This window comes from Talpa occidentalis, unplaced genomic scaffold, assembly GCF_014898055.3.
Source record: "Talpa occidentalis isolate TD23 unplaced genomic scaffold, MPIMG_talOcc4v2.1, whole genome shotgun sequence".
NCBI classification, from domain to species: domain Eukaryota; kingdom Metazoa; phylum Chordata; class Mammalia; order Eulipotyphla; family Talpidae; genus Talpa; species Talpa occidentalis.
In genome coordinates, this window is record NW_026555331.1 from 26,051,330 (window position 1) to 26,628,045 (window position 576,716).

The 576,716-nt window shown below is 37.1% G+C and overlaps 2 protein-coding genes, 1 long non-coding RNA gene and 1 other non-coding gene across 12 annotated transcripts; 3 read left to right on the forward strand and 1 right to left on the reverse strand.

Moving 5' to 3' along the window:
- The first annotated feature begins 103,023 nt into the window (after positions 1–103,023).
- On the forward strand, positions 103,024–111,064 carry LOC119233601 (uncharacterized). Its single transcript, XR_005122485.2, has 3 exons — positions 103,024–103,130; positions 105,569–105,612; positions 110,461–111,064. It is a non-coding gene; the product is annotated as an uncharacterized LOC119233601 (long non-coding RNA).
- A 14,641-nt stretch (positions 111,065–125,705) lies between these two features.
- ABRA (actin binding Rho activating protein) lies at positions 125,706–131,661 on the forward strand. Its single transcript, XM_037497207.2, has 2 exons — positions 125,706–126,370; positions 130,844–131,661. Exons 1-2 carry the CDS (start codon positions 125,706–125,708, stop codon positions 131,319–131,321), a joined length of 1,143 nt encoding a protein of 380 aa, XP_037353104.1. The 3' UTR covers positions 131,322–131,661.
- Positions 131,662–138,994: 7,333 nt separating this feature from the next.
- OXR1 (oxidation resistance 1) lies at positions 138,995–424,028 on the reverse strand. 9 transcript variants are annotated; one of them, XM_054692035.1, is made up of 16 exons: positions 423,876–424,028; positions 313,290–313,486; positions 183,391–183,473; positions 182,149–182,256; positions 180,877–180,993; positions 180,335–180,484; positions 176,560–176,744; positions 172,566–173,317; positions 168,684–168,852; positions 164,633–164,795; positions 149,394–149,474; positions 147,445–147,570; positions 146,540–146,692; positions 144,397–144,492; positions 142,758–142,831; positions 138,995–140,922 (listed from the first exon to the last, which is right to left on the reverse strand). In XM_054692035.1, exons 1-16 carry the CDS (start codon positions 423,896–423,898, stop codon positions 140,787–140,789), a joined length of 2,613 nt encoding a protein of 870 aa, XP_054548010.1. In that variant the 5' UTR covers positions 423,899–424,028; the 3' UTR covers positions 138,995–140,786. The 9 variants fall into 9 exon arrangements, with proteins under 9 accessions (XP_054548010.1, XP_037358705.2, XP_054548011.1 ...); XM_037502808.2 differs by lacking the exons at positions 313,290–313,486; positions 423,876–424,028 and adding exons at positions 183,564–183,621; positions 194,911–195,667; XM_054692036.1 differs by lacking the exon at positions 149,394–149,474.
- LOC119251693 (U6 spliceosomal RNA) lies at positions 286,359–286,465 on the forward strand. Its single transcript, XR_005126572.1, has one exon. It is a non-coding gene; the product is annotated as a U6 spliceosomal RNA (small nuclear RNA).
- Positions 424,029–576,716: the final 152,688 nt, after the last annotated feature.

Sequence of the window (576,716 nt, forward strand, 5' to 3'; positions counted from 1 at the left end):
CAAACAGATGGATTACAAGCAAAAACTTGGGGACAGACCCTAAATAGATATAAATTTAATATATGATAAAAATGTCCACCTACATAAACGTATTAGAGAATAAAACAAATTATTAAATGGTTTTGGAAAAGTTGGCTTCTCTATACAGAGAAAAATTTATATTAGATCATGCATAATATAATTTCCAAAAATGAATCATTTTATAAAACACCTACATATAAACATTAAATTTTAAAACTAATTGTAGATGATGTGAGAAAGTATCTTTGTGATATAGAACTAAAAAAGAACTTTTCAAACATAACCTTAAAGGCACGGAAGTTTAGACAAAAAAATTAAATTGTTTAATTTGATTACATCAAAATACTGGTTATTAACTGATAAACACAATGGCAATATTAACAGACAGAATTTAGATTGGGAGATTGTATTACAATGTCTGAATTCAATCAGAAACTCTCTTCCAGACCAGAGACAGCAAGCTTTCCCTACAAAGGGACAGCCTAATTACTTGAGGTTTTGTGGGTCATACAATCTCTGTTGGAACTATTCTATCTGCCTTTTCAGCATAAAGCCAGTAACAATATACAATACTTAAATGGATGAGTGTGTGGCTATTATGTTCAATACAACTTCATGGGCAATAAAATCTGATTTTATATAATGTTCATGTGTCACAAAATATTCTTTTCGATTTCTTCCCAATCACTTAAAAATGTAAATACCATTCTCCATCTGTTACCTCTATGAAAACAGGCAGCAAGCTAGACTTGGCCCACAGACCAAAGTTTGCTGACCCTGAACTAAACTGTAAAAGAAACTGCAAAGGAACAAGAGAAAGGAAGTACAGCAATACCAAACAGGCCAAGGCTAAGAGCAGACAAAACACAGAATATGCAATTTAAAAGACCTTAAACTTTTAACACATGCTTAAGTTAATTACTAATAAGAAATGCCAATTAAAATGAAATATTTTATGCCCTTCAGACTGGCAAAATTTAGAAGCTAAATAATGCAAATTATTGCCAGGGTTTAGGACCACGAAAACTTCATGACTTTTGGGGGGACATGCAGACTTTGCAACTATTCTGATAAATCTGACACCAACTCCTTAAATTAAGACTATTGATATCCTTCCATCTGTGAATCCTTCAGCTGCCTTTATCCCCAAGAAATAAGTCCATGAAAGAAATATCTGAGGAAGATTTGTTGCAGGGAGCTCTAGATTTCTTGCAGGGTGTTAAATGTGATCTGGGTGACCATATTCAGAGGGAAAATGGATGAATGTGGTGGATGCACCCATCTACATACCACCATGGAGAGGTAGGCCAATTTTGAAGCAACATATACAGCAGAAATCAATAGTCGTAAACATAGTACTTAGTAAAAAAGTGAGAAACAGGTGAAAATATAGTACCATTAGGAAAATTTGAAAATAACATAGGGACATAAAATAAAACATATCTCACAAGCATATATACAAACAGGACTTCTGTCATACCAATTAAAGAGGTTGCTTAGTTGAGTGTAGTGGCAAGTGGATGGGGTAGAAAATGAAGATTAAGAGGAATCAATACATAAATCAGAAGACAAGAGACTTGCAAGACTGTCGGTGATTCCCGGTCCTTGCATGTATAAATAAATAAATCTTTTTAAAAAAAGAACTTCAGTATTGGTAAATCCAGTACACAAAGAAGAAATACAGAGACTTTATATTAATGAACTAAATGAAGAGCTAGAACTGATTTTCATCCTACAAAGGAAAGAAACATTTTCTCTCATTTTCTCAAGGGACATTTACTAAATGGTCCATTTCTTCAACTTAAAAAAGAAAAACTTAAAAATCTATAATTCTCCATAATATAAAAGAGATTAAAACACATAATAAAATGAAAAATATATATATTCCTATAGCATGGAAATTAAAAATCAACTTTCTACCTATAAGAACAAAGAGAATATATGAAACAAGTACTATGGACAATTTATAGAGTAACAAAAATGATATTACATCTCAAAAGGTATAGAATGCAAAGGTATAGTAAAGTATACCTTTGTATCCCAAATTTCATTAACTGTTTTTAAAGAAATGGAACAAAGAGGCTTTTACCTAGGTAGTTATAAAAATGAATAATAAGCTACAAAGAATTTAATATAAGGATAAAATCATAAATCATTATTAAGCAATAAGCCAGAGAATATATATATATACAATTTTAGGTATGTAAACATTCTAGAGACAAATTTGTATTCATTTAAGAAAAGATAAGGCACAACTGAAATTAGAAATTAATGGCAAGAATAGAAAAACTGATTCACCAGTGTAAATGCTCAAAACTGACCTAAACATGCAAAACCCAAAAAAGTAAAAAGGAAATATTTTTTAAGTATTAAAAGATTGCTTTACATGAAGTCTTTAATACAAGATATTTTTATCAGTGAATTCTTTCAAGCCTTAAGGGAAGACATTTTCTAGAATTTTTTTAAAGATTTATTTATTTATACAAGAACTGGGGTATAGGTCAGAGGCATGGGAGGGTAAGAGAATTCACCAGACACAGAGCAGGGAGCAGAACAGGCAGACGGAGCAAAGACACTACTGAGGGGAGCAGCGGGAGAGGCAGGAGAGGTCCGCCACACCATGTGGGTATCTCCCTGGCCAGCCGGGAATCAAACCTTCCCTGCAGAGGCTGTGGACAGATTCACAGCATAGCACTCACCCTGCTGTGCCAACAGGGAGGTCCATTTTCTAGAATATTTTATGAAATATAAATTAGATTTCAATCTGTAATGCAAAAAAGATTTATAGTTTATGAAATCTAATAATAGGACATCTAAACTACAAGCCATATCAGAAATGGAACAAATATATAAACTTTTAATAAGATTGAAAAGTAATTGCAAAAATATCACAGATTTCTGCTTAATGTAGCAGTTAAAGCAAAATTTCCATTCAAATGGGAATCAGTAAAAGTGCCCACCTTGATCAAAATTTCTTCTTAAAATGTTAACCAATTATAATAAAAGAGCAAATCAGAAAACCCAGATATAATAGAAAAGGAAATTATTTCAACAATTTTCAAATTATAAAATTCATGGGAATCAAATGAAACCCACAAAAACTTAAAAAAATTATTTCAATCAACAATCTGTATAGAATTCCAAATAAATAACCATTCCACGAACAGGGAAAGCACTTAAATATAACTGAAATGGCCTCCCTAAGAAATATATTAAGTATAAATAATTTTACAAAATTTTACTAAAGAATGAAAATTCACATTAAATGAAGACAATGAAATATTGTGAAAATATTTTTTTCTGTAATAAAATTTAGGTTAAAGATAAAAATGTACTTAAATGTACCTGTAGTAGTAAACATCTGACTAACAAGTGTCTTACTAAAAAAATAGGTCATGAAAGGGATGTACCCTGCACAATATTCAAATTTATTATGGAATTACAATTACAATATAAATACCCCAAAGGCAATCAACACAGGAATACAGCCCTAACACACATAAGGTTTTAACCTTTAAAGAATCATTGCATAATGAAAAAGAAATGGAAATTATTCTATATGAGTGGAGTTGTAAAAATTGACTTGTAGAAAATTAGATCACACTCTATATACCCCAAACTAAATTTCATATGAAAGGACACTAAAAAACAATGAACTAGAATGAAATACAAGAAAATACTTTTACAGTGATGTTGCTCCCTAGGTAGTATCAGGAGAAGTGGAATAAAGAAGAAATTTTCCTAGGGCTACCGGAGAATGCTTAGAAACTGAAAGTTTGGGGCCTCCCTGGTGTCACAAGGGGTTAAGTCTCAGCACTATGAAACTATCACCAGCCACTGCAGCATGAGTTCAATCCCTGGCCAGGGAGCTAAGCCACATGGCACAGCAGACCTCTCCTGTCCTCCTCAGCAGTGAATTTCAGTAGATTCGCCTGTTCTGCTCCCCACTTTGTCTCTGGTGAATCTTCTCACCCCCTGCATCTCTGGCCTACACCCCAGCTCTTGTATGCATAAATAAATAAATCTTTAAAAAAAAAAGAAAACATAGGGGCTGCACCCCTGTGTTTATAGCAGCACTATTTACAATAGCTAAGTTTTGGAAACAACCCAAATGCCCAAAAATGGATGACTGGATCAAGAAGATGTGGCACATAAACACCATGGAATATTACTCAGCATTCAAAAAAGATAAACACATGCAATTTGCAGCAACATGGATGGAGCTGGAAGGGATCATGCTCAGCGAAATAAGCCAGAAAGAAAAAGAAAAATACCAGATGGTATTTTCTCACTCATAGCAGGAATCTAGAAAACCTAAATAAGGGACCAGGAAAAATAATAACTATAAGAAAGAAAAAATCAAAATCAACAAACAACTATGAACCAGAGACACACTATGGTGGGGGGGAGTGGGAAAGGAGGGTTTGGGGTCACAATAAGGGGACTGCAATTTTATGGGGAATATAAAAATTAAAAAAAAAAAAAGAAACAGAATTTAGGTTTGAAAGGGACAATTTTCCCACCCACCACTCATCTTCCCATAAATGTGGACTTCTTACCACATGCCCCAGAGCACTGCACCTGTGTATGCTAGTTTCTATGTGATTATTTCATGTCTTCTTCAATTATTGATGTAACAAACTTTCTTAGAATATTTGGTTTCTGGATATCTGCTATGATGATGGAGAGAAAATTTGCTAGCTTTGAGATTGAACTGAGGATCTCAAAATAGGACATCAAGGTGGAAATATACCTAATTTTGTGAAAAATCAAATGTTTATAAAATTTTCAATAATTTGGTGTTTGAGCAGCAGGACCTTAAATAAAAGGTAGATTTTGAATAGATGAATGTGAAAGAAGGGTAGTCCATGATAAACAAATAACCATGAAAACAGGTAAAGAATTGGGAAGGTTTGGGTGCATTTGCAGGGGACATGAAGATAGAATGGGCAACAAGATTAGTAAGTATTAGTTTGTGAGGGTTGCTATAACAAATATACTGAGTGACTTAACAAAAATGTATTGTCTCATTGAGATCAAGATGTCAGCAGGGCCAAACTCCTTCTAAGGAAAAATCTACCCCAGGCCTTCCTTCTAGCTTCTGCTCCAGTTCTTGACTTAACGGCAGCAAGCTGGTCTTCCTATGTCTGCTCCTCATGTGCCTGTCTGTTTCCCAGTTCCCCCTATTTACAAGGACACTATTGTAATATTGGGTTAGGAGCCAGTCTTATGACCTCAATTTAACTTGATTACCTCTGTAAAGACCCTATCTCCAAATATGATCATATTCTGAGCACTGCATTGTTTTGTTTTTGTTTTTGTTTTTTTCTTTTTAAGAGTGGGAGGAGGTGGGAAGTCACAATCCAATTTACTATGAACAGTAAGGAACAGATCTGGGAGAGCTTTATTTTATGGGTTATTGGAGGGAAATATTGGTTAACACCAACATATAGCAACATAAGTTAAAAGATTTTAGTTCTAGGAACAATTGAAAATGAGAGAAAGAAAAACAAATCTAGTTTATCGAGGGCAAAAATGAAATGTCAAGTGTAGTTAATAGGATCAGAATAATTTAAGCTATTACAATTTACCTATGCTGTGTTATTTCTTCTGGAAATTTTAAATTTGTAATTCAAGTCATGGAAGAGCTACACCAAACACAGATCTTAGTAAAATGAATACTGGAGCCACCAAGGAAAGTTGAACCAACAGCCTACAAAAATGACCATAACAAAGAAATCTGCTGGAGGACATACAATCCCAGGAATTCTGCATGCCCTAACAATGAACAGCAGATGGTACTAAGTCCAAAGAACATCAGCAAATAAAATAACCAATGGTTTCAATCAGTTGAAAAACTGGAATGTTAACTCCAAATCCTATGTAAACCAGTTTCCAGAGAGAATTTTTTTCTTTTTAAGTGAAAACATATTTGCATTTTGATGGCACATTTCTTCCAAGGCTTTCAAAGTATTTCCATGGGTAAGTTTTTCTGTTTTCTGAGTCATCTAAGGAGATCACTTTCAAATTGGTATTGTGTTGTTTTCATTATAAATGTAGAGTGCATATTTCAGGTACATTACAATTTCTAGTGATTGGGATGTGATAACGACCATTTATAACACTTCTCTATGCATGTCAATCTTATATATGAAAGTGCTTTAAACTACATAGAAATGGACAAACTAGGAAATAAGTCACAGACTACATAACAATGGACAAACCACAAAATTACAGACGTATATACATTATCTCCATTAAAGAAAAATCCAGTTCTATACTAGCTAAATCTTTTCAAAATATGTAGAGGATTGCAACAAAACTGTGAATAGCAATTGACCATGCAAAAATTAATCTAACCCATAGAAAACCATTTACCACAATGAAATCACCTCTAACATGGGTTATACACTAAAATAAGTACATAAGGAGAAAACTGTATGTTGTCAAAATAACCCTCCATTAAATGAAAAAACTACACTGTTTTTTTGTGCACTCTGTCTTCAACATGGGATCAAACTGGTGCCCTTTTTTGTGGGCACCAATAATTAGCTAATATATAAAGTACACTGCAACAGATAAATGACAAATTTCTTTTAAAAAACTGAAAACATATAGTTGGACTTGCATAGAATAAGACATGCTGAAATAAGACAGCTTCATTTTCATCATTTAGGATTCATTTCACTTTCACTCAAATCAACACATCTTTAAACCTTGACCTAGCATTTCTTTCTAAGATGTGCTCCCCCTCTTGATCTCTTGATTTCTTATTTCTTCCAACTCTTTATTTCTCTTTTAGATCCCACAGGTCCACAAGGCAAGTGCTAAGTGATTCCTGTGGAGCATCAAGGGAGGAATGCAGTATTATCAGGTTTCATTTTTAACCAGACTCTGCCACTTACTAGTTACAATGTCATAGGTTACTAAACCTCTCTGATTCTTACTATAACTCAGAATTATTGCCTGATGCATGATTTGGGGTGAATACTCTAACTACAGACAGGTAGGTAAGACACACAGGGGTGTGTGTGTGTGTGTGTGTGCGCGCGCGCTCGCACGCGCGCATAAAATACATCCATTTTACAGATAAGGAAACTGATACTTTGAGAAATTAAGCCCACAATGATAAAAAATTGTTATTGACATTTTAGGGCTGGAGTTCTTCATCATTCCACATACAAAATACAAAATATATATATATATATATATATATATATATATATATATATATATCTTAAAACTTAAAAACTATAATACAGCAGAATCTTCCTAAGGACTTACTACTATAGCAGTCCTAAATACCTAAAAAAGACATGTCTGAGCTCTTTTTTGCTTTCTGCCATGTATTTGTAAAGATTTTATGCCTACATTTCCATATTCTGCAAATTCCCACAGCTACTTCAGTGAGATGTGGGTCATAGAAAATATGTAAGAAAGAGCTAAAATAGACCATATGGCGAGTGGAGATAAGTTCAACTTAAAATTCATTAACTAGAACAAATTGTACTATTTGGTCCACATCTCTCTTAAAACTGTTGAGATAATTTGTATAAATCATCTTTGCATCTCTTCTAAAGGGGTTTCATATAAAATACTATATGTATCTTTAACATTCTCTTGCTTTAATACAATAAAATATATAGTAAAAGAAAGTGGTAAAAATCAAAACAACATTTAAGCAATGTTCTCAGTAATATTAAGCAAAGATCAAAATAAAAAAAGTGCATGTCAAAAATCAATTTAGAAAGAAAAACAATGAACGTTCTGAATTAAGTAAAAAGGAATCAAAGTTTAAATGTGCCATTTCCTTTTCATTCCAACCAGCTTACTTTTGCTTATAATAATCTTTTAGGACACATAGAGAACTCTCCTAGGGTGCAGATGCTTTCTGAATTTAGCAATTTCACTCTTTGGCTCTGGTAAATACATAGCAAAGAAGCATGAAATTAATGAGAAATACTGAGATTCCAGATGACTCTAAATTAGTAACAATTGATGCTTCATTTGTTAACAGTCTTCAGGATTTGTCTGTAGTCCAGATATAACAAATTCCAAACATTAAAAATAATCACTAATACATATGTATGTTCTTTTCTAATCACAAAAGCACTATGCATGCACTTCTGAAAAAAAAATTCTGCATTAAAAAATAAGACAGGAACACTAAAGTCTTCCACAATCCCCCTTGCGATAACCTCTATTTCACCTGAAAGTTTTATTTATGGTAAAAAAAATAAATAGGTCAGTAAATGATTTAATTTGGTTTTAAATAATTTGCAACTCTCAAATCTTAGATAAGTCTATGTTGGAAAAGACTTGTTTAGCTTATCAGTTAAAATGGAGGCACATATTCTTTATCCTGTCAACAAATGCAGAATCTTCATTCAACAATTATCCATTCAAAATATACTGATTAAAGTTGTAAATTACATAAAAGGTATAGTTCTACATGTTGGAATGATTTAAATAAATGCAAAATTCTTTCCTCAGAAATTACAACCTAGTTAGGGGGTGGGGAGTATAATAAATCATATTTTTAAATACAGTATTTTTTTAAGGGTGGTAAGTGCTTTGAAGAAAAATAAAGCAGAGAAGGGAGAAAGAGACTGCCAAAGAGCAAACAATACTGTAATTTTAAATAGGATGATTAGAGAAAATTGCACCGATAAGATAATAGTTAAGCAAAGAGCTGAAAAAGATAAAGAAAGCCTTGCCTGTGTCTGGGAAATAGGATTTCAAGCCTTTCTCATAGCCTATAGCCATTGTCACAACAAATAACAACTCCAAAGAGATTTTAGCAAAAAGTATTTGTTTTCACTGTGGCAATGTAGAACTAAAATCATTGCTTCACTCTGTTATAAGTGACTATCTCCTAGTCCTTTAAAAGTATACATAAGACTTAACTTTACCTGTTGATTCTCAATATCCCTTGGGAAAGACAGGGACAAGGCCCAAAATGAATTTTTCAGTTTGAAAAGATTTCTACACACAGAAACATATTAGTTGTCAATGTTTTGACTTGTTAACACTCTGTGCCTGGCATGCTTCTAAGGGGCTTTTTGCAGCTGCTTCTCCGTAGCTATAACACAGTGAGAAGGACGGGTCATTCACCTTTTAACCATCACCACCATGCTATCACCTGCTTTTTTTCAGTTGGGAGGATTTGCCTCAAAGTCTGTATTCCGGAGCCTCCCTGGAGGAACAGGGGTTTCAGTCTCAGCACTATCAGTCTATCACCAGCCACCGCCGCATGAATTCGATCCCCAGCTAGGGAGGTGACCCACATGGTGCAGCAGATCTCACCTGTATTGCCCACTGCTCCCCTCAGCAGTGTATTTCAGTAGATCTGCCTGTTCTGCTCCCCACTCTGTCTCTGGTGAGCTCTCTTACCCCCAAACCTCTGGCCTACACCCCAGTTCTTGTATGCATAAATAAATAAAAATAAATCTTAAAAAAAAATGCCTGTTTTTCTACTTGAGGAGATGCCAATTTTTGGATCTCTCCTGTCTTCTGGATTGGGTTTTACCCAATCCAAGTATGTCTCTTCCATAGGATGCCAAAGTCTAGGAGCTCACGTATGTATGTTTTGATAGCCCAGTGCCTTAGTGCTTTTAGAGATTGCTCCAGTGTCTTTCCTGCCTATAGCCTATCCTTGGTGCTATAACCCTAGAAAAGACAAAACTCATTTATTTTGTTAGCTACAGAAATTCTCAGATGGACAGGCAGATTTTTTTCACAGCCAGGAGCAAAAGAGTTTGGTAAGTATAAAAAAAGAACATGAACAAGAGGACACAAAATCTAAACAGAGGACTTGTTGCTAAAAGCAAGATTTAACTCAGCTGACCTACATGGACTAGATGGAAAAGGGATGATTCAACGAGTTCAGTCTCTGTTAAAATCAGTCTTAAAGGGCCCATATGATTATATGAGACCACTTGCACAATCAACTACTCATAATGTTGACAGTACTATATTAATACAACCATGGTCATAATATTTATCATATTCAAAGTGGATTTTACAGGAACTTTGGGGATACTTGCCACATCCATGAGAATGTTGTGTGTTAAAAAGTACCCCAAAATAACTGCTGGAAAGGATAAGGAGGAAGGGAGGATCTCTATTATACTGTTGGTGGGAATGTAAACTGGTATAGTCATTGTGGAAAGTGATTGTATTTATCCTAAAAAAACTACAAAATGGACTACTGTATGACCCAACAATCCCACCCTTGGGCATCTGTCCAAAAAACATGAAACCACCCAAAAATGATATGCTCTACAATGTTTATTGCAGCATTCCTTAAATAGCTAGGACATTGAACAACTGCATGCCCACCAAACTGCATCCCCATCAAGAAGATGTGGTACATCCACACAGTGGGATACTTCTCAGCCACAATGATATATGAATGTTCCCATTTACAATAAAGCAGAAAATATCCAAGGGAATAATGTGTATAAAGTAAGTCAGAATGACAAAGATAAATATCAATGCTTATATAGATGATTCCATAAAGCGAAATACTTATAAAAACTAGTGAACACTAATAAGCTTAGTGAGATTTCTGAGGTTAAGGTGACAAGGAGAAAGGATCAAAGAGGTATAGGGGGGCCTCCCCAGTGGCGCAGTGGGTTGAGTGCAGAGCTCTGGACTTGTCCGCAGCCTCTGCAGCACCAGTTCGATTCCCAGCTGGCCAAGGAGATTCCCACATGGTGAGGCAGACCTCTCCTGTCTCGCCAGCTGCTTCCTTCAGCAGTGTACTTCAGTCCTGCCTGTTCTGCTCCCTGCTCTGTCTCTGGCCTGTACCCCAGTGCTCATATAAATAAATAAATAAATCTTAAAAAGAAATAGAAATACCCCCCACACACACAAAAAAGAGGTATAAGGGATGGCAGTGGGGACTGGAGTGGGAGGATGGGGCAAAGGGAAGAACCAGAGGAAATGAAATGAATGCCTGAGCAAAGATGAGCCAATCAGAATCCATTTCCTAGAAGTGAGAGGAGTCTCTCTGCAACTGACCTCGTAACATATGAACATAGTACTATCCCTGATCATTTTCTTTTTTTTTTTTTTTTAAGAATTTCTATTTTTTTTTTAATAGAGGCATGTTTTATTTATTTATTTATTTGTTTTATTTGTTTGTTTTGTTTATACAAGCACTGGGTACAGTCAGAAGCGAATTCACCAGAGCCAGAAGAGAATTCACCAGAGCCAGAGCGGGGAGCAGAGCAGGCAGAAAGACCGAAGTACACTGCTGAGGGGAGCAGCTCCGTAGGAGAGGTCTGCGCACCATGTGGGACTCTCCTCTGGTGGCCCGGGGAGCAGCCGGGGATTGAACCGCAGCTTTGCAACCCAGCGCTCAACCGCTGCGCCACTGGGGAGGCCCCCTGATCATTTTCTTATCACCACAAGTGCTGTTAACATAGAAAGTCAGCCTAGCAGGAAATAATTCAATAACAAGAGAGAGAGAGAGAGAGTGTGTGTGTGTGTGTGTGTGTATAAAGAGGAGAGAGTCTATTCCCTAGGGTCCCTACTTCCTTTAGTTTCTGGTTCAAATCCACTCTAAGGCAGGCTGCATTTCTGTCATTCAGTTTCATGAAATAATTGTCACCATTAACAGCAGCTTTAGGTGGTTTCTTGCAGTTAGAATGCAAAGTGTCCTAAATAATGCAGATAAAGGAAACAGGACAAGATGAATTGAGACTTGTCTCTAAAAACTATTAGCTAAGCAACTGGGTTTACAAGAACAGATTGATGACCTGGATGGGAAAGTATATGACAAGGTGCTGTAGTCAATTTTTTAATACATCAAAAAGATGTAAATGCAAAATTTACAAAGATGAGATAAATGCCAACCAAAATACAGAACTTCTGAAATAAAGTTAGAACTCAGATTATGACTCTTTGACACCATGGTCAATTAAAAAACATAAAGAAGAGCAAAGGAAAGGAAATAAGATATAAAGAGATCGTTTTGTGATGAGAGTTTGGGAGAATGACACAGAATTTCAGAGGACCTGCAGGGGAACACTACAACCTGGCCTCTTACCTCAAATCCTGGTAGAGAAGGATTCTAGTCAAAACACAGGGCCTTTACTCTGTGCCTTCTAACATTGGGCATATATTAAACTAGAGTGCTGGTGAGGGGGACAATGGAGGGATGGAGAGACAAATGGAGAGTATTCTATGTACAGGGAAAATCAGATGTAAAATCAGCTGCCTTAGTGCTTTCAGAGACAGAGCTGGGATAGCTGCATCATTATTGAGGCGTGGGGCATCTTGAGTTTCTTGGAGGCAAAAAATGTATCACAGCATGAGAAAGCTTGTGGGTGATCACCTTGGGTCCTGTTCTAGAAGATGCAAAGAAATCCTGTAGTAAGAAGTAAAATAGAAGCAAGTTCCTGGTGGCTGTAGAAGGAGATGCAAATCACTATTTGGGGAAGACAGACAAACTCCTACATGAGGGAAACAGCAAGTAAGAAGCCTCCCAGTGGGAGTTCTCAGGAGAATCTGTGCAAGGAACCATAAGAGAAAGTGGGTTTAAACCATGTCAAGACCAGAAAGCACAAAGCCATCAGACCGACATTGGTATTTCTCTACCTCTCCTTTCTTCCCATGCCTCCCCAGTGACAGAGCAGCAGCATGCACTGGAGGACAGACTGAGACAGTGTGCAGGCAATTTCTACATGCCAGGCCTTAAGCAGGAGGTAAGAAGACATGATTTTTAATAAAGAAAGAATTGTTGATATATTGGATAAGATTCTTTAACTTTTGAATCATGACAATTTTGTGACCTAAATCGACTCTGGGACAGGTATTAATTACTTCACTGTTAAGTAACTAAGGAATACTCCCCCCCACTGAATAAAGTTGAAAGGGGTATTGGGAGACAATATCATCCCACAATATCATACATGACATCCAATGAGTCATACATCTACTTTATCAGTTACACATACCTACTACGTATATGTAATCTCGTTACAAATGTTGTGGCTTTCACATTTTGAGACATCTGGAAATAATTGGGCATGCTTAATTTAAATGCTGTAGTAAATTTAGTCATACCCATACATTTAGGACATAATGAGTTCTCAATAGGTAGTTGTGGGCCTCCCTGGTGGCGCAAGGGGTTAAGACGCAACCTATGAAGTGATTTGCAGCCACTGCAGCACGAGTTCGATCCCTGGAAAGGGAGGTGACCCACATGGCATAGCAGACCTCTCCTGACTCGCCCGCTGCTCCCCTCAGCAGTGTATTTCTGTCAATCTGTCTGTTCTGTTCCCTTCTCTGTCTCTGGTGAATCCTCTCAGCGCCCCCCACACTTCTGGCCTGTACACCAGTTCTTGTATGCATAAATAAATCTTAAAAAAAATAAATTAAAAAAAATAGGTGGTTGTTCTGAGTCTGCAGAGACTGTAGCTGACACAGCTGTGGTGTTATCACTCAAAACCCCTGGACTCACCTGCACATTCATCTCCACTTGGGGTGCAGATACCTACAGGCTGACAGTTATCTCCTTACAATGGTGCAGTGTCAACTAGTGATATAATTACCAGAAAATGTAAACAGAAATTGTAAAGAAGATAAAAATGGTTCCCTCTGGGAACAGGAAAGGGAGTACAAAGGGAAAAGGCAGGTGATTATGGCTTTACTATGGACTCCTGTTTTCTTTCTTCTTCTTCTTTAAAGTATTTATATAAACATACTTTCTCAAAAGAATGGTATGTAAGATATGTTAGTAAACCACAAGTACAAAACGCAGAAGTATTATGCATGAATTTGAATTCCAGTAGAACTAAGCTGGGCACTTGCACACACAGCCTAAAATGTTTGGAACATCTTTTTTTTTTTTTTTTTGGTGAGGATCTTGCTTTTTTTTTTTTAAGATTTATTTATATAAGAACTGGGGTACAGGCCAGATGTGCGGGAAGGTGAGAGGATTCACCAGAGACAGAGTGGGGAACAGAACAGGCAGACTGACAAAATACACTGCTGAGGGGAGCAGCGGGCAAGGCAGGAGAGGTCTGCGCACCATGTGGGACCCTCACCGGCCAGCTGGGATCAAACTGGCACTGCAGAGGCTGCAGGCAGCTTCACAGTGCGGCGTTCAACCACCTGCACCGCCAGGGGAGACCCTGTTTGGAACTTCTCTTAAAACATTTTCTTTTGTTGCAGTCTGAATTACTGTGTCCAGAGAAGGGAGCAGGACAGATGGCAGCTTAGGAAGCAGACAGAAGTCTCTCCCAACCTTAGAAATGTGTGGAAAAAGGAAAAAATCAGCACTGAGGAGTGTTCAACGTCTTCACATTTCAAGTCAAATCTTAGGTTGGGGGAGGAGGCATATTTGATAGGTTGAAGGGAAACCAGGTTCCCCATTTTGTCCTGCAGAAAGAGACCCACATGGAGTGGCCCCCACACAGGAGATTCCCTGCAAAGGTGCATTCGAGGAGGAGCAGCCTGCACGCGTCTTTCTACAACTCTCGCCTGCACCCTTTCATGCAGAGGGGGTGTGCAAAGATTCCCATGTCTCCTGCGGAGGGCAGGCCAGCCTTGACTGCTTCCTTCTGGAAAGCTAGACTTCTAAAGGAAGATGGGGCGGGGGAGGTAGGGCAGGTAAAGGACAGGAGGGGGCACCGGAGAGCAGAAAAGAGGGGAGAAGCACCACTTTTTTGAATCTGCTCTCCACCCTAGTCTTTGCAGTAGGGCCAGCAGGTCAGTAGTGCCCTCGTGAATACCAGCCGAGTCCAACGTGGGCCCAGAAAATGCATCTTGGGCTCTCATGCAGAGCAGCAGCTTTTCCTCCCAAGCCTCCACCTACTACCACACACCTCAGAATGCCCCAAAGGCCAAGTAGTATTGGGGAAGGAAGAGGGGATTTCAGCCCAGAATCTGGAAGCAGAGACTTTGTTCAAGAAGGGATCTGGTGCGCAGAAGAGAGACTTCTAAAAACCACCATAATTTCACAAAATACATCCCAGTGAGGTTGGGGGAACGTGGTGTACCTCTTAGAAATGATCTCAAATAAGAACTATGATAGGAATTATAGAAAATGACAAAAATGGTTCCCTGATCTTGAAATCATGATGCGAGTTGAAAAACAAATTCTTTTCAATGAGACTGTAAAAATGTTCTCAGGTTGTCATTAGCATGCACTCTAGAATGAAGAGAATGGAGGGCCGTTTAGGGAAAGACCTCACACCCATCCCTCATCAGCCCCACCCACGCTTCCCCTCTGCCAGCCCTGTTGTCCCATTTGTGTGCCGGCATCAGATCATGCCTGAGTGTCCAAGCCTGCCAGTGTGAAAACAATTCATCAAAAACACATAAGGTTTACATTGGGCTAATTAACTTCAAAACAAACATAAATCTTGCGAGCATGTTTTACAGAGCAGCAGGGGCGGGTGGAATGAACCCTGTTCTCCTGGCCTCCCAGCTCGTTCTGGAACACTTCACACAGCCTGGCCATGCTAATAGAAGATGACCAGGTTTTACTTTAAAACTGTTATTCTGTACTTGATAGCAAAACGACGACCTGAAAGCTGAAATATGCAGTGATCCACTTCCACAATGCTGAACTTAATTTTTAGTCATGTTTTCTATCTTTTCTCTCACAAATCTGAACAGATTGCAGGCAATTTCAGGACCACAGACAAAACCTGAGTTATGTGACCAAGGCTGTTCCTTGAGGTGCCACTGAAGAAGGCCTGCAGGCTGCAAAGGGGTGCAAGTGGTTTTCAGCAGCTTGTGAACCTGGACCCAGAGGCAGCTTTGCTTGCAAGAGAAACCATGTCTGCAGCAGGATCTATCAAAGAACATGGGCTTTGCAGACAAACGGATCCTCAACAAACTGCTCTGATTTTGCTCTGTCCTTGAAGTTTCTTATTAAATGACTTAGATTCTTAGATGCAAGCAACAGACATACATGGTCTCTAGTAAATTTTAGGGAGGAAAAATGACACTTAAAAGGATGATATCTTTCTCCTTCTGACTTACTTCACATACCAGAGGGTGTCACAAATATGTGGAATATAAAGCAGCTAAGTTAACAGTCAGATAAAGACAAGCTGAAAAATTAGCCCTTGATAGCTGCCTACAGAACTGAGCCCCCAAGGAGGGAGTAGGTAGACATGGGAAATAACAGGGAGGGAGGAAGTCACAATGGTCTGTGGTGACCGGGTATGTGTGAGTTGGTTGTGGATACATTATGGTGGTAACACCTGATGGGGACACCCCAATGTTATCGCAGTTAAAAATTAATTAATTAAAAAATAAAGGATGGTGGTGATCACAGGATCCCAGGGAAGACCAGAGAACCAGGTATAGAGGCTGGTGTAGAGAAAGCAATGTGGTGTTTGCCTTTGGAGAACAGCATCATTTTCTTCTCTATGACAGGAATACTCTGGCTGAATAAAGTAGAAGTTTTCTGCCTTCTTCACTTAATACAAAAGTGAAGATATGTAGACAAGTCAATGTTTTAGCTATAGTCTGTCTAGTCATTAAACTTATCTTCAATAATCTCTTTATGTGATGAGCACCATGCTAGGGAATAATGGTAGCTAACAGGTATGAGGTATTTGTCATGACCCAAGTCTTGCCTTCATGTGTCAGCTTGAATGAATTGACAGTGACTGCCTGGGGTAAGGTGCTCAGATGGATTCTGAGACCACGTCTGTGTGGAGTGAGAAAGAGAGTTGTGACGGATTCATGATGTTACTCTGGGAAAAGGAAGCAAGAATGATGAAATATGCCAATATATCATGTCCCATAGAAACCTGCCTTTCAGGGACTTTCCTGGTGACGTAGGGGTTAAGTCTCAGCACTGCCACTAGAAGAAGGCACCACTGCCTGAGTTCAATCCCTGGACCCCAGCCAGGAAGCTGACCAGGACCTGGCTGAGCAGACCTCTCCTGTCATGCCCTCTGCTCCCCTTAGCAGTGTGTTTAGGTCGGCCCACCTGTTCTGCTCCCCACTCTGTCTCTGGTGGGTCCTCTTGCCCCCCACACCTCTGGCCTATACCCCATTTCTTCTATGCATAATAAATAAATAAAAAAACTGCCTTTGACAACATGCCTAATAAAGCTAAATTATATAAGCAGATATATGTTCCAGCAAGGAAGAGCCTGTGGCTCCTGATTTAAGGCAAGCATACACTGGAAGTTCAGTAAGAGTTGCTTGAGTAATTAATTTTTTAAGCAAAGAACTGATGAACAAACTGAGTAAAGGATTTTATTCTCCAGTGCAATGAATGGACAAATCACGGATATATTTTCTTCTCTCAATATTATGCCACTCACCTCTCTAGAAATTAGATTACATAAAATACATTTTGGCAAAGTCTTCTAAATTATAGATTAGTATGTTCAAATGGGAACATTATATAAATTATCAATGTAAAGACAGACAATACATTCAGTTATTACAAAAGAGTTTTGAATTTAATGAACCCCTTTTTTTGAGACTTCAAACCCTTTACACTATTACCCACAGGACATTGTTATATCTTTAGCATTCTGTTAATAAATGCAAATGCACATGATAAAGGCTTTATAATTCTAGATCTGATAAAAATTTTAAAGATACACTTTTTCTTGGTAATCATGATTAACAAATCAGTGTCAACACTTTGAAAAAGCATAAACATCAATGTTGCATGATCTTAAATTTTTTAAAGACAGTTATTTCATTCTCAATAGAAATCAATGCTATTTCCAAACATGCAAAGTCATTTGTAATTGGCACATTTGACATCCATTTGTGCTATGAAATGTTTGTGTCTTCTATCATTTATTTACTAATAATTTACTAATGAAGTAAACATGATGGTCCAAATTCCCACCTTATTCAATCATCAGAATTCACTAATTTTATTATAAAGATATTATCATTTTCTAGACAAGGCACTGAAAAAGTAGAGAAGGAGGTAATTTACCATAGTAACTCTGAATTTTCTTATCTCTCTACCTCTGAAATTTGGGGGGTTTATAAAATTACAATATAAATACAAAAGTAATTCAAGATGTTCTGAACCATGGTAAATCAGAATTAAGCAGACCATGCAGCAAAGCTCTTTACACAACATAGCATTTTTTGGCCATCTGGATCATCTTTAGACTAGGCAAAATGATGAAACACACAGGCACAATGATGAGGCCACATGCAGCAAAGCCAGCTCTCACCTCAACATTATGTGTGGCCCCATGGCTAGAAATGACATTGAAACAAAGGCTTCAAGAAAGAACTATTTCCATTGGAAATATTCTTTTTTAAATATTGCACATAGAGTACACACTAAGGAATATACAAACAAACAAAATCACAATAAAATCTTGTAATCCTACCACATAAGTAAACACTGTTAACATCTTGGTGCATTTTCCTCGAACTATGCACATACACAGTAACTGTGTGTGTTTAGATGCTATGTGTGTATAGGCACAAAGATAGGATTGTATCGCAATAACTTAATTTCCTCACCTAATAATATTCCTGCTTCACAATATTCCATGGCATGGATCTACAAAATTATTTACCCACTTGTCCTTTAGTACTCATGTTAGTTCTAATCCTTTATCAGTATCAGAAGAATTTTTTTTTAAGATTTATTTATGCATACAAGAGCTGGGGTATAGGCCAGAGGTATTGGGGGTGGTGAGAGGATCCACCAGAGAGAGTGGGGAGCAGAACAGGCACATTGACCAAGGTAAACTGCTGAGGGGAGCAGCGGGCGAGTCAGGAGAAGTCTGCCGCGCCATGTGGGTAGCTCCCTGGCTGGCTGGGGATCAAACTCATGCTGCAGTGGCTGCCAATAGCTCCATAGGTTGCATCTTAACCCCTTGCACCACCAGGGATGCCCACTATAAGTAGAATTATGATGAACCCTAACTCTCCTTCTCTCCTGTCTCCCCACATCTCTGTAAACCAATGTTTTCTTTCTTATGGAAGTCACTGGTGTTATCGAGAAAATTCAAACTGTACAAACCCATCCCAGCCCTAATCCCCAACCATAAGAAAAACAAAACCTCCTTGGTGGTGCATGGATTAAAGACATCCCTATCAAGCTATTGCCAGTCACTGCAGCTGATTTTGATTCAGCACAGAGGTCACTTCAGCACAGAGCTCAATTCCCCGGCCAGCCAGGGAGATGATCCAAATGGCGCAGCAGACCTCTCCTGTCTCAACCACTGCTCCCCTTAGCAGTGTATTTCAGTCAGTCTGCCTGTTCTGTCCCCACTCTGTCTCTGGTGAGTCCTCTCACCTCCCACACCTCTGGCCTGCACCCCAGCTCTTGTATGCATAAATAAATTAAAAAAAAAAAAAAAGAAAAACAAAGACACTTTTCTCCCATAGGTAGCACCTCTGTCCCCTGTGCCCGGCTTGCCAACTAACTCACCAGCCAGAGGCACCTGGGCACTGAGTGCTGCTGTCTGCCAATGAGCGTGAGTCTCAGTTTTGTTGCTGCCTGATGGTACCATACATTTTGAGCTACCTACCCTCCATTGCATTTGCAGAATCCTGTCAAGCCTCTGTGAAAAATTTAATGTACACAAATCACACATTTGAATAACTGTTATTTGGGGACCAGAGCATATGGCTTGGGCACCCTTCAAAGTCGACCTGGATTGTGAGACTTGACCAAGACCTAGCCATGTATCTCAGACCAAATAGTGTTATCTTGATTACAGCATAATCTATAGCTAAAGGCCCATTCATACTGTTGCTTACAAATTGTGCCACTACAGATTGTGTCCTCTACCAAAACAGGTCTGGAATCTATCCACATTGCTATATAAGAGGCACTCTCATTAGTGGTTCCAGAAAATCCATCACTGTAGAGACTTTAGCAACCTCCTCTCAGGCCTCCTGGAGATGCCCCTATGGTCCATCCATGACGGCCATAGTGGGCCATGTGATTCTGGGAGACTGCCGTCCTCAACCCCGATCTACACTCAGCTACTTCTGCCCACACACTGAAACCTTCTGGAGATAGACTCTACCAAACCTGGAAGCTGTGAGTCCCATACCCAGCTGATGGTGTAGGCCTTGGGTCATGGGAGAAGAACCCTCAAAGGCTCTTGATGGTCAGAGGTCACTGTACTTTTCAGAATATCCATATTGGGCTCTTGGCTAGACATTGAATGGGATCTTCACTTTCCTTACTATTTAGGGTGTAAGCTTCACAGAATGTCATGATAGCTTATTCAAATAAGTTAACATTGGATTAAATGAGACATAGCATGATTCCTTCCTCAAACAGGTATCAGGAGAGAATTTGTAATAAATAGTGTGAAATAAATAATCTCTTTTATGTTTGGATGTTATGTTTTATTTGTTTCTGCTTGGTTGCTGAAAGTTTTCGAGTTCCACACCTCCCCTAGGCCCTTTTGCCCTATATCCTGGCAGGCTAATAAGAAATCCTGGGTGCTCCTTCTTGACAAAGGGGTGAGAAAGTTTGCAAGTGGCTGACCTTGCTCATAAATGTTCACCCCAATCCTTTAACCTAATCATAATCAAAACCACTTCCCTCTCTCCGCACTCAACCCTTCGAAATCATCTTGGGTATCTGCCCTGCTCCTTCCAGAAAGTCCTATTATGTGAATTATAAACCTTTTCATGCCCTCTGAGTGCTTGTATGGTTTCATTAGTATCCACATCTGAACCTATTTTGGATAAGGGGTCAATCCTGCCCTCTTATTTCAATTATAGAACACTTACATATACAGCATTGGATACTCAACTAATTAATTCCATAAGAAAATCTCCTAGAAATAGAATACTTATGGTTTCAAATTTTTAATCATTACCCAATGATGTAAAGTATCTGTTTCTTGCAAATATTAAAATCAGATAATGTACCGCTCCTTTCTAAACCAGCTGGTAGCATCTCCAATCACTTAACACAGTGATTCTCAACTAGGGGAGGATTTTACTCTACAGGAAATATTTAGAAATGTCTAGAGACTTGCCACCCCCCTCCCCCCATTAGTGCAACTGCCCAGTAGTGCAACTGTAATCTAAAGGACAGATGTCAGAAATGTTACTAAACATGGAATGCTAGCACTCCCCAGCATGTTCAGGACAATATCACAACAAAATAACAATAGTGCTCAGGCTGGGAAACCCTGACTTTGCTCAAGAGCCAAAGTCTTTGCTATGATATACCAAACGCTACAGGATCTACCTCGTGTCTCCAACTCATTTCCTCTAACTCATCTCCTGTGATCCTTCCCTCTTATTCTACTCCAACCACACTCTTCTATCAGTCAGAAACATTGCCACCCCAGGATCGTGGCACTGCTGTTCCCTTGGCTGGAAACCCCTTCTTAGATATCTCAGCATGGTTTACTCTTTTTTCTCTAGCATGTTTCTACCCAAATGATTCCTTTTCAATGACAACTTCTTTGGCCAAAAGCATAAACTTCCAATCTCCCCCATCCTTATAGCTTGTTCCAGCTCTTACCTGTTTTTCTTTCATCTTCAGCACTAACCATTATCTAACTTACAACATGTTTTACTTATGTCTATATTTGTCTTATTCCTTATTTAGAAGCTAAACTCCAAGAAAAACATTTTTTTTCCTTTTTTTGTCCACTTTTTTTTTTTTTCCACTGCTGAATTGTCAGTACTTAGAACACTACCTGATGCATAATTGGTAGTCAGAAATATATGAATGAAAGTCCACTTTGGGGGCCCATTTCTTCAGAGTTAAACAGAGGATTCAAGTCAGAAAAGATGTAGACAAATCAATATTTAGTCAATGCCTTTCCTAAATCTTCTCTAAGCATTTTTTTGGCATTTTCTAATCATGTCCTTGGAAAGCAATCACATACACTTTCACAGCTCTTAGGGTAGAACACTTACTTCAGAGAAATTCTATTAATTATATTACTCCAACCCCTGAGACTCATTTTCTACTGCTCTCCTACTTCTAAGAATCCTACTAAATATACCCTAAAAGAATTCAATCTCTACATTCACCTTAAAAAATATTGCTATAAAAATATAAACCATAGAGTAGCATTGAATCCACACTCACATCCCTGGTGTAAAGTAGAATACCATCTACATGAAGCAAATGAAGCAGGACCTATAATCAGCCAGCGTGCATGTCCTCATGCTGAATCAATTGAGCTCCCCCAGGCAAAGTCAATAGATGAGTATCACACACTACATGCAGCTCAGAGCTGGGGCTTATCTCCGGCTCCCATCCCTGTCAACCTGTCATGGAATGGTGAACAGACTACTCCAAAATCAACCCATGTGGGAAATTTGGGAGTGAAAATAACTTAGGCGCAGCAGTTGATCGCTGGGTTGCGAAGCTGCCTGCAGCTTCTGCAATGCTGGTTCGATCCCCGGCCACCAGGTGAGGGTCCCACATGGCACGCAGACCTCTCCTGCCACGCCCGCTACTCCCCTCAGCAGTGTACTTCATCAGTCTGCCTGCTCTGCTCTCCGCTCTGGCTCTGGTGAATTCTTTCACCCTCCCACGCTTCTGACTGTACCCAGTGCTTGTATAAATAAATAAAATAAAAATTTAAAAAAATTTTTAAAAAAAATGGAAAGCAAAATGTGAATTTGAATCCCATAAGCATGATTCTCTGTCTTCATCAACCCACAGATCAAACGAAGTATCTGCCACACCAATGCAGGTAGAAATTTTTCATGGATGAGTTATTTGTTCAAATAAAACAAGAAGGCAGCCATCATTTCATTGGGGCAGTTGGGCTGAATATCAAATGATATATTAATCACAATCCCAAAATCCAAACCTACAAATATGAAGGAAATTTTATAGAATCAAATTATGTCCTCAAAGATACTTGTCAAGTGTCCTAAGTTCGTGAAGCCATTTGTGCCTTCCCCAAAATAGGTCTCAGTCCATATTCCACTAGTGTGAACTTTTAGTTTTGTTTTATGCTATGGGGAAGGGGGATGAAGAAATAGAAAAATAGTTGTAAAAATAAACCACTTGTACCGCTCACCCAGAGACGGCAACTTGTCTTCCTGAGCTGGCAGGACTGTGGAATAGCCACTGTGAGGACAGCAGCACTGGGAGAGACAGAAGGGACAGGCTGCTTGGCCACTCGCTACGCATGCTCAGAGTCACGGACAAGACTTCGGACTCAGACGTGGGTGTGGGTCCTGGTCTTGCCAGTGAATGTTTTTGATCTTGCTGTATCTTCTGTTAAAGGGGATAAATGTCCCCTACACCATAGGATTTTTGTGAACATCAACTATAATAATATCTATAAAATGACTTACACATAACAAGTGCTGAATAAATGATAGCTGTTATTTTAGAATGATAGGCTTGCACACACACACACACACACACACACACACCTATATATAATCTGTCTTGTTCCAAAAAGTACAAGAGAAAATTTTCACACTTGCATGCTAAACAGTAAGATGAACTTAAACAAAACCCCAAAAGTTTAAAAATTGGGATAAGAGCAAGTTATAGAAAGAAAATACGTGTCAGGTATAAGATGATTTCTCAATACACATACGAAATATTGTTAATGTCATTAAACTTGGGCCAGAAATTTAAATTTTGCAGGAAGCACAAAGAGAAAATGAATCATTTTGAGGATTCTCAGGCCCCAGAAGTGAAAACAGAGACAGTGAAGGTGTGAGATTTCAGCCACTAGGTCATAAAAAACAGACTTCCATCTTGTTTCTTGTTTCTCTCTTGGATTGCGTGTCCTGAAAGAAGCCAGCTGCCATACTGTGAGCTGTCCTATGGAGAGATTCCCATGGCAAGGAACCAAGGTCTGTGACCAACAGCCAGTGATAATCTGAGGCTTCCTGTCAATGTCTGGGAGAATTTGGATGTAAATCCTCTAGCTCCAGACACAATTTCAGATGACTGCAGCCCTGGCTGATGGCTGCAATATCGTCAGAGACTAACCTAGAACCACCCAGCTCTGCTGCTCTCAAATTCCTGATTCACACAATCTGTGACATAATGTTTGTTGTTTTAAGCTGATAAATTTCAAGGTAATTTGTTATATTGCCATAGAAGTGTGATGCAAATTCTTGGGCGAGAAAGGCCAGATTTAAGCTAGTTGTAATTAGAGATTTGCATACTAATATTGTTTTCCTAAAGACAAAAGAATTTTTTTTTTGTGAGTCTCCTTCAATAGAAGAACAAACTGTTTGTCTACAAGATTTTGCAAACTTCTACTTGTGGAAAAATACAGATATGCACAATTTAATGAACCTAATTCAAAACACTTTGAGTTTCTTTTCAGGTCAAAGTAGTTTTTTTTTCTGTTTCCAGCATTTTTTTTTTTTTGAGTGCCTCATACAATAACCACAAATATTAGAAGATGATTAGATTCAAAGGCCTGATGGTAAATAGCATTATTTTTAAAATAATACACAACAGTTGTACACAGGGAATCATTTTTGTATAGTCATAAATCTATTGCGAAAAGTAGAGAAGTTAATTGTCAACAGATATCATTCATTAGCTCATTCTTTTAATAGAAAACATCTACTGACTCCTGCTAAGTTTTGGGTACTGGGTTAGATATTTCTGATACAATAAAGCCCCAAAATTGAGTCAATTGATTTTTAACAAATAATGATGGATACCTCGTTCAACTATTCCTTTGCCCATGAAGTCACTCTCAATAGTCTAGGGGGGGTTTCTTTCTGTTGGACGGTGACAGCGCTTTGTATGACAGCCTGCATAGTATGTGTTCTGTGATACCTATGACCTTCATTATGCTATTACAGCATTTGTCTTATTGCCCCAACTGGATTCTAGATTACTTCAGCCCAGAGGGAATGTTCCTACATGGTTGAATCTCTCATATTATCTTACTCAGAGCTTGATGGGAGATCAGTATTTGTATTATTTAACAATTAATGCTGTTTAACATTATATAAAATGAGGGAGGGAGGAGAAGAATAGGAGGAGGAGGAAGAGAGAAAGGAGGAGGAAAGAGAAAAGACGGAAGAAAGAGAAGATCGATGCCAAGGAGAAGGAAAGATATATACTTTTTACATATATACACACATACATATGTGTGTACGTGTGAGTGTGTGTGTATGTAGGACAGGTTCTTATGCTTTTTCAGGGTAAGCTGGAGTTACAAGTAGAAAGGAATTCAGAAAACTGCTTCAGGAGGGACCATTGTGATTTAGCCCAAATTGTTGAATTTTACTTAAAAAGTCACATAGTTAACACATCTGGGTCCACAGTCTAGTTCTTCTACTCATAGCTCTATGACTTTAGCATATTATTTCCCTGAAGCTTGGTTTTCTCAATGCTAAGAGAAATCTATCTTTAGGGTTACTGGGAAGAATAAAGAGATGATAATATAAAATACTTAGCATAGTTCTTGGCACCTAAGTCCTTAATAAAAGCTGGGATAATGATCTGCAAAGTGAAATAGGGAAATCCAAAGCTGGGAATGTTCTGGTGGGATTAGCCAATTCTTCCTTGCCTTTGGTTCACTTGTTTTGCCACTGTCCCCATAGGCATAGCTAGTGATATCCCTGATGGAGGATTCCTTGAAATAAGAAATACTTAAGTCATCCTGAGGGCTTACAGCATTGTTATTCCCTACCTTGAAAAAGTATTGTCTCTAGGCTGGTATCCCCTGATTTAAAACCAAAGTGTAATATTATTTGATATTTATCTCATATTTGTAACCTGAATTTTGCCACCTAAATGTAATGTTCACATGTTGATTCCTATATTAAAATATTTCTTCTTAGGAAAAAAAAACTATTAATATTCACTAATGTTTTCTGTCTGTTTATTTAATTCCTGGGCACATTTGCCTGCACTTCTGAGCCTACATCATAGACACCAACCCAGATTCATATAATTGGAATTTGGATTCCAAGTTCTACTTCTTGGAAGCTCACCTAGGACCCCAATTCCTTGAGTGGACTCCCCAGCCTCTGAGATGATCTTACTTTTTCACAGTGTTCACTGACTCCTGAATGTCCTGTGAAAAGCAGTATTTTACTTGCTTGTGCTCAACCCCAGACCTGCTCTCTCTACTCAGAGCAAGCAAACCCGCTGTGCCTGGAGCTCACAGGGGAGCAGGATACTTGAATGTCCACCATTACTTGAACAATTAACAATTCACACAGCACATTTTAGGCCAAGAACTGTAGATTAAATACCCAATTGTAAATATGACATAGGAAAGTAGGGAGTATTGCTAACATTATTTCTGTAATAACATAGGTGAATCAGAAACCTTTTTTCAACTTTGCCTTCACAAATTTGTCATGCATGTAGGGTTCTAACACTCCTAAGTTTAACAATTTTTCAGAAACTGCACTTTTACACAAAAGACTCGTCTTACCAGAGTTTATTATTCTCTCTCAAAGGCATTATTTCCAGCCCTCTACTCTCTGGAGTGCACTCTTCTGAGGTGGGTCAGAAATGGCCATGGCAGTGAGGAGTGAATTGTCTACTAATACCAAAGGGTTGAGTCAGGACTAGGAGCTAACTGGTCAGAATATGACCCAAGTTATGAGTCAGGAATTTAGAGTCTGAGAATATTCCAAGTCCAAAAGCATGATTTTCTATCCAGGCCCTATATAAACATTCATAGAGCTTTCCAAAATGCAAATATTCTCAGATATTCAGGTTCTGTAATTCTGTAGAAGATACTGGAAATGATTGCAGGATTCTGAATCAAACACAAACTTAGTAAATAATACTAGAAGTAGGTTATCATTATCACTGAACTATGTATCCAGTGTTGATAGGCCAGAAACTATAGTTTTAGCTTCATTTCCTCACTGATAATTTTGTAAAGATGAAAAATTAAAATTTCTCCAAGATCATTCACCAATTCAAGGTCAAAGTTGTGATTCAAATCACAGGTCTCTAAACCACAAACCACTCAACCCAGTGTCCCTGTCCCTTTCTGCTGCTGCCATAAATACATTCTTTGGGGCATTTAATAAACCTAGGGTGCTATGACAGAATTCTGTGGACTGGGAGGCATTTTAAAAAGTGGAATCCCTCATAGTTCTGAAGACTAAAAAGTCAAAATCAAGGTGGCAGCAGATTTAGTGTCTGGTGACAACACTCTTCTTACCAGAAGACAGTGATCGTGTCCTCACTGGGTCCTCACATGGGGGCCGAAGGGTAGGGGCTGGGAGGGAACACTCTGGGGTCATTTTACAGAAGCACAAAGCCTATCATAAATGCTCCACCTTTATGACCTACTCACCTCCCAAAGACCCCACATCTAAACACCATCACCCGGTGCATGGATGCATTGGTGAAGGAAACTCTATGGGGACTACCCCTGAGGAGGTGGGTGGAAGCAAATATGAATGTTTAAAAATGAACAATGATGTAAATTTTTTAAAGCTTAATAAAAAATTAATAAAAAAATAAATACCATCATCTGGGGATTAGGTTTTAACATATGAATTTGGGAGCAGGGGAGAGACACAAAATCCAGTCCATAGCAGGGACATTGGCATCATCAACAATCAGCAGAAGGCTCAGCTCAACCATTTCTCCAACTTGGTCTACACCCAACTAAACTAGGAAACAAAGGAAATTAAGCCAAGAGCTTATTCTACTCTTCAAAAAAAAGAAGTGTGTGTGGGGGGGCGCTTCCCTGGTGGCGCAGCAGTTGAGCTCTGGGCTGCGAGGCTGCCCACAGCTTCTGCAGCGCTGGTTCGTTCCCTGGTCGCCGGCGAGGGTCCCACCAAAAAAAAAAAAAAAAAGAAAGAAAGATTGATTTTATTTATTTATTTTTATATAGAAGTACTGAGGTATAGGCCAGAGGTGGGAGGGTGAGAGGATTCACCAGAGACAAAGTGGGGAGCAGAACAGGCAGATCTACTGAAATACACTGCTGAGGGGAGCAGGGGAGAGACAGAAGAGGTCTGCTGAGCCATATGTGGGTTAGCTCCCTGGCCAGGGATAGAACTCAGGCTGTTGTAATTGTAGCACTGAGACTTAATCCCTAGGCCACCAGAGAGGCCCCAATTCTACTCTCTTGATGTCATTCTGCAACACAGATAGAGCCTACATGAAAAATTACCCCGGTACTCCCTTCCCACTAGGACGCTGACAGTTTCCACCTTTCTACACCACCCTAATGTGACATAGAACTCTAGCATGGAAGGTTCTGAAGCTCACTCTAGCTAGGTTTGCTAATAGTGTTTGCCTATATATGTGTGTTATCAAAGTGTCCTTTTTAATCATAAAGCAAATTTCAATTTGTAAAATCAAGGCAAAATACCACAAAGAATGAAATTGGACATCGAATTTGCCATTGTCCCTTCCAAGTTATGCAGCTTGGATTAGGGTGTTCCTTCAGGTTAGAAACCAGATCTGAGCAACAGCTAGAGAAGGGTTTAGATGAAGGGTTTAGACCCCAAAGACCCCAGAATGCGCTTGTGCAGCCTAACCAGAGAGGACTGCACCAGCCACAGACCTACACCACAAGAACTGGGCAGTAATCAGGACTCTTTCTCTTCCCACTCACGGGATAAATGCATGGGCTGAATTTCCAAGAGTGACAAAAGAATGAGAAATGAGCATGAGAAATGTCAGAACACTTCTGCCCCAAATTTATGCTGCCTTGTATATTATATTCATCTACTTCTGAAATGAGAGTGGAAAGAAATAAATCCGTCTTTTTGGAAGCTGCAGCAGCCAACAATGCTGTGTCAGTAGCCCAGACTGTTCAATTTGACCATGAAACAAGGTATTTGGTACTTCTCCCCAGGCCACGGATGCTTGGATTCCTGTGGGCATACAAATTTTTGCTTCAGGAGAATAAATTAAAGACAGGGGTATGGTCAGGACTACTGAATGACCTTTTCTCTCTTATAATTCTGATACCCTGCTCTATGTATGCATGACATACAGCATGGAAGAATCCTAGTGTTAAATGGAGACTGTCGAATCACTTTTTACATATGACTGAAGAGTCAGTTTCCTTGAGATAGATTGCCTCACTCTATTCACGTTTTCAATCTGGGCCTCAGTTGTTTTTAGATACTTTTTTTTTAAAAAGCAGTTTCAGTGTCACAGAAAAATTGAGCCGAAAGTATAGATATTTCCCATAGAGACCCCACACATGCACAGCCTCCCCCACTGTCAACATCCTGCACAAAGTATTTGGGGCTTAGCTCCAATCAACACATCATTATCACCCAAAGGCTATAGATTCATTATGGTCCACGTTTGGTGCTGCACAGACTATGAGCTTTGATAGGTGTGTCCTAACATGTACCCACCATTTGTAGCGTCACACGGAATAGTTTTGCTGCGCTAAGAATCTTGTGTCCCTTCTATTCATCCCACTTCTGACTCTGCACCCCCATCTCTGATTTTTTTTTTTTTTACTATCGCCATCGTGTTACCTTTTCCAGAACATTATATAGTTAGGATCACATTATATGTAAGATTATTTTCATATTACGTTCTTTCACTTGATATATGTTAAGCCATTACCACACCCAGGTCGAAGAAGTGAGATAAAGGCAGTTCATCGAGCCTAGAGAAAGCTGTGTCTAAAGGCAAGGGCTGCAATCCCTTGCCAGGACCAAACACAGTCTGCTTGTCGTGACAGGACAAAAGGGGAATTAAAGGAATCAATACCCCAACCCACTATCCTCCCAACCGCAAATACTCTGCCTCTCCCTGTTAGAACCTAATCAGGAGACAGAAAGCAAGGGTAGCCTGCCATACAGAGATTAGCCAGAAGGAGTAATGGTCTTATGCAAGCTTAAACCTGTACAAGCTCTGTTTCTTATTAGCATGATTAAAGCTCCTCTCTTTAATATTCAACTGTTTCACTAAACTGATTTAATCGCAAAGGAATGTAACTATTTTTTTTCTAAACAATAACCACCTTCACACCATGAGCAAAACCTAGAAACTAAGAGGAATGTAGCTTTTAACAGTACAGCATTTGATGACCACAAGCCTGATGAAACATTTATGATTAGGAAATCACACTCCTTCTCTTGAATAAAGAAGTGTTATCAGAAATTGAATTTACACACTAAAGTTACGAATGTGTTCAGTCTTCTAATCAATCCAGCCCTCTGTAAATGACTACCTCTTCTTGCATTCATGAATTCATCATGAACATCAAGCAGAGTACATTTTGGCTAGTTTCACTTTATCGAAAGAAAAATGAATCTCACCTCCGATAAATTTATCTAAACATATCACAAAGTTACTTTACTTTTCATACAAGATAGTTGTCTTTGGCTCTGTTTGAAGAATTTGCCTTTACCTTGATATTGACCAGTTAGGGTTACATATCTGGGACCTTGAGACATACAGAAAAATTTTGAAAATATCAAGATTTTAAAATAAATTATCTTTTAAAATCTTTACACAAATAAAGGTGATTCCAGAACTTTACAGGATATTTAAAATAGTTACCTGGAATCAGAGGAATAACAAAAATAAAAATCTTTACATATATGCCTGTCTCTTCAAGAACAAATCTGACTCTGGGAAATGTCAGTGAGAAGATGGAGTTCAGATTCAGTGTGCTCAGGGTGTAACGTTGTGCCCTTTATTTTTACCCTTTGTGACATACTTTAGTTCTGTGATACCAGGACTCTAGAAAATTGACTTAGTAATACTGTCAAATGTCTAAGGCATTTGACACCTAAGACAAGAACAAAGGAATATATAATATGCATTTGCCTAGGACCATGAGACAGCAATAAACAGCACAGATTTTACTGGAATAATGAATGTTTAAGCTTTACTTTTTCTTAAATGCAAGCTCTTTGCCAGTTTCTTTGTATACTTATGTACAACCAAATATAGAGTTTACTCTCTTCCTAAGTAATATGACTAAGCAAGTAGTTATAGGTCAGCTTCATCCTTTTTCTCTGGGACACCCCACCCCCCGCCCATGCTTGTTGATCCCACTTTCCAATCTTCCTCTCACCCCAAGCCCTGTGGTTTTAGTAGGAATTCCTGTGGTTTTAGTAGGAATCTGGTGATGGTTTTCCAATGTATTTGTTCAAAATCAGTTGTTACTGAAACATTAGTTTTCTGTCCTCCCATCTCACCTTAGCCTGATACTGTGCAACCTGCCCAACCCCTTCTAGATTGCTAATACTGACCACTAGTGTGATCCTACCAAGTCTGTCCTTATGTTCATATAATTAAACACACTTTGTATGCAAGCACACACATGTGCCTAGGTTTGTGGACTGTTACACGAATCATTTTTACAATCTGTTCCCTATATTACCATTTCACACATACATGTGGAAATCTCACCAAGAATGTTGGCATTCTGTGGTCACACATATGTATTTGATGCTTTGATCTAAAGTTCTACCTCATCCAATAATATTCTTTTTCTTTGCCTGGTCTCTCTTGTCCTTCTTACTTTCAAATTGTATCCCTTTAAGTGTGTTTCTTTAACCTGAATATATCTGTTTTTCTTATTCCATTTTTTCGTTCAATAAATATTTGGCCAGCTCATATTAAATTAACTATTTACTTTATTCCTACATCTTACTTTATTTACCCATTTAATATTTAATTTGTTAGTGTTTATTCTTACTCTTTTTACTTGCCTTGGCTGTTTTTCCTGTTATTCCCTCCCTCCTCTGTATTCAATTTGAAATTTGTACTTTTCCATTCTACCAATATTTACCTTTTATTTTCCAACACGCAATCAAATTTTAACACTTTTTATATGAAACCAAAATAATTATTTCTTTCAACTGAGATAAGCTATTTCTCACCTGTGATTTTTTTTTTTTTTTTTCACTTCCCCAGGAAGGCCACTAAAACAGTTTTCTTCCTCTATTTCTTGGTGAGGACATCTCCAGGTGCTGCTCCTTTCTTTACCCTTCCACCAACACCTAAGTCCTAAATTTATGCAAATATTTAGAAACTCAGTTTTCCTTCCCTGGATGTCACTTCTCTTTTAACAGTTTGTAGTTAGCCTTTTAATTATACAGTCTTTGTTACATCATCACTATTAATTTATACAAATCAATCCTTTCTCAATATTGATACATAATTTTATACAGTAAAATTTTATTGCTTAGCATTCTTCTCTTTGTCTTACCTGAAACTGAGGTTTCTTCTGATGTCATTTTTTTAAAGACTAATTTATGCATACAAGAGCTGGGGTACAGGCCAGAGATGCAGGGGGTGAGAGGATTCACCAGAAACAGAGCAGGGAACAGAAAAGGCAGATTAACTGAAATACACTGCTGAGGGGAGTAGCGGGCGAGACAGGAGAGGTCTGCGCGCCATGTGGGTTTCTCATCCTTGGCAAGCCAGGAATCAAACTCACGCTGCAGAGGTTGCAGATTGCTTAATTGTGCGGTGCCCAACCCCATGAGCCACCAGGGAGGCCCCGATGTCATGCTTTTTTCCCCTATAAGTATCTTTTCCATTTGGGAAAGATGTGTACTTGACATATCCTCTGAGCCTTCACATATCCACACAGAGCTTTCCTTTCCCTTATCAGAGGAATTACAGCAACATTCTCAGTTTGCACTGCTTTCCTCCCAGTGCTCACCAGCATTACTCAGAACATCACCAAATTAGAGAATTTCCAAATTTAGTTTATTTTTTTCTTAACCCTACCCTATTTCATATGTTACCACACTCTATTCTCTTCTCCTTGTACTTCCTAAATGAGAATTATGCAATGAATTCTTGCATACTCATTAACTCTCATGCATTAAATGCAAACTGTGTGTCATGAGCACTTTTAGATGCCGGGGATACAAAATGCAACCAAAAAGGGGGGAATGCCATTCTTGAACTTGCAGCATGTTCCCCATCTCCCTATCGTTCTTCTATTCTCTAAAATCTGCTTCTACCCCTCAACTTATTCTGGGTTGCTCAAAGACAGGCAGTCAACTGTAATTGTCCAAACTCTGCCTAACTCAGCAATCTGTAACATCCCACACTTTGTTCAATGTCTTCTCCGGTGTGGCAATACAGCTATGTATTTTAGGATGACTTGCATTCTAACCAAAAGAAAACTAAATGTAACCAAAAAATAACAATTGATATCAATAATTTCATATAACTGAAATTTCCAGTTAAGGCATGCTGAAGGGCAGATTTGATTAACCAGCACACCAAGAACCCAGTTTCTTTCCTTTTACTCTACTACTTCGGTGTCTGTTTCATCCTATGCTGTAACAGGTCCAAGCTTCACATTAACATGCCACACCTCTCAGAGTGAGAAGATTGTATTTCAGAACCCTTTTTTTCCCAGAAACCTCCAGCAAATTTCCCATCATGTCTAATTATATTTAATTAGGTCTTTGCCCCTTCCTAAACTAATCCCTCTCACCCTGGAAATGCTATGTTCTGATTGTCTTAGCTTGGGTTACTTGAACCCATCATTATGGCAATGGTCTAGGATTACTTTGAATGGCTCTATAAACCAGGGCTTATCCTAGAGCTGAGTCTGAGTCAGTTTCCTAGGAAACACATCAGCAGCATAATGGAAAGATTTGTGGATACTTACAGCAAAAATGTCGGTACTATTAAAAAGGGAGGGGAGAAGGAGGAGGAATTACTGTTGGGTCAATCATAGACAAATGCCTATCATTTTCCTCCTGGGCCAAGAAGTAAATTTTATGGCTTTCTAAAATTTCATATACTATAATTTGGAGTATATTAATCCTGAATTTCCTGAATTTAACCAGTCACTGTATGATGGGCACACGCAAGTCCACACCTGCAATCTCATCTTTCTTGGAATCTTAACTTGTATTTCCATCTATCTTGGCTTAGCAGTACTTCACACTTAACTTGTCCAATACTTGCACAGGCATCATCAGTAATCCAAGAAGAAACCTCACAATAAATTAATAATCATCTCCTTTACCTGTTAATGTTTTCTCCAAAATTGGACAGGTTCCTGCTACCTGCACCAATATTTGGATCTTATCCCTGTGCACCTTGCTTAACAGTTTGTTATAGTCATGTAGGCAACTGAGAGTTGTGAAATGGGGACATCCAATATTTACCTTTGCTCCTGACTATATCTTTCACCTTGCACAAACTTAATCCTCCAGTATAGAAAGCATCTATTATTGGGCCTCTCTGGTGGCACAAGGGGTTAAACACAGCACTATGAAGCAACCTGCAGCCTCTGCAGCAAGAGTTAGATCCCTGGCTGGCCAGGGAGCAACCCACATGGTGCAGCAGACCTCTCCTGACTTACCCACTGCTCCCCTCAGCAGTGTATGTCAGTCAGTCTGCCTGTTTTGCTCCCCACTGTCTCTGTCGAATCCTCTCACCCCCACACTTCCGACCTGTACCCTAGCTGTGTATGCATAAAAATAAATAAATCTCAAAAAAAAAAAGAAAGCATCTATTATTGTCCAGACTCACCACATCATAATTTTTCAGTTTTATGTCAATCTCCATAGAAGACAGTGTCCTTGTTAAATGTATAAAGATGTAATTAACGTTAGAATGGAAGGAGGGAAGAAAGAAGCATTGAATCATAGTAATAAACATTAATTTTCATTGTTACCTTAAAGTATTTACCTTTTCAGAAGAAGTTTGTATACACACACACACAAAAAAAATAATTGAATGATGAAAACAAGGATCCGAATCTAAAGTCTTCTATTAATTACAATATCTACTTCAGGCCTCAGGCAGGGATACCCTTTTCTCTTCACATGCAACATCAGTGATTTACAAATGTGGATATTTCGAATCAGCCAACATTTTCAGGCTGGCTCAGGAGCATTATGGGATATGCAGTTCAGTGAAAACACTGACTCAAATGAAGCATGTTACATTGGTAATGTGTATCTAGTTTCATGTGCTACAGTACAGATCTGCACAGGCATTAAATTAGGCACAAAAATCACAAGAGGACAGCAGATATCTTTCCGCCCCATTTAACAAACACAACTTTTTCTTGTTTCTTGGAGATTGAGCTCTTATTTCACATTCTTATGGCCTATCAATCAGCTTGAGAAGACATTTGCAATTGTATTTCCTTCATAAAGACACCAGTCCTGGCGGCAGCAGCCGACACTCATCTAAAAGCTTCATCCTAAATTACCTTTGTCAGACTGTATAGAATGTAAAAGGCACACTTCAGTCTTACTTGATTAAATCAGGGAACATACCAGCTAGCCAAAGAATGGAGAGTTCTTTCATTTACATGCTCCATTAACTGCACTTCACTGAAAAAATAAATTTCAGTGCAATTCTTTACCTCTGCTCCTCTAATTGCTACTTACAAATTCTTCTCTCTCAATCATGCTATCTCTCATAAATCTGGAAGCAAAAGCATTCTGTGGCTGAGTCCCTGGTTCTAATTTAACATGATATGTCTCTATGCCACTATTAATGCCAAAGACAAATAGTATCCCAAGTTACTATGGGAACCAGGGCATGAAAAGGTGAAAGCCCTCCCTTACACAAGGTGGGTGGGACTTCTGCGGAGTGTTGTGCCCCACTGACATCAGAGGCCATGCCACTTTAGCAAATTGCTCAGACTCAGCCCATTCCCAACCCGAGAGATGTACTGGTTCACCTGCATAGCCTGAAACTTAAAATCTAATTGGTCCATACCACCAAAAGAAAAATTACAGGGTCATCATCAGATTCTTCATTATATTCACTTTCATAAACCATAGCACATGACAGAATATTAGACCAACCTAGAAAACAGATCAACTAGGATTATTACTAACATTAAGACAGGCTACTACATTGCAAAAAAACTATCTCAATATATATAGTATATAGCATCATTTTACCTTCCAATTCTTATGTATACAAAGATAGTAAATAATTTCAAGGTTGAAAAATGGATTATTTTATTAAAAATTGATTAGAAATAAAAACTTTTTCTGTACTTATCAATGGGAAGAAAGGACCTCATTTTCCACATCATTAATTCTCAGCATTCTTCAGTGACAAGATTTGTTTTTAATGAGGTAAATCTATTCCATGACGTGCATCCATCCCTGTGCCCCCACACAAAAATCAATGCCTCTATATCTCGTCTTCCTCCCACATAAGTCTTATTTCCCTCCACTTAATGCAATATTTGCTGTTCTGGCTTCTCGCAAACAGAAAATGTCAATTATAAGTAAAGAAATAATTGGATTTCTATCATAAAGAAAATACTTTAGAAGAGAAGACACATATAAGTCACCATGCTGACATCTAATATATAGTCAGTCAACTCAATTGTATATTTGGTATTGAAGGATATACTTCATTTATTTTCCCCACAGTTCTTTTTTTTTCAGAAAATGATTTAAATAACTAAGCTGAAGTAAGTAAACACATTCTCTTTTGTTATACTTCCATAAAATTTGAAGTCAGAGTTGGTACACAAGTACATTGCTGCTTACCAGAGTAGACAAGATTTTGCCACACATGTTGATTTCATTGAGATTCAAATTATTGCTAACAGTCCTGGGGTCATTAAATTCAGAACATCTTTTTATGGAATATTTTGGCCCTTTAATTTAAAACCATGTGTGCTTTGTTGAAATTTTTAATTGAGTAGAATTTGATTCTGTTTGAAATCCTAAACACTTAAGTGAACTTCTTGATGTTGGCCAATAAGATCAGCTAACCTATAGAATGATGTTAAATGAGATGATTTGCAGTTAATGAGAGGTCAGAGTTAGAATTAGTGTTCTATGGAAGAAGGGAAGCAATTGTCTGTAGAAACCACCAAGTTAACCATGGAATGTTGGAGGGTCAGAGTTAGAGGGTACAGATTTATTGTGAAGAATCTTCAAATAATCTGGTACATTTGTCTTTCTAAGAGACTACATAATATCGCTCATATGTATTTTTCTAGTTGTGTGTGTGTGCACGAATAATAAAACAAAAGTTCATTTAACAGAATAAATTTTTAAAGTTTTTTTTTTTTTAAGTTATTTCCTTACATGACTGTTAAGTATTTGGTGAGTTAAAAGATAGCAGAAAAACATACTAGAACTAATATTACCAATAGCAGGTAAGATTTACTCAGTATTTACCAAAAGCTAAGCACCCTGTTAAAAACCACCCCTAAAATACCTCATTTATTCCTCTAAACAACTCTAGGAAGTAAACACAAAGCATACGACACACCTTTTGCAAGGTCACATACATACTTTCTATTTACTCTTAGAAAGTATTTTAGGAAAGAATGTAAACAAGCGGGTTGTATAGTAAGAGGCTTTTGTTTCAGGTTTATCACTTCAAAGAGAAGGCATCCTAATGACAGTGAGGAAAACGCCATCTATTTCTGACAGGGTCAAGACCAGATAGTCTGGTAACCTGTGTACTGGACAAACATAACCAGGTGCAGTCAAGTAAAGCAAACAAACAAAAAAAAAGAGATAAGACTCTGTTTTCAACATTATCATTCAATCTATTCATTTTTCCTCCGTGAGGATTGTAGCTCCCTATTCTGTTGACCACAGATATAGCCACGTGACTTCCTTTGGGAGGTGAAATGTGAACAGAGGGAGGCATATGTCACTTCTCAGCAGATGCTATCACATCCATCCCATGAACCAACCTGTGTCTCTTTTCCCTTCCTTAGGAACCCAGTAACTGCCCTGCTCGGAGCTTCTCCATCAGCCTAAGTCCAAGATGGAAGACAACAGATGGCAAAGCTCAGTCAGCCCACTGCCAACACATGTGACTGAGAGATCAACTTTTAGGTTTTAAGGCCCCTAAATATGGGAGGTCATTTGTTACTGCACATTGGTTTTGGCTGCCCCAACAGATACAAACAATATAATAGTGATTAAGAGGATTAGATCAGCAGTCAAACCGCTGGGCCTTGAGTCACAGTGCCACCACTTTTATTTATGTTTCTGAAATTCAGTTCCAAAAATCTGATCTTTGAAAAATCCAGATTGGACTCAAAACAAATTATATTTGTACCCTTGAATAGTCTTACTAGATATGGAAAAACAAGTAAGATAATTTATCATACTGTACATTAAGTTAAATTATAAAGCTCTTACATCAACAGTTTTTTGTAAAAGTTTTTCTATATATAATCATGTTCTAAATTATAAACCAAAAGTGATGTTGGAGGCCTAATTCCTTCCAGGAACACTTACATGGTATTTTTCAAGATTAGAATTGTATATCCACTTCTCTCTCCTTTCCCACTATTAGCATAATAATATTTTTCTGCTACTGACCTTCATACTCTGGCATGCCATACCCAAAAAATAATGGCATGTGAATGTTTGGTATGTCATTTTGGCATAGTTGATAGTTCACTCCGTATCATTGTTTCTCATACTTACAAGTTTTGATAAGGAAAAATAGAGCATTTGTTCAGGTAATTATACCCTACATGCTTTCAAAATGATTTGGAGTTGCTTACAGAAATATAGATACCACTCCAGAGCCAAAAAATAAATTGGGTAATGAGTGGAAAGGAGAAGAAAGTCAGTCCTGTTAGGTGGATTTGCTACATAAAATTGAATCCAACTGGAGCTTACATGGTTACTAAAATGCTTTGTGAATTCAAACTTTGAGATTTCTAGTATCTGAGCAAAGAAAGAAAGAAACACTTATCAGATACATAATATTCCAACAATTTTAGAAAGCAATCACTCAAGAGAAGCACAGATTTTCATGTCCTAGGAATTTGTCGGACATAGCCCCTGGAGGTCAACATCAAGAATATGGATGAATCTGAGCTATGTCCTTATCAATATCCCTACAAACCAAGAGCAAAAATGAAGATTGCCCACTCTGCATTCTAGTAAGAATTGACTTTCATTCTAACAATTGGAGGTAATGTCCAATCCAAGATGATAAATTCTTCTAAGATGAATTACACTGAATTTATGTTGCCAGTTAGGCCATGTTGGGGTCTTTCTGTGTAACAGTTATAGGTTATATGTGTAACATTCATGTGGCATTTCTAAACCAATTGTAAAAATAAAAATCATAACATTGATCATTGTTATAGAAACTGTTGTGTGTACTATAATTTAGGCAGACTTAGATGTCGGGAAAGTATTTTGATTTATCTGCAAAGGAATTTTGAATATGTACAATTGTATATTATTTGACTCAATTTAAGGTCATATTCTTCTATTCAGTCTAACAATATTTACATCTTTTTATTCACTCCAACAATCTCTATATCCCTGCCATCGACATTTTTTATTTCTATTGTCATCTCCAATTTCACAGTTATTTTTTCATTTAGATTTTCTGAAGCCATTCTTCTTTCTATAACTGTCATCACTGGCTGGGAACCTCACTTTAGGTGACAATCACATAAAACTATTCATTGAGTATAACTCATTACAGATGTCCTCTATTTGCGTTCATATAGAAACTATGTAATAATGTTGCCATTGGCACTTCTCTAAAATGCCGCATTCTCTACTGAGTTTTCTGTCTCTGCTTGTCTTCCTACAGAAATGCCAATGATTTTCCTAATAAACTCATGCCTGTTGAAGAGCATCAACATAAAAAGCATAGGAAAAAATGGGCAGTGAGGAGGTAGCCAGAAAAATAATGAATGGATTTGAGTTCCTCTTTGAGATCTCAGATTTGACCTTGGGAAATTATTCTTCAGTGGCCATTTAAAAAGTGGATATGAAAAAAACCTTCATTTAGACATTTAAGGTCATGTTGGTTCTGTTATTCATGTCCAGATATACAAAATTTTGTAAAATACTTAATTTCTGAATTTAATATTGATACATGTTGTTCATGTTCTTAGTTGACACGGAGCAAACTGGCTAATCTTCTGTGCCTTTGTTCCCTCACCTTTAAAAGACAGATTATAACTGGGCCTAAGTCAAGCAGATGTTGTAAGATTTAAATGGGTTAGAATTCATAAACCACTTAGAGCCATGCTTAAAGTATGAGCATTAGAAAGTGCCTGCTATGATAGCTCGTTAAAAAATTCTCATCAATCGCTATATTTTCCCTTCACCACTCATAAAGTGATAGAAATGGGCACCATGAAAATTTTAAAATCTTTTTAATTTTTTAGATGAATGCCAAATTCTATTTCATTTGGAAGAAATGAAGCTACAAGTTTTCCTTTCCTTGCACATACTGTTTTAATCATTAGACACCATAACATTTCAATCAGTGATAATTCAAGAAAGATTTGTTATTGCTAACATCTTTTCACAAATTAGTGCCTTTTGTTAAAGGCCTAAATGAAGCCAACTACAGTCTTAGTATTTTTTTTTCTAAGGTTCAGAGACCCTTAACCTCCCTCTACTCAGGAGGAGGTCGGGCCTGTCGGGCCTTTTCTATCACTACATGGGCAGCAGATTACAATGAGAAGAGCACTGGCTGGAAATTAAAACCTTGACCTGAACTAGGCTTGTGACTCCCTTGGTCTTTTATTTTTTTTAAAGATTATTTATGCAGACAAGAGCTGGGGTACAGGCCAGAGATGCAGGGGGGCGGGGGTGAGAGGATTCACCAGAGACAAAGCAGGGAATAGAACAGGCAGATTGACAGAAATACACTGCTGAGGGGACCAGCAGGCAAGGCAAGAGAGGTCTACTTCGCCATATTGGTTGCTCCCTTGCTGGCCAGGGATCGAGCTCGTGCTGCAAAGGCTTCGGATTGCTTCATAGTGTGATGCTTAACCACTTGCTCCACCAGGGAGGCCTCTCCCTTGGTCTTTAGATTTAAAAAGATGTTTCCTTTATTTGGACTGAGTTTTTTGCAGGGATTGAATGGAGATAATTCTTTATAAAATCGTGTAATTTCCAGAAGCTCTTCACAGGTTACTTATGTTGGATAATGTGACATTAACTCCTCCAAAGTTATACATCTACTGACTCATACAGAAGACAAATCTCCTCATCTTGATCATATATTACCCAACTTTTTATGCTTTTATAAGTAAAATAGTTCATATTTATAGCTATTTAATAAATATCTTTAATAAAAAGAAAAATTTCTTTCCACAGACCAAACACATAGATCTGAGTGTAGTTTTCACTTTTTATTGGTTTCTTCATCCTGTTGGCTTGTCTCAAGTGCAAGTGAGGGAGTCATTGCCAACCTCTGCTTCTCAAAATATAACTCCCTAACTATAATTTTTTCACTCTCTGTTTTATAGACATCTGGCAGTCTTCTGGAATTCCCCTTGTACATCCCAGGGCTAAGAAATCATTGGTTTATTTTTAATTCCAGGATCACTAGTATCTAAGATGTCTGAGCAACCATATTACTCATAACTAGAAACATATACTGCCTGTCCTTGAAGAAACCACTGTTGTCAAACAGTTCCTAAGTCTAAAAGAAAAGAAAACAGATGAACCAACAAAGGAGAGCTGAGCCCAGAGCTTCCAGAGGACAGGGGGCTGAGTCAGGAGCCAAAGCAGAATTTCCTGAATGAGTGAATGAAATATTCTGTATTTCAAAGAGTAAGGCTAAAGAAGTTGAAAGTTTGCGTAGCTAGTAGCAGGCAACTGGAGGGGCAAGGAGGTTGGCTAAGTCAGCAGACAGCACAGAGAGGGCAGAGTCCCTAGGCAACTGTTGTAGGGAGAGCACTAAGAAGGAAAATTGAGTTCTTAGATTCTTCTTCTAAGTCATAATTGGGATGAGAGATGCCAAAGTGTCTGGGATAACTCATGCACAGTAGACCCACTGGTGGAGGCAGTAGTAAATGCTACAGGTAGGAGTACCTCCTTAAGGTAGGCTCCTAGGTCTCCCACAGATTGAAAACAAACATTACCTTACAAAAGAGATCACCAAACACACAGAAAAACAGGGGCTATCTATGAGAATCAACAGATTTACATTCAAAGAACTGCAGGTATTTCTTTGACATCATAGAAAATAGCTGTATTTAAAATTTGTAAAGGAAAAGTGCAATTACTAAGATAAGGCTATAGTAAACTATGAAAAATAAGTGGATGGAATGTTATACGACAGGGTAAGGGGCACCCCAGAACCCCCAAACCTGCCTGCTCTAAATAGATTCTGCCATCTGCTGCATGGATACAAAACATACTCTAGTGAGTCTGATAATGAAAAGGAACTTTAATACAGTAAGTGTGCAATGAAGAGAAGAAAAAGAAAAAAATATATAGTTTCCAAATCAAGTATCCAAAGTTCTCATCCCCTCATGGATAAATGTCCAGCCAAACAAGGTTGGCCCTAAGCAGGGCCACTGCAGCTCCAAAGCTTGCCACACGTCTAAGTTACCTCCTCCTGGTGGGGAACCATAAAAGAGGTACAAAAGCGGCCAATTAATTCTGGAAGAAAAGAGCAAAATCAAAATGAACATTGCCATTTTTAACAGCCCCATGGGTCTCTCATCCACGTCTCTTTCAAGTATCGTCTCTTCCATGCCCCTCAAGTTCCTGGCACAATCAAAAGCCAAGAAACAAGTGCAGCTTCTTAACACTGTCTCTCTGCTCCATGTGCCTCCTCCAGGTCTCCTTCTTGCTCCCCATCTTTCTTCCTTCCATTTCCAGTCTCTTCTCTAGCTTTTCTTGTCCTCCCTGCTTAGCTGTGCCCTTCCTGGGGTGTGGCAGGGAACCTAAAACCTCCTCTTCCCCTGGGGAACACCCTCTTACAGAACTGAAAAGGCTGTAGTTACAGAAGTAAAAAATACCACCAAAAATTAAAAGCCCAATGAATGTCAATAAATAAATTAAGGAATAATTGCTTAGGGCCTCCCTGGTGGCACAAGGGGTTGAGCACCACACTGTGAGGCAGTCTGCAGCCTCTGCAGCATGAGTTCGATCCCAGGCTGGCCAGGGAGCAACCCACATGGTGCAGCAGACCTCTCCTGTCTCACCCACTGCTCCCCTCAGCAGTGTATTTCAGTCAGTCTGCCTGTTCTGCTCCCCACTCTGTCTCTGGTGAGTCCTCTCACCCCCTGCATCTCTGGCCTGTACCTCAGCTCTTGTATGCATAAATAAATAAATCTTTAAAAAAGAAAAAGAGTAATTGCTTAAAGAAAACAGAGGTCAGGAAGTAGGATTAAAAGTTCCAACCCTTAACTTTGATATTTCTCTACATGAGCTCTCTTCTAGAGCTACTCAGTAGCCCCCAATCATCAGTCATCTTATTTGCATACAAAACACATTTCTTATCACTCTGAAGATTGAAAGGTTTTAGGAACTGTGTGCTCAGAACCAACGACAAAGACTAAATCTTTTTTACAAAATTTATTTCTTTTGAATACAATATCTTTTCATCAGTTATTTTAGTCCATTTATTTTTATTGTGATTATGTTAGCATGGCATAGCTTAATACCTTGAATGTGGAACCTTCAACCATCTTGACAGCAAACGACCCAGAGTATAATTGTTTTTATTATAATAACTGAATTAACAAAATAACCCTTTTCTTTGTCATAATTAGCATAAATTAGGACATTTTTCCATAAAGGTATTCTTAATAAAATTAAACTGAAAGATTTTTTTAGTCCCAGAAAAACAATAGCCACCATCTTCTCAGTAGTTCTAATTTCTCTTATGTCAAAGAGGCACAGAATCTCAAAAGAGACATGTGGTCAATAGAATAATGACTACGAATTTGAACCTGTGCATGTTGCTTTATGTAACTAAAGGGCTTTGCAGATTTGTTATTAGTTATGGATTTTGAAATGGGGAGATTGCACTACAATATGAAGATGGAGCTAATCTAATCACACAAAGTAGAAAACATTTACCAACTGCGTTCAGAGAGATGTGATAACGAATTAAGAGGCAGGAGAAGGAGAACTTCCTGACATTACTGGTTTTGAAGACAAAAAAGCCATATGGCTCAAGGAAATCAGGTGGCCTTTAGAAGCTGAGAGTGACCAACAAGTAAGAGCCAGCAAAGAAATAGAGACCTCAGACTGTACTTGCCAGGAAATGAATCTGACCCACGAGTTGAATAAGGAAACAAGATTCTGGCCCACAGTCTCTATAAAGGAACGCAGTTTTGTTGACATTTTGATTTCAGTCCAATGAGACCGGGGTCAGAAATATGACCTAAAGAAATAAAAGATAATAAACCTGAGTTATTAAACCACTAAATGTGGGTAGTTAAAATGCCAGCAATCAAGAGCTAATATAGGACCTTGGTAAATAAAGAAGTAACTTTCCTAATATCAAGAACTTTTAAGGGATAACCTTGGAACTAGCATGCTGTTTGATTTCATTTTCTATTAACTTACTATTAGTAAAATTGTTATATAGCTATATGTTCTAGATACCAAATATTAAACTGCTTAATAATGGACATTTAGCAAATTAGCAGATGTTTTGAAAAATACATATAATGGCGGTATTAAATTAGTGCCAATTAGTTTTCAAGGAAATGAATCATAAAAACAGTTTTGGCTTTGAAGAATGAAAAGAATTTCCATATTTTTTAAAGTTTTATATCATTTAAGAAATGCTCATTTTACTGGCAACAGAACAGACACAGATTTCAATCAAAAAGGCTATTTATGGAGTTGTTAGTACTTCAAGAGCAATGGGTCAGGTTCCCTAGAGAGTTCAGGCTGGAACTCTAAAGTATTACTTTAATAGTTTAATAAAAAATGTATTTTAAAATATTATGCATGTAAAAGAATCAAGTGGGAAAGAGAGGAGACATTTTAAACCAAGAGATGGTAGAATTTTTAATAGGGCATATAAAATTTACTAAAGTTGGAAGGCTAACAAATTGTAATGGAAATGAACTTAGACTTGGAGGTCTCATTGGGTAACCGAGGGCAAAATTCTCTACCTAAGGGATTTTCCTTCATGTCTCTTTAAAATCCCCTTAAAATTGTTTTAAGGAATTTTTCTCTGAGGGATCTCATCTGTACACTAGTGGAGGACCAAATCTTTTCCTGCCTGCATGCCATATTATTTTAAAAACCAAATGATATAATGGAGATGAAAGTAATATGTAAAGGGATCATAGAAAGTACTACTGACTGGGAGCCAGATGAATTTAAAAGTGTTAACTTCCCAATCTGCCATGCGATGTATACCAACCCATTTCATTCCTTAAAACTTTAATCCTACCACCTGGAAAATTGAAATAATGTAACATTTCACCAGCAGCCTATTTGAAAGTATTCTCCAATGAAAAAGCTTTATATACCTGCGCCATTTTTGGTCCCTGAAAGGGATAGTCCATTCTAAAGAACTCATGCCCAAAGAAAACTACTTTCTGAGTAAATGGTGCCACACTATATTGTGGGTGGAGCTGTTCTCCAGATCTATAAATAGTTTCATCATTGCTAAACTTCTGTGTAGAAACATATGTTTGGGGCCTCTTTGGTGGCGCAAAGGGTTAAGACGCAACCGATGAAGCTAGCTGCAGCCACTGAAGCACGAGTTCAATCCCCAGCCAGGGAGCTACCCACATGGTGCAGCAGACCTCTCCTGACTCGCCTGCTGCTCCTCTCAGCAGTGTGTTTCAGTCATTCTGCCTGTTCTGCTCCCTACTCTGTCTCTGGTGAATCCTCTCACCCCCACATCTCTGGCCTGTACCCCAGTTCTTGTATGCATAAATAAATCTTTTATATATATATATAAAAGTTATATATATATATAAAAGTTATATATATATAATATATATATATATATATATAAAAGTTTGGACAAATCCCCCAAGTAACTTAAACTTGAAAGGAAATATATTCTTTGAACAAGAACCATTAAGTATATACCTAAGATTACCAGATGAGAGACCTATAGTCACTTTAAACAGAAAGACATTACACAAACTTTCTAGAAATCAAGAGGTAAAGAGTAGCAATACCAAGACAAGAGCACAGTCATGTTTCCCATGTATTTTCAGAAATACCTGGAAGGGTCATAAACTATCCCAATGAGGACCTCCCTGCCGGTGCAGGGGTTAAAGACGGGACTATCAAGCTATCACCAGCCACTGCAGGATGAACACAATCCCCGGCCAGGGAGCTAACCCACATGGCACAGCCGACCTCTCCTGTCTTGCCCGCTGTTCCCTTCAGCAGTGTATTTTGGTCAGTCTGCCTGTTCTGCTCCCCACTCTCTCTCATGAATCCTCTTACCCCCAGAACTGGCCTGTACTCCAGTTCTGGTATGCATAAATAAATAAATCTTAAAAAAAAAATCCCAATGATAAGTATTACACTGCTGGCTCACTCATCTCTTTGGATGGGATTTGGGATTTATAACACTTCATTGTATCAAGAACATAAATTTAGGCTTTTTTTCAGGTATTTGCTAAATACCTTAATTTTTAGGTATTACAAATCTTCATCCTACAAAGATGATTAGAAGACTAATATTCATGCTTAATTTTAATTCCAAACCAATCATACAGGCTCAGATGGGTCAGATATCTCCTTTTTCATACATTTTTTTAAAGAGAGTGTTTTGTGTTTAGTTGGGTCAGAATCCAGAAATTATTATAATTGCTCATTACATGGACTTTCCACTATTGAGAACAAAAATGCTGACCTACTTTGAGAATTTTCCAGAAAACACCCTCTAGGCTATCATACTATTTCTGAACAAACTGATTACCCCTCTCCCCTTATTGTTTACAAACAGCAAACTTCCCATTCGGAATTAAATTTTTAATTTCTCAAAACAATAGGTAGAGCAGTTCTTGGCAAATTCATAATGTAAAATCCTTAAGTCTTCATAAAAGATAGATTTTTAAATACAGTCACCAGTTAACCAAATAGAAATGAAATAGTAAGATATTATTTTTAAAAAGCTAATACTACTTAAGGAATTATACAACCATAAAAATAAGTGTTTATTCATAAAACTAAAACAACTTTAAAATCCCTGCTATCCATTCCTTATCTTTGGAATCACTCAGATCTATATTTAAATCTTGATTATATTTACTCATTATAAAACCATAGTCTATTTAATCTCTTTAATTTATAGTGTACTTGGTAATAATTCCTGCTTTATATGACAGTGGTGAAGTTTTAAGAAAATAGTATATGCAAAGTTCCTTCCATAGCATTTGATTCATAATAAGCATTATGAATGGAAGATATCTTTTTTTTGCTTCATTGGTCCATAGGAAATAGGAAGAAAGCATTCTACCTTCACAAATTAAAGCTTTTGAGACCTAGATTCTAGTCACTGTAATAATCAACAGTGATTGTATTATCTGAACAATCTTTTATAAATGCATAGAACTTTATCACCTAAAGCACAATAAATATCTCATTTCATACACATTTGTAGTAATAGCAATTCACAACCTTTTAGAGAGATACAACTGATACTCAGAGAAACTGACTTTTTATTAAAAAAAATTTAAAGATTTTATTTATACAAGAGCTGGGGTACAGGCCAGAGGTGCAGGAGGATGAGAGGATTCATCAGAGACAGAGCAGAGGGCAGAACAGACAGACTGACCAAAGACACTGCTGAGGGGAGCAGCGGGCGTGACAGGAGAGGTCTGCTGTGCCATGTGGAAATCTCCCTGGCAGGCTGGGAATCGAACCCGCGCTGCAGAGGCTGCAGACAGCTCCACACCACTGTGCTCAACCCGCTGTCACCCCAGGGAGGCATGAGAAATTGACTTTTTAATGATAACCTGTACTGTTGTAGATGTATTTTGGTTGCCCAGGAGTCTTCTTTGTCCTGGAAAATGTCTTGTCCTCCAATTCATTCATGAGGATGTCCAAGTCTTTCATAAATCAATATTCCTGGCTGCAACTGATTGGTTCAAGAGGAACAACAGCCCACATACACAGTGGCCATGGGTTGATTGACTCAAGGGTAGACATCTAACTCAACCTGAGTCAAAGGTCCCTTCTCAGGAGTCCTTGGATTTAAGCCAAACGTTACTCTCTGACAACAGGGAGTTAATATGTTTAACTCTGAAGCTGTTGACTTCTGTGACTTCCGTAGAATGAGAACTGTTATTCTGAGCCAGAGAAAAGAATGAAGTAAATACAAACTAGAAGTGGAGATGAAAGAGGGCGAGAGTCCTGTGCCATTTATTGCTGACACCCAGGTCCTTCACATTCCTGGCCCTGGGTTCCATGGCGTAGGTCAGTATCTTTACAATAAATTCTGTTTTGACTTAACTAGTGCATATGGTTTCTATAACTTGGAGTCAAAAGAGTCTAAAATGAGTTTTCTTATACTAAATTTGGTGCCCTTTTCATGAGACAGACCATTAATAACTATGCCTGTTTTCCAAGCACTCCACTTTCCTCATTTTTATGCATTAATCTTAGCAGAAAAGAACTGTATAAAGTGATATTTAAACTTACTCTAAAAGCATTATAGTATATATGAAGGAAATGGTACAGAGGAACAGACCCACATCCTAAAATTGTTTTATTTCATCTAGTAAACACTATAATCCAGCTAATGATTATTGAATTCCATGAAGTGACCATGTTCCATAGAAATCCAGTCCATTTCACAGGGTTTTCTTTTTTCTTTTTTTTCTTTTTTAACTGTTGCTTAGAACTCCCAATCTCCAGCCCCAACCTCAACAGCACTTTCCCTAGTTATGTGTCACAACCAGGGCTCAGCATCAAGATAGCTTATTCTAGAAGCCTTCTCTAACCTCCTTCTGTGTACCTCATCCATGCCCTATAGCACATGTATGAAACCCATCTAGCTCTTACCTCTGTAGTGGAATTGCCTGATACAGGCCCGTGAATATTATCCCAAGAAAATGATAACTATCCTGCTCACTGAAGAAACTAGAATTGTGTTTAATGAATAATGGACACTCAACAATTCCTACTTACAGCCACTTTTTGTGAATACATTTCTTTGGGGACTTTACTAGACTTCACATTGTCCACACCACCCAAGAATCACTGAATTACTATCTTACTGCTAAAATCATTTGAGTTATTCAGGTGTGTTGAGAGGGAGATTATATTGAAAGCCTATTCAGTTTTAAAATGCCTGAAGTTCCCCCCAAAATGGGCATTAACGTCATTCAAATGGTCACTGAAATAAGAACTGTCTTCAAAACATATTCAGATAATTTTATTAATACTGATAATGGAGAGAAATTTAATATTTAATAATATCTATATCCCACCAAAGACAATAAGGAGCACAGATATTGTCTCCTAAAAAAGCAAGCTACCACAGGTTAAAATTGAAAACTATAACATGATTCTCAACTGTCTATTGACTCATAGATTTAGGCAGTATCACTGTAGACAATGTATTCTTAAAACCAAAATGTTTTGCCTAATGTGAATGGACATCACTATGTAACCAAATCTCTTAGAGACTATATTAGAAATGACAGTGATGAAATAAAAAATAAATCTGTTAAAGAAATATGTATGCTACTCAGATTCCACCAGCAATTTAAATGGTATGAAGTAAATGATCCCCTCACTGGGTGACATCAATCTGACATAAACAATAGCACCAGGGGAGAAACATACCTAAATATACTCTTGTCACAAGGACTTAGGTTGAAGGCAGGCAGAAAGGAATCCCTGTGTTTTAGTTTCGATCAACTGTTTGAGGGAGTGTTTTCATCCCATTGCTGATCTTGGCCCTCAAGTGTTCATAAGCACACTCTTATTTTTTTAAGAGTTCTAGAAATAGCAGATTTTAAATTACAAGGACATGGTGCATTTTAGGCCAGGAGATTGGCCCTGGTTCTAGCATGTGGTGTGTCTAATAAATGCCTCTCAAATCAATGAATGGATAAAGTAAACAATTGGCTGTGTAGTTTAAACTTATTTTGCATATTCTTTTTAATTTTTTCCTTGTTAGCAAAAAACAAACCTTGGGCAGTGTATTAGAGCAAAGCAGTGGTATTCACAAGCAGAACAGGTCGCTTCTAACAAGTCTTGGGTTTATCTCTCAAAATCTGCCTACTATGTCTGCCACCAGACACACTTTGGGTTTGTTTGCAGAAGAGCACTAGTCAAACACAAATTTTCTTTGGGTCAAATATTTGAATATGAATATCCTTATAGCTCTTAAAATGAGAGAAGATGTATTTGTATATTTCCCCAAAAAAAAAGATCAAGAAAAAAAGAGGAAAGGGACAAATTGTGTTGGGAGCAGCTGTGGAATCATAAATTCAGAACAGGACAGTACATAAAAGTCATCCATTATGTCAATATGTTGGATAAACTAAAATCGACAATTTTCTACAAGTGTATACTTAGGATAACACCTTTGAGAAAAAAAATAGAAAACATAAATAGTCCTCAAACAACTAAATAAATTATATTAGTTGGAAATCTACTCAGGTACTCCAAAGCATCTCAGACTGTATTGCAAATGAATTCTACTAAATAAAGATTATTAGTAACTTCACAAACTCTGCCAGAGAAAAGGAGGGGAAGAAACATGCTGATACTTATTTTTTTGAAAACAGTAAAATATTAAAACCAATATTACAGTGATATTCAACAATATTATGAAAATGTAACTTAAGGCTAAACTCACATATGAAAGATGTGGGTGTACAAGGTTCCTTTCAAGTTAGACAAGAGCAGGACACTTGATCGCCCTGGGGCAATGAGGATACATCCAGAGGTATGACCGGGAATGCCCTGGGGGCCATTGACTGATGTACTTTGCATCCCAGGGACTGATCAGTGGAAAGCCTTGTTAATAAGATTGGAGCCAAGGGCAGGGTCAGAAGTATATCACTGGACCCACCCTCCCTAAGGCCCTAAATCCAGTTTTCAGTTTGACCCACCCTTTTCTCTGTCAGTAAAAAGGCCAGGATCTTGCTCTTGAGCAGCATCCTGCATCCTACAGCCTGCTCCAAGACTCTTGTTTCTTTTATCAGTGCAATATTGCTGATGCAACAGAAAGGAATTGAAATAATTGAAACAAGAAGAAAAAAATTAAAACAAAAGGATCAGCAAAATCATATTGGATATGTTCCATAAATGAAAGAAAAATACTATAGAAAATGTTATTCACCATATTAACAGATAAAGAGTCATTCAGATAATCACATAAGCAAAACAAGAATTCAGTAAGATTCCATCTCGATTAATAAGAGAACATGCTTTATTCTTGGGCAACTTGGTATGAAATGAGACTGTGTGAGTTACTTTACCTTTCCAAGTTTCAATTTTATCGTCAGAAGATAGAAAGATAATTTAAAATAAAATACCTTAAACATTATTTATATGTTAGACATTTGAAATATGCATACAAAGTCCTTGGATGAATACCTAGTCCGTAGTAAGTAATCAGTAGATGATAGATTTATACAAAATAAATGGTCTATAGTTCTTATAAAATCCCATAGTGACCATAACTACAGAATATTACCAAGTTGTGATCTCTGCCATAAACAAACCCCCCTGGTGGGTGAATCATCTTCTTGAGGTCAAGGTATGTTGAATTGTGATTCTATGAATTATTTTAGGGTCCCTAAATTGATCCAAAATTCAGTCAGTGAGGCACATTCACAAAAGTGAGCTTAGGCAATGACTCATGGATTAGACTCATAAACGCTTTATATAATCTGATACATACCATCTATATTTTCATAAATTCTATAAGCTGTACATATCTTAAGCTTATTTTAACCATTTGAAAAAAGTAATGAAAGTCTCTTGTATACTTGATGCCTTAAAGGGTTGATACATAATATAAGTCTGATAATTCTTACAGGGCTTATAGGGCCCATGTTTTTATAGGTAGCTTCATGGAAACTAAATCTTCCCTGGAACTGCATGCAAAATTTGACACGGATGTGTATTTTTCTAGAGAGCATTTTGTTAGCTTTCAGCATATTTCAAAAATTATCTGTGACTCCAACTTGCATACATCCTAGTTTACTTAAACCAAGCATGGAAGAGGGATAAGCAGTGATCTAGCATTTCCCTCCTGCATCCTGACAGCCTGTGACTTAGGAGACTTTTGCCTGTGCAAGCCATTGATTCATGAACTCTTCACTGAACTATCATTTAGTTTGCCTTATGAAAGCATATAGCTCTATTTTTTTTCTCCCTGCTTGCTCCACCACTCTCGCTATACATATACTAGGTAAAACCACCTCTATCAATACAGTTTGGGTGAACTTTCATCTTCGTTTTCCTGGAAGAGTCTAATTTTATACCTATTCCCTCAAGTAATTTATTAATAGCACCCTTCTCTCTCTTCAAAGTGTTCCAGTTTGATATGATACTGTAAACACAACTTAAGAATGGCTGAGGGCAAGACTGAGGAATCTTCATAACTTAGGAAAAAAGTAAATTGAAATAAACTACTAAACAAACATAAGCAGTCTTTTGATACACCAAGAGATACAAGCAGCAACCAATCTTACCAATTTTCAGAGAGTCCTTGGCCCAGATTGGGACTACAGGTTCCCTACACCAAATGTTTCGTGAGCAGGCTGAGGGGCTAGGTAGTAGGGGAAAAGTCATTCTCCACAATGCAGAGTATGGACAAAGAGGCAGTGCTGTGACAGCATGATGAATGACCACTTGCCCCAACATTGCCCTTTCACTGGGTAAAGCCCCTGACCTCTGAACTGAAACAACCACTTTTAGAATTCAGATTCTCAGAATTCTTGGTAACTTGTCTGATTCCCAAAACTAACTTCTGATTCCAAGAAAACATGCTGTGAAAATCCCTTCAACAGTCAGTCCTACATGGGTACTTTAAATGAAAAAGGTCTACTATATTGTCAAAGCCTTTATGACAATAAGAACATATGAAGATGGCAATGACAGCGTAATGAGTATAATGTTACATTATAAGTATTATCATGTGAAAGCTGAACACAGCATTGTTTTGAATATATTGAGGGCAGGAAATGTATGAATTTTTAACCTTTATGATGTAGAAATGCTTAGTAGTATGAAACTTTAAAAACATACAACATCCCAAGTTTCAAATTTACTCTTAAACAATTCACAAATATAATAAAGGGGTGATAAATATGAATAGGAAAACAAAATGTCTATCCAAATTTAGAATAAGAAACTATTTGCTAAGTGGGAAGATTCTAATTCATGTGAAAATCTCAGAAGAAATCTCTTTTAGAAAACAGCTAGAACTGAAAGTAAATTGAATTAATGTGAATATCTGATGCCAGTGAGGATTAGGTAAATATCCCTGGAATCTACCCACCTGGCTTAAGGAATAGAAATTCTCTTGTTCAGAGTATTTTATTAAGGGAAGAAACCATTACATTTTATAATTTACAAGGAGAAAAATCATAAGAACAAGAATTCATCCTACAAAAAAGTCAGACAGGACCTATTTTGACCTTACTAGACATTCTTGTGATGCTGAAATTTCTCCTACAGCTTGAAGTGAGTGAAAGCTCAACAATAACTGGCCTCTTGAAACACACTCCTTGATCAAAAATCTAGACTCACTATGTGAAGTAGACTCAGAGTTGTTATGTCACCCTTGAAGGGATGGGTGCTTTTCATTTGGCTTATGGATGATTGTGATATGTAGAACATGAGCCGGGAACACAAATTAACCTAGTTCCCAGGCCTAAATCCTAACGAATCTCTTGGGTTTTTCTGCATGTTGCAATGGAGGCTCAGCCAAGTTAAAAGAAAGCTGTGATTAGATGCACTATGTAAACTCTTCCCCACATAATGAAGACAATGTCAAAAAACTAGAGATTTTACAGGTTGAAATCAGATTATGAATGGACTTCAAGCTGCCATTTAAACTCAACCATTTCTTCTTTGACTATATGAATCTATTCCAAAATGCATAGTATTCTATCAATAAGAGTAGAGGCCATGCTATTTAGAAATGCCACCTACATATTCACTAGCTCTGGTTCCTTCCATATACTTCCATTCATTAAGATACCGCTGCATCTCATATTGTTAATATGGACCAATGTCTCTCATAAGTACAGTGGAGCTAGAAAGGGGTGACTTACATAGACATTCTTCCCAACACTGAATTGGCACTAACCCATCATTTTGAATCCCTGAAAAGCTGAAAGGAGAGAATGCTTCTGATGCAACCTCAGATGCATTCTTAGTCTCTATTCAATAAGGAATAGGATTTTATATATATCCCCAGCTAAAGTTTTTGTCAATTAGTTTGATCACAGCATGACATTCCATGGAAACATGAAATATCACTTCCTCCTTTCTCTAAAGATTTGCTATTTTATGTTCTATACAACTTCAGGAATGTTAGGAACTTAGTGACTAAATGAGAAATATGCCTTGCCCCTTCTTCAGCTAGTTAGGAACTGGCATGTGAATATTTCAAACTATCTAGAAAGCATATTAAATAATGTAATTCTAAAGCTTTTTGTAAAAAGTAGTAAGAACACCAGTGAACAATCATTTATAACACAAGTGGGTACTTATTCCTATGAAGTATCTAATAATTCAAAATATTACATTTATGTTTACCCTGCCCTAATGTACATCGGGAAGAATTTTTAAGTTGTAGCTAGTTTTCCTTTTTACCATGGTGTGATTTTTTTTTGTGTCAACTTGACTGGGCCACAGGGTACTCAGCCATTTGGTCAAGCATTCTTCTAGGTGTGTCTGTCAGAGTGTTATGGATGAGATTAGGTTTGAATTGATAGATTAAGTCAAACAGATTGTGCTAAATGTTGCTTTCCTCCAAACATTTGCAGGACTGAAAGAAACAAAAAGGTTTGATGCTCCCGGAATAAGAGAGAATTCCTCCAGCAGAATTGATTGAGAGCTGAGACATTCACCTTTTTCTGCCTTTAGACTTGAACTGAAATGTCTGCTCTTCTTAGCTCTAAAGTAGGACAGTTTTCAGACTGGAACTTATATCATTGTCTCTTCTTGGACTGGAACTATATCATTCGTTTGAAAATTTAAAGGAAACCTAAACTATAGTCAATGTCCCCTTCACCCAACACCTCCCAAAAAATACCTATTATTCTTTGAGTCTTTGTTCAAATGTCATCTTCTCAGTGAGGACTTTTCTAACCAAAAATTTAAACCACCTTTTTAATTTCTGATACCCTTATCCTGCTCTATTTCTTGTAATGCTCAATATTAGCTAATGTGTTGTATAAATTACTTATTTCGGATGTATATCACTTATTCTCCAAGTAGAATGGAAGTTCTTGAAACCAAAGATTTTTTTAACCTTGTTTTTATATTTTGTTCACTAATGCATCCCAAATTATTATGTGCCTTATTATACATGGTCTGTAAATCTGTGTTGTACAAATAAATGAAATTCCAAAGAGCAAATCTTTTCAGAGGAATCTAATTTTAACAAGCTACTAGATTAAAAGTATGGGGTTACTTTTGGGAAAAGCACATTATTCTATATTGCCAAATCCAGGCAGTCTTTCTCAAACATGTTCTCAGTGTTACTTATTAACTTCAGGCAACAATTGTCACATAATCTTGGCATTGTTGTGGATACAAAAGAAGTATCTGTAGATACTGAGAAAAGTAAAAAGAATGACATACATGTAAAGATGATCGTGCCATATTCAGTAATACAAAGGAACTGGCACAATAATCACATTTATTCTTAGGAATGCTTTACAAGTTAATTTACACTTACGACCATTTAAAGGGACTTACTTAAGTGCCAAAAGAAACCTTACTATATTTCCTATAATCAAATTATCTAACTTCTCTAGATCAGTTTTCCTTTTTTTTTTTTTAAGATTTATTTATGCAGACAAGAGCTGAGATACAGGCCAGAGATGCAGGGCGGGGGGCTGAGAGGATTCACCAGAGACAGAGCGGGGAGCAGAACAGGCAGACTGACTGAAACACACTGCTGAGGGGAGCAGCGGGTGAGTCAGGAGAGCTCTGCTGCACCATGTGGGTTGCTCCCTGGCTGGCCAGGGATTGAACTCATGCCGCAGGGGCTGTGGATTGCTTCATAGTGCACTGCTTAACCCCTTGCACCACAAGGGAGGCCCTAGATCAGTTTTCTTAATGTAAAATGAAGGGGGGTTTTGGACTAAAGAGAACCACTGAATTTTGATGAAGCTTTCTAGAGTTCTAAAGAATATTTTGCAAGTAGAGTTGGCCTTCAATAATTAATGAACATTTTTTTCAAGCTATGTCATCAAAATGACAGAACACTAATGAGAAAAGCCACACTTCCCCAAAGCTAAATTGTTCTTTTTTTCCTTTGATTCTATGAGCTACTACAGCATTTTTCTGGTAAACCTAATCCTTTCTTTTAAACTTCTGTTTGCCAGAGTAATCCTCTATTGCCGGCAACCAAGAGTCTTAACTACAATAATATAGAAATTGATCCTTGGATGTAGGAACCTCAATGTGAAAAGCTAAAATGGGAAGAAAACTGAGTGGAGACTGGATGAGAAACACTTAGGTTTTCTTATACTACCCACTGGGAAAGTTTCAATTCTTGCTACTCTAAACAGAAAAGTTGCTTGATTAAGCTACCCTATGTTGTGTTTTGAGACCCAGATCATATGACTAAAGATAGAAATTCCAGGCTGTGCATAGGAAATGTCAGAGGTTAGAGTATATTAGTAAGTTCTTTCAGATTTTGATGAACTGTTTGATAAGAGAGAGAGAAGCATATGACCCAAGATATTCCAGGTGAAGAGGGCCAGCAGGAAAGTTATAAACCTTTGCTAAGAGAGGTCTAATACCATTGTCCAAGATTGACAATGGTCAGACATGATGGTGCAATCTTAGCTAAGAATAGATTAAAAGGAGGAGCAGAGGAACTGAGGAAGCTGTCAATAAAATAAATTCCATCAAGGCAATGAAGGGGTTGATTAAACCAAATGGTGAGTAATGTTTATGTAGTGGATGAAAACCCCAATCTTTTCTATCCAGGCAATTAAAATTTGGAGACAAGATTAATGAGATTTAAGATGAAAATTGGGTTAGAGCTGAATTTACTAGATTGATAATATCTCAGCTATAAATGTAGGTTTTCAGCTCTGTATAGAGAAAGCAATCAGATACCCACCATCAAGAACAAGACAAACTAGTAGATAATTCATGTTAGCAAAATTCATTTTGGAAGATACAAACCCAGGTCCTATGATCTTCTCAAATTTTTGACCAATAACTTAGTCAATTTTTGACCAATAAATCTTTAATCACATCATAGTCACCAGTATTCAACAGTCTACTTATAAGAAATTATGTATTTCTTTTCATGTAGATAGTTGAATTTGAAATGAACAAACGTTAAAATGGGTAGAAATAAGTAAATTAAAAACATGTTAATAATTTGGAGTTAAATTTAGAAAAAAGTACTGTAATCAAATGTCATTTCAGCTTTTATGCTTAAAATGATATTTTATAGAAATTTTATGTATACATTTAATATATTGTATAAATCCATGTAATTAACACTCTGAGTTCTTTAGAGATATTACCTTATGTAATACTCATAACCACCCCATGGGGTGTACTATTACCAGTACATTTTAAAATTAGGTAATTGAGTCAGAGTAATTAAGTAGTTTATTCCAGTGTATAGAAGTGGCAAAGCCAAAAATGAAGCTGATAGTCAAGACAGCATAAAAATGTACTTGTTGTTAATTTCAACATCATGCAAAATAAAGATTTTAAATTATCTAGAGTTTTATAAATTAAGCACATGACTACCTAAAGTATCATATCAATTCAGTATTTTGACTTTGCCTTCTGCCTAATCAGCAAATGGGATTCTCCCCAATGTGCTTGTATGGAGACAAAGTTCAAGTCCAGTGTCTTCAGAAGGAAGTGGCAAGTTGCTAAGCGTGAAGTTGCTCTAATATGGAAATGTGAAAATATTTCATTATCCAATAAAAAATAGCTGCCTACTTTTCTATAACACAAAAGAGATAAATTTGAGCAATGAATTTCAGTCGTAAATCCATTTATATCCAGGATCAGTACATCCTGACTCTATTATATTATGTTCCTGTTTTGATATTAAGGGGCATACCATTCACTGACCTTAATAAGAAACTAAGATCTATGAGACTAAAATAGTTCACATGAAAGATGAAAGCATTTCCATTAAGATCTGGAACAAGACAAGGATGTCCACTCTCACCACTGCTTTTCAATATAATACTGGAAGTCCTAGCCAGAGCAATAAGACAAGAGAAAGACATACAAGGAATCTAAATAGGGAAGGAAGAAGTTAAACTATCACTATTCGCAGATGATATAATAATATACATAGAGAACCCCAAAAACGCCACAGAAAAACTAATCAATCAGTTTAGTAAAGTGGCAGGATACAAAATCAACACACAAAAATCAGTAGCCTTCCTATACACAAACAATAAATCTGAAGAAGAAGAAATCAAAAGAAAATATCCCTTTTATTATTGAAACAAAAAAAATCAAATACTTGGCAATAAACCTAACAAAAGAGGTAAAGGACCTATACAAAGAAAACTATAAAACACTGTTAAAAGAAATAAAGAAGACACAAAGAAATGGAAAGACATCCCCTGCTCATGGACTGGAAGAATTAACATTATCAAAATGGCTATTCTACCAAAAGCAATTTACAGATTCAATGCTATTCCAATAAAAATTTCACTGACATTCTTCAAAGAAATAGAACAATTATTGATGAAATTCACGTGGAATCACCAAAAACCCTGAATAGCTAAAGCTCTCCTGAAAAAAAAAAAAAAAAAAAGAGAAGGGAATGGAGGCATCACATGCCCAGACTTCAAACTATACTACAAAGCCACAATCATCAAAACTGCATCGTATTGGAACAAGAACAGATACACGGACCAATGGAACCAAATAGAAAATTCAGAAATAAACCCACAGATTTATGGTCAACTAATCTTTGACAAAGGAGCAAAGAAAGTTTGTTGAATAAATGGTGCTGGGAAAACTGGGTAGCTACATGCAAAAGAATGAAGCTTGACTACTACTTCACACTATGCACAAAACCAACTCGAAATGGATTAAAGAACTAGACATAAGACCTGAAACCATACAATATATAGAAGGAAATATAGGCGACACACTACAGGATATGCACCTCAAAGACATCTTTACAGATACATCACCCAAAGCAGTGATAGCGAAGGCAAAGATAAAAGCTGGGACTACATCAAATTAAAGAGCTTCTGCACAGCAAAAGAGACAATAACAAAAACAAAGAGAAACTATACCGACTGGGAGAATATTTTTGCACACAACACTAATGATAAAGGACTGATCACAAAAATCTGCAAAGAGCTGATGAGACTCAACAACAAGAAAATAATCCTGTCAAAAAATGGGCAGAAGAGCTAAAAAGAAACTACTCCAAAGAGGAAATGCAAATGGCCAACAGGCATATGAAAAAATGTTCAACATCACTTGTAATCAGGGAAACGCAAATCAAAACTACCGTGAGATACCATCTAACACCAGTGAGAATGGCACACATTAAAAAAACTAGCAACAACAAATGTTGGCGAGGGTGTGGAGAAAAAGGAACTCTCCTGCACTGTTGGTGGGAGTGCAAACTGGTCCAACCACTATGAAGAGCTGTGTGGAGATTTCTCAGCCTACTAAATTTAGGGTTTCCATATGATCCAGAAATTCCACTCTTTGGTATTTACCCAAACGACACAGAAACATTAATTCCAAAGGACACCTGCACCCCTATGTTTATAGCAGCACTGTTTACAATAGCTAAGCTATGGAAACAACCCAAATGCCCAAAAACAGATGACTGGATCAAGAAGATGTGGTACATATACACAATGGAATATTACTCAGCAATCAAAAAAGATAAACACATGCAGTTTGCAGCAACATGGATGGAGCTAGAAGGGATCATGCTCAGCGAAATAAGCCAGAAAGAAAAAGAAAAATACTGGATGGTCTCACTCATAGCAGGAATTTAGAAAATCTAAGTAAGGGACCAGGAAAAAGACTAATTAATACAAAGTAAAAATCAAAATCAACAAGCAGCAACAAACCAGAGACACACTACAGGCGGGGGGTGGAAGGTGGTGGCGGGGAGAGGAAGGATTAGGGTCAAAATAAGGGGCGGTGCAATTGTATGGGGAATATAAGCAAAATGAAAATGCATACACTGTGCAAAAATGAAAAATGATGTAAGAATTATATAAAATAAAATATTTTAAAAAAATAAAAAGACAAAGTTCAAAAAGAAAAAAGAATAGTTCACATGGCAAAGTAGCATGACCATGCATACAGAAAAAAAAAATCAGCACAGGAATAATGATGATAGAATTCATCAGATAGTAACTTAACAATTTGCCTAAGATCAAAATTGTTTTACCTTTACAGCCTAGAATTACTGTTATTCTTATGAGGAAGTTACATAACAGAGTGTATTAAGCTTAGTACAAATAAGATTATCTGACAGTTATTTGACAAACAATTGCCACATCCTTATTTAGAAACCACTAATTTAAAATATGTGCAAATTACAAAACACAACAAAGCAAAAACAGACAATTATAAATCAGACCTACTGCAGGGGAGGAGGAGGGAGAGGGATCACAGGGAGGAAGGGAGGAACACAGGGGACTGAGGTGATGGTACACAGGTGCATTGGTGAAGGAAATTCTATGGGGGCTACACCTGAGGGGGTGGGAGGAAGCAAATATTGTCTAAAAATGAACAATGAGGGCCTCCCCGGTGGCGCAGCGGGTTGAGCACAGTGCTATGAAGCTGTCTTCAGCATCTGCAGCGTGGGTTCGATTCCCGGCCAACCAGAGAGATATCCACATGGCACAGCAGACCTCTCCTGTCTCGCCTGCTGCTTCCTCAGCAGTGTATTTCGGTCCGTCTGCCTGTTTAGTTCCCTGCTCTGTCTCTGGTGAATCCTCTCACCTTCCTGTGCCTCTGGCCTGTATCCCAGTTCTTACGGATTAAAGAACTAGACATAAAACCTGAAACCATAAAATATATAGAAGGAAATATAGGCGAAACACTACGGGATATGCACATCAAAGACATCTTTACAGACACATCACCCAAAGCAGTGATAGTGAAGGCAAAGATCAACAGCTGGGACTACATCAAATTAAAGAGCTTCTGCACAGCAAAAGAGACAATAACAAAAACTAAAAGAAACCCCACCAACTGGGAGAACATTTTTGCACCCAACACTAATGATAAAGGACTGATCACAAAAATCTGCAAAGAGCTGATGAGACTCAACAACAACAACAAAGAAAATAATCCTGTCAAAAAATGGGCAGAAGAGCTAACAAGAAACTTCTCTGAAGAGGAAATGCAAATGGCCAACAGGCATATGAAAAAATGTTCAACATCACTCGTAATCAGGGAAATGCAAATCAAAACTACCATGAGATACCATCTTACACCAGTGAGAATGGCACATATTAAAAAAACTAGCAACAACAATGTTGGTGAGGTTGTGGAGAAAAAGGAACTCTCCTGCACTGCTGGTGGGAGTGCAAACTGGTCCAACCACTATGGAGAGCTGTGTGGAGATTTCTGGACCTACTAAACATAGAGCTTCCATATGATCCAGCAATTCCACTCCTAGGTATTTACCCAAAGGACACAGAAACATCAACTCCAAAGAGCACCTGCACCCCTATGTTTATAGCAGCACTGTTTACAATAGCTAAGCTTTGGAATCAACCCAAATGCCCAAAACTAGATGATTGGATCAAGAAGATGTGGTACATATATACCATGGAATATTACTCAGCATTCAAAAAATATAAACACATGCAATTTGCAGCAACATGGATGGCGCTGGAAGGGATCATGCTCAGTGAAATAAACCAGAAAGAAAAAGAAAAATACTGGATGGTCTCACTCATAGCAGGAATCTAGAAAACTTAAATAAGGGACCAGGAAAATGAATATCTGTAAGAAAGTGAAAATCATAATCAACAAACAACTATGAACCAGAGACACTTTATGAGGGGAGGGGGGCGGAGGGGGAGGGATTGGGGTCAAAATAAAGGGGTTGCAATTGTTTGGGGAATATAAAAATAAAAAAATTTAAATTTAAAAAAAATTGATCTTGTGTCTTCTAACTTTGCTAACTCACCTATTAGTTCCAGCAGTTTTTTGTAGATTGCTTGATATTTTGTTCATAGACAATTATATAATCTGTGAATAAAGCCAGTTTTTTTTTAAAAAAATACATCTTTTAAAAAAAGAACAATGATTTAAAAAATTAAAAAATGAAAATAAAAATTAAAAAATATGTACAAATTGACCTCATGATTTCCTTCCTTTGTTGCTTCAGTTTTCAGACCTGTTATGATTTTAACCATATTCTTTTGTGATAATGGATTGGGAGAGAGCAAGAGAAATGTCTAACTCAGGGGGAGGTATACTCTTTGTCAAGTATCCAAATCCATTCTTCAGTGGGGAAGATACAAGGACAAGAGTTAAAAAAAAACAAACTATTGATATAAAGTCCCTGTCTATGCACATTTGTTTCTGTTACAGTATATGAACAAGGACACATACACCATCATCAAATCTGTATGCTACATTTGGAATCACTGCTTTTTTTTTCTTCTTCTTTACTCTCTGTACCAAATGCCTAAAACACTAAAATGGAGAAGCAGGGAGAGCCCAGTATGGCTGCCAGTTGCATGAGATTTGCCAAATATGTTAAGACACCATTGACAGAGAAAACAGTGGTTTCAGTCTGCTGTCCAAACAGAAAACCACAAGTGTAGATGTTTCAAATTGCAGTGATGGGTTCAAGCTGCTTCTCCATGTGTGCTCTGAGTGTGCTAGAGGCAGTAGGGCAGAGAGTGGTGGTTAACCATCTTGATGATGGTTGTGACTTCCCCATAGTCATTTTTTTGCAAAACTAGTTTTTGGATGCTATAGGGAAAATCCAGTTTATAGCTGATATAAACATCTGCTTAAGCTATTACTTGCTTGAACTGCATTACTTTTGCCTATGATTTAGGTGAGAAACATGGTGTATGCTTTGGATTGAGAATAACCCAAATTAACCCCAGGTTCCATCACTTACTTGCTATGTGGTCTTGGGCAATGAACTGAAACTTTGTGAGGCTTAGTTACCACATCTAAAATATTATCATAACAATGTGTATTTTACTATGTTGTTAAAGGGATTAATTTTTTAAGACCTATAAATTGTATAATGCTCTGTGGTATGTGGACAGTGTTCCAGTAATGGTAGCTCCCACAAACTCACTTTTTAATTTTCTGGCTTGGCTGTAGTTTTTAGGTAAAACTTATTTTATTTGGGTGACTTAAATTCAAAATAACACGTTCTTATTTTGATTGCACAAAATAGCTATTATAAGCTGAGGCATTTTTATAAAGTTCATTTTAACAAATCAGTTTTGTTATTTAAAAAAGTTGACTCTTGCTAGCATCAGATCTCTTGTTTTCCATAAAGTACTGACAAGTAAAATCAAATGTTTGCCACATGTTTTCCCATCTGCTAAGACCACAGATGCCCTGGGATATGGTGCAATGACATCCACAGCCATGCTGAAGGGCTGAAAAATCCTAATGTATGGGATCACAAGTCACTGTGCTTGGTGGCTCAAAAAGTTTCCCAACTATACAGCCCTTAATCATGACTGGTGCACTAATGGCACCCTCAGGCACCCCCAGAATTCAGTTCCATCAATACTGGGGACTTAAATGCATATCCTGTGTTGTGCAAATTCCCCAGGAAGTCTGATTTCTTCCAGGGTGCATATGGTAGCACAGGTTACAAAGAAAGAGGGACTGAACTTTAGTGCTTAAATAGCAGTTATACAAACAAGCAATGTTACCATAAAAGACATGTAATATTGAAAAGTACTAAATCAGCTTTTATACAGAGTCCCCAGTTTGCCTGCACTAAGAAAGAATAGGGAACCATGCCCTGAAATCAGGTTTTGGAGAACAGTAAGACTAAAGTAAATGAAGTAATGTTACCTTTAAAACAATGAGGTGCTGGGCCTCCCCTGGTGGCGCAGGCGGTTGGGTGCTGCCCTGTGAAGCTGTCTGCAGCCTCTGCAGCGCCAATTCGATCCCGGCCAGTCGGCGAGGGTCCCACATGGTGCAGCAGAACTCTCCTGTCTCGCCCGCTGCTCCCCCCAACAGTGTCTTTGCTCCATCTGCCTATTCTGTTCCCCACTCTGTCTCTGGTGAATCCTCTCACCCTCCCGCACATCTGGCCTGTACCACAGCTCTTGTATAAATAAAATCTTTAAAAAAAATGGGGTGCAGGTAATGAATAACTAGTGTACTTCTTTCATTTTTTCCTATTCTGTGTATGTGCAGGCAGAAGGGCATAAAGGTCGAGAATAAGCTGAAGGCAAAGAATGTACCTTTGATCTCATATTTCCCTTTATATTCAACAAAGATGAAAGTTTAGCCTCTCAGAGATAAGCACAGATATGTGTAAGAGTAGTAGTTTAAAAGAAAGTAGGTATATAGGAGAAACAGACTTACACTTCATCAAGAGCTGGCTTCAGCCCTGCTTTGGTTCCTAATGAATTGTGACGTCACTAAATTCTAAATCTGTGGTTTTGTTTCCTAATGTTTACTATGAAAACGTTTGACTGGCTGACCTCTTGATAGATGACCATATATCCCAAAATAGTCCCAGTTGATACCTGTTTTTTTCTGACGTTATAGCATCTCTCACTGTCAACAAGTTCTGGTTTTGTTGATAAATTATGTGGCTTACCCTACTTCTTAGGTTATCGTTGAGCTCTAAACTTTTGTTAATGCTTCTATTCATTTATTCTTATAGCTCCAGAGCATTAGAATATAGTAATACTCTCACCAGAAAAAGATCAACTGATGCACATTCACTTTTATTAGTAAGCATGTTAGAGTAATGAAGTTCCTTCCATGTAGGTTCTTTTGGCTAACTTCTTGGAAGGCCAAGATGATATCTGTCATAGACACAACCAGTGAAATGAAGACACAAGTTACCAGAATTTCTGGAAGCAGCAAAAGCAGTCATAAAAGGGATGTATATAGCAATCTAGGCCTCCATCAAGAAACAAAGATCTTATATCATCTAATCTTACACATTAAGGAATCAGAAAAAGATGAACAAATGAAACCAAAAGCTAATAGGAGGAAGGAAATAAAAATTAGAGCGGAAATGAATGAAATGGGATTTTAAAAGACACTCCAAACAATCAATGAATCCAAAAGCTGAAACCATAAATAAAATAGACCAACCTCAAGCTAGGCTAAGGAAAAAAAAGGTACAGGGGGAACCCTAATAAATAAAATCAGTATTTAGAACATAAATCTCAGAAAGGATAGTTCAGAAGAGACTATTTGGAAGATCTTTATGCCAAAAAAATAGTTGAATAACTTAGGAGAAATGGACAAATTTTAAAACATACAAACTTCCAAGACTGAACCAGGAAGAAATAAAAAACCTGAACAAATCAACTGCAAGCCAAAATATTGGGAGAGTAACCAAAATTCTCCCAAAAAGCAAAAGCCCAGAACCAGATGGTTTCACTATTGAATTCTACCAAAACTTCAAACTAATACCTGGACATCTCAAATAGTTAAAAAAAAAAAAAAAGTGGGGGAGGAGGAATGTTTCCAAACATTTCATGAGGTCAACATTTCTCTAATACCCAAAACAGACAAGGATGCTGCAAAAAAAAAGGAAAACTAAATGCCAATATCCCAGATGAATATAGATGAAAAAATTCTTCAACAAAAACTTAGAAAACTGAATTTGATTATAAATTGAAATGTTCATATATAATGACTAAGTAGGATTTGTTCTAGGGATGAAGGATAGTTCAACATAGGCAAATCTTTGTCATTGTCCTCATCAACAAAAGGAAATATAAAAATCATATAACCATATCAATAGCTGCAGGCAAATGATTTGACAAGATTCAACATCCAGTTAATAGAATGGGATAAAGACTATACCTCAACATAAAGGCCATATATGGGAAACCCACAACTAACATCATAATCAATGGTGAAAAAACAAAGTGTTTCCTCTAAGATCAAGTATAGGATAAGGAAGTTCACATTCACCATTACTGTTCAAGATAGAATTAGAAATCCTAACAGGAGCATTTTAGGAGCAAGAAAGATGTAAGTACACTATCATTCTTAGAAGATGATGTAATATACATAGAAAACTCTAAAGACTGCACTAAAAACTACTAGAACAGTCAATCAGTACATAGAATTGGCAAACCATGAGGTAGAAGAGGAAGAAATCAAGAAAACAATCCCTCCACTATCACATATGTAAAAAAATGAAACTAGAACACTATCTCACACCATATACAAAAACAAAGCACTTTGCAACACTGTATCGTTTGAAGTCTAGTTGTGTGATACCTTCATTTTATTTTTGTTAGGATTACCTTGGCTTTGAGGGGTCTTTTGTGGTTCCATATACATTTCATTAACGCTTGTTCTATTCCCCTGAAAAAATGCCATTGTTAAGTAAGCATCTCTGGCTTACCTTAAATAAATGTGATAACTGCTTTCAGCAAGGCTGAGCTTTAAACGTTAGTGTGACAATGCTGGAGGACACCTACAGTCTATCTACCAAGGAACTAAGTTGAATTACTTAGTTGGAATCAATTACTTGATTAATCAAAGCCATCTACTGTCATATCTTGCAACCTCATCTTTTTTCCACCAATAAAACTTCACATTTGTTTCAATTCCAGAAGATGACTCAGACTTAATCTTAAATTCATTTACCATCCAAGTAAATCTACAAAGTGCAATCTGTAACTATTTATTATAATTAAGATAATTTCCTGTAATAATTATAAACTTTCTCCATCCCATACATGTTTCAAATATGTTTTTAAGTGATTGATTTTGTACTTCAAACTGTGGAACATTAACAGAGTTTGACAAGTTATATTTCATACTCTAAGTTCAAAATACTTTGGAAAATCTAATAGTCTAGTAATAAATACTCAAAGAACAAAAAAATGAAACAGATGCTTGCAGACACCATTGAAAAATAGAAAGGAGTCAAGGTTTGGGGTAGATGACTAGTGAAATAAGTCAGAGGAGAAAAATTAACACTGCATGACTTCACTTATATGTGAGAAAAATATCGAGTGAAAACAGTGAACAAGATAAAACAAAAATGAACATTAAATTAATCAAGGTGTATAATAATTGTACTTGATTAGCATTTTTTGTGTGTATTTGTGTGTATTTATTACAATTTATTTTGTGGGTCTCAGCCTTGAATTAAGCCCTTTCTGCAGAGGATAGTTACATAATCACTCCCAACTCTTCAAGTTAACTATGTCATAGACAAAGAAAATCATACAGAATGGGAATTACTTCCCCAAGTTCTTGTACCATTTAAGTACTGGAGAGGGACTCAAGCCCAGGACCAACTCCCATAGTCTTTGGGTTTTTTGTGTTTTTTTTTTTAATATTTATTTTATTTTTATGCATACAAGAGCTGGGGAACAGGCCAGAGGTGCAGGGGGAGGAGAGGATTCACCAGAGACAGAGTAGGGAACAGAACAAGCAGATTGACTGAAATACACTGCTGAGGGGAGCAGTAGGAGAGTCATGTGCCATGTGGGTCAGCTCCCTGGCCCGGATAGAACTCATGCGTGCAGTGGCTGTTTCATAGGCTGCGTCTTAACCCCTTGTACCACCACAACTCCCATAGTCTTTGTACTGAAATCATCATGCTTTTCTACATAGATCAATGGTTTTTAAACCTATCAAATCGAATACCTACTCTTAAAGATGATTATGTAACTCCTACTTCACTATTCTGAAATACAATTTATAGAAAATATAGTCCACCTACAGATAGAATTTTAAAAAAAATTTAATCATTATACAAAGGAGAAAAACAATTTACAGTAAAACAATGCACAATTCAATCTACAAATACTCAGGCAAGAGTAATGATCTAAATAGTCAAGAATGCAGATAGACACAGGTATGTTGCACCTTTTACTCAAATACCACAAAGCAGCATTGTTATCAAGGTTGAGATTTAACCATGAACAACTCTTGGCAACTTTCCCAAAGAAACAAAGTAAAATCTTTCTCAATGTATATAATTGGTTGCATTCTAGCAAATTCAGTTGGTATTATGGCTACATAAAAATACAATATGCTTACATGCAAGTACATAAAACAATTTAGCATTTATTATAAATAGTTATAATACAAAATATAAGTATAAAATTTAAATTAAATATAAATATGTGAATGTCTGGTGAATCTTCTAAAAGTCAGTAATACAATGAACCTTAAATGATTTGTTAATCAGGAGTTTCCAGAACATTGTTAGATAACCAGACCCTGAGTTCCCACTCTCGGAATACCGAGATGGCCCCTTTGTCACTGCGACAACCACCAAACACCCCCATAGATTTCTAAAACATTGCTTAGCAGCAGGGCTGCCCTTGAGATGTACCACTGCTTTGGAAGACAGAATAGATGATAAACTGAGAGCACAGAAGGTGCCATCACTCCAAATGTAAAGCACAAGACCAAATAAAGATGGGGGAAGTTTACTTTAGATGTATAATTGAAAGCAAACTGATCTTGATCTTTGAATGGACACTGGAAAAGAGGCCTTCCAACATCTTCTTTGAACACTTTTCTTCTCACCATCATAAAATCCAACCAAGGGCTGGTACTTATCTCACATAACATGTTTGCTGTTTTTAAGGAAGCTTAGCTTTCAAAGGGATTGTATGGAGATTTGCAGTCTGCATTTGCACAGCTCTGTGCAGTATCAGACAGGAATGAAACAACCCAAGCAACAGAAGCAAAGTTCAAGACACTTGCCTAATGAGCAGCAAATCTCTGTAACTGGGAATAGTCTACTCCATACTGAGGAAACTGCCTGCAGAGAACCAGCCTTCCCCTGGGTGGGCTACCCTTGACACTGTTCTAATGTTTTCATCAATCCTGGGATGTATATTCATGCCCATTAAAAACTCTGATGTGGAAAATGCATCCATCACGATTATAAGTATTCCCAATATCTGGCTGGCAATGCACAGCAATGAAGAAAAGACAGCTGCATTTCTTGAAATTTGAGACATCTGGAAGTATAAAGCCATGCACTGAAGAATCAAGTAAGACTAGAGATGAGAGATGAAGGGGTGTGGACTAAACAATAGGGCAGACATGATATGATTGTTACAGAGAACAATACTCATGACATGTCAAAAAAGACTGTAATGAGAAAGTGTGTTACATGAGGATAAAAATGCTTAAGAGACAAACAGCCCACAAAGGCAGCTGAAGGACAGGAAGGGTGCATTGCCTCAGTCAGCACTCACAGGACCTACTGTCTGATGGACACCTTGGAGGGGCAAAGTCACCAGATAGAATCTAGCATGAATGTAGAGAAAGGGACTTTTCAAATTTTCTGTAAAATTTAAAAATAAAGAGAGTGGTACAGACCTCTAATGAGGCAGAGGGTCAAAGAAAAAAGAATGATGCTAAAATTTATTTGGCCAGAAACAGAACCTACCCTTTTGTGCTTCTCATAGGAGGATACAAAGCACAGCTGCCAAGGGGGATGCATCTGTTCATGAGCAAAGCAATCCTCCTTTAGCTGATCTTACTTTATTGCTCCTTTACTATCAATAGTCTTCTTGTTTCTAACCCAAGATTTTAAGAAAATAGCTAACTGAATAATTGAAGCTTCAATTAGGGTTAAGAGCCAAAGGGGAGGAGGTGTGGTGGACTCTGGTGAAGGGCTCTGGTGCTCTGGCAGTGGGTGTGGTGTGCTAATATCTGAAGATGTGTGACCCTACATCACTAAACAAATGAGATCAGGTGCATTCAGGGTGCGGTCGCCATAGACCTTCAACCCTAAATCACACACAGTGTTGAAAACCAATGTTACAATTTTATAAAAGAAAGAAAATAAGTACTTGAATAAAGTAGATGCTTATCCTTATAAACTGAAGATATTAGCACACATCACAGATCCTTTTTTTTTAATTTAAATTTTATTTTTATATTCCCCATACAATTACAACCCCCTTATTTTGACATCACAGATTCTTTAATGTCCCTCCACTTTTACCTAATCAAGTACAGGACAGTTATCTAGCAATTTTGCTTGAAACTGTTTCAAAAATTAAGACATTTAAGGCATAATTCCTTTTACTTTAATCATCTGAATAATTGCCTCAGTTCATGTTCCTTTTAAAACTGCATGTTTCCCCCTGCGTTCAAGAACCCGCCTAGCCCTCACTCTGGGCAGCTCAGAGCTGGCTGCAGTTTTCACTGTGTCCTCCAGATGGCAGTAGGGGATTTAAACTGAAGCAGAAGATTTTTAGTGACCACCTCACAGCTTTTTTTTCTGACACAGTTCTCCTGTTAATGAATCCATGACAAAAACTTTTGTCTCCCACACACACCCAAACTTTATTAGTCTATAATTTAAACATTGAAAATCATATATATTTATGGCATACAATGTGATTTGATATATGTAGACATTTGAAATAATAATTACCACAAACAAGCTAATTAGCACATTCATCACCTCATATAGTTATCTTTTCTTGAGGGTGAGAACACTTAGACATTCTCTTAAGAAATTGTGAGTATACAATGGGGAATTGTTAACTATAGTCACTATGCTGTGCTTATTGAGACTCTACTCCTGTTAAAAACAAAAATCTATGCTCTTTGACCAATATCTTCCTTTTCCCATATCTTCAGTTCCTAGCACCCACCATTCTACTCTCTCTACTTCTATGAATTCAACTTTTTAAACAATCTTTTTTTTATAATAAATTTTATTTTTATATTCCCCATACAATTTGAACATGTAGTTTGTACCAAGGATTAGGCTAGATTTTTTTGGGCAATACCATTCAGTGTAAAAATAATAATTTACTATATGGTTTAGGAAAATCACTATTTTGTGGAGAAAAACCAAAAACTTTTGGACAGTACATAATTATATGACATACAAGAGGTTACAAATAACAAGTATGAAGAAAAGTAGCACACAAAGCAATAATCAAGATAGAAGACAGGGCTTATCTGGCAATTTTTTTAATTCTCCCAAGATTGCTCAAATATCTGAAGATTGACTCCAAATTCCCTAATATTTCCAAAAGTATTTCCTTTGGAATTTAATTTGCTTACATAAAATTGTAAGGCACATATTTTCAGAAACCAATGTTAACTTTGCCAGTTAAGTCTAAATTATCAATGCCAAGAAATAAACCAACACTATACTATGAAAGTCAATAAACAGTTCTCTTTAAATAAAGAATTTAAAGGGTCAAAAAATACCAGTGAAAATGTTTCTCTCCAAACCTTGATTTTTTTTTTTAAGATTTATTTATACATACAAGAACCAGGATACAGGCCAGATGTGCAGGAGGGTGAGAGGATTCACCAGAGACAGAATGGGGAACAGAACAGGCAGACTGACTGAAATACACTGCTGAGGGGAGCAGCAGGACAGACAGAAGAGGTCTGCCGCATCATGTGGGTAAATCCCCGGCCAGCCAGGATCGAACCTGCACTGCAGAGGCTGTGGACAGCTTCACAGCGCTGTGCTCAACTGCCTGTGCCACCAGAGAGGCCCTCCACATCTTGATTTTTAAAATGTCATACATTTCTTTTCTACTGTGTTGATACTAGGCAACCTAAATTGAAATAAAGTTGTAATTATTGAGAAAAATGACATCTAAATTTTTACATAATTTTGTGTTCCACACCATTTGACACAACAAATTTATTTTCAAAATTAAAATCACTAGAGGTAAACTTTAAAATTAGTATCCAATATTAGAAAAGGCTAAAATAACAGTACAAAATGCTGGGTAGTGACACAGATTAAATCCATGAACAGAAAAAAGGGCACTAGTGGCAAAATTGGTGAAATATAAATAAAGCTTGTCATTTAGTAGAGAGTACCAATGCTAATTTCTTGACTTTGACAAACGAGCCAAGTTTTTGTGACAGGCTAAAGGGCAGAGGAACTACAGTATTTGCTACTTTTTGATAAACCTAAAATTATCTCAAAATAAAAAGTTAAGAAACTATTAGTACCCGATATAGTCAACAAACACTATGGAATACCTGTTACATAACAGACAATGTTCTAGATGCTGGAGACACAAACTCACCTACGATCTTTTAGGCCGTGAGCAAATTAAGTATTAACATTAAACTCAATCTCAAAATCTTAACCAGTTTTTTTTTTAATTTTACCAGCTATTCTTGCTCATATTTGGAAATTTAAAATTATACCAGATACCACAGCTAAAATCATATTTAATGATCAAGAGCAAGACAAGGATGCCTACTCTTGCCACTTTATTCAACATAGTATTGGAAGTCATAGTCAGAGAAATCAGGCAAGAAATGAAATGTATTCAAATCAAAAAGAAGTAAAACAGTCACAATTTGAGATGACACAATATTATGTACATGTGTTCCTGATCTTAAGAACAAAATGGTGGCTGGTAGAGTCAGCATGAGGTGAGTGGTAAAATGTATGAAAGGGTTTAAAATGTACAAACTTCCAGCTATAAGTCCTGGAGAAATAATATACAGGATGGTAATTATTATATTATATATTTGAAATACTATATTGTATATTTGAAAGTTGCTATAAGACCAGATCTTAAAAGGTCTCATTTAAGAAAAAAATATTATAATTATGTAGGGTTATTCATGTTGACTAAATTTATGATTGTTTTGCAATATATATAAATAGCCAATCATATCTGAAACTATTATGTCAATTATACCACAATTAAAATAGGAAAACAGATTCTTTTTCCTTAACATATCACAGTCCATCTGTAATGAAGTGTTTCAGTACCAGAGGATTTGGCATAGGATACAGGGGAAATTTACGATTTTATAAAATGGAACTGACTAGCCACCTAGAATTTCATAACAATTTTACTTGAAATTGTCATTTCAAAAACTCAAAGTCCATAAAGTAGAAATTGTACAAAGAATGCCAACCAGAATGGCTAGAGGAGAGGAATGGTGAAAGTTTGGAAACAAAGTTCTTTATAGTGAGACTGGAAGGGGAACAAGGAAATGAATTACTGATCAGTAACATGGATAAACAAGATCATTCAACAAATTATATAAATAAATCTTTTGAAAATTGAATGATGGGCAGATAGGATATATGAAAGATTTGCTTCTTTCAGCTGGGTAACTTAGGACATAACAATTGATCTCAAATTGTAGAGATCAATTTGAAACCAGTTTGAGAGGCAAATTCTGAATAAAATATCAAGTGTGATCATTGCTGCAAATGGGAAGACAGCATCCTTTTTCTAGGAATTTGATGGCTGTCACAGACACTGTCAGGTTACAACTGATCCCCTCCCTGCTGGCCAGAGAGTTTCCTTTTGACCTGAATCAAAAGAATTATGAAAGTTTTTCCATGGTACAACAATTGTAACACACTAAACCCAGGAATTAAGAATTGTTGATGAGTGGCAATGTTCCACCAGTTAAGTAGAGAAGCAATAAAAGCTGATCTACCATATAGGGAAAATATAAGCCCAAAGAGAGTGAGGAGCAGAGAGGAAAAAAAAACATCAGTTCTGACAAGGGTTTGAATTCCCGAATTCTGCCTTTTCTGAGATCCAGAATCATCTCTGTCCTTGGATTCCACGACATACCTAATGTTCTTATAATACAATTTCTTGCTTAAAATTCATGAGTTGATTTCTTTTTGACCAAAATATCAATATAAAAGGCCATATATTTTCTTCCTTTTCTCTATTTTTTTTCCTATTTTTTTAATACCTTCAATCTCTTTGAGTATAACCAATATTGAATAGTAGAGAGAAATCAATTAAAAACTATAATATGAAAAAAAATCAGCAATATGCTTGCTGGTCAGTAAGTGGAGCTACAACTATTTGGGTTTCAGGTAGGGGCGGGGTGGAAGACAGTTGTCTAAGGATGCAAACAGAAAATAAGCATTTTTGGTCATGAGTCCAAGTTTGAATTAAAGGTTTCTTGTGTTGCCAAATACAAACAGGTCTCTACAACCTCTTCTAATGTCACAATGCTATGGAGAGATGTGACATCATATCGAGCATGCTAAATAAAGGCCAAGTCTCAGGAGTCAATATTTACACCACACATTATGATAAATAGGAACAGAAATAACCAGTCACATAAAATTGCTGAAAATTCTAAGCTGAAATACAGCCATTAGCAAGTCACTTCTTGTTCTAGACAGAAAAAGTTGTTATGACTGGAATATACATGGACCAATCCACAGATCAGCTGAAGATACAGAGGTGGTCTTACTAGTAACCAATCTACTAAACGGCATTGTTGACACCTAACAGGTAAGAATCAGAACCAAATATTACTTTAGATTTCTGTCACAGATTTCTCTAGTTTTAGTCATTAAGAACTGAGTTACCTTGTATTGTGACACCTCTCCTTTCTAGAAGTATGAGATCTAGAAAATGGGCTAGGTGACATCCATTTTCCTTTCCAACTCAACATACTTCTTTGCTTTTTATATTTCTAAATGTGAAAGTACTTTACTGTAACGCACTTAAGAAAAATCTACTGGCAATGACAATGAAGGAAAAAGTGGTGACAAGGTGGAGGAAATCAGTGCACAAAAAAACTACTTTAGTTCATTAAAAGTTTCACTTGTTAAAATGTTTGATGTATTTATAATATGCCAGATATAAAAATATCTTTGCAGAATGGGTATCATATTTTTAACAGTATACTGAATTGATTCATTCTGCTCTCATAATACATTCAAATATAAGAAGAAATGAAGAAAATATATTTATTGCCACATAATGTGTGAATGTGTGTGTATTTTTATTTTCACACTTTTTGTATTCTGACATGGAAATACAGGCCTGTAGGATGTTCTACAATAAAATTTTAACTTCAAGTACATTAAAAGATATGTAGAAATAATAAAATTAACTTTTCTTGAGAAGTTACTAAACAACCAGGCATTTTATGTGTATGTAATTCTCATAAAACCCCTATATGCCAAATACCATGTGTATCAAAACTTACAGATGAGCAAAGTGACACACAAAAAAAATCTTCCATTTTGCCCAAAAACCCACACCCAGGAAGTTGTATTTTAGGCTTTGAATCCAGGCGTCTATGTTCAGAACTAGTCTCATAACATCCATGTTACACAGCTTCTGGGAAGCCATTAGACATAGGATTTTGTGTTCAGGAACTTTGTGATGGTTTTACAGAGGTAGAACCATCACAAACAGTAAAGCTAAAACCAATACTCAGTGCCCAACGTCAGGTGTGAGATGCCGGCACAAAATTGAAATGGGCCATTATGGATAAGATGCAATGGATTTTTCTTTATTTGGCTGATAAATAATACAAAATAAAGAACCAAGTACAGGTTTCAAGTCAATTGCAGTCTATTTTATGCTGTAATAGGAAATGGCAACTATCCAAAAGGAAACATCTGGATTGTTCTCTACTCTGCTCATGTAAAATTCAGATCTCTTATTAGGCATCAAGACCCACCAGGATAAGTCTTCTTGGATCATTTAAAAACTGCCCCACTCACTCACTGACCCATGTGGGAGTTAACAGAACAATATAAATGCCCTAGTTAGACTGAATACCTCTTTAATATTGCTTGCTGGATTTTTAACAGTATCTACTAATTTTTGTGGTAATTCTGATTTTCCTAAAATTCCCTTTTAGAATTAGAAAGTCTATGGAAGTTCCTGACAGTGTTTAAAAAAATGAATTTCATGTGGAAACACAATATATTAAAAAATATTAAATGTGGCAGCTTCACTGAAGCAGGTAGGGAGTTCTAGAATTTCCTCACTGGACTTGCTATTTCCTTCCTTTCCCTAAGGGAGTCCATAAAAGTCTCTATGAAGACCACAGACTTTCAGACTACAGTTTGGAAACAACGGACTGCTAATTGAGTGAAAAACAAATGGGCAGAATTCCTGAACTCTGGACACGACCATTACACATTCTGAGAGCCAAGAAAAAAAACATGTTTTGATGACTCTGCCAAAACTAGCCAGTAAAATCTATTTCACAGAATAGCTGGTCACGGTGGGGTAAGGAATAAGCTATAGGACTTATGTTTTGAGGAACATCTAAATGCCACTCTAAGGAAGGAGTCAAGCAGAGAAGATGGATGAAATTTATTAGCACACACAAGGGAAGGGAAGGTGACAGATGACTGTAGTTGAAAGTACAATGACAGTTTGACAGAAAAGCCTGCAAATAATTATAAGAACAGAGAGGAGTTCTGAATTAAATTGAAGACGACTGCCTAAAAGTGAGAAGGCGGAGGAATGATGTGAGATTGCTGGAGGAAGCATATTGAAAAAAATCAATATTGATTTTTAAAAGCCAGAGGATAAAACACATTTGATGGTTAACAAGTGCTGGGCCCATTAAGAAACATCTTAGGAAGCTGAAAAGTTTTTAGCAAGCGATCGGGACCAGCATCACCTGGATGGAGAACATGCCATAGGTGGCAGTGTTGTGGGTGAGGGTGACCACAGCTGAGTCTTTCAATACTCATCTTAAATTTCATCTTGTTAGACTTGTGTTCCAGTTGTTAAGATGCCTTTTAGGTTGTATCTTTTTTTTTTTTTTTAAGATTTATTTATTTATTTATACAAGCACTGGGAACAGTCAGAAGCACGGGAGGGTGAGAGAATTCACCAGAGCAGAGAACAGAACAGCAAACTGACAAAATACACTGCTGAGGGGAGCAGCGGGGGCAGCAGGAGAGGTTTGCCGCGCCATGTGGGACCCTTACCCACAGCCAGGGATCGAACCCCTGCTGCAGAGGCTGTGGGAAGCTTTGCAGCCCAGCGCTCAACTGCTGCGCCACCAGGGGAGGCCCTAGGTTGTATCTTTTAGTCCAAATATTCACCACTTCTCACAGCTTACTCTCATTCATAAGATCAAATTAGTGTGTCTAGGCCAGCATGGTTTTTTAATGAAATTGCATAGGATTTTTTTTTAAGATTTATTTTATTTATTTATGCAAACAAGAAGTGGGGTGTAGGCCAGAGGTGCAGGGGGCAGGGAAGGAGGTGAGAGGATTCACCAGAGACAGAACAGACAGGTCTACTGAGATACACTGCTGAGGGGAGCGGTGGGCAAGATAGAAGAGGTCTGCTGTGACATGTGGGTTAGATCTTTGGCTGGGGATCAAACTCATACCACAGTGGCTGGCAATAGCTTGATAGTGCTAAGACTTAACCCCTGTGCCACCAGGGAGGCCCTGCATAGAATTTTTTTTAAGTGAATATATTTCATACAGTAAGGGTTAGAATTGTTTTGTGAGATTTTTATTTTAGTTAATGTGTGTTTGTGTATACACACTTTTGTTATGTATATGTAATGTGTGTATTCTGAGTAACAATATAATTTTTTCCTTACTTTTGGGTCATCTTCAGGAAGACATTTAAAAGTGACTGGATTAGATAAACTGGTAGCAGTGATGGTGTGGGGGAAAAGCATTCTTTTACTGTATACTTTGATACAGAATATCAAGTGGCATAACAATTTTAGCATATAATTTAGTAATAGGTCTCAAAAGCATTGATCTTCTTCAGTTCTTTTGATCTTGTAATTCATCTACTCAAATTTAAGTCTACAATTCAAAATTTTGCCTACAAAAATATTTGATCAAATATTTAGGTATATATATTTCTGATGACATCTAGACTAATAATGAAAACCTGGAAACAACTAAAAGGTTAAATGTGCCAGGTCAGGTACACAGCTTATAAAGACTGTAGTTATTTATCAATATGTAAAGATATTCCTGGTAAGATTACATGACAGTACAAATAGCACCATTCATTTTCCCTTTTCTATTAATGTAAATGTCTTTTTTTCTAAAATGTTTATTTTAGAACCATTCTTATTCCAATCATGTCCAATTTGAGGAATTTTGACTTCCAGAGCTGCCATTCAGAGATTAACCTTGAAACTCAGTCCACACAATTTTTTTAATTGAGTACTTGGAGTTCTATACATTATATCCTAAGATCTGAAGTGGGAAACTGGAGTAACATGTAATGTAGACAAGAAATTAACCCAGCTGGAATAGGAGATATGTGACAAGAATATAAAATTAGATTAAGGAAAATCAATAGGTTGTCAGGCTTTACACTTAGTTCATTTATTACATGGTCTTGATCTTAGTAAGATCATAAGTCATTTCATAGGAAGGTATTGTAATATTTTCCTCGTCAGGACATCATGGTGTCCACTTGTTCTAAATTTAATACCCTTTATGTAAACTAATTCTGAAGGGTAGAAGTTCCGTGCTATAAAATGAGTGGTTGTACATGAAAAAGGAAAAGAGATGTAAGAGAATTCTTCATAGATCTCTTCTCATGAAACAGCAGATATTTCCTTCTAACTACTCTAACAAGTACTTAAGTTTTTATGACAAACTGAAGAACATTGCATTTATATATCTATAAATGTCAGCTAAGTCCCATGATTAATATCCTACTTAAAGCTCCATTTCATAGAGGACAAGATATTTAACAATTCTTTCTTTGCAACGTTCCAAGTACTATGTTTGGAAAGCAACATGCTAAATGAAATAAGACCTTAATAAACTCTAAGGGAAATTAAATACTCAGTATTGTAAAAGAACACCAATACATTTTGTCTTAAGTTTTCGTCTGGGATTTGGCAAGCTTGTTTTCTGTAAAGAGTAAAATTTTTAGGCTTTGTAAGTCATGAAACAGTCTCTTGCAACAATGACCATAGATAATATATAAAGAAAGGGGAGTGGCTGTGTTACAATAAAACTTCATTTTCAAAAATAGGTAAGGGCCACCCGGGTGGGGCAAGGGGTTAAGCTCTCAGCAGCCACTGCAGTATGAGTTCGATCCCCAATCAGGGAGCTGACCCACATGGCACAGCAGACCTCTCCTGTCTCGCTCGCTACTCCCCTCAGCAGTTAATTTCAGTAGATCCACCTGTTCTGTTCCCCACTCAGTCTCTGGTGAATCCTTTCACCCCCCACACCTCTGGCCTATAAACCAGTTCTTGTATGCATAAATAAATCTTTAAAAAAAAAAACAAAAAAAATAGGTAACAGACCCAATTTTGCTATAGTTCTCCACCCTCTAACTTAAACAATATAAACTTCATTAACACAAATTAATCCACATTCAGAAATTTATACAAACAATAAAAATAAAATTTAACTAAATGAGCAGATTATGCAATCATTTAAATGTTCTTCAATTCAAAGATTAATTACTGAATTAAATATTCTATGATATTTATGCAAAAGAAATTATTACATACTAGATTTAAGGTTTTTCCTAGAAAGTTTTCATTGTTTACAAATCCAAGAATTTAGAAATTGAAATCAGACTCATCTTTAGGTGCAATCTGTGTGTATTTTAAATACAACCTTAAGCATGTAAATATGTGGTCTCCTTCCCTATAACTGAACCTGATTACTTCCAAAGCCCCATTTCTGTTGATGGTGAAAACTGGTCAAATCTGGATCAGTTCTCAATCTAGTCCAAATGGTTCAGGTCTCTGGTATAATCTTGTTATAGTTCAAAATTCCTTCACAGGATTTTGGGTTTTCTCTTTATTCACTGGTTTTATTTTCACATGTTGTTGTTTAATAAAGGTAATGTTTTGAGGTATTTGAGGTGGGTGATCACAAACAAAACTAAACTTGATCTCAGGCATAGAGGCCAAGAACATTTTAACATTTATATTAAGGAAATGCCCATCTCTAACTAGAAGCCTATCAAAGAATTCACCAAGAAAGACTTCTATAAACAATGGGAGAAAATATTTGAAAAACCTATCAGATATAGGTATAGTATTCTAGAATACAGAAAGAACTCTCACTGTATAACAAACACAAGACAACTTTAAGTGGTCAAAGCATTTGAATAGGTTTTTCTCCAAAGATGACACAGAAATGGCCAACAAGCACATGTAAAGAGTCACAAAGTCATTATTAGGGAGATACAAATTAGAACAACAGTGAAATATCAAGTCCAATCCCTAGGATGGAAAATAACATGGTGAGGATTGGAGAAACTGGAGCCTCATACATTGCTGGAAATGTAAAATGGTGCAGTCATTGTAGAAAGCAGTTCAATGGTTCCTTACGAAGTACAAAATTACCATATAATTCTGCAATCTACTCAGTGTGGGTGTGTGAGGTTGTGTATGTCTATCTAAAATAAAGGTAATATACAAATATTCATAGCAGCTCCAATCGCATATCAAATACTAGAAAAAACTACATGCAAAGTGCAGGAATGGATAAATAAAATGTGGGCTATGCATACAACAGTATAAAAAGGAACACAGAACTTATATGTGCTACAGCACAGATTAACTTTGAAAACATTATGCTGCGTGAAAGAGGCCAGACATATAAGACCACATATCATATCATCCTGTTTATGTAAAATATCCAGATGGTAGTTGCATTAAAATACCATAAAGGAACTTCAGAATCAAATTTTGCAGAGCCTGGAATATCATATTAAAGTATTTGTATATTACTCTAAAAACAGTGAAGACCTATTGAAGATGTTTTAAGGACTGGAGAAATTGATGTGATAGTCCTAAAGATTCTAATACATTCTTGAAAGGATACCCAATATATTATATAGTTAGAAGAAATTTCTTTTATTCAGTTTCATTAATACACTTAATTTTCCTCCTCCTTTTATGCCAGGAAGTCAGGGCTCAAAAGTTCTCTCTTGCAGGTAGATTTTCCAATCTTCTTAAAATGTATGCCAAAAGAAGTAGCCACACTGGTAGGCCCATCCACAAAAATGTTTCAATATGTTTCCTGGGTACTTTTTACAAAAGGATACAATGCCTCTCTAGAAATTTAGCAGATGAAGGCCTGGGAATTTTAAAAAGAAAACTTTGAAAGGAAAACCATTCCCCTGCTCCCAGGCAGCCCAGAAGCTTCCTTCCTGCTACGGGATGATCCTGCATGTGTGTTAAGCTCAAAAGCCAGGGCTGCTAACATTTCATGGCAGAAAGTCAACTCTGCCGCCTGCAAGTCTGGCATGTAAGGCATACAGATCTATCTTTAATCAAAACCACAGACAGCTGGCACTGTGGACATTCCAAGAATTCAGGCAGGAATCCTCTGTGATCTGTCTGACCAAAAGTTCACATGAACACCTGATCTTGAGAGACTTGTAACTCTTCACCCTTTTACACAGTCTAAGCAATACCCTATCCGAGTTGGTGGAATTCATAAAGTTCTAAAGAGTACTTGTTTTATCAAAACTTTGTACTCATTAGCACAGGTAATGTCTATGTATCTTTCCCGGTTTTTGAGCTGATATTATCACTTCAGATTCAGATATTCAAATAAATTAGATATTCAATTAAATAATATTGCAATTGGTTTTCAAACAATTGCAAGTTAGTCAGAATTTGTTCAATGAAACCCTTTGTCAATGCACCCCTCTAGACTCATCTACCAGTGCCCCCATATAGCCCTGACTTTTGTCCATTTATTGTGTACCTTCTGGTGTCAGTTGCTGAGGCTATAAAAATGGGTAATCTTGCCTTCAAGATTTTATATTAGCCCATTGGGAAGACAGACACTGGGCTACTGCAGAACAAGGGATTTTCCATGTATGTTTCTTCAGCACTGCTGTGATCTGTCCCAATGCTGTGCCAAATACCATAGGAGTTTTCTAGGTTCTTACCCTACATTGCTTAATCACAATGAGATGGAAATTTAAGACAAAGAGAGAGACCAGTAAAAAGGCTTTACTGTCACTTTTTGCCTGTCATAACTTGGTGCCCAGATAAGACCAGTTCCGTCCCTGCTCCAGCCATGGTGTATGTCTTTCCCACCAGAGTGATCCTGGACTCATAGGACCTGCACACAATCCAGTCAGACCTCATGGTCTTGGCCAGGAAGGAGGTATTGTCATTTTATTGCATCCTGGGCCTCAAATTGTGCTATCTAATCACAACACAATCTCTAGAGTCATGAAGGGGCCAGCCTCTTTCTCTCTCTGGTATAAATGTTTAACAGTATGCAAAATTAATTGGAAAAACAGTCATATCCTAGAGATCAACACAGACTTTTCCCTTTTGTGCAGTATGAGGAATTTCATAGTGACTTTAAGAACGCCAAACAAGAAGCACAATTAATCCTATTTCTTCCCGTGAAAAAAGAGGAAAATGAATATTCTGTCAATGATTTTGAGGTTCTTTGTGATGGTCAACTTTATGCTTCAAGTTGTCTTCGCTCAGGGATGTCCAGTTAGCTGGTAAAATATTTAGGTGTTTGCTGATTTAATTGCTAATTTTTTCTGTAGACTAAGTCAAGACCTTCCCTTACCAAGTAGGTGGACAGCATCCAATTGTTGAAGGTATAAGTAGAACAAAAATCGTTTATCTTTATCTTTTGTTTTCCCCTAAATCAATGTTTGTACCTATTAGCTCTTAGAGGAGAGACAATGCTCCATTGGTACCCTAAGATGCTAACAGACTTAAAAAAGGCCATTTCCACACTGGCTCAATTTTACTTTCCAGACAGTTTCTTTATGAGTTCCTGGGCAAAGGAAAATAGAGTCAGACTAAACACTCCTTTAGTTTGAATTCCACCTGTCCCTAAACACACAATAAAATCTGCAGTTAAGAAGGCAGATCACAGTCTAGAATATCTGATTTATCTCAGGGTCATCTGGTCGCCACTTCTCTCCCCAGTCACCAGAGTGAGTTTAATTACAACAAAAACCAGAAGGAATGTGGAAGAAGAGGTGAATAGCCATAGAAAACAGGAAATAAATTTAAACAAATTGTTTTTTAATTTTTAAAAATTTAAAACTAATTCACTTCCTAGCAAAGAAGTGAAATCTATCACACCAAATGTAACACAGAAGCTAGAGAGGCATGGTATGGGAAAGGCTTGCTTTCCCTGCAAAGCATGTGAGGCCACCAGGTGTCACTGAAAGCTAGAAAATAAAATTGAGTCTCAGGGCTGGGGGGGGGTGGGGGGAGTTGGAAAATGCCTAAATCTACCAAGAAGACAGTATATTTCAGATTAAAAAATAATAGTGTCACAAAGAGAAACCCACAAAAGTGATCAGAAAAAATGTGCGAATGAACAACACCATGATAAGTGAACTCCCTATATTTCTCATGATAGCAGAGAATGTCTAATTAGGCAACAATGCCACCTCTGGAAGGAAGAAACACATCTATTTGTCAGACATGCAGCAGAGAGCAAAATTATTTTAATAAACTCGACTGCCAGATGTGTCCCACCTGGGATCAGTGTAGGCATCATGAGAAATGAGCAGCTGTTTGAAGTTCACTGCTTTTGATTAATTCCAGGAAATTTTGGCTGGCTTTCCACACCCCTGACACTAGTGACCTTGGCTTTGGATTCTTACTGGCTATTTTAGACAAATTTCTGCCTATTTAGGGAATTGCCTCTGCCACAAGGCATCATATAAATGCAATCAATTCTCCACCCCACTGCTCAAATGAGGCCTGAGGTACCATGCTTAGAATAGACTGACACCCCTCAGAAGCTGCCTTTTCTTCTACTTCGGGGTCAATTAGTTATTGTGGGGGCTTCACCTGTCCTTTCAAATTAGTCCTGCATTTGAGAATTAGCTCCCTTGTTTTGTCTGAAAACCAGAATTATCTGAGGAAACAAAAACCAGTATTTTTATACCACTTTATGTTTAAACATTTTTATCCACATTTAATGTAAAATAACTCCTTAACCATTTTATAGATGAGGAAGTTTGCCACTCCTCATTTGCACATATTTCTGACTCAGCTCCAAGAGAAAATAAAGCCATATGCTATTAAAACTATATTCTATTTCCAGAGAAAAACACCAAAGGTAGACTAAACAGACAAGTGTGAATGTGGTTGTTCAATTGGTGTGTGGGGGGGGGAATGGGGAATAAAATATTTAAAACTGTCAAAGCAATTTTTGTCAACTTCTAGCTAAGGAGGTTAAATTTCACATGACACCATACCATGTAACAAAACATATTTCCCACCATGTCTTCAGTAGGAGCAGAATAAGATTATAAACCAAATTCACTTTGTGTTTGTTTCTAACACTTAATTTCTTATTTTAAATTTTGTTGTGAGGAAACTAAGGTAGAAAAGTAAAAGTTATAGGGATTTGAAAAGGAGCCCTAATAATGTTATTTACCCTCCTGGGTTCTGACCTAACCAAGACATAACATGTCAGGCAGATGGGCCTGAAGTGTCAGCTTCATCACTCCCAAGGTATTCGAGAACATGGCGGAGAGGGGCAGTGGTGGTTCCTAATAAAGTCCTCTGAACAGACTGATCCAGAAGCAGAACCCAAGATAGGGTTTGACTGCAGATAGTTTATTAGGAATTCATGCAGGAGAGTGGGGGAGTGACACGAGGAAGAGAAGAAAGTCAACAGAGTGTGCTCAAAGCCAGTCACCACTGTGGGCAGGCTGAACTCAGTCCAGCTGGGAAATCTGGGAGAATGCAGAGAACGCACTCACAGTTATCTCAGCCTAGTGTCCAGGAAGCTGGTACATCAACTCCCACTCCATCATTTCTTGAAAGCTGCCTCTATGGGCAACAACTATTGGGCACTCTAGTCTTGTGTATGGGCAAGCATGCACCTGTGGCCAGGAAAATGCACCTGTACAGAAGGTGAGGCATTTGTAATAAACAATCTTGCCTGTAGGGGTGAAAGATGGAGAGGTGAGGTAGGACACCACAGCACTTGTTACACCCATGGAGTCACAGGCAGCACGGGCCAACCTCAGAGCTCCCCGGGCAGGACACTTAGCTTTAAGCTTACCATGTGACCCAAAGCAGACCAAACCTTAGGCTTTGCTGAATGAAGAGAGAGAACAGAACTGTACCATGTGTGCTCAGTTTCTCACCGAAACTCACATAATTCACCCCTCTGCTGGGAGGAGTAGGTCAGGGGGCAAGAGAGACCAGGAGGTTACTGTGATGAAGCTAAGGGCAAAAGGAACCCCCCAGCCATGATAGTTCTGGGTGAGAACTATAGCAGTTGAGAAGTTATCTAGAAAAATTATTTAGAGTGTCTTCACCTTTTTACCTCTTGTTACATATAAAAAATAAATTCTGAGCAAGCCATTTTGTATTTGTTTGATAGGTTCCACTGAATTATTAGAGCATTTCTACATAAAGAATGGGAGGTATAGTTCAGGCAATAGGGATCCAAAATAAATACATTTAACAGAAAGTCAACTAGCACAGAAATTGCTTTCAGATATTAATATATATCTACCAAGGGAGAATTCAAAATCATAACCCAGTAATTGGGTAGTAAAGTCAATCTATTTAAAATATTTTTATAACTCCCAGATACCAAGTAAATTGACTCAATAAGGTGAGAATAGGCAAAAATAAAAACTACGAATAGCAAAATAGCCTAGTATATCACTTGTCAGAAATTTTTATAGGGTTATAGCAAACTTGTGCTGGGTCCTAAGTAACAGCTGGATGTCGCAAGCCACAAATTCAGTTATTTAGAATGGAAGCCTTTCTGACATGAAATATATTTGGCAGTGCAGTGTTCATGATGCATGTGTGTACATGTGTGGATGTATGTGCACACTGTTTGTATATTCTCATACATGCATTTGCATGCCAGCACACATGGGATGTACTACTGGCTTATTGGGGATTTTAATGACCTTTGTCTCATCTTTCTACAGAATTGAAAATTTGTCAAGTTTCTATACAAGAAGCAAGTGTGCTATGACAGATCTTTGAGAGCCAAACACATCATATTTCTACATCCCTTCCTTCATTCCACAGTGACCAAGTGCCTAGTGGCAGATGGAAATCCAGTGAAAGGGCAGAAAAGAGACTGTGACAGTTATCTTTTGCTCCCTAACAAATTAACCCACCAAGCCGACCAAACGCCTTGAAGACTACAAGCAAGCCCATCAGATTACAAGACCTGCCCAGGGGTTACAAGAAGATGGAATTCACTGTTATTCAATATCACTACTAACAGCCACAGTATCATGAACCTTGCCTAGAATAGTGATATACAAAATGTTTCCATGGGAAAATCCAGGTTTCGAATATTAGCACATGCTTATCATGGTACTATTTTTCTTATTTCTATTTGTTTTCCACAATGACTGTACCAATTTACATCTCCACCAACAGTACACAACAGTTCCCTTTTCTCCATATTTTTTTTAAAGATTTATGCATACAAGAACTGGGGTGTAGGCCACAGGTGTGGGGGAGAGGGTTCACCAGAGACAAAGTAGGGAGCAGAACAGGCAGACTGACTGAAATACACTGCTGAGGGAAGCATGGTTGTGCCATGTGGGTCAGCTCCCTGCAGGGGATCAAACTCATGTTGCAGTGGCTGGCAATAGCTTGATAGCACTGAGACTTTAACCCCTGGGCCACCAGGGAGGCCCCCCCATCTTTTGATTTTTTAATAATAGCTATCCTGTCAGGCAAGGGATGGTATCTTATTGTGGTTTTGATTAGAAATTTCCTGATGATTAATGATATTGACCGTCTTTTCAGACACTGGTCTTCTCTGGCACAGGGGTTAAAGACAGTGCTGTCAAGCTAGCGTCAGCCACTGCAGCATGAGTTCAATCCCTGGCCAGCCAGGGAGCAACCCATAGGGCACAGCAGACCTCCCCTGTCTGGCCCGCTGCCCCCTCAGCAGTATATTTCAGTAGATCTGTCTGTTCTGCTCCCCACTCTCTCTGCTGGGTCCTCTCCCCACCCCGACACCTCTGTCTTACACCCCAGTTCTTGTATGCATAAATAAATCTTTAAAAAAAAGATTTATTTTAAAAAAAGTCTATTCAGGTTGTTTTTGTGTCATTGTTTTCTATGGATTCCTTTTGGATACTAGCTCTATAAGATACGTGGTTTGTTAACATGTCCTCCCAATCCACAGGCTGCCATTTCATTTTGCTGTTTCCTTTGTTGTATCAATATCTTTGGTTTGATATAGTCTCACTTATTTTTACCAAATTAAAAAAAAACAAAACAAAAACAAAAAACACCTCATTGCCAAGACCTATTGTCATAGAAATTTCCCCTTATGTTTTCTTCTAGGAGTTTTATGGTTTCAGGAATTATATTTAAGTCTCTATTTTTAGTTCAGTTTTGTATATGATGCAAGTTAAGGCTCCAATTTCATTATTTGCATGTGGATATCGAGTTTTGCCAACACCATTCATTGAACAGACATTCCCTTTCCCTTTTGGGTATTCTTGAAACTGTCAGAGATTAGTTGACTATATATGTGGGCTTTCTGTTTTGTCCCATTGGGCTGTCTGTCTTTCTGTCAGTACCACACTCTTTTGACTATCAATGTTTTATAATATAATTTGAAAGCAGGAAGCGTGATACATCCAGCTTTGTTACTCTTGCTCATTTAACCATTCAGGGTACTAAACAATCATGTTGTGTTTCTTGTGATCTCTAAGTTACTAAGGGTTTTACCAAGTCCTAAGTATTTGGGTTTTCTCTGTTCTAAAATCAAGGATGTTTTTAAATATGAAGTAAGTAGGACTTAGTGGTGGATCTAAAACATACCTTCAAATTCTTTGGCATTCCTCCAGTCATAGGTGGAATTGAATCTCCCTTCTCTTAAATATATGCTGGGCCTACTAAGTCCCTCCTAACCAACAAAATGTGGAAGAAACAACTTTCAAAGCCAGGACATAAAAACAATATGGCTGTCACATGGATCCCTCTTTTGAGATACTTATATTTGGAACCTTGAGTCACCATGTAAGAAGTGCTGCTGGCCTGAAGCCACCATCTTGGCGAGAGCACTTGGAAAGGCCACATGGATCTAGAGAGCATGCGTGAGATGCCCCAGCTGCAGCAGATCCCAGCCGAGGCACCAGACATGTTGAGTATGGAGGACTTCAAGATGGTCTATCGTGCCACTAAAGAACTCTGATCTCATGAGACTCTGAACAAGAACCACTTAGTCACTTTTTAGGGGTAACAATGATAATAAGTGATTGTTACTGTTTTAAGCCACTATTTGAGGGGTGGTTTGTTATACAATAAATTGAAACAGATTTTATGAAAAGTACACATTTCTTCAACTAACAGAAAAGAAAATTAAAGGCAGTATTTGTATCTAAAAAAACTCCAGTGTATTTCAGAGGTGTTTTGGGGAGCCTGAAAGCAGATCATTTCTTTCTTCCCACTTCCTCTCCTCCCTTTCCATGCAGGCCTCTTGCACAACATGTTTTCTTGCTCTATCAAGCTGTTTTTGTTACAAAACAAGTGAATCTTCACTTTCTAATCCCTCAGTTTGAAACTTCCAATAGCCTTCACCTTCAGAAATGGCTATTTTGAGGGAGAAAACTATCAAAGGACTAAAGGAATGATAGATTACTAAACGATGGCAGCATCAGAAAGGTTAGTTTCAATATAGCATTAATACAAATCTCACTATCGGCTGCTTTTGTTTTTCAAGCACCATATAAAACATCACAGGTGTATCCTTTTAATCACCATAGCAGGAGGTGTTTTATTTATTCAAAAAGCCTAAGAGAGATTATCAACAATGCATTTGTTCCCAGATCTAATTTGCAAGATGCTGCATGTGCAGTTATGAAGTCTCAGGAATAACAGGCACAGCATTTGCCAATGAGACACCCTCCAATCCCCCAGCCCCCCAAACACACTGTAATCCTAAGAGCAAGGTAGGAAGGCAACAGGGGTGGGTAGTAGCCAACAAGGAGAAAGACTGGGGGAGGGGTCAGTCTAGGTGGGGTGCGATGCACTGAAACACCTGAGCTTCTAATACAAAGTTACATCCACCATTTCTTCCTACATCCACACAGCTCTCTGCACCAGAGTCAGTGTTGCCACATATGCCATATAGGTTAATAGGTAACCCAGGTCTTCTTTCTGTAGACACAAAGTCAGAACAGCAATACTGTAAGATCATTTGCCTGAAAGTTTGATTTTGCTCTTTAAGTTTCAGAGGCCTCTGCTGCAGGTTTTTGACATTTATATAATCAGAAGGCCTTTAACTCTGCTACCTTTACAAATGCAATATAGAAATGGAGCCACGTTGGTTTCACACTGCAAGTTAACACCTGGTCCCTTATGCATATCCAGAGAGCTTATTTGACTTACCATTTTTCCTTCCTAAAAGAAGCATCCTAGGGCCTCCCCGGTGGCGCAGCGGTTGAGCGCTGGGTTGCGAAGCTGCCCGCGGCCTCTGCGGCGCCGGTTCGATCCCCGGCTGCTCCCCGGCCACCGGAGGAGAATCCCACATGGTGCGCAGACCTCTCCTGCCACCTGCTGCTCCCCTCAGCAGTGTACTTCAGTCCTTCTGCCTGCTCTGCTCCCCACTCTGGCTCTGGTGAATTCTCTCACCCTCCCGCGCTTCTGACTGTACCCAGTGCATGTATAAACAAAACAAACAAACAAATATAATAAATAAATAAAAACATGCCTTAAAAAAAAAAAAAAAAAAAAAAAAGAAGCATCCTAGCTCATCTTTAACTAGTACTGCAGTTAATACAGCAAATGGACTCACATCCTTGTTAAAAATTCACTCTTCCAAAAAATTGGGAAAGTATTAGCAAAGGAAAAGCCCTAAAGAGAAATTGTCTTTTGTGTGAAAGTGGAAATTCTGTACTCAATAGCCTGAGACTCAGCAATTGTTTCTAAGTGTCTTATGTAACATAAGGCAAGCACTCTCTAGACCAGAATTAGTATGTTATATCCACAAGGAAGCACAAACAAATCTCCAAAAAGCCTTGACAAAGTTTGTATTTATTGAAAAGTGACAAAACAATGTATAGCATAAAAAGGAGCAGGCATGCTTAAAATACTCTCTTGTGATATATATATGTGTATATATACTGAATCACAATATAGAGCAAATACTTCTAATATTGCCTCCCTCCTCTTTCAAAAATACTTGTTTTTCAGAAATTCAGCCTATTCGGCACTTTTTGTCCCTCCCATTTTGAAATCCTTCTGTAAAAAGCTTTGTCTCTCAGTCATCTACCTCTTATTTTTCATACCTAGAATCCATAATTTCTAATTTTAGTTATGAAAGCACTTTCTTGGGAAATCACCTCCCCCCACCTCTTCAAAAGCTCTCAGGTGTGGCTGACCACAGTGGCTTCCACACAAGACTCAGCCGATGAGATGCAATCCACCGGGAGAGGTAACCTGACCACTTCAAGGCTGTTTATGCTGTTAGAAAAGGATGCTGTCTCTCTTCTGAGGATACCAGTCTTAGAAACACATCAAGTCTGTAATGCCAACCGTGAATCGAAGAGGTCTGCGAAGAGATCTGTGAATGAAGCCAATAAGGGTGAAAGGAAAGTGCCCCTGAAAGTGCTGAGCTCGAGTAGGTTAATCCCAAATCTACTAAGCTTTAGATGTGGTCCAACTGTACTTCTAGAAAACCTACCCTCTTTCACACATAAAGACATTGAACTATCTTAAAATACATTTAGCTAGAGTTCTGTCATTTGAAAGCAAATGAGTTATGTCTAATACAGAAAAAAGTACTTGGAAATGGGGTATAATAAGAGCCCATAACTTCTGATCTGTGTTACGGTAAATAGCCTGTAAGTATGGGAGCATCCCACCTAACAAGCTAACAAGTTGAAGGATTTGCAAGTTTGTTCTTCCACCTGTGGTTCCTGGGCATCTAGAAAGCCGAGGAAGTAACCTAACAAGGCTGGAATCTTAGGAAATTGCATAGAAACTCTAGAATATAAAGTTATATTGATTACTCCTTATAGCCCTCACTATATTCCAGCAAGAAATTTCTGTTCAAGCTAGCCCACCTGAGAACAGAGGAAGAAAAACCATGCTAAGAAAGGCCCTTTCTACTTAGAAGTAACTGAATGTGTTTTAGATTGCATTCCTCTTTTTACTTGCAAGGTTTGAGAGACTAAATTCTCTGCCCTGGGCTAAAGTAGGAATTGAGACTAAAAGTGGAGCTGGAGATAAGATAGTAAAAAATCAACAGCTTTTGACCCTCAGGCTTCCTTAAAACACCCCAACTTATGAACTATCTCTGTACAAAGCAACCCCCCCTTAAGGAAAAGAACCAGTTTTTGGACAACCAGTGTGGGACAAGGAAAGATGAAAGGGGATTTTGATCCTTAGATCAAAAGATAGGCCAAACTGGAGAGTATTAAGCTAATCACTGGTCAGATGTGTGGAGTTCACTCTGAGGCTTACAGGCCAGAATCTAAATTCCAAGACATTGACTTGCTTTGCTTTTACTAACATTAACTAGTGGCAGATCCCAACCCTAAGCGTTTAAAAGATTTGTGTTTTCAGGGAATCCAGTCTATTAACAAGTCCATACATAGATTGTTCTGCCTCTCCCCTCCCTCACTCCAGAAGCCCAGGGAAAGGCCTACTGGCTTAACAATCATCTCTTTTACGCTACCTTTGCATTTTGTTATATAACAGATTTATAATTGATTTTCCCACAATTGCCGGCCACTGACTGCTATCCAACTCAGAGATACCAAAGAATTACACACTGCATATCCTTGACAGTACTTACAAAAACAGGTTTTCTTTTTTTACTCAAATCTGATATTATGGAAGAGTTACCACATCCTAGCTGACAATTTCTAGAAGTCAAACAAGTCAATATGTGAGTTGGTAGTTATCTTTATCAACTATTAGTGTTGCGCTTTCTGAGAGTCTCAGAAATACAGTAATGGTTGCTTAATTCTTGTAGTTTCTTGGAAACTGACTGTGAAAAGATGTTCAACAAAACCAATTCTACCATAAGCCATTTGACATAAACAGTTTTAAGTTCCCAAACATATTTCTGGTCACAAAAACAGCACCAAACTTCTAAATAAAGACCCAAAACACTTCTAATATTAGACAATCCATTTGTACACCTTCATTTTACATCCCACTTATTCCAGCTCAGAATGGGGGAGGACAGTGGCCTCTCCCTGCAACTCAGGGTGCAAGGCAGGAACCCACCCTGGAAAGGACACCCTTGCATTCCAGGACGCAAGCAGACACATACACACACACTCACTCAGGGACAACCTGGGCACGCCAGTGAACCTGACGTGCCCATCTTCGGGATGTGGGAGGAAACCAGAGTAGCTGGAGAAAACCTCAGACATGGGGAAAAGGTGCCAACTCCACACAAACAGTGGCCCCGGCTAAGAATCAATTTTTTTTTTCCATCACAGTAACAAAACAACAACAAACAACATTACGGGAGGACCTGCTGGATCCCCCAGCCAAAGTCCCCAGCAAGGAAACTGACAGAGAATTTAAGGACCTGACCTTTGGCGTTGCTCATACAGTCCACAGCATAGCTGCCCCACCCCAGGTCTTTTTCTTCCTGGTTGGTTTTGTCAAAGCTCCATGTCTTCCATATGCCAGCAGCACACGTTTGTTTTTCATTTGCTTGTGGTTTATAAAGCCACAGATGTGGGTGGGTGGCAGGAACCAGCACTTCGCTTCCTTAGTGATAAGTACTGCCATCAGCTGCACACATATGGCTCCTATAAAAGCAAATGGAAGGCACGTGTCTAATTTGAAGGCCAAAGTTGGCAAAACTGAAACAGCTGTGGTTATTGACCCTTGTTTTGAATGGGGACTACGTGAGGTGAATAGTTCAATCGCGTTTTCTAACCTATTTATTTAACTTCCTGATTGCCTAAGAATCATTTCTTCCTACCTCTGTTCACATGTCCTGGGATTTTTCCATGGCCTTTTCTTGTTTCTATTTTTCTTCTTCTCTCTCTCTCTCTCTCTCTCTCTCTCTCTCTCTCTCTCTCTCTCTCTCTCTCTCTCTCTCTCTCTCATGGCCTTTTCTTGTTTCTATTTTTCTTCTCTCTCTTTCTCTCTCTCTCTCTCTCTCTCTCTCTCTCTCTCCTTCTTTTTTCTTCCTTCTCACACCACAAAAGGACAAATCTGGGAAAGCCATGGTCATGTACTCCATAAATGCTAATGACATTCATCCTTCAGTGCAGGAACTGGGTTACCACTTATTGGGATATTTTGGAAGAGAATCAAATATCTAATTGGGACAGGAATAAGATTCTTTTTGCTCTTAAGTATCTATAAATCCATTAACATTTTTTGAGCCTCTCAACATGTCAGTTACTGGTAAAATCTGAACACACAAAAACAAAGACAATTTCTATTTTTAAGGATTTCACATTCTAAGGAGGACAGTTAAGAAAATTGCCTCCCACAAGAAAACACGAACAATGTACGGACAGAGAAACTGAGCCTCACATAATGACCTGTTGTCAGGACTCAACAAATACTTGTTGTATGAATAAAATAATTGTGTGCAAGGAAGCTGACTATCGAGCTGAAACAAAGATCTGAAAGTTAAATGAATGGTCCAAATGTAACTGGAAGGGGATTATGACTCATCTGCATATAAATGTTAAGAGAAAAATTTTAAATGGATGAGATTGGCCAGAAGAACATATGCCGTACAGGCAGCTTTGGAGTAAGTGATGGAATACGGAAAGGACAAGGGCCTGATGTTTACCAAAGCTAACAATTAAGTGGGTAACCCTTTCCTAGGTCCAACTAAAATGGCACAAGGGTCAGGACATGGCTGGTCTGGTCCTATAAAGAAATTGTGCCTAGAAAAAACGCTTTGTGAAAAAGTAGTGTTTTGGGAATTGCTGCCAGCAGACAACTCAGTAACCTCAAAGGCTAATCTGAGAGATATGACATGCTAAAACTCATAGTTTCCATAAGATAATACTCTAAATTTTAACAACACTTTTTGTTTTCCTCAATGCATAGACAACATTGGATACATACATTAACTGGACCCCCAGAGAGATTTTCTTTGCAGAAATTCTTTTCATTTTTTTTAAGATTTTATTTATTTATGCCTAGAAGAACTGGGGTGTAGGCCAGAGGTACCATAACAAGGTGGTCCCCATGAAAAGGGGAGGTTCCAGGTTCCCTGCCCCACCCAAAGGAGGGTGGAACTGAGCAGGGAGGAAAAGCAGCTGGAGAGGAGACTGGGGAAGGAAGGAAGCAGAATGGAGAGCCAGGAGACCTGAAGAGGCACTTGGAGCAGAGAGACATGTGAAGAAACTGTTCTTGCTTCTTGGTCCTGGACTGGGTGAAACAGATGTGGGTGAGAGACCCGTGGGGAGGTTAACAATGAGAACTTTCATCTTGATTTTGATTTTGCTCTTTTCCACCCAGAATTGTTTAACTGTTTGTGACCCATTTCTATGGGACCCTCCTGGAAGGTGATTTAGATTTGTGGCAGGCTTTTGGGCCTTGCTTTGGGCCAACCCTGTTGGCTGGACATTTACCCACAAGGGGATGGGTAACTTCGAGTGCTTGATTTAGAAACTATATTCTTTGTCTTTTCTTTGTTACATAATTATATAAAGTTAAAGTTCCTTTCAATTAAAGGTGTATATGTTTTGTCTTGATGTGGCAGATGGCAAAACGTATTTAGAGCAGGCAGGTTTGGGGGTTCTGGGGTGCCCTTCTCCCTGCCCTATAACAGTACAGGGGAGAGAGGATTCACCAGAGACATTGGGAAGCAGAACAGGCAGATCCACTGAAATAACTGCTAAGGGGAGCAGCAGCTGAAATAGGACAGGTCTGCTGAGCCATATGTGGGTTAGCTCCCTGGCTGGGATTGAACTCAGGCCTTAGTGATAATAGCGTTGAAACTTAATCCCTAGTCCACCAGGGAGGCCCACTCTGCAGAAAATCTTGAAATATTTCATGTTGTGAGCTGTTTATAATCCTCATCGAGAAGCTCAGGTTCCTGACAGCTTTCTCAAAGCTACCTGGAGGTTGTTTCATGACTTGAGTCCTTAGTCTCAATTCTTTAATAAACTCACTTCCTTTTACTTTCCTTGCCTTGCCTATATAAGTCAACACCACAAAGGCACATGAGAGATGTAGGATGAGACTCCATGGGAAGTAATGTGCCAGAAATCAAGAGAGGCTGCTATAACAAAAATACCATAAACCGGTACCATTGTAAACAATAGAAATTTATTTCTGATAGCACTGAAGACTGGAAAGTATGAGAGTTCAAGACACTGGCAAATTCAGTGTGTGGTAAGGGCTGGCTTCCAAGTTCACAGATAACACACTTTAGCAGTAACTTCACATGGCACAAAAGTGAAGGAACTCTCTGGGTCTCTCATGGGGGCATTAATCACATCAATGAGGGCTCTCCCTTCATGATGTAATTACCTCCCAAGGACCCCCAACTCCTAATATTAATGAAAGGGTGGGGTGAGACACAAAAATTCATGCCACAGCAGAGTTTCAATGAGGGTAATATCAAAGATAAGAAATGCTGTAAGATCCAGACAGAAAAGAATTTTAGCATTGAACTTAATGTAATCTACACAGATGGCGACATATAATGATGTATGCCTGATATCTACATAATACTATAAACAAATGTTATGTCAATTTAAATATTTTTATAAAACAATTTTAATAAAAAAATTTTAAACAATTTAAATGAAAGCAGGCCAAAGTTATAGAAAAGAAGCAGTTCTAAATAAATGAAAAAAAAGAATCCTAGAAGAATAAGACATTCCTTTGCACATCTTTTGTATGGAAGTTTTCTTGACATTTCTCCATGTAACCCAGGAAGGAGATATCAAAATATTTTCCCATGAGATTCAGATATGTTTTATGTTGGACAAAGGTATTGTGCCATTAAAAGAAAACACTAATATTCTTTCCAGTTTGCTCTAAAAATTAATTTAAACAATGATGTGTTCTCAATTGCAAGTTAGTCTTTTATATATTCATATTATGTCTTAGGTGTCCATTCTCCTGCTATCAAGTGCTAGAGGCTAGAAAAATTAGGGAATAAAAAGTAATCAATATTAAAGAAGTAAACTTAGAAACTACCATGCTGATTTGATAGCTTTTTATTTCATGGACAAGTGTGTGCTCATTGTGAATTATAAAGATATTTTAAATTTATAATTATATATTATACTATATAGTGTATCATATTATAAGTATAGTGCTTATACTATTGTATGATCTTAGTTCATGTGATAGAATTAACTAGTCCATTTTTTTCATGATATTCTGAAAAATTGTCACAAAATCTTGGCACTCAATCTCCAAACAAATTTGGGAACCATTCTGCTAACAAGCATCACTGTATACTATTTGATTCCCCCCATTACTGTTCTCAAAATAACACGTGAACTTTTTTTTTTCTAGACTTGGGCGGGGGGCAGTCTGAGTTCTGTTCTTGGAATGTTAAATTACTTCTTACATGTATCATTGGTATGCTATCACTTGCCACACAATGACCAAATGAGCTGAATTCCCCATTTCCTCCACACTTGGGAGAATTAGCTGAAAGAAACAGATATCCAACTGATTTATAATTCAGGACAGCCTTTCCCACATACCAAGCAAGTATTTTCACAGGGCTTTTCTCAGCTGTTGTTTTTTCCTGACACAAGTGTCAAAAGCTCTGATAGGTGAATTGTGCATCCCTCTGGTGGCTTTGCATGTTGAGATTTGTCTGCCAGTATATTCGTCATTACCCACAGGCCAAAGCTCAGGAGAAAGCTTACAAGTGCATCGGAGTAAATGCAGCTGCCCTAGCCCTGGGGTGAGGGTTGGAATGCAGGGGTGGAGGGAGTGCAATTAAGAAACCCCTTAGCACACAACCGTAGCATTTCCTTTGGAGAATAAGCAGAAGAGTTGGAAAGCTAAGGGGCTTCGGGTCAGGGGTATAGACTCTCCAGGATCATATCATGAATTTGATGGAAAGCTTCAGGAGATAGCATTACATTATAAAATCCTGTGATTTAAGAGCGCTTCATGTGAATGAAAAATGTCATATTTATTATCAACATAATCTCAAATCTCACTGCAGGGTAAGTGAGATCTCAGGCTTTTGCACTGTTAGCCTCTGTGGCTATCACCTGCAGCCTTGAATGTAGGAGGTGCTTGGGTATGTGGGCTCAGGGTACGCATGCGTATGCTTGATGGTGGACACCTGGGGTATGGAGTGGGCATGCGTAAGTGCACACCTGTACCTAGGAGGCCAGGGATAGAAGATTGTCACCACACAGGACAGCATGTGGCAGAGAGCAGTGGAGAGACCACGAGAGAACACCAGGTAGCCCACAGACAGTAAATATTCACAGGGGGCTGGGAGGCCTGTCAGGCCTCTTGCCTGCCTTGCACCTGGATGCCTCACTACAAGTGGAGTAGAAAGATCATTAAAAGCCTGAAAAAGCCACTGAGGGCTCCTGGACTCTCTCTTTATCCATCTTCCAAATTGACAAAGAACCTGCCCCGTGCCTTGCTCGCGATATACTCACACATATACCCGTTGCTACAAAGCAGATTTTGGTACAAAACTCAAATAACCTATACTACAGAGGCCAGGAGATCGCATTTCTTTTTGTGTGTGTGTGTGTGTGTGTGTGTGGGACCCTTGCTGGCGGCCCGGGAACAAACCAGTGCTGCAGAGGCTGTGGGCAGCCTCACAGCCCAGCGCTCAACTGCTGCGCCACCAGGGGAGGCCCCAAATTTCCTTTTAACATAAAAATCACAGGAGATGGAGTAACCTCATCTTTTTAATGCACAATCAGGTGGTTTTAGCTCATTCAGGTTGGGTTGCTATTACCGAAGGCCATAGACTGGGTGGCTTATAAACAGCAGAAATTTATTTCTCACATTTCCAGAGGCTGGGAATCTAAGATTAAAGTGCAGACAAGGGGCCTCTCTGGTGATGCAACGGGTTAAGCACAGCACTGTGAAGCTTCTGCAGCACAAGTTCAATCCCCCAGCCAGCCAAGGAGGTACCCATATAGTACCGCACACCTCTCCTGTCTTGCCCGCTGCTCCCCTCAGCAGTGTATTTCAGTCTGCCTGCTCTGTTCCCCCACTCTGTCTCTGGTGAATCCTCTCACCCCCTGCACCTTTGGCCTGTACCCCAGCTCTTGTATGCATAAATCAATCTTTACAAAAAATTTTTTTTAAGTGCAGACAAATTCAGTATCTGCTAAAAGTGCACTTTCCTGGTTCATCTTTTCTCTGTGTCTTCACACAGAGCAAGGGAATCTAGGAGCTCTTGTATAGGGCGCTGATTCCATTTATGCTGGCTTTGCTCTCATGAGCTTATCAATGGTTTCACCTCCAAATAATAATACACTGAGGATTAATTTCAATATGACCTTTGGGGGCATATTCAGTCTGTTACACACATTTTCCTCTTCTAAGAGTTTCTGAATATTTCAGTATCTTGTGTGACCTTCAAATTCTCACATCACAAATCATCTGATTCTGGAATTTGTAAGCTGCTTCTTTTCATGCCAGGAAATACACAAGTATACCAAAAATCCTCCCCCTTTACTTCTCACAGTGTTTCAGAAACAAGCCACTTTTCAAAAAATAATAGAACTAATATTAAATTAATTGAAGAATACTGTTAAGCTGCCAGTTCCTTCCAGCTTCCTTACAAAGCAGGTTCATGTTATTCTCTATCCTAGGCCTTTTGTTCAGAGTTGAGGACTTATTCTACCCCTAGTCACTGAGCATGTTCCAGGTAATCCATGCCTCCAGGTCTAGGCCAAAGGGAGTCCAGGTGCCAGCAAAAGAAGGAAGGTCTTCCCTCATTCTGTTCTACAGCTCACTCAGGAATGACTTCTTTCCAGAATGACTGACAACTGAAATACTCAATTCCTTCAAAAACAAACCCATTCTTATATACGGCCAAGCTGTTCACAGTACATTGCTAGGATGACATATAGCATACTTTCCAAAGCCTGTGTGCTTTAGGCTGTCCCCAGTTTGTAGGACCTCAACAACCCAGTGGAAGTTAGGTGGTGCCAAATGAGTATTCTGTGATGGACAGAATAATGGTTTCCAAAGATGTTTGCATCCTTCCTGTGTATATGTGTGAGACCTTATAGGATGAAAGGGACTTTGCAGATGTGATTAAGGACACTGAGAGGAGGGACATGATCCTACACTATATGGGTGGGTCCAACATAATCACAAAATCCTTAACAACAGAGAACCTTTCTTAGCTGTGATCAGTGGTAGATGAGACTAGACTAATCACAGAGATGCAACCTTCCTGGTTTTGCAGGGGAGAAGGAGGGCCACAAGGAAAGGACTGTGGGCAGTGTATAGCTGTGGGCAGAGGCAGGAAATGGATACTCCCTGAAGACACAAGAAGGAATTTAACTCTGCCAACACCTTGATTTTAGCTGGGGGGAGCCTATGTCAGACTTCGGACCTACGGACTGTGGCAATTTGTTGTGGCCGCAATAGAAAACTAATATTTATTCCTTTCAGTGTGTCCTCATTAGGGGTACAAAATACACAGAGCCTGACCTACGAATATACTAATTATGTTATTACACTTGTTATACTTGTAATGTGGGTTCATTCTGAATGTGGTTTAGGGCATTTTGGTAAACTATAGTTGTGTACCTATCTTAGTCATTTTGGGATTCAAGAACATTATCTAAAACAGTAAATAAGGTTGAAATCCATAGGAAGACTCTTTAAACCAATTAGAAATAGATTCTCCAACTCAGGGTTTCCCAACCTGGCACTACTGACATGTTGGGCCCATGGAATTCTATGTTATGGGGGATGACGGAGCTATCTTGTATATTTTAAGGTTTTTAGCATCATCCCTTGCTCCTACTCACTAGATGCCAATCCTACATCTTCAATAACCAAAAATGTCTCCAGACATTACCAAACGTCCCCTGGGAAACAAAATCTCCCATGATCAAGAACCACTGTCCTATTCCAAATATATCTTCCAGGATGGGGGGAAGCAAAGCCGTTTCATAATAAGGATAACTTTGCTATTTTAGGATATTACAATGTTCAGCTGAGAAATATACATGGTAGGACATGTCTTGAATTCTTAGATTTCTATATTTCCAATACATGGATCACACAATGTCAGGGATACAAGTGTCGACTTTGATGTGATTTAGGTATCAGAACCTTCTTGGCTAAATGCTCTGTACTTTCCTCCTCTTTTAATACAAGCTCTTATTCCATGAGTCAATTGTTTTTCCTGGCAAAGTGACTCAGAATTGCACTAAATAGAGCTAGACGCAGTGGCTTCTCTTGTAAGGGCATGGCATGACTTCTTAGGCAATCATATACCAACACAATCCTGCAGTAGCTTCGGGTTACAGGGTACAGGCAAGTGGGCAGGAAGGAGATGTCACCTTAGAGCTGCCCACTGAGAAGGGCAGGACTTCAAATGTAACTAAAGTAACTGAGGTCAAAATTATTAGGTGGGATCTATGATTGGGGGGGAGGAAATTATTAAATTAGATGTCACACACACAATTTGTACTCTACTTTTATTCCATGGACAAGACTTAGCTCTGTTAGCCCTAAAGGTTGGCATCTCAGGCTGCTACATGCACAGAAACCAAAGGTTATCTATTCTTCCCAAATATAGCAATGATCTAAAAATAGGGAAGTGATTTAGGAACTAAACAGAGCAACTGAGTTAGTTGTTTATACCATGTGAATAAGTCAGAGGATGAACTCAGCCCACAATAATTTGAAAATGAAGAATCCAGTCTAGGGCAAAGCTTAATCCATCATCATGATCATATGAACCCAAAAGAATATATTAAAGAAGTCCAACATCTAAGGTCTATATTAAGTATTTGGGTGAGATTTCACTCAGACTATCAGTAAATCACAAAGATTTCTTTCATGAGACAGAGAGATTTTAAATTGTAATTTTCTGCAAAATACATTTATAATATTTATTTTTCTCCAGTTATTTTCTCCAGTATTAAAATGTAATTTTCCACAGTTATATTTGAAATACATTTATAGTATTCAGTGGTAATTGCTCATGGAAGTAGGATTTGGAAATGGAAAAGAAACTAAAAACTGAGAGATAAATGAGTTAATTTGGCAGGGTTCTACTTTAGAAGGTTTTTATAAATATACTTTCTATCATTAATAATCACTAACAATTGGAAAAGAGACCCTTTTTAAAATAAATTCTCATTGTCCTTTATCATTAATTCAATGTGATATGTGAGTTATATCACAGATAAAGGAACTCTAGCTATCTCTCTTCAAATATTTCAAGGTCTGTTACTTTAGAGGTAGATTAAGCCCTTAAGTATTTCTCCATGGATGAAAATTTTAGAAAATCAGGTTTCAGAATAAAATACAAAAAACCCCTTTGTCAATGTTGTTTAATGAGAATTGCTTAACCCTAGACTGAGGCTTACTGCAAATAAGCAAGGCTGCCTTCTCATTTATTTAAAATGGTCTATATAAGAGATTTGATTTAAAGGAGAGGCCAGACCAGACACCAGCAAGCAAGTCTTCCTTGAGTACAACCCTCCAGGGATCCCCAGGTGGTAATCTGCTCTGGACACTTCTCCATAGCTTAGAGGTGACAACAATAATACCAGTGACTACCCGTCTCTTTTCAGTTCTCACCAAAGCTTGCTAGGAAGCACCACCCTGTCTCAGTAAGGGCCTATGATAAGGTACACTGCACCCCAGCTGCCTGATGCTGGTCTTTCCCCACTGGGGCATTCTTAGCAGAAGTGCTGAGCAGCAACCTCAGGGGGATGTTCCCATCTATTGCCTTGTACTCAGGGCTTATTCTCACCTGGTGAGGGAGGTTGAAGAGGAGGTATTGGTGAGATAATATGTCCTTTCCATTCTGGAAAAGTTTTTATCCCTATTTCCCCCAAGGATTTGACTGGAAGGACATCTGGAATGACAGATACTAGTTCCAGCCTCTCTCTCTTCTACCTCCCACCCATAGGTTATGGAGGGTGGGAAGATTATGTGGTGGGAGCTGTAAGCAATGCAGTCTTCCCAGCTATAATTAGGGCCTCTGCCCACACCTCTGTAAGACACAGTTTACTGAGAGGTGAGAAGGACACTGTCTCTGATTCCCATTCTTAGCCACTATCACTTGTTAGTGTCCCATGGACATGTGGATTTTCATAGTTCACCCCTTCCCCTTCAGTGAGGTGAGTAAAGTGATCTACTCAACTGCCCAGGGTTTTTGGTGGATACAGTGTCTACTCAGTGGTAACTACCTTAGATACAAAAGATTAGCTCTGGAAACCATATCTGGGGAAAAAAGCTACATATGCACTTAAAAGTATCATAAACTTGGTGGAATTTGAACCTTGAATGATTGATCATGTTAAAGAAGTATTACTTATGTTTTAGGTATGATCGTGTTATTATAGGTACACTAAAAGATAGATACCTTATCTTTTAAAAAGACAGGCCAGGATGAAATATTTATTAATGAAATGATACGTAGTCTAGGGCATATTTATTTCAAATTAATCCAAAAGTAATGGGGAGTAGGTATGTACATAGGTAAGACAAGTGCAGCCAATTAGCTTATTGGGACTATAGGGGCAGGTAGAAGTTATGTTCTGTTCTCTACTTTTATTTATATTTGAAATGTTCCCTACTATGGGGTTTTAAAGAATAAACGTAGTAAATATGGAAATAACTAGATAGGTTTCAAATATGTGAAATCCATTAAAAGTTCTTTTATAAATGACATTTCATTTGATGAATAAAACCAGGACAAAGTATCCAGTGTACAAACCAAATTTTACTATTGGAAGACTTTCTGCAGGAGATTACAGGTAAGTAAAAATTTAGGCCTAGAAAATTAAAATTAGATCACATACAAGGAAGGTAAAATGAGTAGTCTTAACCAGTACATATTCTTTCTTGGCAATGATACTTTTAGGTTAGTGGTAAACAATCAAGACTGAACCAAAAAAGATTTATTTCTGAAAGTTCTGGAATCCAGTTATGTCTCGTAGCAGAGTTAATCTGCTGTGTCCCAATTTGGTTTCTGTGAAAATGAGAGATAGTAAGAAACTTCTCAGAGTCATCCTTTCTGTTCCACTCATGGTAAGTTTGGTCTTAAATATGGACATGATTCTTATCACCAAAGGGATTGGAAATATTCCGTAGTCCCAATAAGCTAATAGCTGTACTTGTTTTAAATTACTGAGATGTGGCATTAGGGATTAGGGAGTGGTCCCTAATCCTCCTATTGGACTCATCTGGCTCACTACTAAAATGTAAGAGAAACTGAGCTATCTGGTCCTTTCATTCTAACTTAGAATTTAGATGTCTGTCACAGTCCAAATTCTACGTACTGAATTCAATAAAAGGTTTTCATATCACACTGCAGTTGCCACTGAGGAATTGAATCAGGAAATGGACATTTACCACCTGAGACAGTGTCCTGGCCACTCCAGGTAGGGTCTAACAATGAAATTTTGAGTGTCCTTGGGGTGCCAATCTCCATTAAATATAAATCTTTTAGTGCCATTATTACTATCTTGCCTTTTTTACAAATAAGGAAACTAAGGTACAGAGTTTAGGAAAGCACCTGAGGTCATATAACTAGTCAGTGGATTTAAAACTAGATCTCTGCTACTATAGAACCCATATCCTTGTCACCACACAAACCTGTGTTATTCCACACACACAACAGAGACTAATAAAATGTACCAGAGAGTATGTTCTCTCTGGCATTGATTAGATAAACGTTTAACATTTTGTTGATTCATCAGGAAAGTCACCCAGCTAGTTCCTTTATCCTTCACTGCAGCTAACCCTCCAGTGCTATAAAATACTTTTTCTTCCAGAAGTGATGATAAAGGGATATGGCAAAGAGCCACTCATATGTTTAAAAGTAGTCATTAGTTTTCCATATATATACATATTGGTTTTGGTGGGCTGAAAGTTAGACTAAGACAAAAGAATCCTTGAAATGGATGCCTGCAATAATCAAAAATAACTTCCAACTAGAATTTAGAAAACAACCCACTCTAAGGCAAGTTAAAAAGTTGTTAACAAGTCTGTTAAATGCTAGAAAAATTAATTCCTGTCCAGGGCAGAAATAAATCTAGACCTGCAGGAATATAGGCAAGGTGGCTACATGATTTGAGAAATAGGTAAGAAAGAAGAAAACTCCTTTCATGTAGGAGTTTTCGTAGGATTAGAGGAATGGCTGATCTTGCCTCCATAAACTCAAACTCTTAGTTCTGTGTCACCAGCCTCACACATGATCACCAAGAATCACTGTATAATTTTTAAGTCGATCCAGCTGCCATGTCCTTGTTAGCCCTAAGGACAAGTTATGTGGCAGGAAAACTGAACACAATCCTTCCTTTTTGAAAAAAAGTATTTATCTCCCTATAACCACTGGAACAACATGTGGCTAATCATACCCTTCAAGCAAGGATTCACTAGTATTTGGCTCAGAATAGCTGTTAATTAAATGGCATCTTCTCTATGACAAAACGTACCAGAGGCCCAGCAACACTTGAAGGTAAAATAAAACATCGTGCTTTCTCGTTTTGATACTCACATGGTAGGCTACATCAATCCTAATCCAGGAACTCTTTGCTTTTGGGTATCATATTATGCATTTCAAGAAGATGTCACTTATAAAGGTTAGTGCTCCTTTGTGTTTTGTTAGGTTTTCTCATGAATGGTAGACTGATTATTTGCTATGCTAGACTATAAGACATTCTAGGTATAGTAAATTCATTCTTTCAATTAAACATGTGAAAAGGATAAAGAATGGCGTAGACTTACTTATAACCTCTGTCATGGAAATCTCATGGTGCTATGAGGCAAAAGGTACAAAATGAGTAATACCTAATTGCAATCAAGGAATCAAAGTTTATGCATTTTCTTAAATTAGAATCCTATGTTTTTTCCTATAATATCACTCTCCCAGGACCTCTGCAGTGGCACAGCAGTTGAGCGCTGGGTTGCAAAGCTGCCTGCAGCCTCTGCAATGCCAGTTCGATCCCCGCCACTGGGCGAGGGTCCCACATGGCACGCAGAGCCCTCCTGCCGCCTGCTGCTCCCCTCAGCAGTGTACTTCGTCAGTCTGCCTGCTCTGCTCTGCTCTCCGCTCTGGCTCTGGTGAATTCTCTCACCCTCCCGCGCTTCTGACTCTACCTAGTGCTTATATAAATAAATAAAAATCTTTAAAAAAGAAATCATTCTCCCAGATTTATATTTTGTTAAATTCTAGATTTGGATTGACTGTAAATAATAAAATTTCCAGTTCAGAGTGAATGTGCTAACATAACTGAAGATTCTTAGGGGGATTAACATCATCAGATAGGCCTTGATCAAGGTGTTAAAAGTGTTATCTGGACTCCATTTCTTTTATATTGATTTCATTTTCATGTAGACTCTAGGAAGTGATAAAACAGCTTTCCTTGTAACTTAGCAACACCAACAGGAAGAAAATCTTTCCTTCACAATAATGCCAACAAAACTCTGTAATTGAGGCTCACTGTATCAGTGGGGTCACTGGTCTACAAGTGGCATTAAATATGTGGATTTCTTAGACAATTATTCAACTGAGCAGATGGTGAGTTTTCGGTTCTACTCAACTATACACAGGTAGAGAATAAAATGATGTTGCAAAGGAAAATTAAGATGCTGTTTCCAGCAAAAAGAAAAATGAGACAATACAGGCAAACCAAGAGTATTCAACTCTACACAGCAGGGTGGACATTGAGCAAGAACATTTATCAAATGCACTTAATAGACAAACCTAGCTTATGTTTTACTCTCTAGTATGACAAAACCAGCAATTCTATTATGGTAGTATTTGTGAATTTAATTTTGTAAATCTTTCCGATTTGTTTTCTCATTTTATTAATAGATAAATTTTGAACAAAGAAGAGAACAAGGGAAAATGCAGAAAGAGTAAGTAGAATATTTACATAACTTTTTTTTATTTACATAATTTACATAATTGCTCAGAAACTCAGTTTTCCTTGTGGGTATATGAAAATAATTATTCAACTTAGTAATGTATTAACCACACTGACCTCTGTTCCTATAAAAGTAAACTTTGCTTACATTTATATGCAGAATTTTTTAAGTGTCATCTCTCATGTGTGTAAAAACAAGTTTCAGAGCTTCTCTGAGATCTCTAAAGAATGAGTCTCAGGAATAGCCTAGCTCTGCAGAACAACTTCTTGTCCACTGAAGAATTTTCTGGCTGTTTAGGTCCCATTGCTTGGATTTATTTTGGAATTTTTTCTTAGATTTTCATCCTACACCAGCCTATGATGCAGAAATTGCTAAGGATGTTATTGATATCAACAATATATTTTGCAGAAAGATGCGTACTTTAAAATGAGGGTAAAATGAAATGTGAATGACTTTCATTGCTTTATACATGTGGTTGCCTTTTAATGTCCTAGTATAACACTTTCTTGTGAATTTAACATTGTCAAAGAATGAAGTATTCAACACTGGAAAATGTCCAAGTAATTGTTTTAATTATGTGTTACACTGATATATTTTGTAAAGTACATTGTTTTCTTCAGTGGCTTGCTGTATATATCTAGTCCACAGATGAAAACATCAATTAAATTAATATGTCAGAAATCTATGGAAACCTCAGGGTTTATAACTTATAGGGGTTGTCTTTTTTTGTTGTTGTGGTCTAAGATTTGTTTTATTTATTTATGCATACAAGAACTGGGGTGTAGGCCAGAGGTGTAGGGGGTTGGGTGAGGATTTACCAGAGACAGAGTGGGGAACAGTACAGGCAGATCTACTGAAATACACTGTTGAGCAGAGGAGCGGGCAAGACAGGAGAGGTCTGCTACACCATGTGGATTAGCTCCCTGGCCAGGGGTAGAACTAACTCAGGCCACAGTGGCTGACAATAGCTTGATAGCGCTGAGACTAATCCCTGCATCACCAGGGAGGCCCCTAAAATTTCTTTTTAAACTATGCCTACTTTCTTTAAATTAAAAGCTACTTTCACCTAAATGCACTAAAAAAATGTTAATTTAACCACAGTATCTAACATAGATCTTGGTATATTTCTTGAATCATGCTCTGCCATTCTCTACACTACTATTTCCTTATTTCATGAATGTCCTGAGTATAAGCTGAGAACTCTAAAGGTACCCAGGAGCCTAAATTAATACAAATCTCACTCCATTAAAGTTTCTAATCAGAAATTCTTGATACGTGTAAAACATGCTGGAAATGTACATACAGAAAATACTTGAGGCTCACTAATCACAGCTCAGTCCTAGAGACTGCTTATGCTTTTAGTAAAATAAACATTAGTTCTTTTAGGAAGCTACCTTTCCATAACATTGTTGTCTTCTGAGCAAAACGGTGGCTGAAAAGTGGTGAATAAGACAGATCTGTTGCTGTTAAATGTGAAAGCAGGGAACTGATCTCCCAAATTGCCACAAGGGACTCTGCAGAATACAAAGGCCAAACAACTAGGCTAAAATGCCACTGGGTTTTTTCTGAAAGCCAAGTCCAGAGGGAAAGTATAACAAGTGGGGAAAATGAGATGATATTGTCACCAGTGACTGAAAAATCAGCCTTATCATGGGACCAGGAAAGGCATTTGAGTAGGGAGGGAAAGGTAATGGGGATGAGCATTTTCTGATAAATCAGAGTACACCAGGTCCTGGGGAATTGCAAAATAAAACCAGTCATCAACTCTCAATAAATGATTCTTTTTGATGTGGGCTGGTCATTTACCAACTGGAGGAAAGTTTCACTTGAGAAAGGGATTAGGGAATCAAATGAGTTAAAGTCATAAAGGGGGAAATTATCACTTTGACTCTATACAAGATAAAGGTTGAGATGAACCTATTCTGAGACAGCATTTCCGAATAGCCTTTGAACAGATACCAACATCTAAACTTTTAATGTTCAATTTCTTTCCCTAAGTTCTACTCTTAACCTTAGATACATTTTGATGATATTAGAAATTTAAGGTGGTCCTTTACTACATTAAATATTGCTTTAACTTTGCCATATCATCATAGTGGTAGAAACACAATGTTCATTTATAGATCTTTCAAACTTCAGTTACTAATCCTCCCTCACTTACAGAAAAACTGAGGTTTATCTAACTTAATTCACACAGTCTTTGTTTATCTTCTTTATTCCTCTGTGTAGAGGCCAGTTTATCATAACCAGGGAGATTTTGCAACTACGTAGCCCCATCCTGGCATTCTCTAAGAGGTCATTCTGATATTTCTGGTCTCCTCAGGTTACTGCTTTAAAGCACACAAAGAGGGGCCTCACCAGTGGCACAGCGGTTGATCGCTGGGTTGCGAAGCTGCCCACAGCCTCTGCAGCGCCGGTTCGATCCCTGGCCACCGGGTGAGGGTCCCACATGGCGCGCAGACCTCTCCTGCCGCCCGCTGCTCCCCTCAGCAGTGTACTTTATCAGTCTGCCTGTTCTGCTCTCAGCTCTGGCTCTGGTGAATTCTCTCAACCTCCTGCACTTCTGACTGTACCCAGTGCTTGTATAAATAAATAAATCTTTAAAAAATAAGAAAAAGATACTTTGATATTATGATCAACATAATTTGATTTATAAAAAAAAAAATAAAGCACACAAAGAGACACCACTTCCTTTCTATCTCTCTTTGCTGTCTCAGTGAGAACATTTTAACAGCTTCACTCAGGTAGTCAGATTTCTAAATATCAGATCTTGTGGAGTAGCTTCCCAGGTTGGAACATTACAGATAGGCTCAGTGACTTTTTAAATTTGAGATGAAGAGGTAAGGAACACAGAAACAGAAACAAGAGGAGACATATCATGATCCTTTCTAAGATAGCTGCAGATCCCTGGAATCACTGAAATTTTACTACAGCACAGTACTAACTAGCAATAGCCATGGGTAATATTCAAATTACTGAACTACTGGGGCAGTCTGAGTGCTGAGTGAAATCTCGAAGGTCTCACTGAGTGCCTGGGTCAGTTAGCTATTGGGTCTGGAGTGTCTGGAGGTCCCTGGGGCAGAGGTGGTTGCTGGGCACATGTGCTATTTCCCTGGGTATTTGCTAGAAAGTACACTGTCTCTGTATCTGTGTACACCCGCATCATAGGGTTCCTATGTTCAGTCTGTGCTGCTTTCCAAACTGTTCATTACAAGATACAAAAGAAAACAAATTTATGAACGAGATTTATATCTTTGCTGTATTTCCTCGATAATTATGTAATTAATCTCATTGTCTTAGTTTTTCCTTGTGTCAGTCAAGGCTTCAGAAAAACACAGTAACTGTGAAAGCTTTCTTTAGGAAAATTGCCACCTAAAATTATCACTCCCTAGTGTTGCTTGTCTTTGAAGGATTCTTAAAGGATTTTTGTCATGGAACTCTTCTAACGTGGTATAGGGTAAGTGAATTGGTCAGGCTTTTTATACCACTAGTTTCTGTGGCTTTAGCCTGTGGCCTTGATTGTGTTGCTGCAGAGGAGCTTGGGCACGTGGGCATGCATGTTTGTATTTGGGTACAGGCATGCTTAAGTGTACACACCTGAGCCTGGAGGGATGTAAGAACAGCTGTGGGAGGATGAGCAGTGTGATTACAGAAGAGGCAAGACCACGAGAAAATGCCAGAGAGAGTAAAGATTCACTGGGGGCTGAGGGAACCCCCGGACCCCTGCTGCCCTGTGCCTGTTTGTTCCACTATACAAAGTCATTAAAAATGGATAAAAACTAACTTAGCTGAATTCAGATTAAAAGAGGTATAACTATTATTATTGCCATCATCAGTATTGTTAGTGAATCGTGTCGGTATTGTTTAGACATCTTTAGCACCAATAATGATCTAAAGGAAATTTGAGTACTCTTTTTCACTATCCCCAAGTCAAATAATTTTGAATGAGATAAAAATATACTTGTCTAATAGTAGTTTATACAAATAAAAAATATGATATAAGCATTTTAGGGTTACAGTAAAATCCAGGCACTTCTATACATAAGTAAGCGGACATAAATATTTAGGATGTATATTTAAATACATACAGATACCTGGATGTTAACTGAAATGACTTTTATACTGGCATAGACTTGTAGAAACTGGCATATGAAATGATTAATAAATAAAAAAAAATGTATGTATGTATTTCTTACACATACACATGTAGACTCCATTACATTATCATGCATATCTGAGGATACATAAAATTTTTGAAGCTCAGCCACCTCATCTGGCTCAGGTGAGAATAGCACATTTGCATTAGCAACAAAATCTAAATCCTTTGTTGATAAAGGAAAGAAAAGTAAAACGTGAACTGAGGAAGATAACCTGCTTCTTTATCTCATACATTAGGGGCTTAGAAAAAGTTTCTGTGGGGAAAAAAGGGCTGTAGGAATTTGATTACATGCAGCAGCAGATGATTTATGAAAGTTCAATTATAGAGTGACCCCATCTGTGGCATTTGCCAGGAATCAAATGTGAGTGTCTTGGGGAGAGTAGAATAAAAAGTGCTCCTGAACGCACATTGAGCTTCCAAACAAAGAACAGTGTAACAGGCAGCTTCCAGGTACAAGTCTGAAAGGGCATTATAATTAAAAGTATCTGCACAGTGTTTTAAATACAATATACAAGGTCATTTCAATAAGAAACTAACACAGGCTGACAAAGAATGATGGGCATACTCAAAAAGCAAGTGTTTGCAATTGCAAGGCACATGAAGTTTCATGTACGGGCTTAAAAAAAAACCTGTCAGGAGAAAGGGTAAAATTCATTTCCCCTTCTAATTTTATTGTCAAGGTGCCACTCAGAGGCTCCAGGGACCTGCTATTGCTTCTGCATTGTTTGCATCTGCAAGGAATGGTGTGTAATCAGAAGAAACATTTTGCAAGCTCCCAAAGTTCTGTCAAAGGGGAAAAATAAGCTATTTATTGATCGACATGACAGGCAGAGTGACCAAAGCAGCAGCAAGCCATGAAACCTACATTGGGAAATGTCCGCTTAACATAGTCCATCCTCTACCTGAACCTGTCTGTTCACTCAGTGAAGCGCTAGTGGAGTGGGGAAATCTAGGCTTGCAAGATGCTGGCTTTCAACTCTTTTTATGTCGTGTTTCCTCCATGACAGGGACATATCATTTCCTCTGCAGTGCTTCCCTGACTATACAATGAAGATAACACGTTTTTCCACTTTGAGCTGTGATGAGGCACTGCTCAGGTAGATTCTCTTAGGTGAATAAATCTAACATGAGCAATGGAGATTGTAGCAGCATTTACCAACAAATTCCCCGAAGCAAACTCAAAAGACACACTTGGGCTGTTCATATACACAAGTTACAATATGATTCCCAGACCACTGTTCATTTTGTCCATCCTGTTTGGCCCCATTAAAACGCAGTTTTCAAAAGACAGGGAATAATAAACATGTAATTCTCTGTATTCTAAAATAATACAGTTTTGTATTCTGTATTCAGGTGTATTCTAAAATAGATGTTTTTTGAGCATGTCCCAGGTTTTACCAAGCCAAGTTTTCAGCACTTTACACATAATACTTCATAATCTGTACAATAACTCACTCCATGGTTAAAATATTTTTATCCCCTTTTTATAATTAACCAAAGTGAGACACAGTGGATAAATTTCCCTAGAGGTACTGGTTTTCCTTTGCTTGTAACAAATTAACACAAACAGTTTAAAAGAGCACATGTAAACTTACTGTCTCTGGGTCAAGATTCCATATACATCTTAGCGCTGCTTTGCACAGGGACAAGTCTGCGTACATGTTGTCAGCTGGGCTAGATTATCATCCTGAGGCTCAGATGGGAAGACTCAGCTTCCCAGGTTTCTGGGGTCGTTGTCAGGACTTGTCTTGCCCTGTAAGAAGGAGGACCTCATGAATGGCTGGAGGTGCTGCCCCAGGGTCCCAGAGGCCGCCTGCTCTTCCTAGTGCCACGGTTTCTCCAACTTGGCTACTTACATCATCAAACCCAAAAGACATTCTCTTAAGTCAGGAAAGGTTCAGTTCTTCCTTTCAGGACTGTTTGTCTTTTAAAAAGTCAGGGCCACCCAGTGTCCTTTCCTTTTTAACTCAAAATCAACTGGATTGAGACTTTAATTATCTCTGTGAAATCTCTTCACCTTTGCCATATTCTGCAGTTGGAAATCACAAGACCCACACACAAGAAGTGGCAATTGCCCAAAGGGGTAAACAATAGGGGGTAGGAACTCTTAAGGGTCACCCTGGGGTCTGCATGCCACACTAGTCAGTGCTTCTCAAACTCTTTTATACTTTTAAATCATCCATTCATCTTGTTGAATGCAGATTCTGATTCATTAAGTCTGGAATAGAGCGTGAGTACACTTTTACAGCTCCTGGATAATCTGATGCTACAGGCTGGTCTGGGAACCAGCAAGACACTATAATGCTGGAGTCCCCAGCAGTTTGAGTTTCTGGCCCCCTAATCTTAACTACTTTACTGTGCTCATCAGATCTCTGATGAGGACTGAATATAAGCTTATGGATTGTTATCATGAATCTGCTTTTATTTTCATTCCCTATTTATCTTTGGTCATTAACCCCATGGTATTCAATGTCATTGACATCTCATTGTCTCTTTTTTGCATTTGTGAGATTTATGGAACAAAATTTTAACATAGACAATTTAACATTTGCGTGAAAGCTTCAGGCACATTCTAGATGGCTTACGACCTCCATCCAGTCCCTCAGGCAGGTGACCTCTGTCCTGACTAGGACTGACAATCCTGGGGAGAGAATTTTGCCTGTTCTATGAATTCCCCATGCTGCCTGCTGAGGAGTGCTAGAAGTGTGTTGCTCCAAATTCTCAACCAACACCATCCCTTAAATGAGAGAGGTTTCTTTGTTTTAAAAATTGGGTCTCCAGGGATATTTTCATTGACCAAATATTTATTTATAAAGTGTTACAGGGCAACCCTGATATAAAATGAGTTGCCTGACTGGGGGTCCTCAGGACATCCTTTCCACCTAACAAATTACTATCAGGCAAGCCTTTTCCTTTAAAAACAAACAAACAAAAAAGTAAAGGCTTTAAACACTTCTTGGTTTTTGAGAGAATAAATATTTACTTTGAAGAAAAGACTTCACAGATTTAAAACATCATACTTAACTACAAATAACTCTCCCTGGACGTGGGGGCTGGGGAGGGAGAATTATTCTCATCCAAAGAGTAAGGAAACAAACATCCGAATGAAATCTTCTCTTTCAGTAATCTCTCCCAGAGAGATTATCTACACTCTTTTAAAAATGCTGCTGAGACTCTAACAACTTAAATTTAGCTCTCAGGCAACCTCTCTTCTCTCCCTGTGGAGTATAATTGGTGTTAGATGACAGACAGATTTTAAACAAAAAACACCTCTCCACTCAGTTTCCTTTAGCTGTTTGAGTGAGTGCCAATCTCTATTTGAAAAACAAATCTGAAGATAAGCCTGTCAGAGGGTTCTGAAATTAACATAACTCAGACCACCTCCCTGTGTCCCAAAACTTGAAACAGAGCCTCCCTGGTGGCCCAGGCGGTTGAGCTCTGCACTGTGAAGCTGTCCACAGCCTCTGCAGCGCGGGTTCGATTCCTGGCCGGCCAGCGAGAAGCCCACATGGCGCGGCATACCTCTCCTATTTTTTCCGCTGCTCCCCTCAGCAGTGTGCTTCATCAGTCTGCTTGTTCTGTTCCCCACTCTCTCTGGTGAATACTCTCACAGTCCCGTGCATCTGGCCTGTACCCCGGTTCTTGTATAAAAATAAATCTTAAAGAAAAAAACAAAAAACAAAAACTTGAAACAGTGAACTTCCAACTGTCTAACAGCTAGCTGCAAGGCTTTCTAAGCATGGCCAATGTTTTTAAAATTGGAGGATGCTTCCAGTGCCTACCATGGCACTGGGGATATTAAGGCAGTTTTCTGGCATAGATGCTAACCACAATTTTCATCTGTTTAAATAAGTATTAAGCTGTTCTAATAACTTTACCTTCCATGCCCCATTTAATCTTTACAATAATCCTGTCAAATACATATTTACACTACTCATTTGGATAGAGAACTCAGGCCGACTTTTCCCACATAATACAAAGAACACTAAGAGCATGATAGCATGCTGAGAGACAGAAGACACCCTGCAAGAAGGTACACTGGGTGAAATGGTGGCCCCAAAGGAGATATGCCAACATCCAAACCCCAGGAATCTATGAATATGACCTCATTTGGAAAAAGGGTCTTTCCAGATGCAATTAATTTAAGGGTCTCTTAAGATCATTCTGGATAATGTCGGTTGGTTCCTACATTCAGTGAGAAATGCCCTTTAAGAGAAAGGGAAAAGGAGATTTGATAGACAGAAAAGGAAGAGACAGAAGAGATGGCCATAGAAAGACAGCAGCAAAGGGACAAGTCCCTAGTGGCGCAGCGGTTGAGCGCTGGGTTGCGAAGCTGCCTACAGACTCTGCAGCACCGGTTCAATCCCCAACCGCCCCGGCAAGGGTCCTACATGGAGCGCAGACCTCTCCTGCTGTACCCACTGCTCCCCTCAGCAGTGTACTTCGGTCCTTCTGCCTGTTCTGCTCCCTGATCTGGATCTGGTGAATTCTCTCACCCTCCCACACTTCTGACTGTACCCAGTGCTTGTATAAATAAATAAATCTTTAAAAAAAAAAAAAGACAGCGGCAAAGATCAGAGTGATACAGTCACAGGCCAAGGAAGCCTGAAGCCACCAGAAGGTAGTAGAGGCAAAGAGATTCACCCCTGGAGCCTCGAAAAAGACATGCTGACTTCTTGACTTCTAAACTCCAAAAATATGAGAAAATAAGTTTCTGTTTTAAACTACCCAGTTTGTGGTGATTTTCACAGCAGCCCTTGCAAAATAATAGACTTAGGAAAAAAAAATTCTGTGTTAGCCAGGACTGATGGAGTGTCTGTAATTACCACTTGTGCCTGAATTTCCAATTCAATTATATACCTGAGAGGGTGAGGACAGTGCCTCTTTCATCTTTGTACCCCTGACATTTATGATACTTACCTGAGGCTCAATGAATGCTTATTGAATAGGACAATAGACATAGTTCAACTTCCAGCAAGTGGAAATGTTGAGACTGCTAGTCTGCAATATCTGAGAACACACAGAAGAGGCGGCTGTGGCAAGTCAATCCCTTTCAAAGGAGTCAGACTAGACTGAAATCATCCATGTGGCACTTCTGCAGGACTGAAGAGGAGGAACAGGACCCCTTCCTCATTTAGGGGAATACAGGGTGCTTTTGGGAAGTTCAGGCCAATCGATGTTTCCAGCCCTCTACTCAAAACATTGCCATGGCAATGGAAGCTGTTTTCTGTAAGTTTTGACATGAAAAATATGTGTAGGAATAAACCTGAGACATTTCTAACTTTCATCTTACTGTTGTTTTACTTTGTATTTTTGGTTTTTAAATAAATGTATTGTCAAAACATACAAAGGTATGCAGTAAAATCTTCCCTGCCCACCACCCATCTATTCACTATTTGTTTAGTGTCTATATACTACTCTCTGTGCTTGGGATACATCAATAAGAGACAAAAACAACTGTCTACAAGGGCTTCACATTCAACTGGGACTGATGTTTCTTTGAGACACGGGGAACTTGTACAGTACTACTGTGTGAGTGTAATCACTAAAGAATTGGGAGAGTTCAAGCAAAAATCCCTGTTTCCCATTTCTGTTGAAGCATCACTTCACCAGTTACCCGCTATCCAATTTACCTCACACATTTAAATGACCTGCATGGTCCTGGAGACGTTTGAGTTTGTGATTTCTATTCTTGCCCACTGAGAGTTTCTAGGGGCCGCCCTGGTGGCACAGGGGTTAAGTCTCAGCACTCTCTCCTATGTGGCTTGTGTTCCACCCCAGGCCAGGGAGCTAACTCACATATGGTGCAGCAGACCTCTCCTGTGTCACCCACAGCTCCCCTCAGCAGGGTATTTCAGTAGATACCCCTGTTCTGCTTCCCACACTGTCTCTGGTGAATCCTCTCACTCTCTGCACCTCTGGCCTACACCCCAGTTCTTCTATGCATAAATAAAATCTTAAAAAAAAAGTTTCTAGGAGTACAGCGTAGCTTCATGACTGAAACTTTGTTCATATTGCTCTTCAAATTCGTATACCTTTTCTCCACCTGGTAAACTTCTTCTCTTTGAGAGACCAGATAAAAATAATTTCTGTTAAGTATTTCCAATAAAACTAGTCAATAGTCCCATAAAGCTTACCTTATATGGCTCAATAATCCCATAAAGCTTACCTTATATTTCTTTTTTTTTTTTTTAATATTAAATTTTATTTTTATATTACCCCATACAATGGCAAACGCCCCATTCTGACCCCAATCCTTCCCCTCCCGCCCCCCACCCCCCAAAAAGTGTCTCTGGTTCATAGTTTTTTGTTGATTTTGATTTTCACTTTCTTATATTCATTTTCCTGGTCCCTTATTTAAGTTTTCTAGATTCCTGCTATGAGTGAGACCATCCGGTATTTTTCTTTTTCTTTTTGGCTTATTTCGCTGAGCATGATCCCTTCCAGCGCCATCCATGTTGCTGCAAATTGCATGTGTTTATCTTTTTTGAATGCTGAGTAATATTCCATGGTATATATGTACCACATCTTCTTGATCCAGTCATCTATTTTTGGGCATTTGGGTTGTTTCCAAAGCTTAGCTATTGTAAACAGTGCTGCTATAAACATAGGAGTGCAGGTGCTCTTTGGAATTGATGTTTCTGTGTCCTTTGGGTAAATACCTAGGAGTGGAATTGCTGGATCATATGGAAGCTCTATGTTTAGTAGGTCCAGAAATCTCCACACAGCTCTCCATAGTGGTTGGACCAGTTTGCACTCCCACCAACAGTGCACAAGAGTTCCTTTTTCTCCACATCCTCGCCAACATTTGTTGTTGCTAGTTTTTTAATATGTGCCATTCTCATTGGTGTGAGATGGTATCTCATGGTAGTTTTGATTTGCATTTCCCTGATTACAAGTGATGTTGAACATTTTTTCATATGTCTGTTGGCCATTTGCATTTCCTCTTCAGAGAAGTTTCTTTTAAGCTCTTCTGCCCATTTTTTGACTGGATTATTTTCTTTGTTGTTGCTGAGTCTCATCAGCTCTTTGCAGATTTTTGTGATCAGTCCTTTATCATTAGTGTTGGGTGCAAAAATGTTCTCCCAGTTGGTGGGGTTTCTCTTTGTTTTTGTTATTGTCTCTTTTGCTGTGCAGAAGCTCTTTAATTTGATGTAGTCCCAGCTGTTTATCTTTCTCTTCACTATCACTGCTTTGGGTGATGTGTCTGTAAAGATGTCTTTGATGTGCAAATCCCGTAGTGTTTCGCCTATATTTCCTTCTATGTATTTTATGGTTTCAGGTCTTATGTCTAGTTCTTTAATCCATTTTGAGTTGATTTTTGTGTATGGTGTGAGGTAGTGGTCAAGCTTCATTCTTTTGCATGTAGCGACCCAGTTTTCCCAGCACCATTTATTGAACAAACTTTCTTTGCTCCAATGCATAGTCTTTGCTCCTTTGTCAAAGATTAGTTGACCATAAATCTGTGGGTTTATTTCTGGATTTTCTATTCGATTCCATTGGTCTGTATGTCTGTTCTTGTTCCAATACCATGCAGTTTTGATGATTATGGCTTTGTAGTATAGTTTGAAGTCTGGGAGTGTGATGCCTCCATTTCCTTCTTTTTTTTTCAGTAGAGCTTTGGCTATTCGGGGTTTTTGGTGATTCCATATGAATTTCATCAATAATTGTTCTATTTCTTTGAAGAATGCCATTGAGATTTTGATTGGAATAGCATTGAATCTGTATATTGCTTTTGGTAGGATGGCCATTTTAATAATGTTTATTCTTCCAATCCATGAGCAGGGGATGTCTTTCCATTTCTTTGTGTCTTCTTCTATTTCTTTTAACAGTGTTTTATAGTTTTCTTTGTATAGGTCCTTTACCTCTTTTGTTAGATTTATTCCCAAATATTTGATTTTTTTGTTTCAATAATAAAAGGGGTGGTTTTTTTGATTTCTTCTTCTTCAGATTTATTGTTTGTGTATAGGAAGGCTACTGACTTTTGCGTGTTGATTTTGTATCCTGCCACTTTACTGAATTGATTGATGAGTTGAATTAGTTTTTCTGTAGAGATTTTGGGGTTCTCTATGTATATTATCATATCATCTGCAAATAGTGATAGTTTGACTTCTTCTTTTCCTATGTGGATTCCTTGGATGTCTTTCTCTTGTCTTATTGCTCTGGCTAGGACTTCCAGTATTATATTGAAAAGCAGTGGTGAGAGTGGACATCCTTGTCTTGTTCCAGATCTTAATGGAATTGCTTTCAGCTTTTCACCATTGAGAATGATACTGGCTGTTGGCTTGTCATAGATGGCCTTTATGATGTTGAGGTATGTTCCTTGTATCCCAAGAATTTCAAGGGCTTTTATCATGAATGGGTGTTGCACTTTGTCGAAAGCTTTCTCAGCATCTATTGATATTATCATATGGTTTTTATATTTCTTTTTGTTGATGTGTTGGATAACGTTGATTGATTTTCGGATGTTAAACCACCCTTGTGCCCCTGGAATGAATCCAACTTAGTCGTGGTGAATTATCGTATGGATACATTGTTGGATTCTGATAGCTAAAATTTTATTGAGGATTTTTGCATCAGTGTTCATTAGGGAGATTGGCCTATAGTTTTCCTTTTTTGTGTTGTCCTTATTCGGTTTTGGTATTAGTGTAATATTGGCTTCATAGAACGTGTTTGGTATTGTCCCTTCCTTCTCAATTTTTTGGAAGAGTTTGTGAAGGATAGGCACTAATTCGTCTCTGAATGTTTGGTAGAATTCATTTGTAAATCCATCAGGCCCTGGGCTTTTGTTTTTGGGGAGGTTTTTAATTACCATTTCAATTTCGCTGCTTGTAATTGGTCTGTTTAGGTGTTCTATTTCTTCTTTATCTAGCTTTGGGTGATTGTAGAGTTGTAGGAATTTGTCCATCTCCTCTAGATTGTTGAACTTGTTTCCATATAACTGTTCATAGTAGTTACTGATTATTCTTTTGATTTCTGCTGTGTCCGTTGTGATTTCTCCTCTTTCATTTATGATTCTGTGTATTTGTGCTTTCTCCCTTTTTTCCTTTGTGAGCCTGGCTAGGGGTTTGTCTATTTTATTTATTTTTTCAAAGAACCAGCTCTTGGTTTCATTGATCTTTTGGATTGTTTTTTTAGTTTCAATTTCATTTATTTCTGCTTGGTTTTTATTATTTCTTTTCTTCTACTGGTTCTGGGGTTTTTTTGTTGTTCTTTTTCTAGATCTTTGAGCTTCGAGATTAGGTTGTTTCTTTGAGTTCTTTCTTGTTTTTTGATGTGAGCTTCTATTGCTATATATTTTCCTCTTATTACTGCTTTTGCTGCATCCCATACATTTAGGATATTGGTGTCCTCCTTGTCATTCAATTCAAAGAATTTTTTAATTTCTTCTTTGATCTCCTCGTTAGTCCAGTGGTCTTCCAGTAGTGTGGCTTTTAATCTCCATGAGGTAGGATAGTTCCTTGCCTTCTTTTTATGATTTATTTCTAGTTTGATGCCTTCGTGGTCAGAAAAGATGGTTGGTATGATTTCAATCTTGGTGTATCTGTTGATGTTTGTCTTGTGCCCCAGTATGTGATCGATCCTGGAGAATGATCCGTGTGCGCTTGAGAAAAATGTGTACTCCGTTTTTTTTGGGTTTAGTGTTCTATAGATGTCTGTTAAGCCCAAATGCTCTAGGTCCTTATTTAGAGCTTTAGTTTCTTTACTTATTTTTTGTCTTGTTGATCTATCCATTGTTGATAGTGGTGTGTTGAAGTCTCCCACTACATATGTGTTTTCTCTGATGTCTGTTTTCAGAGAGGACAACAGTTGTCTGATATATTTTGGTGCTCTTTCGTTTGGTGAGTATATGTTAATGAGTGTTATTTCTTCTTGAAGTATTGTCCCCTTAATCATAATGTAGTGACCATTGGGGTCTCTTTTTATTTTTTTGAGTTTGAAGTCTGTTTTATCTGATATAAGTATAGCTGTTCCTGCTTTCTTTTTTGGCCCATTTGCTTGTAGGATTGTTTTCCATCCTTTGACTTTGAGCCTATTTTTATCTTTTGTAGCTAAATGTGTTTCCTGGAGACAGCAAAAGGTTGGGTTTTGTTTCTTAATCCAGGCTGCAACTCTGTGTCTTTTTATTGAAGAGTTTAGTCCATTTACATTTAGAGTTAATATTGATATGTTAGCATCTGTATTTGCCATTATGTTTGTCTTTCCTTTGATTTTATTTATTTATTCTTTTAATAAATTTTTTTTTTTTTGGTCTTCTTTCGTTGTTATTCGTCCCTCTGAGGTTCTGGCTTTAGGATTCCTTGTAGTATTTTTTGGAGTGGGGGTTTAGTCACAATGAAATTCCGGAGTTTCTCTTTGTCTGGGAAGGTCCATATTCTTTCTTCATGGAGGAAAGAGAGCTTTGCGGGATAGAGTATTCTTGGTTGGCATCTGTTTTCTTGGAGTCTGTTGACTATGTCCCTCCACTCTCTCCTTGCCCGTAGTGTTTCTTCGGAGAAGTCTGATGTCAGCCTGATTGGTTTTCCTTTGAATGTTATCTGTTTCTTCCCTCTTGTCAGCTTCATTATTTTTTCCTTGTCCTGGATTCTTGGGAGCTTTACTATTATGTGTCTTGCTGTGTTTTTCCTTTCGTCGTGGAAGTTTGGTGTTCTTCTTGCTTCTTGTATATCAATTTTCAGCTCCTTCTTCTCATTTGGGAAGTTCTCTTCAATTATATCCATGAATATTTTCTCTGTTCCTACATCTCTCTCCTCTCCTTCTGGAATTCCTATAACTCTTATATTTCCTTTCCTCATGGAGTCAGATAGTTCCCGAAGTCTTTCTTCATTCTTTTTCCTTCGTACTTCTCTTTCCTTTTCTGTTTTGGTTCTTTTATTTCTGTGTCTTCAAGATTACTTATTCGTTCTTCCATTTCATCTATTCTGCTTTCATTGCTTTTCCCAGAGTTCTTTAGTTCCTCCATTAATTCTTTGATCTCCTGCATTTCTCTTACTTCCCTCTTTAGGGACTCAATTTCCTTCTTCTGATCTATCACTTTTTTAATCATGGCAATTTTAAATTCTCTTTCTGGAAGGCTCAGAAGTTCTTCCAAGTTGCTGTCGTTGCAATCTGGGGAGTGGTTTTCTTTTTGTGGTGTGCTTCTTTCCTGAGGAGTTTTTAGGTTGCGTGTGGTTCTTCTACTCCCTACTGTCTGTTTTCTAATTTGTCGTATGCGTTGGGACACTGTGTTGCTCGGACTGACTGACATCTTGGGTGAACTTCTCCGCTCCCCTCTGGCTCTTCCAGGAGCCATCTCTGTCTTCTGGGGGAGCTTTCTGCTGGTTTTAGGCAGTTTTTACTGAAGAAATGTCCCTGTTCTCAAATGGCGAAGCGGGATACAGTCCCTGCGCCTCCGGTTTCAGGCACACTCTTCTGCGTACCCAGTCTGCCCCAGACGTGGGTGCCTGCTCCCTCTGTGGGCTCAGACTGCTGGTCGGAAGGGGCCTGGCGTGGAATAACTTCCCGGCTGGCCACTGGGTCCTCCAGAAACCTTCTGCCCTTTTCAAGCAGTCTTAAGAAATGTCCTGTTTTATAGGGTGTTAGTGACTTTTTTTTTTTTTCCTTTTTTTCCTGGTCGCTAGGTGGCGCCAGAGATCTCTCCTATTGTCCTTGGGGGGCTGTTTTTCGCCTCCCCCCGCCCCGTGGGACAGAGAACAGAGCGGGAATGGTAGGGTACACCTCAACAGCTTTGGGGTGCTGTGTCTGCCTTGTGCCCCACCGTCGTGGAGAAACCACGCCCCGAATTTTCGTGCCCCGGGTCTCAGTTCAAAGCCCTCAGTTCCAGGACGCCGGCTGTAGCCCAGTTCAGTGGCGCGGGAATGGCGCCTTTTGCACCCGGCTCCCGTGCCTGGGCGCCTGGTTCCTGCTCACTCAGGGAGGGACCTTCACCTCAGTGAGGACCTCCGCGCGTCTCCCCGCAAGCCTAGGTCGCAGGCGCGGGGACCTGGGCAGCCGCGATCCAGGTCTGCACTTGCTTTTCAAGCTCCCTGAGCGCGCCGCGTTTCCTGCGCCAGCTTACCGGCAGCCCGGGCTGTGTGCGTGTCTCCCGGGGTCTTTGTTCTTCTCTAATGGCGCCCGGAGCCGTTCGCTCACTGCCGCGGCGGATCCTGCAGGGTTCGCCTCAGCTCCCGTTCACGGGGTGTGGTGGCTGCAATAGTTCCTTTCCACTCACAGTCCCGCTTGCTGCGTCGTTTGTTCTTGTGGGCTGTTTTGGTTTGTTGTTTCCTCCTCTCTGCGGGTAGGAGAGTGCCGCCTCTGTGGGCGGGGGAGGGGAGCAGGGTTCTGCGCTTCCCTCCCTTCTAGTCCTCTTTTATGGCCACTTTCTTCTTCGGGCAGTTCGCTGGCGTCACCCGTTTATCTTCCGTGTCCCGGTTCTCACTGGGACCTGCCGCTTTTCCTCCCTATTCACTTTTTTTAGTGGGAGATCTTACTCGCAGTGTCTCCTCGCCGCCATGTTGCTCCGCCCCCCCCCTTACCTTATATTTCTAATGTAGTTCTTCCCCCCAAACTGTTAAAGACATAAGGACAAACACCTATATATTTTCCGGGTGAAACTGAGAGAAGCTTGAAATTAAGTTCTGTTTTGCTTAGCTTACACCCAACCCCACACTATCCTCAAGTGTGCCTTGCCCATTATATACACTCCATGTGCACTGAGTACAGTGAATTCAATTGAAGTCACTCTTTGTGCTTCACACAAAAATCTTTTCTTGATATAGTCTAAAAATGAACACAAATAACATTCATTTATGTAGAAATGGTCAAATTAACGCCTCCTATAACATTGAGCAAATGTAGACTTCTGAAATCTCTTTAGTAAGATTATATAGTTTGGGCCTCCCTGGTGGCACAAGGGGTTAAGCACCGCACTATGAAGCAATCTGCAGCCTCTGCACACAAGTTCGATCCCCGGCTGGCCAAGGAGCTACCCACATGGCGCAGCAGACCTCTCCTGTCTCGCCCGCTGCTCCCCTCAGCAGTGTACTTGGTCAACCTGCCTGCTCTATTCACCACTCTGTCTCTGGTGAATCCTCTAATCCCCCACACCTCTGGCCTGTACCCCTGTTCTTGTATGCATAAATAAATCTTTTAAAAAAAAGATTACATAATTGGACAGCAAACGATTAACAAACCCTAGAAATCTAACTGTGGAATTGAGGCTACAAGTCAAGGAGGGTGACGGAGCACAATGGACTATAGTGGAAACTATGGGTGCCTTTGTGATGGGTGTGGTGTGGTGACATGCCTTTTAGGAGAAGTGACCCTAGGCCTCTGATTCATATAAGGTGTTTTAAACCAATGTTACCTCAATAAAAATAAAATAAAAAAAAAAAAAAAAAACACATAGCTGGTTGTCAGGAGGATTGAATACCTGACCTCTAAGTTTATCCCCCCAGTGATGTCATTAGATCAACAATATTTTTTCAAAGCATTTTCACACCTATGAAAAATTTTTAAGGTGGTAATGACTTCATTAATCAAGTTTGCATTTTTACCTACAGTTTCTTATCTCATGTTTGCTTAGGAAACTTAACTGAAAGCTAGGTTTTTTTTTTTAAATATTTATTTTATTTATATAAGAATTGGGGTATAGGCCAGATGTGTGGGAGGGTGAGAGGATTCACCAGAGACAGAGCGGGGAACAGAACAGGCAGACTGACCAAAGACACTGCTGAGGGGAGCAGTGGGCGAGACAGGAGAGGCCTGCTCACCATGTGGGTTGCTCTGAGGCCAGTGGGGATTGAACTGGCACTGTAGAGGCTGCGGACAGCTTCACAGTGCTGCGCTCCACTGCCTGCACCACCAGGGAGGTCCCTGAAAGCTAGTCTTACTTCACTATATCTTTGTCTTTGAGAGTTGATTTTGATTTCTTTTACACCTTATATTAAAATAGAATACTGAGCTCCTATTAATCAAGAGGGACATTGAGAAAGACGATATAATGTACCTATAATAATAATTAAAAAAAATGCAGTGTAGGTCGCATATAGAATTTGCTTTAGGGAAGGAAAGCCCAAAGTGGGTATGAAGAGAAAAAGGATTTCACACTCCCCTATGGAGAAGTATAAGAAAAGAACCACAGTTGCCATGGAAGCAAAAGCTCAGAAAGAATGACCAAATTCTTTTAGTAGCTGCCTCTGTTTTTTTGCCATTTTTCTTCAGACAGTTGCAGGTCCCAGAGTAAATGATTGCATGGCCTGTAAATTTGTGAAAGAATCGGAATGTTCTGCTGTTTCTTATCTTCTCTATAAGAAGTGAATGTAGAACAGGTACGGGAAAGGGAGTAGAAAATTCCCTTTGAAAGTTACAAATTAGTCTGATCCTGAGCTAAGTTCATATTCCTTAGAATGAGAAACCCCATTTCTTCCCCACATCTTCCAAGTAAGATGAAGAGCATCTGACAGAAACCAAATAGTTCTCAGCATAATCTTCCAAAGAAGATTGCCAGAAATTTTGGATTCAGATTTAATTTTTTTTTTTTTTTTGGTAGTAGTTTTCTTTCCTTGTGATTAAATTTTGTCTTAATTATTTAAGAGGGATTTTTGTCTCTGTACTTTTGGACCTCTGCTAATGTTATCAGATGTTGTTGAACTCTGAAAATATCTGACAGATTTCTAGAGTTTTAAATCATTTCCCAAATTGTTTTAGTGTTAGGAGGTAAATGACCCACAAGATGAAAAATTGATATCAATATTTATTTTTAAAATAACCGTCTTATTATCAGAAGTAATTTTCTGACATGCCTTTTTTTAAATGCTCTTAGCAGTTTTAAATCAGTATGGTTAACTACAGGTCAAGATTGGAGGAAAAGATGCAGTGGGAAAGTCTATAAACTGTTTGTTCTATTTGTCTTTAAGAAATTATTCAGTGCAGAGCTCAGGACATCTTTATCTGGTTTATAGCACTTCAAAGATGATTTGTCTGTCCATCTCTCCAGTCCTTTCAAAAAAAAATCATATTTCACTCTGTCTGAAACTGAAGGAGTGTTCCTCAGGAAGGGTGTAATTAAAAACAAAAGGTTGGGATGGGGTTTGTTTCTGGTATCATTTATTTTGTCTTTAAGTGGGCTTTTCAAACAAAATATTTCATATAATAATAATCTATATAATTTATGAAGGTCTTAATTGAAAGATCTAAAAGAAATAATTAGACTGGAATTGCAACCATCCTCATGTATATGAATAAAACTTATCTATATAGTGACTTCAATCTAAAACTTGAAAAACAATTAGCCTTTAATTACCTGGCCCTTGGATCCCCTCCTTTCATCCGAGCTTGAACTTTCTTTTGTGAAAAAGGAAGTTTGGATGATGTGATTTCTAAAGACTGTATCTAATGGAGCTGAAGAAAAAAGAAAAAGGATACTTAGGATCTTTGATAAATAGAATGAACAAGGCAGAAGCTTTGGCTGAGGTAGATCTGGCTTTGAACCTCTGATATAATTATTTATATGAAGTTAGATTTCATTGCACTCAGCTACAAAGTGGGACTAATAAGAGCTATATTGAGAACACAAATGTTTATAATGTTCCCAGTACAACTGGTGTATGCATTTTATGATCCTATAAATGGGAAGACCATATTTTAAGGTGAAGAAAAACATAAGGCCGAGTACATGGTCAGATCTAGTGATTTCCACGCTGACACTATGCTGTACCAGCAGAGACATCCCTCTGCTGTGATGAAACTGGAGCCTTCAGGGTTTAAAAAAAGAACAGCATCAAGGGCAAGGCATCATATCTTGGCAAGAAATGTTTAACACAGTTTCCACCGTCACCAAGCTCTCCGCCTACATTCTACACCCTGCTTCTATTTAAGTCCCAGGCACTCCACTGGCCCATACTAAGCTGGTGCCCAGGCTATCAGCAGAGACAAGAAGGGTAGCATGGCTCCAGGAGAAAAGGAACGAGAGGGGCCAGCCAAGAGTACCCTCCGGAAGATCCGCACAGCCACCTTGGTGATCAGCTTGGCCAGAGGCTGGCAGCAGTGGGCAAATGAGAACAATACCAGGCAAGCCCAGGAACCTGCCGGCTGGCTTCCTGGAGGGACCCAGGACCCACCCCCAGCTCCTAAACCAGTGACACACCCCACTCCCGACCAGAAAGCTCAGAGGGTCCCCACACCTGCCTCTCAAGCACCAGAAGGATGTGGAGATGGACAAAACCCAGAGGACATCACTGAGGTCCCCCATATCAAAAGGAAAGAAGTAACAAAAACGGTTGTCAGCAAAGCTTATGAGAGAGGAGGGGACATGACCAACCTCAGTCACAGATATGAGAAGGACAGTGGCACGCCTGACCCCGAGCAGCCAGAGAATGACATTGACAGACTCCTCCACAGCCGTGGCTCCCCAACACGGAGGAGAAAATGTGCCAACCTGGTATCTGAACTCACCAAAGGCTGGAAAGAGATGGAGCAGGATGAGCCCAACTGGAGGAGCGACAGCATCGACACAGAAGACAGTGGCTATGGTGGGGAGGCGGAGGAAAGGCCCGAGCAGGATGGAGAGCAGGTGGCCACTGCCAGAATCAAACGTCCCCTGCCCTCCCAGTAAGTGATTGCTTCCTTCAGTTCCTCATCCTGCTGTGAGCCCCAAAGAGCCCAGGGACTTGGAGAGTAGCAAAGAGTTGCCGAAGTTAGAGTGAGAATCTCAAAGATTGGGCGGGCAGAGAGATCCTGGGGTCAGGGGAGGCATGGCCCTGGGTTAAAAGGGTGGTGCCAAGTCCAGATGTGGACCTATGGTCTAGGACTTGACCTATTTTCTCTTTTGAACTGAGCACTTAAAGGTTAGCTTCAGCAAAGATGAAACCACCAGAGAGGGGTGTTCATTTTGGGTAAATACTTTGAGTCAATTCTATAAAAAATATAATTGTTCATTTCCCTGCAGAGCAAAGTGTTTACTGGTAAACTGACAGAAAAAAAATTTTTCCTTGTCCCAAAACAGTCTATAATATGAGAAAACACATTCACCCAAAGAGTGTCTGTAAACAGGTGAGAAGCTGCTATTTAACTTTTGAGAGCAGACACTAAAGTCAGACAGATCCAAGTTCAAATTTCAGCTTTGCCCTGACTGTGATTAACAATCTGGTATCATCCACTTCAAAGTTGCTAAGATGGTAGATCTTAAATTATCAAACCAAAGAAACAAAACAAAAATCTGGTTCTTTTTCTAAGCCTGTTCCCTCCTTTGCAAAATGACAGCACAGTAACCTTTTGAGATAAATTCCATTACATGGAGACAAGTCAGATTAAAGCTTCCATGCACTTAGCACAATCCTAGCCCTTTATGTCCAATGTAGAAAAACTATTATTATTTACATAGATTCTACTGTTCAGCAATTTTTTAAACCTTAGAAAGAAATTCCTACTCATAGACAAAGAGAGAAATCCTACTAAAGCTAAATAATTGTAATATCACAATCCTAAGACATTTATGTATTAAACATACAGACACATGCTGACTTGAACTGTTACAGCAACTCTACCTGCTCCTAGTAGAAAGTCAGGATATATTAATCTACAACCACAGGGTATCAAAATATGGGGAAAGCTCTGATGTGATGAGTGGTTATAAACTGATTCCCTCTGGGAACAGTTAGATGTGTAGGTGTGCTTCTCAAGTTTTATGAAACAATCAGAAAGCAAAGAACAAAATTGGTTACCTAATTTGACAAAGAGCTGTCTTATATCTTATGTCTTTAAATGTTTTGAAAGAACTAGAACTACTACAAAGATGAAAAATGAAATGGCAAACATGTCACTATAAGAATCTCTCATGCATTTAGTGTGTGCTATGAGCCTTTGACAAGCTCTGTTCTTGTAATTTGCACAATACTATGAGGTCAGTATTATCCCATTTTAGGCATGAGACCACCCCCCCTCAAAAGCTCAGAGGGGAAGTTTATCCAGCAAGTTAGTGACAAAGGTGAGTCACGCCCAAAATTTTGAAATTGGACAAGGTGCTACCTCTCATCTGATGCCTTGAGGATGTGCTCACAGTCTGGATAGTGCTTCTGTTTTCATTACTTCAGGAATTCATGGTCAAAAATAGCTATTATGCCAGAACATGGAGAACTATAGCCTAACTTCTGGCCTTGTGGATTTTGGCATGTGTGTGTGAAATGGAATAACAAAACCCAAAAGAATAAAGACTGAGGATGGCACCATGAATATCTTATTAGAACATTTTGAATTGAGCTGAGGCAGAGAGATCACAGTTGAGACCTCTCTCAAATTTATGCACTCTTCTTTGGCACTTGTCAAAGCATGTTTCATGTGATTATTCATATAATCACCACAGCATTGTCATGAGGTAGGTATAATCATTACCCCCATTTGATACACGGGAACATGAGAAAAAGAAGTACTAGGGAATTATACAGCCCACAGTACTTGAACCCAGCATTCTGGTTCTCAAGTCCACCCTTTTGACCCCCACTCTGAACAATCTCACGGAAAAGTGGGGATTGTACAGGGTTCTTCTCAGGGTTTCTGAGATCAGGCATGTACATGAACACTTTACTCTGTGACGGAGAGATCAATGCATCAGCTTTGAATGAGAGATGGATTTGAATCACGATTATTCTTGCGAATTCTAAGTCTCTTTGCCCTCATCTAAAAAAAATATAGATATTATAATTCATAATTATTTAAATATTAATAATGGAAAACAATGGACTAGAGGAGCTACTTAATAGATTTTACCCATTATAATGCTTTGGTGATCCAAACCTTTCACGATGCCAGGAGCTTGGCTCTCAGGTTTGGCCCAGGGAATGTGGGAATTAAATTGCTTCTTCCTTAGTTACTTTCCCTTGGTCTTAGAGTACAGAGGGTACCAGAATGTTGTACACAGCAAGAGCAGTTCTTAATGTCAGCAGTAATCCTAGCTGTGCTCACGAAGCTTCAGCTGAAGCCTAATGGCACCTTTTGCCTGATGGGATTCTCAAATACTGCTTGAGAAATGAATGTGACTTTGTTCAGGAAGTACATTGAAAGGAGTTTTTGTTCACTTATAGGGCAGAATCACAGTAGATACTCAGAATACAAAAAGTATGAGTTAATGGATTATACTATTCCATTTTCTTTCTTCCAATATGTTTCAATTTTTTTCTTTACCAAAATGTCCCAGCCTCAAATCTGGTATGAGCTTTGGGGTCTGCTGGGATGGCCTTGTCTTTGTTTTGAAGCCTGTGCCTGTCACTGATTGCCATGGGGCCAAGATGTTTGTTCTCCTTTGCAAATGAGATCAATAGTCTCAGCAGCTGAACACTGAACAGGGACAGTGCATGGAGAGGCACAGACCAGTAGGCAAGAGAAATCTGTTCCACTGCAATGTGGTGTAATTCTTACTACTTTTCCATACATACATGAACTTTCATAGTTGTAATATTTATGTATTTAGTTTTGCATGGTACTTTGTCCCAATTAACTTTGTCATATACTTTTTTCCATGTGGCTATAAAGAATAGTAGTGTTATATGTAGCAGTAAATTCCAAGTTTGAGTTCTATTTGATAGTGAAACTGAATGCAGCAAGCTTAGACCTTTTCGAAACACAAAATGAGGGAATTAATGAACGTTCGCCATCTAGTGGATGTCTTTCCTCTTGTGAAAACAATACTAATACCTCTATGAAGGACTTCCTAATAACGTCTGTTATTTTCCAGCATTTGGATAACCACATTTCATGAAGTGAGTTTGGATAGTGAGGAATCTGACCCTTTCCCTGTTTTCAGTAACAAATTTTGAGAGGGGATAGGAGTGACTTAGGCCACACATGCTAGTCACATAAGCAACTTCAGCTCTGCTTTAGTGTCCAATTCCAACGTTTCTAGGCATGAGGCCCCCAGGTGTAGGGAAGTAGGGTGGTTGTGAGGGTATGGAGTATGAATCTCTGACTGCTAGATTGTCTGTGAGTGTTTTACTCATGAAGGCAGAGAAAACAAGGCAAGAGAAATCTAGGGGATTGGAGATACAGAATAGGGAAGTCCTTTAACAAGAGTTGCCTATTTAAAAATTAGGCTGGCCCCCTCATGACATTTTGTTTACACTTTCCAATGCTAGTTTTATATATGAAAAATGCATTCCAAGTTGCAAGGATAAACATACACACACACACTTCAAACACCACTCATCCCTTTATCATATGTGGTACTTGAAGCTGAGCAGCATCACAGCACAGTGGAAAGAGCTATGACTTTACTTTGGATGGTTTTGTGCTTGAATACTGACTCTGTCACTGGTTGACGGTGGTGTTTCATGGCAGTTACACACAGACTCAGGAATAAGTTTAACTTTGATTCAAATCCCAGTTTTCACTTAGCAGATTATGACTTCAAGGAAGTTAGTTAACCCTTCTGAATTCACTTTCCTCATCTGTGGAGTGAGAATTGTGTGCATCACACAGAATGGTTGTGGGGTATCAACAAAATGCTTAAAAGGATGCTAGTACAAGTGTCCAATATGTGTAACTACTGGTAGCTGGTGTTTTCTACCAATACAACTTGGTATTTCAAAATTTGTGGTACATCATTGATACCAGTACAGATAGGCTCTCATTAAAAATCCATTTATGAAAATCTGTCCCTGAGTGAATATTGCAATATATGTTGGTGGAATAAGACTTATTTGGGGGACATAACTGATTTCAGAAGCCCTATGCATTTGTGACTGCAGTTTTAAAATGTTATTAACATGTGGCTTTATGATACTTATTTGCAGTAGCTTTGCATACAGATTTTTCTTGAAATAGCTTAATAGCCTTAGTGTTTAGAGCATTATTATTGCTCACAGAGAAAATAATTTAGAGGAACCTACACCAAGCTGAGAACAATGGTGGAACTGTGTTTGACTAGTCACCTTTCATTTCTACTTTTTTTGCATTGTGTTTGCTTCTTTCATAAAAAAAAAAAAAATGTATACTTACATTAAGATGTCTATATATTCCAGGAGTACAAAGAAGCCAGCCACATTTGGGATGTTAAAGTATCAGTATTGATTCCTTACCCTCTCTTTTCCTCAGGGCAAACAGATTTATGGAGAAACTCAGCTGCAAGGCCCAGCAGAAGTACAGCCCAGTTGACAACCTGAAAGGGAAATGGCAGCAGTGGGCCGATGAGCACATCCAATCTCAGAAGCTCAATCCTTTCAGTGAGGAGTTTGATTATCAGCTGGCCATGGCCACCCGCCTCCACAAAGGAGATGAGGGCTACGGCCGTCCTAAGGAGGGGACCAAAACTGCAGAAAGGGCCAAGCGAGCCGAGGAGCACATCTACAGAGAAATCATGGACTTGTGCTTCGTCATCCGTACAATGGCTCGCCACAGACGCAACGGCAAGATCCAGGTTACTTTCGGTGACCTCTTTGACAGATATGTTCGTATTTCAGATAAAGTCGTGGGCATTCTCATACGTGCCAGGAAACACGGGCTGGTTGACTTTGAAGGAGAGATGTTGTGGCAAGGCCGAGACGACGATGTTGTGATTACTCTGCTTGAGTGAGCCTTCAATAAAGAAGGTCACATTCGGTCCACTATTGTCTTGATATGAAATGTTCATGTAGTAGAAATTAAAGTGCAAACTTCTTTGTAATAAATTATTAAACAATTTTGACATATATAACTTTTCGGGACTCTTTATGAGGGCATTTGATGATTTCGAGAAAGCATAAGACATTTTAGAAAGCACATTGTGTAATTAGTATGTACTAGTAAATATTTGAAATTCCACTTATCTTTTAAGCAAATATATTTGGTGATTCATTACAGATATTTAATATTATATCTAAGAAGAGTGCTGACTTCAACAGCAGCAAAATATTTCATTTACAAAAAAGATTCCATTAACTTTGATAAAAATAAACAATATTTTCTAAGATGCTTGACTTTGTTGTATTATTTTCATGATAGCATCACTTATAAAATAGGCACATTAATAAAATGTTTTCAAATAAGATGTTCAAATTGTTGAAATTCCTCACTGTCACCTTAGTTATGGAATTTAATGGGTTTCCAGTAGGAGTGAGCCTTCCTCTTCCTGCATGATTTAAGCAAATCACATAAACACAGACATTTCCAGTGGGCGTAGAGCTGAAAGGGAAAGCAGTTATGTTCACCTTCACTATGAGAGTAGAAGTGAGAATTGAGATATACTTTCCTTTGTAGGACTTCTTGGAGAAGTTTATTTTTTCTCAAAACTGCAATGAGTCATGCTATTTACTCTTAGGTCAATGTACAATGAAGTAGACCTAGAAAATTCTACAATGAAGTAGAATGGTCATTGGCAAGTTAGACACAGGTATCAAATATTCTGATTTTCCTCATGCTGTAACAAATTTTATGAAAATCTTAAAGCCGTAAAACAGCAATATAAGTCCTACTAAAGTGAAAAACTATAATATGACTATGAGGAAGATGACACTACTGTTAATTTTCTTTCTTTTTTTAAAAAAGATTTATTTATTTATGCATACAAGAACTGGGGTATAGGCTAGATGTGCAGGAGGGTGAGAGGATTCACCAGAGACAGAGAGGGGAGCAGAACAGGCAGACTGACGAAATACACCACTGAGGGGAGCAGTGGGCAAGACAGAAGTGGTCTGCCATGCCATGTGGGTCACTCCCTAGCTGTCTGGGGTATCGAACCCATGCTACAGAGGCTGCAGATAGCTTCACAGCACTGTGCTCAACCCACTGTGCCACGGGGGAGGCCCCCTTGTAGGTATTTCTATAATTACAAATACTTGCAATAGGTTTGCATGAAATAGAGTATCAATAGCACTGTACAGTTGGCTTCCAGATCTTCTGGATTCTCATTTTCCAGTTTGATGTTTAAAAGTTTTTTGACTGTTGAAATGTACTTTTTTTTTCCCACCACTTCTGTCTGGATCTCCATTCAAATGTTTGATGACTCTCAATTTTTTTTTTTTTTTTTTTTTTTGTGGGAACCTCGCCAGCAGCCGGGGAACGAACCAGTGCTGCAGAGGCTGCGGGCAGCCTCGCAGCCCAGTGCTCAACCCCTGAGCCACCAGGGGAGGCCCAATGACTCTCAATTTTTATAACCCAAAGTTATATGGCTTCCTTCTTCCTTGTTCCCAAGTTCACTTTCTTATCACTCTCCTCACTTACACTAACAGGAGGAAGTTCTGGGCTTGAGGTTTCTCCCACTCTGTGGTAGAAAATGAGGCTGCCCCTATAGTCTTTGCATTCTGCTTTCCCCTTCCCTTCCCAAACTTCAGTTCCTTTTTTTTTTCTAATATATAGGAATATTCCTGTGTAAACTAGATTTCGGTGTAACTCACGCTCAGGGAAGGATTATTGTACTTTCTTTATCAAGTGACTCCGTACAGGTATCATAAAAGGAACAGGAGACCCATCTGTTCCATGCTGAAGTGGCCTCTTAGTGCAGTACCCCCTAAGGTTCCTACATTTGTTTTTATCCTCAGTGCCTAAGATACACAGTCAATGTCTATTGGTTTCATTTACAAATGCTCTGTATGAACTAATCTCAGTGCACAGGTTTCAGAGTACTCTGGTGCACTATAGTCCCAGGAAGTGATAAGTGATTACATTGTATGCCCATACTTTAGGGGCATACCAATATCTAACAAAATTACATTGCATTTATTTATTGACAATAAATTCCACTTCTAACATTTCCCTTGGAGACACACATATATAAATTCATTGTGCATTATTTTTAATTGTAAAATACTGCAAAGAACCCAATATATAAAGGAAAATGTTTGACTAATATGTTTCAACTATAAAATGGATGTAGCCATAAAAAAAAGGTAAATATAGAGTTTGAGTTTGTATACACACATTGGATTTTATACATACAGACACACTGGATTATAAATGTGTATATAGGGGCCTCCCTGTGGCACAGCGGTTGAGCGCTGGGTTGCGAAGCTGCCCGCAGCCTCTGCAGTGCTGGTTCGATCCCCGGCTGCTCCCCAGCCACTGGAGGAGGGTCCCACATGGCGCGCAGACCTCTCCTGCCGCCCACTGCTCCCCTCAGCGGTGTACTTCGGTCCTTCTGCCTGCTCTGCTCCCCGCTCTGGCTCTGGTGAATTCTCTCACCCTCCCGCGCCTCTGATTGTACCCAGTGTTTGTATAAATAAAAATTAAAAACAAAAGTGTATATACTTATATACAAAATAAACATTTTGAAAATAGAGGATAACAAGGGGATCCACTGATGGGTATAAATCATTAAGAGACAAAAGGTACACATTTGAGAGTAAATCTGTATAGATTTTTGACTTTTGAATTCCTTTAAGTATCTTATGTATACAAATAATGAGGACAAGAAAAACACTGTAAGTGAATACAAACAAATGAATCTAATTCTCTTTCAAATGATTCAAACCACCACATAGGAGGAAATGTACTTAACTTTTTGTCAATACTTTGATTAAATAATACTGGAAGTAGCTGTCTAAAGATAAAAAAACCGCAAAGAAGTATTAAGCTCCAATTTTGTCTGTATGTATGCAGCAATTCTGAAACTATAATGTATTGTGAAATTAAATGAATGACTAAAGCTATAAATGCCCTTATTATAGGAGAAAAGAAATTCTGTACAGAATGAGAGAAGACAAGAATCTGGTAATATTAGATTGTAACTAGTCATATCAGTATGAATTCATGATGTATTTCCTGGTCTCCTGAAAGGTCATAGAAGCAAACCACTTTAATACAAGCATATTTAGCACCCAGGTCTCTAAATATTGTTTTCCTTAAAAGGGAACATGTCTACTTGAAACAACTGACTATAGGACTGGTTACAAAAAGTACAGGTAAGTATGGAATGTCTTGTTGCAGCAGAAATCAAGTATACAGGCCTCCCTGGTGGCACAGCTGTGAAGCTGTCCACAGCCTCCGGTGCGGGTTCGATTCCTGGCCAGCTGGGGAGATTACCCACATGGAGCGCTAGACCTCTCCTGTCTTGCCCGCTGCTCCCCTCAGCAGTGTATTTCAGTCAATCTGTCTGTTCTGTTCCCCACTCTGTCTCTGGTGAATCCTCTCACCCTCCTGCACATCTGGCCTGTGCCCCGGTTCTTGTATGCCTGAATAGATAAATCTTTAAGAAAAAAAGAAAAAGAAAAGAAAAATCAAGTGTACAAAGAAACGGGGAAATGTACAGCAGTTAGCTTGATGAAGTTTGCACACGTTAAATCTAGGCCAGAAATGGAAAACATGACATTTTGAAAACAAACAAACAGAAAAGAATCCATCAGTCCACAACGATAAAACATATTCTTAAATTACAAAGGTCTTCCATATAGTAAATGTCAACTAATAAAAATGCCAGAAATGAGTATTAGAAAAACTGTAATTATGCGATTATTTTACAAATTCAGTATACCAATGAACATTATGAGCATACCTATGATATCCAAAGCATCTCCCTACAAGAAGGGAAAAATGAGAGTAAACAGTGCATACTATTTTAATCAACTCAAGTATTATCACAAATAAGGATTATCACATGAGGTATGTTTATCCTAATGATTATGTGCATTCTAATGAAAAATCACTTGTGATTTTCCTGCCAAAAATGTATAATCCGATTTTAAACATAAGAAAAAGTAAGACATTCACATTGAAGGACATTCTGCCACCCTGACCTCTTCAAACTTACCACTTTCATGAAACATAAGGACTAATAAACTCTTACAAGAAGATCGAATAGAACCATCAAATGCAATGCAGAATCCTAGAGTGGCTCATGGATCAGGAAAAACAATGCTTTAAAGAATACTATGAGAACAGATAAAAATTTGAAATAGATTGAATATTAAATCATATTATTATATTATATTAAATTTCCAGAATTGTTGATTGTACTGTGGTTATACTAAGGATAGTCTTAGGAAATATATGCATGTCCTTATTTGTAAAGGGTAACAGAACTTAGTCAGTAGAATAATAGGTGAGTGATTGCATGGTGGGAGCAGGAAGATGGTGGGGAGAGGAAAAAGCAAGCAAATAGTTCTTTTGTAAACATTCTAGTACACAGTTCTATGTAAACAAAAATACATGCATTACTGTTGGGTACACATCCAGGAGTTAAATTTGCTGGTCAATGCTTACCTTTAGCAGATCCTGCCAACAGTCTTCCGAAGTTGTTTCTCTTCACGTTCTCCTTTTATAGTGTTTGAATATTTTAATACTCTTTAGGGACTGTTTTTCTTCTATTGAACTTTTTGGATTTGTACTCAATTATATATTGTATATATGTGAACATCATATCTGTCATATAAACTTTCCACTCTGCTGGTTGTCTTTTCCACATTTTGGTGAAAAGCTCTTACAATCTTAATGAACTAACATCTTTTTCCCTTATGATGTTTCTTGTTTAACAAAAACATTTAAGAAACATATCTATCTAAAGCCATGAAGATAATCTCAAAATTTAAAAACTAATGGCTTTTTTGTTTTGCCTTTCACATTTAGATCTGTAACTTTTTTGTATGTGGTGTGAGATGGGTCAAAAGTTCTTCTTTCATACAGATTATCTAATTAATCAAAGACTACAGATTGAACAAATCATCCTCTCTACTGAGCAGCAATGTCATCTTAATTAAAACAACAGCAACAAAACAACCAAGAGTTCATTTCTGGATGCTTGATTTGGATACATTCCTTTGTACATCCTTTTACCAATACCACATTATCTTACTCAGTTTTTTAATTGATAACACTATCTGGTATGTAAGGTTATAGTCTCTTTCTTTAGTGCCCTCTACTGTTTACCTTTATATTCCCATGAAAATTATAGATCAGCTTAATTTCCATGAAAATAAACCTGAGATTTTGCTGCCAATACAGAATTTTAGAAAATGGACATCTTTCAATATTGCCTTCCAAACATGAGGATAGTATATATCCTTACCACTTAAGTCTTTTCCTTTTGCTATCCATCTGAAATTTTCAGTGGCAGAACTGGTAATATTTTAAACTTCATTTGTTGTTTGTTGTTTGTATATAAAAATGAAAAGTTTTCATTTTTTTATGCTGAACTTGCATTTGGTGATCTTGATAAATCAACTAATTCAGATAGCCTGATCCTTTGGAATTTCCTGTCCTCAACCAAATGGCTATGCAAGTGACATTTATTCCTTCCCAATTCTTACGCTTTTTCTTTTTTCTTACTTTATTACACTGATTGAAACTACCAGAACAATGCTGAACATAAGTATTCATGGCAAGTATTGTCCCTGGTTTCTATATTTGGGGAGGAAACACATTAATTTACCTTGAAGGATGATGCTTCCTATATATTTTCAAACTTTTTTTTTATCAGATTAAGATAGATTTCTTCTTAATATGCTTAATATGACTTTTTTTTAGCTCATAAATGGACATCTAAATTAATCGAATGAGGGGCCTCCCCGGTGGCGCAGCGGTTGAGCGCTGGGTTGAGAAGCTCACCACAGCCTCTGCGGTGCCGGTTCAATCCCTGGCTGCTCCCTGGCCACAGGAGGAGGGTCCCACGTGGCACGCAGACCTCTCCTGCCGCCTGCTGCTCCCCTCAGCAGCGTACTTCGGTCCTTCTGCCTGCTCTGCTCCCTGCTCTGGCTCTGGTGAATTCTCTCACCCTCCCTTGCTTCTGACTGTATCCAGTGCATGTATAAACAAACAAACAAATAAACAAAAAAAAATGCCTCTTTAAAAAAAATTAATTAATTAACTAATCGAATGATGCTTTTGATTGTAGAGGATTGTGGATTTTTCTTTTTCCAAAAACATGGTAGATGGTACCAATTTGAAAATATTAACTACTCTTGCTTTCCTGGAATAAATTCAATTTAGTTATAATGTACTATTGTTTATATATTACTAATTTTGATTGTTTCATTTAGGGTTTTTAATCTATGCTCATTAGAATTATTCTGCATTTTTGGGGGGATAAGGATTATAAAATTTTGGTATCAAGGTCATGCAGATCTCAAAACACTGCATCCTTTTTCTAGTAGCTGAAGGGTTCCATCTAAAACTGGTAGGCCTTTTTTTTTTTTTTTTTTTTTTTAACACTAAAACAGGCAGCAGAACCATATATGGGCCTTGAGTTTTTTTGTAGGTGGACTTTTGTTTTTTAAATTAACAGATTCAATTTCTGTAATACAGAAATTGTATTTCTTGTTTCAGTCATAATAAATTGCTTCCCAAACTGTTTTTTTTTTTTTGACTTTTCCTATATTGCCAAGTTTATTGATGCAAAACTGTTCATAATAGGCTATTTCTTCATGGCCTAGACACACTGTAATGATGTCTCCTTTCAAAATTCTTAAAGGTAATCTTTCTTTTTCTTGGTTTTGTTAAAGGTGACAATTTCATTAGTCTCAGATTTTCTGTTTTGTATATGGATGATTTATATCTTTTATCTACCAGAAAATATTAAAACTTCCTCTCCCCCCAAAAAAAAATCTTATCTCCAACTTCTCACATCACACTATAACTAACCCAATTTCCATACCTGTTGCTTGCTTGCTTCTCCTCTTTGCATATCACCCATCTTGATGAACAATATACCCCGCTCCTAAAGTAAAAGACTGGGGAGCTATCCTTAACTCATTCTGATACCCAACTGATAACCAAATCCACTTTCACATCCATGCTTCCTTCATTCTTCCTTCTTTTTCCACTGCAGCTATTCTTACTCAGGTTTCTTCATTGTTCTCTGAACTTTACAACTGTCTTGTTTACAGTCTTGTTCTCTTCTTCTCTCTAGTTTTTCTCTACTCAGTTTTTCATATATTTTCCTGAAGTACAAATCTGATGTTATTCCTCCACTCAAATTTTCTGAATTGCTCTTATGAAACAAAGAACCCAAAAATTTCTTGGCACTGCACACAACAATGCTCTTCATGACATATACTCACCTTGCTTGCACACCCCATCAAAAAAGATAACAAGATAATTTCAAAATATCCAATGACTTACATCTCTCCATGATCAAGTACCCTCTTACTTCCCTCTACTTTAAACTGTGGTGCTCCTTCTTGAATGCATCCTTCCATCATTACCATCACTACCACCACCACCACCACCACCAAAACAACATCAAAAGCCATTAGAAGCATTTTACACATAAAAGATGCTCAAGCAAAGATTTATTAGATATGAAAATAAACAGATTATTAAAGAAACCCAAACTCAAATTTATATTTATGTATTTAGTTTTATTTAGTATACACCACACTCTGACCTTATTGTAACTGAAATCCAATACAGGATTTTTTTGTTGTTTAACTATTAGTCAACTCCACAAAGACAATAATACTGCTGTGGAAGACCAAGGGCGAAAAAACTGATATATTTATTTACAATTCCCTATACTGTAAACATTTAATCTATATAATGTTACTAATTTATGAGAACTTTACATAGACAAGGAATTGATGCCTTGCATTTCTTATTCATATTCAGCAATAGCATATTAAATAGAACATTACTTTCTTTTCCATTAGCATTATGCTTTCTTTAGATAATTATCTAAACTTGTTTCAAAAGATCTAAATATATTCAAGTGCTATACAACTAAAACTACTTAAGCCAACATATTTGGCTTATAATTTCATTTTTATAATAATTTAAAGTGCTATAAGCAACCTGGCAATCAACACTTTCTATAAGAACAAAACTACCTTTAAACATTAATTTACAAGATAATATACAGTGTTTATCTGGAATAGCTGAAATTTCAGCACAAAGTCACTGTCACATGTATAACAGCAGAATTTTTGTGTTTTTTTTTTTTTTGCATACCATGAAGCTTTGAAATTAACTGATGAATTATTGCCACAATGGCTTATTACTGATTTCCTACAAAAGAGGGTAAGAACTACTAGTATATTCTATCTTTTCTTTTTTTTTTTTTTGAGGTCACTTGACAGTAAATTTGCATATTCAACAAGTCTACTGAGTTACAATATTGTCTACTATAATCATTGCCCTTTATAAGAGCAAACGCTAATGGAATTAATAACATATACCACTCAAAAAAAATCACAACTTATTTTTTTCTTTTTGAATAGGAACCTATAGTTTGGAAGTTTGTGTGCAACAAGGCTAAAACAACAGAACTATAAAACAGTAATTATGACACAATATGTTGAAGAAATATGCATCTGTTCATAGTTTTTGTACTTATGATAATGCCCTGTGTGCTAAGCTACAAATATGTAAATATTGTAATTTCTTGCTTGATATATTAAACCCAGCAGAATCATCAAGTTCTCATTCTCCTTTGTCATTTTATAATTCTATCAGATAATTCAATAATGAAAATATTATGCCCAAACCTGCAGATCATGTGCATTGTGATCTACTAAATTAGGATTCCACTCAAATTTCATTTTTAATAAAATGAAACTGAGAATGCCTGCAAAATTAACAAAGAGAATATGGTAGTGTGAATTTAAACTAGAACTTAGTGGTCTATTAAGTATGCATTATTTTGGCATGTGTTTTTTTCCTTCATTAGTATGACTAAGTTGAACGTGTCCAAAAGTTACCTGTGCCAAATCTTGCAGATTACAACTGTATTTAGTCTTCATTTCTTCAATGTCCCATTAAACTTCTCTAATAAAACAATCAATGTAGTTTTAAAAGTAAGAAACCAAAATAGATAGAACAAAAAGCACCAACATATTAGGAGACTAATATAACATGGATTGTAGATGAGGTGGCCACTATGATCAAAATGCTACCTAAATCTGACATAACCCAAGTTATCATCCTGCATGGACCCAAGCCAAGGTTTAAACTTAATGCACTCTGGGAAGAAACATGATTTAAAAAATAAATTCCAAAATTATAGCTGTAATAATGTTGATACAGACTAACTTTAAAGCATGAGTGACATGTTACATTGTATTGCTTCTTGAACTTTCTAAATAAAGCTTGTCTATGTCAGGTTTGGGCCATTTTCCTGCTAAGACACAGAGTATTATATTTATTCAAAAGCCCAGATCTCAATGTCTTGGATAAAGAAATCTTCCTTCTTAGAAAGTGTATGATTCCCAAATGTTTTACAAGAATGGCTTCTTCCATGGTAGAGATCTCCATCAAGCCAAAGGGCAAACTCTCCTCTGCAACACACAAAATAAAATCATTTTAACAACAGCCTCTTTATACTTACACCTTAAATTATAAAATAATTTTAATTAAACATTTCCGTAGCCAGTAACTTCGAAAATCATCATTTTTCCCAAATCCTTCCATACTCCTTTCCACAATAGTACAAGGCAATTTTATGTTGTTTTGTTCACATTCCATTAAAAAAAAAAACACCTAATATACTCAATGAATAAATCTAAAGTTAACTTCACATGCAAGTAGCTTTTTAGACAGGTGCTACTCTGTTATTCTCCGCCAAGTATTATCGAGTGTCTCTTTTCTGTATGTCTTTCTCTGAGGCATCAAAGCTCCATATCACCTAACAAAACATAGAGTTAATTTTAAGTGTACATTCTCCAATCTACAGGCAAGGAAAGTTTAGGGAGTTTGCTCAAGGTCCCACATGTAATATGTGGTGAAGCTGGAATCTGAAATCACATCTATTTTACCCCAAAGCTTACATTTATTCAGTTTACCACACAATGATTTTGAGCTTTGAGGCCTCTGTGGAGTATCAAGTCCCTATAGCTCCCAATTTCTAAGCCTTATTATTCTTTAAATATTGTAAAATTGTCTTAATTTGTTATCAAATGACCCAAAGTTTAATTTAACTCACCATGATTTCTAGCACCCACTTCTAGCACCCACTTCTAATTAAAATCTAGTTCCAGCAGTTATCTAATATGACATTGTGTATGGTATTTTCAAACTAAACGTGCTTTGAACAGCTAAAAATTATAAAGTCACTTGTTAGTGAGGTTTTCTTGGAAAGTTTAACTGAATCACATACAGGTCTACTGTTTGGAGTAAGACTAATGACTGCCCACACACCCCACCAAAAAAGTACAACTGGAACATACAGATACCATATGCTGATTCCAGGAGCAAAATGACATGGTTTTTTATCTCCTGGTTATGTCATTCAGGGAAGGCTATGACTATCATTATTTAATCATGGAATCATGTCTTCCAAATACTTATCTAAAGAGAAGTTGTGAGAGGATTTTAGAATCACTCAGAATGATGAACATTCTTACAAGCTAAAAAGATTTTGTGCCCTGAATGAATGATTATATATCCTCAGTTGTTAAAAAAAGAAAAGAAAAGAAAAGAAAAAACAGTAACATTTTTATGAGTTGAGAATGCTTTAGTATACTTTATATCTAACTTTAATAGAGTGAGATACCAAAACAAAGAGTCAACACTTGCGATAAACTGCCTGGATTTAGCGAAATCTAGGCAGAAGATGGTAGGACAAGATAGTTCTGAACACCATAAAGACTATAAAGTTGGAATACCAGAATAAGAAAACAAAGCTTCTCATAGTGCTCACTATGACAAAGAATCAACTTGTTGCCTGACTTATACTACTAAAAACAAAACAAACAAGAAAACAAAAATATGAAAAAACTTCTATTTTTGTCTAAATATCAATCCAAATAATCTCCAGGGTAGAATAATGTGAAAACAACTGTACCATTTTTATACATTGACAGTGTACTACCATGGTTATTGAAAATTTGATGTTTAAGCTATTAATATATTTCTCTTCCAAATACCAAGAAATCATCACACTCTAAAGAAAATGATGGCTATTACTCAAAATGTAATCAAACAACATTTTTAAATGAAGAAACAAATACTCTACCAATATTTTCAAATACTATAATTAAGTACTGTGTTGCATATATATTGTATAGATTAGGATTTTCACCTAACAACTTTCTATAGATGACCGATTTTACAATATAAATTAATTTTTAAAGCTTCTTTAAAAAATTCATGGTAAAATGTTCAAGAGACTTACCCTCCACCACCAAAAGCTAATGAATCCATGTCTCCTTTGATAAAAAACATATTATCTCCTGTCCATTTAAAGACCTATATAATGGAAAAAAAAAAAAAAACACTTTACATATAGATGAAAATTGTGATTATAGAGAGTTAGTGCTCCTAAATCCAAATACTTAACAAGTAGCAATAGGAATAGTAACAGGAACAAAAAGTTAGGGACAATAGGGTAATGTCCCAAAACTCACTGGCTTTTGAGTTTTCAGTGTTTGACTATTTTTGAAAGTGATTGCTCTATTACAAAATAACCTTTAATTCCAATTCTTCAAATCTTGTTATCTCTTCAAATCTATTTTTCTTTCCTAATTCTACAGCTTATCAAGAATCAGGTCATTTTTAAAATAGAAAATCAGTTTTAAAAAATTGATAAATGTCATTAATTTTTAACATTAAACATACAAGCACATAATTTGATAATGTTTTAACATAGGACCAAGGTCTTTTCTTTGGTTGTCATTACTATTACATAGGCTTATAATGCATATTTATGATTTCTAGTTTCAATTTCTTTAAAGAGGAGTGAGAACACAGAAACACTTGAGAAATTCAAGGGCAAAATTTAGATGCTAGTATTTTAAATTCTTTTCTTCTAACCTTTCATGGGAGGTTTGCCTAAACCTAGTATGACAGCAATTTCTAGCACCTCACTTTTGTCAAGCTTTTCCACAGTATTCATTATAGCCTCTAATAAAATAAAATATTCTTTTAACACTCATAGTTTCATAGTTACATAACAATCAATTACAATTTTAAAGTTATCAAGCAGAAACAGATTTAGAAGTCTTGACAAAAAATACAACTGAAGCTTAAAAAATTTGTAACTATAAGCTTCCAGTTAGCTGTAGACATCAGTTTATATATTTTATGGAGGAAATAGAAACCACTGGTAATCTGGTTAAGTCTGTGAAGCTTAAGTTAAGGGAGTGTCTATTAAGTCCTTCCTATTTTTGTCATTAAAGAAACTGCTTGTAAAGACAAACCTTTTAAAGAAGCAATTTTGTAGATTCCTATTTTCAGCATTATAATTTCATCTCTTAGGAAAGTTTTGACAAGGTGAGTCTTAATGTACATGAGAGCTTGGACACTACTCGATGTTTTAAATCATCACACTTTTATTAAAATTCATTTACACCTTTGTATTTTACATCTTACTGGTAATAATATGTATTCCATTTAAGTTAGTCAAACCACAGTAAAAGGAAGTTAGGTAATCATTTTTAATACAAATCTAATTTTTTAAGTTTTCCAAGACTTACATCATTAAACATATTTAGTCATAAAAAGTTTCTAGGAACTTCAAAATGACAATTCATAAACACAATGGTAACAGTAAGCCCCTGATGTGCATCTGGCACCAAAGCAAGTTTTGTACATATATAATTCTCAGTTAATTTTCAAACAACCCTATTAGATTTTAAACTCATTATCCCTGTTCTATCTACAAGAAAATTAAAGCTCAAATAGTCAAAGAAGAGCTAAGTTCTCAGCAAAACACAACGAACAGAAGAATGTGCAAGTGTGCATGGCTCCAAAGTGGATGTTCTTTCCACTATCCCTACTCATTGGAAAGTGAACACTGGAGTAACTGTTCTTACCTCAAACTCTGGAGAAAATGTGAAAACAAAAGTCTCTCCAGTACCATAAAAGCCATCACTCACTTTAAATGGTTCAGATGCTAATGCACCAAAAACCTAAGATTTAAAAAAAAAAGAATATTTAATGACATAAATAATGTGTTTCATTAAGTATTAATTAGCCCACTACATCTGTTTAAAAGAAATGCAAAAACAGAAATCTGGTAGTTTTATACTTGTATGGAAACATGATTACTTGCTACATAATTCACATCACTGTCAAAACATTATCGTCTTTTCAGTGAGGAAAAATCAGATTTTTTCCCTAAGTTTTGAAATCTAAAAAGATGTTTACTTTAACAATTAAACAGACAATCTTAAAGTGGTTCATATATTTCAGAAGAACTTACACATGCACAATGTATGTCTAAGAAAACATGTTGATATGGGACTGTAGCACTTACAGAAATAAAACCCCTTCAGTATTTGCAAAAATTCCACTATTTAAAAGGTATGCTAGGGCCTCCCCTGGTGGGGCAGTAGTAGAGCGCTGGCCTGCGAAGCTGCTCGCGGCCTCCTCAGCACTGGTTTGATCCCAGGCAGCCAGCAAGGGTCCCACGTGGCGCGCAGACCTCTCCTGCCATGCCCTCTGCTCCCCTCAGCAGTGTGTTGCAGTACATCTGCCTGTCCTGCTCCCTGCTCTGGCTCTGGTGAGTCCTCTCACCCTCCTGCGCTTCTGACTGTACCCAGCGCTTGTATAAATAAATAAATAAATCTTAAAAAAAAAAAAAAGTATGTTATTTATTTTCTAATTAGATGGTAAACTCCTCTTGAGGCCAGGCCTTGATTCTGAATTGTGTAGACATGTAAGATCATGATCTTTCACAGTATAAGTCCTAATAAGAAACTGAATCACTAAGTGATCTGAATAAGTTATTTCAATGTTTTGGACCTCAGTTTCCATATTCTAAAACAGGATTGTAGAAGTCTGACAGATTTCTACAGTCGCTATCTCTCCTGTTATTATTTTTACAGTCCTAATTTTAAAAAAACAGTTTTACTGAAACCTCATTAAATGTATTATATGTATGTATAAAATCCATAAAATATAAATATACAGCAAATTTGGAATTATCACAAAGTTCCACTTACTCTTCATTCAGAAGGCACAGAATATTCCCAATACTCCAGAAACTTTCCTTGTACTTCCTTTGCACTAACTCTGCTCCCTTCCCAAAGTCCACTGGGACTTTCTAATAATACCACAAATTGGTATTATTATGATCTAATAATACCACATTGGTTTGGCCATTTATAAAATTTCTATAAATGGAACCACAAAGAAGTTACTTTTTAGTGTCTGATTGTGAACTTAATATATTTGTGACACTTATCTATGCTGTGCCATGTAGCATTACTTGATTCATTTACATTGTTGTAAATACCTTTCATTGGGTATATAACCTTGGGCCAACTGATTAAACTCTCTAAGTCACAGATAACTTGTCTTTAAAACAAGGATGATAAAAATATCAATCTCACAGATTTTTGAATAATACAATATATATGAAGTGATTATCAAGTGCCTGGCACACAATAAGCACACTACTAGTAGTAGCATGTTGTTTTGTTCTTTAATATTGGTATTACGTTCTCTCATTATTCTTCAGTGCTGGTCACTGATCTGAGCTTGCTATGTCAGGAAGAAATCAATGTTTCTCTTATTTATCTGTGATTTTGTTCTTGGTATATCCTCACACAATTAGTTTTCAAAACCTTATCCATGCTTTAAGACTCAGTTCATTTCCACACTTTCTTTGAATTTCCTTTATATCTCCTAGATAAGAAAAATACTTACTCTAAATAACCCTTTGTTTTTTCTAGGCTCTTACTATACTTGCCATATTTTGGTTGGCATTAAAGATACCCATATTCCTTTCTACCATATCATTATCCCTCTGAAGGCAGGAACTAATTTATTAGTCATGTTCATATCTATCCTCCGTAATACTCAGCACTGCTTGTATATTAATAGCACTCAATGGTTATCAGTTAACTTAATTAAAATGTAGCAATGAAAATATTTTTCAAAATAATATGCTAAAAGTTACTGTTAGCATAATCTCTTAAAGGGTACAGTGTCTATGCAGTTAGTTTTCCATACCTGCCCATCACTGTCTTTAATCACCATCAGCACTGGGGTGTCTAAACCTGTCATTGTTCGATAAAGGGTCTTCAAGCTTGTGCCATGTTTCCCAGTACCATAAACAAGAGTCCATGGATAGCCGATTGTTCGTGGTGGAAGATGCTTGGTAAGCTTTGAAAAATGAAATGTTAACATTTACTTGATAGTTCATTGTCTTATTTGTTGGATACTAAAGCCAGTTGAAATTTAATGGTTCTTTATAATATGTAGGCTACAAAAATAACAGAAGAAATTATTTTTCTCAAAGACACTGAAATGCTTCAAGAATAATTACAGTCTAAGCAAGAAATATTCCCCACTGGGAAAAGAATGATGCCAAACAAGATATGCCAAACAGAAACAAGAAATCTGGATTACATATTATTTATGCCCTCTGTATCAAATTACCAAAAATGATGGACAGACTATTAGTTTGATTATTAATACACTGCTCAAATAATGGGCTCTAGAATCAGAATATTAGAAATCAAGGTTCAGTATTTTATAGTTGTGTAACTTTGCAAAAGTTACAGTGTCTATATCCATGTTTCCTCACTTATAAAAAATACACAAGAGTATCCAACTCCTACAATGTTGTAAAATTACAAGATAGTCCACATAAAACAAGAAATTAACACACAGTAAGAAACTAAACAATGTCCATTATAGTAAATCATATAAGTTGTTACTACTACTTATTTTAATATCTGCTTTATCCAAATCTGTTATCATTTTCTATTACACTGCTATACTTTGTTTACTTTTTCCTCATGGAAGAGGAAGAGAACAATAATAACCTGTTCAGTTTTGAAAACAACTGAAAAGAGGCTGTTTCATTTTAATGGGAACAAACTCAGAAACATACATATGTAGGTAGGAGATACCTTTTCAATTTGATCTGGCTGTAAAAGTTCACTGGGGTCACTTAGGTTTGGTCGAAAAGATTCAGACTCCAGGTCTGCTTTCACTGGAGCAACCTGCTTTGAATTTAAATCTTCCCTTGTAGTAATCTAAAGAAATAAAAAGCAGCAGTATATTAATATAAAACTGTAATATACTTTCAGAAATTTTAGCCTCTTGAAAGAAATCAAATTTCATAGCAAAGAAAAGGTGACTAAAGCTTTACTTTAGGATTCTATAAGGCAATAGATGTTCTATTTATAACAATGGCATATCCAATGTAGAGAATTATTTTTTAATAATAAGTGAACATTTTTCTCATACACTACATGAGAAAGGTATGGTAATGAATGATAAATCCTCATCTTTCTGTGTGACAGAAGACAGCTGCATGCAAACAAATTTTGCCATTGAAGAGCAAAAGTGAGCCATCTAGCTTACTTTTTATTTTTGCTATATAAAATATGTAGGATTATTTTTTTTCATGGTCAACATAAAATTTGGCACACTTCTTAGTTGCCAAAATTTTAGTTTTAAAAAATACTATAATAGAAAACATAACTTTTCTCTGGAGTGTATGTGTATTTACTTGCTTCACTGAAAAAGTCACCATTATTTTAAAAAATACCTCCATTATCTTTACTTTTTAAACAGTGATTTTTTTTTTATCTTGTTGGACCAAATACATTTCAAAGTTAATTTGTTCACAAATCTATTTTTTAATTAGATCAATTGGATGCATTAAAAAGAGTACATGCTTTTGCTTGATGAAAATTATCCCACTGATAATCTTGCAATGATAAAAATGTTAACTCAACAAACTTAAAGTCTATTCTGTTGGTACTTACTTTTTTATATCAATTTCATTTTAATATAAAACAAATACCTTCAAAAAATGTTATGAAATATGACCAAAATTGAAGAAACTTTTAAATTGAAAAACAGAATTCTATTGGAGCAGATAACTAAAATGCAGCAATGCTTGGCAACTGTGACTCCATATAGGCATGAAATCTTGATGAATTATATTGTTCCTTTAATAGATTTCTTACCAAAACTAAACAGCATATATTTTCAATCAATACATGTTCTTAGAACTGTATTGTTCTTTGGTGAGAAGCTAACCTATATTAATTCTTTCACATCATCTTCACCTTTTACCCTTATTTTGATAATGTGAAAGGCTAAAAAAAAAAAAAAAAATCCAAGGCAGCATGAGAAGCATTAAAAGAAAAGAAAAAAATTCAGTAGTTCTAGAAAAGCAATAAAGCATATTGTATCAAGAAGAGGAAAACACACAATACACAGAACTAAAAAATGAGTTCAACTGTATCAGTTTCTTGATTCTAAAAACATCACAAAGATTATTTCATGAACTTGTAAATAATTTACCAAGCTTTGGTACCTAGTCTATACTACTCCAACATTTCTAATGCCAACCAGGAATACCTCAAGAACAAAACCAATTCACCTCAGTAAGATATATGATATAGAGCTTATACAACTGAAATTGCCTTAAGGAAGAGAAAATATTTACCCTTGCCATCCATTAAAATTTAAAAAAATTTTCTTATAGTACCACATCTTTCAGGTTGTTTAGTAAAGATTCAATCTCAAAACCCAAAGACATTCTTCCAGTGTTTAATATTGAATGAAAACTCATAGCTCTAAAAAACACACAGTACTGAGAACAGTTCCAAAGTGACAGAGAATTCCTCTGAATATTTCTCAAATGCAAAGATGACAGAAAAGATAATCCTACAACTCTTCAAGGCAATACTGTACTCTTTAACACAAAAAGGAATTTTCTGATAGGTTGTTTTAGTGCTGCAGTCAAAACAAATCCTTTAAAACAGAGATTTGTCCTGACAAAAGACACTAAAAACAGGGAGTATTCAATCTCCAGAGGGATTTAAACTACTGAAGGGGGCACCTGGAGGCGTCTGCAGAGTGTGCGCAGTTCTTCAGTATTTAAAGCATCGATCCTGCGGTGATACTCAGCCACTGACACTACCTGAATACGGAGACAGGAAGACAATAATTCCACTGACAGTTGAGAAAAATAGCCCAAATAAAACAAAACAAAACTGGAGAAATTTAAATGGGGAAAGAGAACTGTAATTAGGATTTCTCCACTTCATGCTGAAAATTCAAGAGATTTTTACATACAACTAGAACGAAATACACATGAGAGAGTAACCACTACATCCAACTAACAGTGTGAGACTGGATTGTTTCACATAGAATTTAATTCAGTAAATAGAATTATAGTTGTTTATAGAGAAAACACTCTATCAAACATTTTTACTAAAGTCAAAGATAACATCTAAAATCTAAATGCCTTGTAGTTTACAAAGAAAACAATGGTTTCATTGCTCTCCTCTCTAAATCAATTTTGCACAAATATAGCCTAATGGCAATGTAGGAAGAATTTCATCCAGACAAAAACACACTCACACTACATGATCTGCATCAGAGAACAAACAGTAAGAAAAAGATATGATCCAAGACAAAGAAAAAATAGTTCTAGAAAGTACAAATTCAGATTTTCAAAAGCATACATAATCAACAGCACCTTCTCAGACATGTCTATTTCAGTCTTTTAAAATAATTTTTTTAAAGATTTATTTATTTATTTATACAAGCACTGGGTACAGTCAGAAGTACAGGAGGGTGAGAGAATTCACCAGAGCCAGAGGGGAGAGCAGAGCAGGCAGACTGACAAAGTACACTGCTGAGGGGAGCAGCGGGCAGCAGGAGAGGTCTGCGCGCCATATGGGATCCTCCCCCGGTGGCCGGGGATAGAACAGACACTGCAGAGGCTGCGGGCAGCTTCGCAACCCAGCGCTCAACCGCTGCGCCACTGGAGAGGCCCCTTTTAAAGTAAATTTTTGTTTCTTCAGTTTTTGCCTCTCCTCTATAATACTTCTTTGTGGTTGGAAATAGCAGTTATTTATCACTAACACTTGATGTTATTCAGTTTTTGCCTCTCCTCTATAATACTTCTTTGTGGTTGGAAATAGCAGTTATTTATCACTAACACTTCATTAACTTACTAAGGGATATTCTGTATCTTCCATAATTGCCCATCCCAGACTCTGAATTTCAAAGCCATATATGACAGAAGAACATTATCACAAAAAACCCACAAAAACAGACAAGTTTTCTTAGGTTGACACAACAGCTTTTTCAAATCATGACATAATTCTCTAAATAGGTGCCATAATATAATGAACCATAAATATGTGCTGATTTGCTTGAGCTTTGATAAATGCCTCTGTGATCAGTTCTGTGTAGAGGGGCTGGCCACAAAAAACATATAAGGCACTTGGATCATGAAGAGCTTAAACTGCTAGGTTTTATAGACTCTTGTCTAGTGAACTGAAATGAATTGGCCATCAGTAAACATCAAAATAAGTCTATCAGAAGCTATGTAAACCTGCTCAAAGGTAAGAAAGACATGAAAATATAAGAGAGAAATAAAAGGGGAAGAAAATGAACAGATTTTCATTCAGGTCATTATCATTATACTGACTTTTGCAAAGCAGCAATACTTTCAATCTGATAGCTGACTCCAATGGCAAAAAAAAAAAAACCCAAAGTAGGGACCTGAGTTTAGTCCCTCCTTTATCTATTTTGTTTTGCAAGACAATGCAAGTAGGAGTTCATATCAAATAGGGTTGTTTTATGTAAATTAATGAGGAAATGACATACATATAAAGGATTGAGTATAGTGCTCAGCATACAGTAAATTAACTGCTATTAACATTACTTTTACTTGATTATTTTTCATCAATTACCATAAGGACTAAAAGGTTTTATTAGTGTGGAAGCCACGAACTATTGTCCTATGGGTAAGCTTGTAACATCTAAGACACAATAATCTAATTTTCCTCATTAATTGACTTAAAAAAATACCATTTTTTTATGGTATTTATAAACTCATTACTTCTTTAACTGTAAATATTTACTAATGTAGCATTGAGAAAAGATGCACAAAACTATCAAAGAATCTGTCAGAAATGACTTCCTCTTCTCAAATAAAGACTCCTAGTATGTATGATGAAACTGGAACTATTCTTAAATTAATTTTCATCACCCTGGCAAAAGATACTCCATTTGCAGAATGTATTATACTACCTAAAGATTAAACCTAAGTATAAAGTGGACACTCTGCAACAAAACTTTCTCCCAGTTACTAAGGGTATACAGTTAAAGAAACTGCAGTCTTCCAATTAAAATGTATTCACTGTCTGGCTAAAAAGTCATTTTTCAGGAGTAAAGTAGTTTGTTATACTAATCAATCCCATCTGTACAAATTTAAGTATTATAAACTACCCTCTACAGAATTAAGTACTACTCTCTAATGTTCAGTCTTTGACAAAGGACCCTCACACAGAGAAAATGTATTCCTCAGCACTTACTTTCACATAATTACAAAGGTAAAGGAAGTATTAATTCATTCATTTCTATTAAAAAGGACTAACAACTAGAACAGAACAAAAAAGGAGAAAATCAAGAAAACTTATACTTGCTGTCAATTCCATGAATAGTTCTTTTCCCAGACATAAAGACCAATACTTTAGTCTAACAGTCCTCCTTCTAGGATGTACCAAGGTTTCTCCCTGAGAACACCCTGCAAACAAATCAAAATCTTCTTTCCCTCCCTCAGCTACTCTGCAGACTAACAAAAGGCTGGTAAATATCTATGAATAAAAATGGTACCGTTTTTATTCCTTACTTAATCCTTTGCTTACTTTCATTTTTTAATAAAAGAATGGAACAGGGAAAAAATTACCTAATATTGCTATTTATATTTATTTGTCCAAAAATATAGTAAACAAAGAAGAAATGGAAGTTTGAGCTGTTTAAAAAAAAGGGATAGAACACCATCCTCAAAGTCACACAGTCTTCTGTTGTACATTTCATCAGCTACAACGAAGTCTTTATCACAAAATAAAACCTAGATTACATTGAACTTTGGTTCATTTTGCCTTAAATTAAAGCCACTGCTTTCAAAGTAATACTTCATGAAACTATAAGTGAAGCTAAAAAAAGGTGCAAATAGAAAGTGATAACATCTCTATAACTGGAAAAGATAACTGGAAAATATAATTGAAAGAGAAAAAAGAGTAAAATCCAAAATAAATTCAAAACATAACATATTACTGATATTTTGATTTGAATACATCTATTACAAAATTACTTCCAATTAAGTATATTTGTAGATGACTCTTATAGGTTTTCATGAGAAAACAGATATATTCACTGTTCCTTTAGTCAAATAAGAACTTGTTAATGACTCAAAACAATTTAATTTTAACATGTATGCATTGAATTAGCTTCCTGAAACTAATAACTGAATCTCATAAAAAGGAATAATCTTGCTTTCATAGCCTATCAGGGGAAAATAATACTCATTACATAATCTTAAATATATAAATTTACTACTGTAGTTGGAAATTGCAAAACTCCTTTATCAGTATTCATAAATCCAGCAGAAAGAAAATCAGAAAGACATAGCTCAATTGAACTGTAGGCTCAATTAGTTGGATCTAACGACATGTATTATCTATGTCATTTAACGAAAGAAGAATACACATTCTTCTCAGCTCACAAGGAATATTCACTAAATTAGACTACATTCTGCATAAGACACATAATTAACAAATAGGAATCATAAAAATCATGTCCTTAGGCCACCACAGAATTAAACTAGAAATTAGTAACAGAGAAAGTGGGGAAAAAATACTTACAAGCAACACACTTCTAATTAATTCCTCGTCAAAAAAGTCCTAGGTAAAGTTTAAAATATTTTGAACTAAGTAAGGATAAAATTAATCAAAATTTGGGGTTGAATAAAAGGGATTAGAGAGAAATTTACAGAATTGAAAGCATGAATAAGAGAAGAAAGTTCTAAAAATAAGTTAACTGGAAAAAAGAGCAAATTAAATTTGAAATAAGCAGAAGAAATTAAAATAGAGTGAAAATTAATGAAATTGAAAGCAGAAAATCAATGGAGAAAAATCAACAAAAAATGAGGTCTTTGAAAAGATCAATAAATCTGATAAACCTTACCCAGGTTAATTAAAATAAAAGAAGACACAAATAAATTATATCAGAAGTGAAGAGGGACCATCACTACTGAGCTTATCAAAATTAAAAGGATAATAAAGGAATATTATAAAGAACTCTACACCTACAGATCCATAATGAAATGGGCCAATACCTTGAAAGAGACAAACCATCAAAAATTCACAAAAGAAACAGAGAATCTGACTAGGTCTATAACTACTAAAGAAATTGAATTAATGAGCTTCAAAACAAATACCAGGCCTACTTCTAGACAACTGAAATGAATTAGCTACCAGTAAACATCAACATAACCCTACAAAAACCTATGCAAACTTGTTGAAAGCTATGAAAGACAGAATAGAAAAAAGGAAAAATTGGACAGATTTCCATTTTCACCATGATTATTGTGTTGACTTATAAAGCAATAATACAAAATGGTAGCTGACTGTACTTACAACAACATATAAAATAGTTATGAACTCTAGCTCTAATCCAGATGGATTCACTGGTATATTCTATCAAACATTTAAGGAGGAAATGATACTAATTCTTTTATAATCTTTTTCAGAAAACAGAAGCAGAGGAAATACTACTCTACTTGCTATATGAGGCCAGTGTAATGATTCTAATAAAAAAACAAATGAAGACTTAAGAAGGAAAAACTACAAACCCATTATCTCTCACGAACATACATGTAAAAAGGCTCAACAAATTATCAGCAAGCTAAACTCAACAATGTATAAACAGAACTGCACACAATGACTAAGTAGAATTTATTCCAGATATGTAAGACATTAGTGAGGTACTTTAACGCTGGATGTAATACAACTGATACGTAACAGGCAAAAGAAAAATCACTGATTATATGAATATATAAGAAAGCACTACTTTCTCTTTGCTCATTTACAATAAAAATTCTCAGCAACCTAAGAACAGACTGGAACTCCTTCAGTATGATATAGAACACCTCCAAAAAGAACATCCTACAGTTAACATCATACTATGGTGAGAAATGAAGTAATTTTGCACTAAGATAGGAAGTAGGGCAAAGATACCCCCACTCACCAAGCCTATTCAACACTGTACTGTCATACCTAATGCAGCATCTAAGAAAAATGGTAATACATATTGAAAAGGGTGAAATTAAACTTTTTTTTAGCAGATGAGATTTTCTATTGACAATTCCAAAGAATCAACTCAAAATTATTGGATTTAGAAAGCAATCAAGCAGATTTGCAGGATACAAGGTTAATATATGAAAGTGAACTGTTTTCTTATATATCAAAAATAAAAAATTAGAATTTGAAATTAAAAATACCATTGATATTAGCACCAAAAATGAAATAATTTAAGTATAAATCTAATAGAACATACATAACTTCTTTATGAAGAAAAGCACAAAATCCTGATGAAAAAAATGAAAGATTTAAATAAACTGGAAAATATTCTATATACAGAGATAGGAAGATTCAATATTGTTAAGATATAGTTAAGTTCTTCCCAACTTGGTTTAAAGTCCCAACACAATTCTAAACAAAATTCTCTAAGTTTACTTTGTATATTCACGCAATCTGGTTATTTCAAGAATCAAAAGAAATGAAGGAAAAGAATAAAACTGAAAGATTGACACTATTCAACTTCAAGAATTAGTATAAAGCTAAGGTGATTAGGGCCTCCCCTGGTGGCACAGGCAGTTGAGCGCAGTGCTGTGAAGCTGTCCGCAGCCTCTGCAGCACCAGTTTGATCCTGGCCAGCCAGCGAGGGTCCCACATGGCGTGGCAGACCTCTCATGTCGAGCCTGCTGCCACCCTCAGCAGTGTATTTCATCAGTCTGCCTGTTCTGTTCTCTGCTCTATCTCTGGTGAATCCTCACACCCTCCTGCACATCTAGCCCGTACCCCAGTTCTTGTATAAATAAATAAATAAATCTTAAAAAAAAAAAACCTAAGGTGATTAAGACAGTTGTGCTGGTAAAAGAACAAACAGATTAACGGAACATAATAAAGCACCCAGAACTAGATTCAAAAACATAGCGCTAAGGGATATTTGACAAGAAGACAATACAATGGAGAATGGGTGTCTTTCAGGAAAAGGTGCTGCAATAACTATACATTCTCTTGCAAAAAAAAAAAAAAGTTAATCTACACAATGACTTTACACCTTTTACAAAACTTAGCTCAAAAAGATCATAGACCCAAATATAATATGCAGAACTATAAAACTAGAAAATGCAGATAAAACTTGGGTTTGAAGATGCATTTTTAGCTAGAACATCAAATGCAAGTTTCATGAAAGAAATATACAGAGGATTTCATTATAATCAAATACTTCCTCATGGCAGTCACTGTTAAAAGAATAAAAAAAAACAGACTTGGAGAAAACTTTGCAAAATATATACATATGATAAATATGATACCCAAAATACATGAAGAAATCATAAAATTCAACAATAATGAAACAAACCCAATTAAAACATGGGCTAGAGATTTGAATAAACACCTCACCAAAGAAGATATACACATGGAAACTAAGACTATGAAAAGACATTCAGTATTATATGTCATTGGGGAAACACAAATTAAAACAATAATGGAATACCACTACATACCTATTAGGAATGGATAAGACTAAAAATACTAACAACGCTCTGGGGAGGATATGGAGCAACAGGAACTCTCTCATTCATTCCTGTTAGAAGTAACCGAGCTGTCCTTAATAGGTAACAAATAAATTGTGGTACATCCAGACAATCAAATACTAAAAGTCAGACTAAGAAGAAATGAACAGCCAAGTCATGAAAAGAAGAACCTTAAATGCATCTTAGTAAGTGAAAGGAGTCAATCTGAAAAGCTACTAGTTCTATCTTTCCAACTATATGGTATTTCAGAGAAGTCACACAACAGGAAGATCAGTAGTCAATGGGTATTTAGATGGAAGGCTGAATAAATGGAACACAGAGAAATTTTATGGCAATGAAACTATACTATATAACTCTAAAAAGGTAAAAGATGTCATTCCAGAGGAAGTACAACACAAAGAATATAGAATATGGATTTTGGGTGATAATAATATACAAATACTAATTCATAAATTGTGACAAATGTACCACACTAATAAGATGTGAAGCCTAAGAGTACTATGCTTCTGAGGAAAAGAAGTAGATAGAAAATTCTGTTACTTTCCATTAATTTTTTATGTCAGCATAAAATTGCTCAAAAAATAAAATCTATTTGTTATCAAAAAAGCAGGGAAGTGATACACAATTTAGAGAGGTGGAAGATAAAACTGTATTGGTAATATTCTTGTTCTTAGGTAGGGTAATGAGATCACATTCATTTCATTATTGTGCCTTATAACCTTGCATTTGTAATCAACATGCTTTCAACTACTAAGTCAAATAAACATTTCTACACTGAATATTTGTCTCTGTGTCCTCTTTTCAACCATGTTGTGACTAGAAAGCAGGTGACATTTTACATATATAAAGCATGTAGAAAATACTAGTTAATAAATTTACTGTGAATATGTACATAGTAGGCAACATAGTATAGCAGAAAATTAGCTTTGGGTTTATACCACTGACGTATACTATTCTGCTTTTTATTAGTATTTTAACTTGAACAACCACATTTAATAACTCCTTTCTGGTCTTTTAAGAGGAAATAAATATTATTTACTTTGTGAATAATAAATAGCAACACGTATAATATGTATATATATATGTGTATATATACGTAATCGGTATTGACATACTGAATATACAAAATAAATGTTAATTACTTTTCCCAGTTGTATTCCAAAGATTTTTGTGTGTACAGCAAAGAATTTTAAGGTATAGGCTAGTCAGTATGCTTGGATTCAAACCACAGTTCTGACCTTTCTGGTTGTAGCATGACTGTTATATGCTTGTTTCATTTGTAAAATGGAGATGATAGTAACAATATTTCACAGGTTGAAGATTAACTAAAATACCTCATGCTAACTATTTATAGTAATACAGTGCTATTATAATTATCATGAAGAGATGTCTTTAGGAAGATTTTTATGTTGAAATTAGCTCTTCTTAAAATTCTACCTGTGAGTTAACTCTTGCAGAAATGTAAATAATTCATTAGTTTTACTTTTATGTTTTCAATCTTGAAAGACACAAATAAAAAAAAATGTTTCTCAGATATGAAAATCTAAATAGAAAAAAATGACGAATGAATTAGTGAAGTATTGATCAAGATAATAAAACAATGTTGGTATTTAAGTCATTTGTGACTTTAATCTGATTAAGCCTATTTTTTTTTTTAAGATTATTTATTTATACAAGAGCTGTAGGAGGGTGAGCGGATTCATCAGAGACAGAGTAGGGAACAGAACAGGCAGATTGACCAAACTACACTGCTGAGGGGAGCAGCAGGCGAGAAAGGAGAGGTCTGCTGCGCCATGTGGGTTGCTCCCTGGCAGGCCGGGGGATCAAACTCATGCTGCAGAGGCTGTGGACAGCTTCACAGGTTGCATCTTAACCCCTTGCACCACCAGGGAGGCCCTGATTAAGCCTAAATCTTATTAAAAGTAAGCTTATAGCTTTCAAGGAAATTATAATTTCTTGACAGACACTAATAAGGTAGGATATATAGTACATAAGTGTATCAAATATATAAATAGCTTCAAGTAAAGGAACAATTAGAGATCAAAGTTATTTGTCAGAATAAACTCTAAAAGTCTTTTAAAAAATAAAGGAAAAGGAAAGTGAAGCATGCTCGATCAGTATGACTCTCACTGAAACTGGCAATGGTTTAACTTCATTCCATATAATTTTGTTTAGAACATCGCTAATGTTGGCTATTAATGTCTTTATGTCACAAATTAGCTAATTTATCAAATGAAAATAATCTATTAACACATAAGATTACTGTAAAATCAAATATAATGCTGCAAAAAATAAGCACTTAGAAATTTGTCCCAGTTCATAACACTACTTATTAATAGTATTAGCTGTAAGACAGTTTATCACTTAGTTCTATCGATAGCATTCTATTAATCAGTTGAGTTAAAGATATGAAGAGCTGTCAAAACCTGCCAAAATACCCCCAAAATAAGAAATTTTATTTGTTTTTAAATATATGTTATGCTTCTAGAAGAATCCTTTTCTATTTTCAGTTTAAAGAAAAAAAAAACCCTCTTCAGGTAAAATCTTTAGACTCCCAACCTATAAAATAACTTAAAGAATAGCGCTTCTTTTAATCTTTAAGTCTCTCTCCTGTCCTACAGTTCCTAAGACATGTACTCTAAAGCAAGGAAAACAACTAGAAATTTGGGACCTGAGTTTACATCAAAACACATACTATATTGTCCTATTCTAGAAAACTCTCAAAGGCATGGTGGAGGTATAAAGAATGTGCTAGAATCAAGCTATCCATGTGATCCATGATAGCTTAGATCAGCTACAACCTGTTTCTTCATCATTAAAATGGAAAGTAATATTACTGACTTTGCAAGGTTACCATGAAGGTTAACTGAAATAATATATACAAACTCTATGTACTGGCAAAGCTAAAGACCAGTGTGAAGCGTGCCTTAGTAACTAACAAAATCACAGAATAGCTTCCTGTAAGGTTCAACAGGAATTAGAGAGCATAAAAAGGGTATCAAAAACATTTTAATGACCTATAAAGTTCAAAACATCCACAATTTATTTTGCCTGTATTTGTAATAAATTAAACTATATTAAATTATTAACAAACTAATGATAAACATTTATTCAAATTGTAAATCAAAAATACATGAACAGTTTCACTATGCTCAGTTTAAAAAAAAAAGCTGTGTAAATTGGCATTCTGATAAATCTGATCTCAATTAAAACAATCCAGTCATTTCAGATAGCTAAATCTCTATATGCAGATATAGCACAGAAACAGAAACTTGAAATTGTTCAACTTAAAATTAAAAGACACAGCAAAGCACTCTCAAGTCAATTAAAAATAACACCAAATGAGGTCTTTTTGATACTTTTACAGGCTTAACATTTAAGAGTAGCAACCTGCTTTCAGAGTCACACCTGGCTATATGTAGCTAATTATTTTACTTAAGTCACCTACAATTATAGTAAAAACTAAATTAATATTCCTAAGATATAGTCCTGAATTACCACAGAAAGAACTGGCAATACATTTTCACATATTTACACTGAAAAATAATGAGGATTCTTAAAATAATTTGACTGAGATTTTCCTTTCTTGTAATATTTAATACGTTTTGTATTATACAGCACCACTTGAAAACTTTTTGGATAGCTTTAAAAGTCTTTTCTGGGATTGCTAAAATAATAAGTCTCAAATACACAATACTATATAAATGTATCTAGTTTGGGATCTAGTCAATAAAAATTAAAGTTAATTCACCCTGGTCTACTCATTTCAAGCAAGAACAAAACACTAAATATTTTCCCACAAAAAGTAATTTATAAATAAAGATTTGGCAACTTCCTGTTGATGTAGAATAGGAAAGCCAAAACAATTTTACAAAACACAATTGCAATCTCTTATTCATTTAGCACTAGCAAAAATAAAGGTACTTTTCGGCAATCATACATTTTTGCATTCTATTAATATTCTTAAACTTTCAAAAATTGTATAATTTTGCATGTTACCATAAAACACTAATAAATCTAGAAACTGAAATTATTAACTAAGATTTACCAGAGTATATTTATGATTAATTGGTTGATGTCTTCTCCCTTTTTTCCCATACCAGAGACGAGACATTTCCTTTCCAGGGCAAATTAAGTTACATCAAATCTCGTAAGAACTGTTTGAAAAATCATTCTTCCTCTGTCAAAGATAAATTTTCAGCACAAGAGCCTTACTACAGTGACAAAATAGTTTGCTAGAGACAAATATTTGATTGACAAGGCAGAGAGCTAATCACTAAGTAGTATCCACTGCAAAGACTGTCCTGAATGGAGACTGGAAAGCTGGGGAGGGAAGAGAGGGCTTCCCATGTTTAAGTTTGGTTGCACTGTAGCCAAATGTGCTAAGAAAGGGCTCCAAAGTTTAAAGACACAGAGCATGTATTTCCAAACAGAAGAACTATACTAAAAATAATTCAGTCATAAAAAAAGGTAATAGATTCCAGAGTCCCTTCCAAAGTACACAAATGATTTCAATTTACATTTCATTATTTGCTTATAATTATAAAATTCTGGTTTTTTATTTACATATAAGGTTTCTATAAAATATCACCTTTATATCAGCAGTTTTTAAGCAAAAAGATGTTCCAGGACCCTTTATCCCTCAAACTTTATAGAAATATTATGTAAAAATGAAGCTAATCTACCACAAATAAGTCTTACACAAATATCAAAGCGATCTGAATTATTTTTCAATTGTACAATTGTATTTCTGTGTTATGTTTATAAACTATAATTATGCTCAGTTTCACAAGTATATCAATGCCACAGGAGTACAACTGAGTATTTCCTCCATTTTAAAGTAAACCTGCTCCTCCCCACTTACCCTGTGTGAACACACAATGCCTCTTCACACACATACCACCTTTTGGGACACACAACACTATACCCTGTCAACATCCCCACATCTCCTTCCGCCACTGTGCACAGAGGACACAGTACACCCCACAGTGAACATCCTCTCACATATACCAGTCGTCCCCCCATTTCCCCATTATCCCCACCACACTTACCCTAAGATCTCCTCCCCACAGTCCCTCATAAGCACACTATCACCCATCTCCATTCTGGCCTTCCTACACTCTGAGCCCCATTGTCATATAATGCACTGTGGTCACGCAGGCCTTCGTCCCCCCTCAATGACTGCACCCCCTCTACACAGACCAACATTACACAATTTGGTGGTGTTGAGATTATTATTTAGAAAGCCTATCATTTCCAATAAAATTTTCTAAATTAAACATAATAAATGTATGCCAAAATCTGGTTTAAATGAGATTTTAAACAGACACACACAAACACCCTCCCAAGCATAGGACAGCTTAGCCTGTTTTGTTGGTTGCTTACTTAACATCCATGCCCACACTTTCTTCATAACATAGCTTGGTTCTAAGCAGATCTAAACCAGTGGCTCTCAAATCAAACCAGCAGTCACATCAGCATCACTTGGAATTAGTGAAAACACAGAACACTGGACTCCAAAACCAGTTTCTGATCAAGCAGACTGGATGGGGCATGAGAATATGCATTTAAAAAAATTCCTAAATGTGCCTAAATGGGAGGGGGGCCGTGTTTTGAGAAACAACTGGTTTAAACTATTTTGCTTATGGTTTTCTATTTCATGGAGCCAAATGCTTCCTTACTGATAAACAAAACAGAAAACATTCATAAAACAGCCTACTAAATCTCCTGCTTACCCTTTCTTTATTCAGTGTCTAGGAAACATAATGCTCAGTCATATTAATTTGCTTAAGCCATCCCAGAATTTGAGACAGATAACAATTTATCATTATAGTAAAATGACAAACTAACAAGTAAAGCATTTTTAAAAACAATCAGTTAAAAATGTTGAACATAATATGTTCAATAATTCAGATATGCAAATTAATAATATGTTGCACTCTTTCTCTAAGAATTGGGAGTAGTCCACTAGAAGTAATAGTACACAATCTACTGTACTCAATACTTAAAGTAATGTTTTAGAAGTAATTTTAATATTTTAAATCATGAAATAATGAGTATTCACCCCTCTAGTCTCTTCTCATTTAAAGTGATTTAAAATTGCATTTTGAAATTCCAAATAGCATCTTGAATCATTAATGGAAATTTTACACTCCTTAGCTTTTGGCTATAAGTGAGGGGGAATAAAAACAGGGAAAGCAAAGCATCAGTTAGAAACTTTCCTGAAGTAGGTGACATCCAAACTTAACATTATTAATATTCAAAACAGACCATACTGGGCATGGTTCATGGAGCCAAATGCTAAGAGAAAATATGTGAATGATGGAGAATTAGAGCATTACTATATAGCACAATGTCTATAATGATACTGTATTGTTACTTGAAAAATTGTTTAGAGGGCAGATCTTATGCAAAGTAATAAGAATAATAATAATGATGAAGGTGGGAGGAAACTTGGAAATGATGGCCATGTTTATAGTATACATTGTGGTGGTTGCACAGATGAATAGTTGTCTCCAAACTCATCAAGTCATATACATTAAATACACAGCTTTCTGTGCATACTGTATAAAGTTATTTATTAAGAAAACAATTATAGAAATATTATATAGGACAATTTGCATTAATTATAAATTCTAATTGCTTTTGATGCTTTTTTCCCTACTTTTTTCAGATTTATTGATTTTCTCCAGGAGTTATAATTTGTAATATTATGATTACTTGATCAATGTAAAAAGAAGTATGTTTTTCTTATTTGCCTTTATCTGAGAAATGTGAACTCTATTTAGTGACTTAGACATAGAAGACTATAATAATTATAATCAATTATTTTCAAAACTGTGGTCCAATTCCACTGGAGAGAAAATTCTCAATTCCTTACTTTACTTAAAATACTGCAAACCACCATGCCACCTAAGTTAGAAAACTTCATCATTAGCAAGTTGTCACTAAATCCTGTCTTATTAATTAATACCTTTTTAAAAACTTTATTCCACTCCCTTCCATTATACTTTCAACTACTGGTATCTTAGTATAGGTATACATCTTTAGTCACCTGGGCTATTTTAAAAGTCTCCTAAAGCTAATTTTAAACACATGGAGATTATTTTACATATGCAAAACCCATACCCAAAATAAAATATAAAACATGTCCAATATTCTATATAAAGTCCCTTCCTGCTCCCAGTCACTCCCCACTCAATCCCCAGAAACAATTAGTCTGATGAACTTTTGAAAGGTTATTATATAGGGTAAACTTCTGATGTCTAGCTTGGCATTTCTTATTAAACAGATTATCTCTGAAGACATCCATGCTATTGCCTATATTAGTAGATTTATTTTTTATTGCTATGTTATTTGGAATTTTTTGACAATTCCAAAATTTATCCATTTTCCTGCTGAGGGGCATTCAAGTTGCTCCCAGTGAATAAAGCTGTTATGAAAAGTAATCTTGGTTTAAGTATTAAAAGAAGCCCAAATAAATGTCCAGTATGTTAACTCTTCTCTAATTACAATGGCATTACAGTAGAAACTGATGTTGTATATATTACACAGAATGGACACAGAAACATTCAAAATCAGGTTCACATTTTAAACAAAAGACATATCATGTATACCTTCAATCATTATACATGTTAAGGACATGAACAAAAAATTCATATCACATAAACTATGAACATTAACACCAAATGAATAATAAGATTTGCTCCCATTTGTCATCACATTTTAGCATCTGCTCTGTATTTTCTAACACATCAAGAAGAGATTAATCCAGGCAACAATAAAATAATGTTAGCATCCTATTCATTTTATAAGGGTGCAAAATCTATGTAACATTAAAAGATGCATCTATGAGGAACTATAAAAGTTGTTCAGTATTAATCTAGCCATTTAGGCAGGCTCAGTAAACTGGAGTATATAAAACTTTTGCTACTTTGTAAAATTCATATCAGTTTATTTCCCTAGCATTATTACTGCTAAGATCATGTCAAAGTAATGATTGGGTATAGACCTGGAAAGAAGGACTAATCTCATTAATTTGTTAAGTGACTATCAAAGTCACTTAACCACCTAGATATGGAGGTTAAGTGACTACATAGTACCACCTTGATATGTAAGTTATAATATTAAAATGAATTAAATGTAAAATGTTTTATGAAAATTAGTATAACAGCAATTAATATTATTTTAAAAGCACTCAAAACTCCATTTTATTGTCAATAGGTTGCTTTACTAGTATTATAAACCAAAAGCAGAATGATTAATAATAAATAAGAGTTACTAATCAGCATCATTCAAACATATATATATATATATATATATATATATACATGCACTGTAATTTTGAATCTTTAAAAAGTAATTCTTTTGTACAAAGATGAACTGTACATTTTTTTTACTACCATAGAGTAAATGCATACAAAATAAAAAATGAGATCTGCACATTTCTTTTTTCTTACCTCCCATTCTCTGGCTGCTGCTTCATTAGTTGAATCTTCATTTGGTTCAGACTCTTCAATCTTTTTTACTACTATGAATCCAGGTTCTCTGGTATATTCACCAGTATCCTCTGCATATATTTCTGGACTCCACTGAATAAAGAAGGCATACAAGTGCTCTGTCCTGGTAGAACAAGTGACTATTAATAATAGACCTGGTACTCTAAGTAAAGTTGATTTACAACATTGTACATGTTTTAGGGGTACAGATTTATACCTCTTCAAATGTATGTTACCATACCATGTCCAACACCAAAGTATCAATAACCGCCACCAGAGTCTACTGGGCCCTCTCCCTGCTTTGCTTCCCTCTGTACTCCAACACCCTCCCCTCCCCCTGAGGTAGCTTCAATTCTATAGTGTGATGCCCAGGGTTTGTTTTATAGACCCAGTATTCTGTGCTGCTAGCTATAATTACAAAATTATTTTTGTTAACTATCTTGATAAACTTGAAAACTGATCATAAAATACACTGTGCTGTCTTCTTGATTTAAAAAGATAACAAAAACATGTTACTACCCAAAATATATTAACTTAAAAAAATTATTTGGCTCTATATAAGAAACTGCATAAAGATTTTCCTTTGGCATGCTTTGACTAACCTCATTCACCTGGCAATCAAAAATACAAGTAAGCAATTTATAATTGCTGATTTTGAAACCTGCACATTGTATGGCATAGGTATTTTCCAGATTATAGAAATTTAGTATATTTAACTTTTAAATGATAATAGGAACAGTGTATTATTTGTTGAGGGACTGATGATTTTCTCTTAAATCTCTTGTTCCCCTTTTCAGTTTGTTTACTATTGTAAAGTCTATTGTGGCAAAAATTATTAAACCTTTCATAAATGTATTTGAGGATCTAAAATACATTTCAAATGTAGTTTTATTTGGCTTTAATTTGCATGACTAATTGAAAATTCATTATAAATGTCTCTCAACTAACAAATGCCAATCAGTAACAGTGGTTCTAGAAATTATTTTCTTTAAGTATCTTATGTGGCAAGTTAATATATTAAAAGGATATTCAAGTTAATATATTAAAAGGATATTCATCTTTCAGATAATTTTTTATTTCCAAAACAGCAACTTTCATAAATTGAAATGTATACAAATTTCAAAATCCCATAAAAACTAATTTTTAATAAACACTAGACAAGGTGCAAGGACAATATTAAAATGGAAAACTCCATGTACAAATGAAATAAACCCAAGAGTTATGAGAAAATCTAATTCCTTATGTCATTTTTAACTAAAGAGATAACATAGTTGATTTTTTCAAGCAGTCATACCCACAGCACAGGCAAACCTGAGGATCTGGCTCTTACCTTTCAGTTACTCGTTAATTATGCAGAACATATTATATTTTAAAATTGATAACATTTTGTTGAATGCACACACTGAAATGTATTTTGGGCTAGGGTAGAGAATTTTATCATTATGTTCTTGAAAATAGTATTCTTTATAGAAGCATATACTTTGAAAGAGGTACAGACACTTTTGATAGTTCTAAGGGAATTGATTCTTTATCTTCAACTTCCATATGTTACCCTTCATTCATAGCAAGTCTGAGAACAGTATAGTCAAGATGTCTTACAGATTCCCTATTCCAGCTTTCACTATAGAATTTTTTCTACTTTATTTAAAAAAAAAAGAGGGGCATACCCTCACCCATTCAGAAATACAATAGTACATGTCATAACATATAAAAATTTCTAAGTTGCCCAAAGTTTGTATTGAGATGGGAAAAAGCTTCCTTTCACAGTTCTCATTCACTGATTCCCATAACTAAAGGAGTTTTAATGGAGTTGCTCACTGACAACCACTAAAAATACTTTTGATTAAAGATGATCAAGTAATTTTAGCCAATAAACACATGCTTAAGGAAAATAATATTAATCAATGAATATATAAATCAGCAGGAAGGTCCATCTATTTTATATAGATATGCATTTCTAATGATATTTTACTTTTCACATTTAATAATTATGATAATTTATATTGCTTTGAGCAACAGTATTTTTTAAAAATATTTATTTATGCATACAAGAGCTGGGTACAGGTCAGAGGTGTGAGGGGTGAGAGGATTCACCAGAGACAGAGTAGGGAACAGAACAGGCAGATTGACCGAAGTACACTGCTGAGGGGAGCAGCAGGGCAAGTCAGGAGAGGCCTGCTGCACCATGTGGGTTGCTCCTTGGCTGGCCAGGCTACGGATAGATTCATAGATTGTGTCTTAACCCCTGCGCCACCAGGGAGGCCCTATTATTAATAATTATAATAATTATAATGAGAAAGTGAAATTTTCTCTGGATTTCATTAACATTTGGAATAATGTAGTTGTTGATATACAATTTTCCCTTAGATTCTACATGGCCCGTGAGCAGAGACATTAACTTTGGTAAGCACTATTTTTTTAAGTACTTTATCATAGCAAACAACACAGCACATCTTAAAAGGTAGAAATAGTATCTTAGTCTGGGGCAAAGGGTAACTATTTTTCTGTACATCGAAACAGTTCAGGCTCCCTACAAGACTTATATTCATAATTAATGGCATAAGCAGCTGCTACCGGGAGCCATTTTCATATCACCCTGTGGAAACTGAAGCTCCAAGAACTTATGCCAACATTGGCTTTCTGACTATAACCACTGTTGAGACTCTCATGTTTTCTGCCAGGGTGCATTAAAAAGAAGCAGACCAACAAGTTAGCTTGCCAGTAAAGTAAACCTTAAACCTATTTTGCCAACAGTCATGGAAAATTTTGAAACAAATATAATTTCAGTATACAAACACACAAATATGTAAGTATATGTAACTGGTTGCAAAGAAATATGATAGAGAATAAAATATATTCTTTTTTTTTTTAAAGATTTATTTATTTACTTATACAAGCACAGGGTACAGTCAGAAGCGCGGGAGGGTGAGAGAATTCACCAGAGCCAGAGGGGAGAGCAAAGCAGGCAGACTGACAAAGTACACTGATGAGGGGAGCAGTGGCGCAGCAGGAGAGGTCTGCGTGCCATGTGGGACCCTCGCCAGTGGCCGGGGATCAATCCGGCGCTGCAGAGGCTGCAGGCAGCTTCGCAGCTCAGCATGCAAATGCTGCGCCACCAGGGAGGCCCAGAATAAAATATATTTTTTGATGAAGTATAATGGAAATACAAGTTCAAAGAGGAAAAAGACGCAAATTCTTTTTTTTTTTTTTATATTGGGAGTTTTTTTTTTATTTTTATACAAGAATCGGGGTATAGGCCAGATGTGCAGGAGGGTGAGAGGATTCACTGGAGACAGAGCATGGAACAGAATAGGCAGACTGAAGAAATACACTGCTGATGAGGGGAGCAGCAGGTGAGACAGGAGATTCTCGCTGGCCATGTGGGGTTCTCTCTGGCTGGCCAGGATCGCACCCACGCTGCAGAGGCTGCGGACAGCTTCACAGTGTGGCGCTCAACCGCCTGCACCACCAGAGAGACCATAACGACAAATTCTAACTTAAAAAGAGCAAATTCTAACTTAAAAAGAGCACACCCAAGTAGTTATTAAATGGATAATGTAGAGGGTAAATAGCTGTGTTTAAATTATATGAGCTAGGGCCTCTCTTGGTGGCGCTGTGAAGCTGTCCCCAGCCTCTATAGCGCTGGTTTCAATCCCTGGCGGCTGCAGAGCAACCCACATGACGCAGTGGGGCAGGCCTCTCCTGTCTCGCCCGCTGCTTCCCTTAGCAGGGTATTTCAGTCCATCTGCCTATTCTGTTCCCCGCTCTGTCTCTGGTGAATCCACTCACCTCCCGCATCTCTGGCCTGTAACTCTAGCTCTTGTATGCATAAATAAATAAATATTTTTAAAAAATCATAAAGTAGGAGTAAAATGATTCTGAATAAATTTAATGTCAGATTTTAGTCAGAAAGCATGTTTCAAAGGTGCACTGCCACTGGTGTTAAATGATATGCAAAATAATCTAAATTCAAGAAGTCTCAATACAATATAAGTTTTTGTTGTTGTTTTACCTTTCTTGTGGCACAGCAAACCAATATTCATGTTTCTTATCTCTCTGTGCATATTGTTGCATTGTTGCACTTGCTTGAGAAACAAATGTTTTCCTCATTGGTTTTCCAACTCTGAGACATAAGAACTTATGTAATCGATGCCTTTTCTTTTCTTTTAAAAGTGTAGGACCTAGAATTGAGATGCAAACTACATTTATTCAATTCCCATACACCATGCTTAAATAATGTAAATGTTTACCTTAAAATTTCTTATAGATAGTTACAGAATAAAATTTCAATTTCCTGGACCTCAGGTGAGTTCAGGTTCACTCAGTTGAATTTGTATTATTTTCCATAAAAGGTAAAGTGACAGGAATAGGTACTAATGAACTATCAATCAAGATGTAAAATGAAATGTCTAAGGATATCAGGAAACAACGTGAACATTTCAAGAACACTTGTTTTATTTTAACAAGCATACTAAAGTAATTATATATCCATATATAATTTTCTGTACATTCCCTATCAACCTTTTATAATAACATGCAAATAAGCTGATCTAGTGTTGAAGGACTTGCTTTGTTACGAAAATTTTTTTAAAATTCTGAAGCTTTTACATGCATGAAGGTGCGATAAGCAATAAACAATATGTTACATTCAGCCACCTGTTTAGACAGCTTATTAAACTCAAATTATCTCTAACTCTTCCAAACCAAGATGCTGATATATAGTACTGATTATCCGATAATATGGTTGAATTCAAGACTGGACATAACTAGCTTTCACAGGTAGCATACCATGGAGGAAAAAGCACTGAGTTAAAGTCAGGAGACCTGGGTACCAGTCAAGTCTTTTTTATTCTACGTAATAATATGTAAGGAACATATAATCTAGCTCAGTCCCAGTTTTATGTCTGGTTAAAAGTGAACTTTTACCATTCTTCCTATTTAGTCTAGTTTTATATTTTATTACGTAGTTTTATTATATTATAAGGTCACTAAAGATCAGAAATATAGAATATTTTCCTGTTACAGAAGCTCATGCTATTTAAAATTAGTTAAAACCAATTTTTACTTCTCTTGCTCCCCCCAACCCCAATAATAGAAAACTAATGGCAACAATCTAGGGATGCCTATCTAAACATTTACCACTTTTTCTTTTAGTACTTTGTTATAATAAGACCTCCCCCATCAAGTTCTCTACTCCCCCAAAAAATCACATAAATGAAAATAGTCTACCACATTATCTGGTTAAACAGAATAACTTATTTGATCTTTTTCAAAGACTTCAAGATGTATGGTGACATCAGATGCAAAGATGTCAAATAAAGAAATTCACAATGGCATTATTTACAACACCAAACACAGAAAATAGCTTAATAATATGAATTGTTAATAACAACTCTCTTGGGTCTCTCTGGTAGTCTAGGGTTAAGTCTGAGTACTATCACCCCTAAGAACTGAGTTCAATCCCTGGCCAGGGAGCTAACCTACATGTTGAGCAGCAGATCACACCTGTCTCACCCGCTGTTCCCCTTAGCAGTGTATTTCAGGAATATTGCCTGTTCTGCTTCCCCCTCTGTCTCTGGTGAATCCTATCATGCCCTTCACCTCTGGCCTACACCAGAGTTTTTCTGCACAACAAAAATAAAAAAAAAATAACTGTCTTCACAATGTGGAAATGTTTAAATTACAGAGACTTTAAAAATCATGTTTTCAAAGAACCATGACAACATAGTAAAATGTCTATGATATAAAATACTAAGTGAAAAAAACAATACTATACAGCGTAATCTTGAGTTTATATAAAAAAATACATGTGCATATGTGTACACAAATACCCCAAAGATCAAAGACAAAAATGATATAATAATTTTCATCTCCACGTAATGAATTAAAAGTATTTTTATAAATTTACTAAATACTTCTATACTGGACAAATGCTTTATAAGGAATATTCATTAGTTTTGAATAAGGAAAAAATATTATAGAAGAAGAGATAAGTCAATATTTTACAGAAGTTCCTTTAAATAAATTAACTACTTAACATTACTTAATATAATACCTAGGTCTTAGGACATGTCAAATAAATGATATAAAGAAAATTGTCTCCTTTTTTTTTTTTTTTTGGTGGGAACCTCGCTGGCAGCCGGGGAATGAATGAACAGCGCTACAGAGGCTGCGGGCAGCCTCGCAGCACAGCGCTCAACCGCTGCGCCACCAGGGGAGGCCCAAGAAAATTGTCTCCTAACAACTGAACCACATCCTTGTACACTGTTGGTGAGAATGTAAAAACAGTGGCAGCCATTGTGCAAAACAACTTGGTGGTTTCTCAAAAATTAAAAGAAATACCAACATATCCACTTTGGGATATATATCCAAAGAAACTGAAAGGGAAGACTGGATCAGATATTTGTAAACCATTATTAATAGCAGCATTATTCACAATAACCAAAAGGCAGAAAAATCCCAAATGCCTTATAACTAATGAACAGCTAAACCAAATGTCATATATATTTAATGATGTAATATGATATAATACAATGGATTATTATTCAGCTTTGAAAAGGACAGAAATTTTGACACATGCTACACCCTACATGAAACTTGAGCGCATGATGTTAAAAGAAATGTCACATACAAATTGATAAATAATGTATGATTCCACCTATGTGACATATCTAGACTAGTTAAATTCACAGAGATAAAAAGTAGAATGGTGATTTCCAGAGTTGGGAGGAAGAGAATGGGAGTTATTGTTTAATGGTATAGAATTTCAGTTTGGGAAAACGAAAAAATTCTGGAAATGAATGGTGGTGATGGTTGTACAACAATGTGAATATACTTAAGAGCAGTGAATTTTATATTTAAAAGTAGTCAAATGGCAAATATTTATTTATATTTTAACAATAAAAATGTTTGAGAGCTTGTTTAGAAGTTCTGGCAGTTACTCATATACTCTTGACCAAAGAACAGTCAGCCTCTGTTTAGGGAAGCCTGTTGTCTTCCACTGAGCTTGAAGCTTCAGGATAGATGCATGAAGAATGTTGAGGGAGATAGAGGGAATTTGCCTAGCCAGCCAGATCAGCCAAATCAACACTGGCGATCAATGAGGTGACATATGTTACAGCAAGATCACCCTCATATCCAATAAAAAAATTTTGAATTAAAAATATGAATGAAAACTTCATATGTAAATTGAATTAATCTTTATCCAATATTCCAACAGAATATAAGAAATGCTACCTAAGATATCTGAGCAATACTCCATTTAATCCAGAATGTATTAAGACAAAGCACAGCATATTATGAATAAAAGGCAGACTATAATTATAATTTTCATAAATAAACAGTACAAAAACAAAGAGAAAAATCATGTTTTAATTTATCTTGAGTAGTGTTACTTTCTAAAGGAAAAACATTTAATTGACAATGATGGGATGTCTGAATACTTGGAAAAACTTTAGAAATCAATTTTGATATCTAATTATACTTTTAAAAAAAGATGGGATTACAACTTGTAGCAATTATAAATTATAATTAGGATATTATAAATGCAATCGAAAAACAAGACATTTTCAATGAGGTAACATACCAAAAACTAAAAGAAAAGGGAAAATCAAAGGTAGTACAGAGCTTATAGTTATAATTAAGATCTCGCTAAAAGACAGAATGCACTAAGTCAGGAATGTGTGAACATGGTGGAAAAGATGTGTACAATCCACTGTGGAATTAAAAAAAAAAAAAAGACATTAGAATCCAAAGAATATATAGTTACCCCAAGGGAAATATCAGTCAAAGGTCATTAGGTAATATTTCAGTGGCCTAAGGCCTTTTGAATCAGGGAGGAAAAAGGCAAACATGCAATAATATGTACTAACTTTATATACTCTATCCAACTTACCTTCTCTTTCTGCAGATGCTATTTTATGCTTAATTTCTTTTTGAGACACCTGTTGAATATTTTCCCTTTGTTGTTTAGTTTGTTGCATAGTATGAGTTTTCCAGAGTTTCCGTAGCTCTTCTACTTCTGTCTCTGAGTCCTGATTTTGATCCCTTCCTTGTTTGGCTTTGTGGACAGTTAGTTTTTGTTTGAATTCTGTTGCTTCTCCACAAGGCGTATTTTCTTGTATAGCCTCTTCCTGGTGTGATGAATTCTCATTAAGAAAATCCTGGTCTGTGTTACCTTTCATACTTATACTTCTTTCTTTAAGGTTTGATATTTCTTGTAAATTTTCTGTAGCCTGACCTCCTTCCTTAGTGGCCATTTCAAGATTATTTATATCAGTTTTATGAGGAAGAGTTCCAACTTCATTTGTAGAATGTCCAGATTTTAAGTGATTAGGAAGACCAGAAGACTCTGATGTAACTGCCAAACATTCTACTCCAGTCTGACTGACAGTCTTCACAGATTCTGATGACGTACCAGATGATTTATCTTGTCGCAACTCATCTGACGAGATAAGCTCCTCTCGAATAGGGGAGAGTTCTGATTCTGTGAACACATCTTCAGAAAGAGACTCCTCTGTGCTCCTAGGAGCAGTGCTGGCACTATCATTACCTGCATCACGGATTCTTGAGTCTATTTCATCAGCATTACCTCTTGTAATTTTCTTTAAATGGCAGAAGTCTCTTTCTGAAAATTGATCTAGCTCTCTGTTAGCAAAAAAAAGTAAAAGTTGTTAGACTTTTAACATTGTTTAATTGCTTATATCATTTCCCACAAAACACTGAATATCACTAAAAAGACTTAAAGGATGTAGCATCTATCTCTTAACAGCATTATCAAAAATTTGACTTACTGGTATAAGCAACAATCAAGTTTTTGCACTAATTGTTTACAATCTGGGAAACATAAATGTAAGATTTCCTGAAGTAATCTACTTAAAGATTAAGTTAATGACCTAAGTTTTGGATGAAAATATAATTCTAAACTAAAATTTAGTCACTGCCAGGAAAATGAAAAATAAGCTTAGATAAAATCTGATTAAATTTTTAAATGCCTTAATAAAGTAAAAATACACTAATATTATACCTAGGTGCACATACATGTGCACACATATAAATATACATACATACAGTTTATTTATAGCTAAACAAAGATTAAAATATATGTCTCAAAGGTAAAGCGAAAACCAACTTGAACAAAACTAAAGCAAAAGTACTGCGAGGAATTCTCCAGGCTACCATAACAACTCTTAATAACAGTTCTGAGAGAATTTGTCAGCTAGAGAGTTTCGATATTAGGTAGCTGAATGTTTCAAAGTTACATGTAGATCTCCATATTTAAAAGCAATTGTATATGTAAGCACTTAACGTTAAAAATTAGATAGTTTAAGTTCTGGGAACTCAAGAAAAACATCTATAGCATAAAATACAATTCAGTAACTTAAAATGATAGTTAAAAGTAGTCTGTTATAAATAGAAACTGCATGAATTTCTAGTAGGAAAAACATTAACAATGCCAGCATGAAATCAGAAAAGATTGAGTGCAAGTTAACACAAAATAATTGGCTGTGGATGGTGAAGTTAGAGAACTCTTCTACTCTTTGGTATTTTTAAAATTTTCTATAATGAGTACATGTAATTTTTATAACTAGGATAAGTAAAATTTATTTTTTTAAATATTAATTATTTGAAGTCCAAATCATATTTGTGACTCCCGCGCCCTCTAATTCACCTTGATAAAACCAGCATTTACTTTGTACTATTAAATGTATAATAATGCCATCTACTGGTGAGACACTCAAAATGCATATGTAACATCTTAGAACTTGGCAATAGTTTTGAAAAATTATCTGTATGTTTAGTAAGATCCTTAGGTAAGAGATAAAAGCTAACAAACCTAATAGATAGTGCTAAAACCTATAGTTATTATTAAAGCTAGCAAACCTGACAGTGCTAATAACCAATATTTACAGTTAACTATATACCCTATAGTTATTAACTTTCAGTGTCAAAATGCTGAAAGACTACATATTACTTATGCCAACGATGCAGTTACTGTTCATTATGGCTCCAGAACATTATCTTTAAAATCAACTTCCAGCAGCATAATATAGAAGAAAACTAAACAAATCTTTTTTTTTTTTTTAAAGATTTATTTTATTTATGTTTATTTATTTATTTATACAAGCACTGGGTACAGTCAGAAGCGCGGGAGGGTGAGAGAATTCACCAGAGCCAGAGCGGGGAGCAGAACAGGCAGAAGGACCGAAGTACACTGCTGAGGGGAGCAGCGGGCGGCAGGAGAGGTCTGCGCGCCATGTGGGACCCTCCTCTGGTGGCCGGGGAGCAGCCGGGGATCGAACCGGCACTGCAGAGGCTGCGGGCAGCTTCGCAACCCAGCGCTCAACCGCTGCGCCACCGGGGAGGCCCGAAAACTAAACAAATCTTACACATCATTTTCGCCATCATGGTATTTCTTTGCAAAACCCCTTGCTTTTATCTGATTTGTTTGCAAAGAATGTTTTAAATCAAATCATAAGGCAGAAACTGAAAAACATTTCTTCTTGAAGGAAATTTTTTAAATGTCTGTATCAAATGCATGGTCTTTCCAGGTGACATTCTATATGATAAAACAGTGATTTCCAAATGGCGGAGTCCTACAGTATCCTTGGAAAATGGTTACGGCTCATTCAGCATAAGAGAAAATCAAATATCATAATCCAATGGAAAAGCAGGGCAAAAGAAAGTGAATCATAACAATGGCCAACTATATATATACGTACATGATAATTTTCTCTTAATCTTTCATTCTACCTTTTCCTTATCCCTCCATCCAATCCAATAATCCTTATTTGTTGAAACTGACATTAGATGATGATACATAAAAGAGCAGACAACAGTATGTCCTAGAAATTATCTACACCTCTAAAGATGGGCTCAATGCCAAAATAATATCTAATGGATGAAACGTATTCATCTATTGGATGAAATGTATTTAAAGTCTCCATTATTTATTCTATCACCGATAACGTAACAATTCAATTAGTCTACCTCAGAAACAAAAACAATTTGCTTTTCTTATCCTCTGATGAATGTAGTTCTGTTCTACAGGGTTAACTTTAAAATAGCTATCATCATCTCCATAGGCTAAAAAGGGATATAAATCTCAATATTTATAAAGACAGTTTTTAAACCATATGAAGGATGGAGTTATTTTCTATTGTATACTTTCTACTTCTTCCTTCCACTGTATACTTATCTTTTACCTCCTTTTATTTCTTATCCCTTTTTTCCCGCTCTGGTCATTCCTTTGTCTAAACACATTACTTTCAAAGGCTCTAACAACTTGTACATGGTTTCAAACCTGTTCTATCATACAAATATCCTAGACAGTATATTCCAAGGTTAACTATATAAATTTGTGCAATTTGCGATGTCTTCTCTCTTCTATAATTTTCCTGAGAGAGAAGGGTGCAGGCATATAAATTTAGAAATAAAAAGAAGAGACAATGCTGTGGCTATAGTGATGTCAGGCCTTTGCTCACCTGGCCTCCCTCAAATCCCTCATCCAATCCTTTAGACACTTCTGAAGAAAATTTAAAAATTAGCTTTAATTACTTACGTAACATAAAATTATTCAGAGAAATACCCTAGTGTTTTAATGCTTCATCTTAATGCCTAAAAACTGCTAACATTGCATTAAATAAGTACTATAGGTTAATTTTAAATACGTGATTATCTAACCAAATATACAAATGTAAATCTAAAACAATTCCTAATTACTCTAGGTACATTGGTAATATCTTTTCAATACTACATATACTTTGTTTCATTTATCGATAATGTAGAAAGAACTAAAGTAAAACTAATAAAATATACTTCAGAGTATTAGACCAGAGTGAACTATCCAGATGCAATAAAATTGCAAATGAGTAAAATACCACTCTTACATGGGTAAGGACTCCTTTATTTTGCTATCCAAAATCTCTTTGTACATTGCAGCTGACATCACCTCTTCCATTGGACACATGATGCCATATTCCTCACAGCCATTTTCTTGAACCAAGGGGTCAGTTTTATGAGGATCAAACATTATATTATTTGGTGTAACTAGCAGCACACCACTGACTGTGCCCTAAGATGAGAAAAGAAAATAATGTTTAATCTTAAAAGTTTAAATTTTCAAAAAGTACTCTAGCTATTTTTACTACTTTTCTTCAGATGTCAGACCATCAACTAAATATAAAAGACTTATATTCAAACTCTGGCATTCTCATGAAAAATTTTTTAAGTAAAATCCAAATTTTCCCAGTAAATTCTCCTCTTTAGAAGAGGCAAAATACAAAAGATATCATAGTCACCCTAAAACAATAGAGGAATTTAAATTTGCAGCTCAGTAAAATACTGAGTTATATCCAAAAAATAATTCAGTTGTGCAAGAAAGGAATGCAAAAAGTCCTGAAAAGCTTAATTTTTACTTAATTTGCATATACTGCTTCCTATGTTGCTTCTTCACTATAGGTATCAAATGTAGTTTCATGTACACATGGCAGGTTTAATAAATAATGTGTTGATAATTCAATAGATTATGGAAGTACAATAGTATAATTTTTTAAAAATATGTTTTAAAAAAATCTGTTTTCCCTGCCTACAATGGAGCCTTGGGCAAGTCAAGCCTCAGGCACTCAGTTTCTTCATTTGCTAAATTAGGTAAATTCAATGACTTCTAGGGTACACTGTAAGCAATTTAATTGTGAAAAGCTATGAAATTTTAAATATATTTTTACAAATAGCAATATTTACAAAGAGTCCACTACTCTTATTTTATAAATGGACAAACGAAAGTCCACAGGAAGCCAATTTCATTAATATTGGTTAATATTTTTTGCATGCTTTGGATATGTTTTTATCTTCACAATTATAACTCTGAGTACACTGATGAGGAAACTAAGGTTAAGAAACGTTAAGAACATGATTTAAATAATAAATAACATAATTAATAAATGGTGGAATCAAGATTCAAAATCCAGGTACAATCCCTGCCTTTTACTATAATCCCTCTGCATCTAAGTCACAAATTAAAATCACTCCAACTCAAGTCCTAATTATTTAGTCCCATTTTTTATCTCAGTTTAACTCCAATAACACTATATTTAAGTGCAAAAATGACAAAAATCTAAAAATAAACCAAATAATTACTCAAAGTTGTCTTTTTCTCTGAAGCCAGTAACAAAAAGAAAAATTAAATCCTGCTTGGTTTGATATCACACTGTCCTGTCCTTCCAATTTCCATATTTAGCTCTGTGAATTTATCTGGCTAAATTTCATTTTATTTTTATTGAGGTAACAGACCAGGATCATACCTCTTCAGATGCAAGTCACCACACCCAACACCAAATCACTCAGATTCATAGTCCTCCATCATAGTCCATTTGGCTCCCTACCCCTTTTGCTCTCCACCCTTCCCTTCCTCCTCAGGTAGTTTAAATGTAAAAACTCAGAGCAGATAATACTACTATTAAAAATGAGAAAGTAAAAATAGAAAATTCTACTAAAAATGGTCATCCCATCAAATTAGAAAAAGCTATTGCAGATATTCAAGATAATAAAACATGCTTATCACTTATAGTAATTGCAAGCAATATTGGAGAGAAGAATGTGTGTGTGCATGTGTACACACACATACTTTCTGGTGAGAAAAAGAGAATCAATTTGAAACTGAATAATGTGTCTTTTAGTTCAGATAATTAACTAACTAAGGAATAACTTTATACAAACCACAACCTAGTCATCTTTTGATCAATATTTTAAATAGATTCAAATGCATCAGTTTGTATTCCTGGATCACACACCAACTCAAGTCAATGAGAGATGGTAAAGTGTCGTGTAAGGACATTTACATTGTCAGGGGAAGTGCAAGAGATAGGTAATTGAAAGTAGAGTGTATACAGTGTAACAAACCATAAAAACTTCCAATCTTTCTCTGTCTCACCTTCTCAACTTAATTTGAGAAATAAATTTAAATAACCTATAAAGATTAAGGAAACCTCATTCTTGATTTTTATAAATTCCACGTGAGCTTTAGTGGTAAATGGTGGTATAATATTTGGTTCACTCACATATTACATTTATATTTATCACTTTTACATAAAAAAAACTGATTATAAGGTATACATGACAGAAAAGTTCAGTGTAATGGTAAGTGCTGTAAAGTCACTACATATGCTAATACTATAGTCTTAATAGTGTAACCAAAGAAATCATTTGGAAAGACTCTCAAAATGGTACTTCTACTTCTTAGATGAGAAGGCACTTAAAGCTCTACACCTTAAAATGGCATTGATAAATTTGCTAATGTTACTTTCCAGGAATCCACACTTATACACTACTACTTAAAAGCTAAACTATATTATTCTAGCTGCTTTTCCTGTACAAAAAAAAAAGAGAGGAACAAATACTTGAAGAAATATAGCTAAAAATTTTCAAATTTGATAAAAACTGGAAACAAATACCAAGAAACTGAGTGAAACCCAAGCAGAACAAATAAGAAAAATACACCAGACACATCATAATCAAATTGTTCACAGTCTGTGTTATAGAGAGTACTTTAAATGTAACAACTGAAGGAAACAATGTTTTGTACAGAATACGAAATATAAAAATAATAGAAAACTTCTCTTCAGAAACAGTTTAAGTCAGAAAACAGCAGAGTGCTAAAGAAGCATCTTAAAAGTTCAGAAAGAAAAAAGAAAGCCCTGTCCACCTAAAATTCAATGCCCAATGATAACTTTCAAAAGTAAAATGTCAAAAGTATAACGATAGTGAATACGTTTATGAAAAGATTCTCAATATCAAAAGTCATTAGGAAAATGCAAATTAAAACAGAGCTACCAGAAAAGACCAATTAGCATAGTGAAAATATAAAACACTGACAGCACTGAATGTTGGCAAGTTGTAGACTAGCAACTCTCTTCATTGGTGGTAGAAATGCTAAATAGTATAGTCACTTTGGAGGACAATTTAGTAATTTCTTACAAAGCTAAATGTAGCATAGAATGCAGCAATCTAATACATGATCTAGCAATCATACTCCATAGTATTTACCCCCCAAAAAATAAAAATATATTTCTACACCAAACTTGCATATGAATGTTTATAGCAGGTGTTTTACTAGGTGCCCAAACTTGAAAGCAACCAAGATGTCTTTCAATAGATGAATGGATAAACTGTGGTACATCTATAAAATGAAAATATTATTCAGCAATAAGAAAGGTATTGTCAAGCCACAAAATAAATGTGTATTTGGAAACTGTGAACTTAGTAACATTTCCTGAAAATTTCTTTTTCCCATAAAGAAGTAATAGGGCTACCTATTTTACAGGATTATTTTAACTTGATAAAATGACATGTCATAAAGTTTCTGGCATATAGTAGATATTCTATAAATAGTAGTTATCTCCCTATTTATGTGTGGTCATTTTATATCAGTTTTTAAAAAAATCTACAAAAAAAACAAATGAGCTGTACCTTATTTAGCAATGATTCAGATCACCAGACTATAAGATACATGCAAGGTCTAGAATAAACTTATAGTTTCACCAATACATTTTTTAAACATTCAATTATTTGCTGATGTTACTGACTTAAAATGTAAATGTCAAGCTGTCAAAATTCAGTAATAAATAAATCATGATTAAAAGCTTTTTCCTAAAAATTATTTATTACCTTGCCACAGGTAACATATTTACAATTAATTTTAAGAAATTTCTCAGTAAATGCTTCTTCCTCTTCAGAAGTTGAAGATACAACTCGCGCAGGCCGAATACCAGTAAAAGTAGATGGAGTTGGTTCTTTTGGGTGGACTACATCAGGATTCTTAAAAAAAAAAAAGATACTTCAGAGAACTAAGTAAGTACATTAAAGTCAAATGAATAGCCTGCACCAAGAAATATAATTCCTTCTAATTACAATCAGGAAATCAGTCTAAAATATTATGTAAAGTAAGCTAGGAATGGCACTTAAAAAAAAAAACAAACATTCAATGAAGAGCTCTAACAGTCTGAATTTATATTTTTAATGAGTTTTATTTTTTATTTATTTTTTTTAAAATGAGTTTTAAACTGGTGTGCATGTATTCATTTGGAGAAGTCTGAGAACTATGTCCCTTGTAATCTAACTTTGCATGCGTGAGTGCTCACACAGAAAACTCTCTCTCACATACAATGAAATTTTTTCATAGCTATTTTCTGGAAAGTAGGGACACTTACAGTGGTAGTCTTATCAAATTCAGCCTCAGATGATGTTGGTGACAGAGGACTTATGGGACTTAGAGATGGAGAGCTCTCAACACTGGAGACATATTCAGGATCAGGAACATATAAAACCTGTAAAAAATCATTCACACAAAAATTCAGTCAAACTAAAATTTTAGTAGTCAGAAGATCTTTTATAAGTTCCATGACCTTCTGCAGTAAATAGAAAAAAACAAAAATGTTTTGATTTTAAAGAATATGTATTGTCATAATTCCTACACTGTAAAAAAAAAAGTATTCAAATTAATTTAGATTAGTTTGATAATTCTCATAAACCGTGGGTATATATATATATTTTTTAAAGATTTATTTATTTATTTATACAAGCAGTGGGCACAGTCAGAAGCGCGGGAGGGTGAGAGAATTCACCAGAGCCAGAGCAGGGAGCAGAACAGGCAGAAGGACCGAAGCACACTGCTGAGGGGAGCAGTGGGCGGCAGGTCTCCGCGCCATGTGAGACCCTCGCCAGCGGCTCAGGATCAAACTGGTGCTGCAGAGGCTGCAGACAGCTTCGGGCAGCTTCGCAGTCCAGTGCTCAACTGCTGCGCCACCAGAGGAGGCCCTACCGTGGGTATATTTTTAAAGGCAATCTAGCCATAGCAAAATTTTGTATACTTTCACTCAGCAAATTTACTTCTAAGACTTTAGTCTACAAAAATACCAACATAAGAAAAAGAGATAGGTACAAGTGTTTACTACAACAATATTTACAATAGTAAAAGAGAAAAAAAAAAAAACAGTTTAAAGCTTTTGTGACTAATCTACAACAATATATTGCAATATTATACAAATGAACAAGTGTGAAATCACATTGTGTTTAAATTGAACATTCACTAAATATCAAGTTAAATTAAAAAAAAAAGAGTAAGAGTAAAGATTAGACTTTCTGGAAAAGATACAAATTGGTAACTGAGGTTGCTTCTGGAAAAGGAATTGAGATAGAATACTTACCTTTAAAAATGTTTGGACTTTTTATCATGTACATGTACTGCTTTATATATTTTTGAAAGTTCTTTAAATCTACATTTGAAAAGATAATTCACATTTTTTCGATATTTATTAAGAAAAATTCATATGTATATAAGTAATAGTTAATTTTCTCTTTTAGAGTCAATAAGACTTAAAGAATGCATACAATTATTCTTCTCAATGTTTCAATATTTTAAACTATATTGCAATGGAAACTTCTATATATTAAAATACCAATGCATAAAAAAAAAAAGATACCTGTCCAGTAACCACTGCTCGGGAGAATAACTTATTTAATTGAACAAGTTCGTTGGGTGTTGTATCAAATTTCAGGGCTATACTATTCAAAGAATCCCTCGATTCAACCTGTTTAAAAGAAAAAAAAATTATTTTAATCTGTTTAGACAAAAACTAAACTATTAGCAAAGTGAGAAGGAAGGATAATGGACTGCGGGTGTCTTGGTGGTGGGTGAGACATGGTAACATACACCTGAAGGGGGTGATCCTAGATCTCTATTTCATATACAAAGTTTTAAATCAAAGTTACTTTAATTAAAAAAAATTAAAAATTGTATGAATTTAGACTTACAATGGTAATACAGAACTATAAAGACAAGAAAGAAACTCGAAAAACAATCTAAAAAAGAAAGATTACCTAGAAATGATCACAAAAAGACAATAGAGGGACATAATTTCTCAATAATTTCTTTAAAGATTCATGGAAGGTAAGATTCAAACCAAGTATAAGGTTTCATGATAACACAAATGCATATATTGTTCAAAAATGCTATCTTATTAATGTTATTATAACATTAAAAAACACAAAACAACATAAAATTAAGTTCAGTTAAAAAATTATAGCATGTGAATATTGTCCACAGAATATTTACATTTAATCAAATAAGCAGCACACCACAGTCTAAAGTAGTTTTCTTACTTCAGCTTCCCACAGTACCCAGAAATGTGAAAAATTCACTGCAGGGAGATATGAGGGTCATTTCAAGAACATAGAAAAAAAGCTCTTTTTTCAGAGCTGAAGAAATTTAGCTATAAATTAGTATAAATAATCTAATGTGAGAGGTTAATGTGGAAGATTAATATCAATTTACCTTTTAAATAGTTTATCTCATTATCATTATCTTTATCGCTGCTGGGAACCTGATTTTCACATTTTTAAAAATGCAAATATTTTCCTAAAAGCCTAACTTAATAAAAATTATTATAGCACAATAACACTGACTCCCAGTAAACTGGAATCTATACTAAATTAAATTTGGTAAAATTGCTATCTTTGTAATATAATAAAATATCTTTATAAGGAAAGGAATCCTAAAATGCAATTAGGAACTTACGACTTATTAAGAAAAGTTGCTGAAAGTGAAGTACAGCTTTTAAAATAGGAAGTTAACAATCTTTGTCTTATTTATAGTATAAACAAAGAATGTCCTTTTTAAGACTATTACAAAGATAAGTCAGTTTTTTCAAAAGCAAATAACTTACGGTATATTCAATAGTTCCTTTAGGTTTCTGAAAAGACATTCGTCTCCCGTCTTTCTTGTCTAGGGTCTTCTTTTGGCCAGTGTCTGGAAAAAATTAGGTAAAAATCCTATTAAATTCATCTTCCTTTTAGAGCAATGTCAAGGACTATTAAATAGAGCTCACTGGGAACTTACCTAGTTCACTAGTAATACAGCTTGCTGCCCAGGTTTCTTTGCTCCAAAAGATAAGCAACTAGCAAAAAATGCTTTAGAAATTGACCAGTAGGAATTGAAACAGTGTAGTAATTGAAAGCAATTCAAAATATAAGTAAGTGGGAGAGAAAGGAAGTTATTGAAAAATGATTATGAATCATGTCTTTCAACACATCTAGCCTGATTATAAGATCTATTATTTTTATTACTATTATTTTATTATTACTATGATTATTACTACCAGTAATTCAAGTCTGAAAAATGTAACTAATAGTCCTTACACACTCACAAAATCTATAATTCTGTAATTAAAGATAGTCTTCTTTATGGAATTGTTTTAAATTATTAAGTTCCTTATTTACACACCTTGAAGAAAATTAAGATAGTCTTTCATATATAAACACACTTCAAGGCATTTCATTTCAGATAAAGTACCAACTATTTTTCAATTGCTTATTAAATATTTCACTTAAATATGTCATTATCATTCCATATCAATTAAATTCTACTTCAGTGATAACATTCTCATCTATATCTCAGTGAATTGATAAAATGTCACTCCATTTGAAACATTTAAAAATTATTAAAATCAATCTCTAAAAAACTAATAAAAGAAATTAGATAGCAAATACAACAAAATGTTCAATTCATCCCTCATCATTTTTCATGATTAAAACTATAGTTTTCAAAGAAAAATTAATTCCTCTAACCCAAATTGCCTAAAAAATATTTACACCACTCTACCTCTAGCCACCTTAATTGACAATTGACCATACTAGTTTATTCTTATGTACCTAATTAGCTCACTTGGGTTAGTAGTTCTAATGAAGTGTGAAAAAAATAATAATATTTTTAATCATCTGAATCCCAAAAATAGTTACACTGCAATGCTTAAAACAAACAAAAACTGTCTTAAAACCTTCTTGACCACCTAGTCTGACCCGGTTCTCTGTCATTAATCACATAGTATCTTTGTCTCCTTCATAGTGATGGAGGACAAGAATAGAAAGACTGGAAAGGAGGTGCCTCAAGACCAGAACCTGACTCACAGGAAAGTGGGGGTTAGAGGGAAATAACATGACCATTAACCTAGCTGTAGAGGTTGTGACCCTAAGGTGCCAAGGCATGAGACCCAAGCAGGATCAGACTGCTGTAGGGAGTGGAGCAAAGACCTGACGGTAAAGATACAGAGATTGGGCCCATCCTGGAATCGCCGCTCCCCATCCTGGAATCTCCAGTCCCTTTTGGATTCTGCATGGTTATTCAAAATCAGCAACAAACTGGAGGCTCACAAGGAGTGACCCCTCCCAAACAGAAGAGGACAGTATCAGAGCAGTGTCTCCACAGGCTCGGGGCAGCACTCCCACTCCCCACCTGTGACTATGCTGGTGCCTCTTTTCACCAACTCTCTCCCTCTGCAGGGCAGCAGCCTCCTGCCTGCCCGTGACCTGTACTATGCTAGGGCTTCTCTTCACTGACCTCCCTCAGCGGAGGCTGCTCTCCTCAAGGCTGCCCGCCTGCAACCATGCAGGCCTCTCAGCAAACCTGTCCCTTTCCCTAATAAATCTGTTCTTTAAATATAATGACCATTTCAGTCTCGTGGAGAAACTCGCCTGGGGAACTCGCTGCGTGCCGCCAAACAGAAAGCTATGGTGACACCTTTCCCAGAGTGAACCCAAGGGCCCCGCACTAACTCCAGAAACCTCATCAGTAGCATTTGCAGTTTTAATTTTCTACTTATTTTAACTCTCTTTCACTAAAAATTTTAAGCTATAAAACGCCACACCTTTCTTGTTCCATAATGCCTCCTCAATGCCTAACAAAAAGGGCCTACATAAGGCAAACATTGAATTTGAATTAGCTAATGTTCTAAAACAACAACTGTAGCTAGAAAACCACAATTCTTATAGTGTCATTAATTTTCTGTAAAGAAGGAATTATGGTTCGTTTATTAAAACCACAGATAGACAGACTACTTGACTGTCCTAAATATTTAAAGAACACTTAAAATCTGAGGAGAAATAAAAGAGGAAAACGTGCATGGAAAAACAGACAAAAGGTATGGATCAGAAAATTCACAAGAAAATATAAAAATGCCTTTACTATACTGAGATAACATTTCTAATATATGAGAGATTGGTAAATGTTCAAAAGATATACCACATTCTGTTTGGATGTAGAAAAGGAGGCAATCTACATTTATGGTATAAATGCAAAATGTACACTTCTTGTGGAGAGGAGTATTATTTTTGCCTATCACTATATTCTATTTTCTTCCTCCACTGAAAAGCATATTTATTTATTTTAAAGATTTATTTATTCATGCATACAAGAACCAGGGTACAGGCCAGATGTGCAGGGGGGTGAGAAGATTCACCAGAGACAGAGCGGGGAACAGAACAGGCAGACTGACTGAAATACACTGCTGAGGGGAGCAGCAGGCGAGACAGGAGAGGTCTGCTGCGCCATGTGGGATTCTCGCCTGCCAGCCTGCATTGAACCTACGCTGCAGAGGCTGACTGCGGACAGCTCCACAGCACTGTGCCACCAGGGGAAGCCCTGTGCCAACCGCCTGTGCCACTAGGGGAAGCCCTAAAGAACATATTTAAATTTGTTATGATAAAACAAATTATTAAGACAACATTAAATAGTAATTTATATGTTATTTCGTGAACAGCAGAGGGAGCCAAATGGTTCCTATTTTGCAATTTAAACTTTGAAAATAATACAAAATACAATTACAGATTGCTTTTAACTGATAATATGCATCTCTCCTTAATTGATTTTAGGAATAGCCATTAGTCTACATTTACTTGCCTAAGAGTACCCTTTTCAATGTTTGTTTCATAATATCCCAAGAATTCATTAAAACATTTAATCACAGTGAAATGTGTAACTGCTCTATCATTTTCAAGAGTTCACCAAAGTAAGAAAACTAAAATACCAGCTTTCCACAGTTTAAAGCTTGACATGCACTGAAAATATTCACTTTCATAATTTCAAATGATAAAATATGGTGTAATAATTATTATAAAAAATAGTTTTTAATAACCATTGGTAAAACATTTACTCATAAAGATGAGTACCAGAGCACAATGAGATGATTCCCTCTATCATTATGAAAATATAATCACAATAATTTTTTTAAGATTTATTTATTTATACATAAAGAGCTGGGGTACAGGCCGGAGGTGTGGGGGGTGAGAGGATTCACCAGAGACAGAGTGGGGAACAGAACAGGCAGACTGACCAAAATACACTGCTGAGGGGGGCAGTGGGTGAGTCAGGAGAGGTCTGCTGTGCCATGTGGGTAGCTCCCTGGCTGAGGATCGAACTGGTGCTGCAGTGGCTGTGGATAGCTTCACAGAGCTGTGCTTAACCCTTTGCACCACCAGGGAGGCCCCTAATCACAATTATTGAGACTTGAAAGTAAACAAAGCTATTACCTAATCCAGTTTCTTACTTGCTATGTTTATAACAACCTTTCAAAGATAGCTAACAAATCTGAATCTAAATTTGCAGAAGGGAAAGAATCCTATTCCTCTTCCTCACAAAAGGTATTACAGTTTAGAAATATATACATATTTGTGGTTTATTTAGTAATCAAAACAATAGTTAACACCAAATATCTAGTACATCCAGGCATTGTATTATTTCACATTTATTATCATCTAGTTCATCAACTCTACAAAGTAGGCATCATTTTATGACCATTTTACAACTGAGAAAACTGAAGCAATTTTTGATAATTACAATTGGGGGAGAGTGTTAATGGTATCTAATGGGTAGAGGCCAAGGATGCTGCTAAAAATCTTGTGCTAACTAAACAAAAGCACACAACCGTCCCTACTCACCAAAGAATTATCTATCCCATAATATCAATATTGTCAAGGCTGAAATATATCCAGCAATTATTCATTATTTTTACTGATTTTATTAATCAGTAATTTTATTAATTACAGTATTGATGATATAATATTGATTTTATTGATTATAATATTATTTGTTAATTTTCCATCACCTCTCATTAATTTGGAAATTTTAACAATTCACTTAGTGGTCAGACTAGAGATTACAGCCTGAATTTCTGACTTATCGCAGTCTAATAATTAGTACTTTTATCTTCTTTCTGGACAATTCAACTTAAAAACTGTGTGCCCCTGCAAAGACTAATATGCATTAGTTATTACAGATTTTACTTTCATGTGTGTATAAAAAACAGTATATGACACTATTTTTCTAGACAATCAACATTTACTTTGCCCTCAGATTTATCAGTTTTATTATATGTCTGGGTAACTACACAGGAAACAGAGTTCTTAGTTGACAGGTACTTCCCCCTGCCTTTTTGTTTCCACAGCTTATTGAAAAAAATCTATTGTCAATCGTATTGCTACATCAATGACTACTTACTCTGATTACTTTATAAGATTTACCAGCTTTGGTGGAATTTGCACTGAATCCACAAAGCGTTTATAGGACTGTTTAAACCTGTGAATTACAGTATTTTATCAGTTTTGAAGTTTTCAGCCATTCTCTCTTTAAATGTTTCTGCCCCTGTTTCTCTCTCCTCTCCTTCCGGGACTCCACTATCCATAAGTAACAACTATTTAATGTAATCTTGTATAAAGTTTACCCTATATTTTCCATCCTTTTTATTCTGGGCTTATTTATTCCCTCTCTCTTTATTCTGAATTTTTTCTTCTGATGTATCAATTCATGCATGAATTCTCTTCTTTGGTGGCTAATTTGCTGCTGAATCTATTCACAAAGATCCTAACTGAAGGATTACATTGCTCAATTCCTAGTTATTCTTTTTTAAACTATTTTCCTACAAATTTCTCAGTTAGCTCAGAATTTTCAACATAGCTATTTAAAATCTGATAACAACAGTATTCATTATTCCTATGGGTCTGTTTCTCATGTCTTGTCAAACATCTAATTATATTTGGTATGCTGAATATTAAATTTGCAAAACTGCATATAGGCAGAATTTGACACATAGAAAGCTATATTTCTCCAGAAAGAATTATTGTATGCTTTTCCCAAACCCCTGAAGACTCTAAGAATATTAGATCTTTTTCATGAAATTACAGGAATGATGATTTGAAGTTGACTGATCAAGTTTCACTACTTCAGTTTTTGGTTATCGCTAAGGCATAGCGCTTTGAGGTCCTAAGTTAGAGTTGTTCACTCTTCACCTATGATGGCGCTTGTCTGTCTCTATACCCTTGCTTAGGTTGTCAAAAATAAACTATTTTTAAAGATTAATTTATGCATACAAGAGAGCTGGGGTGAAGGCCAGAGGTGTGGGTGGGTGAGAGGAGACAGAGTGGGGAGACAGAACAGGCAGACTGACTGAAATGCACTGCTGTGGGTACCAGCGAGAGTCAAGGAGAGGTCTGCTGTGCCATGTGGATGACCTCCCTAGCAGGGATTGAACTAGTGCTACAGTGGCTTCCAATAGCATGATAGTGCTGAGACTTAACCCCTTGCACCACCAGGGAGGCCCCTCAAAATCAACATTTAATCACTAATTTGTTGTTTCTGGAACCAACATATTCCCCAGGGAAGAAGCAATCCCAAACTGGAATTGCTCCTTGGGCCTCTGTCCTCACACAGATCTTATCTAGCCCTATCAAGTACCATTTTAATACCCTTGTTAAAATTTGTTTTCACCCAGTTTTTAAAATTATTCTCAGCAGAAGAGTATGACTCACCTACCTTGCTTTTACCAGACTATTAAGTCCCAAAATATGTTTAAACAAAGAATTGACAAGACAGTATCAGAACTTTGTATTTTTGAATCATATACAGTGTTGTAAACCATTTTTACCTTAATTTTTTAAAAGAGAAAAAAATGATAATTTTGGTAATAAAATGGGAAAGGCAAACTAGAAGAAGAAAGCAAACATGGAAACCAAAACCAAAAATAGTATGAAATACAGTTTTAATTTGTTGGAAGACCCCTAACAGAATTGATTATGATAATTTTGATAGTAGCTACTAATAAAAATTTTGATGATTTAAAAATTTTGAGCTGGAAGTTAATACTTTCAAACACAATAATAAAGTCTTTAATATTTTAAAAGCATCTTCCAAACTAAAAACATATGCTGATTACAACTTTTCTAATTAATCGATCCCTTCTATAATGAGGTAATATAAGGGGGAAAATACCTATATATTCAAATTTTCACTTGTTATTGATTTCTAATAATTAAAACAAAGATTTTTTTTTTTAATGTCCTTAATTTTTCCTTCACTTTGTGACCATCTGCCTCTAGATATCTGCCTATCGTTTTGCTTCTTTCATAACTAAACTTCTGGGAGTTAAGAGTCTACTTTCACTATCCTTATTTCATCACCTCCTACTGATTCCTGAATGTACTGTAATGACATCTCTCTTGCTTTAGCAAAGAATAAACTAAGTGGCAACTTTAATGGGCTTTCCCAATTTTATTTGATCTTTGGAAGCATCAAATTTATTCCTTCTCAATGCTCACCTTTCCCTTTATTTGGTAACATGTCACACTGCTGTTGCTTTCCTTCCTATTAGTTCCTCTTTTGGGGCTCTTTCCCTATCTAGCCAAGGATTTTTGTGGTGGCCTTTTCCTAATTGAAAAAGTCCATAATAAAAAGTGTTATAAAGTGCTGATACTTAAAGTGGGCTACAAGGACAAGCAGCAGTGTATCCCCTTTGAATTTACCATGAATGAGGACTCTCAGGCCTCACTCCAGAACTATGGGTTCACAGTTGACTTCACTACTAAAAGAGCTTTCCAAAGGATCAAACGTAAAGTCTGAATAACTGAGAGAAAAAAAAGAAAAGGGCTTGCCCATGTAACTCCCTACTCATAAGAGTAACACAATTTTCAATCTCCATTCAACTAATGTAATTATTTTCTAAATTAGTCATTGTGACATAATGTATTATTGTTGTGTCCCTTCCTGGGGAAGAATATAAAATACATCACACCATCCCACTGAAGTCAAATATGACCACATAACTTGCCTTGTCCAGTGAAACATGAACAGAAGTAATAAATTTCCAGGTGAATGTAATACCCAACATTATTCTTCATAGCTCTGGATTCCCCCATCTCAAGACCAGAGCTATTTCATGTAGTTGTAGCTCCATGAACATGGACCCAAGAGGAAAGATGTAATTGCTAAAAGGCATTTAATTCCTGAAAGACATACACACTCAGGTGCACATGCAAATTTACTCATTCTCATTTCTGCTCTTGGTTAAATTATAGTGCTTGGAAAATAAAAGAATTCTTAAGGAATTCCTGCTTAAAAAGCAAATCATCTACTAGAAGAAAAAAAAAAAAAAAGTTCTTGCTTGCTTCAGATTCTTTAGTGAAATAGTTATTCAACGCCACAAAACAAATTATGCCAACTTTACCAAAAACTCCAGGAGTGATGAGGATATAATAAAATAACTATTTGGGTCATGAATAGCGAAAAACTGTCTATCCTATAAGCATAAAAGTGTAAAAATAGTAGAATGAGTAAAGAATAGGAGGTAGGGGAAGAAAAATGGGAGATTGAGCTGTTACTGTCATAAAGATTTAAATATAGGGCCTCCCCTGGTGTCACAGCAGTTGAGCGATGGGCTGTGAAGCTGCCAGCAGCCTCTGCAGCGCCAGTTCGATCCCAGGCCACCGGAGAGGGTCCCACATGGTGCGCAGACCTCTCCTGCAGCCTGCTGCTCCCCTCAGCAGTGTACTTCCTCGTAAGCCTGCCTGTTCTGTTTCCGGCTCTGGCTCTGGTGAATTCTCTCACCCTCCCGTGCTTCTGACTGTACCCAGTGCTTGTATAAATAAATAAATCAATCAATCTTAAAAAAAAAAATTAAATATATTTCCCTTAAATCTAAAGCAAGAATGTAACGACATCAATAACAACCACTTACTATTTTTCAGACGGCTTAGTTTTAGACATACCATTCAGGAACTACTACTTATGGCAAACAATATCTTCTAGTCATTCCTTCTTTCTAACCATCCATCCATCATTCTACATATCTGTGTACATATCGCAACAATACTGCCTTCTCTAAAATTACTTATGTCTCTGGATGGTTGAACTGGAAGTGCCTTTTAAACTTTTAAACTCTGCACTCTATGACTTCCTCATAATTAGCATGCATCAATTTTACAAGACAAATTTTTTTTTCTTAGACTGGAGCCAAATATTCCAAGAATATATCTTCAGTATTTCTCCCTCAAGCATAAACATGACTTCATATTTCAGGAATTTTTAATTGTCAGTCACACCTCAATGTTCCTAATGTCTCAGTCCTATTCAGAGTCTGGCATACAAATTTAAACATGCATCTCTTTACTTAACCTGAATGAAATAAGTACATACCCAAAGTACTTGTGAAGAAAAGTTTTAAAAACTTGCTAAACTCCTCTAGACTCATTAATTTGACTGAGAAACATTAAGAAAAATAATGCCTTTTAAGAATTACCTAAGAAACACATTGACTTAAGTCCTAAACTTGAGAGATTTTTATTTATGATCTACTCTTCAAGTGTCAAATCTCAGAAATCTGAAGCTATAGTTGGGGCTTTGTCATCAGAATTTTTTTAATAGCTTGCCAGGGAATTCTAACAGCAGTAAGCTGAAAGACATTACTCTAGAGCAATGCTGTCCAGTGAAACCTCTTGCAATAATAAAAATACTTCATCTCTGCATTATTGAATATGGTAGCCACTAGCTTTGTGGTTTCTGATTACTTCAAATGTTACTAAAGAAGACTGAAAATTGAATTTTCAATTTAATTTAAATTAATTTATACTAAAATAGCCACAAGTGCTAGGAGCTACCATGTTAGACAACAGAGATAATAGAATTCAGAATCCATATTTCTCAATTCAATTCCTCACTAGTCAAATTTCAAGTGCTCAAAAGCCACATCTGTCTATGGGCTACCATCATTGCAAAAACCCTATTGAGTAGCACTGTTTTAGTAAATCAAAAATTTTAGAGTCTTGACAATATGATCTAAAATCTATAGTTTGTAGGCCTCCCTGGTGGCGCAAGGGTTAAAGATAGCGCTATCAAGCAATCAAAAGCCTCTGAAGCGTAAGTTCAATCCCTGCCAGAGAGCAACCCACATGGTATAGCAGACCTCTCCTGCCTCGCCCGCAGCTCCCCTCAGCAGTGTGTTTCATTTGATCAGCCTGTTCTGCTCCCTACTCTGTCTCTGGTGAATCCTCTCACCACCCCCCACACCTCTGGCCTGTACCCCAGTTCTTGTATGCATAAATAAAGAAATCTTAAAAAAAATAAAAAATCTATATTTTGTAATCCAGTAACTACCCTCTAATTAAGACACACCATCAGCTAACTGTATATTTGGATTAATTTCCTTGGCCATATACAGAACTGCTATTACGAACTTGCATTCTACTGTTTCTACTGTTAAATTATTGAAATGCACTAAAGAATGGTGTATAAAAATTAGCTTTCTGAAATCAGAATCTGTATTTACAATAAAGATGGTGAGAAAATACTATTTGCTATCTTGGAACAGTTCCATAAGAATTTTTTCTCTTTATTCCCACTATCAGGAATGGTGTGTTTCTCCAAAGTGCCTGAGTAACATGTTTTTTGTTTTGTTTTGTGGGACCCTCCCAGGTGGCCCGGGGAATGAACCGGCACTGCAGAGGTTGCGGGAAGCCTCACAGGCCAGCGTTCAACCGCTGCACCACCAGGGGAGGCCCTGAGCAACAGGTTTTATCTTTATCTTAAGGAAATTGTAATTTGTGTGACCACATTTCTTTCTTTTTACTGACTGCCAGAAAACAAAGGCAAAATTTTGGTCTATTCTCTTAATACATCCATTTGCCCGTAAATCATACCTTTTTTTGTATTAATATCATTCATTCAACAAAATGTATCAAGAGTGCATTCTGGTACCCATGAAGGAAGAATTTATACACAGAAAAAACTATTTGCAACTACTCACTTTTTAATTAATACTTGATTTATTGAAGTACAAATATTAAAACCCAGTTTTTCCTTAAATAATTCAACTATAAAATATATTCTATTTATAAGTCTAGTAAAGTTTAATATTTCTATGGTGGTTTTAATAGATAGTCAATTCGAGCAGAAAACAAACTAAATATCCTCAAATAATCCTATTTATACACTGGAGTACTTAAATGCTTTCACATTCTAAACTGCACTTATAACTATCCTATATTTGATTTTGAACATTTTATTTACCTCTCTAACAAGTAACCTTTCTAAGAACTTAATTACACTAAATATATTAAATTATTTAATACAATGATTATACATTTTAGACATTCCAATAATTTCTAAATTTAGCTGAATTCTTGCACCTTTAAGTTTAAAATCACAAGTCAAAAAACAATTATACAAGTATTCATTTTAAATTAGATTCACAAGACTTACTGTACTCATTCTGACAGATCTAATTTTCTGAAATATAATATTTTAAAGACCATAATACACTGATTACTCATAGTATTAATATAAAAATATTAATACTAAACATTTAAAAAATCTCAACATTTCTCTATATCCTTCTACCCTTACTATGGACAAGACTTACCCACAAGAGTGATTCTCAAAGTGTGGCACTCAGGTCAGAAGCATCAGCATTACTTGGGAAATTGTTGGAAATGCAAACTATGCATCCCATCCCAGAAGTTCATAAAGAGAAATTCTGGGAGAAGGTGTCCAACATTATTTATTTATTTGTTTGTTTATTTGTTTATTTATTTTTAAAGATTTATGTATTCATGCATACAAGAACGGGGTATAGTCCAGATGCACGGGAGGGTGAGAGGACTCACCAGAGACAGAGTGGGGAACAGAACAGGCAGACTGACTGAAATACGTTGCTGAGGGAAGCAGCCGGGAGAGACAGGAGAGGTCTGCGGCCATGTGGGTTCCTTCACGGCCCGTGGGTATTGAATCGGCACTACAGAGGCTGCGGACAACTTCAGAGCGCTGTGCTCAACCGCCTGCGCCACCAGGGGAGGCCCCCCAACATTATTTTTAACAAGCCTTCCAGGTAATTCTGAGGCACACTAAAGTTTGAGCACTGCTGTATTGTAGCCTCAATACAATTGCCTCAATTGTACTCAGAGGCAGTTCTGTCCTAAAATATACATAAAAACAAAATACTTCAGCAATCCATTGAGATGAGAAGCAATCCTAGCTAGGAAAATCTATTTCATGCTTGAGAACCACTGGACCAAGTAACCAATGTAATAATTCTCAAACTAGTTGGGAGTTATCATCAGAGTTTATCAAGAGAGTCTTCTCACCCTCTCACCTTAGGAAATGAGACAAAGACTGCAGACATCTAGGGTTATCTTCCTCCATCAATGACTTAACACTGTGAGTTGATTTTTTAACAGCTGCTGTAACAAACGGTACTCTTAGGTCCATTAGAGGTTCTTGACCTTTCCTGGGTTCAAGAAAAGTTATTACCTAATTCTTCTATATAATCTGCAACTGCAATTTCCAACCAAATACATATTCAACTTTTCTAATATTTTTATTGGATTGTGAATTTTCAGGTCTGTTACTTTAGTATTTATCTAATTCTAAAGAAATTGAAAGCATAATATTCTTTGGTCTAATTTTATTTGCTTTAACTTTAACATCATATATGGTAGAATTCTGCATTCTTTTCACATTTTTTTCCCCTGTATGACAAGGCCTCTTAAAAATATGAAGCTAACACTTCAAAACATAAAGGATGGATGCTACATTCTTTATTTCTTTGGCTCAGTTTCCCCATAAGGAAAAAGTGATAATAGTAGTACCTACATTCCAGAGTTGTTATAAGGACTAAATAAAAATCTCTGCTAATGTCTGCCCCATTGGAAATGTTCTTAGCATCTATTATTCTTGCTATCATTCTTTCCACCCACCCTGTCCTTCCAAAAGATACTCTTTTAATTGCTAAAAGTAAATGAAGAAACAGTTTCAACAGGTCTGAAATGTGTTTAAAATATACTGTCACCCAGTGGGAAAACAGAGTTGACAACAGGGCAGTTTATGGTAAAAATAATATTTTAAGTTGAGACTCTATAAGCTTATTTAATCTCTATACTTACTAGAGCATGAACTAGTAAAGTGAATACTTTATAAGGTTATATATTATAGGCTTACAGTCATGCTCCCAGACAAGAGTTATACTCTTAAGGTACAGAATTTTTTTTTCCTAATCAAATCTAACTTACTCTCTAAGCAAGACAAAAATGATGTTTTCTTTATACTTGTTATTAATTAGAGCAATGGTGTAGTTAGCTCCTTAATGAGTCTAAGTTCCAATTAATGATTTTCCTAAGGGGGCTAACAATTCTGGAGTCAGCAAACACTAAAAGCTAGTAAGAACTACAGCCACCTTGAAGAAGAATAAGGCATCATTCAGTACTAATAACCATGTAGGTAGTTATAAAAAGAGTAAAATCAGACACATTTGACCAGTTTTATTAGTCCATCTTTTATCTGTCAATAGTAAAACTATTTCATCAACATCATCACCAAACATGAAACGGTGAGGGGCCAAGATCACTAACAACAAACGGGCCCTGAAGTACAGCCAATCTTCAAGTGTGGAAGTGTTGGTACAAGAAACACTGCTACAAAATACACAGGACACTTTAAAGAATTAAAAGATGACAGACAGGGCCTCCCCTGGTGGCACAGCAGTTTAGTGCTGGGCTGTGAAGCTGCCCACAGACTCTGCAGCACCGGTTTGATCCCCAGCCAATGCGAGGGTCCCACATGGCACAGCAGACCTCTCCTGTCGCACCCGCTACTCCCCTCAGCAGTGTATTTCATCAGTCTGCCTGTTCTGCTCTCTGCTCTGGCTCTGGTGAATTCTCTCACCCTCCCGCGCTTCTGACTGTACCCAGTGCTTGTATAAATAAATAAATAAATAAATAAATAAATAAATCTTTAAAAAAAAAAAAGATGACAGACAACAGGACACGGAAGCAGTTGTTATAAATATAAAATAAGGGTAGTCACAAGCTGAAATGTAGAAGAAATCCTTCTAATAGACTGATACTCAGGATCAGATACTCATTATAAACACACAAATACAGGTTATGCCTGTAGCCAAAAACCATCTGGCATGAACAGAGTTTACATTTTAAGCAAGGCTGGCTAGAAAGGACTTTTTTTTTGTAAACATACAGCCTTCTCAAAAATCAACTTAGGAAGTTAGACTTATTCTAAGAGCAGAGAAGGCAATCAAACTATTGCTGAAGCACTTATTTCCTGAGCTGCCCTCAGAATTCTCCAACTTCATGGGCCTATAGTGTTTTTACACCCAAATGCTTTTTTCCCTCATTTTGACTAGCTGTGTTTCGAATGAAAAAGAGCTCTAGAACCCTTGGTATCCAATCAACCTAATTTACAAGCAAAAAGTTAGACACAGAGATAAATAACTTATAAAAATTCTCTGGGGCCTCCCGGGTGGCGCAGCAGTTGAGCGCTGGGCTGTGAGGCTGCCCGCAGCCTCTGCATCACTGGTTCGTTCTCCAGCTGCCTGCGAGGGTTCCCCCCACCACACACACACACACAAAAATTCTCTGACCAAGTAAATAATATGATTAAAGTCATACTATGACATCACAGGACTCTCTAACTGTGTCAGAGATTTTGGGTGCACCATGAATACTAAAAAAGGCATAAGACATCTTCACATAAGAGTTTGTAAAGTGTTCTGAAGCTTCAACTTTCAAGAAAAGTGTCAGATACAGCAGTGTGCTCAATAAATATTTCTGAATGAATTTGGGCATACTTATTAAAACATCAACTATATTCCTTCCTCCTTAACTTACACCAATGAATTCTGTATCTATTTAGAGGCTGGTCACATAGTAATGTTTTCAATTAGGCAACTGAAGACTGATTCAAAAAGATACATATTTATTCAAACACTTCAAAGTTCCAGCCTTCATCCCTGATCCCACCTTCAAGGAAAGTCTGTCCAGGTGATGTCTTTCACAATAGAAATAAAGTATCCTTTTTATTCCATAAACATGAATTTAAAAGATATGTTATGCAGAGTGAGGAAGAAGTATTAATAGGAATCATGATACAACTTGATGTTAATATTCAGGTTTTTCAGATATTACAAATCTACACACAGCTCAAAAGATGTCCTCACTATTTCAACACTTTAAGAATAGCAGGAAGTGGGGTTATGGGTAGAATCTGCGTTTTTCCTCTATTTTCTAAACTCTCCAATCCTCATATATATATAAAAATATATATAAATATATATATATATTTACTGATATTTACTGTCATAGCCACAGAGTGCATATTGACAAGTAATAAAAATGAAACATAAATGACTAGGAGAGCTCTGCCACTTAGTAAGCTAAAGTCAGCGACTTTGGAGCAGCTGCCATATGTACGCTTCATGTCGATACCTCTTCAGGAACTGTTTTAAAACACCTCTGAGCTCTCAGTATCATGCCATGAGGACTGCCTGTCTGCCACTACGAGGAAAGAAAAGAAAACTAGCAACTACTGCAAACGGCAACAGAGAAAAAAAAAAAGTTTCCAGGTTCTGGCAACTCAGACAACAGCCAGCCTTTGAAAAAAAAAAAAAGAAAAAAAAAAAGACAAGACACAAATCCCCACGAGGCTCCAGAATCAGTGAAGCAATTTCTTTCCCCAGGTCGCGCCTGGCGTGTTGCAGGCGCTCGAGCGAATGTCACAGCCGGACACCAGCACCAACACGGACCCTGACCCAATCCCACGTTCTTCCAGTGATCTCAAAGGCGAAAAACACGGACGTCACAATCGATTCACGACTCCCCTCCCAGCGGGGGGGGGGGAATGGGTGTCCCCTCGAAACCCTCGGCGGGTGCAGAAAGTCGGGGCTGAGGAAAGCAGGAAGAGCAGAGCAGGAAGAGCCGCGCCGCACAGTCGCCCCAAGTCTTCCGTCCCCAGAAGCGGGGGTCACCCCTCCTCACCCCAGCGCGGCCGCCCCCACCCCGGCCCCAGGCCCACGCCCCGCCGGCGCCCCCCGAGCCCCCCCGCCCGCGCGGGGCGCTCGCCGGGGCCGCGCCCCCGACCCCGCTCCCCCGTCCTCAGCCCGGGCGGGCCGCGCGGACGGCGAGGGCAGGCCGGGCTCACCAGGTCCCTCCGGGGTGGACGGCGCGGGGAGCCGGGGGGGCGGGGGCCCGCAGCCCGGGTCCCCCCGGGCGGGCTCCCTCAGGTAGTCCTCGAAGTGCACCTGCCGGGCCTCGCCGCCGCCCCCGAAGCTCCACAGGCGGCTGGCCGTGCCCCGCAGCAGGCGCCCGCCCTTGCCGGTGAACGCGGTCAGGTAGTCCATGCCGCCGCGGGGCAGGCCCGCCGGGCCCGCAGACGGTTTCCGCGGCCGCTCGCAGCGCGCCCGCCGCCGTCGGACCCGGCCTGGGGGTGGGGACGCCGCGCGCCTCACAGGAGGCGGGGAGGGGGCGCCCCCCGCGCCGGAGGCCGGGCCCGGGGCGGACCATCGGGGACCGGCGCGCTGGGGGGGCGGGGCAGGGACGGGAGTTTTGAAAAGTTTTTGCTGTTCCTCCCAAACGCTGCTGCAGATCGAGTTTAGCTGGGAAAGGAGCGACACGCTTTCTGCAGCAGAGGAGGGCCCCGAGCCCGCGGCTTTGAGGGGAGCTGGATGGGTCCCCCCGCCGATCCCCCACCCGCCCCGCTCCAGTGGAGCAGGCCCGCCCGCCCGGCCCGGGCCGCCCGCCCCGCCCCCCTCCCCGGCCGGGCCGCGCCGCCCGCCCCGCCCCGCCCCGCCCCGCCCCGCCGGACTTTCAGGTCCTCCCGGCGGGGGAGGTCGAGCCCCGGGGTTCAAAGGCCAAGCTGGGGCCAAAACGAACCCAGCGGAGGCTTTGCTGGACCCTCTTAGAGTTCAGGGAGGTCACAAATAAACGCCAAAAAGTTTCTGAGGGAGTGTGTGGAGTGTAGGAGGAGGGGCACTGGCCATGTGAAAACAGCACATTGTAATTTGAGGGCGTGGCGTGGCGGGGGAAGGGACGTTCGTTTTAAGGTAAAAAGTCATCGCTAAATCCAACCCAGATAAAATGCTTCTAGAAAAACAGTATAAGCTTGGGCCTCGCCGGTGGCGCAAGGGGTTAAGCACCGCACTATGAAGCAATCTGCAGCCTCTGCAGCACGAGTTCGATCCCCGGCCGGCCAGAGAGAAACCCACATGATGCAGCAGACCTCTCCTGTCTCCCCCACTGCTCCCTTCAGCAGTGTTCTTCGTTCAGTCTTCTCATTGCCCTCCATCTCTGGCCTGTACCCTAGTTCTTGTATGCATAAATAAATAAATCTTAAATATATATATATACACACGCTCATCTTCGTAAAATAAAGCAATCCACAGTCACACTTGGCATTCGTTGTGGCATTAGGAACTGATGTTAGAGTCTAACGTGCTCTAGAATCTGATCCTGTCAGACAAGGTAATTAAGGGCTCTGGTGAGAAACCTTATCCTCCCGTAGGCAGAGAAAGCTTTGACTCTGACCAGCATTTGCTACAGGATTTTATTTCTTGTGAGGTCTGGTTATTCCCTTCCTTGGATGATTAAGTGCTGTGCAAATAAAGATTTAAACTCAGGCCTCCAAAATGTCATCTTTACTCATAATTAGTTGTCTGAACTGTCACCATTCTCCTGATGTCACCAAACTCATCATCAGAATATTTTACTTTGCCTTCTACAAGAACCAGAAAGTCAGAGGTCATCAAATATGAATATTCTCACTTTTCTTCCTTTTTCCCCTTCAATCTATAATTTCCATAATCACCAAAATCTAGATTTTGAGAATTTTCATCACCCCCAAAATAAAGCTCTTTGCAGTCACTCCCATTACACTTGCAGATTTAGGCTACCCCTAATCTACTTCTAGTATTTATGGATTTATAGATTTTTCTAATACATGGAATCACACAATATTTGTTCTTTAGTGTGTGCTTTTTTCATTTAGCATAATGATTGTGAGATTTTGTTCATGTTGTAACATTGTTTTTCAGTGCAAAGTAATATTCCATTGTAGGAATATATCACAATTACGCATTTGTAAGTTGATGGACACTTGGATTGTACTCACTTTTTGGCTATTATGAATAATGTGGCTATGCTCATTTATGTATAAATACTATTGTTGACATGTTTTCATTTCTGTTGGGTATATACCTAGGAATGAAATACCTGATTTTTAAAATAATATATTGAAAGTTTAATGTCTACAATGTGATAATCAATGTGGTGATTGATGCACGTGTATATTGTGAAATGATGACCATATTACCTTTGCTTATTTTTTTTTTTGGTGGTGAGAATATTTAAGACTACTCATTTAGCACTTTTCAAGTATATAATAAAGTATTGTTAATTACAGCCACCATGCTATGCCATGAGAACTTACTCATCTTAAAACTGGAAACCTGTGCCATTGGAACATCTAATCTTTGCCCCAACTCATGTCTCCTCAAAACCACTATTTTACTCTATTTTTATGAATTCTGCTTTTTTAGTGTAACGTGTAAGAACTAATCCTGTAAAATCCTTAGAACACTGGGCAAATCTTCATGATTTTGGATTTGGCAATGAATTCTTAAAAATGAGTCAAAAGCAGGAGCAAACAAAAGTAAAAATAAATAAAACTGTTGAAATTAAAAACTTCTGTGCATCAAAGGACACTATTTGAAAAGGTAAAAAGACATTCCATAGAATAGGAGAAAATTATCGTATTGATTTATCTGGTAAGTTCTTTATAAAGAACTTTTACAACTCAACAACAAAAGATAACCCAGTTAAAAAAAGACAAAGGGTTTGAATAGATATTTCTTTAAGAAATATACATGAATCATGAATAAGCACATGAAAAATTTAACATCATTAGTTATTAGGGAAATGTACATTGAAACCACAATTAGATACTACGTCATACCCATTACTATGACCATAATCAAAAAATTGTACAGAACAAGTGTGATACACTTGTTCTTGTGTATGTGGAGTTTGGAACCCTCATACACTGCTGGTCAAAATATAAATGGTGTGGCCAACTGTGGAAAACCGTTTGGTGGTACCTTAATAAGATAACTTAGAATTACCATATGACCCAATATTTATACACCACTTAAATATACTCACAAAAATGTAAATATGTTAATTAACAACATCAACAAAAAGAGAATGCTAATTTTACCTGACTTCCCTCTGGGATGAGTCACTTTCATGTCCCAGCAGTGAAACCTATTGACTTCTGTGATGTTACCATCCAACTGCTCAAGCAGTACTTTCTTAATACCTGGGGTCAAAGATTTGTCTATAAAAGTCACCTCTGCTTTTGTGAAGAGGAAAAAAAAAAAGAAGATGGACCCTATGTCCAACAGGACTCAGATCTTGACTTCAGAAGATCCATTACAGGCTCTGTGGTGGGAAGCAACTGACTTAGCCTCTCTGTTTCTCAGGCTTCTCAACTGTAAGCAGAGTATATAGGGGAAGTATGTGGGAAGACTTGAATGAGGTAGTGCAAGAAACATTCCTAAAAGAGTGCCTGGAACACAGTAATACTTCCTATTAAAACACTTGAAGTTATACTTTTAGTTTTATGTTTATGACAGTCAGACTCAATGCAAGAAATAGTTGTGTGAGGAGCTGATGTTAAATTCAGTGTTGAATATTCAGTATAACTAATTTTAAATTATTTTTGATAGATATTTAGAATTTCCTGTCATGGGAAAAATCCTTGTGAAAACTCAACACAGGCTTTCACTGATCAGACAATAAATCTTATCATCTTGCCTTAAGTTAATTTTTTTTTCCCCCGAAAGAAACTACTTGGAGGTACAGGTGAGAAGTGGGATGCCCTTGGGAGGAACAATGAGTACACAGAGCTCTCACAACCTCCAGGGTGGGTGGCTGTTGACCCCATCCAGACAAAGTTCTTGCAAACCCCCGCAGGACCCCACTAACCACTGCCTAGTCAGGTGCAGAGTGAGAAAGTAACCCAAGGTATCCAGAGGCCACACAACCACCGATGGCAGGCCCCTAGCAGCTTGCTCAGACATATGCCCACTGGCCCCAGTAGCCAAGACATCCACCTGGACAGCCCACGCCGAGCAGAGCAAACTCAAAAACAAACAATGGGGAGAAAGGAAAATACAAACGGTCAAGCAAGCCCTCATACGAATAATACACCATAGAAAGAAAATCAGTCTTCAGAACTGAACAAGTGAGACAGGAAAGAATTTTTCTGCCTGACAAATTAAGAATTCACAATTGCCATAATTAAAAAACTTGAAGACAAAAGAGAAAATGCAAAAAGGGAGAAGGAAACTATGAGAAACATAATCAATGAACAATATTGAAAACTTTTAAAGACTGAAGCTTCAAATAATAAAATAAAGGAACTACAAAATGTTAAAAGATCAATGGAAGAGGGCCTCCCTGGTGGCACAAGGGGGTATGACACAAACTATGAAGCAATCCACAGTCACTGCAGCACCTAGTTCAATCCCCAGCCAGGGAGTTACCCACATGGCACAGCACACCTCTCCTGACTCACCCACTGCTCCCCTCAGGAGTGTATTTCAGTCAGTCTGCCTGTTGTGTTCCCCGCTCTGTCTCTGGTGACTCCTCTCACCCTCCCTCCCCCCACCTCTGGCCTGTACCCCAGTTCTTGTATGCATAAATAAATAAATCTTAAAAAAAAAATCAATGGAAGAGCTAAAAATTCTGGGAAAAGCCAAGAAAATATAATAGATGATATGACAGAATGAATCAGCACTCTTGGAGATACAAAGTGAACCATAAAAGTAAGAGAGAGAGATACAAAGGAAGAAGACTGAAGAAATACTTTGAGAATTATGACACCATGAGGAAAGGGAATATACAAGTTATAGGAATCCCAGAAAAAGAGAGAGACAAGGGAATTGAAAAACTATTCAAGGAAATAATTGGAGAACTTCCCAAACCTGAAGAGGGAAATGAAAATAGACCTACAGGAAGCTAGAAGGATACTAAATTACCATGATGACAAGAAAACTACAGCAAGACATTAACAGTAAAGCTATTGTCAAAAAGATAACAATGAAACTGACTGGGGGGAAGAAACAGATTGGGCTGACATCAGACTTATCTAAAGAAACATTAGGGGCAAAAGGATAATGGAGTAACATATTAAAAAAACTCCTAGACAAATAAATGCTAGTCAAGAATACTTTATCCTACAAAGCGCTCCTTCCTTTATGAGAAAAATAAGGATCTTCCCAGAGAAACAAAATTTCCAGAAATTCGCTACTACGAAACCTCCACTCCAAGAAATATTACAAGACTTAAAATCCATACCAACAGAGGAATGAATAGGAATAACTGAATATGGTATTGAGCAAAACCATAAAATGATGAACAAAATGGCAATAATAGACTTCCATGTATTAATAATTACCCTAAACATAAATGGACTAAACTCACCAAACAAAAGACACATGGTAACATGTTGGATTGGAAAATAGAATCCAATCTTCTGCTGTTTCAGGAAATATACCTAAACTCTAAAGATGAACACAGATTGAAAGTAAAGGATTGGAAAGCAACCTTTTTTCTGTACTTGTTAATATCTGGTCTTATTGAAATTATTTTTTAACTAGATTTTTAAATTAAGAGGATAACAGATAACCAGATAAATGCATATGGTAAAGCAAAACATAAATTCTAGTCATATGGAGGTTATATTATTATAAATCTTTCACGTATTTTCAAATTCAGCCTCTGCAGTTTAATATTTTTCCACAAAATTTTAATCAGACATGCTTACTGGTGTTGGTATATGTGTATCCTTTTTGGCAAAACACAAATGGGCATATACTGTATCCACACTTCTATACAATTATTTTACCCTACAAAATTAATTGTGGCAACCTTTACATATCAATCCATTCTAGATCAATACTTTATTCTTTTTATAGCTACAGGGTTGAAATTATTGTCTGTTAAGGCTCTTTTTTTTTTTGTTGGAGAATTTAATTCTATCACGTTTACTTTCTCCCACCCCAAAATTGTAGGAACTAAAAACTCACTTGAAAGTACTGAGTTGGAATCTTGTGCACTACATATTTAGGGTATTTAAACATGCTTAAGAAATTATGCTCCTCTGTCACCATTTCCTGAAACACTGTTTCTTCATTGTGGAAATAATGACTATAATGCAATATTTATTGTTTAAGCAATAGTGATGACATCTTAAACGTGAAAATCTCAAGTAAGAGAATTATTGCTATGAATAGGAAAATGGAGAAAAAGAATGCCATGAGAGCTAGGCAAAGATCCTAATTGCATTTTTATAACAAAAGAATGATATGTTTAATAACCCCAAAATAACTAGAAACAGATTACCAAAAGAATTGGTTATGTGATTTCTGTATTGCCTTAATAGACTATTTATATTTTAAGGAAACTATTTTATGATTTTTACACTGACTAATGACTAAAATAGTGATTAATGCTCACTCCTCAGCTTTTTTGTTTCTCAAATCTGTCAGTCATATTACATGCCAAGAATGTGATGAGACTCAACAACAACAAAGAAAATAATCCTGTCAAAAAATGGGCAGAAGAGCTAAAAAGAAACTTCTCTAAAGAGGAAATGCAAATGGCCAACAGGCATATGAAAAAAATGTTCAACATCACTTGTAATCAGGGAAATGCAAATCAAAACTACCATGAGATACCATCTTACACCAGTGAGAATGGCACATATTAAAAAAAACTAGCAACAACAAATGCTGGCGAGGATGTGGAGAAAAAGGAACTCTCCTGCACTGCTGGTGGGAGTGCAAACTGGTCCAACCACTATGGAGAGCGGTGTGGAGATTTCTGGACCTACTAAACATAGAGCTTCCATATGATCCAGCAATTCCACTCCTAGGGATTTACCCAAAGGACACAGAAACATCAATTCCAAAGGGCACCTGCACCCCTATGTTTATAGCAGCACTATTTACAATAGCTAAGCTTTGGAAACAACCCAAATGCTCAAAAACAGATGACTGGATCAAGAAGATGTGATACATATACACCATGGAATATTACTCAGCATTCAAAAAAGATAAACACATGCAATTTGCAGCAACATGGATGGCGCTGGAAGCCAGCAAAATAAGCTCAGCAAAATAAGCCAGAAAGAAAAAGAAAAATACTGATGGTCTCACTCATAGCAGGAATCTAGAAAACTTAAATAAGGGACCAGGAAAAAGAATAACTATAAGAAAGTGAAAATCAAAATCAACAAAAAACTATGAACCAGAGACACTCTATGGGGGATGGGGGGCGGGGAGGGGAGGGATTGGGGTCAAAATAAGGGGGTTACAATTGTATGGGGAATATAAAATGAAATTTATTTAAAAAAAAGTAATTTTCATGAACACCAGGGAACTGGTTCATGAACAAATTTAAATAAATTACTGAAATTAATGGGAAAACAAACAAACAAACAAACAAACAAAAAAGTCTTTGGGAAAGGAAACAAAAACATTAATTCAAAAGGAAACCTGCGCTATGTTTATTGTAGCACTATTTACAATAGTTAAATTTTATTTTATTATTGTTTTAAATATTTATTTATGCATACAAGAGCTGGGATACAGGCCAGAGATGCGGGGGGTGAGAGGATTCACCAGAGACAGAGTGGGGAACAGAACAGGCAGACTGACTGAAATACACTGCTGAGGGGAGTAGAGGGCAGGACAGGAGAGGTCTGCCCTGTTGTGTTGGTTTCTCTCTGGCAGGCCAGGGATCGAACTCGTGCTGAAGAGGCTGCAGACTGCTTCATAGTGTGGTGCTTAACCCCTTGCACCACCAGGGAGGCCCAACAATAGCTAAATTTCAGAAATGACCCAAATGTCCCAAAACAGAGGAATGGATGAAGAAGATGTGGTATCTATGCACAATGGAATACTACTCAGCAATCAAAAAATATAAACTCATGCCATTTGTGGCAACATGGATGGAGCTGGAAGGGATTACAATACATGAAATAAGTCAAAAGGAAAAAGATAAGTATCGGAGAGCTTCACTTATATGTGGAATATAGAGAAACTGAACAAAGGGTCAGGAAAAAGACAAACAGTAAAGGCAAACAGTAAAGGAGGGTGAAGGAGGGGGTCAAAACAGTGGAGGGAAGAGCACAAGGGACCATGATGATGGATCATGGGTGCTACAGTGGTGGGAGAACTCTGGGGATCAAATATCAAATACAATGATGAACAATGCTCTAAGAAAAATTAATTTAATCAAAAGGAAAAAAAAGTACTTGTGAGCAATAGCCAATCGAAATCCATGAAGCAAAATGTTATGTCATGAAGACAATATTCTATTCTCTACAAATCCTAGGTTTCTTCTCTACCTGTACTTTCCATGGGGTTGTCTTTACAGACGACACTAAATGTATAGGCATGAAGTAGTCTCATCTCACCCTCCGTCTATGTTTCTGATCTCTTCTGCTGTACTCCAGTTCCATTTCTCACTTAATTCTAAGTTTGTACATGTTGCTGCAATTTATTTCTGTTTATTGAATAGAATTTTGATAGTTCATGGTCTCAATCTAAAAAAGCTGGTAGGTAAGTGAAATATTAGAGTGTGCAGTATATTATATGTTTTATTTCAATATAATAATTTTAGGTATTAATTTGAACTCTTAAAATTATTTGATATTTTACATATGAAGATAATTTCATATTTCATAGAAATACGAAAATTAAAAAAAGAAAAAGAATATTTGGAGAGAAATCTAAGTCTGTTACTAGTTAATACTGCTATGCCCAAATGCAAGTTTCCAGATTCATTCTGTAGCTGGTAATTAGGGTAAGTCATCATTTGTTTAGGGTTCTTTTTTCTCCTTTTGGAGAAAAAACTGAATCCTGGGCTGTATCATGACAAGATAAAATGAAACATGGTAATGAAAAGAGAAGCTACCTACAAGTCCACTCATCTCTCTTAGACACAAAATGCTGGGCAGCAAGTTCTTACCTACTAATATTCTGTTTCAACCACTGTGCATGAGGAGCAAACTGTTCAGTGCTGAACATAATATTTGAAAGAAAAAGAACCTACTCCTCTTCCCAAAATATATGGGAGAGCCCTGAATATCTACTTCCCATCCCAAACACTCTTTGAGAGAAGAAATCATAATGCCAGATGAATCCATCAAAATCCAACAGCACATCAGAAGAGAAATGCAAACCTGGATGATTAATCCTTAAATGAACCCCACTGAACAGACAGATTTTATTTTTCAAAAAAATCCTGCACTGGTAATTTTCTTCCACTGCAGATCTACTCTTGACTCTCAGTCTTCTCTGTCAGCAGCAGACACTGCAATATAACTGGCTTCTGATTTTGTGTTTGGCCACTTTTCAGCCACCACTCAAGAGCAGCACACCACATCCACCGAAGCCCCACACTCACCCCCTATCCCTATCCAGAAACTCTCATGGGTACTGGGCTAGTGCTACAACCAACATCAGTGGCATGCAAAATATTTATTAAATCAAGTGCACAAGGCTGATTGGCAGTCACTTTGTCCTTACCCTACTGGTTTTCTGGAAGTCAAGATGGGGATGAGATTCTTAAAAGATATGGAAAATCATTGTTAGCCTCTCAGATTGAGCTGGTCCAGATAACACACTGCATGATATATAAGCACATACATTTATGTATGCTTATTAAACCCTATATGTTGTGTGGTGAAGTGCAATCTCTCAGCTTCTAGTTTCTTTCCTTTTAATCCATCTCCAACCCAGCCAGAGTAATCTTAAATTCACAATTTAATTGTTGCCTTTTCTCTACTTTAAAAGCATTCCTTATTCACAACAGTGGCTTTCTATTGGTAATGAGAATCAGTTGTGGAATATATTTTCAAATGCTTATTTCCAAGCTATCCCCCAGAGATTTGGATTCCTGGCTTGTTGGTGAGACTCGGGAACCTGCATTTTTTCAATTATGAGCCACGTTTGAGATCTGCTGCTTTATAGTTCTTCCAGTTGCTTTTGCATATTTAGTTCATGTGAATCACACATTAACTTCTGAAATAAGGCAATGAGACTAGTTTTGGCAAACACTGACTACAAATGCCATATGTGTTTTACACTCATATGTATAAAGAACAGTCTCTGTTTAAAATAGCCAATGCTTTTCCCTTCATATGCCTCTGCCCCTGCCTCAGCTACCAAGAATACTACCTACTCCAGATGGTACATCTCTGAGATGGTCAAGTGTCCAGGGACCTGGATCCCTGAGAAACTATGGGGCTTACAGGTGTTCTCCCTAGCCTCAACCTGCATTGGACATGTAACATGAGCAAGAAGTAAACACAGGACACTGAGGTTTGGGGATACACTTGGCACCATAGCAGTTTAGCCTACACTTTGACTGATCTTGGAGTTCTGTAAATGCTCAATTTACATTTATTTTTACCGCATGTGCCAAATGAAGAAGACTACCTGATTTATGTTGTCAAATAAATATATTTTGTTTTTCAAATTAGTCATTTCTATATTCTGAAGCATATTCTGAGATTGAAAGATTGTCAATTTTTTTAAAGATTATTTATTTCTGCATAGAAAATAGAAGAACTAGGTGTAGGTCAGATGTGGAGGAGGGGATGAGAGGATTCACAGAGACAGAGTGGGGAGCATAACAGGCAGATTTACTGAAAACACACTGCTAAGGAGAGCAGCAGGCTAGATAGGAGAAGTCTGCTGTGCCAAATGTGGGTTAGATCCCTGGCTGGGGATCAAACTCAGGCCTTAGTGGTGATAATGCTGAGACTTAACCACCTATGCCACCAGGGAAGCCTGAGATTATCAGTGAAATAAGTCTTCATCCTCTTTCATATGATGCTTTTAACACATTACAGCAACCTTGTTAGACATAATGGGCTTGTGATGTTTACCTAGTTGAGCCTTTCATTTTGATCAATTTCTTAGCCAAGCCCAAAGAAGTCAAGTGAGTCTTTCAAGGTCACATACTTGGATAAAAACAGAGCTAGAAGAATCAAGGCCTTCCCTGCAGGGCATGTGGCCACATGAAGTGTTCCATCTTTGACTGTAGCAATTTATTGTTGCTCTCTCATTTCACTTGTTAATGTGCAATGATGTCTCCTACAGGATTTTCCAGCTGTGAAAGCTAGGTCAAACTATTTACTCATTTTTGAGTTTCTGATCTGTAGGAAAAAAGAACAATCTTGTAGCCAATCTCACAGTTGTGTTGTGATTAGAAAGGTCAGGACATATGTACAGTGTTAGGCCCACTGCTCTTTTTAAATGGACAAATTTAGATTTATTGTCTTCAGATTTCAGTCTATACTTCTAGGTCAGGGGTCAGCAAAGTTTATCTTGTGGATTAAAGCTGGCCCAAAATCTGTTTTTGTAATTCAGTTCTACTAGAACACAGCTACACCCTATCTAATTATGTACTGTCTGTGGCTGCTTTGGGACTCTAACAGCAGAGATGACTAGTTGTGACAGAGGCCTTATGGCCCAGAAGTCTAAAATACTTATTCCCTTGGCCTTTTTCAGGGAAATTCTGGTGACCTATGTCCTAAATTGCTCCGATCATTTCAAAACTACTCTTGGTTCTTTCATCAGCCGTATCATTTAATATCTTTCTTCACTAAGTCAGTGATAAATTTGTCTCTATTCAAATTTTTCTTAATATACCAAATGGACAAGAGGAAACAGGGCACAACACAGATATTGCCTTCATGGCTGACAATGGTTACCAGTCACTATACACAGTGATATGAAGAAGGGTGACTCCATTAAATGACACCATCATCCAGTTCTCATTTATCAACAGTGTCACATTTGTTCAGTGCCTTTCTAAGGTGCAGAAGATCAGATACAGAATCCAAATGATCACTGTTTTTCTCCTTCCATGTGGTTTTAAGCCTGCATTGACTCCATATTCTTCAACAACACTTCAACTTGATTTTTTTGAAATCTGAATTATTCCTCTACTATAGTGTCCTGGCAGGTCTCCTTTTATACAGGTAAAGATTAGCCATCAGAGGTCAAATCTAGTTCTTCTTCCTCGGCACACATTTTCCAGCTTCCTTTCCATCCAGAGTGCCTAGATGGGTGAGTTCTCACTACTGGATGAATCACACCATAATTCCTAATACTTCCAGGCCAGGCCCATGGGAGAATTTCACTGGCTGTCCTTTCTGTTGTTTTCCTTTCCATAACCTGGAAGCAGATGAGCTTAAATACCTTAGAAGCACTTTATTAAAGGAGAGAGAAAGAAGGACTCTGGGTCCCCAAATCTATACTTGCAGGAAAGCTACCCACCACTCAGGAACACCAGTTTCAGACTTGAACGAACAAGAAATAAACTTCTACTGTATTTAAGTCATTTTATATATGTGTATGTAAAATGAGGTTTGTTTCTTATGTTTCTTATAAAATTGTATAATTTTCACAACTATATTATGATTCCAATGGGATTTCTACCAAAGTTTCTGTGGCCACCTATGAAAATACCCTGATAATTCAGTATTTGTTGTACGGTCTGTCCTGAGCGAGTTGGATCTTTAGTGGCTTTCTTGGCCTCAAACTATTAGACACCAGTAGCATATCCAAAGCTTGACAACCAGAAATATTCTCAGACACTACTAAATATTCCCCAAGGGTAGGATTGCCAGATTTAGCAAGTAAAAAATAGAGGATGCTCAAGTAAATTTGAATTTCAGATAAACAGCAGTTAACTTTTTGGTATAAGTATGTCCAGTGAAACATATGGTTGAGTTGTACTAAAAAAATATTCACTGTTCATCTTAAATTCAGATTTAACTGGGAGTCCTATATTTTATCTGGCAATCGTACTGGAAGCAAAATTGTCCATCTTTGAAAACCCCTGTGTAGGGATAAGTTAAAAGCAAGTGCTCAAGAGATCCTGGACTGCTCTGATTCACACTGTTTTTCTGAACCTTTCTGACCCCAGTAATCTTTTCTGCAAAGTGGGGCTCATTACTCAACCTCACAGGGTAGACTTGAAATCTAAATGAAATAATGTATATTGAAAAAAATCCCTGAGTACATTACCTGACATAGTAAACATAATGAAATATGTGTCATTACTACCTAGTGATCCCTCACAAGATGGTGTCATAATATTGATTGGTCGCTACACTTAATTCTCACTAACAAGAGGATCTGTATTACTAACATAACAGAAGGCCTGCAGTGATTCTCCATTGAGACTGCACATTGAAATCAGCCAGGGAGTGTCTGCCTTGATATCTGTATGCCATCTTTGAGATATTTGGATTTCATTAATTGTGAGTGCAGTCTGAGCTTTGGGATTTTCAAAAGCTCAAAGGAGTCCTAAAATGTGTAGCTGAGGCTGAAAACCTCTCTTGGAGAAGAGTATTAGATAAATGGTATTCTTTAATAAAGAGAGAAAATAAGCTCTACTTAATTACATCTGGCCTTTAAGCTACAAAAAAGTGGGTTGGGATCAAATTTAGAGCAAAGGGGGACATTGTTTCATTGATTCATCCATTCATTCAACAAACACAATATCTGCATGCCTACTATGTGCCAGGCCCTATTCTAAGCAGTGAAGAGAGTCCCTATCCTTGTTGAATACTAGTGGGAAGACACAATCAATAAACAAATAAATCATTTTAATCTAATCTCAAAGACTAGAACTAAGGCCTACATCCAAAAAGGTAAATGAATAGTCATGAGTAGTCTTAATTAGAAAGCAAATGGGAAGAATTCAACGTGACAAATAGGAAGGGTATAATACCAAGGATGGATAAAGGGATGGCATCAGAGATAAAAAGAGCATAATAAAGGTGACGACATAGAGTAAGCTTTTTTTTTTAAAGATTTATTTATTTATGCATGCAAGAGCTGGGGTACAGGCCAGAGGTGTGGGGTGTGAGAGGATTCACCAGAGTGAATTCACAGAGTGGGGAACAGAACAGGCAGACTGACTGAAACACACTGCTGAGGGGAGCAGCGGGTGAGACAGGAGAGGTCTGCTGGGCCATGTGGGTTCCTCCCTGGCCTGGCCGGGGATTGAACTCATGCTGCAGTGGCTGCCGACAGCTTTATAGATTGCATCTTAAGCCCTTGCACCACCAAGGAGGCCCTAGAGTGTGGTTTTAAAAGCACTAAAGACACTAGCTCATTAGGATCATTCTGTGAAAAGTGGGATTCCTAAAATAAAGGAGAAGAAGGAAGTTGGGTTCTCTTTGAGAAAGGATTGAATTTTTTAACAGATGTTCAATGTTTTACTAGTAATGCCTATTTTTAGTTTCCTTTTCTTAATAAGGAAAAAAGGGCTACTACAAAGCACAAAACAAATATTGTGAAAGGAAATTTGTAGGGCAGGTAGGTGATGATATAGTGCTAAAGGCCATCACATGTACTTTACATGAATTGTAACGTCTTGGTCCAGAATACTTATCCAGCTTCAAATGTCCCTAGTGCCTAGGTTGAGAAACCTGGATCTGGTAGATGTTGGGAAATATTAAGCATTCCTATGCAGCCTGACTGGCAACTTTTATAGCCCATTTTCAGAAAGCCTCCTTTCTTCCCATGTCTTGCTAAAATGGTGTTCCCCATTCTTTCACATTTGCACATCACATTTGCATGTGTCATGCATGGAGACAGCAGGTGCTGTTGATCATTAAGCCTCTCCATCTCATGTACAGAGAAAACATGGTGTAGTCTATTGCTGATTCCTGACATGCTTTTCTGTGCTCTCCCTGTCAACCTTACATTTTTACTCAGAGCTTCCAAATCTATGTGGTTCCAGTTAAGGCACTCTACTCTCTGAAGTCCTCTTTGCACCAATTTGACATAGTGGCCAATTAGCATGGAGAGATGTGGGACTGAAACGTGTGATAAAAGCCCATGTGGCCAAGGGAGAAGGCAGCTGCCTGCAAGACAGTTTATTGCTAATAGAGTGATGCTCCTTTAGCTGCCATATTGTATGTGCTGAATGCCATTAGCAAGATGTTATATATTTGATGAATTCCAATGTTGTATTACCTTGCAGGTGTTTTTTTTTTTCCCAAAAAAAATTTATTAACAGACTATTGAAATGAATTTTACCTCAATGATTTTACAGACCATGTGTACTAGCTGGTCATAAATAAATCCAAGTAAACTTTGCAACATGCTTAATTTCTAGTTTGATTTTAGAACCTGTAAAAAAGCACACTGAGTATTCTTTCAAGTACTACAATCAAAAATAAAGATAATTTGGTAAAAAAAAATTTTTGGCTATTCAAGAATTTGAAGTTAAACACTGAATCAAGAATTTGAGGGTGATTCTGAAAATTTATTTGCAAAGGTGGTAGTTGTTAATTTTAAACCAACAAAGTTTATAGATTTAGTTGCTTCCCAAAGTAAAAATCACTTGCTATTAAGACTTTTAAAAATATATATTTATGTATATTATTTTGTAATGGAAGGTTAGTTTACTTTAAAATTACCACATTCAAAATTTATGTTTCCCCCAAAAGATCAGGATTTTTGCATAAAATAAAAGAGCTCTATCCAAAAGATCATTTATCTTTAAGGCCCCAATAAGGATTACATGCATTAGTAAGGGGATGATTATAATTATTATAATTACTACAAAAATCAAACCTACAGTTAACTGAACACACAGACATGTTTGTCTAAACATGCACACATGTACTTGCATTGCATGTGTCATTAGCAGGTTCTTAATAAATGATTGCTTTCCATTACTCCAAACATTGATACTGAGTTTTTTTTAAGATATATATGTGGAAGCATTCATGATACTTGGTATAGGGTGTTGCTGTGTGTGTGTGTGTGTGTGTGTGTGAGAGAGAGAGAGAGAGAAAGAAAGAGAGAGGGAGAGAGAAAGAGAGAGAGAAAGAGAAGAAAAAACAAGCAGCATTGCCTTGTTATATATAATGCATTTTCCTTGGTAAACCAAAGTAGGACATTCATAATGCTGGAAATCTTGGCAGTAGCAGATGGCAAGGAGGTTATGAAATTTTACATACTTGCTCCCAGAGGGCTCTGTGACTACCTAGATTATAATTATCTTGCCACACTAATTATTTGTTTATGTGTCTGTCTCAGAAACTATTAGTACCACTGAGTGTCTACGTTAATATGACTTCAATACGCTGTACACCACAGGAACATCCTAAATGAGTCACCAAATCTTCAATAGATGCACCAACCAATACCAACCAACAGTTTACACACACCTAAAACTTTTTGGAAAGACTTGCCACAAAATCCTCACCTTATTCTACCAATTCTAAACTATCACAAATCCTAACCAAATTGTTACATTTGAAAGACCTATCTTGAATTCAACTTGAAAATTTCAAATATCTCATTTAAGCCCCTCCACATACACCCCAATCCTCCCCATTCCTGCTATACTACTAAGGTGCTATTAAGAAGGTATTAGCCTTACCCCAATAAACTCAGCTTCATCTTACCAAAAGGTAGTTTTAGTGATGTTTTGGGGAGCCTGCTTTTATCACTTCCTTTGGATTCTGAAGGGCTTGATCTATGCCTCATTAATCTTATCAGCAGTTTTTTACATGGTTTCTTTGGGTGGTTGCTTCTTCAGATCAGCATCATCAGTGTCATCTGGGAAAACACACATTCTCAGGTTCAACTTCAGTTCCACTGAATCAGAATATGGTGGGCCCAGCAATCTGGGTCATCTCCCCAGATGATTCTGAGGCACCGTCAACTTTGAGAATCTCTGTCCTTGCTCAATATGCAAGGAAAGTACAGAAAAAATATGATGCATTCCAAAGGTAGATAGAGTATATATTAGCCCAAATAGGTAAAATACAAGGTGTCTTATTGGAGGAGGTGACAATTTATCCAGGGCTTAAAGGATTAATGGAATTTGGTAGTATGTAGTTAACTTTAAGTGGACAATGTAGGATTTAGGGGTGCTAGGTTGGATAACATTAGCAAGAGGTTGAAACAAAATTGTGTCTATCTGCCTAAGGAGTTTAGACTTCTTCCTGTTGAGAGGAGGTAGTCACTGATAGATAGTGATAGTCAGGATACAATACTCTAAGGGGGAAAAACCCTGTGCTTCAGTGAAAAACTATGCAGTGTCTAATGTATACTCTTCTAGATTATCTGATTTTGAGTCTATGGGAGCTTTTGTATCGCTCTATAAATTATAAAAGCTGACAGCAACACAAAATAATTCTTGTCTGTAAACAAAGATATTCCTGTCTCTACAAATTCTGTTCAAGACTCTGAACTGACTTTCTTCAATGACAGTGGAAGACTGTGCCCCTGAACATTCATTTTAATAATCCTGATCTACAAATATGTCTTGATTCTTCTTTGAACTGGTAACATCTTACTAGTTCCTTCATTAATGAGTTGAAAAAGTTAAAATACTCATTTTCCTACCTGCTTTGACTTTATTTTATTGTCCTTAAAGAATACTCTCTTCCTGTCATATTTCTCTAAAGGAAACCATTTGGGGGACACACACATACACACATTAAAGCTCTTTCTTTTGAGATAATGGTACTCTTTTAAGATAACAAACAGAAATAAAATTTTGTTGAATCTATTAAGTCTTTAAACCATGAAACTTTGCATACTGCTTTATCTCAAATCCATCTGTAGGTCTTTTGAAATATTGTTATATTTTATAATAATAAACTGTTCTCACAGTAACAACATGGCTAGGAATACAAGTTATTCTAATAATAATTTTTCTGGTCAAGGATTATAATCTGCTATATCAGAATAAACAAGGTAAGGGGTACAGAGGTATGTGAAACATATTTACTGAATGCCAAGAGACTAGGATTTCAAAAACTACTAGATTTTGTTTGTACTGACTGAGAGTTAATGAGAAATACAGAGAATTTTATGCAGATGTTGTTCTTATAGAGGGAATGGAGCCGGGGGTAGGAAAATGACTAGGCATCTACTGGTAAGAATAAGGGAGAGAGAGAAAATTACTTAAGTATCTGCATAATTAAAAATCATACACATCTAAAAATGCAATTTCCTGTAAATAGGAAGCCTCTTAGGATTCAGCCTAAATTAGAGAAGTGTAAGCAGCAGCACATCAGATTCAGGGTAAAACCCAAAATTCCCTCCACTATCCTATTACTCATTTAGTTCTCCTATGCCTATTTGTCTAAGGGAAAATCTTAGATTCCTCTTATTATTCCATACAATTCAAACCAGTAGACAAAAATAAAGCACCATATAGGAAATATTACTTGTGGTTAAAGTAGGATGGTTTCTGGAAGCAAATACCCATTTGTCCACTGACTCACCCTATAATCACGAGGTTTCTACTAAACCAGTCAGGCGTCAGTTGTTCATCTGTAAACTGTGTAATAGCCACACCTGGGGATGTTGGCTGGGTTTATTATCTAGCCTTTAAAAACCATTCTCAGACTCTACAGGAAAGATCCAGAAAACAGAAAACATTTTACCACATATATGGTCGCATAATAAGTTGGAACAGTGCTTAGTTTTTCTTTTTTATAGCTTGTGGGATTCTATTTTGCCTCATTTCCAGAACAGAATAAAAAAAAAATGGTATGTTTTCTAGTGGGTAAAAACATTAAAGGTTTATATGATGTTGAAAGGAATGCTTTTCTGAATGACAAATACATACCAGCTTAAAGGGGTTCCTATTGATCACATAACATCAAAGGGCCTTAGTCTGCACTTTTAAGCATAGACTCTGGACAGAAGAGGACTCTATTAAAAGTTTGATTTGGCTGAATGATAGCTTAAAATTCCATCAGCCAACCATTACAGTGATTTGCCAGTGAGAATACCATAGGAATGAAAATACTGGGGAAAAACAGAGCTATATCCTGCGGTCTGGATATCCATATTTGCTTCCATCTGATATTATTTAACTTTTCATAAAAGTCAGTTTTTGAGGTAGGCTTATCTTAATAGATGTTCCATGATTCAAATAATTATTCAATCTGTATGAATATGGTGGCTGTGGTGTTGAAGAGCTGACTCTAAAGAACCATGAATTCAAAATTAATTAATTTCCCCAGTGTTGGAGGACACCCCACGTAGTGAGCAGAAGGGCCTTGACCCGAGTCCCTAAGGCATGTGAAAACACATGCGTCTCGGAGGAAAACCTCTGAGTGACAGGACTTGGTGCTGAGAGCCTGGAAAGTGACCTGCGTGGAGTCAGGCTTCTACATCTCCACAGTCTGAGAATAACAAAATGGAGAGACCCTGCGCAGTGAGCAGAAGGGCCTTGACCCGAGTCCCTAAGGCATGTGAAAACACATGCATCTCGGAGGAAAACCTCTGGGTGACAGGACTTAGTGTTGAGAGCCTGGAAGTGACCTGTGTACATCTCCACAGTTTGAGAATAACAAAAATAACGAGCGAACTTCCCAAGCTCTGGCTAGGGGGCGATAAGATTATGTGCGTGAGAACTAACCACCTGGTACCCTACTGTCTGAAGTAAATAGATAATAGTAAGAAAGTAGACTAATCATTCATACATATTATCATTATATGGTATGCTTTGATGTTACACCTGCTGCAATTAAAATAGTATGTAATGAGCACTAAGACAATAAAGATTTGCTGCATGCTGGACATGACAGTCCCCCATGTCTGATTTCCCTCACCATAGTGTCCCAGGTCTCAGACTCACTAAAAGTCCACACCCCAGTAGGACATGATATATCCTTATCTTTCTTTAGTAGACTTCTGAAGTTTGTAGAGAATCCTTAAATTAAAGTTGATGTATTTGGGAAATCTAAGAAGTTGGAGAAGAAAGCCTAGGATAACTAAACAGCATAATACATCTAACTATTTGACCATAACACATGATTAAGTGACATAAAGTCTGCATTTATAAGGTGAAGTTATGCCTTGTAAATTATTCATTTCCTTATAATAAATTCCATCAGCACACAGTAACTTAAAATCATCTTTCATAACAAGCACGTGCTGGCCCAGATGCTTATGGTCAAAAATAAATTAGGCAATCACCCCAACACTGTTCTACACTTTGCTTTTTTTTTTCCTTTTAAGTTTGATTTTCACAGATATATATCATATAAGACTATGAATATCTTTGTTTTGGAAATGTATCCTCTTAGTTTAATGATGTGGAGAATAAGGTAAGAAGGTAGAATTGGCAAAGAGTACTACTACCAAAGCAAAATATTTGAGGAGAATATTTTGAAAGTCAATTATTTTTCAGAATTACTTGTAAGACAGACATATGGCAAAGAAAGAGTACTGATATTACTCTCAAGAATTTTATGATGACATGGTGTTTTGGAAACATAGTATTTACAAATGATGCAAGTAAATTACAATTAGAAGTCATATGGTAAGCTACATAATTATGTCTAACAAAAAAGGCAGAGAAATTTTAATGAAAAAAGAGTAGTGCATGAAAAGTACACTGCCTGTTTTTAAAGTTATTATATATATATATATATCTATATATACACACATACATACATATATGTATACACAGAGGATACACATACATATATATGTGCATATATCATCAAACTATTCCAAATCAATGCTGAATAAGGATTAGCCAAGGAGGGCAATCTATTATCAATTAATGTAACATTTCATTTAAAAACCTGTTTTATTTCCAGACATATAATTGCATTAGCCTCAAATTATTGATTAAAAGTCAAACATAAAAAGGAATTGGATGGAATAAGATTACACTGAAACAAGTAATATTTCATAAATATATTCAAATTTTAGGTCATATTGTTTTTCAAAATTCATCTATATAAAGATAATAGAAACAGAAGATGTATTAAGTGATCACTCAATTCAATAATGGATGATATTGTGAAGCTAGCTATACATTTATGTGATGACATTTGAAAGTAATATCTATCTTCACATTAATTATGAGGAATATTATTTTTTTCTCCCAAATCTTTTATTAAAATCTAAAGAATAGGAAAAATTGGGTCATGCTATTTCTTTCCTCATCCATAATATTTGCAAGATCTAAATCTCCTAGAAAACCTTCTGCTTTCCCAATTTATATATAGATTTAGGGACCATATCAATAACATTTTCTCAATGAGTATAGATATTATTTACTCTCTTATCAAGATATGAACTAAAATATCCCAGCAGCTATGATTTTATTGGTTTCCAAATTGCAATTATTTGGCATAATTTTTTGCACTGTATTCTAATGAGAGATGTAATAGTATATAATGTATTAAAATAAACAGCCAACATAACAGTTTCCTTAGAAGACTGAAGCTTTACTGAAAGGATTTCTTCAGTTGACAACTGAATCACTATATTAATAATATGTTCCCAAATAAATTTGTGTTGAGAATCATTAAACATTTATATGCTCTTACTGGGAACAAATCTTTTCTTAATAGACTGATTATGATCTTGTATGACATTATCTTGCACATTATTGGTACACAGTAGTTACTTAATAAATATTTGTTGAATGAATTAAGTGAACAAATATTAACAGAATACTATAAAATATTACATATTTTTAATTGACTCACATTCAGAAAATATTCGTTCTTTTAAAATACAACTTATAATGACTTAAACATTAAAGCCATAGAAGTATTTTGATTGACTGTTTGTGCCAAAAAAAAGCTAATAAATAGCAAAGTAAATATTTCTGAGATACAAGGGTGAATGCTTCTAAAGAAATTAATGATTTTGTAGTTTCATGTTTTTGCATATAAAACAAAAATTGGTTAACATCCTCACATTATGCCATTAAGAATCACTATAAGATAGTTGTGAGTCTTCAGAAAATCACAGGTCATAATTGTTTGTATAGACTCCAGTATAATAAACTTTAAGCAATTTCACTCTCCCAGTTCCTCTCTGCCCATCTTATACCACTTATACTTCACTTTCAAATCAATATTTGAAATATTTAATCTTTGTTAAAATTTCTTAAAATAATAAATCTGTGAGATACTGAAATATTTTCTTCTCCCTCAAGGATCTCCAGGCCTGATAACCAATCCATTGACCCAGAAACATCTCCCATGCTTGTCAGCCCTATGGTGTCTTATTTCAAACTTCACAGTTGATATCAGGTCCCACATTATAGAGAAAAATGAGAAGAAAATCCCCTGAATAGGGCTGGTATAATCTTTTTTTTTTTTTTTTGAGCATCTGAATGGCAGATGTTATTTCCAGCAATTAGCATTTAACTGTGCTGTCCATTTAACATGCAAAAACATGAAATTATAAAGAGAGTTGATACAGTTGTGATCACATTCAAGCAAGAGGCCTATTACTCTCTGCCACAATCCTGTGCTCCATGTTATATGATAGTTACTGAATGGGAGAAAACAATCAAGTAGGTTAAAAACAAAATGAAATCTCCAGGTACTGATCTCAAATCTTTGGATGAAATTTACTAGTAGCTTGCTATACAGTTCTTCTGTTCTGGAAATTTTTTACTGATAGACTCTTTGGCTATTTCTGAATCTAGATCTGTAAGAACAGGTAATTGTATGAATAGCTTTAAGATATTAGCTAGCTCATATCTAACTCTTAACTTTAATACAATTTTTATTACATGGTACTACTTTTGAAAAAAATGCTTAACATGCTATCCTATTGGAAAATACATTTCAAAGTAGAACACTGGCTGAAAATACATTTTTTTTCACCAGAAAAGTCGAAGATTTCATAATCCTGAATATACAAAATAAACAATGGTACATCATTTGATTTACTTTCAAAATTCAGCATGCTCCTTTACCTCTCGGTATGAAAAACAATTGTTTTCTAACTAGCTGTCCATATTAGAAATTTCCAGATAGATGTATTTTTACTATCTTGTGTAATAACAGACAGACCTGACCCAACTTTCAAGATACTCTGAGACCATGCTTATATTGCATTATGACTGATCAAAAGGCAAGAGATCATACAGTTCAGGGACTGTAAGGCTAATTCACAGTTATGTTTTAAGGTTAAGTTTTCACTGCCTATTGATATATTTTTAAAATGACCAACATGGAGTTTTAGATAATTTATTCTTATTTCACCCTAATTGACAACCAGAGGGTGAAAAGGTACAAATTAGTCTCCTTCTTTTAATACATACCCTGAGCCTTTGGTTACCTTCCTATAAAACTACCTAATATCTGCATACTACTTTTAGTTTTTCTACTTTCTAAAACTCATTTTTCTCTAATCAGTGGAAGGGATGAGCAGGGACTTAAAACAGTATATTTCATGATAATCCTTTTATAGATAAGAAATGAGATAAAGACAGCAACAGACCAGCATTCCTGAGATTACATAGTTACCTAGTGATTGTAGGATGTGTGTGCTAATTTATGTCCATTCCTCCCTTTTTCCTTGCAATCACATCATCTTTATTAAAAAAGCTAAATTTTTCACTTTCTTTTTCTAGATAACACTTTGACATGGCTCTGGACACTGAGGCATAACTTGAAGTCAACTAGTGGTTTCTGAGAGCTTTTGATTCCCTGCTCTAGGTGCTACTCCTTCATGCTTCCATATTCCTTCTGTCTGGAAGATGGATGTGATAGGAGTCCTTTCAGAACCATGAAGAACAGACTAATAAGATTTTAAAGAGACCACTGGCTTGACTTCCTCAACTGAAAACAGTGATTGCCTAATTCTGGACTTCTTTCAGTAAGAGAAAAATTAAATTTTAATTGTTTAGGTGACTGTAATTGTTGGAGCAAGCTGGGGCAGCCAAGTCTCTCACCCTGGGTCCTGGCAGAAGCTGGGCCCTTGAGCCACAAACTAGACCTACCAGCATGAGGAGCAGAACTCCACACACTGACATCCAGATATCCAGATACTACCCAGGCCTGACTAGACAGTGTCTGTCCAATGCCATGGTCTGAACTCGGCCCCTAACATCCTGAGCAAGGGGGCTGCTAGGAAGAGGATGGAGCTGAGTGGCCATTTTGAAGACTTTAAGAGGGAGCCCATACATGGGCTCACTTTCTTGGTCATCAAAGATGCTGTGGACAGCAGCTTTCCTGCCAGTCAAGCAGTGTGACTTCATCTCTTTTGCCTCCTGGCACTCAATACCTTTTGGCATCCACCACTGAGCTCCTCTTCAGGCCTAATTTTTCCTAAAGGTTTTAAACTCTAGGTTATAATTTCTTCTACCTCTCTACCACCAGTCAAAGCTGATGTGATAGGAGGAGAAATGTTGAAATAAAGTCACTGAAGTAATATGTAGAAATGTGAATATAATTTTAAGAAGATATTTGCATTTTCTATGAGGTACTTGTAAATAAAGTTGAATCTCTAACATTGGAAAACACTGCAGAGTCATTTGTGAGTGAGGTGTTTCGCTGGTACTCCTCACCTATCAAAGCAACGACTCCTCTCCTCACCACTTTCTCTCACTTCAACCCTTGAAACTTCTCACTATCCCTTCCACCCCCAGCCAGCAAAGGCAAAGCAGGGAAATTTGGTGTTCACTGTTAAAAGCTGCTAAATCCGGGCCTCCCTCGTGGGTCAGGGGTTAAAGACATGGCCATCAACCTATCCCCAAATAAAATTAGAGATCTAATTAACTTTATTAAGTGATTCATGAATGGAGCAGCATCCCTTCCAGCAAGTAGGAAGACACTGCAAGGGTTTATACAAAGTGGAAGGTTCTTATAGTCAGAAAGAGGGCAGGACAAGGAAAAAAGGGTTTCAGGGGAAACCACTTTCCCTTTGGGGAAGGGTAAGGCTGGGGTAGTGTCTTATCATGCAGGTGACCTCACTAGTGCTGACCAGGAAACAACCCACATGGCTCAGCAGACCTCTCCTGCCTTGCCCACTGCTCCCCTCAGCAGTATATTTCAGTAGCTCTGCCTGTTCTGCTCCCCATTCTCTCTGGTGAATCCTCTCACTCCCCTATACCTCTGGCTTACGGCCCAGCTTGTGTGTGCATAAATAAATAAATCTTTAAAAAAAAAAAGCTGCAAAATCCCAGAATTAGAAGTGTTCAAAAAATATGGAAAGCAGGGAATGTTTCTGATAATTCAGTACATTTAAAATATATCAGCAGATATTTTAATTATGTAAGTCTGGTTAAATGAAGTGTTCCCATTTTTTAACAGAAATGTGTATCCAGCATGCTATTGTTAGAAGAAAAAAAAAGACAACAGGTCTGAAATGGAGCCATTCACACTAGGACTTAATATCTAATTACAGTTTCAGCTTCTCTAAAAGTGGAATATGAAGCCAATCTATCTTGTGTTTCCTGGTCAGCACTAGTGAGGTCATCTGCATGATAAGACACTACTTCAGACTTACCCTTCCCCAAAAGGAAAGCGGTTTCCCCTGAAACCCTTTTTTCCTTGTCCTGCCCTCTTTCTGACTATAAGAACCTTCCACTTTGTATAAACCCTTGCAGTGTCTTTCTACTTGCTGGAAGGGATGCTGCTCCATTCATGAATCACTTAATAAAGTCAATTAGATCTCTAATTTTATTTGAGTGAATTTTGTTTTGTATTACTATGAACTATCTAGTAAATATATTCTTCCTTATAACTTCCTCTTTTTTGCTGTCAAATTACTTAGTGTAAAACTTGGCACTTCCTCTTTCAGATCTTTTTATCACAGTGTGTATATTCCACATGTGTATATCAGTTCTGTTATGCCTATTATGTGAAACAAAAATAAACACAAAGCACCATCAACCAAGACTTGGTTTCTTGTCCCAGGTGTGCGACTCACTTGCTATATGGTTGGAAAACAATTTTCCTGAGTTTCAGTTTGCTTAGTTGAAAATGGTGAGGTAGGTTCATCTTGAGAAGGTCCTTTTCAGTTCCATATTTCTGTGATTTGAGCCCATGTTTGTACATATTTCATTAATCTTTGCACAACCTTGTAAGGAAGGAGGGTAATGTTATTGCCATATGGCAGATGGAAAAAATGAAAGGTGAGGCCTTCCTGGTGGCCTAAGGGTTAAGTCTCAATGTTATTACTGCTAAGGCCTGCGTTCGATTCAGGCCAGGGAGCTAACCCACATATGGTGCAGCAGACCTCTCCTCTATAGTTGGCTGCTCCCCTCAGCAGTGTATTTCAGTAGATCCACCTGTTCTGCTTCCCACTCTGTCTCTGGTGAATCCTCTCACCTCCCCCCACACCTCTGACCTACACCCCAGGTTCTTCTACAGAAAAAAACAGAAATGAAAGGTGAATTAGTTTCAATGACTTGTGCACTGATGTACACCTCACAGACAGCAGCACTAGGACCTCCACCCAGGTATTATGTGGCTTTGATCTCTTCAGAGAAAGCTAAGTCCTATTTCCCTACACAAAGAGGCAGCAAAGGAGGTCAAAAGGGTGAGGTTTTAAAGCTCACCTAAGAGGTAGGGACTTCATGCTTGTAATTTGTAGACATATCATACTATATTTAGATGACACTGACTGTTATTTTGTTTGGTTTGACAGTGTTTTTGCCCAGAGTACCATATCTGCTTTAGACTTTATAGTTGAATCTTGCTCAAGAATGGAGGTTACTGCTATACAGATTTAAAACAGAAGAAAGCAGTTTACTAAAAGCTGCCTGATTCTTCAGATAGTCTGATGGTCAATAAATATTTTGATTTGTTTTATAATTTAAGAAATACTTTTGTGATGATATTGATAGTCTCTATATTTTAGGGGATAATGTAAATTCTAGATTTTTTTCTGTGTTGTTCTTGACACAGTATTACAGACTAACCAATGGAATATATGCATTTGAATTAAAATTATGTTTCTATTAAACATGGAAAAATGGAATATGAACAATGACAATGATTCACTCTAGCAACTGTACAAGCCTCTATTTTTACCAAATTCTTCAGGGCACATGGCAGTGATGGGATAAACAGAGCCCTGGGCTAGTAGTCAGAAGATCCATGTTCTATTCCAGGGACTTGGCAGTGACTCATTCAGACACCAGGTTCCTATCAGTTGATCTTCCTTCTCATCTCAGATGCTAGTATTTAGGAGTATTTCCTTACTCACTAGCCTCTCAGAAATGCTATGAATGTAGTGGTGATTATGTTTGAAAAACATAGAAACGATCTGGGGGTAGAGGGTTAGCCTAACATTTCAATCTGAGCTGACTTAGCATTAAGCATAACTAGTATATTTATAAGAAAATTTAAATTTTATTTCACGATTTCTATATAAATGTTATTGTCCCTTCTTCAACCTTGTCTGTTTCTGATTCGGTAGGAACAGCCCTCCATGTTATGGAGGAAAAAGAGGAACAAAGGAGAAAGGGGGATTTTGTCTTCTCTTCACCCCTTTCTATCTTTGAAAGTCTTATTATGCTATTTCATAACGATCTTGTTGAGTGTATTTGGAGGGTTAGTGTAGTTACACTTTAATAGGAGGAGGAATTCCTCATTTTGAGAAAACCCCACATATTTCGAAATTTTCTTCAGAACTTGCTTCACTTTTTCATTTGTTCAACAGTTGTTGAGAGCAGAGCATTATGCTCAGCTCCAAGGACACAAAAACAATGAAGGCCTGGTGCCTGCACTTAAGGAACTACCAACGAGCAGAGGCATTAGAAATTCAAACCACTACACTACAATGTGCTAGGGGTAGAGATGAAAGAAGACAACATAGAAAAGACTGGGGTATCTAGAAAAGTCAAAGAGGTGGTATAACCTTGGCAGGCAATGAAAACAAGAAAAAGGTTATTTATATACTATAAAGTTTTATAGTAATGGGTTTTTAAAAATGAATATTTAATCAAACTGAATCGTACACCAGGCAATGTGCCAATCAGCAGTAAAGTCTACAAAAGCATCATTTTTGGAGTTGGATAGATAAAATTACAACTCAATTTCTATCTATAGGTGTGACCTTGGGCAAGTTGGTTGACCTCACAAAATTTGTTTCCTCCTTTAAAGATATTATAAGGGAAAGAATACAGAGATGTGCCCAATCAGTCCTCAGCATCTGGTAAGGTGGTAAGGGTTCAATAAATAGTCACTAAGTATCCCCTAATACATTTTCTCTTTGAAATCTTGCAATAATCCAGTGAATGGTCATTCCTAAAATCAAGTCTATGTAAGATATAGAGCATGGCAGAATCTAGAAAGATAGGTTCCAAACCATGACAGACTGTGAGCCATAAGGAGCTTTGGAATATATGTCTATCAGGCAATAAGAATTTTTAAAAGAGATGATTTTAAAAAAGCATACCAATGAATTCTATGTTTTAGAAAGATCATTAAGAAGGCAGTGTGGATAATGGGTTGGAAGTGCAGGAAGAGAGAAGAAAAGTTAGCAGTTCACTTAGGAGTTCCCTGTCATAAATCATTCTGAGCATTAGCAGGCATGGAAAGTCCTAACTGCAATACCAGGAATTTCAGAGGGATTTTCAACCTCTACCTCATCCTATAAGCTGCCATGGTAAAGGCTTCAGGACTTACCTCAAATGCTGATGCATTCAGTCATGAATTTTAAGATTGATCTTCATTGTTACTAAGTGGCATGGGGTTTTAATCATCTCTAAAAAAAAACAGCAATAAGTTCCTTGCTGGAATTGGAAGAAATAAGTATGTGTATGATTTTTTCTTGGTTGCAAGGGAGAAGTAGAAAGTAGATGCCCTAAAAATTCTTGGAGAGTTTGATACCTTTATTGCCATTTTTATAATTTTCATAAGCTGATGATGTCATCATCACTACTTTACTACATTGATCCAAGAGCAGTAAGTCATACATAATAGTATGTATGATAAAAACAAACTATATCTCATTTTAAAAAACAGAAATATTTCAATTTACATTGATTTATTACCACATACCTGTATCATCTTTTTCAATTTCAAAAAGTCCAATTTCCTTATCCCAGAAATTAATGTTACATTAGAATCAGAAATCCTTTTACACTATTTTTGCAGGAATTCTCAACAGTAAAATGTACACTAAAAAATGTACACTAACCTTTGTGTTATTGATCACATTAAAAAGAATCATGTTTTATCTAAAGTATATTATTTATCATATATATTCAAAAATTGGTTTAAATATTTATATGATGAAAATTAGAAGCTGTGCCTGAAGAACTTTTGGAATTATGGAATATTAAATGTGTTTAATGGTTTGAGAAAAAGTATCACAACAGTAGTGATACTTTTGTGGCAAGATACTTGCCACAAGATCTTACTTCCAGGTTAAAGACTTGGTGGTATGATTTTTTGCTTATTACAAGAATCTACAAAGCTAAATCAGGAAATCAGTTTTGAGACTGGGAAGAAAGTAGAGAATAAAAAGACATTCTTAATTAAACACTTATCTCAAGTTGAATAAAAGTGTAAGAACTTATAATATTACAAACATGATACTTTCAAAGCAAAAATAAATTTCGTCAAGATTTAATTATCCAGACACAGAGGGTATTAAAAAACAAAATAAGAGCAAAGCAAAAATAAGTACATTAATTTAAAAAGATGATCAAGAACAGAATTAAAAGGAAAAGTCACCAAATTTCAATCAAATCCCTATCAGGAAAGACTGGTTTTTAAAACAATAATTTCCAAAACTCCCTTAATTTAACATATATAAAAAGTGAAAAGGGTTTTTCCTAGTAATAGGCTGGAACAATATCACACCTCAAAAGAATGACTTAATTTTAGGGATTATTTTCAAAAGGAAGAGCAAATGTTAACTGCATAACCCACACTTGCCTCTAGTAAGTCAACTTGATAGCTTCAACTTTGAGAGATTTCTAATATGTCCAAATTGTTTACTTTTTCTCTCCTAAGAATTTATGCCAAAAACATACCAACACAAAGCACAAATCCAACAAATGAAAGCTGGAACATAGTACTTCTTGATAAAATATATTTTTCATTCTGGAAACTATAGACAGATCAATATTTGAAAAAATACAGAATTAAAAGAGCAAATGTCAGCCATACAGAAGAGGAATGCATTAACTATAACTGGAATTCCTAGAATAAGCAGCTGCACACAATCTAATATCCTTTTTTGATAAAATAAGCATATGAAAAACAATAATAATAAAGCTCACTTACTTGAATTTTTAAGTGTCATATGTGGTATCATTTCAACAAGATAGCGTATTGTCATCTATGTAAAAATAACCTGGTAACCAACGTAGCTCCAGCTAGGAGATGTATATAATCATGACCTCAGTTCAGGCAGCTGGACTACTGGAGCAGTCTGTCCTGTTCTCTTCAAATTCATATTCCAGAATGAATTATTTAAACTTAAATCTGACAGGGAGCACATCTGATGCATAATCTAGCCATTTAGTTGAATCAATGATGTGGTGCAACAGAGAATGTGTAGATATTTGGTCTACACTCATATGCTTTAAAAACAAACTGAGGTTACCTTTTCTTTTATTTACTGTAGCAGTTTTTTTTTTTTTTCCCAGCCATGATGACCCCCTTATTTTCTACCAAAGTGATATGTCTGTTTCAAATTTGGGTTAAAAGACAGTTTTGACTTTTTGACAGCTTTGCTGAAGCACAGGGAGTCAGAACACATCTAAGGAAGCATTCTGCAGGCCTATTGAAGCAATTTATAAAACATTCATATACCATCTTTTCCTTACCTACAAATGGAAATGATGCCATTTATCCTCAATCTGATTAGTGCTTTTCAACCTCACATGCATTTCCTTACCTACCTTGTTGCTCTGGAAAATCAGGTTTTGAGTTGATCATTTCTCAGATTTGACAAGCTCACTGTGAACTTCCTTCAACTGTCATCCAAAGCTCTAGCTTCATGATATTATAAAACATGAACTAAGATGAGAACACATACTAAAGGTTTTTGTAAACTATGGAGTACAGAGCAAATTCAAGTTATTCTCTATCAAAAGATTTATCTCTGGCACTAGAGTTACACTTGAGACACACTTAAAGAATAACAAGTCCAGGGCTCACAGGCATAAGTGAAGGTCAGTCAGGAATGCACATCAAGTTCCAGCCTAACTCTGAGACCACGTACCACTATGTTCAGCTATACTGGTAATTCTTTCTGTTCTTTGCACAAACTAAATTTGTTTCCACCACCAGGTCTCTGCACTATCTCTCTGTCTGGTGACTTATTATTCTCCCAGGTCCTCACATGATTGGGGTTTCAATTCTGAATATAACTTCTCAGAGAGGCCCCCCATCATTATCCAAGCTAATTGCACCTCTGTCCTATCCCATTATCAGTCTTATGTGATTACGTAACTTTAGTTTCTGTATTGTTAAGTGTTGGAAGTGGAGTTGGCTTCATATGTTAGCAAAATATTAGTTTCCTAATATTAGTTTGAAAAAAAGAATTACTTGTCAATACCCAGCAGCTGGAATCACCGAAAAAATAGATTGATATAGTCTGGGAGACAAGAAATTGACAATTTTCCATATGATGAATTTACATAAGAAATCACATCCTTTTACAAGTTAAATTCAATATGTATTTACACATCCTTCATATGAAAAAAACACACCCTTCAGATGACTGATTTGCCTGTGCATTCTACAGCATATAAAATGTTATTTAAAAACTCTGTGTCATCATCTAAAGCAAAATTATGACATCTTTCAGAAAGTGTTTCTTCACTCTTGGATACTTAATCCTTTTCCATCTACTATTCACATACCTGTCACCCCACTCATTCTCCAAGAGGCTGCTTTTAGCTGTCGGCAGATCTTTGTTAGTCTCACAAATTCCAATTCAGAATTGTACATAACTCACAGTGACACTTAAATGCATAATTGTCCACACTTGTCTCTTTCTCTCATCCTCATTAGTTGCATGAGCAAAAATACAATCACGGGGTTGATGTATTTCAGAACACAGTATGAATTTAATCAATGTTTTCATTTCATATTTTCCTGTAGTATTAACATTTTACACATTGGATATATGTTACTTTATTGTTACTCTTTGATGTTAACAATTCAAATAGGTATGGGATCGTGGATGGGATAAGAGACAATTTTTTTCTATATTAAAAAACACTTTTTTAGGAAAAAAAATTCAAGAAATGATAAAGGCTTTTCTGTGTCTGATTGTATTGTCTAAACCTGTCTGCCATCGAATGGGAAGGAAAACATACTGATGATAATCCCAGACCACAGATGATTCTACAAGTAGTCTGTAGAATTTAATCAGTCACTCAATAAGGAAGTCATTTTGCAGACTCTTTAGTCTTGGGCTGAGGTTTGAATCCAGACCTTGACACTGGCGTAGCTTATTTGACATTAGGTAAAATTCTTATCTTTCTGTTCCCAATTTCATTTGTAAAATGGGGGTAGTAATTGTGCCTAATAAATAAGGTCTTCTGAGGGAATAAATTCAACAAGTATTTAATTACACATATTATGTCCTAGGTCCTGTTCTTAATATAGGGGTAGAATACAGGAAAAAAAAAAAAAGAGGGGCCTCCCCTGGTGGCGCAGGTGGTTGAGCACAGCACTGTGAGGCTGTCTGCAGCCTCTGCAGTGCCGGTTTGATCCTGGCCAACAGGCGAGGGATCCACATGGCGCAGCAGACCTCTCCTGTTGCACCCGCTGCTCCCCTCAGCAGTGTATTTCATCAGTCTGCCTGTTCTGTTCCCCGCTCTGTCTCTGGCAAATTCTCTCACCCTCCCGTGAATCTAGCCTATTCTTGTACTAATAAAGTAAATAAATCTTCAAAAAAAAGACAGACCAAATTCTTAAAAAAAAAAGACAAAAATTCCTTCATAAAGTTTGCATTTTAGTAAATTCTAGTAAGATAAACACAGACACACAAACACACACACACACGCGCGCACGAGAGATGTGTTAATGATAAGTGTTAACCAGAAAAACAAAAAGGCAGCGAAGAGGAGTATGAACTGTTGAGGGTCTGAGAGCTTGAACTTTTAGATAAAATATCTAGGGCATGGTCTCCCTGGAAAGTCAGCTTCTGAAACAAGACTGAATACAGTCAGGATGCTGAGTGTGTCGGTTTTTATGGGATGAATCTACAAGGCAGGAGGAACAATCATTACTAAAGTCTTGAAAAATATGCACATTTGGTGCATTCAAGGGCCAGCAAATAGGCCAGGGTAGTGGGGATGTGATCAGAGAGGAGGCATTGTAGGCAATAATGTGTGTGTGTGTGTGTGTGGTGTGTGTGTGGGGTGGGGAGTAGGGAGGAGGGAAGAGAGGAGAGAGAAGCAGAGAAGCAGGAGAGCCTCTGTCAGCTTGCATATAGGGCTCCATGGGCCATGATGAGAACTTCAGCTTGGCTTTTACCACTAGAGATGGGAGCTGTTGTAGAGATTTAGGCGCGGAAGTGACCCAATGGGATTTACGCTTTAACTATATTCCTTTAGCTGCCCTTAGGGGTACAGGGAATGGGAAGGAGGAAGGAAGAGTGGAGACAGGAGACCATTTTGGAGACTACTGCCATCATGCAGTTGGAAAAGAATGACATTTAGACCCAGGAGGAGGTAGTGTAGGTGGTAGAGAAATGGAAGAATCTAGATTTACCACAATGTTTCTGGTCTGGACAATTAGGAAAATGGTACTACCATTCCATGTTAATATAGCTGAATATATGGTAAAAATTATTATGCTAAAATGTATTAGCATGTCAGTGAGTTAATGCATGTAAAGCACTTAATAAAGGAGCTAATACCAAGGAAGCACTATAGTAAATGTCACTCTTACTAATAATAAACTGAGATGTGAAATAAATTTTAAGCCCTAGAGTCTTACTCAGTGGGAACATAGTTATGTTGGAACTACAAATCTGGAAGTAAAATGACTGAAATGAAATACTGAAAGACCCTCCACTGGCAGATATAGTCTAGGAGAGAAAGAGAATTTTCAAGTAATGACCAAAATTCCCTCTTCTTTTATTCTCCTTTTACCTGCAGGTACTTTTAATAGAGCAACTCTGCCTCATGAAAGTATCTCTACTCTCAAAAACAGCACACACAAAACAGATTCCCTTTTTAAAAATATAATGTGTTTTACACTGAAGTTAGCAATGAAATTTACAGTCAGCATTACTATTTTTAAGTATCACTGAAGTGCCTGTGTTTTGTTATTTTTAACTGTTATTTCATGTTCTTGAAACTGTGAAAGCCAATACAACAAAAGCTAAGTATTACAGAACACCCAATCACATACAAGTGTTCTAACAAGTTTTTAAACAAAAGCACTCTGGTTTGTATGCGATGGTAGCTATGTTCAATAGAATCCATTTTTCATTAGCAGCTTGGGAGATGAAATTTCAAGTTGAAAATACTTGAAATCTACCATTGGCAGGAGGAAGTTCCAGGCCATGGAAATAATTATTTGACTAATATCTTTTAATTCAATTGATTGTTTGCCATTTTCCCCTTCACAAATATCCCACAAATATTCCCCTTCACAAATAAATAGAACCAACGAGTGGGACATTTTCAAAATTACTATTAACATTTGTACCCAGAGGGCATTAGCTACAGCTCTTTCTGTGGGTGGTTAAGGTTCTCATAAAATGTACGCCCTTTCACAAGGGATTATGGTGATGGTGCATGAGTGAAATGGGGGCAGGGATTTTACTGGAACCACACCTGAGAGGAGAAAGCAGACATTGTACAAAAAGGAAGAATGATGTAAAATATATATAAAATTAATTTTAAAATAATGTACATGCAAAATATATTTCACTTTAAGTCTTTTTGTATATAACAAGTCCAAGAAATAAATAACACTGGCGACCCAACAAAGAGACAGTGGGTAAGGTTTGGTTTCCTCAACCAGACTAAGCAACTTAAGCAAACACAGAAAGAAAACTAACTGTAGGCAGTGACCACTGCCTCTACCCTCCTGCCCCCACCATATTTTCTTCTAAAACTGAGGAGTACCATAAAATTCTGTCATACAATGATTCCAAAATCTGTTGCTACTCATGCCTATGTTATTTTTCCTAAGACCAATGCTTTACTATAATTTATAGATCAATTTGTCTTTAAAATGGAAGGAACAAAGATAGGGAAGGAATTGGGGAATATAAGTAACCTCTTTTATTTTTAATGCCATGGAGTGCTGTGGGTTGTGGTTCTGCTAATTCAATAAAGAATACCAGCTCTCAGAGACTGGCCTGCATTCAGCACTGGAATTCAAAATACCTAGGTCTCCCACAGTAGGAAGTTTTGGGAAGACAGATTTCACAGTTCCCCTTGTTATTCAGATTGAGTTAATGGCTCATATTATCCTTTCCAAAGACAATGAAAATGTAGAACTTGTTCTCTTAGTTTAGAACAAATTATTTAATTTCTTCTTCTTTCTCTTCCTAGCTTTCCTCTTACACATAAACCTTTCTAATAATGTTTTATGTTGATGCTTAAAAATAAAAATTATGAACAGAATTTCATGGCTTATAGTATATTCTCAAAAATAGCTCATATTCAATATTTTTACTGGCCTAATATTTTTTTACAAGTTGTTCTAACAATTCTGTGAATAAATTGTATTATTTCTATTCTTTCCATGTATAATTTGAAGCTCTGAGAAATGATTTTTTGATCACTGAGTACATATAATTTTAAAGAACAGAATCATAAGTTAAAGGTAGGTCTTTAGTTTTTTAAAAAGTACTTTTTTCCCATTCATTTAGTTAAATATTATAATTAAATTATTAATAAAATTCTCTGAGTATTTTCCTGAGGTACTGGTTCAAGATAATTTGTCCATGAACTGGCAGAATCAGTGCAAGGGAATCAGAGTAGAGGAAAGTGAGTGGAGGAAGCCGAAGTGGCTAAGGATAAGTCACATAACAAAGAAAGAATGCTCTCACAAATTGTGAGTGTGAAAGCCAGACAGCACTGATTCTAATATGCATCACCAAGAGGAAAAAACCCTGCCAATGAAGCCATGAGAAGCAATTGATTTGAAGGTACTTTAGATTTAAAAAAAATTAAAATGTGAAGAAAGGTACCCATCAGAATCAAGGAAATGTAGTATAGATAACTGCAAAGGGTATGAAAATTCTGAAAATCTGTCATAATACAAGCTTATGAGACAGTCAATAAACATTTATTAAGTGCCTCTGGATGGGCACAAAGAAGCAAAAAGCAAAATGCATAATCTAGGTGAAGAGGCCTAAGTGCTACCTATGAAATATTAATTGCTATCCTTCAGTTTCACAGTGATGACCAGTTGGAAAAAACAGATCAATTTATGCAAAAAGATGTATGAGTATGGAAGGGCCAGGAGGAGAAAAGGAACTTGGAGGAGAGGTAGTAGGATCAGGGATCTAGTTTATCTGGAGCTTCAATGAAATTCAAGAGTGGTCTGAGACCTGTCACACCAGATTGCCTGATCTTATAAACTATGACTGCTGTCCTCTATGTGAAATAATAATTTAAAATATCAGCTTTGATAAAGTGTTTCATACATTTTTATAACATCTATAGCTTCATGCCTAATACTGAAGCTACTTCCACTCTTGTGTATTTTTTAAATCATGAAGTTTGAAAACAGGACCTTTGTAATACCTCTTAAATATGAACTGAATGTAATTGCTTAAAAGTAGGCAATGCTTAGAAATTACATTTTTATTCTGAATGGTTATCAACCTCCACTGTTTGACTTAACAGTTTTAGAATAATGTTATCAAAATTAAAAGTTTGTTGGGGCTGAAACCATCTAAATGTTTCACTTGGGGATTTTGCCTAGGTTATAACTGTCATCACAGAATCTATGTCCTGAATTGGAAAAAAAATGAAATTAGATTGTTTATTTCTAATTGAAAACATTTCTATTTGTGTAATGAGAATTTCTTAAACAAACTGCCCTATAATGTGAAATAACTGCTTTTCAAATTACCCAAATTAAAAGAAAACATACTGGATCTTTTAGCTGCGCTTTATGTGCTTACATTTATTACTAATTTGAAAGGGATCATATCCTTCAACATCATACAGTTTCATGTCTACGTGGTAAACTATATTATACATTCTAATGTTGTCACATAGTTCCTTGTGACTGAGGAAAAACTAACCTAGTAATGGTAATTACCTCTTTTGAAAGGCATTAACTATAAATTAATAATAATGCAGAGCAATTTCATTTTTAAAAGTCAATAATGAATTCCATCTGCTGCATGCCATTAAAAATCCAAGAGGTTTACTTACATGCCTCAGATCTTTTTATATCTTTATTCCTTCCATTTAAAAGTACAGGTCGATCCATCAATAATAATGTTATTTTGACTTGTTAGACCAAAACTTAAAAAAAAAAAAGAACCTTCTATCTATTTCTCTCTTCATTCCCCTGGTCCCTAGAGAACTTAAAAGAATAAAATGTTAGAGGAAAACATAGACGGCCAAGCAAACTTTTGAAGGCTATTTAGCAGTCTGATGAAATGCCCTGAGACTCAGAGCATAGTGATGATAAAAGCTTAAACATGTGACTTAATCACCATCATTACCCTAGTTGTACACATTTTTTCAGTTCAGAGTAAAGGCAATATAGCAATCTTATTGACAATTGATTTCCTGTGAATTAATGACAAAAAAAGGTCAAGAACAACATATTATAAATAGCCGCTGGACATGAAAACAGACACAAAATCACTATGTCTGATTCTATTTCCGGGAGCACCTCTTTATAGACTCACAGTTACCAGCAGCACCTATCAGCAAATCAAAGACAAATAATGTACGTGCACAGAGTCTTTTTTATATCCTATATTTAGATTTAGTATCTCAACAGAGTTTACTCCCTTTCTGATCTCCCCGCCAAACATTTCTTTTCTAGTGGCAACAGCCAACAAATCCATATAGCTAGCTCATCTGGATTTGGAAAATAAAACATAAATTTTGCCATATCTGACTTTCCAAAATGACTTGTTTAAAGCTGAGGGCACTTACACATACCTTTACGTGGGCAGAACATTTCTGAGGTCCTCCCTTCCAACCCTATTCAGCCAGCAATATGCTGCTCTCAGGAAGAGAAGAAGGGAATTTTGGCCGGAGTGCTTTCCTGGGTAATACAACACTTCCTTTCTGGGAGAGTATCTCTCCTCCTGCCCAGTCCCTGACCCCTGGTGGCAGTGTAGGAGATTCAGACATTTCTGTTTCTGGACCAGCCTGTAACTGAGGACTTGGAAACAGTGCTAGTAAGTTTTGCATAATATGTTACCAAGTTGACCCTACAAAGTCTATCATCGACAGCGATAACAGAATTCAGTATCTAACTTCTGCATAGTTTCTTATCACAAAGTAAATTAATGGCTCAGCCATCTTCAAACAAATCTCTATTATTAGGTCTAATAGCACTGACAGGCAGTGATTTCATAAGCTGAGCACTAACCTGGCAGGTATTTTCAACCTCTACAGAGAGTTAAGTGCTATGAGCTCATTGATCAAATGTAAGTTTGATTTTTTTCCCTCCCGTAAATTCCAAGTGCACCATCAAGATAGAACATTGTGCTTTGCATTATAGTTATTCCTTTCTGTACTTTTCCCCCTATTAGGACAAGGAGAGAATCCACCACAACACCCATTATGGTGCTGAACACTTAGTTAAATGAATGGATAAGAGTCATAATAACTCTTCTTCCTAGTTGTCCCATCTTAATCCACATTCCCTATTAGCACCATGCACCTATAGCCTGGCTACATCTGACTCCCTCTTCCTGTCCTGAAACTTTCAGAGATAAACAACACATTGAAAATAGTGAGCAGAATTAGAACATTGTAATAAACTGACAATGGTTATAAATAAAATGGAGTTCATGTTTCTAGTTATTTATAACAAAGACACTCTATGTAATAGTAATCATAACAAGATTTTGCATGCAATACAATGGTCTTTGCCAAGTTCTGACAGCTCCATTAGAAGCTACTCATCGACTTGTAAAACCAACATATTTTCTAGCCAACATGTTGAGTGGGAAATGGTATCAGTTCTGAACAAGGTTCTCCAGAGGATGGATACAAAGAAAGGCAATCTTCCCTGGTCCAGACAAAACATCTAGCTTCTCTTTGAGAAAGGTTACTTATCAGTGCTAATTTCTCTTTGGAAGAAAGAAGACATTTAAGAGCAATTCTTTTTTTTTTTAAATCTTTTTTTAAACAGTTTTTATTTATTTTAATAGATTTATTTTTTATTTATACAATAGCTGGGGTATAGGCCAGGAGGGTGAGAGGATTCACCAGAGATAGAGTGGGGAGCAGAACAGGCAGACTGACCAAAGTAAACTGCTGAGGGGAGCAGCGGACGCAACAGGAGAGGTCTGCTGCGCCGTGTGGGTTGCTTCCCGGCCGGCTGGGAATTGAACCCATGCTGCAGAGGGTGCGGACAGCTTCACAGTGCTGTGCTCAACCTGCTGCACCACCGGGGAGGCCCATAAGAGCAATTCTTAAAAGAAATTTTAAACTGCTTACAGTAGCAATGATTGCCAGAGATAAATATATGCATTATATATATATATACCCTTATTTATATATATATGAGGTATTTATCTACCATGAAGCGTGTCACACCTCAAATGTCATATGGTATTTCAAGTGTGATAGGCTTCATGGAAAACGAATACCTAAAAAATTTTCTTTAAGTCAACTTGCAAAAAAGAGCTTTCATTAAACCAAATCAGGTAGCTTGTAATAAAACTATGATTTTATTGAGCAACTATGTATTGAGGCTTGTCCTTGCTGAGCACAGTGGTTATAGTGGCGATTAGCTATCTGATGCACACAGTCTTTTTTTATTTTTTAATGAACATTATCATTCAAGGAAAAATGTTCTTGAAGTCTATGTATTTCCCTGGGGGTGTGTGTGTGGGAATTCCTATTTAGTAGAGAACACTTTTATCAATCTGTTCTCTCCCATTACAAATCTCAGCAATCTGTACTAAATAGTCAGATTAAACTCATGTTCTACTATGTTTAGCTTTCACAATCACACAAATTAAGGAATCATGTTTACCAGTTGATTTTACCTGCATTTTCTTTCCTATAAAAGAAGTAATAGGGCTTTAAAGGATATCTCCTTATATTACTAAAGCCTATTTTTTTAACTTCTAAAAAAAATCTGTAGTCCATCATCTGAATAAATCTATGAGGGCAAAACTACCACATGGATAAAAAGAGTTGCCCAAATTGACATCCCTTGTATGATATTTGTTTTGATATTCTTGTTAAGGTCCCAGAAAGGTCAGACTGTTATTAAGATCACTTGGTTTGAATTAAGTTTGTTTATTTTATATTTCCAAGAAAGTAATTGATCAGGAAGGGATGAGAGGTTTTGTTGGGAATGGGCAATTTCACTCTATAAAATAGAATTTATGGTTAAGATTACCTTTAAGAAATATCACAATGAGATGAACAGAATAAGAAATGAAAGAGAAATTACAACACACATCACAGAAATACAGAGGGTTATAAGAGACCATTATGAACATTTTTATGTGAACAAATTAGAAAACCTGGAAGTAATGGACAAATTCTTAGAATCACATAATCTCTCAAGACTGAATCAAAAAGAAACAGAAAACTTGAATAGAACCATTACAATTAAAGAAATTGAAAGAGTAGTCAAAAGTCTCCCCCAAAACAAAACCCCAGGATCAGATAGTTTCATTAAGAGTTGTACCAAGTCTTTAAAGATGAATTAATATCTATCCTTTTCAAACTCTTTCAAAAATTAAAGAAGAGGGAATGCTTCCAAATACATTTTATGAGATCAACATTACCCAGATATCAAAAGCAAACAAGACTATCACACAAAAAGAAAACTACACACCACCATCCCTGATGAATACAGGTACAAAAATTCTCAACAAATTCTTAGTAAATTGAATTCAATCATACACCATGACCATGCAGGATTTATTCCAAGGATGCAAAAATGGTTCAACATCTATAAATGAATCAGTATTTTTACCACATCAACAAAAGGTAAAATAAAAATCATATCAACAGATGCAGAAAAAGCATTTATAAGACAATATATATTTATGATAAAAATTCTTAAAAAATGGGAATAAAGGAATATAACTCAACATAATAAAGGCCATATATGATAAACCAACAGCTAAGAGCATAATCAATGGTGAAAAACTAAAAGCTTTTCCTCTAAGATCAGGAACAAGACAAGGATGTTCATTTTCACCAGTACTATTTAACATAGTATTGAAAGTTCTAGCTACAGCAATTAGACAAAAAGAAAGATAAAAAAGTAATCCAAATTGGAAAAGAAAGATAAAAGTATCACTATTTGCGATGACATGATAATACACATAGAAAACCCTCAGGACTCCTGTTCTTTTTTTTAAACTATCAGAAACATAAAATTAGTAAAATATTAAGTAACAAAATCAATATACAAAAGCTCCATTGATTTCTTAAATGGAAACAACTAGAAGTGAAGGAAATCAATAAAACAATCTCATTTACAATTGTATTTAACAAATGCAGTACCCAGGAATTAACAAAGGAAATGTAAGACATACACAACAAAAACTATAAATCATTGAGAAAAGAAATAAAAGACACTGGAAATAGAAAGACAGCCCATGTTCATGGATTGGAAGAGTTAATATTCTTAAATAGCCAGCTTAATATTCTTAAATAGCCAAAGCAATATACAGACACAACACAATCTCTATCAAAATTCCAGTAGTTTTCTTCAGGGAAACAGCAGACATTACTGAAATTCTTATGGCAAATTAAAGACTCACAAAGCCAAAACAATCCTGTCAAAAAAGAGTGGGGTTATTAATCTTCAGACTTTAAATTGTTCTACAAAGCAACAGTAATCAAAATAGTATCACATTAGAATAAAAACAGATATACCAACCAATGGAATATAACAAGTAGAACTGGGAAAATTGGACAGTCACATGTAAACGAATGAAACTAGACTACTACCTCATAGCATACAAAAAAGTACACAAAAGTACACCTCATATACAAAAAAGTATTCCAAATGGATCAAAGAAAAAGAAGAAAACATAGGCAAAACACTCCATGATATTAGTTTCAGGAATGTCTTTGGGAACTCAACTACAATAACAAGGGCAACAAAAGCAAAAATAAACAAACAAAAAAATTTCAGATCAGTGAAAGACAGTCATTAAAACAAAAACACACACTGCCAAATAGAATGCAATATTTGCACATCATATACCCCAAAAGAGGCTGATGGGCATCCCTGGTGGCTCAAGGGGTTTAGTCTCAGCACTATGAAGCTATCCAAAGCCACTGCAGCATGAGTTCAATCCCCAGCCAGAGAGCTGACACACATGGTGCAGCAGATCTCTACTGCCTCTCCTGCTGCTCCCCTCAGCAGTGTATTTTAGTAGATCTGCCTGTTCTGCTCCCCACTCTGTCTCTGGTGAATCCTCTCATCCCCAAAACCTCTGGCCTACATCCCAGCTCTTGTATGCATAAATAAAATAAATCTTTAAAAAAAGGGGGGCTGACATCCAAAATCTACAAATAACTCCTACAACTCAACAAAAGAAAACAAATCCCCAGTAAAAAATATAGGCAGAAAATCTGAATAAATACTCCTCCAAAGAAGATACACACATGGCCAACAGGCACACTAAAAAAATGTTTATCCTCACTTAACATCAGGGAAGTGCAAATCAAAACCACAGTGAGATGCTATCTTTTTCCCCTTAGAATGGATCATATCAAAAAGAGCAGAAGTAACAAGTACTGCTGAGGGAGTGGAGAAAAAGTAACCCTACTACATAGATTGCTCTAGCCTCTGTGGAAAACAATATGGAGATGTTTCAAAATATTAAAAATAGATCTATCATGATCCAGCAATCACTTTCCTAGGTATCTACATCAAGAACAAAAAAACACTGGGCCTCCCCGGTGGCGCAACGGTTGAGCGCTGGGTTGAGAAGCTTCCCGCGGCCTCTGCAGCGCCAGTTCGATCCCCGGCTGCTCCCCGGCCACCGGAGGAGGGTCCCACATGGCGCGCAGACCTCTCCTGCCGCCCGCTGCTCCCCTCAGCAGTGTACTTCGGTCCTTCTGCCTGCTCTGCTCCCCGCTCTGACTCTGGTGAATCCTCTCACCCTCCTGTGCTTCTGACTGTACCCAGTGCATGTATAAACAAAACAAACAAATAAATAAATAAAATATGCCTCTATACAAAATAAAAAAATAAAAAAATAAATAAATAAAAAAAAATAAAAAAAAAGAACAAAAAAACACTAAGCAGAAAGAATATATACACTCCTATGTTCACTATAGCACTCTACAATATTCAAACAATGGAAATAACCCTAGTGCCCAAGGGCAAATAAATGCATAATGAAGATGCAGCATATGTAAACATGGTATACTACTTAACTAAAAAAGATGAAATCTCCCCATTTTTGACAACATGGATAGAACTTGAGGGGATTGTGTTAAGTGAAATAAATCAGAATGAGAATGGCAAATATTGCATGATTTCATTCATGTGTGGAATATAAAAGACACAGCAAAAGAACAGGCAAAAAACCCCAAAAAACAAAATTCAACACTTGAAATCTGAGAAGAAACTGAGGCTACCAGGAGTAGATGAAGGTGTGGGAGCAATTGGGGGAAGAGGCTCAATGGACCTTGAGAGAGGATTATTGGTGGTTTGGTGTTGGTTTATTTCGGGGCTGCTCTATAACAATAACATCCATTGTAGATGATGGACTCACGCCCCTAAAACATACAGAGTGTTGTAAATCAACATTATCTCAATAAACATAATTTTTTAAAAAAGTATCAGAATTAGAATCTAAAAAAATGTAAGTATCAAAATATCAGTGAGAGCTAAACTTACTAGGTTGCAGTAAGAGTTCCGGGTAGGAACATGTGAAGCCATCAGCATTCCAAAACAACTATGGCCAGAGAGAAACAATGGAAGGCTTTATTTATAGGCATCCTTTTGCACCCACTTACAAAGTTGCTAAACTGGTTTCTGTTACTTCTGTGGGTGTTTTGGTCAAATAAGTAAAACATGTTTTGGCTTATCACTGGTTGCTGAGAGTTGATCTCTCTACTGGAAAAGGAACAGGTTTATTATGATTATTTATGTCAGCAAGAGTCCTAATTTAGCAAGGCTTAAAGCCAGATAGGTAAACGACTTCCTCCCTCATTGCTCCTCCTTTCTTTCTTTCCTTCTTATTTACTTTCTTTCCCTTTTTTATAGATATGAACAATGTACCTGGATTAATCTGTAAGCTACTTCAAAGACAGAGTTTTGACAAGTACTAGTTCTTTAAAAAGAAAGAGACCAAGCAGTCGATAACTGCCATAGAAACCACCACCAAGATGACCAAACTATGATATGCTTGTTCTAACCCATCAATTCATGCATCTTCATAAAAAAGATATTTTAAAAACAAGGTCAAACAGCAGGGCTCTGATGGTGATAAAATTAGAATTTCGAAATCAGACCCTTCTGAGTTTGAATTTTCTATAATGCCACTTACTGTGTAGTTTGTCTAATTACATAAAGCTCTCTATCCCTCAGTTTGCCAGTTTCACTAGTTAAAAAAAGAGAAATAGCATCTACCTACCAGGACCTTAAATTAGGATTAAATGAAATAATGTATGTAAAATGTCTAAGTACAATATCTGGCATATGGTAGGAGCTTAAAAATAAATACAAAGAGGACTCACAAAAGGCAGCAGAGATGGAAGGGAGGCACCTGAGACTTGTCCTGAGGCACAAATCAAAAAAGAAGGAAGGACCGCAAGAGACATTTAGGAGACTATATCTATAACCCAGACAAAGGTATCAAAAACTTGAACTTGGATTGTCTCAGTGAGGAAGACTGTTTGAGAAGACTAACAAGGATGTTAGGCAGTACAAGGAGCACGTGATCCCAGATTTCACAGCTGCATGACAGTGGTGCTACTTTTACAACCAGCAGAAGAAGGGATAGCTTGAGAACAAAATGATTCATGTGAATTCTGGAGATGTTTTCAGGGACACATAGAATATTACGGGGGAGTTGTTCAGCTCAAACTGGACCTTGTGCTTTAAGCTTGACAGAAGAATTAGCAACACATTCTACTTTGGGAGAGTGAGCCACAAGTAGGCGGGTTGACAACACAGCAGAAAATATCCTTAAGAAAGGCAGAACTGCATAGAGGAAGCTACAGAGCATGTGTATTTAGGTCAGACTTGGTAATAACCCTGTTCTTTATATTTCAGCTTCAAATGCAGAGTGCCAACATGACTGTTTGTAAAGGTATTGAATCGCAGTGTGGGAGGTGTCTAGATTCATCTGGTTTCTGAAACACAGTCAGTTGGCATCTTCTTACCAAATAACAAAACCATTAAGAGAGGTTTTCTTTTATTTTTTAATATTTATTTATTTATTTATTTATTTATTTATTTATTTATTTATTTATTTATTTATTTATACAAGCACTGGGTACAGTCAGAAGCGCAGGAGGGTGAGAGAATTCACCAGAGCCAGAGTGGGGAACAGAACAGGCAGACTGACGAAATACACTGCTGAGGGGAGCAGCGGGGGAAGCAGGAGAGGTCTGCACACCATGTGGGACCCTCGCCAGTGGCCCGGGATCAAACCAGCGCTGCAGAGGCTGCGGGCAGCTGGGCAGCTTCACAGCCCAGTGCTCAACCGCTGGGCCACCGGGGGGGCCCTCGGAGAGGTTTTCTATTGGTGGTGATCATGGTGGGGAATGTTTAAGAAAAGCAAAAACTAACATTCCGTGTGTGTGTTTGTGTGTGTGTGTGTGTGTGTGTGTGTGTGTGTACTTTGTGGAAGGTTCTCTGGTGTGTCAGGCAATAAAATGACTCCTACAACAGTCCTTGTTCTAATCCCCCAACCTGTGAGTATGTCACCATGTCAAAAGGGGATTAAGATTGCAGGTAGAATTAAGATCACTAATCAGCTAATCTTGAAAGGGGAAATTGTCCTGGGGACCCAATATGATCACAAGTGTCCACAGATGTGGAAAAGGTAAGAGCAGTCAGTGCCAGAGTGAGGGTTGATGAGACAGGCCTGATCAGCCATTGCTGGCTGTGAAGATGGCAGGGACCATGAGCCATGGGCTAGGGGAAGTCTCTAGATTCTAGAAAGGTCAAAAAAATGGACTCTCTCCAAAAGCCTCCAGAAAGGAATACAGCCTTACCCTCACCTTGATGTTAGCCCAGTGAGATGCAAACTGGACCTCAGGTTGCCATATAATACATTAATAAATTCTGATGTTTGAAACAACTCAGTCTTTGACAATTTGTTACAATTGCCAGGAGAGATAATGCATCTGGTAAATACTTTACAAACTATACCGGAGGTAGGACTTATTATTATTCCCATTTATGAAAAATAAAAATAGAGGCTTATGGAAGTCATGCCCTGTGCAGATACCAAAGCCCACACTCTCAGTCACTCTATCTGGTCCCTCCAAATTCTTCCAAAATATCTAGAGAGAAGTCTCAAGTCACCATTGTTCTTTTCTAAAAACTCCTCGATATAGTTCTATTCATTTAAAGATGCTGGATCCACTTTGTGTATAAAGGGCTAAGAATGGGTTATAATTACACTTAATAAAGACAAGGATAGTCTTCTTGTTAGGATGACCACTGATTTCATATTAGCTGCTTTCAAGCAGGAATGAAAGAAGGGCCTTGTCACAATTACCTAAATGGTACACCTACAGCTTAGGATTTATGTTATTTCAACCTAAATAGAAAGCAGAAAATAATCAATTTGATGTTTCTAACAACACTCTTGTTCACGATATTAAGTCCAAGATATTTGTGGTCTGAATCCTCCCCTACAGAAGATGGTTAACTCAGTCAAAGGTCATCAGGCATGTCTAAGCTGAGGCTTGTTGGAGAAAGATTATTTGACCCTTACAAATAGACCTCAGACAGAAACCAAGTCAGAAACACTGAAAGCCGATTATATCCTAGAGACTAAATTTTGATAAATAAATCCTTTTTTAAAAAATATGCTTTCAAGCATAAAATATTAGAGCTTTTATCTTTATGAATTTCATAGTAAACTCTTCTAAAAACTTGGCTTTCTTAGTGAAATCTTTATCGCACATCTCTGCAACACAAAGGAATTATTTTGCCCTCCTACAAATTAAAAGCTCTGGGATCTCACCTCCTTCAACTTGTGAGATTTCAAGAAATCTAAGCTTTGGCATCATGTAGCATCTGACCTACTAGCTGCCTGCATTCGATGTGACTTTTCTACTCAGAATAGCATCCTGTGCTACCTCAAATCCTTCGTGGAAAGAGATGTGTGAATCATATGCATGTGGGTGTGCAAACACACTCATATGCTTGTGCACGTACAGAAGCAGCTCAAATCACTTCTGCAATGCTGCTCTCTTGGTGTAGCTGCAGGGATATTACATAAACTAAAAAAAAGAAGAAACAAAAAACAAATAATTATCAAAAGGTAGGTTTGTCTCCTGTTATTGCAAATGCATCCATTTTTAATCAATTGGATACTGGAAAACAAATAACCCATTTTATTCAATAAAACTCCTTCTCTCTTCTCTTTGTCCCAAGGTTAAGATAATGAAATCCAACACTTCAATAAAGCAACTGCATTTTGTTATTGCATAAATTTCTAGGGAAAGCAAATGTATATGCTCAAAGGCATGATCTTAATTTTTTTTCTTTTTAAAAATATTTTATTGAGGTAACATTTATTTAAAACACTGTATATGTTTTAGGGGTGCAGGTTCACACATCTAACAAATGTATGTGATCACATCACACCCGCCACCAAAGCACCAATGATCTTCCACTGTATTGCAGTGCCCTCTGCTCTACACTCACAACTACCCACCCCTTCTGGGGGCCTCAACTGTGCTGTCAAATTTCATTTGTTTTTCTTGGTTGCTGCAAGTCTTAATAAGAGCATTACCTACAGAATTTCACAAAATGTTAATAGCCAGTATCATGTAATGTTTAAAGGATATCAACAAATTTATACATGACAGAAAGGGAAAAGATGCTACCATGTATTGTTTGTATAATTCACACAACTAAGCAGCTTTGTCCAAGGAATTGGAACATTTTGTGTTGCCAGTTGAAAGATGGTACTAAACCAAGAAAATAGGGAACAAATTTTACACTCTCTCCATAAATAGCAGTGGTCTTGTGCTGATATGACCCTATTTTCCTATTCCACAGCTTTTGGTTATTAACAGCCTATGTTTTTCAATAATGAGGGAGCTTGTGATAATGGAACACAACAAACTAACTCTGGTTGTTGGCAGAATTCATTTCCTTGCAGTTACAGGTCTGGGACCTATGGCAACTAGAGACCACCCACTAATTCCTGCCACCTGGCCTTCCCATACAGTAATTTGCTTCTTTTAGAGTCAAGAGGAAAGTGCATCTGATGTTCTGAATCCCTCTGACTTTTGTTTGGGGTTTCTGAACCCGCTTTTAGAGGACTCACTTGAGGAGGTCACTCTCTTCCTCTGGAATAACTGATCAACTGATTTGGGACCTTTATCCCATTTCCAAAATCCTTTTATCTTTGCCACATGCCATAACCTATCATGGCAGTGATATGTCTTCATAGTCATATTCTTGCCTGTGCTAAACAGGAAAAGATTAAACTGGGAATGTAAATTGGGGAATAAGATATGTTTTTGTCTCTCCCCAAAATTCATGTGTTGAAATCCTAACACTTGTGGGGTGGTGGGAGGAGATGGGGGCATTTCCATAGTTGTTAGGGTTAGATCATGTCATCAGGGTGACTGTCCCATGATGGGATAAGTATTAGATCAGATTAGAGCTCTCTCTCTTTTGGCCACATGAGGGTACAAGGAGACAGCCTCTGCAAACCAGCAAGAGTGTCTGCATCAGACACCAGATCTGCGAGCGCCTTGATCTTAGACTTACAGACCCCCCAATTGTGAAAAATAAATGCTTGTTGTTTCAGCCATCCACTACGTGGTGTTGCTATACCAGCCTAAAATCACTAACACAAAATTATGTCTATCCTCTCTCCCATACCATTCTTGTCTATGTGTAATAGTATCTTCCATGATGTATTTTCTTATTAAAACTTTCTGTCTTTGGGCCTCCCTGGTGGCACAAGGGGTTAAGATGTAACCTATGAAGCTATCCCCAGCATCTGCAGCATGAGTTCGATCTCGCACCGGCCAGGAGCTACACACATGGCACAGCAGACCTCTCCTGACTCGCCTGCTGCTCCCCTCAGCAGTGTATTCCAGTCAATCTGCCTGTTCTGTTCCCCACTCTGTCTCTGGTGAATCCTCTTAACCCCCACACCCCCACACCTGTACTCCAGTCCTTGTATGCATAAATAAATAAATATTAAAAAAAAACTTTGTCTTTTCTACACTTTGTGTTAAGCAGTTCTCCACAAGCAGTTCTCTAAGATCATTTCATTATTCTGCCTAAAGTTTTTCAGTGGATTTTCATTTAGTTCTTTGAAAATGCCAAATTGCTAGAGGCCTAGAAATCCATGCACGTTCTAACTCCTGCCTCCCTTGCTAGCCCTCAGAAAACTAAGTCCCTCAGAAAACTTTTTAATTATGTTGTTTTTATGTCTCCCTTATTAGCATGTAAACCAAAGGAAGGCATAGCCCTTTGAGTCTTTCTTTCCATTATATCCCAGATCTAGCACCATGACTAGCACCAAGAAATTGCTCAGAAAATTTGTGATGGAATGAAAAATGCAAATGGCAAATAGGCCTTTCCAAGATCAGTCTATATGACATGAGACAATTAAGTTAAGCTTAGAATATTACAGCCAAATATGAGGGCCTTTATGATTGCTAAGGAACTGATTACATCATTCATGAAGCAAAGAAGAAAAACCCTCAACAGTGAAAGACTCTTAAGTAAAAATCAGAAAAGAGAGGACTATTGAACACTTGTTGGTCAGAGTAACCATCTATTAAAGTTTACAAGTCGTTGTTATTATTCTCCTAAAGCACAAAAATGATTACTATCACTACCATTGTGGATATAATTAAGAAATTAGCAATTTCTCACCACTGGAGTTGTTAAAACAGAAGTGAACAACCACTAGCCAAGAATGTTCGAGAAGGTATCTGAGTGTTGGAAAAGAAGTTGAAAGTAATTACTACATAGGTTGGGCAAAACTATGGTGGTCAGAAATCAGGGCTCTGTAGGCCACATTTGTTTTGTGAATGGATTTGTTCAAAAGACACATATTTATTTTAAATTAATTTGAATATCATTAGTAGTGCATATACTCTCAAACCCCATAGTTTCCATAACTCTTATTTTTTTCAAATGATGGATATACTCACTTTTAGCAGCTATTTGGCCCCAAACAAGCATACAGGGTTTGCTACTCATGGGCTCAGTTCTCTCTCAACAACTGCCTATAAAGGACTAGGTGATATATTAAAAGAGTTGTTGAAATTTAGGACAACAAACTTTACACTAAAAAAGAATCACCACTGCATGACTTGCAAATCATTTCTCTGTTCTCTGTCCTCGACATTCTAGCCTACAAAATCTAACTTGCCTTACTTAACATTGTGGCTCATTTTGAAGATTTTATCTGTTATCAAAATATTTACTTAACCTTTCCCCATAAGAAACCTGGTTAGGAGTCAACACAACTGTGGGCCAAGAGATTTAAAGAATCTTTTTTTGTTCTTAGTTGAATAACAAATATAACCAAGTTCAGATATTTGAGGGAAGATATATAAAGAAGTTGCTCTAGTAATGTAAATATTGAATTCAGGCTCAGGGTTCTTTTGAATTTCAGACCATTGAGTTACAGTTATATTTGATTTTATTGGTGCACAATTTTAAAACACTGTGGTGTCCTTTTTTTTTTTACTGATTAGTATCTGATAAAAGGGGAAGCTGGCATTTTACTGATTAGTATCTGATTAGTATCTGATAAAAGGGGAAGCTGGCATTGCTCCTTTCAGTAATAAATAGCAACCAGGGAGAAAGAAAAGTGCCCATTTTAAGTGATAAGGAGGTAACAATATTCTGCAATCTGTCTTTCTGGTAGCCTCGTTTAATGAAAGAAGTTCTGCTAAGTGAAGCTTGTCTGCAAAGTGCCTTCTTTCTCATTTGTTCATAATTTTCTCCCCCCCCAAAGGCCACTGTTTGTGGGAAACTCCCTAGGCTTATCAAATGGAAGTTGAAGGAGAAGACATTTTAAAATGGAGGACTAAAAGAGCACTTCTTTTTTGGTGGCAGGTGTGGTGTGCTAACATTTATCTGAGGAGGTATGAATTTGAACCTCTGTGTTATAAACCAAGGTTACCTCAATAAAATAAAATATAATCAAAAATATTTTTCTTTAGTACAATGCAATAAAATTTATCCTAAGCCCCTTAGACTAATAAACCTACACTTGCCACCTATTTCATTAATGCAAGTCCAAGAATGATTAATGAACATGGAAAATGTAGTTTAACTCACTAAGAAATGATGATAATTTCTCTTAAGGTTCTGATTCCACTTAGTTAATTAGTAGTTGAGCCACTGAATAGACATAGAACAAACAATGCCTTGTTAGCACAGAAAAGTATATCATATTATAATTGGGGAAAAAGGAAATACAGCACTATTTCACTTTTCAACAAAAAAATTCAGGGCATTAACTTAGGGCATTATTTGTACTTGAAACGCATCTTGCTTATAATCTCTATCTAAATGCCTTTTAGAGGCATTTATCTATTAAATAAAATGTAAATTCATACATTTATTCTGGAAGTAACAGTTAGTTAAATACTGAATAATGACCTTGGATATTTTAAATTGTGGTATCAGTCAATTTTTTGAATCAACTGAATACGTCACCATTTACGTTTTGGTTATATAGCAAGTCATCAAAGTGATCATTTAAATTTTAGGCTGTGTATCAACTGTTTCAGGAGATTGAAGGTGAGATTTTTCGATAGTTGCTTCATACATGCTTTTAACAGACCATATCTGAAGATACCATGAAGAACTTGCAGTGGTGATCTTTTCCACCACTACCCAGTCTAACAGAATATGGATTTCTATTTTAATGAGTTGTCTTTATTTTACTTGTACTATTGCTGTAGCTTTCTACTTCCAATTAAGTGAGATCAGAGCTGGCCTCTTACTAACATGAACCTCTGAAATAAACTGCCCTCAGTTTAATTATAGTGAAGTTATTATGAATTACAGTTAACATGCTTTCTCTACAGCATCCCAAAGCCAAGGTGTGGTAGAAAAGGGATCTCATGAAGATGTCTCTGATAACTCTTAGCATCTCCTTTAGGCTTAAGTGGGAGAGCTAAGGACATACTTGCAGCTTTGTGATTCTACAGTCTATAGACCTGCCTCACCCACATGGCTCCTTGCAACACAGGAAATGTTACCTTCATCGCTAGGTGGGTTCATGCAGAGAAGTGTTCACACCTATGTCTTCCTGAATCATATGGAGATTAGGTATGGTAGGTATAAGAAGAGAAGCTCCCAGTAAAAATTGTCTTGGTAATAACTGAAAATAATGGCAGCCTTGGAGAATGAGTGAACTGCAAAACTCATACTGTAAGCTATTCAATATGATTTTAGTCAATTAGCTTTATTGATTCATAATCCATAATTAATCCACAGTTGATACTAACTATGCATTGGCAGCCCTGGCAGGCATTAGGCAGCATTGGCAGGCAACAATATATTCGTCACAAAGTCAGGCTCAATCTAAGGCAGTTACAATTGCTGAGAATATGAGACATCGTCTGCTAATTTTCTAAGGACAAATTGTGAGATTAAACTTTCAAGACTATGTGCAAGGGCAAAATTCACACAAAAATTTCATCCTGAGTATAGTCCATCTGGAATATTTAAATATGAATATCAAGTAATTTAAAATTAGCAATGGTTCTGCTCTCAAGTTTTGTTATTACAGTTATTTTTATGCTTTCCAAAATTAAAAGGCATTAGTTAGAATAACCATACAGTAATAGAATATGTACTTAAAAACAGTTATCTTTTGAGTTTTGCAACTTTTTGATTCGCCTACCACAAAATGTAAAACATAATTCAAAATGAAAATATAACCTCAGGTATTCTTAATTTTGTTTCATGTGATAAATTTCTTTTGTAAGTGATGCAATTGCACATATAAATATAATAAGCTTTGTGAACTCTAAATATCAAGGTCTTGCAGAAAAGGAGACTTGCCTAGATATCTGCTTATTTTAAGAAATGTTCTAATAGTAGGAGATTAAAAAACACATATAGTAAGGATTCAGGCACTCAGTATAACACATCTGTGAATCACTAGCACAACCACTTACAGTAATCTTTTTCTTTGGATCCAATTTGTTTATGAGTAGATTGAATACCTACACACCACTGACAAATAGTCACTTTGTTAAAAAAGGTTTTTCTCTTAATTCTTTCAAGTAGTTAAAATTCTTCGTAAGAAAACTAAGGCACAGAGGTCTAGTGGGGAGTGGCTCATACCCAACTGCAATTGCAGTTTTGAGAATTCCACTAAGCAAAGTGATCTGAACATTCTGGTTAATTGTTTTTCCAGACTTACATGGGAGGACTAAATAATCTGTGCCCAAAGTGGAATGCTTTTTGTTTCATGGGATACATGATGAAAAAAAGACTAAGCAAAAGCAAAGGATGAAGGAAGTCTGCTGTGCAGGCTCTGGTCCCTTGTGCTGTCCCTCGCATTAAAAGGAGGGAACATTCTATAAGGGTGTAGATTGTACGTAAACAAGTGTGTGATGTGATTCAACAAAGAAGCACCTGCATGCTGTCCTGCTTCTCCTACTTCCAGGTGCCCATGGGTTGCACGATCTCTTGACTTTTCTAAGCTCCTCTGAGTCATCTGTAAAATGGGCCTCGTGGGTTTGTGAGACTCAAAGGAGACAATTCAGGTCAGGGGCTATTGTCTACTTAAAGATTCCAAGAAAATCTGATGCATTAACTGTCAAATTTTAAAATGAGAACACTTTGGTATGTTCCTCTCTACTGGAACCAGTTATCTGTTACTACCATACCTGGAAGAGGTGATTAATGATGCTTCCAAAATTCTTTTTCTACTTTAAGTATAATGAAAATAACTGGGCAAAGCTGAGTCAAACACACATGACAGGTGAATTGGGTCATGGACCCATGTGCTTTGCTAACCCCTTGGGGTTCATGATATTCAGTGCTAATCGCTCTAATCAAGGAAGTTGCAGCAACACAAGTGACCCAACAGTTGTGAGCACTTTCCACCCATATACAAGATCTCTGCTTAGCAAAGGGAAGATGAACCAGCAGGTAACTGAAAGTAGAACTCAAACTCCACTGAGAATACTGGTTTTAGCGCCACAGGATAAAGAGAAGACAAGAGAATCAGGGTTGGCAAATTGCCAGATACTGGTAAGCCCTTATCAAATCTGGAAGTTTTCTAGAGAGGCCCAGAGGAGAAAGGAGAAAGTTACTCTAGTTTTTGTAGTGATAAGGCTGTGATAAAAAACAGGAAACATGTCCTCCCCTGGTGGCACAGTGGTGGAGCGCTGGCCTGCGAAGCTGACTGCTGCCTCTGCAGCGCTGGTTCGATCCCCAGCCACCGGTGAGGGTCCCACAAGGCATGTAGACCTCTCCTGCCATGCCCACTGCTCCCCTCAGCAGTGTATTTCGTCTGTCTGCCTGTTCTGTTCCCCGCTGTGTCTCTGGTGAATTCTCTCACCCTCTTGTGCTTCTGACTGTACCAAGTGCTTGTATAAATAAATAAATAAATCTTAAAAAAAAAAAACAAAACAAAACAGGAAACACCGGACAGGAGACTGAAGTGAGCAGAAGCAGTGAGAAATCTGATAAGGCATTAAATTTGCAGAGGAGACAGGTGTAAAGCTATCATCTAGGAATGCAAGAAACAATTGAAAAGGCATGGAAAGTTTAATCTACTGTCAGATTATGAATTTCACAATATCCAAGCTGCAAGACTGTACTGGACAAGTTTAAAAGGTTTAGATGGGGCTGGCTATCATTAGGGAAGCCTCTGTAAGAGAAGAGTTGGGGCAAAATACAATGACTAGGAGAAAGCTATGGAAGATCCTGGACGTAGGGGATTTTGCATGGGAGATTCTAGAGCCATAACATCCTATAGATTCTGAACAATTGATTAATCAAGTTGTTTACTCATCAGTTGATAGACCACATGGGCTACAAATTGCCAAACATGCAGATAAAATGAAGAAGACATTCTCAGGCTTCTAGTAGCTCACAGATGAGGACACAAGCAATGACAGGAGGAGCAATTAGGGCTGCTGCAGACATAAGCACAACATGATGAGGAAACATGGGTGGAGCGGGGAGTCACCAACTTTGGCTTTGATGGAGTCAGGAAAGGCTCACCAGAGGAAGTGATGCCCAAGGACCCCTTGAAGATGACTGGATATAATGGAAACTGCATGTGCAAAATTCCAGAGGCAAGAGAGAGTGTAGAAATGGGAAAAAGAAATTAGCTTAGTATGGCTGCAGTATGGACAGAGAAGGGGAGATTGGCAAGAGATGGTATAAAAAGGTCAGCAGAGGTCTGATCACCAAGGGCCTGCTGCAACTCGGTCAGAGGTTTGCACACAGGAAAATCAGAGGTGGAAAGGGAGGAAAGAAGCATAGAAAGGTAAGCCACTTCAGGACATTTCTAAGCCTCATTTCTTTACCTCGAAAAATGGAAATAATTCAGCCTGCCTCAACGAGTTATCATGCACATCAAATAAAAATATGAGAACATTGTAAAGGATAAAGCTTTATAGAAATAAACTATAATATTATTTCCTTCTCTCCATTGGGAAAGCACAAAGTATCAAAAATAGATATTCTTTAAGAGCTTTATTTTGTAAAATTGTGGGTAGTAAGTTTGTCTTGTCCTCTTTATTTATAAGACATGCACTTTATCAGGACGGATACCAACTACCAGTCCCTTCACCAACAAGTGTTTACAGCTTTGATGAGTGGGGAAAAGAAACAAACCAATGTGAAACTTAAAAAAAAAAGACAACCATGCCTCCTCTGCAAAGTCACTGGAGGTCCACCTTGACGCCTACTTGAAAATACATGGTGCGCATTGCCATTCCTCTTAGCTCTACTTTTGCCTTTTCCATTGCAATTACTTCCTCCTAACATATCAGGGCATTAATTTATTTATTAGTTCTAGAATATGGGTTCTCTGAGGGTAGGAATCTTCATCTTTTTCATTAACTGATGGATCCCTTGGAGATGAATGAATGGTTGGCAATAGTAGGTGCTCAATAAACATCTATTGAATTAATTGAATCAGTAACTAGATGAAAGGGAAGGTCAGTAGAAAACTTTATTAAAATTTATAGAAAAACATACAGTAAATTGAAATTACAAATTAAGAAGGAGCATTTGGAATGCATTTCAAAAGTTCGATACTCTCTTTCACAAGGGCACCTATTACCTAATCTCTGACCCGGATTTCTTAACAGCTTCTGGATACACAGCCACAGACATCATTTCCAAAAACTCAGGTATGGACTGAATTCTGATTTCAGCACATTATTGAGAATATGAATAATGCTCTAGCTTTATTTGTCACCAACACTGTTCCTATCACGGCTCTGGGCTCATTTACAAGCATAGAGGAAAGGCCATTTCCATAGAAATGACATGCTGCTAAAAGTAACCATAAAAACAAGATAAATGCTTCTTTTCTTACCTTTTCTCCCAGAAAGTATAGTTCTGGAATGCTTAAGGAAAAATGATGCCTCCATTTGAACAGAGAATGTCATGGTGTGACTGCTCTCTCCAGAGTCCAGGAACCAGGGGTCTATTTTACAGCAATGCAAACTGGTGGTGCACAGGCCCCTCTGCTCTCACCAAGAGTATGGTTTTGTCTCTACATTTCAAAAACTTAAAATTAATTGCCAACACGGAAGAACAGAAGTGTTTTCATAAATTTCCAGAATGCTAGCTTCCACTGAAAAGTCTGGGAGCAACAGACAAGCATTTCTGCAGCGTAACAGCTTAGTGGAACTAAAATGAGCTTCTAATTTAACTAGACAGGTATGTTCCATTTCCAGAATCTCTGTGGGACAGATACTCCATGTGTAGTAGGAAGAGCTGAGGCAAAATACTCCATGTGTAGTATCTATCCCACCAGGTAGGGCATTGTATAAAGACTGAGAACCTTGAGATGTAGGAAAGACCAGTTCTGGTTCATCCATGTTCACTCTGCTGCTTCTTTGGTCTGTTCTCACTCTTAGCAACATTATCAGTCAGTCCATATTTATCAGTGTGCCTAGACTCCAAATTCCATACCTCACAGCACCCCATCTGTCATCCTCCTATATTTTTGGTGCAAGTAATTTCTTTTTATTAACTAAACTTGCTTTTAGAAGAGATTTTGAATTTATTAATACTGAAAGCAGAAAGACAAGATCAGAATTCCAAAGTCTCCAAACAAGAGCTATAGTGCAAATACATCATAAAGTTCTTAAAACGAAATGGCAGATAAGTAAGCAATAGTTAGGGTAGGGGTATGGAAGAGATTTCTAAAGTTTCCACATTCCTCCATTCCTGCATATAATAAAGATGGCCACCCCTAGCTTTTGCTGGTTTCAGGACCACTTTTACAAACTGCCAGATGAACTGAATAATGAATTAATTTAATTTTGAATTAATTTTAGAGATGACAAAACATTTCCCTTACACAACAATACTGATGTGGACAAACCTGTTAAAGATTCACTTTATTTGAGAATAAAGAAGAAACTAGTCCTCAAAATAGATAGTCACAGGTCATATAAACTGCCAGTTAGAGAAAAAGAAAAAGCACCAACAATCTAATAGTCACATTCATTTCATTTCTCCTGTTTGAAGTTGAGATAAAGATACGGCTGTTCAGTGGAACATTTGTGTACAGTCTTGGCAAATGGTCAAAGCAGGCTCTGAACTCTGAGTTTATGGTGTTATTTTCCATTACTGGAGTTAAGACTTAATTGCTAACACTTAAAGAACCAGAGGTTTTTCATTAAAATCCAGAACAACTTCCATTGAAAAGTCTGGCAGCAGTAGGCAGGTATTTCTGCATAGCTCAGTCGAGCTAAAAGGAGTTACCTAAGTCATGATGATGAAGCACCTGCGCTGTATAGACTCCTGTGCTATGTAACACATGCAGTTTGGGATGCAAAGATGACTGAAATCGGTTCCAGACCCACAGCTCTATGGGGCACACTTACGCAAATTAGACACAAAAGGATGCCCTCTTGGTGGATGTAGCCCCATGTCATGAAGTTCCCTTTGGTGAGCAGAACACAGGCTGGATCTCAACCACAACTCACTGGCTTTGTTGGATACCCAATGAAGGGTCACCCCACACACTTACACAGTGGCCCTGCAAGTACTTGTCCTTGATCTTAGGATTAGAATCTAATAATCAATGGTATTTGACTATTTAATGAGTATTAACACAGGAGAGAAGTTAACATAGGAAAGTGATGCTTGAAACACTGAAGAGTCCAAGGGATGGACTTTATACAGTTGAGAGATTAGGAAAGCCTCAGAAAAACAATCTTAAAAGAGAGCTAGTGATGGAAAGTGGGAGAGAGTTCAAGGAAAGAGTTCAAAGGGTTCTAGATAGAGGAAAACACCTGAACAGGAACCTGGCAGGGGAATATGATGTGGTTCAGTATTGCTCAGATTTATGTAATGTCTATTTTTGAAATGGTGGACATTAAGGTTTAATAATACATTAGATCCATGACGAGCTAAGGCTTTAGTAGTACATTGGATCCTGGGGGCCTCCCTGGTGGCACTGGGGTTAAAGACACAGTGCTATGAAGCTATCCGCAGCTACTGCAGCATGAGTTTGATCCCTGGCCAGGGAGCTAACACATATGGCTCAGCAGACCTCTCCTGTCTTGCCCGCTGCTCCCTTCAGCAGTGTATTTCAGTAGAGTCACCTGTTCTGCTCCCAACTCTGCCTGGTGAATCCTCTCACTTCCCGTACCTCTAGCCTATACCCCAGTTCTTGTGTACTTAAATAAGTCTTTAAAAAAAATAGTACATTGGACACATGATATGAATGCAAAGCTGAGAATTCTGCATTTAATTCAGTAGTCATTGTCTCCAGTGTTCTTGAGCAGAAGCTAATGACAAAGATAACAGCTAACGATTATTAAATACTATGTTCTAGGAATTTTGTTGAGCTTTTGGCATATAACATCTCCTTTCACTCTCATTTCAACCTGATGAAGCACATACTGTTGTTATCTCGATTTTTCAATTAGGAAATAGACCTTAGAAAGTTAATACTCCCAGGCCTCCCCGGTGGCACAGCGGTTGAGCGCTGGGTTGCAAAGCTGCCCGCAGCCTCTAAAGCCCCGATAGGATCCCCGGGCTGCTCCCCGGCCACCGGAGGAGGGTCCCACATGGCGCACAAACCTCTCCTGCCGCCTGCTGCTCCCCTCAGCAGTGTACTTCGGTCCTTCTGCCTGCTCTGCTCCCTGCTCTGGCTCTGGTGAATTCTCTCACCCTCCCGCGCTTCTGACTGTACCCAGTGCTTGTATAAATAAATAAATCTTCAAAACTCTGATAATTGTTATTTAAAAAAAAAAGAAAGAAAGAAAGTTAACACTCCCATGGTGTGTAGGCTTATACACAGGAGCACAGGAGGCAAGTCCCTCTAAGATTTCAAATTCCCTGAACGTAAGAATTCTTCTCATTAGACAAGTCAGTGCTATGCTTTGGCAATAGTGGATAAAAGGAATGGAAATGGAGAGACAAGGGCAGAGGTGGTTACAGTGAGGAGCGATGAGGAGCTAAAGCAGCAGTGCAAATGGAAAGGAGAAAATCAATTTGATATTTCAGAGGTAGATTGTTTCAGATTTAGTACTTGGCTGTTCAGGAGAGAGAGCACTGATAATAAAGGTTTGAAAGTGGGGTGCTCAGCAGAATAGCAGAGATGCAGAGAAGGGTATGGAAAGGGTAGGAAAGAAGAAGGTCCAGGTGGGACATTAGTTACCTTCATCCTACCTTGTCGCCCTTCTATGGTCTATGTTCCTTTGGGATCCAGAATGGGCTCTTTTTTTTATCAGGAATGGGGTAATTCCTCTGATTAAAACTCTCCAGTGGGGTTCTCTTAGAGTCTAGAATAAAATCCAAGTTCTCAGCATGAATCAAACTCTGCTACTTTTCCTGCAAGTGCCTTCACTGGAGTCACATGGGTCTTTTCTCCCTTGACCTTGACAGTCCAAAATCACTTCCCCTTCCAGGCCTTGGCATATGCTGTTCCTCCTGCCTGGCCTGGCTTATTTCCCCTAGATCTTTAAAATCTTGTCCTCTGCTCGTCATTCCAGTGTTCTCTGTCCAAAGAAGCTGTGCTAAACACTTCTGGAATGAAAAGTAGTTTTGTTTCAAATCTCTGTTTTCTCTCTTGAGATCATTCTGCCTTTGCCTCAGTATCTTCATCAGTAAAGTGAAGTAGCTATTTGAGAGCTGCTGTGAGAATGAAATGAATCAAATCATGCCAAGCATTTTGAACAGTGCCTTTAGTTTTCTGTTCTCACAGTACCCCATAAATACTATCATCATTACTATTTAATGCATCCTTCATAACTTAAATTATTTTATTTATTGATACTTCCCCTTATTTACTGGTTATTTAATCACATAAGAATATGAGTTCCATCAGTGAAGAGGTCTTAGTTTTCACTTCGCCATCCTGAGTGCTTCAAACAGTTGCCAAATTCATAGTAGGCATCCGATAAATAATTCGATAAATAATAAATAATTGAATAGAGGAGGGGCAGTATGACGAAGCAGGAAGAAGTGATGTTTCAATAGTCTAATTCTGAATCTACCACCATCCATGTCACTGTTTGGGACCTCAGTTTTCTCTGCAGTATGATTTTGCAACATGTGCTACAGAGTTTTGTTCATTTTACAGAGGTGTGATGTGCAAAACAGCAAAATTATGTATCAGGCACCAGGGGGCAGCAGAGTGTCAAAAAATGCATCTGCTACTCTAAAACACAGGTGTGCTCTCATTTTCCTTTAACTGAATTAACAAGTACTTAAATATACCATCAAGTCACTAGATCCTCCGAGATCAGAAAAGAACTAATATCTTCAGAGAAATGATCTGTAAACTGTCTTCTTTCTATAAAAATAGAGTTTTTAGTGCAAGGATCAAGGAAAAATCTATTCTTGGCTTTGATTTTATTTCCAAGTGGGAAGCAGTTAGTCATGGGGCCCACAAGAATCAGATTTAAGGAATACGGTGATAGTAAATATTTCTAGTCCCACCATTTCCTAGCTGTATGACATTGAGGATGTTGGGCAAATGTGGTAAAGGGAAAATTATCGATAATAATACTACCAACACCACGAGCTCAGCATTAAAACAGCAAAAGAGTGTGAGGTTAAGTAACCTGAAGAAAATAATGTATCTGCATAAACAAACCCTGATAGGAAGCTTCTACCTATTATAAGAAATTTCTTGATTTAAAAGTAAATAAATGAAAACTAACTGAAAATAAATGAAAACTAACTGAAAATAAATGCAAATAAATGAAAACTAAAAAGAAACATTTTCTTCCTTGCTTGAAAAATTAAGTCATTAAATAAAGAAGTTCTGGGTTCAGTTAATCTGGAAGTTTCACCAAAAGTAACTCAAAACAGCTTGGGAGGCCTTCTGAGATAAACTATAAACAATCTCTATACCAACACTCTGCCTTTTTTAAAAAAGATTTATTTATTTATTTATTTATTTATTTATTTATTTATTTATACAAGGCTGGGGTATAGGCCAGAAGTGCAGGGGGTGAGAGGATTCACCAGAGAGACAAAGTGGGGAGCAGTACAGGCAGATCTACTGAAACTCACTGCTGAGGGGAACATCGGGGGTGGGGGGGGTCAGGAGAGGTCTGTAGTGCCATATGGGTTAGCTCCCTGGTCAGGGATCTCAGGCTGCAGTGCCTGGTGATAGCTTGATAGTGCTGAGACTTTAACCCCTGCACCACCAGGAAGGCCCAACACACTGCTCTTTGTTTGTTTATGAACTTTAGAACATGGTTAAGCTGCCTTACCTTTAGATCCCTCATGATGAGTAATTTCTTAACAAAAACTGTGTATTTCTCTACTCTGTTTTCAGGCATTCTGCTACTTTTTTTTGTCTTTTTTTCCAGCTTAAAAATAATGGTAGGCCTCATCAGTTCAAATATTTCCATATAGAAGCGATATAAGAAAGGGAAATATATGTCAATAAGAAAGAACAACGTGCAAGACAGGGACACAGAGGTTTTAAGAAAAGAGGAGAGGAAAACACAGGCTGCAGTGCCCATACATGTGCTAACCCCTGAAACAAACCTGCTAAGGATTTCTCAGTTCTTGGTCATGTGTCGATGCTTACTCTTTCAGTGAGCAATAAATAAGTATTTATTTATTTGTAAATAAATAATACAGGCTTGCCAAACTACATTTGGATAGAATTTTTTCCTGGAAGCACAGGGAAACCCTAATCAATGACTAAAGCCCATTTTTAAAGAACATTCATTCATTAAAGTCCATCTTAAAAGAACAACCATAACTAAATTTCCTTTGTATTTTCAAGTAAAAGTATATGCTCATGATAAGCAAGTTTTCCAGAGACACTTACAACCCTAAACTTCAACTTACAGTTCTGCCTGGCATTTGTACTATATTTCCTAATTATTTACTCTTACTATCCTAGAAGATAGATTTCAGTTTCCTCTCTCCTAAAAGCACTCACAAACTCTTGCTCTATCCACACTCTTGGTTGATGATCTTGCTAACTAATTCACTGAAAAACTAAAGCATTCAGAGAACTTGCACAGACTGAGCCACCCACCAGCATCTGCGCCCACCTATTCAACCTTCTTATCTGCTCCTATTTTAAGCTCATGTCTCCCTCTCCTCTATGCAAAGACAATCCCTTCTGAAACTCTCCACTCTCTTCTACATCATCAAATTTTCCTCTCTCAACGGATTACTGTCATTCACATAAAAATAACCTGTTAATGCTCCCATTTTTAAAAAAAGTCTTCTCGACCCAATTTACTCCACAGATGAGCACTCCCTTCTGCTTCCCTATGCAGAAAACCTCCTTGATATGTTCTACATTCACCAGTTCTAATTGTTCCCATTCCATGCCCTCCTTTAAATCCATTCTAAGTGGGTTTGCAAACTGACCACTCTACTGAAACTGCCCATGTCATAGGCATCATTGATCCCCACCTTAATATAACCAATGGTCGGTTTGGTTCTCACTTAGCAACCTGATCTCTACTTTTTTTCAACATTATTTTCACCACTGGCTGCAAGGACAGAACAATCTCTAGCGTTTCTCCTCTCTACTATTTTCCTTCTATATCTTTTGCTACATCTTCTTCTCCCCAACACTGGAGAACCCAAGTCTCAGTTCTTGGTCATCTGTCAATGCTTACTCTTTCAGTGAGCAATAAATATTTATTTATTTGTAAATAAATAGTACAGGCTTACCAAACTACATTTGGATAGAATTTTTTCCTGGAAGCACAGAGAAACCCTAATCAATGACTAAAGTTGCTATAGTAGTCTGAAGATAATAGCAATAGCTTCAGTGAAATGAGAAACTTAACAGCAGGAAAATACAGAGTACAAAGATGATGAAAAAATAAATATTTCTCAAGTTGGTTTATCAAGGCATGTGAATTTTCTAATCAATGTATGATCTGGTTATGTTTTATCTCTTTTCATGTTTAGTTTTAATTTTTATCAAAATGCCATGTGAACTAAACAAGTCAATACACAGTTCTTTTGAGCTTCTTATCAAATATAGCAGTTCCTCCAATCCCTTCCTTTTCCCACTTCCCAGAAATAATTACTTTCAACTCTTCATCTGAGCTGCTACCCCCTGGACTGTTATCACCTAGGTCAGGTTTCTAGCATAATTGTCCTTCAATCAATTCCCTGCACGTGTCCCTTATGGGTAATGTTTTAAATGTTTTCTTCCTACATATTTTCTTTTCCTTCCATTTTTTTGGTGTGTGTGTGTGTGTGTGTGTGTTTGGTTTGGTCAATATTCTCATATTAGAAGCATTTTTAATTTAAGAGGGCTTACATTAAGGAACATACCTCAATTGTTTTACTATTTAAGTACAGGGCACTAAAAGTGCTAATTAGATGTGAAGTTTCTGGGCTGTCGTCCTTTCTGTAAGATGCTCTGGTTGAGCTGAAGCCTAGGAAAATTTGGGAGTTCTTCATTGTAAGTTCTGTGCTTTTCACCTTTTCTGTTAGCATTAACTTTCTTGAGTTGGCTAAGTCATCTGCTTTTTAATTTCCAAAATATTTGGCTGTTATTTCCTCTTCTGTTTTTTGTCTTACACATTTCCTTCTTTAAAAGGCCACCTTGCTGCCATTTCAACTGAGTATTGAAAAGGAACAGACTGTAATGGCTGTGTTTAATCTGTCATCTTTAACTGCTAGTCCTGCTTCCAGTCACAATTTTAAGATGTTTGATATGCTTAGGAGAATTTAATTACATTTATAGATTTGATTTATTAATTTTATAGGAGCGACATACTTAGAATGTACTGGCTTATTACATTTAAAATTTGCCCATTAGCCATTTACAGTGTTTGTTAAAAATCACATAAAAGATTATAGTTTGCTCATTCTTTGGGTTCTCTCTAAAGAAGATATACAAATGGCTAACAGGCAACATGAAAAAATGTTCATCATCACTTATTATTATAGGAAACTGCAAGTCAAAACCACATTGAGATACCATTTTACACCAGTAAGAATGTCCCACGTGCAAAAAAATAACAAACAACAAGTATTTGCAAGAAGTTGGATGAAAAAGAAAACTCCATTTATCAAAAGGAACATAATTCGGTTCAGCCACTATGGAAAACAGTATGGAGACTCTTCAAAATATTAAAAATAGCACTAATATATGATCCATCAATTCCACTTCTAGGTATCTATCCAAAGTCTATGAAAACACTATTTTGAAAAGATATATGAACCTTTATTGTTAATACAGACTATTCACAATAGTGAAGACATGGAATGAAACTTAATGTCCATCAATACATGGGCAGTTTTTATATTACAACAGTTTTTTTTTTTGTTTTTGTTTTTGTTTTTGTGGGACCCTCGCCAGCAGCGGGGGAACAAACTGGTGCTGCAGAGGCTGCGGGCTCAAACGCTGCGCCACCAGGGGAGGCCCTACAACAGTTTTTTTTTAACTTATATTACAGAATCAAAATACTGCAGACAAGTGACATAACTCGGGTTATGTTACTTAAAGCCAAAGGTTGGCAATTTCTGGTACTTACTTCATCAAATAGCCGATATACAAAGGCCTGAACCTACTGTTATTTCCACAGTACTCTACAATTTGGTTAATTCCCATGCTACCCAGTGGCAGAAAGCTGCTTTTGCCAGTAATGACAGACATATCATGGAAAATGAGAATTAGAAAAATTGGAAGGCATGATTTCAGAAACTTACTTCTCAGCTTCATAGATATTGGACATATTTCCTTGGAATTCAGCCTTCTGCAGCAGTGGTTTGGCGAGTTCTCTTTCAAATATTCTTGCTAGGTTCTCACTGGGTTTATTTCCATACCAAACTCTTAGTCTCCGAGTACATCATGTCTTTGAATAGCACCATTTCCCCCCCTTAATCTTTAGCAGACTGTTCAGTGAGAAGTCTACACCTTCCCACTTGTCTCCCTCTGACTAAATTTAAGAAGCTTTTAGAGCTGGGTAAGACAGTGTTAGCCAAAAGAATGAAGAAACAAATATGTGTTTTGGTTCAAAAGAGCAAGTTATTCATTTACTCAAGGGAATGTTCTGGGAATACTTAGCTCCTTTAATTTTAAACCCACTTAGAAGACTGGAGAACATTTATATATGTTGTCTCCATAGTGTTCATCACTAAGTATTAACTTCAGTATTAATATATTTTCAGAACTTAAAAACACATTATTTCATTAAAAAAGAGAAAAAGATGGGTTTTACAGAAAATAGCAAGTGTTGGCAAATATTTGGAGCAATTAGAACTCTAGGGTATTGTCAGTAGAACTATAAAGTCATGCAACCATTGTGGAAAGCAGAATGGAGATTTCTTTAAAAATGAAAAAAAAAAAAAACAACACAGGACCTGTATGTCTTTTGGATATATGGAAAGCATGTTTATTTGCAAGGGTGGCCAGCATTGGGTAAGAAGGATGTAGGTGTTTGTTTTTTTAAGATTTATTTATTTATACATACAAGAACCGGGATACAGGTCAGACACACAGAAGGGTGAGGATTCACCAGAGACAGAGTGGGGAACACAACAGGCAAACTGACTGAAATACACTGCTGAGGGGAGCAGCGAGTGAGACAGGAGAGGTCTACTGTGCCATGTGGGTATCTCCCCGGGAATCAAACCCATGCTGCAGAGGTTGTAGACAGCCTCACAACGCTGAGCTCAACTGCCTGTGCCACCAGGGGAGGCCCAGGATGTAGGTTTTTAAAGAGATATTTTCACATTCGTGTTCATGTCAGTGCTATTCACACTAGGCAAGGATTGAAACACCACCAATGTCCACCAGTGGGGGATGCAAGGAGAAACAAAATTTCACATGCACGCATGATGAAATATTATTGAGCATTAAAAAAGGATGGAAATCCTGCCACATACCACAAGGTAGCCCCTGAGAAATTCATGCTAAGGGAAATAAATCTGTCACAAGAAGGCAAAAATTTTATGACTCTCATTATACAGGATATCTAAAGAGGTAACATTCATAGAAATAGAAAGTAGAATGGTGGTTGCCAAGGGCTAGGGCAAGAAGAGGGAAAAGGGAACTTTTATGGGCATAGAGTTTCAGGTATGTAAGATGAAATGTTCTGGAGACATATTTCATAACCATGTGTGTATACTGCATGCTCAAAAACAGTTAAGACTTATATTCAAAAATGTCTACGATGGTAAGGAAAAGAAATTATAAGTTTGAAAGGGTCCTTATTTAAATTATTCTCTGCTTGTCATTCTGTCCATTTAAAAGAACTCAGTCACACACAATAAGAAAATGCTGGTCATCAGTATAAGTAGTCCAACTGAAATCATGAATAATGACTTTACACAGAGGGCTGGAAGTGTGTGGTTAGTCCAAAAAGCACACACTTCTGCTGTGAGCCTAGGATAGTAATAGAATCTGGGCTGCCATGAGATTGGTAAAACTGGAATTTAAATCAATTACTACCCCAAATTTCACTGAACTGAAGAACTGAACAATTTAGGAAGGCTGAACTAGATAAAAGCAAGGGCGTATAGCTAGTGATGGTGAATATGGGCTCAGAACTCAGAGACAGTAACTTAAAAGCTGGCACATGCAGAAATATGTGCAATGCAATTAACATTTAATAAAGGAAATCATGTAACTTAAATGTTTGTATGATTAGTTTAGAAAAAATCAGCAGATGATCAATATAAGCTAATATTAAAGGAATCATTTCATCCATTTTATAATTGTTTGGAAAATATTATGAATTCTTCTAAGTAAAAATGTTAAAATTACTCCCCCAAAATACAAAAAGGAATATTTATAGTACATAAAAACAATTTATATAAACATCCCATTCCTACATGTCAGATAAGTATATGTGGAAATTCTTGAAATAAGTTTTTGGTTTTAATTGTTGACGTTTTATTGGCCTGAAATGTAATTTTAATTTGTAAAATGTCTGCAATATGATTTATATAGCATGAGCATGCTCTCTGAATGTATAATGATCCTTGACTTACCTAATTTAAGAACATCCTTTCAAAGGTCAAAATGTATCATCAATCATTATGGTCATAACTTTACAAAACAAATGATTTAAAAGTACCTAAGAGACATCAACAATGCCTTAGTACTTAGTTTTTTAAATTTTTCCTAACTGCATGTTTTCAAGCTCTGCTGGTTTCCATTTTATATATTATAAGTATTACATGTTTATTTTTACTCTAGATAAAAACCTTTTGAAAACAGATTATGCTTCTCCTAGGACTTTTGCAATTGTGATTGGGAAACCAAACAGGATCTCTTTTGTGTTAACTGGGCTAAAGTTATACACAAAAATTATTGTATAATTCCATATGTTACTAATATATATAAGAATGATCACTGCTATTTTTAAACTTTCCAGATTATTCAAAATTAACATTTTTTTCATTAGAGTAATACATATGCATTTTAGAAAATTAGAAGATACAGAAATATAAAAAAACATTTTGAGAAAAGCATAGTTAATAAGTTAATATTTGAATGCATTTACTTCTAAGATCTCGTAAGATTTAAAATCATATTTGTGATCAAACTGTATGTTCAAATCAAATCCAGCTTTTATCATATTTGGCATTTGTCGCACTCATAGCAGGAATCTAGAAAACTTAAATAAGGGACCAGGAAAAAGAATAACTATAAGAAAGAAAATAACAAAATCAACAAACAACTATGAATCAGAGACACTCTATGGGGGGTGGGGAGGTGGGGAAAGGAGGGCTTGGGGTCAAAATAAGGGGATTGTAATTGTATGGGGAATATAAAAAATAAAAATTAAATAAAATGTGAAAAAAAGGAAGAGAAAAAAATAACATAGAGACTTATTAATATTTTTGAATAGATGAGTCATAATTTACTTAAATGCTATTGTTATAATAGTGTTACAATTAAAAAAGTAGAATTTCAGGTTGCTGTTGTATGTGTGTATAGGTTGTAAACACACAGAATCTTTCTCTCCTTTGTTAATCTCTCAGCTACCATTTTTTGTTGTTAATATGTCTGCTGCTCTTTTCTAATGTGCTGTTTTCAATCTGCCATGTCCTTGGAAATCATAATCAAATGTGTTATGATTTTATCTAAATTCAGAGTTAATGTGCTTTGAAATGAGAACTTGAAGTCTTCCCTCTGAGAAAATTGCCTGAGCTTTGGCACATAAATGAGGTGCCAGTTATTTTAGCAAAGCTATATCAGTTCTTTTTTTTTTAATAATAAATTTTATTTTTATATTCCCCATACAATTTCAACCCCCCCATTTTGACCCCAATCCCTCCCCTCCCTCCACCCCCCCCAAAAGTGTCTCTGGTTCATAGATTTTTGTTGATTTTGATTTTCACTTTCTTATAGTTATTCATTTTCTTGGTCCCTTATTTAAGTTTTCTTATATCAGTTCTTTTTTTAAAAAAAAGATATGTTCTTCAAGTTACCTAACTGAATCAAGTTGCTTGGTGTTGTTAAGTATGGGTATCACTGAATGAGAAAATCATTCATTCTGTACCTGGCTTAACAGTCAAACAAATGGTAGTAGGTATTTCTAATAAAACAAGGAGTGAATAACAAGTAACAAATTTTAAAGTAAAAAGGAAAACATCACTGATGCATATGAACCCATACTCAGGCTCATCATGATCAAGTGTCTGTGGATGTCTTTCTTCACACAATCAAGTGAGGCATTTACTTAGTCACTATGGTGATAGTGAGAGTGATGTGAAAAAAGCTAGTAATAGAAAAAAATTCCAATAACCTTCGTAGAATGTGATCTAGAATGCACATTTAAAGCCATTAAATATTCCTTACTCTTTGATTGAATTGCATTTCAAGATTATTCTAATAAATAATAATGCAAATACAACAAAAATGCATGCACAAATATGGTTTTAGAGCACTATTAATACCAACAAAAACTGGACCCTTTAAGCATCTAATATTAGCAACATGTCAAATAGATTTTGGTACTTTTACAGGTTAAATTGGTGCAAATTAAAAAATTGACATTTAGAATCACATTTTAATAATGTGAGAATAATAGATATCATCAGGTTAAAATTGCAAAGCTGTAGACAATTATGTAAATTATAAATTTCATGGAGAAAAGCCATAAGCAAAAATGTACCAAATTTTTTAAGGGTAATTTTGGCTAATGGAATTATTTTGTTACCTTGTTAATATTTTCTGTATTTTCCAAACTATCAGATATGTGCATTTTTAAAAACCAGATATAAACAATATATGTCAAAAATGTTTAATGCTTAATTTTATAACCCATGAAGACTGAACTAGAAACAACATCTCTCTGTACAAGAATATTACATTCTGTCCCTGAGAGCACATTTGGACACCTGGGACACTAATTGGACAGATACTCCTTAGCTCTGGTTGATAAGAAGAAGTTAAGTGCCTTCCTTTCTTTAAAGGTTATATACCAGAGTTCCCTGCCTAATATCGATACTCACCTTCTACAGAGAGAGAAGGTTTAACTGGGCATTAGGCTACACAGCAGTAGCTACACATTTTATCTCCCAGCCTTTCTTGGGTCCAACTGTGGTCATGTGACCAGTCAATGAGAAATGGACAGAAGTGATGTGGCAACTTCGATGTGGCAACAACTGATCATATAAAATTGAGCTTTATGCAACACAGAAATATACAAAGCCATTTAATGCTTTGGTCTTCCAGGATAATGCATTATAGAAATATCTTTTCAAAGGGTAGGGGAATCTCCAGTCTGGAGATGCAAACAGAATAGTAGCAGCATTAATGTAGCTCCCGCAAAGAAAGTTCTGTGTCCATCTTTCCTTTTTCTCTATTCACTGGTTGAAAATGAAGATGTTGGAGTAGACACTAGAGAAGTCTTTTTCAACCAAAAGATGGGAGATAAATATTAAGGATGCCAGAGAACTAGGAGTTTTGCCATTGATAGTGAAAACCTGTGTGGGGCTACTTAACTTAAGATTGTTGTAGGGGACAAAAATAAAATCTTTGGCCTTTATTTTAGCAGCCAAATTAGTATCCTAACTGTTGATCCTTCTCTGTGGCAGAAGCAGCTGTATTTAGTTGATGACATTCAGAAGATCAGTTCATCATTAATTACAACAAAACTAAAATCACTATATTTAGTAGTCACTTCCCAACATTTAAATAGCTAATCTTAAATAACTCACTCTATAGCTCAATAATGCAGCTATTTGAGAGCACAATGTGCTATTATATTTGAAACCAGATGTCCCAGAAGTCATCTAAGTTTCTCCTGGCAATAAATGTCGTTTTAAAAAAAATTAAGAATCACTCATTCTATGTCATGTGACCCGGACCTAGCTGTCGAAGATTCAGAGTCTTTATTGGGATGAGATTAGAAGTAGTTTCAAGTCACATGATTTTCTGCACCAGGGTTGAAATGACAGTCATTTTCTCAACTGTTCACAATAGAATGTTGGGCACTTGGTATTCGACATCATAAGCATAAAGAAACCTTGCTTTACTGCATATTTTAGATGCCTTCCTAGAGCACTGAACCATAAATTGACAGCAATAGACTACTGTTCAAGTATTTAAAATGGCTTTGCTTGAAAGACTAATGGTTAGATGATCAATTTATTTCTCCCACTAAATTAAAACACCAGAAAACAAAATATTTATATAAAAAACTAGGATTTAACTGGTATTTCTGACCTAATTTAGCAGAGTCATTACTGAACACATTGTCTGAACAGTTTCAATAAACTTCCTTGAATTTAATTTCTGGAAGTATAAGATGAACTTTAAGCTTCTTTTTTCAGATATATGTGTATATATATGTGTGCGCATATATTAATATATATGAACACATGTATATATATTCAGATAAATATACACATATAACATATACAGTCAGATAAATATAACAGGCACAGTCAAATAAATTAATATAAATGCAAACACACAATCAGATAAATAAATACATCAGGTACACAAATAAAACCAGATATTTTCCTTTTAGTCATCATTATGCTTATGGATATCTGCCTTTTTAACCACCTAGCAAATATTCCCGTTACTCTTGGTAATAGAATTCCTATTCATGATCTAGGTCCACCCCTCTCCAGTTCAGCCCAAGTGCTTCACAGGTAACTGTCTTGACTTTCAAATTAAAGGTAGAATCTATGGCTCAGGTCTAAGATAATTAGCATAACTCCATTCTAGTGGCATTTATTGAGATAAGGGTGGGTAAGAGCTCTAAGTTGATTTATTTAGATATAAGCTTAGGTTTTCATTTGAGAGCAGGAAAACTTGTTCTTTTCTTGGTTAACATGAATATAAGGATATGTATAAGGTTCAGATTCTTAATCATTCACAATAGATTATAACTACTTCAGATCAGGCATCTCAATCATAAAAAATTTGAATATGAACAGATAGCCATCTTGGGACGATGAGATCACAGTGAATGGAAGGAGCACCAAGGAAGCAGAGAACAAAATGGGAAAAGCAAAAAAATAGGTCCTCTCATATAATTAAGTAGCCAGATCATGCCTTATCTCAAGTCAGTTGGATTTCAGATACACTGAGTTTCCTTTAATTTCTAAATCAATTTGAGATAGGTTTTCTGTGGCTTGTAATCAAAGCATCATGATACTAGAGAGAAAGAAATTGAAGCAAAGTCAGGCCTTAACTCCAGCAATGATTTCATCTCACATTTTTGATAACACCAATTCTCTCTTCAAAGTAAGTATTGGTTTCTGAACTTAATTGTACGATGTTATAAGGTATTTAATTTGATAAGAGTATGTAGATCTTTCTCACATTGCATAGGGAGGTAATGAGAAAGAAATCTACACTACTTCTCTGCCTTTTTTGACTAAGGTGTTTAGTATATATTATTTCATTTAATTCTCTATCTCCATCAACATATATAGTCAATGAGGCTCAAAGAACATAGGATCCCCAAGATCACAGAGCAGTTAATGCAGTTTCTAGGACTGACTCCCTAAGTTCTGTCTCCTTCTATTACACTAGTTGCTTTTTTTTTTTTAAAGATTCATTTATTTATATGTAGAACTGGGGTATAGGCCAGAGGTGCGGGGGGTAAGAGGATTCACCAGAGACAAAATGGGAGCAGAACAGGAGGATCTACTGAAATACGCTCCTGAGGGGAGCAGTGGGCAAGACAGGAGAGGTCTGCTACCTAGCTAGGGATAGAAATCAGGCCTTAGCGTTGATAGTGTTGAGATTCAACCCCTACGCTATCAGGGAGTACAACACTAGGTTGGTTTTGATGAGTTATAAATCTCAAATAAGTAAAAGCAGGTCAATGAAGATATCATTTAATTGTCAGTGTCTTTGAAACATTGGTCACGACCTGCCTCTCTAACTTTGCATAACAGTTTAATTAAAATTTTGTTTTGGAAAAAAATTGAGAATTTTCCAGACCATTTAGAGATAACTTCAATGTCTCCATACGAGGCAGCTAACACTGACTCTTAACATGAAAATGAAAAATGAATGTGGTAATGTGAACAGCCTGACAACTAGTAACTATTTTCCCTTCAATCTTTATGCTTAGCAGGCACCACACTATATGTTGCAAATGATCCTTTATCAAAGAGCTAATTTCAGATTTCTTCCCCATCACTCTATGCTAGCCGGAGCATTACAGTTCAAATCTATCTCTATTGTTAAAGCACAAATCTTGCCTATATTATGTTCTCTACTATAATTTCTCCTTTGAAGTCTTTGGGCAACTTTATTTTTTTTAAGTAAATAATCTCCTTCTCTGATAGGTGGAAGCTAGCCTCTTTGTCTGCATTTATATAATCTATTTTTAGCATGCAATGAAGTTCATATTTCACATTTTTTTTTCTCTCAACATACTGTTTAACTCTTTTAAAAATTCTCACTCCCTCTTCTAAAACTCTACACTAACCCAGTCTCCTTCCTAATTGCTCTTGTTGGCAACAATCCCTCTCTGGGCTACTTTGTAAACAGCAAGATCATGTATTAAGCTTCTGGTAATCATTAACTGATCACATAAAATGGAGTGCTCAGCAATGCAGAAAGCATAAAGCCATTGGCTCTGACTTGGTGGTGTAAGTATTAATAATACAGAAATATCTTTGAAGGGGTTGGGGGTTGGGATCTCAAGTCTGGTGTAAACAGGAATATTACAGAAATATATTTGACGGGGTGGGGAGATCTCAAGGCTGGAGGTGCAGACACAGTAGAAACAACATTGATTTTCCTGAATATTAAAGTTAGAAGACACAGGAAGCACAACTGCACACTGTTAGGTGTACTGTTCACATAAGAGCGGATGACAAACTGTGAGCAAGAATCACGCCCAGGGGTCAAACTCAGATCAAACTATCAAAGCTGCATCATGGCCATGCTGACAAGAATGCAGAAGCTGTGAAAATTATGTAAGGCCACATTCTATTACAATGTGTTCTGGTTATTTCTAAGCATTTGCACCTAGAGATATAAATAACAATCTATTTACCTTGGAAAAACAGCTCCCACACAAACATTTCACATTTGATTCCTTAAGGGGGGAACACTGTAGAGGCTACAAACATTTCACAATGTTTTACAGTGTTTCTGGCTTTCATAACAGTTTGGGATTGATTTAAATGGGCACTGTCAAACTATCCAAATGTGAAATATGACTTACTGAAAATGATTTTAATGTAGAATGTCAAAGTGAGAGTATTGATGTAAATGTCCATGGAATATTTATAGAAACTTTCCTGTCATATCTCCTAAATTAACCAAGAGAGTGAAACAAATAAGACAGAACTCTCTTTACATTATTTTAGCAAGGTTTTATGCATCCTGAACACAGATCCTTGTATCTCAGAATGAGAGTTTGGAAAGATGTCCTGGGTTATTATCATTGAATGCAGAAATGGATATTCTCAATAGTGAGTATGCAATGACCTGCTTTTGACCTGGTTTTATATTCTGCCCAACATAGTATCTAATACTTGTTAAAGTTCAGAGAAATAGTTTCTGTTTATTGAATTGTAAATTGACATAATCCTTTGGAAAGAAGTTTGGCAATATGTAATGATCCTCACAATTTTGAAAAGATTACTTGACCTTGGTGATTCTGTATCTATGAATTTATCCCAAAATCACATACAGAAGGAGAAGACATAGGTTTATATGGATGTTGATTAGAATAGATACAAAACCTGACAAGTCCAATAACAGAGGATCATGGAGTAAGTAGTGATATAACTGGACTATAGAATACTATACAGTCAGTGAAAAGGATGGTGTAGAATCATATTTATTGGTACAAAAAGTATATAAGATCTATTAGGTTAAAAATAATACTTAATAATTATTGCCATATGCTAGATGTTGGGGCAATACCTGTGCACAAATCAACACATACCCCAGCTCTTGCAGACACATATTTTAGTGTTCATATCAGAACCACATAGTATAGAGTTTAACTCATTGTATATATAGTTTACTTGTAGCTAGACAATCTGGTAAATTGTATAAAGTAATTCTCTCGGAAGAGTGTGTTAATGCTTCATTTCTTCTATTTTGTATAATTTCTAGCATGTTGTTTAATAAAAACATGTTATTTTAATTAAAATAAGTTGGATATAAAATAGTCAGCATTAATAAAAATTGGTAGAAAGGAGAAATGAGGAAAGGTTTATATCACCTAGGAATCATGCCATTTTCATGGTTCAGACATATTTCACTTATAAAAAAGGCCAAAGTCAGATTCCAAAGCCAAAAGAAACATCAAGCAGATAACTCAGGAGGAAAAAGCAAATGGTCTCTGAAGTGTTATCTATTAAAGCTCTATATTTTCACATATATCTTATACAATCTCCAGGATTATAACTTTTTCTGTAGGGACCAGAGGACAGAAGATTTTATTTAAAAAGCAGATTGGGGACCTCCCTGGTGGCACAAGGGGTTAAGAGGCAACCTATGGAGCTGTCCACAGCCTTTGCAGTATGAGTTCTATTCCCAGCCAGCCAAGGAGCAACCCACATGGTGCAGCAGTCCTCTCCTGACTTGCCCACTGCTCCCTTCAGCAGTGTATTTCAGTCAGTCTACCTGCTCTGTTTCCCACTCTGTCTCTGGTCAATCCTCTCACCCTCAGCACCTCTGGCCTGTACCCTAGCTCTTGTATACATAAATAAAATCAATCTTTAAAAAAAAAATAAAAAGCAGATTGGAGATTTCCAAAATGAAGCAGGATAAGAAAAGAAATACAGATAATTGAGGACCGGATGAATTATAAATACAGGATCAGTGCCTGGAGCTTGAAATACTTTTTTTATTATTATAAATTTTATTTTTATATTCCCCATACAATTGTGACCCCTTATTTTGACCCCAATCCCTCCCCTACCCACCCCCCCCATAGAGTGTCTCTGGTTCATAGTTATTTGTTGATTTTGATTTTCACTTTCTTATAGTTATTCATTTTCCTGGTCCCTTATTTAAGTTTTCTAGATTCCTGCTATGAGTGATACCATCGGTATTTTTCTTTTTCTTTCTGGCTTATTTCGCTGAGCATGATCCCTTCCAGCGCCATCCATGTTGCTGCAAATGGCATGCGTTTGTCTTTTTTGAATGCTGAGTAATATTCCATGGTGTATATGTACCACATCTTCTTGATCTAGTCATCTATTTTTGGGCATTTGGGTTGTTTCCAAAGCTTAGCTATTGTAAACAGTGCTGCTATAAACATGGGGGTGCAGGTGCTCTTTGGAATTGATGATTCTGTGTCCTTTGGGTAAATACCTAGGAGTGGAATTGCTGGATCATATGGAGGCTCTGTTTAGTAGGTGCCAATACCATGCAGTTTTGATGATTATGGCTTTGTAGTATAGTTTGAAATCTGGGAGTGTGAGGCCTCCATTCCCTTTTTTTTTTCAGGAGAGCTTTGGCTATTCGGGGTTTTTTGGTGATTCCATATGAATTTCATCAATAATTGTTCTATTTCTTTGAAGAATGACATTGAAATTTTGATTGGAATAGCATTGAATCTGTATATTGCTTTTGGTAGGATGGCCATTTTAATAATGTTTATTCTTCCAATCCATGAGCAGGGGATGTCTTTCCATTTCTTTGTGACTTCTTCTATTTCTTTTAACAGTGTTTTATAGTTTTCTTTGTATAGGTCCTTTACCTCTTTTGTTAGATTTATTCCCAAGTATTTGATTTTTTTTGTTTTGATAATAAAAGGGATGGTTTTTTTGATTTCTTCTTCTTCAGATTTATTGTTTGTGTATCGGAAGGCTACTGACTTCTGCGTGTTGATTTTGTATCCTGCCACTTTACTGAACTGACTGATGAGTTGAATTAGCTTTTCTGTGGAGTTTTTGGGGTTCTCTATGTATATTATCATACCATCTGCAAATAGTGATAGTTTGACTTCTTCTTTTCCTATTTGAATTCCTTGTACGTCTTTCTCTTGTCTTATTGCTCTGGCTAGGACTTCCAGTATTATATTGAAAAGCAGTGGTGAAAGTGGACATCCTTGTCTTGTTCCAGATCTTAATGGAAATACTTTCAGCTTTTCACCATTGAGAATGATACTGGCTGTTGGCTTGTCATATATGGCCTTTATGATGTTGAGGTATGTTCCTTGTATCCCAATAATTTCAAGGGCTTTTATCATGAGCTTGAAATATGTCTATGTTTATCATAATTCCACAAGGAAGGGATTTTTTACACATAAATAACCTCAGAAAAAGAGATCTTATTCATGTTCACACAGCTAGGAATTGAGGAAACAAGAATTTGTTCATATCTAGATCCCATATCAGTCCTTCTTAAATTAACTTTTTGGCAGGGCAGAAGAAAACAAGATATAATAAAATCAAAACTCAATAAACTAAAATGCCATAGAATTTTAGATCAGGAAAGGATATTCTGGATCAATTGTTTCAATTTCCTCATATTATATATGGAAACATAGACTCTGGGAGACTAAGCAACATATCCCGGGCCATACTCCCCCAGCATTAAAGAGAAATGATGATGAAATATTTCAATTTGAATTATTAGCAAAAATTCTGTTGTTTTTTGACCTTTGATCAGTGGCAGCTAGAAAATTATTTAATAATCATATACTGTCCAAACAGATACCTTCATGCAATAAATTCAGTTATATTTTAACTGAAGATATTCTGTTTATTAACAAAATGGAATGGAGAGTCACATTAATTAGCTTAAAAATCTTTTAGTTTTCTTTGAATGGTTTCACTTATAGGAGGAATATAGGGGAACTGAATAAGAAATGGGGGGGGGATAATAATACAAAACACAACAAAACCAAAACAGACAATTATGAACCAGAGACATCAGGGGATGGGGAGGGAGAAGGATGGGAGGGAGGGAATGAGGAGCACAGAGTACTGTGATGATGGTGCAGGGGTGACATTGTTTAAAAATGAACAATGATGTAAATATATATATATATAAATACATTTAAAAATAAATAAAAATCATTTAGTTTTCATTATCTATAGCAACTTCTCCTGCAAACTTCATACTCTAAAGGGCATGTACAATAGACTGGATTTCAAATTTTACAATTTATTTACTATTTCTACATGCCAATGTAAATGTTAAATGTTCCCCTTTCCGCAGTGGTGGAGGACTTACAGTGCCTTGGTGGTGGGTGTCCATGTGGTAATGTACACCCAAAAGGTGTGATCCTATGCCTCTAAACCATATATCATCTTGTAAACCGAAAAAACTTCAATAAAAATAAATAGTGGAAATTCCTCAAAAAACTAAAAATGCAGGGCCTCCCCTGGTGGCGCAGTGTTTGAGCGCAGGGCTGCGAAGCTGCCCGCATCCTCTGCAGTGCCAGTTCAATCCCTGGCCACCGGCGAGGGTCCCACATGGCATGCAGACCTCTCCTTCCTCTCCCGCTGCTCCCTTCAACAGCGTATTTTGTCAGTCTGCCTGTTCTGTTCCCTGCTCTGGCTCTGGTGAATTCTCTCACCTTTCTGCACTTCTGACTGTACCCAGTGCTTGTATAAATAAAATAAATCTTTAAAAAAAAACAACTAAAAATGCATCTGCCATAAGACCCAGCCATTCCACTCCTCGTTGTCTACCCAAAGGACAAAACACTAATTTGAAAGGAAACCTGCACTCTTATGTTTATCGCAGCATTATTTACAATAGACAAGATACGGAAACAACCAAAGTGCCCAACAATGGATGAGTGGATCACGCAGACGTGGTATAGATACACAATGGAATACTACTCAGCAACCAGAAAAGATGGACTTTTGACAATTTGTTGCAACATGGAAGGAGCTGGATGGGATTATGCTAAGTGAAGCAATCCAGGAGGAAAAGGAGAAATACCAGATGGTATCACTTATATGTGGAATATAGAGAAACCAAACAAAGGGCCAGGCAGGTACAAATATTAAAGCCAACCCTTGAAAGCCAGCCACAGATCTGAGGGGTTAGAGGGAGGAGGAGAGAGAACAGGAGTGGCGGGGGCTGGAGAGAGCACAGTGGACGATGCTGGAGGACTTCAGGTGCTTTGGTGATGGGAGAGCAATGATGACCACACCTGAGTGAGAAATTCCACCTTTAAAATAACAACAAAGGTTTTATTTTAAACCAATGGTACTTCATTAAAAATAAAAAATAAAAAACATAAATGTTCCTTTTTTAAATAGCATTTATATTCAGTATTACAATGAATTTTGTCATTATTATTTGTCAAGGACAACAAGTAACTTTTGTTACTTGAGTAATTTGGGTAATTATCTGGCAGTCTGTTCAAGGAAAACAATGTAAACAGGTGAGGCTGAAAAACGCATTTGAAGTTATTTTTCACTAAAGTAATAATCACAATATGAAAGCCGGATCTTCAAACTAAGTAACTCTCCTTTTCTGAGACAGCATCTGTAGAAAGCATATGGTACTGATGAAACTGCAGAGCATCTGGTAAAGCCATGTGTAATCTTTTTAAAACCTGAAGGATTTACCTGAAGTATTGGGTCCACCTGTCTTAAATCTAAATAAATTCAGCATCCCAGAAATCTCTACATACCTAGTGAGGATTAATAAAAGATAATGTCCCTGTTGTTCCTCTTCCTGTGTCCGGTGAGACTCAGCAAATAAGAAATTAAAAATATTTTCAAGAGAGGAAGACATACAATTTCAAGTTCTTTTTTTTATAAAGATTTATTTTTATTTATTTATGCATACAAGACCTGGGGTTTAGGCCAGAGGTGCAGGAAGTGAGAGGATTCACCAGAGACAGAATAGGGAGGCCAACAGGCAGATTGACTGAAATACACTGGTGAGGGGAGAGGTGGGCAAGACTGGAGAGGTCTGCTGTGCCATGTGGGTATCTCCCTGGACGGGGATCAAACTTGGTGATAGCGCTGAGCTTAACCCCGAGCCACCAGGGAGGTCCCACAATTTTAAGTTCTTAAGTCAAGCTTGTAGCATATAGAATAAAAGTGGGTCCGATTGAAGTCAAGTGATTTAACGAGAGGGTGAGATCGACTTGTCATGGCACTTAGCCAGTGGCCTATGAGTTTGTTTTTATTTCAGTATGAACTCACTTATATTTATTTAATACTTCTGTAATATAATCCAGCACCTCACTATTTATTTTGTTGTTAGAACTGTTCTAGCTTTGGCCACAGAGGACTCTTTTAAACCACTTCTCATGTATTTTTATTGATTTTTAAGCAATCCCTTGGATTTTGATGCTGCACATTGCCTCAGTTTCATCTTGTGTATTTCCTGGACTTTTTTCCTTAGTAACGTTTAACATTCCCTTGAGTCCAAGGCATTTAGGCTGACACTCCTGGCTCAGCAGACTTCCAAGGCACACTGGGGCTTAAGGAGAGTACCTACAAGTCACCTGCCAGGGCTCAGGACAGAAACTATCTCTGATGCCTGCAGTCAGCAATCCTGACCAGCTCTACACAATTCCTTTAGCAGTAAAATGAATTGTGTGGGAGCATTAGGAAAGACTTAGGGGTGGGCTGATGCAAAAAAAAATAAGATAAAATAAAACTAGAGAAGACCCTAACTAGCAAATGGGGCAGAATTCTGGAACCAGAGGTTATTTCAAACTCACTTTATTTTATCGCTCAGGATAGTGGATTTTGACAAGTGCATATTTCCTCTATAAAGGGGACAGTCTGTACGGCCAATGGTTTTCCAACTTTAGTGCCAGTAAGAGTCATTTGTTTAAAACACATATACTGGATTCCACCCCAGAATCCTGATTTTCTCTGTATTATTTTTAATGTTATGTTTTTCATTGTTTTAAATCCACAATGCCTTTTGAAAAAGGGGTGTGTGTCTCTTCCCACTTTGAGAATTATGTGTTTGGGTAAATCTTTACCAACTTTACTTTTGCTTTCTATTATAAAAAAAGTCCTTTTTTACACATTGAAAAATATGATTGTTAGAAAAATTGTCATAAAACATTAAAGTTTTTTTCCCAAATACTGTCATCTTTTTTCTTCAATTATGTTTTGTAACCCTATTCCTAAGGAGGTATTTAAATTATTTGTGTTTGTTCTTGATATGATTTAGAGGAATTTGAGGCCAGTAGAATGTACAGACACAAGAATATAAGCAGGGCCCTTAATGCCAAGATATAGGGCACCGGTGTTAATTGCAAGTGAAGTGTATTAAATGATATGATATCCAGAGACATGACATTATCTGGATAGGAAGATGATTACAATAAGGATGGTACAGGGCTATTGTTCAGCCAGTTTATATCAGAAATAATTTTATAATGACTAATATACAGCTACTGCCAAGTTGTCAGTTGGCTCTTTCTCTTCTGTCCAGATTCTGCCATTTGGCCCCTTAGATAAACGAATGATTCAAGAAGTAAAGAACTGAGGAGCAACAACCTGGCAGGGGGCATTGTAGCTGGTAACCTAGCCCTACCATTGCACTGGATTGGTCAAAGCATCTGCCAAAAATGTTGTTAAATATTTTGAACATCACCCCTGAATAGGGGTGAAATATGTAAACATTCATAACAAGTTATTATTTTGATTGCACTAACTTAAAAGTTTGAGGACAGATGAAAGAGAAAAATCACCAGCTAAACCTTAAATCAATTACCAACTCAAAGAATTATGTGCTGGATACACAGTGGTTGTTTAAGCTACTGGTTTTTGGGTTGGCTTGTTATGCAATAGTCACTAACTGCTGCAAAAGGGCTATGTCCTTTTACTTCCTATAGTAACCTGTTCCAGAAGGAAATCTTCCCCATGTACATGTCATAGAATTAGGAGCTCATTCTTCATGAAATTCTCACAGTAACTCTATGAAGTGATTGTTATTCCCACTCTGAGAAAGTTATAAAATCCTATAGTGGCAAAGCCAGAATTCAAAGTCAGTTACATCTTCAAATCACTGGGGTTACCATCAGTAGTATCACGTAATATATTTTCTCTTGCAGATATATCTTCAATTATACATTTGGTTGAGTTAGTTATGTTTAAATTACTCCTTATTGATTTTTCCTTCTTTATTAAAATGGAGCCTTTTTTCTTAATATTAATAACAAAACAAATAAGATAATTCATAACAAGTTTCCTACTTTGGATGGGAGAGTTTTGTCATCAATATGAATGGCATTTGCCCAGTGCATAGGACAAAAGCATACTTTTTGACGTAAGCACTTGTTCTTGCTGCATTTGACCTTAGAACATTCATAGTTACCTACAGACATGGAGATTAAATGCTGAGTCCCAATCACTTTTTTCGGTATGAACGCTACGTAATGAATCCAACAAATGGAATCCAGAGGAAATATCTACTTTCTCTTCTTGGGAGCTGCCTTGCAGTAAGAATCCCACAACACATTAGGTTTCAGAGGACTGTTTCTGCTAACTCTGCGACTGAGATATGCTAATGTGTAGGAAATGTTAATTACCCCTATCAGCTGTCAATCACTGTCATCATTTAGGAGAAACATGGGTTAGAAAAATAGCCTCTGTGGGTACCATAATCCTAAGTGTATGGTTTATATAATTGCAATTTTATTTTAAACTGAGGGCTAACATAGCTATATATGGAATGACTCCCTATGCTTCAGCTACCTTATTAAAGACAGCAAGAAATTAAAATGGCTCATAGCATTATAATGGGAAGGTTTCTTTAAATCCTATTGATCAGCTTTTCAGGTAATGGGTCGTCTCCTTTACTAAAAAAAGAAAAAAATCTTAATTAAATGGGAAGGCTCAACATAGCAAATGTTTCATTAACTACAATTAGAGCAAAGACGAGAAAAAGGACTTTGAGTTTATGTGTATGTATGAGAAGAAAAGGAAGGAATTAGATTCATACGGGAGTTTAGAAGAAGAGGAAACTGCAGGTGGGTATTTGCTCAGACTGCTTAAATAGCTTCAAGGTTACAAAATTAATGAGGCAAGGGAATTGCTCAGATTCTGTCAGAGAACAGGAAGCTATGGCCTGAAGCTATGAGAGGAAAACGCAGACTAGCTCTTAAGAAACACAGTAAGTTAGAAAGAACATTTAGTGGTGAAGCAAACGCATGCACACACAAAAATTGACCGTGAAGCTACACCAGCAGAGATATTATATAATCAGTGAGGAAGGATTATGTAAAGCACAGTGTGGCACTGAATGGTCATCTTGTGTAACAAGGGGCTTCTCTACGGCTTCTGCCTGAGTCGGTTTTCAATCTTTTGGTTTCTGAGGACATTTGACATCCTACTATGCTCAGCATTCATGCATGATTTAATTTAACTGTAAAAAGCTATGCTTTAGGTGTTCTTATTAGCTTGTGCTGTAGATGAAGTAAATGAGGGGAGAGATATTTAAGAATTCCCCCCAGCTCACAGATAATAAAGGCAGAGCCAGGATTGAACCCCTAAGTTCAGTTATACGATTTCAAGGCGTATGTACTTCACGGGGCTCTACCGTTTCTGCTGTTGAGATAGTAACAGAGTTTAAACACAAAATTGGATATTCTTCAGCACCACAAGGTCTTGGTTTATCTTTTATTCCCAGAATTATCTTAATAAATTCAGAAGCTTAAATGAAAACGCAGCATGAAATAGTTTGTGATGCCCCCTCACTACTCCACAGCCTCCCAAATTGGGTCCACAGTCCCATAACAAGGACCTGGAAGGCTCGGTGTCCAGTCTACTCCTTACTGGTCCACTTTTGCTTCTCTCTGCTTTACAATATCCACTCCCGAGAAGGTTCTGGAAGGCCCACATAAGGGTCATGCCTAACATGCTTTGTTCTGTAGAGTTCTCAGATGCTTCTGGCACAGACAAGAATATGCTTTCTGCTGCAAGGTTTAGAAAGTTGTTATCTGGGGAATTTCTGCCTGCTGCATCTTTTGAAATTCCCTAAAACATTTTTTTTTGTTATAATTTCAAAAAAACTGAGAGAATGTCTACTGCTCTGCTTTTATTCTTAGTTTCCTTTCCAATGGGACATTCCAAATGGACAATGCAAATTTTCCTTACAGGTCAAGTCTTGACTTAAAGTAGATATGTGGAAAGCTTTGTCCTGTATCCAATTTCATCTTCTTCTGTAAGATTCTGCCCATGAACTTATTCTGTGTTTAAGACAGAGATTCTAAGCCTAGTCTGAGGGAGTCCAAATCACAGAAAAATCATGGGATTCACTCAATAGGGGTAATAATCCAGTCATAGCAATGGTGCATCAATTTACAATTGATGCACCAATTGATGTACATTATATCTAGAATGTACAGGCACATACCCACACACATATGAACTTGCTATTAAGGAAGTAACTTTTAGACCTTAGCCTAAAATAAATAATAATACAGATTTGCCTTAATCCCCATTCCGTATCTTACTGGGTGAGCAAATATAACATTTTAATACATGATTCGCCTTAGTATACCATAAGTCCTACTGAGGACCAACTTTACCAATATTTCCATTGACAACTCTTACTCTGTAGCAAGGCTTTATTTCAAAATATGAGCATGTAGTTACGGTTGGAATTTGTCAGAAGGTATTTTATTAATCTAATCATAAGCAGAGGCCATAAAGCCTTCAGTTCATTTAATTGAAATCTTAGAAAACAGCCTCCTTACCATCCCTTGAAAAAAATGAGCATAAGAATCATCATTTATAGTCAGTGTATTCATTTTATACACAATGTGAATTAGTTCATTAACATTAGATTTGATTCCATCTAAAAAGCTGCTTAAGTTAAATAAACTCTTGAAATATTCTTTGTTATCAGGGCAATTATTTTTCCAGGGCATCAGCTACCCTCTGGCAAAATTCTAGTTCTAAAGCATATCATAAACCACTGTTCTGATAAAGGAAACTTACCAAGTATGTCTCGTTCTCAGGGTTTATTTAGCTCATATCATATCATTACTAGATAAACAAAGAATAATAGAAGAGAGATAATTTTCTCAATACATTTTGGCAATGTAGTTTGACAGATAGGATAATGAATCTAATTTAATGCATTGTATAGGCAATATACTCCACTAGTTTAATACATTGTATAGGCAAATTTATTACTTCAAATCAACTTAGAGGTTACTTAGATCACTGTCTTATAAAGATACTTATTATTCCATATGATGGTGCTGCTTGTTTTTCAAAAGAAAGAGACTGAACAATTGTTTCTAATGGCTATAAGAAAATTCTTGATACAGAAAAGATACCAAACTTATTTTCACACAATTTTCATTTTATACATTAATGGTAAGAACACATACATTTAAATGATGATGGAAGAGTCTTATTCACCATTTCTAAAGCTCCCTGATCAGATTTGCAATTGTTACAAAATGACAATTTAGAGACATGTAGTGATAGTTGTACTTCTTATCAAATGTTCTTGAAAGCTAAACTGTATAAGACATTGCAAGAAAGAAAACTACCTTCCTTCATAAAAGTAGTAATTTTGAAAGAGTACAGGGGAGAAAAACAAGGTGGGGCCCACATGGTCTTCTTCCAGGGCGGGCCAAATATGGAACCACCATGCTCTTCTTCCCCAAGGATTTCAGAGCATCAGTCACTGAAGATCAGAGATGGGAGGCAGAGGGGAGGGCTGCAGTTCAAGGAAGAGGTCAGCACTGCCTCTGCAGGGTGTCATCTAATGAGTTCTTAATGAAAAATCAGGTGCTCACAAGCCAGAAGCTCTTGGGTTCTGCAGGAGGCAGGAGGATGGCCTCCAGTGAACCTGGACTCAGTGCTGTCTACAGGAAAGGCATTGATGTTTGCTGAGTTACTTATTTCTGCTGTATCACCATGCACTTGTGCATGAGGGGTCAAAGCATATGAGGAGTCTTTGTTTTAAATATTCAGCTTGATTATTAATTCTCTCATGCCTCGAGGGATATACATTGGCCAAAAAAAAAATATATGATAATTAAAGAAGACACCTGTCTCACCCCTCTAGAACAAAGCCAGTCATAACCAATAATTTAAATTGGTGTTTATCATCAGTATTTAATAAGGGAGCTCCTAAAATACTCTACATATCTATTATCAAGATAACACAGAATTCTTCAGAGGGATTTCAGTGTGTTCATGGTTTTGTGCAACCAACCTCAATCTACTTCCAAAATATTTTCATCACCCCCAAAAGAAATGCTGTACCTATGAAGCAGTTGCTTCCCCTTTAGTACCCCCCATCATCTGGAAACCATCAATCTGTGTTCTGTCTCTGTGGATTTACCTTCTGTATACCTTTTATATAGATGGGACCATATATCACCCAATTTATTTGTGCTTGGCTTGCTTTTTAACATAGGTGTTCAGGTTTGTACATGTATCAGTACTTCATTCTTATGGCTGAGTAATATTCCACTGAATGTATATAACACATTTCTTTATCCATCACCTGTTAATGGACACTGGATTGTTTTTAAATAATTTTTAAGTATAATTTATCCGAAATTTTCATGCTTATTTATAAATGAACTTATGTATCATTTGTAACCCCTACTACTGGAGTATTGTGAGTACTGTGAGGTCAGGGACTTGCCTGTCCATTACCTTATCCATAGTAAATCACTGCTGAGTAAATACATTTACATTCTGATGACGTTAGAGCATTTGTCATCCATAGATTTCCTCTCAAATCAACTGCTTACACTCTTCCTTTCCCTGCTGCTACTACCCAAAGAAAGATTTCTCAATAGAACTGCAGTCTTCACTGCCAGGCTCCGGAACAACTTTAGTATTTCTCGATAGCTTGTGATGTTTCCCAGTTCTACTATCATAAAATTCACCTTGAGTGAATGTTAAGATTGCACAAACACCAATTCAAAGGAATATATAATGTCCCATGTTCAATACAACATGGTTTACAATAGTGAAATTAGAGAAGTAACCTAAATACCCAAGGACAAATGAGTGGATTAGGAAATGTGGTATATACACACAATGGAATACTATTCAGCTATATAAACAAGATGAACTCTTGTCAGTTTTCAATAACATGAACGGAACTGGAGAGGATTATGGTAAGCACAATAAACCAGGAGAAAGACAACTACCAGATGGTTTCACTCATATGAGAAATATAGAGAAACAAAATAGTCAGACAACACCAAACCAACAACAAACTTCACCCAGTCTCCTCTAATATTAACATCTTAAATGATCATAGTATAATTATCAAAATCAGGGGATTGAAAGAATATTTTAACTAATCTATAAATCTCATTTGAATATTACCAGTTTTACCACCAATGCACACTTTCTGTCCAATGTCTAATCTAGGATGCTGCATTAGATCATGAAAGGGTAGGTTAAATTCACATATCATAAAATTTAATCTGTTGAAAAGCACTGGTCAGTAATTTTGCAGAATTGTCCTGAGTGGGATTTGTCTGATGTTTTCTCATGCTTAGGCTAAATTATAACCTTAGGGGAAGAATAGAACAGAGGTTACATTGCACCAATACATTGGGTCAGGTATTCATGATGCTGATAGCTACTAATATGAGCATGAGTATGTTTTAAAGCTCCCAAGCTGTGCTCATTTTGGCAGCACACATACTAAAATTGGAACAATGGACAGTAGATTAGCATGATCCCTGGACCAGGATGACATGCAAATTCATAAAGCAGTCCATATTTTTTAGTACTAATAGCAGAATAATCCTTCTTTAATGGATTCATTCCTGTGTAAATCATTGAAAAAGTGCCACATTTGAAAGATAATTTAATGGGGGTTCAGGAAAAAATGAACCTGACTTTAGTAATTAAAAAGAATATATATCTGTAACTTCAGGAAGAAATGCTAATATTGTGTTGAATAGTACAGATAGATGCATGTGCTAAATCAGGGATAATTTTGATTGATTGATATTTTAATCTTTGATAGTATTCTAATATCACCCATTGAACAACAAACGTCTGATTTTCCCAATCTAGGCACACATACCTCTTTAAAACTATCACAATACTTAAGTATTCTGCAAATTTTGGTGCTAAATGTCTATTTATTATTCTGATACAGTTAAAGGCACCCTTCTATGAAGTTATATAAAATAAAAACTTCTGATTCTTCAGGATTAATGTCAGGGATTGCATGAATGTAAAACTCCCCAGTAATTTCAATATGCAGTCAATTTTGAGAACCAGTAGTGCAGAGAAAATTATGGTGTCTTCAGAAATCTGTGGTAGCTTAATGAATCCTGCCATTTTGGATATTACAGAAAGGATAACAAGAGAACAATTCTGGAATATTGAGAACTGATGCTAGAAATATAAATACAGATATAAATAATTTAAATACAAGTATGAATAGCTGACATTTAAGCTTAAATATTTTTATTGAATATATACTACCTGCCAGGCACTGGAAAAGAAAGATAAATAGGACATAAACTTATCCCTCAGGGAGCTTAAAGTAATGGGGAAGAAAATATGTTTAGCATAAAACATCAAGTGCCAAATTGGAGGAACTATGAATTCTTACTGGAAGTGATGTTACTTGAATGGAATCTTTTTTTTTGTTTGTTTGTTTGTTTTTTTAGAGGCATGCTTTTATTTTATTTATTTATTTGTTTGTTTGTTTTTGTTTATACATGCACTGGGTACAGTCAGAAATGCGGGAGGGTGAGAGAATTCACCAGAGCCAGAGCGGGGAACAGAGCAGGCAGAAGGACCGAAGTACACTGCTGAGGGGAGCAGTGGGCGGCAGGAGAGGTCTGCGCGCCTTGTGGGACCCTCCTCCGGTGGCCGGGGAGCAGCCGGGGATCGAACCAGCACTGCAGAGGCCGCGGACAGCTTCGCAACCCAGCGCTCAACCGCTGCGCCACTGGGGAGACCCTTGAATGGAATCTTTAAGGAAAAAGAAAAGATAACTACTGAAAGGTGAGAATGGCAAGTTTTATTGGTTGTAAGTAGAGGGAATAGGCGATGAACATTTTGCTATTCATATAGTATACTTTTTAAAAATACATAAGAATAGAAATTACATAAGATTAATATGTCATTTGTTTAGTTTTGATTTTGGTTTTTAAAGTTCAAGATTTTAGGACTTTTTCTTCAAACAGTATATATTTATAATTGTGCCTACACTTATTTTTTCCTGCTTTTGGTTTAGAAAATTTTTCTTTCCTGGGATGCCAGCAAATGCTTATGGAACACTACCTACATTGCTAGGATGCTGAACAGTGCTGAAAGGCCTTTCAGAGAAAGAGATCAAAGGAGTCTTCAATGTTCAGGATACTATGAATTATTTGCAGAGACACATTAAAATGATCTGATCCACAAGCCATGATGGCCATCCTCTGCCTCATGGGAACCATTGTGCAACTAAGTAAACTGAAATCAAGGCACTACTGTTAAGAGAAATGAAATAGTCATACTAGTGAACTTACTGCATTTCAAAAGAATTTTGTATCTGAAGATCTAAGGATAATCACAGTCTCTGACCACTTCCATCCACTGAATGTAACTTTTGCAAGTTCAACAGTCACTGAATTCACCTAGCAAGAGTGATTCTGCTTTAGAAAGAATTATCAAATGCCTCCTTTTAAATCAAACCTACTTTAAAATTATTAGCTACAGCCTAAAAGGAAATAAAAATCACCAAGAATTCCCACTCACTAAGATACTGAGCTTAGATGTGGCCTTCACATTCTAAACTGAGCTGTTATCACAAACGAGGATCAGAATATAAGCACTGGCTGGGCATTTCACTTTCACCTATAATGGTTAAAAAGTGAACCACGTGCTACAGCAAATAACTAATTAAAAGTTTTTATAATTTTGTACTTATACCCAAAGTATTTAAATAGAACAGGACTTTCTGTGGCTCATTTCTTTTGTTAATTGTAATTTCGACTAAATTTTGTTCATTTCGACAAGAAACACTCCTTCATCACAACAATTATCAACCCTAGATAGCTGGTGCTGTTTGGATACTATGTCTAATTGACTATTTCCTAAAATAAACATAATGCTCTAGGAAAAGTGGATTTCCAAAAAATTTACATACTTATTTTAAAATGCAACAGCTCTTGATAGTAAACTATTTGGCTTCTCTTACACCAATTAAATGCCCAAGTAAACACAGGTATAACAGAATGGGAGCACAGAGAAAGGAAAGTTCCATTTTGGGACTAAGGAGAAGGTTTCATAGGAACAATAGTGTTTGAAAGATTCATTTTTAGTTATTTAAGCAAAGCAAGAATTGGGGTGTAGGCCAGAGGTGTGGGGGGTTGGTGAGAGACAGTGTGGGGAGCAGAACAGGTAGGTCTACTGAAATACACTGCTTAGGGGAGCAGCGGGTGAGACAGGAGAGGTCTGCTGTGCCATGTGGGTCAGCTCCCTGGCTGGTGATTGAACACATGCTGCAGTGGTTGGTGATAGCTTGATAGTGCTGAGACTTTAATCCCTGCACCACCAAGGAGGCCCCAGGAGTGGTAGTATTTGAACTGAGTTTGAGAACATTGCTAGGTCACTAATTTGCTGAGGATTAGAACAGAGGACCATTTTGGATAAAGAAACAACTGCATGCTTAGCACTATGACAGCTATTTCCTGCCTTACTTGGTCATGTGCATTTAGGTTGGTCTATTAAACATTCCAGACAAATGGATTTATTTTCACTATGAGTGAAATTCAGATGAATGAAGCTTCTGGAATTCTTGCAAATGATCTATAGGACATGCTAGTGTGTGGACATATCCTATGATTTTTTTTTTTTTTATAAAGGCATTTTTTATTTATTTTTTATTTGTTTGTTTGTTTTGTTTATACAAGCACTGGGTACAGTCAGAAGCACGGGAGGGTGAGAGAATTCACCAGAGCCAGAGCGGGGAGCAGAGCAAGCAGAAGGACCGAAGTACACTGCTGAGGGGAGCAGCGGGCGGCAGGAGAGGTCTGCGCGCCATGTGGGACCCTCCTCTGGTGGCCGGGGAGCAGCCGGGGATCGAACCGGTGCCGCAGAGGCCGCGGGCAGCTTTGCAACCCAGCGCTCAACTGCTGCGCCACTGGGGAGGCCCCATATCCTATGATTTTGGCTCTTACTCTCTGTCTACAATATGCATGGAATGTTTTAAGGGCTGTGACTACAGCATCTTTCTGTCATGGAATCCTCTGCTGTGAAGAGAGTTTGAGATGATCACATGGCCAATAGAACTCAAGACTTGCGTCACAGGTCTCCAAGTCCAACTCCATAGTAGCATTGTGACTTTGGGTGGATATTCAAGCAATTTAAGCCACATTTTTCTTAGATATAATGTAGGAATGATGACAACATCTACCTCATGTAATAACTGTAAGGAATGTTAGACTCTAGGAAAACCTCACCAGCACAATGCTAGGCAAATAGTAAGGACTTAGAAATACCATTTATTTTTATTCAAGATGGCTTTTACTAAATTATGTTTTTCCCAAAGGCAGGAGCTACAGAAGGGAAGATTGACTTGGACACAGGAGGAATGCCTGAATGGAAAATGATATGTGGCCCATATCACTTATACCTTTAGTTTTTCATCTACATGATCACACCTTTTAAAAAAGATACAGTGGCACATTAGTAAGAAAGAACCCTTGGTGTCAGGTGCAGAGATAAATTCCAGAGTTAAAAAAAAAATTAGAACATCCCCAATTCAGCAACATTCCGTGTTTACTCACAAAGTCAACAGATGTTCATTGGATGTTTCTTATGTATCTGGTTCTGAGCATTGTGTTAGGGACAGGCAACAAAACCAAGCAGCAATGACCCTGCCTTCCTGGAGATTATGGTCTAGATAAAGCTGACAGTGACTTTTATAATGTTTGATGGGTTTTATGACAGGAACCCCCAGAGGGGGTGATATAGGAGTTCTCCAGTAAGATTGGGGCATCATCATTTCTTTTGCTTCAAGGGAGGCTATGTCTGTGCAGGCTGTTCTAATTCCCTGCAGGAGATGGATGGCCCATGGATTGACATTACTGCTGCTGGTTTCTTCCATTGATCATAACTTTGAGGCAGGTATAATCTTTGCTAGCAACAGGATTGCTGCTTTATGCTGCTTTAATATATTCATGAATGTGCTGGGGTTATTTTTGTGTTGTGATCAATTCCACTGAGGGGGAAGAAGTCTGTGATTGGATGTTTAGACAAGCAGTTCTTTTTCTGCAGCTGGTTTCAGGCTGACAGAAAATGGCACATTTTATAATACTCACAGACTACATTACCTCTATTCCCCCAAATATTTTGAGAACTCTAAAAATCAAATCCAAATCTCTTCCTCTTAACATGAAATGACAAAACAATAAGCATACTCATCCAACTAATATATTCAGCAGTCTCTTACACATAGTAATTTCCTGATAGCTACTTCATCGAGCCCCCCCAAATACAGTGTATTAATTAAATTAAAACTACTGCTGGGTATCAATTCATTGCTGAGGCAGAGTAAACTACTTTGTAAGTCGCCCTTTTCTGCTGGTTAGAGAAGAAAATATTTATTCAGGTTTCTTACTCATGTTTTCATATACTGTAACATTTTAGGTGCAGTAAAAACACTGAACATTAAATCTACCCTCTTGACAATTTTTAAGAGCACAATATAGTACTGTTACATACAGGTACATGTTTATAGTTGCTGCCTCTGAAGTCTCAGAATTTTCCTATTATCTTTCTTTATGAAATCAAGATATTAGAAAATGTTTAGCTATAATGTAAGAGAGAGGCAAAGGTGAAGTTGAAATGGTCAGTTTCTGATCAGTCTGTCTGTGTCTGCTTGTGTCATCCTGGAACATCATGGCTGGAATGACAGGAGAATTGGATCAGGGATCAGTAAACAGGTTAAGTAGTCATTTAATATGGAGTAAGTGGCACTATTCTCTCAGTTAGATAAAGGTAAATGAGTGATTCAAATTAGATAGTTGCTAAAATAAAAGATATAATGAAGATATAATGAATATAATGAATAAAAAGATTCATTTATATAATGAATATAAAGATATAATGAATAAAAGGTATAATGAAGAAAAAACAAACAACAACAAATATTTGCATAAATATGGAGAAACTGGAATTCTTGGCAGCTGCTGGTGGGAATGCAAAATAGTACAACTATTATGAAGAACAGTATGGTGTTTCATCATAAAATTAAAAAGAATTAAAATCAGCAATTCCACTCCTACTAGGTATACACTTAAGAGAACTAGCAGCAGGAACACAAACATATTTGTACAACTTGGGTGATGCTATTGGCATCCAGTAAATTGAGGCCAGAAACACTGCTGAATACCCTCCAATGCACAGGACAGGCCCTGACAACAAAGAGTTATTTGACCCCCACTGAAATTAGTGTTATATGCATTACATAGCTTTCTTCTATTTTTCTTCTGTTCTCTACAATCTTCCAAAGTCTGTACTCTGAGGCAGCCACAGAGATGTCATTGAGAAGCACTGACATTAGGAAGACTCTTCTAGATGCTTGTGGTACAGAAAGAAATTGCAAATTTTGTAGGTGCAGTTCATTTATCATAGTCATAGAAATGGCACCTCAGATTAGTGAATTCCCCAATCAAAAGGTAACAGATTTACCAAATGCAACTGAAGACACTATCAAGCAGAAAGGAATTTTCCATACCCTCAACCCTTATGAAGAGATTATTGAAGAGAGCAAGCCAGAAATTGGGGAAGGTTTAATTAAAAAAAAAAAAAAGTGGGACTCTTCTTAGATACCAGAATTAAGCTACACATAGTAGCTTCATTAAATTTTTTTCTTGTGACTCTAGACCTCAAGCTAATGTGAAATTTAGTTTCTTGCAGTGATGTTACTTTCTGATTATTGCTAACAGCATGATATATTTGAAACATTTATTTAAACCGAATCTATTTATATGCAGTAATGCTACCACAGCGTTACTGAAGTGAATAGAAATTAAAAAAGAAAAAGCTTAATCCACAGTGGAAATTTACTAAGATAAAATAATTTTGTGAATATATGAACATGTATCATTTCTCAATAAACTTTGTCAGAAATATAGACTGGGAAGGAAAATTAAGTCTTCCCTATGAGTTTTTTAAGTTCTTTTTTTAAAAGATTTATTTATTTATGCATACAAGAACTGAGATACAGGCCAAAGGCATGGAGGGTGAAAGGATTCACTAGTGGGGAACAGAACAGGCAGACTGACTGAAATACACTGCTGAGGGGAGCAGCGGGCAAGCCAAGAGAGGTCTGCTGTGCCATGTGGGCAGTTCCCTGGCCAGGGATTGAACCCGTGGTGCAGCGGCTATGGGTTGCCTCATAGGTTGTGTCTTAACCCCTTGCGCCACCAGGCAAGCCCTGAGTTTTTTAAGTTCTTCAGAAGAATTTCAGGTTTAAGCAGCCTGCTTCCAAAATTTTCTAGAGTTGCTTTATGAAGATTAACAAAACCTATCTCTGGAATTAGAGGGAAGAATTTCTTTCCCCAATCAGATGTACTACCAGTTTAATAAACACTTGTCTTAAGCTACTTACTGTTTATTTTTTTGTTTCTTGTACTTACTTCATTTTAGGATTTCAGACTGTGTTAAAATCACAGTAATTTCCAAGTACAAATTTAGCTACTAAGGTTTCCCTAAAGTGAAAGAATTATCTCTAAAAGTTTGGGAAAATCACCTAATATAATGGAAAATTAATGCTGCTGTTTATAAAAGAAAGGATCACCTTATCTATTGAACGCAAAGATAGAGCAAATAGGTTTCTGCTTTTGTACAGAAAATAGATTTAACCGTTTGTCTAAATGTTACTAACCACAGGATTTCGGGTAAGCTACTTAACCTGTTTGTGTCTTAATTTTGTTCATTTTTTAAACAGAAATTAAAAAAAAAAGACAGAACTCATAGGCTACACTTAAGATAAAAGAGATAAGATAAAAGGGAATGGTACCTGTAAAAGCAAGAGCAATAAACATTGTTCCCAGATAAATGTTGCTACTATCTTATCCCCACTTGATATTATGTGTTTCCTTCCTACCACCTTTGAGATCTCTATTCACTCCTTGGGTTCCCCTTCGGGCTGACCTGTATTCAACTATGCAGTTCTAATCCTTGCTTTGCTTCTCTAAGTCTCACTGAAATCAACTGTTTTCATAGCTCATCACCCCTCAGGGAACTGTTTCAGTGCTTCTAAGGATCAACTATCAATCTGCTAAACTCAGTTTTGCCAAAGTGCTGGTGGCTTTTCCCAAATGGATTAGAGATTCTCTGGGAAAAAGTCCTGTCTCTGTTTTACAATTTGTGGTTGAATTTTCAAAGGAGGGCTCTGGGATAGAACCAAGGTAGAAAATATTTGGGGGTAGATATGGCTTTATGATATCCCTGGGATCAAGTGGTATGTGCAACAGAGCTTTAAATGAATTTTGTTTCTTCACTCACCACCACTGTGCCTACTTATTAGGGACTAGTGTAAAGAACAATGGTGACATAAACTTTATTTCCTGAGAAAGACTATGGAGGGTACAAACAGTGTTTGGACTGAGGCACAGGCTTGAGAATTCATGGTGTATATCTCTTCCTCATACACTGAAAACTGTCTCGGGGACATCACTATACCAATTTAACATGGTAGTTATTCACTTTTATTTCTCTACCACTAACTCTGTGTCTGATATACTTCTAAATGCTATAGAAGCACAAATTATCATACTCATAAATAATTATTAATAAGTATTACTTGTTAAAATTCACTGTATTTAAAAGGCTATCTAAAGTTAAGAAATATACTCCCCACATTAAATCTTTGGAACCATACAATTATATCCATAATATCTTCTTTTAACAGATATAGAGAATGAGTTTCAGAGAAATTAAGCCACCTTTCTAATATAACATAGCAACTGACAGTTTTAAATGAGATTTAAATCAAGCTATATTTGGTAGTGGAGTCAGAACTTTTAACCTTTTCTGTACTGCCTCTTGCTAAGAGACCCTTCTAATTGAAGGCAATAAAGCAGAAGTACCAGTGAAAAAGGAAATTATTTCAGAATTCTGAGTGTAACAGAAGTTGCATATGGTGTTGCTTACCCTAAAAAACAAAAATGGAATGGTACAGATATTACCTTGCTGTTATAAAAAAATAAAGCATGAATTCTTTATTGGATACATACAATTATTGTATAAATAAAGTATGAATATATTATCTTAGAAGAGCAAAATGAATAAACTGGGGCATAACACCTTCTTAGAACACCTTCTTTTTGCAGTAACTGTTTTCATAGAGTCCTTCTTTACATTATGCTAAAAATTAATGGTATTCATAAAACTTCTGCCTATTGGTTTTAGAGCTGCCTCTGGGAGCCAAGTAGATAATGGGTGATCTTTATTTTTTAGGATAGGCAACAGTTACAATGCATCCTTGTGATCCTGACCATTTATACTACATTTCCTTTTGGGCTTGCTATATCCCATGGTTAACAGTTCACTCTTACAACTAAAACCCATGGGGTCTCCGTGGTGGCACAGGCAGTTGAGCACAGCACTGTGAAGCTGTCTGCCGCCTCTGCAGCACGGGTTTGATCCCAGCCAGCCGGGGAGAGTCCCACATGGCACAGCAGACCTCTACTGTCTCACCCACTGCTCCACTCAGCAGTGTATTTCAGTCAGTCTGCCTAATCTGTTCCCCGCTCTGTCTCTGGTGAATCCTGTCACCCTCTTGCACATCTGGCCTGCACCTGGTTCTTGTATAAATAAATCCTTAAAAAAAAAAAAACTAAAACCCATGGATGTTTTTATCCAAATTGCTGAAAAATCAGGTTTTCTGAAATATGTATATATACTGTTGAATTTTTCAAACAAGGGGAAAGATTAACATATACACTTGTTAAAGTTGAATAAATTATATGAGGTTTGAGTCATGCAGATGTCAACTTTTCAATTTGAGTCCATCAAATTTTTCAGGTAAACTTGTCTTATCATATTGTGATCTTACTGAGTACTGTTTCAATTCACACCTTAGCTCTCTGTGTCAAAGACAATGGTGAAATCTGCACGAGACACAGGCCTAAATCCAGGCCTTGGGGCCAATAATGGAATCATCCCCCAGGTGAGCCCTTGTCATGAGTCATTCTCCAAGCCAGGAGTGTCCGCATACTCATTTCATGATTATATTCTCTTTAACTGATCATCAAACTGAAATTTGTTAGATGGTTCTGATGAAAGCAAGATACTTTATGATCTTTCCCTACTCCTAAAGTCTCCAACTTGAAAAATTTTGATGAGTCATTCTTAAAAATATCATACTCAGTCCAACTGCATGACATTTTAAATATATAATTTTTTTAGCAATATGTTTAGTGAACTTAGTTTTGGTCCCTGCCAAAAAATTACTATATACTATATTTAAGAATATGAAACAAGCAAATTACAGAAGTCCCATTTAGTTTTTACTAAAGAACCATATTCTCTCTCTCTCTCTCTCTCTCTCTCTCTCTCTCACAAGTCCCGATTCTGCTTTCATTGAAAAATATATAAAATTTTTTATTGAAAAAATATAAAAAGGGTATGTTCAGTGAGTCAACGGAACAATACATTAATTATAAAATGCTGTTTCAAATGCACACAAGAGAACTAAAATTCCATAACCAAGACTAAATGCATAATGTGCAAATCAATTGCTATTGTTGGTTGGGAATTTTAAATGACTTATACAGATTTATCAATTATAGCAACAATAAGTCACAGTTGTATAGCACTTTACACTTTATATATTCTGAACATACACAGTTATTTCATCTGATAAATAAATTGCCACAAAAGTAACACACATACTTTGGAGAAAGTGAAATTTAATGGAAAGAAGGTAAGTTTTGCAGCCACATATGGATGTAAATCCTTGTTCTACTTTTACAAGCTGGGTGACTTTGATTAAGCCATGGGATACCTCTGAAACACACAGGTAATATGAGGACTTAAAATTCCTACTATAAGATTTTTTATGATGATTAAATGAAATAATATATACATCCAGCACACACATATGTTCATAACAACTGGTTCTTTTCTCCTTCCTCTTCCCCACTGTGGAGGACCTCCCTCCAAAAGCATTTCACAAACTCAACTTTAACATTGCTTTACTATACTCAACATACCTATTTTTATATGAGTCACAACTGTTGAGTTTGTCAGAACTATTTGGAATCATGAAACCAAAACAAAGGACACAGCCACTGAGAAAGGATTCCTTTCTATAAAGGGATTTTACTATAAAGGTTGCTCACTTTAATGCAGCAATACAATTGTACTAAATTAAAAAATTTATGAGACTGCAGAAAAGACAACTCATGATGAATGGCCAGAATTATAATCAGGAAAAATAGGTCCTGGAACTTGTACATTTTGGTAAAGGAGTCTCACCTATTTTTGAAACAACAAAATTTAATGAAAGAATACAACAAATGGCAGAAAAGAAATGGTACAAGTAATTGAGCACAGTTTTTAGAAACAAATGTTATTGTGAGCTGCTCAAAATAATTTCACTTGAATAGATATTAATAAAGTCCACCCGAGTAAAAAATATTAAAATCCAAGAAATAGAGGGTCAAGGGGCTTTTCAGGATATAAAATTCCCTAGATCAAGTAAGAGTTAAATCCCAGGTCAGAGAACACACTTTTGTGGCTAGGAGTATGTATATGTAGAAATAGTTACAAAATTCATGATTTTGAGTCCCCTCTTTCTGCTATTGACAGTCCTGTGTCTGAACCCCCAGCTGAGGGACCCCCACCCTATGTGTCTCTCTATATTCTCCCTATTTCTGCCAATTCAACCAGGAAAAGGAACTTAGCTCTTCCATCAGTTTCCACAGGGGATTTTTTTTTAAAGATTTATTTATTTATACAAGAACCAGGGTACAGGCCAGATGTGCGGGAAGGTGAGAGGATTTACCAGAGTGGGGAGCAGAACAGGCAAAGTGACTGAAAATACTGCTGAGGGGAGCAGTGGGCGAGACAGGAGAGGTCTGCCTCTCCATGTGGGTATCTCCCTGGCTGGCCAGTGATCGAACCTGTCTGCAGAGGCATGGAAAGCCTCACAGCGCTGTGCTCAACCCGCTGCACCACCAGGGAGGCCCTCCACAGAAATCAGATTTTCATGATTTGTATTAACAAACATATAAATAAAACAAAAACAATCCTTTGGACTTTTGGACTATAAAAAATTAGCAAACTTAGAATTCCTACTCTGGCAATTGAGGCCTAGTTTATCTGGGGGAAAAAAAAAAAAACAAAAACAAAACTTGAGTAAGCTCCTTTTCCACTTAGCATCTCTGTTCAATTTCACATTAAAACTTAGGTCAGTTGGACAGTTAAAAAAAAAAAAAGTCCAGGAGTTGTGGATAAGAAGGGGGGGCAGAAGGGCATCCTGAGGCCCCCCATTAACAAAGAAAATTGATACCTGCACTGAGGAGGACTGGACAATTAGAGATGCAGAGATTTATCCACTTGAAGCTATGTATTTACATTTCAAATGAGGCTAAGACCATGAACTGTTTTGGTTAGCTTGCACAGGATTATGAAATCTGAGGAGCCCTTCCAGAGAAGATGCTTACATTAGGACAAAGGTTTCTCTCCCTCTTGCCAGAGGGGAGCAGAGTAGCTGAAGGGCTTCTGTATAAATGTCCAGCTTCATTGTTTCCCTTTGAGGCTTCCTATATCACAAACCTCTGTGGGAAGAGCTGGCTTTTCCCTTCAGTGTGTTACTGAAAGAGATCAGAGGGAAGGGGAAATAAGGGCTGTTGTCACTGTTGGTAATCTAAGTCTGATTATGTCCACGTTATTTCTACTGCTGTGCATTAAACCACACTATAATGTCACAGCTAGTACCATTGACCAAAGTCAGAAACTGTTACTGCCTCAAATGTTCCAATCTTTTTTTTTTCTTCTCTCATTTCTTTTTTTTAAGATTTATTTTATTTATATAAGAGCTGGGGTACAGGCCAGAATCACAGGAGGGTGAGAGGATTCACCAAAGACAGTGCAGGGAGCAGAACAAGCAGACAGTCCAAAAGCACTGCTGAGGGGAGCAGCTGGTGAGGCAGGAGAGGTCTGCCTTGCCATGTGGGTTTCTCCCTGGCTGGCCACTAATGGAACCAATATCCACATTTTTATTCTTACTGTGAAAGTTTCTTATAGGCTTTAAGTTTTTGAAAAAAACTTAATGAAAAAGGAACACAAATCTTTATAAATTTTGGTCCAGGATGATATTTGGATTGGGTCCAAATGACAAAATTATTTTCTGTTTTCTGTATTGTCCAGTAAAGGAAGTCCGTGGGCTCTTAACACTAGTCTTGCTATTCATGGACCAGCTGCTTCAGCTTCACCTGGAATCTTGATAAAAAAGCAAATAGGGTGCCCCAAACCAGATCTGCTGAGTCAGCCTCGGATTCTCCAATGCACATTCACATTTAGGAAGGGATTCTTTAAAATTGTTTTAAGGCTTTAAGAGCTTTCCTATGGCCTCTCTGGTGGCTCAAGGGGTTAAGTCTCGGCACTATGAAGCTATCTGCAGCCACTGCAGCCCAAGTTCAATCCCCAGCCAGGGAGGTGACCCACATGGTGTGGCAGACCTCTCCTGTCTTGCCCGCTGCTCCCCTCAGCAGTGTATTTCAGTCAATCTGCCTGTTCTGCTGCCCACTCTGTCTCTGGTGAATCCTCTTACCCCCTGCACCTCTGGCCTGTACCCCAGTTCTTGTATGTATAAATAAATAAATCTTAAAAGAAAAGAAAATAAAAGCTTTGTTACTGAATTCTGTTGATGAAAAGTAAAGCCAAGTCTTTCCCTGCTCAGGTGGCAGAGTCACTTGCTGTCTGCTGCTCATCCCTAAGTTTTCTACAAGTCCCAAAATAATATAAGAGAAAGTTCTCAGACCATGTGATGTGGTATGACTCTGCAATAAATAGGGTGTTTAAACAGAATGAATCATAAGTGTGATTTACACTAAGAGGACCAACTCAGGAATACTGATTCAATACTGGAAGAAAGATTTTCAGATGCACTGACTTTCCTCTACACCAGATAACAAAACACTGGGCTTTAAAATCAAAAGGTTTCTGCTCTGATATCTAGACCTCAATCCCAGGCCATGTTTCTTGAGAGATTGTATTACTCTCCTGTGCACCTGTCATAGGCAATGAGCAAAGCAGGGGAACCAAGGAGAAAATGCAGCTGGCCCTCTCTTTTGAGAAAGAATATCCACCCCACCCTGTGCCATCCCACCTTCAACATAGCTTTTTCCAACTCCTTTATTCTCTTTATTTAGGATGCCAGGACCCCATCATGATACCTTGTTTTAGACTTTTGGTCATACAGAAGGAACAATTCCATTTCTTCCCTAAACAACCGGAGGCTAGCAGTTGACATCCAGCAGAAGGACACAAGAGAGACTCTCTCCTCTGCCACTGATCATCTTTCCTGATCCTCTCCTTAAATTTTAGATTTATTCTCCTCCTGAGAGGAGACTTTTGGGTTTTACTTCCTCTTCCCTCTTCTTTCTTCTTTTTCCTCTTCCTTTTCCTTTTCTCCCTCCCTCCTTCTCTCTTTCTCTCTCTCCTTTTTTTTGTTCCAGCCCCATCTAGGATGCCACTCACTTGTCATGTTGTCCTGTCCTGTTGGGCTCCTCTCGCCTATGACAGCTCATGGTGCCCTTTTTTTTTTTAATTTATTTTATTTTATGTATTTTTTACATCATTTTTCATTTTTGCACAATATATGCATTTTCATCTTGGTTATATTCCCCATACAATTCCCACCCCCCTTATTTTGGCCCTAATCCCTCCTTCCTCCCCCTCCCCCATAAAATGTCTCTGGTTTATAGTTGCTTGTTGATTTTGATATTTACTTTATTATAATTAGTCATTTCCCTGATCCCTTATGTAAGTCTTCTAAATTCCTGCTATAGACACATTAATTCAAAAGGGCACCTGCACCCCTATGTTTATAGCAGCACTATTTACAATAGCTAAGCTATGGAAACAACCCAAATGACATATAAACACAATGGAATATTACTCAGCAATAAAAAAAGATAAACTCATGCAATTTGCAGCAACATGGATGGAGCTGGAAGGGATCATGCTCAGCAAAATAAGCCAGAAAGAAAAGAAAAATACAGGATGGTCTCACTCATAGCAGGAATTTAGAAGTCATGGTGTCCTATTAACCCCAGTTACCATCCTAGACCTCTTGGCTGCCCCAACTCTTTCTGGGTCAGAGCTCGAAGGACCTCTCTGGCTTTAAGATTCATTTACCACTATCCATCTATCTTTTATCTGGCCCAAAGAGATTGTAATTTCATTTACAAAAGAAGATCTATCTTCTTCACTGAAAAATGTGACCTTTTATTACATCTATTTAAAACTTGGGTTCATAGCACCACCCAGAAAATCTTAACTGGACTAGAAAATCTTCCTCTTCCTCTTCCGATTGGTCACCAAATCCCTAGATTTTTTAAGATTTATGTATTTATGCACACAAGAGCTGGGGCACAGGCCAGAGATTCGGGGGGGAGGGGGAGGTGAGAGGATTCACAGAGACAGAGTGGGGAACAGAATAGGCAGATTGACCGAAGCACACTGCTGAGGGGAGCAGTGGGCAAGTCAGGAGAGGTCTGCTGCACCATGTGGGATGCTCCCTGGCTGGCCGGGGATTGAACTCATGCTGCAGAGGCTGTGGATTGCTTCATAGTGGTGCTCAAACCCTTGCACCACCAGGGAGGCTCCCACAAAGTCCCTAGATTTAAGTCCATTATCTCTCTGTAATTCTCTCTCATACTGTTTCTGCTCTAGCTTAGGCTCTTATCACACTTCATTCATATTATTTTGAGATTTTGATTTTTATTTAACATTTACTGTGCTTATTCTGTGCTATATATATGTATACATGATCTCATATTTATAAGCCTAAGTGGTACAGGATAATAATAATAATAATAATAATATTCACACTTCCCAAATGAAAGTCAGAAGTCCAGAGAGGGTAAGTGACTTGTTCAAGTTCACAGAGGTACTCAAAACGGCCCAATTAGGATCCAAATCCTAAATAATTCCAGAACCAAAGCTCTTAAACAATACAACACACTATCTTTTGAGTCCTTGCAGTATGTGCATAAATATACTTCACTTTATAAGCATTAATATATATTCATGTCATTCTTCATATGATCCTTAAAACCTTTCTCTATAAAGCAAATTTTTCAGGCACTCCCTTAGGCAGAGCCCTTCAAATGTTCCCATGCTGTCAAGATTAAGTCCAAATTCCATTGTAAAGCACATAAGACACCCACTATTTGGCCTCTCATTTTTTTGAAGTCTCATCTCTAACTATTGGCAGTTGTCGATGACAGACAGTCAAGCATTCTTAAAATTTTCCTTTGAACTGAAGTTTAGATAGGCTCATGTGGGGATGGAAATGAAAAGCATTATGACAGTCTGGAAAGGGGAAATTACTACTTATATTCCTCTTTTTTTTTTCTGTTAAGTGCATATCTTTGATTATGCCCCCATCCCATTCCACTCATTCTACATTTATTCACAAGAGTATTTCTCATATCACAAAAGATCTGTAATTTGGATGAATTATTTAAAGCCCAAAGTTGAACTTCATAGCCCCATATTTGTACAGAAACCCTGTTTAATTGCTTGGCATAAATATTATTCTGCTGCTTTTGCTTTATCTTGACTGATTTGGATTAATATTGGAAGAACTTAAAGACACTGAAACTAACTAATTGGGAAGGAAAAAATAATTTGTTCTGAATTGGTTTTTGAGATACAAAACAGTGTCAAAAAGTTCAACTCTCTGCACCTATGATATTTTATCTCTAATACACTATTGATACCTTTTGCCCCTTCCAACCAAGGTAACTATGGAAAGAAATCAATGTCTCCCTAACAGTGTATTAAAATTTAAGCCACAAAACAAAATTCAATGATCCTTAAGTACAAATCCTAATAAAAGGAAAATGCAGAAGGGACACATATGGTGTAGTTTCACCGACTTCCCTAATGACAGGACAGCCTCCATAAACTCAAGGTATAATGTTGCTAATATTCATAATAGGGATCTTCCAAATCCAAAATAGATCAGTTATTTCCATAAGGTTTCAACTTATGAAAGATTTATCAAGTGAATGACCAAACTTAATGGGGGAAATGGTATGTTAAGGTTTTGTGATTGTGATCACACAGACAATATGGGTTTTCTCCCTAAGAACCACCAATCTAAATTGCTAATGGCATATTTCTATAATTTGAAGGACTTTAATTTTATTATTTCAAATATACATGGTAACAAGAAGTAGATTAACTGACAGATAACATTACTTTAAAACCAGCACACTAATTTCTCTTGCTAGGTATTTTTACCAACTTAATAGCTATTTATTAAGACAATTTGCTGAAAGTAATATTTTCTGTATCCAGAAATCATGTTTCCATTAAAAAACCCCATAGCTTTTTATTCACAGATTTTACTGAGACAACCTTCCTATTTCAGATTGTCCAGATGATGGCAAAGTTTGGATCAGTGAAGCTTTAAAATAGTTCTCTAAAAGCTTGCTTGCTTGTAGAGGTGCACATTATTTATAGCAAACCTATTACAAATGGTCACTGAAACATTTATAATCTCCAGTTAGGTTATTCAAAGTAATTAACAATTGTCAAAGTAGTTTCAAAACCTCTGGAAGAAATAATAGAACCCTCCCCTCTTCTGTGTATAGCTATTTTAACTATTTTTACATTCTTCTAAGTAATATTATTTTTGCCAAAGCTAAAAACATGGTCAACATTTCGTTGCAGAGCACAAATCATGCAACTTTTTACATGGGAAAAAACATCTATAGCTATGAAATGAAAAAAAAATGTAAAACCATCAGAAGACACCAATAGTTTTATAGCTGAATGCATATGAGATTCTAGAAGCTTTTTAAATTCATATTCTTCAAATATGGAAATACTGGGGGAATCTAGACATTTCACTGTTCAAATTGCCATTAATTCTGATATTAAATGATCAAACTAAAGGATGTCTTTTTAAAAAAAAAGTAATGTCATTTTCTTCCCCTAGCCATGGCTCAGTGGGAGGAAATATTTTCACAATATTCCTAAGAGTGTGGTAGGTAGAAAGGGCAAGTTTTCATGACTGACTGTGCTGAGGAACTTATTTTACTAGGGATTCAGTAAATTTCAAACAGAACCATGATGTTTTCTCAACCACAAAATAATGTCCAATCTAATTATTCCACAATTATAACCAGTCTGGATTTAATTAAGCTGTTTAGAAATCATTAAATAAATGGACAGATATAATTTGTTTTGAATAAGTTATATGACGATTGCACTACAACCCAAATGCCAAAGGAGCACAAATTGCTCAGGGAGACCTCAGGGTTATTGACATTCCTAAACCATTTATCATAGCCATGATTGAGCTGTTTCTCAATCCTGTGTTAGTTATATCTGACAGAGAACAAGCACAGAGTTAGGGCAAAAAAGAATAGGGCAAATGTACAAAATATAGTGCTAACTGAATAAAATTAGAGTAGGTAAGTTTAGCTAGCACATTATAAGCACTTCCAGTCTACAGGGAAATCAAAGCAACATTTTTTCTGCCTTCTGAGTATGCTTACTGCTGTGTAGTAGAGTTTAGCTAATATTCTATCAATGTTTAGTAAAAATATCTAACTACTCTCCAAAGAAATAGTAAAGTTTTTTATTTGACGGTTGAAAAATGGTTTTCCATCTATGGTTTTTCCTATACTTTGTTTTAAAGTGGGTTTTGCATGGAATAAGTATTTTAAATAATATGAAACAAAAATTATTTCAAATACCCATCCAACACCCAAAAACAGAGAGTCACAAACTCTCCTATATTAAATGCTAAGATCGGTTCATGTACAAATGCAAAAAAAAAAAAAAGAAGCTTAATTCTCAATACTTTGAAATTCACTCTGTTAATAAAAAGTGCATATTTTTATACCATGCACATTAAAAAAAAATGGGCACTCTACATGTGTGCTAGGCTTTAATTTGTGAAAAGTGCAGGTACATTCAGGGAATTTTATGTGTAATGGGAAACCTCAGCAGTGGAATAATTTTCCTTGAACATTCTGTGACCCAGAAAATATACGAAGTTATGAAACTGTCAAAACAAACTTCAAAACAAAGTCATTTTTCTCAAGAATATAATTTCATTTGAATTCTCAGAGCAGTTTTCCATTTTACTTCTGTGCTTATAGCCAGTGACTTGCAAGCCAGGATGGTTCTGTTTGATTAAATCACAGAGACTTCCTGCTTTTACATGAAGAATCTTCTAGCTTGGAGAGAAGGTTCCAGTTCAGTGGTGACCTAGTTTCATGCTGCAGAATGTGTTGCCTCCAGCAAGATCAGAGATTTTTTTTTTTCCCTGTTACAGTATTTTCACTTTAGAGATGATCTTTTTTATTCTTATAATTAAAAAGAAGTCTGACTTCAAAATGAGAGACATGCAAGTTAGGTGATTTTTTTAAATGCCTGGTAAACTGCAATTAAAAAGCAGATAAATGTATGTCTTGCTTTTCTGTTTTTAGAGTTTCCAAGCTAGTTATTACTGTTTTAATTTTGCCAACTACTCAGAAGAATTTCCAGGGAACTCCTAATTCTATAGGCTCTCTTTTCAATATGTAATTGGGTTGGGGTTAGTAAGCTACAAATTTGAATTCAACTGGGCATCATGGAGTTTGGAAAGTTAAAGGTATTCTATCTGGCAGGTAGGGCCACAAATCATTGGATTTAAAATTTTCTTTTTCCTAGACCAGTAATTTTTTTTTAAGATTTAGTTATTTATGCATACAAGAGTTGGGGTGCAGGCCAGAGATGCAGGTTGTGAGAGGATTCACCAGACACTGAGTAGGGAGCAAAACAGATGGATCTACTGATATACACTGCTGAGGGGAACAGTAGGTGAGACAGGAGAGGTCTGCTGAGCCATGTGGATCACCTCCCTGGCCAGGACTGAACTCATGCTGCAGTGGCTGTGGATAGCTTCATAGTGCTGAGACTTAACCCGTTGCACCACCAAGGAGGCCCCCAGACCAGTAAAATTTTTAAAGAATATTTTTGGGACATTTCCTAACTTAATTTTTGACAAAGAAGGAGGTTTAAAATGAACACATCTTATTTTAAAAAGTCTACCAATCCAATCTACATATACTCTGTGTCATCATTTAACAAAAGACAGTTCATTTTAACACAAGACAGGACGCAGTGAAAGAAAAGAACAGAAGGGAGAAGGAAGGAAAGGAAAAGGAAGGAGGAAGGAATTAGGAGGAAGAAAGAAAAGAAAGAAAGGACAGTTACTTTAACTCAATGTAATTTCATAAAAAAACTTGTATCTTCTCAATGCACCTGTTTCACCATCCATGGTATGGACAAATCACTCACTGAGATCCCTGTCAGTTTTCTCATTTCATTATTGCTTTTGTTTTAGAGAGAAACCTGACCTGGATACATGTAGAGGAAGAAATCTTTACCATGAGTCATCAGTCTACGTAGAGTCTTTCTTTAAATTCACAGACACTTACACAGTGATCGTGAAGAAGTCACCAGATGTTCAGAGACTTCCTCCCACAGCATGCCTCCTGGTGGCATAAACTAAGCCCCATTTGTCCTTTAGGAAAGTTACAAGCATTCATTGATTTCAATGAGTATTTGCATCAAACACTGACAGTGTGTATGTTAAAATGCTTTGAAATCCACTCCTATTGATCACATCTGGAGAAGGTTTGGCCTGGAAAGGGGGAGATTTGGGTGAAATTCGTACACTATTCTAGGCAGAAGGAAAAACTTCCATAAACCCCATGACACATCATCAAGGACACCTTTTGTAGACCACAAGCATTTGGCCCGGCTGGCATGTGGGACTGGGGTCTGAGATAAAGCTGGAGAGTAGGTGGGGGCAGAGCAAAAGGATCTGAAGAGTAACAAATCTGGTGGGGAATGAGGAGCCACTGAAGAGTTTTTTTCCCCAATGATTTGCATTTTTATTTGATTAATTGTATATATTGGCTGCAATGGCATTCAGATACCCCAAACAGGAGTAGGAAAGAGGGGGAACATACTTGCCTTAGTTTTTTTTTTAATTTTAAGCCGATTAGAGGTAATTGGATCAAGACAGGAGACTTCCCTCATAGAAGCACAAAGAAGGCAGGGACCATAACACATTCTCCATGCTGTATCTTAAACATAGGATGACAACACTCTCACTCACAATCACTGAGAACTTCCAGGTTCTAGGCATCTAGAAACACTTTACACAGATTATGTCCCTGATGGTCTTCAGTGAGCACCGGTGATTTCTTTGTTCCAGCGAAGACATGGGCCTTGAAATTGTAAGCATCTTCTTTACAGTCACAACATCGGGGGGGTGGTGGTGAATGGGATACTTCAACTACTTATGTGAGCAAAAGGAGGAGCTCGACAAGCACCCCCAGTGACTGCACCTCACTTTCACACAATTGATCACCATCACTTTGTGTTCTGAGAGCTGGTAGGATCACAATCCCCCCTAGACAGATTGGCCCCTAAACCCTCTAAAGAGGTATCAGCAATACTTTAAAAAAAAGTTTCCTTGTAACATATACTAAAATGTGTTACAGTCTCCTTGATAATCATTCCTCTATGCTACAGCTTCATCTATGTGATTTATTCTTTACTTAGTAGAAATGAAGAACATCTGGGCACCTCCCAATGCTGGGGTATGTGAAGACCATTCAATGTCCCCTTAGTAATTTTCTTGTTGTTGCAAATATCTTGCCATTAGTCGTTTCATAAAATTATTCTATGCCAAGGAAATCAAAAGTAAGTCTTAGGAAAATCTATTATTGGTACATCTGATAGCCTATAATGGAAACCAGCCTAATCGATGTCTCAGAATTGTGTAATCGATCCTAGAACTGTTATCGTCCATCTGCTAGGATGTTTATAAAAACTGCATAAGATTTAAATACATTTTATAGAGTAACTTTTCTATCACTTTTCTCCTTCACCTGCTTTATTGCTCTCAAAAAAGTTACCATTTCCTCACAATGTGTTAAATATTCAATTGTTTATATATTGTCTTCACTGTGAGGATAAAAGCACCCAAGGGCACAGATTAGTCTTGAGTACTTTTGTATCAGTAACACTCTGAACAAGGTCAGGTGTGTAGCAGGTATTCAAATAGTAATTATTGAATTAATAAATGAATGCATTCACAAGTGAGTAACATTCTCAAAGGTGGAAAGGTCTGAGTTATACATATTCCCCCAAATAAACACAGAATTCACTCATCTGAATGGAACCAGAGCTGACTGTGCAGGAACATTGACTGATTCATTACAGATGGTGTTTTATAAAGAAAAGGTGCTACAGTGAAATTAACAAGGATGGGGAAAAAGAGAGACACTGAACCAGAGGGCAAATGGGAGATTAAATGATGAGCAACCAGTGCACTTGACAAGGTTAAGACTTGAGAGGGAGAGATCTCAATTGAAGAAAGTTCCAGAAGTATTTTTAGACATCTGTTTGCCAAGGAGGCCTCTTATTAGACAGGTAGGGAAGCCCTTCTGAGTCAGGATCCTGGGAAGGCTAAGTTCCACTGTCTTCTGACCACACCCCCACCCCCAGGAACTGGCAGAGAGCACTGGAACATCATTTGACACTTGTAAAGGCTGAATTTCCTTATTTACTCTTCTCCAAAGCAGGTATACCAAGCTTTCCCTAATGCCCTCCCAGAGCTCCTCCTACACTGAATTCCTAGCTGATGTCCTCTTCTTCTTCTTCAGTGAGAAGGCGAGGTCCATCATCACAACCTCCACCAATAGCCCTTTGGCCTTCCTCTTTCCCACCCCCATTGTTTATTTAGCACCTACTATGTGCCTCATACTGGGCTAAGTGCTGTGGTTAATAAATTAAGGGTATCACTCCCTTTGCCGAGGAATTGAGACCTGGTGTGAAGACAAACATGCCCCATGAGAAGATATATGGGGGGTAGGTAGGTGCCAGATACCAAGGGGGCTTATAAGCAAGGAAGGAGGGTGGAAAAGGGTGACTGGATCCATGGAGCCTATAAACAGTCTGAGGTGATTTCTCCATCTTCTGAATTCCACAGCATTGAGTGAGCTCCCTGCCCCCTGCCTTTCCACACTTCCCCCTCCAGCACCCCAATGGCATGTAGGCCATCTGTCTTACATTCTACTCACCAGTACACCCATTTTAACCAGGCTGTCCCCTCCCCAACCCATATGATGACTGCCTTGAAAGCAGGCTTTCTTTTAGACTTTTCTTTCAACTCTGAACAGCCTCTCCTAGGTGGCCTTCACTCAGCAGGGACTGATTAGGGACTCAGGGACTCATCAGCATTTGGTGCTTCACTGAATGACTCTGATTATGGGACATTCACTTTCTAATTGTCTAGGGAAAAATCCTCAGAATGGAATGAGATCAGCACCTTTTAGTAATAGTTACAGAAGTTGGATATATACATATGAACTCCAATTCATAATTTTGAATCAAGGAGCAAATATAACATAGGTTTGTTTATAGGTCCACTTAAGGAACACTATTTGCATGCCTAATTTACAATTATTTCAGAAGTCCTAACATGTCTTTCTCTGAGTTAAAGGGAGAAAATCAACAGTGTGACAAATATCTGAATCTACTAAATCTACTGTTTGGTGTCACCATTTAAGTAGGGACTATGATTTTCTATTTTTTATAAGCTTCATTTATTTATGTATACAAGAGCTGGGGTGCAGTCCAGAGATGTAAGGGGAAAAGGGAATTCACCAGAGACAGAGTGGGGAGCAGAACAGGCAGACTGACTGAAATACACTGCTGAGGGGAGCAGTGGGCTCAACAGGAGAGGTCTGCTGTGCCATGTGTGTCAACCTCCCTGGTCGGGGATGGAACTTGTGCTGCAGTGGCTGAGGATAGCTTCATAGTGCTGTGTCTCAACCCTCTGCATCACCAGGGAGCCCCCAAAGTGGGGACTATGATTTTGAAGGATATAGGTTTCATGTATATAACATTGTAAACCTACAGTAGTTTTATCTGGCACAAACAAAAAAAACTGAAGTAGTGAAAATTTCATCTGTTTACCCATTAGAATTGACCTACTAATTTTATGTTGCCTTTTTCTAGTTTTAATTGAAAGTTTTATTTTCAAAATAATGATAGAAATTTTAAGTATTGGTAGGACTTCAAATACCTAGCCCAGTGATTTTCCAAACTGCAAGTCAGGATTCATTAATGCACACCACAATCCATTTCCTGAGTCAAGGTTGCATATCTTCCATCAAATTATATTGATTTGCTATTCATTTACACAGTATCTAAATTTGGAAGTATAACTTCACACCTCAAACTATGTACATGTTTTGCTTGCCTCTGCTAAAGCTCTGTTTCAAAAGCAAAAATAGGATCAAATGAAAATGATCGACACTGAGAGTAAGGGAAACATTTTTATAAAAATTTTGTTTGAGGTGAGTATATAAAATAAGATTCCTCATCCCTCTAGTGTATGCATGCACAGAATCCCAGAGACTGTGAATATGGTAGATTTTATTCACATGATTAGGGTATACTGACTGTTGAACACTGGAGTGGATCTGTCCTAATTACAAGAGTCTTTTAAAAGACGAGAAGTTTCCTGGCCAAATCTAGGAAAGGAAGTCAGAGAATCAAACTAGAAAGTCTTAACACCCAGTTAGTGACTTGACTATGGAGGGACCACTTAGTGAAGAAAGAGAAGGGGTACTAAAACTGATAGCCAGCAGGGATAGGGACCTCAGTCCTACAACTGCAAGGAACTAACTTCCACCAACAAGAGTGAGCTTGGAAATCTAGTCTTCCCTACATGATTCTGCAGACAAGAACTCAGCCTTCTGAGTTAGACCCTGAGTCTAGCCTGTTGATTCCCTGAGCAGTGAACCTAGTCAGCATATGTGGATTCTGATATATACAACAGTGTGCTGATAAATGGATATTTTTCATCAGCCCAGTTTGTGACAATTTGTTTCACAGTCACATAAGAACTTATACAGTATTTCATATGGCCAATTATGATATGGAAGTGAAAATAATATTCAGAAAGTCACTGCTTTGGTTTAAATCTTTCACTATTCAGATGAGAAAATTAAGGTGAAGTAATGGCAAATAACCATGTAAGAACATATAGTGAGTTATAGAGCAGGGTAAAAAAAGCTCTTATCTTACCACTATCTTGGTTTAGTGATTACTTTTTAAAAATGTATCTGAAGATTTACATATTTCACATAAAGAACAGCTTTCCCTTTACTTATTCCAATCCAACGAAATTTTATTGTACTTCTTGTAGGAGAGGCTATTTTTTTTATTAAAAGTATGAGTTTATGTATGCTTTTTATTTTTGGCTACTATATTAGATTTACTATGTTGACTTTAAGAGGAATAATTAAGAACCTGAATATATTATCAGTACAAGGAAGTTATAATTTCTTTTTCCTGGAGTTCTCTTAATAGGAAGTAAATCCTATACGTAAGATTAACTCTATGCCCATTTAAAAAAAAAGTATTTGTATTGAGGGGGCCTCCCTGGTGGTGTAAGGGGTTAAGACACAGCATTATGAAGCTATCTGCAGCCACTGCAGCATGAATTCAATCCCCAGCCAGGGAGGTGACCCACATGGCGCAGCAGACCTTTCCTGTCTTGCCTGCAGCTCCCCTCAGCAGTGTATTTCAGTCAATCTGCCTGTTCTGTTTCCTACTCTGTCTCTGGTGAATACTCTCATCACCCACACCTCTGGCCTGTACCCCAGTTCTTGTAGGCATAAATAAAATAAATCTATAAAAAAAGTATTAGTATTGAGTTAACCTTAATTAACAGCATTGTATATGTTTTAGGTGTATAGGATCACATCTCTACAAATGTATGTTATTACACTGTGCATTGAAAGGTATTTAAGAAATTCTAAAACTTTCCATTTTTATCATTTGAAAATTATTTAATTCACTGTTTGAATTTAAATACACTATTTCAATAGAGTACTGCACTTCACTACTAAATTTAAATGTAGTCCTCAGTTCAGCTACAAGAGGGCTCCCGGATTTTTCAAGTTATGTGAACCATAAATTGAGATTCTTTTCACTGGTAGGACATGCTGACTGGTAGCTAGGTGAGTTGGCATGGTTTCCCTAAATGAGATTATCTAGAAATTGCTGCTGTTATAAATTTGAAAAATGGAAATATGCACCTGTTTATACTGCCTTACATCAATTCTTACTACTTAGCTATCACCATCCTCAAAGACTATGCCCATTGTCTATTGAAAAATAAGACTAGAACTTCTCAATCAGGAAACCAGAGAACATGCAGAAAGAGGATGCAAAATAACGGAAAGGGAAAACATGGTTTCAGTAGTCAAATCCCACAACACAACAAGGCCTATTTGGAAGTATCTCTTCAAGCTTGGAGGAAGTAATTAACCCAAACATGTAGGACACTAAAATACACAAGAAAAACATTTTAAACACACCATATTGCGTGGAAGAAGCCAAACAAAACATGATCTCTTTGTTGTAATTTTGGTTAACCGCCGCAGCCATAGTCTCTACTGTTAAGGCTCTTGGACATAATCAAATCTCTCCAAAATGAAATATTGTATGAACTCAAAGCCTCCATCCTCTTCCTGGATAGCTCTCCCTACACAGCATCCTCTACCAAAGATAAAATGTTTAATGATTTTTGTCTCAAACTAAGATATCAAAAATTGTTACTACTAGTTAAAAAGCAAAGCCAAAGATACAACTAATGAACAAATATTGGTAATTCAACTAATTTAGATTGATTACCTACAACATTGCAATTAGATGTTCAAGTTTAAAATTACAGGACATTATTCAACCTGGAAAAATGGCTTCTCCTCTCCACTGACTACTCCTACACACTGGGTTCTGGGTGTGATCCAGTCTCTCTAAAGTGCTAGGCAAGTCCAAAGGCCCTGTAGCGAACTGTGCCCTCCCCACAGAAAGCAATAACTTGCTATTTACCTAGTGACTTTGTTAGTTACAGGCTGGCACCCACTACAGTCATAACAAGCTGACAGAATAGGGTCAGAGACATGATAGCCTAGAGGGAAAAGGAAAAGAACTAAAACAACCAAAATGGCACCAGCTGGAGAATGATGAAAATGAACACAGCATGCCACATATAAGCTCAGAAGCTGGAAAGCCTACTATGTACAATTTACTCCCCTTAGACCAGTACAGAGAAAAATCCTCAATTCTGCTCTCTTATTTAACATTGCTGAAGGTCTTTAGTATTTCTGTCTCCATGTTCAGACCATAGTAAAAAAATATGCAAATAAGCCACCAGGAAGATATACACATTGAAGGAGGCATTTAAACACCGACCTGCCAATTCACATGCCATTTAGAAAGCCTGCTTCTGTCCCCTTGCCTCCAAAGTCATGTACTCACCAATGGTGTAGAACCTCTTCAGTTCACTCCTCCGGGAAGGATGCTTCTGGGTGTTTGCTGCATTGTTCTGCTCCTCTTCAATAATGGGGGTCTTGGGTGTGGGGGGCTTGCTGGCTTGTGGCATTTGCTTTCCTGCACCAGCCAAAGGGTTGAACCCTGGAGCCGTGATATCCACTGACTGGGACTTTTTCTTTAACCTGCAGGTAGAGAAGACCACACGCTGGGATGACCCACTTGCGAGACTCTTGTTCCATGTCTATCTCCACCATACTTTTTAAACAACTGCGTTACATTTGGCCCTGAAATAAAGACAAAGTCTACTAGAAACTATCAACTTTCTGATAGTATTTTAGATTCTTCACATTTTGAAAACTAGTTGAGAACAAGAAATCGTCTGCTGTAGCATTTTGAAAGGTTTTATTGAAATATATGAAGATGTAGGATGATAAGGATATTAATTTTTGTAATAGCAAATTAAAATGTGCTGGCAGATGATGATAAAGCATTTGGCTATTGTTTTTAGTTCTGAGAAGTGTTAGTGCTATTGAAAAACACTAGTTAGACCTAAATAGCTGTAACTCAGAAATGGAAAACGAAATAATTGTTTGGGTTACTAGAAGTTGTCAGTGCTTTCTGTTTTACATATAACAGCATTTAAGCTGCAAAATTAGAAAACTTATATTATTTCTTCAGATACTGTTAATAGTGACGATATTGCTCACTTCCACACTTTAGAGAGCTGACATCAGGCCCAACATGGAATGCAGAAAGCTATCTAGAAAACACTTCCCCACTTACACATGAGGATGTTTCTCCAAGTGTAAAAACCATCAATAAATGGTATAGGTATCAAATAATTCAAGCTGTACCATGTGATATTTCTAATGTAACTGAACCCTCAGCTCAGCATACTACTGGCCCCTGGTTCTTTCAAAAGTCAGTGGTAAGCATCATTTTTTCAAGTCTTAATTCCCTATAGAAAACAAGCTGGGAGTTTATCAATTCTGGTGATCACACCTGAATCTCTGCAATTTCCTAAACATTTCATCTGTCTTCACGCTTCCAGGCTTTTCCATTAGGTTAGCTCCCATTCTCTACCCCAGTAGGACATCGCACATACTTCTATGCTCAGTAAATACGTATTTCTCTGGGGAGTTTCCTATGACATAGACCTTGGAGCCTAACACCATTCACAGAGGGGAGTTTCATAATGAATGTTTGATGACATTCTATTAAATTCAATTTACCAGAGCAAACGCTTTATTTAAGAAATAGAATGTGTCAATTAGTAAAAAAAAAAAAATCATTAATGAAAGCAATGTTAACTCACTCAATTTGTCATTTAATTACCACCTATACGATTTTTGCCAAGTCTACACAGCACTTACATTACCTATTTAATATTCATGAAAATCAACTCACTTTATGCAGATTGCTAACAAAAATTTAAAAAGTACTCAACAGTGTTAATAACTAGAAATGCAAGTTAAAACTACATTACATTCATAATAATACACCCACCAAAGTTACAGATGTGAAAGACATGCTATGATATTAAGTGTGCAAGAAATGCAACTGGATCTCCAATACCAGTGTAGGGAGTGCAAATTAATATGAACACTTTGGGTTAATGCATTGCAGTAGGTCAAGGCATGTATCTTTTTTTTTTTTTTTTTTTTGGGACCCTCGCCGGCAGTCAGGGAACAAAACGGCGCTGCAGAGGCTGCAGGCAGCCTCACAGCCCAGCATTCAACTGCTGTGCCACCAGGGGAGGCCCAAGGCATGTATCTTTTGAGTCACCTATTTTATTCTTAGGAAATGCCAAACACAAATATATATATATGTCCCCCAAAAGACACAGTAAAGAATATTCCTAGATGTGCCATTGCAATGCACAAGTACCAAAATAACCCAAATGTCTACCAACCATAGAAGTGGATGAATTTACTATGATCTATGCATGAAATGGAATTTTGAGAAGAGACCTAAAGGAAGGAGCCTTGAGTATACCTGAGGAATAGCATTTCAGTAAATGAGGAACATGTTTTTTTTGCATTAGAGGAACAGGGCGGTGGGAACACCAAAAGGGAGAGATGAGTGCAACAAGATGGTGCTGGAAGACAGGGGCTCAGGGAGGATGGGACAGAGCTTCCAGGCCATTCAAGGATGAGGCCAAGAGAAGATGGAAGCAAAGGAGTCATCACATAATTACTGTAGCTTAACAGAATCCCTCTGACTGTTTTGTTGAAATTAGATTGGAGGCTGTATCTGAAAGTTAAGCAAATTGCATGCAAAGTTCTTCAAGGAGGAATCACTAAAAATCACCTACTATCCGGGATACTTGAGGAAACATGGATTTATTTTGCATGGGGTCATCTACCTTTTATTAATGCCTTCATCTTTCCAATAATAACATTCTTTTCAAAATTGTATATATTTTTTGAGATAATGTTGGTTTGCACTATTGTATATGCTTGAGGGCTGGAGGATCATACATCTGCAGATAAAAGTTACCACAGTCCACTCATCACCAAAGCTCCCATAATTCTCCACCACAGACCACTGGCATCCTGCCTGTACCCTGCTCTGGTAGCTTCAATTCTACAGTCATCTTTCTAGGGTTTGGTTTGGCTTTGTCTATTTCTTTCTTTCTCAATATTCCATATGAGCGAAATCATGTGGTATTTGTGTTGCTTCTGTTTTTTTAAATATTAGCTCTGCTTTTCATTTTTTTATTTTTAATTTTAAGATTTATTTATTTATGCATACAAGGCCAGAGGTGCAAGGGGTGAGAGGATTTGCCAGAGACAGAGTGGGGAATAGAACATGCAGACTGACTGAATACACTGTTGAGGGGAGCAACGGGCAAGTCAGGAGAAGTCTGCTGCACCATGTGGGTAGCTCCATGGCTGGGGATCGAACTTGTGCTGCAGTGGCTGCGGCTAGCTTCATAGGTCACGTCTTAACCCCTTGCGCCATCAGGAAGGCCCATTTGTGTTGCTTCTTGACTTATTTTGTTCAACATCATCCCCACTAGGACCATCCATGTAGTCACAAAAGGCAGGATTTCAACTTTTTTTTAAATAGCTGGGTAGTACTCCATTGTGAAGAATACTTTTCTTACCTTAGTCTGGAATTTGTAGAATCTAATGTTATAATTTCACTATAAGCAATTAAAGAATGCATTAAGATTAATAAGAAAAACAAGTTTGAAATAAATTTCAGGTCACAGAGGCAACAAATTTTTCCTAGCATGGATTTCCAGAAAAGCACACTCAGATGCACACGTAGACTATTCTAAAACGATGACACCAAACTTTGAAAAATCACCACTATTTGACCATTTTCACCCATAAAATGTCAACTTCTTGTAGTTCACTCTATAAACTTTATTTCAAAATTAAATTTGAATTTCAATAAAGCAAATTTGGGGATAGAAGGGGTGCAGGGGAGTAGGAGATGTCAAAGAAAGTTGTATTTTAAAGAAAGCCAACTGCTTTCTAGTTCTCAGCAAAGATTATTTTCAAAATGTAGGCAAGTTCTCAAATTCACATACCAGATTATTTTATCAGGAGAAACTGTTTCTCTTATGTCAGCCTGTTTTAGATTTGATCAAAATTACTAAATTAATGTTTCTTAACAGAGAGTTATCAGCAATGAGAGATGGTGCTCTCAGAGATAAAGAGCTAGATACTATAATTGATGAAGCTCTTCATCACATCAAATTGTCTCTGTGGCCCACAAGTCCATCTCATAATCTCTGGAATCAGCAAAAGACATTGTTCTGGACTCCAAAAGCCAAAGACAAGCAGAAAATAGCCCTTCTGTGTTTTTCCTTTTCTTTCTTTATGTCCTCCTCTAACAAACACTCTTGCAATTAAGACTTGAAACGTATGTGTCTTCCTTTTGTTGCTGGATTCTGGAACTTGCCAGTAAGTTTGCTGGCTTGTTTAGAAGAGATTTCCATTTACACGTTCTTAGAAAGCAGAACTGTGTGGGTAACTGAATTACTCCCTTAAAGCTTCTAAAATTGACTACTGTGGTTGACAAGGAAACCTGCTAAATGCTACCTTCAATTTCCAAATTTTATGAAAGAGGGAATTCTTTGTAAATTTTTAACAATGTTCTTAATTAAATGTGTTAAACAAATGTAAATATAGCATAATGGAATATGTAGGTGTGCATGAGATAAAATACCCATTGATAATAAATGAAACATTACAAACAGAGACAAAAATAATCTCTTAATAGGCACCCAAAGGATCTTTGTTTAATGTGCTTTGCATTTTCAAAGGCAACTGAGTGCCAACATCTTGGATGGAAAAAAAGGACAAGAACAAAAGGAACCATCCTTCTTGGCATGGCCCCGCCAGGCAGACTCTGCTATTTCATAATATTTGCCTTTTACTCCTATTACTCCATTTCTGAGCAGAAAAGAACTTTTCCTACCCTCCTCCACATATATTCCAATACTTCCTCTCAGTGCAGTAATTAAGATCAACATATTTCTGAGATTCAATTTCTTCATCTATGAAAAGAGGATAAAATACACCCAGAAAGAGGATAAAGCAAATTTCCTGGGTAAAATTACTTACATAGGATGCTCTCAACCAATGCAAACTCTGATCTTTTTATAAGAGGATAGAAGGTGATGACATAATTTTGTTCTTCAAACTTCCAAGGGATACTGAGGAAATCAGCTTCTCAGAATTCATTGCTATTGCATCACTTTAGAAAACAGTGAGCCTGCAGGGACCATGCTCCATGGAGGAACTTCACTCATGCTACAGTGTGGATCTAGGGGAAGGAGTGGATGATAACAAGAGGACAATCTAATGGGAGCTGTTTGTACAGTGAGCAATGTTATATTAGGTTGTTGGAAAAGTCATGTCGTATTTTTTTTTTAAAGATTTATTTATTTTATACTATAAGAACTGGAGTACTGGCCAGAGGTGTGTGTGTGATGGGGGGGAGGGGTGAAAGGATTCACCAGAGACAGAGTGGGTAACAGAACAATAAACTGCTGAGGGGAGCAGAGCACAAGACAGGAGAGGTCTGTTGCACCACGTAGGTAGCTCCCTGGGTGGGGATCAAACTGCTGCAGTGGCTGAGGATAGCTTTCATAGGTTGCGTCTTAACCCCTTGCGCCACCTGGGTGGCCCCTTTTTAATGTTTTTCAAGCAAAAATGCATCATGACTTTTTCTGACAACCTAATATTTCTCCTAAGAGAGTCACTGAATCTTTCAGAAATGATGGAATTCATCAGATTGTTCACTTGAGTGCATATATGCAGAAATGTGTATATATATATATATATATCTGTGATTAAAAGCAAACTTAGAATCAAAGGAGGAGACCAGGGAACATGAGGAAGCAAGAACAAGAACTGGAAGAAAAGTGTTAGGTGGGCTTCTGTCTTTGCTACTCTGTAAAAATAGGGGTCTTGCAATTTCAAACAGTCTCCAAGGAGCAAAATCCTGTAGACTGATGAAATGTGAAGTTGAAAGAACTAGGGAACAAAAGAAGTAGCTAAGAACTTCCAACACCAATTTAGACAGAATCATTCTCATAGTAATCAAGTAAATTTTATTCTTGCATAACATATTTCTAGTTTATTTGAAACATAAGATATCTTCCACCCATTTTCTGAATCACTGTTTGAGTAGTATACGTGACTCTTTTGACTTAAATGAGTTAATAAATCTCAAACTCAGGATTTGCACCCATGGTAAGTGAATTTGGTTTTCCAGTGCTCACCACTGAGGTCTTCTTTCTATAATCTGGGTCAATTCTCTAATTCAGTAGCTTTTACCATAAAGAAAGTTTTTACGCTAAGCTTCTCTATATTTAGCATTAATGCCTATTATTTATTACTCGTCATAGTCTTTTGGTCTTTCCTTCCCTTTTCCTCTCACAATGTAGGGTTTTCATCTTCTAACTCTCCACCCTTCTATCATCTTACATGCAAGTAAAAAATCTAGAAATGTTTTTTATCTTTCTTTGTCTATCATGCTCTGCACCGTGTGTGTGTGTGTGTGTTTGTGTGTGTGTGTGTAAGAACTGGGGCACAGGCCAGAGGTGCAGAGGTGGAGAGGATTCAGCAGAGACAGAGTGGGGAGTAGAACAGGCAAATCTACTGAAATACACTGCTGAGGGGAGCAGCAGGTGAGACAGGAGAGGTCTGTTGCATCATATGTGGGTTAGCTCCCTGCCCGGGGATCGAACTCAGGCTGTAGTGGTGATAGGGCCGAAACTTAACCGCTAGGCCAACAGGGAGGCCCCTTGTTCTGCATCTTTTAATAATTTTGATATTTTGTTTTAGTACAGCATGAAGAACTCTACCTTAAATCTAAAGTAATTCCTGATAGGACCTAAATGTACAAGACAAAATGTATTCACTTGAGTTCTTAACTGGAATTATCTATTTCACCAAGTGGAATTCAAATTGTACCTGCAATATAACTAGTTAGACTCCTGAGTTCTGTAGCTATCTGAAATAAATGAAACTTCTATCTGCTTACTATAGTCTTCAGAAGCCTGGAGTAATAACAATTGAGAAAATTTTCTGTAGTATGGTGGAAAGAGTTTCTAGGTCATAGAAACTTAAGTTGATATAACATTAGTATGCAAAAACCACACTTTCATAAATTTGTGTCTGTCACAAATATATGTGAGATAATTTGATTCTGGAACAAAATCAAGTATAATTGCAACAAATTCATATATGCTTCTAATCAGATGAGGTTAAGAAAAACTTGTCAGAAAAACAAGTTTTTCTTAACCTCTTCTTGCCTTAGTTTTCTCATATATTAAATGGAGATATTAATAATACCTATGCCATAAAATTAACATAAGGATTAAATTAATATTTATAAAAGCACATAGGATTATTGACATGTAAGTATTATATAAGCTTTTTCCTTGGGGAAAAACACATAAACACATGAACAGCCATTGAACATTTATACTGTATAGGGTATAATGCACATGTTATACTTACATTATGTTTCATTTACTGATCATGACAAACCTATGTGTTAGGTATCACATTTCCTATTTGTTGACTGGTCAATTGTGGTTTAGAGAAAGTGACAGGATAAGATGTTTGGAAAGTTAGAATCCAACCAGGACATTTTAAAATCAGGAGACAGATACAAATTTCAACTCTGACACTTAGCAGTCATGTTTACTTTGGGCTAGGCTCGGGACACTGCTAGTTTCTATTTTCATCCCCATAACAGCTGTCTCATGCTGTCTACTTTACCCAAGAAAGTAGTGAGACAAGATGTGCGTTAATTTTTGTGAAAGGATTTTTGTAAAATTCCACAGAAATCTACAGTACTAAGAGTAGCTAAATAAATTCAGTCTTTGACCCATTCATTTATTGCATGTTTATTCAAGTATACAAGCACACTTATTTCCATGGAGGTTAGTGAATGGCTGTGCCCCAAAGATCCAACACTTGTAGTCCTTTCCAGTAATTTCCAGCAAGAAGGCCATCTGGGGTTTGCACAACTCATTACTGTTAGCAAAGCTGTCTCTTCACTTCCTAAAAGAGCTAATGTTAGGATTTTTTTTTTTTTTAAAGTACTGATGCTGCTGAGAAAGCAGATTTTCCAGTAGGATACCATGACTGCTGCAAAAATCTCGAGTCACTCAAAATGAGCTTTTGAGAGCAAATGTCTGAAACTGTTTCACACTGCAAAATTATGGGCTTTTGTTACCCCTCCTGTACAATCTGACTCAAATTCAGGAGCTAAAAACAAACCACAAAATCAGCAAAAAAAAAAAAAGCACATTCAGAAGTCCAACCAGAAGTAATGACAGACTGGAGATTGGAGATTGGAAACTTATGCATTAAAACAAGAAAACAATCCCTTGGGCTACAACCGTGCCAATTACAGCATGTTCAGTAACTGCTGTGGTCACACTGTTCCCTGTGGCCCCAAACAGGAAGATCAAGACAGAAAGTCTCACTTTCTGTGGAATCAGGAATTATACAATCTTCTCTGACAACTCCAAAGCAATGCAAAATGCTTCCACATTGAAAATTGGGGTTAGAACAGTTAATGGGACATCAAAAATAGATACCTTGTTATAATAAGCTAGGTTTCTAACCCTGTATTCATTCTGAGAAATCTCCTGTCTTGAAAACTCAGAGAACAGAGAATTCAAGAACAAAGCTACAGGTGCAATGAATCATTTGTTAGAAATTCTGCTGCTCAATGCAATTGATTTTACTCTCAAGGACAAGACAGTACATAATATGAACTGATTAGAAGCATGTATGAATTTGCTGCTATTACACCTGATTTTGTTTCAAAAATGTTAGAAATTAAATCCCAAACCAATCATCCTCTCAGGAGTTTAATAAATCCTAACATAAAAGGTTAGTACACTTACTGACCTTTGACAGAAAAGACATATAGTCCTTGATGTATCCCAGCTGGTTTATTTTTATCCCTATGTTTCTATCAGCCCAGAAAAGAGGAAGGAGGGAAGCATTTTCTATTAGAAGTCCTCACCACCAGATCAACTTTATTCCTACATTCACATAAATTCCTATCAGCTCACTATTTTATTCGCAGGTCTTAGTGTAATTATTGGCATATATTAGGCAATGAATAAGTAAACTGTTGGATGAATGAATGGCTTTATCATGGGGAAAAAAAAAGACAAAAATGCAAGCATGTAAGACTTTGGGCAGTTTGGTAGCAGACACAATGATCAATTCAACACATGCATATAACATAGCCTTCTGCTCAGCTCATTATGGGAATACTTTGGAGCTTGGGTAGAAAAGGGAAACTGTTTCATCTCTATTATCAGTATTATGATAAATATAAATAATATTTTACTTCTTTATTCATCAATCCAGCCTTGTAATTTCTAAAGAAACACTGTAGTTTTGATGCATTGATATTTCTTATGCAAAAATTTCAGTGGTGGTATGGAAATGTGAAAAGAACATGGATTCTTCTATTAAAAATCTGAATTCAAGTCCACAATTCACTGCTTTCAAGCAATCTAATGATGAAATAATTGTATTGATTAGAAATACTCTATGCTTTTGGAACACTCATTAAAAACTTTTCCTATTGTTTTTTATTATAAAGTTGCAAAATATTAAGTTAATAGTAGTGAAATTCTTATGAGTTTCTCCTTTCATGTATTTTACAATTATACCACTATGTTGCAAGCACTCACTCTGAAATTATACAAATTTCCAATTTATTTCAGTTTTTTTCCTTGAACTTCAAAACCTTTCAACTGGAAAATCCTGAAAGCAGAAACACATTATGCAAATGCAAAGATTAGGGCTTGAAGGATTTGGAAGTCAAATTCTTGTAAATGTTAAACAGTCTTCTGCAATAACTCATAGAGATGAAACTTGATTTTATTACTTTTGATGAAGTGGTTTGTAACATGCCAATGTCACATCAATTTCACTCTGTTTATTCATTTTAGGAAAAAGAATCAGAATAAATATGACTATTTTCAGACTTTAGGCTTTGATACAGCATTGCTGATTAAAGGTATCTATTTTTAACAGGATTTATTACAAACTATCTGTATAAAGCATATGGACCAACTGATTAAAATGTAGTTTTGCTTATGGACAACATAAGGCGATTTCAAATTTAATCAAGATAGTTTCTGCAGGTAATAATCTGAGCCAATGCGATTAGTTTATAGTTAAAACATCCATGTAGCACAACAATCTTTCATCTTAAGTTCCCCAAATAAAGACAAGAGATACAGGAAAAGCAAGAATAGAGAAAATAGAAGTCTCTTATTTACATATTAACTCAGGAATTTAATGGAAAATATCACTTGGGTTAAATCTTTAAACTAATCATTCTATCAATGACTACAAAAAAAAAAAACTTAAGTCACCCTAAATATTGTCAGATGAAAATGATGCTTTGTAATGTTAAATGTAAGACTGCATTACTAATAGCAATATCGATTGAAAAGAATTTTTTTAAAGATTTATTTATTTATTTATTTATTTATTTATTTATTTATTTATTTATTTATTTATACAAGCACTGGGTACAGTCAGAAGTGTGGGAGGGTGAGAGAATTCACCAGAGCCAGAGCGGGGAGCAGAACAGGCAGACTGAGGAAGTACACTGCTGAGGGGAGCAGCGGGCGGCAGGAGAGGTCTGCGTGCCATGTGGGACCCTCGCCCATCGTCCGAGGATAGAACCGGCGCTGCAGAGGCTGTGGGCAGCTTCACAACCCAGCGCTCAACTGCTGCACCACTAGGGAGGCCCAAGAATTTTTTTTTAATTGCCCTCTTTAGATTCTAATTTCCCACCCTAGATAGGCTAGACCATGTCTTCTCTCCCATTTTGAGAATCACAGGATGCATCTAGAGTTTTCTTGTTTGGATGACAGCGACTCAGTGCATAAAGGCCACTGTAGTGCACAAAAAAGTTGGATTTTCAACAAACAACTATGAACCAGAGACACTTTATGAGGGGTGGGGGGTGGGGAGGGGAGGGATTGGGGTTAAAATAAGGGGGTTGCAATTGTATGCGGAATATAAAATTTATTTAAAAAAATGTTGGATTTTAGGCTTTCCTCAGATAAACAAATAATATTCAAAATTATATGAAAGAAATCACTGATTTCTTCCCAAGGGTAACTCTATCAACCTTTATTTGTCTTTCTTCATTATTTAAAAATTTTCCTGTTATAGAAGAGAATGCAGTTCTCCTCTTGTGAAAACTCATCTTTCCATGTGTTTTCTCACCAATTGCATCCTGCTCCCTAGCCTCTGCAAGTCACAACCCAGTTGAGGAATATGGGGGTTCAGGACCCAATCACAAGCTGGCAGCTTGGAGAAGCAGCATCCTGGTGAGGCTGCTCTGAGACTCGGGATCCTTTGGGCACCAGATTGCAAAGAAGGAAGGCAGAGGAGCTGGGACACACATCCTCAGTCCTTTTCCCAGTCTGACAAGCGACTCTTTCTTTGGAGAGCAAAGGCATTGAGAGCCAAAGCTCTCTTTTCAATCCTTCGGAAAAGAAGCTGCCTTTTTACACATAAAGGAAGAGAAGCAGGAAAGAGAGAAGATGGTTTCTCCTATATCCATTTCTCAAGACTTTAATTCCTGGTTCTTTGCCCCCCCCAACTCCAGCCATTCATTTCTCCCTCTTTGCTAAACCATTCTCACCAGCACTGAACCACGAGTCAAGTCCTTTTCTCTTTGAGGCTCCTGCCCCATTTCTTGAGTTTTGATATGTGTTTATGTTCACTTTCCTCTGTTTTGTCTGACTCACTTCACTCTAGTGGGTTTGGAAGTTGACTTCCCTTTGCACCTAACACGGTGCCCTGCACATTATGATCACACTAAAAATATTTATTATATGAATGAAACAATTGCTCAATGAATAAATGATTAAATCATCACTTCAGATAAGGCTCCACACACGTCTTTAGGCTCACAGGGTATAAAGGTATGCTTATTTTTCCCATCACCTTTCCTTCCTAGCTTGGTTCAGTCACTCTGTCCCAAATGTTTCTCAAGAAATTGCTGTCATAGGTCTTTGCTGAAAAACCACAATATTCATAACAGTTATGTGAAAAAAAAAAACTGTCTCCTGATCTATGACCTATACTGATTTTGAAAGTTGAAAAGTATAATTGCATACAGGATCTAAGAAATAGGTGTGAATTTGGAAGGCCCCTTCACACAAATGTTGACATACAGGCATTGTGCTGGGGGCATTTCAGTACTGCATTTTCCAGGCTTCACGAGTCTGCAGGAGGTGAATTACATTAGGAGAAAAATGAAATGGAGGTCGAATGCAGAGAAGTGAAAGAACACTTATTAACAAAGCCAGGGGGAAGGGGGCAGTAGAAAAAAAATATATGTTCATATATAGATAAATTTATAATTCCATTAAGGACTTACGAAAATTCCTACTTACTAACTGCTTATTTAAAAGAGTATATTTAATCAATCACCAGTAAAGAATAAGAAATAAAATCCAATGGTGGCAAAAGGTAGAAATCTATATTTTATTGTTGACTGGAGGATTTTAAGTCTGTAGGGAACCTGAATTCAACCATTTAATTTTGCAATGGCAGTGGTGGAATTAATGTTTCTTGGGCTCAAGCTGTATGTTAAGTAAATGACAAATTGTTGCCTTTAATCCATAAATCATCAGTTACTTAAGGTCAGGAACTGTCTTATTCAGAGTTGAATCAACAGTGCCCTGGGTTCTGCCAGGAAGAGTAGCCAGAAGTAAAGGCTTGGCTTCACCTAAGGAGACACTGAATATTGGTATGTACAAATGCTACAGGAAGGTCTTTCCTGCAGCCCTATGGACACTTAGCTGCTTTGTAGCACAAACCTGACCATGGCAGCACAGTGCTTGTCTGGGTTCCTTCTCAGGCCAGTGCTTGGACTCTGCTGTGACTAGGAATAAAATCGGACAAAGGACTTTTCACCCAAACCTCATCATCTTTATCGGTTCAATGCCAATAATCTTTACTGCAATATTTGCCAAACAAGTTTACACATCTTTCCGTTCACCAAGTATTAGGTGATTCGCTTCTATAGCCGAGGCACTGTACTAGACTCCAGGGATCTTACTGGCTGGCATCAGCACTCTGCATTGTGTTAGGTGCTCAGATCTGGCTCTTGTCAGGTGGGATATTTCATGAGTTCTTTGTAGTCCACCCTGCCTTCACTCTAGATCAGATTTCTCATCTGCAATTTCCTGTGTTTGAATGAATGCAAATTTTCCCCCCAGGTCACTAGCAGCTCTTCCCCCAGCTCCCAGGTACACTGCCTGTTCTTTCTGCTGGGGTTACCTCTATCCCCAGGAAGTCCTCTTGGATAAGACCTAAGATTCTTCCAGTCCAGGTATCTCTCGTATGGTCACATCTAGCCAACAAGTGGTTTCAGAACACTGGCCAGGTGATGGCTCCTTTCCCTTCTTGGGGTTGTTCCAATGAAGCCTCAGACACATATTGGGGGTGGCGGGGGAGGACATGATTCCCAGAACCCCAGCAGCTCTCTCTCTCCCTCTGAAAATCCTGTTCTCTTCTCCATTCTGTTCTATTGGTTGGAGATGGGTTGTCAGCTAAGGGTCATAAAATCAGTCCCTGAATGTCAGATTTTCAAATCTTGATTTGGGGGAGTCTCATACTCATTTTGAAATGTGGGCACACTTGCTCGGTTCCAGCTAAAACAAGAGAAAACATCTAACTTTAATTTCCTGTTAAAAAAGCAATGCACCTTTATTAACCTTTCCTCAGGGCATGGCTCTTTAGCCAGAGGAGGGTTGGAACTGCCAAAGGAGGTGGTGATAGAATGGAGACATTCCTCCATTTTGGGAACATTTTAGTTAAAAGTCTTTATATGCATTTTTCATTTACTTTCTATATATTCATTGAAGGCTTATTACCAAGTGACAGGGGCACAAAGATAAAAAGAAAATGACTGCTACTCTTCAGGACATAAAAGGGGATAGATTTATAAAACCAAATGATAGAAAATGATAAGTACTCTTGTCACAAAGAGGTAATTCATTCCCAGCTTTGAATTTGCCTACAAGAAGTTCTAATTCCATGTGGATTTAGTTCTGATTACCTTTTATGCAACTATTAGAAATAAGTTCACGTATTTGTGAACTGTGAATCATTGCTGTTGGGAATAATTAGAATAAGATAAAAGCAAGGTTGTGGGGAAGAAAAGGAGGTGACTGTAAAGCAGAGAGCAGAAAGGGGTTAGAGGGATGATTTTGGTTTTTTCCTCTCGAGAAGCACTGGGCTGAAATGAGGTGGTAAGTCTTATTTTTACAGAACTGTTTTTAAAACAGAGGATATGTATAGCCAACGTGTTACAAAACAAAAAAGTTTGATCAAAAATGGCGAGATAAATGTATTTTTCGAATGAAACAGAGAACTTTGAGTGGAATAAACACAGCTTTACAAAACACCGAGGGCATCATCACCTTTGTTATTTTCTTGTGACCGGCACCATCAAATAGGCATGGCCATGCACACAGCTGCTTGAGAACCGCTGGACTAGATGATCCTAAAATTCTCTGGCTAATAAATTTACTTTGCTCAGAATCCTTTTATTCAAACCCGTTCTACTCCTGCCTTTGGCTTTCTAGGTTTTATAGCAGAGGAACAGATCTTCACTTTTGCAAGCCCTGTATTTAGGACCAGTTATATAATTTGTAATGTCCTCACAGAATGAAAATGTAAGGCCCATTGTGAAGAAAAAAAAAAATTAAGAATTCAAGATGCAACAGCAGGGTGTTAACCCAAGTGCAAGCCCTTCTGAGTCCCAGTCCAGGCTGCTGCACAGAATTCATACCCATGAAGCTGGATCTGCCTGTTTGCTAACATCAGCCCCCACATTGATTTCCCACAACACAGCATTTTGAAATGATGCTTCAGCATCTGGGAATCCTGCATAAGGAAATATTTCTAGAATGACAATCCAGCTTGATGGAGTCTTTGTTATTGGTCAGTAAATCCTATCTCACAAGTCATAACTTCAAAGTACTGTAGATATAGGAATTTTATTATATATAGTCCTACCCTCCTGACAGTTGAAATTTCCTTCATCAGCTTAAGTTCTGTGTCTACACAGTTATTACTGGAGCTTTAAATAATTTTCTAGGTGTATATAATTTCATCAAGACCACCTGCTGGTTGAACATCAGCTTTGGAGAAAGAACACTGAGATCCCCAAGCTCTGGAATGGGGTACAGCCAGAAAGGAGGTAAACTATCTTTCCCTTTTTGCCTTGAAGCAGGACGTGTTTAGGTAGACAGGATTTTTCTTTTGCATAGGTGGGGACAGTGTACAGAAAGGGTAATTGGAGAATCCTGTGAGGAGAAACCTGGCTATCATCTAGTCTAGCCACTGTCGAGCCGGCTTTAGATGCTACCAGGACCTACTACTGCTTCCACTCTTCTCATTCAATACATTTCCCACACAGAGCAAAGTCATCTTTTCACACTTTTCAGATCAAATCACTCCTTGCAGTAGCTTCACTGAGAACAGAGTCCAAGTCACTTATATCCTTCAGGAACTGGCCTGCCCTGGCCCTGCCCACCAGTCAGTCTCATATCTCTGTCCCTCCTCACTCTCTCTGTTCTGTTCACACGCTCCTTTCTGGTCCTAGAGACTGGACTAAGCTCAAAGCTTTTGTAAACAGGAGTCCCTTCCGCTTGCAATTCACCTTCTCTAAAAGTCTGGTTCCCAGGTACACAGGTCTAAACCCAGAGGTTCCTTTACAGAAAGACCTTCTTTGATCAACTAACCTAATTTTGCCAAATTTCCCCTTCACATATTTATGTTTTTCAGACCACTTCCCTCTAATACATTTTCTTGTGAATTATCTGTGGTCTTTAACCCCTTGATTAGCGATGTGAGAGCCAGAAGCTCTCCCGTTCACTGATGGATCAGCAGGGCTTAGAACAGAAATTTAGACAGTACAGCAATTTTGTAACACACTCAAATACTTCATTCTGCATTAACAAACATTATGTCATTTAAAAATGACAATCTACTTGCAGAAATTTTAATCTAGAAGGAAACTTTGTATGCTTTCTACCATTTATAAATGACAACTTCTATGCAGAGATTTTTAAATATCCAGGAAAAAGAATGACATCTTAAATGCAATACTTCATGTGTAGTATTACTGTATTTCTCTTTGATCACTCCTTATTTTGTCTCTTTGGTCACCTCTCAGGAACTACTTAAGTCATCCGCATGTGATGGCAATTCGTATCACAACAATGCAAGGAGCAGACGGTCAGGAGCTAAACATTAGTATCACTTATGACTCCTGGGTCATCGACTTTTGTCACAGCAAGCAAAACTCAGTGACCACATACTTAGTATTAATTTCTCAATGTCACAGGCAACAAAAATACTGCTTTATTATTCAGACGATAATTTAAAATTGCAAGTCATGACTAAGAGAGTGATAAGAAAGGCAGCTTTTTCAGGCAAGAACAATTCCACCACATTTAACTTCAAGGGTACTGCTGGAGGCAGGACCAAAGTATTAGTTTATCTCATCAGACACATCAGCTAGCTCTATTCTGTATTTTTTTATTGTTTTTCAAAAGATTTATTTATTTATGCATAGAAGAACTGGGGTATAGTCCAGAGGTGTATGGGGAGAAGAGGATTCACCAGAGACAGAGTGGGGAGCAGAACAGGCAGATCAACGGAAATACACTGATGAGGGAAGCAGCGGATGAGCCAGGAGAGGTCTGCTGTGCCATGTGGGTATCTCCCTGGCTGGGGATTTAATTCATGCTGCAGTGGCTGCGGATAGCTTCATAGGTTTTAACTAGCTCTATTCTGGCCTTACTTTTTGTACCAACATGAAATGTAAAGTAAAATTCTACTAGCAGCTCAAAAACCAAAGAACAGGTAACATTGTGAAACTTGTTCCTAATTCTTGTCATGCACTCAGTTGATTAAGGGCAGTAGCAATTTTGGTATCAGTAATAAGTTCTTCACGTATTTTCCTCTTTCCTACACAGTAGAAGCAAAGTATCACATAGTTTGGAGGAAAAATCCATAGATCGACAGAGCAGAATCTCTTTTGTCATTCTACTACATAGAACAAAAAAAAAATGAAACCATGCTACGCAAAGGTTTGGACCATGAAGGCAAAGAAATTAAAATCAATACATTTTATATTAAACAGAAATACTTTCCCCCCAAACTTAAGATGGTTTTCACTGACCAGTCTTCAAAAAAGACCACCAGAAATAACATTGTTCATGAAAAGAAACATTAGCAAAAGTAGCCAGTAACAAGCAGTTATTCTGGTAATCGCCATCTGTGAAAAAATGATAGTTGTCAAAGAAAGCAGGCCACTACAGACTTTTAAAATATCTGTCCATTCTTTAGCCAAAAAAAAGTAAAACCTGGCATTTGCTGATTCTATGCCATAAAAGATGATGAGGTGAACTAATGTCAAATAAAATTGTGTTGGGAAAAGAAAATCAACCCCAAGGAATTTTGAAAAAGTTTCCTAAGTGACAAATGCCATGAGTACCCAGATGTAGCATGTCATTTACACACACACACACTCAAACACACACACATGCACGTGCGCACACACACACAGCTTAAGATGTGAGTAAAACAGAAATCAGGGGTGCAATAATGATTTAAATCAATAGCTTTCAATTAAAAACCTGATTTAAATAAACTACATTCCTATGGTCCATGCTGTGATTTAAACGGTTTGGGATTTCATATAAAGATTTGTGTGAGTGAAGCTAAAATATCTTCATTAGTAAGAATATTTTTACTATTTTAAAGATAACATATTCTTTCCCTCTATTTTATAATAGTTGCTATCCTTATCGATTTGTTTATGACAGAATGTGATATATTTATTCTTTTAAGATTCATTTTCATTTATTTATGCATATAAGAACTGGGGTGTAGGCCAGAGATGTGGGGGGTGAGAGGGTCATCAGAGACAGAGTGGGGAGTGCTGAGACTTTAACCACTGTGCACCAGGAAGGCCCTGTGACATATTTAAAGGAATTCTCCATATGTGGATTATCTAAGTATTATACCTACAAAACACATTGAAAAAGAAAAGTTTGCTGAAAAGTAAAACTGGGAGCTTATATACTTACACCATTTTCTTAAATATATTTATTATAATTTTGCAAAAGGCAATTCATGGCACACAATATATGCTAATTTTCAGGAGTCTCCACGAGAAATTTTGGTGGCCATTGCTTAAGGATACTGCTTAAGTCCACTGCTTAATTTCTGGCAGGAAATTAAAATATGAAGACAAAAGTAATATGTACAAAAGTCAGAGATGAGCAGTGACATTTGGACTTAAAGTATACTAACAACTTTAATAAACAAGTTTTCTGGGCAAAATACACCTATAGTAAGAATGGGGAACAATAAGGTCACAAAGTAAGGAAATGTTAAATGGGCTTATTTCATAGTAAGAAGGTGAAACAGTTGCTTGTTGATTTGATTTTTTTCTTTATTTAGTCTTTTTTCTTGTCCCTTATTTCGGTTTTCTAAACTCCTGCTATGAGTAAGAGCATCCGGTATTTTTCTTTTACTTTCTGGCTTATTTCACTGAGCATGATCCCTTCCAGCTCCATCCAGAGACACATTACGGGGGGTGGGGGTGGCAGGAGAGGAAGTAGAGGAGGGATTAGGGTCAAAATAAGTGGGGTGGAACCATATGGGGAATATAACCAAAATGAAAATGCATACATTATGCAAAAATGAAAAATGATGTAAGAATTATATAAAATAAATTAATAAAAAAGGTGAAATATTCTCTAGTAATATATGTCTGACCTTACTCTCTGACACTCAATGACAGACATACACACACACATGCACACATACACAGGGTAACCACACAAATTCTTCTATGGGAGCTGTTTCTTCCTAGGCTAAGGCTTTAATCACTTATTAGTGCACTGCAGGGAACTGAAAAAAATATCAGGACCAGTAAGTAAAAATTTCAATCTTCAAGAAATAACACATTTGTGATTGTAGAGTGGTTAAAACTCCAGTGATATTTCCAAGAATGTCAAAGTAATAAAAACTTCATCCAATGAGACAGGCTTTTATACAAAGCTGCATTAGTTCAACTTTTACTGTGACTACTTTCTCATCATGATATTGCTAACAACACTTTCTCTCTATTTTGAGGTAAAAGTAAGACTGGCAGAGATTATTACCCAAGAATGCCAGCTGAATGTGATATGTGTAAAATTTTCTAATAGATGAAAAAGAATTACCTGTCAAAATAACAAAGAAATGATTAAGTGCCAATGACTCATATTACTCCAATAACTGTGTCCCAATATGAATTTAGAAAGATTAAAGTCAAGGATTTTCCAAGTCAATATGTCAATTTAGTCAGTGCTGAAGTATCCAAAGAGTTTACTTTATCATCATCAAAAGCACTTACAAATGTCCCTCTAAAACTAATGCATTAAATGCTGAACTTGAGCAGTTTACACAGATAACAGCTTTCATGGATATGTATCTTACTCTACTAAATCCATTTGTCAGAATTACAATTTTCTTTAAATCAACTTAAATCTCAATCTCAGTCACTTTTGTGCTTCCTCCCTTGTCTAGAGTCATGCAAAAATCCCAGATCTTAAGCATCACCATGGCAACTGGAAGTGCCTATCCCCGTGGCCCACTCCAAGCACTTTCCACACTGGTCTACCTTTGCAATGGGCCACATGGCACAAATAGGTTCACATTGGTTCCCTTTATCTCCTGGCTGTATGGGTCCCTTGGGGTTGTGATTCTGTTGTTTCTGTTTTGTGGCAAACTCAAGATCTTGCTGTCTCCTGATAGAGTGGCAGTCATCACCAGCTCTCTGGCTTCCAGGTTATGTCCTGTCCTACTGAACATAGAGCCATGTGGCTACTTTAGTGCACATCACTTGTCTATTAATCAGCGTGAGAACCTCCTTTTCTCGTTCTTCTTCTGGTGTAGTATTAGTAATGTCGAAGATGGGGGAGAGGGATTATTCTGTCAACCAGGACCCCTTAGTGAGGCAACAAGGCAGAGATGGGTCCGTGCTAAGAATGGAAAGGAATCGTGAATGAAAAATAAATTGTGTTGTTTTACACTAATAAGATTTGTGACACATTTGCTACTGCAGCATAATTTAACCTAGTGCTTTTCAAACTTGGGTGTGCATCAGAATCCCTTGGAGAGATTGTTAAACATATTGCATTGTCTGATCTGAGTTTCTGAGTCAATAAACTAGGGTAGGATCAAGTGTTTATATTCCTAACAAGTTGTCAGGTGATATTGATGCTACTGATCCAAGGGTAAGACTTTGAGAAACACTGTTTTAAACTCTCCTGATGGATACACACTGCCTGCAGGCACTGCCATTCTTCTGAACTTGAGGTCTATGGAGTCCATACACACTTAAAAATGGGAGAAATGATTACATCCTTATTTTCATTAACTTGGAAGTGAACATTTCTGTCTATTATAAGTTAGGCAAGAAACCATAGTTATTAGCTTGCACACACATCATTGTGCAGGTGAACTTCAGGTAGCTTCTGCTTGGCATGCGTGCAGAGCAGCTTCAGAGAGCCATTGAAGCAGGATTTCCTAGCATTTTAGATCAACTATATTGATACAGTGAATATACAAGAGAACTGAGTCTCATTTCCTTCCAATTTTGATTTAGATTTTCTAGGGATTTTAGACACAGCAATTACCTGAAGTCCCAGGTTTTTTTTTTGTTTTTTTTTTTTGGTGAAGATGTACTCTGAGGGCTTTCTGAACTATCTCCATCTACACAGATCTGGAGAGGGGGAAGTCTTGAATTACCAGCACATAGTATTTGCTAAATGCCCATTAACTAGTAGTCAGAGGTAAAAGCTGACAAGTGAGTCCCTTCATCATTTCCAAATTGAGCTCAATGGGAACTTGGGGATCACAGCAAACTTAGAGGAATGTGAAAGAGGGGGTGGATTTTAAATTTTCAAGGAAAACATAGATCTGATAGACACCATGAAAATGACCAACTATCAGTAGTTTGGAACTAACAACATTGCTGCAGCCACAGCAATGGGTGTCATTTACCCAACCCCCACTTACATGCCACCAAGCTCTCAACAACCTTAGACTACAACTCCTGGCATGTCATGAACAGGACTTCCAGGATGGACGTGAAGGGCAACTGTGAAGAAAGAAGGAATGTAACAGGAATATTACCGGTATGGAATGAACAGGAAGGGGAGACATGCCGGGTAGCTCTGGCAGGCAGACTCTTCAAGGATGAGGGCAGCCATCATCTTCCCCTCATGGTGGATTCTATGGGACACTGTAGATTTGGACTTCTCCACTACCCCAGTTCTCCGCAACCATTTGAACCCCTTGTTTAGTTCTACTCCAGATGGTGCACTGGACTCCTGGCAAGCTTTTGGGTCTTAGCCAGCCTGCTCTGAGCCCAGCCTATATGGCTGAGCATTTGGAGTTTGATCAGGAGTCTATTACTTGAAATCCTTTCTTCTCCTTCTCTCTCTCTCTTTCTCTCTCTCTCTCAACTATATTGTCACTCTCTCTCTCTCCCTCCCCCTCTCCCTCTATTTCTCTCTCTGCCTTTTGAACTTCTCATCAATTAAAAACACTTGAACACACTAAGTCTTGCCTTTCTTTGCCTTTATGCATGAAAATGTCCAAACCCTTAAATAGGAGTGTGTAGATGTGTATGTGTGCACATGAGTACAAATGAATGCACTTGTCTGGACACACATATTGATTTCTGATATAAATACCCACAAAGAGGTGGGTAAAATCTCATGAAAGAGAACACAGTGAAAAGAAAAAGAAAAGAAAGGAAAGCCAGGTCAGCTATCTAAGTAAGATTAGGCAAAAGGATAACTCAGAACACTTGGCACCAAGGGAAAGTCTGTCGCTATTGTATTATAATCAGCAGAAATCAGGATGCTCATATATTGAGCATATGTATCAGGAAAACAGATCTGAAAGAAATGGAGAAAAATTAATGATAACCTCAGATTGTAAATGCAGAGAGGATACCCAGAACAAGGAAGAAGTTGGGGGGAGACAACCATGTCCTAAATAATAAACAAGTCACACTAAGTGTGCATTCCTCAGGTTGGCATACAACGTCCTCCACAGTGCGGTGAGCCGGAGCACCTACAGCTCTCCCACACAGAGACTAAACACACTAAGCCTGATTTATCCTCCCCCATGAATTTTTCAAGCCATCATGACAGAATATAAACCTTCTTTCAAAAGAAGACTGCCCCAGGATACATCCCACACTCATTTCCATCTTTAGTCCTTCTAACTGTCCCTTCAGGCTCATCCTTAAGAGAAGCACACTTTTGAAATATTGCATCCTCCCACCTTCCATTAGATAGGCTTCCTTTTTTTTTTTACTGAGTAAATTTGCCCTGTAACATTGAACAACTTTAAGGTGTAGAGCTACACTTTGATACATTTATACACTGCAAGATGATTGCCAATGGAGCAATCATTATCCCATTGCATAATTATAGCACAGTATTATTGTCCATATTCATTATATTGTACATTAGACTTCTTTGGCTCATTTATCACACGTTACAAGTAGTCTCGAAACACTATCACTCATGTCCTTTTCCCCCACCATTTTACACTCTTCAGTTTTGGAGTTATTAGAGAGTATTATTCCATTTGTGATCAAATGAATGGAAAGTGAAAACACTAATGTGAGACAAGTCAAAACAAGACAAATGCTGTGTTGAGTCTCATATGTGTAATTTTAAAAAGATGCTTTCTTTAACCATTGCACCTCTTCAATCTTCCTCAGGACACTGAACTTGTTCTGCTCTACTCCTTTGGAGGATTTCAAATAGTTTAACTTGGATAACACATTGTTTATATGGAAACAAACTCTTTAAAAGCAGAACATTGCTTGTTCATGATGAAGGAGAGGACCAGTAAAGGGAAGTGTATTCCTTTTTATACATCTTTGGTTCAATGCAAAATGTCTTCTGCATATCTGTATCCAGCATGTATTTGTTGCATTTAATGAAAACTGGGGAATGAGTAATCACACACCCAGTTTGCATAGAACAGTTGTCCTGGGACAATTATTAGGGAGGTCCTTATTCTTTCTCAAGTGTTGCAATTTGGACATAGAAACACCTTAGTTATAGGAAAAACAATATGTGTAGGAGAGGTTAAAATCATAGTACTTAGAAGTACTTTAGCATGTCATCTTCAGTCAATAAGAGGCAAGTATTTTTTATGAAACTAAACATCTCAAGTATAAAAGATGGTTTGATAAAACATTGTATCATCAATAATTAGCACTTTAAAAATCATTTTTATAGCCAAGTCATATCAATTCTCCTAGTATATCTCAATGTTAGTTTTACTGTATTGTCAATCATTTATTTTGTGGAAAGAAAGGAATAAAGGAAGCCTCATTTAAAATAGAGCAATAAACACCTGAAGGTCTCACATGCTGTCATGCTGAGTAAGTTGTTTACTTCCTCAAAACAGGAAGAAGCTTCTTCACATACCTTAGTCAGGAGGAAGGAAGATTGCCTCCTTGTCTAGCAACTGCTGGCTAATGAGAAAGACCACATCAGCCACTAGAAGCCACCACCACTCTATAGTCTCACCTTCCACCAATGAACTTTCATTCAGAACAGTCCCTTCCAATTTTGTCCTTTCCTCTGTAAAAACTAGCTGCCCTTCTTTTGCGCTCCCACTTTACTATGGGTTGTCTTAGTCTGTAAGTTCTGGGTTGCAATTCCTCTGCTGTGCTCAAATAAACGCATCTTAATAAAGTGTAAGTTTTGCTTTTATGGTTGACAATTTAATACTGCAAACAAATTATCTCAAACAAGGCTGCCAGGTCTATTTCTAGCATTACTGAGGAATAACTGACACCTAAAAACTGTATCTGTTCAAGATAAACAAGGTTTTGATACATGTTTACATTGCAAAATGGTCACCACAAGAAAGTTAATTAACATAACATCAACTCAAGTTACCACTTTCTTTTTCTTTTAGTTCCTTTCAAGATCTACCCTCTTAGCAAATTTCAAGCTTGCAATACATTATTGTCAACTGCACTCACCATGATTTGGATGGGGATGGAAAAGCTCTGTCTGGCTGCATAGTCATCATTTCTTTTTTCTACTGCTACCTATTCTATTTTATAGAAATGCCAATAGCCTCAAATCAAATACTGCCCTGAAAATCTTTCTCAGCTGACTGCTCTAACACATAATATTTGCTTTACAATTTAACAGTCAGGAAACTATCCTATTTCTTTAGGGTAGGACTAGTCAGTAGTGGTTAGAACTAGCTGTTGTTCTGCTGACCACATAAAGTATGGTGTTCTCTACAGTTTAAAAGGAAACTCACATGTTCACTTTCATTCGCTGTGAAGGTTATTTTAGCTTCATAGTGATCCAAGGCCCAAAAAGTAAACATTAAGGAAGCTATATCCAGAGAATCACATATTCTGTGCATTGCTAAAAGAACTGGTCTAAATGCTTTCACATCAGAATATGTAAAGCCATTGCTCATTTGAAAGACTCTTTGAAGTATAGAACAGGATCAAGAAAGATCCACAGTGAAATCAGAATGAGTGGAAAAAAAAAAAAAACAGACTCCATAGTTAGTTTAAGAAATGAGGAAGATTTGAGTACTTTCTCTGCTTTAAGTCTATGGATATCTGATAAATTCACAGCCCATCTGACTATATTACTGATAGGAGCATGTCTTCCTAGTAGTAAGGAAACAAATATTTATCAATTGCCATGTGCCATGTGGTAGGAACTATGCAGAGCACTATTAAAACAAGCTTGAGAAGTAGGGATTTTTATCCCTCGTTGAAAATGAAGAAAAAGCCATTGAATGGAATCTAGGTAATGTTCTCAATATCATTTAGCTTGCAGGGGCTGCAGATGGGACTGCCCAACTGTCTGATTTCTAGCTATTGTTATTTCCAATATCCTTCACTTCCTCAACATCTTACCCACTCACTGCTAAAGGACTTACTTGGCTGGATCGCTTAAGAGGTCTGATTATCTGTTTTTTGTTCTTCTCCAGATAATGTGGGGGCTCAAAGGATGCAGGTCCATAGAAAAGATCTTGAGATCCCTCCTTCTTGATATTCCAGTCACCAAAACAAGTTTAGTGCAGAGAGGTTGTGGGAGCACTCTCATATTACTTATGTGTCTTGTTTAGCAAAAATGAAATAGATATTATCGGTCTGAAATTTAGCAAGTTAACTTGAGGACAATCTCAATGCAGAGAGGCAATAGTTCTGGGTTGATTTTGTACATGGCACACAATGTTAACAAAGACAAGTTAATTTTCCAGGGTTTCTTCTCTTCATCTTTACTCCATTCTTCCTCAATTTCTTGTCACATATAGTTTGAAGAGCAATAAAAAAAAATCAGCTTTTGGAGACAACTGTGGAGGAATGAGGCATTCCAAAAATTTAAGGCACCTCTAATAAAATTTTTAAAAATATAGAGAAGTCAAGAAATTGGAAGACACACCTAAAACACTATCACAACTCCTACAGCTTCTGCCTACATAACTAGCCAACTTCACACTGAAAATACTGTAGTGTAAATACATTAAAGCTATTTACCTTCCCAGTAAAGACTCTTAAGTTTGTTATTTAAAACAAGTTAAAAACTTTAATCGTGTATAAATTCTAAAGTTCAAATCTTTATATACTCTAGTGTTGCTGGCAATTCACGTATCACTACAAATGGTTATTCACAAAACAAGTGTGAATACTGATTAAATATATAGTAGTTGAGTCGTGTGATTAAACTTTCATCTCTAGGCAAAAGTTGGTTTATGTAAGTTAAGTATTTCTTTTTTTAAGATTTATTTATTTATGCATACAAGAGCTGGGGTACAGGCCAGAGTTTTTTGGGGGTGAGAGGATTCACCAGAAACAGAGTGGGGAACAGAACAGGCAAACTGACTGAAACATACTGCTGAGGGCGAGTCAGGAGAGGTCTGCTGCACCATGTGGATATCTCCCTGGCTGGGGCTCAAACTTGTGCTGCAGTGGCTGTGGTGAGTTTCATAGGTTGTGTCATAACCCCTTGCACCACCAGGGAGGCCCCAAGTTAACTATTTCTACGAGTAAACATAAATACCCCAAATTGAATTCTTCTATGTTTGTACAAAGTTAACACCTGGCTGGTTGTCTTATGCACTGTACATTCCTGGGTGGAGGACAATGGTAAAATCATGTCCCCCAGAATTATGTAATACTGCAGTCCTGTAAGTGAATTTAGTTTAAGTAATTGCTTCCTGCTTATCAATTGAGAAAATGTGTTGAGCAAATCTAACGTGATACTGTAGAGGGCGATAAAGACTCATTAGGTAGCTGAGACATTGCATAAAGTATGTCAATGGGAATTGAATGAAAGCTTTTGATTTATGATTCCATTAGGCACAGTAATATCGTAGTATGATAATTATCAGCAGCATATGGTGGATATCAATTTCCAAAAATAATCTGAATAAGCACAGTCCTAGAAAATTAACATTTTAAAACAGATACTAGCACAGCACTATTCAGGGCATACAGTAAATATTTAGAGCAAAAAACTAATTATTTATAAAATACTTTTAAAATATAGTATAACATTAAGGCAATCCAGAGTTGTAAAGTTTTCTCTAGATGGACTTTTCTTTCAATATAGAGAAAGATTACCTTTTTCTCCTCTTCTGAGGATGTGGATATTGAATTTCAATAGGATTCAATGACGATATCGAGGAATTATCCAAATTATAGGACTGAAAGGGAACTGATGCAAAAGTTAAACTATTATTTAAATGCAGCTAAATTTAATTTGCTACTTTAGAAGTGTGCAAACACACTCACTGTACACTAACATGCACATCCTTCAACTTTTCTTAGAAACCTAGTTCTAATTTTTAACTCTTATTTGAAGGAGAACTTTTTATTAATGCTAAAAGTTATAATGACTTATAATAAAAAATAACAGGTCTTTCCTATAATCAAATGATTGTTAGAGTCAATCATATACATTATGTTAAATTTAGCTACTAAGAAGTTCAAAGACAACTCCCAAAAACTTCTCACACTAATTCATCCAGTCCAAACCTGAGACAGTCTCTCTTTTTCTGGATTTACTGAACGCAGTATTGATCTGTAAACAAAAAAACTTCTTCCAACCAATTTCTGCATTTCAACTTCTTTTTAAGCACTGATCTTTCTGCCAAGCACTTTCTCTGTTATCATAAGTTCAAGACACAAAAAGAAATGAGGTATTTTTATTGCCTTCTTATTCTACTTTGCAAATGAATTAAAATGTAATCTTGCTAAATGTCAACTTTTGGTGATTTGGCCCAAAGTGTATGTATGATAAAGTAAAAAAATTAGTGGACTCCACTAATTTTGAATTAATGATAATTTGATTAGTAGCGTAAGGTTTTTTTTTTTTTAATACTTAAGGATGGAGTGCTTTCACAGACCAAAATAATCAGTAACTCCTTGAGTCACACTCAGTCCTTATAGAATTGCCAGTTAATATAAAATCACAGTGTTCTCATCTATTCCAAAAAAAAAAAATCACTTATGGACATTGGCACTAATTAATTGCTGAGTTGAGGTTAATATCACCAATTAATTTGAATGTAGAAATGAAATATTAATCACCTGAAAGACCTCTCCAAATTATTTCTCTTTTACTCCCTTGTATTATTTATTTATTTATATTAATGACATATCATTTATTTCACAACCTTTGTTTGTTTTTCACAATACAGAATTTCTCTCCTCAGGTTTGGTCATGATAGTTTTCCCACCGCCAAAGCACCCGTAGTCCACCACCATAGTCCATTGCAATCTTCTCCCCAATGTTTTCTCTCCTCCCCTCCCCTTTTGCTCCCCGACTGGATGCCTCAGATCTATGGTCATCTTTAAAGTGTTTTAAAGTTTGTCTTTCACTGATCCTTTGTTTGATTTCTCTATATTCCACCTACAGGTGAAATCATCCAGTATTTATCTTTCTCCTTCTGTCTCAGTTCACTTAGGATAATCCCTTCCAGTTCAACCCATGTGGCCACAAACGGCATGAGTTTCTCTTTTATGATCAGAGAAGTATTCCATTCTACATATTTACTCCCTTTTAATTCTGATAGCACTTCAACGGCAGCATAGATATGGAAGTACATGACGAAAATGGGCTTAATCAATACATCATTAACAGCAACAATAGCAGTTAACATTTATTGAGCTGTCTTCAACACCACCTAGATAATCACACTTAATTCTTAAAATAATCTTTTGAGATAGGAAAAACAACTACAGCACTACCACCAATACTAAAAAAATTACAGTAGTAACTACAGACTCTACTTGATATTCTTCACCTATGCTAACTCATTTAATTTTATAGCAACCCTATGAAGTAGGATGTGGTCCTATGTTTTCCTCATTATACAGATGATGGAATTGAGGCATATTAAATGGCAGACCAATATTAAATTACATTTAGTTTCAGAATATATGCTTGTCACCATTACATTATGTAGCCTATTTTTCTCTCATAGCAATTCTATGATACAGGTTTTAAATTTATTGTCCCTATTTTACAGATGAGGGAACTTAGGCACAGATAATTTAAGTAATTCGAATAAGACTACCTATCTCAAAGATAGGCAAATTTGTTCTACCAAGGGCCACATAGTAAATATTTTCAACTTTGCACATCACTGTCTCTCTAAGCAACTACTCAATTCTATTTATAGAGCATACAGTCACAGACAACACATAAATCAATATGGCTAAGTATTCTGATAAAATTTTACTTATAAATACAGAAATTTAAAATTCACATAATTTTCATGTCACAAAATACTGTTTTCACCTTTAACAATGTATAAGTCATTCCTAGTTTGCAAGATGTATAAAAAGAGTCAATGGGCCATATTTGGAAGGTCAACAATATGTTTGACCATACATTGTGATTTTTTTTAAAGCTCTTCTGTATTTTTATTTATTTTATTTATTTTTATTTCTTTAAAGATTTATTTATAAAAGAACTGGGGTATAGGCCAAATGTGTGGGGTGGTGAGAAGATTCACCAGAGACAGAGTGGGGAACAGAACAGGCAGACTGACTGAAGTACACTGTTGAGGGGAGTAGCGGGGCGAGCCAGAAGGGGTCTGCCGCGCCATGTGGGTATCTCCCTAGCTGGCCGAGATGGAACCTGCGCTGCAGAGGTTGTGGACAGCTTCACAGCGCTGCACTCAACCCACTACACCACCAGGGAGGCCCCATACATTGTGATTTTTGACCTGATCTATTAATCCTATATTCCATGTCCAGAATTCACATTCCAAACCACTGTGATCTAAACAAGTGCTTCTCAAGCTTAAATGTACATAGGAGTCTTGTCAAAACACACTTTTTAAGATATTCATAAATCTGCCTACTTTCAGAAACCCACAAAAACAACAGTACTCTGCTGTCCATGATTAGATCCTGAAAACCTTGTGTCTCCAATCACAATATTAGTGACCCCATAATATTGACCCCTTGCGACATGGGTGTTTACTTATCTGGTAAATAGAAAAATTCTTCAGATGATGCTAACAACAATGGTGTCAATTCTATGGGAACATTAGTCTGAAATTCAGACAACTATAATAAATGTTTCTCACCGAACTCATGATAGCACAGTTCGACTAAGTAATAAGAATTTTTGCCTTCAACTGAACAGCCTTTCTGTCTTCTATTGCAGTTTTAAGCCTCATGTCAGTGGCAGGGAAAGGTACAGACACAATTTGAAAGAACATGTGGATTTCTTATCTGATTCTTCTTAAGAGTATTGGAAAGGCAAGACAAACTACTGCCTTGATGAGGCCCAGATGTTAAATGAATAGAAACAATTTGAAAGGCCATTGTTTTAAACTACTATAACAATTTTTGTATTACTCAAGTTTACTTTTTGAAAAATGGAAATAATACTCTTTAGAAATCTCTGTACTTTCCACTGAAAATTAAGCAACGTTAACTACTACTTTGGTAATGTGTCCTATTCTTCCCCTATGGATCTGTGATCATATCATGTGACTCTTTGTAGAGTCTTCTGGAAGATAGACATACACTTTGTATTAAAAGAAAGCCTTATGGTTATCTTAGGAGTTTATTATTTTACATAACAAAAGGTTACATTTAGTTTTCTTTTAAACCTACAATCTAGTACTCAGAACCCTAACATTTGTATTATTTTTCTGAAGAAAGCTTGAAATGCCTAATGAGAGCATTTGCTGCCTAAACAAAACACATATTTTTTATAGTCTTTTCAAGTAGTGTTTTCAAAGGCACCAGGGGAAAGGCTGATGTGGTGTGATGACTACCATTAGGATGCAGTGATATTCTTTGACCTTTATTTAATCACCATCATCAAAAGGCATCTACCAGGTGCCCAGTTGTGGCAGCAGCTTATTTGTACTGTGGCATTAAGTCCCATCCTGCCTTAGGGCTGCAATAAAACATGAGTGGTCATTTTATCCAACATAAGCTTCCAACCAAGAATCTACTTAACCCATTCAGGAAATTTTTCTCTCATTTTCCAAATGGTATAAAAAATGTATAGCCTTCCCTGTCAAACATTTCATGACAAAGTTGACTGGAAGTGGAGGGAAAAAGCAGATTTTTATAGAAGTAACTATGATGCATAATTTGGCTAATGCTGGGAAAAAAAGAATGATTGAAAAATCATGTCTCACCTGGTTGGACAGTTTGCAACATGGCCTATTAGAAAGAAGAAAATTATACTCAACCAAACAAAACACTCAGAATACAAGGTTAAGAAGAACAGCTTCAAAAATCTAGGCATCTGCAGCCCAGACTAGAAGACCCCAGGGAATGAAATTATCACCTATTTTGAGGATTTAACAGGGGGAACATCCTGAGAAATACAACCACCAGAGACTGAGAGATGAAGAGCAAATGTGGATATCAACTCGAGAAGAAAATAAGGTACATCTTATGGAGTGACAGGAGTGACATATTAATGTTTTTAAATTGTATAAGCCTCTTCCATGACCTAAGCATACAATAGCAAATTGTTTGTATGTACATATATCCTTTAATAGAGTAATAATTTGCTTCACATATTGAAGAATATTTACTCCTCTAGACTTAAACTCATTCACACTGGAGGTGTATAATAAATACCTATTGTTTTTACCCGTTAGCAGGCATTCACAGTCTTTCCTTTTTACCTTTGAGGAACAAGCTCCCTCCCCTCTCAGTAAAGTGAGGCTGACTCTGCACCCAGATCCCAGGATGGGACATATGAACCAGACCTATTCTTTCGATTATTTTCTTCCAGCCACAGCTGTCGGTACTGAAATGAATATGCAACTTAATCAGACAAGATGTGGAAAGATGTACCATTGTTTCTGGACAGTGATTTTTCTTTTCCCTTGTGCCTAATACCCAAGGAGAGAGGGACAGGAGTTATTGATACCATTTTCCTAAATCATGAAGGCTGAGAGTAAAGATGACAAAAAGAGTGGGCCTCTCTGGTGGCTCAAGGGGTTAAGCACTGCACTATAAAGCAATCTGCAGCCTCTGCAGCATGAGTTCGATCCCCGGCCGGCCAAGAAGCAACCCACATGGCGAGGCAGACCTCTCCTGTCTCGCCCGCTGCTCCCCTCAGCAGTGTATTTCAGTCAGTCTGCCTGTTCTGCTCCCCACTCTGTCTCTAGTGGATCCTCTCACCCCGTCCCATCCCCACATCTCTGGCCTGTACCCCAGCTCTTGTATGCAAAAAACATAAATCTTTAAAAAAAATAAAGATGACAAAAGAGGAGACAGTTACAGGAGGTGAAAGAAACCAAGTCCTGAAGACATAACAGAAGCACTGAATGCAGAAGATCCTCCTGAATTCTGGGCTTTTCATTCCATAGGAGATAATAAAATTGTTTTATTGTTGTTTGTTTAAGCTATAAGAAAGAGTCTTAACTGACTCAATGATTTAAAATTAAATAATGATCTCCCTTTAATATGTTTTAATAAGGCTGTCATTTAAACTTTTATGCATATATATTTTAACAGTGAACAAATTCAGACAAATACTGAACAAACTCTTTGTCTTGTCTTCTTAGCTTGATGGTACAGTTTTGATTGTACTTTTAAAAAGATTTATTTACTTTTGCATACAAGATTTATTTACTTTTGCATACAAGAGCTGGGGTATAGGCCAGAAAAGCCAGGGGTGAGAGGATTCACCAGAGACAGAGTGGGGAACAGAACAGGCAGACTGACTGAAATATACTGCTGAGGGGAGCAGCGGGCAAGACAGGAGAGGTCAGCCTTGCCATGTGGGTTGCTCTCTGGCTGGCGGGGTCGGACTCATGCTGCAGAGGCTGCAGATTGCTTCATAGTGTGGTGCTTAACCCCTTGCGCCACCAGGGAGGCCCCAGTTTGGTTTTTTTTTTGAGGCTCCAGTTTTGACTGTACTTTAAAGAATTGTGTGTTGTATTCTGTTGTATTTCCCAAGGTACCCAGTAACACATTTTTATTGCATACTCTCAAAAAGTTTGTTTGATTCATTCACTTTAATTTGTGAATAGGAATCCTCAGATTTTATTGGTGGTAAGAACCCAGATAATCATGGTTTTCAATGTTAAATATGTTCATATATGGCACATATAAAATTTCTGAACAAAGGCACTGGATTGTAAATTCAAAAGAGTACTTTCCTATATACCCTGAATTCAATCATGAGGAAACATCAAGCAAACATTCTATAAAATAACTGGTCATTGCCCTTCAAAATGTTGAGGTTATAGAAGATATGGAAAAATTTTTACAGTTTGGGGGACTCAGCAGAGGCAACAATGAAATGCAATACAGGATCCAGGATTGGATCCTGAACTTTTTTTTCCAAAAAAGAGAGTATGGAAAAATTGATGGAATTCAATCATGCCTCTAGATTAGCTAATAGAATTCTGTTTGGCAGTTTTCCAGTTTCATTAGTTGAACTATGGTCATATAAGAAGTCAACATTTGGGAAGCTATATAAAGAACATATAGGAACTTTCTTGCTAATTTTGCAACTTTCCTCTAAGTTTAAAATTATTTTAAAAGAAAATTGCTTTAATGGGCCTCCACTGGTGGCGCAGTGGTTAAGCGCTGGGCTGCAAAGCTGCCTGCAGCCCCTGCAGTGCCGGTTCAATCCCCAGGTCCCGGCAAGGGTTCCACATGATGCGACAGACCTATCCTGCCGTGCCCGCGGGTCCCCTCAGCAGTGTATTTCGTCAAGTCTGCCTGTTCTGCAACCCGCTCTGGCTCCGGTGAATTCTCTGACCCTCCCGCACTTCTGACTGTACCCAATGCTTGTATAAATAAATAAATAAATCTTAAAAAAAAAAAAAAGAAAATTGATTTAAAAGAAAATCTTGTCCTCTTTAAAGCATCTTGAATATATCCCAATGATGCTGTTATTGCTTCAAATATTTTAGTAATTTATGTTTCAGAATTGTCTTTAGAGAAAAATTTTAAAATAATAAAAATCCTGTATTACTTTAAAATCAGAATCACCAGCTCAGTCATCTGTCTTATTTACATGAGGACCTTTAAGAATCTTTAACATGGAAAGCAATCCAGAATGTGATCCAGCAAATCCATGTTGTAGTTGAATCACTAAGTCTACAGTAAACAAGTACTTTATCTATTGCATCCAATACAGGATTAATGCAAAGGTTCTCTAACTGTAGATGCAAGAGAGACAACTCAAGAAAATGTAACCAAAAATATAGAGTCAGAGAGGAAGAGTCTTTCCCACCAGGCTAAAGAGTCTAGACTGCAATCTATATAGCAGGGTTTTGAGGAGAGTAAAGAAAAAATCTATAGTCAAATATTAGAGAACACACTTTCCCTAATCAATTACTATTAAAATTATTAATCTTCTGTTTATCTACTAGATCACAATTCCTCTAACCTTCCTTTTCTTCAAATTGCTCCACCAATTGTCTTTTCCATCCAGTTGATGACAACTCCACTCTCTCAGGACAAAATACTTGTACTCGCCTTTGACCCATATCCAATCTGCCTCTGACATTAATTCTCTATTCAAAACACAACAACTGGCAGAATGTTTCTATTACATATTTTCTGGTATAGCACCTTCTGCTTTTTGTGACACAAACTTCACAAATTGCAAATATTTCAGGTAAGTTTATAGGAGAAGATTTTATATATGTTGATCATGATCTTTCCTATTCAAAACTCTGCAAAAGATCCCTTTTGCTAGAAAAGAACCTACAGGGTCAACTCTGACATACTTCTACCTCTTTAACATTGTGCTCTTCTCTCCTCCTAATCTCCTTTGACCCCATCCACTGCAACCACTCTGTTCTCTTTGCTGTTCCTCAACAGACCAAACATTCTCCACTTTAGGGTTCTGTTTATGCTCCCAAAATGCTACCATTGCCTCTCTTCATTCATGTCTTTGCTTAAACACATCTTCTTAATGATATCTACAGACTAACCCTAGCCACCTAACATTTATTATTACAACTTGATCTCAATCCTGTCACTCTGGATGCCAATTCATGCTTTCCCAATATATTCTAAGTTATGTCTGTTTGTATTTGCATACCACCCTTTCTACAATAAACATCTGGACATCATAGGAAGCTTTGGAGGATGATCTGATGAATCATACAGCTCATGACATAGACACTGTTAATCACAAAAGGCTTATCTACTTGAGTAAGCTGTACTGCTTACTCAAACCCTGATGTTTTCAGTTAACCTTAGCCAATCCAAGCACTTAAGTCTACTCAGAGCCAACTCTATTTGCTCCTTTATAGTCTATCATCATTGCATAAATCGATTGAGCTCTCTGTCAGACCTATACATGTCCTTCTATAAACTGTGCTCCCAAGGCTCCTGCCCTGCCAATTTAACTTCTCTGACTCGGTTCATGTCTGGTTAATTGGACCAGACATAGATAAGTGACTCAAGATAAGCCAATTCATAAAATTTAAACTCTTATTCAGAGAAGTTATATAATTAAAGAGAATATACATAGTCATTGTAAAGCATTCAAATTGAGAAATGAAAAAAATGGGGTTGAGGAACTTCTAGTTAAATACAGATATGTCAAAACAGAGGAAGTTTATAAGGAAGTAGGGAGGAGGGAAAGAGACAGATTATAAATATGAAAAATTCTTCAGCTCTCAATAGTTTTCTGTCCCTTGTTCTAATTTCTTATGAGACCAATCTTTCTGCCCTGATTTTCTTGATATACCCAGATTCCTTAAAATGAATTCTCTTTTTATTTCAACTAACTTCAGTGTTTTTTGTCTCTCATAGCAGCTATGGGTTCCCAATCCTACCTATTTAGTATTGCCCAGTTATATAAGTGTAGTGGCACTCCCTCAGACATAATAAGCTTATTTCTGCTTATTTCTACTTACTGCTTTTGCTTAGAATACTCTTGCATTCTGCAGTGTTTGTTCTGTGTGTGTGCCTGCATTTGTAGCTGTCTTCTAATAATCATACAAGTTCAAATGTTAGCTCCTCTGAGAGGTCTTCCTTGAACACAATAAGCAAAGTAAATTCCATAACTATGCTTAATTTTTTTCAAAGCACTTATCTTTATTTTCTGACTATGCCCGCTAAAATATGCCTGACTATGCCCACTAAAAATTCACAAGTATGTGAATAATTGAAAGCAAAATTACGCATTAAAAGATACACATGGTGGCCTCCCCTGGTGGCGCAGCAGTTGAGCACTGGGCTGTGAAGCTGCCTACAGCCTCTGCAGTGCTGGTTCGATCCCCGGCCACTGGGCGAGGGTCCCACATGGCGCACAGACCTCTCCTGCTGCCCGCTGCTCCCCTCAGCAGTGTACTTCATCAGTCTGTCTGTTCTGCTCCCCGCTCTGGCTCTGGTGAATTATCTCACCCTCCTGTGCTTCTGACTGTACCCAGTGCTTGTATAAATAAATAAATCTTAAAAAAAAAAAGATACACATAGAATTTCTAAGTTAAATTTTTAACTTTCAAAGAATAATCAAGACCATGATCAAATTACACAATGGCTGAATGTAAATTATTTGGGTTAAAAGAATAGTGACTGAAGGGAAATTCTCCCTTGCCATACTTTCCGCAAAAATGTCTTTTGAACAGGTATATTCTATATACCTCTATTCTGAAGAGGTACATGCTATTTCAAACCAATAACATTAATTTCCCTCCCTGTTCCTATAGTGTTTTCCAAGCTTATATTATAAAGGTTTAATTTTATGAAACAATGGTGTTCACCATTTTATTACATTTAGAAAACATATATAAGAGGTTAACTATTTAAATTGAGTTTTAATGCACAAAATACAAAAATCCCTAAGATGTAGGTCTTTCCCTCAATTGAAAAGTGCATAATCTAGAAAGAAAAATATGTATAGAAACATATAAATTACATGGGTCTTTGTACATTAACAATATGTACATCGGGCCTTCCCGGTGGTGCAGCGGGTTGAGCACCGTGCTGTGAAGCTGTCCACAGCCTCTGCAGTGTGAGTTCCATCCCGGCTGGCAGGCGAGAATCCCACATGGTGCAGACCTCTCCTGTCGCGCCCACTGCTCCCCTCAGCAGTGTATTTCGGTCCTTCTGCCTGTTCTGTTCCCCACTCTGTCATTGGTGAGTCCTCTCACCCTCCTGCATCTCTGGCCTGTACCCCAGCTCTTGTATAAAAATAAATAAATCTTAAAAAAAAACAATATGTACATCAACATACAAATTAGAAATATGCAATAAGTAACTATGCACTACCCGAATGAGTTACACATGAGTTCTAATTCTCCTAATCCTAATTCAGAAACCTAAAATATAGCGGTAAAGCATTTATTGAGTACTTTCCATGTGCTAGCATTGCCCTAAGTATAAGAACAAACAATGACATTAGTGTTTTTGCAATCCCCACATCCCTGATAGGTTAGCTGAGACAAGGACAAATCAATTTAGTAAAATTACACAGCTTGAACTCAAATTTGAAACTAAGCTGGCCAATAGTTTTGCTATGCTTTCAAGCTCCACAGCAATTCTCGAAGCAGAGCTATACTGCCAAACCTTCCATCGTGTATTCTCATTCACAAGCATTCTCAACATGCAGAAATAGTTCATAAGGCAAATAAATATGAGCAGATAGTTTAGCACCACCAATGGGTCAAAGAACATAAACAGATATACAGTACACCTGTCATATTAAATATCTTTGGGGATAAGATTAGGAATATATGTCTAAGGAGGCTCCTTATAGGAAAAGAGGGGCAATTATTAATGGTGTTGAGAAATATAGTACATTAGATTAATACCTAACTTAACTAAGATAAAATGAATATTTATTCTATGTATCAAAATTAGAATAAATTCAATAAACTCCTTGTTAAATCCCTTCCATTACCAAGTAGATCACATGCCATTGAAGATCACATGGAGAAATCATTTAAATAACAAGTATCTAGCTTTATTAAGGCTAACAACCAGCCTCCCCCGCTGTCATTTTCTCCTTAACTTGCTATTTCGTTTTCCTAAAATGAATAAAAGATGGGCTTAGAAGAACAAGGAGTGGAGTAGAAAGAATATGGGGATTTGGAGGCAGAAGAATGGATGTTACTTCTGGATATACCATGGGCTAGTTCTCACAAAATCAGATCTCTCATTTAAGAAGTGGAAGCCAAAAAAGACAGGAAAATACATAAAGCAAAGATCATAAAAAATGTTAGGTATTAATATAAATGGAAAGAATGTGTGTGGCTGTACTGAATACTACTGAAGTATTATAATAATTTAAATATATTTTTATATACTATCGTATTTGATCCTCAAATAAGGTGGGATGGTTACATACTGATATCAAGCACATGGGGAAAATACAGTTCAGAGGGTTGAAGGCATATCTCAAGGTCACAAAATTGGCAGATTCACAACCAGGACTCCTAAATCCTGATGCAGTACTCTCTCCAGCAACTCTGTCAACTATTGGCACAGTACTCAAGGTGGCACATTTTGTTGACTTTCTAGTAATTGACTTTAGCTAGTACTGTAATTGACTTTAGAACAACAAAATAAATGATGATGCTGGGGAAATGAGGCTAAGTTTCCACCATGATAATGTTTATGCTGACTGAGATGCTTTCTTCATTAGCTCTTATTAGATATTTAAATAGTTTATCCAAGATCTTGTATTGCATTTGTTATTCAATGTGTTTCCTCAAACATCACTGCAGGTACTAAAAGTCTACAGACGGTCAGTGATTGAAACAGAGGTGGAAAAATAACCTAACACATTCAAGGCAAAATAGTAATTAAGAATTTCAACACAATATCTCATTTATATTTTTCTATGTTGCCTAAAAAGTAACAATCAGAGTAACATTGTATCCTTTAAAGTTTAATAAAGACCACTAAAGGACTATAAATAGATATATTTGAGAAATCTAACTTTATTTCTCTGAAATGATTTCAATTCTTCTAAAGTATTTGCAGAAGTAGAATTTCCTGGAATATATGTTTGTTTTTTTCCAAAACTGCTTTGAGACATATAAAACAGAACAATGTACCAACAGCAACCAAAAAAGCTATCTGTAAGATCACCCAAGATCTTCAGATTTTTCCAAGAAAAATAATATATTAATGCTACTAACTAAATAATAAGTATGAAAGGGAAATAAATCCATCAATAATCCAAGTCCCGGGCACCAGCATTTTGCAGCAGGGACCTTTCTTGCTGGAGACTGTGTGAACCCAGCAGAAGGCTCACCGAGGAGACAGAGGTAAGCTGGGAGGCTTGCCCATGCTGGGCGCCTTCTAGCCTGCACTTCCAGCCCAGAGGGGAGCAGCACCCACCGCTGGGGCAGATCGGGTGTGCAGGGGAGCGCATCCCCTGCACCGGCATTTTGCAGCAGGGACCTTTCTTGCTGGAGACTGTGTGAACCCAGCAGAAGGCTCACCTAGGAGACAGAGCAGGGACCTTTCTTTGCTGGAGACTTGTGAACCCAGCAGAAGTTCCCCAGAGGAGCCAGTGGTGAGCTGGGAAGGTCGCCCAAGATGCCGGCCAGTACCAGCAACACAGTGTCACAAGGAATACGGCAAATTAGAAAACAGGCAGTAGGGAGTAGAAAAACCACATGCAACCCAGCAACTCCTCAGCAAAAAAGCACACCGCAAAAAGAAAACCATCTACCAGATTGCAACGACAGTAACTTGGAAGAACTTCTGAGCCTTCCCGATAGAGAATTTAAAATTGCTGTGATTAAAAAACTGACAGAAGTCATAAAGGAAAACAATGATAAGGGGAAAATAATTAATGACCAGAAGAATGAAATTGAGTCCCTAAAGAGGGAAGTAAAAGAAATGCAGGAGATCAAAGAATTAATGGAGACGCTAAAGAACTCTGGGAAAAGCAATGAAAGCAGAATAGATGAAATGGAAGAACGAATAAGTACTCTTGAAGACACAGAAATAAAAAGAACTAAAACAGAAAAGGAAGGAGAAGTACGAAGGAAAAAGACCAAAGAAAGACTTCGGGAACTATCTGACTCCATGAGGAAAGGAAATATAAGAGTTATAGGAATCCCAGAAAGAGAGGAGAGAGATGTAGGAACAGAGAAAATATTCATGGATATAATTGAAGAGAACTTCCCAAATGTGAAGAAGGATCTGAAAATTGATATACAAGAAGCAAGAAGAACACCAAACTTCCATGACGAAAGGAAAAATACAGCAAGACACATAATAGTAAAACTCCCAAGAATCCAAGACAAGGAAAAAATAATGAAACTAACAAGAGGGAAGAAACAGATAACATTCAAAGGGAAACCAATCAGACTGACATCAGACTTCTCTGAAGAAACACTACGGGCAAGGAGAGAGTGGAGGGACATAGTCAACAGACTCCAAGAAAACAGATGCCAACCAAGAATACTCTATCCCGCAAAGCTCTCCTTTCTCTTTGAAGAAAGAATATGGACCTTCCCAGACAAACAGAAACTCCAGAATTTTATTACGACTAAACCCCCACTCCAAAAAATACTACAAGGAGTCCTAAAGCCAGAACCTCAGAGGGACGAATAACAACAAAAGAAGGCCAAAGAAAGTTATTAAAAGAATAAATAAATAAAATCAAAGGAAAGACAAACACAATGGCAAATACAGATGCTAACATATCAATACTAACTCTAAATGTAAATGGACTAAACTCTCCAATAAAAAGACACAGAGTTGCAGGCTGGATTAAGAAACAAAACCCAACCTTTTGCTGTCTCCAGGAAACACATTTAGCTGCAAAAGATAAAAATAGACTCAAAGTGAAAGGATGGAAAACAATTCTACAAGCAAATAGACCAAAAAAGAAGGCAGGAATAGCTATACTCATATCAGATAAAACAGATTTCAAACTTAAAAAGATAAAAAGAGACCCCAGTGGTCATTACATTATGATCAAGGGGACAATACTTCAAGAAGAAATAACACTCATTAACATATATTCACCAAACGAAGGAACACCAAAATATATCAGACAACTATTGGCATCTCTGAAAACAGACATCAGAGAAAACACATACGTAGTGGGAGACTTCAACACACCACTATCAACAATGGATAGATCAACAAGACAAAAAATAAGTAAAGACACTAAAGCTCTAAATAAGGCTCTAGAGTGCTTGGGCTTAACAGACATATATAGAACACTAAACCCAAAAAAAATCTGAGTATACATTTTTCTCAAGCACATACGGATCATTCTCTAGGATTGATCATATACTGGGGCACAAGACAAACATCAACAGATACACCAAGATTGAAATCATACCAACCATCTTTTCTGACCATGAAGGCATCAAGCTAGAAATAAACCGTAAAAAGAAGGCAAGGTACTCTCCTACCTCGTGGAGATTGAAACCCACACTACTGGAAGTCCACTGGACTAACGAGGAGATAAAAGAAGAAATTAAAAAATTCTTTGAATTGAATGACAAGGAGGACACCAATTTCCTAAATGTATGGGATGCAGCAAAAGCAGTAATAAGAGGAAAATATATAGCAATAGATGCTCACATCAAGAAACAAGAAAGAACTCAAAGAAACAACCTAATCTCGAAGCTCAAAGATCTAGAAAAAGAACAATAAAAAAACCCCAAAACCAGTAGAAGAAAAGAAATAATAAAAACCAAAGCAGAAATAAATGAAATCGAAACTAAAAAAACAATCCAAAAGATCAATGAAACCAAGAGCTGGTTCTTCGAAAAAATAAATAAAATAGATAAACCCCTAGCCAGGCTCACAAGGGCAAAAAGGGAGAAAGCACAAATAAATAGGATAATAAATGAAAGAGGAGAAATCACAACGGACACAGCAGAAATCAAAAGAATAATTAATAACTACTATGAACAGTTATATGGAAACAAGTTCAACAATCTAGAGGAGATGGACAAATTCCTACAACTCTACAATCACCCAAAGCTAGATAAAGAAGAAATAGAACACCTAAACAGACCAATTACAATTAGTGAAATTGAAATGGTAATCAAAAACCTCCCCAAAAACAAAAGCCCAGGACCTGATGGTTTTACAAATGAATTCTACCAAACATTCAGAGACGAATTGGTGCCTATCCTTCACAAACTCTTCCAAAAGATTGAGAAGGAAGGTATAATACCTAACACGTTCTATGAAGCCAACATTACACGAATACCAAAACCGAACAAGGACAACACAAAAAAAGAAAACTATAGGCCAATCTCCCTAATGAACACTGATGCAAAAATCCTCAATAAAATTTTAGCTATCAGAATCCAACAGTGTATCCATAAGGTAATTCACCACGACCAAGTAGGATTCATTCCAGGGACACAAGGATGGTTCAACATCCAAAAATCAATCAACGTTATCCAACACATCAACAAAAAGAAATATAAAAACCATATGATAATATCAATAGATGCTGAGAAAGCTTTCGACAAAGTGCAACACCCATTCATGATAAAAGCCCTTGAAATTCTTGGGATACAAGGAACATACCTCAACATCATAAAGGCCATCTATGACAAGCCAACAGCCAGTATCATTCTCAATGGTGAAAAGCTGAAAGCAATTCCATTAAGATCTGGAACAAGACAAGGATGTCCACTCTCACCACCGCTTTTCAATATAATACTGGAAGTCCTAGCCAGAGCAATAAGACAAGAGAAAGACATCCAAGGAATCCAAATAGGAAAAGAAGAAGTCAAACTATCACTATTTGCAGATGATATGATATCATACATAGAGAACCCCAAAAACTCCACAGAAAAACTAATTCAACTCATCAATCAGTTCAGTAAAGTGGCAGGTTACAAAATCAACATGCAAAAGTCAGTAGCCTTCCGATACACAAACAATAAATCTGAAGAAGAAAAAAATCAAAAAAACCATCCCTTTTATTATTGAAACAAAAAAAAATCAAATATTTGGGAATAAATCTAACAAAAGAGGTAAAGGACCTATACAAAGAAAACTATAAAACACTGTTAAAAGAAATAGAAGAAGACACAAAGAAATGGAAAAACATCCCCTGCTCATGGACTGGGAGAATAAACATTATTAAAATGGCCATCCTACCAAAAGCAATATACCAATTCAATGCTATTCCAATCAAAATTTCAATGTCATTCTTCAAAGAAATAGAGCAATTATTGATGAAATTCATATGGAATCACCAAAAACCCCGAATAGCCAAAGCTCTCCTGAAAAAAAAAAGAAGGAAATGGAGGCATCACACTCCCAGACTTCAAACTCTACTACAAAGCCATAATCATCAAAACTGCATGGTATTGGAACAAGAACAGACATACAGACCAATGGAATCGAATAGAAAATACAGAAATAAACCCACAGATTTATGGTCAACTAATATTTGACAAAAGAGCCAAGACTATGCATTGGAGCAAAGAAAGTTTGTTCAATAAATGGTGCTGGGAAAACTGGGTCGCTACATGCAAAAGAATGAAGCTTGACCACTACCTCACACCATATACAAAAATCAACTCAAAATGGATTAAAGAACTAGACATAAGACCTGAAACCATAAAATACATAGAAGGAAATATAGGTGAAACACTACGTGATTTGCATATCAAAGACATCTTTACAGACACATCACCCAAAGCAGTGATAGTGAAGGCAAATATCAACAGCTGGGACTACATCAAATTAAAGAGCTTCTGCACAGCAAAAGAGACAATAACCAAAACAAAGAGAAACCCCACCAACTGGGAGAACATTTTTGCACACAACACTAATGATAAAGGACTGATCACAAAAATCTGCAAAGAACTGATGAGAGTCAACAACAACAAAGAAAATAATCCCGTCAAAAAATGGACAGAGGAGCTAAAAAGAAACTTCTCTGAAGAGGAAATGCGAATGGCCAACAGGCATATGAAAAAATGTTCAACATCACTTGCAATCAGGGAAATGCAAATCAAAACTACCATGAGATACCATCTTACACCAGTGAGAATGGCACATATTAAAAAACTAGCAACAACAAATGTTGGCGAGGTTGTGGAGAAAAAGGAACTCTTCTGCACTGTTGGTGGGAGTGCAAACTGGTCCAACCACTATGGAGAGCTGTGTGGAGATTTCTGGACCTACTAAACATAGAGCTTCCACAGGATCCAGCAATTCCACTCCTAGGTATTTACCCAAAGAACACAGAAACATCAATTCCAAAGAACACCTGCACCTCTATGTTTATAGCAGCACTATTTACAATAGCTAAGCTTTGGAAACAGCCCAAATGCCCAAAAATAGATGACTGGATCAAGAAGATGTGGTACATATATACCATGGAATATTACTCAGCATTCAAAAAAGATAAACACATGCCATTTGCAGCAACATGGATGGCGCTTGAAGTGATCATGCTCAGTGAAATAAGCCAAAAAGAAAAAGAAAAATACCGGATGGTCTCACTCAAAGCAGGAATCTAGAATACTTAAATAAGGGACCAGGAAAATGAATAACTATAAGAAAGTGAAAATCAAAATCAACAAAAAGTATGAACCAGAGACACTTTTTGGGGGGTGGGGGGCGGGAGGGGAGGGATTGGGGTCAGAATGGGGGGTTGCAATTGTATGGGAATATAAAAATAAAATTTATTAATTAAAAAACAAACAAACAAACAAACAAAAAAAATAATCCAAGTCCCTTTAAAGTAAGTCGGTGTCCTTTTCTAATAACATAAATCTCAGAAATACAAGTTCATGTAATATCTTTAGGTATATTAATTTGGATGTTTCTTATAGGAACTAATGAAAAACTGTGGTATTAGTCAGATCTGATTCACACTCATTAATGAGTAATTTCCTCTGGCACAATAGAAATACTTATTTCTTATATTTTTGTGATCTTTGCATATATTATCTATTCTCATCTGCTAAACAGCATTCAAGGGGCAAGACAGGTATTACTATTGTCAATTTATAAATAAAGAAACTTAGAATCAGCATGAATCCTCTATTTTCAGTTTTTAAATAACTGTAAAAGCCATATATTTAAACCATATACTAATGTTTGACTCGCCTCTGAAATTCCTGTTTTATACGTAAATTTATCTGAAGAATGGGAATGTGTCATTTTCTAAGAAGATTGTCTTTACCCTAGCCAGATCTGATTTTGAGAAAATTTTTCCTTACAGTGAGCCAAAATCCATCCACAAATCTTAAACTACTGTCAAATACCTGTGAGGCCACACAGGACAAATCTAACTCCTCTTGGATAAGCAGATTCTCAAATACAAGTGTTTAGCTATTATGTCCCCCTAGTGGTCTTTCCTTCAGGCTCAAGATGCTGCTTGTTCAATTTCTTCTACATGTATATGTAACATAAAATATACATAAATATGGTATAATAAATATTTGTATTAATTTAATATGTACTAACACATTATTACATCACTTTATATACATATACATGTATACATACATACAGACACACACATATATACTTCCAATTAAATATATAAAAAAACACTGGGATGATTCTGGCTCATCTGTCAGCCACCTCTCTTAGGCCAGAGGACACCGTTTATACATTTTGAGTACAGGAAAGGATTCTGTCTTACAGAAAGACTTTTCTTTCTTTAATGAGACACATGCGGTATATGCCCCAAAGTTTGAAACACCACAGCAGAATGTCTGTTATTAACTTACATTTATAAAATAATAATTACACAAACTGTTTTACCAGCAAAGGACCTGATTTTCCTAGACATTGGGCAGAGGATCAGCTTCTTGAAGAGACTGCATTTAAACCTTATAGAACCATTTAGAAATGCTTCTAAAGTGAAGGCTGTGGATGGTCTTATCACTTGACTCAGTATGAATGTTTTCAAAATGCCAGGCAATGGCATGTTGGAAACAACCCAGGTTTTTATGTTTCATCAGAATCTACTCGTCATTTTCTATGCAGCCCCCAGATAACTGGGGTGTTGAAAGTCACATTTCTTGTACATAACATGAGGATCATGGCACTTAATCCTCTGCTTGAACACTGATGGAGGCAGCTGTTAAAGGACAAGGCAACTTCAGATGGTGTACTGAATTTCCAAGTCTAAAGAGATTCTCAGTGATCTATCCCATGAGTCACTGGAAAATTGTGACAGTACTCATTGAGAGCACGTGAATTTAAGAAAAGTCACCAGTGACAGATTGGAATTCACAAGGCTGCATCTTGTATACCTAGCACTGTCCCTGCCACAAGCCAGCACTTTATTTTAAAAGAAGAGAATGAGTTGATGAGTGTGTAATTACAGTAGGTTAACTACTGCCAGAGGAAGAGACACCTACAAATCCTTCAGCTTCCCTAGCTTCTGACACTGGGTAAATGAGTTAACAATGATGTCAACTCTCTAACAGCCTTCAGCATATCACAAGGAATGCTTTTTATTAAATTAAAAGATTTTAGTGAAGCAAGAAGTATACAATGGTGAATGATGCATCAGGTTATATGTATAACCTGATGTATGCATGTATAAATATGGTTATATCATGAAATACATATTAAATTAAATGAACAGCAGTTAAGCTGTGTCCGGGGTTTGTCATTATTTTGGTCTAAATTCTCCCAAATGAAAGCTACCTGTGTAAGACAGAAAACAGTCATTTTATTACAGGAGGGGACAGGAAGAGAGATGATAGTCCTAACATATAATGTCAGAAGCCAAGCTGTAACAGCAGAAAAACAAATGGTTGGGAGAAAGTAATTATCTTGTTCACATGAGCATCAACATTGAGCACAAGCTGGCCACACTTTTAGTAAACATCTGCAATTAATAAGTAGATCTCAAAGGATAAAACCTTAGGTCAAGAAGTAGAGAAAAATTTCAAAAATTTGATGAAAATGGTCTTTAAAATGTGGCAATGATGCCAGCCAGATATTTTAAGCAGAGGTTTCAATTTGATGATTCATTTTATGTACAATGCATACAATAGATACACCTGCAATTTATGAAAGAACACACATGCACACATATGCATATGCATACATGTTTATCTGGTACCTAGATTCTGAGTCTCCATTCATCTGTTATTTCTTGGTTAACCTGGAACTCTGCTAAGAGTCCAATCAAAAGAACTGGGCAGAGCAACTAATTCTACTCTAGAGGTATTCAAACAGTTGCCTAATTTACTTAAGTATTGGATCATCAATGGATATTCTAGAAGCCACAGAAGCTATAAATAAAAACCATAGGAAAATCACGATATGGAGAGAAAAACACACAAAATCTCATCTAGATGGATTCAATTTGTCTATTCCCTTTAAACTGCATTATGCTATTAAGTAATGCCCAGGATAATTATTGTATTAGTGGTGGTAGATGTATTACAATTCAATTATTTGATCACATTTTCAAGTTTCCTTTTTCTTTTTACATATTATTATATAAATAATCCAACATTTTTAAGTTTTTTTTTTTTTTAGTTAATAATGCTTATTCTGTGTTTGTTGAATATACTAGAAGAAGCCCAGAAAATTCTTAATGAAAAGCTGTTCAGGAAACAGCCACATTATGGCATGGTCATGTGACACAATGAATAGATTTAAGAATCATCAAAGGAAGTAGGAAGTGGGTATGGAAGGATGAAATCTGCATTCTATTTCCAGCTACAGCTCCATCCTCTGGGTGACCTCTGATGACTCACAGTTCTCTTTCTGAGTGCTTTGCATGACTCAGAATTTTTTTAAAAAGGTTCTCTGCTTAATTTTACATCATAGATCATTTCCTCTGAAAAACATATAATACAAAATGGCCTTTCTTCTAGTTCTTTCTTCTATTCGTATTCAAAGTGAGGTTATTATTAAACATAAACTGAATTGAAACTTCATTATATTCACAGCATTTAACAGTGAAAAACCAATTGTACGAACAGTCTACAAAATATTTTTTTTGAAAGTTTTGAATTATGGGACCTAACAGCACTGGCTTCTACAACTCAGAAGAAAAAAATCCTCATTGGAATCTAGGGGTATCCAGAAAACACTAAAGTTCTATCAGGAAAACACTAACTATATCACCTATGGTAACAGATTCAGTGGGGTATAATCTAGAAACAAATTAAGATTTTGAGTCTGCAGGAATTATCCAGAATCTGAGAAACAGAATCTATGAGTACAGCCTCAAGACACTGCATTTCTTTCCAGCATTCCAGGAGACTGGACCTGATGAAATGCACCCAAACACTGGATGAGAGAAGATTTCTTTTCATTTGTAAAATGTAGACCATGACTGATGCACAATTTTATATTCTGACTGCAGCAAAGTAACAACTCCTTTGTTATATGACACTTAACTAAGGGCAGCAGTCACAAAAAAAAAAAAAAAAAAAAAGAGCATCAGAAGTCCTCTAATATTCTCTCACTCCACACCATGCCACAGTCAAACAAAAGAATGGGATATACCAAATTATATTTACTCAAGTTTCACTGATTAATAACTAGGGTATAGAGAAATAGCACAAGGTTAATCTTTATCTTCACCATGAAATCACACAAAAAAAGTGAGAAGTGTTAAAAGTGGTGAATACAAAATGCTCAGAGGACACCAAAGAGGAAGAAACTAAATTGATCTGGGAAGTGAGGCAGGCAGGTTTGGAGATGACATTTAATCTGGATCATGAAGAGCTGGTATTGGGTACAAAGCTGCAAAGTATATTTCAAGAGAAGTGAATAGGAATTAGCCCAATAGCACAGAGTTGCAAAAGAATTGATCCCGATTCACAAGATCTCATGTTTCAGAGTAGTATGGATGGATAGGATGGAGTAATGAGGAAAGAAGACTAGAAAGGCAGGTGGGGGCAGATTAATAATAGCGTGTGTTCATTCCATGCATGATTCACTTATTACTGCTATTAGTTAGGGTATACATTTGTGAGATTTCCAACAGCAAGAACTCAAATGTAACCCCAGATTCCAGACACTCCAGAAAAGAATGTTGAGAGTATCAGTGTTAAACTCACATTCTCAGATGAGAACATTCTTATATTGCTTTGCACCAAACATTGAAAGAATAAACAGCATAAATTTCTTTCAAACATTTAAGATGTGAACAGAGTCAGACTCAACATCTCCAGTTTTGATGGGGTCCACAGGAACACAAAGAATGTGTTACATTCTCAGGTTCCAATTTGCAATGGGGATAGTACAGAATATCGCTGTTTGTGGCTTCACAGCATACTGTCAGAGAAGCAAATTTGTTTCAGTTCAGAAGCAGGAAAACAACTCGTGCTCTTTGCTCTTTAAAAATAAGAAAATGATTAATTATTTTCCTGAGCCACAGAGGGGAAGTACTAACCGGTGTAGAAGTTTTGGTTTGTTTTCAAACTAAAAAAGAAAAATAATCTCTTTTCAGAGCTCCATAAATAGAAACATAAAAGTAGTTAAGGGGTAATTCCCCTATGCTCAAAAGGTACCAAGATGGCTTAAAGAGGTCTATTTCTTTCTTCATGAAATACTTTTGGGGTTTGGTGTTATATACACTTTGTTGTATATAGGGCACTGCTGTTGTATCAGCCCTGGAAAGCACTCACATTCTTGGGGGATATTCCAGGCAAAGTGTAGGTTTCAGAGCTGCCTCCCCTGGCTTCATTGCTTTTGTTTTCCTTTTCCAATCTCCAGTTGAATAGTGCAATAATATATTGCATGCTTTTTCTCCCATTAGCAAAAAAAAAAAAAAAATTGACATTAGGTAGATATTTATATTCCCTTAAATTCTTATGGTTTACTTTAAAGAATCTCAACTGAGGATGCCACATAGAAACAAACATGAAGCGATCAACTGAAGTCTTTGAGGTGATGAGAAGCAATTTAAGAAATGTGCACTTGGAATATTGTCAGGCATAATTTTGACCAAGTAATTGCTGAGAAATTGCAGTATTATGAGGAGTCTTCATAATCAGACCTTTGCTTTGGTTAAAGCACCTGGCTCATCTCACTCTGTCAGGTATCTATTTCAAACACTTAAGCAACTGATCATTCACTCATCTGAGCATCCACTAATGCATGAGTAAATGATATACAGATATAGTTCATTCATCACATTGTTAGGGGGAAAGAATGTCCTGAGCAAACTCCATACAGACTTTGTAGATAACACCCCCACTCCACCAAGACACTGGGAACTACAAATCCCATGATCCCAAAGGGAAGTTGCGAGGACCTAAGGGGCAGAGTTAAGCAGCCATTTTCTCTGTTTGTAAATAAAAACCAGCCGTGATGGGGGGAGGTGGGTCTTGGGCCCTTGGCTGGTGCTCTTGGCCAGGCAGATTTGGTCTCGGTGGGTCATTTGGGATTCCAGGTTGGCGGAACAGGTAGGACGCATTTAAGAATTTATCTCAGGCCTCCCCGGTGGTGCAGCGGGTTGAGCGCCACGCTGTGAAGCTGTCTGCAGCCTCTGCAGCACGAGTTTGATCCCCAGCCAGCCAGGGAGAAATCCACATGACGTGGCAGACCTGCCTCGCCCGCTGCTCCCCTCAGCAGTGTATTTTGGTTCGTCTGCCTGTTCTGCTCCCAGTTCTGTCTCTGGTGAATCCTCTCACCCTCCTGTGCCTCTGACTGTACCCCAGTTCTTGTTAAATAAATAAATCTTTAAAAAAAAAAGAATTTCTCTCTCTCTTTTCTCCCTGAGTTGCACATTTCCTCATGTCCCTTGTAAATAAACCTTTGTTAACCTTTTGTGTGTGCCTGCAGTGTTAGTCCCTTTCAAGCATGCGGGTGAGGACCCACAGTCAGGCAACCCATTTTATACTGGGGCTGCCCTGTAACAACATGAAACATTATGTACCAACACAAAGCTGAGATATCACTCCACTGGCCTGGAGTAAAAATCTCTCAGCTGCAACGTGTGATTTGGTGAAATACCAAATTTCAGAGCAATGCTTATGGTATATTTTTATTTTTGTTTAAAAATATGTGCAAATGTGGGAAAGTACACATGAATTTAATATCCAAGCGCAAAGTAAAAATGTGGAAAGATATTCTCCACTGCCAGGAGAGTAAATTTAGAAAGGGGAGAAGCCATAATTTGTTCTTTGTACATTTTATAATGTTTGATATTATCAGTAAGTACATATTTTGTAGTTTGAGTATCAAATGAAGAAAATATAAATAAAATTTTTAAAAATTAATCTTGAATTGGATTCTCTCTCTCTCTCTCTCTCTCTCTCTCTCTCTCTCTCTTTCCTAGCAAGCTACTATGCACTCTACTATCATTATTTACAGTGTGCTCAGTGTGTGATGCTGGTCAATTTGCTTTTTCTATAGCTCAGTGTCCTAATTGGTAGAAGAAGAATAATAGCAATAGTGCAGGAGTGGTTCTGATAGCTATGTTAATACATGTAATGCACACAGAACAGCATGTAGCCTATATTAAATTGTAAATGTCATCTTCTAGAATAGTCATGATATATCTGGGACTACTTCTAAAGAAATAATTTGCTAGGGTTTCTGGATAACTCTGCTTAAAGCATATTCTTGTTAGCTACCTACTTTTGGCTCAAAACTTTGGATGGTTTTCTGCATTTAAATATTGATGGAAGGCACGCAAGAAGAACTGCCAGTTTTTCTCATTATTAAACAAGAGTTAAAAGTGATTAATGGAGTAACATCTGTTGAAACAGACTAATTCTTAAATAGGCACTATCAACCTCTAAAATATCTGTACAGTTCAGTCAAATCTATATATTTTTAATTATGTTTCCTAATAATTGTGGTTTTCTGGCTTCTAAGATGCAAATTCATACTTAACTTCAAATGTCAAGCCAGGCAGCAAAATGTTAATTATATAATCTAAATACTCAAGTTTCAAAAAATTGTGTTTTCCCCCATCTGCCCACCTGTCCATCTCAAAAGAATAAAATAGCTTTAATTATGTAAGATAACATAACAATTTTGACACGTAAGTGATGTGTAAAACTATATCAATGATGCTATCTACAGAAAAGGCATTTTTTTTATAGCTAACAAAAAGAATTGTCAGGTAAAAGGAGTTGATTTCTGAGGGTAGGAGGTAAGCTTCAGCACCTCTGCTGTATATGATGTTCGAAAAGATCATTTGGGCATCTACCACTGCCCATAAAAATTGATAAGGATATCTAATAGATTTCCCAGTAGTCTCTGTTGCTAGATCTACACCATTGTTAGTACAAACTATGAAGTGATCAAAACTATTATTCTCAGAAAAATATTATAGACAAAATCTGTTGTGACTCATTTTTAAGTAATAATTTTAGAAATGATTTACATAATATAGTAAGCTAAATACAACATAGTGAAAAGTGTAATAGGTCCTGAGATTCTTTTAATGGAGAACACCAAGTATAATTATAGCCCATACATGGAAAGTCACTGAGACCATACGTGAAGAGGAGTTGGTACATGATAGGTAGTGCTGAGACAAAATGAGGGAAAATATTGTCTAAAAATTACAAAGCACTGTGGTTTTGCAAGAGATCGGATGCAATGGATACAGCAAGCTAAGCATGTCAGAAGGGTTTTCCTTTTCTTTAATACCTGTGCCTTTGGCAGCCTGCCTTGTTCATGCTCCCATTTCACCAGGGAACAAATGGCAACAGAAATCCATCCATTCGGTCCTATAAACACAAAGATTTGATTTCCTACTTGCACAGAAAACATAGTTCTACTCAATTATTTAAGAAATGTATTCTTAATAAGAACTGAGTAAGTACCAACAGATGGAGGAGGTAGATCCCACCTACCCTGGGCTGTTTTTGTCCTTCGTCATTTCTGGGCAGGCGAGCAGGCAACCTTATATCTTTGTGGGAGCCCAGTTAGATCTGAAGAGCATTCTGTTACCTGTGAGCTGCTACCTGAGTTCTCACAAGCCCCGCCTCTACCTCCCCTAAGGACCTGGCTGTTGGGGGTGGGGCTGGCATCTGGAGAAACATTCGAAGTAAAAAGAGCCCCCAAACTCCAAATCACAAGCTATGTTACCCCCTAAAAATGCATTTTAGTGGGTGCAACGAAGGTTAAATGGAATTGCTCCTAAGCAATGTGTGTGAGAAATATGGTTCCCTGTGCATATTTTTTTCTTTGTAGCAAATTAATTAAATCACACAATAAGAGGTTAGTAAGAACAGAAGTGCTGAGGTGAAATTTCTTTGTAGCATACAAAGGAAATACTTTTAACACGCCAAAGAGCACAGAACTATTGACATATACACCACTCTCACTATAAGTCATAGTGTTCTTACTACATGGTAGGCGTATTGATAAGTACCTTTTTAAATAACCTAATTAAACTTGAAGTGGACTGTGAGGTAGGTAATATTCATATTTTCATTTAACAGAAGAGAGACTAGAAAATTGAGCAGAATTTGCTCAATATATACGTAGTAAATATAAGAGATGGGATTTGAATTCTGTCCTTTATGATACCAAAGACTGATTTCTTCATCACCCCATCACATTTCTCCCACCTTATTATATTACTTTCAGGGAAATTCTTCATACCACAGAACATTCTTACTAATAATAATAAAAGAAAAAAAGCAGATCTACTAATTCCATGTGAAACACTACAAGAGATAAGCCTTTTTTACTGTCCAATCAATATCCTCAAAAAGTTTAAAATACCCTCAAGGAACTATTTAGTTTTTAGTGTCATTTCAAAATCTGAGAAGGGGATGATGATAAGACACTAAAAATCTGTAAGTTCTTAGGTGTAAGTTATTCCACATCACTCCACATCATAACAAATAGAACTAGCAGGAAGAGTATAATATATGCATTCAAAGGAAGTTGGGAGTGGAATTAAAAACTTAGATTTCTTCCATCAGAGATCATTATAAAGTTTCTGCTTCTAAGTGGAGAAGCTCTGCATGGATTTACAAAAAGCCATGAAATAGCACAGCTCCGAGGTATTTCTACACCTTGACTTGTGAAGAGAAGTACAAATGCATTATGGCAGTTTTCTCATACCACAAGCCAATGTGTTAGGGCACCACATTTGAAATCAACAAGGTATCCACCTTGCTAATTTCTAGAGGGTGACAGTGCAGGGGAGATAAACCACCTCTCATCACACTCATATTTTCCACTCTCATCCATCTGCTTGGACTAGAGAAAAAAATTGTCTCAAAGCCAACCTCCATTTCATAGCCTAGTCAGAAAGGGCTCTGCTTGCTTCCATCTGCACAAATTAGAAAAAAATATGCCAAGGCTATGGTCTTGTTAATGCTACTGTTCGTCAATACCCTTATGCCAGGAGAAATTATGGCCAGTTTATTAGTAAGTTAGGACTTCACCTAGCCTAACCAAAAAAATTGATTTAAAAAGAAATTGATTTTAGTCACTCTCTTACATTCTACTTCATTATCTTTTTTTAACAGCATATATCCAAAGAGATAATAACTCTAAACCAAGTCCCATGCCTCCCAACAAAGAAACAAATGAGAGATGAGAGTAGAAACTATGGATAATAATGTATTCATTGGTGGCCTGATATTTCTTTGATATATGCCTAGACATATAGTAAAACTTAACAATCAAATTTTCACAAATGGAAGGTATTATATCCCCCAGAGCTCGAAAGGAAACTATATGCCATGTAATCGTTCATTACTAAAATCAGCAGTGCTTTCAGGATATAAAGAGAAGGAATCACATGCTTGTTAGACACTATGCCAATTGCCCTGTGACATTTACCAGCATTAAGGACAAATTGTGCAGCAGTCCATATGGTATTTTTCAGCACAGCTGTCCAGGAAATGTCATACTCCTCTCTTCAGAGCAAAGCCTATTCTACCATAGCTTTTGGGGGGCATGGGTGAGATGGCAGAACTAAACCAACAAATTATAAATCTATAATAACCTAGACAACACCTTAGAGTCTCTCAGAAGGCCATCCATTTTGAAAACTAACACCACAGTCCATTCATGAACAGTACCACTATTAATTCCTCTGTGACAGAGATAGCAGATCTTTTCTCCATTTGACTGAAGATGAGAAAGATCAATTAAGTATAATTTTATTCATGCCTCAGAATAATATCAGCCCCAAAATTTCATTACTCAACAACTTCACCTATCCAGAACCCAGTCAATGATTTAAAAATTCACAATACTCAAAGACTTTATTCGTAGAAGAGTTCTTTGCACAGAACCTAATATGGACTATAGTTACAACTTTATTCTTTTTTTTTTAAAGATTTATTTATTTTTATACAAGAGCTGGGGTATAGGCCAGAGGTGCGGGAGGGTGAGAGGATTAACCAGAGACAGAGCGGGGAGCAGAACAGGCAGGCGACCAAAATGCACTGCTAAGGGGAGCAGTGGGAGCGACAGGAGAGGTCTGCCGCACCATGTGGGATTCTCCCTGGCCGGCCTGGAATCAAACCCATGCCGCAGAGGCCATGGACAGCCTCACAGCGCTGCGCTCAACCTGCTGTGCCACTGGGGAGGCCTAAACTTTATTTCTTATTATTAATCTTATCGACATGGCTTTCTGGTTTCTCATTCATTCAACAAATTTACTGAGGACTTATTAAATGGATGGCACTTTGCTAGGTGCTAAGGACTCAACAGTGGGAAGAAAAAATAAGTGACTTGTTGCCTATCTTAATAAAGTTTGCAAGGGAAAACCCAAAATGTGCTCAGGTAGTTGAAGAGGGATCAGTAGAGACTACTGAAGGCCAGCACATGCAGGGCTTTAGCTGTGTGGGAAATGGGAAGAATCTGGAAGGAATGAATTCAGAAACCATAGTTGTTTCTAACCCCTAAATTTTAAAAGGAAATTAAACTAAATAAAACAAAAATAATTTAAAAGCTAAATTAACAAAAGATATAAATGCAATTTTAAAAAGCACGCATCTTCTGAAGGTAACAACAGCAAAAGCAATGATACAACTATCATTTTCCATTATTTTGTTCCAACCCAGGTTCTAAGCACCTTTCATGCATTATCTCATTAATCGTTCTCACAACAATGGAGACAGGATTTTTATGAGGCCCAGTTCACTTGTAGGTCGTGACTGAGAAGCGAAGTACCTGGCCCAAGGTCACACAGTCTGTGAAGAGCATCTATCTGGCAAGATAGAGGACTCCCTGGCACCAATAAGCTATGGTGTTCATCGCTGGCTTCTGTGAACATTTTAGAGTTAATACCTTAAAGCCCAGGTCTTTTACAAGCCTCTCAGGTCTGTCACTGTCCCTACAACCTATCATCTACCACTCTCTCCCTCACTTCTTCAGCCACAGAGACTGTTTTATTCCTCAAGCACAGGAAATGTGTCCATACTCAGTGTCCTTTACTCGCTGCTCCTTCCACTTCCAGTCTCTCAGCAGATGTCTATGTGTGTTAACTGTGGATGCCTCATTCAGCTTGTATTCCAACCATTACCTGCTCAGAGGTGCCACCTTAACTAAGGAAATTCTGCCCTCCCCACCCCACACACACACTTGCAATGACACTGCCCTTTGCTACCAGCCTCATAGCACCAGTCACCTCGCCCTCTTGAATAATCTCATTCTGTAATTGCTAATTGATTTATCTCTCTCCTCACTCAGAGTAAGCTCAAAGGGAGTAGAGAACACAAGGATTTTATTCATAATTGTATCCCAGCATCTGGAATAGTATCTCATTCCTAGCAGACAATCAGTGAATACTTGCTGAATAAATGAACTATATTTTCTAAATCCATTCAACATTTCCCCCCAGATTTTTTGAGGTATATTTTTCATTCAACTTTAACATTAGTTACTCTTTAATTTTTCCTAGCACAGATAAACTTTTTAAACATACCAATTAAGTTAATTGAAATCAACATTTTTTTCTATCCAGAATCATTAAATAATGAACAAGGCAAAATGATTACTACAAAAAGCATTTTTCTTATCTCTTTTAATGACATTCATAGCGTCATAGTCAAAATGCAAAAACATCACTGGGAATGCATGCTTTTTCAAAGCACCAAAAATGTCCACTTCTTCTGGAAATTGTCTTTATTATGTTTTAGCATTACACTCCTAATGAGTTTGTCAGTGTTTTTCCTTTTCACATTTACAGCTTAACAAAGTTTATAATTTTCTAACAAAATTGGGTTTTCTTAAACTTTAGCAAACAGAATGCAAAACTTTCTTCTAAACTTCCCTATGATTTAGTGAGATATTAGTGTCAATTAAACCACTAGCACCAAATCCATTTAGCTGAACTTAACTGCCATATGCACCCACATGAACCTGCCTGTATATAATAAAAAAAAAAAAAACGAGGGCATTTACTCAAGGGCAACATTATATTCTAAATAGCAGAAAATAGACATCATCAGGGCACATGTCAGAAAAATTTTATATACAAAAGATAAATATAAAGTTTGTTCTTAAAAAAGTATTTTTGTGACAATGCTTTTTTCCCCCCTTCCTAAAATGACTTTGAGGTTTGTATAATAGCATTTAGTGGGTGGTAGACTAAAACTCTAAGCAAAAAATAATTTTGGTGCAATTTCTTTTATAAACAAATCTAACTGCTAGGTTCCCAAAACAGAGATGTTTATTATATTCTACATCTGGGATGGGAAAAAAAAAAAACAAAAAAAAAAAGAAAAATATATTTAAAAGAATGTTTCTTTCAGCATTATTTAGAAAAGTGGAACTGAGCATAACCACAGCCTAGTTATAGAAGAATATATAAATAAACTTTATGGAATAATATGCCAATTAAAGGGATTGTATATAGTTCCTTTTTCTCCACACCCTCACCAACATTTGTTGTTTCTGGTCTTTTGATACGGCCATTCTCACAGGTATTGAGTTGGTATCTCACTGTGGTTTTGCTTTGCATTCCCTGATCATATGTAATATTGAAAACTTATTACTCTAGGAGGAAAAAAAATGGAGGTGAACATGGAATAATTTTAACATTCACTAATTCAGAGTATTGGGTACCCAGATATTTACTTTTTAGTTTTCATAATATCCTGGTTTTCATATTTTTCCAGAAGAATCATATTTTATATAGAAAAAGTAGTATTTATGATTTCTTGTCTGTGAATTATTTATTAATTGATTTATTCATTTATTCAACAAATATTCCTTGAGTGCCTACTCATGACAGATGTTGGTATAGCTACTGTTCATGCTACAAAGAACAAAACAGAGTTCTCGTGGACTGTATATTCTGGGGGAGGAGGCAGAGTTGAATGAAGAGACATATAATATAGTGTCATTTTGGAATGGGGTGTAGGGTAAATGATTTTCAGGCTTTTCTGTCCTCCTGCCATTAGGATTGCCCTGTTTGTTGGGGCACCTGCATTTGTTACATTGTTATAAGTTATACTGTTTACTTCTGTGGGCCATGGCAGCAGTATAGAGATATTTTTCAAGAGAAGCAGAAGCAGAAGCAGAGGCAGGAAAGAGAAGGGGAGAAAGAACGCCAGAGAAGCCCAGAGTGAATGCTTGGAGGCCTGCTGGCTTCCTGGTCCCCCGGCACCCCGGCACCCCTGCCTGCCATACAAAAGCTACATGCAAAAGCTCAATAAAAGCCTGAGAAAGCCACAGAGGGCTCCAGGACTGTCCTTTACCCATCTGCTGGATCATAAAACCTGTCTGTGCCCATCCTGCCACTACAGGGGGAGTATAAAGCACAATGAATCAAGATGGCAGACTTATTTTAAATTGCCTCTTAGTTTGTTTTCTTATGAGGGAAATCTAACTTATTCAGTTTAATTTCTGTGGTTATAGATCATAAATTTAATAAAACATCACAAAAATACAGGAAAATTATGAGTACAGACTTTGGAGTCAGAAGTATTGGGTTAGAACAGAGCAAATATTCCAGTTATTCGCTCTGGCTTAAAACAATTCGTCACCATCATCTTTATCCTATAAAATCTCATGATTTTATGGGTTAATAATTTGCATTTAGAAGATGGGAACTGCTTATATCTGATCGACAGTACTAGAATTTTAGCTGGGATAGCCCAACAGGGATGGAGGCTGGAACAACTACAAGTTGGTTAGTGTATTTTGAGTTTCCATATAATATGGTGGTCTCAAAATAATTGGGCGTCTTCTATATTGGCTCAGGATTCCAAGAACAAGTGTCCTCAGGGTTATGGGAAGGAGCTGCAAGGCTTCTTAGGACCTGGCCTCTGAAATCCTAGAACATCAATTTTGTCATCTACTATTATTCAAGTAGACACTATGGTCTAGCTAAACTCAAAAGAAGAGGAACTAAAATCCACCTATCAATGGGCAGAGTTGCAAGGAATTTAATCTACCTCATTAGTTAATTTTTCAGATATGTATTAATTTAGTCTAGAAAATGAGGTGATGTTTACCTCAAAGAATTTTCTGCTACCTAATAGGAACTCTATGATGGATTTATCCCAGGGAACTAACAAAAAGACTTCACAACCATTTTCATCAAAATGAGGAGAGTGGAGAAAACTCTTTTTAAAAAAAAAAAAAAGAGAGAGATTTGTTTATGCATACAAGTCCTGGGGTGTAGGCCAGAGGTGCAAAGGTGAGAAGATTCACCAGAGACAGAGTGGGGAGTAGTACAGGCAGATCTGCTGAAATACACTGCTGAGGGGAGGAGCAGGAGAGACAGGAGAGGTCTGCTGCTCCATGTGGGTCAGCTCCCTGGCCGGGGATTAAACTCGTGCCACAGTGGCTGGTAATAGCTTGATAGCCCTGAGACTTTAATCCCTGTGCCACCAGGGAGACCCAGAGTGTGGAAAATTCTTAAAATTCACTGGTACTGGAAGAAGGACATTCATAAGAAAGGTCTATTCTTTTCTCCAGAACTTGGAAGAACATGATAGGAAAATAAATGAAAGACCATATCTAAGATACTGCAAACTCTGTGTATCTGCCTTAGTTCTCAAAGTTTTATGACTTCTGTAAGATAGACACCAGTTTTGTTTCTGTAAAAGTAGAGTATCATTTTACCCCCAGCAGGTGTTTAGAAGAAGAGAGAGTTAGGTAAGTGAAATCTTTATTTTTAGGATTATAAAATCAATAACCTTTTCTTCCTGAGGCAGTTGTGAAAACCAAGGTATTTTGAACACAGTAATAAATGTTCTCTCGCTTAGTTCTGAAATGTAGTCAGATAGGTAAAGAGCACATTCTACATTTGAAGAACGTATGGGATAAACTTAACATTCATTTCCATCTGTGCTATATACATTTGTATTTTTAAAATGCTTGCTAATTTCATCCCAAGTGTTCCTTTTAAAACTAAGCAAATGAAACTGGTCCATTGGTTTATATAACACACGAAGTTCCTTGCAACTTTTTACAATGGACGTTTGAATGTTTGAAAAATACATTCACTTTACAAGGCATTAAGATTTAAGGGAAAATGGTTAAAGAAAATAAAAGATACCAACCTATAAGTACATGAGAGCACAAAGTTCTATCCATATGTACAGAGAATAGTCTATAGAAATCCTTCTATTCTTAACTTCCATTTTAAGAGAACAAAAATCTCTATAGTCATCAATGCAAAGAAAGAAATTATTACAGAAACCACTGAAAAATATTTACACTAAACATGCATACACTTTAAATATAGCCAATGAAATAATGGAAGACATTCACAAATTTACCTAGATTTAAAATCACATTTCCTTAGTAAAACTGAGAAACCCAACAGAGCCTAGGAAAAACAAAACCACACCTAGAGAGAAAAAATATATAAACTAACAGTCCTCTCCAAATGGGAGATTAATTGACCTCTATCAAACATTGTAGATACAGTAATCATCCCTTGAGTCTCTATTATGTACCAAAAACTAGTAGAATCTAATGACAATTGTAAGAAATTCTTAACTTTTGAGGAGCTCACAGTATTAGGCAGATATCTTTCTCTCCCCCATTGACTGTATTGGAGGATGAGGTAATGGATGTCAATTGTATCTGATAAGATAAGGCAGCCACCCATAGGGAATCTCTATCTGGAAGCAGGAACAGACGTGGGTCTTAGAAAGATCACAGAGTAAATGGAGGAAACAGACTGTGAGCCCCAGGTTTTTAGGATCTGCTCATGGTTGAGAGGGTAAGTATTCACGCTCAGAGGGGAGTCTTCCAAGGTGACCCAGGGTCACAAGTTGCACCAGACTGTCCCTGTTACATACCCCGCTACCATGAGACGCCTATGTATGTCAACATTTTAGTTTTATACTTCCAAATGAACTTATTTATGTCCTAAGTAACATGCTATTTGTTTTTATTTTTTTAATTTTACTTTTCAAATTTTTTTTACATCATTGTAGTCCCCACACTTTTTCCACCACCACATCACTATGAACCATCACCACTGTCCCTTGTGTTCTTCCCTCCCCTGTTTTGCCCCGCATCCCTTCCCCTCATTTGCTGTATGCCCCCGTTCTATGGTCAGCTTGCTAGTTTTGCAATTTCTTTGACCTTTTGTTTGGTTTCTCTATATTCCACATAGAAGTCAGACCATCCAGTATTTATCTTTTTCCTTCTGACTTACTTCAGCTAGCATAATCCCTTCCAGCTCCATTCATGTTGATGAAAATGGCACACGTTTTTCACGTTGTGTCATTTTGTTTTTAATACCTCAAAATCCAATTAGCATTAGTCAATTTCCCTTAAATGCAACAATCTGTACTTAGATAATTCCAATATATAGTTCTAGTCCTGTCTTCTATAACACTAAATATTCTTGAAGTCCAGCGCCACTTACAATTTATCATGTAGGTTGAGAAGTCACTGACAATCTAGAAGCATGATTGTGAAATGTCATAGGATAAGTAGTTAAATATCTGCCACGGCAAAACTGTAGACCTGTATACTCTACACCTACTCCAAATTTGTCCTCCATTCACTTTCTCTGCATAGAAGCTGGTAAGAGAAATATTTGAATAGCCAGCCTCTCTTGCAGACTATAGGGTGGCCATGTGACAAGTCTAGGCCAGTGAGAGGTGGGTGAAAGACCTTTGGGAGTAACACATAAGAATCCCCCTCCCCCAAAGGGAAAGCCTAACTTTTTTTTAAAAAAGATCTATTTATTTTTATACAAGAACCAGGATACAGGCCAGATGCGCGGGAGGGTGAGAGGATTCACCAGAGACTGAGTGGGGGGCAGAACAGGCAGACTGACGAAATACACTGCTTAAGGGAGCAACAGGCAAGACAGGAGAGGTCTGCTGCGCCATGTGGGATTCTCGCCAGCTGGCGGGGATCGAACCTGTGCTGCAGAGGCTGTAGACAGCTTCACAGTGCGGCACTCAACCACCTGCGCCACCAGGGAGGCCCGAAAGCCAAACTTTTTATCTAAAATTCTTCCTATGTTGCTACCTTGGGGTACAGCCCATCACTGTGAGAATGAAAGGTGAGCCTTAGGGTTGCTGAAAGGGACGCTGATGGGGTTCATTTCCATCTTTAAGCATTCACACTGCCCCTGCACTTCCTAGACCAGATTTCTTCTTACTCAAGACAACAGACCTAGTACTTGTTTAAGTCATTATTTATCGCTGTGCTGTCCTATGTGGTAGCCAATTTCACCAGGTGGCTTTAAATTTCAAATTAATTAAAATTAAATATGATAAATGTGGTTCCTCAGCAATAGAAAGTGCAATTATAGAGCATTTCCATCATCACAGGAATTTCTATTTAAATAGCACTGGAGAAATTTCTGTTATTTGTAGCCAAATATACTGTGAATGCAACAGATGCTAATATTTTCAACACTAAACTAAGGGCAGAAACATTCCAGTCCCTGTCCTCCAACGAGGTCCATATGCCCCGAGATCGCTGGTTGTTTATTTCATTTTCAGATATCACACATTGATCTCTAGCCTTTCATCCAAGAGATTTCTCACACTTTCTGAGAGGATTAGATTAGTCTGTCAGAATGCATTCTTCACATAGTTCCAAATAATTAAGTACTCTCCTTGGGAGATAATGGCAGAATTAAGAAAATTAATATACCTATACTAATATTTCAGGAAGAGAAGAAAAACAGGCACAGTCATGTCTCAACAATAGCAACTGATAGGTTACAGCAATTGACTACAATAGACAGTGGTTCTTCCAGCGCTGGTTCGCAGCCATTTCAAAACATACCAGTCTCTGCTACTCTATTAAAAATTAATTCAGAATGAGAGTTGAATCTGAGTCCCTCAGTTGCAAGCCTGGCTCTTTCAAGGTTTCTAAGAAGCTTTGTCCTGCAGTCTCTGGGTTTCAAGAAATAGTCACAAGTCAATCTACCAAAAGTGAAGACATATCACAGAACTAAGATCAAAGGGAAGAAATATCTGATAAGGTAATTTGTTATCATTGGAACTTAGTGATAGTCAAAGAAGGGGAAAATGATAACAATTTCAAAAATATTTCTGACAAAGTTCCTGAAGTAAAAATTCTAATTTCAGTTTACTTATTTCCTTGTTTAAGTCATTTTTAAAAATGATGATAATAGTATCTAACATTTATTATTTTCTTTTTTTTTTTTAAGATTTATTTATTTATTTATACAAGCACTGGGTACAGTCAGAAGCGCGGGAGGGTGAGAATTCACCAGAGCCAGAGCGGGGAGCAGAGCAGGCAGAAGAACCGAAGTACACTGCTGAGAGGAGCAGCGGGCGGCAGGAGAGGTCTGCGCGCCATGTGGGACCCTACTCTGGTGGCCGGGGAGCAGCCGGGGATCGAACCGGCACTGCAGAGGCTGCGGGGCAGCTTCGCAACCCAGCACTCAACCACTGCGCCACCGGGGAGGCCCACATTTATTATTTTCTATGAGCCAGGCATCATTGCAGGTGATATTTATAAACCTTTTCATGTTCACAAACCTTTATTTAATCCTCACCAACGTACTGTGAGAGATATACCAATATTATCCAGATTTTATAAAGAAATCGAAACAGTAGTTTTATATTTTTTGTTTATTTATGCCCACTTATCTATTTATTTATTTTTACATTGTTGTTCATTTTTGTACAATGTTTGATTTCTCCTCTCAGGTGTTGTCCCCATAAAATTCCCACCACCAAGACACCCGTGCACCATCACCATAGACTCTTGTGCTTTTCCCTCCCATTCTGATCCTTTTCTCTTCCCCTCCCCTGATGAATGGCTCCAATTTATAGTTTGACTACTAGTTTTGTCTTTGTTTTTCTGATCCCTTATATAATTTCTCTGTGTTCCTCCTATAAGGGAAACCATCCATATTTTGCTCAGTGAAATAAATCAAAAGGAAAAAGAAAATATTGATGGTTTCACAATGAGTTTTAAAAATCTGTCTCAGGTCATACAACTGAGTAAACAGTGAAGATCAAATTCAGACCCACAAAATCTGTCTCTAATGTCTTTAAAAAACTATATTCTTTGAAATTAAAAATGCTCCTACAGAAATAAGTGAAGAATGACTCAGTGACCTTATGCAGAGAAAGAATATCACTTTTATCCATGCACTGAGATACTCCAAAAAAATCTAAGACCACATTAAACTATTCTCCATCACTTATAACCATACTTCCTGAAGGACAGAAAATAGCAATTATGAATGCAAATATCTTCTAAGACAGATTTACTTTAGATTCAGGTATAATCTTTCAGTCAAAAATTTTAAAAGACTAAACATACGAATACATACAAAATAGGAATGTAGGATGAATGTGCCAGAAATTGTAGGTCTTAAAGAGTCTGAGTAACAATTTTAAAAATAATAATACCAAATAACTACTAAACCTTTAAAATGCTAAGTCCTGCTCTAGCATCTTAGGTGTATCACCATATGTATCCTCCCATCTTAGTGAGGGAGGTATTTTTATCCCATACAAAAGATGAAGCAACTGAGGCACAGAGGTGGTCCCATATAAGGTAAGTGGCAGTCCCAGGCATCTGGCTCCATAGTCTGCTTCTCAGGTCACTGGCGATCTGACCAAGGACCCCTTCTCTATCTCTGCTTCTTCTCCTTCCCACTTTATTCTCTCAGTTTCAGGCCCCTGAATTCCCTCTTCAAGAAGTTTACACCTATTGCTATATTTCCTTTTATCAGGGAGGTCTTTCCACTGACTTCCTGATACAATAACCCACAACTCCATATTTATTGGATGAATAAATAAACCTGTAGTCAGCTCCACTCTCTCAGGCAGGCTCAATGATGTCTGACATCTAGAAGACACTTCTATACAGATGTTCTACATTTGCTTTCCTTTGTTATCGTCTTTGTTCAGCCTAATTTTTAAAGAGTGGGAGCTAAGGGTTCCAAAAAGGGTTCCAAAAAGCAAATCCTATTTCCAAAAGAACTGGCCCACAAAGATGGCATGTCCCTCTTCCATACAGAGGGTGAAAGAAACAAAACCAATAAGGATGGGGGCTTACTAATCCCTTTAGTTTTTTTTCTATTAATTATTTTTATTGTTGTCATTCAGTGTAAAACTTACATTTTCACAATATACATTTGGGCCGAGGAGTAATAATATTCATTATAAAACTCTATCAAAGCAAACAAATACATTAAAATTTTAATCATCTAAAATTAAAAATATGCCAAATATCTGCAAATCTAAATGAGTTGCAATACTCAATTTTCAGGGGTCAACCCCAGATGAGTCTTGAATTTTTTTTTTTGATCAATGCTAAAAAATATATCAGTTCAAATCAGATTACATAAACAAGTCATTCTTAGAGGTTGGTTTAAAGTAGTCACTTTATTTACAAAGGGAAGATATGTAAATACTAAAATGCATATGGAAAAAATATACTTGGTACTTGAATAAAAGTCAAGTATTATTCTTTAAAGTTCTTTAAATGGTGAAAAAATTAAATTATAGTAATCAGTGATAAAGTCTAAGGAAATTAGAAATTCATAAAACTGTTCATGGGAATATGACCTTGAAAGAGGACAAACTGAAAAAATTCGCTGGAGACTTCTAACTTTACACACACCTTGGCTCATCATTTTCACTATTATGAATTTATACTGAGGAAATAATTTTGGATATTGGCAGATTTTGTTAGATGGATGCTTTTTGCAATATTACCCTAATAGCGAAAAATTAAGGAACAATCAGAGTAGAACAAAGATAACTGATTCAATACACAATGGAATATTTCATGGACTATTTACCCCACTCACTTGTTAGCCATTAAAAACAATGTCATTGAAGAACATTTAATGACTTGGAAAATATTTATGATATATATACTTAGTAGGGAAAAGTAGATGACAAATTACAACAGTTGAATCCTGTTAAGTATACAGACAAATCCTGGGAAAGTACTCATAAATTCAAAGGTTTACTTGAATGATTAAATTATAGTTAATTCTGATATCCTCTTTTTTGTTTTCCTGTATTTTGTAATTTTTCTACAAGGGGCCAAGATTAGATTTTTACTAAGAATTAATTACTATTTTACTATCAAAGTGCTTGATAAAGAAGGTTAAGAGATTTCACCTTTTTGTTTCATTTCATCCAAGGTACAATTTTCTCTGGACAGAAGCTCCTGAGAGAAGACTGAGATTCACCTCTCAGAGAACGGGGAACAAACTCTCACAAGATGTATGGATTTCATTCCATGCTCGTGGTCTGTGGTTAAAAATCCCTGGGGCAATTCTAGTCAATTTTTCTCTACATTAAAAAATCTATTTTTGCTTTACCAGAAGTTTTAATAATGGTAAAAATCCACTAACTAAACAACTGTTCTGGTGTACTAAATTAGTACAACAGAAGTTTAGAAAGTAATCTTAATTTAGAAGCATCTGGGGAATAGCTAATTTACCTGCCAGAATTTAGCCAATTCATCGTCTCAAATGGCTTCTAGAGTATATCCTAGCTCTAATTCCAGAAATACAGAAATAGCTCCTTAAATACAGCCTAATCACTGAATTTGAATGACAGCTCTGAAAGTGAATACCTGATACTGCTTAAATGATAAAGAATAAGCAAACTGATAAGAATAGTCAAAAGAATAATTGATAAGCCATTTTAACATAGATCTTAAAAAAGTGAATTCAGCAAGTGTATATGGAGGGTGACATTCATTTTTGAAGGCCCCAATATACAGTGAAAACAGCCTTTGTCCCTTTTGAAATATATTTCTTTGTTAATTTTTATTTAATTAGATATTAATTACAATAAGAAATCAAACTCCTATAAAGCCAGACTACTGATTGATTCATTGTGGGAGCAAATAGCAATGAGAAGGTAGATCAGTGTAAAACACAGTCAGGGCTGGGTCAGCTCTGAAAGTCAGTGTCCTCTGAAACCCTAGGGAAACTGGATATTTATCCTGGCTAGCCAGGGAACCCTCAATCCAGGTCAATGCCAAAGACAATGACTGTGACCTTACCTAGGTACCATTCAGATTATTCACCTCTTAAATAACAGTCTGTATAATATTTTAAAAATCCATGTAATACTAATCACAGTGTTATGTAATGATTATGAGTAGAGAGCATAGGGTTTGGTGCCAGGGAAATGGATCCAAGTTCTGACTCTACAACTGACTGTGACCTTGGGCAAGCCACTTAACCTTTTCCAGTTTCGTTTTTTGAATCTCTTAAGAGTAGAGCACTGAACACAGCTATGTCATTGAGTTGTGAGCACTAACAGAATTTTCTGCGATGGCACTAAATGAGTACTCTAAGAAACATAGTTATTGATATAAGGGTGAATGCACTCTGAGAAGTTAATTGGTGGAAAATTACAAAATATGGTTTTAAACAGACATTATTAACATTGTTTGTTGTGTTGTTGTTTTACTATCTTATGATGCTTACATGAGCAAATATCTTTCTAAGACAATAATGCAAGATCTGGGATAGTTAGAAGTTAATTCAAAAAATAGATACATGAAATATGTCAGATAGTGAAAAACAGTTATGATGGTTTCATTCATTTTTGGAATATAAATAAGAAAAGCAAAAAAGAGTCAAAGCACAGCAAAAATAATTCTTAGGCTCAGTGGAAAAAAGTATACTGGTGATCAAAAGGGATGGGGGAGGGAAGGTGATGGGGCTTTGCACTGGAACTTTGGTGGAGGGTAAATGAGGCAGGTGCACATACAGAGGTGTGAAATGTAGCCCCAAAATATATAGCTATATAAATGATTGGCAAATCAAAAAATGTTAAAAAATGGACACAAAATTTTTCAGAATTTTTTTTCATTAAACTTTTTTCCACTTTACATCACTTTTTCTTTAAATAATGTGTATGTGTGATATGTATTACTGATGCAGATTACTATGTCTTCTTTGTGTAATTATCAATTTCTAGCCAAAATTATACAATTTTATCATATTTTCTCTTTTAGACCAACACTCCATAAAAAGAGACTTCCTTTCTCTTCTACACAATATCCTATGAGAATTTATCAGCAATGTCTGCCTGATCACTACAGTCTCATTCCACCTTTTTTGCTTTCTTAGAGTTCAGATTACCCAAGTCAGTGATGACAAATCCCTTTGGAAGTAAAATTTTTAAGTTTAACTTGTGAAAAAGGATATTCAAGGCAGACTAAACCAATTCCATCTTGTGTTTGAAAGTCCACCTTGCTGAACTTTTAACTTTTACAAATTATTTACAGAGTGGCAAGAACTGTGTTCTGGCTAGGTATGGCCTGCTCTGGGAACTGTGCAAAGATAGTTTTTCTCTCTTTTTTTTTTTTCTCCATAGTACCCAAGTCCAATTGTACTAAAAGTTGATGAACTAAGGAATACAATCTATAATCAATCTTAATTCTTCCTCAAAGGTTTTTGCAATCTGATTCTTTCCCCGACCCCCACTTCTACCCTCATCCTTTTGTCATTTAAAAACTCCTAAACAAGACCCTAGCAGGACTTTGTCTGTGCTGTTACCTGCATTATGCTCCCAGATTTTCAAACCTAAGCCCCCAAATAAATGCTATTATTTTTCCCCTCATGTGTTTTTTTCAGTGAACAAACTTAAACTTCGAATAAAAGAGATCGCAAAATGAAATATCAATATCATCGATGGCCAGAAAACTACTCTAAATTCAAATAATAAGGACATGGGGAATAAGTGACACTGGCTACTCTTACAGTTATGTGGAAATTACCAGTCCATTTGCATTTATTTACTGTTAAAGAGACATTCTTCAGTCATAGTTTGATCGTATTATTGACTCCAGTTACTGGTCTCACTTACCAGGTCTTATTTTCTAGTTCGTATTCCCCTCCCTCTATAGATGCTAAGCTCTATCAAGTGACCTGCTTTGCTTTGATCAATGAGCAAGAAGCAAAACTAATGGAGGCACAGGCTTGGAAAACCTTTTGTTCATAATGCTTTACCAAGATCATGGAAAAACACAACCATCTAGCCTTTTGGAAAAAAGATGACAAACATGCATGTGAAAAGCATGTGATAGGGACCCCAGCTAGCCGAGGCAACCCTAGACCAAACCATCACCACCCACCCTAGAGGACACAGCCAAGGTCAGCATTACCATCTCTTTCCTCTGCAACTAACCTCAGATATAAAGCAAGTCCTGGCTGAGCTCAGGAAAACCATTATGCTGAGCTATAGATATGTGAATAACAATAACTGTGTATTGTTTTAAAACACTCCATTTAGGGGCTAGGTTGTTAGATGGTATTATTCTGGACACAGATAACTGATATACTTGTAAATTAGCAATGAAATCTAAGTCTTCCAATTTTAACTTGTGAGCTATGCAACTCAGTTATTTCAGAGATGTAGGGATAAGCGTAATTCTAAATTAATGTTCTCCAGAGTGTGTGTGGGGGGGGGGGCACCTAGCCATTCCACAAATCATCTTTTTGGGAGTGGTAAGAAAGATGTTACAGTTTCCAGCTAACAGTTCTATTTGGGGGTGTGTCTTATTATATACAGAATATATTATTATAATCAAAAATATATAGTTTACCAGTAAATATATGCACTCTGCATATGTATTGGAGGCACATATTTAATCAATAGGTAAGGACTCTTTGAAAAAGTTCAGACCCACTTGAATCTCTTTATGTTTGGTGATTTTCTTCACACCATAAAGGGCTTTCATTGAGGGTTAGCTCTTCAGAAATTACATGAAGACCAATTTGTTGGGTAGGTGTCATTCTTCTGAATCTGATTAACTCTTTAGTATTTTTTTTAATTGTTAGTACGTTTGGCACTGGAGTTTTGGTACAGTGTGGGCATGGGCGATGAAGTTGTACTCTTAAAATTTTATAGCAAACGATTGACCGACTGGTTAACTACACGTATACATTACATGCATACATAAATGAGAGATTAATTTTTACCACCTCCCCAAAAGTTTCATACTCAAAGTAACCTGAAAAATAAAGGTAGGGACTATATAGTGGTTTGTATGGTGTGAATTATGGTGTGAAAGTTTATTAATAGTTTAAGCTCTTTGAGGTGAACAATTTTTACTACCAATATTTGCCAGAAGATACAATTGTTTTAATGAATAAAAAAATTACGGGTTACAAAAATAGATGACTGGATCAAGAAGATGTGGTACATATATACCATGGAATATTACTCAGCATTCAAAAAAGATAAACACATGCAATTTGCAGCAACATGGATGGCGCTGGAAGGGATCATGCTCAGCAAAATAAGCCAAAAAGAAAAAGAAAAATACCGGATGGTCTCACTCATAGCAGGAATCTAGAAAACTTAAATAAGGGACCAGGAAAATGAATAACTATAAGAAAGTGAAAATCAAAATCAACAAAAAACTATGAACCAGAGACACTTTTGGGGGGGCGGGGGCGGGAGGGGAGGGATTGGGGTCAGAATGGGGGGTCTGCAATTGTATGGGGAATATAAAAATAAAATTTATTATTAAAAAAAAATTACGGGTTAGTGATTTTATGAGATTGCATATATTAATGGTTTGTAGTGATGTTAAAACACAGCTGATTTGAGAAATTCCAAAATAACTTTATTTTAACTAAATTGACAAATAAATCTATTAGTAGATAAAACTAGTAAAAAGTGATGTATTTATTTCTCAATATAAGGGAATTTATAAGAAAGATATATTCTTCATGACTTCAGAAAGTAGAGATAAATGTTAGAACATAAATTCTAACAAATAAAGATGTATGACCTCCAACTCATAACCAATTTTACAATGTGCTACATCTTTAAAAGGAAAGTAATTTAAAACTGTCAACTTTGCTTCAGTGTGGTTTTCTCATATATTAAATTCCTCTCAGAGCACTACCATATATTTTTTTCCTTTTCCCCGTAGCTCATTCTGCTAAATTCATACTTGTTCATATTTAAAAGGATTTTTAAAATAAAAGTGATTTTTCTTCCCTTCACATAAAAAAGAAAAATGTGCTCCTTTTCTGACCCAGAAAGCTAAATATCCTGGGCTACTGATTTTCTGAAAGCTCAGATTGGACTCATGGATACTTTTACCCAGATTGAGTTCTATTCTTTTTGGAAAAAATAAAAAGAGCCTACATATAAAGTCTGATCTGCTTACTGATTTCCATAATGTTTTGGGTTATATCTAATTTCATAAAATGAAATAAATGTTAATTCATACTATTGCAGTTAGACTGGCAAATTGAAAGTCCAGGTTATTAAGAATGAAATTATTGCCCAAATAAGAAATAAAGAACCAGGGAGAAACTAAGGGGTTGTTCCTCAAGTAGGTAACAACCCAGATGGACACAGAACTGAGGGTGTGGATAACCCCAGCCTGCCCCAGAAAGGGAACTTTCATAGCCCCACAAAGGAAATGGGACTTGATACAGGGGCAAGAGTGTCCTCATAGGCTCTATGGATGTCAGCACCCCACACCTCTCCCAAGTGACCCATCTCCTTATCTATTTAGCATTTGGACCCACAGGCAATTGACTGGATCCAGACTCAAGAGACTGGGAAACACTTCTGAGATCTGCTGACAGACTCTCCATGTATCTTCAAATAAGCCAATCAATTACCCCCCAGCTCTCTACAAGTGGAGGATCAGAAGTAGCTCCTCACTGGTGTGAGGGAGCCTGAAGGAGCATATCTTTTAAAGTCAACATGAATTCTGAGGAACAAAGATGGCTGGTTAGGATAAATTCTGCCTTCTCATCCACAGCACTCAGAGTGACTGAAATAACAGCTCACCACTTCTCACAAAGCCCCTGAACTTCCATTTTCTAAAATGTATCATGAAAATGTGTCCTGAATAGATAAACAGAGTTATCAGTGTCACTGATGCAGTGTGGCAATCATCTTTGGCCATGTACACATAGGAGTGGTAAATAGGATGTTAAAATGGTTCAACCCAGGTGCTCCATTGATTCTACAGATGTCTCTAGCAGAGACAGAGATTTCTCTTTGACTGTCTATATGGTCTGGTGCTCTTTCATCTCTGTGGGGTTGTCCTTATCTCTTTGCAAATTCCACAACTTTAAAAGTAGGTACCACTATCATCCTTTTAAAGTAGATATTAAACACCTAATTTCATACATACATACTCTAAACATGACTATTAAGTCAGAAATGACAAAGTAAATGTGTATCACTTTTAACGAGACTTGTTTTCTTTCAAAGAAATGGCAATGGTTGGCCACAGTAATTTACCCCCTCATCAAAAATTTAGCAACCAACTAATTTTAAATGGTAGCTTTAAATAACAATATAGAAATCTTACTGACACCTGATTTTGCATGTTAACCAAAGAAATAAAACTTTGTGATCTGTCTCCAGCTTCATCATGTGCCACCTCTCCCATGGTCATACTAAAGTGACAACAATCTGATTCCTCTGTCTCTCTTACTCTCAGGTCCATGTATATTCTATGATGTTTCTCCTGCTTTCTCACATTTATGCTTTTTCAAATGTATCACAACCGAGATGAAAGGTCACTTCTAATAAGCCATTCTCTTACCCCAAAGTTGCCTTTCTTCTGTACCTACACCAACCATAAGACTTTTAGATTGTTGCAATTTGTCTGATTGTTTCTCTATAACGGTTTTTGAGAGAGGGATCTGTATTCAGTTTACCTGCAAAATACTTAGGAGGTTCTCAAAATCTATTGAGCAAATCAAAGTCCAAGCAACATTGTTCTAAGAAACAATGCACAGTTTAATAAGGAGAAAAAGGGCAAAAAACTAATCACAATATAATAAGTAAACTTGCATTAGTTCAAAAATGATACTGAAATGCTAGCAAGAGAGCAAAAATTTCTAACTCTGGAAGTGGTAAAGGTGGGAATAGAACTAATCACCATAATGAGCTAAGAGAATGTATCATAAAAAACTTAATTATCTAACTTTTTTGTTTGCCAGGAGTTACTCCAACGGATGCAATATTAATAATTCTAGCCCTTTATCTACACACACATATTCATACACACAAATTCTTTCTCTTTTTTTCTCTCCCCCTTCCCTCCTTCTCTAGTTTTTCTTTCTCATGCATGTGCATATGCACACATACACAAGCACACACAACAGACAGTCTCTTAATCAAAAGATAAAGAAAAGTATTAGATTCTTAAGTAGCCTACTCTCTAAATTTATATATATATATATCCTGGTTGTTAGAAATAAAATTTGAATGCTGTCTTGTAGTCAACATCAGCTGTTAATTCAAACTGCAGATAACATAATGATGTCTTCCCTTTTGGCACAGCATATTCATACCAATAAAAGATGGCAAAGTATTATTACAAGTAATAAGACAGATGGCAATAGATTTTAGGCTTGCTGAAAAATCATGAAGAAATACACTGGATATTTACAAGGAAGAGAGATTTTTTTTAAATGGTGAAAGCTAAATTGTGGCACTGTTAACGATATTTTAACAGTGTTCCACTAAGGAAGTCTCAACTCTGAGAGGACATGGCACCTGTCACTTCAAATATTTGTTTACATTTCCAGGAGTTTCTGCTCCACTGTAAAGGATGATTCAGATTAAATTCAGACCATCATCTCTCACAGTAATTGGTTTGCTAATTCTGCAGCACAGCTTTTGGCTTCTGCTCAGCAGTTGGCCTAAGGTTATAAACTGTACTATTTATTAAGTCTTATTAAGACTGCTGTCAGCTGTGATCATATTACTCCTCCACACAAAACCTTCAGTGGCTCCCTGCTGCTTTCCTAATTAAAGCCATACTCCTTATCTCAGCATTTAAAAGTCCTTTACAATATGCTGCTAACCTTCCTATCCAGTCTGTATTCTCACTACTAACTACTCCAAAGGTTGATCTGCTCTGGGTAAACTAAACTTCTAGTTTCTTAAACATCTTTCTGATCTCCATCTTTTATCCATAAGGTTCTGGCCAGAATGTTCTTCCTTCTTGCCATTTTTTAACATCTCATTCCCACTCACCCATCTATGTGATCAAAATTTACCAAGCTTTCCTGATGTGTCTCAAAAATGCCCTAAGTGATATATAATAGATGGGAAGAATAATAGGCTGGGGTGAGGCATGTTTAATTCCGTATTGTAATTTTTTCCCTACTTGCTGATGATCTTGAGCATGTTAAGTGAGATCCTGTCTTAACAGCGCTATTACACTTCCCTGATCTCTCCAATTCAACATAGGCTCTTCTCTCTTTGAATTACACAGGACAGAAAACACTCCATTGCATTACCTGGGAATTGTTCATGATCTCTTTATCACATAAGAAACATTTGCCTTTTCATGATAAATTTTTGGGGGCCCATTTACAAACCAGAGAGCAAAAAACCATAAATGACAGAAAGCAAAATTTTAAATATTACAAATCAGTTCATCAAGAAATTTAACTTATTCTCTTAGTTCCTTATTTAGAATCCCTGTGGTCAACCTGTCCTTCAAATGCCAGAATGGGAGGGAATAGTGGGTCTCATACTAAGATATAGAAAACCGATTTAAGGACTGCCCCCAAAAGTACTGAGCTATGAAAAAAAGTATTATGTAGTAATTTAACCCCTGCTATACACATTCCATGTATGCAGGAATCACTTACAGCCCAAATGTCTGTCTGGTTCTAATCCTGTAATCTATACACGCAGTTGATGCATGGTGACGATGCTGAGAGGTGTGGGAATTGTCTCCTTAGAACAAGCCTTCAGTGGCCTTTACACCCACAGCTCAGTTTGAGAGATGAGGGGAGGCTCACTGTCAGTATCCAAGCCACATGGCCCCCTTGCTAACATTTGAAGGACAGGTTCAAATGTCCTTTTGTTGAAGGACAGAATCCACTGGGATTCTGGGGACTTTTATGCTACTGGATATGGCTGAGGAAATTTCCTAGGAGACACAAAAAGACTGGAACTACCTGATGGTATAATTTCAAGAGTGAAAGCTGTCAGAAAAAAAATCTAGTTTCAATTGCTAGAATTACTGGTATCACACAAGAATTGTAAGAACTACATAATAGCAACAATAAAAAAAAAAACAGGTAACATCTTTGAATGTTTAATACTTATATGCATTGGGAGAGTAATAGGACTTTATAGCCATTTTCACATTCAGTCTGCACAATAATCCTGGGCAGTCAGTTCTGCTTTTCTGTCTATTTTATTGCTGAGAAACCAAGGAGAAGAAAATTAAAACAACATACTGCTTAGGATCACACTAGATCACAGGCAGTTTACTTTCAAGGGTTGGAGTTCTATACTAGAGCTATTAAGTGAAAAGTCTTTTACAGCTCAGCACTTTTGCTCTCTTGCCCAGGGAGCAAGGGCCTTGAGTGGTACTGTATGTATGGTGTTTTATCATGAAGCATCAAAGGCAGGAACAGCCTGAAGCATCAACCTCTCTAGATGTTAAAAAGCCAAAGCTCTAAGATTCAAACAGTTCTAACAGAAATCAGGGACCCTGGATAAACAAAATGTTAATTGAACTATTGATATATATTATAGGATATTTAGTCAACATAATTACTACTGAGCACAAACTAGGTTGCATTAGAGACAGGGCATAAAATAAAGGATTAGTAACTCTCAATTCCAGAAACTTCATATGGGAAAAAAAAAAGCATAATTTATGTTGCCCTTATGACACTGGGGGCTTCTTGAATGGCCCAATGATGCCTTTCTTATTTCTGTATCCTTCATGGAGCCAGATATGCATGATACTGCATGTGATGACAAGGTGCACCATTCACTACATATAGAGCAGAAGGGAGCCCACTGGATCAAGTCACTTGCTAACCTGATCTAAAGATCTATGTGTGACCTGGACACATGCCATGCTACGCTCTACCCTCACTCATTGTCATCCTTGATGATGCCAGCACTGTCTCCATCCAAAAAGTTTGCCCATAAGCAATTTTTAGCTTATGTGCTCCTTTTACCGAGAAACATTCTCTTTCCTGTACACTAGGTCAAAATTCCCTAGAAATCATTATTATCTCCTATGATATTTTTCCTTCATAAGACTTATCTCAAATATAATTAAACCTTTATATTGCTAATTACATAAGGGCAAATGCATTGTGTTATTGTTGCTATAATCTCAGAAACAAGCAGAGCATCTGGTACCTGGTAGATGCACAATAATAAGTTATTAAATGAATAAACAAATGAATAGTAGATGAATAAGCATTTTTGAACAAATGAATCATTTTTGGAGGACATATATAAAACCACAGATGCAACAGAAACAGATGAATCCTAAGAAGCTTAGAGTTTAGTACAAAACAGAATCATTAGAGACTAACTGCTGTTTTTTTTAAGATGCTCATTTTTTTTTTAATTGCAATAACATTGGTTACCAGCACTTTATGAGATTCAAAGGCAAAGAATCACATCTCCTCGGATGCATGTTGCTACATTACACTCACCACTAAAGCACCCCCAGCCGTCCACCACAGTCCACTACGCTCCCTTCCCACGCTGTTCCTCTTCTCTCTCTCCCCACCTGTAGCCTCAATTCCAGTCAGATTTCCAGCGTTTTTTATTGGTTTGGTTTTGTCTGGCCCTTTGTATTCTTTCTCTATAGTCCACACATAAGTGAAACCACCAAGCATTTGTCTTTCTCTTTCTGATTTATTTCACTTAACAGTATCCCTTCCAGTTCCAATGCTCGTTGTAAAACACTCAAAGTTGCTTGCTATACACATTCCATCACTTTTCTTTTGTTCATACCAATGAACTAGCCACATAATGATTTCTTATTTTCTGAGCCACATCTTCTATTAGATTAGGCACATTTTAGCTTCTCAAGTCAGAGACTTCATCTCTTTGCTGTGTTTATAAACATGCTTGACTAGGCGCCCATTTTTAGAAATTTTCTTGGAATTAACTAAAATGTTCTAAGCGGTCAAGACCTGTTCTGAAGACTCAGGAATCAATTTGAAAGAAGGTTCCAGGTTGATTCTACACTAATGAATTGATTTGTTGCAGAAATCATCTTTTTCTTCTAAGGATGAATCACTATAGCCAACATCTACCACTTCTCTTAAAAAAAAGTTAATAATCATTGGTTTTGATTAAAAAAGCAAGAAAGTAATATAGTCTTTGGTTTTCAAGTTAAATAAACTTCATTTAATTCTCTCTGACAAATTCTCTTCATTTAAAATGTAATATTAAGACTAGAAAGATGCTTGCAGAGTAGCAAAGCTATCATTCAGTCTACAGAAAAAGTGGTGTTTATTATTTTCCTCCTAGAAATAAACGAAGCCAAGTGCAAATGCAAACTCAAACTTTTTCAGCCATCTACACTATCGATTGTTACTGAAATAATAGGAAATCACATTTTCATTATCAGGTTTTTAGATTAACAACTTATTGATTGCTTTTTAAACGTTCATATGAGTGTATGTATGTGTGTGTGTGTGCTATCTCCTATAGGCTTTTTTTTTTTTTAAGATTTATTTATTTATTTATTTATTTATTTATACAAGCACTGGGTACAGTCAGAAGCGTGGGAGGGTGAGAGAATTCACCAGAGCCAGAGCGGGGAACAGAACAGGCAGACTGATGAAATACACTGCTGAGGGGAGCAGCAGGCGCGTCAGGAGAGGTCTGTGCACCATGTGGGACCCTTGCCAGTGGCCAGGGATGGAACCGGTGCTGCAGAGGCTGCGGGCAGCTTCATAGCCCAGTGCTCAGCAGCTGCACCACCAGGAGACTCTCCTATAGGCATTTTAAAAATCAATCCTGATAAGTCAAAGAAGGTAATATGTTTACAAGATGATTCTCTAATGAAGGAGTAGGATTAGGAACTGGACAAAAAAAATCACCTAATCCACTGACCTCATTCAAAAGACCATATTTAGTAATATTATATTTTCTTACGACAGAAAGCCATTCTAATTTTTTTATATAATTAAACTCAACTATAACTAGGCCTTTATACAGTAAAACTATATTATCCCAGTATATAAAGCTAGTGAATATCACAAATATTCTTAAATATCCTCTAGGAATTGTGAATTAAATTTCATGCATCTAATAGCTTTGATCTTTACTGAAAGTTACTCAAAATATTTCACATTCTGGGGCCTCCCCGGTGGTGCAGGGGTTAAAGTACACAGCACTATCAAGCTATCAGTAGCCACTGCAGCACAAATTTGATCCCCAGTCAGGGAGGTGACCCGTATGGCACAGCAGACCTCTCCTGTCTTGCCAGCTGCTCCCCTCAGCAGTGTATTTTAGCCAATCTGACTATTCTGCTCCCCACTGTCTTCGGTGAATCCTCTCACCACCCCACACCTCTGGCTTACACCCCAGGTCTTGTATGCATAAATAAATAAATCTTTTAAAAAATATTTCGCATTCTGTGTTCATTACTTTCACAAAGTTCATTAGCTGTGTATTACTTTGGCACATTAAAAAGTCTGGTATTTCTCGACCAAGATAAAACTCAATTTAATATCTTTGGAAAGAAAGTTTTCCCACAATTTTAATTATTCCTTCCCATGTCAAGTTTGTATAATTAATACCTAAGAATAAGAAAAGTAGTTATACCAAAAAAATAGATTTTCGTTGCATTCAGTAGTGAAGTAATTCTTCTTTTATATGCCGCAGGCTCAATGACTTTTGCTCTTAACTTCTCTCTTTTTGCAAAACTGACTTCTACAGATTCTGAAAAAGCAAATAATCACTAGGAAACTGGATGATCATTTCCTCCTCTATGTGTTAGTCATAGTATAAACATTACTGCTTGCCTGAAGCAAAGAAGGCATGGAAGATAAGGCTGAAGAGGTTAAGTCCAGGAGAAGAAATACATCTATCACACAATGAATACCATCTGGTGATAGAAGTTAATCCTGGAGGATCCCTTGATTAAATTCCTGTAGATAAGCCTACGTCCCCTCCTGTTTCCCCTCACAGCCTTTGCAAACACCTCATCATAGAATGATCTGTTCTTTCTTCTGGAAATCTAATGGGAATATTCTTGTTGGAGCAATGATGTGTTAAAGGACAAAGAAGAGTCTGTTCATTGAACTTGCTACCAGTGAGATGACAATTGTTTGCTATAAACCAGAACCCCACAGTTTACCTTGGAAGAGGGAAAATAAAGAAATAGAAGCATCCCCAGCTCTCCTTGAAGCTGTGAGAAAAACCTGTGGATCCAAAACCGTCCATATCAGGGGTTCCAGAACAATTCTCAAAAAGAACTGATGCCAATGTGAATCATATCTGGATATGATTAAATACAGTCTCATAAATATAAATTTTAAAAACTGAAGGGTAGTTTCAAAAAACTATGCATTAATGCATATCTCTTGATATTCCAGAACATCCATCTCACTGCAGATTTTAAAGGAACTAAAACTAAAGTGTTCCAAAGAGAAAAACCATTCCTGGTTTTGGCAGGCAGCTAAGATAATGCAATCACTTAGGGTCTCTGAAGAGCAGCATGATGGACATTTTGGCCAGGCAACTGCTTGTGGTGATGGGCTGTCCTGTACACTGAAGGTATTCAAAAGTATCACTGGCTTCTACTCATTAGTGTAAACTAAGTTGTGACCATCAAAAATGTCTCCAGACATCAGCATATGGCCCTTGAGGTGTAAAATCACCCCTTGGTTGAGAACCTCAACATAGCTGATGTATCAACAGCACCTGAGTGAAGGCTTCCTAATGTGATGCTTGAGTTGAATTTTCAAAGGTGAACAACAATTTGTTCAGAAGGTCAAAATAAACCTTTGCCCATGAATAAATTTAATTGGAGATTCTAAAACTGAGAATAATCAGAGTAAGTACTAGCCATTCCTGGACCAAACAATTCTATAAATTGTACAGGCAAGTTGCTCAGACATGCATTTTTTATTCTATGATAACATGCTCTAGACATTTTTGAGCCCCAGAAAGATGGGATAATGTAGTAATTAATGGCACTGGCTCAGTCACTAACTCTGTCTCCCTGGGTAAGTCATCTAACTTTCTGGAGATTAAGTGTCCATGTCTGTAAAATAAAGGTGCTCAGTGGAGCTGCAGATGACCTACAATACCCCCTCAAATTAAGAAATTCTTTGATTTTTTTTTCTTACAGTAGTCTCTCTGCTCATTAAAATGGACACCCTTCATGTTATATTGATTTGCAGTTGGCACTAATCAAATAGCAGTTCTAATAAGCTGGGTCCTAAAAACTGATAAGAAATGCATCCTTGGTTTTCATGCTTCTCAAGGGAAATTGATTCAGATTGAAAGAAGTCATTCACCCTTTAGACAAACCCCAGTATCACCACATTGACAGTGAATTAAACTGCTCAGGATTGCATCAGTTTCAAAGAGTTACAATATTGTCAAATGATGGCCTGTGACAGATCTGTACATGTACCATGTTTATATACTTCAAAAATCCTGAACTGTTTTCAGAGAGAGGAGTCTAGTTCAATACATAAAGCAGTCACTTTTAAAACACTTTTTTAGAACACTTTCACATTCACAGCAAAATTGAACAGAAAGTAGATTTCCCATATGCTCTCTCACCCCACAAAGTACAGTCCGCCAGTACAGACATCCTTCACCAGAATGGTATACTTGTTACAACTGAAGATCCTACATTGACATATCACTATTAGCCTAAGTCCATTGTTTACATTAGGGGTCACACTGGGTGTTTTACAGTCTATGAGTTTGGATAAATGTATAATGTCATCCTTCAACTTTTAAGAGTATTATACACTTACTAGTCAGGTGTTTCCTAGTTCCTCAGGAGCAACGGGAAATTGATTTCAGACTATTTTGAATGTTTTTTCTTAACATTCACTGTAAATGAATATATAAAACTGTGTTCTCTAAAACAGTTTATTTTTTTTTAAAGATTTGTTTATTTATTTATTTATACAAGCACTGGGTACAGTCAGAAGTGTGGGAGGGTGAGAGGATTCACCAGAGCCAGAGTGGGGAACAGAACAGGCAGACTGATGAAATACACTGCTGAGGGGAGCAGCGGGCATGGCAGGAGAGGTCTGTCGCGCCATGTGGGACCCTCACCAGGGGCAGCTTCACAGCCCAGTGCTCAACCACTGTGCCACCAGGGGAGGCCCTAAAACAATGTTTATTGATTAGTCTTTTGTTCTGTTAAAGAATGCCCACAGTTAGCTATTCTGCATAACAACCACTCTGAAATGTGGTAGTTAAAACAGTCCCTTTTTAAAACTTATGAGTCTCTATAAACACATGCAATTTGCAGCAACATGGATGGCGCTGGAAGGGATCATGCTCAGCGAAATAAGCCAGAAAGAAAAAGAAAAATACCGGATGGTCTCACTCATAGCAGGAATCTAGAAAACTTAAATAAGGGACCAGGAAAATGAATAACTATAAGAAAGTGAAAATCAAAATCAACAAAAAACTATGAACCAGAGACATTTTTTGGGGGGTGGGGGGCAGGAGGGGAGGGATTGGGGTCAGAATGGGGGGGTTGCAATTGTATGGGGAATATAAAAATAAAATTTATTATTTAAAAAATAAGTAAATAAAATAAATCTTAAAAAAAAAGAATATCTTCATGGACATGAAAAAAAAAATAAAAAAAATAAAATTTATGAGTCTCGGGGCCTTCCCAGTGGCAGAGCGGTTGAGCACTGGGTTGCGAAGCTGCCTGAGGCCTCTGCAGCGCCGGTTCGATCCCCGGCTGCTCCCTGGCCACCAGAGGAGGGTCCCACATGGGCGCGCAGACCTCTCCTGCCGCCCGCTGCTCCCCTCAGCAGTGTACTTCGGTCCTTCTGCCTGCTCTGCTCCCCGCTCTGGCTCTGGTGAATTCTCTCACCCTCCTGTGCTTCTGACTGTACCCAGTGCATGTATAAACAAACAAATAAACAAAAAACAAACAAATAAATAAATAAAAAATACATGCCTCTTTAAAAAAAATAATAAGGGCCTCCCCGGTGGCGCAGCGGTTGAGTGCTGGGTTGCGAAGCTGCCCGCGGCCTCCGCGGCGCCGGTTCGATCCCCGGCTGCTCCCCAGCCACCAGAGGAGGGTCCCGCATGGCGCGCAGACCTCTCCTGCCGCCCGCTGCTCCCCTCAGCAGTGTACTTCGGTCCTTCTGCCTGCTCTGCTCCCCGCTCTGGCTCTGGTGAATTCTCACCCTCCCGTGCTTCTGACTGTACCCAGTGCATGTATAAACAAAACAAACAAATAAATAAATAAAACATGCCTCTAAAAAAAAAAATAATAATAATAATAATAAAAATAAAATAAAATTTATGAGCTGGATAAATGATTTAAGCTGGACTCATCTGGGCAGTTCTTTTGTCTCAACCCTCTTCCCTCTGGTCTAGTCTCTAGTCAGGTACAAATTGGTTACACTGAGTTTTGGTATTTTCTCACATCACTGTCATTGTAGCTGGGATAACTGGACTGACTCAGCTCAGGACCATGTTCTCTCATCTTACAACAGGTTACCCTGCCACTGTCCATGTGGTGTCCAGATAGGATTCCAAGAGAGTAGAAACACCCAACAGTCGTTATAGACCAGGCTCCAAACTTGTATGTCACTTCTGCTGGATTCTGTTGGCTGAAAAAAGGCACAGGCCTGCTCAGATACCAGGGGAGGGGACATAGACTTCACTCCTTGATGTGAGAAGTTGAAGAGTCACCTTGTGCAGGGCATGGATGCAAGAGGAAGTGGTTTAAAGTTCGAGCTCTGGAAATCAGTCACTGAAGCTCAAATCCCTGCTTTGCCATTCACTAGCTGAGCAGTACCAGTTTTTTGAAATCTAAATCACCTCATTATAAAATGGAGAAAATAATAACGACTTTATGGTGTTCTTGTGACTGTAACATCTTAAGCCAGCTTGAAGTTGTATGACTGGTAAGCATGTTACCTGGTACACAGAATGCATTCAGTACATTTTTTTTTCCTTGTTATTTCTTTGTTTCATTACTGCCTATTCTAAGGGAATGTTACCTCACTATAAAAAGCAAAATTATTACCTGCTTTAGGGAAAATGAGATCAATAATTTATCTTCAAGTCATGTTTCTCAGTACATAGGAAAAGTATCGAAGTTATTTTTGATTAGCTTTTATTTTTATGATACTGGCTTTTTCCAATCTTTATTGATAATAATAGAAGCAATCACCCAAATCCACATTTACTAGTTTGAAGCAAAGTTATTTTTAAATGGTTGGCTTTTCATGTCTTTAGTTTTTCATTTTCTTAAATTTACTACTTACCATAACACACTAACACATTGAAACTTTTGAGTAGCAGCTACTAAGTCATTCAAATTAAATTTAGAAGTAAAAAGAATCATTGCAGCCTCCAAAACACACACCTACTTGTATTTGTTTTTCATAAATGCATACAACAAGATCCTGGTCCTTGGAGCATGCTTTCTTTACAAATCAAAATCAGATATTCTAAGTGTGATTCAGAATGGATCCTTGCTGTGGAGATGTTTTATTGTAGACACTATACTTTGCAATGCAACAAATGTAGATATTTATTTTCTTAATCTAAGTTGGATGTTATAACTCAGTATTTCAGCTCCTAAAGAATCTGCTAACTCTAACTGTAAGATTATAATCATGACCAATATATGTTAATTAAAAAATAGCTCTAAAAATATTATGGTGAATACGTTAATATTCTTGGAGAAAGAAGAAGCCAGTTGAAAGGAGTGTTTTTGTTAATGTAGGGAAAATATTGGAATCCTTCCAGTCTAAAAATATTCATTCTACTTTATTCTGAGTTTTTTTTTTTTTTTTTTTTTTTTTAAAGAGGATAGCTATAAAACCAGAAGAATAAAACCCAGCAGAATTGAAATAGATAGCTCGGTAATATATATTAAAAATGTTGTTCCCAGTCATTCAAATGAAATTTCCTGTACATTTGGAATATGGTGTTTAATAAAAAAGCTTTTTAGCATCTACTATGTACATTTTGGTGGTGGTATAAAGAAAAAGCTTTAAGCTGGCTTATAGTGTAACAGTACGCATGGGAATACAGAGCACACACACATTACTGATGTTAACATACACACAGAAAAGGGCCTCCCTGCTTGTGCAGGGGTTAAAGTCAGTGCTATCCAGCTATCACCAGCGGCACTAGTTCAATCCCCAGCCAGGGAGCCGATCCACACAGAGCAGCAGACCTCTCCTGCCTAGCCTCCGCTCCCCTCAGCAGTGTATTTCAGTAGATCCACCTGTTCTGTTTCCCACTCTGTCTCTGGTGAATCATCTCTCCCCTGCATCTCTGGTCTACACCCCAGTTCTTGTATGCATAAATAAATAAAAATAATCTTTAAAAATACACACAGAAGTATAAATGTAATCATTAAAATAGTACAACATGCATTTACTCAAAGAATTTTTTCTTTTTTCTTTTTTTAACATTTATTATTTTTTACATTTTTAAACAATATTTGCTTCCCCCCACCCCCTCAGATTGAGTCCCCATAGAATTTCCTCCCCCAAGGCACCCATGCACCATCACCACAGTCCCCTGTGCTCCTCCCTCCCTCCCTCTCACCCCTCTCCCTCTCCCTCCTCTGCACTATGTCTCTGATTTATAATTGCCTGTTTTTGATTTGTTGTGTTTTGTTCTGTTACTATTTTTTTTTACCCTGATGTCTTATTGGGTTCCCCTATATTCCTGTTATAAGTGAAACCATCCGATACTTTTCTTTTTCCTTCTGGCTTATTTCACTGAGCATAATTCCTTCTAGCTCCATCCACGTTGCTGAGAATGGCGTGAGGTTATCTATTTTGATTGCTGAATAATATTCCATTGTCTATACATACTACATCTTCTTGATCTAGTCATCTATTTTTGGGCATTTGGGTTGTTTCCAGGTTTTACCTATTATAAATAGTGCTACAAAAAACATAAGTGTACAGGTGTTCTTTTGAATCGCTGTTTTTGTGATCTTTGGGTAGATTCCTAGGAGTGGAATTGCCAGGTCACATGGTAGCTCCATTTTCAGTAGACTGAGGAACAACCAGACAGCTTTCCACAGTGGTTGGACCAGTTTGCATTCCCACCAGCAATATAGGAGAGTTCCTTTTTTCACTGCATCCTCACCAACATTTGTTGTTGCTTGTTTTTTTGATATGTGCCATTCTTACTGGTGTAGTATCTCAGTGTGGTTTAGATTTGCATTTCCCTGATGATAAGGGATGTGGAACATTTTTTCTATGCCTGTTGGCCATTTGCATTTCCTTTTTGGAGAAATGTCTTTTGAGTTCTTCTGCCCATTTCTTGACTGGATTGTTTATTTTGTTTTTGTTGAGCCTTGTGAGGTCTTTGTATACCTTTGTGATCAGTCTCTTATCAGTTGAACAGAGTGCAAAGATTTTTTCCCAATCAGTGGGGTTTTAAAAATCAAAGTATTTGGAAGGTAACAATCAAGAAATGATTAAAAAAAAAAAAACCTTAAAAACTGAAACAGATTATCCAGATTATCCATAAGAAAAACCAAAGTAAGTTAGGGGTGTTGAGAAAAACAGGATAGAATAAACAATGCATACTATTGCTTTATATAACCACCAGATGATAAATTTTCTTTGATTAACCAGAAACAAGGAGTTTTGATACAAGGGTAATACATTACCATTTTCTATAGAGCCCTATTATATAACAGAGATGGGAAAGCAAGGGATTAAAAGTTTGCAATCTTGAGTGAGACTGCATAGGTACAAACCTGATTCTGCTTTCCACTAGCTGTGTTGGCTTCTTTATGCCTCTATTTCTCTATTTGTGACAAAAGATAATACCCCCTGCCTAGGTGCTGGACTGTGTAGTCCCATTCAGTTAAGGTTACAATTCCCAGAAGGCACTCCCTATATGGTTCTGGGCTATTCAGATCAAAAGTGGAACTTGCAAGGGATATGCAGACTGGCAGTAAAACAGTGGACATTGTACCTCTGGATGTCATTGTGGTCAGATGTGATCACAGACAGATGCAGAGACACCCGCTAGGTGCAAGCCTCATCCCTTGTCCAGCCAGCAATTCTTCCCCAGGTATAACTGCTGACTGGCTAAGGCCTGCCAGCATGCACTTAACTGAAGACCCACATAGGCAGAAGTTACAGGGAAGCCACAGCTTCCCAAAATCCTCTCCATGAGCTGGTCCTCCATGTTATCACTTTAGTGACCGGCCATACCTATCAGCTGGTAGAAGGCTCCTCTGAGTTTTCAATTTCCTCTTCTGGGCCTTCATGTTTCATTATCGCCCACAATTATGGAAGATCTAATTCCTTAATAAATCCCTTAAACCACAAAAACTTCTTGTGACTGATGTCCTGAAAAAATCTAGACTAACAGTCTTTCTCACAGAGCTTTGTGAAGATTAAAAGAGTTAATATTTGTAAATGCTTAAGTTAATATTTGTAAAATGCTTAGAATAGTTTCTGGCATAGAGTAAACACCATAATTATTTGTTAAATAATCTCCAAACTATTACATTAGGCAAACGAGGAAGGAAAAAAAATTGTAAAGGAAAAGGATGACAAAATGAATACTCTGTGATTTCGCCTTTTGGGCCAGCTAGAAGATAAGAATTCTAACATGTGGTAAAAGAGTGAATGATACACAAATAAAACAATAAAATAAGAACTGACTAAATAACAGTGGACAATGCTGAGGGTTTTCTATGTGCAAGTACTTATCTAAATCTTTTACAAACATTATTGTTTTTACATAATCTCAACAGACATCCTGTAAAATAGGCACACTTCTCTCTGGCAGAGAACTTTACAGATGCACATAAAGTATCTATACTACTATAAAGAGATATAAATAGGAAACCACATGTAATGGATAATAACTCCCAAGCCCATTATTATCATAGCTAGAAAACAGATCTAATATGCAGGGAAAATTACTGTACTTCCCAGCCCCCAGTTTCTGCTTATTAATATACATCACAAATAGCATTTAGGTCTGAAAACCTCATATCTTACTAGAAATCCTATTTGGAACAAAGATCATTTGTTCACATTTCCTGGGCAAAAGAAGCTACAAGTGACAGGAAAAAGCACATTTTGACATAGTGGGGAAATTCTGGGTTAACTAGAAAAATCTGAGCGTCATATCTGACTTTGTTCCCTTTGTGTGACTTTGAACAAAGGCTGATCCTAATTTTCCTCAGAAGTAAAATGGGGATAATACAGCTGCACTGAACTTTTTATGAAGATTTATGAAATAACACAGTATTTGAACAGTGTCTAGAACGCTATTAACATTTATTTTAAAAATAAAATAGAAAAATGCTAAGAGAACAAATGAGCAGTATTCAATGATCCCCACTAATCAGAGCTGTTGATTTCCTAATTATTTTCAAAATAAAATAAATGTAGAAATGGTGAACATCTTATCTGAAACATACTAATATGAAAAAACAGATGCTTAATCCAAAGGGGATCTACTTTAGAGACAATGTGCACTTTCTACCATGTAAAGAGAAAATAGACAAGAAGCATCTCAGGTCACAAAACAAATACACATGTTTGACCACAAAGATTTTATTATACAAGAAAACCCTAATAATCCATATATTAGCAAAAACAACAGAAAATTAAACAAGGTTTGTTTACATTTCCATTACAAAATTACCTAATACATGACTTCCTTAGTCATGAATGTCTGTTAATGGAAATGTATTAAATGTATTTGCAATTTACCTATATGTCACAGCATAGTAACGCAAACTTCCCGAACTAACATGTAATCAAAAGAGGTCATTTTACTTAGAATAAGGAAAATCATACTTAATCGGAAGAATTATGAAAAGGGTTGTGATTCATAGGGTTTCTTTTTTCTTATTGTTCCTCTCTGCTGTGGGTGTTAGCCAAAGGTTTGGCAATTATTCATTCACTTTATACACTCAGTTTCACCACTTAGAGTTTCATGGCTACATTATGTCAGACACTGCATGTATTTATAGCCCCAAGAACAATTGGTATAACAATTATTTCAATTCATTCCATTTTTAATTTTTTTCCCTTTTCCATTTTTTTCTGGATCCAATGAAATACTAGGCAAAGAAGAAAATAAGGCTCTAACAGTCTCAGTGTCTTATACTTTAGAGAAACTTCTTAGGGGAAAATGAAATGTTATTTTAAATAATGTGTATTAACTACTTATAGCTATTGTTGTAACACCTTTTATTCTTGAATTGTGAGTTTTTAAAAAAATGACATAATGTATGAGGTGGATAGCATCAGATTATAAAGTCCAAGATAACTATGACAACTCATTTTTATTTCAATTGTTCCCAGTCAGTTAAACAGATGGGAGCTGGATGACATGATGATGATAATGAGATGCCAAAACAGTTATCATCACGGGTGTATCAGTGAATACAATAAAAATTACATACAGTATTTTATACCTGCCAGGTCCCTATTAGTATCTCTATTCATCTAATCTCTACACAAACACAATGAAGTATGTTGTTAGTATAATTAAGGAATTGCTACATTCATGCCAGAAATGGAAAGTGTAACTCAGGATTAGTTAGGAGGTTTACTATCTAAGTGACAGTTGCTTCCAGTTAAACTTTACAAGATTTTAGTGTCAAGTGACCTCTAGGGGCCTCAAAATCATTGTGGCAGGTATGGATAAATAAAGACAATGGAGAAAGGTAAAAGGATCAGTATTTCAATTTGGATGACATTATGTAGTAGGGAGAGGAGAGATTAAACTGAAATTTTGGAGAAAATGTGAAAAAAAATTCCCCATATGTGCATGAACATGGAATTCTTTTAAAGAACAATAAGAACCAGTGTAGCAGTGATAGATCAGCGGGGAAAATAAACTATGTTTACATAATTATGCTTATACTCATTAAATATCTGTGTCACAACTCATTAAAAACAAAAAAAAAGGCAATTAAAAAATGGGCAGAGGAACTAGTAGGTATTTGTTACACTTAGTATTCATTACTCAAAAAGTATTTTATAAAGTGGCACATTTTCCCTCATGACTCAAGTAAAGGAGGATGTATCTTGGTCATAGAATGCTGGCATCATCTTAATTAAAATGGATTTTTATTTCCTTACACTACCATATGCATAATACCATCTATATAAGTTGTTAGCAATGCATACCCAAAATTTCACTTTGAATATTAATCCTGGCAGAATCAGATGTAGACCGAAAGGTTAAATTATTTTCTCATCAAATATAATCTCTGTGTGTACATTGTTTTCAAAGACAAATCCAAGACATTAATGGCAGATATAAACAAAACGTTACATTCCACTTAAAAACCCTGATTTCCTTTCTTTTTTTTCTTTTTTTTTTAAGATTTATTTATTCATGCATACAAGAACCGGGGTACAGGCCAGATGTGCGGGAGGGTGAGAGGATTCACCAGAGACAGAGCGGGGAACAAAACAGGCAGACTGACGAAATATACTGCTGAGTATGCAGCGGGCACGACAGGAGAGGTCCGCCATGCCATGTGGGACCCTTGCCAGCAGGCCGGGATCAAACCTGTGCTGCAGAGGCTGTGGACAGCTTCACAGCACTGTGCTCAATTGCCTGCACCACCAGGGGAGGCCCCTGATTTCCTTTCTTATGCAAAAGGAGGGGTACAAAGTTGGTAGAATCCCACCAAGAATACTTTTAGAGGCTCCAAAAGCTCAAATGACCATAAAATGGACCCTTTACTCCTATCTACTTCCTTCTTCTGACTTAGAAGTATTATCTAGGATTAGGGCATTCTTTCTAAAAGTGCTTTGATAAGATTAATATAGCTTATCCAGAGGAGGAAGTATAGGAGGCAACCTAATCATTCAGTTTTTCAGTCATATAGAAAATCATCCCTTAAGGAAAAGGAAAAATGATGAACAACCACCATAAGACAGAGATGAGAGGAGATACTGCACAGTTTCTAAGAAGCAGGAAGCAAAAGAGCCAGAAGGTAACTCGTTAGAAAAGTCTGATACCAAAAATCACCTTTGCTGACTTCTCTATTTTGTCAATGCTCCATTTAATTTTTCTTACGTGACAAAGAAGAAATCATAAAGAATATAAAAAGTCATTCTCAAGTGGAGCTTCAAAATCCGGACTTTAAGAGACTAGTCATTGCAATGTTTGGTGAATTATTCAGTTAAGTCTAAACTGTACTAAAGAGTCTTGAGTATGATTCTATCTGGGTAAGCAATGTAAGTTGACATATAGAAGAACTTAGGTCTTCTGGAAAAGAAATTTAAACCAACTTTTTATTATTACTGTTAGCAAGTTAATCACTCAATAGGTAAACTCATCTGTTGAATTATTATGAAGTGTTATAAAAATATTTTCTGCAAGATAGAAACACAAATATATAGTATGTGCAGTGGTAATGAGATACAAAAAAGGATCATATTGCCTGGGTTTGAAGTCTTGTCTTGACACTACTTCTACTTATGCCTTTGGAAAAACTGCTTACTCTCCGTATCTTAGTTCTATCTCTGGGGGCTTTGAGAGAGATTAATACTTAGAAAATTACTTGGCAACCAGAATGTACCATAGACGTGTGAACAATTGTTCCCCAGAACCAAGATTCCAGAAAGTCTGATGATTCTCATCTATTGCCATAGCCCCAGTGTCTAGCACTGGTACAACACACTCAATAATTGCTGAATAAATATACAAAACCTTAGTTATCTTATTATAGAAAAAATTAAACATTAATGTGTATTACTTAGTATGATACTAAAGAATAAAAATGTTAACCTTGCTGAAGTAAAAAATATAATTAAGTAGAAATCATGAAAGAAATAAAAAATTCAGTCATTGCTATTTATATACATAATAGATAAGTTTAAAAGCCAAGAGTAAGTGAAGCTAATCCATATCCAAAAGGCAGAGGTGCTCCAGGGATTTCTACTTCTAGTTAATATCTGAAGGCATATTTCATCAAATAAGAAATACCAGGTTTAGTGAGGCTGAACTTTTACTTTTTTTAGAAGGCAAACTTAATTTTTAATATCAGGTCTATATTAAAAAAATAACTGGGAAATGAGGATGATTAGCCTTTCACAAGCTTTCCAAACATGGATTATTCAATGAATTATTCAACCATAATTAAAACTGTCAATTAAAACTTATTTAGGCTTGATAGACACAGACATCCCAGGATTGGTAAGATAATATTCATATTTATTAATCAATACCTTGCTTTCTCTTCTTTTAAAATTATTTGTGTGTGTGTGTGTGTACATAAAAGAACTGGGGTGTAGACCAGAGGTTGGGGTGATGAGAGGATTCCAGAGACAGAGTGGGGAAAGGAACAGGCAGATCTACTGAAATATACTGCTAAAGGGAGCAGCCGGGGAACAGGAGAGGTCTGCTGTGCCATATATGGGTTAGCTCCTTGGCCAGGAATCAAACTCTGTTCATAACTTTGATAGCACTGACACTTAACCCCTAGGCCACCAGGGAGGTCCAATACCTTGCTTTCTTATGAGAACATACAGTCAAACATGGAATTGCTGCTTCTTCTAGGAATGGCAGTAAGTGGGATGTTTCATAGCATTTAAATTTTTTAATAACCCAAACCTAACCCCCTTATACAGTGTTAAAACACATTCTCGGGAATCTTCCCAAAATGATTTTAATTCTTCCTAGCTTTTTTGTACATCACAAACTTTACTTTATACAACTTAACCTTTTGATAATGACTCAAGGTCATCATTACCACAAATAATTATTTCTCTGCTTACAATACAGGAATGCTGTTGAGTGATCTTGAGGTTTGAAAAACTGTCTTAAAGGCTCTAGATTGCTGTGATCATTCATTTCTTACAAAAAACACAAGCATAGAGAGGCGTTCTACACTCAACACTCACTTGAGAACTGCTAGGCACTGATTTTAAATGGAGGCCATTAAATAAGCACTCTTACCCCAGCAGTTGTAAATGAACTTTAGAAGTCAGTTCTTAAAGGCGCAAGGCCCTTCCAGGGAGAAGCTCTCCTGAATGTAGAGAGAACAGAAGGATTTTGTTGTGCACAACACAGTCCAAAGAATTTTACACCGTCAACTTTCTTGTCTAGTTCAGAGATATAAGCTATCAGAGTACTGCTAAAGCAACTAAACAAGGAGACCATTAGATTGAAGTGATTCTTAACGCTTTGGTTAAAAAAAAATATACACACCAAAACTAAGCCAGATTCAATGCATTAGAATCCAAGAAAATGAAACTTAAGGACAACTTATCACAGGCAATGAGGATTTCCCTTCTTAATTGTTTAGGTTTATTATTCCTCAAAACAGGTCTACTCTTTCTTGCAAGAGACATATTATCTCCCAGAAATGCAAGACTTTTTGTGAGATAGCTAAGCCAGCAAAGGAAGAGACAAGCCCTATTTAAAAACTGGCTTAAGCAAATGTATGAAGAGTCTCTTCTTTGCCTGTTTCTGGTCCTAGATCTTAAGAGAATTTTAACTTTAAATGGGCCTGAGAGTCCAATTTTTTAATATTGGATGAATATATTGTCTCTAGTTCAATTTTCCAGCACTGGAGAAACCTCAAGAGTCAAAAAGAACCTTGAATGAATATCCCATTATAGACCTGATGTCTTCTGCATTAATCAGGGTCTCCTGTTCATAAGGAATGAAATCTAGCTACCAAAGGTACAGAAAAAATTTATTACAGGGTAGTAAGTAGTTACAGATGTTCCCACCTACATGACATAAATATTCTAGAGGAAATCTTAGTGCTGTCAACCTACTGCTCAGTAGTTAAGATGCAAAACACCAGACTGGCACCACAAAACCAAACGCCTTTGCTGTACATCACTTCCACACACGCCTAGTCTTTGAAAACTGAATACATTTGAACACTAGCTGCAAGGGAGTCTAAAGGTTATATGATTTTTGAGTTTCCAGGTTTTCTAGTACAGGAAGAAATGCTAGAATTGGTGTAAAGTGGACATCAAATCAGCCAAACCATAATGTCTGCCTTAGGCACTCACCTCATACAATAAATGAGGTTGCTTCTTTCATCAGTAGCAAAATGAAGAATGAGACACTGCAGACTAGATTATGAGTCTAGGCACTGGAGTGAAAATACTAAGATTCAAATCTTAGATACCATCCACATTCTCTGGAGCAGTCACTTATTATTTCCTCACATTTTAAAAATTATTTTTTTTATAATTATTATCATTGTTATCCCTTCTGAGGGTATATTTATAATTCTTACTGCCCAGGTTAGTGTGGGGATTAGGTGCACTTAAGTGTAAAGTGCTTGGAACATTGCCTGTCACATACTGACTGTTCCATAAATGTTGTTTATGATTATTTCCAGGAAATGTGGCTTTAAAAAATTATGTAAGCTGAACTGGATGTGTGTGCACCTTTATTAGAATACAGTTTATAAGAATTATGACAAACGTAACATATGATGTTTGCAACATACCAATGAGAATTTCTCGCTAGACCTTTTGCCAGCTTGTTTTTGGAATTTTGCTTTTAAAGAATGAGAAGACACCTACCATTAACCTGCCTCAAGTTTGATAATTGTCACAACCCATCATGGGGGTTCCAGGGAAGATAATCATGCCACAAGATATCCTATTTGGTATATCCTAGATATAAAGGGTCTGAACTCATAAATCACACCAGTCAAGTCAAAGCTGTCCCTCGGCAGATTTCATTTATCATGTAGCACTTGGGATTAAAAAAAAAGGTCACCCATAAAACTATTGCATGAGAGGAACTTGGTATATTAACAATAGGGCATCCTATTGAGAATCTGTCTGCCAAATGTAACCCATGGGCTAATGCAGGTCCATCCCAGGAGCGTGATGCAGGAGAGTCCTGTGAGGGTGTCAGTTCACGTGTGAAGCAGCAAGGTACAACCATTAAGGACCATGGCTCTGCTCTCCCTCTTCCTCTCTGCAGTAAGTGCTCTCTGACCATTTTATTATCTGTAAAATGGGTGATGATGAACACATCTACCTCACTTGATGTGACAACACTAAATGAAATAATACAATAAGTATTAGTTATTGTTAATAATTCAAATTGTGTTAACCAGCACTTTTTATTTTTTTTAAGATTTATTTATTTATACAAGCCCTGGGGTACAGGCCAGAGGCATGGGAGGGTGAGAGGATTCACCAGAGACAAGGCAGAGAGCAGAACGGGCAGAAGTACCGAAATACACTGCTGAGGGAAGCAGCTGGCGAGACAGGAGAGGTCTGCCGTGCCATGTGGGAATCTCCCTGGCCAGCCAGGAATCTCTGCCTGAGCTTCAGAGGCTGCGGACAACTTCACAGCATTGTGCTCAACCTGCACTTTTTAATTAAACATCCTTAAGAGGTGCAGTTCTATTTTTATCTACTTTCAATAGACAAGTATCATTTTTGTCTCTTTCATATGTGGCAGTGAGCACTGCTCTCTGCATGTGATTAACTATTAGCAAACAAATGAGGTTGTCTCCCTTGCCCACTTGTTTGTGCTCCAGCTTCTATTACCGCCACTATTAAAATAGGTAAGGAAATTCATGATATATTTGGTTTATATTAACTATAGAGACAAATAAAATCCTTAGGTCTTTTCTCACAGAGTTGCTAAGATACTAAGTTCCTCTCATTCTACAGTTCTATGGTGACTTTTTTTTTAATCCCAACTGCTATGTGATAAATTAAATCTGGTTAGGGACAACTTTGACTTGACTGGTGTAATTTATGAGTTCAGACCCTGTAGGAAATCAGGATGTATCAAATAAAGATGATTTCCATGGTTTTAAAAACCCAATTATCTAGCAATACAAACCCTGAGTTTTAGTCTTCATCATCTATTTATCTTTTGACCAAACGTGTGCACTCAACACATGCTGCACTGTCAGCTTCTAGGTGGTAAAGTAATGGTTTGCTCCTTTTTGTTGTTATCAACCATGTACAAGATAATCCTGATAGATTTGTGAATGCTGCATTAACTTCATCACAATGCAGTATTTCAAATGATGCAATGACAAGACACACATCTGGTTTATAACCAATGCTTCATTCTAATGCAATCTTGTAGCTGCCTACAGGATGTAATACATGTCATCAATAATATATTTCCAAATAAGCATGACTTATTACAGTTATTGAAAATAAATTTGAATGTACAGAAACCAAGGATGTGAACAGTGTAAAGTGCCTGTAAGTTTTACATGGAGAAATTTAAAAACATCTTTTATGCTATCATCTAATTAAAATGCCGATAAGTTCTTGCCTCATTATACAAGCAACTCAAAGAATGACAACTGCTTTTATTATCATTTATTATTAACAATGAGAAAGACAATTTCCATTAAAATAGACATCTTAAATGAAATGAACAGGCCCTCCAGAAATATGGTTATCAATCTTTCCTTCCCCATATTCTTCAAGCCTCCCTCCTCCCCACCTTTTGGGGTATCCTCGAAGGAAAAAGTGAAAATAGTGTTAAATTTCTTCCTCCAGATAAACATAGAGTTAGTCTACATGCACCAGAAAAAAAAAAAAGAGTAGTTAAGAGCAAAGACTTTGGATGATAACTATCAGAGTTCAGACTGCTTCCCTCTGCTTACTTGGGTAAATTATGTTATAAGCTACCCAAGTAGAATCAGACCCTATTTACCTAAAGGATCTGAATTTATAAATTCACACCAACCTAAATTATTTTTTTAAAGATTTATTTATTTATGCATACAAGAGCTGGGATACAGAGCAGAGATGTGGGGAGTGAGAGGATTCACCAGAGACAGAGTGGGGAACAGAACAGGCAGCTGACTGAAATACACTGCTGAGGGGAGCAGCAGGCGAGACAGGAGAGGTCTGCTGCGCCTTGTGGGTTTCTCCCTGGCCAGCCGGGGATCGAACTCGTGCTGCAGAGGCTGTGGATTGCTTCACAGTGCGGTGCTTAAACCCTTGCGCCACCAGGGAGGCCCCACATCAACCTAAATTAACTTTATTTTCCTCATTATAAAGTGGTGATTACCAGCTCTAAAATAGGTGTAAAATTCACTGGGATTTTATTTCAGAGCATCTGGCCCAGGACGTAGTATAGAAACTCTTCCACAGTCCATCCCTATCCCACCAAAATATTCCCACTATAGTTCACAGACCTGGATAAAAGAATTCAGAGTTCAGAAAAAACTACCAGATGCTGAGGTCCTCTGGCAAGGCTGGGCTATTGGGTGAGGTCAGTGATCATAATCAAGGTTCACGTGGAGGAGGAAGTCAAAGTCCCAGAAATTACTGAAATGTTTTCAAGAGGTCTGGCCCCAGGTGAGGCCAACAAGCAGCCCTAGATCACTGTTCTTTCTCATGCTTTTAATTTGGGGGGAGGTGGTCTGGATCAGTAAACAAAAAAAGTGCAACTCCAAATTTATGTGAAGACTCAAACTAACAAAGTTGAAAGGGTCTTTCAATTTTATCTCCATCCTGTAATTTTAACATGAAGAAACCAAGTATTCAGAGAGAATGTGACTACACCAAGGACATGGGGCTAGGGACTGTGTAAAAAAATAGTAACAGTACAAAACACAACAAAGCAAAAATGGACAATTATAAATCACAGACCTGCTGCAGGGGAGGAGGAGGGCGAGGGATCAGAGGGAGGGAGGGAGGAGCACAGGGGACTGAGGTGGTGCACGGGTGCCTTGGGGAAGGAAACTCTATGGGGACTACACCTGAGGGAGTGGGGGGAAGCAAATATTGTTTAAAAATGAACAATGCTGTAAAAAATATAAATAAATAAATAAATAAATAAATAAATAAATAAAAAGAATAAATTTGCCTCAAACAGAACGTTAATGTACAAAGTTCAACAATAAGGAAAATTTCTTCAAAATGAACTAATCCTAATGATTTGATAGAAACTTCCGAAGAGAAAGCAATGAGGGATGAGAGTTTCTTTCTAATCAACAGGTTTCATGTGACCAAGACACATTCCATTTGTTTGGATCCCACATCTGAGTACTGTTGAGGAGCTTCAAGAGGTGCCTTGTTTTCTCTTTGGCAGGGAGCTACCCACATGGCACAGCAGACCTCTCCTGACTCACTTGCTACTCCCCTCAGCAGTGTACTTCAGTCAATCTGCCTGTTCTGTTCCCCACTCTGTCTCTGGTGAATCCTCTCACCTCCAGCACCTCTGGCCTGTACCCCAGCTCTTGTATGCATAAATAAATAAATCTTTTAAAAAAAACTATCATGATATCTTATAATTGATAAGGACATGATCTAGAATAGATAAGGAACTTTTGTAATTTCCAAATAAACATTTGGCCCAATTAAAATGTGGGCAAAGGCTCTGAACAGTTATTTCTCTGAAGAAATAATCAATATGCATATGAAAAATGCTTAACATGATCATTAATCGTCAAGGAAGTACAAATCAAAACCTCAATAAGATACTCCTAATACTCACTAAGATGGCTGTAAAAAAGACAGATAATAACTAATTTTGGCAATAATATGGAAAAATTGGAACACTCATGTGTGACCATATGAGCTTGTAAAATTATGTAGCTACTTTGTAAAATAGTCTGGCAGTGCCTCAAGAAATTAGATACAGCGTTATCTTATGACCCAAAAATTCTAATTCTAATTTCAGAATTAAAATAACAGCCACAAAAAAACACAAAGCCACAAAAAAAAAAAAACCTCCCATGTTCATTATTTATACTTGGCAAAATAAGGAAACAACCTAATTGTCCATCAAATTATGAATGAGTAAATAAAGTGTAGTATGTCTATTCAATGGAATATTATTTAGACTAATGAGGAGGACTGAAGCATTGATGCATGCTATAATATGATTGAACCTTAAAAACAATCATGTTACTGGATGGAGCTGGAAAGGATCATGCTCAGTGAAATAAGCCAGAAAGAAAAAGAAAAATACCGGATGGTCTCACTCATAACAGGAATCTAGAAAACTTAAATAAGAGACCAGGAAAAAGAATAACTATGAAAGTAAAAATAAAAATCAACAAACAACTATGAACCAGAGACTCTCTATGGGGGTGGGGGGCGGGGAAAGGAGGGATTGGGCTCAAAATAAGGGGGTTACAATTGTATGAGGAATATAAAAATAAAATTTAAATTAAAAAAAAAACAATCATGTTAAGTAAAAGACTCTAGTGACCAAAAAAACACATATCATATGATGCTGTTTATAAGAAATATCTAGAATAGGCAGATTCATAAAGATAGAAAGTAGATTAATGGTTGCCTAGGGTTGGGGGAGTTAGGTAAGGGAAGAAAGAAAGAATGACTACTAAAGGGTATGGAGTTTCTTTCAAGGGAGATGAAAATGTTCTATCATTGATTGTGGAAATGGTTGCACAACTCTAAAAATACTAAAACAAATAAAATACTAAAACAAGTAATTTGCATTTTTAAAGTGAGTTAGTTGTTTCAGTTGTGAATTTCATTTTAATGAAACAGATATACTAAAAAGTACTATAAAAATCAGATGGAGGTGCAGCAGACCTCTCCTGACTCGCCCGCTTCTCCCCTCTGCAGTGTATTTCAGTCAGTCTGCCTGTTCTGTTCCCCGCTCTGTCTCTGGTGAATCCTCTCACCTCCCACACTTCTGGCCTGTACCCCAGCTCTTGTGTGCATAAATAAATAAATCTTTAAAAAAATCAGATGGGCAGGAATGTGTACAGCAGTATTGAGTATTTTAAAGATCAGTGAATCAGGCTTATTGTTTTTAACTTGTCTTCCAAAAAATTGGTCTAAAGTTTGTATCAACTGGATGCCACAGCTAACAGGAAAGGAAGCATGATCTTACATGCTGAAAATGTTCTCCTCCTGTAAAAAAACAACCTTAAAAAACAGCTGAAACTGTTAGCTAAATATTATCAGAAAGATCTTCTGCATATCAATTATACCCAAAGTCATTATTTTTGGCAGCCACATTATAAATCTCAACTCAAGAGACAATTTTATACCATCTGTTCTCAAACTTGTGCATGCATCAGAGTCACCTGGAAAATTCAATAAAATACAGACTGCTGGATCCCACCCCAAGAATTTCTTATCCAGTAGGGTTAGGGTAGTACCTCTAACATGTTTCCAGGTGGTGCTGATTCTGCTAGCCCAGGAATCACACTTTAAGAACCATTCTCTACTAATCTATTTTATTTTCTTATGGTCTTACTTATGGCTAATTTATCCTGATTGGTTCAAACACAGTTATACTAAAAATTCAGGCCTGTGATGTGAGCCATATGGTAGATTAAAACTGCTGTAGAAGGATTGTTTGACTGAGAGAAAAGTATTGCATAAGACAGTCGTGTACTGAAAGGGCCAACTCTTGAACCCAAAATAGATGGTGAGATGAGGCAATGGTATCAGGTGCAGAATTGGAAATCACAAAGTGAAACATCACTAAATCAGATTAATGCCAAAGAGCTACAATGGAGATCAATAAGGATTTGCTGCTAGCGGGCAATAAAAGGACAGGCACTGGGACATTACTGCATCCTAACTGGCTTTCATTTCCTAAACCACAGTCCCAACTCTGGGCAACCCTAGGTAAAGCTGTCTCAGTGTTCCCTGACAATGCTATATAGCTTTGTCTCCTAACACTGCAAAACAGAAAGCTTGACTATGTGAGCGATATAACTGTCTTCATTATTCCAGAGTTATTCCTACAATAACCTGTCTGTAATTAAGATAGGCATGAGTGGGTAGATTCACTGAAAATCCAATGAATGAGTTTCCAAAAAGTTTTCCATGTGACAGGCTTATGGGCCAGTTCTACCAAGTTGATGCTTAATGCAGACATGTGCTCATTAAGGACATCTAGTTCATAGTTGACAACTGCATGACAAAAGTGGCAAAACCAGAAACAAAACCGAGCTTGTCTTTCACCCACAGGAATACAGAGCCGGAAGAAGACAGCAGCCCCAACACTGCATGAGATCAAACCAAACCTGGGTTTTGCATTTGATTATTTACCACATTTTCAACAGAAGCAAAGACAAACTAAGGAAAGGAAGGATTTGAAAAGCATGTAGCTGAGTAGAGGTTAAAGGAATTCATATGTTTTAAGGCGTGAGAAACCTTAAAGTAATGGTAAAGAAGATAGTTTTAACCTAAAGATTTTAGTGCAGCCCCAAATAAATCCAACTGCAAAAAATATGAGACTCCAGGGGCTAAATTTGAGGAACCCAGGTTATTGTACTTCTCTTTTAAATAACTCTAGTATGGATTAGCATATAGAACACTGCTATGTATAGTTTGTTAGATAAATGAGCCCAGGAAAGAATTTATGAATTGTTGCTATTAAGTAATCTACTGTTAGAATTATTGTTTCCTAAAATAATTTGACTGTGGTTACCTCACCCTTCAGGATACAGATACAAACAGATATCACTGAATTAATGTTCCTTAAAAGATATTTGCAAAAATGTTATAACATAGTTCTATATGGTTCTTAGTAAATTAAAAAGTAATAACTAGAGAAACAGCTATAGTTCCAATGTGGGAAGAACTTGTAATAATATAAAGAGCCCAGAATCATAACAGGCAGTCCACGAAGCTGCAAACTTACAAGAGAGTGTTTGAGAAAAGGCTGAATTCTTTTGATTGGGGTTTGTAGCTTGCAGTAGTTAACTGAACTAGATTTATAGAAGCATAAATCTGAAAATTAGAAGTGGAGGCCCATTTTTGGGCTAACCACTTTTGTTTTTACCAATTAGGGACAGTCATTATCATTTATTAACACATCAATTCATAAGAGGAAGATTATTTTAATGCCATATAATCACACAGGACATCCTTTAAAACTAAAGTGAGAAACTTCACAAAATGAGAACAATATTGTCTTTGTTTTCCTCATTTTGTAACAAGACACTTTATGACCAGCCCTTGTCCATGAATCCTATCTCTGCAATCAGTTTTACATGATTTCACAGCTTCCTTCTAGAAAAAATTCTATATTTTGGAGCAAATGCCTTAACAATGCCAACCAGTAACTTATGAAGAGAAATTTCCACTCTTCAGTTCATTCTCAGAAGTAATAAACATAATGAATGCTTTCGGCAGGAAAGTGAATTAATAGATGCTTTTAAAATCTTTTCATATCGTCATCTTTACACTATACAGTCACTTCAAATATCTAGTTGATTTACTGTAAAAACACTAAGCGAATGTTAAGCGTTGAAAAAAGATGATCAAAATTTGTATCTAAATGAATTTTATGAAATTATAAAAACCTTGGGGAAAATATCTAAATGAAAATGCATCCAGGGACCTCACTTAGTTTGAAATTCATTTTTTTCATGTCACATCCATGAAAGCATTTAGTGATCAGTAATCTGAAACAAGAGTAGTTAACCTAATCTAATTTTTTTTTGTCAAGTGAAGGAATAAAACCAATTTTTGATTACAGTGAGAGTCTACACAGCTACTGTGCATAAAGCTAAAATGTGATCATATGCAATAATGTCCCTCCTCCATGAAATGTATCAGTCGGGGGGCTCCCTGGTGGTGAAGAGGTTAAGTCTCAGTGCTATAGGTGTAGGGGTTAAGTCTCAGCCCTATCGCCTATCACGGGCCTGAGTTCGATGTGCCAGCCAGGGAGCTAACACACATGGCACAGCACACCTCTCCAGTCTCGCCCACTGCTCCCCTCAGCAGTGTATTTCAGTAGATCCACCTGTTCTGTTCCCCACTCTGTCTCTGGTGAATCCTCTCTTTCACACGCACATCCCACACACCCGCACCTCTGGACTATGCCTCAGTTCTACACATAAATAAAAATTTATAAATTTATAAATCTTTTAAAAAAATAAATTGCAAAAAAAAAAAAAGTATCAGTCAGGTAAGATGGTGGATATCTCAGAACTTCAACTTTCCACCATGGTGCATCTGCTCTTTAGAAAGTCATTTTTCAGTGGAGGTTTTCCTATCTCTGATACTGGCCTGTCCTAAATACTTAGCAGTGAGGTTGCTAAAAATCATGCGTCATTTTATCTCAGTAGACCTAGATCCAAGGAAATTTTCCACTTGAGTTCAGCTTAGTATTTATAAGAGTTTCAATTCACCCAATAAAATGTATGTGACCTCTGTAAATGTGCATGTGAGAGCACTTAATTTTCCAAATTTTGAGGGAATCAAAACACATTCAATAGCTCAAGTCTAGTTATTGTGAAATACAGAAATAATTCTTACTACTTGGAGTAGTGGTAGTAACACTGAGCCATGAACTGATTCTGTAAAATGAGAACTCATTCTCATAAAAAAATGAGTTTGCTGAACCACCAGCGAGAAAAACATTAATGCTATCTGATAAAAATGTAATTATTAAAAAGTGACGGAGGCTGCATAAATGTTAAATATATAAAAGTAAATGGCAGGAAAGAATTGCAACCTTGTGTAAATACCCTCCAGACACAAAATGGTACAGGTATACCCAGGAAGAAGGATTACTTAGATATGACTCCTTACATGAGCAGTGACTTGCATACATCTAGTAAAAGGAAAACTGAATAGGCTGGATATCATAGACTTGTAAGAACATTTTATCCCATTCTAGGCAATAAAGTTGCTTTCAAGCTTTCTCAATACACCGATTCTACAACCACAGAGATGAAAGTAGCAGATATATGTGTATACAAGGTATTCTGTGATCTGAATCATATACCACTGACAATTAATAGTATGGATTGTGCCAGTTTGAAATGATTCTCAGTACAATAGAATTTCTAGACTTTTTGATTTTTATGGTTCAGGTAAAAGAACACACACACGGTGGTAGGTGGGTGGGAATAACATTATGCATGCAACTTTTATTTTGCCAACTAAAAATATTTTTTTAAAAGTCTAACTTTTTAAACCAGTATGATAAAGGAAATCATATTTTGTCCCCAAAGGACACATGGTAATTTTTATGCCAACATATACTTCAAAACATGTCAGCACTTAAATAGATGTATTGCATCTGCTTCCTTGCAAAAAACACAAACACATTTAACAGGCAGTATGGACATTTCATTGCTATGCACCTTCATGTTTATATCCTGAAATCATCCTTAAACTTATGGAAGGGGGAAAGAGATTGAAAAGTAATGTAAACTCTAAGTTGGATAACATAATAGATTCTCAGCTTATAAAAACTTCACTCATGTACTCCTTAAAGCAAGATGGAATATTTCTATAGATTAAATCTTCTTTATATTGCACCCCTAATTATTTAAAGACATCACATTTGTTGAATGTTTTTAAATGGATGATAATGAGACACAGGCTATATTCATGAATAAGATTTTTCATTAACCTACTGCTTTTTCTCTATCATTATTATGTATCATTAATCATGTCTGCTCAGAGTGTATATTAAGAATATGAATTATTTTCATAAAATTTGATCATAGAGTTCCTTCTGAAATTGAAATCAGATCAAGACTCTGCTCTCACACTCAATTCTTCACATCACTGAATTTCATTAAATTCATATTTTATATGAAATTTCATCTGTAACCTGATAAATGAGTGCAAAGTTTCCTATTGTTTAGAAAATGATCTAGCCTTGCATGGGCCTCTGCCATCTCTCCAAGCTTAGTACCTGGGACTGTTCCACTTATAAAATGTTTCTACCATTCTGCTGGGAAAACTGGGTCGCTACATGCAAAAGAATGAAGCTTGACCACCACCTCACACCATACACAAAAATCAACTCAAAATGGATTAAAGAACTAGACATAAGACCTGAAACCATAAAATATATAGAAGGAAATATAGGCGAAACACTACGTGATTTGCACATCAAAGACATCTTTACAGACACATCACCCAAAGCAGTGATAGTGAAGGCAAAGATAAACAGCTGGGACTATATCAAATTAAAGAGCTTTTGCACAGCAAAAGAGACAATAACAAAAACAAAGAGAAACCCCACCAACTGGGAGAACATTTTTGCACCCAACACTAATGATAAAGGACTGATCACAAAAATCTGCAAAGAGCTGATGAGACTCAACAACAACAAAGAAAATAATCCAGTCAAAAAATGGGCAGAAGAGCTTAAAAGAAACTTCTCTGAAGAGGAAATGCAAATGGCCAACAGGCATATGAAAAAATGTTCAACATCACTTGTCATCAGGGAAATGCAAATCAAAACTACCATGAGATACCATCTTACACCAGTGAGAATGGCACATATTAAAAAAACTAGCAACAACAAATGTTGGCGAGGGTGTGGAGAAAAAGGAACTCTTCTGCACTGTTGGTGGGAGTGCAAACTGGTCCAACCACTGTGGAAAGCTGTGTGGAGATTTCTGGACCTACTAAACATAGAGCTTCCATATGACCCAGCAATTCCACTCCTAGGTATTTACCCAAAGGACACAGAAACATCAATTCCAAAGAACACCTGCACCCCTATGTTTATAGCAGCACTGTTTACAATAGCTAAGCTTTGGAAACAACCCAAATGCCCAAAAATAGATGACTGGATCAAGAAGATGTGGTACATATATACCATGGAATATTACTCAGCATTCAAAAAAGATAAACACATGCAATTTGCTGCAACATGGATGGCGCTGGAAGGGATCATGCTCAGCGAAATAAGCCAAAAAGAAAAAGAAAAATACCGGATGGTCTCACTCATAGCAGGAATCTAGAAAACTTAAATAAGGGACCAGGAAAATGAATAACTATAAGAAAGTGAAAATCAAAATCAACAAAAAACTATGAACCAGAGACACTTTTAGGGGGGCGGGGGCGGGAGGGGAGGGATTGGGGTCAGAATGGGGGGCTGCAATTGTATGGGGAATATAACAATAAAATTTATAAAAAAAAAAAATAAATAAATAAATCTAAAAAAAAAAAAAAAAAAAAAAAAAAAAAAAAAAAAAAAAAAAAATGTTTCTACCATTCTAGATTCCTTGATAGTTCCTCAAACACAACAGGTATATTATAGTCTTGGGTCTTTGTCCTTCCTGATTTTCTGGGGTTTTTCCCTTAAAGCTCTATATTTCCTTCATTCTCTCTGCTTCAATGGGATCTTGTCTAAAAGACATTTTCTAAACAATCTCCCACCCCACCCCCACAATCATTCACTCTCTTTTTGTTCTTCTTGATTATTCTTCTAAATACTTGTCACTATCGGATATTACAATATATGTTTACCTATGCATATTTGTCTTCTGCACTTGAGTGTAAGCTTAATAAGAATGGGAGACTTGTGTTTCTTTCATTATCCTATGCACAATTGTGAACATTTCACATTGCAGGGACACAAAAATATTTGCTGAATGAAGAGATGAATGATTATAAATATATGGAAACATCTTCTAACTTACATAAGACAATGCAATGGCAGGTTGGTTTAAACTATACTGATTCATTTAAACACACAGGAATTATTTTGAATTCCTACATCAGTCCTAACACTAAACCTAGTCTTTAAAAAGGAACATAAAGTCAAATACAATTGAGTAAATCTAACTTTTAGAGTAATCATACAATTAAGTTGAAAACATCTTCTAGATTAAGTGCGAAACAGTTTTAAAATCAAGCTGAATGCTTTTTCACAATCTCAAAAATAAAATCCAGTAAATACAGAAATACAATAATGAATACCAGAATAACATGATCATTCAAAATTTTATATATTGATGCAAAAGATGTTTAAGCTTTCAGTCAATTTATCTCAATCATGTTGAAAATAATGAATCTTAACCTACATTACTACTTTAATAATGAATTACTTCATCTACCATTCGCTGATCTTCATCTTAACTGTTCAAGTCCTAAAGGTCTTGTTTTTAGTTGCTAAACTCCAGCTGTAAGAGTTGGAATAAATAGCCCACTGTGCTTCTGCGGTCTTTTAAAGATCCTGCAGTCTAAGGAAATATTACTGTGCTATCACTGTAGTTCTTTCATATGAAAGAAAATTATGATTCCTTTGAGAATGATGAAAAGTCATATTTCAAAGCATATATTTCTAAACCTGGATGATATTCAATGGAAGATGAAATATGTGACTAATTATCAATCCCTGGAGAGCACTTGATTTTATGGTTTATATTTTTTCCCCAACACTTGTAAACTGGCGATGATCAATCAGCTGTTTCTAGTGACTTGTAACCAATGGCAAGCTTGGGAAGAAGGGCTGGTCAAGGTTACAGGTGTAGACTTTGACCATGAAAGAGATGAACTAATTGGTCCCAGTGGGAATTAAACCTTCAACCTCAGATTCATTAACTCCACAAGAAAGCAAACTCCCCTAAGCAGACCAAAACTTGCCAAACAATTTTCTTCAAAATGTGATTCATTCTTAGTTGGCACTAATGTTTAAGAACAAAAATAAAACTCTGTTTTACTAATTATTTGATCAGTCAAGGACACATAATTTGAGACTGTTATAAGGAAAAATATCTAGAGGTTTTTTATAAATGTTTGACTTTTAAGAGCTATTTCTAAAAACTCATAGCTCAAAGTCAAAAATGGTCAGGGATTCTAAAATTATGATGTTTTTACTTAAATTGTCAAGTACAATTCAAAATAAGTACTAATCATGTTAATAATGAAGGGATTTCAATTTCAAAAGGCCTATTTTGAATAGAAAGATGTATAGAAAATTTCCAGAATTCAGTAAATTTGACTTTCATCCAAATCTTCACACTTCAACTTAAAGTGTTATATAATTTGGGGGACATGGCTTTATTCTTCTTAGATTTTCATTTGGGCAATTTTATTCTCCAAGGTTATTTTCTTTTTATTTATTCTCCCATAAACTCAACTTCCTCCTTCTTTTCTCAGTTCTCTATCTGTCCCTGTACAAGCCTACCATCCCCACTTACAGGAGGATGCTTCAATTTTAGACTCTCAGACCCACTTTCTCATTGCAGCACCTTAATGTAAGGGTCCTTCATAGCACATACCATGCTGAGAAATACCCAAGTATCTTGCCAATTAAGCCTTTCTTATCGCTCAGAAGGCCTCGGGGTTTTGTTTTGTTGTTGTTGTTTTGTCTTGTTTTGTTTTCAATTAGAAAGTTGAGCTTTGAATTTATGGCCAGACATTTTCTTTCCTTCCTCTTTTCCCATAATAGACTGTTGACAATTCTGACTTTTTTTTTCTCTTTTCTGGGGTTAAAAACTTCTCTTTTAATCTCTACTTATCCCACATTTTTCTCCCTGCAGGGTCTGATCCCTCCAAAAATAGAGACAATTCAAATCTCTACTGCTGCTGCCTGCAAAATAGGATCAGCAACTCTTAAGGAAAGATTTGATTTTCCCTATTTAAAATAAACAGGCTGCTTCTGTTTCCCCAGGTTTTTCCTCTCCTAAATGCAGGTGCCAAAGAATGATATGGAATAATTCACTTCTTCATTTATTCATTAAAGGAGAACATAGATAAAAATATTATAAATGTTGTGAATCATCTGACAAAGCAAAGTCTCTACACTTTGATTTTGCATCTTTCTCAATTCTATGATTTAAACACAATATTGCTTTCAGATAAAGAAGATAATTCAAATTACTTTTCATCTGCTATTAAAATGTTCCTGAGGGCCTCCCCGGTGGCGCAGTGGTTGAGCGCTGGGTTGTGAAGCTGCCTGCAGCCTCTGCAACCCGGGTTCGCTCCCCGGCCACCAGGTAAGGGTCCCACATGGCGCGCAGACCTCTCCTGCCGCCCGCTGCTCCCCTCAGCAGTGTACTTCGGTCCTTCTGCCTGTTCTTCTCCCTGCTCTGGCTCTGGTGAATTCTCTCACCCTCCCATGCTTCTGACTATACGCAGTGCTTGTATAAATAAATAAATAAATATTTAAAAAAAAAAAAAGTTTAAAAAAAAAAAAAATGTTCCTGAACCTGCAGCATTCATGATAGCATTTTAAACTAAATAAAATACATCCAGGGACATCTGTCTAAAATATCTTAAATAAAGACCATCCATTTACCTCTTATATATTTCATCATATGTTAGTAACTTACACAATTCAGACTTTGTTATGGTTCCAATCTATGGACAAGCATGATGGAATATTTTGCTGACTTTTGATAAAATTGTAGTAGCCAACTGTAAGTAAACATCTTTGACAACTAGCATTTTTTAATGTTTATGAGGAATTAAATCTGATGGAAGGGTAAGCATACATGATGGGTCATCTTCTAAAACAAACAAACAAAAAAAAAACAGATGAGTTGACAAGACCTTTTTGTAGCACAGAAGAACTGGGGTGTAAGCCAGAGGAGTGAGGGGGTGAGAGGATTCACCAGAGACAGAGTGGGGAGCAGAACAAGCAGATCTGAAATACACTGCTGAGGGGAGCAGTGGACAGGACAGGACTGGTCTGCTGCACCATATGTGGTTTTACCACCCTGGCTGGGAATTGAACTCAGGCCACAGCAGTGATAGTGCAGAGACTTAACCCCTAGGCCACCAGACAGGCCCTCCTCAGAAATACATATTTTCTCCATAGTCAATGCCTGTAACCCAAGTAGCAACAACCAGATAGAACCCCATCAGGTACCCTGGATGGCACAGTTCCTTGTGATCCAGTAATATTTGAATAATTTTCCTCACACTAGAAGTATTTACAGTAATAAAGAAAACACCTGAATGTACAGTCTAAATGGATGAAATAAGTAACACAACTGCCACACAATGCCACCCAGTCTTCACAAATGATGACACCACTCATTATCCATCAAATAGAGAGGTGGTCTTAGAAATTACCCAGTGGAAGTAGAAGACAGCACAATATCACACATGGTTTAGATACATTTTTGCAAAAAATATGAAATGTATGTAGGAAAGACTATACCTTAGCATTTGTAACAGTGTTTTTCTTTTCTTTTCTTTTTTTAAAGATTTATTCATTCATTTAGGCAAGATCTGGGGTACAGACCAGATGTGTGGGAGGGTGAGAGGATTCACCAGAGACAGAGCGGGGAACAGAACAGGCAGACTGACAAAATACACTGCTGAGGGGAGCAGCAGGTGAGACAGGAGAGGTCTGCTGCGCCATGTGGGATTCTCGCCGGCTGGGCAGGATCGAACCTGCACTGCAAAGGCTGTGGACAGCTTCACAGTATGCCTCTCAACTGCCTGTGCCACCAGGGAGGCCCCATGTAACAGTGTTTTTCTATGACTGGTAGGATTTAGGTCATTACTTATTTTTGCTGTATAGTTTTCTGTAGTGCTTTGACTCTGCATTATATAATTCCTATTTTTAGGCATAAGCTTAAGAGATGAAACTTTATTAAAAAAATAAGGCATGTTTTAAAGAAAAACAAATATTCATTTTATTCTCTCAAAATACCCTGGACATAGTTTTTAGAGCGCTTACTACATGATAGCAGAGGTATCTAATTACTTATCAGACTTCTGACTAAAATAGGAATTCCATTAATAGCAGTTTTCATCAATGCTGCATCCCTGTGTTTAATACAGGGTGTGGTGCATGACAGATGCTCAACAAATTTTGACTGGCCACTTTGCTTCTTTCATTCAGTGTCTTCTTTCTCCAAAACTTGGCTCTAGTATAATTACCTTTACCTCTGCCAAGTACCATATGGTCTTTAAGATACTGTGGGATATCTATATTGGAGGACATTAAGGGAAACATTCTGGTTGGGAACGGAGACACAGGCAATTGACTTGAAGACACCCCCCCCACACACACACACAAAGATGTGCTTAAGCGGTCTTAAGAGCACCAGTGGGCTTCCTGTATTCATTCCTACCTCCACTACTTAATGACTGTGTCATATTGGGAAAATTGTTTAACTTTCCATGCCTTACTTTTTCCACTTTTGGAAATACAATTAATAATACTATATTCTTCCTAAGGTTGTTGCAAGAGGCATGGTTAATATCTGCAGTGTCAAGGTGCCTGGGACATGGCAGTAATGAATTCATCTGCATGTTGTAAAAGCTGTATGTTCCAGAATGTTAAATAAAAACACACACACACACACACACACATTTACCTGTTATGAAAATAAGCATTAAAAAGAGGAGATTGATGATGATTATCAAAGAAGGAAGGGCTGAAAGTCCTTTCAAGGATCTCTCGTCATGACAGCATTTTCCTCTTTGCAGGATAGATATAGCACAAACTCTATTAACTCTGTTAACTTTTTGTGCCTTCTCCTTTCACCTGCTAATTATCTCTGCTCCTACCAACAATCCTTCCCTCAGCATAAAGCCTGGAACCTGTCACCTGCTCATGGATGTCTACAGTTGATTCTGTACATCCCTTTGTCTCTAACTCAACCCGTATCTACTCAATCATTGTCTCCCTCTGGTAATTATTTACTAAACAGGAAGATTCATGAAACATCTGCTCTATGTCACAGTGCAATTACTACAATCAATCCCCACTGTTCTCGTTAAGCGATTGACATTGACACAGCATCATTTCCTAGAAACTGAGACATTTCCAAAATGGAATTTTTTTTTAAGATTCTGTATGAAAATGCAACAGTTCATGGTTTTTTGCAAGTGTCATACATATAACTTCTGAGCAAGAATGTTTTTTAATATGTAAAATATAAGTTTCTTATACTAAAAGTATTTAAAAGTTAGCGGTATAGCTTGGAATCTGTATTTTCTGCATTCCTAGATTGCAATTGGGGATCACAACTAGGCACACTAGCTTGTCACATGTGTACAATGTCATGGTAGGCAGACCAAACTGTTCACAGACGAAAGTAAGTTTTGACTGTAAACTCAGTTCTAACATTAGCTAGAAAGCCAGGAAGAGGGAATCTGGCAGAAGTGGAAATCACGAGAATCATACAAACACGGTTGCTGTTACTGTAACTTCTGGCCACAAAGAAGCTGCCCTGAAAGGCAGATGGGGGTGTCTGGCAGTTACTGACAGGTATATCCTGCCAGCTATACCCCATACTGATTTCTTTGAACACTGGGATCATATAACTTCCCTTGCTAGGATACTCACATATTTTGTTCCTACTCCTTTTTCCCCCAGGACATGCTAGAAGAAAGGCACTGGGTATTACTGGGATACAGCAGGAGGCATATATAACCTGGGAAGCATTCCCAGATTCCACAGTGCTGAAAATTCTAGGTTGCTTTCCTCACCCTAACATTGGGCAACAATTTCTGGAAAATAAATTTTAAATTTCTCTCCCTCGTTTGATTCCAACCATACAACTTTCTAACAAAATAGTGCTTCATAATATACATGTATTTGTGTTTAAAATTAAGAAATATTCACTTACCATGATAAATTAGTAACAGACATTGTAGCAATTTGTGGAGAAGTCTCTTGGCTTCACAACAGGGGGATGAGTAGGTCAAGTAGACAACACTAGGAATTTTAACTCTGCTTCAAGATGATGCAAAAGCAACTTAGTTACTCAGTCTGATGAGACCTTAAAGAAGAGAATAAAATGATATCTACAGTAAGTGGTCTATATGACTTTTCACCAATTTATTTCATCTACATCATTAGTTTAGTTATGATCTAAGATACAACAGAAAATACAAATTGGACATGTTTTAAAACAGCGAGAAAAGTAAACCAGCACTATGATGAGCTACATGCCTTAACATTAAAAGAAATTCAAGGTTAATAAAATGTTCATTCCCTGGGCCTCCCCTGGTGGCACAGGCGGTTGAGTGCAGTGCTGTGAAGTTGTCCGCATCCTCTACAGTGCCAGTTTGATCCCGGCCAGCCTGCCAGGGTCCCACATGGCGCGGCAGACCTCACCTGTCGTGCCTGCTATCCCCCTCAGCAGTGTGTTTTGTCAGTCTGACTGTTCTGTTCCCCGCTCTGTCTCTGGTGAATTCTCTCACCCTCCCGCACATCTGGCCTATACCCCAGTTCTTGTATAAATAAATAATCTTTAAAAAACAAAAGAAAAAATATATGGCATTCCACTTTAAAAAAATAATAATAAAATAAAATGTTCATTCCCTGAAATAGAGAATGCAGGAAAAAACACAATGTGTTTTTCTTAGTGACACCAAATTGTTCTCTCTATGGTCCAACAGTTATGCTCTCTAAATCAATTTTATATGGTGTGACAAAATGATCAAAGAATCTGCTTAACCCATTGTTATCATTCCAAAGCTTTAATCAAAATAGGTCCCGACTACATCTGAGCAATAAGAATTAATACTGAGTAATGTGGGTGGTAAGTCAGTGTGTATTTACATAACAAACATTTCCACATACTTTTTAAAAAAGAGTTATTTATGCATACAAGAACTAGAATATAGGCCAGAGGTGTGGGGAGTGAGAGGATTCACCAGAGAGCGTGGGGAGCAGAACAGGCAGTTCCACTAAAAACTCTAACACTTTTATTTGCACCTTACAACTATCTCATTTTCTTCAAGGACATGCACCCATCAGGCACTCAATAATTATTACTGAGTTGAATAACACAATAGTCTACTTTTTGGATGTGATGCTTAAAAAGGCCTTGGTGGTGATGGATTTATCATTTCATTCAATAATATTTTTTTCTGCCATCTTTATGTATGATGATTATTTTATTATTGCATTATCTCTTTATTGAAGTAACACTGGTTTACAAACTGTATATAATTCAGTGGCACAGATTCACACATCTTCAGATATATGTTGCCACACCACTCCCACCACCAAGATACCCAGATCTTCCACCATAGTCCCTTATGCTCCCTCCATATTTTGTTCTCTACCCTCCCTACCCCCACTTCTGGTAGGCTCAATTTTATGGTTAGATTGCTAGCTTTTTCCCCTCTATATTCCATATCTGAGTGAAACCATCTGATATTTGTCTTTCTCCTTCTGACTTATTTTGCTTGGCATTCAGTGCATTTAAATGATTCGTTGCTTATCAATACAATCTTTCCACAGAAAACATCTTTAGGATATTCAGGCAAATTTAATTTTTCTGTTCCTTTTGATGATTCACAATCTTTATACAAACTTCTAATATCAGTCTCCTCACTTGTATATGAATTCATAGCTTTCAGCCAAAATTCTAACATTATTAAGAACCACCATCTGCCCCTTTTTCACAAGGGAAACTTTTCAAGCTACATTAAGTGATTTGACTTTCCTTCAATGCCCAACCAAGACTGTAAGTTATAAGTACAGATGCAACTGTTCTCTTAGGTCATTCTACTAGCACACTATTAAGAATATGGAAATTTAATACAAAACTCATCATCTGACATGTATTTAAAAAGTGAAGAGTGCTTGAATACAACAGTGGATTATTCAGGTTATACTTTATCAAAATAATTCTTTTAATAATTTTATTCATGAATAAGAATGCAGCTGAAAGCAATACTACATTCTAGTACATTTATTTAGTTGTAAACACTTTACTATTTAGTTTTGCATCACCAGTGCCATAAATATCTTAGGAATGTGCCCACCTTTCTCCATTCCACTGTCTCTGTTCATTATCTTCTGATGCCTGAATAATAGCAATGACCTTGTAACTAGGCCCCCTTTGATCCAAATCATTGTTCTACAGTAAACTGCAGGCTGAGTGGTTTAGTGAAATGCAATAATTTTCTACATAATGGCTGTTCAATACAGAGGCAAGGACAGTGACATCAGAAAAACTTGGATGTGATTTCCAACTATGCTTCTTGATAACTGTGGTGTTGGGAAAATTAAGCACATTTCCCTGACATAGTGATTTTAAGGGAAAAATATTAATAGCACTTTCAGTAGACTATCGTGGGGAGAGTTTATTTTTTTAAATAATGCATAAAAGAATTTACTATTGTTTGGCACATATTACGAGTTCAAAAAATGATAGCAACAATGATGAGGAGGAGAAAAGGAGGAATAACAAGAAGGAAAGGGAGACACTGATAATAAATGTCTGCCTCAATACTGTTTTTTCTACTTAATCCCCACAGGAAAGGTCCTATTACTTGAGATGGTTAAAAAGATTCGAGGTGATCTGATACCTCTTTCCTTTCCACCTTCCACTCTGACTGAAAGCCTTACCACCCTTCTCCAACTACCCATGCTATTTCAGCTAAAAGAATTTGCATTTTTCCCAATAGACTGTCTTTTGTTTCAGGTCTTTTGCATGCTAGCCTCATTGCAAGTTGCATGCATCCATTTCCTTTCCTCCTCTGCTTAGCTAAATTCTAACCTCTTACACATCAACATAATGTTTCATCAAAATGTTCCTCATCCTTGATAAATGCTCCCCTATGTGCCAATGAGATGTCCTAATGAGATGTCTCAAATAAGACAACTTCCAGAAACAATGGCTTAATCCCTTGATTTTGGGCCATATTTTACTCTAGACAGTAAATTCCTGGGACATCCCTATAGCCTAGGCCTTAAACCTCAGCACTGTGACTTCTATGGTCTGATTTCGATCCCCAACCAGGGAGCTAACCCACATGGCACAACAGACCGCTCCTGTCTCACCCACTGCTCCTCTCAGCAGTGTATTTCAGTCAGTCTGCCTGTTCTGCTCCCCACTCTGTCTCTGGTGAATCCTTTCAAGCCCTCGCATTTCTGGCCTTCACCCCAGCTCTTCCACACAAAAATAAATAAAATCTTTTTAAAAAAATCCCAGAGGACAAGCAACAAACCTCAATAACCTTATAAACCCAAGGTCAAGCATAGTGCCTGGGACAGAGAAGTATTCAATAAATGTTTGCTAAAAAAGTAATAAATGTCTGAAATCAAGAAATTTAAAATTCTATGGAACCACCTAAACATTCCTTTCTTAACTATAAAATATTAAGTTTATAAATTATATATAACATATATATATAATAAACATATATTAAGATTTATCTTCAGCTTTGGGGCCATAGTTTGCAGACTTCTAAAATATCATTACTTCTTAAAGCAAATTCTTATATTTGTTTGACACTTGTATATTAATCATGGAATATTAAATATGGAAATTGGGTATAAGTCATTCTATTTTTCAAATCTGTTTGGCTTCTCAATTTTATCCAGAATATGATTTATTAGTACACTATGTAAATCGACAGCTTTTTGTTTAGATATGCAAAATGTGGCCAAATAAGCCTGCTATTCAAGCTACTTGGGCAATGAGCACACAAAATTTCTAACAGGGCTCTGATGTGAGCCTCGCTCGGGAACAACTGAGTGACTGAGGTCAGCACAGACATATATTAAATAACACAAGTACTTTTCAAGTTGTTCTCACACCCTATTGATACCCATCCTAAAAATAATAATTTTTGCAGAGGGCTGAGAAATCCCACACACTAAAACCTCAGAGAGCACAGATGGTAATCTTGGAGATCAGCTAATGCAAAGCTTTGTGTGTCCTTTCACTGCAATGCAGCTGTCATTGTACTTTGTACAAAAGTTATTTCATGTGATTTATTAGTATTCAATTATGTCCATAATAATTGAATATTAATGTTCAATTATAAATTATACATAATAATTTATAGCATGTATACCACAGAGACTGGATTACAATTGTGATTATCCTAAGCACCCATTTCACATATATATCTATGTTCAAATGATAGCAAAAATTTACCATAGCCAGAGAAATAATGAGCTATGGGATCTTAGAGTAATTTCTCAATAAACTATCAAACTAAACTAAGATTATCTTAGTTAAATTTTTCTAAATTTTTAAAATTTTTTTTCATATTTACTGGGATTAGTTTCTTCAAAATAAATGACTATCACATGGTCTTATACTATTCTGAGAAAAGTTTACTTTATTCTCATATGAATTACAAAAATACCTTTTCTATTTGTGCTTTTGCCCTTTGTGCTCATTTGCTCTTGAAACATAACGCAGTCATAAGCTTCAGTGTTAACCTCATATTTCACCTGCCTTTTCTTTTTTTTTAAATGTTTTATTTATTTATACAAGAGTTGGGGTACAGGCCAGAGGCACGGGATGGGGAGAAGATTCACCAGAGACAGAGTGGGGAACAGAACAGGCAGAATGACCGAAAACACCACTGACGGGAGCAGCGGGCAAGACAGGAGAGGTCTGCCGAGCCATGTGGGTATCTCCCTGGCTGGTCAGGAATTGAACCTGCATTGCAGAGCTGCGGACAGCTTCAGTGCTGCGCTCAACCCGCTGCACCACCAGGGAGGCCCTCATCTGTCTTTTCCTGGTTCTCCTCTTCCTTGTACAACTTTCCCTTGCCTCAGCTCTAATTTTCTATTCTCTTATTTCTTCCTTTCATTGACAAACTCCTCAAAATATTATTCTACATCCCTGACCTTCCCTTTTCACCACTCATTTTTGCTCCCTGGTTTCCACTGCAATATTCTCATCACCAGTCAAATGGGCAATATTTAACCTATGATTCTAACAGCCTCTGGCAGACCTCACTCTTTATGTCCATTTGTCCTGAACATCCCTTCTTTCTCTTTTTAAAAAAAAAATATATATATATATATTTATTTATAGAAGCACTGGGTACAGTCAGAAGCGCGGGAGGGTGAGAGAATTCACCAGAGCCAGAGTGGGGAGCAGAACAGGCAGACTGATGAAATACACCGCTGAGGGGAGCAGCGGGTACAGCAGGAGAGGTCTGCGCGCCATGTGGGACCCTCGCAGGCTGCTGGCGATAGAACCGGCACTGCAGAGGTTGTGGGCAGCTTTGCAGCCCAATGCTCAACTGCTGCGCCCCCAGGGGAGGCCCTGAACATCCCTTCTTTTGATTTCCAGGATGCTGAAACAACAGGCTCCCCTTACCCTCTGTGTCCTTCACTGACTCATTGTCATTCTCCCATTCCCTTTATGTTCATGTCATTCTCCCATGTTCCCTTTATGTATATGACTTTCCTGTAGATAATTCACAAATTCCTGTCTATGGGTATATTTTTCCTGACTCCAGATTCATCTTCCTAATTACTTATTAAGCAGTTGCCATGTCTTGTTCTTATTGTTTTTATTGCTCAATAATATCTCTTTAAGTCACTGTTTACTTTTTATCCCTACCATCACCATTGAGTCAAGGTCTTATTATGTTGTGTCTTGACAAGCTATTTTTCATTCATTAAAGCAGCTGAAAATAAATTAACAAACAATAAATTTTAAATTCTTAAGAATGGACCAGCAACCTAAATGAAAAAAAGAGTAAAGAATGGGTCTTAGGGCAGTTTAAAGCTTTAGTGTTTGATGAGGAATAAATACATCATGGGGAAATAGTCCAAGCATCTCCCCTAAGCACTACTCTTCTCTGGCACAAGTCTGCAAATCACTGGCTACAAGCTGTTACAATGGCTTTAAATTTGTCTCTGGTCCCCAATTCATATCAGAAATTAATTTTATTAAGGAAAGCAATGCAAATTATGTATGCATTCTTGTTTAAAAACCTCTAAGTACTCCCCATCACCTAAATATCACACTTGGGATCCTCTTCAAGATGGTTCATCCTATATATTTTTAACTTGTCTTCACTCATTTGCATTACTATTGCTCAGCAAATTTCTTTCCACCCTCTACTGTGGGTGTAGCATTGTGCTTTGTACATTGGAACTAGTCAAATATTTTAAATTGTTTTCAATTTAAAGCAATTCAGGTTCAGTTCAAAACTGAAAATTTTCAGATGCATTTTATTGTAGTCAAGGGTAGTCAAAGGTAGCACTAAATAAGCCCGTTAATAATTATATCTAAAGTTCCTAGTGTTTTAGAGTTTACTATAAGTTTTGATCATCACTGAAGATTCACCCTCATGTGAATTTCCCAATAGAAAAGATAGTCAAAACTCATTTTAATTAAAAACAAACAATAGCAGATTTATTTTTTTTTAATTAATGTTTTGGGCCCCCCTGATGGTACCAGGGGTTGAGTGCCGCTCTGTGAAGCTGTCTGCAGATTCTGCAGTGCGGATTTGGTCCCAGCCTGTCGGAGAGATACCCACATGGCGCGGCAGACCTCTCCTGTCTCGCCCGCTGCTCCCCTCAGCAGTGTATTTCAGTCAATCTGCCTGTTCTGTTCTCCGCTCTATCTCTGGTGAATCCTCTCACCCTCCTGCACATTTGGTCTGTACCTTGGTTCTTGTATAAATAAATAAATATTTTAAAAAATTAAAAAATTAAAAATTAATGTTTTACATGAGAAAATACCTTAGGTTTAATCTTCTGAGGTCTCAGCACGTAAGCATTTTAATGTTCATACTTAATTTGGGAGAAGTGGAGAAAACAGCCTGTAGCACAGTGCAGATTAGGATTGAATCACTCACCTCTCGTAAAGGAGAACATTATATGTTAAGAATATAGTGTGAGATTCTGTAATACTTAAGAAATAACTATTTACTTAAGAAACATGGAATTTGAAGTTTCTTCCCAAGGGAATGAAGAAGCACCCTGTGCTATACCAAATGGGCAGATAACTAAAAGTAAAATAAAATAGTTGCTCAACATATTATTATATGTGGATATTTTAGAGAAAGCATAAAATCTAAAAAAAATCCAATAGTCATTTTTTACTTATAGTATTTGGGTCCTGCTATCAATAATTTTTTGCAAGCAGTAAGTAAATCTTCTATTCATTCCCTCATCCCCGTATTACTTAGCGCAGCCTACTATTTAGAATAAACAATAAATATAAGTTAAATTGATTTTAGCTGAATTCCTGTATTATTATGGTCAGACAAATTATTAATTTTCCTTTTATTTGACAGAATGAAGACATCTGCATGAGAGACTCAAACAAAATTGATAAATAACAAAATTGAATGTTTATAGTTATTATGGCCAGACAAATTATTAATTTTCCTTCTCTTTGACAGAATGAAGACACATGCATGAGAGACTCAAACAACAGACATAAGAATCTTTCCAGGAGAAGTTATCTTAAAGAGTTAAAGGTGGGGCCTCCCCGGTGGCACAGCGGTTGAGCGCTGGGTTGCGAAGCTGCCCGCAGACTCTGCAGCGCCAGTTCAATCCCCTGCCGCCGGGCGAGGGTCCCACATGGCGCGCAGACCTCTCCTGCCGCCCGCTGCTCCCCTCAGCAGTGTACTTCGGTCCTTCTGCCTGCTCTGCTCCCCGCTCTGGCTCTGGTGAATTCTCTCCACGCTTCGGACTGTCCTAGTGCTTGTATAAATAAATAAATAAATCTTTAAAAAAAAAGGGAGTTACAGCTGCTCTGTCAATAATCTCTAGCCAGTCTCAGGTACAGTCAATCCAGCACCTATTTCTTAGGGAATACAGCACCCCTGGGTGAGGGATTTTTCAGATACAAGTTACAAGATAAATATTTGCAAGTCACTCATTGCTTAGGCAAATGTTTTCTTCTTTGGAGCATTGTTTGGAAATACCAAACATGATCAAAATCAATTCTCTTCTCTTATGCAAGTCCTTTCAGTGAACCTGCAGGAGAATGGAAATCTCTCTAAGAGACTTTGGCTTTCATTTTGCAGGAACAGATACAATCAAAACTGAAAACTGAAGAACCTTCACATTTTGGAGCTAAACAGAGAGGACCTCTAAATGTCACGAACATGAAGGTTCTTGAAACCACAGCCCCTGAAGATGCACAGCCCCTCCTGCTGAGAAATGATGTTGTCTCTGGGCAAAATGAACTAGGGTGGAAAAAACAGTTTCATCTAAACATGCTGAAATGGAAAAAAAAAAAAAAAAAGCATTTTCTTAGCTTATCACCCAAACATTCTTCACAGGAGCAGAAGCACCTACTTACCGACTTCTTCAACTCTTGATTTTATTAAATAAAAATCTATTCAAGTCTCAACCCCAACTCTCTTGTTATAAGTCTTCATACTTCTAAAACACAAATGTCAGAAATAATGCCTCCTCTGTCAAACCAAAGTTTTATGACTTGACAATCATTTAGTCAGTATACTCTTCCACATTTCCTTAAGGAGCCTGAGTATTTATAGTTATACAAGTACATAGGTTTCGTTTTAATACCACTTCTAAATTTTCATTTAAAAATATGCTAGCCTATCTTTGAAAGTGTAAATTCCTAGCTATTTTTTTTCTTACCCTCTGCTAAGATGCATTATTTTTAAATAACCAAATTTCATGAAGAAAATCAGTATTAAGGAGAAATTTTCAGCTACCTTTGTCAATAGTTTTCTATAATTCATCGGAAATAACTACTGCAAATTCATCACCAATCATCTTCCTCTGGGATCTTTAAATGAAGCTGTCTTGCATATTTTTTAAATCTTTTGTACCATTCTGGACTTGAAGTTGAAACTTAGCTTCTTTAAGATGATCAAACCGTTTCATCTTCCAGGTGTTTAGTGTCTTCAGTAGCATCTATGTGGTTTCAAAGATTGTGATCACCCACTCACTGCATACTTTTATACAATGCATACTGCACTGAGATGCTTTTCCAACTTTTCAACCATACAGTTCTATGCTTGAGTAACACAGTGAAACTTTCCAAAATCAATAATCATAATATTTCAAATGTTCTCACAAGTAGAAAGAAGTCTATGCATTATAGTGACATCTACATGACCATATTTCTGTTTATCTGTTTATCTCCCTTGATATACTTTATCCTTCTAATGGTCCTTTTTTTTTTTTTTTAAAGATTTATTTATTTATATAAGCACTCGTTACAGTCAGAAGCACGGGAGGGTGAGAGAATTCACCAGAGCCAGAGCGGGGAATAGAACAGGCAGACTGATGAAATACACTACTGAGGGGAGCAGCGGGCACGGCAGGAGAGGTCTGTCGTGCCATGTGGGACCCTCACTGGGGGCCGTGGATCAAACCGGCACTGCAGAGGCTGCTGACAGCTTCGCAGCCCAGCACTCAACCTCTGCGCCACCAGGGGAGGCCCTAATGTTCCTTTTAATGCATGGAATTTTCTAGATCTTTTGTGCTCACCAACCTTCTCACAGTTTTCCATTTCCTTAGAAGATAAAAACAGGACCTCCATTCAGGTCCCCTGTATAGAGATTAGCAGAGGAGCAGCACTATAAAGGAAGAGGCTACGGATAACTCCAAACTTCACTGACCCACCTCCTGACACCTAGGAACTGAACAGCAAGTGGTCTTTCTATATACTCTAAAATTGCCTGGAGACAACAAATGGGAGAAATCTTCAATGATTTTTAGCTCTCTAAAAGGGAAACATACTCATTTTAAAATGTAAGTTAATTTTTTTTAGCTATCAGACATCTAACTTGAAGATAGCCTCAGAAATCTATGAGGTAAGAAAAAAAGAGAAAATTCGTACTTTGCATCTAACTTAGGCAAACTATCTAACCTCTCTGTGCATCAGTTTCAGAAGCGTAACTTTAATGGCAGCCACCATCTTGCTATCACATTGAACCTGAGTCTGGAATCACCACAATGGAAGGCAGAACCAAAATATGAAAATAAAACAATTCCTAAGATAGAACTTAACACAGATCTATTTCCTGTCATCTTTGGCCATTAGTTTCTTCCATTTTGCTGAAGCAATTTGATCAGAGTCTTCTCTTATTTATAACTGAAATAATATATGATAAAGAAAATTTCCTGTGCTCTGTAAAGAGTCTCAGGAGGAGTTTAAGTAGGGGAGAACTTGATCAGATTTAAATTTTTAACTCATTTTAGCAGCACTGCAGAGTAGGCTGAGGAATCTAACAAAGCAATATTGTAGCAATATATAATAAGGAAATGATGGCAATCCCCCAAGAAAAGGTAGCAGGGATTGATGAGGAAAATGTGGTGGAAAACAAGAGGTAGAAAGATATTCAATGACCAAATTGGATTTGCAGAACAAAGAAAATCAAGGAGTCCGGAATGACTCCCAGGTTTTTCACTTTGTTGACATGGTGAATGATGAGGCTTTTTATCTGGAAAAGAAATCTAAAAGGTAAAAAAAAAAAAAATTTAAAAGGAAAATAATGAATTTATTATTTTGATATGTTGACTTTCAGGTGCATCTGACATAACTAGAGATATACTAAAAAGTTAATGGACATACCAATCTGAAATCCATGCAAAAAGTTTGGCCTAGAGGGTCTCCCCTGGTGGCGCAGCGGTTGAGCACTGGGCTGCGAGGCTGCCCGCAGTCTCTGCAGCACTGGTTCATTCTCCAACCGCCGGCACGGGTTCCACAAAAAAAAAAAAAAAAAAAAAAAAAAAAAGTTTGGCCTTGAGCTTTACATTAGGCAAAAATTAATGAAAAGTTTTGAAGCTATGGATGTTGATGAATTAGCCAACATTGAATGTATTTAAGACTGCACCCAGAGTCATGTGGAGAGCAATAATTAAGGCAAAGAACAAGGATCCACTAGAAGACTGAGCAGAAATGGTTGGAGAAGTGTGAGAAGGGCCAGTAGATACCATGTTGAAGAGAAAGGAGAATTTCAGAATCATGAAGCCAAAAGCAGGAAATGCGGCCTAGAGCATTATGGAGCATTTGTCCCCTAGCTAATGTATTTCCAGTAGAAGCCACAGTGGATGTCTAGTTAAAAAGGATTATATATGTAGTGAGGAAGCTGATGGATTTAGAGTGGATTACTCTTTTCAAGGACTTGATTTCAAAGGAAGATGAGGGATATGCAGTGATTTGCCTAATAGCTCCAGGCTTGAGGGAGTAGCAGGGAATCCTATTTGTACCATTTGCCAGTTTCCATCATGTCAAAATCCCACCATCACAGAGCAATGTCAAACTACCAGTGTAGCATGTGGAAAGCAGAGTTAGGAGGAGCTGCCCACATTCGGCTCTCATGAGCCACCCTAATGTGCACACACCTCCAGCACAGAAGTGAAATATGTAGGGTAATCCGGAGGCAGGGCACAAGGTGTGGAGAAAAGGCAATAGAGAGGGAAAAGCTATAAATAAAAAAGAGAGAGAGAAGCAACAAAGAAAATTCTTGAAGAGGTCAGGGATCATGTCAAGTATCTGCTGGAAAGGCAAATGCAGTATTAGAAAAAGGAAAAGAAACCTCCTTTGAGACCTAGCAAAAGAAGGTGAAAGTTGGATGTAGCTATAGAAACATTTTTATGTTTAAGAATGGAAAACTGTGGTACTTATCCCTAAGAGAATTCAGACTCCCATTCCATTAAGTAGGAGGCAACATCATTTGGTTAGCAATCAGCTGGCTCTGGGCTCTTAGAGGAGAGAAGAGCTCATGTGGGAAACAGAAGCAGAGGATGCACAGGGGCAAGGAGTACATATGTGTGTGCACATGTGTATATATACCAGACACACTGCCCCTGACAGAGTAAGTCCCTCTAGAGAAATGAGGGTATCTTATCTTTGTTTCTCTACACATATCCTAGTTTATTTTCTCATCTTCTAATATAGGTATATTGAATTGAATAAACAAAGAAAACAAAAAGGATGTTCTGTTTCTCAATCCTCATTCAGATCTCATTATCCTGAAATAACATATCATATTTATAGAATTTGTTGTTGTTATAGACACATTAGAGCCTTTAGTTGGCACACAGTGACTTCAGTTCCAAGATACAATTTTAAGCAAAGGCAATGGTTATAAAAGAAATTATATACACATAGATGACATTTTAAAAAATACTGAATTCTGGGCCTCCCCGGTGGCGCAGCAGTTGAGCGCTGGGTTGCGAAGCTGCCCGCGGCCTCTGCGACGCAGGTTCGATCCCCGGCTGCTCCCCGGCCACCGGAGGAGGGTCCCACATGGCGCGCAGACCTCTCCTGCCGCCCGCTGCTCCCCTCAGCAGTGTACTTCAGTCCTTCTGCCTGCTCTGCTCCCTGCTCTGGCTCTGGTGAATTCTCTCACCCTCCCGCGCTTCTGACTGTACCCAGTGCATGTATAAATAAACAAACAAACAAATAAATAAATAAATAAAACATGCCTCTATTTAAAAAAAAAAAATAAATAAATAAAAAATAAAAAATACTGAATTCTCCCTCTCTTTTTTAAATGATATGTAGATTAGAAATTCTAATAGAAGCAGTTGAAATATTTTAAATGTTCTTGGGTCAGATCTATCTAAGATTAGATGTATCATTTATATCTTCATTCACTGTGTTTATATTTGCTTATTTCTACAGCATGAATAATGTGTTTATCTTATGTATCTTTCAGATTACAGTTAGATTTGCTATAAAAGTTGTGTAAATATCAGTAAATGTTGAATAAAACAGAGGCTTTAGTTGAAAAAGCTTGAAATTCTTAAAACTATAGTAGAAAATATAAATTTAAGTCATCAATTCTGGCTGTGTTCCTTGAGGTGTTTGTGTTCTTTATTAATTCACTCATTGATTCATTCAGCACATATACAAATGTCTGTCAGTGAGGGGCATTGTTTTATGTGCCAGGAATACAGCACAAGGCAAAGGAAAAAGTTGCTATCCTCAGGTTGTTTGTATTTTAGATGAGGGAAATAATAACAAAACAATAAAGGGATATAGAAGTGCTATAAAGAAAAATAGCAAGGTAATAGGTTAGAGGGTGATGGGGCTGCAGATTTGGATATGGTGATCACAGAAGGCCTAAGGTAGTGATAAATGTGTAGGAAGTATGAAAGGGAGTAATTTAATTTCCCAGCTAAGTATTTACATAATTGAAGGATTATTTAAGCTTTGTTAAAAATAAAGTAATATATTCAGTAACTTGGGTAATACTTCTTATGCACATTAGTATACATACTTCTCATTTCTTAAATAAAAAAAAAAAAACTACAGATTATTTAAGCACTCTCTTGTGACTTAGGGTAGCAGTTCATTATAATGATCCATTTAAATCAGAAGCTTGTCTTTCTTTCCCTTCACTGGCAGCTGCTCCAATCACAACTTATCGGTTGACTGCTGCTAATTGCTAAGGTATAAAAAAAATCACAGCTATGGCTAAAAGGATTCAGTGTTAACAGCTAAAACATTTTAAATGACGGTTTTTATGGATTGTCTACAGAAGAGTTTTGGTTGTAGGCTATGAAAATTCTTTCATCAGCTCAGAAAACTGTGTTTTGTAAACTGATTTTTGGAAAAGAAACCTATTGGGCCTCCCCGGTGGCGCAGTGGTTGAACGCTGGGTTGCGAAGCTGCCCGCAGCCTCTGCAGTGCCAATTCGATCCCCGGCCACCGGGCGAGGGTCCCACATGGCACGCAGACCTCTCCTGCCGCCCGCTGCTCCCCTCAGCAGTGTACTTCGGTCCTTCTGCCTGCTCTGCTCTCCGCTCTGGCTCTGGTGAATTCTCTCACCCTCCCGCGCTTCTGACTGTACCCAGTGCTTGTATGTATCAATCAATCAATCAATCAATAAAATAAACCTTTAAAAAAAAAAGAAACCTATAAATAAAACAATGGTATTAACATATCAGATCATAAAAGCTAAAGCTGGTATTTATTAAATGGTTATCCATTTTAGTCTTTGTTCTAAGAACTTTTCCTCATTTAAGCTTCAAAAGGTTAAATAGCTAAGCTCTTTCCCTCAGTTTTATTATCTATGAAATGGGGAAATCGATAATACCTTCTTCAGAGTTTTATTGATAAATTTATGATTCACTACATATTACATTTAGCAGAGAAAGCAGTGTATTTTTATCAGACAGAACAGAGAATAACACAAAGACTCTAAGAAAAAATGAGGTATGACTTGTTAAGTATATGTATATCTCTGTATGTGCTATTCTACAGAACATTACCATTTATCTGTTTCATCTGTGCTTTTGCTAAATTTGTCAATGCTTATAACTTGAAAACATGCAATGAAGGAGTAACTCCAGAATAGCAAGATTTCAGATGCATTTTCCAATGTATTAACAGAAAATGTAATGCGTTCTAGTTCGCAGCAATGTAAGTCCATTCATAAAGAGAAACATGAAATCCAAAATATGTATTTCCCTTTAAGAAAAAAAAGGCAGAGGATTAAAATAGACACTCCTCTAAGGAAGATTTGCACGTGGCCAACAGGCACATGGAAAGACGCTCATCCTCTCTATTAAGTAGGGAAACACAAATCTAAATAACAAGGAGATACCACCTCATACATGTGAGAATGGCCATTATCCAAAAGAAAACAAGTATTTGGAGAGAACAAGGAGGGAAGACACTCTTAATCACTGCTGATGGAATTGTAAAATTGGTGTAGCCGTTATGGGAAACAGAGAGATGCCTGAAAAAACTGAAAATAGAAATTGAATATAAACCAACAATCTAACTTCTGGTTATTTACCCAAAGAATACAAAAGCACTAATGTTAAGATACATATTCACCCCTGTGTTCACTGCAGCATTATTCACAATGGATAAGACTTGGAAACAACCTAAGTGCCTAAGTGCCCATCAACAGATGACTGGGTACAGATGTGATACGTATTTTATATATGTGTGTGCACACAAAATGGAATACTATTCAGCTGTAAAAATTAAATCTTGCCATTTGAAACAACATGGATGGACCTAGCGGTTATTAAGCTCAGTGAAATAACTCAGATAAAGACAATGTATGACTTCACTCATATGCAGCACATAAAGAAAAAGATCAACTAAATTTAAAAAAGCCCAAATTAATAGCTACCGGAAGGGAAGGGGAGGGAGATAAATTGGGTAAAAAGGGTCAATTTTATGATGAAGGTAGAATTAACTTCTAATATTAAATAGATAAAAATTTTGATGTATAATGATGAGCACCTGAAACTTGGATGTCAATGGTGCTTGACTGCAAAGAAAAATTTTATTATGTTACCAAGATATGACTGCACACAAGTGTCACAAAATGCTATTAAAAACACAGTATGTTTTTAATGTCTTCCTAATTCTTAATTGAATGCATACCTTCTTAGGTTGATTTTCTTCCTCTTGGAGCTGAAATATACGTTGTTATGTCCTCAGTAGGCTAAATCATTATGAGGTCAAAAAGTTACAAAACAGGGGCCTCCCTGGTGGCGAAGGGGTTAAGACACAACCTATGAAGGTCACCACAGCACAAGTTTGATCCCCGGCCAGGGAGGTGACCCACATGGTGCAGCAGACCTCTCCTGACTCACCCGCTGCTCCCCTCAGCAGTGTATTTCAGTAGATCTGCCTGTTTTGTTCCCCACTCTGTCTCTGGTGAATCCTCTCACCCCCCAAAAACTCTAGCCTGTACTCCAGTTCTTATATGTATAAATAATCTTAAAATATATATATATATACAAAAACAAAGTTATAAAACAGAGGAATAACTTCATTTTGTCTATAAGAAATCACTGATCTCCTCTACTCTTCCTCCCACCTCCCTCCCACCTCCCTCCCTCTACCCTTTTGTTTTTTGTTTTTGTTTTTGTTTTTATTTTTTTATTTTTTTTTCATAGCTCTGCCTTCTTCTATTTATTATGTATTCTTAGGAAAGTCTGCCTCTCAATAGGCTTCAATACCTTTATCTGTAAAATGCATAGGATTGAATTTATTTATTTTATTTTTTTATTTTTTTAAATAATAAATTTTCTTTTTATATTCCCTATACAATTGCAACCCCCCCATTCTGACCCCAATCCCTCCCCTCCTGCCCCCACCCCCCAAAAAGTGTCTCTGGTTCATAGTTTTTGTTGATTTTGATTTTCACTTTCTTATAGTTATTCATTTTCCTGGTCCCTTATTTAAGTTTTCTAGATCCCTGCTATGAGTGAGACCATCCGGTATTTTTCTTTTTCTTTCTGGCTTATTTCGCTGAGCATGATCCCTTCCAGCGCCATCCATGTTGCTGCAAATTGCATGTGTTTATCTTTTTTGAATGCTGAGTAATATTCCATGGTATATATGTACCACATCTTCTTGATCCAGTCATCTATGTTTGGGCATTTGGGTTGTTTCCAAAGCTTAGCTATTGTAAACAGTGCTGCTATAAACATAGGGGTGCAGGTGTTCTTTGGAATTGATGTTTCTGTGTCCTTTGGGTAAATACCTAGGAGTGGAATTGCTGGATCATATGGAAGCTCTATGTTTAGTAGGTCCAGAAATCTCCACACAGCTCTCCATAGTGGTTGGACCAGTTTGCACTTCCACCAACTGTTTTTGTTTTTAAAGATTTATTTATTTATTTATACAAGAACCAGGGTACAGGCCAGATTTGCGGGAGGGTGAGAGGATTCACCAGAGACAGAGCGGGGAACAGAACAGGCAGACTGACAAAATACATTGCTGAGGGGAGCAGCGGGCATGATAGGAGAGGTCTACTTGCCATGTGGGAACCTCGCCGGCCCGGCCCGCTGGGATCGAATCTGCACTACAGAGGCTGCGGACAGCTTCACAGCGCGGTGCCCAACCGCCTGTGCCACCAGGGGAGGCCCCCTCTACCCTTTTAGATAACCATCATTTTGTAGTTGTTTTCAGTCTAGCAGCTGTTTTTGTCATTTTTGTCATGTTTTGCTAATTTGTTCACTTTGTTTCTTTATATTCCACCAGTGAAATCCAATTTTTATTTTTAAAAAAGGTGTAAATAGAAGCATTAGAAGCCTATGTCTGCAAAAGGTATTTAAGTGATGTCTATTCATTATATCTATGTCAGCATCCATGTAATACTATTTAGAAAATCTCTTTAGTAGGGATTAATAAGATGTTCTCATTAGATATATAACCATATATTATTAGATATTTAATTATTCAGAATGCCTTAGTCACTAACATGGTTTACTTGGTATCTCACTTTTGGTCTCTCTCTAGACATATTCTAATACATATGTCCTATAATCTATATTAAATAGACATTAAATAATTTAAAGAAAGAATTTTTAACTTCTCTTCATTTACTGACTTTGCTTCTCTATTTCTCAGCTCATGCTAGTGTTACACTTCACATCAGCTCTTATTTTTCAGTGTTCTTATTTTAGTAAATAAGCTTACACATTATGTGCACAACACATCTAGACTATAAAATTTCCTCATAATAATGATTTCTCCCAAGCTGTTTTTATCCATTAAATATGCCATGTGATGGAGATATGCTGGTCTTTTAAAAGCACAATTAAAATCTCATGTGGAATCAATAATATTCATGATCATTGCACTTCTATGTTAATCATAAAATTAAATATTTAAAGTAATGCTTTCTAACTCAGAGATATTTTCCAATTAGAAAATTGACTAAGCATAGTTGGTTGACATTAATGTTAAACATATTTGTAAAATACAAAACAATTTTATTTATGGAGGGTTTATAATATCCTATCATCCTATTATAGACATTAGACTAACAGTGTTTAAGCCCAGTGTCTAAATGACTCTTGCTACCATAAGCCATTGGCTTATGTTAACATTTCTGGGTCATTAAGGTCCAACATTTATGATACAAAGTGATAGGAAGCTTTATCAACCTGCCACAATGCCAAAAATGCTCCAATTTGTTTTTCCTTAGAATGGCTATAGTTCTCCAAAATAAAATATCTTAGAAGAAGAGAAAGTTGAAGTCAATATTCTAGGGCTTACCATTGTCCCTTGTAATGAGATTTTCTTGGGGGTGGGGGGATTGGAGAGACAAAGAAATAATAATAACAAAAATCTGTCTCCTAAACAAGCTAATGCTTGTACACATAACTTGATTTTAATGCATCAGTTTGAATTCAGGCACAAGTCTACATTTGAAATGTGAGAGTGTGGTACATCACTAAGGGATAGGTGGGCTAGTGATGCCTTGGAAAACCCAACCTATTAATAACTAGTCAGGCCCATCCCCTCCAGGGGAGTAACTCACAAAACCATCATCTTGCCTGATACAACATGCCCTGTTTCTGCCATGGAAAAACAATACTTGGAGCAAAACTGCTATTCTTGCCTACAGCACATAGGGAAGGTCTCAGTGTCTTGGGATCCAGGAGATGCCAGACAGTATCAATTCACCCTCTACAGGGTCAGTGTGCACCTTGCCCTACCTGGAAAAGCTATTTATAATTCTGTGATGTGCTTTGTGACTAGATTTGCTCTCTGCTCCCTTCTTCCCAGTGGACACATGGGAAATGAAACAGGCATTAGTTAACTTTTGCATTTGTATCTTGTAAATCTGTGTTATCTGGGGAAAAATTGACTCTTCTGGAGAAAAACCAGACGTTGAACCTAGTTTTAATTCCTGACCCAGAGAATTAGTGTTTCATCAGATTAAAAACCAAATAATCTAGATATCATTCAGGTCGAGTTACTTTCTCTGATTTTACTTTAGCAAACATTGTACTGTAAGGATTATAATCAAGCAAATATGATAGTCTAAAATGGGAGAAATGGAAGGGAAGGTCCAAACTGTCATGTCCTCCCATGGAAACTAGTTTGAGTAAGATGTAGCCTTTAATTAGGGATGCCCAAAAAGGAGTGCGAGGATTCAGTCAAATAATTTTGAGAATTCACTATGTACCACCATGTGTTCAGTATACCCAGAAATCAAAGAAAGAATTTGATCTCAAGATGCTCGAAGTCCAGGGTGGGTGACAGTGATGTAAATGAACAATTACTATATATCTGGGGCTTCAAAGAGGAACATGGATTATACAAAGTACAGAATCTATAGGAAGGAAGGCCTGGGACAAGCATCCTAAAGTAGATAATGTCAAAGTTAAAAAAAAAAAAAAGCAAATTGAGGCACTCTGGATGAAGGAGGAAACATATCAAGGGCACAGAGAGAATATGGCACTTTAAAAGATTTATTTATGCATGCATGCATAGAAGAACTGGGGTATAGGCCAGAAGTACAGCGGGGTGAGATGATTCACCAGAGACAGAGTGGGGAGCAGAACAGGCAGATCTACTCAAATACATTCTAAGGGGAGCTATGAGCAAGGCAGGAGAGGTCTGCTGAGGGAACTCAGGTCATAGCAGTAAGAGCACTGAGACTAACCCCTACACTACTAGGGAGACCCCAAGTATGATACTTTTAAATGGTTAAAAACTGGAATGGCTAAAGCATGGGGGCGGGGGATCTATGTGTTTAGGGTATGACTTGACATGGGAATGGAATGGTAGGTATGATTTTGAAAACCGATACCTTCAAACAGGTATCAGGCAAGATATTTTTAGATAAGACAATAAAACATAAGCAATTGAAGAAAAATATGTAAGCTGGAATGCTTCAAAATTTAAAAAGTTTGCATATCAAAGGACACTATGAAGAAAGGAAAAGACAACCCATGGAATGTGGGAAAATAGTTGCAAATCCTATTTCTGATAAGGTTCTAGTCACAATGTATAAGGAACTCTTACCACTCTACACTGGAGAGAAATAACTCAATAAAAATGTGGGCATTTGCTAAATTAAATTACTGGCTACAAGGATTAGAAATTGGAGCCTCATCATTGCTGATGAGAAGGTACAAGGTGCTGTGGTAATCTGTGTGACAGTTACTCCAAAATTTAAACACAGTGTTACTATGTGATCCAGCAATATCTACAAAGAGAACTGAAGACACACATTCTTGCAAACCCTTACAAGCCAAAGTTCATAACACAGTTTTCATTAAAGCCAAAACAAAGGTTCATCAACTGATAAATGGGTAAACAAATTATAGTATTAGCCATACAATGTAACATTATTCAGTTGCAAAAAGGGATGAGGTATTGATGCATTCTATCACAGGGATGAACCTTGAAAAATGCTACTAAGTAAAAGTACAAAGACAAAAAGGGTACATATTGTATTATTTTGTTTTTATAAAATAAGCAAATTTATAGAAACAGTATAGTCACCAGGAGCTGGGAGTGGAAGGGGTAGAAAATGATGGTTTATGATACGGAGTTTCTCTTGAGGCTGATGGAAAAAATTTCTTTAAATTTTGATTTAAATATATGAATATTTTAATATTATTTGAATTACTGGTAATAACCAACCAGTGAAATGTATATTTTAAAAGGGTACATTTTATTGCATGTGTTATTATATCTCAGTTCAAAAAAAGACAATATTTCACCAAAGGAAATGCAAATAAGGTAACCCCTGGTCTCAACTATAAGGTGAAAGTCTCCAAAAACCAATTTTCTCTTTCTTAGTCTTTCCTGTGATCATTCTTGTATTACAAATGCATTAGGTTTCCCATCAAGTTACTTAGGCAACAGTAAAAATCTAATTTGTCATAGCAAGCAGGTTTCTTAAATATACATAAGATCTCATGTGTCAGCTTTCCGTCCATATTATTTTTAAAAGTTGAGATACAACTGGAAGAAGATCCAACTAAAAGAATAAAAATAGCAAAAAAAATCAAACAGTATATGCAGAGCTCAAATGTTGAAGCTGTTAATTTAACAAGTTACATTAGCTTTCCCCTGATCTCCTCTCAGATTTGCTTCCCAGTTTCTTAACACATAACTTAATTTTATAAATTCTCAAATCCAAAAACAAGTCATTGCAAAACAAGTCATTACTTTTCTCGATTAAAAAACAAAACAAAACTGGTGTTTGGGGAGTGTGAAGAAATGTAGATGAACACACACCCTATCCTTTCTAAGAAATAAATATAACAAATGGTGCCAAAAGCTTTCTGTTAAAGATATTTTATGTAGTATTTACCATTATAAATTACAAGAATAAGAAGTTTGTTGAAAGGAAACTTCTGCCAATTCTTTCTGTAGTTCATCAACAATAATTTCAAAGCCATGTATATGTTTATTTTAAAAATATAAGATCTGTTTTAAACAATATATTTCTAAGACACTTTTAAGACATTGCAACTGCAATGAATTTTTAAAGAAATTAAATGTTTTGTATAAGTGTTTCAATGAGAATTTAATAATTCTACTTGTGAAAAAGATTCCAAGTCATTTTTCAAACATTTTATTTCAATCAGCTAATGGAAAATATCCAATCATATGTGCATAAAGGTAATTTTAAAATGTGTTTTTTACACTATACAATTAGAATACATTATTGTTTTTTGTCAAAGGGTGGCAGGTTTATTTGAGGACTGAAGAGAAAGTGAACTTATATGTAAAGTAGGGCAAATAGTATTGGAGTAGTACTTCATAAACACACAAGTAACAAATAGATCCTGAACAAGACATGTATTGTACTGAAGTGATTCTGGGCAACTCACCAACACTGAATCACCACACATTCAGATTAACTCTAATATCTAAAAGACATTTACAATTAACTTCACTTCCTTGTAGCACTTTATATTTTTCTTAACCAACATTTCTTAAAAATCAGCTGGTAACCCTTTATTAAAACTTTCCTGTAGAGATCAGAGAAGAATCATTCTTGTGTCCTTAGATAAAGTCACCAAGATTAAAAAATTGTCCAGGGGTATGCACATGGCAAGGAAGGCCATATATAAGCTTTCTTTAAAAAATATAAAATTTAGGGGATTATTGCATATGAAGCCATGTGTAGGCCTAACCTTCTATGTTGCCATGTTACCTGAAAATGAGTCCACAATCAAAAGTTAATAAAGCCAGGAGAGACAGGCAGACATCCAGAATGCTATCATATGAACCCTGTATCCACTGTATTTGAATCAAACTCTTTAGCATTCTCCTCCTTTTTCCACTAAGCTAATTTGAATTGAGTTTCTGCCACTGGGAACTGAGAGAGTCCAGATTACCAATGCAAGAACAACAATAAAATTCCTTCTCCTTGAAAATGCAAACCAATAGAACAGTGGTTTAAAATGCTACATTATATAGTGAGATAAATTTAATTTCTACTTATTAGTAGATTAACTTGAATTATGAATTAGAGCTCAAAATTTATTTGGACTGAATAGCCAACTTTTAGAGAACCTTTAGGTACAAAAGAGACTAAAAGAGACTTTCTCAAAAGTATAAAAGCAGAAGGCATCTGAAGATTTCAACATTTAAAACAATACCAAGAGATGCAGTTAGGCAGACATTTTTTTCAATTGAGGACAATGGAAAACAAGAGCGAATATATTTCATGAATTATGTATTATATCAGAACCTCATTTGGTAAGCATTCTGACCTCTGCTATTTCTGTGCTGGTATCTGTTATAATCCCAATTAATCAGAAAAGAAATTAGCATGGTAGAAAATAGATAATGCTAGAATTAAAGACAGGAAGTTGAAAACCCTTATAGTAATTTAACATTTAAAAGCATAAAATTAGTTTTGAAATTAAAATGAAATCAAAGAGCAGGAGCAAGAAGTTACCTCTTTCTAGTTCAAACTATAATTTTTAAGAGGACATAAAATTGCTCTCTATATTTGTATTCTCCCAAAAAGTAGTTCAAATGAGAAGGAACTAAATATATTATACAATTATAGAGAGCAATGAGTTGATCAATTTATGCTCTGCATTCAAACTGAATCTAGCACACTGGAAAAGAATCTGGGGGTTAGAAATAGGAGAAAACTTTCACAGAGGACAATTCATACTTGAAATTATAGGCAACCATTTTCATCACAGAAGGGAAATTAAAATGATTATAAATGTATGTATATGATCCAGCAATTCCACTCCTAGGTATTTACCTAAAGGATACAGAAACATCAATTCCAAAGAGCACCTGCACCCTATGTTTATAGCAGCACTATTTACAATAGCTAAGCTTTGGAAACAACCCAAATGCCCAAAAATAGATGATTGGATCAAGAAGATGTGGTACATATACATCATGTAATATTACTCAGCATTCAAAAAAGATAAACACATGCAATTTGCAGCAACATGGATGGCGCTGGAAGGGATCATGCTCAGCGAAATAAGCCAGAAAGAAAAAGAAAAATACCAGATGGTCTCACTCATAGCAGGAATCTAGAAAACTTAAATAAGGGACCAGGAAAAAGAATAACTATAAGAAAGAAAATATCAAAATCGACAAACAACTATGAACCAGAGACACTCTATGGGGGTGGGGGGCGGGGAAAGCAGGACTTGGGGTCAAAATAAGGGGGTTGTAATTGTATGGGGAATATAAAAATAAAATTTAAATTAAAAATATATGTATGTAAATGTTCCTAAAAGTTAAAATAATTTAATGATCTCTCATAAAGAAGACTTACTTATAGATTCTAAATGAATTTCCTTTACAAAATATGTGCTATTATAAAATAGAAAGTTCTAGAAATTAATAAAAAGGAGTCATCTCCTATAAATACTACAAGCTCTTGTGATGTCTCTCAACTCTGACCTTGGCTACATTGCTCATTTTAGTCCCTTTGCTCACTCTGTTCCAGTCCAACTGGCCTCCTTAGTGTTCCTCAAAATTTTCAGGCATGTTTCAATACTGTAAATGCTGTTCCATCTGCCGAGAATGCTCTTTGACCTGGTATCATATGGCTCCTTTCCTCTCTTCCTTCAACATTTTCTTCAAATGCAATTTTCTTGAGAAGACCTGTCCTGACCATTCTACTTTAAATTGCCCCAAAGCATCTCCCAGTTCCCCATTATCCTGATCTGTTTCATTTTCTCGTTTTGCCAAATTATCTAATTATTTTTATTATGTTTGTCTGTTACCTCCCCCACCTCCTCTGCAATTTTTATAATGCTTTATGTATCCTCTATTCCCAATCCCACAAAAATGGACAGGGATCTTTTTTCTTTACACAACACTTAAAGCACTAAAGAATCACTTTGTAGGTCCTTGAATAGTATTTTTTGAGTGAATAATTGAAAGGCTGGCTGTGACAATGTTAAATCAAAATAAATGCCATATGGAGCCACTAGTTTATAACATCATTATAATCACCAAAATATAATTTAATTAATAAAGTGGATCATTGTGTACAAGAGGAAAACTATAAGTAACTTGGGTCCAAAGGATACAACTGGATTAAGAAGGTACTCAGCATGTATCCCAGTATTCACTGGCTTGTAGTCTCTTTTCTCTTACAGATTAGACCTTGCAAATCAGAAAAGGCTGAGGAAGGGGAAGAAGAAAGAGACACCAAAAGAACTCGATCCATCAGTCCATGGATAACACAAGAAAAAATATCCAAAGTTTAAAATTGAGTAGTGGAGGGAACAGGTAGTGATATGGTACGAATTGTATCTGACAAGAAATGGAAAGCCCAAATTTGTCTATATGAGGGCACAGAGTCCAAATTACATGGACTGCAGAGTTAAGGAACCTTGAAGATAAAAAATAAGTAAGCAGGGTTAGAAGATGATGAAAAATGGATTTGTTTTTTAATCAGCCTTCTAATTTGCTCCAAATAAAATAATTTTGCTCAGAAATAAATGTTTTATCTCAAATAAGGAACATTTAACTGGTAATAGACTTTGCTAAAGGGCCAAACTACTACTGTAATCATTATTTCTTTTCTCTAGGAAGTCCCCTATTTCCTCTTCCAAGTGGACTTCATAATGGTGGTTGTTATTTTCCACTCAACACGCTAGGGGGTCATTCAACTACAAGACAGGTTCACTTTGGGAATGCTTCTTGGAAAGATGAGAGATGGAAGGAAATGTGCAAATAAGATGAACTTTTGACAGGAGATGTGTTTAAAGACAACATATTCTCACCAAATATTATCTTATCAGCAATTGCATTCAAAACATCCAATTCCAAAGATGTTGAAATCATCTGACTATATATTTGGTATCTCAGGGTCTAAAAGATCTGTCCCACTGATGATGACATGTTGGCTCTGCATACATATCTTTTCAACTTTTATAAACAACAATAAATTGCAATAGAAAATATCACCTACATTTATTCTTCTAAGATCCTCAGATACAATACTTTCAACTTAAAGAGAATTTAGTAATAAACAACACAAACAGTTTAATTATATTTACAAAGAACAGTTAACATCAAAATAAGCTGTGTATATTTGCACAGACATGTAAATCATTTTAATTTATGACTGTAAATCATATTTTAAGGATTTTTTTTTCCTATGGATATCTTCCTAAAACATTCAGATCCAAGTGAAAAATATAAATCAAGTAAGATAAACGTGACTGGCAAATTTCAGATTGATTCAAGAGTTGATTTGCATTAATAACTACAGTGAGGGGGCCTCCCTGCTGGCATAAGGGGTTAAGCACCACACTATGAAGCAGTACGCAGCCTCTGCAGCATGAGTTTGATCCCTAGGCCAGCCAAGGAGAAACCCACCGGGCGAGGAAGACTTCTGTCTTGCGCTGCTCCCCTCAGCAGTGTATTTCAATCGATCTGCCTGTTCTGTTCCCCACTCTGTCTCTGGTGGATCCTCTCACCCCCCTGCATCTCTGAGCTATACCCCAGCTCTTGTATGCATAAATAAATAAATTTTTAAAAAAAACTACAGTGATAATGGATAATATTTACTGAGCAAACAAGAGAGTAAGAAACATACATGATATATGCTGTTATATACTAACTCATATAATTTTCACAGCAACCCTACATTACAGATGAGATTATTATACCCATTTTTAGGAAACTGAAGTATAGAGGAATTAAGGTATTCGACAAAGACTAATACAGCTGGAGGTCAAAAGCAGAAAATCTGATCACAGTTCTAAAGTACATCTAACTACCCTCCTATTGAAAAATGTGCAACTAAATGAAGAACACATGCAGATTATGTCTAAGAGGAAATTTTGTAGATTCCCAGAAAATATTAGCAAAGCAAAGAGACTTTTTTTTTACATTGTTAGAAGAATGTTACATGAAATACACTGAGTTAGTCAAGCAATATTAAAAGAATGTTTTTCTACTGAAATACAAAAATTACTTTGCTCCCTGATTTCATTCCTGTTCTGTCTTTTATTACTTTTATTCTTTTCCTAGTAAGTCTCTTACCCCTAACAGATGATAAATGTATCTTTTTTCAACCTTCAAATTCTTTATCATTTCAGATGCCATATAGTAGTAGGAGGAAATACAGAAAGAAGAAAGATTTGAACTCAGTGGATGTGGATTCTAATTCCTTTTTTCCCCCTACCTTATTGAAACACAACTATCCTAAGGCCTTTTTTTTTTTTTTTTTTTTTTTTTTTTTGTACTGTATTAGCAGAGATGAATTGTAACAGATACTTTATGACCTGAAAAGCCTAAAATATTATCTGGACCTTTACAGAAAAAGTCTGCCCATCCATGTTCTAAGTGATAAATGAGCTAATGTGCAGGTAAAAGCACTTGGAGTGTCTGAGGATGATGAGTACTCAACAGATGTGAGCTCAGCATCCCAGGCAGAGGGTGGCTGAAGTCAAGAGTAGGCCCTGGGTGCTCTAAAAAAAGAAAGGCACAATCACAGCTGCCAAGGACAAGCCTAGGATGCACCATGGGCAGTAGCCATGATTTCTAAAGCTTTTATTTTTTTTTACATTTTTGTACAGAACCTTCTTTTCAATTGAAACTCAGTATGCAAAACAAATACGAGCAATACTATTCTGGCTGGGGATGGGGATGGTAGAGATAAAATTTGGGCATGCTGGCTCTCCACCTTCTGTTCCTTCCTCTGTATCACATACTGTTCTTCTGTACAATAATATTTTGTTATTGCTCAGTTTTTATTTGATTGAGTAATGAAGATAAGTTGTATAAGTGTAATAGGATGGTCCCCAGGAAAAGGGGAGGTTCCAGATTCCCTGCCCCACCCAAAGGAAGATAGAGCTGAGCAGGGAGGAGAAGAAGCTGGAGAGGAGACTGGGGAAGCAAGGAGGCAGGATGGTGAGCAAGAAGGAGACCTGGAGGAAGCACATGGAACAGAGAGACATGTGATAAGTATACGCTGGCTTCTTGGTCCTAGACTATTTAAAACAGATGTGGGTGTGGGCCTCCCTGGTAGCTCAAGGGGTTGAGCACCACACTATGAAGCCATCCACAGCCTCCACAGCACAAGTTCGATCCCTGGCTGGCCAAGGAGCAACCCACATGGTGAGGCAGACCTCTCCTGTCTCACCCACTGCCTCCCTCAGCTGTGTATTTCGGTCAGTCTGCCTGTTCTGTTCTCCACTCTGTCTCTGGTGGATCCTCTCACTCCCCACATCTCTGGCCTATACCCCAGCTCTTGTACGCATAAATAAATAAATCTTTTTAAAAAATGTTGGTGAGAGGGCCTCCCCTGGTGGCGCAGTGGTTGAGCGCTGGGCTGAGAAGCTGCCCGCAGCCTCTGCAGCACTGGTTCGATCCCAGGCTGTCGGCAAGGGTCCCACATGGTGTGCAGACCTCTGCTGCTGCTCCCACTGCTCCCCTCAGCAGCACGTTTCGTCAGTCTGCCTGTTCTGTTCCCCGCTCTGGTTCTGGTGAATTCTCTCACCCTCCCGCGCTTCTGACTGTACCCAGTGCTTGTATAAATAAATAAATCTTTTTAAAAAACTGTGGATGAGAGACCTATGGAGAGGTAAACAATGGCAGCTTTTATCTTGATTTTGATTTTGTTCTTTTCTACCCAGACTTGTCTGGTTATTTCTGATCTTTTTCTATGGGTCCCCACTAGAAGGTATGCTAGATGTGTGGCAGGCTTTCAGGCTTTGCTCTGGGCCAATCCTCTTTGGGTGGACTTTTACCCATGAGGGGATGGGTAACTTTTGGTGCTTGATTTAGAAACTATTCTTTATATTCTTTATCTTTCTGTATTACTCACTACTCGTATTAAAGTTCCTTTCCATTAAATGTCTTACATGTTTTGTCTTGATGCAGCAGATGGCAGATCCTATTTAGAGTGGGCAGGTTTGGGGGTTCTTAGGTGCCCCTCTCCCTGCCCTGTAAATACAGAGATATGACAATAAATTAGCTTTCCAAGTAGTAATCTGGGGTCTTCTCACCAAAAGAGTCACATCAAGTTTTTGAAACATTAAGCATGCCAGTTATTTGGGACCTCTCAACCATAGCATAAGTTTTCACTCTAGAAAATACCTGCTCATTTATGGAATGAAACATCAAATTCTAAAATGATCAGTTAAAATGATGGTTGGGAGAGAATCTGGGGTCTGCGCCTTTGGTTAGTGTGGGTGCCTGAATGTGAAGGAGAAGCTGCATTCTGCTTTTCGCTTTTACCTTTTCACTCTTCTCACTGTCCATCTAGCAGCTTTTCAAAATACTCTTACCACCATTTAGAAAGTGAGGAAAAGGTCCTTGAGAGTGAGTAACATCCGAGGGCATTTGGTCCATCTGTGTCTTTCACCACTGCTCTCACGCCCAGCCTCAGCATCCACCTCCAACTTCTGATTCTTACCTGCTCCTGCTGTGCTTGGGCCACATGTCACTGTCAGTGACAGGCCTTGGGACAGAGGACCATCCTCCTACAAAGACCCTATTTCATTAACAGTAGTATGAAAATGAATACACTTTAAAAAATATCAAACTATCAGATTGATTGTATTTTTCCTTTGAAACCAACTGCCAACTTATGCAGAAAAATGCATTAATACCATTGGTCCTTCTATAAAGAAATAAAATTTCTCACAATATAAGCTGTGATTCCAAAGGCCATTTTACAAAAGACAAGAAACAACAAAAAACCTATTTTTTAACATATAGTTTTTTTGTTTTTTTTTGTTTTTTTTTTTTATAAAGAGGCATGTGTTTTTATTTATTTATTCGTTTGTTTTGTTTATACATGCACTGGGTACAGTCAGAAGTGCAGGAGGGTGAGAGAATTCACCAGAGCCAGAGCAGGGAGCAGAGCAGGTAGAAGGACCGAAGTACACTGCTGAGGGGAGCAGCAGGCGGCAGGAGAGGTCTGCGCGTCATGTGGGACCCTCCTCCGGTGGACGGGGAGCAGCCGGGGATCGAACCGGCGCCTCAGAGGCTGAGGGCAGCTTCGCAACCCAGCGCTCAACCGCTGCGCCACCGGGGAGGCCCTAACATATAGTTTGTAGATGTTCTTGTGTAAATTACTATAGATTTGTGTTACTAAGGCTTATGCATATTAATCAACAACTTTCAGTTGTTAAAGCTTTAAGCAAGTACAACTGTTATCAGGAATGAGAGAGAGAAAAAGAGGAAAAAAGGTGGTGAGGAGAATGAGAATTACAAATAGAAAATGAGTCCATACTTATCACCAAGAAATAAGTTGTGGAAAGGAACTTAGCTGATAAAGTACTACTTACTTTGCTTTAAACCCTAAATATAAGGGCATATGCAATGAGCTTACAGCATTGAAACAAGAGAGTGGAATGATAGGACAGGCCAAAAGGTTAAAATACAAGCACATCAACAAAAAGAAATATAAAAACCATATGATAATATCAATAGATGCTGAGAAAGCTTTCGACAAAGTGCAACACCCATTCATGATAAAAGCCCTTGAAATTCTTGGGATACAAGGAACATACCTCAACATCATAAAGGCCATCTATGACAAGCTAACAGCCAGTATAATTCTCAATGGTGAAAAGCTGAAAGCAATTCCATTAAGATCTGGAACAAGATAAGGATGCCCAATCTCACCACTGCTTTTCAATATAATACTGGAAGTCCTAGCCAGAGCAATAAGACAAGAGAAAGATATCCAAGGAATCCAAATAGGAAAAGAAGAAGTCAAACTATCACTATTTGCAGATGATATGATATTATACATAGAGAACCCCAAAAACTCCACAGAAAAACTAATTCAACTCATCAGTCAGTTCAGTAAAGTGGCAGGATACAAAATCAACACGCAAAAGTCAGTAGCCTTCCTATACACAAACAATAAATCTGAAGAAGAAGAAATAAAAAAAACCATCCCTTTTGTTATTGAAACAAAAAAAATCAAATATTTGGGAATAAATCTAAAAAAAGAGGTAAAGGACCTATATAAAGAAAACTATAAAACACTGTTAAAAGAAATAGAAGAAGACACAAAGAAATGGAAAGACATCCCCTGCTCATGGATTGGAAGAATAAACATTATTAAAATGGCCATCCTTCCAAAAGCAATATACAGATTCAATGCTATTCCAATCAAAATTTCAATGTCATTCTTCAAAGAAATAGAACAATTATTGATGAAATTCATATGGAATCACAAAAAACCCCAAATAGCCAAAGCTCTCCTGAAAAAAAAAGAAGGGAATGGAGGCATCACACTCCCAGACTTCAAACTATACTACAAAGCCATAATCATCAAAACTGCATGGTATTGGAACAAGAACAGACATACAGACCAATGGAATCGAATAGAAAATCCAGAAATAAACCCACAGATTTATGGTCAACTAATCTTTGACAAAGGAGCAAAGACTATGCATTGGAGCAAAGAGAGTTTGTTCAATAAATGGTGCTGGGAAAACTGGGTCGCTACATGCAAAAGAATGAAGCTTGGCCACTACCTCACACCATACACAAAAATCAACTCAAAATGGATTAAAGAACTAGACATAAGACCTGAAACCATAAAATATATAGAAGGAAATATAGGCGAAACACTACGTGATTTGCACATCAAAGACATCTTTACAGACACATCACCCAAAACAGTGATAATGAAGGCAAAGATCAACAGCTGGGACTACATCAAATTAAAGAGCTTCTGCACAGCAAAAGAGACAATAACAAAAACAAAGAGAAACCCCACCAACTGGGAGAACATTTTTGCACCCAACACTAATGATAAAGGACTGATCACAAAAATCTGCAAAGAGCTGACGAGACTCAACAACAACAAAGAAAATAATTTTGTCAAAAAATGGGCAGAAGAGCTAAAAAGAAACTTCTCTGAAGAGGAAATGCAAATGGCCAACAGGCATATGAAAAAATGTTCAACATCACTTGTCATCAGGGAAATGCAAATCAAAACTACCATGAGATACCATCTTACACCAGTGAGAATGGCACATATTAAAAAAACTAGCAACAACAAATGTTGGCGAGGGTGTGGAGAAAAAGGAACTCTTCTGCACTGTTGGTGGGAGTGCAAACTGGTCCAACCACTATGGAAAGCTGTGTGGTGATTTCTAGACCTACTAAACATAGAACTTCCATATGATCCAGCAATTCCACTCCTAGGTATTTACCCAAGAGACACAGAAACATCAATTCCAAAGAACACCTGCACCCTTATGTTTACAGCAGCACTGTTTACAATAGCTAAGCTTTGGAAACAACCCAAATGCCCAAACATAGATGACTGGATCAAGAAGATGTGGTACATATATACCATGGAATATTACTCAGCATTCAAAAAAGATAAACACATGCAATTTGCAGCAACATGGATGGCGCTGGAAGGGATCATGCTCAGCGAAATAAGCCAAAAAGAAAAAGAAAAATACCGGATGGTCTCACTCATAGCAGGAATCTAGAAAACTTAAATAAGGGACCAGGAAAATGAATAATTTTAAGAAAGTGAAAATCAAAATCAACAAAAAACTATGAACCAGAGACACTTTTAGGGGGGCGGGGGCGGGAGGGGAGGGATTGGGGTCAGAATGGGGGGGCTGCAATTGTATGGGGAATATAACAATAAAATTTATTATTTAAAAAAATATATAATGAGATGCAAAAAAAAAAAATACGAGTTTTCTTAACCATCTCCATTCTTTCCTTTCCACAAAGGATTTTTGCTACCTTGTCTTTGTAGGTTATACAGGAATAAGGGGTAGAAACAAATATTTGGAGAAATTCAAATCCATGCAGAGATACTGAAGGCAGAAATTGGTGGTGAGAGAAGAAATTGTCTGCAAGAATGGTGTTGAAAAATAAGAGAGTAAAGACCCAGAATATTTTAAAGAGAGATTTGAACATTTAAGTAAAACTTCAGAGAGAATTTTATGTGATACATGATTTGATTGCATCATTACATCCCAACTGTAATCATCACTACTTGTAGAACAGTAACCTGAGGGACAATTTTCTGATAAAAGTACAGACTTATAGAGTGTGACTTCACTTATCTTTTCAACCTCACTCCAGACCACAAAAGGTACTGCCTCAAACTTAGAAAGAGAGAGAAGAAGCCCACAGGAATTCCTTGCTAACCTTTAGCTAGCACAAGAAATTCTGCTGCTCAGCAATTATTTCAAATAAAAAAGTGGTGCTGATTTTTAATTTGAGCTAACCACTCAATTCACAAAAGTATCCACAGTCTAAACAAATAAAGGATCACTTTTATCCCTCCTGTCCGAGACTACTGAGGAGCCCATTTATCTTCAGGGAGTTATTCTCTCAAATATTTCCCCAGAATACTGCCTAAGGGAAATGGCTGCAGATGCTTCTTAATGCAATTTTTGTCAGGAAGATAAGTTTCCTCATTGAAAGGGTAAATGGAAGAAGAAAAGGTTTTTGCAAACTGTCATATTTCACACAGAAAAAGGGCCTTTTACAATTCCCCGGGCATTTCATTTTCTTTTACATACCAAAAGAGTTTTAATAGCTCTAATTCAAGATGGTGAGATGTGCCGTGTTTCTTTAGTCCAAACTAAGACAAAATGTTTAATTCTCTGAAAAGCTACTGTGCTATTAAATCCTTTCCTTCTGGATATAAATTTGGCCAATAACTAGTCTGAAAAAAGTGCTGTCTTTGGTGGAATGTGATTTTCTTTAATCAAGGGGAAGTCACTTTTCAGCTTGTCCTTCTGGCTCCTTGGCAAAGGAGTGGTGAAGCTGCTTCTTTATCTTTTTTCTCTGGGCAGAGCTCCATCCTCTTCAATGCCATCAGCTATGCCAAAGGCCGCTGGATAGACACCAATCCTAAATTACTCCTGCTGAAAGACCTTATGGAAATAAGAACCTGTAAAGCAATCTGTTTAAAGAAAACGGATATATATATTTATATTTAACATATATATATATATATATATATATATATATACACACACACACACTAGATTATTTTTTTAAGGAATCTTTAGGATTAGGTTGGGATGAAACTATGGTAAAACATGGGAGCAATGTATCTTGGTTCGATACAAGGCACTAAAAATACCAACTATTCAAACAGCCCAACCACTTAAATGCTAAGATTAACACACTTATATGAAAAGAAAGATATGTCAGGAATTTTCTCATTTATTAATTCAATTCCTTATCTCTTACACCATGCTAGACTCCAGTGATGGAAATATAAACAATGTATTGTACCTGTTCTGCAAAAGAACTAAGAGACTAGAAGAAAAGTAAATATGCTGCAATAACACATGCCATATTTGTGATGACGTAGGCGTGATAAAGGAGTGAAGGTGTGCAGAGGAGGAAGCAAGTATTTTGGCAGGAACAGAAGAAAGAAGAATGCAAGTAGACTTCTCTGAGGGGAAATTCAAGCTGAGTTTTGAGAACTGGAATTTAATACTCAGGAAAGGGATGGGCATTTCAAAGGCACTGAGAGTCTGTAACACCTTTGAGGAAAGACAGAGCTCTGGAAGCAGGGAGAAAGGGGGGGAAAGAAACTAGCCAGATTATACAAAGAGAGGTTTTATAAGGTCCTGAATACCATATCACAAAGTAAAACTTTCATTGAGGCTCTGGGAGCTGTCAAAGATTTCTGAGCAAGGAAGAACTATGAAACTAAACTACTGGTCTACAAGATTACCTTGACTATGCCATTTGGTTAAACTTAAAATAAATGATTAGAGCAATGAACATTATGCCATACCTTTTGTAAAGCATATTTTCTTATAGCTAGATTTTAATTTATCTGTTTCAGGTTAAGAAAGAGAAGAAATCCTAGCCAATTACTAAAGACCCTTCATTTCTTGTTTATTTAGATTCAGATACCAAAACAGTTGATGTTTTAAAATTTTATCAATTGTTATCAAAATCTTCAAGATTGTGTTTCTCTTTGAGATGCCCAACATAAGCAACACATATACCCAGTATATAGAAAAGTTATATAAGAGGTACTGGAATTTAATAATGTCATTTTATTACCTCTCAGAGTTTTTTGCAATAGATTAATTTTATCTTTGCACATTTTGTATTATTCTTTACATAACAGGTTTATTTTCTGTGTAATTCTTTTCTTTGTGTCCTCTTTTATCAGAATTAAATTGGAATTCTGATGTACTGTATTGTGGCTGAGTGCAAAAAGTAAGTGTTTTCTAAGTTTAATTTTTAGAAGAACAAAAACTTTGCAACTCCTGTTTTAAGCACATAAAAATTTTTTTAGAGAGAAAAAGAAAGGATCAACCAAAATTCTATAGAAAGACATTCTGAGGTTTTCTGCTGTGTCAGTTAGATTCTCTGGCTGCTCAAAATAGGAAAGACCCCAAAGCACTGTGCTGTGTAAAGGAAGAAGAACAACTTTTTTTTTTTTTTTTTTTGGTGGGACCCTCGCCAGTGGCTGGGATCAAACTGGCGCTGCAGAGGCTGCGGGCAGCCTCACAACCCAGTGCTCAATCACTGTGCCACCAGGGGAGGCCCAAGGAACGCTCATTTTTTTATAGCCTTGCTCCAATGATGTCCTAGCAAGAAAGTCACGGGAGTACGAACTAAAGGAAAATACACATTAAGATTATACTTTATGGGCCTCCCTAGTGGCGCGAGGGGTTATGCACTGCAATGTGAAGCAATCCGCAGCCTCTGCAGCACAAGTTCGATCCCTGGCTGGCCAGAGAGAAACCCACATGGTGAAGCAGACCTCTCCTGTCTCGCCCGCTGCTCCCCTCAGCAGTGTTTTCAGTACCTGTTCTGCTCCCTGCTCTGTCTCTGGTGAATTCTCTCACCCCCCGCATCTCTGGCCTATACCCAGCTCTTGTATGCATAAATAAATAAATCTTTAAAAAAGAAGATTATACTTTATGCAAAATGCATTAATAGGACCAATGTTTAAAATTATACCTTCAATTTAGAATGTTTACTCCTACAATGTTTCATGTTTACATAAAACTTAACATAAAAAATACTTCATTGCAAATTTGACCATAAGATTGCAATGTATACTGTTTTCAAAGAGCAAATAAGTGGTACATTAAATCACTAGCCATCATTCCCCTAATATTTTACTTAAGTTTTGAAGGGAGAAGTTCAACATTGAATTTTTACAGGGATCCAAATAAAATAAACAAGGATCAAGGATGTGATTTAATATTGTAGGTTCATCTATCTTCCTTGTAAGAAAAAAAAAATTATTGTAAGTAAATGGCTATAACCTCAATGACCGAGAGGTAAAACGATGGCAGATAAATGCAAAATATAATGAGGTAGGATAGTCCAAAAAGCCCTGCAAGTCTTCAGTGTAGATTCCTTTCAATGAAGACTGATCACAGCCTTCAAGGCAGAATGGATGTCATTATTTTTCAGACATCCTGTCCTGGGAGAAAAAACTCCTCCCTGGCTATTTTTATTAGCCTGTGTCTGTCTATACCTGACCCATAAAATAAAAAGCTTTTGATCATATATTTTATAAATGTAAATATTTCCAATGGTGAGAAACATTTATGACATGAATACACTGTGATTTTACTACAGCTTTTTATTTGTCAAAAATCAGTATTTTTTTAAAGATTTATTTTTATTTATTTATGCATACAAGAAGTGGGGTATTGGTCAGAGGTATGGGGGTGAGAGGATTCTACACCACGTGGGTTAGCTCCCTGGCCAGGGATCAACTCATGCTACAGTGGCTGGCGTGATAGCTTGATAGTGCTGAGGCTTTAACACCTGCACCACCAGGGAGGTCCTGTCAAAAATTACTATAAAATCACACCAGCCCTACAAAAACAAATGGTTCTCCAAATGGTCTATCCTACATATCATCCATTGGAGAAATCTAATTTATGATTCTTCCTTAGTTTTAAAACAATACATACACCAAAAGATGTTTTTTCTAATTTACTCTGAATGTCTCCTCTTTCCAAATTGGCTTATTTGGATCTCTGTGGAATTAAAGAATAGTGTTAAAAATAAGTAGGATGACCTTGTCTGACAAATAGAATCAGAAATCCTCTCTCTCCATTGCCATGTGGGCTTAGGGCTTCAGTTTCCTTTCAATGAAATGGAGAACATGACAGTCATATGTATATAGAGTTTAACACACTTTACTACATTACTTATTATGGTTTTTACTGTATTTCTTTGATTCTAAAGTGCCGGTGATTTTAAATCTTACTAGAAAATTAATATGAGCTATTTTAAATATTTATGAAATGCTAAACGAGTAAAACCATGAGGCTTAGAATCCAGGGGGGAAAAGAAAAGCTTTTTAAGGAAGTGTTCTAGTGAGGCCTCAAAGATCTCCAACTAGAAGTTTGTCAGGTGGCGCAGCAGTTGGGTGCTGGGCTGCAAAGCTGCCTGCAGCCTCTGCAGCGCCGGTTTGATCCCCGGACACCGGGCAAGGGTCCCACGTGGCGCGCAGACCTCTCCTGCCGCCTGCTGCTCCCCGCAGCAGTGTATTTTGTCTGTCTGCCTGTTCTGCTCCCTGCTCTGGCTCTGGTGAATTCTCTCACCCTCCCTCGCTTCTGGCTGTACCCAGTGCTTGTATAAATAAATAATAAATAAAAAAAAAAGTTTAGAAGTTTGTCAGGAACATAACATCCAGTTGTAAAAGGGTCCAGATATTTTATCTTGTTGTTTACAAACATATATCCAATAAGTCAATTTTAATAACAAAAATGTTAATTACTACTAAGGTAGAGAAAAGGGGAAAAAATACCACTGCCTTGATATTGGCTTCTCGCCAGTGCTATGTGTTTTTATGTAAGTTCTTTCATTTAATACTTATAAAAATCCTGCAAAAATATATATTACTTTACCCATTTTATATTAAAGAAACTCAGGCTCTAGAGAGATTTTAAAAATATCACAAAACTTGACAAAATAAGGAATCTAGCAGAATGGCAAGTCAAAAGAACCTAAGACCTTTTCTATTATGTCTTTCTAAGAAATGTCAACTTGACATATTTACAAAAAAAAAGCAAAATCTCTAGTTAAATACACTTTTATTCACTTAAAACAGTTTGCTGAGAAATATACCTTTTATACCATCTCAACCTAATACTTCAGGGATATTTATTCTTTTACATAAACACTGAAACTAACACCATCCCCATATACAATATTGGATGACTATACTATTACATTCCAATTAACATCAATTTTTACAAAATTCAGTGTATATCCCATTATTTTTACATAAATCAAGATAACCCTTTCTCTAAGGAAACTTATCAACTGATTGCTAGCATTCTACCAATGCCTAAATTTTACTAGGCAATAATTAGAATTTGAGTAAAGCTAAACTGAGCTGGGGTTGAGTCCCTGCTTGACTAAGTTACTAGTCTCTTGAGCCTCTTTAAGCCACAATGTCATCACAGTGAATGTGTTCGTGTTCATAAAGCTCTAGCTCACTTCCTAGCAGAGAAAGCCCAGTTAATTCATTCCATAAATATTTTAAAAGTTATCAAGGTATATAGCCTATAAATGAGGACTCAAAATCCTAACACATTTAACTTCAGTTTAGATACTAAGCAAAGTGCACTCAGGGTCTTATATATAGAAGTAATTAAACCTAATTTCAGACTCAAGTATACTATATTCAGTTCCATCACTCATTAACATATCAAATATTACCTTCTCTTTAGAATTAGAAAACTAGTGAAAACCACATTGTGGTACATAATATGCACATTTCTAAGGCCACAACTTGATCAACACATAAATACCACGGTGAACTTCAGTTTGCAATGAATGAGAACTACATGTAAAAATGTTCTCATATTTTGTTACATAAACATTGACCTCAAACCATGCTCCTGGATGAAAAAGAGCTCCCTGCAATTTTGATTCATATAAAACATTCCCTGCCCTCGGAGATGCACGCTAATAATGTGCTCTAGACCACCTTTTATAGATGTCTTTTTAACTTTGTTTAAATATTTATAATTTCAGAGCCTCTCCAGTGGTGCAGCGGGTTGAGCGCCACACTGTGAAGCTGTCCGCAGCCTCTGCAGCACGGGTTCAATTCCCAGCCAGCCAGGGAGAAACCCACATGGTGTGACAGACCTCTCCTGCCTCGCCCACTGCTCCCCTCAGCAGTGTTTTTGGTCCATCTGCCTGTTCTGCTCCCTGCTCTGTCTCTGGCGAATTCTCTCACCCTCCCACGCCTCTGACCTGTAACCCAGTTCTTGTATAAATAAAGAGAAAATCTTTAATAAATAAATATTTATGATTTCCCAAATTGTATGCTAATGGCCTTTTCACCACATAACATCTATTCAAACAAGTTCTATGGTCACAGTAGTCAAAAATTCAATAGACCTCTCTTAAATCTCCAATGGAAGGTTAACAAAGGAAAACAAAAATTAAAAAAAGATCTTTTCTTTAATCTCTAGACTAAGCAATGGAAGACGGATCTCCTCCTCATTTTTTAGAAGAAGTCTGTTGCAGAGGCATGGAGGTACATGTTATTCAACTAATTCAGGCTTGAGGGGTACAGGATGAGAATAGCATATGGCATTAAGTCTTACACTTTCCACCTACATGAACTGTTGTAGTTCTCTAAAAAGATGTATATATATATATATATTTTTTTTTTTTTTGGCAATGAGTTCCTGCCATAGAAATAATAAATCTCTGGGCTATGATATGGCTGGAAGAGTTCCTTTAGTCCTAACAAGAGGGAGAAAAAAACCTACATTAAACTAGGGATTCTTCCTTTTCATAAAACAATAACATGTATCTAGCAATAGATAACTGTACTTATTAAAAGGGAAAAAATTTTTTCACAGTAAAACATGGTGTCAGCATACCAGTCACCAATTTAGAAAAAAAAATCTCATTAAATTCAAAACACCAAAATAAAAATCAAAGGACCATGGAAAATAGTGTGCCTCATTTGCACGTTTCTAAAGACTTCAGCAAGACAGAATTTGCTGTACCCTAATTATATTGGCTTCCAGTGGATTTTAAATGAAAATTAAACTCTCCAAAAAAAGTAAACAGGGAATTAAAAAATTCCAAGAATTAACCTGTAGTTCCATTAAAGTTTTTTACTGCAGGAAACAAGAGATGGTAGAGCAGGAGATATATATTCAAATTAGAATTAATTCCAGAATAATACTAAAATGATATGAGATCCACTGTTTTAAACCTCTTAAAAAATCTTTAAGACACTCAGTTAAAGAAGTTAGCATCTGTTCCCTCCTATAACTACAGACAAGTGATAATAAAGGTGTTTTAAAAAGCACAAATCCAGAGGAACAATGAAAATAGGAAAGGAGACAATGGCAGGGAGTGCAAACTCTGGATGCCGGAAAGTAGAACAATGAGGGATAATTGACTTAGTAGAGCAGAGAAAGCACTTAAAAGTTCAATGCCAAGAAGAGATAGGGAGGAGAAACAGTGAAGAAACGAGAACTTGATAGAAGTTTTTAAAAGGTAGTAACAGGGGCATCTTATATTTCTGAAGGCAGTGAAAGGGCAGGGCTACAAAGAATGGTCAGTCGAACATCTAAGAAGAGTATCAGCCCTTCCATTTAGTCTTCTACCCTGAGCACCTAGGTGATTACAAGCCTTTCACTTAGGCAAGAGAATAGCTGCTCAGTCTCCTAAAAAACTGAATCAAAGGATAAAATATCCCAGAGATCTTTATGATTCCAGATAGAGAATCATAAATATAATAATGATGATGATGATGATGACGACGACAACAACAACGACAACGACAACTAAATATCTAAGGAACATGTATGTACTGAGAAGTAATCTCCCTCTCCTACTACTCATGCCAACCACCCTGGCCTATTTTGCTGTCAGAATGCAGCGTCACAGTAGGAAAATTTCAGAATATTCCTCCAGGAGCACAGTGACAAGGTCAAGACCAAACCATTTCAATCATTGACAGTTAAGTATATAAACTGAGTATACCAAATAAATAACTAAATAAAGTAAATAAATGACAATAAAATAAAGCATGCTATTCAAAAGTTCTACCATGGATACCAGGTATCCATTTAATTTTTCAAGCCTTCATTTGGAAATATGAATGGACAGAAACCAAGGAAGCAAGAAAAATGGAAAAATATAGAGACCAGGAAAATATGTTGGAGAACTATAATCAACAGGAAATATGTTTATGGAGACATAAAACAAGAACCAGATAGTACATATGGAAATTAAATATAAGAGTAGAAAGAAGATATCCAACAAAGCAAATGGAAGACAAAATTGAAGACATCTCACAAAGTATAACAAGAACGAGAAAGATGAAAATTAGATCAGAATAAGAATAACTTAAAAGCCCCACCAAACTGATCCAATATTCAGATATGCAAAACAGAAAACCAAGAGAATCACCATAGAAAACACACTATAATTGAAGTACATGAATCTCCAGATAGATAGGTTCTCTAAGTATTTCATATTACGAATAAAAAGTGTACAAGCTCAGGCACACCAACATAAAGTTCCAGAATACTGAGGACAAAGAGAATTCTCCCAAGTTTTAATGAATGGAACCAATTTTTTAAAAAAGATTTATTTATTTATTCATAGAAGAGATGGGGGGACAGGATTCACTAGAGACAGTGGGGAACAGAACAGGCAGACTGACTGAAATACACTGCTGAGGGGAGCAGCGGGTGAGTCAGGAGACGTCTGCTGTGCCACATGCGTATCTCCCTGGCCAGGGATCAAACTCATGTTGCAGTTGTTGTAGACAACTTCATAGGTTGCATCTTAACTCCTTGCGCCACCAGGGAGGCCCCAATCAATGGAAACAATTTTTAAAAGCAGGTCAAAACCAAAAGATTAGGTAGCAGAATAGCATCTCAACTGAGTGTTAGAAGAAAAATAGAGACATGCTTTCAAATTTTGGAGGAATAAATATTTCTCACCTATATTCCTATATCCAGTCAAACTATCAATCAAATGTGAGAATAAAAGCATTTTCAGATCACATAATAAATCTCAAAAGTATGCTTCCAATTATTTAAGCTTTCTCTGGGAGCTATAAGAGAGTATTCCTGAGTAAAATCAGAGGGGAAAGGAAAACTAAGATGAGAGAAGCAAAGGGCAATTTCAGGATGACAATGCACAAGCAATGAGCAGAAATTACAGAGTGACAGAATTACAGAGAAACTAATCCAGAGGGAAACAAGAGGATAGACAGATGACAGTTAGATGAGGAATGCTGCTGAGAAAACAAAACAAAGAATGTTTAATTTTTATGAAGTTATTGAGAATTTTACATTTCTGATAGAGAGTTAAGAATAAATGGGGGAAATAAAGACAGACAAAATACATGAAATATTAACTCCAGACAAAAACCACGACATTGTTAATGAAAAGAAATAAAATCATAACATTAGCTATAAATAATATTCATAATCATAATTTTGGCACTAAATACTGATATAACTGAAAATTGATATGACTAACTGAAAAGATGAAATACATTTTACAAATCATTTCCATCTTTCATAGTAGGAAATCAGAAAACAATATACAAAACAGAAACATGAAGAATAAGTATTTTGAACTGATTGCAGGTTAGGAAATGAGACCACATGATAATGGATTTCATGACATTAAATGCCAATTTATTATAAACAAGGAGGAAGTAAAATTATTATATATTCAAACTTTTTGAATCCAAGCTTGTTCAATGTCACTTAAAGATGAAATCTAAACACTATGTCTAATATCACAATTTAGGGGTCATCAAGAAATTACTCCTTTTATGTCCCCAAAGGAGACATGTCTTTACAGGAAATCTTTACACTAAACTAAATAACTGAATCAATAGCTCTTCAAAATCTAAAGAACTAGATTTTAGTGGGAAAAAAAGAGCTCTGATTTGTGGGAGTAAATGCACAATAAAGGTAGACTTAAGAGAAGAAATAACATACTTTGCTTCTTATAAATGTATGCCCAACACAGTTTATAACCCTCTTGAAGTATTTGCATAGATTAGCAAAGAGCACTGCAGTTTTTGTGCTAGAATGAAAACTGTGGTTTTGAGTTAGAAATAGATTTGTTTGGTAAAACCTGATGATTATCTAGGAATTTCTTGAAGTTACTAAAATGCTCTTACTGTGACCTTCCTGACTGTTCAAGGAATGCAGATCATAGTAAAACTTGCCAAAATGATATTCGTTTTGGCAGAAATATGCTTACAAGAAAAACATTAGTCTTAGGCTGCCTGGAACCTTTTTGTGACAAATGTTTGGGATCTGAGTTGTGTCAGGAGTGCAGTGGAATGCAGTGCAGAGCAGTGCATGGAGTGCAGTGCAGTGCAATGGTGTGCAGTGCAAGGCAGTGCACAGAGTGCAGTGGTGTGCAGTGCACAGAGTGCAGAGGTGTGCAGTGCTGTGGCATGCAGTGCACGGAATGCAGTGCAGTGCAGTGCAGTGGCGTGCAGTGCACGGAATGCAGTGGCGTGCAGTGCACAGAGTGCAGTGGGTGCAGTGCACGGGGTGCAGTGGCGTGCAGTGCACGGAGTGCAGTAGCGTGCAGTGCACGAAGTGCAGTGCAGTGCAGCGCAGTGCAGTGCACAGAGTGCAGTGTAGTGCAGTGCAGTGGTGTGCAGTGGAATGCAGTGCAGTGCAGTGCACAGAGTGCAGTGGCGTGCAGTGCACAGAGTGCAGTGCACAGAGTGCAGTGCAGTGGTGTGCAGTGCAGTGCAGTGGCGTGAAGTGACGTGCAGTGCACGGAGTGCAGTGGGTGCAGTGCACGGAGTGCAGTGAAGTGCAGTGCATGGAGTGCAGTGGGTGCAGTGCGAGGAGTGCAGTGGTGTGCAGTGGAGTTCAGTGCATGGAGTGCAGTGGCGTGCAGTGCACGGGGTGCAGTGGCGTCCAGTGGTGTGCAGTGCACAGAGAGCAGTGGAGTGCAGTGCACGGAGTGCAGTGCAGTGCAGTGCAGTGGCATGCAGTGCACAGAGTGCAGTGGAGTGCAGTGCAGTGGAGTGCAGTGCAGTGGAGTGCGGTGCATAGAATGCAGGGCAGTGCAGTGGCATGCATTGCACAGAGTGCAGTGCAGTGGCATGCGATGGCGTGCAGTGCACAGAGTGCAGTGGAGTGCAGTGGTGTGCAGTGAAGGGGAGTGCAGTGCAGTGCAATGGCGTGCAGTGCACAGAGTGCAGTGGTGTGCAGTGCAGCGCAGTGCAGTGCACGGAGTGCAGTGGCATGTTGTGAATGGAGTGCAGTGGGTGCAGTGCTCAGAGAGCAGTGGCTTGCAGTGCACACAGTGCAGTGGCATGCAGTGCGCAGAGTGCAGTGGGTGCAGTGCACGGAATGCAGTGCAGTGCACAGAGTGCAGTGCAGTGCAGTGCACGGAGTGCAGTGGGTGGAGTGTACGGAGTGCAGTGCAGTGCACAGAGTGCAGTGCAGTGCACGGAGTGCAGTGCAGTGCAGTGCAGTGTACGGAATGCAGTGCAGTGCAGTACAATGCAGTGGGGTGCAGTGCACGGAGTGCAGTGCAGTGCTGTGTAATGCATAGAGTGCAGTGACGTGCAGTGCAGTGGCCTGCAGTGGCTTGCAGTGTACGGAGTGCAGTGGGTGCAGTGCACAGAAAGCAGAGGCGTGCAGTGCACAGAGTGCAGTGGAGTGCAGTGCATGGAGTGCACTGGGTGCAGTGCCCGGAGTGCAGTGGCGTGCAGTGCACAGAGAGCAGGGGCATGCAGTGCACGGAGTACAGTGCAGTTCAGTCCATGGTGTGCAGTGGTGTGCAGTGCACGGAGTGCAGTGGCGTGCAGTGCATTGAGTGCAGTGGAGTGCAGTGCAGAGTGCAGTGGTGTGCAGTGCACGGAGTTCAGTGCAGTGCAGTGCAGTGCAGTGGCGTGCAGTGCACAGAGTGCAGTGGAGTGCAGTGCACGGAGTGCAGTACAGTGCAGTGCAGTGCAGTGGCGTGCAGTGCATGGAATGCAGTGCAGTTCAGTGCACGGAGTATAGTGGCATGCAGTGCACGGAGTGTAGTGCAGTGCAGTGGCGTGCAGTGCAGAGTGCAGTGGCGTGCAGTGCATGGAATGCAGTGGTGTGCAGTGCACGGATTGCAGTGTGTGCAGTGCACAGTGTGCAGAGGCATGCAGTGCTGTGGCATGCAGTGCTGTGGCATGCAGTGCAGTGCAGTGGCATGCAGTGCATGGAATGCAGTGCAGTGGCATGCAGTGCATGGAATGCAGTGCAGTGCAGTGCACGGAGTGCAGTGCAGTGCCGTGCACGGAGTGCAGTGTCCTGCAGTGCACGGAGTGCAGTGGCATGCAGTGCACGGAGTGCAGTGGCGTGCAGTGCACGGAGTGCAGTGCAGTGCACGGAGTGGTGTGCAGTGGCGTGCAGTGGCGTGCAGTGGCGTGCAGTGGCGTGCAGTGACGTGCAGTGCATGGAGAGCAGTGCCGTGCAGTGCAAGGAATGCAGTGGGGGCATTGCACAGAGTGCAGTGGCGTGCAGTGCACGGAGTGCAGTGGATGCAGTGCACAGAGTGCAGTGGAGTGCTGTGCACGGTGTGCCGTGGAGTGCAGTGTAGCTGAGTGCCGTGCAGTGGAGTGGCATGCAGTGAACGGAATGCAGTGCAGTGCAGTGGAGTGCACGGAGTGCAGTGCAGTGCAGTGCATAGAGTGCAGTGCAGTGCAGTGGTGTGCAGTGCACGGAGTGCAATGGGTGCAGTGCATGGAATGCAGTGGCGTGCAGAGCACAGAGTGCAGTGGCGTGCCGTGCCCGGAGTGCAGTGGAGTGCAGTGCACGGAGTGCAGTGGCATGCAATGCACGGAGTGCAGTGGAGTGCAGTGCACGGAGCTCAATGCAATGCATTGCACAGAGTGCAGTGGGTGCATTGCATAGAGTGCAGTGGTGTGCAGTGCACGGAGTACAGTGGCTTCAGTGCTCAGAGTGCAGTAGTGTGCAGTGCAGTGTAGTGCACAGAGTGCAGTGGAGTGCTGTGCACGGAGTGCCGTGGAGTGCAGTGCAGCGGAGTGTAGTGCAGTGCAGTGGCATGCAGTGCACGGAATGCAGTGCAGTGCAGTGCAGTGCAGTGCACGGAGTGCAGCACGGTGCAGTGCAGTGCATAGAGTGTAGTGCAGTGCAGTGGAGGGGAGTGCAGTGGTGTGCAGTGGAGTGCAGTGGCGTGCAGTGCATGGAGTGCAGTGGGTGCAGTGCATGGAATACAGTGGCGTGCAGAGCACAGACTGCAGTGGCGTGCAGTGCACAGAGTGCAGTGGAGTGCAGTGCACGGAGTGCAGTAGGTGCAGTGCACGGAGTGGTGTGCAGTGCATGGAGTGCAGTGGAGTGCAGTGCACAGAGTGCAGTGGGTGCAGTGCACGGAGCACAGTGCAATGCAGTGCACGGAGTGCAGTGCAGTGCACTGACGTGCAGTGCACGAAATGCAGTGCAGTTCAGTGCACGGAGTGCAGTGGTTGCAGTTCACGGAGTGCAGTGGGTGCAGTGCACGGAGTGCAGTCGCGTGCAGTGCACGGAGTGCAGTGGCGTGCTGTGCAGAGTGCAGTGGAGCGCAGTGCATGGAGTGCAGTGGAGTGCAGTGCATGGAGTGCAGTGCAGTGGCGTGCAGTGCACGGAGTGCAGTGCAGTGCAGCCATGTGAAACTTCCCAAAGCATCCATTAGATCAAGTCACTCCTGGGCTTAGTAAATGAAGGAAATCATCTCTGAAGACCACACAGGCTGCCCCTTCTCTGGCCCCTCAACATTTCCTCCTGGCCTTCCCATTTTCTAAATGTTGCTCTACCCTTGAGCCAATCCCCAGAGACCTTCTCCTTTACTTACATGTCCCTCCACCCCAGACCTGTGCTTCTAAATCACAGTAGCACAATGTATTTTTTTTCCAAAGTCTTTATGTGTATGCTTAATTGTTGGTGTTCTTCACAAACGAGAATGTAAGTTTGTGAAAGCTGGGATTTCTTTGGATTTATTCATCACTTTTTTTTTCAATGTTTGTGCAAGAGCGAGCAATCAATTTATGATTTGAATGAAAGCATAAATAAGGAGTCCCCAGAATTAATATGAAACAAAAATATAATCACTTTATTATATAGTTAACTGATGCATATTATGCAAGAATATATATTGGGTGTCCAGAGTTTCCAATATCAAATCCAATCAGACCCTTATTCATCAGGCTGATAGGAAGTAGGGACGGGGAGGAGACTGGGTAAGACACTATGCATGGTATAGTAGGAATCTACGGTAGTGCACAAATATTGTTTATGGCCTGTCTGCTCTGAGTTAATTTTCCAACCCAAGGCCCATCTGGAGGAGTGTGGGGAACTGGTGCTAACTGTGGTCCAGGCTCAGCACACAGGATGAGCATGAGGCTGGGTGTCCAGCAGGGTGATAAGAAATTGGGGGGGCTAGACATCAAAAATCTCCTGGCAGCAGTGAAGGCCCACTTACTGCTGAATTGCCTTTGTTCAACTCACTATAAAAAGCCAGCTGGAAATGAAATGTTAAAGGTGGTTTTTTAGGGTGTTAAGTTCAACCTCCAGATTCCCAGCTGTCTGATTAAAGTACACCTTAAAGATTCCATTCCGGTCTCTACTTCATTGGCATTTGGTGGTGACAGGTGGCCCAAAGTCCAATCTTCCAGTTACAAGGCTACTGGAAATGTCTAGTCCTTCCCAGGAAACGGAAGAGAACAGTTGTCCAAATGTTGCTCCTCCGTGGCTCCTGCCGTTCAACGTTGGGACAGTCCCTTCCGTGCCTCCAGATCTGTACTGCAAAGAGTGGAGGAAGCTCAGGTTTCCTGTCTGCAATTTTATCAAGTGCAAGGTTCTCAAATTCCGAGTCACCAATGGGACTTCTGTAGGCCTCACTTTTCCTTAATTTTACAGAATTTAAGGAGACTCCCACATCTTCCAATATACTTTGCCTGCCACAACTCACTTCCCCTTGCCCAGGAGTCCCATCTGTTTGCGTGGTTGTCTGTCTCGAAGCTGCAGCTGTAGACTCCAGTCAGCAGTCTCTGCATTCCACATGGGCATGGCCGCCGGCAACAGGATGTGCTTCATACCTCACCCCTTTTGGTAGAACAACATGTACAGGAAACGCCATTGCAAAGACCTGCAGATTCCACACATGCTCAGCGTAAGAATAGACGTGCCCCTTCTGGCTGCAACAGCAAGGGAGGGGCGTTCCTTCAGCCTGTATGTGTTTGTAGAAAGAACTGATCCTGATCTGCATACTTGGGGGCTAACTCACATGCTAATTTTCATTTACTAAACAATCTCCTACAGACACAAAGGTGAGAACTGTTCTTTTGTTATTTTGTCACTAGGCAATAGTTTCCCAAACTGTTCCCAAAATATAGCACCACAGCCATTGGTCATCCCCATGCTACATCCGTGTGCAGTATCCCTCTTTTGAAAATGTGATGGTTTTCATCACTAAATGACCTGGGAAGGAGAAACTATTTTTCCTACTACATGAGCACAGGGGCTAATAAACAGCTCAGTATACCTTAGGATGTCTTGCAGAAAACTGCAGTGGATATTTTCCTGAATGGAAGTTAGTCAACCACGATGGTTCTTAATGTCCTTGGAGCCCATTCAGGTCAGCCCTGGAAGACAATGCTCTTTGTTCACAGAATTATGATATGCAGAGCACAGTTAGCTTAGTAACCAGATTCTATTTTTAGCTAAAAGGCTTATCTTACAATTCTTCATAGCAGAAATGATGGTCCATGAGACAAGCATCAACATAAGCTAAACTGGGTCTTAATAAGGCCCTGAACCTCCTGGTCTCCTTCCACCCAGGTACATCCTAATTGATGGATGTGTCATATATGTCTTCATAAAGAAACATGAAAAAACAAGACTCCAGCATAAACTTGTATCAAAAACGTCATCACAGGGCCACCCTGGTGGTGCAGGGGTTAAAGACAGCACTGTCAAGCTATCGCCAGCTACTGTAGCACAAGTTCAATTCCAGGCTGGGCAGGGATCTGACCCACATGGCGCAGCAGACCTCTCCTGCCTTGCCCACTGCTCCCTTCAGTAGTGCATTTCAGTAGATCTGCCTGTTCTGCTCCCCACTGTCTCTGGTAAATCCTCTCACCCCCCTGCACCTCTGGCTTACACCCCAGATCTTATATGCAGAAATAAATCTTAAAAAAAAAAAAAAATTAATCATGGCTCCTTTGCTGTCCGCTTTCCACTTAAGGGTCACAAGACACTTGAAACACTCATTTTCATTACCATGTTTCCCTGCCTTTGAAAAAAAATGGCTGTGAGAAACTGATATCTAAGATACCAAATGGAATGAAGCTGTGGCAAAATGCTGCAACCAAAATGACTGACTCAAAATGTCTAGCTATTTAATCTCCAAATGAGAATGTAAATGGCTTTCATTGCTGAATTACTAGAAGTAGAGGATAATTTGTCTTTTATTATTTTTACGACTTGTCCCTCTAATCTTGTTATTCATGTTAGAGACCATTACTGGAGTTGTAAAATCTTATTTGTTCAACAATAGACCCTAGAATGCCTCATGCTAAAAAGCTAAATGCACAACAAATGAATGTATCCAGGGGTTTCAGATGACAAGGCTGTAACTAGGACTCAGCCAGTAACCATTTATGTTTGTTTCTGTAATGCATAGCAACACAAAGTCTCTCATTCTGTATAAGAACATAATGAGGAATCTACTATTTCAGAAGATAGTTTAAAAGATCCAATGCTGTTTAAAGGAAATGGCAAGAAGAGGGGGGAAATCAGTCCATTCTTTGAGTTATTTTACAAATTCTCTCTGGCTTAGGGCATTAGAGATTCTGAAATCTCTCACAACTACACCAGATGACATCTTGAGACCTCTCCCTTCTGCTGCCATTTTCTGTGTAGGGAAAGTTTATGGATAACATTTTTGGGTTTTGTTTTGGTTTTTTTTTTTTTTTTTTGGTAGCTGAAAACAAAAGCTTGACTCAAATTAGCTTAAATCAAAGTGGAAAAAATGAGTTTGGTGCAAATAAAATATAAAGGAATCATGCTGGTGGGATCTATGGGCTGAAATGTGCCCTTTTTTTGTTTTGATTTTTCTTGAACTAGCTTCCTTTTTGGCCTGGCTTCCTCCATCTGATAACAGATGGTTAGAGATAAATCCTAACAGCTCTGTAACCCCCATGAGACGAGAGCATCTTTTTGGTGCTCTGTCAAAATCCCAGGGAGCATCTTACCATCTTGTCAGCTGAGATCATAACCTACTCGAACAAATCACTGTGGCTAGAGGCAGGGGTGCTAGGCTGCCTGGGTCACATGCTCACCCCTGGGGAAAGAGGAGCAAAGCAGGCAATTGAGGTCCACATCAACCACACAGCTAAAAAAGTTGATTCTGGGGTAGGGACAAGTCCACAAAGGAACTTTGCTCAGATGACAGACATAGTTACAGAAGCACATCCTCAACAAAAGAACCCAAGACAGAGAACAAAGTCCTCTGACGCTATGGTTAGGCTCCAAGGCACTTACTGCCTTCAAGTAAAACCTACACACAGACACACAAAAATGCTCTTGAACTGCTCCAGTCACTGCCTCTGAATATCCCTGTCGCGAAGATCTTTCAAGGTCCTTTACAATGTAGATTCCTTAAGCATCCTCTTCTGTCTCCCATGGTAAAAAGAAGCTGGCACTAGTACTGAGCCACAAATGTGCAGGTAGATGCCAGTTACTTCAGCACAAGTTCAATTATACACGGTGGGACACACAGACCTTGAGTCGACAGCTTTGAAAGGAAGAGGATCCTCTTATTCAAGCCCGACCCTCAGAGTCTCCAAACACAAAGTCTGACTAGTCCCGAAAATAACACAATGAGCTGGTAGCTAATTCATTCCTCTGTGTGGCTAATAGTAAAAACACGGCAGATCTACTCCATTATTTTGTGGACAAAATTTGGGCCTTTCAAAAAGTATATATGTGAGATGAAAAATTGTATTTTACAATTCTTCAAATGATCTAAATATTGCAAGAATTATAAATTCCAAGCAGTGGTGAAGGGGCTATGCAGACATCAGTTCTAAGCACGCCTATGGCTCCTATTTGCCGACCAACTGGGAAATGTGAATTTTTTCTATAAATTTAAATGTACCGGGTTCTTAAAAAAGACTTTCTTACACATCAGTTCAAATCAATTATAGTAATAATACTAGGCCTTTTGTAATGTGGTCCAAATAAATAGGTCAACAATGGTGATTAAAATAGCCCTGTTTAAAAAAAAAAAAAAAAGAAGATATTGCTCGTAGCTTTTAGAATAGAAACTTTACAAAGTCTTCAAAAGCAAATAACAAAAGCAAGAGGTTTAGAATTCCCTCAATTCAAAACCTCAAAGAAACAAGTAATTTAATCCTGACATTGAAACCAAAAGCTTGCTACCCAGAGGTGAAGGGATTTTTTAGTAATGTGTGTATATATATATATATATATATATATATATATATATATATAGTAATGTGTATATATATATATATATAGGGGTACATATGTCATGGTCACTGGATAAGACTTTTTTTTTAAGTGATCTGGTTTTTGTTTAACTCTATCTGTTCTCTTAGAAAATAAATATCATTATCTATGTATCACAATGGATAATTGATCATGTTACCCCCTTCCAAGATCAAAATCCTCAGCCTGGCCAAGAAGATCCTACACTGTCTAATACTGGCTTGTCTTTTCACCTCCACTTTGTCCCACCCTCACCCTTGTCTCAGTCACACAGATTAGCCTTCATTTCTTTACATGTGCCAAGCCATTTCCTCTATCTGGACTATCCCTACCCTCCTGCCCCCAACTCCATTTCCCCACAGTCCTCAATCTAAGCAGCACCACTTTTTTGAGGTCCTCTTTTCTGAGGTTTGCCTGAGCTTCGTAGTCTCCCATGCCACCTGCTTGGTCTTCAGAGTATCTTCCCAGTCCTCTATAGCTAATACCCTCCCCCAAAATGCACACACTATACGATAAGCTCCACCAGAGAGGGCCCTGTACTCTATCCTCAGTGTTCAGCTGAGTGCCTGACACAACTCAGATCCCAAACATTTGTCACAAAAAGGTTCCAGGCAGCCTAAGACTAATGTTTTTTCAGTAAGCATATTTCTGCCAAAACAATATTCGTTTTGGCAAGTTTCACTATGATCTGCATTCCTTGAACAGTCAGGAAGGTCACAGTAAGAGCATTTTAGTAACTTCAAGAAATTCCTAGATAATCATCAGGTTTTACCGATCAAATCTAGGTCAATGACAGAAGATAAACAAAAGCAGATTTTACCCCAAAAGAGAGAAAATTTCTTATCGGGGTTGGCAGAAATGAAATTTCCTGGGTTGTTTAGAAATTTTAGCTTCAGTAGCCATGGATCAGTGCAGTTGATATGCATCTACCATGAAATATAACCTACAGGAAAGAAATCCTCCCTCTCCCCATTAGACTACTATCACTGCTGGCACTGAAGCCAGCCCGTGGCTTCTCTGGCAAGACAGCATTTAGAATAAATGTAGTTGAAAGATAATAAAAGGAAGACTATACTGATTTTGGCAAGGGACATATGATTATTTAAATCATAACAAGCCTGCCAGGGAACTGAATCAAAACTGGGAGAACAGACTGATGGGCCCTGAAGTTTGATCTCAGTCCTGCTGGAATTCACAAACACATAAGGTGGGTCCACAGGCTGACCTGTCTCCCCACCAAGGGTTCCTGAGCCATGAATGTGGGAAGGTGCACAAAAAAAGTCAGATCCCCTAACAGGCAAGGTTAAATGTGGCATCCGCGGAGGGGGGTCCTTACTTCAAAGGCTGATTGGCCCACTATGGGAAAGGCCTCTAAAAGAGGCCACAGAGAGCCTATAGATTCTCACAAACATGCCCATTGAGCTCACAAGCATGAAACCTGCTAGAAGGAACGTGTCCTATGGCTGGCACAGCTGGTGTCTGGCACATCAAGCACGAGTGCAGGAAGTCACACTCAGCAGCTTGGGCATCTGAGCCAGGCCCCTTGCACTGAACGAAACTTAATACTGAGAGTTCAAAAGTTTCAAGCTCTTAACAGTTTTTGGTGCTATGAATCCCTCTGCGAGTCTGTTAACCTCTTCTAAGAGTGAGATCCACAGGATTATACAGGAAACAAAATACAGTGAAACAGTTATAAAATTTTGAAAAGATAACTTGGTAACATGCTATATGTTTCATGCTAATGCTTTAAATAAAAAGATCTAAGAGCAGGTCTAATAATAACCATTTCAAAGTAGGGATGAGCATAAATGATTTTTTATTTTTATTTTTTTTTTAATAATAAATTTTATTTTTATAATCCCCATACAATTGCAGCCCCCCCATTCTGACCCCAATCCCTCCCCTCCCACCCCCACCCCCCTAAAAGTGTCTCTGGTTCGTAGTTTTTTTTTTTATTTTGATTTTCACTTTCTTATAGTTATTCGTTTTCCTGTTCCCTTATTTAAGTTTTCTTGATTCCTGCTATGAGTGAGACCATCGGTATTTTTCTTTTTCTTTTTGGCTTATTTCGCTGAGCATGATCCCTTCCAGTGCCATCCATGTTGCTGCAAATTGCATGTGTTTATCTTTTTTGAATGCTGAGTAATATTCCATGGTATATATGTACCACATCTTCTTGATCCAGTCATCTATTTTTGGGCATTTGGGTTGTTTCCAAAGCTTAGCTATTGTAAACAGTGCTGCTATAAGCATAGGGGTGCAGGTGCTCTTTGGAATTGATGTTTCTGTGTCCTTTGGGTAAATACCTAGGAGTGGAATTGCTGGATCATATGGAAGCTCTATGTTTAGTAGGTCCAGAAATCTCCACACAGCTCTCCACAGTGGTTGGACCAGTTTGCACTCCCATAAATGATTTTTTAAAGTGTCCACCAACAACAGTAAAGTGGCATGCTACTATTTGTGACTTCCAATGGTGACAAAGTCACAAGAATTTCTGAGGCGACCAGGGTCTGTGACCTACATCCATCATTATGCACAATGTTGAAATTTCAAATTAGAAACTAGTGCCAATAAAGAAGTCATTTTCTGCATCCAATTTTGTATGCTCACTGAATTCTATCCATGTCTCCAAACTACAGGTGAAAACTTGGTTTAAAGGGCCATTGAATGAATTCTACAGCTTCTTTAACTTTGAAGGATCTACAATCAATTTGACCTATGTTTAGGGTAGAGAAAAACAGTATATGTATTTAGAGGCCTTTGAGTTTTAAGTACAGAATGGCTTATTAATTGCTACTATTCTATGCATCATAGGAACCCTCAGATAGTATATAGGAATTTTTTCATTCTGAGCCAATTATGGCCTCTAGCTCACTCCTATCCTGACAATCAGCCCCTCTACCCTACTCCTGCTTTCCAAATATTGTTTTGATCTATTTCTGAGCTGTTGCATTTTCTAAAGTGCCACATTTTTCATGAAACATTCATGACTTCCACCCTGATGGGTTTACTCTCTGTGATCACTGGCACAGCTGTGAGGTCAACAGCTTTCCTTTTATTCCTTTGGCGTGTCAAGTAGCACACTATTCTCTGGAACACTAGCACAATGCTTTACCCATTCCCCCACTGGTGGACAGCTTGGCTGTTTCTGATTTCTGCCAATTATGAACACAGCTGCTGTAAATGTTTACATTCTCCTCAGTCTTGGGCCCTAAGACTGAACCTAGGCCTTGAGCTGATTGCTCGTCTATGTTTACGCCCTTCCCTCCTCCTGTGGCAACCAAAATAAGCTCTGAATCTGTTGCAGATATCTGCTTTGTGTCAGTGTGGGACCCTAGGTTCCACTGACGCTTCTGTCCCTTCATTAGTGGCTTAACCCTTTGCTTAGGGAAGAACCTGGGGTTGTAGGTGGGATTTTGTGCCTGTTCTGAGGGGCACACTCTTGCTATCTGTACACCTGTGAAATGAACAGGATCTCTCTCTTTGGCCAACTTCCCTGCCTCCAAGCTCTCTTGTAAGCACTGAACAGAGGCCCATGGGGAAGAATGTGTGATGAGTGCAGATGCCCAAATCTAAGCTCCCAGTTATACTCAATGATCCTGCTAGATCTCAAGTGACATTTACAAATTTATGAAAGATTTTAAATAATTTCTTCTGATTTGCTTTTTAAAACCAGGTTGTCATTATTTTAGTTGTAGTAAAATACACAAAGCATAGGATTTATCACTGTAACCATTTTTAAGTGTATGGATCAGTGATATCAATAAGTCCATTAACATCATCACCTAACCAACATCACCATTCATCTTCTGAATACTTTTTATTAATATTTTGCAAAGCTGAAAATCTGTACCCATTAACCAAAATCTCCCCACATCCCCCTCCTACAACCCCTGACAACCACCATTCTGTACCCTGTCTCCATGAATTTTACCACTGAAGATACCTCATACAAAGTGAAATCATGTAATATTTGTCTTTTTGTGACTGCCTTATTTCACTTAGCATCAGGTCTTCAGGGTTCATCCATGCAGTAGCATGTGTCAGAACGTCCTTCCTTTCTGAACAGTCCAAATCAAACTGAAACAAACCCTAGAAATCTGACTGTAGAATTGATGCAGAGGGTCAGGGGGAGGGGACCCAATGGACTATGATGGAGGACTATGGGTGCCTTGTGAAGGGTGTGGGGCAGTAACACACATCTAAAGAGCTGTGAGCCTATACCTCTGAGCCATGCATAGTGTTGTAAATGAATGTTACTTCCCTTACAAAATAAACACATAAAAAGGAATGTCCATTCTTTTTAAGACTGAGTAATATTCTACTGTATATATATGTACATCTATGTAATAGATGTGCATATGAGACACACACATTTTGTGTATCCATTTATCCATCAGTAGAATAGACACTTAGATGACTTCCACCCATTGGCTGTCATAAATAATGCTGCTATGACCATGTGTGCACTCTTCTTGCTGACTTCTATGGAAACTATTTCTTCTTGCTATGCTCTGCCGAAGGTGAAAGGGTCCATGCACTCTCTCTCCTGGGAGTGACTGGTTCTTTTGATTTCACTTTCACTTGCTTATCTGGTGGTCTCAGTCCTTGATGGATTCAGGACAAGTTATAATTTTGTAGATTATCTAGTTTTCTCTCAATGTTTGGGTAGGAGGGATTTGTTGTAGCTTTCCATGTCTCAAATGAAAACATAACTCCTGAATTTTATTTTTTTAAAAAATAGTTTTTAAAATGTTGGAAATAGTGGGAAGATAGATAGGTACAAGACAGACAGGCTTTAGTAAAAGAGAGAGAAACTCCCCTTTTCACATGTTCTAATAGAAGAAATTAACAGATGAAAGCAAATATCAAAATCTCAAGCTCTAAGCATATACTTAGGAATATGGCAGTAAACACCCCCCAAAAGTGGGTGCATTAAAGCAAGAAATCACTAGTCTATATCATAAGACTTGAAGAAAAATTTGACTTGTTAAACATGTGCAAGATTTGTTGAAAAATATTTAAAACTGCTTTAATAAGCAAAATGGATTCCCTGAGATGATAAAATAGAAACAACAAAACAAAAACTATAAAACAAACAAACCAAAAAGAAATTCCACCTTACTCCTTAAAATCTGTTTTCTCTCACAAACAAGGTGCAGGGGAAGGGCGGGGGCCACAAATCAAAAACAGTGGAGGAAGAATCACATAAATTAATTTGGGACTCATTTTACTAGTCTAAGAATATGATCTGAAAGCCAAGAAAGCAATTTTAAATTGCTTTTAAAGGATCGTTCTGAATAAACAGTATTTAGGCACTGTCAACAAGGCTAAGACATACTCCAATGTACAAATTTCCCTTTCTTAGCATCCAAAAATATCTTGTGAACCAAAGTGAGAAGGCAAGACTCTGACACAGAACAGCTGTTTCCAGGTGTCTAGAATGCAAAGGAGAGCCAGAAACAGCAAGACAGGAAGTCCTGAGAAATAAACCGAAATAAACCATTAAGAGAATTTTGACACAGAAGTCATTAAGTCCCAAGCATGTTATGCACTGTCTTCTTGATTTTTGCAACTATCACACCATTTTACAAATCTGCCCTTTTCAAGGAAGTTTTGTCATTACTGTATATGAAAACAAGTACTTAATATGGGAAGAAAATTTAAAATACGAATTCATAAAAAATTGTTTTGACTTCTGAAAGCTTTGCATCTGAAGCCTACTCTTTATGAAAATGGGAGAGGCACATGTAATTAGATATTTAAAAACTAGCACCAAATTGAAACAGTCTCCTTGCTTTAAGAAATATTAAGAGTACAGATTCTAAATCCTTCTGATTCAATAGACATTCCTTTAATGCCCAAGGTCATTTTGCATAAACCAGTCAGAATGTCCCATACATTGAAAAACATTGCTTTAGCCAAAGTGCCCTACAGTTTTCATACTAACTTCAGAGGTTTAGGGCTACCTCTGCCATCAAAGGTGGTCTAGAGGAGGCAAGCGGTTACCACTCACGTCCAACCCTACTTTTAAGATGGTAAAAATGAAACAAAGAGATGGAAGACACATAAGCAAGGTAATCCTAAATAACAGGTCAGAAGAAACAGTATTCGCCTGCTAGGCAGGTCTGATAATGATTAGGTAAATTCTCCAGGTAAATAACTCAAAATTTTATTTGTAGAGGAGACTCTGATTAAACAATGAATTTTTTCAACAAATAGTTACTGACTTGTGCTTTGCACCAGATTCTGGATTATTCTTTATCTTTCTGGATAAAGAATTCTGGATTATTCTTTAAACCCTTCTAAAATATTTATTTAATAGGTAGAGACTATAACTGCCATGTTCACTGTTCTCTCCACTGGCATATAAAACTGTACTGGATGCTCAATAAACAGTTTTGGGGGTCACTAGTCTCCTATGCATTTCTAGAAGGGAATCTTGAACATGGAACATTGACTGCTATCTAAACTCCCTTTACATTCAGAAAGCTCTCCTATATCATCCATGGCAAAAAGTGATCTAGCTTCTGCTGAGAGCTTCCAGATCTGGAGCCCTCACTAATGCTCAAGGTAGCTCATTCCTCTGCTGAAGACACACATAAAGATTCTCCTTGCTCACTGTGAAAGAAAATAAGCCTTCCTGAAACTTCTAGCAAGAGGTTCTGGCTCCCTCCTAAATGGGCATTAAAAAACTGTGTTTTTCTTCTTGTGGACATTTGGTAATTCGTATTATATTTATCCTAAATGCCTCTTTGCCAAGTTTATGGTTCATAATTTGAAAGAACAAACTGTTTTTCTACTCATTCTCCTGTGGACTCAGGATCATCTGAAAAGGGGGTGACTAAAACCAAGCAGGATGCTTCAGATATAGATCTATAACAAAATAACAGGTTATGGCATTCTCTCTCTCTGTCTGTCTCTCTCTCCGTACCCCACCCTCCCCCACCCAAGTTATTTCATTGTACTTTGCTTTATCCATATCACACATGTACTAGATGGATAGTATCCTCTAAAACCATATCCTTCCCAGAACTTCAGAATGTGAACAGTATGACAATTGATTTGAAATTTAAACATGCTGGCAAAGAGTTAAAATTTCACTTCAGTGACACTTCAGTGGTGTCCAAAAACACCTTCAACTTCCTTGACCTCTAAAGAATTTTAGTTCTCAATAGATCTATAGGTCATGACTGCCTTGCTTATTTCTGTAACTTTATATTTTTTATGTTAGAATATATTTCCTTCATGATGGAAATTGTGGGAAAATAAATTGCCCCTCACCTCACTCATCATAAGTAGAAAAATATTACAGTAGTCTAAAAACTACCTTTTTTTAATAAATGCAAGGATATGTAACTTTATTTTCCCATTATGAATTATTTTATAACAGGGCTTATTTATTTATGTTACTAAACCATAGATGAAGAAAAACATAAAATATTTTTTAATTCAAACCCATTTATCATGGCTGTTAACTTCCTTCTGCTAAATGTGTGATATGTGCTTGTGACACCTATCTGGGTGATCTACAGAGTTAAAAATACATGAGAAAAAGGATCTTCCATCTGTTAATAATATATCAATTCACAATGTATGATTATAATTTATCTTAGGAAAAAACTACATGTAGGAGAATTCTGTGACAACAGTACCAATGAGAATTGTAGAGCTTTTAAGTATAAAGATTTAACAAATTAACATGTCTAGACTATTTTGTTCTCTGCCCATGTTTAACAGTTTGCAGACACTAAGGATTATTTGTTGCATAAATCACAGTAGCCTTACTGTCCATTACAATTTGGACCATGGATGTAGGTCACAGGCCAATAAAGTCACCCATGATTCAAGAGATAAATCATTGGATATTAGATAATAACTTACATAATGATGGCTACTCCTGGTGTTTTTAAGAAAATGGTGATTCAACAACTAAGTAATGCTAAAAAAACTGTATTAATTTGTTATTTTAACAAAGATTTATTTGTAGCAGATGAGTTCTAATGTCAACCCAGCCAGCCTATAGACATATACTGAAAAAAGAGTCGATGAACACTGGTTTTATTTAATCATGAAAAATTCAGATTAATCACTGGAAAGATATATTCAATAAAGCAGAAGCAAGAGCTGTCTAGATGTTAACCATAGGTGAAATAAACCCATGTCTCCAGTATTTTTCTTTGGGGCCAAACAAGAACACAACCGGCCATGGTGGCCCCTAGTGTATATATGCTTAACATACAACCCCCCTTCTAACAATAACCCCCTTTCTTTCTATAGGAAAACACACCTCCCAACCAGTGTATTCCATCCTTCTGACTACTGGTAATTGGTGAAAGAAAAGGTCCTTTATTTGATTAGAGCCAGTGAAAAGTGAGGATGATATCTGCATGGACTTCTAGAAAGAGCAGCTTCCTCTTTCCTGAGCAAGAACAATGAAAAGGCTCTCCCCTTCACTAGATTTGAAACTGGGATTATGAAAACCCTGCAAGTTTCAGGCGGTCATCTTAGAACCCCAAGGGGAGAAGCAATCAAGAATGGAGCCCACACTTAGGAAGTAGAGCTAAAAAACTGCGATAGGAAAACAAGGAATCCCCACAGGGTTTGAGCCCTGATTCAAGTCCTATCTGGACATATATATAGTTGCCTCCTTGACTCATTTTCAATCATCAAGTCTCTCTCTCTTTTTTCAGCTCAAGTCACTTAAATTTCATATGTTGATCCTTGGCATAAGTTATGTGACTGACTTAAGCACAAATGATCATTTTCAAGAGCATGGCTGAGTGTGGTAGAATCAGCAAAGTACAAGGACAAAGAAAGGTGCCAGGTATCATGCTAATTATTTGTTTATCTCACCTAATCATCACAAGAATGATACCCATAATCTGATGGATATGATTCTCTAAAGAAGGAGAAACCAGAAAGTCAATTAATTTGCTCAAGTTTCCATAGCTGGTAATGAAAGAATGGAAATTTGAACTCAAGTTTGATTATAAAGGAAATATTCTCTCAAAGTTGCCATCTGTCCTGGTTTCAATTTTAAGTCTTTTATTATTGCAACTGACTATATATCTTCACATAAATTACAAATAAGACAGCATATATAATATACTTTACAACTAGCAAAGTTAGTTTTTTACATTTTTATTGAATCTGAAACTCTTCAAGATATCACAATGGCAACAACACTATTTTTTTAAAAACCAAAACTATTAACTTAATAATAAAACAGTCATCAAAGGCCAGTCCTTTATTCTCTTCATTAATAATCTAGTAGAAGGACATCATTCACAGTGACATTTTTTTTGTTTTTATATATGTTTACCTAAAACACAACGTATGTCCATCCCAATTAGGAAAAAGTAAAGAAATATGTAATCATTTCTATCATTTAGGTAAGTTAATTCCTACACAAATTCAAATATGAAGTCCACTGATGACTTTTGGGGGGTTTTTTGCTTATAGAAAATCTGAAAATAAAACAATTGAAAAGAGAAGTTCTTGAGCTGAATATGCATTGTCAAATACATAGAAGGAGCATTAATTTAACCAAAAAAATAAGTAATCTCTTAAGATAGAGAAGATTTGGATGGAGGCCTTGAAAAAAGTAGTATAGGATGAAATGACATAGTGACTGTTGAGCTTGGCCAATTCACTTCATAATCCTTAATCCCCAAGACCTCATTAATCAAAAGAGGACATCAGACTACCTCACCTCCAGAATCCCTTCCAAACTTATGATCCACCCCATCCTGGTCCTTTTCCATCTCATTTTGCTCATTGAAACTTATACACTCAGTTTCCCCTTTCCAGAAAGTAAAAAGGACATAATACAGCACTCTGACATTGTTAATTAATAGGTACTTCTGCTTTGGAAACTTTCCTTCTATTCTTACAAGACAGTCTACAAAAATACATATAGATATACAATTCATTTACAGTTACAAAACTACTGAGTAGGAGTGCCAGGCTTGACTGCAAAGCTCTCATTCCCCCCTAAACTGGGTACCTCTTTCTTTGTAATAGGTATTCTGGTCAATAGCTGGTTTTCACTAAATGCATCAATTAATTTTCAAGACTAATCACAACACTGCAGTTCAATTGAAAATGGTTCTAATCCAGTTTCATATTCCAGAAGACAGAGACCTATATTTTGGTCAGTGGAATCCCAGAGCATGTCAAGTAACATATATATTCTTGTGTATAAAAAGGTTGTCAACACCCATAACCATACCCCAATGACAAACAGCATGTCTCTTGCCTTCTTTATAATGACAGAGACAACTCTAAATCACAAAATTAGAATGTAATCAGCCAACTTAGCCCAGAATTCAAATTCCAAAGGACATCCCATAAAGAATATTCCAGAGATGAAAGTGACACCCTATTTATAATGAAGGCTGAAAGCCTCAGGAAATGTTCTGGGCTATTTGTTTCCTAAGATGAATAAGCATTTATGTAAACAAAAGTAATACATTCTCCAAGCAAGTTTGCCTTTTCTCCTACATTAATACTGCTCATTCTTAACAATTAACTAAGAAGAAAGAAAAACAGAAATTCCCTTTGCATTTGTTATATCTAGCATATAACAAATTCTTTCAAAATCTTGCTTTTGTCATTGCCACATTCTTAAATTGTGCAAGGGGACTTAGAGTTTTGATAAACTTCCTACTTCTCCAACTACTATTCTTTCAGCTGGGACAATAACTGACATGTCACAGTAACCAGCAACTTTGTTTATAGTAAGGAGCTGCCATATTATTTCGTTTTCCTCCAAAGCGTTATACTCTAATAGTTTAAATCATAGGTATGAGTTACCTCATAACCAAAACAGCAAAAATAAAATGCTCAGTTCTGCAATATTAGTCTCCACAAAAAAGTGACATGGTATGCCGGATCTTTGCAAGTATTTGTTCAAAGCCTTTCTGCAGACATTACGAGGACAGAAATTCTTTGAAATTCTGCTTCACTCTAGCCATCAGGACCAGCCATCCTGCCGCTGCCTTCTCTCACCACTGCTAATCAGAAGTGTGAAACTGCACATTCATTCAGCAAGTATCTTCAGAGAACAAAACCGTCTCTCCTTGCTCAGATGACAAGCAAAATCGATAACCATTCCCTAAAGAAAGGAAAAGGGAGACAGGAACTGACCCCTTTCACCTCAGGTTGCTCACTCCCTCCCTCTTCATCTAGTCTATTTCATGCCCCATCTCCAAAGGTTTCTTCTGCCTTCTGTATTTCTCCAACTGTGTTAAGTATCTTCAAGAATCAGGCTGTAATTCTGTAATTAGTCCAAATTTAATGAAAATGAATACCTGCCTTGTGTTTCTTTTTACAGACACACTTTTAGAGACATCTAGAACATATGCTTACTGCTCTAAATGAACTTGGTTTTGCAAATGGGTTGCCCTGTAAAGGCAGCTCTAAGTTGGAGTCCCAGAGCCTAGGTCAGAAGAGAAGCTGCTACAGCTGAACTTACAAATGCTAGTTGAATTTACAGATAATGATTATCGCTGATTCAAATCATATTTTTAAGTTTTCACAAATCCAATGAGAGGGCACTGACACCTGGGCACTACCCTGAAGGTCTGTTTTCCTTTATTCTTTCACTATCTGTTTGGAAGCCTTCCAGGCAGCGAGAATGTGCAACTGGACTAACAATGAAATCAAACCTGCATCTTTGCATTCAAAGACACAAAGAAACTGAGGCTGTAGAAACCAAAGGCTCTCCCCATGGCCTTTTTCCAAGAGAGACACAAATCCCTGTTTCACTGGGAAGCAGGAAAGAGGTGTTTGTGTTTGTAGACACAGGAGAAAAGGAGCCTTTAGTGGGTGCCCCAGAGATTAAGAAGTATGTAGTCTTCTGCTGCATCAGTTCCTAAGGGACTGTAGGGCGATAATGGCAGGAGTTGAGGCAACTGCTATTAGAACAAGAAGGGAAGTCAGCAGCCCTAATGAAGATCCCTTCAGAATGAATTCTGAAACCAACCAAGCAATGGAAATGGGGGAGGGGAAACATGGGAGCGGGGCAGACACAGTGACCACCAAATTGCTTTAGTTTCTGTAGCTTCAGTGTGACAATGACAAAGCTTTATTAAGTTCCTGCTTGCAGGCACTACTAGAAAGTTCCCTGATCTTATTACATTTATGAGTGTAGGGAAATTATTGTTCTTCCTCGCAGGCAGTGAGTATATTGTGCTATAGGCTTGAAGGGTTTGTTTCTCAATACATGCTATTCTGTTAATTTTAAATTGAAACTTGATCCATGAAAGTGACAGGGGTGAATTCGTACCTTCCTGTATAGAGACATGCAAATACTTAAGTTTCATCTTAGAGTATTTCAAGAAGCTTCTAATACTCATCCAACCTTCTCATCTTCTTACAACACACAAAGTATGTAGATTTGGAATTTTAATTAATTTCAGGTAAAAAAAAACAAAACTATGTATTTTAAAAAAGCAATTATCAAAACAAGGTCAGTTAAAAAAAAAAACTGTAGAAGAACTCTAACTTGTTTTCATCAAAAATGATTATTAAGGTCATAAGAATAGCATTTAGTTTATCTTTCTAGGCATTCCTAATATATTTTAGGATTTTTTAAAGGCTAAAAAGTTCTGCTGAAGGGAAACTAATTTCCTTAAAACAAGTGTTTTAAAACATGGGATCATTTTACAAAGAAAATCTCTAATATTAACAATTCTTGATTTTTATAGACTTCCAATAGGAATATTTGAAAGCATCCCAATAGGAACTGCTTTTCATTCTAATCATGTCTTGTTCTGAGCCAGGACTTCTGAAATTCAACATTACTGGCATTTGGGGTTGGATAATGCTTTGTTGTGGGAGATTATCAGTGCATTTTAGGAAGTTAGTAACATCCCTGACCTCTGTCCATGTGATGCCAGTAGCAACACACCCTATCCCAAGCTGCGACAACCCAAAACCTCTCCAAACATTGTCAGTGTTCCCTAAGGGGGTGTGGGGCTGGAGGGAGAAGGACAAAATTTCCCCAGCTAAGAACCACTGTTCTAAGTCTATCATGTTCTAAGTCTATCAATAAGATTCATCTCTGAAGTAAGAAAAGTGATTTGTGATTTCTCTCCTTCTACTTTGACTAGCATCTCTGCCTCATCAAGCCATTTAACCACTCTCTTCTTAATGTCTTTACCTTGGGGTCCCAAAGAGTCCACTGACTATTTCCTAGGCAATGGCTTGTTCAATCCTGCAGGAAAATTGTCAACTTAGAATTTGAGGGTTAAGAACCAGGGTGAATTCCTAATCCTTTGTATTTCAAATGCAGGAGGTAAGGAGTTGGAAAGGAACATTTTTCTCATTCCACACTATTTAATGTTCTATAAAGGAAGCCTTCACTTCCACATGCTCCTAAGATCTTTAGGTACCTAAACTCTGCCTTTATTTGACACCCTAATCAATTAGTCCAACACTCCCTCTCCAACCCTCAAAGTATAGGCAAACATATGATTATGTTTTATTTAAATTGATGCTGGGAGAAAATTTAACATCCAATCTTTTTTTTTTTTACCTTTACCATATGTTCTAATAATAATCAATAAAAAGTAATTAAAGCAGAATATAACAGCCTAAGTCTTTTTATTTAAACTGTCTGTTTTTACATATTTCAAAGGGTACATCTCAATAGTTATGTACTAGTAGCTTGCCATGTCACTGTCATCTGGAATGTTACAGGCCGTGCTCTGACCATCAGAAGCTTGCTCTACTTTTTGCCCTCTCCCTCCACCAGCGTGATTGGGGGATCATCCTGCAAGACATCCACCTCAGGAGCCTCATCACTTTTTCAGAGTTCCCTCTTCCCTTCATCTGAGTCTCCCTCCACGCAGTTTGGATGTATAGAAATCTCCAGGGTTACACACAGCATCTCCCAGACCAGCCCTCTTAGACATCTGCAGAGAGCAGGTACAGTTCTTGCTCCCTCTTCTGTGAGTCCTTCCACAGATGGCATAGGTTTCCAGAGTCGCTTTCATACTCATTTCCCGAATCTGGGAGTCTCTCTTAAAATATGGCAGCAAGGACAGAACGCAGCGAGCTGGATGGAGTCTGAGAAGCCGAGGACGTGGTGACAACTCCCGCCCCGCCCCCTCCAGTTTCCAATCCTGAACACTGTGGAAGCTTCTTCCCTTCTTGCAGTTGGTAGTTGAAATCTCTGCCAGTTAAAGAGGCGTTTTTTGCTTACAGCTTTTTGCGCTAGATGCTTGTTTATTCTACCAATATGATTTTTACCTTTTAAAATTACATTTACATGTTTAGAACTTGGGGGAGACCTCTCTCCATTCTGGAGAGCCGGTCACTCTATCAGGCTTCTCAGTTCAAATGGCCACTTGAAGCCATCGAGCTTCCCAAGTCCGTGGGGCCACCATCACCGCGTCACCTGCAGGGGGTGCACAGTCAACTGCGGACCCCCGGAGGGACGCCCCAGGGACAGACCGGTGGATTCGGAAGCCCCTCTAACCGAGGGGACGCCTAGGATTCCCTCCCTAAAAGGAGGATGGCGGAGTCCTAGGGGTACTGAATTGAATAACAAGACCAGCGTCAGGTATGAGGTGCGCGGGGGTCGGGGAGAGGTTAGCCAGCAGCATCATAGCACCGGCAAAGAATGTGACCCTGGGGAAAGGAGGCAGGAGGGACGCAGGAAAGCACGTTTCCCTAATCCCCTGCCCGCGCCGCCTGCGGAGCCCTGGATCATCCAGCCAAGGGGCCAGACTGCAGCAACACTCCAGACCCTCGGCCGGCAACACGCGCACAGGCGCGCGCACACGCACCCGCACATGCCCCGCCGCGAGTTGCACGCCGCAGACTTCTGCCTGACTTCACTGCCCCAAACACCGCACCCCCGAGGCGTAACAGTGGCCTAGAACTGACAACACTCCGCCTGAACCCCGCCCTCCTGCAACACACACAGAGACCCTACACTGCACCGCGTGGGTGCCAGGAACCACTTATGGAAGCCCCCGCAGCTCCCCTGCAAAGGATTACCTTCCAGGCTGCCTGATCTCTCCAAATCTCCAGCAAGCTTGGCTTGAGCGAGCCGTCCTGTGACCAAGCCAGGTAGATGCAGGAGAACCCTGGAGTGCAAATGGACCCCAGAAAACCGCTACTAAGTCACTTATTCAAGGGGCCGCAGAAAAACCTCCAACCCTTTCCTGAGCCTTCTGGCTCCACCAGCAGCTCAGTTCCTCCTCTCAGCTCAGCACGGCTCGCCTCCTCCCCATCACCAAATCCCTCAGCAATTTCCCAACTGGCCCTTCCTGGCCACTTTTTGCATCCATCCTTTCTCCAGCCGGTTCCCACCATGGGGCCTCCGGACTCCCTCGGAAGACCTCTCTTCAAGGCTGCCTCTCTCCAGCATTATCCTGTCTAACCTGGTACTGCTTCCCCCAAATGATCCGAGTTCACTCGTTCCCTGGTGCTCACAGCTCCTTCCACCGGCTTCCTTTGCTCTCACTCAAAAACGCTTTCCACGCGCCCCACTTTCCACCCACCTTCCCTCCAGTCGGTCGGGCCCCGAAGCGCTCACCCTCTGCTGTGCCCCTCACACCGCACCCACCCTGGCCCCGGGAGACGCCCGCTACCCCTCTGCGGCTGTTCTCCGCTGGGCGCCCGCATCCCAAGCCCAATCTCCCCAAGCCGCACCCGTCCGCGCCCGGCCTGCGGGTCCTCTCCCTGGCCGCGCGGTCCTTCACTTTCCCCACGCCGGCCCCCTCGATCCCCGCCAGGGTCAGCTGTGCCCTCCTCCGGCTTTGCTGCTCCCCGCGGCTCCAGCATCCCGGCAGCCACCCGCTTTCAAATTGGCCAAGAGGCTCGCCCGGGCGCCGGGCACGGGGGGCGGCGATCAGCCAGCTCTCCGGGGCACCCACCGCGCCTCCCACCTGCCAGCCTAAGCTCCCCCCGGCGCTAAGCCCTCGCCCCACCGCCCAACTGCCTCGCAAACTTACTTGCGGGTCGCCAGGAGGGGGCTGCGGAGAGCGGCGCGGGCCCGCGGCTGCGAGTGCGCCCCTCTCGGCGGGGCTGGCGCTGCGCGCTGCGGCCGCGGTGAATGGGCTCAGCCTGACGCAGCCCCGCGGCCCCCGCCGCCGAGGCCGCGCGCGCGTGCAGACATGCTCAGTCTCGGGGCTGCCCGCGTGGACGCTACCAAGAGCCAGCCGTGGCGGGGGCGCCGCGAAGCCGGAGGCTACCAACCTGGAGGCCGCTAAAAATAGCTCCTGCGGAAGCCGGGCTGAGGCTTACAGCGCGCCCCCGAGCGCGTCCCCGCCGCGGGGACCGGGGACTCGGGGGCGGGCGCTCGCTGCCGCCGCGGGGTCCCCGGCGCGCGTCCGGCGAAGTCCCTGGCCCGGCTCGGAACCCCACCCCGGGGAGCAGCCGCAGCTCCAGCACCCGCGGGTTTCACTGCAGGCTGAGCCGAGGCTGCCGCCTTTGGGGGCCCCTGATCTCAGTGTCGCCCTAGTCGACAGCCCTAATTTCAGGTTCCCAGCAGAGAAGGGGAGGAAAGTTGGGTTAAAGCCATGAAAAACTCCGCCACGATGAAACTGGATGTCTAGAGAAACCAAAAACAGAAGTGGTTTATATTATTATTATTGTTGTTATTGTTATTGTTATTATTATTATTATTATTATTATTATTTGTTGATACTTGGTTTTGCTGGAAAGAAAAAGGTGGTAAGGAAAGCGACATTCCACAGCCTAGAAGGGTCAAAGACTGTGTTGTGCAGCAGGTAGAAGGAGGCTCTAGAAAGAGCTTCTAAATTTTAGTCTTTACTAGGCGTTTAAACTCCTCATTCTGCAGGATTTTGCACACACAGCCCACCACCACTACCTGGGTGATTTTGTTGTTACTGTTATTTGAACTATTCTTTTCTTCACGTTCAACCTCTACTTTTCCTTCTCCAGCCTGGTCCCTAATTTACAAGGAGGGGCGTAAAATATTAGTGAATAGAGGCTGACACTTGAACTGGAGCCCGGTCTTTTGATGACCTTGAGGAAAGAGGGGTCGGTTATTTTGTCCATTCGCTCCAAGGTGTGTCCTAGGTCTCCTAATCTTCCAGTAAACACTTTTCAGCCTCAGCTCTCTCAATATGGCCACATGCAAATTAGCTATTTCCCGGCTACTAATAGTCACGTATTCTACCTTAATTCCCGATTATGTAATTTTTAAAATCTTCCTAGGTCAAATTACCATCTTATTTCTTTCACCCCCACAACCACCCCACAAGAAAATCATCATTATTCCTGTTTGACAGATGAGGACACTGGAATTCAGAGATGCTTCTTTCTTGCCTGGAATACTAATAGGGTATTGAACCCAGAGTCTGCCAGATTAGAAACTTCCACGGTTTCCATATAACCTATTGCCCGAAACAACAGCTTTCCCTGAGATAAGGGCTGAAGACATTTAGGAATGATTCTCTGTGGATGCTAATAATTGATAACAGTTGATTACCAATTTTGTTCATTGTTCTTCCCCTAATTTCTTTCTGGGCACACATGATTTAAGTTTTATATTTTCTGTTGAAAATGGCTGTTGCATTTTCATTTCTTCGCTAGGAAATAATTTACTGAGAATCTTCTAGGAGCAACGCATTTGCTTGGAATGTATTTTATATTATCTCTCAGTTCAGATTCCTTATGAAGGCTGCTTTTTTTTTTTTTTGTGACGAGTGTACATTAGTGAGGTTTGCTAATAGTGCTACAATTAAGGTAGGTATTTGTTTTCACAGAGATGGAGCAATGTGCTTCTAATTGGGACAAGTTGCCTCCTTTCCTTCCCACTTACAGTTCAGTGTCCTATCGGTTTAAAATAGATGATCAATTAATGTTTGGTCTTTTACTTGCTAGTCTCCAGCTCCTTCATTCCTTCTACCACCAGAATATGTCTCCAAGAGATGTCATCTCCAAGACAAGAGCCACTCTGTAATGGCAACACCATTTTCCTAATTTTCCATGGGTAATTCATTGGGAATGTCAAAATGGTATTCCCTTGAGTATCAAATCAAAACACCAATTCCTTTCTGTAGCTAGTGAAAGAAGAAGAAAAATATACTTTATCTTCATCCCAATTGTTTTCTCCTTTCTTTCTAAGTAACTAATCTTAGGGTGGGTATGATTATCTGAATATCTTCATTCTATAGCATGTACACCAGGCCTAATCATGAAGCAGGAACAGATTTTGATTTCCAAGTTAAGACTTTTATTTCTTGTTTAAGTATATAGTTTGAAAACACTCAAGGCTCTTAATAGCACGTGACAGAAACCCAACTCTAACTAACTTAGGCAAACAAAGAAAATGCATCAGTCCTTGTAACTCAGAAATACAAGGGGTGGCAGGGCTGATCTGCATCTTAACATCAGCAAGAATGGTTCTTTCTTGCTCACTTACTCTCAGCATTGCTTTGGGTCTTGGCTTCATTCTCCATGGGGCTGTGCCCATAGAGCAGTGCCTGCTCTGAATAGATTGTCAGGTTTTCCCTCTTGCAGAGAAAGCAAACCTCACACTCTGATGAGCAGATCAGTCTTTGGACAGACTCTGCTTAGCTTTACCTGTGCATCTTGGGGGAGACACCTTCTCAAAAGAAGAGGAGGTATCCAGCTCATGGCAGAGAGCTGGGATGCTTGCAAGGTGGACATAATAGATATCCACCATAGCCACAGACTAGCCTGTTTCCCCACAGACAAAAAGGGAGAGCAGTCCCCTTATTGGATGTATCTGCTGGTTTGAGTTATTGAGAAGTGAGTAAAAGAATAATAAGGCTTTGAAGTGGTTTTTCCTATAACTTTTTGGCTCAGATGCTTTGATTTGTCTGCCTAAGGGTAGCAGTTCGTCCCTTCTTTGTGGCCTTTTCATCTTTATTTCAAAGTCCTGGTTACTTCCAAGGTGATGCCACTCATTAAAGTCATCTAACGAGCCTCCAGCCAGCTGAAGTCTCCAGTCCACAATCTGTCTCTATAGGAAAAGGACACTTGTCATGTTCTATTCCATATTCTTAAAACCCGTCCTTCTGTTTGGATTTAGCATCCCTGATCATTAGGTAAATAAACCATTTGGTAATCTAAAAAGTGGGCTTTTTTCTTTTGCTCCTAAACCTGAACATAGTTGTGGGGGTGGAAGGGGAGAGAGAAATGCATCTGTTCCTTTAGTACATGTATTACATCTTTCATATGGATCACTGCTAGAATTAGTTAAATAAATATTGTTGTTCCTTTTATCTTTACTTTTCCCTAAATCCCTGGGAGTCACGTTACCTCTATTAACACTGTTGAATAAATGTAATCCATGAATCACTTCATCTAAATTACATACTATAGTTCTATTAAAATAACTCTTAAGAGTTCTATTAAAAGAACTCTTCCCTCTGCTTTTGTCATACTGGACCTTCTTACAACACAGCTCTAGTTATTTTTCTTTTCCCAGTTCTCCTTTTCCTCACCCTTTAGTTCTTTGTTCTTCTCTTACATCTCTCTCCCATTTGTTTTATTTATCTATTTACTTACTTTTCTTCCCCCACTGCATTGCAAGTTCAGAGGACAAGGGGCTATGGCAAATTTATATGTATGTGCATTTCTATCTTCAGTGTTTAATACATGCTTACTGAAGCATTCGTGGATTGTAAAGGGAAGGGGGATATTTACATCTGAAACAGGAAGGCTCATGGGTTATATTATGTCACCTGGTTTCCAAGCATGCAGAAGAGATGGAGGGAGTGGATGATGGAGGTAGGATGAACAGGAATATAGACTTGGTTTCTTTTATCATTTTGTTTGGAGATATCTCTATATAGATATTTTTCCTTTCTTTCTTTTTTTTTTAACCAACTATTTCTAACCTGGAATTCCTTCAGTATGATCTCTGCCACACTGCTAAGCATCTCTAATTATTCAGGATATTGACACCAAGCACTGATAACATTCTGCTTTTATTATATAGAGGCAGCCTGTTTCAGATACTTGTGCACAGGGCTGTCTCTCCCTTACACTCCTTTCATACCAAATTTGCTTTAGAAAGTCAGAACTAAATTAAGAATATGAAGCAATTCATAAATGGGTTCTTTAAAAGAAAAAGGAATATCAAGATGGCTTCATTGAAGAGCTATTAAAAGCTTGTCTTCTTGATAGCTATTTTCCCATCATGAAAAAAATTAATACGGAGAATTAAATGGGAGTAATTCAAAGTCACTAATGCCCAAATTATTCTTTCATTTCATGACTATAGATAAATGTCATAACAGATCAACTAATGAAGTAAAGATATTAATGTACATGTCCTCCTGTCTCTGTACTTCAAGGCTGAAACTTCTCCAGGTAATAGACATGGGACTTTAAGGATGCTCATGATATTTGTGAATCAAAGATACTTCTTGACTAAAAGACTTAGCTCTGATGGCCCTTTCCTCAGGGAAAGGGAAGAAGAATGAGGATAATTACATACTTCAAATATCAGGCTTCTCTTTTCTTGTCTCTAAATCTAATGCATGCATGACTTATTGTACACAAAGTAAGGTCTTGATGTAGCTGCAACTCTTTTACCTTTTCATTGAGTCCAATGCTACAACAACATGGTTTTATGAAACCAGTGAGCATGGGCATTGATGTTTCATCCCTTTAAGAGAGCAGGCGACAGAGCCTCTGTCAATTCAATTCTTAAATTCATAATCATTTGCTGACAATTGTTATTAGTTAAGCACCACTCAAGGTCCTGGTGATATTGTATGACAAAAAATATGTATTTATTCCTGTTTTCATGGAGATTTTATGGTATAATTACAAGTAAGTCAAGAGTTTAAAACTATATAGGGAGCACAAAACAAGGGACTTTAGCCTAGTTTGAATGGACAGAAATGGCATAAGGAAATGGTACTTAAACCGAGCCTAAAAATGATAAAAAATCTTTTTTTAAAGGCAAGCACAAAATTTTATGGAATACTTTCTGTGGGCCGGGCTCGACATTCGGTACTTTATTCAACCTGATAAAAAATGCTCTAGCCTGTTCATCATATGTTCAGATTTCTTTCTAGAAGTTTTATTGTAGGCAGAGGTTAAAAAGATTAAAAATCAACCTATTTTATGAGACTCTGTGCATAGCCTGACCCTCTAACTATTCTAATGACTTTTGTAAACACTAGTTTTCTAAGTCATTGCTTCTCCATAACATAATAAGGATGAGCCCCATGAAAGTACAACATCATGGGAATCAGAAATACAAAGAATGTGTAGTGAGCTAAGTGTAACTGTCAGCATAATGCAAGGAAAGCAAAGATTTAGTGATTTAAATGCTTAGCTCAAGGCATAGTCTGAGAGAACCAGAGTTTCTATAATGGTTTTACAAAAAAAAAAAAAAAACCCACTTACTTCTTGCTCCTGGAACAAGTTGCTGGATTTATATATTAAAACATCAGTTGTGAAATCTATCCCTATGGATCCCTGAGTTACAAGTCAGTGTAAATCCGTGGCCCTGAAAACAAAGGGAATGACTGGGATAATGGGTTGTCCCAATAATTGTAATGATGACAAGTATCTGCAATGACATTTGGAAGAATTTCCATGCCCCAAACTCTACCTACAGAAGTGCCTTTCTTTGATTGCTTTACCTATAGGTACCATGACTGAGGTAGCTACCTTGAAAGATGATATTCTCCTTTCATCTACCTCTACTGACTTTCTTCAGTCTAAATCTGAGCAAAATCCTAGCATGCCAAGAAGTGGAGTTAGAGTAATCCTATTGGATTACAAAGTCAAACCAATAGGAGTTCCACTTTACTTAAAAAGTGCAATATTTGGCTATTTTTAAATTATATCAGCAAAAAGCAGGTATGTGTGTGTGTATGTGTGTATGTGTGTGTTGTCTATTCTGAGGTTGTCAGCCCAGGAAGAAGGAGGGACATAATTTACCAAAGGGGTACTTATCAGAAAGTCTACACTTGATATTCTTTCTACCTTGAATAGCTGGAAAAGACCCTAATGTTTTTAGGTTTTCCAACTTGAATAGTTGGAAAAGCCCCAATGTATTGGTTAAAACTAAATCCTGGTCTGAATGAAGTTGAGATGCTGGAAAGTTCTATGTTTAATATAAAAGGGATCTAATAAATTAGAGAGAGAGAGCTGTTGGAGTGGCAGCTGCATCCCCCATAAAACTCATCTGTTTAATTTATGCACAAGCTATATGGATCCTGAAAAGAGAATTCTCAGAAGCTTGATTAGGTGATTACACCAATTGCCCTTGATTTTCAAAGGTGACATTCTTACTGAAATAACTTCAGACAGATCCTAACACCTGGCATACAGCTATCTATTTGCCAGATACGTATTCTGTTTGCATGAACACTAGATCCAAGAAGGTATATGATTTCACCTGTCCTTGATGGAGCAGTTTATTTACTTCTTGCCTCAAAGCAAAATCAACTCTCTGGTTCTGTACCATATATCCATTATGCAAAGGCTGCTTGTGCATGTCACCATCTCCCCGGTTTTATGCTGGAAAACCACAGTGATATCTGGTGACTAGAAAAGAGTAGACACAATATATGCCTTTAGTAAGATAAATGGATGAGAAGGAGATAGATTCAGATAAAAATTCCATGTATGTAAATATGTATGTGTGTGCATAGTATTAACAAATTATTTATTTAACATTGCTTCTTTTGGCTAGAATGTATGCCCCATGAGAGCAGGAATTGTGACTGCCTGTTTCACCCCCATATTACAAGCACAATCCTACTTCCCAGAATAAGTAAGTATTCAATGGACAGGTATGTTTTCACTGTATTCCTTTTCCTAAGGAACGGTGAAAGGTTGATGCCAGCTTTTTTCTTCAGGTAGTGATAAAGTTTTACTGTTAGGTGTTATCATTCAGACAGGTTTTGAATTCTACTAAAACAAGATTTGATGTGAAATCATTTAAAGGAAGAAACATGGTTTAGAATAGGTAATGAATATAAATTTTCATCATTCCCAGTGTCTTTTGTTTGACAGAACATCCACTTACAAAAAGGGGCAGAAAATTATGTACTTAAAGAAGTTCTAGGAAGGTATTGTTCACATAGGACAAGTATGATAGTCTGTTTGTATTTGTTATTTGCTTTTACTGTCTAGTATTGAACAGACCGCCTATGTAACACCAAAATAACGAATACTTAGGAAGACAGGAAGTCAAGAAAACAAAAGGAAGGAGTAAACAAAAATGAAACATTCTGAAGACATTGCTGCTTATAAGATCTTCTTCAAAGAAATCATTAAAGGGGTAAATATGGTTTCTTTGATTATACAGATAACTGTTGGTGAATTTATTTACAAAAATTAAATTGTATTGTGTTAAAGCTTCTAGGGAAAGATAGAACAAACAGAAACCTCTTCCTAAATAACTGACACATAATACCAACAGAGAAAAATCTATACCGGAAGCCAGGGGTGGGTCATCTGTGTCATATTTTGTTATGTTGCAGGACAGATGAATCTATTTAATCTACCCAACTTCCATCACCATCTAATATCACCTAAATGTCATTTCGCTGACACCCCATCCTTACCACTCAGAGTTCGGCTGGATGCTCTTCTTAAGTACTCTCAATCCATCATGTTCTACTCTCTATTCCATTATTATTGATGGGTGCAGCTGCTTGTTTTCTCACCTCCTGCCCAAATTAAGGGGAGAACTACATCTTCTTTCAGATAATATCCCCAACACTTGAAGTACTTACTCACAAAGTGACCACCTATAAATATGGTTTGAATGAGGAAGGACACAAAAGATGATACTTGACATCCTCTCTATGACAGAGTCTTGTCCCAGAATTGAGGGAGAAAGGTTTGGCTGTTCCTGACACTTTAATTGAGAGAAACAAAGGTGGACATGAGGACTGGCCATGGGGTTAGAAAGCTACCACTCCCTGAATGTTTCTGAGGTTCCAGTATAGCTTAGTGATTAACAGAGATTATTTATATAATCCTTAACCTTCCTTCTCTCTCTCTCTCTCTCTCTCTCTCTCTCTCTCTCTCTCTCTATATATATATATATATATATATATATATATATATATATAGTGTGTGTGTGTGGCAGACATATATATATATATATACACACACACACAATTTAAAATGGCATTGTTATTTTATTTTCAATTATTGCTAGTACATAGAAATGTTTTAATTTTAGTAAGCTTCTTTACAGATTACTCAGTTTAGCTTATTCTAGGTTACTCAGGATTTTTCTATGTAGAATAACCTGTTAGCTACAAGTGGAGAGACTTTTAACTCCTTCTTTCCTATGTTTATATTTTTTATTTGTTTTTTTCCCTTTACTGCAGTGTTTAGAATGAATAAAAATGGAGGGCCTTAAAGTCTTGCCTTGATTTTACATAAAGTATAACCTTAGGAATACTATCAGGTGTACCATCAAGTTGAATTACTTTCCTATCTTAAGGTGATAATTTATACATTTGATTATAAACCTTTTTCTTATCTATTATTGATAGTTAAAGATCTAGCTTTACCACTAAAGACTACTTTAGCTGTATCCCATTCATTTTGATTTATTTTGTTTTCATTATCATTCACTTTAAAATATTTTTAAAATCTCTGAATCGTTGGCTATTTAGAAGTGTATTGTTTGATCCCAAACATCTGTAGTTTTTATAGGTGTTTTTGTATTACTGACTTCTAATTGAACTCATTTTATATTTTGACACATTATACATCCCAACTTATTCACTATATTAGGGATTGTTTCATGTATACCTACAAAGAGAGTAGATTTTGCAGGATTTATTTTTTTTTTATTTTTCTATAAATACTAATTAGGAGAGAAGGCTTTGCACTGCAAAGGAAGAGAGTTGGCAGTAAGAGGACCTGCATAGGCATAGGTGGGCAGAAAAGCTACTGCCACTTGATCAAGTATTTTTAATACATAATTCTGTATAAGCTTATAGACTAGCTGCCATTAGTTATAGAATTTATACTTGACCTAATTAGCATTAGGTGAAGTTGGAGTATGGGTCACATAGGATCAAATACTACTGACTAGAGCTACCTCTTCAACAGAGGCTGTGGTTAGAAAAGTTTGCCCTGGAAAAATATTAATAGAAGCTATCATTCCCTGAATGTTTCTGGGGTTCCAGTATAACTTAGTGATTAACAGAGATTATTTATCTAATCCTTACCTTCCTAAGTTAGTTTAGGAAGTGGTTATTTTTACTGTTTAGATTAAATAAATTTCCAAAAGTTACACTATCATTTATTGTAGAACTGAATTTAAAGACTATAAGTCACATGACATCAAAGGTGACTCACTTTTTTTTATAAAGATTTATTTATACAAACACTGGGGTATAGGCCAGAGGCACCGGAGGATGAGAGAATTCACCAGAGACAGAGCAGGGAGCAGAACAGGCAGAAGGACCGAAGTACACTGCTGAGGGGAGCAGCAGGCGAGACAGGAGAGGTCTGCCGCACCATGTGGGAATCTCCCTGGCCAGCCCAGAATCAAACCCACAGTGCTACACTCAACCCGCTGTGCCACTGTGGAGGATTCACATTTTTTAAAGCCACCACACCATGTTATTTCATATAAAACTAACTAGTTGCCAGGTTGTCTAAATAATATATTTGAAGATGTGCTATGGGAAAAAAGAATGAAAGCTAGAAAAACATCACTCAAGAATGGTAAAGATTTGGTTGGAAAGTTCTGACATTTTAACTATTTGGGCATGTAGAACCAATGCTAGGAAATTGTTTTACATGTGGTTACAAAGTTAACTATAAATTTTTTACTAGAAAAAATACAATATGTAGTAGATACAGATGATGATTGATAATTATATAAATGTTGCATTTTGCATGAAAGAGTTTTTAGAAAAATTTTGGTCCTTGAGACAAATGAAAGGAATAAAAGAATAACAAATTAGTATTCAGAAATGATAACTGCTATATGGTGACACTGTTGTATTTATTTATTTGTGTGAACATTTCAAAACAATAACAAAGATAAACTTTATTATATAAATATATTACCCTCTGATGTCACGAAAGGCTCACCATACCTGAAATACATAGCAGCTATTATCTTTATTCCAAAAGTACTTCTGTGCAGGTGTTTCCTTTGAGTCACCTTAACCCAACTAAAGCCCCACCCTACCACAGAGATGGGAAATTCAGACTTAGACGTTCATGGAACTCTTCCTCATAGCAAAGACCTGCAAAGACCCTGAAGATTAGATGAACAATTCAACATTTGAAGGCCTGCATTTCATTGAACCAAACTGGTTATTGCTCCACTGGCCATGTCTAAGAAGACATGGTTCTTGAAGGCCAACAACTATGTCACTATCTTGCCACATAGCCCACAGGAAACTCTGCCATTTTCTTCAGGTCCTGTGATTCATAGAATGTATGGCCCTCCCTTCCCTTCCCCTTGTGGAATAATTTCCTCTTTAGTTAAGTCTTTCACAAAAAGATAGAAAGAGATCTTGTCTTTGAGCATTACCACAAAGATCTCCATTTTGTTCTTTATGATGAATATGCAGTCAAGGATTATTGGCAGTGGATGAAGAGAAAAGCAGTTATTACCTAGGTGCTGAAGTTAAAAAGGAACTCACAGCCCAACTGGGAAGACAGACTACCTACCCCAAGTATGGATAAATAATAGCCATAAAGAGCCAGTACATAAATATTAAGTAAAACCGATGTTGTCAGTTTCATTGCTGTCTTTTCCCAATGTCTTGAAATGTTTTTTATATCTTTTAACTTTCCTTTCTTTATCTGTGATTTTTTTTACTTGTCCTTAATCAGTATCTTAGTCTTTTTCTTCAAATGAAAGTAGACAGATTTCTTCCTTCCTACACAGTTAACTCAGTGGGTATGTCAGAAGAGATTTTGTTTTTCTCACAAAACAAATTAGAAATTTGAAATGTCAGGTAGACAGATGTGTTACAAGTCCTTGTTAGGTAGAGGAAGAAAGATGATTCACCATCTATACATATAGGAAATGCAGGAGAATTCAGTTTTATTATGTTTTAGAGAAATAAATCTTATATTTCTGAATCATTTCAACAGAATCTTTGCCCTTTAAGAGATTTTTCCAGGAACACCACCTTGTGAAAATAAAAAGCAAAGTGATAATACTACCCAACAGACTGACTAATTTCATTTCTTATCACCTCTTACTTTCCTCTTAAGGATTCCCCTATGCTCACCTTTCTTATAATCCATAACCAATTTGAAACAGACATTAATTCCTAAAATTTCATATTTCTGGATCTTAAGACCCTTATGAACAGTAATATACTAAATGCATACTGTTTTATGCATTTCTCTTCTAAGCTCAAAGAAGTTTTCTTCTTGCATATCATAGCTTTAGTGTCAAAAGAATTGAATCCTAGTCCTTACTTATCTTCCTAAACAAATGCTGTTGTAGAATGACAGCTACTCTGTTTACCAGTTCCCTCACTGGTAAGATGAGAAAAATAATAGATTCCACTTCCTAGATATGCTGGGAGGGGTACAAGAGGTACTGTGAACATGTCACAGTGCTCATAACATATAAAGTACATATAAAATACTTTCTTTTATATAAGGGAAAATATCAATAAAAACTAGCTTATGACTTATATTTTCAGCTCTGGGCTTTGTCTATAGAGTTTTCCTCTTCTTGTATATATATCAGGCGCCACTGCAGTACCTGAGGAGTTCTGAGAAGCATCCTTAAATGTTGGTAATTCTGGGAAGTGCCCTCTGCCAAACATGGTATTTGCTCCATCATTTCTTCACTCTGATTTCTATTCATGCTCTGTGATATCTTTTGATGTTTTCGATCTCAATTCCAAATTAGCAGTTTCCTTTTGCCACTCTTAATTTTCTTCTGCTGACTTTGCCATGTCCCTGCTCTTCTTGCATCTAGAAATTTCCCTGGCAGTGATGTTGGCAGAGTTCAGGACTGTGCTTTCCAAAGAAGCATGGGAAGTAATTTAAAAGCTATTTTGGAATCAGAGCCAAGGGAGGAAATGTTAGTAAGACAATGATGTTAAAGCTAGTACTTTGTAACTCAGTATTTATTTACTTATTGGATTCATTTAGCTCTGTTTCTCAAAAGAAACTTCCTCAGTCCTAAAATGAAAGGTAAACTTAATTTGAATTTTGAAAGACAAAAGAGTCTTAAGTCAGTTTCTGAAACAGTGTTTGTAGCTCACTGCATTTGTTTATTCATCCAGTTTTAGATAAGCACTTAATAAAGAAAACATTCGATTCTGTGTTGGAACAAAGGTGAATCAGAGGTGGGCTGTATTCAGAAGTCTTATATGTTGAATAAAAAGCAAAGATGTTAGAAAAAAAATGAAAAGGGAAAGTTTAGAGAAATAAATCTCATGGGAATTTAAAGGAAAGGGTTGTTATTTCTAACTGGGAAAATCTAGAAAGCATTTGTGTCGGAGGTGTTGTCTATTTCTTCTTTCATTGTTAACTGGTATTTTGTGAAAAAATTCAGTGGAGTCTTTTTCTATAACATGCTGGATCAATGTGATGTTACTATAGGGGTGCAAAAATCCACCACCCCCAAGTCAGTCTTTTTTGACAAAATGCTTATTTCATTGGAAGGGCTCTGAAGGATGGGTGGAGGGTGCTTTTGAAAAAGCTATTTACAAGATAAATTTCTTTAAATGTATAGACCAGGAAAACTTTATCTCTTTATCCCTTTCCAATGGAGAAGACAAAACAAAATCATTGCTTAAAATCTTGATCACAGACACATTCATTTCTGCATCTTTTTCTCCTTTCAACTTGATTAACTGTTCAAATATCCAAATTTAAATAAAAGATTATCTTCTACCTTTTTATAAATAATCTCACAACACACACTCTTTAGGGCCACAGTCTAAAAAGGTAGAATGTCTTACTTCTCTTTACTCTCTCTTTTGCTAGAATCACTCTAGGCAGCCAAATGTCAATTTCTGCATCTGTTTTTATGTTCAGAGCCTAACTGACATCACAGAAGAGGGAGTGGAACAGAGTGTGAACTGCCAGGTCAAAATGCATCTTGTTTTGTAATCAAAAAGTACTGGGACAGCCAGAGAACTTGTTTGTTCATTTGTCTCAGATGATACTGACTGTGATAGCTGTTTCACACTAGTGTGAAAATCTTTCAAAATCTTGATGACACTAAATAGTATCTAAGCAAAATAGACACCTGAAAGACAATGCTCCCCCTACACTATGGGTCACTCATTGCCTCTATGATAATAGTACAATAAGAAATCAATTTATTTCACTGTAAAGACATATATGGGACATGATAAAACCCACAGCATAGCTTAATACTGATATTGCAGCTTTTAATTAGGAGTCAAGAGAAGTCCTACTTGATTAGCTGTTACATTCTTTCACATTTTTAGAATATGTTATTTCCCCAAAAGATATAGTTTTTGCACATGAAATCATGCAAATATTTAAACCATAAATAGCTTTTAAATGAAATTTGTGTTATTGATGTTTTAACCCTTTATTCCCCTTATTAGGACTTTCATGTTTGCCTTGCTTTTTCACCTGTAATCCTCAAGTTAAACACCAAGATGGTTAATTTTATGTGTCAATTAGAGGGAGGTCTGGCGTGCCTAAATGAATCATTGCGCTGGGTGTGTCTGTGAGGTACTTCTAGATAAGTTTAGCATTTGAACGCTTGATTATCAGTCCATGAAGAGGCTGAATAGAACAAAAGGCAGAACAAGGAGGAGTTTGCACCCCCTATTCCCTTTCTAATTGCTTGCACTAGGATATTCTATATATTTTCCTTCATTCAGACAGAGACACACACAGCCTTTCCTTCACTCACATAGAGATACATACAAAACCCCTAGTTCTCAGGCCTTTGCATTCTGACTAAATTTCACCACTGGCTTCACTAGGTCATTAGCTTGCAGATGGCATATTACGAGACTTTTCAGCCTTCTTAATTTGAGTCACTTTCTCAGAATCAATCTCTGTCTCTGATGTTTACTGAACATCAATTATGTAAATGCACTACTATATGAATATATAATATATAAACTGCATATGCCTTTCTATATGTATGCTTATCTAAATATGTATGTGTACATATAGATATATTCTGTTTCTTGAGAATGCCTCACTAAGAAAAACCTCCTATAATAACAATTTTTCACTTTTCATGTAGATGGCACTGAAAGCTAAGGAAGTCCCTGTTCTTCCTGGAGCTGAAACCAAAGCAAAAGTTTTGAAGGCTAAGACATACTCACAGCAACAACAAAAAAAGAAGCTCCCCATGTCAACCACATTCCAAAGGCCCAAGACACTGTCTGGTCTGAAGGTACCCCAAATATCCTCAGAAGGGACCCCCAGGAGAAACAAGTTTGACCACAGTGCTGACCACCAAGGCAGCCATGAAGACAATAGAAGACAACACACTTGTGTCCATGGTGGATGTTAAGGCCAACAAGCACCAGCTCAAACAGGCTCTGAAGAAGCTCTATGGTATTGACATAGCCAAAATCAACACCTGGTCAGGCCTGAGGAAGAGGAGGGATATGTTCAGCCATCTCCAGACGACGATGCTTTGGAAGTTGCCAACAAAATTGGGATCATTTAAATTGAGTCCAGATGGATAAGACACAATATAATTTTTTTTTCACCATAACAACAACAACAACAACAAAACAAAACTGATGTTCTACAGTTTGTGCCCTGGACTGAGGTCTGAACAAAGCTATTAAACTATCTCTAGAAAAGCTCTCCATGTCTCATAACTTTAGAAAACACCAGGCATTATGAGATAAAGAGGCTTTTTCACTTGAGCAGTTTTTGGAAGGGCTACCAAGCTAATGTACATATGGATTCTCATACAGGGCAGGTCTAGTACGCTAATAGGTGGCATTTCCTTAACTTACTTTATCAGCCATGCTTTGGTAATTAGCCTCTTACAGGAGTAGTGCTTCTTAGAACACAGCCTATGGTAGGACCTTCAGGAATCAGGAAGAGCAGGGATTCTGGATGGGAACATGCTTGCTTCCTTTTGGCTCAGACATCTGAAATCTCTAATAAGTAGATAAATTCTGCAGCTCCAAGATCTTCTATTCCATTTTTGTTTGTTTGCTGCTTGCTCAAGTTTGCACATAGGAAAAGTCATTATCAAAATGTCATACTGTAATAGTTCAGAGCAATTTTGAAAAAGTCTTGTAAAACCAGACACATTTTTTTCCATACACATTTTCAAAAGGGGAGAGTCACTAGAAATTTTTTAAAGAGAAAAAATGAAAGTTTCCAGAAGTTCTATACTATTGAGAAACAGTGTACCTCAATTATTTGCAACTTACTTGAAGCCATGACAGGGATGCCTGCAGTAACATTGTGGTGTGTTCTGAAGAATTTCACAGTGACACGAAGAGTAGAAATGACATCACTTGAGTTTCTAGTCCCACTAACAATGTGTGTAGACAGTGAGCTGACACTTTAAACTTATGACAATTTTGAAATAAGTGAGACCAAGATTCTGCATTTTTACACTGAAACGCAAAGAATATTTACCAGATAAATTTTAGAGTTAGACTTTTTTTCTTAAAGAGACTCTTGGTGTGAATGATCTTAGCATCTTTGAAGATATAGACCTTGCTGCCAGATAGTTGTACTTTCTGGGAATTTTACTTTATATTTCATTTATTCATATATTCATTATTCATATGTAATGACATATATGTGAATTTAAAAAATTTAGTTCACTTTTTTTGAGTTCAAAAATAATCATTTCTAGCAGTTAGTGCTAACATAATTTCCTCTTTCTCCAGTGAGTTGAGAGTATCTGAATTATAGAATAATTGAAATCTTTTTGTGATCTTACTGTTACATTTAAAAATTGAAAACTAGGGGCCTCCCCGGTGGCGCAGCGGTTGAGTGCTCACCCTCCCGCGCTTCTGACTGTACCCAGTGCTTGTATGCATAAATAATAAATAAATATATCTTTAAAAAATAAAATAAAAATTGAAAACTAAATATAAAATTATATATTTTAAAGGCTTTAAGTCAACGGATGGTACACGAAAGACAAAAGAATATCCCAAACTGTTCTTATTCTTAACATAACAGTCTTCGGGGAGTCCTTTCCTTGGTTCACAGCAGCCTGAGAGGGGAGAGCTTTACAGTTCCTGTCCAGCCTGCCAACCACTGTGCATGTCCAGGCATGTTTCTCTCTCTCCTTTGCCATCTCTGGGCTCTCACAGTGGGTCTCTTGCTGGTCTGTAGATATGCAAAAGCAGCCCTATCAGCTGGTACATAGACTTAGCAATGAATTGTTCAACTCCTTACATAATTGTCGTAACCTGTTGGTTATGTACTCTTAGTTTTGAAAAATTTAGAGGAAAAGTCACAGATTCTTCCTCTCTGTATGACCATTTCAATTTCTACATCTGGACTTTATTTCTTCCTGTTTTAATGCTTTCCTCTCCAACCACTCACACCCACCATTGTATAATCACTTCTATTCTTTGTTTCTTCAAAGGCTTAATGGGTAAATATAAATGGCAGTCTTGGAACCAAGTAGATGTGACTCTGAGTTTGGGTTACAACTCATCAGTAGCTGGTCTTAAAAATTAACTCAGACTTAGTTTCTCCAAAGACAAAATAATAATGATTAGAATTATATCAATCTCACAGGGCTGTTGGAAGTATCAAATGAGATAGATATTTGTTAAAACCCAAGACAGACAATTATAAATCAGGGACATACTACAGGGGAGGAGAAGGGAGAGGGATCAGAGGGAGGGAGGGAGGAGCACAGGGGACTGAGGTGATGGTGCACGGGTGCATTGGTGAAGGAAACTCTATGGGGACTACACCTGAGGGGGTGGGGGGAAGCAAATATTGTTTAAAAATGAACAATGATATGAAAAAATAATTAAAAATAAATAAATAAAACCCAGGTACACAGCATTCAACATCAGGCCAACATGGGAAATTCTTTCTGTTAAAACTCTACACATTTTTCTACAATAATCTCCAACCTCCAGGGAAAGCAACAGATTCAAAACTGCTGTGATTGCAATTAACTCTTCAATGCAATACAACAACAAGGAATTTATTTATTTATTTATTTACTTTGAAATCCATATGGATTGCACTGTGCTGAGAATAGTAAAAGGAATTTAAGAAACAGCCTCTGAAAAAGAAACAGCCTCTGCTTTCTAGAAGAAGCATTACATCTGTTTGGGTAGATAAATTTTAAAATAGCGAAGTGTAATTCAAAGTTTTATGTAATTAATTGCAAAAATGAGTGCTGCAAGTACTGTGGAATATTTTTAAAACTAGAGATATTAACATAAGAATGTTTAGAGAAGTCCTTTTGAAACTAGCTGAAATCTTATCATCTACAAAAGAATTCTTATGGTAAAACAATCTCATAAAATTCCATTTGTTTCAAGTTTGATGTTTTAAAAATTCCATGTTTGATTTTCTGAATATTTTTCAATTTTCCCTGTGACAAAAATCAAAAGATTGGGTCTCAGAGGTAAGATGACTTTTTAATTCTATGGGGAAAATAACAGCATTTTAACGAGAAAATGAGGTTATATAAAAAAATTTAAATTTAAGTTATAAACAGAAAGGCAAAAGGCTATTGTAGTTAGATATATAATAACTTCTTAATATCATTTTTGGATAGTTTTATTATAAAGTAAAATAACTTAATATTATACTTTGAAAAGTACCAAGTCTTGATGCTATAATTCTAACTCATTCTTGATAAACCGTTTAATTCATCCATTCAATTGATACTACAAAATGTCTTTCACAAATTAAAAGGGTCCTTGCCTTTGGGAGCCTATGGTCAGTGTAAGGGAAATAGGAATTTAAATAGGAAAAATAGGAATTTAAATTCCAACTATGCAACAATAAACAATTACAAATTCCAATGAATGATAATAGAGGATGAGAATGGGTACTCTATGAGAGAAAAATAAAAAGAAGGGCCAAACTTAGATTGGGAAGGAGTCCAGAAAGTCAGATGTGAATAGTAACTGGAAAACAAAAGGATAAGCAGGAATTAGCTAGTGAAGAGTAAGGGAAGGAATCCCAGGCACAGAGGACAGCACATACAAAGGACTGGCATGTACAAGAAAGGCAGGGACGTGAGAAAGAACCCACTAACATGTTGGAAGACATTTTAAAAAGTCAATGAGTTAAAATAGAAAACAAGGGGTAAAGACATGAGGTGAGGGTAAAGAGATTCTTTACCCTCTTTACTCTCTTTACCCTTTATTATTGCAGAAGATCATAACAAGGGAGTTAGAATTCAGTCTGAGTAAAAGAGGAAGACACAAAGAGTTACCATTATGTAGTGATTGCTACATAATAACATGTAATAAATACAAATATAATACTGCTCTGTTCTTAGCAAATGCAAATAAATGGCTATTCATTATTATATCACCATCAACTTGAAATGGATTAAATATGATAATTCAATTTTAAGGTGAACTTCTTGGAATTTTAGGTTACTCTTCCTGATCCTCTCAATTCTACATGTTAATCTAACAAATTAGGACCTACTAAAAATTTTAAGGAAGTACTTCCTAGAGATTCTGGGATCTTGATATTTCAATGACATAAATATGCCAGAATTTCTCGGTGAATCCAGAAATTCATTTTAAGTGGTAATATCAACACCTAATATACTTGAAAGATTATAGTCCTTAAGATTAAAAAATGTGAATTCTGTTGTTATCAACTCTTTATATATACTCATATTGTGGCATTCATAATTATGCTACAAACACATATAAGAAACAGCCCAGGAAGTGTTTACAACATCAAGGATCAAAGAAAGGAACAAATTAAATTGACACACTGTAGGAATTTAGACAAGGATTTTCCCTCCAAGAATAGAAACAGTCTAAAATTCTTTCCTACAGGCAGTTAAACTTAAAATTTAGAAGGTAACACTTAAATGCTCACAGAATGTCCCTAAGTATGTATCATCATCTTATGATGTTATCTCACTCTAAGATATTAAAATATTGGTTCTAAATGTATTATTCAGAGAAAGAAGTCTTCTTCCTACACACCTCTTCAGTGAGAAAAATTTACAATTGGAGAAATTTACTCCAAATATGATTAATTAACTCAATAGAAATTCCACACTTTAATTAAAATCAGCAGCAAACATGGGAAGATCTATTTTGAAGTCAGTTTTAGCTTTAATAAAGGCAGTCTTTCAAAATATAACTTCTTAAAAAGAGAACCATCATTTTAATACTTCATCAGTTCCTAATGCTGTGTTTATAGTCAGAGAATCAGTTAACATATTTGATTGTGTGTCTGTTCTGTACAACTGGTGTTAAACTTATTAGAGGTTTTCTCTTAATTTCTTAGTGAGTAAACACATACATTTAGTTTACCTCAAAATTTTAATTATAATTTTAACTTACATTTTGCATTTGCTCCATGTTAAGATTTATCTCTTCACTTTAATTTTTGTAAGATTGATTTTTCAAGTTTCAAGGGGTGTTTCTTTATGCAGGGTCTGGTAACCACGTGGCATTCCATTTATTTATTCTCTACAGAATTTGCTCAAACAAATCTGGGGAGAAGTACTGTCTACTAAAGAGAGTATGAAATAGGTTATAGGACAGATTTGGTCAACTTTTAAAGAAACAGACTCAGAGCTTATGAATCAACCTGTTCTCATTCCATACTTAAAAATTAATAGGCAATTTTAAAAGAAATACTTAGATTTACATAAAAATTTAGCAAAGTACACTTGTCTTATCTCCTCCCACATGGTTTATTAACTTCTTGCATTACTGTTGTGCATATATTATAATTGATGAGCCAATATTGTTCCATTATTATTAATTCATACAACTAGTATTAGTAACTAATATGACTAATTTGTATTATATGGATTTTGGCTCGTGTGCAATGACATGTGTCCACTACTGCATTATCATACAGCAAGTTTCACTGCCCTAAACACCCATCTATTCATCTTTCCTTCCTTCCTTGAAGCTCTCAGCAACTAATAATCTTTTTACTGCCTCCATAGTTTTGACTTCCACTATGCCATGTAATCGGTATTGTATAGTGAGTGTGTAGACATTTCAGATTGGTTCCTTTCATTTAGCAATGTGCATTTAAATTTCCTCCATGTCTTTTCATGACGTGGTGGGTCAGTTGTTTGTATCACTGACTAATATTCCATTTTAGAATGTACCACACTTTGTTGATTCATTCACCTACTGAAGGACAACTTACTTGCTTCCAGTTTTACAATATAAAATTTATGTGTGCATAAATTTTATACTCACAAACTTAAAACACTGGCTGGTACATAATTTCTCTACATGAGACTGCCTTTATTGCAGTTCAGCTCACAACTGGTTATTTTACAGCATGTATAAAGAAAACATATAGAGGAGCCATTATCTGGATCCAAATGAACTTTGAGTTTGGGCAGAGGTTGCCAGATCTACAGAAAAGTTAGTTTTAGCTTCTTCCTAGACACACAGGGAATCTACTTCTCACAACACAGTATTTGTGACTGAGCATGGACAAATGTCTAAATTTATATCTAACTGACAACCAAGAAGATGTGGTATATCTACACTATGGACTACTATTCAGCCATAAGGAAAAAACAAAGTGCAATTATTAGCAGCAAGATGGAGGAAATTCAAGGGATAGTGAAGCAAACTGAATGGCAAGGACAAATACTGAACATGTACATACTGGGTGATTTGACAAAGTAAAATAAAGAAACTAGCTGACAATAAATGCAATGAGGGTTCTTCAGTTAAAACGGAAGATGAAGGAGAAAGTCCAAGGGGATATAAGGAACTGAGATGGGGGAAAAAGTTCATAAAAAATAATACAAACATTCTTATTAACTCGACATATTGTTATCAAATTGACTTATTAAAATATTATTCCAGGGCCTCCCCTGTTGGTGCAGTAGTTGAGCGCTGTCCTGTGAAGTTGCCTGCAGTCTCTGCAGCGCCGGTTCCATCCCTGGCCACAGGGCAAGGGTCCCACATGGCGCGCAGACCTCTTCTGCCGTGCCCACTGCTCCCCTCTGCAGTGTATTTCGTCAGTCTGCCTGTTCTGTTCCCTGCTCTGGTGAATTCTCTCACCCTCCCGCACTTCTGACTGTACCCAGTGCTTGTATAAATAAATAAATAAATTTTAAAAATATTATTCCAAATTGTTAGCATTGCAATAATCAGGGGTACTAGGATACCCCCAAACTTGCACGCTCTAAATGGGTTCTACCATCTGCCACATAAAGGCATAGCATAGTCTTAGTGTGAAAGAACTTTAATAGGGGAGTGTGCATAGAGAGAGGAGAGAAGAAAGGGCAATAGTTTCCCAATGAAACACTCAAAGTTATCCATCTGTTTGTGGGTAAACAAACAGCCAAACAGGGTTGGCCCAAACAGAGGCTGCTTAAGCTTGAAAACTTGCCACAAATCTAAGGCACCTTTTGGGAGGGAACCATTGGAAAGGGGCAGAAGGCATCAAGTGAGTTTGGGATGAAAGGAGCAAAATCAGAGTACAAATCAAGGTCAGAGCTGCCACCAACAGCCTCCTCGTGGGTCTCTCACCCACATCTCTTACAAGTGTCTGTACAAGTCTCAACTCCATGTGCCTCCTACCAGGTCCCCCAAGTCCCTAGAGCAAGTCCAAAGCCCAGAAGCAAGCATGCCCTCCTTCACATGTCTGCTCCACATGTCTCCTCCAATTTTCTTCTCCAAGTCTTCTTCTAGATGCTTAGCTCCACCCTTCATTAAATGGGGCAAGGACTATGGAGCCTCCGCTTTTTCTGGAGATTACACTCTAGCAAAATAACTATTTCACAAGAATAAGCATAAAACAGCTCCATGCAAAAATTATACAGATATTGTGAAGACAAAAATACTCAAAAATGTCCTCTGCTTTTGCTTCATGCCCCTTGAATTATTTCTGGAGAAAACCTGGATTAAACCCTGCTATATCAAACCTTCTTAATGGTGTTTTATCAATACCATACTTTCAAAAAAGAAGGAAGCAAAGTCACATGACAAATAGCTAAAACCTGTTTGTCTTATGTGGAATGACCAAGAGATCCTGGCATATTCCACATCTCAATTCTTTCCCTATTGATTGTGAACAGATGGGAGCTATACTATTTAAGGAATAGTAAATCTCTGTATTTGGCCATTATCCAAAGCAAAATGAAAGAAGGGGGCAGCATTCATCTGGCTCAGTAACAGAAGACAACTAAAAATAGGCACCCGGTTCAATCACAGCAATGCGTCTAGTTGCTAGGAGAGGGTGCATTTTCTTCAGCAGCTTAGGGGCTCCCATTCACAAGTTTTAAATTGGTTACTAATTTATCAAGCATATATGCTTCATCTTTTCTGTTCATTTAACATCCTCTTTTGTGGCCTCTCCACTTTACGTTAACCTAAGAGGTAGATCAAGATGATTTATAAACTGAAGCAGGTCCTGTTTTCCTGAACCCATTAAGTCCAGGTAGAATTCTCCTAGCTCTCAGAAGTTTCTACCCAAATGTTCTAGCATCAATCTTAAAAACAACATTTCCTTAGTTATAAAGTCATGCCATTAATTAAGTTCTCTGTAACCTTTAAGGTGTGGCCTTCGGAGAGTTACTAATGTTAACATTGAATGTTTTAATTAAGTCATTACTCATTTTTTAAGAATTGTTAGGTCTTAAGTGATTGAATAGGTAATGACAGGCTCTTGGTGCAGAATCACATCATAAGGAGAGGATGATTTTATCTCTAAGAGTGAAGATGGAATTCTTAGATAGAAAAGAGCTGTCTACTGATAAACTTACTCTTGGATGACTCCCATCAATTACATTCTTTCTAGGTCATAAAAAGGGAAGAGTGATTGCTTCTTAGGTTAGGAAAGGGTAAAAGCTTGAGGAGAGACTTCTCAGATTAGAGAAGGGCTAAGGATACAGATAAGGGATTTCATAGCTCTTAGTTCAAAATACTCTTCCTGTCAGAGCACAGTGTCTGGAGGAGACCAGTTCTGAGAATAGTGGTATAAGAGGAGCAGAGAAGATCGAACTGAGTCCGTGTGTGGCACTCACAGCCTTCAGGGTTCTACCCCTGACTTTCTGAACAGATTGCTGGGATTGAGACAAAGAGCAGCCCCACCATGTTGACCTTAAGAGACTGAAAACCAGTGGGTCTCACTCTCTTGCTTTTCCAAATTTACTTTGCATTCTGGTCTCCATTCAGATGGTGCTGCTGGTAGGACAGACCACAGCCAGGCACCTGCCAGCCAATTCTCCCCCAACCCCCCTCTCCTCCTCCTGTTTCAGGCATCTTCAGGATATTGTCTCAGCAATAGTTAATAGTCCTACAAGTATTGTTATACTAAAAAGATACAAATCTCATTCATAATAAAAGAAATACAAATGATAACCAAAGATGTTATTTTCCATGTGTAGGACCAGTAATATGAAAACATTTAAAAATATTGTGTAAATGAGGGAAGGGATACAGACCGCAACCCTATGCAGTGCAATTTGTCAATCACTTTCAAAATTACAAAAACACTTATACTATAACTTAACATTTCATTTTCTAAGCATTGTTAGCTGAAAATATAAAAGCCTCAAGAATAGGAAGACAAAAAGTTTATAGATAATCAAAGGGGGTCTTGAACCCTCGGGGCAGACCAAAAGATTTTTTTCTCTGTGAGAGCTGTTCTGCAAACCTTCAATTTTGAATTTAGTTTATATAGTTAGAAACAGTGAGTCACTGACATTAAGAACATAATTATCCTTCATTGGAGGGGTTTCTGATTCTAAATTTTGCTGACCTTAGGATATGGTGATGGTAGAGGAAAGCAATGCAGGCTTTAATCTCCTCCCTTCCAAAGAAGGCCCTCAGAGATGCACAGTCTAGGTGCCCGCTGTTAAGTCTGAAAGGACTTTCTTGGGCCTCCCTGGTGGTGCAGCAGGTTGAGCACAGTGCTGTGAAGCTGTCTACAGCCTCTGCAGCATGGGTTTGATTCCCAGCCGGCCTGGGAGATACCCACATGGCACGGCAGACCTCTCCTTCAGCAGTTTTTTTGGTCCATCTGCCTATTCTGCTCCCCACTCTGTCTCTGGTGAATCCTCTCACCCTCCTGTGCCTCTGGCCTGTACCCCAGTTCTTGCATAAATAAATCTTAAAAAAAAAGACTTTCTTACACATTCAGGCAGAAGATTCTTGTACATAAGATGGAGCCTATGAAGATGGTTTGATAAGTTATCACAGACCATGGTCAGGTCCCCAGAATATTTTATAGTATGTTTACAACATTTATTTTACAGACATACTTGCATTGTGAAAGATGATTTGTGCAGAAAATTCATTAAAAAACATTAAAGCTGTAATAGCAAAAACTGTAAGTAACTTAAATATCAGTCAATATGAAAGAAATAAAATACAGAATAATATAGATGATAGAACAACATGCAGTGATTTTTGAAATGACAGGGAATTTTTTTACCGATTGAAATGGAGTGAGTTTCAAGATTCCTTTGTCATTAATGCAAAATGACAAGATGCAAGATATAGTAATTTAAACAAAAAAAAAAGGTTGAAACTAATCAATACTGCTAATATCAGTATAGAGCATCTGTGATGGGATATTCCAGAAACTGATAACACCAGAAGCCTGGAAGGAAAGGAAACTGGTGGCTGGGAGCAGAGATAGGATGGAGAGTTTTCACTATATACTTTATTATAAGTTGTGAGTTTTGAAATGTGTGAATAAATTATCTACTCAAAAAGTAAATATAGTTAGAAAAAATACAGAAAAGTACATTTTCCTGATCAGTGATCGTATCCAATCAAGATTTAAAATATCATTCTAATAATAGAAATAATACCAGGCCCAGGGCAATTGCAACTGGCACAAGCACATTTCTGTTTCCAACATACACAATTAATCTGCAGGACCTATCAATCTTCATATAAGACAAATTGGCTTTTTAAAGGGCATGTCAGATGGAAGATTATCTAGTTCTTTTTACTCTCAAATCCTTGAGATTTTAATTGCTCTTTCTGGGTCCTGCAAGAGTTTCTTACACATAATTGTGGTGTGGTAGGGGTGTTCCACATTTCTGCTTCATGTCCTATTATCATCCCTCATAATATCTGCATTAACATGTCCAAATTAAATCCCCTACTTTCTTCAGTGTGGCAAATCCATACAAAGAGAGAGGTAAATCCACCTCAAGGGATATCTGCAATTTCCCCTGTTATACATGCATGTCTGCAAAAGTGGAGGAGCTTGGATAGATGCCATTTTCCCTGATAGCACTAACATGTGACTGACTCGGGTTACAAGTCTCAGTATTCCATGAACTGGACTTCCTGAGTGGGGGACAACTGAGAAGGAACAAGTTGGACTTATAAAAGAAGGTGACATGGAGAATATATGTGAAAGAGAGACACATAGACATACTCAGAAAACACACATTGGAGAGAAAACAAGTGGGAAGTTTGCTCCTGTTCCTTGGCAGAATCAATGGCAGCTGTTATCTGGACCTCATGTTGGATTATGTGATATGTTTTGAATTTTGAGAGTCTCCTTCTGTCTTAGCTGTCTGAGAACTGCCTGATCCCTTTCTTATGGTTCTTTGCCAGAAGGTACCTTAGATTTATGGTAAGCTTCTGAGCCTCAGAGGCCCACTTCAGGCCACTGACAGTGTTTGGCTTAGCATTTGCCACAAGGATATGGGTAATTTGGGGAGTTTTACTGAGAAATTATCATTTTAAATCCTTTCTTCTCTCTCTATGCACACCAATTCTACTAAAAATCTTTCACATAAGTCAGAAGGAAAAAATATAAACATTGGATATTATATGTATATGCAGAATATAGAGAAACTGAACAAAGGTTCAGGAACAAGACAAAACTTGCAATCTGACCATATATCTGAGGCATACATCAGGGGAAGAGGAGGGATGGGGTCTTAAGAGGAGAGAGAAAAGCACAAGGAACTGTGGAGATTGATTGTGGGTATTAGAGTGGTGGGAGAACTATGGGCACTAACCCATAGTTAGAGGGGAGAAATCAAATATGTCCAAAAATTAACAATAATGTAAAAATTAAAATAAAAAATAAAACCTAGAATAAATAAGTAAAAACATCCTACCTACTTTATTTCTTATGTTAGTGAAAATAATGTCATGTGATTATGATGGCTTACCATGGATACTTGGCAAAACAACTTTTGCAAATAAAAGTAGAATTAAAAAAAAAAAAACCTTTTACACTAAGTATGTGCTTCCTTTGTATTTGTACATGTGTATGGCTGAACCCCTTTTAAAACATGCACCCCTTAAGAGTTTGGAGTCTCTAAGTACCCCTCAGTTGCAAACTAACATAACCAATCAAAAAATGTATCTTAAGTCATCAACTCTGAATCCATCCTTCTTTCATTATCTCCTGGAGTTTCTTTCATTATCCTGGAATTTTTGCTCCTTCTGAAGCTAAAATGATTATATTTATATTTTCTCTCAAATACTCAGACTCAGGCATAAATTAACCTACTTTCAGAAAGACTTGATATTGTACACAGAGAGAAAAAAAAAACCTGGATATTTATCTTTCACCTTAGACTGATTAGGCAGCATAAATTGAAATAGTTTACCCTTAGTATTACTTGTCAAAATTGAAAGAGAACACTAGTATGGTTTACTATTAAATCACTTTTCTGTGAGCTAGTTAAGTAAACACATGTTGTTTGGGAGAATACGAAAACCTTTAATTCAGGTTCAAGAATTGTATTTCTAACCTATACAGAGTGTACAGTAATTGTGTGGCATTAGCAAGTTAGGGGATGCTGTGGAGTTCTGCTGTGGAGTTCTGAATTGATTTCATTGCTCTTTTCAAATTATTCTCAATTTGCCAGAAGAACAGGATCTCTTGGAAAAGGCCCTGATACTTTATAGGACTATTTCTCTTATGACTCCTAGGGAACAAACTAATCTTGTTAGATTTCTTTTCTCCCACTCTCTCTTCCATCCTTAAAATGTTTAGTTTCTCTTCCCTAGATTGCCACATTTCTTCACAGTTTTTAGGGCAGTTTTCAGACATTTTATTCCATTCAATTCCAGAATGGGCGTGGAGGTAGGTTGGAGCAGGATCGTTGAATCTTGTTAGTGTATACTGAATAACCAAACCTTCAATCTTGGGCCTCAAGAATATTTTCTCTGATGCTGACAGCCTCCTTCCCACCCCCTTGTCTTGGATTACATTACTAAATTCTGCTTTTTCTCTAGTTTTTTTAATTGGTGCTAGGACAGGAAGAAGGGATAAAAACTCATTCTGCTCTACCACTGTTTCAGGAGGAAGAGGCATTTAACATTTAGCCCTAGTTTGAAAGCACACTTGTTTAATCTAGAGTAAAATTAACAAAACATCTTTAGTTTCATTCCCCTTGACTTCTCCCTGCTCTTTATAATTCTCTTTTGCTCAAGAGAAGTATTTATCTTCTTTACCAGTTTTTCCTAGCCTCAGCTTTTTACTTAATATGAATAATTTAAACTATGCAACTGAGAACATCAGAATTTAAACTATGCAACTGAGAACATCAGAAAGCTTACAGTCAAGTTAATTTATTTTAATTAAAATTTGGTTCACAAAATTCAAACTGGTCCCAATAGGCAAGAATTTGCAGCCAAATTCAGAAGATACTTTGAGAGCCTGGAAAAAGCCAGTCAGCATTTCCAAGGACTAATACAGATTTAAGATCATTAAAATGACCTTAAGGAAAGTAAATAATAATTGGAAAAGATATGTACATATTAATGTGTATTTCAATTTTGGGTGTGGTGAGACTATAGATTCGGGCTTCTAAGTTTGTAGATACTGACGGTCTGGAAAAATTATCTCTAAATAGCTAAAATGAATTGTACAGTTGTAAACTTTGGTTCTAAATTAAGGTTAAGGTAAAAATGGGAATACTCCTGCAATTAAGAGCAACAATGGGAGGCCTGCATTACATGAAAAAAAAAACCTCTATAATTATAATTCAATTTTAAAAGAATCATCTCTGCATTAACTGTATAATAAATAGAATCAGCCAGTTATTGGAACCCATTTTATAACAGAATTATGCCCTAGATTTTTAAAATCTATTTCACTCCAAATCCTCATGGCAATGTGAGCCGCTCAGACACCCAGTTCTTTAATGCTCCCAGGCACTGTCTCCTAGCTTAAAGCAGTTTATGGTTATTTTAGACTCTTCAAAATTGCCCATAGTGAGTAAATCCTTCCCAGTTATGACATGCTTGTTAATTTGCCAGTCGCTGAGTAACACTGTGTCTTCTCAGAATAGCTGTCTCTACTTTGCATTGAGTGGAAGCTCCCAGGACTCTTGACTGGGCTCTACTTTTAGCAGGTTATTAGTGAAGGAAATGAAGCAGATGTTAAAACCTTCCCATTCCAATGGACTTCACTATCATTCAGACATTCAGAAATCATTCATATTTTTAAATGAAGGTTGAATGAATATATGAGGAGTAATATCTTTTAATTACGTGTGTGATGGATAGTTTTCATTTGACATCTCGTTGCATTCTGCATTGGAACCAACAGTTACCATAGCTTTTGTCCAGTGAAGTTAGGACAAAACTGGAGAGGGGGGTGGAGAGGGTGGGGGAGAGATTACAATCACAATTTAAGAAAGGGATTTACTGAAATTGCCACATGTATAAAGGTCGCATTACATAAGCTCAAACTCCCTATTAAGTGTAATAGAGAAAAGTAGAGTTGAGACATGTAGAAAAATGAAAAAAGTAGATTAAATAAATAAAAAAGAAAATTTATGGTCAATGTATTTTCTAAGCATTCTTTACTGCTGTATCAGCCAGGTTCAGTTTTAGCTCTGAGAAACCCTTAGAGATTTTTAACAAAGTAGAAATAATGGTCTTTACTGAAAATTGCACTGTAAAAAGACAGCCTGATTTACAGTTACATAAGAGAAAAAATAGCTAGTGTGTGACCTAATTTGGAGAAGACCTAGTAGATTTCCTTCCAGAACCACAGCTCGTGGAGGGATATAACAGGCTTGTTCTATCTATACAATTTCACCCCAGGGACAACATAATAACTTCTGTAGGTGCAGGGAACTTTTGTCTTTGAGAGTCACTTTCTCCCTAAATGTATTATTAAAAATTAAATTTTCAACTGGTATAAAGACAAATATATTAGTATGGATTACAGAGTTTTCTCCAATTAAACATTCTTTTTTCTGGTTAAAAACATTCAAATATTTTTGCATGACCATACAGGTGTTATAGACTTCATGGGTGGTTGACTCTGTCCAGGGTGTCAAGTGGGAAGAGTAACAACTTTAAAGTGAAGTTCAATGTGTCCATAGGTCCTGTGCCATTTATGATGACATCAAATTTCAATATGAAATGGAATAAATCAAAACAAATATAGATAAATCTATGAATCAGTATAAATCATAAAACTAAATCTTATTTTATTGCAATTTTAAAGTCCACTTATTGGAAATCTTCTAATTTGTATAATTCAAGATAGAGGATCATTCTTTATAGATCTTTTTTAAAAAGATTTATTTATTTATGCATATAAGAACTGGGGTACAGGCCAGAGGTGTGGAGGGTGAAAGAATTCACCAGAGACAGAGTGGGGAACAGAACAAGCAGACTGACTGAAATACACTGCTGAGGGGAGCAGCGGGTGAGTCAGGAGAGGCCTGCTGCACTATGTGGGTAGCTCCCTTGCCGGGGATCGAACTTGTGCTGCAGTAGCTGTGGATAGCCTCATAGGTTACATCTTAACCACTTGTGCCACCATGGAAGCCCTCTGTATAGATTTTAAACTTGAATAAAAAGTTAGCTTTGCAAAGGACCAACAGTAAATGGGTGTATGTTGATTAAATTCCAAGGACATCTTTTCAGGAAAAATTTGCACTGAAGTACAATATACACTTGGCAAAAGCTCATATCAAAAGTGAACAACTCATCAATTATCACCAAGTGAACATCTGCAAATAATAGCTACCAGAAAATGCCATCAACATTTCAATACAAAGAATACACAATATGCCAAAAATATGGAAAACACCATTTCTTATATATTCTGATTCTAAAAATAAATGACTAGAATAAATGTGTATGTTCAATTTATATTGTTATCATAGCATCATATGTATAACAGATACCCCTCACTGAATTCTACTCCTAACCCTTGACTCTCACCTCATTCCTGAGCTGCATATCACCCCATCTCCTCCCACTTCATCATTGCAATGGCTGCTCCCCATACTTATCCTGTCATTCATCCATTCACAAATATTTGAAGACCAATTGTGTGCCAAGCACTGTGCTATACACTAGGATAGAGTGGTGAACTAGTCTAGACCATTCTGGATCTTCCAAGTTAATTCAAGAGACAGAGACATTTCAAGAATGAATATTAAATTCAATCATGATAAATACTAAAATGGAAAAGCACAGCAAGCTATGAGAGTAACAGGGAGACTGAATCTAATTCTGGTGGTAATTTATCTATTCTTACCCTGTTTTAGAGAAGACTAAAGGTAGCAATGGTCATACCAATGATCAGTGATAGTAAAGATGAGTATGAGACTTTTTATAAGCTGTATAAACAGTTTCATGGTAAATAATGAATGATACTGTTGCAAAACCTGCTAATATTTTTTGTTGGGCTAAAATGTTTAGATACTTGTCCTTTGGAATTGCAGCAACAAAACAACAGTGTTTTAAGGTCCATGGTATGCAAATAACTGTGTCAAATATGCTTCATTTCCTCCCCCTCTCTTTCATTCTTTTCTCTCTCTCTCTCTCTCTCTCTCTCTCTCTCTCTCTCTCTCTCTCTCTTTCACATACACTCATACCCCACAGCAGATCCTCAAATCACAATTTTAAGCAACTTGCAGACCGCCACATTTTCTTTCTCACTATCTCAAGACACAAAATTAAAACATCTGGTCACTTGAAAATTCTCCTATTTTTATACAAAATGGAATCAGGAGGTACTCTTGTCACTACCTGAATGGTCCCATTAGCCAACCTTACCTATCAGCCTCCATAAAAGCTTGCTAACAAAACCACAAGTGTATTTAGTGTGTTTCTTCCCATCTGAATGAATCCTGCTGTGTCATCTGCTCAGTGAGCAGGTAAGGCAGGCCATCTTGAATACTGCTGCCATTTTGTGTGCAACTGGACCATTGTTCTCAGAGGCAAATGCCTTTTCAACTTTCCATATATTTCTTTCTTATTAGCTGCAGTTATAGAGTTGGAGTTTCTCACATCCTTGGATTGTGTGACTTATGTTCTATTTAGAAATAGTTCCTGTGACTTTGTGGTTGGCAATCTGTGGTAGAAAATAATCACTAGCCTATGTAGACAGAAAGAGGATAGAAATCTAAAGATCAAATTAGCTGTCTCTCTTCTGTATTGAGGCAATTCATTCCTTTGTCCACCCTGTTACACAACTTTCAGCCAACTTGGGTCATTTGGTGATCATTCTGCACTGTTCCATGAGACTTTTTCTCACTAAGCTTTCTGCTTATAACTTTTCTTAATGCTTAGACATTTCATCCCTGAGTATGCCTGCCTTCCTGTTCATCATCAGCAGGCTTCAGCTGAACCATGATGAAATGGAAGACAGGTCTGCAGAGCACATCATGTTAATTCTACCATTCTCCGAGGCATACTCATGGTAGGGAATACAAACAATATTCTAAAAATTCATAAAGATTTAAGTGCAATTATGTCAGTTAGTTTTTCTTCTCCAGAGAGCAAATTGAGGTCCCTGAGTCTGGGAAAATTTTGAAACAGATCGTTTTCCCCTAGTGCCGAGACCAGCAGCTGGCAAGATCAGGGACTCAGTAAATGGTTGCTGAATGAATGGATTTGTTTCCTTTATTTTCTCTATGTACTCATTGAGCCAGCATGATTTCCTCTTCAGAAACTGGGTTATCTTAGGTTAGAAGTTTTAATGTGCACAGTGGCCCAGCATTTTACAATGATTCCGTGACTATCATTTCCACAGCCTCCCAGGGACCCTCCTCATGCTAAGGGTCTGGCTGGCAAACTCTCATCTACTAGCTTCATTGGACTTATAAAGAATGTGGGCCTTTTTGGTTGTTTATTTTTTTATTTCTTTGCATTTTGGCTAACACTTCAACAATTTCCTCCTTGGGTAATTTAAAATTTTCAGGTAGCTACCATCTGGTCTCATGGATTTAACTACATTTAGTTTGTTCATAATTTCCAGAATAGCCTGGACCCTTGCCAGAGCTTGCCAAACACCTCCTACCTGTACACTTCAAAAGCAATTTAGGAGTGAGAAGACTCTTAACATCTTCTTCCCTAACAATGTTGATAAATAATTTGTTAACTCTCTCTGCCATCCATTAGCTCTTCTTTTCCTTTAATATGCCCGTCATTCATCGACATCAAGTAATCATTTTTTATATTTAAAGGCACAGCTCTTATACCACACTCACTGGAAGGTCATTTTTGTTCTCATTTTTCATTTATACCATATCTGCTCCATTCCAATGTGCTGAAGTTCTTTTTACATTGCATAGATTTATATTAGTGGGGGGGAGGGGGAATTTTTCTTAAAATTTTCCATTTAAAGATATCAGGGTTTTTCGATTGTTATGATTATTGTTTAACTGTATATTCATCTTGATACCATTTAATCTCAAGGTTCTAATCTGCAGTCTTGAAGAACTTGTAGAATTCTTATAGTTTATGGCATTTTTATCTAGTTTCATTCCAATTTTCTTTGTTCCCTCATTTATCAAAAATACCTACTTACAGAGGAAATATTAGCACATTATGGATTTCAACAAGAGAAGATATTTGGTGATATAAATATGGGAAATAGAGCACTGGAACAGATGATTACATTAGTTGAAGAGTTTGAGGATGGAAATAAAATGTCTTTAAGTGCCTTTGTTAGAGGTATGAAATAATTAAGTGATCGAGTCTACCTTAAGAAAGTTGTCGCGAGTGGCTTTAGCAAACTGAACAAGAGTTCTCATGAAGACTTAATATAACATCAGGCCTCAAAAATAGTAGCATAAAAAGAAAAAGAATCATCCTATTTTCTTAAAGCATCTGTGCTGTTTCTCATGGCTGTCAGGACTTTTTGTTTTTATTTGGAAGTACATTGTCAAACTGCAGTATAGTAGGGTAAGCACTGCTAAGTGACAGGTGAAAACCATGGTGAAGACAGGATGAAATGGCCAAAGTGGGAACATCAGAGGCAACTTCAGATACTTGCCAGACGTAACATGAAATAGGGAGTTATCCTAACTGAGCTCTAAAAAAAAAGTAACTAGGACCAATAATTGGAGTGTAAGAGGCTGCCGCCTCAGTTCAATATAAAATTTGTAAAGGTTGTTCCAACCAAGTAGAAATGTAAACTTGCAAGGCAGTAAGTTCCCTCTTGTCAGAGCTGTTAAAGCAGGTGCTGAATAAAATACTTGTTGGAAATATGAGAACTTACATCAGAGATAGTTTTAAATAAGTTCGTAATTTCAACCTTTAAATCAGAGATGCTCTAGTTTGATAATTCCATTTCCCACAATAGAGAAGACTGATTTAAAGTGCTGTGCTCACCTTCCAACCCATTCAAAGAAACTCCCCCTACAATTACAGCCAAGACAATACCAGTAAGCCAGATGGCTTATTGCACCTGTGGACTAATACCCCCTGGGCTCTGATGTCTAGAGGAAACTTTACACCTAACTTGGAACTGTGTGAAGGCTGATGGCTGTCTCCTTTCTTTATAAGTAGGTGCAAACATCTACTGGTAAAGGGGCTACTTTTACAACTGATGGTGCTAGGAAAACTGCAGCAGACCCTGGTGTTTGGCTGACCCATTTCCTGTTTTCAGTCCTTTCTCCTAATCACCTCTGGGTTGTCATGAAATAGAAGCAGAAACCATGGGGGAATTACTAGGCAGGCACTGGTATTCCCTCTTTCTTCAGGGCTTATCATAAGAACTGCTGATCAAGCTGCAGTAGCTAAAGGACCCCCATGAGCAAAAGGCCCCGGAGAATAGTAAAGGCATCAAAGCTGACAACAACTGCCTTATAAACACTCTCCACTTATTGTTTAAAGATTTCTGCTCAGGTTTTTTTGTTGCCAGGAGCTGAAAACATTTCTCAGAGACATGATCTTTCCTGATATCTCCCCTTGGGAATGTAAGCTTTCTAGTCATTATGATTGCTTAAACATCTTGTATAACTAATTTCTTAAAATAACCCTCATTTGTGATGGAGAGCTTGGAGGAACATATTGGATGTTTATGGAATCATAAAATCTTAAGAGTTAGAAGGAAACTTCGGAGTTCATCAAGTTAATAAACCTCAGAAGAACAGAGCTTTCTTTTTATAAGATATTGGATGAGTGATCATTCATTGATGCAGCAGTTCACAAAGTATTTTTTAGTGTCTACTAGATTTAAATGTCTCCTTTGAGGGATCTCACTACCTATCAGGTAACCTTTGCCTTTTTAGAAAAAATTTTCTTGATGTAACCGCATTACAATGCTATGTAACTTTTAGGTGTGTGTTATTATGAATTAATATCTGGTGTGTGTACCACAATTTCACTAAAAGTGCACTGCTATCCTTCATCAAGGCAATCTTTGAATATCTCTGATTGACAGAAATTCTTTTGTTTATTAGCCAAAATATTTTGATTTTATAAAGGATATCATTTTTTTAAGATTTATTTATACAAGAACTGGGGTACAGGCCAGAGGTGCAGTAGGGTAAGAAAATTCACCAGAGACAGAGGGGGAGCAGAACAGGCAGACAGACCAAAAACACTGCTAAGGGGAGCAGTGAGCAATACAGGAGAGGTCTGCCATGCCATGTGGGTTTCTCCCTGGCCGGCCAGGAATCCAACCCATGCTGCAGAGGCTGTGGACAGCTTCACAGCACCACACTCAACCCGCTGCACCACCGGGGAGGGCCTAAAGGATATCATTTTTTAAAAGTTTGGTTTTAGAGACTATGTGATCTCTATAGTAGCTATTAATATAATTTATGGGAAAATGACTTGTTACTGTGCAAAACACATCTTTGAAGAAGAAGAGAGCAGTTTAGAGACTCTGGGCACCGCATCTTACTGCTATGAGACTTTGGGAAAAGTTATTTGTTTTGGTTATTCTGTGTGTGTCCTCACCTCTGCCCATCTCCTTTTCCATCTTTATGCTGAACTTTTCAGAGTATGTCCCCTCTGATCCTTTACTTTCTGTAAAGTCAATGGGTGGCAACTGCAAGAGATGGAGGATCGGAGAGGGAAATGAGAAGTCAGGGTATCTATTCTCCATGTGAAGTTCCCCTTCCTTGTGGTTTTGCCAGGAGCTGCATTCCTCGTAGTCCAACTCTTTTAGGATGGCCCAAAAGCCTTTCTCCCCTCAAACCATCTGAGGTTCTAGGAGCATCCACTTCTCCCCTTCCCCTTTGGACCAGGTGGGGTAGTGGTTCCCTGCTATGGCAGGTTCATATTTCCATTCTTGCTGCTGCTTTTCATGAACTTCATTATCTCTTAGAGGTTCCCTTACCCTTGATTCCACCTATGAAAAGTGACCCTTTTGATATATCATTTGTTTCTTATAAGGCACCCAATTGCTATATTATTAAATCTCTGTGAGCCCCTGTACTTAGGTATAGGGGATCCTAAAAACTACAACAAAGAGTTCCTTTGACTATTGATTGATTCTATCTGACCTTTTTGGAGTGGAGCGGTGTCTATTCATATTCTCTGCCAAAGTTTTGATTGATCTGTTTGGTTATTTGTTTTTTTGAGTTGTATAACATGAAAAATGTTCATTGTCACTTACTATTCAGGAAATACAAGTTAAAACTACAGTGAGATATCACCTCTAATAGGGGGAATGGCTTATATTAAAAAGATAAGAAACAGTAAGTGTTGACAAAGGGAACACTTTTGCACTGTTGGTAAGAGGGCAAGCTATGCAGTCATAATGGAAAACAGTATGGAGGGTCCTCAAAAATTTAAGAATGTAAACACCACATGACCCAGTTTTTTCACTCTTGGGTGTCTACTCAATGAATATGAAGACAATAATTTGTAGAGATATATTACCCCTATATTGCAGCATTATTTTCAGTAGGTAAGATATGGGAAGAATTCAATGTCCCTCAACAAGTGAATGAAAGAAGAATGTGTAGTATAAATTGGGTAAAGTTAATCAATTTCATGGTGGTGAATGGGAGCTAAACTTTTGGTGGTCATCAAAATGTAGTATATACAGATGCCAAATTTTCAGGCTGCATACATGGGATCTATCCAATGTTTTACATAATAACAAATATGAAAAAAAAAAACAGAGTTCCTGTGAAGGATTAAATATCATTACCCCTGTAAAACAGTCCAGTGTCTGATACACAGAAAGTATTCCATAAATGTAAGACTATGTACATAATATAGTTGAAAACAAAATTAACATAGTAGGAATTATGTCAAGGGCATTCTTCCCTTTGTAGTATATTGGCAGCAACCTTTTTCTCCCAGTATAAATATAACCTAACATAAAGGAGTAGAAATAATACACTATGTTATCAGTACTGTAAATATAACAAGGAACCTCTCTTAAGCTCCTCATTTCCCCCTACCAAGCCCATCTATCTTTTTCTCCCTCGGTTTCTGGTCATTCAAGGATGAGTAATAGGTAATGCTTCACAAGCTGAAAGCAGTGCCACCTTCATTCATTTTATGACCAGTATAATTACCTGACTAAAGACAATTTAAAACACCACATCACTATCATTGATTCAGTTTATATATATATGGGCAAATTAAATGCTTATTGGCATATATACACTTTAAGATAAAAATAATCTCTATGCACATACTCCCAAGATACATATTCTGCCATTAGAATTTGCACATACTACTATGTATCACTTATGACACGGCTTGGAAGTTAGTTGCTTGTATATTGTTCTCTGTGAGACATTTTTACCTACAGCACCTTGCAGAGTGACCTATTACATAGGAGACACTCAATGAACAATTGTTGAATGGATGGCACATACAACTTAGCAGGGACAAATGCTTTTATTTAGTATCCAGAGTAAGACACAGATGGCTTGGCAGATGGCATGTAAGGTCATGCAATGCCTTCCCAGGGAGCCTGAAGTTATTCACAGAAAGCCATTGCATCACCTCTGTGACCAGCTTGAGCGCGCCCCGTGAATCTGAGCAGCATGTTAGCTAGCAATAAGATGATTAGTGGGGAGAAATTCCATATCCTGCCACCTGGAGCCAAAAGATAAAACCCAAAAGTAAAAGAAAGAACGAAAGAAAGAAAGGCCTGAGGCCAGCATGGTCGATGAGAGCCATATTTTAAGTTGAGCCGCTGTCAGGGTGAAGCACACAAAAAAGGACGGAGCACATTTTCCCTTCTCTCTGGGATCTGAGGCTTAAATGCTGAACATGCCAATAAACCTGTTGATTTACATATGACTAGTTAAAATTTTTAGAAACAGTCCAGTCATGTAGGCTGTCTCTAGTCTTCCATTAGTTTTATCCACTAGTCTTGGCAGTCCCGCAGCTTCCCCCCAAGAGAATACCCTGTATCCATTTATATTCTTTTCTGTCCCTACTATGAAGCAGATATCTCTGGCAGATATCTTGATGTTATTCTACAGGACATGACATTCACCCAGCTTTGTTAGTCTTGCTACAGAATATCCTTAGCTGTCAACCCTTTTCTGAGAGGTATGAACTCAACTCAAGAGAACTACGCAACAAATCTGTTTTTCAGAGTCTCCTTCTCCAACTCGAGACTCCTGTGAAGGGCTGTCCTATCTTCAGATTCCTCATGTGTTTTATCTTACCTATTTGGAAAAGTGCCCTGCCTGCCCAGTTTTGCTTACATCCCTACCCTTCCCTCCCATAGGTATTAAGTCAAAGAATGCTTTCTAATAACCCAAATGTGTGCTATCCTTGTCTCAGAATCAAATTACCCAATTGGAGAGAATTGGTGGTAGACAGTAACACAGGGATGAGATTTAGAACTGTATCCCACAGCTGCATGGCAGGTAACCAGGACCCCATGACCAGTGATATGCAGAATGTAAGGAGCCCCTGGCACAAGATAACAACATGACTGTTTAGACTTTCACCTATGGAAAACCCAGAGGCATGCAGGTAGAGAGGAATGCACTAGCTGTGATGTGTGGAGGGTTTGAGGAGGCAACTAGTGTCCACATTTCCAGTTTCACTTTCCATGGCTTCAGCTATCAAAGTTAACTGTGGCTTGAAGATGTTACACACAATAAGGCATTTTGAAAGAGAGAGGGAGAGAGGGAAAAGAGGGAGAGAGAGAAAGGAAGGAGAGAGACCACATTCATATAACTTCTATTATTATAATTGTCCTGTTTTATTATTAGTTATTGTTGTTAATATCCTATTGTCCCTAAGCTATAAATTAAGCTCTCTCATAGGAATGAATATATAGGGAAAACATAGTATATATGGGGCTCAGTATGGCCCACAGTGTCAGTCAGTCACTGGAGGTGTTGGGATGCATCCCCCATCGACAGGAGGAGACAACTATATGGGCAAAATAGTATTCACAAGAAGGCTAGAGTTAGGTGACTCTAGCTAAGCTTGACTGATGTTTTGGAGTGACAAAACAAAAAGCTGAGAATGATTAATCTTCATTGAAAAGCTAAGTTTGAAAGCCAGAGGGCTATTTGGTAGCATGAAAGAGACTTAAGTCTTCTGTATAGCAGGGCAGAGAAACCAAGAATATGATCCAGGACTGAAAAATGATTGAACTCTACAAAGGCCAAAATCCTTCTAGGACTAGTTTGCCACATCAAGATCAGGGTCCTGGTTGGAAAAAAAAAGTCCTTGAACCATGGGATGGGGTTGATGTCCTAAAAAGCTGAATTTCTGGATCTCCTTGAGTTTCTTCAAACTTAAAAAAAAAAAAAAAAAAAAGATTTACCCTTACATACTAAAGCCTTACTACTTTGCTCCATTTGAGAACAATCTAGAAGTTTTTTTCCCCTTGAAGACAAAGTTTGTTTCTCTATTTCCCCAGAATCTGCCTTCAACTCCGCTGAGTTTGTTTGTTGAGTCATTTGTTGTTTTCATCTCACAAGTGCTATTAAAATCTCTCTCATCCCCTCTTGCCCTACAGGCATCCAGTATCTCCTATTCTTCATATGCTATTGGTGACACAGATATCCCAAATCTTCCTGTGGTGGATATTTCATTCTAAGGCAAATCAGGGAATGATGTTATCAGGTTATCCTGATAAAGGGTAACTCACAGGCTACCATTTCCTACCCTTTAAGGGTTACTAGATATTACCTCTCTGTTTCCTGGAGGTCCTGTGCTGTAGTCACTTTTGATACCATTTTCTGTAAAATTAGGATTCTTATTTCTAGTTACTGACTTTGGCTGAATTAAACAGAAAAATAATTCATTGACTAGATATTGGGCTACTTAAAGAAATGTGTCAGAGAAAAGGAACCAGTCAGAAAATGGGCATGTTTATAAAGACAATGATACAGTCAGAATTTAAAAAACAAACAATAACCAAGATTAATAATGCTGCCACCAGACATGAGTGCTGCAGCTTGCATCCACACTGCTGCTGGCACTGGACACTGGCTATCACCATGATTACACTGCCAATTCTATTTTGGCACTAGATGTTACTGCTGCTACTTCAATAACAAATATTTCCCATGATTCTTTGTTTCATCAGCTCCAGACTCCAGAGTCAAGGCAGGGGCATTTAACTGGCTGAGCCTGGATCATGCATTTGAACAGAAGCTACAGAAGCTTTGAAAGCAATGAGATGGCCTTTCAAGATTTTATAGTAGAAGATGGATTCTGCTTCCTACAAGATTCATTTTCAGATAACTTCCAAAATATAGAAGATCAGATATTAGATAAGGAAGACAAAGACAAATTAGCTGTGCATAAGATCCCTCCATTATATCTGAAATCAGAAAATTTATTGACCCCTAGTTTATGTTGTCTAATTCCACTTGGATCTACAATCCCAAAATATGAAAGGAAAAATGACAAAACTTCTAGAATTAAATTAGGAGAACATATTTATATTGAGATAGGCAAAGATTTTCTTATCAGGACCCCCAATTTCATTAACCATAAATAAAAAGACGATGAAATGCATTAAAATTAGAGGCTTCCATGCATCAAATAACTCAATACAAATTAAAAAAAAATTTAATCAATGAGTAAAGAAGATATTCGTGCGTCATGTAACATTAAAAAAGGATAGTATCCAGAATTTGAAAAAGCCTACAAATACAAAAAGAAAAAGATAGACAATTCAATAAACAACAGGCAAGGGACTTAATTTGATAGATATTTCACAGAAGAAATATGCCAATGACTAAATATACAAAACTCTCATCAAGAAAACAAACTAAAATCATAATGTGATATTATCACCAAATATATGAAAATGACTGAAAGGAAAATAACTATCAATATCAAGTAGTAGAGAGATTGTAGGGCAATGAAATGTATATACACTGTTGGAAGGAGTGAGAATTGGTACAACCACTTTGGAAAACTGTTTGGCAGTGATCATTTAAGGTCAACATAAGTGTAACCATTATCCAAAAAATACATATCCAGACAGAAATGCAAATCAATGCATACTAAAATTCCTGTGCAAGAATGTCCATAATGACATCGTTATTCATAATTGCTTTAAAATGGAAACAATACATTGACTATTATTAGATGAGTGAATAAAAAATGCTACCCTAATAAGATGGAATATCATGGAGCAGAACTCAGCAAATTCTTTCTGTAAAAAGCTCAATAGTAAATATTTTATGCTTTGCATGCCATATGTCTCTGTTGTAACCTCTCTACCCTGATGTGGCATATATATATATACACAATAGAATACAACTCAGCAATCAAAGAAGATAAACTCATGCCATTTGTGACAACATGGATGGAGCTGAAAGGGTTGATGCTAAGAAAAATAAGTCAGAAGGGAAAGGATAAATATTGCATGGTTTCACGTATAGGTGGAATATAGAAAAATCAAGGATAAACCTTGAAAAGTGAACATAGTTGAGAGGCATCCTAGAGGGGAGGGGTATTTAAAAAAGATGAAATCTTCCCAATTCTGACAAATGGATGGAAATGGAGGGGATTATGCTAAACAAAATAAGTCAGAGAAAGACAAATACTGGATGATTCAGTCATTTATGGAATATACAGAAGCAAAACAAAGGAACATCAAACCAAAACAAACCCAAGAAATCTGACTATAGAATTGAGGCTACCATAGGAGAAGGGAAGAATGGAGGGTAAAGTGTAAAGGAGGCCCCAATAGACTGTGGTGCAAGATTACAGGTGTCCTTGTAGAGTGTGGGGTGATAAACATATATCTGAATCATCTGCGTCATCTATGGTGTTATAAACCAACTTAAACTTACTAAAAAATGCAGATAAAACATTTTATTATGGAAATGATGTTATTGATGGGATTTTGAAATGTCTTTCACTTTTGTAAGAATAACACACTGGGTTTAAACTAGGGAAGACACATTTTAGGCTGGGATGTGGGAGGTTTCAGCTTTGGCAATGTCTTGTATTCTATAAGGTCAGAAGGAAGAGAGCTGGGTTCAGAGGAGAGAAAGCTAAGATGGCAGAAGGATCCTTATTATACCACCATGTGTAGCATGGCAGGGTTTCAGAAAAGAATGTGGTAAGAAATGGAGCAAGTCCATTTGAATGGACCTGTTGTATCTCTTACTACCTTAGAATTTTAGAACCTTGGCATAATAACAGTTAATAGGATTACAAAAAAAAAAAAGCAAGTAGAGAAAAGGAGGGACTGATTCTTCAGTTCAGCAATCCAGAGACTTTCTCAGAAGAGGTCAAGAGAAAAGGAAGACAAATAGGCTTAATCTGTTAGGTCTCTGAATTCCAAAATAAATTTTAACATTTAATACGTTCTATTCCTTCCTTCCTTCAACAAACATACCAAATATCTCCGCTCCCCCCTTACTCCATCCTTTTAGTTATAGTCAGTGTTATCAGCATACATAAACCATGGACAATTTCTGCTGTAAGTCAGGAAGATACTTGCATGCATCTAATTATTCTCTATGTATAACATTGGTCCAGGGTGAATCATATTCTGTATTGAGACACGTTTCTATTTTCTACACCTATTAAAGCATTCAGATGCATCCTAAATAAGGTTATTTCCTCCACCATCTTCTTTCTCATGATACACGTTTTTTCCTGGTTATTTTTTAACCTGCTACCAGTCTTTAAACTCCATTTCTACATCGATGACTTTCATGTTGGCATGATCAGCCTGAACTTGTTCCCCATTATCAAACCTTAAAAAAATGGCTAAGTGAACTTATTTGTCTGAACATCACAAAGGCTTCTCACACTCATTTCCAACTGAAATGGATGTTCTCATCTTTGTTTCCTAATGGATTGGCCTCATATGACCAACCAAAAATTGTTGACTCACTTGTTCTACCAAGCTTGATGGTAGGTATTTTGAGTATCAAATGAGGCATATGCCATAGTTCCTTTAATATCTTACTTTTGTTTTCATCATCTAGTTACAAAATAAAAGAGAAAAACCCAGTGATAACTCTCTTCCTGATTTTATAAAATTCTGCATTTTTGGTCACATACTTAAATGGGTAAATATTTTAATCAGTGCAGGTTTTAGAATACCTGTTTTCATTTCAACGGTAATGGCTTTTGTAAGAAATTGGGGTAATGCCAAAAAAGTAAATGATTTAAAGATAAAATGGCATGATAAAAAATACTGTTTTTATCAAAATGAGAGATGTGATTGGCAGTGACCTTGAAAGCTTTTATGAAAGTTTTAAAGTGACATAAATTAGGGAGACAAGGCAGAGAAAACAATGGCTCATCTGTATTGCATGGGGAAATGTCTCAGAAAGAGAATTCAAATGCACAAGAAATGAATTCATAAAGCATCACATAATTCGCTTTCAGGAAATCACTCTACTTTCTCATCTGATAAAATCTTCCATCATACAATATAAAAACCAGTATTCTCTGATATTTCTTAGTATAAGAATTTCCTAAAATCTAATTTCTTAATAAAGATGATTGGAGAATAATTCCTAAGTTGTGGTTTCTGTAAACTGCTTTGATAGACATTGTTAGTGGTAATCATAATATAAAAATAATAATTATTACTGCAACTTAATAAAAATCATTATGAAAAAAGGGTGCTAATTATGAGATCCTTAAGGATACAGAGCCTGCCCTTTAAGAAGGCTAGAACTTCATAGCAGAATGAGTTATCTTTACAGCTCCTTCTAGATACATTTCATATAATATAAATATGGTGTTTACATTTAATCGGATGTAGCAGCAGGATGGCACAGTGCAGGATCTGTATGATCTGAGCAGATGGGTGAAGGAGGAGTTCTGGATCCCTCGGTGGCTTTTTCAGGCTTTTATTGGGATTTTTTCAGGTACACGGCAGGCAGGGGTGCCAGGGGTGCTCTTTCTTCTGTTCCTTCTTGTTGTCTTGTTTGTTTTCCTTTGGGTCTGCTGTTCCTCTGGCTTCACGTGATGCCACCCTTATAAGCCCAGTCTTAGCCCTGGAGAACCCACCTACGTATGCCCACACCCTACTCCAGGTGCCCACCATCAGGCATGCATTCGGGACCACAGGGATCCGTCATTTATCCTAATGGTGGGAGGGCAGAAAAGCCTGACAATCATTTACCACACATCGGGCAATAATGAAGTCTTCATGAGAAAGGAGCCACTTCGGCTAGGACCAGAAGGTGAGCTGAGCAGACAATCCAGGCAAGGCATGAGTCTATCTGCTGGAACTTGATGCTGGACCATGGAAAACAAGGTGGGCTGCAGGGGCAAAATGAATTCTGAGGAGCTGGACAGTGTGCAATTTTTTTGAGTTGTAAGATAGCAAATTCCAAGTATTTTTCCAACCGAAAAGCTAGGTGATGACTGAAGGTCATGAGAGAAGGGGAAAAGAAGAAATTGGTGAAATGAGAAAAAACTTTAGAAAAAAGTATGAGAGGAAGGGGGTTGGAAATGATCTAGATAAAAATAAAGGGTAGAGGGTTTCCCTGGTGGCATAAGGGGTTAAGCACCACACTATGAAGCAATCAGAAGCCTCTGCAGCATTGAGTTTGATCCCTAGCCCTCCAGGGAGCATCCCACATGATGAAGCAGACCTTTCCTGTCTTGCCCGCTGCTCCCCTCCCCTTGTATTTCAGTGGATCTGCCTGTTCTGTTCCCCACTCTGTCTCTGGTGGATCCTCTCACCCCCCTCCCCCCACCTCTGGCCTGTACCCTAGCTCTTGATTGCATAAATAAATAAATCTTAAAAAAAAAGGGGGGTAGAAATTTGTGAAGGTTTCTTTCATTGAATCTCAGTGTGGGTTTATATCACTGAGCTGTGTTCATTTAAAGAATTTCAGAGAGGCTAGGTCAGTGCTATATTTCAAACAGAAAGAAGGGTATGAATCAAAAATAGTTGAAAAAAATCTGATTTGGGAAGCAAGCGCACATGCAATCTGACCAAAATTTAGGGCATGTTTAGGGAAAGAAAGTTATTCAGAGAGGAGCTTGAGTAATCATTGCCTTTCAAGGTTAGGAGGAGGAAGAGAACCAGATAAGAATCAAGCCATGGTCATATGTTACAGAAAATAACAAACAAAAAATCCAAACTGAGACAAAGACTTTTGAAAGATCTGCTTTGGATCTAGAGGACCTGGTTAAATTTCAAAGTGGGGATCTTTTTTTTTAATTTTTTTTTTTAGACAATTTTTTTTTTAAAGATTTATTTATACAAGCACTGGGTACAGTCAGAAGCTCAGGAGGGTGAGAGAATTCACCAGAGCCAGAGCAGGGAGCAGAGCAGGCAGAAGGACCAAAGTGCACTGCTGAGGGGAGCAGCGGGCGGCAGGAGAGGTCTGTGCGCCATGTGGGACCCTCCTCCGGTGGCCGGGGAGCAGCCGGGGATGGAACCGGCGCTGCAGAGGCTGAGGGCAGCTTCGCAACCCAGTGCTCAACCGCTGTGCCACCGGGGAGGCCCTCAAAGTGGGGATCTTGACCATAGATGTTCACATAAGAAAGTAATGTAACTCAGATTCCAACCGTGATATTAACCATTACTTCAATCTTGATAGTTTTAAAAATACAGGAGTAGATTTTGCCATATATTAATCTTACTTGTTTTGAAAATACTTAGTAATTTTTTATCTTTAACAAAAAATGCTAAAATGTACAAAAACTCCTTTTTCTAGAGCTCTCATCTAGTGGAAGTTAAAGTAGATAGAGGAGGTAGAAATGGGATGCGAAATAGGAAGAGAAATAAAAATGAAGTTTTTCATCAGATTTCAACAGGTTGCATCTGTTTTAGGCAACTTTAAACTGCTGCATAACACCACCTCAACACTAAAATGACTTAATATGCCAACCATTTTATGATTTCTCATGATCTGTGGGTTGCCTGGGATCAGTTAGATGGCTCTATTGCTCTACATCACTTTGGCTGGGAATTGGAAATGAGAACCTTATTAAATATAATGTCCAAGATTTCTTACTCAGGCAGCCAGAAGGTAGTGCTGCCTCTTCAATGGATGCTCACCTGAGGCTCTCACCTGGAGCACGTACCTATGGCCTCCCATATGTCTAAGCGCGGTGCCCCAACACTGAGATGAAGCATCCGAGAAAGGAGTATCTGAAGAGGCAGGACGCAGAATCTGCCACTTTATAAAGAATGGGCTTAGAAATGTCAGTGCAACTTCTACCACACGCTAGTGTCAAACGGTTACAGGGCCGATCAAAGTCAGAGGGGAAATAAAGTTTATTTCAATGAGGAGAATGAGGAAGAATTTGAAACTAACCTTAATCTACCCTATATAGATAGAGAAATAAGTGCTAGGCTGCAAGAAAGTTAAGTGAGCAAGAAAATCAATTGGGTAGTTAGAGAAAGCAAAGGCAAAAAATATGTTTTTGCTATAATTTAAAATTGTTTATATATACTGGTTATGAAGGATACCTTGAAATAGCTAAAAATACATGGAAAGCTCTCTTAGGTGAATACTTCTAAGCCAAGTTTGGTGAGAAAGGGAAAAGTATCCTACCTAAAAGGAACACTGTGTTAAAATCAAAGCAGTAGCAGAAAACAAAACAAGAAATTACCCCCAACCCACAACCACCCAGCATTTTTTTTCCTACCACTAGAGGGAGGACATCCCTAAAACAAAGGTTCTAAAAAGAGAGATCATACAGTTTGCCAGGGAAGATTGGAGCTTGGAACTATTTGAAAAATTTCTGGCAGTGACTTACATTGAGAAGTGACAAAAGACTATTTGAAGTGATTCTTATGTATGTAATTCACTTCTCACTGGGATAATATTTTCAGCATGTAATTAAGGCATTGCTTTGGCAAAAGCAATAAAGAACACAATTCAAATGAAATTAAATAATGAATAGAATGTTACACATAGTAGTAAAAATGATTAACCATTATATTGCCTTTTATTTTCATTTTAAAAAATGTCTCTAAAATTCAGAATCAGAACAGGAATTTTTTTTTTAAATGAAAGACCTAAAGTAATAAATTTTAAACATTTTTAATCTTTGAAAATATCTTCAGTAGGATAGATCCAAATTCAAAATTGGAATAATGGACTCCTGAGGTCTTCAAATACCAGGATTGAATATAAGGTCACACAGCACATAAATTTAGCAAGTTATTATACACATTTGTCTCCAAATTTGGTAAGAAATCAAACTATTCACTAATGCACTCATTCATTCTTTGAAACAAGTGTTTATTCTATACTACTATACATCACGTGTTAGGCTAGTCCTTGGTACATAGGTGGGTGGATAAGAGACATGTTTCCGGACTTCATGGAGTTTTCAGTTTTGGGATTCAGACCATTATGAATTACATAAATATAATGAAAATAATTATAATTAAAATTTCAATTAAATAGGGGTAGGGGGAACCTAATTTTAAAAGAAATTGCATGATAACCCTCATAGAATTAAATTACGCTTTTGTTTCCTTTGTAACGTCTCACGTTTTGAAAAACTTGGAACACTACATTTCTGAAGAGAGTATTCTTTATTGGATGCCTAGACAATTTTTTTAAAGTTTGTCATTTTTATAGTATCGGGAATCCTATCACCTCTCCTGCCTACCTTTTTCATTATCTTAACATTGACCTCCAGGTACTACGTACATTCCTGCTACTCTCTGTCCTAATGACTGCACTGAGTGTCTCAAGAACCTACAAGGCTTTATGTTTCTTTTTAATTATCCAATGTGTCAAGGTCAAATTTTTAGCCTTTCAGTGTTGTTAAAAGATAATAGTAGGAGTATCTTGAATATCTCTGAGCAAATGATTTCATATATATATGAAATGATTTCATTAGAATGAAATGAAATGATCTCATTAGATGATTTCATATATTTCATATATATACACACATATTTCACATATATTTTATATATACACATATTTCATATATATAAACACATATTTCATATATATAAACACATATTTCATATATATATACACACACATATACGTATATATGTTCTATTATGAATCTAGCTGCCTGTTTCAGGTTTCCATTGGGATCTGGAACCCACTGTTTTAAACATGAAGCTGACTTCCCTGTGACAATAATAGTTCCTCCTGCAACTGACATACCCATTCACCAGATAGCCACTGAGTACCTATATAGTCTCTATTGGGTGCTGGGCTCAAAGCAGTTTACATTGTAACTAACACATTGCTTTTCCCCTTCCCTCTTTGCTCTCTAATATCAACATCACTGATTTGCCAGGTCTTAGAGAGTATTAGAAGAGTACAAATATTTATCCTAAAAAAAAAAAAAAAAAAAAAGAAATGGGCTTCCCAGAGGACTATACTGCCCAAGTTTGCTTGCATTTATCATATTTTTATTTTTCCCTCTTCAATGACTCCAAATTTTGCCTTAGATAATTGTCCTTAATTTATCTTTCCAGCATCCAGAGACCCTCCCTAGATGACCTTTATGTAAGGTTAGCAATTGCACTTTTTTTTTGAGTTATTTCTAGCATTAATTGGGTACTTATCAGTAGCTTACAGACCAGAACATATAAAAAATGTTTAGTTATGATGTACCAAGTAGATATAGGCATTCATTAAGTATCTCTGTAAAAATAGCTTTTAAAATATTATCTTCAAAGGGCCCAGTGTTGTATAAATCTAGCAAAACACATGAAAATACAGTCCTATAATGTGAGAAATGGCTGGAAGAATGGACCTGCCTCTAAAATATAACTCTCAGCTGGTAAAATAAAGAAAAATCACATGAAACTGTAATCATTCACCATTTGGTTCTTAATATCATGACTCACATTAAGGTAACTGTTAGAAGTTTCTTCTATAACTTGCTAAAGCTCTTAATAAATATATTTATAGGTGAAATTAAGAGAATGTTCTTTTTTTTGGTTTACCAGTGATGTTATTTACTTATTACCACTAAGGAAGTTTTTCTTTTATATCCATATTTAGGAAAGAAAATTTGTTTAATAAGAATCAAACCTCTTTTTGGATAACTGGCAAGAAACTATATGTGGAAGGACTATAGTTTAGGTAACTTGCTCTGATCATGAGGTTTTTTTTTTTTAGAACAAATTGCTGAAGAAAATCTCCATATAATCTATTTTAACCTCTTTTTAACCAAATTAAAAAAAGAGGAAATGTAGACATAAGCTATTAAGTGACTAATCAAGTGACCCAGCTTAATGGAATAGGATGGGACAGATTTAAATTAGACTGTAAGCATCATAAAGCTGGAAAACATGTCTGTCTTACTCACCATTGTATCTTTAGTGCCTGCCTGGCAAAGCATGAGTATTTAATACTTAGGTGTTGGATCAATGCAATAATAAAAAGATGATTTCTTTACACTTTCCAAAGCTACTAAGTCCATAAAGTGTCTTCAACCTTGCATTTGTCTTCATGACGTATTACTTTTATTAAGGTGGTTGTTATTTAACAAAACAGGGGGTTAAAGGAAGTATTGTAAAAAAACAGAGATGACTGAAACTATGAGAGCCATATCAGATGATAAATTAGCCCTCGTCAGAGGCAGAGGATAACCATTCTATCTGTACCTGAGAATACAGCAGTGAGTAGCACAGAGGTGATGGATAAGAGGGCAGTCCTACAGAAGGCAAGTGTGAAAGTAGTTTTTGTTTGATAGTTTGCAAAATAAGGATGTTGAGGGCCTCCCCGGTGGCGCAGCACGTTGAGCGCTGTGCTGTGAAGCTGTCCATAGCCTCTGCAGCACATGTTCAATTCCTGGCTAGCCAGGGAGAAACCCACGTGGCGTGGCAGACCTCTCCTGCCTTGCCCACTGCTCCCCTCAGCAGTGTCTTTGGTCATCTGCCTGTTCTGCTCCCCACTCTGTCTCTGGTGAATCCTCTCACCCTCCTGCGCCTCTGACTTGTATACCAGTTCTTGTATAAATAAATCAATCTTAAAAAAAAAATAAGGATGTTGAAAGTAGACTGTAGATTAGAGGCCATAAGCACAGCTACCAGCTGGCTATTAATCCCCATGGTCACTGGCCTGAGATTCAGAGCCAAGGCTCTGATTCCGAAAGAAACACGGAAATCCCTATGATTTTAAGAGGAGAAAGAAAATTGAAATTCTAACTTACCAGGTCATGACAAAGCACTATATGACCCAAGAGGGATTGAACTACTGAAAAAATAATGAAGTTTTTGCTTCTGGACAAACAAAATGTTAACAGCTAAAATTATAAGTAGGTTAAGGATTTCACATAAACTTTAGTTTCCTTTGGAACATTATTCTTTCTTGGTAACACTTTCAACAGAATGTGTTCACAGGAAGGAGCAGAGGTGTTACCCTTAACATAATATAATATTCAGTAAGTAGGATAAGATAAAAACTGTGGCAGATTGATGACCAGCATTTTTTCCAGTCTCCTTTTATACTCTGATTCTGTTGCAGACCCCACTGAAATATCTTACAAACTTGAACAGTTTTAATTTCTGTTAAAGATAAATTTACAAGTTTGAGACTAGAATTTTGCCACAAAATTCTTTAAAAGACAAAGTTTGAATGTTTCAATTGAACTTTTAGACATATTTTAAAATTCAATAATTATGAATGGTAAATTTACTTAAAACTATTGGTAGATTGTGCAATATAGACGATACTGATGGGTTGATATGCACAAGAGAAATTAGATTGTCGATCCTTGCTAATACTGACATGAAAATAAGTTCAGGCACTTATAAATAAACTAAGGCCTGAATTGAAAGACAGCAGGCCAGATAGCCAGATAACCTTTTCATTTTATTAGGTTGAAAATTTGGGATCTTATAGATATAATGGGTAGGAATTATATTTTTGAAATGGTATCATGCAAACCTAATGTAACAACTTACTAGCTAATGCTGATTGCTGCTAACATAGATGACATTAGTGGGGGAATTACTAATCTGATAAATGCCCAGGGAAAGAAGAAAATAGTAACAAAAATCTATATAATTCTAGAGAATATCCTAACATCTTTGTTCTCAATTTCTGGTCATTATTATCTGCTAGCTTAAGAGACTTGAATGGAGCCTCCCAGGTGGCGCAGCAGGTTGAGCGCAGCACTGTGAAAGTGTCTGCAGCCTCTGCAATGGCTGGGTTCCATTCCCAGCTGGCCAGGGAGTACCCACATGGTGCGGCAGACCTCTCCTGTCTTGCCTGCTGCTACCCTCAGCAGTGTCTTCAGGTTCATCTGCCTGTTCTGCTCCCCACTCTGGTGAATTCTCTCACCCTCCCACGCCTCTGGCCTGTACCCCAGTTCTTATATGAATAAAAAAAAATTAAAAAAAAGAGAGATTTGACAATGGTCTCATTCATCCACTTACTTTTCCACTCCACTGTGCTGCTCTGGGCCTGGAGTCACAGTTGTTAGAGGGGGCACAGCTTTCAGGTTAGCAGCATAGTTAGCAGGTTAGTATCTGCTTGCAGATACTCCATTATCTCCAACTGTGAGTTTAGCTTTAAACATAACTCTAAGACTACCTCCATGTGTTGTGATTTATGTAAACCTATCTAGATCATGGGATAAAGTCAAACAAGTCTTGTAGCTGGGGACTGTTCTTCCACTCTCTCCAGTTCTAGAATCTAAGCTTTCATTGCAAGCTTTATGAAAAAGTCCCCATATGTGCTGCAGTTCTAGAAATACTAATGTATATCTGTTCATAGGAATAGATTCAGGTCTAAGTGAGAGGGGCAAGGTTCAGTAGCAAGAATCGTGACCTGAGGTGGCAAATAGTTTTAAGATTTTAAGAAATAAGATAACATTCCAGTTGGTAACATTGGATATCAATTGTATGGGCAGAACCACCAGCATATTTTACTCAACATGGAATACCCAGAGTACTTGGAAAGGCTCTTTTTAAATCTCTCCTCCGATGTGAGAAATACAGACTTAATTTATGAGAAAGGATCAAGCTGTCTCAGTAGTGAGGAAAGGAAAATAGTTGGGTAAGCAATCAAATGCACTAGTATGCTCAATGCAATGTGTATTTTCAACTACTTGTTGAACTGGAAAGTACCAAAACAATTGATAAGAATATTGTTATCCTGTACCTAGGCTCCATGTAAGTCAGTGAAATGTCAGTAAATGACTGAACATGAAGTGGGCCCATGTGTCATCTTTTTTAAAGGCTACATGGGAAACTGGCATAGTCTTCTCTGCCAGTAACTGAGGGAACAGCTATTAGAGATAATTTTTGACTGCAATTTCCAATCTAAATTACTTACGTACGTTTGTGTACAAGCCTGTGTATTTCCCCTCATGGATTTTTTTAAAAATATCTGAGCTTGCTTTTTAGAAAAATGTAAAAAAATAGTTGGAAGATCTTATATCTAAGTGGTTTTGGTTCTTACTTCCTAGCCCTGCAATGAAATCCTGCACACTGCATTTCTTATGCTTGTGGATGAGGACACTTTTTTTCTTTTTTATATATCACTTCTGATTTTTCAATACAGAGTTCCCCAAAATATGGTCAGAGTATTTAAGCAATTGAAGCATTCTGTGGTCAAATGCTCTTAGAAAATGCTAGGCAAATTAAAGTTAAACAATTTGGGGGATAATATTTTGCAGAAACTTAAAAATGCTAAAAGTTGTCATGAATCTGTGAGAGGAATTAGAATCTTGGATCTCTGTTTGAAAATAGAGTCTTCCACTCTTTTTTCCACCCTTGAAAAACTCTCTGAACTCTTGTGTATGGGAGCACATTTTGGGAAAAGTTGCTATGGAACCCAAGGGGAAAAGCTTAACTAGACGTTTTTTATTCTTTGAAGTTGATTCCTCTTTTGCTGCTCTGAAAAACCAGGAGGAAATAGTCCTTGTCAGTCAGATTCCATGATACAAGCAAAGAGCAGAAATTTCCCTTAGAGTTTTAACTCTGCATCCCTGTTCTGGCCCTGACTCCTTGCCTGTGAGGCATGAATTTTCCTTGCCTAAAATAGAAAAGGTTGTTGTAATCAGTGAAGCACAATCATGGCTCTAAAAGGCTCATTTTTAGATACTATTTGTATCACAGACATGGCAGCTATATACTAAAATCTACTGAGATGTTTTTATGAAAAACAATCCCAGGTAAGGTAGTATATATTACTGGATGTCTGACATGTTTATTTTAGGTACTAAAAGTACATAAAGTAATATATGCAATAAATAACATCAGAGAGATTAAAATATGAGTTATAAATTAATGTTAACTAGCTTTAATGAAAGGATGGGTATCTTGTTTATAAACTTGTAATGAAAAAAATGTATGAAATCACAAGGGTTTTTTTTATAAAATACAGTCAAATCTTTCACATTATTATCCTATTTCCCTCTAAACTTGATTTTTGTACATTGAAAATGTCTTCATTTTATTCATTTTGTCAATGACAACAGTAATGAAGAATGCATAGAGCTTTGCATATTACAAGGGGCCATAATCTTAAGTCTCTGAATTATGTGAGGTACATATAATTATTAATTCCCTTTCAGAGATGAAGAGGATAAGTATATAATTGAGTTGAAACCAACTATAAATAAGTTAGAGCCAAGATATGGATCCATTTCTTATAATGCCAAACCCAAAGTTCAAGTGCCATCACTTGCACCATTTGAATAGCGTTATTATTCAATATATTGAATATATATATGACTTTCTATTGATTTTATATATATATTTAACATATGTAATTAGTACTTTGAGTCTATCTAAAACATAACTGAGCAATGTATCCGGTTATATGATTGGCAGTCACCTTTCAAGTAGGTTGATGATAATTCTTTTAGATAATTATTTAAGATTTCTTCCTCCTTATTTCCCTTCCTTTACTTATTCTTTTGCCATTTCAGTGAACTAGAGAAAAGACAGTGAACATTCTCTATAAGATGGTTAGATGTAGTTTATCTAAGTTGTTTACAGAATTTGCTGAATAATTGTGCCATATATCCACATTATATGCTAGTGTCCAACACTCTAGCAATCATAGGGCTAACCTGACAGTTACCTCCAGAGCAAATGGCAGAAAATTCCCAGGTATGTAAAGCTGCCATTCATCTAGATAAATAAACCATTGTGTTACACATCTGGTCTAGCTGTTTCTATGCTCCTTTAAAAGGATCACACTTAACCCTGCTAGTTCATGTAAAAGCACCTTAAATCCCACCAGAGACTGAAGATGTTGACACACGCATATTGGATTACCATATTTGAACTGTGTAATATGGCAAATATTAAATCAAAGATCTATGTGGTCTTTCCAAGCTAACTACTATTGCTGTGTTTGTTTCTTTGCCCCACGTCCCTTTTCAAAGTTTGTCAGGGTTTCCCAGGGGAAAGATGAGGCAGATGGTAGTACTTCTCATTCTGACCAAATATTTTAACACCTATATTTCCTCCTCCCATGACTATTGTCATGAAGACTTATATACAGGTATATACTTATATACACGACTTCCTGAAAAACTCACCAGACATCAGTGACAATGTACTCTATAGTAGTCATTAGATCATAGACAATTTGTTTAGAAATATTTCAAATGGACCCTTCTCTGCCAGCTCACTTGCATCTAACTAAACACATTGTCTTTTTTTTTTAAGAGACCTTATATAATATCCTACCTTGTGTAAATTCATTTTCATTTCCCCACACAAGCTCCCAGGGGAAAAAAAACATATATTAGATTCTTCTTAAGGTTTATTGATTAATTCTCATTAAATTTATTCTGACTCATGTTAGGCCAAATGCAAAAGTACCACTGTTTATTTCCATGCTCATTTCTAAGGGTAATTTCACTCATTTGAAAATGTCCCCATCAAATGGTATATCATTTTATGGATGGAAAAGCTGAGCCATAGAGGAGTTAAAGTTAACATAAAAGCACAAAACTTGAAGAGAGAGGCAGGGACTGATCTGCTACACTCTTGCTCTGCTTTTTATGTTTTATATTTGACAGAATATGGAAAGCATGGCAAGAAAAGTGAGTACTGGATTGAGGCTGATGAGTCCTAGTCTTGAATGTGGCTCTGTCAATACTATGATAACTAGTGTGGTAAATTTGGTAAATTATATGAGTTCTTTAGACTTGCATTTTATTACTGTCTGAATGTTGGAGGGAATATAATTAATTTAGGAAGTTCATAGGAGCATAAAGTGAGACAGAAAATGTAAATGTACCTGGCTTTGGTAGGTGGTCACTAACTGTTAAATGGCATTCGTAGATTTCTTTTTTTGTTTGTTTGTTTGTTTTAAAAGATTTATTTATTTATGCATACAAGAGCTGGGGTAAAGGCCAGATGTGCGGGAGGGTGAGAGGATTCACCATAGAGCAGGGAACAGAACAGGCAGACTGACTGAAATACACTGCTGAGGGGAGCAGCGGGAGGAACTGAAGAGGTCTGGCATGTCATGTGGGTATCTCCACGGCTGGCTGGGATCGACCCTGCACTGCAGGGGCTGAAGACAGCTTCACAGCACTGTGCTCAACTGCCTGTGCCACCCGGGAGTCCCAGCATTTGTAGATTTCTAAAGAGGAATTTTACTAAGGGAAAACAACACCATCTGTCCAATTTAAACATCTGTCTTTGGGCCAAGTGTCTACTGATGAGGAAAAGTCTTTTGATTTTAAGATAAGACTGACATGTCTAAGTAAATTAATACTCCAGAGTCAGGGTCTCCTGGTATGAACATGGGGAAAATATCTATACTAGGATTTTATCTCAATGTGGGAAAAACACTGAACAATTCTTCCCAGGAAATGAGGCTAATGCACGGAGCAAAATCACATCCTCAAATATGAAAGAGGTGAAAGAGAGATTAAGAAAACACACAAAGACTTTAAGAGGTGTACTTTTTTTTAAAAGATTTATTTATTTATACAAGTACTGGGGCACAGGCCAGATGCGCGGGAGGGTGAGAGGATTCACCAGAGACAGAGCGGGGAACTGAACAGGCAGACTGACGAAATATACTGCTGAGTGGAGCAGTGGGCAAGGCAGGAGAGATCTGCCACACCATGTGGGTTTCTCCCTGGCTGGCCAGGATCGAACCTGCGCTGCAGAGGCTGGGGACACAACCGGCACTCAACCACCTGCACCACCAGGGAGGCCCAAGAAGTGTACCTTTTTATGCAGGAAGGAAACTGGTTAAAATTGGGCCATGAAAATGGAATTGAGTATAGGGCAGAGTAATCCCAAAGAGAGAGTTGGAAAGGCAAAGTCCTTAGATAATAGTACCAGGACAGACTGTAGTCTCAGAGCAGAACAGACATGGGCTCCACTGTCTATATTGGAAACCTGGGCTTCTGGTCTGCACAAGTTCCTCCTGTGAGAATTCTCATTATAAAGGAATGGCCTTGAGTTAGTGGCTTTGATGTTGAGATTCTACTGATTGTATTGTAATCAAAAGTTAAAAGGAGGGGCCTCCCCTGGTGGTGCAGGCAGTTGAGCACCATGCTGTGGGGCTGTCCATGGCCTCTGTGGCACTGGTTCGTTCCCGGCTGGCTGGCAAGGGTCCCACATGGCACGGCAGACCTCTCCTGTCTTGCCCGCTGCTCCCCTTAGCAGTGTATTTTCCTCAGTCTGCCTGTTCTGTTCCCTGCTCTGTCTCTGGTGAGTCTTCTCACCCTCCCATGCATCTGGCCTGTGCCCCGGTTCTTGTATAAAATAAATAAATAAAAATAAAATAAACACTAATTTAAAAAAAAGTTATAAGGAGGCTGCAAAACACTTATCCAGAAACATGGTATGGTTCCAGAGCTGGAGAGAGAAGAATCTGAAAATTACTTCAGATAATTCATATTCTAGTCATTCTGCAAAACTTCATTCTTTTGAGATTTGGTAATGAGAGCATCTAAACTTATTTATATTGTTGAATAACACTGCTTATCTTAGGCTTGAATTGTTGACACTTGTAAGGTGCTAGTGCCACAGTCCTAGTAGGCCAAATGGTGGCTAGCAGGAGAAGTTGCTATTTGAAGAGCCCTTCAGAAACAGTAGAAAATAATGAAAGATTCAATACCAATTGAATGCCAATGACAGGGTGATATCATTGCAATGTGCCATTATACTAAAGGGGAGAATAAACAATACATTACACTTCATTATACTTGATGTTTTAAGATGCAACTTTAGAGAACTGGGAAAGTCTGATCTGTTATTAAATTTTCATAATATCATGTATGGTTTCTTTTTCCTTTCATGATATATTTTAAAGCCAAATCCAAATTATAAAGTTGAGGAGAAAAAAACCTATTCCTGAAACAAGTTTTATTTTAAGCAGGCATTTACACAGTTCCGCAGCATGACCAACAATTTATATAATCTCAGTGAGTCACCAAGGGAAGCTAGCATGATTGACCTAAATGCTTTAGATGTGCAACAGAAGAGACTAGCGAAATAATGGCAATGCATCTGGAACCCACATTAATGTTCACAACTTTGGGAGAGTTCTCTACCCCTGCTCTCTTCTCCAAGACTCATCTGACACCATATTGATCACATATATTACTATTAAGATTAGACATAAACCCCATTTTTCTCTCTCTTGCTCATTTTGAAGTTTGGGATTGCATTTATTAAGAGTGTAAAGCAGAGGCAGATGATGAGGAAGAGATACAAAGGAATAGAAGACAATTAGTGCACTTATTTAAAGTGTCTTCTAGTAAGTTGTTTTGTTTTATCTCAGTTTTGACGCATTTTGGTGTGAGGAAATGTCAGTGTTTTCAAGAACGCATAAAGTTCCTCAGTCTGACAATTTGTAGGACCCTCGGTAGTTATCAGTCAGCAAGCACTGGCTATAAAAAAAAAGATAAGCTTTTAAAACTGTGATGGATTTTAAAAAATATCACAGACGCCATAAATGTTTTTTGAAAATAATTTAGACAATTCTGAAGTATCCACAGTAAGAAATAAAAATATCACACTTTATTTCCTATTTTCTCTTGTTGACAGTGTGGTACATATTCTTAAGGAAGCTCACTCAGTATTAATCCAACCAAATATAGCAGCTCTGTTGATGTCGTTACAGAAACCAAAATAAAATCAGACTATGTATACATTTCTTCTCTCAACTATACAAACTTTAAAATTATTCCTCATTATAATGGAGAGAAATATCTCATTCTTTTTAATAACCACACAATATTTTGTAATAGAAATATGCCATAATTCATTTAATCTTCCTCTCTTGATAAACACTCATATTGATTCTATTTTATCTATTTATGAAGTAAATGTAGTTGCACTATAATACCATAACTATTTCTGTATGACAGAGTCATAGGTATGACACTACTAAATAAAAGAATTATTTTGCTAATTGCTCCCTAAAAGATTATGTTGATTTGCATTCTCATCCCAGAAAGTCAGTTTCCTCACATGCTTGCCTATCTTGGGTAACACAATTGTTTTTAATCTGTGAAAATTTATAAGATGACAAATGGCATATAATTACTGTTTTGAACTGTCACACATGCTAAAAAAAAAAGATATTTTTATTCTTTATTCACTATCCTTTTTCTTGGTCAGTTCTTTAGATAGAATTATTTTATACCCATCTGTTTTAAATCTTCCATGTATTCCCTTTGGATATCTTATTATAGAATTATAGCAATTTGGAGTGAGAAAGGGCCCTGGTAGAAATCTTTTCTTTCCACATCTCTGATGTGTAGTTAATACCACCAGGAAGTGTTTGATCAGCTTGTGCTTGAGCACCTCAAATGACAGAGAGCACGTCATCTTCTGAGGCAAGCTGTTTCATCTTTCAATTGTTTCACTCTATGGAAAAATTTCTAGGGAGCCAAAAGCTCTCTCCTTGTAGTTCCCCACATGATATAGTTTATAAACTTTCAATGTGAAGGCTAAAGTACATGTGGTGCTTCCTGTCTTACCAATTTCACCTGGTCTTACTTTTTGTAATACTGTTTTGCCTGCCTAAGAATTAGTTCAGATTAGTACTAAGTAGAAGCCTTGCTTACATTCTCTGAGATACTTCAAACATCCCAGATTTAAGGTTTGTTTTTGTTTTTTTTTTTTTTCTTGGGTATCCAGTGGTTTTGCACAGTCTTTATTTCTCTGGATCCTATCATTTCCATTATTTGTGCCTAGAGACACTGTCGCCACAGAAAGACCTGTATTTCTTCTAAAATATATCATAGGTAATTTGAGTTGCTTACTGGGGAGTAGATAAAAGTTAACTATACAGAAATGTATTTGAAGATTTAAGGGGATAACTTACAAAAAAGGAATTCTCAGAATAAGGATGTCTAGACTATAGAACAGTTATTTTTCTTTTCTTTTTTTTTTTATTTTGGGTGCTTTTCAACCTTTGTGAATTTATGTTGTCTTCACATGATTAAAGATGAGATTTTTAAAATCTAGATTGTCACTGCTTTTTGTTTGCCTTTTTCCAAGTTGGAATTGGATTCTTTAATATATATATATATATAATATACATATATATATTTGTGCATACATACCTTTGCTTAAAATATATATATATTGGTCTCTCTTCCCAGAGTGAAGAAAGGAGGCCATGCTCTCACTTGGGAATGGAGTGGGAGGGAAAGTACTTGTTCATGGCTCTGTTTTTTTTTTTTTTATTTCTTTAACTGCAAGACACCCAACTTTGACATTGTGGTTGTGATAGTGTTTCCTTTTACTGTTGTTTACTTGTACTGTACTCCAGGTGATTATAATAGTGTTATAATTTTAGTGTTAGAAAAAATGTTTTCAGATTTTTCCATTTTTGTTCTTTTTTCAAGTTTAATAATTACAAAGGGGATAAGGATGTTTGGAAAGCAGGATCCTGGGAATTTTTTAATAACTAAGTACTTCTAAGTTGCTATCTATTTGGATCAATCTATAGAAGGGCTGCTGCAATGAGAGAACAGGTGGCAAAGTTATTGAGATATAATGAAAAAGTTAAAGCTATTTTGGGCTTCTTCTAAAGAAAGTAGAGCTGGATTCTATTTCTATTTAAAAAAAAATCCTTATATGCATAACAGCAAGGTGTAAGAACTCAAATAGATAATAAACCTATTCAAGCCCACCACTCTTAGAAATGACCTCAAAAATCACCATTTGGGATAAAAATGGACCTCAAACATTGTATACAATGATTAGTCCTATGATTTTGTTAGAAAGTTTCAAGTAAAGTTCAGTACAAAATGGGCTCTACACAGTCCTGGAGACAAGGAGATACAGTTTACTCTTCATAAGGTAGAGATAATTGTTATAGAATGTGCTACATTAATAGTTCTGTGATTTGTGAGGACTAAATGGTGCCATTATACAGATAAATTAATACATAATTTAAAAACAGTCACTCTGATCATGTTATTTCACCTCTCAAAACATTTCAAAGGTCTTCAATTACAACTCAACATTCTTTTTTTTTTAAGATTTATTTATTTATATAAGAACTGGGGTACAGGTCAGAGGTGTGAGTGGTGAGAGGATTCACCAGAGACAGAGTGGGGAAGAGAACAGGCAGATTGACTGAAATACACTGCTGAGAGGAGCAGCGGGTGAGTTAGGAGAGGTCTGCTTTGCCATGTGGGTAGCTCCCTGGCTGGGGATCGAACTTGTGCTGCAGTGGCTGCGGATAGCTTCATAGGTTGCATCTTAACCCCTTGTGCCACCAGGGAGACCCTATAACTCAAAATTCTTATACTTTATCATGACTTGTAAATTCTTTTGTGATTTAGAACAATGACAGTTTTCCAAATTTTTACTCACATCTTTTTTTTTTTTTTTTTTTACTACAGACATGCTGGTCTTTTTGTTTCTTTTCTCGGCAGATTTTTGAATATGAAAAATGTGTTTCCATTTTAAGTCTCTTATTTTTCCCCCTTTCTGAAATGTTCTTTTCAAAATTTCATCTCCTCAGAGAGTTTTCCCAACGTACTTAAAATAGTACTGCAATCTCCAGGTGGGAGGATGGATGTATGTGCTTAGTGGTACTGAATGAAGGTAGCTGCCAACCTAGGCTCCCGTTTCCAATGAAAATACTTTTTAAAAGTAAAGGTGAAATAAGTGTGTATTCAGATAAGCCAAACCATGGAAATCTGTTACCACAAAAAACCCCAAATCACAAAACTTTTAAAAAGCAATATTTAGGGGGGTCTTCCTGGTGGCACAAGGGGTTAAACACCGCACCATGAAGCAGTTCGCAGACTCTGCAGCACGAGTTGATCCCCAGCCGGCCAGGGAGCAACCCACATGATGCAGCAGACCTCTCCTGTCACGCCCGCTGCTCCCCTCAGCAGTGTGTTTTGGTCAGTCTGCCTGTTCTGTTCCCCACTCTGTCCCTGGTAAACCCTCTCCTTTGCCCCCACATCTCTGGCCTGTGCCCCAGCTCTTGTATGCATAAATAAATAAATCTTTAAAAAAATATAAAGCAATATTTAGAGAGATATTTTCAATCAGAAGAAAAATAATTTGTGTAAATACAAATGAATATTGACTATATAAAACAATAATTGAAATGTTTTGTAGAGTTTAAGCTGGTACAAGTTAAGTACTACAAAAGTATACTTTTTAAAGTACACAGTTTAAGTACCAAGTGATGTGCTACAAAAGGACATATTTTAACTTATATTTAAGTATTACGATTACAAAAATGCATATGATCATGAGAAAGCATGTTGGGATAAATATTATTTAAAAGTTTTAAGTTCTTTAAAATACTCGATATCACAAATTACTTTCTCAGCAAACAACAGAACTAGATAAAAAAGAGCAGTAATAACAACCTGACCGAAACAACGCTACAGCCTCCTTGACCTAATCAATATTTATTTCACAACAAACCCAACAGCTCCAAAACACACTTTAAAAAGAACAAATGATATATTTATTATGATAGACCATATACTGCTCAAAAGACAAATCATACAAAATTTTAAAAGATTGGATAATTCTGGGTATTTTTTTCTGAGGGAATAAAGTTATACACCAATAGCAATAAGACAAATAGGAAATCACAAAATCTTGGGTATTAAATAATATATTTCTAAATAATCTGTTTGAAAGAAGAAACCACAATATTTACTAGAAAATATTTTGAACTGAAAGATAATGAAAATACAGCATATCAACATGTGTGACAAGCAGCTAAAGCAGTGCTTAGTGGATACCTTAAAGATTTAAATGCTTATTTCAATGTTAGTAAGGATAAAGGTCTAAAATAAATGCCTTAGGGTTATATATTAGGAACCAATAAAAGCAGAATAGATACAGACAACTAGAGGGAAATTATGAAGATAAGAGCCAAGAAAAAGCCCAAAACAGATTTCAACAAAATCGATTAATCCATAACTAATCTGACCAAGAATAAGTGAATGAATACAAGGCAGTAAATTTTGGGGTAACATTAGAAAATCAATCAGGTTAATTCTCATTATTACTAGCACATAGAAGAAAAATCATATGATCATTTGATAAATACGGGTAAAGCATTTGATAAAAATCCAACACCCATATAAAATAAAAACTGAAGAATTGAGAACAGAAACTTCTTCAACCTGATAGAGCCTACAAAAAAAACCTAAAATAACATAATATTGTAAGTGAAATATTGAACTTTCCCCTCCTAAGCTTTGGAACAAGCCAAGTATTCCCAGTTTAATCTTTTCTATATAGTTTTATTGCTATTGAATAAGTGATTAATTTGTACACATGTTGGCCATATAGTACATGTTAGCTATTCTTAATACTTTTTATAATACTTATTAGAGCTTGCTGTATGCATTTGTGGAATTGCAGGCATTTCACTTGTTTCATTGGTCCTGTCCTGTCTGATTAAATGGAACTTCAAGAAGGAGTGACCATGCACAGAAATGATACCTCTAGCCAACATCTTAACCATCTTAAAATGAGTATGAGCCAAAAATATGTGCTTAGATTTTCATGGAAGCCCATTGCTATTGCAGGAAAGGACTGTGTGTAACTACGTATAGATAATGAATGGTAAGTTTCTTCTTTTATTTATAAAGGGGCAAATATTTGTGAAGCATTAGGTTAATTTTGTTTGCTACTGAGCTAGATAAGAGTGTTTGTCTCAGAAAAGGAGAAAATTGTTACAGCACTCTAGGTACAAGAAGTATAGCATTTTAAATTGCTATGGCATCTTTCAGCAAAACCATGTTGATTTACCTCCCTAAATCAGATCTGGTGCAAACTGACAATCTCATGACAATGCCTGCCTTCAATTCTACTTCAGAAGTGATATTGCCTTACAAAACTATGGTGAGGGGCTGCCACATGTTATAAGATAAGAGAGATGTCAAATACAACTGTTCAGTTGTTTCAGGATATCATGTGTTTATCAGGTTTAGGATTTGAATTACAAAAAAAATTGGGATTTTTTTTTAAAAGTATTTCTTGTCATAAGGTTGTGTAGGAAGCACATGTGAACACAGAATACTTTCAGGTTAAAAAATGTGTTATGGAATATATAATAATAGCAATGTGTTTGTTCTTCTGTCTCCATTGTTTTTGCATCTCAGGTAAAAGAAAAGATTTATTTTTGGTATTAAGGTGGCTTGATGAATCTATTTTTACCTTCATAAACATATTTCTAGAGATCTAGCCTTAATTGGAAGCCAAAAGCTGAGAAGCCATCTACAAATAGGTTAAGCGTTATTTTGAATTGCATTGGAAACCTACTCTTCTATTTCATTAAAAATGTTTCAAATGAATGCCCTCAGGTATTCTAAGACCTTCCTAAGTTCAGTTTCTCCAGAACTAAATACACCAATCTAAGCAGAAGGATTAGTTGTGGGAAGTATCTGCCTCTCTCTGTTTTGCTGTCCATTATGCTATCCCAGCTCTCTCTTGCTTCAGCTTCTATTTTCCTACATACTGGATATGGAGCCCGAATTGTAATTTTCTTGTGCAATACTCTTTGAATTGTCTCATATACCTGAATATGTTTCATATTGTGGGAATTAAACTATATCAACTTGCATGGAGTTTAAGAAGGAAAAAAAATATTGAGCTAAAAGTGGCCTAAAACCTCCTCATCTACTGTCCAACCATGCTTGAAACTTCCATAAATTGTATCTCCTTTATCAACGAGGAGCTATAGTCTTTGGGGGCAGAGCTCCTTTATGACATTAAACTGGTGTTCTCTTACTAATAATCAATTATTGCCTATTATTTATTCATACGGACACAAGTTTTTCAATTGAAGAACATTATTAGTTGGGAAGGAAAGAGATGTTGGCAAGGAAGAAACTATTTTAGACTTGCTTGAGTTTTTACGTAATAAATTTCAGGTTATGGGACATCCACATGAAAGTACCCTAAAGACTACTGGGATTGTAGAAGTGAACTATAAATGACAGATCAATAATGAAGATGTACATTTGAGAATCAGAGAATAACAACATTTCCTTGCTTGGAGGGAACTCAGACAGCATCTGGTACAATCTTCTCAATTTACGAATTACACAATTGAGTCTCAAGAGCTTAAACAGCATGCCCAAAGTCACGAAGCAATTTAGTGTAAGAGCTAGAATTGGCTTCCAAAATTTTGACCATCAACTGATTCACATTCCTATCATATCGTCATACTATTATCAGGATAATGATTACTTATGCTATCAAAGAAGTGAATCAAAGTCTAGTGAGAAAAAAGAAAATGAATTCAGGGACATGGAAAAGAATGCTGATCCCAGAGTTTTGGAGAATACTTATAATTATGTATGAAGAAGGAAGATTAGTATACAAGGTAGATGAGTGACTAGGGAGCTAGTAGAAAGGCAGAAAAAATATTTCCCTAGAAATTAATCATGAAATGCTGTGAAGTCTTTTCAAGAATGCATATTTTTTTTGTTGCATTATATAGGAACACACTTATCAACAGAAGTTTTAAAAGGATTAAGAATGTTTTTGTCAATTTTGTTCACTTATGTGTCCTAAGCACACAATAGGTCCTTAATAAAAACTCATTGAATGAATGAATAAAAATCTTCCCTTTGCATATTTGACATCAAGCTTTTTGATAAATAAAACTCTTAGGTGAACCATTGTTTTCGAAAGGTAAATAAGGTCTTTAGCATATAATTAAGCTGAAAGTTTAATTTGTATTTAGGTCAATCATTTTTTTAAAAAAATTCTAACTGGTCCACCAGTTTCAAAGGTCAACTTAAATTACCTGCAGTTAGATTGATAACTTATAGATGATTCTAAAATTAAATTAGAGAAATTACACTTTCATAGAACTATGAAAGAATAATTTACCTGTAATAATAATACAGATTGCTTATAAAAATAGCATGCTTTAAATATACAATGTATATTTTGTATCAGTTAAATTACAGAGAATGCATTACTTAGATACTTTCACATTTATAAAAAGAAATTTCCTTTAGAGAGTATAATGACATTTAGATTGAAAAACAGTATCCATGGTATTAAGCTCAATCTTTCCTGTCATGACTCCTTTGCATGTTTGGACAAATATGCTATGCAAAAAAATGTAGTTATGATTAGCATGTTTAATATCAAACATTGGTGTTCTGAAAATTAAGAATCATTATATTTAAATGTGACATCTACCCTCTCCAATTTGTTGAGTTTTAGGATATTGAATATTGAAACATAAGCATAAATAGAATACAGAAACGTATTAGAAGACAAAGTATATTATTCATATATAATTAAAAATTGTGTGTCTTCACAATACCCGATTTCTTTCTGTATTCCTTCTCTTCTCTTAATAAGTTTTCCCTGTTATTTGAAATTAGAATTCTGGTAACTAATACATGCAAAGCTGTACTGCATGGTTTTGTGTTAATTCATGTAATCCTCACAACCATCTTAATAGTTACTATTATTGCTTCTACATATGAGGCAAGTGAGGCACAGAGAGTAACTTACCCAAACTTTAGGAATAGAAAATGGAATAACTAAGATTTAAACCCAAGCAATCTGTCTCTGAAGACCACATTCTGAGTCACTATCTTATGCTTCCCATTGTGGAGTAATTATTTCCATTAAAGATATTTCCCAATTATTCCTACACATTTTAATTTACTCTACTTGGAATTTGTTAAGTTTCTTGGATCTGTGAGTTTATATTTTTGTTAAATTTTGGAACATTATTTTTTTAAGATTTATTTATTTATACAAGAACTAGGGTACAGGTCAGGCACGCGGGAGGGTGAGAGGATCCACCAGAGACAGAGCAGGGAGCAGAACTGGCAGACTGACTGAAATACACTGCTGAGGGGAGCAGCGAGCAAGACAGGAGAGGTCTGCCATGCCATGTGGGTATCGCCCTGGCCAGCCAGGAATTGAACCCATGCTGCAGAGGCTGCGGACAGCTTCACAGCGCGGCGCTCAACACACTGAGCCACCGGGGAGGCCTGGAACATTATTTTAAAAGTTTTTTTCCTAATCGCATTTCTCATTCCTCCTGTTCCAGAATTCCAGTTGTGTGTGTGGGTATGTATATACACCCCCACACACATATATACACACATATATTATACATGTATTATATGTACATATATTATACATATATATTATATATAATATATATATAATAGCGCTTCTTATTATTCCCAGGTCATGTGGAATTGCTGCCACCTTTTATCCAGTTTCTTTTTCTTTCTTTTTTTGTTTAAATGGTTTCAATTTAACTGCTTTAAGTTTACTTATTCATTCTTTCACAGTATCTAACCTGTGACATCAAGAGGGATGGAGAGGGAAAGAGAGATTACAATGGGCTATGGTTGAGAACTATTTGAGCTTTGGTGGTAGGAGAGCTACGATGAGCACACCAAAGGAGAGAAATCCTATAATCTCAAATTATTAACAAAGATATAAAACAATGGTACTTCATTAATAAAGTAATACATTAAAAATAAATATGTTATGGAAAGCCTAAGGTTCTGTGCAGAAGAGTGGCATAATCAGCCATACTTTTAAGACATTATTTGGTTATTACATGCAGAAGAGATTGCAGGAGAAAAAAAAAGAATTGAGAAGGCATTGCAGTTATTCACTCAACCTCAAGGAGATTGGCATCCTAGTGCCCCATTTACAAGGGCTTGCACTTACAAATTACTCTATCCAGGAGACTGGATCGCAGGAGCCATGCCTGGTCAGAATGAAAGGTCTCCCTAATTACCTAAGACATATGAAACTTTCAATTCTCTAGGGTGATCCTGCTCAGCTGTGTAAATTCCACATATGTCACTTCATTTATATCATATATATATATATTTTTAAAGATTTTATTTATTTATTTATACAAGCACTGGGTACAGTCAGAAGCGAGGGAGGGTGAGAGAATTCACCAGAGCCAGAGCGGGGAGCAGAGCAGACAGAATGACGAAGTACACTGCTGAGGGGAGCAGCCGGCGGCAGGAGAGGTCTGAGCGCCATGTGGGACCCTCGCCTGGTGGCTGGGGATCGAACCAGCGCTTCAGAGGCCACGGGCAGCTTCGCAACCCAGCGCTCAACCGCTGCGCCACCGGGGAGGCCCTATATCATATTTTTTATAACAACAATCATACTCCTTATATCACTCCTCCTGCCTCCAAACACACACACATGCACACACACGCACACGCACACATGCTACTGCACTGATTTCTTACTAAGTTCAGTCTGTCTACTCTTCTTTATTTATCAATTCCTTTCAAAACTGGATATACACCCAGGCTAGGAATTGTGCTGATTTTTCTTTTTTATTCTAGTCTATAACTCTAAGCCTGGAGCTTTCGTCATATTTTCAGCCCCGTGGTTAAGGTCTCACCATTGTTTAGATTTCCATTTCCAGCCTGTCACATGACTCAAATACACTCTTTGGACCTTGTTCTCCACAGATACACTCATACTTGTAGGCTCAACTCGGGGGTCCCCTGTGGGCCATCTCTGCCTCGTGTGGTCCACTTCCTCACACTCCCAGCACTGATTTACCTTAGCAAAGAAATTCCTGTGAATTTTTTATTTGTAGACACAGTCTTTCCATACAGAACATTCTCAAATTGTCTTCCCAGCATTGTTCCAATTCAAATAAGGTTATTTCTTTCCTGACCCCTGTCCTGGACTTTTTATAGTAATAATTAGGGACAGGCAGGACTGCAAAGATTGAAGAAAAGAGTCAGTTCCTGGGATTGCTTTTGTGATAAAGAATCCAAGTAATTGATAAAACAGTAACATTTAAATTTGAAACCATAGCAAAAAATTAAAAAGTATTTGTAGAGAAAAGGGAAAATTTCAGTGGACAAGAGAGGAAAACATTTTTTGTGGGGTATTACTATAAGATAGAAGTATAATTTCTGGTAATGTTTTCTAAGAATATGTGAAATTTAGAATTCCTTTCTTTTTTTAATTACACTTCCCTATACAAGCTTGGTTACAGACCATCAGAGCTACTTGCTGCTGTCCTTCCCACTCCTTCAGCTAATTACTTTGGGATTACTTTTAAATTACTGTCTACTGGGCCTCCCTAGTGACAAAAGGGGTTAAGCACAGTGCTGTGAAGCTATCGGCAGCCTCTGCAGCAGGAGTATGATCCCCAGCTGGCCAGGGAGCAGCCCACATGGCGCAGCAGACCTCTCCTGTCTTGCCTGATGCTCCCCTCAGCAGTGTATTTCAGTCAGTTTGCCTGTTCTGCTCCCCACTGTCTCTGGTGAATCCTCTCATCCCCCACACCTGTGCCCTGTACCCCAGTTCTTGTATGCATAAATAAATAAATCCTTTTTAAAAATTACTGTCTACTGCTTGATTTAAAAAAAATGATAGCCTAGAAAATGTCTGGCTTTTTTTTTTTTTTTTTGCATGTTCCTTTAAAATCACTGGTGACCCTGTAATGTTCAATTTAGAGCTCATAAACACATGGGCTGTGGGGCACCTATACTGTGTCCCCAAAATAGGGACTCAATCATCTTTTCGAGCAGACAAATTGTACTGAGATTTAAGTTATAGGCAGGAGTATAGGTTTTGTTTTGGATGCAGTGGAAAGACATTGAAGGCTAAATATCTGGATTGGATTTCTTTTAGAATTGGTTACTATGGAAACAATACAGAGGAACATTTAGATATGAGAAGAGAGTGGAGGGAGCAAGACCTCTTGCGATGCTGTAACAATGGACAATGAAAAGTTTATGTGGCCTTGGAGTCTATGAGAATAAAGATAAGTAGATGAAAACAAGAGTCATTGTGTGGGCAGAACTGTTAGGACTGGCATCTAGTCGTAGGCATCTTCAAGAAGCTTATACTTAATCTTTGCATCTGCCATAGCTGTGAGAGAATTCCTTGTACTTACTTAGAATTAAATCAATGGTTACAAAGCTGGGAATAGGCCATGAATTAAGAGAGCTAGAAAATAACACTTGCATTATGAATCTTAGAAATTGAAATTATGGAGTCATTAATTGGCATCAGAAACACAGAAAGAGGTGAGATAGGATTAAGATATAAGATGATGTTTTCTATTTTTTTTTTCTTTTGATGTGTTCTATTTGAGATACATTGGTCTTTATACTTTATGCAATTACCTGTAGGATGCACCAAGGGTATCCAGTTTGGAGCTTGAAAGAGATTGTAGGGTTGAGACATTTTATTTGAGAATTATTTGAATGGAGTTTTTCATGAGAATGATAGAAATGATATTTCTGAATGGACAGTATTTATATCATACTGAGATATATATCATAGTGAGAAACATGATATGTGAAGATGTAAACTTTGGGAATACTTATATTTAAATATTGGAACTATAAAAATATACCAGAAAATGAGAGTCAGAAGAAATCAGAAAAGAAGGAGAACTAAGATGCTAAGAGAGAACAGCATTTTAAGGAGGATATGACAAATAATGATGGACTCTGCAGGGGTAATTTTAAGCTGAAGGAAGAGCTTGGCTTGAGAAAAGGCAAAGAACCATTGGTGGTTAGATAATTTAGTGGTCAGGTAGAATGAGATCTATGAAAAGTCCATTTTATTTAAGCCAATATTAATAAACTGTAATAAAGAATACTGGTTAGATATGAGACAGTGTCTAGATTAAGGAACTGACATAAAGATTGGGACAGAAAGTAGAGGCAAAAAATAATAATGTTCTTCCAAGAAGTTTTCTACTAAGTGGAAGAGGCTAGTTATCTGAGGGTGGGTAAAGGAGGAGGGGATGAGCACTGAAGGGAGAGATTTCAAGCTTTTTGTTATTTGGTGGAAGGTAGGAATTATTTGATTATATAAGGACATGGAACAAACTGATGTGCAAGATCCTGAATCAGGTAAGACTGAAAGGTCCCAAAGGAATAGAATTGCTTCCATGCATAAATCCTTCTCAAGAAACAACATTTAGGGAGCATCCCTGGTAGCACAGGGGTTAAAGTCTCAGCACTATCAAGCTATTGCCAGCCACTGCAGCATGAGTTCGATCACTGGCCAGGGAGCTACCCACATGGCGCAGCAGACCTCTCCTGTCTTGCCCGCTGCTTCCTCAGTGCGTATTTCAGTAAATCTTCCTGTTCTGCTCCCCACTCTGGTGAATCCTCTCACCACTCTGCTGCACCTCTAGCCTACGCCAGTTTTTGTATGAATAAATAAATAAAAAACATCTTAAATATAAACAACATTTAAAGTAGAGAGAGAAGAGGAAAGGAAATTCCTATCAGATGGTCTCAATCATTCTTGGCAAGTAAGTATTCTCATTATCTGTCCAAAGATCCTCACGGTGTTTAGGGTTTTAATGGTGATTATTTCCTTTTGCATATTTCTAGAACAATTTGGAAACTGTTGGGATGTCTTTGAAATCCTGTCCAATATTTTGGAGAGTACATATATTTTATAAAGACAAAATAATATATTTAGTTTATTTTATCCCCAAAACGGATTGCTAGTTCTTTATTAACCTTGGAAACTTGGAAGCTGTTCACCTTGAATCTTTGTATTATGCAATAGCCATTGCAATCAGATTGTTCTCTCTAAGCAATAATTAGTCTTTCATCAGTTTATTTTCTGCCTATGACATTTTGCAGTGAGTTTTCTGTAACAGTCCTGAGTGAGTGAGTGAGTGAGTGTGCGGGCAGGAGCAGGAGCTGCTCCAGGCCAGACTGCCAGAAAACTGTTTCTTTTCAAAATATCAGTGCATCTAGTAATCAAGCCTCAACGCACATCATTTTAAAGGAACAATTCTCTATTTCAATGTAAGATCAGATCAAAGTAAGATGATACTATTCCAGACAAAAAGCCTAGATTATAATTGTCATGGTACCCCCTAGAAGTGTATGTATCTATGTATTTATTACAGTGAATAACACTGGAAAAGGAAATCTTTTAAAGTAAGGCTAAATCATCACCCTTAAAAATGTCCCTATCTCAGGCCTCCCCTGGTTGCGCAGTGGTTGAGCGCTGGGCTGCAAAGCTGTCCGCAGCCTCTGCAGCGCCAAACTGGGCCGCTGGCAAGGGTCCCACATGGCATGCAGACCTCTCCTGCCGCGCCCGCTGCTCCCCTCAGCAGTGTATTTCGTCAGTCTGTCTGTTCTGGCTCTGGTGAATTCTCTCACCCACCGGTGCTTCTGACTGTACCCAGTGCTTGTATAAATAAATCTTTAAAAAAAAAAAAAAAAAGTTTCTCTCTCTATAATGCCTCAGGCCATTGCTAAAGAGAGGATAATCACTCAAACTTTCTAATATGATGATCGTGTGTTTTGTGTATCACAACTTTGTCTTATTTCCCTACTTCACTTTCTCTGGAAAACATTCAATCCCTTTTTATTGTGTCAATAGCACTACCTGGGTCCATTTGCCTGCCTGGTTAACAAACCCAAACCTAAGAAAATTTGCATCCCAGTATCTTCTTTGATTATACTGGTATCAAACAAGAACCAGCCACAGAAAGAAAGTGGGGAAAACCTCTAATAAGTAAAGAATGAACAATGTACTGCTGAATGACTATTGAGCTAATGAGAAAATTAAGGTAAATATTTAAAGAACAGCTGGAGACTAAGCAAAAATGAAAACATGAGCTACCAGAATCTAAGGGATGCAGCAAAAGCTGTACTACTGAGATGTATATAGCAATACAGGCCAGTATCAAAAAATAAGAAAAATATCAAATAAATAATCTAAATGTACACCTTAAAGGACCAGAAAAAGAAGACCAAACAAAGCCAAATCCAGTAGAAGGAAGAATATAATAAAAACTTTGGGAGAAATACATGAAATGGAAATCAAAAAGATAGTATGATCAACAAAACCAAGTTAGTTATTTGAAAAAAATATATGGTATAAAATAGAATGGACAATTAGAATTGCCTCATTCCATTAGAAACTGAATCAACTGCCAAGGGAGGTATTAAATACTGGTTCTGGAGTGACAATTTTGTGTATATAATTGTTGAGTTAAAACATGTTCTACATACACTATTTCAGTATAATAACTTGGAGAAATTAGTAGTTACTTAGAGATTAATTTGGGATTAGGAAGAAGATACATTAGCTCCCAGAAATACTTTTTTTATATTCTAGCATATTCTGCTCTTAAATATTTTTTAAATTGACTCATAATTAAATGATAAATATTAAATATTTAATATTCCAGTTGCATATACTAGACATAGAAAACTCTTGGCATGACAGATGATATTTATGACATTTATTATATTTACTGTATTTCTACCAACATTGACCTAATAGTCCCTTAGTAATTAGTCCCCTATCTGGATGTGAATAACTTACCTGGGAGAATTGAACTCTAATGAGGCTGAGACTCTTAAGTGAAATTTTATTACAATTTCAAAATATTCTTCATATGGGACTAGCTAGTGGACACAATATTTATAATATTATTGAGGACACTTACTCTGTCTAATTAAATCTAACACTCATGTATGCTCAACTTCCATATTTTAGGAACTACATTAAATGCAATGGGAGTAACAAATGATTAAGATATTGTGAGATCTATGACTCCACAAGTAATAATAAAATTGAATATGAAAATAAAATATAAGAAAATATGATATAGTTATGAATAAAGCTCAAGAGGAACCGGTAAGAAAGATTGACTTCATGGAAAGATATTTAATGAAGGTAACATTTGATCTTGCTTTTTAAAATACTCCAGGTACTAAGAACGTTTGTTGGAAAAACAAATATATGACATGGTTTTGGATCCAATTTCACCACTAACTAGTTCTATTGACTTGGCTAGAGTATTTACTGGCCATGAGTTTCAATTTTCTTATCTGTAAAGTGAGTCATTTTGCCTTTATGGTCTTAACTCAGTTGAACAGATATATTTGTGTACCCACTGCATTTTAGGAGAAATAACAATTAATAAAACCGAATACATTCCCTTAAGGGGCATTCAATCTATTTGAGTGAAAAAGTAAACAACAAATACACAAAGAAAACTTAAGGCAATCATAGTAAAAAACCTGAGAGCCCAGAGCATCAACAAGGAAAAGTTAAAGGATTGCTTAGCAACAGGAAAAAAGATACAGGAGATCATGTCAGATTTATATTAGAATCAGTGATGAAGACATTGATGACCATAATAATGATTGTAACAATGGCAATTCCTGAGAAACTATGCATGTCAGGTGTAAATGTGCATTACTCAAATTACCTCATATAACTATCTGATATAATAATTATTATTGTGATAGTATTCTATTTTATGGAAGAAGAAACTAAAGACTGGACAGTTTAGGCAACAGGAACAGGTCACAAAGGTAATTAATGACTAAACAGATGTTTGAGTATAAACAAACCAATGCTAGACTCTGAGCTCTTACTCATTATACCCTGTGACCTGTTCCATCACTTTCCATAGCTGTGATTATGGGGACAAGCCAGGCCTGAAACATGCTGAGAACAGGAAGATAACATGGCAGACAAGTGACTGACATCAGGGAAATTTGCAATAACTAGAATTATCAATAGAAGCATTTTAGTAGGTTTAAAACTTAATGTAAGTGTACTAAGTCATGCCATTGATAAAAGTCAGTTGTGTTAACCACTATGCCACCAATGCTCTGGCTATGCCGCCTATGGGAATGAGGGAAATGGGGGCAAATGGATTTGAAAACCACCACTAGAAAAGTCCAGGTGTTGTACCTTAGGCCTCTATTTGCAGAAGTTAGGAATTGATGTTTGACTTTCATAGATAATGATATCTAATCACTAAACCTGTTTCTTCTCCTCACTGAACTCATAGTCTATCGAGTTCCTAAATTCCCAGTTAGGGATGACCATGGTAATGAAATATGCCTTGCACATAAAAACATTTCATGTGTGAGATTATGTCTTTCCTTAAATGAGATTCTTATTGCAAGTCACCATGTTTTTTGCTAACATTTAATTTTCCTTGCTTTTTCTTGCTGATATCTATCTTCAACTTTCTATCTAACCATCCATTCACCCAGTCTTCTTAAATAAGTATATAATACCCATGACAGCAATGGTCTCATCTAGTTTGTTCAAATTAGAATACAACATATTCTGGCATTGGGTAGCACCTTGCACTTTGTAAGTATTCAGTAGATAATTATAGAAAGACACAGGAAGAAATTACTTAGCTCATTTTTTAAACTGAAACTTTTCCAGTATTAAGTATAGGAATTATTTCTCTTACATCATGTGATTTCAGGATTCATATTCTTTCAATGGGCAGGAGAGAAGATTCACTTATGTGTGGGATGTTATAAATTCTAGAGGTTATTTGGATATGGTATACAGTATTATAGGAAGAGTAGATACAACAGGTATTGAGACTACATTTAAGATGTCAAAATTATCTTCTCACCTAGAATGTAAATTCTTGATTTCAGAGGCTATTTCTTGTACATTGTTATACTTGCTTAGTATTTGCAATTAGCCAATTATCAAAAATTTTTATTAATTAAAAAGCATGCTTTACTAATATTTGACTACTCTAGCATTATTTTTTTTTAGATTTTTTAAATTTTATTTATTTATTTATACAAGCACTGGGTACAGTCAGAAGTGTGGGAGGGTGAGAGAATTCACCAGAGCCAGAGCGGAGAGCAGAACAGGTAGACTGATGAAGTACACTACTGAGGGGAGCAGCGGGCGGCAGGAGAGGTCTGCACGCCATGCGGGACCCTCACCCGGTGGCCGGGGATCGAACTGGCGCTGCAGAAGCTATAGGCAGCTTCGCAGCCCAGTGCTCAACCTCTGCACCACTGGGGAGGCCCTACTGTAGCATTATTTCTATTAGAGGAATAATTTGTTCTCCATATACTATAATCTTATTTTTCTCTTTGTCCTACAGGAATTAAGCCTAAGTCACAAAAGTGTCCCCTAATAATTGTTAGAACAGGGGCAGATGTAGTATGGGGGTTTCTGGAAGTCAAGGGTTTTAACTTAGGCATATTTAGCTAGCTATTAGGGATGGTTTATGTAGCTAGTAATTCATAAATAAAAGAAATGAAGTGATTGTGCAGTTTAGACAAAGACAGCTGCTTTTAAATCAAATAAATTTTAAAAATTAACTGAAAAAGAAAATGCCAAGGAAAGACCTATAAAAAGCTACCCACAAAATCAGCCAAAAGGCCTGCATACTAAACATAATATCAAGCTTCTAAATTAGGTGCAAATGTCTTTCCAACTAGCTGACTTTCCATGCCTAGACTGCAGATTTCCTAGTAGTAACATGACTGTGCCACTCAGAAGACATTTTGCAGTTTGCTTATGTAAATATTTTGTGATATATTAGAAGTAATTGTTATTGGATCAGGGTGTTATAAATTTGAAATCTTAACTAGGATGAGGGTGTGAAGATTCATAATGTCTTCCTGGGCACCTAGAGGTTCACTTGGTTCAATAGAATAGCCAGCCTTATTCACTAATTTTGCTGGCCCAATGGGTAATGAAACTAACCTGATACATCTTGAAATGTATTTTAACTACATTGCTCCAGTGACTAAAAAAAAATCAATACGTACCTGAACAGTATATCATGTACAATTAACAAGGCACTTGGGGTAGAATAAACACTCAATTAGCAATTTCTGAATGGAATAAACCTGACTGCTGAAGTCTCAACCACTTAAAGAAACCAAGAGATCTAGCACTGTCCCCCCTAAATTTGGATATGTATTAATCAACTTTTAAGTTTCAGATTCTGATTTGTTAGCTTTGGAATGGCACCTGATATTAATATTTCTCACAAGTTCCTACTCATACCAATGGTGACAACACTAGGATCTAATGTCCTGGTTCTCAAACACGGTCACATTGGAATCACTTGGAAGTTTTAAGAAATGCAGGTACTTGGGTGTGATTTCCAGAGATTTTGATTTAATTAGCATGGATGTGATCTGGTCATTGGGATTTGTAACACTCAGCATAAGTGTGAGAACCACTGATGTAAAAGATAGAGCAAGATGAGGATGAGAGAAACTATACAGTTGGAAGAGGATTTTATAACAAAATTCCTCTTCTTGAATGTATGTGGAAATTTACTGGTAAAAATAGTCCAGAACATATTGTCATTTCACCTTTGGATGTATCTGTTATGAGCAAGAATAGTTATCCTCTGTCAAGCAATGTGTCACCTGATCACTGGATTTGCACCTGTTCTTCACTAGCAAAGGAGCTAATGTTCTCAAGCTCCCTGAGTTAAAAAAGCAGACAACAAATTCTCCAGGGTGCTTTTCCATTATCTTTTTAAAACCATCGTCATATGTTCCTCATGTAATTCTAACTTACACGGCTTCCTGAGGACTATTTAGTTTTATAGGGGAATCTGAACTGTGATTGTGTTTGAGATCAATGCAAACGAGTTTTCTTTTTTGGGGGGAGGGGGATAATGGGAACATATGCTGGCTGAAAAAGGAAGCTGTAGCTCATCTTTCATAGACCCAAGGGAAGTCAATGAGTCACTTGGATGAGCAAAGCTCTGGAACTGTCTGAGAAAAGGGAAAATCTATATGTAAAAGTTAAGTAAGTTTTGATTTAGGAAGATCTTTCTAAGTATAAAGGCACTATTAAACAATGCAGGAAAGTAGGTATAAAATATTCTTTAAACTGAGACTTCTTTAAGCATTTAATCAGGGCCTTCCTTTATTTGATGAATTATGGCAGGACATAGATATCCAGAGGTGAGTAAAATATCAATAGAGGTGAGTAAAATATCAATAGTTTGTACTTTCTTGGAGCACTAAGCGTATTTAGAAGGAAAAGACAAACAGTAAAATATCTGCAAGAGGCATTTTTGGAACATGGTGATCTAAACACAACTCTCCATCTTCCTGTTACCATAATCAAAAATCCAAGCTCTGTGTCTATTGATGCAAGTGACTATAGGGTTTTGTAGACAGATGTGTACAAATGCTGCTCTAAGCTTTGTGGTCATCCCAGTGGGGGGAAAAAAAAACTGGTACTGGGATTTCTTCATTGCAGGAGAGTAGTTGGAGAAGGGCTTGCAAGTGTAAATGTAAATTTGAGAATACTGGGCACCTCTAAGAGCTTGGCTTTCAGAGAAAAGTAGATGTTTATGAAGAAGGCACCTGTTATTCCTAGAATCTTTCTGCAGAGCCCTCAGCTAATGTACCATCAGCACATGGGAGTAGGACACATTACCTATGAGACTGCTGCCATTTGGGGCATTTTAATGTTGGCAGAGTCCCCATGAGCAGAGAAAGGAAAAAAAAAACATTCATCTAAGGGGACCAAAAGCCAGAAGAAGAAAGATCAATCCATCCTAAGTGAAAGTGAGCATTTAGAAGAGAGAAAATATCAATTTAATAGAAAAATGAGAGCACTTTTTAAAGCTAGAACATGATTTTTCACAACTAGATGGTTCGGTATATAAATGAAAAGGAGGATTATTCCCACTGAAACCTGAATTATTAACTTGAAGATCAAGTTTAAGCACTATCCCAAAGCACAGAGGAAAGTATAAATAGATTGAAGGTATAAAATGGGAAAATAAAAGTACTAGTGGATATATCCAAGAAAATTAAAAAGTGAAAAATAGGGACTTCTAGGAGGAGAATGGACACATATAAAAGAGGAAATGATCAACCAAATAGGAAATATATTTTTTCTGAGCTGAAGAAATATCTGCATTGCCAGTTGAAAGGATTTAATATGGTCCAGACAGAATGAATGAGAAAATGCTCTCACCGGATAAATTCTGGGGAAAAAATTAAAAATCTCAAGCTTGTAAGCATTTGTGTATAAAAATAAAGTAGTCCGCAAAAGACAAGAAAATCAGATTGATCCTGGACATCTCTTTCACAACGAAATTGAAAGACAGTGAAATAGCACTAATAAATTATTAAGAGAAAATGAAAATCCAAAATCAACTAAGCTACCACATATTCACCAGGACAAAAGTGTTTGGGGACCTGAAACTCAATATCATAAAGTATAAGTTTTCTAGAAATTTACTTTGAAATGGAATGCAATTCCAATGAAACCCCAATATGTTTATTTTTTAAGTAGAGATTGTATAAAATAATATCAAACATATGCAATAGATTAAATGTCAAAATGTAGCTAAAATATATGATGTTATATGACTATTAATTAATGAGAAATCACAATGCTAAATATGAAAGTTTGTAATCACAGCAACATAATATTGACATAGAAATAGACAACTAGCGGAAAATATAGAATTTCAGAACTAGACTTATTAGACATATGAATGTTCTCTTTGCCAAAATAATAGTTTGATTCAAAGGGGAAAAAACAGGTTATTTATTAAGTTATGTTGAGTCAACTGTCTACTCATCTTAGAAGAAATGAAAGTGAACTCACATATTATGCCATATAGAAACAAGTTACAGGTAAATTAGCATTTAATACAAAAGATAAATGTAAAAACACTAGACAGCTTATAAGAAATGCTAAAGACTACAGGTAAGACCAAAATAGAATGTTTTCTTTTTTTTTTTTAAGATTTATTTATTTATTTATACAAGCACTGGGTACAGTCAGAAGCGCGGGAGGGTGAGAGAATCCACCAGAGCCAGAGCCGGGAGCAGAGCAGGCAGAAGGACCGAAGTACACTGCTGAGGGGCGCAGCGGGCGGCAGGAGAGGTCTGCGCGCCATGTGGGACCCTCCTCTGGTGGCCGGGGAGCAGCCGGGGATCGAACTGGCACTGCAGAGGCTGCGGGCAGCTTCGCAACCCAGCGCTCAACCGCTGCGCCACTGGAGAGGCCCTAGAATGTTTTCTTAATTGAAAGAAAGAAGACACAGAAGAGGAAGTAAAGATTCTTGACTACTTAAATGTATAATTTTTATAAGGCATAAAATACCACAATGTCAATATATGAACATTGGGTTTGGAAAAATATTATAATGCAGATAGCGTACAGGGAGCTAAAATACATGGCACACCAAAAAGGACATACAAACTGACAGAAAAAAGGAAAATACATGGTATTTGGATTGACACTTACTTAGGAAAATAAATCTAAACAACTAAAAAAATTCAAAAAAAGATTGTTAACTTCATTGATAAGGAAAACGTAAATTAAAATAACCATTATATTCAATATATCACTTTGCTCTCATTAGACTAGAAAAAACCTGTAATAACTATTGCTGATGGGTAGATGGAAAAAATGGAATTCTATACATTGCTTGTAGTAATGCAAGACTTTGCAGGTTTTTAAGAACTTGATCTAACCACATCTATTACAATATATAAAGCATATATTCTTAAAGGTAGTGTGCAAACGCTTGACAACTATTGGTATATCCAGGAAAGAAAAACATTAGCACGAAAACATATGTCTCTAAAGATTTTAATTTGAGCATTGTGTATAGTTAATGAAGTACTAGCAATAAGGTTAATGTTCAACAATAGATGAATGATTGGATAAGTTAGGATTCATGGTATACTATGTAGTCATTAAAAAATGGTTACTGGGGCCTCCCTGGTGGCACAACGGGTTAAGTCGCAGCACTATGAAGCAATCTGCAGCCACTGCAGCATGAGTTTGATCCCCGGCCAGGGGAGTTACCCACATGGCACAGCAGACCTCTTCTGTCCGCTGCTCCCCTCAGCAGTGTATTTCAGTAGATCTGCCTGTTCTCATCCCCACTCTGTCTCTGGTGAATCCTCTCATCCGCCTGCATCTCTGGCCTCACCCCAGTTCTTGTATGCATAAATAAATAAAAATAAACCTCATTTATCATATTCTCATTGGGTTCCTTACGCCTTCTGTATTATGCCAGGAAATGGATTTGTAAACTTTTATGATGTTTACATTGGAATGGAGAAAAGACATTAAATAAGAAAAACAGAATGATGTAATTAAATTGACATTAAACTCCATGAAGAAAAAAACATACTCAGGTGATATGAGAATAAGGTGGGGAATCTTTGTAAATGGCAAGTGATGACCAACCAGCAGAGTTGACATTCAAGATGAAACCTGAAGGGATCTGTATTAATTTCCTATTATTGCTGTACCAAATCACCAGAAACTTAAAGACTTAAAACAACACAGATGTATTATGCTACACTCTGGAAGTCAGAAGTTCAAAATGAGTATTAAGGAGCTAAAATCAAGATGTGGCAGGGCTGTGTTCCTTCTGGAGGGTTTAGGAAAAAAATCTATTCCTTGTCTTCTCCAGCATCTAGAAGTTGCCCTCAACCTTTGATTTGTGGCCATCTTTCATTTCAAAGTCAACAATCACATCACTGACTTCTGCTATTTTCACATCTCTTTCTTCTACCTTCTTTCCCATAAATACATTTGCAATTATATTGGTCCCACCAGAACAATTAAGAACAATCTCCCCTTCTCAAGATCTTTAATTTAATTGTATCTGCAAAGTCTATTTTGCCATGAATGATAATATATTTGCAGTTTCCAGGGGTTAGGACAGGGATATTTTTGGTGAGGGCCAAGGGACATTGTTCTGCCTACCACAGTTCCTGCTGTGTATCACTTTCTCTTAGCTTCCTTCCCAAAGCTAAGGTGACTTGGGGACATGGCACCCCAGGTGTTCTCATGGAGTCCTTGGCAGTCCTGCCATTATCCTATGCTATATGACTGTGCTCTGCATATGAATCTTCCTCCTTGGACTCAAAATTCTGGAAGACAGGTTCATGCCTGGTTAGACTTCAGCAGTACCTGGTGCCTTACAAATAGTAGGCAAATCATAATTACCAATTAAAATTTATTCTGTCTAGTTTATTTGAGATTGTAAATGCCGTTCCCCAATTGCTGACAAAAATATCTGCCCTGCTTGTAACTTTTTAATAAACAGCCTATGTTATTACAAATTTATGAGAACTTATTTCCTAATGGTTAAAAATAGTGGTTAAATATGTGGGTGCTGATCCCAGTTTGCCTACGTTGGAACTTCAGCCTTAATACTTACAAGTGGGGATACTGTGCATATTTTAAAAAGCAATTTCTGATGCTTTAGTTTCCTCAAATGTAAAATGGGGCTGATGATAACACTTATCTCATACTACGGTGAGGATTAAAGGGATTAATGATGCAAAGTCTGCAATAAATATTAGTTACTATTTTTATCATTAACAAATATTTAATGAGTGATTATAGTTAAAGCAGGGATTCAGTTGAGAGTTTATCTATATGTGATTTCTGTTTAATTAATCATGATTTCATTGAGTTCAAAAAGATTTAAAGACCAACACATTAGTATGTTTCTTTCGTAGATGTTAATACTTTGAGAAGTATGCCTTGCACCTTGAAGTACAAAGGGGACTGGAGTTAAGTTTTAGCATTTATCATTTTTACTTGTGACTTGAGATTTTAAAATACGTACATTAAATTAACAGCTTATCTGTGGCAAATCTTTGACATTTCCAGAAATGCATGCATAGCTTGGCTCTGTGGCACTGGTCAAATGCCATCTAGCCTTTGATAATTTGATTGTAAATATTCTCAGTGATAAGAACACAGGTTTTTCAGGGACAAGGTTGGATTTGGGAGAGGGCACTGAGAGAGACATTACCTAGACTGCAGACAACAAGGCTTTCATTGTGAACTCTTTCCAAGGCCAAAACATTTGTGTTCCATCCCTCTATGAACGATGTGCAGCACTCTCTTTTAATTGGTGGTGTTATTCTGATTTGCAGAAAAATTACATTGCATCTTGGATGTTTTCCAAGATTTGTGACTAGGCTCTATGGTTTGTTATATGCAGTCAGTTTTCTGTCAGGTTTTATATCTTTTAATTTTCAGAATTTCAACAGATGGTGACTCTTTCTGGAGGTTAGATGAGCAATTAAAATGCTATCTGGTTGCTTTGTGTCAGTGCATATGCTGTTCACATTTCATGGTAAATGTGAACAAACCACACAGTTTTCTTTGCCTCACTTTCCTCTTTGGGAATTTAGGAATAGAAATATTCATTCTTCCTGACTGCTGTGAGGAATGAGTCACAGGAAAGATGTGACATCTAGCTTGGTTAATATCCACTAAAGCTAGGCAAAACCATAGATTCTCAAACCTACTCCCAAAAGTAGTTTTACCAATAACTGTCCTCAAAAGAAGTTCACAGCACATAGTGAAATGATGCTATAAAGGCAGGTTACAAATTAATCTTCTCAACAAGAAGTCAATTACCCAGAAATAGTCCTCTGTGTGCATTGATGACAAATATGTTATACTATAATCTTCTATTTTGTTAATAGTGGAGATCTATTTTCAACCCTTTTTTTTTTGATGAATGTTCTAGCCTCACTACCAGGGACTCTATCAGACACAATGAAAAGTTGAATTGTAGTGGAACTGTGAAAGGTTCTGATTAAATTCAATAGTATTGCCCATCACAGCTACAATGAACAAAGTTTTATACTTAACATGAGGATCAATCTGGGGAAGCACAAAGATTAGTAAATATTCTTTGCCTAGAAGGAACTTACAACAAACTTAGAAGAGACAGAAATATGTTGCTTATAGTACACTCAACACATGCTCATTAAATAATTGTTCAATGTCATGGGAGGGAAAAAACTTCTATTGGAACACAGAGTAAGAGTTAATTCTTGAATGATGGCTTTAGGGAAGACATGATAGAAAAACAGTTCTTATGGGCCTCCTTGATGGTGCACAGGGTTAAGACGCAACCTGCAAGGCTGTCTGCGGCCACTGTAGCACAAGTTCAATCCCCAGCCAGGGAGATACCCACATGACGCAGAAGACCTCTTCTGGCTCACCCACTGCTCCCCTCAGCAGTGTGTTTTAGTCTGTCTGTTCTGTTCCCCGCTCTGTCTCTGGTGAGTCCTCTCACCTCCACACCTCTGGACTGTGCCCCAGTTCTTGTATGCATAAATAAATAAATCTTTTTAAAAATAAAAGAAAGAAAAACATTACTTATGACAAACTTTGAGCAAAGTAGATTTGGCTCTTGAAAAGAGGAACGCTCAGTACTGGGACCAGCACATACTGGGTTACAGATTTGGGAAACCTCTTAGTAGAACCAGGTTGCTAAAAGCAACTTGTTGTGGTTGGAGATGACCATAATATAGGACATGGAGCTAGGAAGGAAGTTTAAAGCCTCTAGAGTTCAAGATCCAGCATGCTAAAGAGATTGAACTTGGAAAATGGGAAACACCAACATATGAAAATACAGATGAGATTATGCTGGCAAACCTATTCTCTGAATAAAAGAAAAAGTCAGATTCATACTATTAGCTCATTTTCAGTGTAAATACTCCCCTAAAGAGTGGTTTCAAGTTACCAACCAGTGATATATCACTGACCTCAGAGGTGGGAAAAGATACACATCTTCAGCACTTTCCAACCTGTCTGAGCTGGCTGACAGGATTTGGCATGATGCTCAGAAGTCTATTTTAGAAACTTTGTCTTGGCATCACATTATCGGGTAGACAGGAGTCAGGAAATCAGTTAAGAGACTAACCTCTATGTCAAGTGAAAGAGGCAGAAAACTGAATCATGGAATGGGGATGGAAACCTGAGGCAGATTAAAGAGAAAATACTTGGAATAGCAGTTTCTGAGACTGGGTTTAAGAAGGGGATCTGAGATATCTGTGAACTCCATGAATCTGATTTATTTTATGTAAAAATACCCTCTGGTCATGCATTTTATTAGACTTTCAATTGGTCTATAATTTCATCCTTAAAATTTCAGAACTTCAGTTTTCAGACAGGGTAGACAGAATGTTAAAAGCAGCTACGAGTGATGCAAATAAAAGAAATTAAAAGTAATTCCATGTAACTAAAATCAGTAAGTCATAAATGTCTGTTCAGCCTGACTTTATAATTTTATAAACCTTTACTTTCAGTTTAATTTACCCTTCTATTTCTTTCTAGATTTTTTTTTTTTAAGGTGGAAGCTAAGGTCATTGATTTGTGGACTTTATTCTTCTTTTTCAGTTTATAATTCCCCTCCCATATGGTGTTTTATCAGCATACCATAAATTTTGCTGTGTAGCATTTCCATTTTCATTTAGATAAAAATGCTTTGTAATTTCCTTTCTAATTCTTATTTTATCTGTATTATTCTAAAAGTCGTTAATTCCAAATATTAAGAATTTTCCTAAGAATCTTTCTGTTGATAATTTAATTTCATGTTCTCAGAGAATCTATTTTGTGTATCTTGAATTATTTTAAATTTTTTGAGACTTATTTAATGACCCAGAAAATGGTCTATGTTGGAATTTTTCTATGTGCACTTGTAAACAATGTGCATTTTGTTGTTGGGTTGAATGTTCAATATATGACAATTAGGTGAATTTGTTGAAATCTGAATTATTCTTACTGTAATTCTATTCCCCATTTTCTCACTTTATAAATTTAATTTCTATTAATGTTTAAAGTTCAAAATAGTGACATCTGCTCTTCAAGTTACTATATACAGTGACATATAGCTCCCTCTGGTGACTAGATTCAATATTTTATGTTTTATAATCTTTTATATTTTCTCTGAATGTTACATAGTAAAAAATATTAGAAAAATTTTAAACATTTCTAATCACAGTGCATCTATTTAAAGTGTTATAAAATATATAGAGCTAAATTTAAAAATAATTTTCAGAAGTCTGAACCTTTATGTTATTTTTCTAAGCTTTTAGTCAAGTCATATATTGCCTAAAATTTTTATGTATGGACTGAAAGATGGGTCCCTTTGCATAAATCAGTAAATTATTCAGTTATATTCTTAATTCTAAGTCCATGTAGGTGATACAAATTCTTCATTTCCCAAATCAATCATTCTACCTAGTAATTAACCAATGACATGCTATTATGAATTGAATTGTGTTCCTCCCCAAATGTATTGAAGTCTTAACCCTCAGTGTTTCTAAATGTGACTTTACTTGGGAATCAAATATTTATCAAGTAAAAATAAGGTAGTCAGGGTGAGTTCTAACAAATGTTACTGGTTTCCTTACAAAGAGGAAATTTGGAAACAGAATCAGATATACAAGAAATATACCAGGTGAACATGAAGATAATCATCTTTTCAGCCTAGGTGAAAGATCTGGAACAGATTGATCTTTCAAAATCCTTAGAAGAAACCAACTCTGCTTTCACCTTGATTTCAGACTCTTAACTCCAATATCATGAAAAAATAAATTTCAGTTGTGTTTTAAGTCACTTAGTTTATGATACTTTTCTACACTATCCTAGGAAACTAAAACAAGTACTAAGTGTAGAATTTCAGGCCAAGCTTTCAGAGGTAAAAAGCATTGTCCTGGTATGAACAAATTCAAAATCAACTAGAAAGACTGTCAGTAAACTTTCAATCAGTACATAATTCAATTCAAGCTGCAGAGGAATGACATGCAACCCAGATCTAATCAACGCTTCAGACATCTTATCTTTCAGATAGAGACATCTGAGCTAATCCAGAAGACAGAGTATGACTTAGGAAACTAAAGAACAGAAAGGGAGCTGGTAAAGAAAAGGAGTAACATATTCAAAGACACCCAAGTAAGAGTTAGGTTATTAAATCATTTGATGAACTAGGAGTTGGGAATAAGTGTAGAATATGGGCTGGATCTTAAGTTATTCAGAGAAACAGAGAGAGATGAGACTAAGGAGACAAAAAGGGGGTAATATAATGAAGACAAATAAACCTTGTAGATTCAAATTTTAAGTATTTGAAGAGCATTAGAAAGGATAAACATGTTGACTAAATATAAATGAATATTAATGCCATAAATACACATTAATAATAGTAATAATAATTTATGAGTTTAAACAAATATATAATTAAGGAACTTATTAAAAGCACAAAAAATGTGGGAAGGGTAAATAGAATAAAAATATGGTAAGGTCTTGATGGGAAATGGTAAAAGTATATATTTGTAACAGATAATAAAACAAATATATGTTATAATATCTAGGGTAACCATGGAAAGGTAATAGAAAAATATATGTAACTTGCAAGCCAACTGATCAAAAATGAAATGAGATTAAAACAATTGATAAATCAAAGTGAAAGCAAAAAAGAAAAAAAAGGGACAAAAACATT

Coding starts and splice junctions, on each gene's coding strand:
- OXR1 (XM_054692035.1), bottom strand. CDS start 423,898: ATGTCTGTTACTAATTTATCATG. Junction 182,257..183,390: donor AAGGAACTATTGAATATACC/GTAAGTTATTTG, acceptor TCTTTTAAACAG/GTTGAATCGAGGGATTCTTT. Junction 173,318..176,559: donor ATAAAGGAGTCCTTACCCAT/GTAAGAGTGGTA, acceptor TTTTGCTAACAG/AGAGCTAGATCAATTTTCAG.
- ABRA (XM_037497207.2), top strand. CDS start 125,706: ATGGCTCCAGGAGAAAAGGAACGAGAGGGGCCAGCCAAGAGTACCCTC. Junction 126,371..130,843: donor AAACGTCCCCTGCCCTCCCA/GTAAGTGATTGC, acceptor TCTTTTCCTCAG/GGCAAACAGATTTATGGAGA.